Source organism: Homo sapiens, chromosome 8 (assembly GCF_000001405.40).
Source record: "Homo sapiens chromosome 8, GRCh38.p14 Primary Assembly".
Taxonomy (NCBI): Eukaryota; Metazoa; Chordata; class Mammalia; order Primates; family Hominidae; genus Homo; species Homo sapiens.
Window position 1 is genome coordinate 119,677,061 of NC_000008.11, and position 446,804 is coordinate 120,123,864.

The 446,804-nt window shown below is 41.1% G+C and overlaps 3 protein-coding genes, 2 long non-coding RNA genes and 3 pseudogenes across 17 annotated transcripts, besides 22 other annotated features; 4 read left to right on the forward strand and 4 right to left on the reverse strand.

The window, feature by feature from the left end:
* Positions 34,770–35,085, reverse strand: RN7SKP153 (RN7SK pseudogene 153; annotated as a pseudogene).
* TAF2 (TATA-box binding protein associated factor 2) lies at positions 53,714–155,781 on the reverse strand. 8 transcript variants are annotated; one of them, NM_001437338.1, is made up of 27 exons: positions 155,422–155,781; positions 154,617–154,671; positions 142,286–142,446; positions 129,223–129,341; positions 126,818–126,959; positions 124,734–124,965; positions 120,602–120,786; positions 119,930–120,043; positions 118,472–118,571; positions 116,306–116,391; positions 114,264–114,399; positions 112,532–112,686; positions 111,730–111,844; positions 111,278–111,387; positions 108,141–108,206; positions 106,321–106,573; positions 103,993–104,133; positions 100,959–101,069; positions 85,355–85,548; positions 83,539–83,678; positions 81,013–81,082; positions 78,946–79,055; positions 69,645–69,874; positions 67,821–67,976; positions 67,228–67,333; positions 65,474–65,596; positions 53,714–55,126 (listed from the first exon to the last, which is right to left on the reverse strand). In NM_001437338.1, exons 1-27 carry the CDS (start codon positions 155,502–155,504, stop codon positions 54,864–54,866), a joined length of 3,756 nt encoding a protein of 1,251 aa, NP_001424267.1. In that variant the 5' UTR covers positions 155,505–155,781; the 3' UTR covers positions 53,714–54,863. The 8 variants fall into 8 exon arrangements, with proteins under 8 accessions (NP_001424267.1, NP_001425013.1, NP_003175.2 ...); NM_001438084.1 differs by lacking the exon at positions 100,959–101,069; NM_003184.4 differs by lacking the exon at positions 67,821–67,976.
* Positions 92,169–92,228: an enhancer, noted in NCBI's record as "active region_27841". NCBI's record gives its function as "activates an Ori minimal core promoter by ATAC-STARR-seq in GM12878 lymphoblastoid cells {active_cell/tissue: GM12878}" and the evidence as "EXISTENCE:reporter gene assay evidence [ECO:0000049][PMID:35858748]".
* Positions 155,433–155,482: an enhancer, noted in NCBI's record as "active region_27842". NCBI's record gives its function as "activates an Ori minimal core promoter by ATAC-STARR-seq in GM12878 lymphoblastoid cells {active_cell/tissue: GM12878}" and the evidence as "EXISTENCE:reporter gene assay evidence [ECO:0000049][PMID:35858748]".
* Positions 155,543–155,902: an enhancer, noted in NCBI's record as "active region_27843". NCBI's record gives its function as "activates an Ori minimal core promoter by ATAC-STARR-seq in GM12878 lymphoblastoid cells {active_cell/tissue: GM12878}" and the evidence as "EXISTENCE:reporter gene assay evidence [ECO:0000049][PMID:35858748]".
* LOC105375728 (uncharacterized) lies at positions 155,819–191,853 on the forward strand. 4 transcript variants are annotated; one of them, XR_928590.3, is made up of 4 exons: positions 155,819–156,016; positions 177,615–177,742; positions 178,346–178,819; positions 191,603–191,853. It is a non-coding gene; the product is annotated as an uncharacterized LOC105375728 (long non-coding RNA). The 4 variants fall into 4 exon arrangements; XR_007061079.1 differs by having other exon boundaries at positions 177,619–177,742; XR_007061078.1 differs by having other exon boundaries at positions 177,615–178,819.
* Positions 156,916–178,834, reverse strand: DSCC1 (DNA replication and sister chromatid cohesion 1). 2 transcript variants are annotated; one of them, NM_024094.3, is made up of 9 exons: positions 178,554–178,834; positions 175,987–176,155; positions 173,322–173,456; positions 169,930–170,020; positions 166,549–166,687; positions 165,716–165,768; positions 164,734–164,888; positions 161,199–161,347; positions 156,916–157,941 (listed from the first exon to the last, which is right to left on the reverse strand). In NM_024094.3, the coding sequence occupies exons 1-9, from the start codon at positions 178,733–178,735 to the stop codon at positions 157,833–157,835; spliced, it is 1,182 nt and encodes a 393-aa protein (NP_076999.2). In that variant the 5' UTR covers positions 178,736–178,834; the 3' UTR covers positions 156,916–157,832. The 2 variants fall into 2 exon arrangements, with proteins under 2 accessions (NP_076999.2, XP_005251122.1); XM_005251065.5 differs by lacking the exon at positions 173,322–173,456.
* Positions 178,506–178,815: an enhancer, noted in NCBI's record as "active region_27844". NCBI's record gives its function as "activates an Ori minimal core promoter by ATAC-STARR-seq in GM12878 lymphoblastoid cells {active_cell/tissue: GM12878}" and the evidence as "EXISTENCE:reporter gene assay evidence [ECO:0000049][PMID:35858748]".
* Positions 178,926–178,985: a silencer, noted in NCBI's record as "silent region_19483". NCBI's record gives its function as "represses an Ori minimal core promoter by ATAC-STARR-seq in GM12878 lymphoblastoid cells {active_cell/tissue: GM12878}" and the evidence as "EXISTENCE:reporter gene assay evidence [ECO:0000049][PMID:35858748]".
* RN7SL396P (RNA, 7SL, cytoplasmic 396, pseudogene) lies at positions 185,605–185,800 on the forward strand (annotated as a pseudogene).
* Positions 190,569–191,070: an enhancer, noted in NCBI's record as "H3K4me1 hESC enhancer chr8:120879869-120880370 (GRCh37/hg19 assembly coordinates)". NCBI's record gives its function as "activates a minimal SCP1, AML or CMV promoter by ChIP-STARR-seq in naive H9 embryonic stem cells {active_cell/tissue: H9 hESC(naive)}" and the evidence as "EXISTENCE:reporter gene assay evidence [ECO:0000049][PMID:30033119]".
* Positions 196,489–196,783: an enhancer, noted in NCBI's record as "tiled region #238; HepG2 Activating DNase unmatched - State 1:Tss, and K562 Activating DNase unmatched - State 1:Tss". NCBI's record gives its function as "activates a minimal TATA promoter and a strong SV40 promoter by Sharpr-MPRA in HepG2 and K562 cells {active_cell/tissue: HepG2 | K562}" and the evidence as "EXISTENCE:reporter gene assay evidence [ECO:0000049][PMID:27701403]".
* Positions 196,489–197,024: a biological region, named in NCBI's record as "Sharpr-MPRA regulatory region 238".
* Positions 196,508–196,680: a silencer, noted in NCBI's record as "fragment chr8:120885808-120885980 (GRCh37/hg19 assembly coordinates)". NCBI's record gives its function as "represses an EF-1alpha promoter that drives an FKBP-Casp9 reporter gene in an ReSE screen in K562 erythroleukemia cells {active_cell/tissue: K562}" and the evidence as "EXISTENCE:reporter gene assay evidence [ECO:0000049][PMID:32094911]".
* Positions 196,524–197,024: an enhancer, noted in NCBI's record as "H3K27ac hESC enhancer chr8:120885824-120886324 (GRCh37/hg19 assembly coordinates)". NCBI's record gives its function as "activates a minimal SCP1, AML or CMV promoter by ChIP-STARR-seq in primed H9 embryonic stem cells {active_cell/tissue: H9 hESC(primed)}" and the evidence as "EXISTENCE:reporter gene assay evidence [ECO:0000049][PMID:30033119]".
* Positions 196,662–373,858, forward strand: DEPTOR (DEP domain containing MTOR interacting protein). Of its 2 annotated transcripts, NM_022783.4 has the most exons (9): positions 196,662–196,908; positions 251,340–251,518; positions 252,755–252,878; positions 288,172–288,350; positions 324,465–324,650; positions 325,917–326,051; positions 329,745–329,815; positions 331,969–332,073; positions 372,516–373,858. In NM_022783.4, exons 1-9 carry the CDS (start codon positions 196,787–196,789, stop codon positions 372,642–372,644), a joined length of 1,230 nt encoding a protein of 409 aa, NP_073620.2. In that variant the 5' UTR covers positions 196,662–196,786; the 3' UTR covers positions 372,645–373,858. The 2 variants fall into 2 exon arrangements, with proteins under 2 accessions (NP_073620.2, NP_001269941.1); NM_001283012.2 differs by lacking the exons at positions 251,340–251,518; positions 252,755–252,878.
* Positions 196,700–196,959: an enhancer, noted in NCBI's record as "active region_27845". NCBI's record gives its function as "activates an Ori minimal core promoter by ATAC-STARR-seq in GM12878 lymphoblastoid cells {active_cell/tissue: GM12878}" and the evidence as "EXISTENCE:reporter gene assay evidence [ECO:0000049][PMID:35858748]".
* Positions 197,025–197,525: an enhancer, noted in NCBI's record as "H3K27ac hESC enhancer chr8:120886325-120886825 (GRCh37/hg19 assembly coordinates)". NCBI's record gives its function as "activates a minimal SCP1, AML or CMV promoter by ChIP-STARR-seq in naive and primed H9 embryonic stem cells {active_cell/tissue: H9 hESC(naive and primed)}" and the evidence as "EXISTENCE:reporter gene assay evidence [ECO:0000049][PMID:30033119]".
* Positions 197,160–197,259: an enhancer, noted in NCBI's record as "active region_27846". NCBI's record gives its function as "activates an Ori minimal core promoter by ATAC-STARR-seq in GM12878 lymphoblastoid cells {active_cell/tissue: GM12878}" and the evidence as "EXISTENCE:reporter gene assay evidence [ECO:0000049][PMID:35858748]".
* Positions 197,350–197,399: an enhancer, noted in NCBI's record as "active region_27847". NCBI's record gives its function as "activates an Ori minimal core promoter by ATAC-STARR-seq in GM12878 lymphoblastoid cells {active_cell/tissue: GM12878}" and the evidence as "EXISTENCE:reporter gene assay evidence [ECO:0000049][PMID:35858748]".
* On the reverse strand, positions 214,072–214,169 carry RNA5SP277 (RNA, 5S ribosomal pseudogene 277; annotated as a pseudogene).
* Positions 218,818–218,962: an enhancer, noted in NCBI's record as "145 bp enhancer 57 fragment used in the MPRA reporter construct; PK_construct_671". NCBI's record gives its function as "activates an SV40 promoter by MPRA in HepG2 cells {active_cell/tissue: HepG2}" and the evidence as "EXISTENCE:reporter gene assay evidence [ECO:0000049][PMID:23512712]".
* Positions 218,883–218,896: a transcriptional cis regulatory region, noted in NCBI's record as "HNF1 motif; enhancer activity is reduced when this motif is scrambled". NCBI's record gives its function as "necessary for full MPRA enhancer 57 activity {active_cell/tissue: HepG2}" and the evidence as "EXISTENCE:site-directed mutagenesis evidence [ECO:0005528][PMID:23512712]".
* Positions 257,906–257,985: a silencer, noted in NCBI's record as "silent region_19484". NCBI's record gives its function as "represses an Ori minimal core promoter by ATAC-STARR-seq in GM12878 lymphoblastoid cells {active_cell/tissue: GM12878}" and the evidence as "EXISTENCE:reporter gene assay evidence [ECO:0000049][PMID:35858748]".
* Positions 275,503–275,582: an enhancer, noted in NCBI's record as "active region_27848". NCBI's record gives its function as "activates an Ori minimal core promoter by ATAC-STARR-seq in GM12878 lymphoblastoid cells {active_cell/tissue: GM12878}" and the evidence as "EXISTENCE:reporter gene assay evidence [ECO:0000049][PMID:35858748]".
* Positions 293,771–293,951: a silencer, noted in NCBI's record as "fragment chr8:120983071-120983251 (GRCh37/hg19 assembly coordinates)". NCBI's record gives its function as "represses an EF-1alpha promoter that drives an FKBP-Casp9 reporter gene in an ReSE screen in HepG2 liver carcinoma cells {active_cell/tissue: HepG2}" and the evidence as "EXISTENCE:reporter gene assay evidence [ECO:0000049][PMID:32094911]".
* Positions 370,546–371,405: an enhancer, noted in NCBI's record as "OCT4-NANOG-H3K27ac hESC enhancer chr8:121059845-121060704 (GRCh37/hg19 assembly coordinates)". NCBI's record gives its function as "activates a minimal SCP1, AML or CMV promoter by ChIP-STARR-seq in primed H9 embryonic stem cells {active_cell/tissue: H9 hESC(primed)}" and the evidence as "EXISTENCE:reporter gene assay evidence [ECO:0000049][PMID:30033119]".
* Positions 371,406–372,265: an enhancer, noted in NCBI's record as "OCT4-NANOG-H3K27ac-H3K4me1 hESC enhancer chr8:121060705-121061564 (GRCh37/hg19 assembly coordinates)". NCBI's record gives its function as "activates a minimal SCP1, AML or CMV promoter by ChIP-STARR-seq in primed H9 embryonic stem cells {active_cell/tissue: H9 hESC(primed)}" and the evidence as "EXISTENCE:reporter gene assay evidence [ECO:0000049][PMID:30033119]".
* An 18,826-nt stretch (positions 373,859–392,684) lies between the features above and the next one.
* On the forward strand, positions 392,685–430,575 carry LOC105375730 (uncharacterized). The gene is made up of 3 exons (XR_928593.4): positions 392,685–394,105; positions 428,523–428,567; positions 430,403–430,575. It is a non-coding gene; the product is annotated as an uncharacterized LOC105375730 (long non-coding RNA).
* Positions 405,477–405,677: a silencer, noted in NCBI's record as "peak7153 fragment used in MPRA reporter construct". NCBI's record gives its function as "represses an SCP1 promoter by STARR-seq MPRAs in K562 erythroleukemia cells {active_cell/tissue: K562}" and the evidence as "EXISTENCE:reporter gene assay evidence [ECO:0000049][PMID:32103011]".

The window sequence follows — 446,804 nt, forward strand, 5'->3', positions numbered from 1 at the left end:
GAACAATGAGAACACACGGACACAGGGAGGGGAACATCACTCACCGAGGCCTGTTGGGGGTTGGGGGACAAGGGGAGGGAGAGCAGTAGGACAAATACCTGATGCATGCGGGGCTTAAAAACTAAATGACAGGTTGATAGGTGCCGCAAACCACCATGGCACATGTATACCAATGTAACAAATCTGCACATTCAGCACAGGTATCCCAGAACGTGAAGTAAAATTAAAAAAAAAATTACAGTGGGGCATGAGGAATTTTTGGAGATGGTAATTTGTGTTGATGATTGTACATATATATGTATGCATTTATATGTACATATGTAAGTAAATGTTAAAAAAAGAAAGAGTTCTTCCTTGACCAGCCAATCTAATGAGCCATCTTTTTCTTCGTTATTGGCTATCTTTTAACCTTTCCTGTTTCCTTCATATCAGTTATCTGATGTTGTGATGAAAAGCTTCTCAGTCTGCCCACTTGCTTATTTTCTGTTGTTTCCACTAGTCTGAACCTTCATGAGAACTGAGACTCTTATGTTTTACTCAGCACAGTATCTCGTACCTAGTAGGCAACTCAGAAAGCATTGTTGATTGTACACACCAGGTGCCAGCACCATATCTGCCTTAATCTTTTTTTTAATTTTTTCTTTATCTCTATCATACAGCCTACTGAATTTCAACATCAACTAAAATTAGAATCTCCCAGGCTCTTAACAATCTTCATGCCCAAAGCACACTCAGACCAGCTATCACTGAGGTGAGATTTAGGTAATTCCAAAAGCCAAGCTTGAGAACAACTGACCTAGCCTCTGCATGACACAAGTGAGGCTCAATAAAGGAGTGAAGAGATGAATGAATGTTCAGGGAATGGGGTCATTCAGCTTCTGCTTATCTTTAGTCCTCTTCTCCTTGGTCTCTCCCCACATAATCTGTTATCTAGGCATGCAAAGCCCCAAACAAGCCCTGCCCTCTCATTTTTCCAACCTTTCAAGTGGTGCTAGCTCTACTAAAACATCCATGCCCCAGCCTGGCTCCCTAAGGAGTTTCCCTACTGGTAAAATCTGGGTTTGGGTTCAACACAAGCTCCTCTGCCAGGCTCTGGGCCTCTTCTCTGCTTGCTCATGACATGCTATTAGTGCAGTCAAGGCTGCTTCCTGCTGCTGTGTCATGATTATTCTTGACCAAGAGCTCTTTTCTCCTGTGCCCCATGTGTGGCAGGCTGCCTAGTCAGCAATGGCATTCCACAGACGTTGTAGAAGGAAATGAAGTAACACACTTAATGAACTTTAAACGAGATGCTCTGCTTTCATTTCTGGGTGATTTTTGTTGTTGTTGTTGTTTTTAACAGCATTATTGAGACCTAGTCACATAATGTACAATTCACCAATTTAAATGGTACCATTCCATGGTTTTTAGGATAGTCACAAAAGTATATAACCATCACCACAATCAATTTTAGAATATTTCATCACTCCAAATCCAAAAGGAACCCCGTACTTATTAACAGTCATTCCCCTTGTACCCCTCATTCTCCCAGGCCTCAGTAACCATTCATAGAGACAGAATTCTGTTTCTATAGGTTTGCCTATTCTGGTCATTTCATATAAATAGAATCATACAACACCTTGTCTGTTGTGATTGGTATTAACTTCCACTTTTGAAGACCTATTTGTCTATAAGCATCACTCTCCTATTGAGTGTATACGATGGAATATGGACTCTGGTAGAGATCTTGAAGGATGAACCAAGGCAATGTTTCTTAGACCAAATTTCACAGCAGCCTGGTAAATCATCCAAATTCTTGAGCCCCAAGGTGAGAGAGTATAAGGAGGAAGGAGAATGGAGACACTTAGCTACACCTGTTACCCCAGAAGAGCAGGAAAGAGAGATGGATTTCAACAGGGCTCAGCTGTGCCTCCTACCGCCCCAGCCTGTCCCAGCTGGGCCATATGAACAGGACCTCCTGCACCATCAGGACCCCCACATTGAGGGCAAACTTCCAGAGTCAAAATCTAGATTTGCCACACATTACCTGTAACTTTTGATGTCCTGCTTCCTCATCTCTTAAAAAAGGATAGAAGTAATTCCTATTTTATAGATACCACATCATAGAATTGTGAAGATTTAATGAAAAAACACACATACAAGTGCATAGCACAGCACCTGGGACATTGTAAATACCAATGCATGTTTACACTTGTTGCTTGATCACAGCTGTTTGTATATTGTTCTTCTAAGCAATATTTAATATCGAAAGGGGGTTCTGATGCTTTAAAAAGTACTGCAAACCATTATTCTAGGAAAACTTCACATACCATGCAGGATTCTTCTGCCAGATGATCATCTGTGTTCTGCTTGCTATGAGCTAGGACAGTGGAAAGATTTAGATGAAGTTGAAGAGTAATTCACAGAAAGTGAAGGGAGAGATAGGTTACGTTCATTCCTAGCACAAAAAGTTGATGAAGGCTGGGTAGGGTGGCTCACGCCTGTAATCCCAACATTTTGGGAGGCCTAGGTGGGTGGCTTGCCTGAGGCCAGGAGTTAGAGACCAGCCTGGCCAACTTGAAGAAACCCCATCTCTATTAAAAATACAAAATTAAAAAAAAAAAAAAAAGCCAGGCATGGTGGTGAGCACCTGTAGTCCCAGCTACTTGGGAGGCTGAGGCACAAGAATTGCTTGAACCCAGGAGGTGGAAGTTATAGTGAGCCAAGATTGTGCCAGTGCACTCCAGCTTGGGTGACAGAGTGAGACTCCGTCTAAATAAATTTTTTTTTAAAGTTGATGGAAAGCATCTAATTCTTCCTACCATATATTCACCAGTACCACTAGTAGGCAGAGTCTGTTGGCTTTATGGAACTTGGTTCAGTTCACCAAGGGCAGATCATCTATTCACCTGCACCCCTCTCCCACAATTTCTTTATTTTCTTTGTACTATTTTTATGTGCCAGACCTGTATGTGCTGTCTCCTAAATAGATCTGAATACAAGCCCTCAGGAGGTGTCTCCAAAATACACCTGAAATCGGCCCTTGGGGTGCTGACCCTCCGTAGGCAATCTACTGGTCAGATACAACCATCTGTCTGCATCAGACAGTGCAGCAAGGAGCCACAGGGTATCTTGATTTTGCTGTCAGCTGGTCAGACAATTATCCTGCAAGCTCCCGGGGAGCTGTTCTTGCATGTAAGCCTCACATGTCTATTTCAAGTTGTGTAGCATAATTAGTGGACCTTTGTCTCACTTCCACTGCTTTGAATGGGCTTGCCTGCACATCTGGCAAACCTTTGCTCAGATTCCGCTCCACCATCCCTCATGACGTTCCCTTCTCTATGATTCCCCAGCTAGGACAGCTCCTAGGACAGTGCCCGGTTGTCACCTGTGTATAAGACCAACTCTGCTGCTGCACTGTGAGCATTAGTAAGGACCTTTTTCCTTTATCTTTGTGTCTCCCAGTCTAGCCTTGGGTCTAGCACAAAAAATGCTCATTCCTCCCTTTGACAGATATGCATTGAGATCCTATTGTGGGCTGAAACTTCAAAATGCAAACATTTCATGAAAGCATGGAATTTTAACTCTGAAAGGAATTTCGAGAGACCAAAGGAGGCCCCAGAGAAAGTAGGTCTTATTGAGCGTCCCAATGCCTAGGTGGGGAAAACTCTAGGAATACACCTTGCTCTTTTATGGCAGGGATTTTTCCTTTGGCTAAAATAACAGAATTTTAATAACTTGGTTAGAAAATTAGAGAAACATCTAAAGGCCGGATGCACTGGCTGACACCTGTAATCCCAGCACTTTGGGAGGCTGAGGTGGGTGGATCACTTGAGGTCAGGAATTCGAGACCAGCCTGGCCAACATGGCAAAACCCCATCTCTACCAAAATAGAAAAATTGGCCAGGTGTGGTGGTGCGTGCCTGTAATCCCCGCTACTAGGGAGGCTGAGGCAGGAGAATCTCTTGAACCCAGGAGGCGGAGGTTGCAGTGAGCTGAGATTGCACCACTGCAATTCAGCCTGGGCAACAGAGCAAGACTCTGTCTCAAAAAAAAAGAAAACTAGAGAAAAACCTGAGTGATTGTGTTCATTAGTGGTTTTTCCAGCTCAAGGACTAGCCCTGCAAGCACCCCTGGGCTGGTGGCTATGGATATTTACACATAGCAACCCAAATTCTCCCTGTGGCTAATCGCACTGTTGCCTGACTCTCTGCACTTTTCACACCTTCATCCTGCAGGCTCATGTCTCACCCACGCCAGGGCCTGTAAAAACTTAACTCGGTGCAATTGCACAATCTTGAAAGCATGAATTGCTTTTTGAGGCAATGAATGAAAGTCTTCAATATGCCCTTGGAGAGAAAGAATGGAATAAGTTGTCACAAACATAAATGTTTTTGTCAGGCTCAAGCGAGGTTATTACACAAATGAAGGAAGGAAAGGGGATGCTCCTTTGGGCCAGCTTAGGAGACAGATGAAATCTCTTTCTGTTTCTCTTCCTACTGCTCTTTGTAATTTCTATTGTTAAGAACCGATTTCCAGGCTGGGCACAGTGCCTCATGTCTGTAATCCCAGCACTTTGGGAAGATCACTTGAGCCCAGGAGTTCCAGACCAGGCTGGGCAACAAAGTCAGACTGTTTCTATAAAAAAAAAAAAAAATTAAAAATTAGCCAGGTGTGGTGGCACATACCCGTAGTCCCATCTACTCAGGAGGCTGAGGTGGGAGGATCCCTTGAGCCCAGGAGGTCAAGGCTGCAGTGAGCTGTGATGGCGCCAGTGCACTCCAGCCTGGGTGACAGAGCCAGGCTCTGTCTCAAAAAAAAAGTAGAACCTATTTCCCTTTGGATAGAGGTGATGGATACATTCATTACTTTGGTTGTAGTAATGGTTTTATGGATATTTGCATATGTCCAAACACATCAAATTGTATACATTAAATAAGTGTAGTTTTTATATATTATTTATACCTCAATAAAGTTGTTTTTAAAAAATAGAAGAATCTATTTTCTCACTGAGTCTAAATAATGGTTCAGCAAATCCATTATTTTGTGTCTCTCACCAAGACAGGCTTTGGTGAGAAAGAGCAAGACTTTTGCCTCTTGAAGGCTGCTGATACACTTCTCTTAATTAGTCATGATGGCACCAACGCCAATGAATGCCACAACTTTAGGTCAGGCCACAATTATCTCTCATTTGGACCACCGAGTAGGTCTCCTAACCATTCTCCTTGACTCCAGTTTGAAATCTTCTAAGAAACTTTCCATGCTGTAGCCGGAGAGATCATCCTAAAATTCTAATCTGACCACCTAGTTCCTCTGAGTCATGCCCTGCAGGGTTTCCCACTGTCCTGAAGAGAAAGCATCAACTCCTTAATATAGGTTAGCAGTCATCTGGCCAAGATTGCTGCCTACAGACACAGGCACCTGGCTAAGAATTTGAGTGGGGCTGGAATCCACATGCTAAGCCATGAACCCGGGCAATGGCCTACTTTTGCCTAAGATCTAGTGAGAACTAGAGGTTCCCCAGAGGGTTTATTACGTACTGTTGTTAACTCAGATCTAGTCGTCCCTATGCTTGCTTCCATCCTAACCTCAGCACTATAATCCACCATATTAGCATCTCAAAATTTCTCTCTATCTTCTTTCTGATGCTTTACCCATGTTCTCCTCTGCTTTAACTTCTTTTTCTTTCTCTCTTCACCTGGGTAAGTCACATTCTTCTTCCTGCTCTCCACTTAAATATCATCTTCCCACATCCTCTTGGAATAGGTTAGGTGCCTCAAATACATGTTCCCAAAGCACCAAGTGTTTTTGTTTTTCATACAGAGAGATCATGCTATAGTCCTTTTTTTTTTTTTTTTTTTTTTTGAGACAGAGTTTAGCTCTCTGTCACCAGGCTGGAGTGCAGTGGCATGATCTCAACTCACTGCAACCTCTGCCTCCTGGGTCCAACTCACTGCAACCTCTGCCTCCTGGGTCCAAGCAATCTGCCTCAGCCTCCCGAGTAGCTGGGATTATAGGCCCGCACCGCCACGCCCAGCTAATTTTTGTATTTTTAATAGAGACAGGGTTTCACCATGTTGGCCAGGATGGTCTCCATCTCCTGACCTCATGATCCACCCGCCTTGACATCCCACAGTGCTGGGATTGCAGGTGTGAGCCACCGCGCCCAGCCTTTATAGTCTTTTAATTGCCTATTTATCTGTCTTCCTTTGAGAGTGGGTCTGTACCATGTTTCTTTTGTAATCTCTTTGTCTAAATATTCAACAGATATCTGTTGATCAAAGGAATGAATGAATAAATGGATGGATGCATAAATATGTTAAAAATTTTGAACTTCTGTTTCTTCATACCTACTGTCCGATATTCATCTTAAGAGTTTTTTTCTCTACCCTTACAGAATGCCCTTGCAGAGGTGCAGTTCTAGGGACTGAGAATCTGTCTTAGTTCATCCAAAACCACAACTTTCAGATTTTACAGATGAAAAAATGTCAAATTTCTTTCCTTTGAGTCTTGATATTTTTATATGAAAAGATAACAGTCTTTCTAAGACGTCTTCACTCACAGGTCTACCCACCCTTCCCCAACATGGCAGCCAAGGCAATATAGTAAAAGGCCTTGAATGTCTTACTGAGGAGTTTGGTTTTCACCCTATCGGGGATAGGGAGTTCATGAAGCATTTTGAGCAGGAGAGTGACATGCTCATACTTGTGTTTTGAGTAATCACTCTGGCAGAGTAAGAAATATGAGAGCCTGAGGCCAGGGAAGGCACAGAGAAAGCCACTGGAACAGTCCAGGCAAGACATGATAAAGGTCTGGACCGGGGAAGGGATCATGGCAGTGAACATGAAAATGCAGAATCAAGAAACACTTAGGAGATCAAAATCTCTTGGACTTGATGGATGTAAGGGGAGGAGAAAAATTGGAAATGATTCCAGAGTTTCTAGTTTCAGCACTGGGTCCCTGGTGGTGCTATCATCCAAACTCAGAACTGTGCAAAAAATATTGAGTTCTCTTTAAGATGTGTTCAGTTTAAGTTGTGAACTTTCATAAGAAACAAAGGTAGTAACTGTGTCTATATACCCCTCTTTGGTATGCCTTAAATTCATGGAGATGAATTTATACATAGGAGGTATTCAAAATGTTTCTTGAATTGAATTGAAGGTGCAGTTCATCCTACTTATAAAATTTTCAATATATTTAATTCCTACTGTCAGTGGTGTGTCTTTCGCAAAACATGCAAAGACCTATCCAACCATACTGCTCTAATATAATATTTATCCATAGGACAAGTAAAGAAATTGCAACCCCCTGGAAAGTATGACTAAAAAATTTTCCTGCAATAATAATTTTCACTAAGTGGTTGAAGGAGTCACGAAAAGGGATGGTTATTACAGCAACCACAAATTGGCCCAGAGCTACACTTGGCTTCCAGTTTCACTGCAAATTTCAGGGAAGCCATAAAAGATTCAAGTGAAATCTGGTTGGTTGATTAGAAACATGTGAAGAAACCTCACAAACAGGCACGTGTTTCACATTTCCTAGGCCAAAGTTTGCCAAGTATTAATAATCATATGCCCTACGATATTCCAGAAAACGGTATTACCCCAGCTGGCCCTTGGAAGGACAGAACCTGGGTCAGGAGAGCATCCAACAAATCCAGAATTTTCATAGAGAGAAAATTAACAAATAAATGGCATGCAGAATGGAGATCACCACACCTACTTCCTCCAGCTTCCCTACCCTGCTGCCAATGCTGCCTTCATGCCCCTGCCCTCAGCCTGGTCTCTGCTCACCTTCATATCAGAGGAAATTGGAGGATGGAGCCTCTCACATGAGAGCACCGTTGCCTCCTATCCAAACACAAATTCCAGAGTGGAACAAACACAGGTTTTGGAAACAGGAAGTCCTAAATTTGAAACCAAATTTCCCCATTGACTTTGAGTAATTCACTTAACCTCTTTGAGCCTCAGGTTTTTTTGTTTGCAAAACAAGGATAAGACCTACTTTGAAGGAGGGCTATAAAGACTGAATGCAATAGTTTATGTAAAACACATACACATACGTGATGTTAACAAATGTGTTTGACCCTTCTTCCTTCTGTCTGATGACCTGCCAAAGCAAGTTTAAAGCCAAACTCTCACTGAACGCAACTCTCATACCCAGAAGTCCCAAGGAACTGGAGCCAATTTACACAGCAACTGATGACCTGATCAGAGTGCTCTGTAGAGGGCTTAGTTTCATCCAATTGTCCTTTGACTCAGAGTGCATGAGACAAAAACAAATCTGGTCTCCCCTACAAGAGCAAGGACAATGGAATAGTCTAGAATAATCAGCTCAGACCTCATAGATGAGGTATCATTTGAACTAGGATTTAATGGATGAGTAACATTTTCTGGGGGGGGAATAAGAGAAATTTTATACAAAAGAGGTAGATGAATAAATACACGGAGGCCATGATGTGCTCAAGAAACAATAACTGGTTAAGTATGGTAAGAAATGCTGAGAGATGGGGCTGGCAAGGTGAACTGGGCTAGTTCACCAAGCTCTTATCAGGCAGAGCATCTAGACTGAGGTCTATAAATAATGCAGGCTTAACGCAAATCTCATTAAAAAGCTTTGAAATTTTCTCTTTTGTATTTTATTATATTTTCTTTTTAGTATTTTCTATCCTCATTATAAAAACCATGCATGTAGTAAAAAAAAATTTCAAGCAGTACAAAAAGATATACTTTTAAAAATCAATCCCTCTCTTTATCCCAGACTATGGGGTCTATTGTTCAGAGGTAACTAGTGTCAAATCTTTATTCCTTCTCCTTCAAGAAATTGTCCATGTATAATAAATACTGTTATAAGCCTTTTTAGTGAATAAATATTTATACACTATCACACTTGCTTCTTTTCCACTTTGCAATATAGCACAGAGATCTTTCCATTTCAGTATGTATAATTTCACCTCATTATTTTAAATAGCTATATGGTATTCCACACATCAGATTGTTACATCATCTTCTCAGTAGTCCCCAGTTGGCAGATAATCAACAGTCCCCAATTGTTGATTATTACAAACAAGGCTTCAATCCATTCTTGCACTATCTACCCTTTGCAACCATGTGGGAGTATCACTGTAGGAAAAAAACTCCTAAAAGGAGAATTGCTGGATCAAAGGGTATGTGCTTTTTAAATCTGAGAGCTATTTTCAACTTGCCCATTTAAAAAAATACCAATTTATATTCCCACAACTAGAATATGACTGTATCTACTTCTGTATACTCTTTACATCACTCTGTTATCAAACTTTAAGTCTTGGCCAATCTGATAACTGAACATTGTTTATTTCCTTGTTTTGACTTACATTTCTTTAACTGAGTGAAGATAACCAATGGCTCATATGTTTATAAACCATTTGCACTTCTTTGTCTAAGAACAACTTTTTTTATTTTTCCTTGCCAATTTTTCTATTAGTTTGTTATATTTTCCTCCCTGATTTATAACAGCTATTTATATTTTACAGAAATAAGAAAATTGACCACCATTTCATTTACGGCTTCTGGGCTCTATCCAATGCTTAGAAAGATCTCTTCCACGCCAATGTTATTTTTAAATCCACTCATGTTTTCTTTCACACTTTTATGACTTCCTAGTTCATGTTTATGTTTTTGATAAACTAAGATCTTGTTTTGCTGTAGGGTATGAGATCTGGATTTTATTTTATTATTCCTTCTTTATGTCTTTCTTTTAATAGATTATTTTACCCTCACTAAAATTGTCATAATACGTATGTTTGTTCTTAGTTCTGTTCTCTTATTTGTTTTCTTCTTTTTTTATTCTTTCTCAGATTTTCATTTTTTGGTTACATGGTCTGTTTTCGTCTTCTTTGATCTATCTGCAATTTGTTTTTCTTTATGGAGAATTATTTGATGGAAGAACAGGAGCTCTACCTGGCACACAGTAAAGCCTCCTCTATCACAAGTGTGTGTTTATGCATCTGCCTGTGTTGTTCAGTTGACTCTGATATGATGACATCCACCCTCTGAGAGGGTTATGATGTTCTCTCTCACTGAGAATTCCCATAAGGATGGCATGGTAGCAGGATTCTCTTTTGACTCTGCTTCCCATGTTGCTCTGCAGTATGGAACAGGGACAAGGATGCTCTCCCAGTCTACGCACAACCACATGTGTTGCTGTTTCAGGCACAACTGGCTTTTCAGAGATGTGCTGCCTCCTTTTGGAGACCTCTGTGGAACTGTGGATTTACGATGTGAAAGTTGATTATGCAAATTGGGTCTTCCTGGTCACACCCAACTAAATCAGAGTCGAAGGATCAGGAGGAAAAAACACTCAGGGCACATAACGTTGCTCCAAGAATGTAATTCTCTGTGAGCTTGGCTGCTGAAACTCTCTGCTGTAAGCTGAAAGCGGTTTTATCTAACAGCTGATGAAACAACCTGCTTGTGACTCTAAGAATAGTCTTACCCATTGCCATCACCTACCAATCAAAACTTGCAAAGCTTACCAAAACCTTACTAGTGCCAATGAACTTTGTCAAAGAGAAATACATAACACTTATCTTTTTAAAAAAATAAAACTTCCGACCTTCTCTTTATTCTTTTGACATACCGAAAACCACCTGGTCTGCATGTTTGCCTGGAATTAAATTTTTTTTTTTTTTTTGAGACAGTCTTGCTCTGCCACCTAGGCTGTGGCATGACTTAGTGGCATGATCTTAGTTCACTGCAACCTCCACCCCTAGGCTCAAACAATTCTCCTGCTTCCGCCTCCCAAGTAGCTGGGATTACAGGCATGCACCACCACTCCTGGCTATTTTTTTTTTTTTTTTTTTTTTTTTGAGATGGAGTCTCGCTCTGTCGCCCAGGCTGGAGTGCAGTGGCGTGACCTCCGCTCACTGCAAGCTCCGCCTCCCAATTCATGCCATTCTCCTGCCTCAGCCTCCCCAGTAGCTGGGACTATAGGCGCCAGCCACCACGCCCAGCTAATTTTTTTGTATTTTTAGTAGAGACGGGGTTTCACCGTGTTAGCCAGGATGGTCTTGATTTCCTGAACTTGTGATCTGCCCACCTCGGCCTCCCAAAGTGCTGGGATTACAGGTGTAAGCCACCACGCCCAGCCACTCCTGGCTAATTTTTATATTTTTGGTAGAGTTTCACCATGTTAGCCAAGCTGGTCTTGAACTCCTGACCTCAGGTGATCCACCTCCCTCAGCCTCTCAAAGTGCTGGAATTATAGGTGTGAGCCACCACACTTGGCCTTAGAATTGAAATTCTTTCTTCCCAAATAAAATGTTTAAATTTCAAAGATTCGTCTTTCTCTTTTATTCGACTTCAACAACTATAAGTGTCTTCCTCCCATTAGATCCAAATTTGACTATGTTTAGCAATTATTGTTCAGAGTTTGGGGATTGTAGGTATTTTCTAAGTTCTTTGAAGATGAAATGTTCTTTTCTTTTGTTCAGTTCGTTTTAGAAGGTAGAGTTAGGGTGGAAATGGCTTTAATTCTTTGTTTCTAACCAGCATTTATCCCTTTAAAACAGTTAAGCAGGAGAGAATATACTGATGTAAAACTAATCAACAGAGAGACTAGAAGGGGAAAGAGAATGGAGGCAGGGAAATCAATTAGGAAGCTAATGTAGCCATCAAAAATAAGAACAGAGATGAAGCAAAACTGAACTGGGCGGGGGGTGGGGGTACCAGTAATGACAGGAAGAAAAGTCTGGAAAAAATTTTGCAGACCAAATTGACAAGACTTTTTGACTGATTGAAAGGGAAGTTTAGGGTTAGTGGAAAAGAAGAAGTAACTTAGTAAATGCCATGCCTTAACTGAGACAGGAAATACAGCAGAGGGAACAAATTCATTTTTTAATATGTTGAAGGGCCTGGGACCTTCCGAGGAAGTTATCAATCAGGCTGTTCGGAACATGGAACTGGGATTCAAGAAGGAGTCAGGGCAGCAGGTATGAATTTGGAAGTCACCAATAGATTGAAAGTTGTGGTGACTGGAACCACGATTAATTTGACAAGAAAGACAGTATGAAGTGAGAGGAGGGTTAAGATGTAAGCTAAAGAACAACAGTCTTTAAAGCACTTGTGGGGAAAGCTGAGTTCACGAAGGGTAGCATTTCAAAGGTGGGAAGAAAACGCAGAGACAGTCACGTTGTGAAAAATAATAGAAGAAAGAGTACCAAGAAAGGATTTGTAGGCCAGGCACAGTGGCTCACGCCTGTAATCCCAGCACTTTGGGAGGCAGAAGTGGGCAGATCACCTGAGGTCAGGAGTTCAAGACCAGCCTGGCTAACGTGGTGAAACCCCGTCTCTACTAAAAATACAAAAATAAGCCGGGCATGGTAGTGGGCACCTGTAATCCCAGCTACTCGGGAGGCTGAGGCAGGAGAATTGCTTGAACCTGGGAGGCAGAGGGTGCAGTGAGCCAAGATAGTACCACTACACTCCAGCCTGGGTCACAGAGTAGGACTCCATCTCCAAAAAAAAACAAAAAGAAAAAAGAAAGGATTTAGTCTACAGGGTCAAATGTTGAAAAGTGTCATAAAACAGGCACTAAAAGTCGCCCACTGAATTTGGCAATTGACAACAGCAATATGGGGAGGAAGAAAGGAGAGTGGAAGGGAAGATGACAAACGAATATTAAGTAAGAATCTAATACATACCAGGAAATACACTAGTGTTTTGCATATTCCATTTTACTTAATCTTCAGAAAAATCCTCCAGAAGAGGAAACAGAGGCTAAGAGACATTCAGTAACCCTTGCACAATCATGCTGAAACTAGTAGAGAAAGCTAGATTTACATACAATCCTATCCTGGATTCAAAGCGCTATCCTATTTCCATTATGCTAACTTTCAAGTCAGATTATATTAAATTAACAAATGCCTTAAGCTAAAAAAAAAAAGTCATGCTTTTAGATAATAGTTTCCTAGGGACTCCTATTAGAAAACTGTGGCTGGATTCCTTTTACAAATTCTGGCTTCCATGCAAAACGTAATTATTCTACCTAGGACTGTTTTGGTATAATGTTAGCTTATCAGCCTCTGTCCTGCAAATTAGCCAGACTGCACTGGTACCATTCTTGGCAATGGTAAGTACCAATGAATGGAAACTAAACTAATAGAGGTCACAAAATTGGTACCAAAAGAAGGGCAACAACGAAAATCTCTTTATGCTTCCCCTGTACTTTCTTTAACAGAAATTTCTCCATACCGAGTTGTGTTTATTCATTTCCAACTTCTGTATGTTGATGAATACACAAAATTCCTTGATGTGGGAGATGATATCATAAGTACTCTTTCTGAGGGTATCATCTAATCTCTTGGATTATTTTTTCAGCTCCTGTCTCTCCCACAAGACATCAGTGCTTTTTGCTGCTCAGTAAAATGCCTATCACATAACAGATGGTCAATGAATGTTCATTCTACCAAGCTGTTTTTTCCAGGCTGAGGTCACTGCAGGTAGATTCATAACTCATGTGCCTCTTTAAAAAAGAGCCCAAGAACACACCAAGGCTGGAATACAGAACTGATGCTCAATTTTGTGGCTCAACCGATTCAAAACCAATCAACCAGTGATATTGGTGGGAAGGGGTACCAGCAACTTTCCAGTTTTCCTAAATAGGGGAAAAAGATGTTTTATGAATGTACGATGGGAAGATATTTAAAGATTCTGGAATTTCTCTATGCTATTTCTATCCAGGGCACCTAGCCCCTCTTCACAGAGAATTCTAAGAGGAAAAGGCTATTCCATGGGGCCACAGGACCAGGATTTATATATACAGAATATTCACAGCCATAGGTCCCCAAACCAACTTAATTAGAAACAAAGAGAAACTCCTTGTTTTGGCACTGTAGTGACTGCAGCTTGCAAGGCATGTGGTCTCCTCTAGCTGATTGGATGGCGATATGGTTTGGCTGTGTCCCCACCCAAATCTCATCTTGAATTGTAGTTCCCATAATACCCACGTGTCATAGGAGGGACTTGGTGGGAGGTAATTGAATCATGGGGGCAGTTACCCCCATGCTGCTGTTCTCTTGATAGTGAGTGAGTTCTCACGTGATCTGATGGTTTTATAAGGGACTTTTCCCTCTTTGCTTGACACTTCTCTCTCCTGCTGCCATGTGAAGAAGGATGTGTTTCTTTCCCCTTCCACCATGATTGTAAATTTCCTGAGGCCTGTCCAGCCATGTGCAACTGTGAGTCAATAAAACCTTTTTCCTTTATAAATTACCCAGTCTCAGGCAGTTATTTATAGCAGCATGAAAATGAACAAATATAGTAAATTGGCACCATTAGTGGGGTGCTGCTATAAGGATATCTGAAAATGTGGAAGCAACTTTGGAACTAGGTAACAGGCAGAAGTTGGAACAGCTTGGAAGGCTCAGAAGAATACAGGAAAATGTGGGAAAGTTTGGAACTTCCTGGAGACTTGTTGAATGGTTTTGACCAAAATGCCATTGGTGATATGGACACTGAAGTACAGGCTGAGGAGGTCCCAGATGGAGATGAGGAACTCGTCGGGAACTTGAAAAAAGGTGACTCTTGACTCTTACTATGCTTTAGCAAAGAGACTGGCAGCTTTTTGCCTCTGCCCTAGAGATTTATGGAACTTTGAACTTGAGAGAGATGATTTAGGGTATCTAGCAGAAGAAATTTCTAAGCAGCAAAGCATTCAAGAGGTAACAGAGAATAAAAATTTGGAAAATTTGCAGCCTGACAATGCAGTAGAAAAGAAAAACCCAGGGAGAAATTCAAGCCATCTACAGAAATTTGCATAAATAATGAGGAGCCAAATGCTAATCACCAAAACAATGGGGAAAATGTCTCCAGGGTATGTCAGAGACATGATGGGTAGTGGCAGAGCCTAGGAGGGAAAAATGGTCCAGGGACCCCCTGCTGTGTGCAGCCTTGGGACTTGGTGCCCTGCATCCCAGCTGTTTCAGCTCCAGCTGTGGCTAAAAGGAACCAACATACAGCTCAGGACATTGCTTCAGAGGGTGCAAGCCCCAGAGCCTTGGCAGTTTCCACTTGTTGGTCCTGTGGGTACTAGAAGACAAGAATTGAGGTTTGGGAACGTCCACCCACATTTCAGAGGATGTATGGAAACGCCTGCATGTCCAGGCAGAAGTTTGCTGCAGGGACAAGCCCTCATGGAGAACCTCTCCTAGGGCAGTGTGGGAGGGAAATGTGGGATACGAGCCCCCACACAAAGTCCCCACTGGGACACTGCCTAGTGGAGCTGTGAGAAGAGGGCCACCATCCTCCAGACTCCAAAATGGTAGATCCACGAACAGCTTGCACTGTGCCCTTGGAAAAGCGGCCCTCAATGCCAGCCCATGAAAGCAGCCAGGAGAGGGGCTGCAAACCTAGGGGTGGAGCTTCCCAAGGCTGTAGGAGACCACTTCTTGCATCAGTGTGACGTGGTTGTGAGACATGGAGTCAAAGGAGATCATTTTGGAACTTTAAGGTTTAATGACTGCTCAATAGGATTTCAGACTTGCACAGGGCATATAGCCCCTTTGTTTTGGCCAATTTATCCCATTTAGAATGGGTGTATTTACCCAATGCCTGTACCCACATTGTGTGTAGGAAGTAACTAACTTGCTTTTGATTTTACTGACTCAAAGGAAGAAGGGACTTGTCTTGTCTCAGATGAGACTTTGGACTTGGAGTTTGGGGTTAATGCTGGAATGAGTTAAGACTTTGGGGGACTGTTGGGGAGGCATGATTGTGTTTTGAAACGTGAGTACATGAGATTTGAGTTCCTATAATCCCCATGTGTCACAGGAGGGACTTGGTGGGAGGTAATTGAATCATGGGGGAAGTTACCCCCATGCTGCTGTTCTCTTGATAGTGAGTGAATTCTCATAAGATCTGATGGCTTTATAAGGGGCTTTTCCCTCTTTTGCTCAGCACTTCTCTCTCCTGCTACCATGTGAAGAAGAATGTGTTTGCTTCCCCTTCTGCCATGATTGTAAGTTTCCTGAGGCCTCCCCAGCCTTGCGGAACTGTGAGTCAATTAAACCTCCTTCCTTTATAAATTACCCAGTCTCAGGCAGTTACTTATAGCAGCATGAGAATGAACTAATACAGATGGCATATCTTTTTTTTTTTTTTTGAGACGGAGTCTCACTCTGTCACCAGGCTGGAGTGCAGTGGTGCAATCTTGGCTCACCGCAACCTCCACCTCCCAGATTCAAGAGATTCTCCTGTCTCAGCCTCTCAAGTAGCTGAGACTACAGGCACACACCACCACACCCAGCTAATTTTTTTGTATTTTTAGTAGAGACAGGGTTTCACCATGTTGGCCAGGATGGTCTTGATCTATTGACCTTGTGATCCGCCTGCCTCGGCCTCTCAAAGTGCTGGGATTACAGGTGTGAGCCACCACGCCCAGCCCAGATGGCATATCTTTTATTGGACATGTTTCGGGGTATACATTTTTTCAACAGGGAAATTAAAAAGAACAACAATAGCAATAAACACCATCATTTATTCCATACTGCACATGTGCCAGGGAATGTGGCTTAACTCTTCCAATACCCCTATGTGTTATGTGCCTTAATCACTCCATGTGTGTGCCAAACTCACACACGGAGTAATTTGCAGTGCCAGTGCACAATCAGGTATCTTTATTATAAAGTCTGCAATTGTAATCATAAGATCAGAGACCAGGGGACTGCCCCCCCAACCCACAACTTGTATTTAAAAAAAAAAATACATACTGAAATATCAGCAGTGAAATTTGTTTTTAGGAGCTTGGAGTTGTGTCAGTTCCTGCCCATTTTCTCCCTGATTTTTCCTCTTCATCAGTAATTGAAACCTTCATATTTAGGGAGGCCAGTGGCTCCCCAGAAAAAAGTCTGCATTCCCCAGCCTCCCTTGCAGCTATCTATGGCTACAACTACATTTTGGCAATGTGATATAAGCAAAAGTGGCATATAACATTTCTGGGAAGTATTCCTAACAGGAGGTGACACATCATTCTTCATTACATTTTCCTTCCTATTGGCTAGAGTTTACATGTAATCACTACGGTTCCAGAGGCCATTTTGGAATAGAAGCTGTACTCAGCATTACAATCAGAAAAAAAAGCTTGTCTAGGCCACTTGCACCATGGATCACTGGCTCCTGCCTACAGACCTCTTGAATGTGTGGTAGACACGCATTTCTACTTGTTTAAGCTATTGCCTTTATTTCCTGTTTCCCACAGTTCAGTTTAATTCCAACCAATACAAGAACCTCATGACATCTCTTATATTGTTGTTAAGTTCAAAAATGGAATTGTCCTCTATGGGAACAGAAGTGACTTTAACAAGCATGTAGGTTCCTGTTGATAAGCACAACCAACAATATTAATGTCACATTGTTCCCCTTAATTCCAAATAACAATGTTTTCTCTTATCCAAGTCCAAACAATTAATCTGTGCCCATTGGAAAGGAATTGTTCAGCATCATGTATCCCCTTTCTTAATACCCTTGAAGTCCTCCTTTATAGTAAATCTTAACCTAAGGCCAGCAAAGTATCATGTTTTTTTTCTCTTTTAGGGCTTGTACAATGTGTACACACTTCCAGAGCAAGACATTCTACGTCAACCCCAAGCTGTAACTAAGGACTTAGTAAACAAAACAGTCAGGGTTGGTTAACACTGCCTAGTGCCAAAAAATTGAAAAATCACCATCTTTATCAAACAGCAAAATCCTGAGTGAATGGAAAATGTTAATGCTTTGAATGTTTTGAATTGGTTTTTAATTTTTGAGAAGAACATATATTTATTTACCTTTTAAAGCTGGAAAAGAACAACTTGAATAAAATTTAAAGCCCTAAGCTCTTCCCCTTCTGGAATTAAGACTGGACGTTTGAAGCTTTAGTATTATGGGCTGAATTGTGTCTCCCTAAAATTCGTATGTTGAAGCCCTAACCCCTAGTATTGCAGAATATGATGGGATTTGGAGTTAGGGACTTTAAAGAGGTAATTAAGGTAAAATGAGGTCATACAGGTGGGCCCTAAGCCAAAATGCCTGGCATCCTTCTTAGAAGAGGAAATTAGGACGCTGACAACATACAGAGGAAATGTAGGTGAAAATAGAAGGGGAAAATGGCCATCAAAAAGCCAAAGAGGCCTCAGAAGAACTTGGCCCTGCCGCCATCTTGATCTCAGGCATCTAGCTTCCAGTGCTGTGAGAAAACAAACTGCTCTTATATAAGCCATCCAGTCTGTAATACTTTGTTATGGCCATTTGAGCAAATGTATACACTTTGTATATTCTGTCTCAGATTTACACAAATGTTGAGTCTCCAGGTTGGCTCTCTGAAAGCTTAGTATAGTGCCTTGGACACTATGTAAGCACACCATTTGTGTTTGTAATAAAATGAGTGGATTAATTTTAAAATGAAACCATCACTTATCTAGACTTCCTATGCTTTAACTCTCTATGAAGTGACGAATGGAAATTAAAACACCAACCTATTTTTCCTTCAGCCTCCTCTCTCCTTTTCCTCCCAATCTCAAGGCCAGCATTTACATTCAAGTTTTTTTCCAGTCAATGATGGAAAGCAATGCTCTTATTGCATTGCTTTTATATATGTTCTGCATTCTTCTAGAATTAGATACACCTCTACCAAAAAGTCAGAACATGATCTTAGTCTCTTGTTTATAGCCTTACAAGAGGCTAGAATAGTAGAGGAAATATGCAAGGCCTGAGGAAACTAATCTATCCTGAAAATAGAGAAACAAGACCAAAAAATTAGCTGTTCAGGATCGTATTTGCCTGTTCTCTCTTCTCTTTAGGCACTATGAGTTGAAAAGTTACTTGAACTCTTCCTTCTGGTCCATCCAAATTGGCAGAGTTTCAATCACAAAATTTCCCTCGAGGCATTCTTCCCTTCTTACTTCACATTTCAGATATTTATGAATGGGACTATGGAGAAACGTGAGGGCAGGACCAATTTTGCTTAAACCTTTGCATGGTATACCTAACCCACAAAATGCTCAATAAAGTTGTCTTCTTTTAATGAATGAATAAATATCTCCAAATGGTGCCAACATTCATTCAGTCAGTTATTTATTAAGTGAATCATCAATGCAGGCGCTGTGCCAAGTATGGAGATAGAGAATTATTGACAAAGAGCTGCAGACTAAATAAAGGGACCATAAGTAGATGGTGATGATACAGTGTGATGTTAGATAAACGTGTATGAAATATAAATGGGAATATGCAAAATGAAAAACTATCCTATATTAGGGCAAGGGCTTCCCTGCATACCTTTGTTCTCATCTTTTTCCCCACCTATTTTAGATCTTCTTCAATTTCACCTACTCCTGCAGTATGTGATTTATTACAGACAGTATGTATCCATCTTCTAAATTTTTTGAAGTTCCAAATTGGGCTGAACTTTTTTAAAACCCAGTTTCAGTTTTATCCCCTTGGAGAAATTTTTCTGATGACAGTACTGTTGTCATTTCTCAGTGTTATGCCTTCCTTAGTTTTTACCATTCATTTAGCAATGACTCCAAGACCACCTTAAGAGATATTTCAATTATTACCCTGAACTTCTATTTGCATCATGCTTTGCTAGTATCTTTTTATCTTTTTACCTGCCTAGAGACTAGAGAATCTTTCTTTCTTTTTTTCTTTCTTTCTTTTTTTTTTTTTGATGACAGAGTCTCACTCTGTCACCCAGGCTGGAGTACAGTGGCAGGATCTTGGCTCACTGCAACCTCCACCTGCTAAGTTCAAGTGATTCTCCTGCCTCAGCCTCTCGAGCAGCTGGGATTACAGGCATGTGCCACCACACCTGGCTAATTTTTGTATTTTTAGTAGAGATGGGGTTTTGCCATGATGGCCAGGCTTGTCTCGAGCTCCTGGCCTCAAGCGATCTGTCTGCCTCGGCCTCCCAAAGTTCTGGGATTACAGGCCTGAGCCACTGCTCCTGACCTGAGTTGGCAGGTTTCTTGAAGGCAGGACCACGTATTCTTATAGCATGTAGGAAACTGAAAGAATTTAATGTTAATTTCATCCAACTCCATCTTTTATAGGTAAGAAAACCCAGATTCAAGTATACTGTACTTTGCCTATAAGAACATACATAGTTAGGGAAAGAATACCACTAAAATGCAAAGCTAAAATGATTTGAAAAGAGGTATCAGACACTAACAGTCCCAGCCCATTTTTTCGAATGACATCTTTTTTAATTTTTGTTTCCTCCCTTTAATATTCTCTATCTCAGCCAGGCATGGTGGCTCACACCTGTAATCCCAGCACTTTGGGAGGCCAAGGCAGGTGGATCACCTGAGGTCAGGAGTTCGAGACCAGCCTGGCTAACATGGCAAAACCCCATCTCTACTAAAAATACAAAAATTAGCCAAGTGTGGTGGCATGTGCCTGTAATCCTAGCTACTTGGGAGGCTGAGGCAGGAGAATCACTTGAACACGGGAGGCATTGGTTGCAATGAGCTGAGATCGTGCCACTGCACTCCAGCCTGGACAACAGAGCAGAACTCTGTCTCAAAAAAAAAAAAAAAAAAGAAAGAAAATCTCTATCTCTCTTGATCTTAGTCCCTATAAAATAAAGAAGTATTTTATCCCTAAGGAAAGTATAGGGTTAAAGTTGTCTCAACTCTACAAACTTCAGAATTAGGTGGTTTGGCTTCAAATCACAAATCTTCTACTTACTTTTTTTTTCCTTTAGGCATCTCCAAATCTCAGTTTCCTCTTGCCTGTAAAATAAAAATTAGAATACCGATTTCTTTTGATCTCTTGTGAAGTGTTAGTACAATGCCTGACACAAAGTCAATGCTCCATATATGAAATTATGACTATTATGAAATAAAATGCACAGACTTTAATGCAATCTTGATTTGACTAACATGAAAGGTAGAGTCAAAAACTGTAAGAAAGCTCACAACGTATACAAGCCATCATTAAATTCTTCATGTGCAGTTGCAGTTATACAATTCAAACCTCAGCATATATATTACCACTTTTCTTATTTTTTTGTTTAGATTGTGCCATTCCTATTGAATATTACTGCTTTTCTAAAAAAAAAAAAAAAAAAGTACAAAATCCTTGCCTTCTGATTAGAAATTAAGACCACCAGAGATATCTCTTCACTTATTTGAACTAGTTCTCTCAGAAGATACTTCAGGGCATTTATTGCTGTTTGCAAATCTGAGGACGAGTGGCAAGGTAAAAGTAGCTATTCATTATTTCTAATCCCCTTTCCACTCTAACACAAAAACAGGAATCAATTAATTTCCTTCAGATACCTTCTCAGTTGAGTCCATTGGCAGCGCTGACAGTTTCTAAGGACTTTCTTAGTAAATGATGTCATTAGGGCCTTGTGAGTTTCCTTCCTCTCTGCATGAGTCTCTCTTAAGAGCAGAACATTCAATTTACTGCTCTTTTTCTTTCCTGGTGGATAGTTTAAAATTTATGGTAAAAATACGGAAAATTACCCCCACTGTAGTTTTCCTTCAGCTCTGCCAAGACAAAACAAAGAAGAGGTTGCCACAGAACTTACGGAATACCCAAACCATTCCTGCAAAATTGGAAAGGAATTTAGTGAGTCTCTGAGTTACAGCCGATTGTGCTAATGCTCTGGCTGGAGATCTTTCTGCCTTGTACTGATGACCTTGCGGGAAGCTGCTAACTGCCTTTTCTCTTCTCCTTGAATCTCCAAACAACAGGATTCAGAAGTGTTCATAGAATGCAATCGGGATCAAAGAGTCTATAGGTTTCTACCTGGGAGTAACTAGTGCTTTTGTTAGGGTAGAATAAGAAGTGGGTGCAGAGGAAGTGAGAAAGGACATCCTCCCTTCTGTTTCTGTCTCTCCATCTCAGTCAGTTAGAGCAGGCCCTCCTTACCTGGTGGAGACAAGTGGTAGCAGGATGTCTCTAGCAAAGTGGTGAACTACAACAGAGGGATTTTGTCTTCAGGGGCAACCATGTAAGCAAAAGTATCATATATTTGCCTGCTTAAAATTGCACATGTGGGCCTGGCGCGGTGGCTCACGCCTGTAATCCCAGCACTTTGGGAGGCCAAGGCGGGCGGATCACAAGGTTAGGAGATCAAGACCATCCTGGCTAACACGGTGAAACCCCGTCTGTACGAAAAACACAACAAATTAGCCAAGTGTGGTGGCAGGCGCCTGTAGTCCCAGCTACTCGGGAGGCTGAGGCAGGAGAGTGGCATGAACCCAGGAGGTGGAGATTGCAGTGAGCCGAGATCGTGCCACTGCACACCAGCCTGGGTGACAGAGCTAGACTCTGTCTCAAAAAAAAAAAAAAACTGCACGTGGTTCACCCCCAGGACCCCTCCACAGGGACAGCGGCCCTCAAACACTACTGCGATCAGATCACACCAAGAGCTTGTTAAACAGGCGCATTCCCATATTTTGCCCCTGAGAGGTTGTTTAGGGAGTGCAGGATGATGTCCAGAAATTTGAATTTGTAGTAAGCAGTCCAGGTGGGATTGTGATGTAGATGTTCAGACCACACCTACTGAAGCACTTCCCAGGAGAGTGTGTTGGGCACCAGGCACCTCCTGCTTCAGAACTCACCAGCCCCATGTTTTCATCTTCACCCTGGAGCTGTCTCACTGGAAACCTGAAATCTGACATAGGAGGTAATAACTGGAAAACTTTTCTCTCCCAGAAAAGTTTTTTTTAATTTTAATTTTAATTTTTTTATTTTGGTGAGGGAGAAGAAGAAAGTGGTAGTTTAGAAAAATACTTTCAGGTTGGGTGCAGTGCCTCATGCCTGTAATCCCAGCACTTTGGGAGGCTGAGATAAGCAGATCACCTGAGGCCAGGAATTCAAAACCAACCTGGGCAACATGGTGAAAACCCATCTCTACAAAAAATACAAAAATTAGGTGCAGTGGCACGTGCTTGCAATCCCAGCTAATCAGGAGGCTGAGGCGGGAGAATCACTGGAACCCAGGAGGTGGAGGTTGCAGTGAACCAAGATTACACCACTGCACTCCAGCCTGGGCAACAGAGTGAGACTCTGTTTCAAAAAAATAATTTAAAAAGTGCTTTCACATAAAGGAAAGATAGACACTGAGGCAATCATGAGCATTTCAGGAGGTGAGGAAAGGGGACAATTTGGGCCTGAGCGCAGTCGTTAGCGGGTATCTGCTTTCAAATCACTGTGGGCTCAGCTCCATTTAGAAGAATAGGTGAACACAGAAAGCCCACGCCAGGGTCTGTCAGTGGAGTCCAGGACTTGTGACCCTCCCAGGCAGCCTGGGTCCCAGGAACTCCAAGGGAGCCATCGTGCCTGGCTCTTTGGAATTTCTCCAGATCTGACCAGGAATCTCAAACTTCCCTTTCTTGATTCTCAATAAAAGTTCCTCAACAGACTTAAGCCCACTCTAAAGTTTGTCCCATCTGACTTTCTACCTGCTAGAATTGTGACTCTATCCTCATGTGTTTGGCATCATCAGTTATTGACTGTCTTTGCAGTTTTTTAAATTTTTTGCACTTTTCCAAAGCAGACTATCATTGATCACTGGAAAGCCTGGAAAGTTAAAAAGGTTCCTCAGATCTCTGTTGGACTCCCTTCTTAGTACTTGCGATGTTATAGAAAAACTAATGACAATTGCTCTTTCTCAACTGAAGAAACCTAATGCACGCATTGCTGATTCAAGCTGTATAAATGCGACTCATTATTTTTGTTCATCAGGGCATTAGAGAGTAAAGGATGGTAATATGGTGTTCAGAACACCTACCAAGTCCCAGACATGGAGCTGGGTCCTCAGCACACTTTATACAGTTTAAACCTCCTAACAGCCCGCCTAGGAGGTGTTGATTATGACCATTTAATAGACACAGAAAGAGAAACTTAAATGACATGGTGAAGTCATACACCTAGAAAGCAGAGAGCTGGAATTTGCCCTTCTAATTCCGATGTCCTCACTGTATTACACCACACTGTCTCCCTCCATTGAGCACATTAAAAATGATTTAATTATAAGTGATTAATCGTTAAGTACCCACACCCTGAATTGATTGAGTGGGCACTTGGTAAAAGCGTGTCCTTTTAGAAACCAAAAGCCCACACTATATGAATACTTATGGGACAATATTTCCCAGAATTGTGAATATGATTTAATCAAGGCCATATTGTACCCAAACAACCAACAGCTATTCATAAAGTGTTTAACGCTCTAGAGAAGGGTATGCTGCAATATAAAACCTATCTGGGCAGCATGCTGAACACTGCATTTCAGAACTGCATTCTCTATTCAGCCAGAGACAGGATGGCTTTTTAATTCCAGTGCATTAGTTCAAATCTGTTCTAGCTTTGAATTGATGGAAAATTATTCCCTCCTGACAGCCATTCAGCCGTCCATGCTTATTCTCAGTAAATTGGTGTTCCCAAGAGGCAGAGGTGCCTGTGCACAAACTGAATGCCGCTGGCCTCTGCCTAATCACATGGCAGAGTTGGGAGAAACCTGAGGAAAAGATCAACTTCCTTTAAAAACATTCCCCAAAGGGACCCCACGCTTAAGGCAAAACAGATGTTCCTGAGAAACATCAGGCTAAAGGGAGCCTTGTGTCCTGCCACAGCCATCCCAAAATTCAGATCATCCCCTTGGTCATGTCCTCTGTTTTTCCAATCTTCTTCATTTTTATATCTTAAAAGCAGTATCCAGGCACGTGCACATGATGCATACATATGTGTGCAGGCGCACACACACGCACACATACACACACACACACACAGTGGTCAGAAATCCAGTGGTAGACTTACTCAGTGCATACTAAAATCTCAGAATAATGGAAAATCTTCCAGCTTTGCAACAAGCAATTTGTGTGATCCTATCCAATAACAGCACACACACCTGCCATTATTGAAAACTTAACTCTAGCAGGCCCTGGGCAAGGTGCTTCCTGTAGATGTGTATCTGAGGAAATGGAGGCTTACAGAGGTTGTTATTTCCAAGATTATGCACCTAGCCAGCTATGGTCCTAGGATACAAACCAGATCAGTTTGACTCTAAGATCTAAGCTCTAAAGCCCCAAACTGCACTACCTTCCAAGTCACGGCACCTCTATGAGATCAATCAGTAAAATAGGTGTGTTGGACCAGTTTGAGACTTTAGAGGGTCAAAAAAGAGCCCATAGGTATTATGGAATTTTTTGTTCATTCCTTTGAGTTATTGTAATTGTTTGCCAAGAAATTTTTTGTTTCAAGTTTCAACTTGAATATCATTAGCCGAGACATCTGCCCCTCAATTAATCCAGGGCTCGCCTGTCTTCCCACGTTAGACTCTGCTCTTTGCCTGCTGCCTGTTTGTTTTCTGAAAGCATTTGAGTTTTCAACCCCTGAACACTCTATAAATATTTCTTTATCTTGACCATTTATAATCTCTACATCACTGAAAGATCAATAGTCATAAAAGCAGGTTGGGTATAAAGCAGAAACTAGCGAAGTCAAAGTGAGAGACATTGAAATTAACTACATGATAAGATACCGAGATTGGGCTTACATGAGAAATGGCAAAGATTATTCATCTGAAATGCCCATTCTGATCCATGTTTAGTAGATAAATGGAATAAGGTGTTGAGAAGGATTCTGAGGCTGTACCTCGACACAGCGGAATGCCGACTGAGTCATGAAGTCGTTGTAGCAACGGAACATTTTTCTTCCTTTCCTTTCCCTTTCTTCTTCTTCTCCTTTTTTATGTTTTGGTTGTGTTATGTTTAGAGACAGCATCTCATTATGTTGCCCAGGCTGGATTCGAACTCCTGGGCTCAAGCCATCTGCCTGCCTCAGACTTGCAAGTAACTGAGACTACAGGTGCATGCCACTGCATTGGCTCCAGATCACTTTTCTTAAACAAAAGCTTTTAAAGATCCCATTAATAAAACAGATGAAAGTGGAGTTACGGAGTCCCCTGATGTACTACCCTGCTTTAATCCACTATAATTATTGATATGCTACCTTCATTGAGATCCTATGGCTCCCTAGAGAAAAATGTTTAAATTATTGACAAAGACATTCTCAGAGGTTCTGTTATACTCTGACATACTCTGATTTCTTGAGATGTCAAGAACCTTTGTAGATAATCAGGTCTGGGTGCAGTGGCTCATGCCTGTAATCCCAGCAGTTTGGGAGGCCAAGGTGGGTGGATCATCTGAGGTCAGGTGTTCAAGACCAGCATGGCCAAAAAATGGTGAAACCCCATCTCTACTAAAAATACAAAAATTAGCTGGGTGTGGTGGTGCATGTCTGTAATCCCAGCTACTCAGGAGGCTGAGGCAGGAGAATCCCTTGAACTGGGGAGGCGGAGGGAGGTTGCAGTGAACTGAGATCACACCACTGCACTCCAGCAGGGGCAACAGAGCCAGACTCTGTCTCAAAAAAAATAAAATAAAATAAAGTAGATAATCAGGAGCATCACAAAGGAAAATGGGCTGAGCGCTATGGCTCAGGCCTGTAATCCCAGCACTTGGGGAGGCCGAGGCAGGCTGATCACTTGAGGTCAGGAGTTTGAGACCAGCCTGGCCAACATGGTGAAACATCTACTAAAAATAAAAAATTAGCTGGGCGCGGTGGTGGTCGCCTGTAATCCCAGTTACTCTGGAGGCTGAGGTATGAGAATCACTTGAACCCAAGAAGTGGAGGTTGCAGTGAGCCATGATTGAGCCACTGCACTCCAACCTGGGCGACAGTGAGACCCTGTCTCAAAAAAAAAAAAAAAAAGGAAAATGGAGGCTTTTGCTTAAATTATTAAATCAACTTTAACACAGGGTCAAACTCACCTCAGGCAAAGATACATTTCCATTTCTGTCATTGCACGGATGTTTATCTGGCAAGTCAGACACACCTCTGCCGTGTTCTCTGTAGTCCGAGCTGCCATCATCTCTCAACTGGATTATTGCAAGTGCCTCCTGGCTGGCCTCTCTGCTTTGCCCTTACCCCCCATTATCTATCCACCAGATGAATGAGGACACAGAGAGTGGACCCTCTCCATGTTAAATCAACTCACTTCTCTGCTCAAACCCTACAGTGACTTCCCATTTTATTCAGAATAAATCTCCAAGTCCTCATCACAACCTGCAAGTCCCTGCAGGTACCTGCTGGAACTGTCCTGTCTGATGACATTTTTATTCACTCTTTCCTCACTACGCTCTAGGGCAGTGCTTTGCAAAGTGCAATTTCTCATGACCTTTCAGGGATCTGGGAGGTCAAAATTACTTTTATTCTAATATTAGATGTTGCTTTCATGCTCATTTTCTCAGAGCACAAATAGTTTATCGATATAGTTTTCAATTCCACACTGCATCTACTCTTCAAAAGACTACCACTTATTGAGTTTTGAGGTAGTATTAAAGGGAAGAATAACTACAAAGATCTGAAAAGGCTGTTAAAATATTCTTCCATTTTTCCAGCCATGAATCTGTGTGAAGTCAGATTTTAAAAAATATACTAAAACCAAAAAAAATCCTAAAACAGATTGGATACAGAAGCAGCTATGAGAATCTAACTATCCTCCAATAAGTCAGACATTGAAGAGGTTTGCAAAAATGCAAGACAATGTTAGTCTTCTCATTTTTATTTTGGAAAATATAATTTATTTTAAATAAAAAGATTACTTATATTAACACATAGTATGTCTATTATAGTAATTTTAAGTGAATCAGTAACTGTTTTCTAATTTTCTGAGTTTTAATTTCTAATATGCCTTCAGAATTAACTAGAGCAAGAAAATATTGATAAATATCAATAGAATCCGTATGACCAATGCTCTTCAAGGTCTTCAACAATTTTTAGGTGTGTAAAGGGGGCCTGATAGCAAAAAATTTGAGAACTACTGCTCTAAACTCATTGGCCTTCTAATTGTTCTTCTCCATGCCAAAAGGAGATCAAGTAATTGTCTCACGTAATTATGGAGGGCTGAGAAGTCCAAGATCTCCAGTTGGCAACCTGGAGACTTGGGAGAGCTGACAGTATAAGTTTCAGTTCACATCTGAAGGCAGGATAAGACTGATGTCCCAGCTCAAACACAGGCAGACAGAAAGCATTCTTTCTTGCTCAGCCGTTTATTCTATTCAGGCCTTCAGTGGATTAGATGAGGCCCACCTACATTGGAAAGGGGAATCTGCTTTACTCCCTCTATCAACTCAAATGTTAATCTCAACCAGAAACACCCTCATGGGTACACCCAGAAAAAAATGTTTAACCAAATATCTGGCACCTCATGGTCCGGTCAAGTTGACACACAAAACTAAGCATCACATCCTCCATTCATTTAGGTCACTGCTCAAATATTTTATCAGAGAGAGGTTTCCCTATAGCATCCTGTATAAAATAACACCAAACACTTCATATCCCCTCTGTCTCCCTAACCATGATTCAGTTTTCTTTGCATGTATCACCATTTATAAATTATATATGTATCATTTTGTTTCTTCTTCCCCTACTATAATATTAGCTTCTTAGGCTGCTTGAACAGTTTAGTTCCTTGTTGTATTCCCAGTGCCTAGAACTGGCACATAGTAGGTCTTAATAAATATTTATTGATGAAATGAATAAATGCATCATACTACTTATGTAGACTTAAGACTACAATTAAGGTTTGAGGAAAGAACGTTAATAGGGAGAAAGGATCGAACTGCCCTGAGGTGAATTGTAATGTGTATGTATCAAACACAGTGCTTTAAACAAGGCAGACATTTCTTTCTTTCAACTAAAAGTCTAGAGCTAGACAGTACAGGGAAGGTATGGTGACGGGTTTACAAAGTTCTCAGGAACTCTATGGTGTGACCCTTTCTTCATGGTTCAGTATGTCAGGTAGAGCCAGACATCATATCCTTATTCTCAAAGAAAAGGACTGGGAAAAAAAGCGAAGTAAAGGGTGCATAATCGTTACCTTTAAAGAAAGATTTTCAGAAGCTGCCACTCAACAATCCTGCCACTCAACAATCCTGCCTACATTCATTTGCCAGATTTAGTCAAATTACCATACCTGGTTGCAAGTGAGTCTGAGAAATACGCTTTTAATCTGAGTGGACACACACATAACGAAAATGTTGGGGATGGTTCCATAGAGGAAAGGAGGCCATCAGCAGTCTCTGCTATAGGTAGGTATTGTATTGTCTGCACAATTCCGGTAATGGAATTCCTTTTCCATTAAGGAACTCTTCCCCACTCTGTATCATTTCTTGTGGTCCTGGCAATATCTGCACAGTACTTCCTTTGCTAGACATGAAAAAGTGACCCAGACTATGTGAGTTATCATATCCTATCCTCTCGACCCATTGATCAATCCAGAGATGACCACATGACCCAAGCAAGGCCGGGAATGGGCAGACATGGACACACAGATCTACCTGTAAGATTTCCATATGAAGGATGAAAGATCAAACCTTTTTGTCTTGGGGATGCTAAGCTGGGAATTCATGAATCCAGGACCACTGACATTCATCTCACCTCAGCTACATGAAATATGTTCTATCTGCAATAGGAGAGAATGAGGCTAACACACAAAGACAAGCAGATCCATAGAGTGGAGAAATAACAATGTTATCAATTCTTGGATCCAAGTGTGCCTGAAGCCTGATGTCTCAGGTATGAGATCCAGTAAATTCTTTATGTTTTATGTTTTGCTTAAGTTGGCCTTTCTTTCTTTCTTTTCTTTCTTTCTTTCTATCTTTCTTTCTTTCTTTTCTTTCTTTCTTTCTTTCTTTTTCTTTCTTTCTTTCTTTCTTCTCTTTCTGTTTCTTTCCTTTTCCTCTCTTTCTTTCTTCTTTCCTCTCTTTATTTCTTTCCCTTCCTTCCCTCCTTCCTTCCTCTCTCTCTTTCTTCTTTCTTTTTCTTTTCTTCTCTCTCTCTCTCTTTCTTTTGAGACAGGGCCTCACTCTGTCTCCTAGGCTGGAATGCAGTGGTGACCTCTCAGGCTGAAGTGATCTTTCCACCTCAGCCTCCTGAGCAGCTAGCTGGGCCCACAGGCATGCACCACCACACCTGACTAATTTTTAAATGTTTGGTAGAGATGGGGTCTTCTTATGTTGCCCAGGCTGGTCTCGCAACCTGGGCTTAAACAATCCTCCCACCTCAGCCTCCCGAAGTGCTGGGATTATGTAAACCACCATTCCCGGCCTTCAGTTGGTTTTTGTTGCATTTGAAATTCCCAACTAAAATTTGTATCATTGTCTCTTTAAAACATTGTCATTGTTTTCTTTAAAATTGTTCTAAAATGTTATTTACCACTTAATAAAGATTAACGTCTGGTGTGAAAAGGAGAGACTGTGTGTCTATCTCTGCCTCAAACACATAATTTCAAAGTCTGGGTTATCTCCTCTGAAAAGTTCTCCCTGACAAATATTTTTTTCCCACTATCTCTGTCTACCATTGCCTGCTTGATGCCCTTCTCTTTATTAGAGTGTCCAGCACCTTTCTAACATAATACTTACCATACTGTATTGAAATGACCTGTTTCTAGGAGTACCTGTCCCTTTAGATGACAATTTCCTTAAGGACTACGGACGATCCTTGTCCTACCTTTAACCCTCATGTCTCCAGTACTTAACTCCCTGCTGGGTGAATAAAAATGATTGTATTAAATCTAGTGCTACAAATATGCACCTACAACTTTTTATCACCACCTCGTGGTAGAGGGTTAAATTACTCTTCTGTTTCCTTTGGAATATAGCAAACAAATCAAGTGACCTTGGAAGTGGAAACTACAAAACTAAAGTGATGATAAATTAAAGCATCACCATCCAGTTGACTAGAGTAAATTTTTCAAAAATGGAATTGCTGAAAGGTTGCCAAGTCAAAACTACCCTAAAATAGCAGACCAATGTCATTAATTTTAAGTAACTCTCAAGAAAGTTCAAATTATAAGAACATATTCTGGCAAATAAATCTTAATTTATGGTTGTGAAATTTTGTAATATCGCATCAAAAGATTTTTTAAAATATGGTTCATTTTTGCATGAAATGGTTTGAGGTCAATACATTTCCAGTAGTTTTTCTCCTTGAGGAGCAAACCAAGCTCTGGTGCAATCACAGATCCTGAGTGACCATTGATTCCAATTGGCTGCATTTCAATGTCAAAAAAATGTTTGTGTTCGGGGACATGAGCAGATATTAAATCAAATATGACATTTTCCAATTTGCAAACAGGAAAACAAGCAATTAAAATCACTGCAAGCAGGTGAACATTGGCAAACACTGTATGGGAATATTTTGCATTTCCTCAGATCCTTAACATTCCTTGTCCTCCCCCCATCACTCAACTCTCTTTGGATACTTGTGAAATTCCCAGTCCTATTGCTTCTTTAGCAAAATCCTGTCACTCTGCAGATTACCAGGCTTCTTCCTTTTCTAGTTTATCATCCCACTTCTTGACGAAGCCTTCCCTAGCTCTTTCCCATAATTGTCTCTGCCATCTGACAGGCATGTATCTCTTAGCAATGCCCCCTTTTAATAATCTCTTTATTGAGATATATTCATTATTATTTTATTTTTTGATACTGAGTCTCATTTTGTTGTCCAGGCTGGAGTACAGTGGTGCAGTCATAGCTCACTCCTGCCTCAGATTCCTGGGCTCAAGCAATCCTCCCATCTCAGCCTCCCGAGTAACTGGGACTACAGGCACATGCCACCATACTCAACTAATTTTAGAATTTTTTGTAGACGTGATGTCTCACTGTGTTGCCCAGGCTGGTCTCGAACTCCTAGACTCAAGTAATCCTCCCACCTCAGCCTCCCAAAGTGCTGAGATTACAGATGTGAGGCACCATGCCTGGCTGAGATATATTCACATAACATACAATGCACCCAATTAAAGTGTAAAATTCAACAGTTCTTAGTAATATATACTAAAAGTATATATACAAAAAGTTGTGCAACTGTCACAATCAATTTTGAAGTTTTTATTACACCAAAAAAAAATAACCAAACAAACCAAAAACCCTGCACCCATTAGCAGTGAACCCTCATCTCCTTCCCTGACACCCAACCCATCCCTAGGCAACTACTAATCAACTTTCTCTCTTTATAGATTTGCCTCTCCTGGGCATTTAATTTAAATGGAATTACACAATGTGTGGTCTTTTGTAATTGGCCTCTTCCATTTAGCATGATGTTTTCAAGGTTTATCCATGTTGTAGCATGCACCAGGATTTTCTTTTTCTTGCTAGGTAATATTCCACTGTATTTATGTGCCATATTTTATTTGTCCATTCATAAGTTGATAGACATTTGGGTTGTATCCACTTTTGTTTGGGTCGTTATAAATAAAGGTGTTATGAACATTTTCATACAAGTCATAGAGTGATAGATTTTCATTTCTCTTGGATATATTACAGAGGATTGTAACTGCTGGGTCATGTAGTAACTCTATGTTTAATCTTTTTTTCTTCTTCTTTTTTTTTTTTGAGACAGAGTCTTGCTCTGTTGCTCAGGCTTGGAGTGCAGTGGCGCAATCGCGGCTCATTGCAGCCTCAATTTCCTGGGCTCAGATGATTCTCCGACCTCAGTGTCCCAAATAGCTGAGACCACAGGCACGTGGCCCCATGCCCGGCTAATTTTTGTATTTTTTTTAGAGACGGGGTTTTGCCATGTTGCCCAGGCTGGTCTTGAAATCCTGGGCTCAAGCAATCTGCCCATCTCGGCCTCCCAAAGTGCTGGGATTGCAGGCATGAGCCACCGTGCCCAGCCTATGTTTAATCTTTTGATGAACTGACAAGCTTTTCCAAAGTGGCTGCCCTATTTTACATTTCCGCCAGTAGTGTATGAGGGTTCCAATTTCTCCACATCCTTGTCCACACTCATTATTGTCTGTCTTTTTAATTTTAGTCATCCTAGTGGGTGTGAAGGGCTATCTCATTATGACTGTGGTTTGTGTTTCCTGATGGTTAATGATGTTGAGCATCTTTTCATGTGCTTATTGGCCATTTGCATATTTCCTTTGTCAAAATGCCTGTTCATATCCTTTGCCCACTTTATAACTAGGTTATGTCTTCTTATTATGTAGTTGTAAGAGTTCTTTACATATTTTCGATATATCCCGTTTGCAAAAATTTTCTCCCATTCTGTAGGTTGCTTTTTCATTTCCTTGAAATGTCTTTTGAAGCATAAAAGTTTTAAATTTTGATCAAATCCAGTTCACCTTTTTTTTTTTTTTGGCTTCTTGTGATTTTGTTGTGATATTATTGTCAAATCCAAGGTCATGAAGATTTAATCTTACATTACTCTTCTATGGGTTTTATAGTTACAGCTCATACATTAAAGTCTTTGATCCAATTTAAGTTTTGTATATGGTGAGCGGTAGAGGTCAAACTTCATTACTTTGCATGTGGCTATCCAATTATCCCAGCTCATTTGTTGAAAAGACTATACTCACCACCCTTGTTGAAATTCAATTGCCTGTAAATATGAGGGTTTATTTCTGGACTCTTGATTTGCTACCATTGAACTATATATCTATACTTATAATACTACCACATTGCCTTATTATATTTTTGTAGTATGCTTTGAAATCAGAGTCCTTCAACTTTGTTCTTCTTTATATTGGAAAAAGTATATATTCTGGGCCCCTGGCATTTCCATGTGAATTTTTGGATCAGCTTGTCAATTTCTGCAAAGAATTCAGCTAGAATTCTGATAGAGAGTCTATTGAATCTATAGATCGATTCAGAAGATATTATTAACAATATTAACCTTTCAACACTCTTCAACAATATTTTGTAGTTTTCAGAATGTGTTTCACACTTATTTTGTTAAATTAATACATTTTTAGTGATATTATAAATAGATTTTGGCCAGGTGCAGTGGCTGACGCCAGTAATCTCAGCACTTTGGGAGGCTGAGGTGGGTGGAACACGTGAGGTCAGGAGTTAGCGACCAGCCTGGCTGACAAGGTGAAACCCCGTCTCTACTAAAAATACAAAAATTAGCCAGGCACTGTGGTGGGCGCCTGTAATCCCTGCTACTCGTGAGGCTGAGGCATGAGAATCGCTTGAACCTGGAAGGCAGAGGTTGCAGTGAGCTGAGACCGCGCCACTGCACTCCAGCCTTAGTAATAGAGTGAGACTCTGTCTCATAAATAAATACATGGAATTTGAAATATATATTCAGATTGTTCATTGCAAGCATATACAATTGAGTTTTGTATATGATCTTATAGCCTACAATGTCGTTTAGTAATTTCAATAATATTTAGTGAATTCCTTTTAATTTCCTATATATATACAAGATCATGTCATCTGCAAATGGAGACAGTTTTACTTCTTTCTTTCCAATTTGAACGTCTTTTATTTTATTTTCTTGCCTAATGGTCTTGGCTACAGCCTCCACCAAAATGCTGAGCAGAAATAGAGTGGACACTTTTTCTTTTTCTGAATCTTAGGAGGAAGTGCTTTTACTTTTTAACCATTAAGTACGATGCAAGCTATTGATTTTTCATAAATATTCTTTATCGGATCAACTAGTTCCCATGGATTTCTGGTTTCCTAGGTGTTTTTATTAGGAAAAAGTGCTGAATGTTCTTAAATATTTTACATCTATTGAAATGACCGTGTGTTTTTTGTTCTTCCGTTGATGTGGTATATTACATTGATTAGTCTTGAGATGTTAAACAAACCTTGCATCCTACTTGGTCTTGATGTAGAATACATTTTATACATTGCCAGATTCAGTTTACAAGTATTTTGTTGAGGATTTTTGCATTTCTATTTATAGGAGATATTGGCGGATGGTTCTGTGAAGTCTTTGTGTGTTTCTTTGTGTTAGGGAAATACTGGCCTCAAAGAATAAGTTGTGAAGTGTTCCCTCTTCTTGTATTTTTTTGGAAGAGTTTTTGAAGATTGGTCTTCATTCCTCTTTAAGAGCTTGTTTGGGGGTTCCAGCAGGGAAGCGCAGCTACTCCTATACCCTTGACGGAAGATCAGTCCTCCTCTATTGGGGATGGTCGTCCTCTTCCATCGAGCGTGCAGTATTTGGGAGGGATGCACATGGAGCAGTGAGGGAGGAAGGGGATACCCGCTTAGCCAGCTAGATCAGCCGAATCAACCCTGGCGATTAATGGGGTAACAGATGTTGCAGCTAGATCACTCTCACATCCAGGAATGGTTTTCATTACTCTTTAAAAAATGATTGCTAGATATCACCTGTAAAGTCATCTGGGACTGGGCATGTGTGTTTGTGTGTGTGTGTGTGTGTGTGTGTGTGTGTGTAGTGTTTTGGTTGCTAATTCAATCTCATGTTATAGTCTATTCAGATTTCCATTTCTTTTGGGTCAGTTTAATAGTTTTGAGACAGTGGTGGTTCACATCTGTAATCCCAGCTACTCAGAAGAGTGAGGTGGGAGGATTGCTTGAGTTGAGGAGTTAGAGACCAGCCTGAGCAACATAGCAAGACTCCACCTGAAAAAAAAAAAGAAGTTTTGATAGTTTGTGTCTTTTAGGAATCTTCCATTTCTTTTAGGCTAATTCGTTGACATACAATTGTTCATAGTCTTTCCTTACGATTAATCCTTTTTACTTCTGTAACATTTGTAGAGATGTCTCCTCTTTTTATTTCTGATTTTAGTAACTGAATTTTTTTAATTCCTTGGTCAATCTAGCTAAAGGTTTGAAAATTTTGTTGAACTTTTCAAAGAACCAACTTTTGATTTTGTTGATTTTCTCTATTGTTTTTCTATTTCCCATTTCATTAATTTCTACTCTAATCTTTATAATCTTTATTCTTGCCTTACTTACGCTTGACTTAGGTTTAGTTTTTCTTTTTTCTCCAATGTCTTAAGTTGGAAGGTTATTGAGATCTTTCTTCTTTTGAGGTGGACACTTACAGATATAAATTTTCATCTAGGCAATGTTTAGCTCTATCCCATAAGTTTTGGTATGTGAGCCTTCAGTTTCATTCACTTCACAGTATTTAATTTTTTTTTTTTTTTTTGAGACGGCGTCTCGCTCTGTTGCCCAGGCTGGAGTGTAGTGGTGCTATCTCAGCTCACTGCAACCTCCACCTCCCAGGTTCAAGTGATTCTCCTGCCTCAACCTCCCAAGTAGCTGGGATTTCAGGTGCGCACCACTGCTCCCGGCTAATTTTTGTATTTTTAGTAGAGATGGGGTTTCGCTATGTTGGCCAGGCTTGTCTTGAACTCCTGAACTCAGGTCATCCACCTGCCTCAGCCTCCCAAAGTGCTGGGATTAGAGGCATGAGCCACCATGCCCGGCATTTCACAGTATTTCTAACTTTATTTGTACTTTCTTCTTTGACCAATTGGTTATTTAGGTGGGTGTTATTTCATTTTCACCTATTTGCGAATTTTCCAAATTTCTTTCTATTATTAAATTTTCATGTCACTTCACTGTATTAGAGAATATACTTCGTATAATTTCAATCCTTATACATTTATTGAGGCTGTTTTATGGTCTAACATATAATCTATCCTGGAGAATGTTCCAAGTGCACTTGAGAAGAATACATATTCTGCTTTTGTTGGGTAGAGTGTTCTAAAGATGTCTGTGGCTGGGTGCACAGACAGGTTCTCATGCCTGTAATGCCGGTGCTTTGGGAGGCCAAGACGGGCAAATTGCTTGAGCCCAGGAGTTTGAGACTGGCCTTGGGCAACATGGTGAAACCCCATCTCTACCAAAACTACAAAAATTAGCTGGGCGTGGTGGCACGTGCCTGTAGTCCCAGCTTGGGAGGCTGAGGCAGAAAAATTGCTTGAGCCTGGGAGGCGGAGGTTGCAGTGAGCCGAGATCACACAACTGCACTCCAGCCTCCGTGACAGAGCAAGACCCTGTCTCAAAACTAAATAAATAAAAATAAATAAAGATGTCTGTTAGCTCTAGATGGTTATAGTGCTGTTCAGTCTTTTATTACCTACTGATCTTCTGCCCAGTGGTTCTATCCATTATTGGAAGTGGGTTATTTATAGCTCCAACTACTACTGTTGAATTGTCCTTTCAATTCCATCCATTTTTGCTTCATGTATTTTGAAGTTCTATTGTTAGGTACATACATGTTTATAATTATTATATTTTCCTGATACATTAAAAAATGTACTAGAGATAAAGAGGGACCTTATATATCTAGTAACTTTTTGTCTATTTTAAAGCCTCTTTTGCTACAGGAGACAGAGTTTCAATTCAAAGATACAGGCTGGGTACAGTGGCTCACTCCTGTAGTCTTAGCACTTTGGGAGGCCAAGGTGGGCAGATCACTTGAGGTCAGGAGTTCAAGACCAGCCTGGCCAACATGGTAAAACCCCATCTCTACTAAAAATACAAAAATTAGCCGGGCATAGTGGTGGATGCCTGTAATCCCAGCTACTCGGGAGGCTGAGGCAGGAGTATCGCTTGAACCTAGGAGGCAGAGGTTGCAGTGAGCCAAAATCGCACCATTGAACTCCAGCCTGGGTGACAAGAGCAAAACTTTGTCTCAAAAAAAAAAAAAAAAGATACTTACAAACAGATAAAAAGTAAAAGAATGAAAGAAGATACATAGTGCAAAGAGCAATGATTACAAAAAAAGGCTGGAGGGGCTCCCTTTAAGCATTGTTTCTTTAGTTTTTAAAACATATTTATAATGACTGCTTTGAGGTCTCCATCTGTTAAATTTGACATCTAGACACCCTCACAGGCAGTCTTGTTGCCTGCTTTTTTCCCATATATGAGTTATTTTTGTTTGTTTCTTTGCCTTTTTTTCTTTTAATAAACAGTACATTTTAGGTAATACACAGCAGCAATTCTGAATACTGATTTTTCCCCCTCTTTTTTTTTTTTTTTTTTTTTTTTTTGCTTGTTTGTTTGGTGACTTGGTTACACTATTTTAATAAAATCTAATTTTCCCCGTATGGGATGACACCCTAGGATAAAAGTGGGCTTAGCAGAGCTCTCTTTGACTATCTCTTTCCCTGATTCTGTTTAGTTGTCTATCCCTATTACATCACACCCAGCTGTTAGGCTCCACTAATTGACTGCTGATTGTTCTAATCTTTCCATCAATGCCCTGGGACATAAATTGTGACACAGTTTGATCTAATTAAATTCAAGCAAAATTTTTTATTTTTTCTTCCCTCATTTCAGGAGGGCTCTTAGTAGCTATCTCTTTTTCTGGTTCTCTCCCATAAATATGGCCTATAGTTTAGATTGTTCTCATAGAGCTACCAGACCCCTCTTAATCTCCTCTCACCAAATCACCATTGTTTTAGAGGGAGCCCTTAGGCTTGAACTTCCCCTTTTTCAAATAAAGCCAACTCCTTTGGGAGAGAGCATTAGTACTCTCTGTTCTTTATGACTACCTCTCCTACCTTGAACAAAATCACGGAGCCATTGATCCAGGTGCTGAACAGTAACAAGTGGCCTGCCTCCCTTGGAATGACACCTCTGCTTTACAAGCAGAGTCCTGGATGGGGTGGGGGAAATAGCCCCTGAGCTATGAGTGGGGGCTGGATTGAGGAAGCGAGCTCCCAGTCTCTTGGCTGCACTACTCAGGAGATGGTGAACCTGTGTCAACTGAAGTTAGAGGAGATTAAAAATGCTCTTGACCTGCCCCTCCTTGTGAGATACTATATCTCTTGACTGGAAACCAATCAAGTGATATAGTGTCTTTTTTGGCCACATTTGCCTGGAGTGGAGCTTCCATCAAACTCAGCTGGTGGGAGAGGGAGGGAGAGAGCAGGTCATGGTTCAAATGTCACTGACTCTTGCTGTTTTACATATTTAGTAGATTTTGTTGAATAAATATTGCTTCATTTGCTGTATGTTCTTAGAACAATTTTCAGAGGCTTTAAATTGTTGTGTTTGTATAATGTTTACCAGCATGGTTGTTTCACTGGAGAATGGGTCTGTAGATCTCTTTATACCTTTCCAGAAGTCTTAGTCCCTTCTTAAAAATTGAATTCCATAAGTTAACATTATAATTGCTAGTTTTTGTTGTCATTGTTGACTGTTTCATTTTTAAGTTGTAACAATAGCCAGTAAGGCGGAGTGACATTATTTCTTCCTGATCAAGTTGACTTGACTCCTTTCAAATAAATAAATTTATATGCAAATATAAAAACAGAATGGGGAGAGGAAACCAGATGGGAGAGACATTTTATAAGTTGTCAAGGTAAGAGTATACATTTTCTTTCTTTTTGGTTTTAAAAGGCAACCACTGGCCTGGCGCAGTGACTCATGCCTGTAATCCCAGCACTTTGGAGGCCTAGGTGGGTGGATTGCTTGAGCCCAGGGATTCGAGACAAACCTGGGCAACATAGTTAGACCCTGTCTCTACCAAAAAAACAAACAAAAAAAAAGGGCAACCACCAAGACTCAAAGTGAATTTACATTTTATAATGAGAAGCAAGCATGTAGGTACTAGCTACCAAGCTGAGATACCTGAGTTTTTATTTTGACCCAGCTATATTTGAATATGGGTAAGGTATCATAAATTCACATTTGAGTTACTGGACCTATCACATGAGGATCTTATTTTCAACTTGTCTTCATTCAACAGAACCACTTTTGGTAGTATACATACGAATCCGCAAAAACAATTAATTGGCTGGGCGCGGTGGCTCACGCCTGTAATCCCAGCACTTTGGGAGGCCAAGGTAGGCGGATCACGAGGTCAGGAGTTCAAGACCAGCCTGGCCAAGATGGTGAAACCCCATCTCTACAAAAAATTAAAAAAAAAAAAAAAAAAAAAAAAATCAGCCAAGGCTGGGCGCAGTGGCTCACGCCTGTAATCCCAGCACTTTGGGAGGCCAAGGCGGGTGGATCACGAGGTCAGGAGATGGAGACCATCCTGGCTAATACGGTGAAACCTCGCCTCTACTAAAAATACAAAAAATTAGGTGGGCGTGATGGCGGGCGCCTGTAGTCCCAGCTACTCGGGAGGCTGAGGCAGGAGAATGGCGTGAACCCGGGAGGCGGAGCTTGCAGTGAGCCGAGATCCTGCCACTACACTCCAGCCTGGGTGACTCCAGCTTGGGTGACAGAGCGAGACTCCGTCTCAAAAAAAAAAAAAAAAAAAAAAAAAATTAGCCGGGCATGGTGGCAGGCACCTGTAATCCCAGCTACTCTGGAGGCTGAGGCAGAGAACTGCTTGAACCCGGGAGGTGGAGGTTGCAGTGAGCCAAGATCACGCCACTGCACTCCAGCCTGGGCCACAGAGCAAGACTCCATCTCAAAAAAAAAAAAAAAAGAGAAAACAATTAATAATTATTGTTATAACAGCTAACATTTATCAAGTGCTTTGCCAATCCCTTTTAATATTTTTGAATGTATTATTTAAATTAATTCTAACAATACTACTATGAGGCAATTCAGATGATTTTCTCCATCTCACAGATAAAGAAATGGGCATTGAGAGGTAAGCTATTTGTCCAATGTCACACAGTTCTTTAGTCAGTGGTGGAGGCCAGATTTGAACCCGAGTTACTCTCGTTTCCAGAGCTTTCACCTATGAAAGGAAAATAAATCTTGGCGCCCCAAATCACTAAGCTAAGATCAAGCTGGGAACTGCTTAGGGCAAAACCTGCCTCCTATTCTATTCAAAGTCACCTCTCTGCTCACTGAGATAAAGGCATATCTGATTGCCTCCCTTGGAGAGGCTAATCAGAAACTCAAAAGAATGCAACCATTTGTCTCTTCTCTACCCATGACCTGGAAGCCCCTTTCCCACTTAGCTTGAGTTCTCCTGCCTTTGCTTCGAGTTGTCCTGCCTTTCCAGACTGAACCAATTTCCATCTTAATATGTTGATTGATGTCTCATGTCTCCCTAAAATGTATAAAACCAAATTGTGCTCTGACCTCCTTAGGCACATGTCGTAAGGACCTCCTGAGGCTGTATCACGGGTGCATGTCCTCAACCTTGGCAAAATAAACTTTCTAAATTAATTGAGACCTATCTCAGATATTTAGGGTTCACACACCGAACTTCTGATCTACCCTAATACGTAACAAAATTTTAGCATCCTCATAAAAAATGCATACAGTAACCTCCTAAGGGTGATGCTTAGAAAATTTTCTTTATTTAAGAGAATTACTCATTTACTCACTCAGCAAACATACTGAGCACCTACTATAGCCATTAAGCTGGATTGTTTAAGCATGGACAGCTCTGGTTTGCATCTCATTGTTTCCCATGGGAAACACATTGTTAAGCACTAACACAAAGCTGTGACTGTGGGAAAGGTCTTAACAGTTTAATAAGCATGTACCACATGCCAGACATCATGCTAATGCCAAAGTGCTTTATAGAAGTAATTTCATTTCATCCTACCAAACAACACAAGGTAAGTGGTTAATAATGCAGGATCTGAAGTCAGCCTTGTGGGGCTGACATCCAATTCCATCACTGACCTGCTGTGTCAATCAGACAAATTATTTAAAATCTCTGGGCCTCAGTTTCTTCATCTGGCGATGGGTAATTCCTGTAGCAGCTAGGAATGTGTTCAGCTACAAGTAAACGAACACCTGGCCAAAGTGTCAAAGGTGTGTGAACCATCTTGAATAGGAGCTGGGTAAAATGAGGCTGAGTCCTACTGGGCTGCATTCCCAGATGGTTAAGGCACTCTAAGCCACAGGATGAGACAGGAGGTCAGCAAAAGATACAGGTCACCAAGATCTTGCTGATAAAACAGGTCACGGTAAAGAAGCTGGCCAAAACCCACCAAAACCAAGGACCAGAGAGTGACCTCTGGTTGACCCCACTGCTACACTCCCACCAGCGCCATGACAGTTTACAAATGCCATGGCAACATCAGGAAGTTACCCTATATTGTCTAAAAAGGGGAGGCATGAATAGTCCACCCCTTGTTTAGCATATAATCAAGAAATAACCATAAAACCGAGCAACCAGCAGCCCTCAGGGCTGCTCTCTCTATGGAGTAGCCATTCTTTTATTCCTTTACTTTCTTAATAAACTTGCTTTCACTTTATGGACGCACCCTGAATTCTTTCTTGCATGAGGTCCAAGAACCCTCTCTGGGGGTCTGGATTGGGACCCCTTTCCTGTAACAATAGTGGTGTAAACAAATAAGAGTTTATTTTTCTTACATAATCAAAATTCTGGAGAATAGTGACTGTAAATGTTGGTTTAGCATTTCAACAGTGTCAGGGATGGTATCTATGATTCCTTCTGCCCTTTCTTTGGGAGCACAAGATAGCAGATGCATCTCGGGCATCATGTCAGTGTTTAGGGCAGCAAGAGGAGCAGAATTGCTTACCAGGCTCCAGGAGCCCTCTTTTGATTGGGAAAGTCAAGGCAGAACCCCAGCAGATTTCTGCTTATGTCTCCATAGCCAGTACTATCATATACAGCCACCCAAACTGGAAGTATGTAGGAGCCACATTTTACCCACACAAAATTGGGGTTCTGTAAGCAAGGGAGGGAAGAATGAATATTGTTGGTAAGCATCTAAACAGTGTCTCCTACGTTACCTCATGGCATTGTGAGAATTGACAGCATTCATGCCAGGCTTTTAACACAGATCATGTCCTCATCCACTGCCAATAAATATTAGCTCTTTTCTTCTGCAAATGAAGAGGTTAAACAACTTACCCTGAATCACGTGGTTTCTATTCAAGAAAGACAAGAGTCAAAGGCAGTCCTGTGGACTCTAAAACCAAATTAGATAATATAAAATTAATAATATAAAAATTCATTAGGACCTCTGGGTAGAGGCTGTTAAAGGGTTCCATTGTTCCTGAGTTCCTCTTTTTACACTTTACTTAAGATTCACACATTTTTTCCTTCATAAATATACTAAAGTATGGCTCAGCTGGAGCCCCTGCAGCTGAATTAGGGCAATAAGAAGTGGACAAATGGCCAACTCTGGGGCTAAGTCTTCTGAATCACCAGGCAAAAAAAAAAAATCTGTATTTAAGAGAAAACTGTATTTAACAGAAAAATAGCCATGAAGCACAATCGTTCAATTAATCATGAAAATGGAATATTGACCTTTCAGGACAATACTTGGCTCCTCTCAGACTGGAAAATAACTGAATGATAATCAAAACCTGATGTGTGAACTGTCCCTTCAAAGCAAGATATTCTAAAGATGTTAGAAGCTTTTGCCAGAAAAATAGACATCTCTACTTTTCACTTAAAAAAACTTACCATTACTAATGAAAACCACAACATTTAGAGAATGATGCCTCCCTTCATGCCCACCACTGCATGAAAGGACTTAGCTCCGCATTTGCAAGGTGTGAGAAACATGTGAGTTGGTGACTTCATATAGAATAACTCTATGGATATCATTACTGTGTACAGAGGTGTCTGGAGAGCAGATTTTTAATCAATGCCAGGAAAAGCCTGTATTACATTAATAGAAAATGTAGAACACAGGGTTCCAAGTCTGTTTGCTCAACCATACAATGAGCAGAGTATTACTGATTTTACTCATTTTCTTGGGGTCTCCACTAATTCCTGGCTTCTAAAAAAAGAAAGTATTTTTCTTGTCCAAGATTATCACTCCAGTAATATGGTTGTGGTCATAACTTTACCACCAACCCCTTCCATGAGCTGTTTTTGCTTTACCTTTGGCCTCCAGAAAATCTTATTATTTTCTGTCTTCCATGCTCAACCATACAATGGGCAGAGTATTACTTCTTCCCAGAGGGTAAAAAAAAAACAGAAGATAAGCTCCATGAAGACATCAGCTATGTCTACAAAGCCTGATAGCATTAGTTGCTAGACTTGGGCAATTTGAAGATGATCAACTTTGTAGCTGGGCGTGGTGGCAGATGCCTGTAATCCCAGCTACTTGGGAGGCTAAGGCAGGAGAATTTACTTAAACCTGGGAGGCGGAGGTTGCGGTGAACTGAGACTGAGCCATTGCACTTCAGCCTGGGTGACAGAGGGAGACTCCATCTCAAAAATATTTAAAAAAATAAAATCAATATGATCAACTTTGACCTTGCCAAGTAGGAACATTAAAGTCATAATGTATGTCAAGATACATACATCATCATAATGACCAACCATCCAACCACCTACCACTGACATAACTTCATAAAAGGACTTCTTAACACCAAGCAAGGAGGATGAAATATTTTTCAAGGTAAACAGCACTATTTAAGTGGAATGAGTTTTATCAAAATCTCACTCCCTTATCCTAATTTTTCTCATTTGGTATGGACAGATTAGCACCTGGGATTCACAGGGTCAGTCTTGGCATTGTTCTCTGAGTCCTGGATTCACTTTCTGGGCACTGGATTTCAAGGACAAGAAGGTTCTCTGGTATAGGATTGCAGGCAGGATCCAAGAGTTTCAAGAGGTGTGCAATGAAAAATCTTCACTAGAAATTCTAGAGCATATTTATAATTGGAGCAGAGAACTTGGCAAGGCTTCCCTCTTCATCCCTCATGGTTTTGTTTGAAGTCTCTCATTCCTTACGATCAGTTTAAGATTAGACTACAGATTCAAGTTCCCATGATTGCCACTTACGTATACATCTTAACTCTACTACTAGAACCTAGCCTCCTTGCAGGCAGGGGCTATATTCTCCACAGGATCTGCCACTCAGCAGGCATTTAGGGTGTGAGCCTTGATGACTCTGGAGTCTGTAAAAGTTCTAAAAGCCACTCAGCAGCAGATGAACATCATTGTGAATTGATCCTGGGGGGAAAATGGACCTGTCCAAAGAGGTAAGAAAAAACGGTTTACAGTTAATTGGAAGTGTTCATGTTCATATATCTAACTACACAGTACCTTGTGCCTATGCTCAGAGTATAGGAAGGTGGTCTGCAGCTAAAATATGTCTTTTAACAAAACTCAAATAAAAACAATCAAGGCTGTCTATATTGAAGTCCTGAAATAAGGACTTTATAACCTAGATTTTCTTATGCAACATGTAGTCTTGTCTATGTACTTACTACCTAGTGTCAAAGGAATAATCACAAGAGTTTGGCAACTAGCAAGAAACTTTAAGACAATCTTGTTTTATATTTTTCAAGGAAACTGGCTCTAGTGAGGCTGAGTAATCTATTCAGGACACAGCACTGAGTGCTCACGGACTTGGGCATAGAACACAGGTTTCCTGTTTTCCAGAGCCATGATCTCTCCACAACATTGTTTACTCCTCTGGCTGATAAAAGTCACCTTCTGCTTTCATATTCAGTTCAAAAGTGCAAACAGTGACTGGCAGTGGCACCAGATGGTGAAGACAGAATAAACATCATAAACAGGCTAATGACATGACCCCTGTCCTCGGTGACTCATAATTGAATGGAAAAGAGCACTCACACATTCAAGTAACATGTTTTGGGGTAAAAGTTTATCTTGAGAAATAATAACATTTTTTCAACCTTTTTGATCTACCCAATTTGCTGAGCCTTTTGCTCTTTTTTTCTACTGTATTCTTAATATCTAATATGCATATTACATAGAATATCTGGTATAGGCAACTAGATATCCTTGTTCAAAAATCAAAAAAGGCCTCTAGAGGCTGCTCTTCAATGTTTGAGAGAAGGAAAATAAAATATTTTATCAAATTGTCTGCTGTACAAAACCCTGCTTATCAGCTTATACACTAGCATGCAAACTTATAGTTATCACACCAAACAAGATAAGGATGTCACTCAAGTCAATACACATCAGTGTTAATCTAATGTTCCAAACAAATATCATGGTAAAAGCACTGAAAGACACACTATGGTGAATACTATGAGAGTTATACATACAGTGAAAAAGGAGTGAGAGGGTTAATTCTGAGTGGTACGATCCTTGAGGAAAGGGACTGTATGTTTTATTGAATATTTTATCATTTTCCTAGAACATGGAAAAACAGTGGGCATTCCAAAATATCATATGCATGAGTGGAGGGAATGAAGGAAGGAAAAATGGGAGCCGGGAAGGAGGAAAAAGAGAGGGATGGAGGGAGGAAGAAATGATGGCTGGTTGGTTAGAAGCTGAAAAACTCATGTGTCAGAGCAGGTATTTGAGTGGTCTCTAGGCAAAGCATGACGCTGAGAGTGGAGAAAGTATTCTAGGCAGAGACTGGGCTCTTTCTTATTTATGGCCACTCAGGGAATGCACTGTGCTACTCTAGAGGGGCCTGTTTATATATAGACTCCAGCAGCCCCGAGGAGGGGAAAGACTAGAAAAATTACTGCATAGTGGTAGATGTCTTCTTCTAAATCTATTTACAGTTCATCAATTATGATTAATTTGGCTAAGTTTTTCTTCAAGATAATTTAGGTGGAGGTAGTGGTAGAAATAGGAGGCAGTATGCTGTTTTAGAAATGACAGACCTGGGTTAAAATTTTGGCCTTTCCACTTAGCTGTGCAACTTCAAGCTCCTTGAGGACAAAATCTGCCTACCTTGTTCTGAATTTATCTCAGTATCATGCACATAGAATGTACTCAATAAATATTGGGTGATAAATTTTAATCACATATGGTGCACTTGAGAGTTTTCTTGTCTGTAAAATGAGGATGCTGGCACTCATTTGACCTGGTACAATAAGCATATGAGAATATGGTGTGAAGCGTGTAGCACAGCACAGGCACACGGTGAATGCTTATGAATCAAAGCTATTATTAGAAACAGAAGGACTTTGTTTTTTGGAATGAAAATGTTTAATCCAATTTTATAACAGTATAATCCTCTGTATTAAAAGCTGAGGGACAGTAATGAGAGTCGGAAGGGAATGTGGTTAGCCCGGTATTTCTCAACTTGAGCAGTACCCATCACTAGGAGGGGCATTTGAAGACAGGTGAGGAGTTTATGGTTGTCTAATCACTGGACATGTTAATGATGATTGGTGGGCAGGGACCAGACCAGAGATGTTAATTGTCCAGTAAAGTGTGGGACAGTTCTACACAAAATACCTAAGCCAGTTTCCTTGAAAAATATAAAATGAGATTGTCTTAAGGCAATTTAAAATGCCCAATTGTGCTCTCATTGAAAAGCACAACATTGTTGGGCATGGTGGCTCATGCCTGGAATCCTAGCACTTTAGGAGGCCGAAGAGGGCAGATTGCTTGAGCCCAGGAGTTTGAGACCAGCCTGGGCAACATGGCAAAATCCCACCTCTACAAAAAATACAAAAAATTAGCCAGGTGTGATGCCAGGCACCTGTAGTGTTAGCTACTTGGGAGGCTGAGGCAGGAGGATCCCTTGAGCTGGAGAGGTCAAGGCTGCAGTGAGCCGTGTTTGTGCCACTGCATTCCAGCCTGGGGAGCAAAGCAAAGACCTTGCCTCAAAAAAAAAAAAAAACAAAAAGGACAGCATTGTCTTAGAAGTCATGACATCATGACATCTATTAGTTTCCTGCCATCTTTCACTTTAACACAAACATACAAAACTGCAAGGCTGTTAGAAAAGTACTTGCACAAGAAACTACATTTACCTCCATTCTGTTGTCTCACATACATGAACAGATAGATATCAGGTCTTATCTTGTTCAATAAAATCAAGTAAAATGCAATTTTTATAAATGCATAAAATTTTTTAAGTTCTAATGAAAATGGTGCAGAAAATGTGGCACTATATGCAGAAAATATGTTTGCAAAAACCATTACAAAGAATTTTACCTGATCACAGAAACAACCAAGACAATATTTTAAGGAAATCAAACAAAGCAACTTGAAGAACTATTTTCATCCTTTCTGTATTGTCTCCTGGCCCTGTATTCCACATAGTAAACATCTGTGTTCCTATAAGATTTCCGTTCCCCTGCTGAGCAATAGTTCTGCTGGGCTTGCTAGAAGATTTGCTTATTCCTTTGCAAAGATGAAGACAGACAAATGATAAAATGGCAAAACACTGAAGAGGGAAATAAATACGTCAGGAATGTAAGGAAAAGGATTTAGAATAGTGACCTCCGAGAAGCATCCAGGAGACAAAGGGAGACTATAATAGAACCTCTGCTTTATTTCTGAAAATTGACACTGAGGTTCTCACCTGAATCATGCATCAGACTATGTATTTCCCAGTATCAAGGGGTTGGTGACAGTGTTCTCACCCATTTTTTATTTTGCATATTGCAGTTTATATGTGTCCAGCTAAATGAACTCAAAGATATCTGGTTTTTCTTTTTACTATTTACATTTTTTTCATTCATTTATTTACTTTAGGTATTTTCCAGTATCAAGGGGTTGGTGACAGTGGTGCTCTCACCCATTCCAGTATTTGGCATATTGCAGTTTATGTGTCTAGCTAAATAAACTTATAGATATCATCTGGATTTTAATATTATTCCAGTATTTGGCATATTGCAGTTTATGTGTCTAGCTAAATAAACTTATAGATATCATCTGGGTTTTAATATTTACATTTAATTAATGAATTAATTATAGTGCAGTGGCATGATCATAGCTCTCTACAGCCTTGATCTCCCAGGCTCAAGCAATCCTCCCACCTCAGCCTCCCAAGTAGCCGGGACCACAGCATGTGCCTCATGCTTGGCTAATTTTTTAAAAACTTTTTGTAGAGACAAGGAGTCTCTATGTTGCCCAGACTTGTCTTGAACTCCTGGACTCAAGCAATCCTCCTGCCTTGGCCTTGGAAAGTGCTGGGAGTACAGGCATGAGCCACTGCACTTGGCCTATCATCTACTTTTTTTTTTTTTTTTTAAGAGTCTCACTCTGTCACCCAGGCTGGAGTGCAGTGGTGCGATCTTGGCTCACTTGCAACCTCCACCTCCCAGGTTCAAGTGATTCTCCTGCCTCAGCCTCCTGAGTAGCTGGGACTACAGGCTCATGCCACCATGCCCAGCTAATTTTTGAATTTTTAGTAGGGATGGGTTTTGCCATGTTGGCCAGGCTGGTCTCTCCTGACTTCAAGTGATCCGCCCGCCTCGGCCTCCCACAGTGCTGGGATTACAGGCATGAGCCACCATGTCTGGTCTGTATCATCTGTTTTAATTAAACACTACAAAATAGACAACAGTATTTCAAAGATTCCTACAAACAGTGGATTGAAAACAATAACAATCATGCATGCATGGACAAACAACTGAAAAAAGTTAAACTAATGCTCATTTCATAGGATGAGCTCTTCCAAAGCTACATTAAAAGATAAAACATGGTAACCAATTAATTCAATAGAACTTACTGTGATGCTGGAAGTGTTCTAGATTGGCACTATCCAACGCCGATAGTCACTAGGCTTATCTGGTTTCTGAACACTTAAAATATAGCCAAGTGGGCTAAAGTTTTATTTTAAAAATATAATTATTTAAACAGCCACGTAGGCTAGTGGCTACCACATTGGACAGCACACATCTAGGAGACACAAATAGAGCCAGGCCCTTGGGTTTGAATCCAAATGCTATCACATACAAGCTGTATGACCTTTGGCTTAACTTTCCTGTGCCTCAAATTCTTTATCATAATACCTACCTCATATGGCTGTTGCTAAAATTAAATTTTTTTTTTTTTTTTTGAGATGGAGTTTCGCTCTTGTTGCCCAGGCTTGAGTGCAATGGCATGATCTTGGCTCACTGCAACCTCTGCTTCCCGAGTTCAAGCAGTTCTCCTGCCTCAGCCTCCTGAGAAGCTGGGATTACAGGCATGCACCACCACACCTGGCTAATTTTGTATTTTTAGTAGAGATGTGGTTTCTCCATGTTGGCCAAGCTGGTCTCAAACTCTCGAGCTCAGGTGATCTGCCTGCCTCAGCCTTCCAAAGTGCTGGCATTATAGGTGTGAGCCACCGTGCCTGGCCTAAAATTAAATAGTTAATGCATAAAAAGTACTTAAATATTTCAAGACAAATGGTAAGTTAATGCATAAAAAGTACTTAAATATTGCAAGATAAATGGTAAGTTAATGCATAAAAAGTATTTAAATATTACAAGATAAATCTCCTAGTCAGATTTGAGGAAAAAAAGCAAAAAAAAAATTAAAATAATTTGAAATATGAATTGACAAACTCTTGTTACTAATGAACCTTGAACTAAGTCTACACTGGGGCTTCATAAATTCAGTACTTAGTATGAAGCTATCACAAACTGCAGGACATTAACAAATAATTTATTAGGTTGGTACAAATGTATTTGTGGTTTTTGCCATTGAAAGTAATGCAAAAACCACAATTATGTTTGCACCAACCTAATACTTCATCTTTATCCTATCCTTTCTGACACTTTTTTTTTTTTTAATTATTATTTCACTGGGCACTGTGGCTCACACCTGTAATCCTAGCATTCTGGGAGGCCGAGGTGGGTGGATCGCTTGAGCTCAGGAGTTCGAGATCATGGACAACATGGCGAAACCCCATCTCTACAAAAAAATACAAAAATACAAATTAGCCAAGTGTGAATACAAATACAAATTAGCCAAGTAGCACCTGTAGTCCCAGCTACTTGGGTTGCTGAGGTGGGAGGACCGCTTGAGCCCAGGAGGTCAAGGCTGCAGTGAGCTGTGCTTGTGCTACTGTACTTCAGCCTGGGTGACAAACGAAGACCCTGCCTCAAAAGTAAATAAATGAAAATGAAAAATATTTAAAAAAAAAATTTTTTTTTTTGCCAGGCCCAGTGGCTCACGCCTGTAATCCCAGCACTTTGGGAGGCTGAGGCGGGTGGATCACCTGAGGTCAGGAGTTTGAAACCAGCCTGGCCAACATGGTGAAAAATCCTGTCTCTACTATAAATACAAAAATTAGTTGGGCATAGTGGTGCATGCCTGTAGTCCCAGCTACTCGGGAGGCTGATGTACAAGAATTGCTTGACTCCGGGAGGTAGAGGATGCAGTGAGCTGAGATCATGCCACTGTACGCCATCCTGGGCAACAGAGCGAGACTCTGTCTCAAGAAAAAAATAAAATTTTTTAAAGACTGGCTCTTGTGCTGTCGCCCAGAATGGAATGCACTGGCATGATCATAGCTCACTACAACCTCAAACTCCTGAGCACAAGCAAACCTCCCACCTCAGTCTCCTGAGTAGCTGAGACTATAGGCTCATGCCACCATGCCTGGTTAATTTCATTTTCATTTTTTTGTAGAAATGGGGTCTTGCTATGTTGCCCAGGCTGATATTGAACTCCTGGCATCAGCCGTCCTCCCACCTCAGCCTCCCAAGGTGCTGGAATTACAGGCATGAGCCACCATGCTCAGCCTTACATATACTTTATAACGAACATACTATATTAATACATATATACTTACATATAATAAATATACATACATTAGATATGTACATTCATTTTTTAAAGAAAATAAATGGAATAAAAAACCAAAAATGTTTAGAGATTACTGGGCTAAACCAAGTAAAGTGAGTTTGTTTCAGGAAGAAGCAATGCTGAGTGGATTGGCATTCAATTACTGTGGTTAAGTTACACAGATAATAAGTTAAAAAATTTGCATATGGAACAGCAGTTGCTCGGAAATTTTATAAGGCCACAATATTCTAGTATGATGAACAAAGGAGGTCTCATTAATTATGTGTCATTTTACTAAACAGTAAAAAATATACACATACACACACACACACACACACACACACACACACACACATCTTGAGATGGAGTCTCGCTCTTCGCTCTGTCGCCCAGGCCAGAGTGCAGTGGCACAATCTCGGCTCACTGTAACCTCTGCCTCCCGGGTTCAAGCGATTTTCCTGCCTCAGCCTCCTGAGGAGCTGGGATTACAGGCACGGGCCACCATGCTCGGCTAATTTTTGTATTTTTAGTAGAGACGGGGTTTCACCATGTTGGTCAGGCTGGTCTCAAACTCCTGACCTTGTGATCTGCCCGCCTCAGCCTCCCAAAGTGCTGGGATTACAGGCGTAAGCCACTACGCCCGGCACAGTAAGAATACTTTTAAGCCCTGATTTTTAAGTAGTAATAAAATTTCTAGAATAATATATAATTGTTAAGAAAACCATACTTTGATGATAAAAATAGTCCAAATAGTATGCATATCAGGGTGACATGAAAAATCATATCAGACAATATAGAATTTAAGCCAAAAACTATAAAAAAGAGGCAAAGGACACAATGACAAAAGGACCAATTCATTCAGAGGGTATTACAATTGTAAACATATATGCACTCAACCTCAAAGCATCTTAATACTATATATAAGAGAAATATTAAAGGATCTGAAGGAGAGATAGACTGCAATACAATATTGCAGGAGATACTGAAGGAGCCTTCAATACCCCACTTTCAACAATGGACAGATCATTCAGACATGTAACAAGGAAACACTGAACTTTAACACTTTAGACCAAATGTACCTAACAGACATATACAAAACATTCAATCCAACAGCAACAGAGTATACATTCTTCTGGAGCACATATGAACCATTCTCCAGAATCTAACATGTTAGGGCACAAAACAAGCTTCAGCAAATTTAAGAAGACTGAAATCTTCTTGATTTCTGTCAATTCAATTAAATTTCAGTTCATTTCAAAATTCTGAAAATTCTACTTGAAATCATATTTTTCTGACCACAATTATGAAACTAGAAGTCAAAACGAGAACTTCAGAAAATTCATAAGTATATGGGAATTAAACAACATGCTCTTGAACGCATGAACTACCAATGAGTCAATGAAGAAATTAAAAGGGAACTTAAAAAATATGTTCAGACAAGGCTGGGTGTGGTGGTTCATGCCTGTAATCCCAATGCTTTGGGAGGTTGAGGTGGGAGGACGGCTTGTGGCCAGAAGTTCAAGACCAGCCTGGGCAACACGGTGAGACCCTGTCTCTACCAAAAAAAAAAAAAAAAAATTAAATAGAAGGAAAAAAAAAGTTGAACCCCTATTTTTTTGTTAAAATAAACTGCAGATGGATTCAAGTTGGATGAAGAACGTAAACCTGAAACATAAAATTTTAAGAACATTCCAAAAAAGTGAATTATTATATAATTGTAGAATGAGGAAGATCTTAGTAACTATGACATAATATGCAAAAGCCATAAAAGATAAAGCATAATTTAAAAAAAAACAATTTCTGCAAGTCTGTATTATATGCTACTGCTTGTTTTAAAAAATCTGTACATACTGTAAAAATACATGGAAATATATATATAGACATGTGCTGGAAAGATATATATAATACTGTCAAAAATTACTGCCTCTGGGAAAGGAGACTGGGAGACTTAGACTGAAACTGCATTGTGTTTAATTATCTATTTCAAAAATGTGAATAAAATACCTTTTGCGTTGTCTGCTCCCAACCAGAAGCATAAATAATCAAGAGTTCACCATAAAAAGAAGTTCCCTGGAAGAAACATCTAATATAAACATCTGATAAAGAAATAATATACATAAGGTTCCTGGTACAATGTCTAGCATACAAGAGGTGCCTGAATTATAATAGCTAGCTATTATTTATCAATGTCTTCCTATAACACAAGTAATTATTTTGAAATGTGTGCTTTGAATTTTCAAAGTTGGGAATTCTATATATGGTATCACTATACACTCTAAAATATCCTATTTTCCAAAAATAATTTCAGTTGGACAACATTCAATTAATTGAAACTTTAAATAACTGTCATTTAGGCCCTTCAACATCTGATAATATTCCCTTTGCACTTATACTCCAGGCCAACTGCACAGCCTTCTAATTCCTGAATACACCCTTGCTTTCCTACATACCTTTGAAGATACTGTTTCTTCTGCTGAGAGAACTTTACCCCATCTCAGCCTACTGAAATCATTCCTCCTAGTGAGGCCAGCTAAAAATCCCACCTATTCACAAAGCTCTCTGCAAACTATGTGGACAGGTTTATTATATATACACACACAAGAAGGTAACACAAAATATAAAAAGCTACAAAGACAGAATGATCAACTTAAAAAGTTATTTATTAAACAAGTTAAACACAACTAAAAGTATATTTAGAGGTCCAAGATTCAAGTATTTTTGTCAAACTTTCTAATGATAAGGGGAATGATAAAAATTGAACAGATATAAAAAATATTCTTAAACAAATATTAAAGCACATGGAAAATTCAGAAATAAAAACACACCACCATATAAAGAAATCAAAATATTTCATATGTTTTTAAATGCTTATGGTATGAGAGCCAAATTGTCTATTTCCAGGTTAATAAACAATATATAAGCTCACCTTTTTAAAGGTATCATACTTTGTGTCATATAGAAATAATTTTGGAAACAGTATGTGTTGGGTGTGTAAATTGTCCACATTAAGCAAAACATATTTTACATATGAATATTTTCATTTATACTTACTGGAAAACAAAACAAAAAAACTTATAATTTAAACATCTTGATTTGAAAATAATTTTGGATTTGATAGTTCTGCTAAATTCCAACATCGTAACCGCCGAATGTGTTATCAAAAGATAGTTATTCAAAATTTTTTTAAAAAAGAATTGCTTCCCCAAATCTCAGTATTTTAGAGCAAAAGGAAAAATAACATATTCTTTGTTCATAAATTCTGATGCTTAGTTTCTACGTTAATACAAAAATGGTGCAATAAGGAAGAGTACTGTAGAAAAGCCACTGTCTTTTCAGTAGTTCCAAATGGTGTTATACAATATTTCACTGGAGATAGTGGTTGCACCACAGATTTGGCAGTTGCTTCTGTGTAAATCATAACTTTGCCCCATAACATCCACCAAAGGCTTTCAAACATAATTGACTTTGGCGGTACACATGGAGACCATGATGCGAACGGGGACTGCCAGTGGATATGAGGGCTTTTATGAAAGGGAGTTTGCTCTGTGTGTGTGTTTTGGGGAGGAAACAGCGGATGAAATAGTTTATCCAGAACTACAAAACACATTTTCCTAATTAGATCCCAACTGTATAAATAACATAAATCAAATGCTTAGAACTTAAATGAATTCAGAATTTCTGTAGGAGAGGCGAATCCTTTCCCCCCTCCCTTTTATAATTCTTCACAGAGGACAAAGCTTTAGTTACATACATTCTTCTGGACATGAAAGGAAAGGTCTTTTTGTCCCCTTCTCAGTCTGAAAGGGAAGGAGAACGAATAGACCTGCCACTGGCAGGGCTGGAGAAAGTGAAAGGCTCCTTGTCCTTTTCTTTACTGTCATGCTTATGCTTGTGTTTGTGCTTATGTTTATGCTTCTTCTTCTTTTTCTTGTGCTCATGGTGATGGTGGTGATGGTGGTCACTGTGTTTGGAGGCTGTAGATTCCTTAGTAAAGACTGAGAGTGGAGCGCTTGCCGCTGGATGCATACTCATCTCCAAAGGTGCTTGTTCTTTACCTTCAAGATTAAAAATACCCAAATGAATTCCTGCTGATGATACGGAAAGCCAGACTAAAGAAAGAGGAAGCTGATGACAGTATGTAAAGAGGGATTCCTAAGTTTTTATCACTTCTATCAGGAATGGGAGAAGTATCTAAATAAGACATGTAATTAGTTACACACAGAGTTTTTCAGCATTGTGGCCAGGAAGTTGAATATATAGTTCCTTATAGTCTATACAAATTTGGCCATATACCAGTGTGTTACCAAATCATCTTTTAAAAATTAATATTTTCTAAGTATTATGAAAAAACAATATTACACACGGTGTTATAGGTTAAGACCCACACTGGGTCCGGGGGCGGTGGCTCACTCCTGTAATCCCAGCACTTTGGGAGGCCAAGGCGGGTAGATCACTTGAGGTCAGGAGTTCGAAACCAGCCTGGCCAACGTGGTCAAACTCCATCTTTACCAAAAATACAAAAATTAGCCGGGCATGGTGGCGGGTGCCTGTAATCCCAGGTACTTGGGAGGCTGAGGTAGGAGAATCACTTGAACCTGGGAGGCCGAGGTTGCAGTGAGCTGAGATCGTGTCACTGCACTCCAGCCTGGGTGATAGAGTGAGACTCCATCTTAATAAACAAACAAACAAAAAACGACCAACATTGGTCAATGAAAACATAACTCACTCAATTACATAACTCACTCAATTGCTCTAAGGTATGGGGGAGGGGAAGATGACAGTACAGTTGACCCTTGAACAACATGGGTTTGAACTGCGTGAGCCCATTTATATGTGAACTTTTTTTTTTAACCAAACACAGATTGAAAATACAGATTTGAAGGATGCAAAACCTGCATATAGATAGAAGAGCTGGTTTTTCATATGGGCTGACTGCAGGACTTGAGTATGCATGGATTTTCGTATACCAGGGAGGGATCTTGGAACTAATCCCCTCTGCGTATACCAAAGGATGACTCTATTTTCTTTGTGCCATCTGGAGAACAACTGATATACCCATAAACATGCTATTCTAGCTACTGATAATGGTATCTCAGTGAAAATCAAACATTTGTATAGCTCCTTAAGACAATTTCTAGGGATAGACAAATGAACTCTAAGAAGATTCAGAATGCACAGCTTAAGAAACCCAGAAAAGGTGGGGAGTCTATAAAGGGAACATCTGTCTCTCTACACAGATGAGAGTAGTGTCAGTACAAAGAAAGAAACAGAATTAGAAGGCCCATACTCTAGACTAGGTTGTCCTGTTAGCCTTTAGCTATACTTCATCTCTCTGGGTCTAGTTCATCATCTAAAAATCTAGATCAAATGTCCTCAAAGGTTCTCTACAGTTTTAACATTCTATCCGTCTAGGAATCTATAACAGTAGTTCTCCAACTCTAGTGTACAGATTTGCTTTTTCCTCCAGACCCACAGGCCTATAATCCTTGGGCCATACTCTGAGAAACAAATCTCTCTCTATATTTATAGGTTAATGGTATTGCTTTACATGCAGCCAACTTAAGCCTAAGATTCATTTCAGATTCCCTCCCTTCCAGAGATACGTGGTTACCAAATATTGTTGATTCTCATAAATATCTCTTAAATCCGCCCCCCCCCATCCTAATCCTGTCTGCAACTGTATTAATTCAGACCACCTCACCTCATCTGGATTATGGGTACTAGTATTATAGATACTAGGTACTAGTCTCCTCCTAGTCACTAAGGTTTCTCTGCCTGAAGTATCTTATGGATTAAGTGTCTAATGTATATGTAGTTCACAGCAGTGGTTCTCAGAACACCAGGGGTGATTTTGCCCCCAAAGGGTTACTTGGCAATGTTCAGAGACATTTTGTTACTGACATCCTACGAGTAGAGGCCAGAGATGCTGGCAAACATCTTAAAATGCACAAGACACCCCTATACCCCCAACAACGAATTATGCCTAAAATGTCAACAGTGTCCAGGCTGGGAAACCCTGCTGCATCGTGGTCTTCCTAAACAAAGCTGCTTTTTATCTGCTTAAAAACCCGGTTGGTTCTACTGACAGTACAAAAGATAAACTCCTTGGACTTCAGTGAAGGAATTTCTGAAAAAATATATTATATATATTAATCCAAACTAGCTAAGAAAAAAGAAAAGGCTTTTCACTAAAATAGATTTCAATGTAGTTTCTTTTTTTAAAAAAGTAAATTTCTCATCACTAAGTTTGATCCAAACCAGCCCCCAAATCATGGTTTTCACCAAAACAGACATCACCACAGAAGCTTTCTAAAAATTACATTGCAGTACTAATTTTATTTATTGACAGTTCATAATCTGTCCTGAAGTTACCTTTCCAGCCTTCCATTCTTCCTTTCTATATACTACTCTAGGCTAAACCTTTCATAACACTGTGTATTTCTAAATGCTATTCCCTATGCTTGGGATGTCCTTCTTTCCTTATTTCTTGTCTAACTGATACACTCATTTAATAAACATCAGAAACTATATTGGGACTGGGGAAAATATTGATAAACTAGACAGATATCAGCCCTCATCCCTCCTAGGAGCTTACAGACTAGCAAAGAAGAAATAAATTGAGTAAGTGAACCTGAGTAATAAAAAGGCAAAACATAAAGTGAAACAGGAGCACAACAGGGCACTTAAATTAGTTGGGGGAAGAGGGGGATTAGAGAAGCAAAGTTCTCCAGGAAAGTAATGGTTAAGCTGCAACCTAAAGGAAGAAATAAGGAAACAAAGAACATCTTAGTTTCTTCAATAATTTAAAACCTAATTCAAATGTTTCTTTGGACGGTTTTCTTCAAATTTCCCAAAGGAACTGGTTCGTTCATGTTTCCACAGCATAATACAGATAAGGGAATTAAGTCAAAGAGAGATTTAAGTAATTTGCCCAAGGTGGTACTGGCAGGTCTGAGGCACAAATCTAAAGAGCCTGACTCCAGAGTCTTACTCTTAACCACGATGCTACAGTGTTCATCTACCCCAAGATGGACTGCTGTATTTCTTTTGTCTTTGAGTCTCTTCCATTAAACTGATAGCCTCTTGAGGACAGGAAGTTTGTCTTTTTCGTCTTTGTGTCCCAACATATAGCACAGTATCTATCATCCCCTACCCCGCCCCCTCTAACAAAGCTTGCTAAATGAATGAATGAATGACTATAACAGAATTATACAGTTGTGTTTCTTTTTAAATGTCAGGTGAACTTAGTCCAACTAAATATAACTTGAAGGTCACTGATTTTGAGGAGAGAAGAATAATGCACAAAAACTATTATAGCTCATCCATTCAAGTGGTATTTGACTCCTGTACTTCCTCTTTGTCAGGCACTGCTCCAATATTTTAGAACACGTGAACAAATCAAAGTTTCTGTGCTCACTTATTATTCACATTTTAGTATCCCAAAATTCTATTTCTTATATTCATAAACTTTGTAATAAAGCCAACACTAATACTCAAGTAAAAGCTAAACATATTATTTATATATACAGACAAGTTTGGAGAACTGTATCTTCTGTAATAACTGGTACCCAGATATTCTTTAAAAGGACAAAAATATTGAGATTATCTGATTTAGTTTCAGCCATATATGCTACCATATTTTAATTCAGATTTTAATACATAAATTGCTTGAATATGTTCCTGATTCTATGAATATGGGAATAGGCCAATACCTAACAGAATACACAGGCGGGTGATAAGAAGTAATAAGAAGCTTTAAAGTCTCATGAACAAATTCTTTTAGCTTCCATCTCATTATTTAATCATTCTATATCAACAGACTTTGCAGCTTTCTTGTTGGCTGTCTGCACTCTTGGGAGCTTGAGGTTCTCTTCTGCATTTCAGAGGAGAAAGAAGTTTTATCCTTTAATCCTAAACACCTACCAAACTACTTGGATTGCAGAAAGCCAGTCATTATGTTGGAACCTGTACTTCTCAGCACAGGCAACTGCCTAATGGGCAACTGAGCATTTGTAGGTGTAATCTTTTAAAAGAATACTTACAACCACTTCAAAAGTGAATCCAATTTTTTGTCTAGACAGTAGCCTTACACTTTGCATTAAAGAAATATTGGTAATAAATCTTGCATTTCTCTTGAGGTACATGAAGTCTACTAAGAAGACAATGGATTAGTTAGCACCAAGGACAAAGGAGTTAGAAACCAGGGCTCCTAGGACAAATGGCTAATTCCAGGTCTATGACAGAATATTTACAAGATGAGCTTGAAACACAGGGTCTAACTGCAAGGAAGTTAAAATCTTGTCAAATGAACTCAGTCCAAAGATGGAACAAATTGAATACTGATAAGGACAATAATTGTGATAGACTGAAAATGACTGCTCACCATTGGAGATTGCTAGTCAACAACTCATTACTTTGAAAATTATTAAATACATAGAAAAATTAAGCATTTATCTTTGTTTTCCTATAGACTTATACCACTGGGTAATAGTAAATGAAGAGAAATTTAGCTTTATAGAAGTAATCCAGCTTACAAATAAAAATGAAAGTATAAATTGAAATATCACTATCTTGCAACTTAATGAATTAAGGAATCTAGTTTGAACATCTATAGTGGTTAACCTCAAAAAGAGTCGACCAGACATTGTATGCTTCCAGACTAAAGAACACACACCCTCTGTAAACCTGAATCCAATTAGAATTCTAGATACAACTACAAATTTACAGAAACTAGAGAACTTAACATGTTAATTACATCATGGGTATAAAATTAATAAAATACAGACTTGAAAAGCACAGAACAAAACCTAGTTTCTTTAACAAATGTAAAAGAGGAAAAGAAAAGAGGTATGAGTTGGAAACACTAGAATGAAAAGTACAGAACAAAAACCTGGCTTCTTTAACAAATACATTGTAAGGGAGAAGAAAAGAGGTATGAACTGGAAATGTTAGATTCAAAAAGATACAAAGGCTATATCAGCCAACTGCAATGTGGACCCTACGTGGACACTGATTTAAACAAATAAATTGTTAAAAATAAAAATAAATAACGGCATTTAGAGTCAACTGAAACTTAAACAGTGACTGGATATTTAATGACATAAAAGAATTAGTAAGTTTTTTAGGTATAACATTACTGTGGTTATGACTTTTTAATGTGCTACCTTTTACAGATACATACTAAATAATTTATGAATAAAATTATATTATATTTGGGATTCACTTCAAAATAATTCAGAAGGGTAGAAATGGGTAAGATTAAATAAGACTGACCATGAACCAATTATTATTGAAGCTGAGTAACAGATACAGGGGCCTCATTATACTTGTCTGACTACTTTACAGTTCTCTATAATAAAGCTTTCATCTTTTTCTTTTTCTTTTTTTTTTTTTTTGAGACAGAGTCTCACTCTGTCGCCCAGGCTGGAGTACAGTGGCATGATTTTGGCTTACTACAACCTCTGCTTCCCAGGTTCAAGCGAATCTCCTGCCTCAGCCTCCCGAGTAGCTAGGATTACAGGTGCGTACCACCATGCCCAGCTAATTTTTGTATTTTTAGTAGAAGCAGGATTTCACCATGTTGGCCAGGCTGGTCTTGAACTCCTGACCTCAAATGATCCCCCACCTTGGCCTCCCAAAGTGCTAGGATTACAGGCGTGAGCCACCGTGCCTGGCCTAAAGCTTTTTTTTAAAGGAGAAATTAAAGCAATCTGGCAATACCATGAAAGTGTTACATGCCTATATTCCTTTAGAAAGTTTTCCAAGAATTTAATCCCATTAATATGCTCATGCATATGTGAAAAGACACATACACAAATATGTTAATTGGCAGTAACAGGAGAACAAATCATCTATGCTACCCTATCATCACCAACAACCTTTAGCTCTTAAGTTTTCACTTATACTATAAACTATAATTGCATACTATATACTATAATTGAATATAAGTATACTATATATATACAGTTGTATATATATAGTATGTTTTATTTATTCTCTCTAGAGAATATATGTTTATATATTCTTTTTCTCTCTCTATATATGTACGTATGTATGTTTTGCTTATTATCTATCTCTCCTAAATAATGTTTACCAGCTCTAATCTAACGTGGTAAGAAAGCATAATTTCCTTATAATCAGATTTGGGACACACAAGTTTACTTTCATAGGAGCATAATGAGGTCATCTATAGAACTCTATCAAGACAATACATATATTACCATCCCTTGATACAAACATTTACACAGATAATTTCACATATCCTTTCAGGGATTTACAAGACGTCTGCTAAATTGTCCATTCACAGGCACCACTCATCTTTAGGCTAATAAAAGTCCTTTTAGTAAACTGAAATACATGTCACTCTTCTAAACAGCAAATATATCAGAGAAAGGAGATACATTTAATTCACAATAAAAAAATTTTCCTATTTCATGTTATATGGAAAGAACAAAAGAGATGTTCAGAGTTGTATTGTTCTACTCAATGTAAACTCTTTCCTGGAGACCAAACAAAATGCACCATGGATAAGGGTTACCTGCAGTCAAGTTAACAAATGTAAAACAAATAGAAAGAGGTACTTAATGTAAGTCTAATGTGGAAGGATTTCAGCCCATGTGATGAAAGTGCTGATAAGAAACTGTGAATAACCTGCTAATTCTACTAAATTCATTCACCTTAGGTATATGTTTAAATTTAACACAAAACCTGCAGTTTTTATTAGGAAAGGTGTAAGTTCTGTTCTTCAGATTGTTTAGATCACTGTAAAAAAAAAGTAGAATTATATCATTATAATTTAAGGATAAAAAAATCAAAGTCTGTTTTTTGTACTGGTTTCAAAAGAAAGACCTCTAGGGCAAGCTCTCAAGCTTTAAAGAAGTTTTTTTTTTTTTTTTTTTAAATTAAAAAATTTACCAGAATTGTGTTTTTCTGACTTATGCAAGAAGGCATTACATAATACTGCAGCCCTAGCTAGGCAGCTGCAGAAACTCTCCGCTTCTTTCCCACAAAAACCACTAGGGAATTCCCTTGCTCCTTGTTCCCCTTGCCCGGCCTCTCTTCTCCAGCACTGCAATCCCTACAGTAACCTGGGAGACAGTCCAGTCACCTCAAGCTCTGCAGTAACAGACAGGGAGCTGCTGTGGTGAGAAGGGAGAGAATATTGTATGTTCATCCCTATCACCGTGGGAACCATAAAGGCCATTTCTTTATATCCCCTTCCTTACCTCAGGAAAAGGAAAATAAATAATAAAGTAATGAAGGAAAATACTCTTGCCATTTCTCCCTTCTCATCCCAATGGCTTAATCTAACACCCACATATGATCCTGCCCTAAAATATTCTACTATCAAATGCAAGGAAAGGGAAAACTGGGGAAGCAAGGTTAAAAAGTAAACCATAATGTGTCCTCTACTTAACAGTTTCCATCTCTTCTTTAAACCCATATTCTTTTTCTATCCCTCCTAGACAAGGTCTGTAACACATTCCAGTTCTCAATTATCATCGGGCTCCTTGGCTCTAAGGGGGCCATCTAGGACTTCATCTCAGCTCATGAATAAAATAAAATAAAAAGCAGAGGCCAGAAACTCAAAAGCCTTGTCCTGAGGAACAGCATAAATGAGTAAACAGACTACTGGGTGCGGCATAAGAGATCACACGCCTTACTAAAAAGCCTCTCACACTTTTTCAAGAAAAGCTAGAAATCCAGAATTGCTTTTTTTCTTTGTTTCCTGAATGTCTCTATCAGAGTAAAAGGAAATCCATATTTTTATGTGTAACCTCTTCATTTTTAGTTATCTACTTCAAAAACTTTTGTGAGACTTATAAGAAGATGCCTCAGCTTGATGAACTGGATATAGGCCAAAAAACCTCATTTGTGATCTCTAATCTAGAATCCCTAGAGACTGAAGAGAGGTCACAGCTTCCCTCACCAGTGCTGTCTCCCTCCTAAACCCGCAACTCTCAACCCCAAGAAAGGTGGCTGCCATGGTAAGAGATCTTCAGCTTCTGCTGGGAGGCAGGAAGACAAGAAATTCCTTTTTCACTGCCAATTTGACTTGACTTGGGTTAGGCTAAAGTTATGCTTCCCACATGCCAAAAGTTGGAGCTCTGAGTGAATCTTCTCACAGAAACGTTGATACACACAAGGGCTAGGTTTGATATTTGTATTCCTGATGTATGGTAGGAGTTGTAAAGCTTTTGTTGGCTAGTTTGGAAAAGTTACTTAACAAATAAAACAATGTCGCCAGGCCTGGTGGCTCACGCCTGTGATCCTAGCACTTTGGGAGGCTGAGGCTGGTGATCACTTGAGGCCAGGAGTTTGAGATGAGCCTGGCCAATATGGTGAAATCCTGTCTCTACTAAAAAAAAAAAAAAAAAAAAAAAATTAGCCGGGTGTGGTGATGCATGCCTGTAATCCCAGCTACTTAGGAAGCTGAGGTACGAGAATCACTTGAACCCAGGAGGTGGAGGTTGCAGTGAGCCAAGATCGCATCACTGCACTCCAGCCTGGATGACAGAGTGAGACTGTCTCAAAAAAAAAAAAAAAAAGAAAAGAAAAGAAAAGAAGAAGAAGAAGAAACTACCTATAGAAAAACTGCATTCAAAATTCCAAAATAAATATATTTATAAATAAACCTTCAAAACACTATTATTTGTAAAATGAAGGTTTTCTACATTCTTGTAATATCACTGTTGAATTTTAAGACTTGCTCAGTGACCTCAGAGTACTGAACAGCAAAAACACATTTAAAGGAAATTACAGTCACATTAAAGAATATATTCAAAGTTAAGATTACTAGATCAGTCCATCTAACTGGTATACATTTTTGCCTCATGCCAAGAAAGGACCCGACACTAATAGCAGCCAAAACTCAAATGTTAATGCATTCCTATTCCCCACCATTAGGGCTGTGTTTCTTTCTCCCCAGTCTTCCCATATGATGCCATGAGAACTAAAAGCCTATAAAGAAAGAACTGAAAAAAAGTGAAAATGTATTTTTAAAAGCAATAAGGATCAATGATAAAAAGGCACACTGGTGGGCACAAAAAAAAGTGTTCAGATTTGCTTCTACATAGGTTAATGTGCCACACCGCTAAGAAAAACCAAATGTATTCTGACTCTTTTTGGAACAGTAATTGATTAGACTCTCGGAAATTTAGAGAGAATTTTTTTTTAAAGGTAAGCAGAAGCATCATCCTCAAACTGTATGAAGGAGTTTGAAATTCTCTAAGCTTTATAATTTTTAAAAATGTAGAAAATTATTTACATCTAGTAAAATTTCAAAATTACACCAAAACCAAAAGAATACAAAAAATCAGGAAGGGCCAAGAAATATCAAAACTCACTCATTAAGTGCAATAAGTCCCCAACTGATTTCTTTCTGAAACATATTTTAGGTGAATCTATTCCAATAAATGCACAGAACACACAACGGTAAGCAATCAACAGTCTGGGGTCTCAACATCAAAACAGTTTAATGTGCTGCTTTTGTTTGAAGTCCCCTGTTAATAACAGTTAATTTATAAGCTTCTCAAAGCAATAAACAGCACTCTTTAAAATATCAGATAAAAACATAATTTATATAAGCAAAGTCCATCAACTGGAATATAATCAGAAGTTCACAGACTGTAAAGTCTGTCTACTTCTGGAAAAACTATTCTTTAAAAATGATTTTGTTTATGTATCTTGTTTTTTCACTCCCTGTTCCTTGAGAATTTGAGGACTGAATCTTTGTTTCACGGTAGTTCATCAGCATCAAATGTTTGCACTTCATTTGGATTATAATCCTCTCTTTGTAAGTGATGAAACAGAATAAGCAGAAAACAATGTGAAACAGAATAGGTAACAAACACATCTGAATTAAATTACTTTTCACAAACTTAAGCCCAATTACTGTGAAATGATATAAGAGAATATAGCATCAAGTCTTCAGGAGTGAATCACCAATTATATACACGAGTGGGGGATAAGTGGTTGATTTTTTATTTTATGCGTTTATATCTTTTTTATAAAGGTACAAATTAGATGGTTTCTATTGAAGTTGGCATTTGTCATAATATTCTTAGAAAAAGCATGGCAAAGAAAGAGCAAAATGTTCATTATAATTAAATGGCATTATCTTTTAAATTATCTTTCAATGGCATATGGGGGATAATTTTTTTCTCACCTAATTTTCTTTTATTTCCAAGTTTTCTATAATAGGAATACATTACTTTTGAAAAAGAAGTCTATTTTAAAATAGTCTTTAAAGTTAGACAATATAAGCTCAATGTATTACAAGAAAAGCCAAGTCCTAAGATCTGTATTTTTAAAGGGTTTTTTAAAGTTGATGAAGTAACTCTATTACATTTATAGATTTGTTCTTGAACAAAATAATATTAATTCTGATTAATTATTTTTACCTGTTCCCTTCCGTGCAAGTTCCAAACTCCACTGGGGTTTTGTGGTGGGTGTGCTGTCACAGCCTGCTGAGTGCTGGGGTATTAAAGCAGATCGGGAGCTAGCTGGCCGATATTTCGAGAGCCCTAAAATGCCAAACAAGAGAAAAAAGAGGGATTTATTTCTTTGTTTCCCAAAAGAAAAAAAAAGGCTGACAGGTTTTTATAAGCTAGCCTTAAAGACAGAAGCAATTCATCCACAGTAAAATTCTAACAATTGAAAGAATACTAGCTGGGTGGAGTGGCTCACATCTTTAATCCCAATGCTTTGGGAGGCTGAGGAGGGAGGATCGCTTGATGCCAGGAGTTCAAGACCAGCCTAGACCCCGTCTCTACTAAAAATACAAAAATTAGCCGGGCATGGTGGTGCGCGCCTGTAGTCCCAGCTACTTGGGAGGCTGAGGCAAGAGAGTCACTTGAACCCGGGAGGCAAAGGCTGCAGTTAGCAGAGATGGCACTACCGCACTCCAGCCTGGGAAACAGAGTGAGACTCCATCTTAAAAAAAAAATTTAAAAAAACCCCAAAAAACAAAAACAGTAAACCTGAGTTATTTTACAGTTACTCTAAAAGTTCTGAATTATTACACTGATGACAAGTGCTATGACAGATAATGGTCATAAATGAAAATTAATGAATTACAACTTATATACCAATAAGAATTTTAGAAACATAACGCTAAGTGAAAAAAAGCAAGTCATGTTATACCATTTCTTAAAAAATTCAAAAAAGAAGTGCAACTAAATATACAGGATCACATACCTATGTGGAACACTATAAAGAAAAGCAACAGAATGAAATTAAAAAAAAAAAAGAAAATGCAATATAGTAGTTACTTGTAGTGGAAAGGCAGTAGAACAGGACCAGGGAAAAAGCATATACGAAACATCTGTGCATGATATATAATGTACATGTTAACTTTGGTGGCAGGTACACAGATACTTGCTTTATTACTATATGTCACAACTTTTATCAAAGGCTTTTATTCCTTAAAAATTAGAAAAAGCTTATGATATAAACTGGTATAATCTCTCAAAAAACATGGCAATACATATCAAGAGCTATGAAAATCTAAAGACATGTATCTCACAATATAGCTAACATTAATCTTTTCACTAATAATACATTTCGGGAAATTTATCCAAGAAACATAAATTAACAAAAAAATAAAGTGCAGAATTACCTACAATACATAAAAATGAAAAACAACCTAATGCCTATCAATAAGGAAATGACAAGGTAAATCTTAATATATTGACTCTATGTTGTCTTAGGTAGTATTTTCAAAAGAAAACATGCTTTTTGAATGATGTAGGAAAATGACTGACATAATATTATATGAGATAGGCAGGCAAAAAGAGAAAGTGGTGCTACAAGCAGCTTTAACTGCAGTTAAAAAAATTAATGTAACTATGGTTACATGAAGTCAAGTCTACCACATACACACACAAAAGAGAAATCAGAGCTACTAGAAAGAATCTGAATGATGGATTTTATACAAGCAAATACTTAAAAAGGACCAAAATAAAAAAGCCAAAAGAAGCACTTTTTCTATTTGTTATTTTGCCAATTTATGTTATAATCTGCTACAATTTAATATTTTAAGCTGGCTAATTTTAAACTGTATAGTTGTTCATTTGAAAATAAAGTAACACACATTAGAATACTGACATCAACCAATGTCTCCATCTCCTCAATGATTGCAGAATACTAATCTTACCTGGAGTTGACGGCCTTTCAAGCATGTTTAAATGATGGGAAATGAAGGCCTGGCTATCATGAACAGTATCCATATCAATCTCCTCCTCATCTTGAGAACTGGAAAACTAAAACACACACACATAAAACAGAGGATAAAAGAACCATTACATCATGTTATGTTTGGATATTAGCTCTTAGGAAAAGTAGCAGAGAGGCCATAGGATATACCCCCATATAATCTTAAAATAAAAAGTAGTTTCTTTCTTCAAAGATATTAAGAGAAAGAAAAGATTATGTGGTCCAGCCTCTAAAAGAAGCCAATTAGAAATTACTGGAAATGTAATAGCAACTAAAATCTACTCCTATTTTGTGAGAAAAAGTAGTGAGTTGTGGTGGAACGTGCACACATAGTTCCTCCCCCAAACAGAGAAGAATTATGTGATAATATAAGTTAAATACTTGGTTCGAATGTCTCAGAAGGACCTTTGAGTTTTATAATGCAGTCTGTTGCGTGTGTTCCTGCTAAGGAAAAACCACTGCAAGTATTCAAAAAGATTTACAAGAAGGTGAATATCCTACACTGTTAATACAGGTTTAACCTGTATTTCTTACTCTGATTTTGAGTTTGACTTTACTGCTATCCTCATTCTTCTCCAGTATTTGACCAGGTTCTAGTGGGGACCCCAGTGGTGTATCAGACTTCCTCTTCACTCCCTGCTGATGAGCTGATATATTACATGATGCTTCCTTGGCAAGGTGATCATCTTCCTGCGGCAATATTCAAGATCAAAATTAGATTTCTGAAGACGAGTAGCTCATATTATAGCTGAAAACTAATAGCTATAGCAACCATGCAGATTAGAGCATGCCCAGTGCTAGAAATTATCAGCAATGGGCTTAAAATAAATGTAATCTTTTCTTGTCTGCTGGTCTTTTTGGGGGGAGAAGGGAGGTATTTAAGTGAACTTTTAGAGGTTTCCCAAAAGAACATGTCCTTTGATGCCATTTTCTCCTCTTAGCCTGCAGTGTGAATGTGGATAAATTAACATATATGAGCAAGAATTATAAATATATCAATTTTCACAGGTTGATGAGTATGTAGATCTGAAAGAGCTCTTTAATGAGACTCTTTTTTTTCTATGTAAATGTCTGTCTTACTTCTTCATAACCCAAACTCTAGGACATATTTTAAATTGACAACAAATAAGTATGATGATACTTCAGAAAATTTAGGTGAATAAGCAAATTTAAAATGAACTATTACTAACTAGCATAGAGAGAATCTGCATTTTAAAGTGTCAAAACACCAGTAGGGAATTGCCAGGCAAGTAATCTGGTCTAAATATTGGTGAAAAATGAAGCTTGAAGTATTGGAGACATTTTGTCATCAATAAAAAAACATTTCAGGAAAAATTTATTTAAATTACAGTAAAATGATTAATATGTATCCTATAAGTCTTTCTACAAAATGTCTGGTAATTTTATAATACAAAGGTAGAAATAAAAGCTTCTCTAAAGGCAAACGAATGTGTGTGTGTGTGTGTGTGTGTGTGTGTGTGTGTGTGTGTGTGATATAAAATGTTTTAAAATGTAACACACAGTCTCCTCCCAAATCAGCAGATTATTAATTTACCTAGTCATTCATTCATTCATTATTTATTTCATTCAACAAGCATTTGCCAGGCATTTATCATATGTTTAGAACTGTGCTAGGTATTACACAGAGCAACAATTTTAAAAAGACAAGGCCCCTGTTTTCACGTGGCTTACCATTAACACATATGGGACAAGATGGGTTAATATGTAATAGGTTAAATATTCAGCTGGGTGTGGTGGCTCACGCCTGTAATCCTAGCACTTTGGGAGGCCACGGTGGGTGGATCACCTGAGGTCAGGTGTTTGAGACCAGCCTGGCCAACATGGTGAAATTCCGTTTCTACTAAAAATACAAAAAATTAGCCAGGCATGGTGGCAGTCACCTGTAATCCCAGCTACTCAGGAGGCTAAGGCAGGAGAATTGCTTGAACCTGGGAGGCAGAGGTTGCAGTGAGCTGAGAGTGAGTCATTGCACTCCAGCCTGGGGAACAAGAGTGGAACTCTGTCTCAAAAAAAAAAAAAAAAAAAAAAAAGGTTATTCGTTTCTATCTTTTGCTACTCAGAGAAGAAATTCTATGCTCAAGTATAAAAAAAATAACTAGGTTATCACAATACGAGTAACAGGACCGGGAGCACATCATTCGTTATGTGCAGTTTTATAGTTGCCAGTAGCATTTTATAATTGGCACAGTACTAATCAAATGTCAGCCAGCATTTTTTAAAAGGACACAAGAAACTGTGTTAGTGGCTATAAAATTCACTAGTTCACAGGAAACAATTCTCTTCTCTAGATCCTCTATATAATGAAACTACGTCTTCTGTAATACATGTGATTCTTACAGGGTTCTGAAATCCAACTAGCTGTGGGTGACTGCTTGGATTATTTGCAGCTTCTTGGTTGCCTGCTACTGACTCTGGAATTATGGTAGGATTCAAGACAGCTTTTTTCTCCTTTAGATTAAGAACCAACCCAAGCTCTGGCAAGGGTAAACAGGAAGGTCTACTGAGGCCAAAAAGTGTGAAGTACAAGTCCACAGCACCACACCGTAACCTCCAGTCATGTGAAGTACCTAAAAAGTAAGTAATAAAGAAATGAGTCAATATGCACATTGATTCATACATTTTAACTGTCCCAGAACCTGAACAACAAAAGGAACTTTATAACTGGAAAAACCTTTATCACACCTTTCATCTTACAAAATGAATACTAGACATCAACCAAAAATCTAACATTCCAAAAACTGTATTTTTATAGCCTTAATTCTTCCTTTTTATTCTTTCTCCTCAGTAATTATCCCACATTCATTCATTCTCTGTTCATCGTGTCTGATTCTCTTCATTAACAGCCTGTTAGGAAGACAGCCTCCATGAGCCTTTGCATTCCCTATCATGGAAACACATTTTCTGATCTCTAGAACTTACTACTTTCAGGTTTTACATATAGTAAGAAACCATACAACTACTATTGGACTTATTGTAAAGGAGGAAAATATTTTGCTAAACACCTTTGTATTTGTGTTACTGCAGTGAGAACTTATTTATGATTTTTAAATAACAGAAATAAGCAAACCACAAGCATGACAATGGGCAGTAGACGTGGACTTGACCAGAAAATAACTGCCTGGGTAGAAGTTCAGTTTCTCCTGGTTGACACACTAGAGGCAAGTTCTTTCCATTTCTCTGAGTCTCAGTTTTTTCTTCTCCAAAATAGGAGTTTTGGTCTCAAGTCATACCGTACCCCACAGCAATGACAGATCAGAGCACATTGATACCAGGGTTTTCCCGCCTTCCTTTTCTCCCCAGTACAACACTCCAGTAGATATTGTCATCAAATAGAACTGACTAAAAAGATGAAATTTGTCAGCTAGGGTTACACAATCTATATGGTTTCTAGTCAGAATTTTAAATGACTTGAAGAGTATAGAACAAATGAACAGAAGAAAAGTGGATATTCTTCTTGAGAAGAAAAAAAACCCCGGCTAGGCATGGTGGCTCATGCCTGTAATCCCAGCACTCTGGGAGGCCGGGGTGGGCAGATCGCTTGAGCTCAGAAGTTCAAAACAAGCCTGGGTAACATGGCGAAGCCCACTCTCTACTAAAAATACAAAAATTAGCTGGGTGTGGTGGTGCATGACTGTAATCCCAGCTACTTGGCTGGGTGAGGCAGGAGAATCGCTTAAACCCAGGAGGCAGAGGCTGCAGTGAGCCAAGATTGCACCACTGCACTCGAACCTGGGCAACAGAGTGAGGCCTTGTCTCAAAAAATAAAGAAAGGAAGGAAGGGAGGGAGGGAAGGGGGAGGGAAGGCCCTTAAATACCTAATTTTTACCAAGAACTGTTGTTTCAAAAGAGTACCACATTTAAAAAGGAGAAACAAAAAGGAAAAAATTTGGATATCATAAATATTAAACTTTGTGGTTTTCCACAACAAATATTAATATAAGTAAATAAATTATCAACTAATAGTAATTCTTATCAGATTTACTCTAACAGGTAACTATTAATTATACGCAAATCTGCAATGGGAAAAATTGTAAACTCACTTTCATACTAGATAGTGCATTGTACTAGGCCACTGTGCATGCTATAATGTTGTGAAAGAGCTCTCATCATTCCTACTTCAGACATTTTCAGTTTTGCTGCTGTGTGACATACAACACTGGTAGAAGCAAGAGACAGGCAAGAGCTACAGACAACCAAGTAATGGAAAAAACATTACATAGTAAAAGCAAGAATTTTACACTGGAAACCCATTTTCCCTTCCTGGAATATGCATATGTGGACACTTCAATAGCTTGAGGTAGTATTATTTTGTAGGCATTCATTTCTCCTCCTCAAAGCATTTTACATATAGAAAAGTTCCACAAAGAGGAGGTTATCAGATTCCTGGGGCTTCTATTAGCAAAGGCTAGAGGGTCTCAACCCTCTGAGGGAAGGGAAGAAATGCCAGGAGTGAGCAATAAAAAGTCTGGCAACCCAGAGCAGCTGGCCCTGTATCTCTCTATCCATGGGTATAGCAAGAAAAGGAGTGAATCTTAGGCATTTTATCAGTTAAAAAAAAAAAAACAAAAAACAGAACAGAACAGTTTAGAGTACATTTGCTGTTTGGAAGAAAACTAAACCCTGAAGATCAATGTCGCCATGATTATGTGTGCTACAAAAACCAGCCTGAACTTTTGTATGCTGTCGATGATCTCAAAATGAGTCATTCAATTGTGAATCCCTTAACATTTAAAAAATATATGTTAATTTTAAAAGACAAATTGAGTATGTGTATTTTGATGAGCTAGGGCTTTTATTTTGTTTTTGAACGTCAGCTTAAGGATGATTAGGCAGCACAGTAAAGGCTGCTAAGTGCACTGAAGCCCTCGAATATGATTTTGGTTACTTTTTATTTCTATGTGGGCTTTTTGGTTTTGCTAGACCTTTAATTTGGACAAAGGAATGAACACCACTGTTTTGTTCCTAAGGGAGGTTCTTGATAGTGTTTTCTGTCTTCTAAAAATGAACTTACATATTAAAATTGGAGACAAGGGAGCTAAAAAATGAATAACAGTACTTTTGTTAAAAGTACAAAAGAGAGCAAAAAATAGAGATAAAAGCCAAAATTTCATTGTATTTCAAAATCATGGAATAAAATCTTAAGATGGTTGTCACGTTAGTACATTAGTATATTTCACTTAAGTTGAGAGACAGAATGGGAAAAAAACACTTCTAATTAATTGCCTGTTAGCTCTGTGACCTTGGGCAAGTCAGCTGTCTGGGCTATAACTGAGATGATCAGAGTAGTTCACTCAGATGATCTTTAAGACTCCCCTCATCAGGTCTAAAATCTGATGATTCCAAGTCAATCAATCCCATTGGAGAGAGGCCCTGAACAGCCTCTGATTTCTGCCTTCAGTTACAGTATTCTGAAGACCCATCTTTAATCTTCCAGCTACCTCCCCTTTCCCCATCACTTATGGCAACGAATGATCACATGACAAAATGACAGTCACTAGTCTCTCCTCCCAGGAAAATTGCTATTCATCCTGTCTTCATTAGCAGTTATACTCTGAGACCAAGCCTGTTTATCTGAATTAGAACAACAACACTCAAGAAGTAGGAAACCCAGTATTAATGTTGTCTGTTCAAATCAGAAAGTGCCTTGAGACAAACACCACCAAAGTAGTAAATCTGATCCTACCGAAAAATCATCTCTTCATTTTCTGAGGTAACTGCTATTAAAACTGATCAACTAGGCCGAGGCAGGAGGATCACAAGGTCAGGAGATCGAGACCATCCTGGTTAACACAGTGAAACCCAGTCTCTACTAAAAATACAAAAATTAGCCGGGCATGGTGGCAGGCGCCTGTAGTCCCAGCTACTCGGGAGGCTGAGGCAGGAGAATGGCATGAACCTGGGAAGCGGAGCTTGCAGTGAGCCAAGATCGCACCACTGCACCCCACCCTGGGTGACAGAGTGAGACTCCGTCTCAAAAAAACAAACACAAACAAAAAAAACTGATCAACTAAAAAAGCTGCTAAGAAGAAAATTCACTTTGAAAGCCACTGTTTTCAGGACACTTCTGAATAAACCCAGCACTCCTTATTGATGGCTGAAGCTTAGAAATTTGTACACAGTTAAGCCAGAAATACAACTCTCACTGGGTATTATTGTCCTGACTGTTCTGTCCATCTTACAATAAACAAAAACAGCAAACTCATTTCTATTTATGTGTGTGTGTGTATATATATATAATTTCCTAAGCAGATGAATCAATATGTTTTCATTTTCTTCAACCATTTCCATTCCTAAGAAAGAAGGTATTAGGGAGAGAGACGGTGGGACAGAGCTTTGAAACCTTCTGATGTTAATATCAAAACTGTTTATTTTCTTACTCTGAAACCTGGCAAATCCTATCAAACTGAATTAGAAGTTGTCCCTCATTCTACTCCCTTGAGTGTAGTTGTAAATTTCCAAACATTAAAAATTATGATGTAAATAAACAGCATTCAATGACTTGAACAATTAATATTTTTATGTCATTCTTATAGTAATATGCCAGACACTAAAGGTCAATGTGGAAGCAACAGCTAAAATTTCCTTCATAATGATAAAGAGTCAAAGATACCATCTCCTCAATGAAGATCTGTTTCTTCAGAAATAAAAAAAACACTCTATTAGGCAAGACAAGCAAAAGTATTTAAGTCTTAAATAAAATATGGAGCCCCAATAAAAATCTCCAATTCTTAGGTTTTAATTTTTTTAATGTATTTTAAAATTATTGTCATTTTGGCCTGTAATTCAGTATCTTACTTGAAGCTATAAAGGCAGGATCACATATATTCTGAATTTTGATACATATTCCTTTGGAAGAGGAAAATTATTTCTTTCAGTGTGGAAAAAAGCTACCACACCGCTAACAAAAGTCAGCCTGGTTCTAGCAACACCTGTCCCTCATTGCCCAGAGCATAAAATCTAAATTCCTGAGGCCCTTCGCATTTAGATCCTAATCTATCTTTCCAGATAATACTATTTTCTAAACACTCCTTCAGAACATAAGGCTTTTATATATAATTCTACTACCTAAAAATGTATTTATCCTGCTGGAAAACTTCTTTACATTCATCAAGAGTTACCTCAAATGCTACCTCTCCATGAACATTCTAGCATTCCAGACAGGGTTCATGACTCCTTTCTTTGGGTTCCCCAAATAGTTTGTTCTCTTTACTTTAGCAACTATCTCTTCATATTATAATTTATCTGTTCCTATGTCTCTCTTTCCATTATACTTAGTTAATACACAGAAAACATAGCATAGTAACAAACAGAAAGTGCTCAAGAAAAAAACAGTGAATTAATATGTGAAACCTTTAAAAACGACTGCCCCTGGCAAATGAGATATTTTCAATTAAAAATAAACCTATTTATTTAAGAATCTTAAGCAACCATGGACAAAGACCATATAATGTAAAAGGTCCTTGTCTTTAAAAATGTTTACTATCTTTCTGTGGAGCATTAGTTTAAAAGCTGTCATGGGAATTGCAAAGAGCATTTTTGGAAACAACTGGGGAACTGTGAATATGGGCTATATACTGGGTGGGGTTTAATGATCATATTGTCGATATGTAGAATGACCTTATTCTCAGGAGTATATACTAAAGTATTTGGAAAGAGGGTAATGATCCCATTTATTTTAAAATGATTGAGAAAACAACCAGATATAAATATAATATAAAGAAAGAGAAGGAAAAGGAGATAAAGTAAATGGTAAAATTTTAACTGGTGAATCAAACTGAAAGTATATGATTATGCATTGTATTATTCTTAAAATTTTTAAGCTTTAAAAATTTTAGAAACAAAATGCTGAAGATAAAAATATATGAAAAATTAAACTACATATAGAATGGGTTAAGATATCTGATACGTGTATGAGTGAATATACACATATATAGGTCAGTGTGTGTATATATTTACAAAGCAAAAACTGTTGGAAAGATACTAGAGTACCTCCCAGAATTTAAGGCTAAGTGGAGTTACTACACACCAAGAAGCAGGCAGAGACCAGGCAGCCCTGAGATCTCAAAAAGTTTGTCTGACAACCTTCCCTCTGGGATATGGTCACTAAAGTGATTCAGCTACCAAGAGCCCTCAGTTTCTGTACCTGTCTCTCAGCTCCAAATTCCCCTAGCATATTTCTAAAATGAGTACCAGTATTAACTGAACGGCACATGAATTTTTAAAAGTCATGAGTATCATTCTGTCTCACTCTCAAATTGATTTCAGTTTTTCAAATCCTGTTTCTATAAATCCAACCACAATTTCTCTCTCGTTGAAAAGTTTGATTCTTCAGAATAAGAAAACAAACTCTAATTCTTCAAAAGTACATGATAAGATGATCCTTCTGAACTGCCATGATATTCTTACCTAGATATTTTAAATTGGTTCAGTAAATTTTGTAACTATGCAAAGTCAATATACCTCAAATCCACTTTGTGGAGAGAAATAAATTAATATAATTACATCTATGTTGTTCACAGTTTTTGTTTTCCAGATAACGCTTATCTCAAGTGACCAGATAGCCCAGAAGCCCCAAAATGAGGAGCAGGCAGGGTTCCAGCGGATTTGGGGACTTAAATGATGCTCTAGCTCCTTTTGTTATTGATGAATCCTCATTACCATTTCTTAAAACAATCCTCATTACCATTTCTTAAAACAATAACCATTAAGAAGATAATATAGCAGTGTGAAAAATTCTCATGATAAAATGCTATTTTAAAACTTTTCTTTCAACTATAACTATATAACACAACACACACACAATTATTTTTTCCTAAAGGCCAAATATACCCAAATCTTAATAAACCATGCCCAGCCAGTTTATTTTTCTTCTCAAGAATTATGTAATATTTCTTTTTGTAGTTTTTTTCAGATAAACTCTGTAACATGATTATATTACTTTTGCCATTAAATTTTTTTAAATCAAATAAAAAAAGTATTTCTTAGATCAGATTCATTCATTTATCCCAAAGGTTCAGGCTTGGAAAGGAAATGACAATACTCTGTAGTCCATCTTCGGTATCTATTGTCCAATGTTCTATAAAAACATTTTTTTAACCCTCCCAATTATTCATGCCACTCCCATTGTTCATATTGTTCTCATTTATTTATAAATCTGAAAAACTAAGTAATAAACTGTTTATGACTATAGCCTCACTGATCTCACTGGTTTAAATACTGGCAGAGAATTTTAAACCAAAGCAGAACTTTACTGTACTGCACACTATCAAAATTAAATACTAAACATCAGTCACAGCTTGAATTTGTACAATCAAACCTTCCAATGAGCTTCAAATGTTTTATAAAAATTGTCTCATTAATCTTGAACACATATTTATTTTGTCCAAAACATCTTCTTTAGAAAATAATAAAATAATTCTTCATATTTCACTATGCTTTCTTCAAATTTGTAACCTATCATGGTCAAGGAATCATGTATTCTGGTTAAAAAGGTATTCAATACAGCAGAGTGAGTGCCACATATGAACTGTTGAATGAACCTTTATAAGTTCCTGAACTTAAGTGTTAATTCCCTGGGTCTAAATAGCAGAAATAATAATATCTTTTAAGGTAGCCAAAGGAAGCAAATATAAAACATTATGTAAAAAGCAGCAATCATTCTTTCAGAGATTAAAGAAAACATTAGAAAAAAAATTAGCAATATTTTAGTATAAACTGGTTTTATGTGTTATTTTCTAAAGACCCTGAGGACAAGGTCCATCCTATTTTCAATTTTATTATATTTCACATAAATACCTACTATGGTGCCTTTACTCGGTGGTATTGCACTGTTATTATGAAACAGAAAAACAGAAGTTATACAACCACTTAACATCTCAATATTAGTGAACTAAGTAATAAAATAAAAGAATTAAAATTTGGTATTTAATTGTGAGCCAGTGAAGTAGCTACTAATGAGATAGGCAGGACAACTTATTTTCCAATATCATAGAGAGCAAATAAAGTGACATACTCAAACCTTTTAAATATTTGGATAGGCCAGGCGTGGTGGCTCATGCCTGTAATCCCAGCATTTTGGGAAGATGAGGCGGCGGATCACAAGGTCAGGAGTTCAAGACCAGCCTGGCCAACATGGTGAAACCCCATCTCTACTAAAAATACAGAAGTTAGCTGGGCATGGTGGTAGGCGCCTGTAATCCCAGCTACATGGGAGGCTGAGGCAGCACAATCGCCTGAACTTGGGAGGCGGAGGTTGCAGTAAGCTGAGATCGTGCCATTGCACTCCAGCCTGGGTGACAGAGCAAGACTGTCTCAAAAAAAAAAAAAAATGGATAAATATCCACTGCTCTCCCACTATCTATCTGCAACAACTCTTGCTCTCTTTAAGCAAAAGACATTTCAGCCTAGCTTCTGACTGAATCTTTAAACCATTATTACAATTTCAACCTATCACAGACATAAGGCAAATTTTCTTTAAAGGTACACATTTATAAATCAATAGGAAAGAATCAATAATTCAATTAAATAAAATGGCAAAGAATATGAGTAATTTGGAAAAACAGAAATACAAATAGCTCAAATATTGAGAAGCGTAACTATCATTAAGCTAGCATAACATTTTTGAGTATTTCATATGAGCCAGACACTGTGTTTTACAGACACTCATTTAATTCTATTTGTAGTAGGTATCATTATCACCTACATTTTACAAATGAAAACAGTTCAGACAAATCACACATTAAGTAAATAATTGAGCTAAGATTCAACCCTTAGCAAAATGGTTCCAGAGCTAGCACTCCTAAACACTGTTTTCTTACCTCTTGACCTCACTCAAGTAATAAATTAAAACTGTGATAAGGCTGGGTACAGTGTTTCACACCTGTAATCCCACCACTTTGGAAGGCCAAGGCGGGTGGATCAGGAGTTTGAGACCAGCCTGGCCAACATAGTGAAACTCTGTCTCTACTAAAAATACAAAAATTAGCCGGGCATGGTGGCACATGCCTGTAATCCCAGCTACTCGGGAGGGTAAGGCAGGAGAATCGCTTGAACCTAGGAGGTGGAGGTTGCAGTGAGCCGAGGCCACACCACTGCACTCCAACCTGGGCGACAGAAACTCTATCTCAAAAAAATAAAAATAAATTAAAAAATAAAAACTGTGATGAGATATCATGATCTCCACAGTATAGAACAATAATAATAAGTATTTTGAAAAAATACAGTCTGTATGTTATTCTATATGCACTACCTGCCTCTGGAAGGATACACAAGAAATTGGTTACCCCTGGAAAAGGCCACTAGATGGCCAGGGAAAGACGTGAGACTTACTTTTCACTCCTTTGTAACTTTCTGAAATAATAATAATACTTTGCAGGCTCATGTTTATAGCACCTTAACCATTTGACACTTTCATACAAATAAAGAGTTTTGTTTCCTCAACCACACTATGGAGTAAAGTGAGTATATCCTTAATAAATGTTATCACAGCCACCACTGTGAAGGTGTGATAGTCTACTTAAAAGAAAAAAAAAAATCTCAACTTTTACCTTTAGTTCTAAATGCTATTGAATTGAAAATCTGTTGTAAAATCAAAATACTCTAGTAATAATAAAAACAATTTAAATCCCTGCTCTCTCACCAGAATTCATAAGTTTCCAAAGTTGATCTACCAGGGCTTCATTGCATAAGGGAGACTCCATGTTCTTAGTAAATGGTGGGTTCTTAGTCAACATGTTGAGAATCTTATGCCTGAAAGATTAAAAAAAATTAAATTTTTGCTGACCTTTTACTGACAGATGCTATGAGTAGGAGACAACATAAACACTGAAAAATTATCTGTAGTTCCTCCTTCCTATTTTAACACTTTCTCTCTTAAATCTAGCTCTGTGTTTATTTAGTTTAATTTCCAAAGACATGATGTTATATCCTGAATATTTATTACGTGTTTTTTCACTAAAACACTCTGGGGTTTGGGTAAGAGAGTAATTAAAAAAAAATTCTGGTGGATTTGGTCTTTCTAAAATCACCTTACTGTGTGATGAGATCTTCTAAAACCTGACTCCACATAATCCTAACCAATCTCTCCCATCCCACTTTCTAAAATGAACATTCCACTCTGCTTAGATATATCTACAATGACTGGTCAGTAAGTATAAAAATCTTAACATGGAGCAAAAAAATCTACATATAGACCAAGAAGTCTGTATTTGAGATAATAAAATGAACATATATGTCATTACTGTATTTGTAAAACATGGAAATGTGCAGAAGTATTTTAAATATAAAGTTTGTAAAAAGTTTTCCTTAAAACAAGCTGAGGTTGAGAAGAGTATCCTAAAAGAGGGTAACATTTAAACTCCCCTATTGGGAGTTTTTATCTCATATCAGAGGCTACCTGAACATATTATGGAGTTCTCTAAAATACAGGGCAACGCAATGAAAACAAAATTTGGAAAAGAAAACATCCACTGCTATGAGTAGAAGACACCATTAAGAGGCTAGAAAAAAGAAAGGAGAAGTAAGAAGAAACCTACTGCAGTAGTCTAGCATTTAACCAGCTCTAGCACCAAGTTTGAGAAATTACTAAGAGTAACTGCAATGCTTGGATATAAGTGAGGAAGAAAGAAATTGGGTTGTAATTCTTATGGAGGTCAGCAAAACTTTAAAGAAGGTGAACTGGGGAAATTTTTACATTTAACTGACAGTAGTAAGACATTAAATTGGATTTGTAATTGAGAAAGAGATGGGAGAAAAGTGAAACTGCTAGGTTGTAGTGTAAGTAATTTAACCCCTTTTGGCTGCAATTTAATGTCTATAAACCTAAAAGATGTAGATTCTAACATCCTCTTGTGCTTTGAAATTTAAGACTGTGTAAAATAAGACTACGGAAGGATTATAAGAATAAAAGTGAAATGTAATTATAGAATGCAATTTACAGATATGTAATATAAATGGGGATATAAATCTTTATGGATATTTCATATCCATATTTTCATCTTTATATATAAACACAATTCCTCTCCTTCAGGCCTCATACTCTATTTCTAAGAGCCGATCAGTATTATAGGTAAATAACATATTTTAAAATGTGAGTTTGTTCTTTAGTGCATTTTAAGTTGTTATACTTTTAATTTGTTTGATGAAGAAAAGTGAAGTTTCTGTCTGGCTGCTTTCCAAGTCACCTAAATTACTCTAAATGCCAAGTAAGGTCTGCTAATAATTTTTTTTTTTTTTTTTTTAGCTGAGTGCGGTGGCTCACACCTATAATCCTAGCACTTTGGGAGGCCCAAGGGCCCAAGGGGGTGGATAACTTGAGGCCAGGAGTTCGAGACCAGCCTGGCCAACATGGCAAAACTCCGTCTCTACTAAAAATGCAAAAATTAGCCAGGTGTGGTGGCGCATGCCTGTAATCCCAGCCACCAGAGAGGCTGAAGCAAGAGAATCGCTTGAACCCAGGAGGCGGAGGTTGCAGTGAGCCGAGATCGTGCCACTGCACTCCAGCCTGGGCCACAGAGTGAGACTCCATCTCAAAAAAAAAACAAATAACTTTTATGTTGAAAATCAAATTTAAAAAGGACATGAATAAATGCAAAAGATATTCCCATATTTTCAAAAATCATAAACAAGCATTTTATGTGTAATCTGAAATTACTCAGTTCACTATAGGACTTACAAAATATCATAGCATCATAGCACATAAACTAACCTTACATAGGGTACAGGGTCATTCTGAATCATATTAAGTAGCCATTGCAGTTCTTCATAACTTCTGTCCACTGAAAATAAAAGAAAATATATTTGTTGTTAATTATAACAAATTAAATAATGAATAATGAGTGACAAGCAGGGAGTTTACATTTAATATTTAGGACTCTGCCTTAGCTGAGTTTTCAATCAGAGTTGAAGGTTATAGGTAAGCTCTTATATTTTTATGCAATGGCCACTTTGTAACTTTTATAAGTATCAAGCTATATATTAGAGCCAAGACATAAAGTTGCATCAATAATGTATTTTTTTACTAAAGTTCAAACCAATGGCAAGCATAACATAAAGCAAGTTGTAATTAAGAACCCTAAATTACAGATGATTAACTGGACAAAATCTGTTTAAATACAATTGTCTTCCTAGATGCTTAAATGATGGAGAGGTTTGACACTCAATGGTATCTCAACTATATTATATAGTATAGTCCACTGTTTTTGCCCAAGTGGCTTCTTCCATTTAAGACTAAAGAACAGTTTTACTTTTCAAGCATAATATAAAAGGCAGTTACAAAAATAGTGCTATGAATATAGTTGACATAAAATGACTAGCTATTTCCATTCACCTTTTCAAACAAGTTTTACTTTCATAATTTGAAAAGCTGTGTCTTCAGAATTTTATTTGCAATACTTTTCATTTCTTCCATTTTCTAACTTGAGTACCAGTATTTAAATTCATAGTTTAACAAAACATGAAGTCTGAAGTCATAGTTCACATTTAGACATGGACAAAAGCGAAGTGTCACAATTAAATTATATTCATAGTTCACATTTAGACACGGACAAAAGTGAAGTGTCACAATTAAATTACATCTATTAAAGTTTAGCATTCTTTTGAAAATCCTAATATTAGTATTCTATTTCATTTAAGGTAGTACTAACTTATAAAATCTTACTCATATTTATGAGACATTAAAAACTATCCATACATCTTGGGAAAGAAGACTGGCAACAATGACATATTTGGTGGATCTCAAAACTTGTCAAAACAGAAATGGAGAGAGATATAGGATTACATTTTCTTTCATGCCAAAAAATACATTTAACAACAAAATCACTGTTTTTATAAATAATTATTTCTAACAGGAAAGGATATTTTAACCTTCAATAAAAAGGAAGCACAAATGACAGTCCTTTTCGAAGTTGGGTCAACACATAAGAATATACACATTATGCTGTTATTACCCTTTATTTTCTGACTGTAAACAAGTATTTCTACAGAAATTTACCAAAAATTACAAAGATGTAAGTATACTTTCCCCTACTTAAAAATGAACCAGTATCTACTGAAGAACTTCTCTCAGCCCTTCCTCTCCTTCCACAGTCAGATAAAAGTTTAGCATACTTTTAAGTTTTTTACTCCTCTCATATTTTAGTGCTAGAATCTGGAATTTTAGACTTAGATTATATTTCCATGTTTCTTCTATTTTCATATTTTTTAAAAATTATTTTTGAAATATGCATTACATTTTACAACCAGTTTAACAAATATTTAGGCTTAAGTATTTGACAGGCATAATTATTCATCACTAGTTCTTTCATTTCACATTTTCACCAGTCTTGAGTTATTATTTTGACTCACATCCAGGTCAGCTGAAAATTATCTTTGGGAGTTATGTTTTTAAGAATGTTACATAAGAGATGCAGCTTTAATTCTCCAAGGCTACATGAGCAACAACTTTGGCAAAGCAGAAAATCTTGGGTCATAATTTTCCCTAAAAATGACATAGCCATTTGTTCACTGTCTTTTGAATCTACATATTCTAAAGAATTCAGAGGCCACACTATTCTTTTGCCTTGCACCATAATCTGGTTCTGATAGTCCTAGAAACTCACACATTTTCCCTTAGCCTTAAAAATTAAAATTTCATCAGAAACTACTGTAGGTCTGCTTCATTTACGCCCCCCCAGAGTATTCTGTTGTTTCTTGGATTACAGCTTGTCTTCTACCTGCTCTATTCTTCACGACTTTTTAACATTTCCATCTCTGTATCTTTCTCCCCTAAATTAAAAAAAAATATGTGTATTCTTCCCTTAGCGACTTTTTTGGCCTTATGTTTTTTCTATATTCATGATGCCTTGCCTAATTCCCCTCCTGAAGTTTGTGTTTATGTCTAGTCCTCTACTTTCACAGACACAAATTTTTATACAGGTGTGAGATGTTTTCTTGAATCCTTCTTAGAAATTTCTCAAAAATATTCTATTTCCTAAAATAACGTCCAATTAAAGCTACAGGATGAAAACTGACTTCTTGGAAAGGCTAAAGATACCTATAATTTTATTCCTTTCCCTCATTTATTAACTCTTATGTGAATTCTACATTTATCAAAGATGATTTCTAAATCACTAAGTCAAGAATTTAAAATTAAAATATCTGTGTTATACATATTACGAAAACCCCAACAACACTGGCTTTAAAAAGTAAATAGTTCTTTCTAAAATGATATGAGCACGTATTTCTAAAGTATTACCTTTAGTATAATCAACAACTGCTTCCAAAGCTGCTATCCTAATGTCCACAAAGTGGCCATATTCAGCATAAGATTTAAAAAGAGCTGGATCACTTGGCACATGTCCGTTCTTCTGAAGTACCCGTATGGCTCTCAAACAACTAGGGAAAAAAATACGTATGTTAACTACTTTCACTGAGGTATTATGAATCAGTTTGTTTCCTAGGCATTAGAGAATCCTTTGTGGCAATCAATTTAAAAACTGATGTGATTTTAATCCACCTTCAATTTTGTAATAGAGTCACAAGCCATATAAAAGACATCTTAGTCAATGATGAACTGCATATACAATGGTGGTCCAGTAAGCTAAAATTAATTTATCACTAAAGAAAAAATATTTTTAATATGTTTAGTGTAGTCTAAGTCCACAGTGTTTATTATGTCTACTGTAGTGTACAATAATAATGTCCTATACCTTCACATTCACTCACTACTCACTCACTGATAAACCCACAGCAGCTTCCAGGCCTGCAAGCTCCATTTATCTTATGGTAAGTGTCCTATACAGGGGTAACATTTATTATCTTTTATACCGTATTTTTACCATACCTTTCATATGTTTGGATATGTTTAAATATATAAGTACTTACCATTGTGTTATCAATTACCCACAGTATTCAGTATAGTAACATGCTTTACAGCTTTATAGCCTAAGAGCAACAGAGCAACAGGCTATACCATAAAGCCTAGGTATACAGCAGGCTACACCATCTAGTTTGTGTAAATATATGCTGTGACATTTGCATAAACAACAAAATTGCCTAAAGACTAATTTCTCAGAACATATCCCTGTTGTTAAGTGACATATAAGTATAATAAATTTTTGCAATGATAAAAATTCAAAATTAATATCTAAAGTCTGTTAAAAGAAAACAAATTCCAGCTGGGTGTGGTGGCTCACAACTATAAACCCAGCACTTTGGGAGGCCAAGGCAGGTGGATCACCTGAGTTCAGGAGTTCGAGACCTACCTGACTAACATGGTGAAACCCCGTCTCTACTGAAAATACAAAAATAGCCAGGCATGGTGGTGCATGCCTGTAATCCCAGCTATTCAGGAGGCTGAGGCAGGAGAATCACTGGAACCCAGGAGGTGGAGGTTGTGGTGAGCCAAGATTGCGCCACTGCACTCCAGCCTGGGGAACAAGAGCGAAACTTGGTCTCAAAAAAAAAAAAAAAGAAAACAAATCCCAAAACTCAAAGTTTCAAGTGTCATTATACTTGTTACAGGAATAGTTTTAAGAAAAAGAAGTATTTAGCATAAAATATAAATATTTTCTCCAAATGTTTTAGTAATATAGTTTGTTCACTATATAGAAAGTTAAAATTGTTTATGTTTGAATCAACTTTTAGCAAACTCTTAAATTGGCAGAACTGCATGATAGCCATATAAAGCTGGTAAAAGTGAAAAGTCATCTTAAAAAAAGGCTAACAATAGAGAATGTTTATATAAAATCCAACGAAATAAAAGAATATGCAGACATCAAAGCAATGCTTATGAAGAATTTGTGATGACATGAGAAAGTATGATATAAACAGAATACAAAACTACATATACAGTATAATCTCAAGTAATTAAAAATTTATGTAGTTAAAGAGAGAAAAAATTTAGAAGGACATTCTCCAAATACTAATAATTTATCTGTGGGTGGTAGAATCATACAGAATTTTAGTTTTCTCATTTTACTTTACTATATTTCCCAATTTTCTATAACAAAAATAAATTTCTTTTACAGTTATAAGAACATATAACTTTAAAGTAAGGAATTTAATCATACCTGACAGTGATGGTATGCCTGTAACTCGGAAGAAGTTTTTCCATATTCAAAAATCTGGTGATTTCTTCAAGAATGAGTCGCACATCAGGATTTAAGTTATCCAAAGTTCTAACTTCATTATTCACACTGACTGCAGGTGTAACAGAGTTGGCCAGGGCATCAATCATTTCTGCACGATAATAGTTATCTGAAAACTAGGCCAAAGAAAAATTAAGTGAAGATAACAAAATTAACTCTTCTGATCAAAATTAACAAAATAAAATTTGTATAATTACATTTTAGATAAAATAAAAATTTTCCCAAAACACAAGCAAGTCCTCTGGTAAACATTCAACTCCACCCTTTGCATGTGGTCACTCTGAAAACAGTAAGAGATTCACTATAACAATACATTAGTTTACTGATGGAAAACTAATGATAGAAAATAGGAGGAAAGCATAAAGAAACTGGAGGGTTAATGTAGGAGTTCTAGCCAGAGAAACAGAAAAGAGAAGGAAGCCACTAAAAAAAAAAACAAATCCTAATCTACATGGCAGTCAATTCTCATAGAAGCAATTTATTGAAAGGTGACCTGGATATGGCTTGATTTATACTCAGCAAATCAGATGCTGTGGCCAGGGAAATTCAACATGGAGCAAGCAAATGAATTCTATCAGCATGCTGAGAATATTTTGTGATAACACAAACTGCCAAGAGACTGGAAGAAGACTATCTGCCCGCTATTGACTTCTATTGTGGAGGCAGAAGCTCACACTGACACACATAATGCAGAGTCCCTAAACATTTTTATGTTCAAATACGGGGCAGGAAAAAAAGCAAGGCACATACAAACAAACAACACCAAAGAAAAAATACCCCAAAAGTATTCACTATAAAGTTTTGCTTTCAGACCACTATAATGATTGAAATTTTAATTTCTATAGCTTCAGTTTACTGGAGCCACAGAAAACAATCATGTGACTTTGGGTAAATCTCTTAACTTTTATAAGCCTCAATCTTCTCACATGAAAACTGGGACAATAATAGTATTTAAGGCTGGGAGTGGTGGCTCACGCCTGTAATCCCAGCACTTTGGGAGGCCAAGGCCGGCAGAACACTTAAGGTCAGGAGTTCGAGACCAGCCTGGCCAACATGGTGAAACCCCATCTCTACTAAAAATACAAAAATTAGCCAGGTGTGGTGGCAGGCGCCTGTAGTCCCAGCTACTCGGAAGGCTGAGGCATGAGACTCACTTGAACCCAGGAGACGGAGGTTGCAGTGAGCCGAAATTGCACCACTGTACTCCAGCCTGGATGACAGAGCAGGACTCCGTCTCAAGTGAGCCGAGACTGCACCACTGTACTCTATTTAGCCTGGGTGACAGAGCAAGACTCCATCTCAAGTGAGCCACGATTGCACCACCGTACTCCAGCCTGGGTGACAGAGCAAGACTGTTTCAAAAAATAATAATAATAGGCTGGGCGTGGTGGCTCACACCTGTAATCTCAGCACTTTGGGAAGCCAAGGCTGGCAGATCATGAGGTCAGGAGTTTGAGACCACCCTGACCAACATGGTGAAACCCTGTCTCTACTAAAAATACAAAAATTAGCAGGGTGTGGTGGCACACGCCTATAATCCCAGTTACTTGGGCGGCTGAAGCAGAACTGCTTGAATCTGGGAGGTGGAGGTTGCAGTGAGCCGAGATTGTGCCACTGCACTCCAGCCTGGGTGAGAGAGCCAGACTCCATCTCAAAAAAAATAAAATAAAATAAAATAAAAATACATAAATATAGTATTTATTTCAGCGGTCTGGTGGGGATATTAGATCATCTATGTTTTGGCATAAGGCATGGAACACACAAGAACTTATTATTAGTGTTACCTATTGTAGTTATTATTTGCATTTACGCTATCCTTAGTATTCTGAAGTACTAAGTCATATAAAACTACTGAATTTACAACACCTAACTATAAAAACTGATTAGCCTTCTTTTCAAAATGAAAACACAGTGAGTCTTATGTGGTTCCACAACAATAATGAAGTATAAAATTTAATAATATACCAGTGTGTGCCACACAAAATCATAAATGATGACAAGCATAATGGCATGCTGTAAAGTAACATGGTAATACTAAAAACATTACCACACAAATGGGTAGCAGGGCCTTACAGCACAATTCCCAGAATACATTTCCTGTGTAATTTTAGACTCTCAATTTCTGTGTCTTACTTTTGTCAAACAAGGGTTGACAAACACCTTCAACCACAGGAATAGGCACATTTCAAAGAATTTAAGATGAGTAAAATCACTATACAAAGTAGAAAGAAGTATAAAGGAATTAAATTATATAAATACTCCACAAAAAAAAGACATAATGTATAAAACATCTTCCTCTTCCATTTGAATATAATGTGATTTGCCACCATCCTAAATTCTAATTTCTTCAAGTAAAGAAAATTCAAGTGTAGGGGAAAAAAGGAACACTAAAAATTAAGGCCAAAATAAACCAGCAGACTAGGAAGGAAAGAATCTTACCAAAATGTCTTTAATTTTTTATTAAAAAAATACGTATTTTAAATCCAGAAGACAGTAGGTCAGGTATAACAGTTCTCAAAGGAAATAAAATATCTGGTTGAGAGGAAATTTAAATCTAATTTATCTCCACTGTTGTGTTTTTGCTATTATACAATGTAATAAGTTCTGCGGGCTTTGTGATTAAAGGAGATAAATTAAATACTTCCTAAATAGTAGCCAGATAATGATTGAGAAAGTGACTGTGACACAGAGACACAATTAAATGAATATATAAATATAGGCATCTAGTACTTGTCAAGTGTTCTGGAGACACAGAGATAAGATGACTTCTTCAAGACAAGAACTATTTTATTTGCAAGCAAAACAGAAAAAAGAGTAAGAAGACAGGAAAAGTAATCAAATTGTTCCAGGAGTCAAGAAAACAAAACAAAATGAAACAATGCATCCTATCAGGAGGATACGCTGATCTTAGAAAAATAAGGAGTTTTTCAATAGGTAGAGGAAGGAGAAAGGCACCCTTGGGTTAAGGAGACAACATTAACAAAAGTACAAGAGGCATGAAAATGAGTATGTTAAAGGAAAAGTTACTGATGCAACTTCACGGTAAAGGGGTACAAAGCTGGAGGGGTGGACTGGGACCACCAACATTCAAAATGTTTTTGAATGCCATGCATAAACTTACTTATAAGCACTGGACAGTCTTTGAAGGTTTTTAAGAAGGGAATTTTTTTAAGGAGGAAAGAAATTCAGGTGAGCTCCATCACAAAGATTACTCTGGTTTAATTATAAAAATATTTTAAGAGGAAAGGTATTGGGATATTGAGCTAGGAATGATGATAATGTTGCAACTGCTAATGATAGGTAACATAACTGTCGGGATTCCTCTAAGTGCCTTACATATATTATCTTGTGTAATCTCCACAAAAACCCTATGAGATAGAGGTACTATTACTAACACGCTTTTTCTTAATAGATGAAGAAACTAAGACACTGAGATTAAGTAATTTGCTCAAGATGACACACGTTTTTCAGGAGTCCAGGGAAGAATAAAGGCCTGAACTAGGATGCTGAAATAGAAAAGACGATGTAGGTATCACAGCTGCTGAAAGGAAGAATCAAGTCTTATGCTTGGTGATATACACTACAACTATGATATTACATTCAATTTAACTTCACAAATAGATTCATTTTTACAACTTTATCTCAGCTAACCTACTTAGCGATTTAGGAATCTATTGTAATAAACTATTTCTATATTTCTTAATATTATCCCCACACATCAGTGGTTCTCAACACAATTCTGCCCGTCAGACTTTCTGGCAATGTCTAGAGAGATTTCTGGATATCATAACTGAGGTAAGGGGTGCTACAAGCATTTAATGGGTAGAAGCCAGGGATACTGCTAAACATGCTGCTGTGTACAGGACAGCCCCACAACAAAGAATTATCCAACCCGAAATATTAGAGGTGCCATGATTGAGAAAACCTGTTATACATGAAAGAGTATGAATATTTTACATCATAAAGCTACAGCATGAATAAGGCTGGATAGTCTATGGAAGTTCTGCTTACCAGTGACGACTTATGGTGGCTCACACCTGTAATCCCAGCACTTTGGGAGGCTGAGGTGGGTGGATTACTTGAGGTCAGGAGTTTGAGACAAGCCTGGCCAAAACAGTGAAACCCTGTCTCCACTAAACATACAAAAATTAGCTGAGTGTGGTACAAAAATTAGCTGAGTGTGGTACAAAAATTAGCTGAGCATGGTGGTGGATGCCTGTAATCCCAGCTACTCGGGAAGTTGAGGCAGGAGAATTGCTTGAACCCAGGAGGCAGAGGTTGCTGTGGGCCGAGATCACACCGCTGTACTCCAGCCTGGGCAGGAGAGCAAGACTCTCTCTCAAAAAAATAACAAAAAAAAGTTGCTGATGGAAGATACATGATATATGTAGGTATATAGTAACCTCTTCTGGAAAAGTATATAAATAGGGTAAAGAAGCGCTCTCAAAATCATTTAAAAAAGTGTTACACATGCTTTCTGATTTACACACATACACATATGTGCACACACCTGCATATATCTTCTGATTCTGTAAGCCTCCACAAATTTAATTCATATGACACAGAACTGACAGCCACTTACTATAGGGGGATAAACAGGACTACCTTCCAATCTCATCAATTCTTATAATGTGATTGATATAACTTTGTGGAGGAAGAGTATCTAAAATGAAATAAAAATATAGATTAATATATTAACACTGAGGTTCCGGTTCAAGATGGTTGATTAGAAGTAGCTAGTGGGTGCCTCTCTCACAGACAGGAATCAAAGTAACAAGTAAATATGAACAATTCAACTATTATCATCTTAAGAGGGCATGCTGTAATTCATCAGAGAAGCGACGGGAATCATGGAAAGCAGAGGAGAGCAAAGCCCAGCAGCCCGCTGAACCAGGGCAAGTGTGGAGCTGGAAGAAGCTCCCGGATGTGGGGAAAGGATAAGTGAGTGAGAGATCCCTGGGGTTCCACACTCCTACTAAGAACTTTTACAATCCTAGCAGCAGGGAGCCGACACCTCTTGGCCCCTCAGGCTTCCAGTCTAATACAGTGAGCTGCCCGAAGACTGTAGAGACGCTGCTGGAGTCTACGTGGAATCCCACAGGCTTTGGCCCCTGAGCAGTCAGGTGCCAGCTGCTACTGCCCCACCAGGGAAGGAGCAGGCAGACCCGGCATTTTCACACAACCCAAAGACAGATACGGCAGCCACAGTACAGAGCAGCAGGCAGACAGCAGAATGTGAAGAAAGTCTGCTTCAGCTACTGTTTGCTGAACAGGTCCCTGCTTCTTCAGCGCTGGGTCCACAGTGCAGCCGCCCTGCCACTGCATGTGTATTTTGGCTGTGGCCCAGTGTAGTGAGAGCCCAGCCCCAAGAAGCCAGGGACCTGCCCTTTGGCTCCTGCCACAGCAGTTTTTGTCACCACAGGCCACCACAGATGCCACACTGCCACCTCGAGGCCAGGGAGAGAGGGGGAGGCTGAGCACGTTTGCATGTCCCCAACAGCGAAATACACCTCCACTCCTATAAAAGGGAAGTGCAATCGGGCCACGCATCCCACAGCTGCCAGCCTCCCTTGCTCCAGCTGAGGGAGTCCGCCTTCCTCAGCGAAAGAACAGCAGCACGGCCACCCTGCTCCCACCCAACCGTTTCAGCTGCCAGCTGGAGCCCTTCTGAGAGCCCATGCTGACAGGTCTGTGATCAACCCTGGGGTTCCCACCACCTGCGTATTCTGCCACCAACTCAGCTGTTACTGCCTGAGGCTTCCCATACACCATCGAGCAGGCCATTTACAGGCTCTGGGCTTGGAGGTTTGCCTCGTCCAGTCCACTACCTCCGGCTTTGTACCCCTTTACCATGAAGGTGCATCATTAACTTTTCTCTTCCTTTACACACTGCATTTTCATGCCTCTTGTACTTTTGTTAATGTGTTCTTAACCCCAGGGCACCATTCTCCTTCCTCTACCTATTGAAAAACTCCTTATTTTTTCCTCTTGGTATTGATTTCTAATTTTATTCCACTGTGGTCTGAGAAGATACTTGATATGATTTCAATTTTTTTGAATGTATTGAGACTTGCTTTCTGGCCAAGCATATGGTCAATTTGGGGGAATGTTCCACGTGCAGATGAGAAATACATATTCTGCAGTTGTTGGGTAGAATAATCTGTAAATGTCTATTAGGTCCATCGGGTCTGAGCTTAGGCTGACCCAGCCAGCTGACAGCACCACAGCTGACACCCACCTGCATGTGCCAAAAGATGGAGCCCCTCTCCCTCTCTGCTTCAATCAGCAGCATTACCACATTGGAGAACAGGAAAGCCACAGAGCTGTCTGTATTGGGCTGAGTGAGGAGTTCCAGCGTGAAACCACTCCAGTGGAGAGCCAGGGGAGAGGTGTCTTCTGCGGTTCTCAATCACACTATGGCCTGGAGACAGACGACAGTGTGCATCTGCATGGAGAGTTATGAGCCCCAGTACAGGAGTGTGACAGGGAAAGAGATCACATTTCTGCCTGTCTAAGACTTGGAGCTAGTGCAGCCCCCCTGCAGAGACTTCAGTGCATTTCACTAGGAGCTCCACCAGCCACCCCCGTCAGGGCTGAAACAAAAAAGAGTACCACACAGTAAACAAAGATCAAGTACATACCCATCTGCTTTTACCACAGCTGGCTCTTACCTGGAAGCACCACCTACTGGCCTGTAGGCTGAACTGCATTACCCAACACAAACCCTAATAACAGAAATACACAGGGCTATAGAAGTACAGCCAAAAAAATACCCTACCCAATATACTGTATAGTTGCACCCTCAAGGTGGGAGGAGAGGAAGAGTCCCATCCAAACGAAAGTAAATTCAAAAATCAGAAGTGACAACAGCTACAGATGAGAAGGAATGAGCACAACTCCAGCAACACGAAGAAAGAGAATACTGTGACACACAAGCTCTCTTATCAGTGGATCCTAATGATTTCATTTCATCCTAAATGAAAACTTTGAAATGATGGATGAAGAATTCAAAATATGGATTGAAAGGAAGCCCAAAGAGACACAAGAGAAAGTTGAAAAGCAATACAAAGAAACCAGAAAAACAATTCAGGAGATGAAAGACCAGATAGATGTATTTTTAGAAGAGCAACAAACAGAACTTCCAGAAATGAAAAATTCACTTAAAGCACTTCAAAACACAGGTGCAAGCTTTAACAACACACTAGACCAAGCAGAAGAAAGAATTTCAGAGCTTGAAGACTGGTCTTTCGAATTAACCCAGTCAGAACTGTTTTTTTTTTTTTTAGACAGAGTCTCGCTCTTGTCCCCAGGCTGGAGTGAAGTGGCGCGATCTCGGCTCACTGCAACCTCCGCCTCCCGGGTTCAAGCGATTATCCTGTCTCAGCCCCCCAAGTAGCTGGGACTACAGGCACGTGCCACCATGCCCGGCTAATTTTTTGTATTTTTAGTAGAGACGGGGTATCACCATGTTAGACAGGATGGTCTCCATCTCCTGACCTCATGATCCGCCCATCTCAGCCTCCCAAAGTGCTGGGATTACCGGTGTAAGCCACTGCACGCAGCCCCCAATTTTTTTTTTTTTAAATGAACAAAGTCTTCAAGAAATATGGAATACATAAAGTGACCAAACCTGTAACTTATAGGCATTCCTGGGGCAGAAAAAAAAAAGTAGGAAGTTTAGAAAGCATATTTGAGGAAATAATTCAGGAAAATTTCCCCAATCTCATTACAGTGATAGATATCCAGACAAGAAATCCAGGTAACAACTGGGAGATAATGATACAAGACAAACCTCACAAAAGCATATAGTGGCCAGACCACCCAAGGCCAACATAAAAGAACAAATCTTAAAAGCAGCTAGAAAGAAGTGTCAAATCACCTATAAAGGAAATCCCATCAGACTTCTCAGCAGAAACCTTACAAGCAGGAAGAGATTGGGGGTCTATTTTTCATCTCTTTAAAGACAAAAATTGCCAGCCAAGAATTTTATATCCTGCCAAACCAAGCTTCATAAATGAAGGAAAAATAAAGTATTTCCCAGACAAGCAAATCAAGGGGAATTCATCACCACTAGAACAGACCTATAATAAATGCTCAAAGGAGTTCTAAATATAGAAATGAAAGGATGACACTCACCAACATAAAAGCACATGCAAGCAGAAAGCTCACAGATCCTATAATTACACAATTAAGGCCCCAAGGCAACTACCCACAACACTATGACAGGAAGAAAACCTCACATTTCAATATTAACCTTGAACAGAAATGGCATAAATGCTCCACTTAAAATATATAGAGTGGCCAGGTGCAGTGGCTCACGCCTGTAATCCTACCACTTTGGGAGACTGAGGGCGGACTGCCTGAACTCAGGAGTTCGAGACTAGCCTGGGCAACATGGTGAAAACCTGTCTCTACTAAAATACAAAAAATTAGCTGGGCCTGGTGGCATGCACCTGTAGTCCCAGCTACACAGGAGGCTGAGGCAGAAGAACTGCTTGAACCTGGGAGGTGGAGGTTGCAGTGAGCTGAGATCACGCCACTGCACTCCAGCCTGGGCGACAGAGCGAGACTCCGTCTCTTAAAAAAAAAGATATAGAATGGCATGTTGGATAAAAAACAAGACACTACCATCTATTGCCTAGAAGAGACCCCCTCAATGACAAAAGACACCTACAGACTCAAAGTAAAGGGATGGAAAAAGATATACTACGCAAATGAAAAATAAAAGCAAGCAGGAGTAGCCATTCTTTTTTACTTTTTTGAGACAGGTTCTCGCTCTGTTGCCCAGGATGGAGTGCTGTGGTGCAACCTCGGCTCACTGCAACCTCCCCGTCCTAGGTTCAAGTGACTCTCCTGCCTCAGCCTCCTGAGTAGCTGGGATTACAAGCATGTGCGACCACACCTGGCTAATTTTTGTATTTTCAGTAGAGACGAGGTTTCACCATGTTGGCCAGGCTGATCTTGTACTCCTGACTTCAAGCAATCTGCCCTCCTCGACCTCCGAAAGTGCTGGGATTACAGGAATAAGCCACTGTGCCCGGCCACGAGTAGCCATTCTTACATCAGATAAAATAGACTTTAAACTGACAATAGTAAAGAAAGAAAGAAGCAAAATGAAAGGCATTATATACTGACGAAGTTTAAAACAAAACCAAGAATTAATTTTATACACACCCAACACTGGAGCACCCAGATTCATAAAACAACACCTACACCTAAGAAGAGATTGACAGCAATGCAATAATAGTGGTGGACTTCAACACCCCACTGAAAACACTAGATAGGTCATTGAGGCAGAAAGTCAACAAAGAAACTCTGGACTTAAACTAGAATCTAGACCAAATGGACCTAACAGACATTTACAGATCATTCTACCCACAACTGCAGAATATACGTTTTTCTCATCTGAACATGGAACATTCCCCCAAACTGACCACATGCTTGGCTAAAATGCAAAATCTCAATAAATTAAAAAAAATCAAAAATATCAAGTATCTTCTCAGACCACAGTGGAATAAAATTACAAATCAATATCAAGAGGAACTCTCAAAACTACATGAGCAAATGGAAACTGAACAACTTGATCCTGAATGACTTTTGGCTAAGCAATAAAATCAAGACAAATAAAAAAAAGAATGAAAATAGAGATACAACATACCAAAACCTCTTGGATACAGCAAAAGCAATGCTAAGAGTAAAGTTTATTGCATTGCATGCCTACATCAAAAAGAGAGATCTCAAATTAACAACCTACTTTGGATTGAACAAAGAAAATGTAGTCACAAAAAAGAACAAAATAGTCTTGTGCAGCAACATGACTGCAGTTGGAAGCCATTATCCTAAGTGAAATAACTTAGAAACAGACAAATACCATATCCTCTCACTTGTAAGTGGGAACTAAACAATGGGAACACATGGACATAAAGAAGGAAATAATAGAAACTGGGAATTCCAAAAGAGCGGAGGCTAGGAGGGAAGCGAGGGTTGAAAAATTACCTATTGGGTACAACGGTTACTACTCGGGTAATGGGTACACTAGAAGTCCAAACCCAACTGTTAGGTAACATATCAATGTAAAAACCCGCAGACCTACCCACCCCTTGAATCTAAAATAAATTTTTAAAAGATACACAATATAAAATAATAATATTAATTAAAATAAGGCCGGGTGTGGTGGCTCACGCTTGTAATCCCAGCACTTTGGGAGGCCAAGGTGGGCAGATCACCTGAGGTCAGGAGTTCGAGACCAGCCTGGCCAACATGGTGAAACCCCGTCTCTACTAAAAATACAAAAATTAGCTGGGCGTGGTGGCAGACACCTATAATCCCAATTACTCAGGAGGCTGAGGCAGGAGAATCACTTGAACCCAGGAGGTGGAGGTTGCAGTGAGCCGAGATCATGCCACTGCACTCCAGTCTGGTTAACAAGAGACAGACTCCATCTCAAATAATAATAATAATAATAATAACAATAATAATATTACTTAAAATAAGAAAATGCAGGAAAAGCACTTATGGTACCAAGAATGTACTAAGCACTCAATAAGTGAACATCAGAATCAACATCATCATTATTGAAAAAGCAAGCTTGGATTTTCTCAAAAAAAAAAAAAACCTATGGTTACCTTTCTTTAAAATTTTCCTTTTTTAAAAAGATAGGAGAAGAAATAATAGCAAAATTTAGCTACAAAATTAAACAGCACAATTACCTAATAAGTAGATTATTCTTTTCCAAATAGCATTGTGCTAAAGCTATTCTTATAATACACTACCATTTCTATTTATGTAAAAAAAAATACAAAGAAGTCTTAAGAGCTCAGTTTGCTGATAAGTTCCAAGTTAAAAGTTGATATACTTTCCATAACTTTCTAAATTCTAAATCAATCCCTCATTTCTTCAAGGCTACAATTATTTTCCCAACCCTTTCTCCCCATTCTTACTCCCCACCATCCTCTCTCAGATTTCTTAGACTTACAGAGGGTTAAATTTATATCTATATCCTCTTTGTACTTACATAATTTATACAATAATAGAAACTGGATTTATAGTAGGAGTTAAGATACTCACATCTTATGAGGTAAGTAAAAATATGAGGAAGATGGATCCATTTTCAAGAAATATGCCAAAAGTTATAAAAATAACTTCTAAAATAATGATCTTGAAACCTCTCAAATTCAATAAGCTCCCTCTCTATATATAGATTCTATAATTGACCACATATTCCTCCTCTCCTGTTCTTTCACCTCAACAACTTACAGCTCTCTCTAGATTCAACCTTTCCCAGGAAGCCTTTTCTGGCTTCCCCATCCTTAATTTGGGTTAATCCTTCCAAGCACTTCCTTAGCAGGTTAATTAACCTAATGTCATAATAATTGTCTTATTAAAAATATTGTTCTTGGCCAGGCGCGATGGCTCACGCCTCTAATCCCAGCACTTTGGGAGGCCAAGGCGGGTGGATCACGAGGTCAGGAGATCGAGACCATCCTGGCTAACATGGTGAAACCCTGTCTCTACTAAAAATACAAAAAATTAGCCGGGTGTGGTGGCGGGTGCCTGTAATCCCAGCTACTCGGGAGGCTGAGGCAGAAGAATGGCGTGAACCTGGCAGGCGGAGCTTGCAGTGAGCCAAGATGGCGCCACTGCACCCTAGCCTGGGGGACAGAGCGAGACTCCATCTCAAAAAAAAAAAAATTGATCTTTTGTATGTTTCTTTCACTACAGATTAAGCACCTGGAAAGATCATAAGTTACTCATCACAGTATCATCAAAACCTAGTATTAATGTCTATTAAATAAATGAACTTTAAGTGTCTGACTTAGAGAAAGATAACTAAAAGGTGTCTACTATTTTCCAGTATTTTATATATTTACTATGACATATAGGCTATTTACACACAAAGACTATCTACACCAAGCTTATTCAACACAGCCCAGAACAGCTATGAATGTTCATAAACAAATTCATAAACTTCCTTAAAATATTGTGATTTTTTTTTGCAATTTTTTTTTTTTTTTAGCTCATCAGCTATCGTTAGTGTTAGCGTATTTTACGTGTGGCCCAACATAAGCCCTCTTCCAATGTGGACCAGGGAAGCCAAAAGATTGGACATCCCTGATTTACACGGAGAAAATTTATTTACAAAACCACATACTGACCTGATTAGTAAAACTGGTCCTAAAATCCCAATCTTGGATTTCTTTAAAAGCAGCAGAGATAATAACTTCCCCTTATATGCTCTTAGTCTTGTTACAAAGCAAATAGCTGAACTAAATTACACATTTGGCTTCTTGTAGTTATAGTGTTCCATGAGATTTGAACCTGGTGTTATTAGAAAGAAACTCCAGCATCATATGAATAAATAGCTCATTAAAAAATTTCAATTTTAGTAGGATCCTCAGAGCTATTTTAATGCAACATACATGGTAAAAACAAACAAACAAAAAACCTCTAACAAAGCCTAACATGACAAAAAAAAAGGACTTTATTAAATATTAAAAAAAATTGGAGGCCAGGCGTGGTGGCTCACACCTGTAATATCAGCACTTTGGGAGGCCAAGGAGGGCGGATCACAAGGTCAAGAGAACGAGACCATCCTGCCCAACATGGTGAAACCCTGTCTCTACTAAAAAAATACAAAAATTAGCCAGGTGTGGCAGCTCGTGCCTGTAATCTCAGCTACTCAGGAGGCCGAGGCAGGAGAATCGCTTAAACCCGGGAGGCAGAGGTTGCAGTGAGCTGGAATTGTGCCACTGCACTCCAGCCTGGCAACAAAGCAAGATTCCATCTCAAAAAAAAAAAAAAAAAAATTGAAAATCAAATCCCCAAATCAAGCATCAGAGAGTAATTCAAAAAATAATAGTAATTATGTGTTTTGGGTACATTTGAGGGCTTCCAACAAGCAGGCCAACACAATTTAAAGGTTGACTACAGCTGGGCATGGTGGCTCACGCCTGTAATCCTAGCACTTTGAGAGGCCGAGGCAGGCGAATCACTTGAGGTCAGGAGTTCGAGACCAGCCTGGCCAACATGGTGAAACCTCGTCTCTACTAAAAGTACAACAATTAGCTGGGCGTGGGGGTATGTGCCTATAGTCCCAGATACTTGGGAGGCTGAGGCAGGAGAATCGCTTGAACCTGGGAGGTGGAGGTTGCAGTGCACCGAGATCACGCCAGCGTACTCCAGTCTGGGTGACAGAGCGAGATTCCGTCTCAAAAAAGAATAATAAATAAATAAATAAAAAATAAACGTTGATTGCTGAAAAAACTTTAACGTGGTCCTGAAATTAACAACTTTTAAGGGAAATAATGGGAAAAATAAATAGCCAGTTATACCATCCATCAGATAAAATTTCCCTGGGAACTACTTAGCCACCTATCTATTGAGTGAAATAAAACACTAGATGACTTATGTTAATTTAGTGTTACTAGTTTTAGTTACCAGTTATTAGTTTTATTATTCTAATTTAGTATTAAATTACATGAAAATCTGAGCCATTTGAGCAAAACAATAATGAAAGAATAAAAAGCACATGCTTCCTAAAATTGGTATGCATAGACGAGCTTACTACTCATTAAAAAATGTTGGACTATCATAACAAAGGCAACTAAAAGATAACCTTGGACTCCTATGTCCCTAATATGCCTTATTCTGGGAGAGACCAATGATCATAGAGCCTATCAGAGATGAAGTCAACAGTATTAAACAACGTCAAGAAAAAATGAATTAATGTATTCTTTTACAATGTTAATTTTTAAAGGAGTCTTTACGCTTAAATTATTTGAATGTTAAACTAAAGAGGCAATGTTGTTTTCTTGATTTTCATTAAAAAGTCATCTTTTAATAAACATGCCTGTGCTTTTTTTTTTTTTTTTTACTGTTGTAACGTTTTATTAAAAGTTTCATCAATTTGGCCGGGCACGGTGGCTCATGCCTGTACTCCCAGCACTTTGAAAGGCCGAGACGGGCGGATCACAAGGTCAGGAGATCGAAACCATCCTGGCTACCACAGTGAAACCCCGTCTCTACTAAAAATACAAAAAAAAAAAAATTAGCCGGGCGTAGTGGCGGGTACCTGTAGTCCCAGCTATTCGGGAGGCTGAGGTAGGAGAATGGCGTAAACCAGGGAGATGGAGCTTGCAGTGAGCCGAGATCGCGCCACTGCACTCCAGCCTGGGCGACTGAGTGAGACTCTGTCTCAAAAAAAAGTTTCATCAATTTGATTTATCCTAACACTTACTTGTGTCTTTGTATGTGCTGTTCCTTCTGTCTAGAACAATCTTCCTACATGGGTCCTACTCATACTTTGGGAAAATCCTACTCATCTTTATGACTCAGTTTGAGGGTCACTACTTCTATACAAAACTTCCCTGAGTCTCTCCCTACATCCTTCAAAGTAGACACTATAGCTGACCCTCTCTCTATATATGTGGGTTCCATATCCATGGATTCTGCATCTTTGAATTCCACCAACCTCAGATCAAAATTTATTTGGGGAAGAAAAAGGAAGGTTGTGTCTGTACTGAACATGTATGGACTTTTTTCCTTGTCATTCTTTCTAAACAGTATAGTATTAACAATGATATATATGGCATTTACATTGTATTAGGTAGTATAAGTAATCTAGAGATGATTTAAAAGTATATGAGAGAATGTGAATAGGTTATATGCAAATATTATATAACATTTATATAAAGAACTTCAACATTTATAGATTTTGGTATACAAAAAGGGGGTCCTGGAACCAATCCCCCATGGATATTGAGAGATGACTACACTTTGCATTCCCCTAGGGAATCATATATATTTCCATTGTATCAATTATCACATGTGACTGCTGATTGCTTACTTGTCTGATTTCCCTATCAGGTTGTGTCCTTGATGGTGTAAAATCAGACTAATATAGAGCAGTTTTTTTAATGAATAAATAAAGTTCATTAAGACATCAACCATCTTTTCATTCCAGCTAACAGGGGACACTCTCTAGCACAGCATATACTCTTAAAAACATTTGCTGATTGTTGGAATGATAACAAGTAAGATAAAATAATTTTTGAAGCAGGACATCCAATTGCTATTTGCTAAATAAATGAATAAAGACACAATGGTAAAGAAAAGAAAAAAGGTCAAATGAATCAAGGAACAAGTTAATCCCAATCGAGAACTCTTTTCTAGGTATCATTAGGTGAACAAAAAATAAATCAATGTAAATAAAATTGTGCTGTCAGGTTTTATCAAGTTTTAACTGGCTACCCCAAATCTGATGTACTACTCTCTCCACACTACAAGAGGTTTGAAGAACATTTAAAAACTAATATTGTTTTTTATCCACTGGTTATTCTAATAAATCGTGTTTACATGCCTCTATCTCTAGAAATGTCAAGGACTGTGGACAGTCATCAAGTACGATGATTTTTATAGACTAAATATTTATTTAGAAACAAAATACCATTGGGTAGTTCTGTAATATTCATTAAGAAAATTATCTAAGACAACTGTTGTAGAAGATTTAAAAATAAAAGTACCTCACCTTATTTTTCCTGTTGTCATTGTACTTGATTAAGTCTAAAATAAATGTTAAGACTTCTTTAGGACAAAGATTATGAACATCTCTTAATAAAGCCATTGCAACTGGCATAGTCTACAAAAGAAAAAAAAGAACTTTTAAAAGCACAGAACCTAACTTTTTGTTACTACAATTCATTGAACTATAAATAGAAAAGGGTTACTCTTGGGCTGACATAGATATCTGGATGGAGCCTAACACCTCCACACCCCAACCCCTCCCACTGACAACATATCTCAAAGCATTCTAACATAAGAGAAGAGCTGGGCAGGAAACTAAGGGAAGAGTTCCATGACTGCACATCACTCTGTAGGCTATGTGCCTTGGCCTTCATTTGCTGGAGGAAATATATGTGATGTAAATTATATAAATTCACTTCTATGTGATACAGTGGAAAAGGCACAGATTTTAGAATTACTTCTGTGTGATACAGTGGAAAAGGTACAGATTTTAGCATTAGATGGACCATTATTCAACTCCTAAGCTCTACTACCTTCTGTGCTAGGTGCCTTTAGCTCGTTGCCTATTGAGTAGGAGCCTCATTTCCTCACAATCATTTTCAGCAATAAACGATATAAGTAGGTGGAGCCAACCTTCAGTCTTAGAACAAATTGATTGTCCCAACACCTAATCCTCATGAACACCCAATCCTCAACCTAAGGACAAAATGGTAAATTATCTGAAATGCAGCCTAATTTTTCTCTTTCCAAATTTTCATAGGCAACATTTTTAAGAATGTAGAAACATGACTTACACACACTGGTTAACTCTATCAGTAAAACAAAGCTAATTAAATGCTAGGCAGGACTACAGATGCATAGACATCTCAGTCTTTAGCACATGGCGAGATATGGACTAGCCCCTCTTCTTACTCAAAATAACTATATCCTCTAAAATGGAGGTCAGAAAGGAAAATGGCTCATTTTCTTGCTTGAAGAAGCAGAGATAACAAGAGCAACAACAGTCAGTTTTAGTACTATAGGAACAACTGAGGGAAAGGCGCTTTTCCGTAGAAATACCTGTCTTATGCCTTTTCTGCCCTTTGAGACTCAAGTTTCATTTAGGCACCAATCTCTCTCTCTCTCCTGTCCACTAGAAGTATTATCAGAAAGGTGAATTGGTATAAAAGCACTGACTTTCCAATTTTTTTGACAGTAGCTAACAGGAAAAAATACATTTTGTAACACAACCTAAGACACACACACACACACACACACACACACACACTTCAGATGCAACGTATACAAATTTAAAAGTGAACCCCAAATGCCTTATATTGAATACTACCTATTCTGTTTTATTTAAAAAAAAAATAAAAATAGAAATAAAAACTACACTGATTTCATGATCCCTTCACTAATGGTTCATAACTCCAATTTGAAACACTGACCTAAGCTACATGAAAGCACAGTGGCATCATGAGACAGATATATCAGGTGGACACAGAAATTAACTTGCTTCTATACCATAAATTCGTGAAATGGTAATACAGAGCAGTTCTTAAAAACAAAATAACAGGATGCCACAGACTTCTTTGATCACACCATTATTACCTTTCCCAAAACTTGGATCATCCTGAATCTGTCCTGATTAGATTTACTATAAATACATTCTGGCTTCCACTCTCAAAAGGCACCCCAGTGCTGCTGTGCAACCTACTTCTTTTCCATCGTAAATAAATTTCAACTTGCCTAACATTCCCCTCAACATCTATCTTTTCACTTGTTTTTAATCTACATTCCACCTGCCTCAAAAAAAGGAATGTTGTTTTCTAAAATTTACTTCCTTAATGTGCCCCACCCTCTAACACTTCCAGAACTTGCTCAGCCGTCTCTATTTACTTTCTCCCACCTGACTATTCCATCTCTGCCTCTTCACTGGCTCTTTTCCCTGTGTCATACATGCCTCAAGTTTGTTCTTCCCCTGTACAAAACAAACCCAAGAAGTCCTTTTCTCAACCTTGCTTCATCCTCAACATAGTATCCGTTCTTATATCTTTGACTAAAATCTTGAAAGAATAGGCTTCATTAGTTCTCTCTACTTCAACTTCACTCCTCCTTTCTAGTTCAATCTAGTTAATCTGATCTCTGCCTTCATTATGAAATTACTAAAAAAAAACCTCTATGTATGATATCCAAATAGCTCAAATGCTGACCATCCTGTCATTCCCATATCCTTTCCTAAAACAATGACTCTAACCACCACTTTCTAAAAATTCCACTTATAGAAAACTTAATATAAGCATAGCATAAAACACTTTACATACTTGATCTTAATTCCAAAAAAGATAAATTTTAAACTGAGGTGCAGAAGGTTAAGAAACTTATGCATGTGCAAACTGCTAGTGAGTAGTGGACTGGGACTAAAACTAGAGCTCTATGCTGTGCTGTCTCTGACTCAGATGTGCTGTCCACATTCTAGGACTGCCAATCGAAGGGCTTACTCACTTCTCCATCCCCCAGGTAACCAACCAAAAAGGCAAATTAAACATTTCTGGACACTTTAATATTAATGTGGCCAATGAGTTACTTGCACACAGATCACAAAATCAATAATCACTTAATCAAAGTTTGGAAAAATGTTTAAAAGTAAAAAAAGAGGCCGGGCGCGGTGGCTCACACCTGTAATCTCAGCACTTTGGGAGGCCGAGGTGGGCGGATCACAGGGTCAGGAGATGAAAACCATCCTGGCTAACACGGTGAAACCCCATCTCTACTAAAAATACAAAAAATTAGCCAGGCATGGTGGTGAGCGCCTGTAGTCCCAGCTACTCGGGAGGCTGAGGCAGGAGAATGGCGTGAACCCGGGAGGCGGAGCTTGCAGTGAGCGGAGCTTGCGCCACTGCATTCCAGCCTGGGCGACAGAGTGAGACTCTGTCTCAAAAAAAAAAAAAAAAAAGAATGGAGGCAAAGAAAGTAAACACATCTATTATTTGAACAGTCTCCAACTTAAACTGAAATATATAAAAACCATGAGAAAATTAGAAAGTAAACTGTACCTTCTGTAGAAAATAGCTTTGAAAGCTCATAAAGTTGTTTGTTTTCACAATGTTTGGACAACTTTTACAACAAAACATCCTAGTGAAGAGTGACTTCATGGCTGGTGGTCCTGTCCATGTGCTCACCATTGAATTTGCAATCTGCAAATAATTAGAAAACAAAGTAATTTCCATTACCAATGCAAACATACTTTAAAATAAAACAGCTTCTTAAAAGTTATCAATACTACAACTGGATTGGGTTTTCAACAACTTCACTTCTCAGAAATTTATAACAATTTAGCATTTTATCACCATTTCCAAGAAATTATACAAACTCACCCTGCAAAAAAGTTCTTTTTCCAGCCAGGCATGGTGGCTCACACCTGTAATCCCAGCACTTTGGGAAGCCGAGGCGGGTGAATCACCTGAGGTCAGGAGTTCAAGACCAGCCTGGCCAACATGGTGAAACCCCATCTATACAAAAATACAAAATAAATTAGCCGGGCATGATGGCGGGTGCCTGTAATCCCAGCTACTTGGGAGGCTGATGTGGGAGAACTGCTTGACTCAGGACGGGGAGGGGGAGGTTGCAGTGAGCCAAGATGGCACCATCGCACTCCACCCTGGGTGACAGACTCTCTCCAAAAAAAAAAATTATTTTTCCTCTTTTTTTTTTTTGGAGATGGAGTCTCGTTCTATCGCTCAGGCTATGGTGCGATCATGGCTCACTGCAACCTCTGCCTCCCGGGCTCCAGAGATTCTCCTGCCTCAGCCTCCTGAGTAGCTGGAACTACAGGTGCAGACAACCACACCTGGCTAATTTTTGTATTTTTGGTAGAGATGGGGTTTCACCATGTAGGCCAGGTTGGTCTTGAACTATTGACCTCAAGTGATCCGCCTGCCTCGGACTCCCAAAGTGTTAGGATTACAGGCGTGAGCCACTGCACTCGGCCGAAAAAATTCTTACATGTATTTATAATTATTTTCTACAAGTTAATTTCTAAATGGCAGTATTAAGTTTTAGAAAAATATGTATGCAAAAGACTTATATTTTGAATAGTCTGTCTTTATTCGTTTAGACAGATATAATTCTAATATTTTAACCTTATGAGACAGAAACATCATCATGAATTTTAAATAAGGTTTTTCAATCTACCCTAACTGAACCAGAAGCCAAATACAGTGCTACTATTTAAGGCTGTAAGCATGCTTTACAAAAGCATATCTTGCTTTACCCTATGTCTTGCTATTGATATTTTTAGGGTATATAAAAATCATGCCCCAAAAAATGAAATTATGATTAAACAACATATTCTACAATTTTATAGACCTGCTAAGATTTTAGCATACAGGGATCACAAAGATCTTTATAGAAACATTGAAATTATATCTTCTGCAGATGGTTTTATCAAGGAAAATCACTGCTTTCTCATATATCTGAGAACATAGGAATTCAACTACTCACTTATTATCATTAAAAATAAATCAAAACCATTATTAACTTGTTGAAATATAGGACATATGGATTTAACAGTGAGGAAGGCAAGAGTCACTAAATGGAAAATGAACCTATTATCAAGTTTTTAAAAAATACCTGGAAAACATTATTTCTGGACAAAGTTTTGTCTGCATTTTTCTGATTTTCATTTGTTCTACCTTCAGATAATTTGCATCTAAAAAACATATTTGGTTTTCTTAATTAACTTTTCTAGAATATTATAGTCTACCATTCTAAGTTACTTATCACTAATACCAATTTATAAACTCAAATCAACGTGAATAATTATTACAGTGGGATAATTAAGATTAATCAATCAATCAAGCACAGTGGAGCATGGTGGCACGTGCCTGTAATCCCAGCTGTGTTGGGGGCTGAGGCAGGAGTATCACTCAGGCTCAAGGGTTCGAGACCAGCCTGGGCAACATTGTGAGATCTTGTCTTTATTTAAAAAAACAAAATACACACACCCACAGACACACACACACACACACACAGAGATTTCATGTACTACAATGTAAAACATCACTCAAACCAAGGAATTGCTCACCAAATATATTCTTCGCTTTAAAAATGTGGTTGGCAATTCAACAAAATGGTGAAAATTCTCTTTGATTTTTAAAATCTAACTTTTCATTTTGACAATTATAAAATTATTCTGCATATCTATTTTCAGATCAAAACATGTTTCTTTCAAAACAGTCCTATTAATTTAAAAGCACTTTGGCAAAAGCTTTCAAAGAATCAGCTACCAAGTAAATTTAAAGACTAGGTGAATTTTAATTCATTTTCAGAGATACAAAAAATATATACAATAGTCATTTCCTTTATGCTGTATATAATCTCACCTTTGCAAGACAGAAGCAAGCTGACATTCTTACTCTGTAGAAACACTGCTCTTGTTCTAATATATCAGTGAGTGCAAGCCGAGATGCTGGAGTAGGGAATTTTTCCAAAGCCAAAATGGATTCCTGCTGTGCAACAACATCTCTCTCATAGCGGAGCTGATACTGCCACATAAAATCAGCTTGCTCAAATTCTACCTTCCTCAATACTGACATATCTGGGTCTATCCTTATCCACAGCAAAGGGGAATCAGCACTGCAAGAAAATACAATTTTCTTTTTAATTTAATTTTTAAACTTATCATCTATATATTTAGAAAATAAATACAAAGCATTTATTTACCAGGTTTCCTTTTAGATGTAGTATTCAAGACTGCCTGGAGTTTTACTGTATTCATTTTTTTAAACTGCACTGACAAATTTCTCATTATGTTTAACATATGTCAACTTTCTCACAATGTCTGATCTATATCAATCTTGCTAAAAAGATACTCAAAAATAAGAAAATATTAATTGTCTTTTACAAAGGACACTGAATCTCTCATTTCCCATCTGAAATTATTTTGGTGATTTTGATTTGTGATTATATGAGGCAAAAAAAGAATGAGATGAATTTCTTAATTTGTTTAGCTGACTTAAGACTTTTTAAAAATACTAGACTCACGATCGCCTTTTTCAAACAGCAAGTTCTGAAATCATAATTTGGAGGTATATCACAAATTTATTTTCATGTATTTCTCAAAGTAACAAACACAGTTTAAAAAATCTAGTCTATGTCGACACCTTCATCAAAAGAACACCACCTGTAATATTAATTCAAATTCAGCAAATATTATTGTGTACTTACTACAGGCAGGGTACTTGCTATGGAAAAATCAAAATTAGCACTGATCTCAGCCAGGTGCAATGGCTCATGTCTGTAACCCCAGCACTTTCGGAGGTTGAGGCGGGTGGATCACTTGAGGTCAGGGGTTCAAGACCAGCCTGGCCAACAAGGCGAAACCCCATCTCTACTAACAATACAAAAATTAGCCAGGCATGGTGGCATGCAGCCAGGCATGCAGTGAGCCGAGATGGTGCCACTGCACTCCAGCCTGGGCAACCAAGCAAGACTCTGTCTCAAAAAAAAATTAACACTGATTTTGAAGGGCAAACAAACATAATCTGTATATAAACAGCAGTGATAATCTGGCAATCAAGTTAGTAAATAATTACAGAGGTTTTATAAAAAATATACAGGTACAGAATGGGCAAAATTAGAAAGTTTGAGCTGTATCATATTTAAAAATAAAACACTGTCAATCAATAAATATTACCACATAAAGTTTAGAACAGTGGTTTTTAAATTGTTTTGCAAGCATAGGGAGACTTAAGGCACCCAAGACCTTTGTTCTAAGGACAAAGAATCAATATCACCTGGGAGCTCATGAGAAATGCAAACTATCAGGCCTCACTAGTGTAGTACTGGATCAGAAACTGCATTTTGGGAAGGTCCCCAACTGATTCACATGCACATTATAGTCTGAGCACTGCTCTAGAGGCCACAAAGAGAGAATAAGGAAGCTGCCTAGTCAAAGTTGTGCTCACCCCTCAACCATAATGCATTTCCTCTTAATTTCACCTAGGCCCTGGCAGACTTACTTTTTATCTCTGATTAGTTATGATTTTACATAAACTGTTTTAACATAGGGTTTCTATTAAATTAAAATAATGTTAAAGCACTCATTTGGAGGACAGTTATACACTTTTACGTACGCATAACAAAGTAGACAGATGAGAATGCAGAAAGTATTATAACCTTATATTTAAGTTAACTAACTTACTCCATTGCAGAAAGATCCATATCAACTTCTTCTCCATTCATCAGTGGGATTTTTTTCTTTTTATTCCTACATTTAAGAAAAAGTAGGTTGGAAAATTGTGAGATTTCTAATTCTGAATGGACATTAACAGCAGCTAAAATTCAAATAAAGTATTTCACACAACATTGAAAGCTATCCTTAGGAAAAATGGCTATCAAATGTAATAAAATTTAAATAGAACAAAGTCTCTTTATTTTAAAGCTGGTGGGAATGAAGTAAACATCAAATTATTTTCCTGATCAAATGTTAACAAGAAGCATGAATATATAATAAAATGTCAACCTAAAACATATATTCCAAGAACTGATAGCTGCAATTTTGTATAGAAAAGGGGATATATCAATAAAGAAAACTCTTAAACAGAAAAAGGATCAGCCTTGAAATGGGATACGAATAATTCTGAGCTGTCAGCTGCATATATGCAAGGTTCTGTCCTATATGAATTAGCTAATAAAATATCTTAAGAGTATTGATCAATATGTAGAACCAATTAATACGCACAAGGTTCAAGATAAGCAAAAACAAAAGCAACAGTTTTTATGTTAACTGGGGAAGGGCAAATAAAAACAGGAACAGAGAAAACTTTTCCTGTGTTCCTCATACCAAAGAATACTCCAAATGACATTCTGTTATTACAGAGAAAAAAACCTGAGAATAGCAATCAAATGTTACCAATTTCCAAGGTGGATAGGACAAAAAGAAATAAGAATCTCACTCTGATTTAAGAAAGCATTTTCTCAGAGTAAGAATGACTATAAGAAGATTTCAGAATCAAGTTCCTTAAAAGACTTCAAAGTCAACAGACACTCTCATCTATCTGAGTGAACTAAACACAGTCATGAGTATAATACAACTTCTGTTCCTGAAAGTTCGTATTTCTCCAGCAAAGCACAGATATGTTCTCATCTCTCACTGTTCAGAATACATACTAATTGTTGTGTTAAATAAGGGGTAAATGAAGAATATATTAAAGAAAAGTGGCAATTTGCCTTTGAAATACATCAAGAATGTTCTGAAGGGGCATGCTGATATAGAGAAAAAAGAAAAAAAGACATAGTAAGCAAGATGTAGAGGCTTTTCATGACATATTCAGTTCTTTCCCTTCAATCACCATTTTTCTAATATTTCCTCTAGGTATTAATCCAACAAGACTAACAAGAATGAACCTATTTGTCTTGAATTTTTTTCTAGTACCAAAAACTAAAACTTTCATTCTAGCTCCTCGGCCTCTACCTTCAAACAAAATGAGGATTCTTAAAACTAAATGTTAAAAATTCTTATAAAAATGTCATCAAGAAGGCAAGCAAACAAAGAATGTTTGGTAATACTAACTGGAAGTAAAATGAGGAAAAAAAGATACCTGATAACATGTTCTCTACCTAAAAAATTAGGTATACATAGGCCGGGCATGGTAGCTCACGCCTGTAATCCCAGCATTTTGGGGGGCCGAGGTGGGCAGATCATCTGAGGTCAGGAGTTCAAGACCAGCCTGGCTAACATGGTGAAACCCTGTCTCTACTAAAAATACAAAAAGTAGCGGGGCGTGGTGGCAGGCACCTGTAATCCCTGCTACTCAGAAGGCTGACACAGGAGAATTGCTTGAACCGGGAGGCGGAGGTTGCAATGAGCTGAGATCGCGCCACTGCACTCCAGACTGGGTGACAGAGCAAGACTGTCTAAAAAAATTAGGTACACCTAAAACCACAAAAACCCTAGAAGAAAACCTAGGCAATACCATTCAGGACAGAGGCATGGGCAAAGACTTTAGGACTAAACACCAAAAGCATTGGCAACAAAAGTCAAAATTGACAAATGGGATCTAATGAAACTAAAGAGTTTCTGCACAGTTAAAGAAGCTACCATCAGAGTGAACAGGCAACCTACAGATTTGGAAAAATTTTTGCAATCTATCCAACTGACAAAGGGCTGATATCCAGAATCTACAAGGAACTTAAAGTTACAAGAGAAAAACCAACCCCAGGGGAGGGATAGCTTTAGGAGATATACCTAATGCTAAATGACGTGTTAATGGGTGCAGCACACCAGCATGGCACATATATACATATGTAACTAACCCGCACATTGTGCACATGTACCCTAAAACTTAAAGTATAATAATAATAAAATAAAAAACAAAAACAAAAACAAACAAACAAAAAAAAACCCAACCCCATCAAAAAGTGGGTTAAAGATATGAACAGACACTTCTCAAAAGAAGACATTTATGCGGCAACAAACACATGAAAAAAAGCTCATCATCACTGGTCATTAGAGAAATGCAAATCAAAACCACAATGAGATACCATCTCACGCCAGTTAGAACAGCAATCATTAAAAAGTTAGGAAACAACACATGCTGGAGAGGATGTGGAGAAATAGGAATGCTTTTACACTGTTGGTGGAAGTGTAAATTAGTTCAACCATTGTGGAAGACAGTGTGGCAATTCCTCAAGGATCTAGAACCAGAAATACTATTTGACCCAGAAATCCCATTACTGGGTATTACCCAAAGGATTATAAATCATTCTCCTATAAAGACATATGCACACGTATGTTTATTGCAGCACTGTTCACAATAGCCAAGACTTGGAACCAACCCAAATGCCCATCAATGATAAACTGGATAAAGAAAATGTGGCACATATACACCATAGAACACTATGCAGCCATAAAAAAGAATGAGTTCATGTCCTTTGCAGGGACATGGACGAAGCTGGAAACCATCATTCTCAGCAAACGAACACAGGAACAGAAAACCAAACACTGCATGTTCTCACTCATAAGTGGGAGTTGAACAATGAGAACACACAGACACAGGGAGGGGAACATCACACACCGGGGCCTGTCAGGAGGTGGGGGGCTAGGGGAAGGAGAGCATTAGGAGAAATACCTAATGTAGATGACAGGTTGATGGGTGCAGCAAACCACCATGGCACGTGTACACCTATGTAACAAACCTGCATGTTCTGCACATGTATCCCACAACTTAAAGTATAATTTAAAAAAAATTAGGTATACAAGAGAATTTTTATTTTGGCATTTTAGTCTGTGAGATTTGTAGTTTAACTTTCAATTTATAGTTATTATGTAATGCCTACCTTCTACTTTTGGAATGGCAGGGTATATCATGTTTAAGGCTGTTTTCTTCAATTTGCAGTGTATGATTGAAGGATCCATCTAACTCCTGCACTGTCACTTTAAGTGGTCCCTTTTAAAAAAAAAACGTACTGTTCAGAGATGTGATTTAAAAAATACCAATATGTATGCTTATGTGTACAGAGAAATATAAATCAAGATATAAAATATTACACAAAATGAGTATCTGGAGACCTAGATAGGCAATTGGTGCCAAAGAGGGCAACTGGAAGATTCTGAGTCCCCAGAAATCTCTGTACTTCCTCTTCCCTTCTTTGACAAAGTCAATGTTTTCTCAATTTATCCACTTCAAACAAAATCTCATTAATTTCTAAGTAGTAACCCATCCCTAAGTCCCTCTTCTATTGAAACTGAGGAGATAGCAGTACAAAGGCGATTTTGGAAAAAGACTTACCACGTATTTCTGAGTTCCAGGAGATGTATAGTCCTGTTTTATTTCCAGTTCCAAGACATTTCGTTTTCTATTAAATGCAAAACTTCCATAAAATTTTACCACTCCACTCTGATCTCTGAAGAATTGTAAAGGAAAGTTTACATACTGAAACGAATATGTACTAAACAAAGTAAGTTATCCATCATGGTATTAATAATTTTCAAGTGCATTCCCACCAGTTCAAAGTTTGAGAGCATACGCTACAGTAAACCAGGTGGCAAAGTATTCAAAGTACTTGTGAAAAATGCTTTCCCAGATTTAAATAAAATTTCTGAAACACTGACAAATTTGTGTTTTGAAAGAAGCAGAACCACTATACAAAGTTATTAATAGTGTTTTAAAGTGAAAAATGCAAAAACTGCAAAATTCCAAGATACCACTCAAATTGCGCCAACCCCTAATCACATCCACAAGTCACTAAACTACCACACCTCACAAGTAATCCTACAGGTCTGTCTGGTAGATTACTTACCTATCCTATCATCAAACCAATTTTTTTACTCACATATTCTTTACTCACTAGAAAGTACTTTAAAATATGCCAAACTTTACAAATATAAACATACATGTGTGTGCACCTTAATGTCTAGTAGGCATCTTAGATGAAACAATTCACAGTTCATCATTATTTCTACCATTGTTTAGAAATATAAACAGTTCATACTTCCTTGAGTCCCCCTCAAACCTCTCTTCTTCCATCTTCCCCTTGCACACATACCTTATTCCCTTCCCCACTCTGTTGAACTGCTATTGAAAAGGATACACCCACTGCTTTATTAACGGCTGAATATCTTTGCCAGAGACATTTGAAATGGATTTCAAAAACCCAGATGTGGAAACCAACATCTGACTCCACATATGTGACTGGAACTTCTGAGATGAAGCAGTACTAGCCAGACTTAGCAGTTTATTGAAAACCTGTAAGGATAAAATCATTTAGTAAATTCATATAACAGATTCTTTTCAATTATATAGAATACTCACTTTGCATTATAACTTTATTGTAGTCAATTATAGAAGACAATAATTTCACTATTTATTACACAGATTATTCTAAAGACTACTAGCAATAGAAATATGCAAAGATATAAGCAGCCAGAATACAAAACCATTCTTCATATAAACATTATTGAATGTTAATGATGTACTGAATAATATTAAGAATTATAGTAAGAATAATATATAATACCTATAATTTATTGTAGTTTATATAGAAACTAGAAATTAAGAAGCTAATGATACTCATCAGGATTTATACCACTCCAAAGCTTGAGTGGCTCTTTATGGACCATCTCTCTTTTAACATTTCTGTTCTTCATTCTAAAGGCCAGGTGTGGTGGCTCATGCCTGTAATCCTAGCACTTTGAGAGACCAAGGTAAGTGGGTAGCTTGAGCCCAGGAGTTTGAGATCAGACTGGGCAACATAGTGAAACCCCATCTCTACAAACAATACAAAAATTAGTCAGGCACGATGGTGCATGCTTGTAGTCCCGGCAACTCAGGAGGCTGAGATAGATGAGAGGATCCCTTGAGCCTGGGAGGTCAAGGCTGCAGTGGGCCGTGACTGCACCACTGCACTCCAGCCTGGGTGACAGAGACCCTATCTCAAAAAAAAACAAAACAAACCAAAAAAAGGCAAGGTGAAGGACAGAAAGATTAAAGAAACTGAACTTTACAGCAAACTTAAAATGCTTTAAAAAAAGCATTATTTTTTACCTGCCTCTAAGAATGTTAACAATGAAAAAAAATGGCTGAACATTTGGTTTCCACTCGCAACTACTAAATCACAACCATTTACTCTGAAACTTGCTTAAAATACATGGCAAAATTTAGCGATAGCAAAAATAAACATCTTTTTTATTGGTTTACGTTTTTCTATTGAAAACAGTTTAAAGTGGCATTTCATCCTTAATACAATGCAGAACACAAATTCATATGTATAAATATGTTTTACTTTCATCCCCACAATTCTAGTTTTTTTTTCTTTTGAGACAGTCTCACTCTGTCACCCAGGCTGGTATGAAGTGGCACAATCATAGCTCACTGCAGCTTCAACCTCCTGGACTCAAGCAATCTTCCTGCCTCCACCTCCCAAGAAGGTGGGACTACAGAATCATGCCACTATGCCTGACTTAGTAATAAAAATTTTTTTGAGATGGGGGGGGTCTTACTATACTGCCCAGGCTGGTCTCGAACCCCTGGCCTCAAGCAATCATCCCACCTCAGCCTCCCAAAGTGCTGGGATTATAGGCATGAGATACCATGCCCAGCCACCACATTCTAATTATATCTTCATAAAATTCATGTGCAAAGTTGTTCTGGTATTGATACCCATTCTACATCTGAGGAAATGCAAATATAAAGCACAGGTTACTTAGTGGGCAAACAAAACTATAAATCCAGATGTCCTGACTCCTATTCTACAGAAACATACTCAGATTATACACATACAGATCTTTATTTACCATTGTTAAGTTCTTAACTTTAATACTTACTTGTAGCATAAATTCCATACTGATCCTATTTTCAATCAATCTCATCACAAGGTGGGCTTTACACTGAAACATACTGTAGTATTCCCAGGACAGTGTATGTGGATGCTTTATTGAAAAGTGTAGATGGGAAGCCGGACTAAAAAAAATAAACACATTTACCTAATACAGCAAATGTGACTATTAAATAAAAAATAAATTTCATGACCACATCAAGAAAATACCCAAAAAACCTCAGGAGAATATATAAGCAATTTCCTTAGTACTAATAAACATCTAAAAATAAACTTAACTAGAAGAAAATTATGAAGTTTTACTTAAGGACATAAAGGAAAATCTGAATAAATGGAAACAAACACCAAGCTCCTAGATGGGAAGATACAATACTGTAAATACTTCCATTCTCCCCAAATCCATCAATACAATCAGTGCAATTCCAATCAATATCCCAACATTGAAGCATGCACTAAAATATATTAAAGATTGATTATATATGTAAAACAAAAACCATTATAAAAGTACTAAAAGAAATGAAGGAAAAAATTTCTCTTTATATTTTGGGATGGGAAAAATTTTCCTAAGAAAAAATACAAAATCTGGAAGACATAAAGACCACAATGACTACATAAAAATTAAAACATTTTGACACAATGAAAAGGATCATAAGTAAATTTAGAGAAAGATACAGTCTAGAAAATATTTACGACATACATGAACATTTAATTTGTTTACAAATTATCACTAGACCAAATAATGCTATGGTGAGTATCTTTTTACACATGTGCAAATATTTCTGTATGATAAATGCCTAGAAGAATTTCTTTCTTTCTTTTTTTTTTTTTTTTTCTTTTGAGATAGAGTCTCGCTCTTATCCCCAGGCTGGAGTGCAGTGGCACAATCTTGGCTCACTGCAACCTCCACCTCCCAGGTTCAAGTGATTCTCTTGCCTCAGCCTCTCAAGTAGTTGGGACCAGGCACCCACCACCACGCCTGGCTAATTTTTGTATTTTTTGGTAGAGATGTGGTTTTGCCATGTTGGTAGGCTGGTCTCAAACTCCTGAACTCTGGTGATCCACCTGCCCAGCGTCCCAAAGTGCTGGGATTACAGGCATGAGCCCCCGCGCTGGGCCAGAAGAATTTCTACATGATCACATACCTAGAAGAATTGCTGGATCTAAAAATTACCCATTCTACAATTCTGATTAGTACCACACTAAATTACCCATCAGAAACACTGTATCAAACTACACTCTCACAGTGTATGAGTGGTGCTATAGTTTGTTTGAATGATGGTGCCCCCTCCAAAATTCATGTTGAAACTTAAACCCCAACGCAACAGTCTTAAGAGGTGGCCTTTGGGAAGTGATTAAATCATCAGGGATCTACCCTCATGAATGGGATTAGCGCCCTCATAGAAAGGCTCCAGGTTGAAGGGAGCGTTCTCTTGCCCTGCCATCCCTTCCACCTTGTGAGGACACATTCTTTCCCGCTGGAGGATGCAGCAACTAGGTGCCAACTAGGTGCAGAGAGCAGCCCTCACCAGACACCAATCCTCCCAGTGCCTCAGTCTTGAACTTCCCAGCCTCCAGAACAAGAAGTAAATTTCTACTGTTTACATTATTACCCAGTCTGTGGTACTTTGGTATAGTAGAATAAACAAACTATGGCAAGTGGTATTATGCATCTCCTTCAAAATGTGGCATATTGGTTAAGGCAGGAGGATTGCTTGAGCCCAAGAGTTTGAGATCAGCCTGGGTAACAATGTGAGACCCCATTTAAAAAAAATTAAAAAAAAATTTTTAATGTGGCACATTAAAACTTCAGATACTTTATAATCAATCTGATATTTTAAAAATTATTTTTATATTTTACTTATTACTTCCAATCTTATGAGCTTTATGAGTCTGTAAGCTTTAGCAAAGAATAGCAATAAGAAAAAGGTTAAATAAATTCTGAGGTACAATGAAATACTATTTAGCTCTTAAATGGAATAATTGTTATATATAGTCAAGGTTTATAATATCATCTCTGAACAATAAACATACTTATCCTTCTCTTTTCCTCCACCAAATATGGGATGTAGTAAAACCCCACCAGTTTTTAGTTCATATGCCACTATTTTGTCTAGCTCCTAAAAAATATATAAAAATAGGAGTCAGTAAAATTTGTAAAGTAACATTTTTTTACATACCAAATTTTAGAATTAAACTGTGAATTCTCATTTCCTAAAATCAGAATGTAAATTTCTTAAAATAAGTGAAATGTATTTAAAGAGTAGTTTATGTTCTTATAAATAAAGCAGCCTACACAGCTGGCAGAATGACAAAAGCCAAAGACTTCTCTACTTTATGACTTCAGGGCTGGACAGCAGCCTGGCAACTTTTTCTTATGGCTGTTCTCAATCTCTCTGAGCTGTCTCCAAGTTTATTTTTCCTTCTCTGTATTTTGCTTCAAAAAATTTAGGCGAGTAAAAAGGAATGGGAATAAATTATGTCAGGAATCTATCATTTTAAAACTTCTCCAGTCTTCTCTAACATGACATAAATTGAACTTTTAAAAAGGGGGATTTTTTTTTTTAAACAGAAAAAAAAAGGGGGGGTTGGGGGCAGTTGTTTTGTTTTGTTTTGAGACAGGGTTTTACTCTGTCACCCAGGCTGGAGTTCAGTAGCTGATTATGGCTTACTGCAGCCTTGACTTCCTGGGCTTAGGTGATCCTCCCACCTCAGCCCAAGAAGCTGGAACTACAGGCACATGCCACCGTGCCTGGTTAATTAAAAGAAAAAAAGCATAAGTGAAGACGGGCGCAGTGGCTCACATCTGTAATCCCAGCACTTTGGGAGGCTGAGGCAAGTGGATCACGAGGTCAGAAGTTCGAGACCATCCTGGCCAACATGGTGAAATCCCGTCTCTACTAAAAATACAAAAAATTAGCCGGGCGTGATGGCGGGTGCCTGTAATCCCAGCTCTCAGGAGGCTAAGGTGGAAGAATCGCTTAAGCCCGGGAGGCAGAGGTTGCAGTGAGCCGAGATTGCGCCACTGCACTACAGCCTGAGCAACAGAGTGAGACTCCGTCTCAAAAAAAAAAAAAAGCATAAGTTAAAATAAAGACACTACCACAATTGTGCTGGAAACTCCTAACTGCTTTAAATAATACAGATGTAGTACAGAAAAGTGGCAAACAGCATAGAGAAGAAACTAAAAGCCAAGCTGGAATCCTGGGCCTACTACTTACTAGCTGTATACTTTGACCAAATAATTTAACCTTTCTTTCTGTTCCTCAGTTTCTTCATCTATAAAATGGGAATGATAGCAAGGTAGTTAGGAGAATTAAGATCATTTTAATATTTATAAAACATTTGTAACAGTGCGTGAAATATTTTAAGTGTTGTGTTACTTTGTTCTTCTTCTTTAATAGTTTCTGAAATAAAGAAGAGACTCCAGTTCTAGATGTACAAATACCTTAATAGCTCTAGGTGTTTGAAGTCTTCGAAAATTAACTTTTTGGCTTACTTGAGTTTACTCTTGGATGATAATAATATGTAAAATGAGAATACGGGGAAGATGATAAGGTTTGTTTAATGAAGATATGAAAGGCTGCAATTCTTCCACCTGAGAAGGAAGACACTAAGCATGATATGATTAAAATGTTTATGTATATGACCACAATGTGCTAAGTAAAATACAACTGATGTTTTCTTTTTGGCCAAATCTTTAAATCGTTAAAAAAAAAAAAAAGATGTGACAATGACAACATAAATGCATTCAAAGCCTAGCCAGAATATAATAAGCAGTTAATATGTGCAAAGCATCATGCACATTACTTGTATAATGTCTAATAATCTCTGCCTATGGGCAGACACTACAATTGCCCTCCTTAAACAGAGACTTGGAAAGATTAAGGTTACAAAGCTAACAAATTTAGGAAGCACAGTTACAAACGACTACTATAAGGAGCTGGGACATACCTAACGACCAATCTGATGTTTAAGAAACTTAAATATTCTCTTCCTTAGGGGAAAAAAAGGTTTTTAGGGGCCAATGTTGACAATGGAGATTAGATAAAATAGACCATTAGTCTTTCTCAGTAAATCAATTCCCATTTTGCTGGGAAAAATTAGGGATTTTCAAGCAGTATTTTAAAAGTATTTTACAGTCATTAAAAATGGAGGACATAAGACTTGTAAGTGGATAAGGGATCTAGCTGTTATTACCTCTTTAATCCAATGGCGGTACTCATTAACACCAAAAGTTTTTTTCATCCAAAGTCCATAGATATAGCCTGAAATTCCCTTCAGCACCCATTCATCAGACCTAAGCAAAAAGTCAAAGCATAAATTACTTTTAATCATAAAAACTCCTCAGATAATGTCAAAGAGGATAACGGAATAAGTGTAGTGTGTATTTCCCTGCCTTCATAAAGAAAATGAAAATTATTAACAAATTATCAGGTTTCCCAACTTCCTCTGAGTTCTACTTGCCCATTTATTATACCTTATTCACACCTGCCTTTACCTTTCATTATGAGACTGCTTTACAGTCTTGCTTCAGGTATAAATTACCAGAGTACATGCTCTACTCTGACAGTGCTGCTTCCCTCCTGCCCAACTCTGTTCTTACTGTCTCTGCCTCTAAGGAAATACTTGCTCATAGCCAGGACTATACTGTTCAATTCTAAAAGTCTACATGCTATTATTGCCAATCCCATGCATTATGCCATTACCAATGATATTCTAAAACCTAAAGTTTAATTCCTTCATTCATTTTTTTTTGCTTTCTCTAGAAAAATGGCAATTAACATCACTCACTCATTTATTCATTTGTATACTCATCCATCTATCCATCTACCCACTCCATCCATCCATCCATCCATAATATTTTGCCTACTACATTCCAAGCACTATTCTTTAATGAAACTTCTACATGTGATTTTAGGAAAACTACAAATCAAGAGATCTATCTTTAGTCTCTGCCCTCTCCTCTCCACTCCAGCAAGCGAAAAAAGAAAACCAACATTTCCATACTATATATAGTATAGAATGTTCACAATTATAATCTTAATTTTTCTGTTTTCTTCAAAATAATCTCAAGTTAATAAAAAAGAAAAGAAAAAGCATATATACCTTTCATTTCTTTCAACAAACTGGTACAAAGCTGAGCACTAGTAGGCAAATCCCTAAATAATTATTAATATTGCAGAGGAGTACTATTTTACATTAAATATTGAGTTATTTCCAATTGCTTTGAACACTGACATTAAAATTCTAACTTCAGATTTCTGTACATTTAAGTTCTTTTATTTATAGAATTCATTCAGTTCTTTAAGACACTGTTTTACCAAAATCTTACCTTATAAACTGCAGAAGTGATTATATTGATTTCACGGCCAAAAAGTTAGGATAAAACTTATAATCATTTTTCTTTAAATACATATAGAACAGTGTCTTTTAAATTAGCTAATTTAATTAACTAATAAATATAAGTGACTATATTGATTTCATGGCCAAAAAGTTAGGATGAAACTTATAATCATTTTTCTTTAAATACATATAGAACAGTGTCTCTTAAATTAGCTATCTGCAATTAGGGCAAAGGTCAGCTTAAATGCAGAGAAAGAAAAGAAAAATAAACTTGATTCTCTTCTCAGTAGTATGAACTTTCAGGTCACTCACCAAGACATTCTAGATATGAAACAACCAAAAAACTGCTGGGCCAAGGATTGGGCTAAACACCTTCTAGTCAAAGGTGTCTCATCTATAATCATGGCACTGTGTAAAAGATTTGTGCTGGAATTTAAAAGAGAAGAAAGCTCATTATAACCAAGAAATAAATACTTATTCAGTGAAAATAAAATAATTCCACTTTTAAAACAATGGAAGCTAAATAGAGAAAAAATTCTCCCACCTTTCTAATCTTTTCAAAATTTAGCTAAAATTCATCATCTTAGTAACTTGCTTAAAGCAAAGAACACATTTTCCACTGATGATATCAGTAAATTTCTGACAATATCAGTACATTTTTAAATAGTGCTAGAAAAAAATTCATACTAGTCATACAATAATTTGTACAATTTTTAAAGAATTTATGAACACAAGACTAAAACAGGGAAAATACTAATATTAGTTAATTCTGGATGAAGATGAGCCTTTTGAGTTATCTCAAAAACTTTGTCTTCATGTTTTTCTACATTTAAAAAATTTTAAAACCAAATTTTGTACAAAGCCAATCACATCCAAATTGCGGAAAAAAGTTCAAAGCTCGTCTTAAAATTGACCGCAAAATCAGTAAATTTTCTTCATATCATGATCTTAATTTAGGCATTTCAAATCTGAAGAGATACCAACCTAAAAATGCTCATGGAAGCATAAGCAGCCACTTCAACATAAGCCTCATCAATGAAGACAGTCTTAAAACAGGAGTATGGGTAACGACATGTAAGAATTTCTTCATAAAATTCAAAGACTTCATGAAGGTATGATGTGGTATGTTTCAGCAATGGAAGAAGTTGGGGCAAACAAAAATGAGTAACCTGAAAAGAAGAAGCAAGGAAGATCATCTAAATGAAAGAGTTAAATTTAATATTGGAAATTTCCTAAACACCTCAACTATAAATAAATGTTCTCATAAATCTATTCTTTAATAATTTCAAGATGCTGAAAGAAAATGTTGTGAAAATAGTGATCACTTTTACTGATCACATTTATAAAATATTAACTACTTAAAAATTAAATTCACGGTGGATTATAAGTCTGTGGAATGCTCAGACCAACTAAAATACAACTCTAGTTCCAAATTCAATTAAAATTTTTTCTCATAGGTACACATAATAAGACTTAAATTTCAAAGGTTTATTATAAACATACCTCTTATTCATAAATATTTAACCCAGTGAATAATGCACGTTATAGTACTATCTTATCAACAGTTAATGTTAATCATATTATCTGCATATAAAAATAATTACTGTAGTCCCCCTCTAATATTTCAATTACACACCAAAGACTGCAGAAAAGTTTACTGGTAGTTAGGAGATTAAAAAATGCCTGCAACAGAAATAGTAACTCTGTTTTTTTTCATTAGGTTACATCTCACTTTGGTCACACAAATATCATATGCTATCTCTTATTATGATCTGTGCCAAATGAGTGCCATCAACAATGACACAGGTCACTGACTAGAACAACCGTGTAAGGTTTCATGCAGGAGTGTGAAGCTGTGGTAATCTTTTTGAGTTCAACAGAAGTTTGATAGGAAACTTTTGGTACAGGAAAAGAGAACGTCCCAGGGTCAAAGATGGGAAGAAAAAAGGTATGATCAGAGAAATATAAGTAAACTATTTTGAATATAACATCTATTACGGTCAAATTATAGAAGATCTTGAAAGCCATGCTAAAGAGTTCTAATTACTGCAGAATTATAAAGGCAAGGGAAATTTTTATCATAAAAATTATTCTTCTAATAGCATTTAAAAAGAACAGATTAGAGGCTACCATAAGAGTGGAGAAAAGCATCTATGTATTACTAATAATCAGGGCCCAAATTTGTATCATGATTAACACTCTGTTTGTATTAATCATATTTAATCATAATTTTATTTGTGTATGCAAATAAAAAATACTATTCACCAAAAAAAGGACTAATTTTTAGACAAATCCTACAAGACAGCAAATTTACTGATAATGCAGACAAGTCATGTATTTGACACAGAGAAGACTAAGTCAGGAAAAACAATTCTTGACTATCATTTGCCTTGTTCCTATTCAATAGCTCAGAGTAGAAAAAAAATTCTTCTTAAATACAAAATCGGTACTAATCAAACATTGATTTTTTAAAATTTTTTTATATTATCATTTTTTATTATACTTTAAGTTCTACGGTACATGCGTACAATGTGCAGGTTAAATATGTATACATGTGCCATGTTGGTGTGCTGCACCCATCAACTCATCATTTATATTAGGTATATCTCCTAATGCTATCCCTCCCCCATCCCCCCACCCCACGACAGGCCCCGGTGTGTGATGTTCCCCTTCCTGTGTCCAAGTGTTCTCATTGTTCAGTTCCCACCTATGAGTGAGAACATGTGGTGTTTGGTTTTTTGTCCTTGCGAGTTTGCTGAGAATAATGGTTTCCAGCTTCATCCATGTCCCTGCAAAGGACATGAACTCATCCTTTTTTATGGCTGCATAGTATTCCATGATGCATATGTGCCACATTTTCTTAATCCAGCCTATCACTGATGGACTGGGTTGGTTCCAAGTCTTTGCTATTGTGAATAGTGCTGCAATAAACACACATGTGCATCTGTCTTTATAGCAGCATGATTTATAATCCTTTGGGTATATACCCAGTAATGGGATGGCTGGGTCAAATGGTATTTCTAGTTCTAGATCCTTGAGGAATTGCCACACTGTCTTCCACGATGGTTGAACTAGTTTACAGTCCCACCAACAGTGTAAAAGTGTTCCTATTTCTCCACATCCTCTCCAGCACCTGTTGTTTCCTGACTTTTTACTGATCGCCATTCTAACTGGTGTGAGATGGTATCTCATTGTGGTTTTGATTTGCATTTCTCTGATGGCCAGTGATGATGAGCATTTTTTCATGTGTCTGTTGGCTGCATAAATGTCTTCTTTTGAGAAGTGTCTGTTCATATCCTTCGCCCATTTTTTGATGGGGTTGTTTTTTTCTTGTAAATTTGACTTCTTTGTAGATTCTGCATATTAGCCCTTTGTCAGATGAGTAGATTGCAAAAATTTTTCCAATTCTGTAGGTTGCCTGTTCACTCTGATGGTAGTTTCTTTTGCTGTGCAGAAACTCTTTAGTTTAATTAGATCCCATTTGTCAATTTTGGCTTTTGTTGCCATTGCTTTTGGTGTTTTAGATAAGAAGTCCTTGCCCATGCCTATGTCCCGAATGGTATTGCCTAGGTTTTCTTCTAGGGTTTTTATAGTTTTAGGTCTAACATTTAAGTCTTTAATCCATCTTGAATTAACTTTTGTATAAGGTGTAAGGAAGGGATCCAGTTTCAGCTTTCTACATATGGCTAGCCAGTTTTCCCAGCACCATTTATTAAATAGGGAATCCTTTCCCCATTTCTTGTTTTTATCAGGTTTGTCAAAGATCAGATGGTTGTAGATGTGTGGTATTATTTCTGAGGCCTCTGTTCTGTTCCATTGGTCTATATCTCTGTTTTGGTACCAGTACCATGCTGTTTTGGTTACTGTAGCCTTGTAGTATAGTTTGAAGTCAGGTAGCATGTTTAAAGCTGATCATTTACCAAAGACAATAAAGTTCACTGCTAATCTTATCAGTGGATAAACCTTTAAAAAGAGTCATTGTTAAGACAACGTAAGCAAAACCAACACAAAATATCCTGAATCTTTTCCACGAGTGATTTTACAAATCCTGTGAATTTCAGCAAGGCAAATATAAAAGGCAAACTGAGGAGCTCACCGAAAGCCTGCTGCCCTCAATTTTTATTCACATGACTAAAAGAAATGCTGTGGAGATATACGTGGTCAAATTATATGCTTATGTATTTCTTTTTTAAAAAATAAACCTAAATTGAAGACGAAAAAAGAGAGTTAACAACTAATAAATCATTTTCTAATCAGCAGAAGTCTCATGCTTGGGGAGGCCTAAAACTGTGATTTGGCCTGTCAATTGATAAATGAATTGTGATAAGATATGTGCTGGGAAGAAACTAGAAGTCTTCATGAGTTTGCTAACCAGGTTTCTAACTCTGTCTGTTTTCCTCTGTATAGGTTGAAGAGAGAATAAATCTTGCTCTTTAATTTTGAATTTACAATATTTTAGATTCCAGAGATGGGACCACAACATTCAAAAACATGATAAATGAAAAGATGTCATTAGTAATGAACAAAATTAGTTACAGAAATCTACCTATATGCTAAATCAAGATATAACTGAAGCTCTTTTGAAATGCTAAGACTCTGTTGGAAAATAATCTGAAATTTAAATACAACATTTTGAAAGAAATTCATTCAAGAATTCACATCATTATATATATTAGATAAGGAAACATTTTCTCTCTAGTCATATTCTTGATAGTTGAAAAAAGAGTGAAGGAAGACAATATTTCATTAATATCTACCTTTTTTTTTTTTTTTTGAGATGTCGCTCTGTCATCAAGGCTGGAGTGCAGTGGCACAATCTCAGCTCACTGCAAGCTCTGCCTCCTGGGTTCAAGCCATTCTCCTGCCTCAGCCTCCCGAGTAGCTGGGACTACAGGCGCCCACCACCACGCCTGGCTAATTTTTTGTATTTTTAGTAATGACAGGGTTTTACTGTGTTAGCCAGGATGGTCTCGATCTCCTGACCCTGTGATCCGCCCACCTTGGCCTCCCAAAGTGCTGGGATTACAGGCATGAGCCACCGTGCCTTGCCAATATCTATCTTTTTAAAAGCAGTAAAGGGCCAGGAGGAGAGTAAGAGAGGAAAGCTCTGACTTACCTCATGCATGTATGGATCTACCAGTATTTCAAATGGTCCAATGGCCAAGGAGATATTTGACGCTGCTGTAGGAATGGTAAGCATATAATGGAAAGTTTTCTTCCTCATATCATGAGTATACACTGTCTCCACCAAATCGCCATTAGAAACAGCAACCATTGCAGCATCTACTGTAAATTCTAATTTCCATGTACACAATTCAGAGTATGAATCAACACAAGGGAACCAAAATCTAGAAAAAAGATTGACAGTATAGAAAATGTATTCAAAGAGTTCTCTACATTGTTTTCCCCACATGCAAGTTATTTTAGCATTTCTAGAAAATGAACAAACAAAACCTTTAGCTATTTGGCTACTGAAGCTTTTTACTGTACAACCTGAAAAAAATCTGATAAAATAAAATCTGTTTCCAAATACTATTTGGCAATATTAAGAAAATATATTATGTGGTACCATCAGTTCAAACCCTAAAAAGAGTTAAGCAATTCTTAGCTTTCAGTGTTTTAAAAAATAATTTTAACTTGTATCCGCATATTAGTCAGTTTTTATGCAGCATTCATTTCTAGAAACTAAAAAAGGCTCACAGCAAAAAGTTTTATAAAGCATAACTAACATTCAGAATTTATTCCATTAAATTATAAAACTGCTTTTTTGGAGTATGTAACGTATTGTATAAATTCAAACTGAGTGCTGGTTAAGTTAGATATAAAATTTATAGTCAGCTTTCATCAGTTCAGTAAGGTGTTACGTGACAGGGTAGGTACTTAGTATTGAAGCACAAAAGTGTGTAAGACATTATCCCTGGTTTAGAGAAGTTATTATAATAATCTGAGGACAGGCTGGGCGCAGTGGCTGACACCTGTAATCCCAGCACTATGGGAGGCTGAGGCAGGTGGATTACCTGAGGTCAGGAGTTGGAAACCAGCCTGGCCAACATGGTGAAACCCTGTCTCTACTAATAATACAAAAATTGGCCAGGCATGTGGCATCTGCCTGTAATCCCAGCTACTCCAGAGGCTGAGGCAGGAGGATCACTTGAACCTGGAAGGTGGAGGTTGCATGAGCCGAGATTGCATGAGCCGAGATTGCGCCACTGCACTCCAGCTGGTGCAACAGGCTATCTCTACTAAAGATATGACGAAACCTGATCTCTACTAAAAATAAAATAATTAGCCAGGTGTGGTGGCACATGCCTGTAGTCCCAGCTACTTAGGAGGATAGGTAGGAGAATCACTGGAACCCAGGAGGTGGGGATTGCAGTGAGCCAAGATTATGCCACTGCACTCCAGCCTGGACAACAGAGTGAGACTCTGTTTCAAAAAAAATAAATAAATAAGCAGAGTTGAGTAGTAGAATGTGGAGTGGGGAAGTAGAGTATGAAAGCAGGTGAGAGGAGGTCTCTATAATCTTGTAATATTCTTTGTCTCTAGATGTAAATTATGTAGGCTTGTTCACTTGTGAAAATTCATCGAGCTTTACATTCTGTGCAATTTTCTGTATGTATGTTTTACTTCAATATAAAGTTTTTAAAAAAGAAGGAATCAAGTGAGATGATTATTTTAGAACAGTAGACATGAAAATGAGAGAGAAGAAGGGAGATGTAAGATTGAGGAGGGGTCGGGCATGGTGGCTCATGCCTGTAATCCCAGTACTTTGGGAGGCTGAGGCAGGCAGATCACTTGAGGTCAGGAATTAAAGGCCATTCTGGCCAACATGGTAAAACCCCATCTGTACTAAAAATATAAAAAATTAGGCAGGTGTAGTGGTGAATGCCTGTAATACCAGCTACTTGGGAGGCTGAGGCATGAGAATCACTTGAACCCAGGAGGCACAGGTTGCAGTGAGCAGAGATAGCACCCCAGTGTATTCCAACAAGGGTGACAGAGCAAGACTGTCTGAAAAAAAAAAAAGAAAAAAAAATTTTTTTTTAAGAGGAATGACTAACAGAAAGTAATTTGAAAGAAGTCTAAATTTGGAAGGGAATAAAACTAGTATTTCTTGTTTTACACCAAATGTATGTCTTGCTTATACATAAAAAATGCAATTTAAAAATTAATTGAAATATTTAAGAATCTATAATCTACCTTGTAGAATTTTGATACCCACAAGAGAAAACATGAGCACCTCTCTCTGCCATACTTCCCTCTACACTGGGTACCACAAAATGAAGACCTCCTTTGGGCTGATCCAAAGAAAAATTGATGTGTATCTTCAGGACCTTTAACTCTGCAACAAATAAACATATACACACATTGATACATAAGTTACAGTGGTCTATATAATAAAGACAAAGATTTAATGCTGAACATGAAATGGAATTGAGGACTGAGATTTATATGAAAAACCACACTACTTACCCTAGTTTAGACTTTTACCATATGTCTGCCTATATTAACTCAACAGGCTGCCCCTATTGGTTTTCTACCTCCAATCAATTATAACTATTGCTTGTATTATTTTCCCAAAATACACCTTTGGTTACGCCATATCCTCCTCTCAACATTTCTGACAATGTACAATGCCTAAAAAGTCCAAAACTCCCACACTGCACACTTAGGCCTTCCAAATCCAACCCCAAACTTACTGATATAGTTTGGCTCTGTGTCCCCACCCAAATCTCATCTTGCAGCGCCCATAACTCCCATGTGGTATGGGAGGGACCTGGTAGGAGGTAACTGAATCACAGGGGCAAGTCTTTCCCTTGCTGTTCTTGTGATAGTGAATAAGTGTCACAAGATCTGATGGTTTTCAAAATGGGAGTTGCCCTGCACAAGCTCTCTCTCTCTCTTTTTGCTGGCAGCCATCTGCATAAGACATGACTTGCTCTTCCTTGCCTTCTGCCAAGATTGTGAGGTCTCCCCAGCCATGTCAAACTATAAGTTCATTAAACCTCTTTTTCTTCCTAGTCTCAGGTATGTCTTTATCAGCAGCATGAAAACGGACTAATACACTTACTTTTCAAGTTCTTTCTCTTATTATATTATCCCACAAACTTAACCCTGGGTGACTTTGGGGAGTACAAGGATGAGAGGTAGAGTAGGGAACACCACCGGAGAATTTGCATTATTATCACGTTTTTTGTTATGCTTGATTTCTTCACTATAAACTGTGTTGCTTTCATAAGATTTTAATTTCCCTCCAAGAATTACAATCATATGCACTATCTCCAAACCCTAAAAATGCAATGACGACTTCCACGTCTGTCCCCTAAATTAGGGTAAGTTCCTCCACAAACCCTACCCCGTCCCCAGCACCCACAACGGAAACCAATAAACAAAACAAGGACTCTTTTACTTCCTTGATTAATTTTTATAAGGCTAAATAAGCAAGGCAGAAGCTAATATACAATATTACAATGGCTAAAACTTTATACAAGACACAAAGAAGGTTTAAAAAGTCTGCAGACTGAGTATCAGGAACCATGTGTTTTAGCTTTAACTTCACCAATAATTTGCTAAGTGAAGTTCAGCAGGTCACTCACTCTCATTAGACTTCAGATTACTCTTCTGTAAAAAGAAGGAATTTAACCAGATTTTTTCAGGATCTTTCCTGCTACAAAATGCTACAATTCTAAACTAATTTGATATTGTGCAGGTTCTACCTATATGATTTTTTAAAAATATTTTTCATGGCCAGGCGCAGTGGCTCACGCCTGTAATCCCAGCACTTTGGGAGGCCAAGGAGGGTGGATCACCTGAGGTCAGGAGTTCGAGAGCAGCCTGGCCAACATGATGAAACCCTGTCTCTACTAAAAATACAAAAATCAGCCAGGCGTGGTGGCAGGAGACTGGAATCCTAGCTACTCGGTGGCTGCGGCAGAAGAATTCCTTGAACTCGGGAGGCAGAGGTTGCAGTGAGCCAAGATTGCGCCATTGCACTCCACCCTGGGCAACAAGAGCGAAACTCCGTCTCAAAAAAAACAAAAAAAAATTTTTTTTTTAGCTTTAAAAAACAACGGTGAAATAAATTGCTTTTTTCACAGCCCTGAAATGGTATCATCCTGTTAGCCAGTGATCCTTAATAAGAAAAAGAGCTTCCAACCCATTCTATATATTTCAACTGGTTAATTTACAATTTTGACATCGTTAATGTTCTTTCGTTTTGTTTTTGTTTTTCTTTTTTTTTTTTTAAGACGGAGTCTCACTCTGTTGCACAGGTTGGAGTGCAGGGGTGCGATCTCAGCTCACTGCAATCTCCACCTCCTGGGTTCAAGCAATTCTCCTGCCTCAGCCTCCTGAGTAGCTGGGATTACATGCGCCCACCAAGCCTGGATAATTTTTGTATTTTTAGTAGAGATGGGGTTTCGCCATGTTGGCCAGGCTGGTCTTGAACTCCTGATCTTAGGTGATCCACCCGCCTCAGCCTCCCAAAGTGCTGGGATTACAGGCATGAGGCACAGTGCCTGCATCATTAGTTCTCATGTAAAATTCTCTAGTGTCTGAATCTAACGTGATTTTAGTGTACAGTCAATATACTCTTGGTGCTTTACCATCAACGTGTTTCCATAGCTCTGATGGAACCTTAATGCAAAGTTCTCCATTTCCTGCATCAGGGTCCACAGCACTAACTGCAGCTGCATAAGCATTGGAAAAATAATTGAGGTTTCTCCTGGGGAAAAAAAAGAGCCAACTTTTAATAATAAGCCATGTATCTTACCAAGCATTTTTCTTTCTTTCTTTTTTTTTTTTTTTTTTTAGATGAAGTCTCACTCTGTTGCCCAGGCCAGAGGTCAGTGGCACCATCTCAACTCACTGCAACCTCCACCTCCAGGTTCAAGCATTCTCATCCCTCAGCCTCCCGAGTAGCTAGGATTACAGGCACCCACCACCACAACCAGCTAATTTTTATATTTTTAGTAGAGATGGTGTTTCACCATGTTGGTCAGGCTGGTCTCGAACTCCTAACCTCTAGTGATCCATTCACCTTGGCCTCCCAAAGTGCTGGGATTACAGGCATGAGCCACCATGCCTGGCCTCTGAGCATTTTCTTAAATATCATTTGATACCAATTATTTGTAAGCATTTTATCTTCTTATATAATTTCTAAGAACACTCTTTAGCCAAGTAATGGTTTGCTCTACTCACCATGTTAAAAACTATTAATCTATGAATACAACAGAATATATATTCTACTCACCAAGTTACATGACTATTATTATGACTATCACATTCTTCATTAATTTTGGAATGCCAAAGCCACTATCCTTTTTTGATACAAATGTAAAGAATACGTGAAGCACTGAATAAATAATTATTCCCTATCAATGTGGCAAAAAATTGAATGGATTCAACAAGCTTTATAATTTGACAAAAATTAAGATGTTTAAAACAAATCAGGATGGGACTCAGTTCCTCAAAATGTAATAGCACCTACCTCCACCCATTAGTGCATCATAATGTAAGCTTAATGAAGCAGAGAATTTTCAGCAGGCTCACCGTTATATTCACTATGTCAGGAGAGACTACTACATAAATATTTGTTCCATAGTTATCTGACCTTATTTCCCATTTGATGAAAACAATACGATGAAGTCTTACAGAAACGTGAAAATGTTGTTCTCAACTGGTTTTTAAATTGTACTCCATAAAAGCAACTTATATGTGTACATATACACATATTACATTTCCTCACTGAAATTAGTTTAAAAAAATACGAAAGAAATGAAAGACAGGAAAAAGATACGGAATGGGAAGGGCAAGAATACAAGATGAAATACACAAACACCATGGACCACATCCTCGTTGTACACCTTTATGTCTGCCATCCTGCCGTTAGGTGTAGCCACAAGGTGAAATTAGTGACATTCCTATAACTTAATACTTTTTTCATCTAGTTAAAAGACAAGTTTTAGCTGGACACGGTGGCTCATGCCTGTAATCCCAGCACTTTGGGAGTCCAAGGTGGTGGATCACCTGAGACCAGGAGTTCAAGTCCAGCCTGGCCAATATGGCGAAACCCTCTCTACTAAAAACACAAAAATTAGCCAGGCGTGGTGGTGCATGCCTGTAATTCCAGCTACTCGGGAGGCTGAGGCACGAGAATCACTTGAGCCTGGGAGGCGGAAGTTGCAGTGAGCTGAGATTGCACCACTGCACTCCAACCTGGGCAACAGAGTGAGACTTTTTCTCAAAAAAATTAAAAAATAAAAATAAAAAGACAAGTTCCACATATTCTACGGAATAATTAAAGGAAAAATAAAATGAGAAAAGCCATTAAAGAAACATTAAGGCTACAGACTCTTAACTTGACAGAGGCCATTCCCTCTCCATCTTCATCAATCTCTCTACCAGTTAGGAAGGATATAATATAACTATGGCTTTAACAACTATTCAAGGTAACAACTACAAAGCACAGAGTTCTGGAAGTGAAAAGACTTCTCAATATATTTTAATAATTTCTTTCTGTTAAATAAACATTGTTGACAATGAACACTGACATTCCAAAAACATTCAGAGCATCTTCACCAGTAGATCCCATCTCAAGAAACCACTTTCTTTGCTCATCCATAAGCAGCAACTCCTCCGTCCATTAAAGTTGTATCATGAGACTGCAGCAATTCAGTCTTACCTTTAGGCTCCACTTCTAATTCTAGTTTCATTGCTATTTCTACCACAACTGCAGTTACTTCCTTCTCTAAACCCCTCAAAGTCATCCATGAGGTTTGGAATCAACTTCTTCCAAACCCTTGTTCATGTTGATGTTTTGACCTCCTCCCTAAATCATGAATGTCCTTAATGGCATCCAGAATGGTGAATCCTTTTCAGGGTTTCAACTGACTTTGTCCAGATCCCTCAGAGGAATCACTATCTATGGCAACTATCGCCTTATGAAATGCATTTCTTAAATAATAAGACTTGAAAGTAGAAATTACTCTTTAATCCATAGGCTGCAGAATAGATGTTATGTTAGCACACATAAAAACAGTATTAATCTCCTAGTACATCTCCATCAGAGCTCTTGGGTAACCAGGTGTCTTGTCAATAAGCAGTACCATATTGAAAGGACTCTTCTTCTGACCAGTAATCTCAACAGTGGGCTTAAAATATTCAATTCAGTAAGCCATACTGTGAACACCTGTTGTCATCCAGGCTCTGTTGCTTCATTTACAGAGAACAGGAAGAATAGATTTAGCATAATTGTTAAGGGCCATAGGATTTTTGGAATGGTAAATGAGCACTGGCTTTAACTTAAAGTTCCCAGCTGCATTAGCCCCTAATAAAAGAGTCAGCCCGTCCTTTGAAGCCAGGCACTGACTTCTTTTTAGCTGGGAAAGTTCCAGATAGCATCTTCTTCTAGTAGAAGGCTGTTTCATCTACATTGAAAATCTGTTGCTTAGTGTAGCAACCTTCATCAAAAACCTTAGCTAAATCTTCTGGATAACTTGCTGCAGCTTCTACATCAGCACTTGTTGCTTCACCTTGCACTTTCATGTTACAGACAAAGTTTCTTTTCTTAAACCTCATGAACCAGCCTCTCTTAGCTTCAAAATGTTCTTCTGCAGCTTCCTCACCTCTCAGCATTCACAGAACTGAAGAGAGTTAAGCCTTGCTCTGGATTAGGCTTGGCCTTAAGGGATGGTGTGGCTGGTTTGATTTTCTATCCAGATCTTTAAAACCTACTCCACATCAGCAATAAGACTGTTTCATTTTCTTATCATTTGTGTATTCACTGGAGCAGTACTTTTAATTTCCTTCAAGAACTTTTCCTTTGCAGTCACAACTTAGCTAACTGGGGCCAAGAGGTCTAGCTTTTGGCCTTCCTCCCTAAGCTTAACCATTTCTATAGCTTTTGGTTTAAAGTGTGAGATATGAGACTCTTCCTTTCACTTGCATGCTCAGAGGCCATTGTAGGGTTATTAATTGACCTAATTTCAATATTGTGTGTCTCAGCAAACAGGGAGGCCCGAGGAAGGGGACAGAGACAGGGAACAGCTGGTCCACAGAGTAGTCAGAACACACACAATGTTTATCATTTAAGTTTACCATCTTATATGCATGCCATCTGTGGCGTCCCCAAAACAATTACAATTGTAATATCAAAGATCTCTGATCACAGATTACCTTAACAGATATAATAATGAAAAAGTTTGAAATATTGCAAGAATTACAAAAATGTGACATAGAGACATGAAATGTGCATGTGTTGTTGGAAAAATGGCACTGATAAACTTTCTTGATGTAAGGTTATCACAAACCTTCAATTTGTAAAAAAAAAAAAAAAAAAACAGTATCTGCGAGGCACAACAGAGCAACAGAGCAAAGCACAATAAAGGAGGTATGCCTGTGTTTTTTTAAATTATCATACAATTAAAAAAACCACTTTTTTGGGGGTGTACAGTTGTACAAATTTTAACATATGTACAGATTCAGTTAACCACCAAAAGTAGGATATAGAACAGTTCTATCATCCCCAAAAAGTCCCTTATGCTATCCTTTGTGTTAAATAAATGGAATCACATAGAATGCTACCTTTTGAGACTGGCTTGTGTCACTAGGTTTTTGAAATTCATCCAAGTTGTTACATATATTAATAATTTGATCCTTTTGCCATTGAGTGGTATTATATTGTATAGACTGTACCAGTTTGTTGATCCATTGACCAGCTGAAGGGCATTTAGGTTATTTTCAGCTTTGGAAGTGTGAAATAAAACTGTTATGAACATTTGTGTACAGATTTTTGTGTGAATATAAGCTTCATCTCTGTAGTACAAATACCTAACAGTGGGACTAGAGTCATATGGTAAACACATTTAACTTTCTAAAAATCTACAAAACTGTTTCAGAAGAGTTGTACCATTCTGCATTGCCATCAGCAAGATCTGAAAGTGCCAGTTGCTCCAAATCCTTGTCAGCACTTACTTAACACACCATCTAATTTTAAGGACTATTTTATCTATAGAGTATAATTTATTTTCAATAAAATTTCAAAAACATAAAATTTGATGATTGCAAAACTTGTATTCCACCCCAAGTTATCAGGGAAATGCAAAAATAAAATAACTATTGTACAAAAAGAAAGCCAGATTTAAACATTACATATTAATTAGTTTTTTTATGGGAAATTATTTTCATTTAATCTTCTCATTTCCTGAGAAAAGGTGAAGTGGTCCAAATAAAATGAGTGAGTCATTATAAATGCAATCAACTGGGAAGCCAGTCTCAAATAATCTGATGGTTTAGATTTCAATACACAAATCAAATGTTTTCTTTCATAATAACCTCATAGAAGTCAAAAATTACAGTGTAAAATTATAATGTGTTTTCAATTTTCAGAATAATAATGACTACAAAATATTTAATGTCCTTGCCCTATAACCTCTACCATCCCCATCTCCCAATCCTCCTTACAGAAATGCAACTTAAAGAGAAGAAATGCTATAGAGAGATATTGAAAAATTAGTAAATTAAGGGAATAGATATAATTTTCTCTAAGAATTTTAAATATCCATATTGAATTAATATGATAATCATTTGTCAAATAAAGAACATCTGCCTCTTAAAACTATAGATGCAGATTTTATAAAACTTCAGTTTCAATTATTTGTAAACTTTCCCTCTATTTAAAAAATTTTTTATAGAAGTAAACTTTTATGGAAGTAAACTTTTATGGAAGTAAATCAGAAAGCTACACACGCCCTAGTAAACAGCTCGATAAATTTTCACAAACTGAAAAATTAAAGTAATAAGCCAAAACCACAATGAACAAGGATGACTCTAAAAATAACCAAAACAGGCCGGGCACGGTGGCTCACGCCTGTAATCCCAGCACTTTGGGAGGCCGAGGCGGGCAGATCACGAGGTCAGGAGATCGAGACCATCCTGGCTAACACGGTGAAACCCCGTCTCTACTAAAAATACAAAAAATTAGCCGGGCGTGGTGGTGGGCGCCTGTAATCCCAGCTACTCGGGAGGCTGAGGCAGGAGAATGGCATGAACCCAAGAGGCGGAGCTTGCAGTGAGCCGGGATAGCGCCACTGCAGTCCAGCTTGGGCGAAAGAGTGAGACTCCGTCTCAAAAAAAAAAAAAAAAAAAAAAATAACCAAAACAAAATTTAACCTGGAACCATGACATAAGGCTGCTGAGTGAAAAATCTACCTTAACAGGTTTTCCTATGAAAAAGCCTAGGGGTTTCACTGCTTACAAGCTCAAATTTGATCCAACTACAAATGCAACTTTTTTGTTTTTTTTTAAATTTAGAGCGTTTACATGAGCCAAAGTGACAACAGCTGCTCAGAAGACTCACCCAAGTAACCTTGGATATGGCCTCCATTTAAACTTTGTTGCACGCAAGTTTTTAAAGACAAAAAAGAGGGACAGGAAGTGGTTTGACACAAAACTGTCTGTCAGGGATTCTCACTGGTTTAAAGAAATAACATTGATTAGTGATTGGCTATATATTTTTAAGCTATAGGGTGTGAGTTATAGCATCCTATGTGACCTTGTTAGGTTAACTAACTACCTGGGCCATAACAGGCAGTTTCAAGGCATTAATAGATAGCTCAAGACAGGGAGCCGAATGTGATTGCTGCCTCATTTTTTTTTTTTTAATTTCAATAGCTTTTTGTGTACAAGTGGTTTTTGGTTACATAGATGAATTTTACAATAGGAATGTCTGAGATTTTAGTGTATCTGTTGCCCAAGTAGTGTACATTGCACCCAATATGTCATTTTTTAAATCTCTCCCTCCTCCCCGCTTCTGAGTCTCCAATATCCAGACTTCTATCACTCTGTATGTCTTCACATACCCATAGCTTAGTCTCGAATAATCTGATGGTTTAGATTTCAACATACAAATAAAAAATGAGAACATATGGTATTTGGTTTTCCATTTCCGAGTTACTTCACTCAGAATACTGGCCTCCAGTTCCAGCCACGTTGCTACAAAAGACATTTCATTATTTTTTTATGGCTGAGTAGTATTCCATGGTGTGTGTGTGTGTGTGTGTGTGTGTGTGTGTGTATATATGTGTGTATATATGGTGTATGTGTGTGTGTATATACACACATGTATACATACACCACACATACACACCATTTCCTTTATCCACTCATCAGTTAAATGTGGACTTAGGCTGGTTCCATATCTTTGCAATTGTGAATTGTGCTGCAATAAACATAGACATGTAGGTGTCTTTTTTGACATAGGGACTTATTTTCCTTTTAATAGATAGCCAGTAGTGAGAACGCCAGATAAAGTGGTAGATCTACTTGAACTCTCCATACTGTTTTCCACACAGCTTGTACTAATTTACATTCTCACCAGCAGTGTATAAGCAATTCCCTTTTTACCATATCCACGCCAACATCTGTTTTTTTTGTTTTGTTTTTACTTTTTCATAATGGCCATTCTGGCTGGGATAAGGTGTATGTCATCGTGGTTTTAATTTGTATTTCCCTGATCATTAGTGATGTTGAGAATTTCTTTATATGTGTTGACTATTTGTATATCTTCTTTTAACAAATGCCTATTCATGTTGCTTTAATGTGTTTTATCTGATATAAAAGAATAGCTACTCCTGCTATCTGATATAAAACAATAGCTACCCCTTTACCATGAGTCTACAAGAATCCTTATGGGTGTTAGGTGATTCTCTTGAGGACAGTGGATATTTGGTTTGTGATTTTTAATCCTAAAACAACTTTTAAAAGGCAAATGAGTTTCAAGCTACTAGAAATACTGTATCTAGATAAAGGACAAAATGGATCTACTGGAATGTATATACTGATTAGTCCAAATAGGAAGAACCATATCTAGAGTTCCGGGATTACCACATTTAAGAAAACACAGTATCAAATCTGAGATTATCCAGAGAAGGACAAAGAGGATGGAAATAAATTGAGAAAGAGTTTCTAACATGAGGAATGGTTGAGAGTAATCTCAATAATTCTGTAGCCTGAAGATAAGAAAACTTAGGGGAAAGGTATGTATTTAATTAGGATTAAGTTTGTGACTATTAAGGCAAAATGAACTGTAGCTCAATGTAATAAAGAACTTTCCAGCATTTAGAAATAATGAAAGGGGTGTGTTAAAATATAATGAGGACCAAGCATGGTGGCTTATGCCTGTAATTGCAGCACTTTGGGAGACCAAGGCAGAAGGACCACTTGAGGCCAGGAGTTCAAAACCAGTTTAGGCAACATAGTGAGACCATGCATCCAGTAAAAAATAAAAAATTAATTAATTAACCGAACGTGGTGGCATGCACATATTGTTCCAGCTACTCGAGAAGCTAAGGTAGATGATGGCTTCAGTGCAGAAGTTCAAGGCTGCAGTAAGCTATGATTACACCACTGCATTCCAGCCTGGGTGACAGAGCAAGGCTCTGTCTTTAAAAATATAAAAATAAAAAAATTAAGAAAAACATATTATGAGCCCTGCCGAACTGGAAGTATTCAAGTAGAAGATGAAATAGTAAGGCTTCATGTTGAAGTTTAAACTAAATGAACTCTAATGTCCCTCCAACTCTAAGATAACTTAATTCTAATACTAATAAACCAACTGGCAGTGCAGCATTGTAGCTCAGTTAAACTATTGCTATTACTTAACCATAATCAATAAGGGAATTACCAATTTCTATTATGTGACATTAATGAAATAATTTTAAACTCCATGTAGAAGTCTGCATTAAAATATAGAATCTACAAAATCTTAAAAAAAAAACCACAGCAATTTAAAAAAATCATTATAACTGGATAACTACTTCATTTATATACTAAAATAGATAATTTCATTTCTGCTGCCCCTCCTTGGTGGAAATTAAACTCATTTTTGACACTGAAAAGTTGGGACATTTCAAGTAAAATAAAAAAGGGCTTCTCGGCTGGATGTGGTGGCTCATGCCTGTAATCCCAGCACTCTGGGAGGCTGAGACAGGCGGATCACGAGGTCAGGAGTTCGAGACCAGCTGGGCCAATGTGGTGAAACCCTGTCTCTACCAAAAATACAAAAAAAAAAAAAAAAAAAAAATTAGCCGGGTGTGGTGGTGCGTGCCTGTAGTCCCAGCTACTAGGGAAGCTGAGACAGGAGAATCGCTTGAACCCAGGAGGTGGAGGTTGCAGTGAGCCAAGATCGTGTCACTGCACTCCAGCCTGGGCGCCAGAGCAGGACTCTGTCTTTAAAAAAAAAAAGTGGGGCGGGGTGGGGGGCTTCTCAAAGTGGCAAAGCCTGGCCAGGTGCAGTGGCTCACGCCTGTAATCCCAGAACTTTGGGAGGCCGAGGCAGGCATGATCTCGAACTCATGATTACAAGGCATGATCTCGAACTCATGATCACAAGGTCATGAGTTCGAGACTAACCTGACCAATATGGTGAAACCCTGTCTCTACTAAAAATACAAAAATTAGCCAGGTGTGGTGGCGCATGCCTGTAATCCCAGCTACTCGGGAGGGTGAGGCAGGAGGATCACTTGAACCTGGGAGGCGGAGGTTGCAGTGATCAGAGATTGCACCATTGCACTCCAGCCTGGATGACAGAGCGGGACTTGGTCTTTTTTTTTTTTTGAGAGGGAGTCTCACTCTGTCGCCCAGGCTGGAGGGCAGTGGCTGGATCTCTGCTCACTGCAAGCTCCACCTCCTGGATTCACGCCATTCTCCTGCCTCAGCCTCCAGAGTAGCTGGGACTACAGGCGCCTGCCACCACACCTGGCTAATTTTTTGTATTTTTAGTAGAGACGGGATTTCACCGTGTTAGCCAGGATGGTCTCGATCCCCTGACCTCGTGATCCACCCACCTTGGCCTCCCAAAGTGCTGGGATTTAAAGGCGTGAGCCACTGCACCCGGCCGAGACTTGGTCTTAAAAAAAAAAGAAAAGAAAAAGAGGCAAAGCCTATCTAGGAACAAAACAAAGAGGAAAAAAAGCTAGGTTACCCATCCACAGAGACAGTTTCTCTGACAAAGTCTACATTTAACTTTTTCTAAGAAAAGAGAAGTACAGCAAAAACAAAAACACCAAAGTGTAGCTCCTGTGGAGACAATCTACAATCTATCTACAATCCATAAGATTCACACACAAAATATATGTCGAAAAACTTCAAGTGCTGAATTATTTTATTGACAAATAGTAAAGCAAAAAGACAGCTGCTTATACACGTTACATAACCAATATGTTTTTAAATTGTTAGTATATGTAATGTAACATGTCAGCTAACAGTTGGATAAAATAGATAGAAATGCCTTTCAGCCTCTTATCCAAGTGTTTCTTTTCCTTATATTCCTCTACAGTTCAAAGGAATCTCAACCACTGTAAGCACACTCTTTCTTTTTTTTTTTTTTTTTTGAGACGGAGTCTTACTTTGTCGCCCAGGCTGGAGTGCAGTGGCGCGATCTCGGCTCACTGCAAGCTCCGCCTCCCAGGTTCACGCCATTCTCCTGCCTCAGCCTCCCAAGTAGCTGGGACTACAGGCACCCACTACTACACCCGGCTAATTTTTTGTATTTTTTTTTTTTAGTAGAGATGGGGTTTCACTGTGTTAGCCAGGATAGTCTCGATCTCCTGACCTCATGATCTGCCCGCCTCGGCCTCCCAGAGTGCTGGGATTACAGGCATGAGCCACCGCACCAGGCCTGTAAGCACACTCTTTCAATCAAAAATAGGGAGGGCATGGCACCTTAACTTTAAAACAAATAATAAGAAAATGTGATTAAATATTATTTCTTTCAGTGTTAAGACATACTTGTATGTAAAATCAATGGTAAAATCAAATTTACCACGGAATTTGATGTTTCACTTTTAATTTCAAAACTGCTATATTTAATTTCTGTTTTAGCTTTATTGGTTCATTAAAGAAAGAAAGTTATTTTAGAAATAAGTAACAGAAGCATCTAGGAGCATGCTAAAGGCCTTAGCTATCTGCCTTTCCCAAAGTTCTCTTTAAAAATAACATCTTTCACTTGTCTTTTTCATATCTAACTGCCAATAAACATAATATTTCTTCTGAATAATTGGTGTGTTTTTGTCATGTCTTATGAATCTTAAAAACCCTCTTTGCTATGGCAATCAGAAATATAAGACACAAATCTACAGTTTTCCTCTAGGAATTGTGCAGTAACTTAATAGTAAGTATCCACCATCCTATACTTGTTTATCCTTCATGCGAATTTCATTAGCTACTTTCTAAAACTTTCGTCTAATAAAACTCTAAAATAAATTTCAAATTCTTTTTGAATAATTCAGAGGATAAACAGAAGCAAAAATATTGAAAATCACCTCTCTTAAAGAGTAATCAAGATTCTAAAGCTAAGCAAAAAAGCAGGGATAGTCAAGCATAGTAGACAATTATTAGTCAAGCATTTACTAAGTGGCCATGGCCAACAGAGCTATGGTTCTAGTTGAATGAAAAACTTTAAATACATTCCATCTTTCCCAATTTCCTAGCCTAACCTTTGAAAAGATTCTCTTTTATAACTTCCTTTTCATTCTTTGTATTATAAATATAATATATATACAGGTCTGTGGCCTGTTAGGAACCAGGCCACACAGCAGGAGGTGAGTAGCGGGTGAGCAAGCATTACCTTCTGAGCTTTGCCTCCTGTCAGATCACCAGCAGCACTAGATTCTCATAGGAGCCCAAACTCTATTGTGAACTGCGCATGCAAGAGATCTAGGTCGCACACTACTTATGAGAATCTAATGCCTGATGATCTGAGGTGGAAGTTTCATCCAAAACCCCCTCTGCCCCCCTGGTCCGTGGAAAAACTGTCTTCCAAGAAACTGCTGATTTAGAACACTAAAAGTAATGAGGCATCTTCCATTATTACTAGAGAAAAATTTTAGGGAATATTATCAAAATAAAAAGAGCAAAGTAAAGCTTGCTTCCTTAACAGACCAGGATCCCTGTCATTACACTTAACAGATTATCCTGAGACCTGGGCAGCAACAACAAATTATTAGTAAAAAAGATGTACAGACACTGTCTTTTGTGACTGACAAACAGGCATCTTACCCTATTATCAAATGCAGAGTTCTAGGCTGGATAGGGTGGATATTTTGGCCTTCTGGCAAGGTAATGGGTCCTCTATCTGCTCTTTATCAGGTGACCTTTCCATTTATTAGTGTATACTAACTTCCCCAAAGGTAGAAGTTTTTGTTTTTGTTTTCTGGGGGGAAAGGGATGCAGATAATTTTGTAATAAGTCTTTTTATGTCAGTTCTACAAATGTGGCTTTAAAAGCAATGTAATTTCAACAACTCACCTTTGTGAAATGGAAAGTTACAGGAGTAAATCAGGGTTCCCTGAATTTTTCCAATCCCATTTGTGTATCTCCTCTCTAAATGTGAAAGATTTTAAACCAATGATTATTGGGACCATAAATATGTCTAAAAATAAGCCTCCCTTCTAAAACTTTGCAATTGCTTATGGCAGTGGTTCTCAAGCTTCGGTCTGTATCAGAATCACCTGGCAAGCTTCTTAAAACACAAACTGTAGGAGCCTACCCACAATTTCTGATTCAGTGGGTCTGGGGTATTGATTGAGAACTGGCCTGTAGAACAAGTTCCCAGTTGATGCTGATGCTTGTCTGGGAATCACACTTTAAGAACTGCTGCCTTAAGGCATTATACCTCTAGACTAGTTAAAACATCATCTTGACTAAAAAGTTTATGATAAAGTTTTGGCATCCTACCCCAAAACACAAAGAATCACAGAAATGATATAACCCAATGTTATCAAAGCTTTGAAAAAGCAAGTGCCCTCAACTGTACTTGATAGTATTTAAAGTAGTAGACATTTAAACACTAGGGCACAATCAGGTAAAATACTGAAAACAGCCATTAGAAATGAAAAGTAAAATAATCAAAGGGAAAAAAATTTGTATGTGACAAAACATTCACTCACTACTTATGACTGCAAAATGCCAAAAAACTGGAGAATAATTATACAAACTATACTACACTGAGCAAATGGAGTATTATTTAACCACAAAGATGACAAAAAAATGAAGTCCACACACACACACACACACACACACACACACACACAGAAAATGGAAACAAAGTATGAAATAGAAGTAGAACATAAAACTGATAACAGCAATATATGTTTAATGATAAAAATCAGAAGTAGCCTCAATAGATGTAGTATTTATCTAAGGTGAAGAAACGAGCTACTTTAGACCTAATATGTTTATAAGATAGTTTAATGCAGTCAATTTCATTATCTACTTTCTAAAACTTTTTTATAGAATATTTTAAAGTAGCCTCTGGTCTACAGATTACAGTGACCATCTAACCCACTGAAAATTACTTTCAAAATTTATGAAGTAAATAATTAAGAAAAACACTGAAAGTAAAAAAAATGACTAAGAAAATCTAATTAAAGTTCCCAGATAACACTTCCTTAAAGTTTTAACATGAAGAAGGGAAACTTAGTAACTACGTTGGGCACAGCTAGCAAAATCACTTGAACCAAATGTACAGAGTGGTAAAACAGATAAAGATTGGGATTCAAAGCCCATTAACGATCCAAAAAAAAAATACTTTGAGAAAAACTAATCCAATCATTAAAAACATTTTTTCAAAACTGTTAAAAATAGTGACTTTTAAAGTGCATAACTTACTGTTTTGATTCACTGTGACAAACTTCCAAGGTTGGGTCATTATAAATAAAAGCAGCCTCTAAATCATTGATCCTTACTCGGTATATTCTACACTGTTTGCTGTTCAACTTGATTCTATTCAAGTTTGCAACTGTGGGAAATATAGTCAGTTCCACAAATCCCTGTAAAGATAGAGAATAACAACTTCATTATAAAGACTGGTATGTTTCAGAATATATTTCTTTTATTTTTACCACTTGTACACATATTATACTACAGAGACAAAATCCCTAATAGCTACATACATACATATGCTCTCCAAGTATCTTAATTTCAAACATGATTGTCCTAGTGACTGAATGGGTGTGAGTTATGTATACTTTATCATCCTGGTGGTTCATATTCACTATCAGTGAAAATTAGGCAGTCAGAAAAAAGTAAAAGGGCTCACTACTCTCAAAAACCAGAATTTCTAAACAGACTAGGCCCTAAAAAGGGAAGAAGAAAAAAATTACAGAGCAGAAAGGGAATCAAAATCAGAAGGGTGATGAGTGAAAGAACATGGCAGAAAAAAAAAGGGGTAAAAAATTATACCACTGAAGCTAACAAGTATGAGTTTCTGCTCATGAGTAAATTAGGACAGGTAAAACAGCAAGAGCTACAAAAGATACCAAGGCAAGTAGGAAAAATCTGCTGCCATATCCAGGAGCAGCAAATACATCACAGTGTTCAATCACTTCCTGTCAAGTAGTCCAGAGGCCATATGTAGTTCTACCATGTTAGCTGTATGGTAGCAATGTCTCTGTATCCAACACATGAAAAACAGTTAAATACAGACTGCCCACCACCCTCTTGTATTGAATCAATGGGAAAGACGAACAGATGAAACACAGAATATATGTTAATTGATTTTAATATCCTGGGTTGAAAATTGATGTACTCAAACATAAAACAAGGGACAGCATGAAATAGCAATATTTCAGGACTCCAACGTGAAGAGAAAAATTTCAGAGGCTATAACAGAAATATCTAAGACAAAATTCAGACAGCAACCACAGAGGACTAGATTATAATGGCTGCTACCAGGTACCAGACATTACACTAGATACTTTCCTATGTTCCCTCTAATCCTAATACCAACTCTAAGAGACAAGTACTACTTTATACTTTCTACAGAGAAGCTACAAATACTACTGTACAGTATTAAAAAGTTAACTTTTTACAGATAAGATAAGAAAGGCAAAAAAAGTAGGTCAGTAATAAGTAGAGACTAGAGATTCAAACACAACTAAATAATTCCAAACAATTCCCACTATGCCATAATGCCTGTGGGTACAAGGGTTTTAAATGATATGCAAGAATTGTTTTTAGGTAACATTTAGTCCAACCGCTCAAGAAAGCCTAGAGATTCTGTAGCCCCTTTGTTCTCAATTCCCAAGTAAGAGGAGAGCCATACACTTAAATTAGAACAATCAGCACATATCTGTGAGCTAGAAACACAGAGAACAAAAGAACAAAGGCCAAAATAAAGTTGATAAAGATTCTGTGTTTAAAGGTGTAAACTATGAGCTGCTGTAGGAAGGAAGACCAGAATTCCTTTTAATTAGCATATCTGTCATCCAATGACCATTCTAAATTTAAATGAGCTTGGATCAGCTGAAAGATAAGATTTAGAACCAAGACAACTACAAAACAAAAGATTAAAGAAGTACTGTCAACTGCTACTTGGGTGGGACATAAGAACAGCATCTGGTTTTCTAAACTCTGGTAACAATAATAGAATGATGAAATGTATTTCAGGAAGATAGGAAAAGCCCAGTCTCCTTGTACCATCAGGCCTCTGCCACCACCTAGGGCTCTAACCTACAGCTGCCTGAAACATTCGGACCCATTAACCTCTACAAGTCTTCAATCTCTGCTGCCCTTAGCCACTGGCATAACTGCAAGCCTCTCGGGTCATCTAGCTTCTCACTCCTTGCTTCTTGCTCTCTCCCCACCACTTCACAGATAACCATTCTCCTGGAGCCCACACTCCATTTTAAACATTTCCCCTGTGCTTTTCAACCTTTTCTAAAACTCCCTCTCTACCCTCTTGCCTTAAATGAAATGGTTCCTGAATCCTCCTAGACAAGAAGCTACTTACTCTCCCATTCACTATAAACGAGGGTAGTGGAAAATAGGCATTCTCCTAGTTTCCACGACTACTTCTGGGTCACTTATAGGATTTTATTTACTGTACACTACAAGGTTAAGGACAGTGTAGTGTCACCGTGAAAAGCAGGTGTTCTGGAGGTAGACTCCCTGTATTCAAATCCTAGCTCTACCACTTAGTAACTGTATGATATTGAGCTAGTAACTCCAGCCCACTGTGCCTCAGTTTCCTCATAAAAAATGACATTATTGGCCTATTAGTGTTATTATGACAACCGAACAGCCAGGCATGGGCTCACGCCTGTAATCCTAGCACTTTGGGAGGCTGAGGCAGGAGGACTGCTTGAGTCCCGGAGTTCAGAACCAGCCTGGTCAACATAGCAAGACCCTATCTGTACATAAACTATTAAAAAATTAGCCAGGCATGGTGGCTGTAGTTCCAGTTACTGGGGAGGCTGAGGTGGAATGATTGCTTGAGCCTGGGAGGTTGAGGCTGCAGCGAGTCATGATTGTGACACGGGTGACAGAGCAAGATCACATCTCAAAAAACAAAGACAACTGAAAAACTTACATGGAAAACACTTAAAATTATAGCTGGCATCTAGTATTTGCTTAATAAATGCTTTTGTTATTCTTTTCTGCTTATCCTTTGTGTTCATGCTATACAGGTACATCATCCTTTATGCTTCTTCATTAATATCTATGAAATTCCCCAACATTTGATGAAGGCTCATACTCTTGCCTTTTTTTTTTCTTTTTTTTCAGAGACAGGGTATTGCTCTGTCACCCAGGCTGGAGTGCACTGTAGCAATCATGGCATACTGCAGCCTCAATCTTCCAGGCTCAAGTGATCCTCCCACCTCAGCCTCCAGAGTAGCTGGGGACTACAGAAATGCATTACCACACCTGGTTAATTAAAAATTTTTTTCTCTAGAGACGGGTCTTATCATGTTGCCCAAGCTGGTCTAGAACTTCTGGCCTCAAGTGACCCTCCTATCTCAGCCTCCAAGAGCACTGGGATTACAGGTATAAATACTGCAACTGGTCACATACTCTTCTTTTGTAACACAAGTCTGCCATCACTCTAAGTGACTTGAATATAGATATGTCTGATCCATCCAATAAAACTGCCTCAAAGTTCCTTGACCTCAGTTCCTACAATCTTCACTTCCATCCAGGAAGAATCAAGATCACACTCTGAAAAGCACTTCATCACTGCTTAGAACTGCTCTGATGCTGACATTATGAACTCAAAGGTCCACAATGCCTCTCCTCACCCCTCTCATTACTTCTCTCCCAGTCCTCCTGTTCAACTGCCTGAAATCCTCCTGTCCTTGACTTCTTCCAGTTTCTCACCAGAAAAGAATTCAGAAAAGAATAACAAAAGCATTTATTAATCTTCTTGGCACTCCTGGGGCTTTTTCTCCCTTCACCCTAAATCCTTAAATTCAACCACTCCTCTGCCAACTACCAATTACCTTGCCCCTCTGTTTCACGTACCCATCTTTCCCTTCTGTTTAAGAATGATATATCCAATGGTCCTTTAGCACCCACTCCCCACAATATCCTCAGAAATATCACTGTTTTTCTCTCTCCTATAATTACAATCTTTCCTTTCTGTAGAATTTTTTCCGTGCCTATAAATATGTTCAAGACTCAAGGTTTTAAATGCCTTTAGATCTATGCTATCCTCAAATGAATTTTGTGCCATCTTTTTCCCATACCTTCAAAAGAGAAATTCTTGAAAAAGTAGAATATGTTCACTGTTCCAACTCTCTCTTCCATTCAGTACAGTATGACTTATGCAGTCATCATTCCACTGAAGTTACCTGACATGTTTGGGCTGTGTCCCCACCCTAATCTCATCTTGAATTCTCATGTGTTGTGGGAGACCTGGTGGAAGGTAACTTAATCATGAGGGCAAGTCTTTCCATGCTATTCTCATAAAGCGAATAAATCTCATGAAATCTGATGGTTTGAAAAACGGGAATTTTTCTGCACAAGCTCTTTTTGCCTGCCACCATCCACGTAAGATATGACTTGCTCCTCCTTGCCTTCTGCCATGATTGTGAGGCTTCTCCAGCCACGTGGAACTGTAAGATCCCCATTAAACCTCTTTCCTTTGTAAACTGCCCAGTCTCAGGTATGTCTTTATCAGCAGCATGAAAATGAACTAATACAGTAAACTGCTACCAACAGAGTGGGGTGCTGATAAAAAGTTACCTGAAAATGTGGAAGCGACTTTGGAACTAGGTAATAGGCAGAGGTTGGAACAGTTTAGATGGCTCAGAAGACAGGAAAATGCGGGAAAGTTTGGAACTTCCTATAGACTTGTTGAATGGCTTTGACCAAAATGTTGATAGTGATATGGACAATAAGGCCCAGGCTGAGGTGGTCTCAGATGGAGATGAGAAACTTGTTGGGAACTAAAGCAAAGGTGACTCTTGCTATGTTTTCGCATAGAGACTGGCAGCATTTTGCCCCTGCCCTAGAGATTTGTGGAACTTTGAACTTGAGAAAGATGATTTAGGGTATCTGGTAGAAGAAATGTCTAAGCAGCAAAGCAGTCAAGCGGTGACTTGGGTGCTGTTAAAGGCATTCCATTTTATAATGAAAGTAGAGCATAAAAGTGTGGAAAATTTGCAGCCCGACAATGATAGAAAAGAAAATCCGGGCCGGGCATGGCGGCTCACACCTGTAATCCCAGCACATTGGGAGGCTGAGGCAGGTGGATCACGAGGTCAGGAGTTCAAGACCAGCCTGGCCAAGACAGTGAAACCCCATCTCTACTAAAAATACAGAAAATTAGCCAGGCATGGTGGTGGGCGCCTGTAATCCCAGCTACTCAGGAGGCTGAGATAGAGAATTGCTTGAACCCAGGAGGTGGAGGTTGCAGCGAGCTGAGATTGAGCCACTGCACTCCAGCCTGGGGGACAGAGTGAGACTCCGTCTCAAAAAAAAAAAAAAAGAAAAAAGAAACTCCCATTTTCTGAGGAGAAGTCCAAGCTGGCTACAGAAATTTGCATAAGTAACAGGGAGCTGAATGTTAATCCCCAAGAAAATGGGGAAAATGATGTCTCCAGGGCATGTCAGAGGTCTTCACACAGCCCCTCCCATCACAGGCCCGGAGGCCTAGGAGGAAAAAGTGGTTTTGTGGGCCAGGCCCAGGGTCCCTACGCTGTGTGCAGCCTAGGGACTTGATGCCCTGCATCCTATCCACTCCAGCCAGGGCTGAAAGGGGCCAACTTTGAGCTTGGGCCATAGTTTCAGATGGTACAAGCCTCAAGCCTTGGCAGCTCCCATGTGGTGGTGAGCCTGAGAGTGCAGAGAAGTCAAGAATTGAGGTTTGGGAACCTCCACCTAGATTTCAGAAGATGTATGGAAATGCCTGGATGCCCAGGCAGAAATTTGCTGTAGAGGTAGGATCCTCACAGAGAACCTCTCCTAGGCCAGTGCAGAAGAGAAATGTGGTGTCAGAGCCCCCACACAGGGTCCCTACTGAGGCACCACCTAGTGGAGCTGTGAGAAGAGGGCCACCATCCTCCAGACCCCAGAATGGTTCACTGACAACATGCACCGTGCACCTGGAAAAGCTGCAGACACTCAACGCCATCCAGTCAAGGCAGCCGGGAGGCTGCAACCTGCAAAGTCTCAGAGGCAGAGCTGCCCAAAACTATGGGAACCTACCTCTTGCATCAGCATGACCTGGATGTGACATGGAGTCAAGGGAGATCATTTTGGAGCTTTAAGATTTGACTGCCCTGCTGTATTTCAGACTTGCATGGGGCCTGTAGCCCCTTTGTTTTGGCTAATTTCTGCCATTTGGAATGGCTGTATTTACCCATTGCCTGTACTCTCATTGTATCTAGGCAGTAACTAACTTGCTTTTGATTTCACAGGCTCATAGGCGGAAGGGACTTGCCTTGTCTCTGATGAGACTTAGGACTGTGGACTTTTGAGTTAATGCTGAAATGAGTTAAGATTTTGGGGGACTGTTGGGAAGTCATGATTGGTTTTGAAATGTGAGGGCTTAAGATTTGGGAGGGGCCAGGGGCAGAATGATACAATTTGGCTGTGTCCCCACCCAAATCTCATCTTGAATTCCCATGCGTTGTGGGAGGGACCCAGTGGGAGGTAACTGAATCATGGGGGCAAGTCTTTCCTGTGCTGTTGTCATGATAGTCTCACGAGACCTGACGGTTTTTTTGTTTGTTTGTTTGTTTTTATGAGATGGAATCTCGCTCTGTCGCCCAGGCTGGAGGGCAGTGGTGCGATCTTGGCTCACTGCAAGCTCTGCCTCCTGTGTTCACACCATTCTCCTGCCTCAGCCTCCTGAGTAGCTGGGACTACAGGTGCCCACCGCCACGCCTGGCTAATTTTTTTTTTTTTTGTATTTTTAGTAGAGACAGGGTTTCACTGTGTTAGCCAGGATGGTCTCGATCTCCTGACCTCATGATCTGCCCGCCTCGGCCTCCCAAAGTGCTGGGATTACAGGCGTGAGCCACCGTGCCTGGCCCTGATGGTTTTAAAAACAGGAGTTTTTGCAAATACCACATGTTCTCACTCATAAGTGGGAGTTGAATAATGAGAACACATGGACACAGGGAGGGGAACATCAAACACCAGGGCCCGTTGCGGGGTGGGGGACTAGGGGAGGGATAACATTAGAAGAAATACCTAATGTAGGTGACAAGTTTATGGGTGCAGCTAACCACCAGGGCACATGTATACCTATGTAACAAAACTGCACGTTCTGCACATGTAACCCAGAACTTAAAGTATAATTAAAAAAAAAAAAACAAGAAACAAACAAACAAAAAAAACAGGAGTTTCTCTGCACAAGCTCTCTTTTTGCCTGCTGCCATCCATGTAAGAGATGACTTGCTACTCCTTGCCTTCTGCCATGATTGTGAGGTTTCCCCAGCCACATGGAACTGTGAGTTCTCCATTAAACCACTGTCCTTTGTAAATTGCCCAGTTTCAGGTATGTCTTTATTAGCAGCGTGAAAATGGACAAATACTTTACCCTTGCTATGGTCACTTATGACCAAGATTACTTTCAGTTTTCAAGTTTATATTTCCTGTTTACATTTAAAATTAATAACCATTCCATTTCCTCCTTTTTTTTTTTTGAGATGGGGTTTCACTCTTGTTGTCCAGGCTGGAGTGCAGCAGTGCGATTTCGGCTCGCTGGAACCTCCACCTCCTGGGTTCAAGCGACTCTCCTGCCTCAGCCTCTTGAGTAGCTGGGATTACAGGCATCTGCCACCACACTCAGCTAATTTTTTTGTATTTTTAGTAGAGACGGGGTTTCACCATGTTGGCCGGTCTGGTCTCAAACTCCTGACCTTACACCAGCCTCGGCCTCCCAAAGTGCTGGGGTTATAGGCGTGAGCCACCACACCCAGCCTCCTCCTTCTTAAGATATGTTTTTCAGCCAGGTGTGGTGGCTCACACCTGTAATCCTAGCACTTTGGAAAGCCAAAGTAGGGTGGATCGCTTGAGCCCAGGAGTTTGAGACCAGCCTAAGCAACATGGCAAAACTCCGTCTCTACAAAAAATACAAAAATTAGCCAGGCTGGTGGTACGTGCCTGTGGTCCCAGCTACTCAGGAGGCTGAGGTGGGATAACCACCTGAGCCCAGGGAGGTTGAGGCTGCAGTGAGCTGTGATTGCGCCACTGCACTCCAGCCTAGGCGACAGTGAGATCCTGTCTCAAAAAAAAAGGTTTTCCCTGGTTTCTACAGCCCAAGTGTCAGTTTTCTCAAATATCATGTTCTTCAGATATTTCTCCCTGATGCTCACTTCCTGCTAGATACTCTAAGTGAGCTTTTCCACACCCTTAATGAACAACTGTATATCAAAGGCTCCCAAATTTCTCTCACCATCCTTTATCTGCACAGACATGTAGCCAACTACCCACTATTCATCTCAATTTAATAACCCCAAAGTGCATGGAATGTAATTTTCTAATCTGACCTATAAATCTTTCCTCTCAAACCTGCTGCCCTTCCCTTCCATACACAGAGTAACCATTTGTTTAAACTTATGCATTTTATCTTGTACCCTATCTTACAGAAGTAGATGGCATGATCAATTGCTGAAGGCTCAGTTACAACTACAATTGAGAAACCTCCCACAGGATGCTGCCTTTAATTAGTAGACAATGTATCTCTCCTAGCCAAAACAGAACTGGGAACCAAGGGGTGAAAGTTGGAGTGACTACTCTCACTATTACACCAAAAAGGCCATGGAAGGAATTTTTTTTTTTTTTTTTTTGGAGCAGGGGACAGAGTTTTGCTCTTGTTGCCCAGGCTGGAGTGCAGTGGCATGATCTCGGCTCACTGCAACCTCTGCCTCCCGTGTTCAAGTGATTCTCCTGCCTCAGCCTCCCAAGTAGCTGGGATTACGGGTGCCCGCCACCATGCTCAGCTAATTTTTTGTATTTTTAGTAGAGATAGGGTTTCACTGTGTTGGCCAGGTTGGTCTCAAACTCCTGACCTCGTGATCTGCCCACCTCGGCCTCCCAAAGTGCTGGGATTACAAGCGTGAGCCACTGCGCCTGGCCAATTCTTGTATTTTTAGTAGAGACAGGGTTTCACCATGTTGGCCAGACAGGTCTTGAACTCCTGACCTCAGGTGATCCATCCGCCTTGGCCTCCCAAAGTGCTGGGATCACAGGTGTTAGCCACCGTGCCCAGCCATGGAAGGAATTTTTGCCTCCTGTCTCTGTGACCCTGGGTTCAGCATGTTGAGAGGTCCTAGTGCCTAAGTGAAGAATGCATCCACCAGGGCACATAACCATGATTCCATTCCATTGGAAGTTGAGGCTGCCCCTTGACCACCTTGAGCTCCTCATCCCAAAGAACCAAAAAGCAGAGAAAGGGGTCCTGTTCTGGCTGGAATGAATCATTTCAATTACTGAACAGAAAATTAAAGCTTTGCTATACAATAAGGACAAGAATCACATCTGAAATCTAGAGGATTCCCTCAGATGCCTCTCAGATCCCCCCTAACAGTCCTAGGCAACAGAAACTGCAACAACCCAATAAAGATATAAACAGCAGTGAAGGTCCTAAAGAAACAAGGGTCTAGGTCATCCCAATAGAAATGTCAGCAGAAGGAAAAGGAAACACCGAAGGGGTGAAGAAATAAAGCAGTATGTATCAACTTCGGCCATACTACCAGCTAAGGGAAGCAGGGACTGTTACAATTTAGTTTTATACTATTTCTTTCAACCACTTTTCTTTCCACTATCTTGCATAAAAGACACTAGAGGTAGCTAATATTTTAGGTGGGAACAGGGCTGAACTGTCATCTCTCACACTAACAGAATAGCTCAGGGATTAGCAAACTGTCTCTTAAAGGGCCAGATAGAAATATTTCAGGCTTTGTGGGTCACACAGTCTCTGTCTCAGCTACTCGCCTCTGCCAGCGTAGCTCCAAAACCTCCACAGTCAATATGTAAATAAATGGGGATGGCTGTGTTCAAGTAACATTTCACTTAAAAAACAAGTAGTCAGCCATTACCAACTCTTTCAGTGGCTCATAGGACTTTGTAAGTTCCCCATGTTAGGAGCACTAGCTTTTCATCTCAACCAAAGACAACAGTGGATGCGTTGGGGTTAAAAAGGTAGACTGTTCTGATTATTCTCATTTTGCCCCTCCTGATCTGCTCTCTACCCTACTCAATACCCTACGAGTTGCATTAACTGGGCTCTACCCTTCTGGCTGGGTTGGTCCAACAGTTTCCACAAAAAGGAAACTGGAAAACAGAAGGAAAGCAAGTTTATATTAATTACCCCAGATTCCTTTCCGCCAGGCTGCAGGTAAGCAGTAGCTTCATTCTTCTATTAAAAGACACAGGTCCTACAAGGTGACCCATTCCATGGCTACAGTAGGTTCTAGTAACTTCCCCTTCCCGTTGTTGTTTCAGGCCTAGACAACTGTTCCTCACTGTTGATAGCTCAGAGGGTTCCTCCACCTCATGTTGGTTTCTGTTAACTCTGTTCTAAATACTCCCTTCATTTCCCTCAATTAACTTGTGTGTGTGTGTGAGTGTGTGTGTATATATATGTATGTGTATATATATATACACATACATATATGTATATCTGCCATTTACTTCCTACCAAGATCCTAACCCATACAACATCCAATCAAAGTTTCCAATGGGAAACTTAAGTCATCCACAACCCCTTTATAGCAGTCTTGAAAAAGCCACATGCAACTTCTATTGATTCCTCAGGGACAACACAGGTGGAAGGGGGAATGAAAGACGTAAAAAGTGCATCAAACTCTTAGGTCATCAGTGATTAAAAAGGGTTTCATCATTTGCCAACTTTATGCCCTTAAGAAAGTTACTTAACCTCCATTCTTTTTTTAGTTTTTTTTTTTTTTTTTGAGACGGAGTCTTGCTCCGTCGCCCAGGCTGGAGTGCAGTGGCGCGATCTCGGCTCCCTGCAAGTTCGCCTCCCAGGTTCGGCGCGATCTCGGCTCCCTGCAAGTTCGCCTCCCAGGTTCATGCCATTCTCCTGCCTCAGCCTCCCGAGTAGCTGGGACCACAGGCACCCACCACCACAGCCGGCTAATTTTTTGTATTTTTAGTAGAGACAGGGTTTCACCGTGTTAGCCAGGATGGTTTCGATCTCCTGACCTCATGATCCACCCGCCTCAGCCTCCCAAAGTGCTGGGACTACAGGTGTGAGCCACCGTGCCTGGCCCTGAACCTCCATTCTTTTAGCTGCCTCAATCATGCCTTAATTCTAATATTAGGATTAAAATATTATCTATCTCACAGGGTAATTATGAAGATTAAGTGAGTTAATACACATAAACCTTAGAAGATATCTTACATATATTAATGGCTAAATATATGTTCACTAATTCAATCATGTCAACTCTATTTCAATTCCATTTTCACTAATGCTATCTTCATTTAGGACTTCACCATTTCTCCCCTAGATTACCGCAGTAACCTCTGAACTAGACTCCCTAATTCCCTTATCTTTCCTACCCAATTCATACAACATAATACAACTCAAGTATCCTACTATATAAGATATAAGGTACATAACCTAGGGAAGACTGCATGAGAAATTCCATAAACGAGGAGACTAAATTTAATAAATCTTTTAGGAACATTACAAATCTAAGATTCTATGACTCATGAAAAGCGACATTTTTCTATCTATTCAGCTTATCCTAAGTAAATATATACATACATGGGTAACAAATCTGACAGAGAAGTTGATACCATCACTCAAGGAAAACCAGCTCTCATTAACATTTTAGCCTATGTAATAAAGGTAGCCCTAAGAAAGTAAATTAAATAAATACTTGAGTTTTCAGCCAGGTGCAGTGGTTCATGCCTGTAATCCCAGCATTTTGGGAGGCAGAGGCAGGTGAATCACTTGAGGTCAGGAGTTCGAGACCAGCCTGGCCAACATGGAGAAAACTCTGACTCCATTAAAAATACACAAATAAGCTGGGCGTGGTCATGCACACCTGTAATTCAAGCTACTTGGGAGGCTGAGGTAGGACAACTGCTTGAACCCAGGAGGTGGAGGTTGCAGTGAGCCAAGATCACAGCACTGCACTCCAGCCTCAGTGACAGAGCGAGACTCTGTCTCCAAAAACAAACAAACAAACAAAAAACTTGAATGTTCAAGCTTTTTCCTAAAATTGATTATATCAGCAATCCATACATCTAAATTGTGTCGGGAGGCAGGGGGAGGTAGAGGGTTTCTAGATCTCAAATACTCTATCTAAAACTTCATTACAAAGCAACATCACCTAAACCAAGTCAGTCAAGAAGCAAAAATGGCCTCTTAGAAGCCAAGTCAGTGAGTGTATTAATCTTAATTTTTTTCATAGAAGAAATGTCGCTATGGGCTTATACTTGTTTCATGCACAATTATAAAATGCTTGGCTATACAGGCTTTCATATTATACACCAGATAAAGAGGAATAAAATTTTAATTAGGAAATTGAAAAAAAAGGAAAGGGAGAATTTGGGAGGCAATAGGTATTAATAGAAGGACCATGGAACTTGTAATCATACAGACCCTAATTTTAATTCTTACCTATTCTTGAAACACAATTATCTGGAAGACTACAAACTTTCTAAGTACTGTGAGGGGTGGATTGTTACTCTTTATAGTGGACTTGTTACTATTTATAATTGTTGAGAATAAACTTACCACAACAGATTTTCTCTGGAAATTTATGTTGTTGATGCAGACGACCTGATGGGTTGTATATTAATAAATATAAAAAGAAAATAAGGAAAAAATAATTTTTATTATTAAATCAAAGTATAATTCTATCCAAGTATAAATTAGGACTATGTTCTAAGTAATTCAAAATTACATGTCAATATTTCATTTTAAAACTACGAATTGGGGCCTGGTGCGGTGGCTCACGCCTGTAATCCCAGCACTTTGGGAGGCCACGGCAAGCGGATCACGAGGTCAAGAGTTCGAGACCAGCCTGGCCAACAGAGTGAAACCGAGTCTCTACTAAAAATACAAAAGTTAGCCGGGCATCGTGGCACACGCCTGTAATCCCGGCTACTCAGGAGGCTGAGCCAGGAGAAAAGCTTGAACCCGGCAGGTGGAGGCTGCAGTGAGCCGAGATCGCGCCGTTGCACTCCAGCCTGGGCGACTGAGAGACTCCGTCTTAAAAATTAAAAAATTAAAAAAAAAAAAACACTCTACCAATTGGGATAATTTTTTAAAATCTAGCAACAGTCACGAAAACAGATTTGACAGAAATACAATCTAGTACTTAGACAAAAACTTTAGTAACTTGCAACGGGAATTAAATTTGCTGAATAACCTGTCATTCAAAACATTTTTACCTTACAAACACCATTTCCATCACAGTGAGTAAATTCTAGTTTCCCACTAGGTTTCCCAGGCCCACCAAGTCAATTTCAAGCAATCGCAAAATATAATTAATGGCAACAAAACCAAAAGGAAGGAAGGGAAATGAAAAAATACTTATAATTTATATGGCCTTGGGCTTTCAAAGCCCTTGTCTCCTTTCTTCCTGTTCATTCTGGCGGGCTCTACACCAGTCAGCGGCATGAAGCGGTCCCGCGGAGCTTGGCTTCCCGGCTTCCTAGGGGGATACGGGGCATTACTAGTCTTTGGCACCTCACACTCTCCACTCCCCTGCGGTCCCCAAGTCACGTCTCGCAGCTGGCCGGTGCCCAGGTGAGCGACCTGACGGGTCGCTGCCCGCCTCAACCTCGCTCCTTCGACTAGCTCCTAGAAGCCGCCGTCGACAAGCTTCTGTCACAGAGATGCTCCTCTCCGCAAGGGCTCGAAGCTACCATCCGCCGACATCTTGTCTGTAACCTCTGACCTCCGACGTCAGCGGAAGTGGAACGGCGGCGGGGGTAGAACCAGGAAGTCTTGTCAATGGGCAGGGCTTGCGATCTTCGCATGTGTCTTATCGTAAAGAATTGTTAAAATTTAGGATAGGGAAAAAACTATTTAATGGATGAAGCGAGAACAGCAGGAAGAAAAGGAGGGAAGGTAGTTTTCTAGTACAAGCATATTGAGAAGAATGGAGGACAAAGTTTGCGAAGAGCCAGGTATAAATAGGCTGGGGCAGGGTGCTAGTAACTGGGCGGGGTGGGGTGGTGGGAAGTCTCCCGAAATCAGGAGGTGCGTGCCTCTGGCTTGCTGTGTGAACAGACACACTGGGTCCGGTGATTTAAGCTGTAAAATATGTGATTAGACTGCAGGTAGTCTAAATGTCAAAACTGCAGCACTCCACAGCTCTCACTAGGCACTGCTGCCTTAGTATTTATTTTAAAATATAGATTACAAGGCCGGGCGCAGTGGCTCACTCCTGTAATCCCAACACTTTGGGAGGCCGAGGCGGGCCGATCATTTGAGGTCAGGAGTTCGAGACCAGCCTGACCAACATGGTGAAACCCCGTCTCTACTAAAAATTACACAAAATTAGCTGGGCGTGGTGGTGCACGCCTGTAATCCCAGCTACTTGGGAGGCTGGGGCAGGAGAATTGCTTGAACCTGGGAGACGGAAGTTGCAGCGAGCTGAGATCGTTCCACTGCACTCCAGCCTGGGCGACAGAGCTGAGACTGTCTCAGAAAAAAAAAAAAAGAATAAAATATAGACTACAGGCCAGGCGTGGTGGCTCACGCCTGTAATCCTAGCACTTAGGGAAACTGAGGCAGTCATATCACTTGAGGTCAGCAGTTCAAGACCAGCCTGGCCAACATGGTGAAAGCCCGTCTCTAGTAAAAATACAAAAATTAGCCCTGCGTCGTGGCGTGCGCCTGTATTCCCAGCCACTCGGGAGGGTGAGGCACCAGAATCACCTGAACTCGGGAAGCCGAGTTTGCAGTGAGCTGAGATCATGCCATTGCACTCCAGTCTGGGAGACAAAGCGAGACTCCCTCTCAAAATAAATAAATAGACTACATAGAGATATATAGACTGTGTATATATATCATATAATCCATATAAATGCAGAAACATTTATTGAAAGACATTTCGAAGCCATCGTGTTTGTATTTCATGTTCATGACAATAAAACTTGTAAACTTCAGTAACAGTTAAACCTTCTTTAATTATGGATTAGCCATTAACATTTTTGAAACGTGGACCATTTAACCTCGGCCTACCCCCTCCAACTGTCCTGGTGATGAGTTCATTAGCTAAGTTAAAATTAATTTGAACTTTGATCTAAACCAAAACAAATCAGGAAAATAAAGCTGTAAAGGAACTTTATCAAGCATTCCAAAACCAACTAGAAATTACTTGAAGTTTTCGAGTGAGCATTGCCTGTGCCAGTATTCTTCATTATAGGATTATAAACTCGTTTTTTTCCCAAAGCGCATGTCTACGCCAGGCAGAGGAGTAATTATTCAGCCAATTTCATGGATGTAAACGATGGATATAAATAATTGATAGCACCTAGAGGCTTCCAGTTTGGGTGGAAGGCTAAAAGTAGAGGGGAACTCACTCACTTGAGAAATGATATTTAAGTGAATAAATAGTTCTCTTCTATGAAACTATTACTATTTAGTTCTCTGGAAAACTTAAGTGTATTAATGATTAGAACATCAAATCCTAAGTAAAGAAATGACATTTTAAATATAAAAAGCCAAACTTTAAATAAATCATAGAGACCTCAGACATAATATAGGAAAGAATTCTTTTGTCCTTGTTTACACTGTGTACATAGTACAAATATAATTTTAAAGCTACATCCTATAACATTTAAGAAATAACAGTAGTTTCAAAATGCTTAAGATGAGGAGAAAAATGCCTTAGAAGACTAGGTTTCTAAAAGTCAGAAATAAAAGTACAAGTTATTTTTCTTCTATCCAGCAACTTTATAAAGCAACTTGAGTCCTGAAGAAAAGACCGTTGTTCTTTTAAGAAATGGGTCTTCTCGAATTATAAACTTTAACACCATTTTGCATCGAAGAATGAGAATATTTAGTGAGTAATGCACCTATGGTTTGCTTCTCTCCACACAAATCTCTGTAGGAACAATAAAAAATATATAACATGAATATTTTAGGGAACATATTATGATACAGTACTATGTACTTATTTTCTCTCTCTCCCCCTGAATCTGTCTTCTCAACAAGCGTAAGTGTAGGTGTTTGTGGGAGAGATAGGGTGGGGAGTGGTTCTAAGTTTTAATTAAATTAAGTACATTATATGTATTGTCTCATTTAACCCACACAATAAAAGTAGGAGTAGGCCAGGCGGGTGGCTCACGCCTGTAATCCCAGCACTTTGGGAGGCCGAGGTGGGCAGATCACAAGGTCAGGAGTTGAAGATCAGCCTGGCCAACGTAGTGAAACCCTGTCTCTATTAAAAATAGAAAAAAATTAGCCGGGTGTGGTGGTGGGCACCTGTTATCCCAGCTACTTGGGAGGCTGGGGCAGGAGAATTGCTTGAACCCGGGAGGCAGAGGTTGCAGTGAGCGGAGATCGCGCCACTGCACTCCAGCCTGAGTGACAGTGTGAGACTCTGTCTCAAAAAAACAAACAAAAAAAAAAGCAAAAAACAAAAACTAGAAATAATGTATTATTTAACCCTATATTAGATATGAGAACTATGGCTCAGACAAGTAATAAATGAGAGTCAAATCCTGCCACCAGGTTTGTACAACTTCAAAGTCTATGCTATTTCTATTATATGACACAGCCTCTAAATTAGAAATACAAGCAGTGTAATACAGTGAGGCCTACACAGCAGGGCCTAGAGTCAGAGAACCTGGATACAAGGTACCTGTGTGAACTTGTCTAGGTTACCAATGCTTCCTGAACTTTGGTTTCCTCTTCTGTACCTCAAAGAGAAGAAGATTACGACCGGAACATAATAAGGAGAGGGAGGAATAGGAGGACGTGAGCTAGAGAAGGGGCAACAGCTAGATCACGTAGAACCTTGAAGGACAGGGAAAAAGAATTGTGACTTAATTCTACATATAATGGGAAGCAACTAGGAGTGTTTTAATTAATGGAAAAGTACAATGTGATCTAAGTTTTAAATAATGGAGGTGGCCGGGCGCGGCGGCTCATGCCTGTAATCCCAGCACTTTAGGAGGCCAAGGTGGGCAGATCACTTGAGGTCAGGAGTTTGAGACCAGCCTGGCCAACATGGTGAAACCCTGTCTCTACTAAAAACACAAGAATTAGCTGGGCATGGTGGTGCACACCAGTAGTCCCAGCTACTTGGGAGGCTAAGGCAGGAGAATCCCTTAAACTCGGGAGGCAAATGTTGCAGTGAGCCGATATCACACCACTGCACTCCAACCTGGGCAACAGAGTGAGACTCTGTCTCAAATAAATAAAGGAGCCAATGAGTTGACGATTATGGAAGATGAGCAGTGGATATATGGAGGTCTCATTATATTGTCATTTTTGAATATTTAAACAGTATAAGAAGGAGAAAGGAGAAGGGGGCAAAAATAGAACAGGGAGACCAATTCAGAGGCAGGTACAAGATGATCCATCAGGGTTTGCTCATAGTTTGAACCAGAAGGTAGGGGAAAGAAAGGACAGGGATGATTCCTAGACTTTAGTTTAAGTAACTGGATTAGTAGTGGTGCTGTTAACTGTGTTAAGGATGAGGGAGAAGCAACAGTTCTGTTATGAACATGTTAAGCTTGAAATTCCTATTGGATATCCAACTGGAAAGGTAAATTAAGCAACTAGATATAGGAATCTGGACCTCAGGGAAAAGGGCAAGTATGAAGATGGAATTAGGAAGTCATTAAATTTGTTTCCAGGCCTAGATGAGGGCACCAAAGGAAAAGTATAAACAGAAGAGAAGATGGCCCAAAAATAGACCTGGAGCACTCCAACATTTAGAGATTGAGAAGAAGAACAGGGAGACATCAACAAAAGAGATGGTTTTCTCCCCTCTCATCCAAGGAAGAGGGGAGAAACTTGTGTTTCAAGTAGGAGGAAGCAGACACTGTCAAATAGTGCTAAGTCAAGTAATCAAGGACAAATAATTAACCATTGAGTATAGAAAGATGGATGTCATTGGATTAAGAAGATGTCATTGGGTAAAGGAAAGAATGGGAGGTGAAAAGCATAGAGTGAGTATAGGAAACTTGTAAAAGGCATTTTCTTATGAAGGAGAGCAAAGGACATAGGGTCCAGTAGGTTGCTATTGTTGTCTTGCAAGATGGGCAATATTACAGAATTTTGTATGCTGATGGGGATGATCCAGAAGAGGGAGACATTAATAACTCAAGGGATGAAAGGGATAACTCAAGGATCCAAGTCTTTAAGAAGGCAGAGGAGATAGACCTAGTGCAGAAGGATTGGCCTTAGGAGCAGGGACAATTCATACACTACACAGGACTGCAAAGGAAGTAGGTGTACACATGAGGAGGTTGGCCAATTTGGCAGTGGGAAAGAAGGTTGTTCTGGCCTCACTGCTTCTATGTTCTGAAAAAAATAAGATCATAAAAGGAAAGAGAGGGTACTGCTGGTATGAAAAAGGAAAAGAAGATGTAGAAGAAGCTCCAAGGGTAGAGAAGTTTCATGAGCAAATCATGCCTGGTGAGGGGCCGTTGTAAGTACCACTAGGTTCTTAAGCAAGACTGGCAGCTTCATTGTGTATTCTCCAAAAAGTTTCAGCTGGCCACGTGTAGGCACAGGGTAAGCAGAAAGTTGAGTCTAATCTTTTTAGCTTTTTGCCAGGGAGATATGGCAAGAGGGAGAGAGGGCCACAGGAGTAAAGTGTAGACAGTAAGAGCTAAGAAGGCCAGCCACAGGATTCGAGCTGGGTAAAGAGAAGAAAGAGCACCTGAGAGGTGTGATGCAGTGACAAAGTTGTAGTGTTAGTGGATTTCAAGCGTTAGGGGACTCAAGATTTTGTAAGAAGTGACTTTGGGGCTAACGTGTTCTACTGCAATCTGGCCTCTCCCAAAATGTTAAATAAAGTAAGGCATGAGGTGGCAATCAGAGATGGGTGTTTGCCTTAGAGTCATAGTAGGGCCTGTATTTTGTCCCTCAAAGGGGACAGTTTTCCAGGAATGAGAGCAGAGAAGTGGTTTTAGAAGCAATAGTGAGGAACAGAGATAACACATATTCCACCTCCAGAAGCAGTAATTATGGAGGACAGAGAAGACAGCCACCACCTAAGAGTTTCTAGGGAAGCAGTATCCTCAGGGAATACTCAAGAAAATTGTGTTCCAATCATAAATCTAAAATGCTGTGCCATTGACTATAAAAAGAACGACCCTCAAAATCCGTCTTTAATAAATTACTTACTGAATATATGGAGCAATATCTTCTTCTGTCCACTTCTCCCTTAGAGAGAAAAGGCTATTAAAACGTTCCTGATTATCCTCAGGTAAATCATCTACTTTCAGCAAAAATATGATTTCTGGTCTCGAGTGTCTATCCACCAGCGCTAAACCCTACAAGAAATGAGAAGAAACAGAGCAGTTAAAGTAATGTTGTAATGTTTAAACATGACTCATTCTTTTACCTTTAGGTTTAGCTTAGCTCAAGATATTCAAAATGTCAGCTACATGAAACTTAAACTATCCAGAGATTTACAATCGCCTTTTTCATACAAAGAGCTCCTTTAAGCAGTGACTTCTTTCCTCCTCTGCAATCTGGCTTCTACCATCAGCAGTCTATCAAGACAGCTTTGGTTCTAAAGGTCACCAGTAACCTGTCATTGCCAAATCCAGTGGGCCCTTTTCTTGGATTCATCGTGTTAGCCCTCTATTTTCTATTTTGTTTTTTTTTCCTTTTTGAGACAGAGTCTTGCTCTGTCACCCAGGCTGGAGTGCAGTGGCACAGTCTTGGCTCACTGCAACCTCTGCCTCCTGGGTTCAAGAGAGTCTCCTGACTCCGCCTCCTGAGTAGCTGTGACTACAGGTGCACACCACCACATCCAGCTAATTTTTATATTTTTAGTAGAGAAGGGGTTTCACCATGTAGGTTAGGCTGGTCTTGAACTCCTGGCCTCAAGTGATCCACCCACCTCAACTTCCCAAAGTGCTGAGATTACAGGTGTGAGCCACTGTGCCCAGTCCCTAGCCGTCTATTTTCGTTACTGTTGATTACTCCTCCTCCTTTAAATATCTCTCCATCCCTGACATCAGTCTTTTTATTTTCCTCGTAACTTGATGTTGTAGCTCCCTGAGGCTTCCATCCCAACCACTCCACTTGCTTCACTGTCACTCTACTGAGTAACCTCATCTAAACCTGTAGCCTGAGCCACCACTTACTTGCTAATGACTATAATACTTATATCTTCAGCTGAGATGTCTCTCTTGAGTCCCAGACCTCTATATCCAAATCTATACATGAACTCATTTATCATCCAAACCTGCTCTAGTTCCACTATCCTAGGAAAACAGGAAACTGAGGCATCAGCTTTGATTCCATTAGTCAAACCCCACACCTATGTGGTCACTAAAGTCTATATAATAGGTGTTAAGGCTTCAGGATTCCTCTGTCCATTCCCCCATTACCTATCTCTTTAGCCAGTACTCTCTTAGTTGGGAGCATATGTGTTGACAGCCTGCACAGTAATCCTTTTTCATAATCTAACCAACCTTCCGTCTGTCCATCTTGTTTATTGTCATAGTATTCTTTTCAAAAGGCCAAACTGATGAGTTCCTGATGAGGTAACCTCTCTAACTGATGTCACTCAGTGGCCTCAAAGAGCTTTCTAGAAAGAGTTGAAAGTCCTTAGCGCAGTCCACAGTGTCCTTACCTCACAAGCATCCTTTACTCCAGCCCATGCATCCCTACAACAGTGCCTTAATTTTTATTTGCCCCCCACCTTTGACCGTGCTCTCCTAGATTTCCACCTCTGGCTTTCCCTCCATCTAGAGAGCAACAGTTCATCTTTCCATACTCAGCAGCTAAAACGTCTATTCCGTCAGAAAGTCATCCGTGATTGACCAGTCTGATGGCTAAGCCCCTTTTCTTTGTTCTCATAACATCGTGTGCATGCCTTTCCCATGGCGTAGATCACTCTGCATTGTAAGAACAGATTTATGCATGTAATATGTCTCCCCCATTGCCAGTTCCCAGGCTAAGCACCATAATGACACCTGGTATGACATTTCTCCTGAGCACCTAGCATGGTGCCTCAACATAAAAAGAACTCCATAAATACCAAGCAAATCTTTTCATTTAACTAACAAAATATTTACCAAGTATACGCCACATGCCAGGTAGTATGCTACATACTAGCAAGCAACAGCAAACAAAATGCCATCAAAGTAGAGAGTGGTGAACCACATAAACATTTTTCCAAGCTAAGGGGAGAGTGCCATGAAGGAAAGAATAGCGTGCTATCAAAGAGTAAAACCAGAGGTCTTTGCTTCAAGCAGAGAATGAAGGAAGGCCTCCTTGAAGTGACTCAAAGATGAGCAGGAGGTGACCAGATGAAATTAGAGAGAATATCATTCTAGAACAAAAAGCTTTGTGTGAAGGTCCTAAGGTAGGTGAGAGCTTGATGATGTTGAAAACCTGAAAGAGGGTTGGTATGCAGTGAGCAGAAGGGAAGTAGCCAGAGATGAAGCTATGAAGGTGATCCTGAAGGGCCTTATAGGCCAAGACATGAATTCTGAGTTTTTTATCCTGAGTGCAGTAGGTGACCATTAAACTGATTTAAGGCCGGGTGCAGTGGCTCACATCTATAATCTCAGCACTTTGGGAGGCCAAGGTGGGCAGATCACCTGAGGTCAGGAGTTCGAGACCAGCCTGGCCAACATGGCGAAACCCCGTCTCTACTAAGCATACAAAAATTAGCTGGGTGTGGTGGTGGGTGCCAGTAATCCTAGCTACTCGGGAGCCTGAGGCAGGAGAATCCCTTGAACCCAGGAGGCGGGGGTTGCAGTGAGCCGAGATTGAGCCACTGCACTCCAGCCTGGGTGACAGAATGAGACTCAGTCTCAAAAATAAATAAATAAATAAATAAAATGATTTAAGCAGGACATTCATCTGATCTGACTAGCATTTATTTATTTATTTATTATTATTATTATTATTTTTGAGACAGAGTCTTGCTCTGTCGCCCAGGCTGGACTGCACTGGCATGAACTCGGCTCCCTGCAACCTCCGCCTCCCAGGTTCAAGCAATTCTCCTGCCTCAGTCTCCCGAGTAACTAGGATTACAGGTGCCTGCCACCACACATGGCTAATTTTTGTATGTTTAGTAGAGATGGGCTTTGGCCATGTTGGCCAGGCTGGTCTTGAACTCCTGACCTCAGGTGATCTGCCTGCCTTGGTCTCTCAAAGTGCTGGGATTACAGGCGTGAGCTACCGCACTTGGTCTGACTGGCATTTTCAAAAGATCATTCTAGTAGCGTCACAGAGAATGGATTGGAAGGGAGCAAAATTAAAAGTGCAAGGGGCATGCCCAGGGATGCTATTGCTGTTTAGAGGCAGAAAATCAAGGTAGTTTGGACTAGGAGAGGGGTGATGGAAATGGTGAGAAACGGAACAAAATGAGATACACTGAGTAGGAAGAGGGATTAACAGAAAATGGACCCAAGCGATCTTGTAGAGGTGATAGATATGTTCTAAAACTGTATTGTAGTGAGAGCAACTTATTTTAAAATTATTAAAAATATTTTAAAGGTATATTTTATAATATGTAAATTATACCCCAATACTTTATTGGGTTTTAAGGACTATGTGATGGATTGGATGTACATGCACTCCTAATGGGTGTCTAAGAAAAGAAATTGGTTCCAAATTCAGCTCCAACTCAAGTATCATTCACCTAGTAATTAATCAACTGTTGAAGTAAGGTGGCAATGTCTATTGCTATTACCTTAAGCTGATCAAGACTAGTTACCATTCCTTCAGGAACACTCTGCTGCCACACTTCTTGAAACTCAGCGAGATTGAATTTCACCGCATTCTGAAGTAGCATTCGTGCTGCTGCTCTACATATTTTATCAGCATCCAACTCAAAATAAACTTCGCCTAAGGAAAAGTTATCAGATATTTTCATATTATCATCTTACAATTAAATATTATACTAACATTTCCTTTTCTTTGCTGCAGTTTCTTGAAAGGAATTATACACCTAAACTCACTTCCGACAACCCCATAGTTCGTTTTTTTTTGAGACAGAGTCTCGCTCTGTCACCCAGGCTGGCGTGCATTGGCGTGATCTTGGCTCATTGCAGCCTCCACCTCTTGGGTTCAAGTGATTCTCCTGTCCCAGCCTCCCAGGAAGCTGGGATTACAGGTGTGTGCCATCACGCCTGGCTAATTTTTTTATTTTTAGTAGAGATGGGGTTTCACCATGTTGGCCAGGCTTGTCTCAAACTCCTGACACCTCAGGTGATCCGCACACCTTGGCCTCCCAAAGTGCTGGGGTTACAGGCGTGAACCACTGCACTGGCCTTTTTTTTTTTTTTTTTCTTTCTGAGAGAGAGGGTCTCACTCTGTTGCCTAGGCCAGAGAGCAGTGGCACAATGAAGGTTCATTGCCGCCTCGACCTCCCCGGGCTCAGGTGATCCTCCCACCTCGGATTCCTGAGTAGCTGGGACTACAGGCATGCACTGCCACACCCAGCTAATTTTTGGATTTTTTTTTGTGGAGACAGCATTTTATCATGTTGCCCAAGCTGGTCTTGAAATCCTGGGTTCAAGCGACCCACCCACTGCAGCCTTCCAAAGTGCTGGGATTATAGGTGTGAGCCACTGCACCCAGCCAGAGTTCTTATTTTTAACACCGACAGGCTTTAGAAAGGTATGCCAGTTTTAACATATAAGAGTTAAATGAGAATACTTTCCAAATCTTACCTTCATCTACATATTTCTTCCCATAACATTTAAGACAGTGTTCTATCATTTCCCTGAAAAATTTAAAACACCCACTTGAAAAGTTATAAGCATTTTTATGCACTATATTTTAACCCCATTGCCAACTCAAAATTAAGAAAGAAATTTGAGATTTCAAATACTAAGTGATTTTGGTTGCCAAATATTATTTTATTTAAATTAGGAACTAAGTAAAATATACTGGGAAGCTACTATGTGCCAGGCCCCATGCTAAACATTTTAACATCAATTATGTAAGCATAAATTTATTATTATAAAATAGCTCAAACATATTATTTCCTTTATTTATTGTTTGTTTTATTTTATTTTTTTTTTTTTTTTGAGAGTGCAGTAGCGCAATCTCAGCTCACTGCAACCTCCACTTCCGGAGTTCAAGCAATTCTCCTGCCTCGGGCTCCCTAGCAGCTGGGACTACAGGCACACGGCACCACGCCCAGCTAATTTTTGTACTTTTTAGTAGAGACGGGGTTTCACCGTGTTGGCCAGGACAGTCTTGATCTCCTGACCTCATGATCCACCTGCCTCGGCCTCCCAAAGTGCTGGGATTACAGGCATGAGCCACTGCGCCCAGCCTATTTCTTTATATTTTTATGGCCAAAAACAAACAAGATAATGCACATGTATTCACCCCAGTGACCAAAATTCCCAAATCTTCTTCGGTTGTAATTGTAAACATTTCTCAAAGATATCAAAATACAATGATTGTAGTTTATGCCCTGGGTTTAATTCCAATCTGTAAAACAACTCCCTTCCCCTTAAGGAAATCTGGATAGACAAGAAATTAAAATACTTACTCTGGCTCCAATGGTCCGAGTTCCTGAAGGCATGTGTTCAAAGGAACTTTACCAAAAGACCATGATTCAGAATCCACAAGCTGAGTTACATGATTCAGAAGTTTCATCTCATAATCAAATTCAAGAATCCTCCAATAACCTACAAATTTCAAAAGTTATATTTACCAAAGAACTTTTTTTTTTTTAAGGCAGGGTCTCAACTCTGTCACCCAAGCTGGAGTTCAGTGGCGTGATCTCAGCTCATCGCAACCTCCACCTCCTGGTTTCAAGCAATTCTGCCATCTCAGTCTCCTGAGCAGCTGGGACTACGGGCACGCACTACCATGCCTGGCTAATTTTTGTATTTTTAGTAGAAACAGGGTTCCACCATGTTGGCCAGGCTGGTCCTGACCTTCTGACCTCACATCGTCAGCCCGCCTCAGCCTCCCAAAGTGCTGGGATTACAGGCATGAGCCACCGTGCCGGCCCAAAGAACATTTTATGTAAACTAGCTAATAGATTGACAAAGTCACAGCATACTTTTGCTCACTGCAAAAAAGAGACACTAGGCTGGGCGTGCTGGCTCACTCCTGTAATCCCAACACTTTGGGAGGCCGAGGCTGGTGGATCACTTTAGGCCAGGAGTTCGAGACCAGCCTGGCCAACATAGTGAAACCCCATCTCGACTAAAAATACAAAAAATTAGCTGGGCGTGGTGGTGCACATCTGTAATCCCAGCTGCTCAGGAGGCTGAGGCATGAGAATTGCTTGAACCTGGGAGGCCGAGGTTGTAGTGAGCCAAGATTACACCACTGCATTCCAACTTGGGCAATGGTGAGACTGTCTCCAAAAAAAAAAAAAAAAAAGTCTTCACTTTCTATAAACAGTGCTTCTTTTTAAGCTTTTCTCCCAATCATTTTAAACTGTGTCTTCAGGGAGATCAAGTTGTTTTTCAAGAGTACTTTACATATGACTAGCTTTTCTCAAGTGCTTTCTTTTTTTTTTTTTCTTAGAGATGGGGTCTTACTCTTGCCCAAGCTGGTCTTAAACTCCTGTGCTCAAATGATCCTCCTGCCTCAGCCTCCAGAGTAGCTGGGATATTAAAGGCACATACCATGGCACCCCCTCTCTCCAGTGCTTTGACATTCAGTTATCTCACAATAATCTTGTCATTCCAAACAGAAATTAGGAAATCTGCAGTTGGTACAGTCATTTCATTAGAATGTCATACAAATGAGGTGAAGGTCACAGGTTCAATATTCATGATAATCTCTGCTGTGCTGCACTACCATAGTTATAACTCTCATCAGAGCTATCTTGCAGAGGCATTTCTATACTCATGAAGAAGTCCAGCTCACCAAAGAGATGATAGACTCTGAGGTACAATGTGGATGAGGGCCAAGTTAAGGGCTGGGCTTCATAAAGATCCCTTTCCTATTCCTGTGAGAGATTATGACATGCCATTTTATTTATTTATTTATTTATTTATTTATTTATTTATTTATTTATTTATTTGTGATGGAGTCTCACTCTGTTGCCCAGGCTGGAGGCGTAGTGGCACGATCTCAGCTCACTGCAACCTCCACCTCCCGGGTTCAAATGATTCTCCTGCCTTAGCCTCCTGAGTAGCTGGGACTATAGGCATGCGCCAACATGCCCGGCCAAGTTTTTTGTATTTTTACTAGACAGGGTTTCACCATGTTGGCCAGGCTGGTCTCGAACTCCCGACCTCAGGTGGTCCACTTGCCTTGGCCTGCAAAGGGCTGGGACTACAGGCATGAGCCACTATGCCTGGCCATGAAATGCCATTTTATAATTGATGGCACGACCACCACCCCAGAGAAAGAAAAGTATACATCCACCATTTCTAAAGGAGAATGTTTCTATTCTTACTCTGAAAACATAAAGACAACATTTAAAAAATGGATTGTGTGATGTAAAACTGAGGAAGAAAGCAAGAAGTAATCTACGCATCCCCCTAGAGAAATTGTATCCATCCCCATGCTGCAAGTTAATAATGCAGAGGGCTGCATTAAAATGCATGGTTTCATTTGCCTTTAAAAAAAAAAAAAGCTTTAGGGCTGGGCACCGTGGCTCACACCTGTAATCTCAGCACTTTGGGAGGCCAAGGCAGGAGGATCACCTGAGCTGAGAGGTTCAAGACCAGCCTGGCCAACATGGCAAAACCCCATCTCTACCAAAAACACAAAAATTAGCTGGACGTGGTGGCGCATGACTGTAACCCCAGCTACTCAGGAGGTTGAGGCAGGAGAATCACTTGAACCCACGAGACGGAGGCTGCAGTGAGCCGAGATCACGCCACTGTACTCCAGCCTGGGTGACAGAGTGAGACTCCATCCAAAAGAAAAAAAATTAATTTTGCTAGGAGTTCAAGGACCTGGGTTCTATGCCATATGCTGTCACTAACTCCACATGTACCCTGGACAAGTTAGTTGCCCTTCCTAGGCCCTAGTTTCCTCACCAGTTATAAAAAATAAAAGATTAGACTATTTGATGTCTAAGGACTTTTTTTTTTTTTTTTTTTTGACGGAGTTTTGCTCTTTCGCCCAGGCTGGAGGGCAGTGACGCGATCTCCGCTCACTGCAACCTCCGCCTTCCAGTTTCAAGGGATTCTCCTGCCTCAGCCTCCTGAGTAGCTGGGATTACAGGCACCCACCACCACGCCTGGTTGATTTTTGTATTTTTAGTAGAGACAGGATTTCACCATGTTGGCCAGGCTGGTCTCAAACTCCTGACGTCGTGATCGGCCAGCCTCGGCCTCCCAAAGTGCTGGCATTACAGGCATGAGCCACCATGCCCAGCTTGGACCTTTCTTAATCTAACATGGTTCTTCCTTTACCACCTAATTCAAAAAAATTGGAAGGAGTCAAAGTGTGATTAAAGTCACTGGTAGCAGATTGACCTCATGTAAAGATGAAATCTCTATCCTACAACAAGAAAGACAAATATCACCATCTTTTCTTTCTTTAGACAAGAGTTTCGCTCTGATGCCCAAGCTAAAGAATAGTGGTGCCATCTCAGCTCTCTGCAACCTCTGCCTCCCAGGTTCAAGCAACTCTCGTACCTCAGCCTCCCTCCCTAGTAGGTGGAATTACAGGCATGCACCACCACACCCAGCTAATTTTGTATTTTTAGTAGACAGGGTTTCGCCACATTGGCAAGGCTGCTCTCAAACTCCTGGCCTCAAGTATCTGCCCGCCTCAGCTTCCCAAAGTGCTGGGATTACAGGCGTAAGCCACTGCGCCCGGCCCAAATGACACCATCCTTAAACCCAAAAGAATATTAAATAAACTATACGCAGTAGGGTGAAGATGTCCAAAAACTTCTCTCCCTTATGATGCCCAATTTCATCATTGTTAAAATAGTAGTAAGTAACGCTACCTCCAATCTTACAGGCATTTAGAACTTGTAATTGGGTCATTATTTCTTCCTCACTTGCCTGAATTTGATCAAGCAAATCTTCAGTTGTATACTGCAAAAAGAAAAAAATATTTTAAGGCCTTTGAAGAATATTTTGTTTTTAGATTTCTTGCTGAATATTGAGGAATAAATACATAGAACAGATTAAGGCAATATTTATGCACTAGCTCAGTTTCTTTTGTTAACATGTAATGATTTCTACACAAAATCAATGGATGTCTTAGAAAACAAATAGAGGTAAATCTTCATGACACTGGGTTTGGGTGATGGCTTATTAAATATGACACCAAAAACCCAAACAACAAAAGAAAAAGTAGATCAATTGGACATCATCAAAATAATAAACTTTTGCACTTCAAAACACTATCACCACAAAAGGACAAATACTGTATGATTCCACTTATCTGAGGTATTAAGAGCAGTCAAATTCAGAGAGACAGAAAGTAGAATGGTGGCTGCCAGGGGCTGAGGGGACAGGGGAAATGGGAGTGATTGTTGAACAAGTACAGAGTTTCAGTTTGAGAAGATGGAGAAGTTCTAGAGATGGATAGTGCTAATGACTGCACACCACTATGAATGTACTTGATGCTACTGAACTGTATACTTTAAAATGGTAAATTTTATTTTTTCTTCTTTTTCTTTTTTTTTTTTTTTGAGACGGAGTTTCGCTCTTGTTGCCCAGGCTAGAGTGCAATGGTGCGATCTTGGCTCACCACAACCTCTGCCTCCCAGGTTCAAACGATTCTCCTGCCTCAACCTCCTGAATAGCTGGGATTACAGGCATGCGCCACCACACCTGGCAAATTTTGAATTTTCAGTTGAGGCACGGTTTCTCCGTGTAGGTCAGGCTGGTCTCGAACTCCCGACCTCAGGTGATCTGCCCGCCTTGGTCCCCCAAAGTGCTTGGATTACAGGCGTGAGCCACCCCGCCTGGCCTCTTTTTGTTTTTGTTTTTGTTTTTTTTAAATACAGAGTCTCACTCTGCCATCAGGCTGGACTGCAGTGGTGTGATCACGGCTCACTTACAGCCCTGACCTCCTGGACTCAAGCGATTTTCTCACCTCATCCTGGGACTACAGGTGTGCAGCCAGCCCCAGCTAATTTTTAAATATTTTGTAGAGACAGATTCTTGCTATGTTGCCCAGACTGGTCTCAAACTCCTGGACTGAAGCAATCCTCCTACCCTGCCCTCCTAAATTGCTGGGATTACAGGTGTGAACCATTGCCCCCAACCCCAAAAATGTTAAATTTTATGTTATGTATATTTTACTCCAATTGAAAAAAGCAAGAAAGTCGAAAGACAACCCACAAAATGGGAGAAAATATTTGCAAATAATATATCTGATAAAGGACTTGTATCTGGACTATCTAAAGAATTCGCTTACAACTCAGTAATAAAAAGATAAATAATTAAAAATCAGGCAAAGAAACCGAATGGGCATTTCTCCAAAGATATACAAATCGTCAATAAGCCCATGAAAAGATGTTCAACATCAATGGAAAATAGTGCAGCCACTCTGGAAACAGTACGGCAGCTTGAAAGCTTCTACAGAGTCACCACATGACCCATCAATTCTGCTCCTAGGTACATACCCAAGAAAAATGAAAACATAGATCCACATTAAAATCTTGTATACGAATGTTCGCAGAAGCATTATTCTTAATATCCAAAAAGTAGAAGTTACCCAAATGTCTATTAGCTGACAAATGAATGCATAAAATATGAGTATGTCCATAAAATGAGATACTATTCAGCAACAAAAAGGAATAAAACACTGCAGCCGGGCATGGTGGCTCATGCCTGTAATCCCACCACTTTGGGAGGCTGAGGTGGGCAGATCACCAGAGGTCAGGAGTTCAAGACTAGCCTGGCCGGCCGGGCGCGGTGGCTCAAGCCTGTAATCCTAGCACTTTGGGAGGCCGAGGCGGGTGGATCACGAGGTCAGGAGATCGAGACCATCCTGGCTAACACGGTGAAACCCCGTCTCTACTAAAAATACTAAAAAATTAGCTGGGCGCGGTGGCGGGCGCCTGTAGTCCCAGCTATTCGGGAGGCTGAGGCAGGAGAATGGCGTGAACCCGGGAGGCGGAGCTTGCAGTGAGCCGAGATCGCGCCACTGCACTCCAGCCTGGGCGACAGAGCGAGACTCCCTCTCAAAAAAAAAAAAAAAAAAAAAAGACTAGCCTGGCCAACATGGTGAAACCCCATGTCTACTGAAAGTACAAAATTAGCTGGGCATGGTGGCATGCACCTGTAATCCCAGCTATTCGGGAGGCTGAGGCAGGAGAATCACTTGAACCCAGGAGGCAGAGGTTGCAGTGAGCCAAGACTGCGCCACTGCACTCCAGCCTGGGCAAGAAGAGCAAAACTCCGTCTGCAAACAAAACAAAACAAAACACTGATACATGCTACAACATAAATGAACCTTGAAATGATCACGCTAAGTGAAAGAAGCTAGTCAGAAAAGGCCACATATTATATGATTCCATTTATATGAAATGTCCAGAATAGGCAAATCTATATAGACAGAAAGTTTATTAGTGGTAGCCTAGGGGAAAGGGGAGAGAAGAAAGTGGTACTGGAAGGTGACAGCTAAAGGCTACAGGGTTTCTTTCTGGGGTTATAAAAATGTTCTAAACTTGATGGTGGTAATGGTTGCACAACTCTGAGAATGTACAAAAAATTATTCAATTGCATACTTTAAAACTGGTGAATTGTGTGGTATGTGAATTATATCTCAATAAAGCTGTTACCAAAAAAATTTTTAGAAAGAGTCCATTGGGAAAAAAGGGAACTTCTAGTACAAACATGGTCTTCATATACCAGTAGAGTTCTGTAATTTTTAAATTAAAAATTTTAAAACTGTTTTTTACTTTGTTTATGTTTTTCCATACTTTCAGGAATTAGTTAATTTTGACACTGGAGTAAGAATAGCTTCCATTATGTCCCCTCTCAAGAGCATCTAGTCATAATTTTAATTAAATAAATTTTTTACCTCTAAAAAAACTATTATTTCAAAGTTAAGAATATGAGAAGCTCTTAGCTATATAAATGGCATTATGATATATAGGATCTGCTTTAAAATACTCTAGAAAAATTAAAAAGATGGAAGGATAGAAAGGGGATAGAAGAAAGAAGACTGACAAGACATTAATTGTTCAAGTGAATGACAAATATATGGGGGTCATTATACTATGTGTGCTTTGGGGTGTGCTTGAAATTTTATAACTTTTTTAACACAAGCATTTATAACAGCTATATAACATAAATTTTAAAAAGTAAGAATGTGACTATTAAGTGCCTCTGATTATAGTTGTTAAATTCCAAATAAAAAAGTGAAAATAAGTCTTACTTTTGAGCTATTTGAATCCTTCTCTTTTTGACTGTCAGGTCCTTCATATGGATTTTCCATCAAAAGTTTCTTTAGCTTCTTTAACTTGGGTCTACGTCTTCTTAATTCCCAATAATTATTAGAAAAACCAAAGATCTAGAAATTATATATATCGTAACCTTTTAGGGGCCATTCTAAAGGAAAATTTCATACAAAATTACAACTAATCAATCTGCCCCCTCAACAAGTACAAAGGAAGCTCCAAGGTATTCTGCTTTGTATCAGGAAGGTATTTATCCAGCCATCTCAACTAGATGGATGGGCATCCTCAAGAACATCTTTTCAAATCCCCTTAATAAGATACTGTCAACATTGTAAGAATCAATAATTGAATGTCACATCTCAAATGTACTCTGAAAACTAGAGTATGCCCAGAAAAAATGACAGGATGGTGACAATTCTCCAAACCAAGTGGAAACAACTAAAAATGAATATACTTAGGCAAAAAACAAACAAACAAACAAAAAAACAAAACAGAGAAAAGGTATTATAGTCTTCAAATAGGGACATTAAAGGGAAGAGGGGGTGTGTTGCTCACGTTGAAATGAGGCAGAAGTTAAGGGACAGAGATTTCTGTTTAATACAAGATCTTTCTAATGTTTAGAACTGCAGCTAATTCCACTGTTCGATTTGTGAAATAGTGAGAGGCCTACCACTCAAAATCCAGTTGATAAGAGGCTAGAGAATGGATGAATATCTGTTATCCTTGCCTGCACTTACAGGACTTGCCTAGTTCCTAGCTCTGAGTAGGTGCCCAACAAGTGTTTCATAAAAGAAAAAAGGCTCAACTGGATTATCTTTGGGATGCCCTCCAACTCTGAAATGGAAGGACAGGGGATGCTTCTACTTTCAAGCTAGGATAAGGCTTGATTGACAAGATGAGGCCTAGAGCCTGAAGGAGATGTTGCTGAATCTAAGGCTTCCCAAAGAAGAGCTTAAGGACCAAATCTGACAGACTGATTTTATCCATAGTTAAAAGTGGTTTGCTGTTTTATTGTCATCTCAGGAAAAACAAAGCAAAACAAAAAAATGGCAGCCTTCTGGCTACGTCCAATACACAGATATTGTGGTATGCTTTTGTGTGCTGGGGGAGGTTTGGCATAGTGTTTCAATTAGATGCCAACATTTAAAAAATTAGGAGATTTCACCCCAAAAATCTAAATTTCAAGAATTACTTGGAAAAAATAAATCAAAAATCTAGCAGCGCTGGGCCTACTTTCCCACAAGGCAGCTGAGTAGTGGCCGTCCACCTACTTGGGGACTGTGCTTTCCAATTTGCTGTAGACCCAACCACTCCGTTACTCCTGGGTATCTACCACCATTTATCAACCCCAGCCTATTTCTCATCTAACCCCTTTAAGCATCTGAGGTTCAATCACGGATTATGGCTTTGGTTAGTGGATCTTGAAGTTTTAGCCAATCTCAGTACATAGAATTTCCATAACAAGCAAGAGCTCAAAGATTCTCATAGACATTATTATGCCCTCACAAAAACACCTACAGAACAGATAAGTGATGAAAAAATAACACTTTTTTACAATAGGATGAACTGCCAATATTTTTAGTTAATTACAATGAAAGACTTAAAACCTACAAAAACCAACCTAGTATATTTACTGGATGTTCCTCTATTCTAGTAACATCATATGAATCACTGGAGCTTCCCAGCATTTTCCCTTCTTTCCTCTCCAATTCTGTATTTAAGGATATAGTTGGCCTAAAGTCATTCCCAAAGAAATAAGGGCTATGCTTGGATTGTTATATATGTAAGAACTTAGTTACTGTTTTATATATGTAACAACTTAGACAGTTGTTTGGTTACTGCCATCAATATTCTCCAAAATAATTAAAAGTTTGTTATACTTGGCTACAGATATTAATGAACTAAACCAACTTCAAAGCTAAGAAACACACTTCCTTCAAAAACTCAAATTTCTTCATTTCTTTTTTGGAGACAGAGTCTTGCTCTGTCACCCAGGCTGGAGTGCAGTGGCGTGATCTCGGCTCTCTGAAACCTCTGCCTCCTGGATTCAAGCAATTCTCCTGCCTCAGCCTCCCAAGTAGCTGGGATTACAGGTGCACGCCACCACGCTTGGCTAATTTTTTTGCATTTTAGTAGAGACAGGGTTTTACCGTGTTGCCCAGGCTAGTCTCAAACTCCTGAGGTCCGACAATCGGCACACCTTGGCCTCCCAAAGTGCTAGGATTACAGGCGTGAGCCACCACACCTGGCCCAAATTTCTTCATTTCTCCACCTCATAAATATTACCAAATGAACCAGTTACGGTCTGAGGGAGTCTCCTTTCAAAACACATCCACAGCAAAATCTACTAAAAATGGGTAGAATTTTTAGAATGACTCATTGAATAACAAACTTTGCACATTATAGAAAAAAGATCAAATTGGGACTTGAAAATCAAAACAGGAAAAAACAGACAAGTTCACAAGACTCCAACAAACAAGCAATAATAATAATAATAATGCTGAGAAATTCAAATTTCTTTAAAGAACTTCTTAGATTCTCCCTGATTATAGATTTTACACGTAAACTTTTTAACTAAAGATCAAATTACCATATCTGTTTTCATTCTCAGACTTTTATAAATCAGAGTACAGAAAAGAGCACCTCAGTGTGAATAATGTTACAGTGTGAATCTTCCTTCTTCAACTGGTCCGGAGTTTTACAACCAGGAATGAAAAGCAACATATTGGAAGTGTCTGCTATCTTCAAGTCGTATGTTTTGTCTTTACTGCACAGCACAGCTTGCTCGTCTTTATCACCACGAATCACAAGACTGTAGCAAAATGGGGGAAAAATATATAGTTTATTGACAATCCAGTAGCCATTTTCATCATAAACAGTTCTCAAACCCTCTAGGCTTGCAGAACTTAGAATTAAGTTTTGATGCTGCCTCTGCCCCCTGCTAGCACAATGCTGGATTCCACACAGCAAGCATTGGGCCAACTGAGAGCCACACAGACGCCCCACCCAGAGCCTCATTAAGGAAAAATAATTAAAGATGGGCAAGACAGATCCATAGAGGCCAAGAGGCCAAATGGCACTACATGGCATCTTGTGCAAACTGCTGGAAAGAACACAAGACAAAGCATCCTGAAGCTTCAGTCAAGCTGTCTCAATTTTCTACAACATGCTAAAGTGGTACTTCTCAAATTTATGCATAGGCATCTTAGAGAGTGTTGTTCAAAAGCAGAGTGGGATACACTGGGTCTAGGATGGGACCCAGGGTCCCGTATTTCTAACAAGTTCCCGAAGAAAGGCCAAGGCCAAGCTGCTGCTCATGGTACCCCACCCAAGTGTCGTCCTTGTTTTGTTCTGAGTACCCCCTCACAATCAAAGGAGCACATCCTGGCCTAACCATAAGTTGTGTTGCAAAAAAATTGGGACCTTATGAAAAAAAGGATGCAGTGGTGAATGAAAAATATGAAAAGGATATGTTTAAAAACTGTACTAAACCAAAGACTTTGACAAAGGGATTTTGAAGAAAAGCAAGAACGCAGTGGCTCATGCCTGTAATCCTAGCACTTTAGGAGGCTGAGGCCAGAAGATCGCTCGAGAGCAGGAGTTTGAGACCAGCCTGAGAAACATAGCAAGACCCCATCACTACAAAAGAAAAATTTAAAAGTTAGCTGGGTGTGATGATGCACACCTTAAGTCTCAGCTACTCAGGAGGCTGGTGGGAGGATCGCCTGACCCCAAGTAGTCATGGCACCATCATGCAGAGAGCCGTGATTGTGCCACTGCACTCCAGCCTGGCTGACAGAGTGAGACCCTGTTCCCACCACTCTCTCCCCAAAAAAAAGATAAAGAAAAAAGAAGGAAGAGGAAAGGATGAAGGTGAAGCGGAGGAAAAGGAAGGATTAAAGACAAAGATGATGGCAATGACAGGGGAGTTGGTTCTAGCAGTTTTCCTTGTCTGTAAAGCATTTAATTCTCCTGTGCACAACTCGTTTCTTTTGAATAAATAATAAGAAACCTGAAATAGCAGACTGTGTATTTATTTTTGACTAAGTCTTCATTTAAGTAAAAAGAATAAAAGGTTTTTTAGATTCCTAATGCTAATAATGCTTAATAGGCCCAAGTACCTAGTCTTTAACATTTATTTCTCTAACTGCACTACCCCCACTTTGAAATATTTTGTTTATACCATCACTCCCTACACCCCAAAATTAAAAACACACGTTTCCAGGGCCTGTTTTTATTTTTTTGTTTTTGTTTTGTTTTGTTTTTGCCAGCTAGATTAACTAGAACTGGACCGAGAGAAAGTCCTCACACCTGAGTTCCTTTCTCAACTCTCCACCAACTGAACCGGGATGGAAACAGACTAGTGAAGTTCTTTCAGTTCCCTTAAAGGTACTTTGAGGTATATAGCAGGTATCTGAAGAATGGCCAGTTTACTCTAACACTCTTTGGTGGGCAAAGTACGAAAACTGAAAGACAGCCTAAAGGATTCCATTAAGAAAAAAGAGAAAAAATAGCCTAATAAAATATAGGTGTCGGAGGACCAATTGTGCAAAAGAGAATCAAGCTGGAGCTCCCTATTTTGCAGGAGCTGGGGCTGCACAGGGTGGAGGGATATAACGATTCTCTAGACTTCTCAAGACTGCCTTTAAAAAACTACCTCAACTTCGACTTCTAATCAATGATCTTGCAGCAAGTTTGTATCTGACCTGGAATTAGAAACAGCTTCAGATCCCTACTAAGCAAGTTTGCTTCGGGGTGGGTAGGGGTCTCACCCAATTACCAAGTCTGTAAGCTGATTCCCAGCACTTCCTATCTATCATCTGAGTAAAATAAATATAAGTGGAAGGCAAGAGTTCTATAAACATTGGGTATCACCACTGTATTTTAAGGTAGAGTGACAGGTGTCCTGTAGAGTCCCTGTAATCACCGGTAACTCTTCAAAAACTTCACGGAGGTTGTATTAGTATTTCCTGACTTGCTCCCGCTGACACATGCCTCCAAGGTCAGCTGGACCAGTGCTACTCATCACCGCAGTGCAGCTAACTGGACGGCCCACCGGAGGCGTGGACTCCTCGGGAACAGGCAGCTTGCTATGAGCCCCCGGCCAGGTCAGTGCATCTCTCTGGCCCTGTTTTCTTATCCCGACTTTCCCCGCTGAGAAAATAACGTGGCCGGCCAGAGGCTGGGGGCGCCGCGTGACCAGGGCTCACCTGTGTCCATCCTCCAGCTGCTGGCACAGCGTGGGCTCCAGCTCCAGCAGGCAGAAGTCGCCGGCTGCAGCGCCGCTGGCCCCAGGGCCGAAGCCCAGGCAGTGCACCGCCGGCAGCAGCTCGGCCGCATTCAGCTTGGCGATCTGCAGCGTCGCATCCACCTCGTCGCGGGTCCTCTTCATCGCAGCGCCGGGTCTAGGAGTCCCGCCGCGCCCGGGTGGCTGCGGGCTTGGCGGGCAAGAAAGAAGTTCCCAAGCAGCCGGAAGGTAGGAAACCTGAGCGTTTGAAAGCGCGCCAAGGCGGCCATGGGCGTGTTTCCGGGGCGGAGCGCGCTGCGGGCCCGCCCGCGGGAAGGCCTGCCGGCTTCTGGGAGCGCGAGCCCCTCCGTGCCCCACGCCGGACCGCGACTGCAGGAAGGAAACGCGGCTTCCCGGGGGGCGGTCTCGGCGGAAGCTCGCAGGGGCAGAGCTGCGACTCGGCGGGTTGGGACACGGATCCCTCGCCCACCCTTTCCGCTGTCCCCTTGCCCGCCCCCCATCCCCGATCTCCGTCCCTGGTTTCCAGCCGATGCTCCCATTTCCTCGCCGTCCACATTGTCTCACCTTCCGCCAGTGGCGGGCCCTGTGATAACCACTTGGCATGTATAATTCCATGAGCCCGTTGCCACAACCCTGTAAGGTGGTGCCTTGGTCATTCCCTTTTGCCAATGAGGAAGCAGGCTCCTTGCTCGTGATGGCAGAGTCAGGAGGTAACAGAGTCTGACTCCAGCCTAGCCGACTGTGGCTCTAAAAGCTTCCTGCGGGGTTTTGTGCAAATAACCCATGCTCGGGAGCGAGGCCCTGGGAAGGAGTATCTCGCTTCTTTGGGTCAGGGCACCATCATATCTGGAGACAACGGCGGGACTAGTCTATTCGTTGAATACCTAGTGTTAACCGAAAAGTGACTGATGCAGGTCTCGTTCAATAGAGGTTTATTTAAGCAAGGTTGAGGACGCACCCGAAGGGAAAAACAAGTCACAGGAGCATCTGTGACTTGTACATTTTCCAAAGGTTTGGGGAACTTCAGTATTAAGAGTTTTAAGAGAAAAGGTTTTCACTATGCACACATACATGAATTGCTTGTAACAGCGTAATGTGTAAACTTTCCCAGAGATGCTTAGGGAATCGTTGAGGGCCCTGGCTGTCCCTGAGAGCTAAAATAGTCTGGGAGGAATCACTTAAGAGATGGTGACCTCCTACTAGTTAGTGCAAATCAGACCTTGCTTGAAGTGAAAGAAAGTGGTGGGTAAGGTGTTGAATTCAAAGGATCTGAGCAGACATTTTTTTCAATTCTTGGGTAAAATGATACGAAAATACCAGAGTAGGGCATCCCAGGAGTCTGGGCAGTGCTTTCGTTGGTGGTGGAAAGATTGGTTCATGTGACCTACTTCTTCACTAGCCTCTTTTACATTTGAATGCATAGGAATTCGGTGGAATGAAATCCTGAATGTGACAGTGGTTGCCTGATAAGAAGTTATTATTGAAGGGAATCAACCATTGTAGTTGCTCTATTAAATGGGAAACATTCCCTACAACTAGAAGCAGTGTCAACTAGAACCCTGACATTTACATCAGACAGGCATGGCTGCGAATCCCAACTCTCTTCAGAACTTTGTGACCTAAGGCAATTTACCTAATTTCTCTGAGTACAACTTCCTTATCGATAAAAAAGCACATAAGACCTACATTCTTAAGATGTACATTCTAAAATGCATGGCTGCTTAATAAATGGCAGCAGTTCTTTTTGTTTTTATGTATTAATCATTATGAATTTAATTTCCAATTAATGGTATGAAATTATTGCCATTAATTTGATATTCTGTCAGGGAGCTGGACCTGTGTTCCTCTCATAAGACAAAATGATGATAGTTTTTATTAATTCATTCTTTAAAATTATGTTAATATGTTTTTCTAAAGTAAGAAATTTTCTGTACCTTTTCAAAAAACGATTGAAGCTGGCTTAATCATTCATCTGGTAGCAGGAAAAAAATATTCTTTATCAGGTAAAAAAATGAACAGTTATAATAAATTTCAAAAGTTCTGTTCATGAGAACAGAATCAGCTAAAATTGATTCTGTTCTCTTGGACACTGTACTCTTGATTATATTGCTCATATATTGTGTTTCATGGCATGAAATGAGAATTTTATTTACTAAATCTTAGTTCATATTATAGAATCATGTATGAACTTTTTTCCTTTTCTTTTCCTCTCTTCTCTTCTTTTTTATTCAATAAAGAGCACAGTGACGGCCAGGTGCAGTGGCTCACGCCTGTAATGCCGACACTTTGGGAGGCCAAGGTGGGCAGATCACCTGAGGTCAGGAGTTCGAGACCAGCCTGGCCAACATGGCGAAACCCCGTCTCTACTAAAAGTACAAAAAAATTAGCCGGGCATGGTGGCAGGCGCCTGTAATCCCAGCTACTCTGGAGGCTGAGACAGGACAATCGCTTGAACCCAGGAGGCGGAGGTTGAAGTGAGCGGAGATCATGCCACTGCACTCCAGAGTGAGACTCTTGTCTCAAAAAAAAAAAAAAAAAAAAGGAACACAGTCACTTCCAGACATTCCAAAAACTGAAAATGTGGCCTTGCTTTCGGTCCTTATTCTTATTACTGTGACTTTCTAACAGATTTTCCTGCTTTTCATCCCCCTTCCCACTGCCCCTCCATCTGTATACCACAGTCAGATTAATTTTCTGAACATGAAGTTCTCTAGTGACATTACACTATGCTCACAGGTCATCATCAACCACTCCCTCTCCTGTCAAAGCTCATACTCAAACCTCTGCTGGTTTCTGGTTTTCTGTGCTTTGTGTCCGTTCTGCCTTTCCAGACTCCACGGCCCTGAGTACTCTTCACACACATGATAGCCAAACCTACAGATGGCCCCGTCCTTCCCTACTTTCGTGCTTGTGTGGCCAGGCATGTTTAATTTCAGCCATCATTTACACATTATTATTATTATTATTATTATTATTATTATTATTATTATTTGAAATGGAGTCTTGCTCTGTCACCCAGGCTGGAGTGCAGTGGCACGATCTCGGCTCACTTCTGCCTTCTGGGTTCAAGCGATTCTCATGCCTCAGCCTCCCGAGTAGCTGGAATTACAGGTGTGTGCCCCCATGCCCAGCTAATGTTTGTACGTTTAGTAAAGACGGGTTTTCGCCATGTTGGCCAGGCTGGTCCCGAACTCCTGACCTCAGGTGATGGTGATCTGCCCACCTTGGCCTCCTAAAGTGCTGGGATTACAGGTGTGAGTCACCGTGCCCAGCCCACATATAAATTAGAAAAGTTTTCATTAACATTTTCGTTTTTCGTCTTTTAAAAAAAATCAGGATATCTATCAACATGGGACTCATATTTCTGGATAGCAGCAGTAGGCTGGAGTTGCTAATTGTTTCTTCATAGTTCTCTTCAGGTCTGTGCCAGGCTCTCTCAATATGGAAACTTATATTATTCTTCAGTTCTGGGAAGTTTTATTATATGATTTCTTTGATAAGATCACCTCACCGCTACCCCATCCCAGATTTTTTTTTCTTTCTTTCCTTATTTTATTTCTTTTCTTTTTCTTTCTTTCTTTTCAGACAGGGTCTCACTCTGTTGCCCAGGCTTGAGTGCAGTGGCTCCATCTCAGCTCACTGTAACTTCTGCCTCCCAGGCTCAAGCTATCTTTTCACCTCAGCCTCCTAAGTAGCTGGGACTACAGGCACGGGAACCACCATGCCTGGCTAATTTTTGTATTTTTTTGTAGAGATGGGGTTTTGCCATGTTGGCCAGGCTGGTCTCGAACTCTGCGACTCAAGTGATCCACCTGCCTCAGCCTCCCCTAAGTGCAGGGATTACAGGCATGAGCTAGAGTGCCTGGCCTGTTCTATATTTTGGAAATCTACTTTTTATATTTTCTTATATAGACATGTAAGTTTCAATATCAGATATTTGGTTTTAGCAAGATAAAGAAAATGATAGAAAAAGTGAGGCAAAATGTTAACAATTAGTACATCTGGGTAAAGTGAATAAAGATCAGGGAAACTCAAAGCCTAGGTACAAGAAGTGAGTGATGGCTCTAGGGCAAGTATCAGGTTGATTGAGTAGCTAAGCTGGTAGTTCCCTTGTGTCCAGCTATAATAAGCCAGCAGTAACTTTGTAAGCTAAAGCAGTGTGGGAAATGGTCTTGGATAGGCTGAGAAACGCGCCCCCTCCCCACCTTGCAGCTAATGAATCATGCAGCGCTGGGGAGCATCAGCTCCCAGAAGACAAACTACCACCAAACCTCCCTATTCAAGGTATGGCCTTACTCCTTCCAGACAATCTCTGGAGTTAGGGAGAGAACACAGAACAGCTGGTGCACAGGGCTTCTCAGATATAAAGCTGAAGAGAGAATCATCGTTTGTGTACATCCAATAGCACAAAATCGAGACATCTAAAATCGTCAAATAGAAGAGTTAGCACCCCAGGAGGCAGAATAGAGCAAAAACCACATGACTTTATGGTAAATACACTATCTTCACAGTGATGGGAGATAATTCTTAGAAAAGAGTCAATCAGAGATCAGAGATCATTTCCCAGCTTCCCAAATGTCGGTCCCATTTGGAATGACATATTTAGTATTTGGCAGCCTCTCCTTAGGTCTTTCACTCCTAGAGTAAGAATTACTAGGCCACGCCTAGTAATGGTAGCTCACGCCTGTATTCCCAACACATTAGGAGGCCAAGGCAGAAGAATTGCCTGAGCCCAGGAGTTCAGGACCAGCCTGAGCAACAGGGAGACTCCCTGTACAAAAATAAAAAAGAATTATTATAGTAGAAAAGGCCAAGTAGAAGCACTGAAATTGACTCCATGCAGAAATTAAAAACAGCATCACATAACAGAGGTAATGGCAAAAATTAATGCTACCCTTAAAGATTTAAAGAATGCAGAGTTAGTGGTTCCTCTTATACCTGCATTTAATTCACCTGTCTGGCCCCTGCAACTGCTGTGATGAATGTAGTATCTTTCCTAAGACAGTTTAGCATGGTTTACGTTTTTTGTATCTGTTATGTTTGACCTCATCTCTCCCACCTTTTTTACTTTATTTATAGCCATATTTGTTTTGTTGCTTATTTTCTTCATTATCTTTCATTGGATTGCTTTTGTTTGATTTTTTTCCTCCAGCAGTTTGGAACATATGTACCCTAACCGAACTCATCTACTACTTTCCCTTTTCCTCTTCAATGTTTCTTTGTAGCATTGGGCACACTGGCTTTCTTTTCTTTTTCTTTTTTTTTTTGGTTTTTATTTATATCATATTGCCTCCTGCCATACAGTGCTCTGTCTGGCGTATTCTTCCCTATGTTCTTTATCTGGGTAACACCTATTCATTCTCTAGCCAATAACACTGTCTGATAGAATTTACTGAGATGTTGGAAATGTTCTATAGCTCCACAGGTGAAGTGGTAACTACTAGCCCCATATGGCTTTTGAGTGCTTGAAATATGGACAGTGAGAATGAGAAACTGAATTTTAAATTGTATTCAATTTTATTTAATTTAAATTTAAACATCCACCTGTGGCTAGTGGCTACTGTATTGGAACACTCAACTCTAAATCAGTAGTTGCTTCTCAGAAATCTTTCTCTGATCTCCCTGATCAGGTCAAATCTCTCTAATATAGGCTCACATGGTAGAAAATCTTCTCGTTTTTAGTTTTAAGTAAATTGCAATTTTATATTTATTTGTGTGATTACTTAATGTCTTTTTTGTCAGACTATAGACTTCAATAAGATAAAATTTTGGTTATCATTAAGCAAATGCCCAGCATGTAGTAGATCATCATATATATTTGTTGAACAATTTGCTGAATGAATGAATGAATGAATGAATTATAACCATGCTTTACCTCTAAGGAGAGGAGTAGAAGGGTAGATAAAAAGGGATTTCTTATTTATCTTTATATATCTTAACACAGAGAACACATTCATGCATTAAATATGTGCAATTAAAAACATTAAAAATATTTTCCTCAGCTTTACAAAACCCAATGTACAGACAATAACTTCAAATGAGCAGGTAATAAATCACACATGAATAAAGAGAAAGAAAAAAGGAAAGAGAAGAAGGGAGGGAAAAGGAGAAGGAAAGAGTTGATCATTCTATTTTGTGACACAGATTAAAGGGGGACAAGAATAGAAGCAAGGAGACCTGCCAAGAGGCCAAATGAGAGATGAAGGTGGCTGGATTTAAGAAGTAATTAGGGCTGGCCACGGTGGTTCTTGCCTGTAATGCCAGCACTTTGGGAGGCCCAGGCAGGAAGACTGCTTGAGGCCAGGAGTTTGAGACCAGCCTGAAAAACGTAGTGAGATCCCCATCTCTACAAAAAAAAAATTTTAAATACAATAAAAATTCGTTGTTGTGGTGGCACATGCCTGCAGTCCCAGCTACTCAGGAGGCTAAGGCAGGAGGATCACTTGATCCCAGGTGCTTGAGACTGCAATGAGCTATGATTGCACCACTACACTCCATCTTGAGCAACAGAGTGAGACCCTATTTCTTTTTTTATTTTATTTATTTATTTTTTGAGATGGAGTCTTGCTCCGTCGCCCAGGCTGGAGTGCAGTGGCATGATCTCGACTCACTGCAACCTCCGCCTCCTAGGTTCAAGTGATTCCCTTGCCTCAGCCTCCCAAGTAGCTGGGATTACAGGTGTCTGCCACCATGCCCGGCTAATTTTTTTTGTATTTTTAGTAGAGATAGGGTTTCACCATGTTGGCCAGGCTGGTCTTGAACTCCTGACCTCAGGTGATCCACCCGCCTCGGCATCCCAAAGTGGTGGGATTACAGGCACGAGCCACCACACCCAGCCCCTATTTCAAAATAATAATAATAATAATAATAATAATAATAATAATAATAATAATAATTTGGAGATAGCATGGACAACAGTGAACTTGGAGTTTGAATTAAGGTCTTGCCAGAAGCTAAAATATAAAGCTTTAAAGTGTACATATATTGTAGTTATGAGAGTGCCTATGATTCCTGGGCGCTGTGGTGCGTGCCTGTAGTCCCAGCTACTCAGGAGGCTGAGGCTGGAGGATCGCTTGAGTCCAGGAGTTCTGGGCTGTAGTGCGCTATAGCGATCGGGTGTCCGCATTAAGTTCGGCATCAATATGGTGACCTCCCGGGAGCGGGGGACCACCAGGTTGCCTAAGGAGGGGTGAACTGGCCCAGGTCGGAGAGTGCCTATGATTGAGATCATCCAGGGACAGTGTGATGTGCAACTGATAAAAGGGCTGAAGTTAAAGCCTCACTAACATTTGAGGTGGAAGCCTTGAAAGAAGTATCTGCCAGAGGAAAAAATTGCAAGCAATTGGAGAAATAGAATAAAGCAGTGTCTTGGAAACTGTATTACTTTGTTTCAAATGAGCAAGTTCTGGTTTACAGCAAGATTCATTTCATTCTATGAAAAATAGAGTAGCTTAAATTTTAATTTCACATCTTTTGTTAAACTTCCAACATTTTGCTTATAAAACAATCAGGCTTTTACCCCACTAGATGGCAGTATTATTTAATGTTTTATAGAGCAGCCTGCTTTGCCTTTTTTTTCTTCCACTGCCTTAGAAAAGGAAAGTGAAGGAATATTTATTCAATTATTTACTGAGTTAAGCACTTAACTGAGTACCCTGTATAGGCCGGGCGCGGTGACTCACGCCTGTAATCCCAGCACTTTGGGAGGCTGAGGCAGACAGATCACGAGGTCAGGAGATCGAGACCATCCTGGCTAACATGGTGAAACCGTCTCAACTTAAAATACAAAAAAAAAAAAAAAAAAAAATTAGCCGGGCGCGGTGGCGGGAGCCTGTAGTCCCAGCTAGTCGGGAGGCTGAGGCAGGAGAATGGCGTGAACCCAGGAGGCAGAGTTTGCAGTGAGCGGAGATCGGGCCACTGCACTCCAGCCTGGGCGACAGAGCAAGACTCCGTCTCAAAACAAACAAACAAACAAACATACACAACTGAGTACCCTCTATATGCTACCTCATGCAGTCCCTGCAATAATGTAAGCCAGAATCTTGGCATTTCTCTGTTCAAAATGCTTCAATGGATTCTGATCTCCTTTAGAATAAAAACCAAAGTCCTTACCAAGGCCAATAAGACCTTACGCAATCTCCATTGCCCCACACCCCATAACCCATACCTTGCCACTCTCTAAATTTACAGAACACACTTTTACCTCAGGCCTCCTTTGTTTTTTTAATCAACCTTTTTGAGGTATAAATTAAGTAAAATAAACTGCATCTGTTTAAAGTATACAATTAAATCTTTTGGCACACGTACACACTGATACCTTCTCTTTCTTAGAGGCAGGAGAAAACTTTTGGGGGGTGATGAGAATATTCTGCATATTTGGTTTTTAATATTGCGCACATTCTCATCACCCCCAAAAGTTTTCTCCTGCCCTAAGTAAGAGAAAGAGAAGGAATATTTATGAAATACTAATTTCTGTTTACTTTGTGTTTGCTTTACTCTTCTTTTTCTAGATTCGTATCATTGTGTTAGACCTTTCTTTTCTAATATAAATACTTTAAACTATTAATTTTCCTCTAAGATCTGCTCTAGTTACGTCCCACAAATGTGGAGATGTAACTGAAGTATTGGAGAGTTATCTTTCTTTTATTTATTTATTTTTTTTTGGAGACAGGGTCTCGCTCTGTCACACAGGCTGGAGTGCAGTGGCGCAACCTCGGCTCGCTGCAACCTCCGCCTCCTGGGCTCAAGCAATTCTCCTTCCTCAGCGTCCCAAGTAGCTGGGATTACAGGTGCCTGCCACCATGCCCGGCTAATTTTTGTATTTTTAGTAGAGACAGGTTTCACCATATTGGCCAGGCTGGTCTTGAACTCCTGACTTCAGGTGATCTGCCCGTCTTGGTCTCCCAAAGTGCTGGGATTAAATAAAATAAAGACAGCATTACTTCCAACTGTTATACTTGTAATACTGTTTTTGTATTTGTTTTGGGGTATTAAGACTTTTTATTATGACAACCTGCAAAGTTTTGACCTTTTGTTTTCAGTGCCTCTGTTGAGAGAACTCTTGTGGCCCTTTATCAAGCAAAACTTTCCAGTAAGCACACATATTTATATCAAGCTCAATGATTTTCCAGGTCATATATTGTGATGGACAAAAGTAAAGATGTTTGATAACTTCTTCATCAATGGTATTTTTCATTTGAGAACAAAATAATATTTTAATGTTGCAAGGCACTGAATAAATACATTTTCTGTGCCTAGAACTGGGCTGGACCCCACAAAGAGAGAAAGGAGGATGACAAAGGTGCCATGCTTATTTATAATTTAGGAGGAGAGAGAAGACATATACTCAAGAAACAAAATCTATTCCATGCTGTATTGGAGTATGCTAACTGATGGTTAGCGTATAATATGATGCTAACTGATGGTTAGCGTATAATATGATGCTAACTGAGGAGTATGACAGTGCAGGAGTCATAGCAGGTTGATCTCAGAGAACCGCCATCATTTCCCTTCCTCCTTTTTTTTTTTTTTTTTTTTTTTGAGATGGAGTCTCACTGTGTTGCCCAGGATGGCCTGGAATTCCTGGCTTAAGTGATCCTCCCACCTCAACCTCCCAAGTAGCTTACCACTGTGCCTGGCTCCCCTTTATTTGATGTAGTTATAAAACACTAGCTGATTATCCAGGCCCATAGGGGGATGGAACTAATACCATGTACAGCACTTGCAAAGCTCCTTCGAATTTCTCATTCAATCCTGTGAAGTTGATGTTACCATCACATTCATGGTCTGAAACAGCCAATAGTGAAGACAGTCAGGGCTCTCAGTGGCTGGGCAGCCTGGAGGTAGTAACACCTACATCACAGGGTTGTGATGAGGCCAGTAAAGCACATAGAACAGAGCGACTGGCCTGTGGGAAGAGCTTGGGGTTCAGTGATCTGTCTCTATGGAGAGGCAGTAGAATGGAGGAACTTCCAGCGGGGCCTCTAAAGCCAGAGTGGCTAGGTTCAAACCCAACCTCTATAATTTACTCTACTACAGAAGACTTGCCTAGTCCTCTCTGGGCCTCAGTTTCTTCATCTGAAAATAGGAAGGAAAATAGCCAACTCACAGGGTTATTTTGAGATATAAATGTAATACTTTTTGAACATGACACATAGCAAGAGCTCAATAAATATAACCTTATTGTTATTCCACCTAAAAAATTATCAATCCCATCTAATTCAATGTCTCCTTTAAAAATGACAGATATGTGGCCGGGTGCAGTAGCTCATGCCTGTAATCCCAGCACTTTGGGAGGCTGAGGTGGGCAGATCACCTGAGGTCAGGAGTGCAAGACCAGACTGGCAAACATGGTGAAACCCTGTCTCTACTAAAAATACAAAAATCAGCCGGGTGTAGTGGTGGGAGCCTGTAATCCCAGCTACTTGGGAGCCTGAGGCACAAGAATCGCTTGAACCCAGTAGGCGGAGTTTGCAGCGAGCCAAGATTGTGGGACTGCACTACAGCCTGGGTGACAGAGAGAGATTATGTCTCAATAAATAAATAAATAAATAAATAAATAAATAAATAACAGATATGTAACTCTCATTTTCTTTTGTTGTCATTAAATTAATAGATAACCTTGCTGTGTACGTAATTTGAAAAATCAATATAATGCCCTTAATAGAGTATTAAAAAAGAGAAATTATGTGTAATAATGTATATTTCAGTATTTAAATTATTACAGTAGAAGGCCTAATGAGATAGTTGTAGTCAGATGTTTACAACTACTCATAATGAATAATTTTAGAATAAGAAAATTAAGACAATATTTAGCTGAATATTACCATCAATTCTTTTTTATACTTGGCATTTTAAACTTTGGCTAAGTAATATATTCCTATTCAACACACACCTAGAATTACCCCACATGTGAGAGCTCCAAATGCAGACTGAAGTTGTGTTATACTGGAGGTGTGTATGCCACACAAATGGCACAAAAGAGGAGTAATTTTATGCAGTGATAAACCTTTCTTAGTAATATTTTAAATAGAACAATCTTTTCTCAATGTACACAATAGTTACATTCCTGACCATTGAGGATTATACGCTAATTTTTTTTTTTTTTTTTTTTTGAGACGGGGTCTCACTCTGTCACCCAGGTTAGAGTGCAGTGGTGCGATCTCAGCTCACTGCAACCTCCGCCTCCCAGGCTCAAGTAATCCTCCCACTCAGCCTTCCAAGTAGCTGGGACCACAGGCATGCACCACCACACCCGGCTAATTTTTTGTATTTTTTCTTGAGGTTTCACCATGTTGGCCAGGCTGGACTCAAACTCCTAAGCTCAGGCGATCCACCCTCCTCAGGCTCCCAAAGTGCTGGGATTACAGGTCTGAGTTACCGAGCCCAGCCTACCTACTAAAATTGTGACAAAAATACCTCATAAGAAAAACATTCAGGATTTGGAACAACCCAATTTTTTTGTGAGTTGTTGTCCCAAACAAGTGAGAATATCTAGCATTCCTAGTCTTTGATCACTAAACCCAGTAGCATTCCCAATAATATGACACACCACAGCCTCCACCCCAAAGTTCCCAACAAACCCTCGTGGGGGGTGACCCTTTTTCTGTAGGAGACCTACAAGCATTTCGTGTCATTGCGAAAGCAATCACTAGGTGGCAGCATATATCAAGGTACTCAAGACCATGCGGGAACCAAGGTTAAGATTAGTAAGACTTCCTGGGAGGTGAGCAGGGTTGGAAATGAAGGACAAGAGGATTTCAGTTTTATTTGTAATGTTTTATTTCTATCACTACAAAAAGATGACTCAAATATGACAAAAATATTAAAAATGGGTGTGAATGACAAAAGCCATGGAAATTGTACTTTTCTCTGTTTTTACATTTATTTATTTATTTATTTATTTAGAAACAGAGTCTCCCTCTGTCGCTCAGACTGGAGTGCAGTGGTGCGATCTGGGCTCACTGCAATCTCTGCCTCCTGGGTTCCAGCGATTCTCCTGCCTCAGCCTCTGGAGTAGCTGGGATTACAGGTGTGTGCCACCATACCCGGCTAATTTTTGTATTTTTATTAGAGACAGGTTTCACCATGTTGGCCAGGCTGGTCTTGAACTCCCGACCTCAGGTGATCCACCTACCTTGGCCTCCCAAAGTGCTGGGATTACAGGTGTGAGCCGCTGTGCCCGGCTTTTTACATTTATTTTTAAAAGATCTACAAACAGAAAGATCTGCACAGAATATTGCTAAATTATCAATCTTCCATTCACAAAGAGAATAAAAATTGTGGTAGCTAAAGAATCAGGACTTCCATTAATGGTTAAGAACAATTTAAATCTTCTGTAAGAAGATGTACATTTGGGCCGAGCGCTGTGGCTCACGCCTGTAATCCCAGCACTTTGGGAGGCCGAGGTGGGTGGATCACCTGAAGTCAGTAGTTCAAGACCCGTCTGGCCACATGGTGAAACCTTGTCTCTACTAAAAATACAAAAATTAGCCGGACATGGTGGCACACGCCTGTAATCCCAGCTACTCGGGAGGCTGAGGCAGGAGAATCGCTTGAACTCAGCAGGCGGAGGTTGCAGTGTGCCAAGATTGCACCATTGCACTCCAACCTGGGCGACAAGAGTGAAACTCAGTCTCAAAGAAGAAGAAGAAAAAGATGTACATTTGTAGGAAAGACTGAAACTGCTTTTGTAACATTATGACTGAGACAGCGAAAGACTTCTAACTTAACCAGCTCTGTCTTGCTTCTAACATCCAAGCTGTCCTTGTTCATTCCTGGGCATTGGCTGAAATAATTTGGGGAGAAACTTAGTTTATAGTTTAAACCAAAGACGATAACAGCCCCTTCGCAAAGCAGACCTCCTTCTTGCCTGGGGACTAGATTGCCTCTGTAGGACTAACATTAGCCACAAGATTAGAAATTATAGTCTAGGGATTATGCAGCTGGAGGCTACAAGATTCCGACCCTCCCTAAACTGCTCCTAAGATCAGTGCTTGTGATATTTTGCAGAGCCTGAACTTGATGGATCAGCTGGCACCACCCAGATCGATTAATTGGCTCATCTGATCTGGGGGCCCCCCCGACCCAGGAACTGACTCAGCGCAAGGAGACAGCTCCGACTCTCCATGATTTCATCCCTGACCAATCAGCACTCCTGGCTCACTGGCTCCCCCACCCACCAAGTTGTCCTGAAACACTGCTCACCCAGTGCTTGGGGAGACTGATTTGAGTAATAATAAAACTCTGGTCTTCTGGTTCTAGATCCTTGAGGAATCGCCACACTGTCTGCCACAATGGTTGAACTAATTTACACTCCCACCAACAGTATAAATAAAAACAAAACAAAACAAAACAAAAAGTGTTCCTATTTCTCCACATCCTCTCCAGCATGTGTTGTTTCCAGACTTTTTAATGACCGCTATTCTAACTGGTGTAAGATGGTATCTCATTGTGGTTTTGATTTGCATTTGTCTAATGACCAGCGATGATGAGCTTTTCCTCATATGTCTGTTGGCTGCATACTACCATTTGACCCAGCAATCCCATTACTGGGTATATACCCAAAGGATTATAAATCATTCCACTATAAAGACACATGCGCACGTATGTTTATTGCAGCACTATTCACGATAGCAAAGCCTTGGAACCAACCCAAATGCCCATCAATGATAGACTGGATAAAGAAAATGTGGCACATATACACTACAGAACACTATGCAGCCATAAAAAAGGATGAGTTCTTGTCCTTTGCAGGGACATGGATGAAGCTGGAAACCATCATTTTCAGCAAACTAACACAGGAACAGAAAACCAAACACCACATGTTCTCACTCATAAGAGGGAGTTGAACAATGAAAACGCATGGACCCGGGAAGGGGAACATCAAACACCAGGGCCTGTCAGTGGGTGGGGGGCTGGGGAGGAATAGCATTAGGAGAAATACCTAATGTAGATGACCAGTTAATGGGTGCAGTGAACCACCATGGCACATGTATACCTATGTGACAAACCTGCACGTTCTGCACGTGTATTCCAGAACTTAAAGTATAATTAAAAACAAACAAACAAACAGCAACAACAAAAAACCTCTGGTCTCCAGCACAGCCGACTCTGCGTGAATTACTCTTTCTCTATTGCAATTCCCCTGTCTTGATGAATCGGCTCTTTCTAGGCAGTGGGCAAGGTGAACCCCTTGGGCGATAAATAGCAATAAACTGCTTGGAGAAGTGCAGGAAAATAGCCCAGAGAAGGTGGCATTTCAGTTAGCCTTTAAAATCAGGCAGGATGGCCCGGCACAGTGGCTCATGCCTATAATCCTAGCACTTTGGGAGGCTGGTGGGAAGGTCACCTGAGGTCAGGAGTTCAAGACCAGCCTGACCAACATGGTGAGATCCCTGTCTCTACTAAAAATACAAAAAAATTAGCCAGGCCTGGTGGCACATGCCTGTAATCCCAGCCACCCAGAAGGCTGAGGCAGGAGAATTGCTGGAACCCGGGAGGCAGAAGCTGCAGTGAGCCAAGATCATGCCACTGCACTCCAGCCTGGCTGATAGAGGAGACTCTGTCTCAAAAAATAATTAATTAATTAATTAATTAAAATCAGGCAAGAATAATACCAATGCATATTAAAAGGCAACAATAATCATGACAGCTAACATATTAATCTTCATAGCTGACAGTATTCTTTCATGCATTTTATCAATTCAAGTTCATCTCCTTTTTATATTGCTGCTGACCTTTAGGAAGTGTTTATCACACCAGTGCTACTCCAAGTGTGGTTTGCTAACTGGGCACGATCTTGGCTCACTGCAGCCTCCGCCTCCCAGGTTCAAGCAATTCTCCCACCTCAGCCTCCCAAGTAGCTGGGATTACAGGCACCTGCCAACACACCCGGCTAATTTTTGTATTTTTAGTAGAGACAGGGTTTCGCCATGTTGGCCAGGCTGGTCTTCAACTCCTGGCCTCAAGTGATCCACCCACCTCACCCTCCAAAAGTTCTGGGATGATAGACGTGAGCCACTGCACCTGGCTTCATTTGTATTATTGTATTTCATCAAAGTATCAGGCTTCAATGGGTTGAAAGCATACACACACACACACAGGTGGATCTTCCCCGCCAAACCTTTGAGAAGCACTGGCCCCAAAGCACCAAAACAGACAGAAGGCATGAAAGAGGTAAGTGTGGAGAGCTAGAAGAGAAAAGTGTGGAGAGCTAGAAGAGAAAGCTCACACTTAATAGTTCCCACCTGTAATAAGTGCTTTCAGTAAATTTTATTTAATCCTCCCAATAACCCAATGAGATTGGTGTTATTATCTAAATTTTACAAAAGAGGGACAGCAAATTCAGAGACGATAAGGAGCTTGCCCAAACATGGCCAAGAATCAAACCAAGGTTTGTCAGAATTCTGTTTTTCTGAAATATTTATGCTGAATTAGTTGCCATATGAGTGCCCTTTTCTCCTTGATCAATATCTAAAAAATTACAGTTTATCTGGAACCAGTTGCTCCTGGGCTCACAGTCATGGACATGTCCTCAGGATGTGGCTCACCAATTTTTCCCTAAGTTAGGAAAAAGGATCTGTCTTCTTACCCAGTGGAGCATGGTGTGTGTCATATGTCAAAAGGTTAAAACAATAACAGCAAACCAGTTCCCATTTCCTGTTCAAATATACCTACCTATACACACACCGCCCCCTACACACACCTCTTATCAGGCAAGAAAAATAAATCATGCTCTCTCACTGTCACTGGAACAATAGCATCAGGTATTTTCCTAACTCGAATTTTCTTTTCTTTTCTTTATGTTAAGGTGCTTTTTTATCTTAAAGTTACAAATTTGTGTTACTGACATGGATCTTGGAAACTTTACATAATAGAAATTTTAATGTTATTTATTTTTTCTTTTTTTTAAGTGTCAGGGTCTTGCTCTGATACACACACTGGAGTGCGGTGGTGCAATCATAGCTCACTGTAACCTTGAATTCCTGGGCTCAAGTGATCCTTCCACCTCAGCCTCTCAAGTAGCTGAGACTACAGGTATGCACAACCATACCTGGGTAATTAATTTTGTTTTTTTTTTGTAGAGACAGGGTCTTGCTATGTTGCCCAGGCTGGCATTGAACTCTTGGCCTCAAGCAGTCCTCCCACCCTAACTTCCCAAAGAACTGGGATTACATTATTTCATTTAAGCCACGCAACATCCCTATGAAGTAGAAATTATTATTCCTGTTTTATCGATAGGAAAGGGAGGCCAAGAGAAATAACTAGCATAAGGTTGCAAAATTAGCAAACGACAGAATTGAGATAGAAATTGCATGTTTGACTGAGAAGCCCGTGCAAACTCTTGATATTCTATTTAGTAGTTATAAGATTAAAACATGAGCAACAGACACCTTTTAATCTCATTAACTCTGGGACTTCTGTTGAATGATTTATGTATTTTATGCAGAATAAGGCTCTTAGAATCACAGTCACCTAGAACTATGTCTGCCTTGGTCTACATGTCTATTGTGGCCTATTTAAAAAATTAAGAAACTTAAATAATTTCTTTTGGCAAAAGAGTCACCTAACATCTGTCTCATGCAGATTCAGAGCTGGTCTGCTCCCGGATGTTCAAGGGAGTTGGGCAACTATTCTCTTTCTGGAGTGGGGCTGAGTATGGCCAGGGTTTAAGGGCTACCTAACTTTCTAGGCAGATTACTTCATCTTTCTATACTTAAGCTTTCTCATTTGTAAGTTGAAAATAATACCAAACTCCAGGGTTTTGTGAGGATAAAGTGTTTGGCACAATGTAAAGCACAGAATAAATGCTCAACACACATGAATACTGCCATAAACATTACTTCGCCTTCCTGCAGACCAACTCCGACTCTGCATGAAACAGAAAATCAGAACATTTATTTGGTACTAATCAAATTTCTTTTCATAATCTTTTACGGATAGACAATACCATTGTATCCCCATTTTAAGAGGCAGTCTTTCAGTCTTTTCAAAGCATAACTTTGAAGCCAGAATTGCCTCGGTTAGATTTCTTCTTATTATTATTATGATGATTTGAGACGGAGTCTCGCTCTTGTTGCCCAGGCTGGAATGCAATGGCACTAACTCCGCTCACCCGAACTCGGCTTACAGCAACCTCCGCCTCCCGGGTTCGAGCGATTCTCCTGCCTCAGCCTCCGAAGTAGCTAGGATTACAGGCATGCACCACCACGCCCGGCTAATTTTGTATTTTTAGTAGAGACGGGGTTTCTTCATGTTGGTCAGGCTGGTCTGGAACTCCTGACCTCAGGTGATCTGCCCGCCTCGGCCTCCCAAAGTGCTGGGATTACAGGCATGAGCCACGGTGCCCGGCTCTTCTTATACTTATTATTTGCTTGCCTTAGACAAGTAACTTCACCTCTCCAAGCCTGCATTCTAATGCAAAACGAACACCAATACCTATTTTATGAATTATTGTAATAATTAAACGAGGTAATACCATACCTGAAGTATCTTTAATGCAGCAGATGTCAAAAGTGGTAGCCGCAATTATTTTTATTTTGTAAGGGAGGATTAAACACATTTAAATAGGACATCACAGGAGCGGAGCTGGATCCCAGGTCAGCCTGATTCCTAGGCCGGCGTTCCTTATTGATTACAACATAAGGCAAACAAGTCGTCTTTGGAGAGAGAGGTTGGGGAGAGAAGAATGTTTAATTTCTCCATGCCCTTCAATGACATGTATAACCTTCACTGTTGACCATTTGGCCAGATTGTTGAATTATGTTTTGCTCTCTGGCAACTTGGGGTGTGGAACGTACAATAAAAACGCCTTCACACTAATAACCTCCAGGCCTGTCCCCAGGATTCTACAGCATGAGCTTTGTGGGTAAAGAGAGCTCACCAAATTCAGCCTCCAGCAGCACACACAGCTCAGTAGCAGCGCCCCGCCCAGATGTTTATATTTTCCTCCATCGGCCCCGCCCCCCGACCATGAGGGGCTCTAGCCACGCCCCCAAGCTCAAGTTTCTGGGGCCGGACTAGCCCAGCGCGTCTGCCTACCCATAGGGATTCCCTCTCCAGCCAATCCAGTCAGAGCAGCGGAGCTGCCCCGAACAAAGATGGCGCGGGAAGCGTCTGTGAGGGCAGACTGATCCGAGCACCCAAACCCTCGGCGGACAGCGGAGCCAGTGGTAGCCGCACGGCCCTAAAACCATGGAGGAGGGCGGCAGCACTGGCAGTGCTGGCAGTGACAGCAGCACCAGCGGGAGTGGCGGGGCGCAGCAAAGGGAGCTGGAGCGCATGGCTGAGGTCTTGGTCACCGGGGAACAGCTACGGTAAGGCAAGAGACACAGCGGGTGAGCTCACGATGGCACTGCCAACGCGTGCCCGCTGCAGTCCTGCGCGCACGCGCTCCCTGGCTCGTGGCTTGCGACTCGCGTGGGGCGCCGGAACGGCTGCGGGCGCGTGGATGGTCCTCGGTGCGCCCGCGCTTAGCTGCTGCAGCCTCGGTCCCTGAGGACTCGCTCGCCAAGCGGGGCTGCCTGGCAGAAGCCGACGAGCGGGTGGTGCGCGCTGCGCCCTAGCCTGGCTGCTGCAGTCCTGTGCCGGGCAAAGTCCCTGCCACCCACCGCGCTGTCCGTCTTCCCGTGTACCTGGACGCCGCCAGGCCTCCCGGCTGACAGCCTGCGCCTCATCCGCGAAGAGAGCAAGAGGGGTCGCTGTGGGGTCCCGAGGCGACCCCAGCCCCTCTACTCCTTGATAAAAGGAGCAAGACCAACGATAGTCTTCACTAGGTTTTCCTTTTTGCTGACAAGTCTTCCTTCACTCCCCTGAGCCTCGGTGTTTTACATCTGTAAAACAGGGCTGATTCAAGGGCTTTTTGTGAGGTTAAACTGAGAGAGCATTTCTGAAACCCTGCACCTATCAGTTAATTGGCACATCGTCCTCAATCATTTGGGTCCGCAAGGGGGCGTGGAGGCACCTTGTCGGGCTGCCTTGAGGCTGTGCCAACTCCCCGGGCTCGCACGTTTTGGGCAGCAGGATCCATGGGGACCCTGGCTCCTGCAAGAATTAAGACTTGCGGCGTCTCACGGAACTTGGGAACAAGGACGACCCCCAGAATCCCCCTTGCCATTCCCATCCCTGTATGGTCCTTCCTCTAGGGCTGTTTGGGAATAGTACTTATGGTCTAACTGGTTCTGCAGCTGCCCTTCGTGTGGTTATAAATCAGTTTGCCAGGAAAAAGAAAACCCAGCTCTGCAGCGTTTGAGCCACAACTTGTACGCGGGCCCCTGTTACTTCTAGTTCTTAGCCTGAATTCCCCAGCTTGTTTTGGTTTCTAAATGTCTGTGTTTCAGGACCTGAAAGAGTGTCTTGCAAAGGTCTCTGAAGGAGACCAATATTGGAAGTCAGAATTAACTGATTTTTAATGTTACAAAAGGCAAATTGCACCTATCGATTCTTTGTTGATTTTTAAAAATACGTGGTCAGAATTAAAGGGAATAAAAACTTTTTTTCCTTCATCAAAAGTACTTTCTAATGAAACCTGTCACGCGGTGCCCGTGTGAAGAGACCACCGAACAAGTTTTGTGTGAGCAATAAAGCTTTTTAATCACCTGGGTGCAGGTGGACTGAGTCTAAAAACGGAGTCAGCAAAGGGAGATGGGGAAGGGGTTGTTTTATAGGAGTTGGGTAGATGATGGATAGTGGTGTAAGTTTGTGAGGTGCAGTCCAAGAAGGCGGGGGTGACTTCATAAAGCCCTGTTGTAAAGAGTAGAGTAAGGAAGAAGAGACCTGATATCCCTTGGAGAATAAATGTTGAAGGAGCAGGAGGGTGTCTTGCTGAGAAGATTCAAAGGAGAGGCTACAAAGTAGAAGGTCATCAATATATTGAATAAGGTGAGAAGCAGAGGGGTAGAAAGAAAGTAAATCATGAGAAAGGGCTTGGCTGAAGTAATGAGGGCTGTTCCTGAAGACTTGCGGCAGTACAGCCCAGGTAAGCTGCTGGGACTGATGGGTGTCAGGGTCAGTCCAGGTAAAAGCAAAGAGAGGCTGGGACGAGGGGTGCAGGGGAATAGTGAAAAAGGCATCTTTAAGATCAAGAATGGAATAGTGAGTTGTGGAGGAAGGTATTGAGGACAAAAGAGTGTACAGGTTTGGCACCACAGGGTGGATAGGCAAAACAATTTGGTTGATAAGGTGCAGAACCTGAACTAACCTGTAAGACTTGTCCAGTTTTGGGACAGGTAAAATGGGGGAATTGTAAGGAGAGTTTGTAGGCTTTAGAAGCCCAAGCTGTAGCAGGCGAGTGATAACAGGCTTCAGTCCCTTTAAAGCCTACTGTGGGAAAGAAAGTTTAATTTCTCTGCTCTTCATTACTGGGCCATCTTTTTAAAAGTCTTCTGTTGGATAGGGTTACTTATTTTTCATTTATTTTACAAATATTAAATTGCATGATGGCTCTTTTTGTCCAGCAAGTACTTTTTCCTTCAAGATGCAGTTTAAATGCCTCTTCCTTGCAGTCCCCAGAGCACTTGTTATTCCCCACTTTTCTAGCGCCTCTCTGCACTGCAGCAGTTTTGAGAGCCATCCTTGTCATGCAGGAATTAGACCTGGGTTTGAATGACTGCTCCACCATTATGTAGGCAAGTGTCAGCATTAAGTTGTTTCAAGGAAGACTTTAAGCTAGACTGAATCTTGGCTTTGCTACTTACTAGTGTGGGACCTTGGACAAGTGATTATGCCCGTAATCCTGGCCCTTTGGGAGACCAAGGCAGGCGGATCCCTTGAGGTCTGGAGTTCAAGACCAGCCTGACCAACATGGTGAAACCTCATCTCTACTAAAAATACAAGAATTAGCCGGGTGTGGTGGTGCATGCTTGTAATCCTAGCTACTTGGGAGGCTGAGGTGAGAGGATTGCTTGAACCTGGGAGGCAGAGGTTGCAGTGAGCCAAGACAGTGCCACTGCACTCCAGCCTGGGCAACAGAGTGAGCCTCCATCTCAAAAAAAAAAAAAGAAGAAGAAGGATGGGTAATAATGGAATTTACCTCATAGTGTTACTATGAGGATTAGATGAGTTGCGCTTAGGGTAGTTTCTGATAGATATGTAGTAAGCACCAGGTCAACATTAGCTAAGGTAGAGTTCTGTGACCTTGGACAAGTAAATTCACTTCTCTGAGTCTCTGTTTCCACATTTGAAAAAGACAATGAAGATGAATGTATTTCATGGAGTTGCGAGAATTTGCCCCTGGGCTTCATGTATTAATGAGCATTCAACAAATAGTTCCTGGAATTAATTAGTATTATTGGTCTCTCTGCATCACTGCATGTGACTTCCAGCCAAGCAAGATTGGGCAGGAAGGATTGGGTGGTGGTGAAGAGCGCAGGATATAGAACTAGGCTGCCTGGGTTCTTATTCTGCCTCCACCATTTATTCTGTAACTTTAGGACAATATGTTTAGCCTCTCTGTGTCTCAGTTTCCTCTTCTACGAAATGTTATTCTGATGACACTTCTTCAGGAGCTCTGTGAGGATTAAATGAGATGCTACATGTAAAAGGCTTAGGAAATGTTAGCCACTTAATTCTACTTTGGAAAATTTTAATCATTGCTGTTTTTTATCTCAACTGTTTTGGCACTGTAACTAGCACATAGTAACTACTCAGTAAGTAGTTAAATGAATATCGTAAGTATTCAATATACTTCTGTTAGTACAGAGCAGTATAATAGTCAGAATTTAGGAATTAAAGCGGTCGTATGCCTGGTTTCCTAGTTATTGGAGGGTTGGAAGTTCAGTCATTCTTGTCACTTTCACAAAGAGTTCTTCTGTCTGTAGCTCCCCTCTCACTGCAGGATTGTAAGTGCTTTGCAATGTCCAGGCCTCCTGCCTCTAAGTGCTTCACACACTCTCAGTTCCCCTCTGCTTTCTCTCACTTTGCATTACTTTCTGGGTCATCAGAGATGAGGTAGAGGTGATAAGAGGAAACCAAGGACTGGGATTTGAAATAAAAAATTTAGCCTCTAGGCCCAGTTCTATCAATTTCTTTTTCTTTCTTTAATTGTAGCTATGCCCTCTTGAGCAAGTCACTTAACCTCTCTAGTCCTAAGCATCCTTCCCTACAGAATGGGAATAATATCTTCCCACATAAGATTTGTGGTAGTGGATCAAATAGGGTACAGCATGGGAAGAAACTTTGTAAAATAAATCGATAAAGCAAGAAGAGTGTTGTTATGACTATTGTAACCTCCAGATGTGAAATTGGGGGCTGGCTCCACAATCCTGACGCTTCTTTTTTTGTTTGTGTTTTGTTTTTTGAGATGGAGTTTCACTCTTGTTGCCCAGGCTGGAGTGCAATGGCGCGATCTCGGCTCACCGCAACCTCTGCCTCCGGGTTCAAGAGATTCTCCTGCCTCAACGTCCCAAGTAGCTGGGATTACAGGCACGCCCTATTTTCTATTTTTTAAATTTATTTTTCTTGAAGCACAAGAATCACTTCAACCCAGGAGGCGGAGATTGTGGCTAATTTTGTATTTTATTTATTCATTTAGTTATTTATTTTTAGAAGAGACGAGGTTTCTCCATGTTGGTCAGGCTGGTCTCCAACTCCCGACCTCAGGTGATCCGCTCACCTCAGCCTCCCAAAGTGCTGAGATTACAGGCATGAGCTGCACCTGGCCAATCCTGACACTTTTTTTTTTTTTTTAAGACAGCATCTTCACTTTGTCATCAGGCTGGAGTGCGGTGGCACTATCTCGGCTTACTGCAACCTTCGCCTCCCAGGTTCAAGCGATTCTCCTGCCTCAGCCTCCCGAGTAGGTGGGATTACAGGTGCGTGCCACCACACCCAGTTAATTTTTTTTGTGTGTGTGCTTTTAGTAGAGACAGCGTTTCACCATGTTGGCCAGAATGGTCTCGATCTCTTGACCTCGTGATCCGCCCGCCTCGGCCTCCCAAAGTGCTGTGATTATAGGCGTGAGCCACCATGCCCGGCCAATCCTCACACTTTTTAAAGGGCGGTTGGTTGTATAAGGACAAGAAATTAACTAACAGACCTAAAAATATCTCTTGCTTCCTTTTTCAGCTTAACTGCAGGACCCTTTGTTTAATTTTCTTCATGTTTTTCCCTTGTCATAAAAGATTTTACTTCCTTCTCCCAATGTATTTCAATTTTTGCATCTTAAAGATGCATTTGGGGCCAGGCGCGGTGGCTTAACACCTGTAATCCCAGCACTTTGGGAGGCTGAGGCGGGCGGATCACCTGAGATCGGGAGTTCAAGACCAGCCTTACCAACATGGAGAAACCCCATCTCTACTAAAAATACAAAATTAGCCAGGCGTGGTGGCACATGCCTGTAATGTCAGCTACTCGAGAGTCTAAGGCAGGAGAATTGCTTGAACCTGGGAGGCAGAGGTTGTAGTGAGCCGAGATCGCGCCAATGCACTCCAGCCTGGGCAACAAGAGCAAAACTCGGTCTCAAAAAAAAAAATGCATTTGGATACTACTTCACAGCCTCCAGGATGGGTATAACAAAAAAGACAGTCACAAGTGTTTGTGAGGATGTGGAGAAATTGTGGAGAAATTAGAACCCCTACACACTACTTGGTGGGAATGTAAAATGGTACAGCCCCTTTGGAAAAATATTTGGCAGCTCCTCAAATATTAAACATAGAGTTATCATATGACCTAGAAATTCTGCTTTTAGGTATATACCCAGGAGAAATGAGAAAACATGTCTACATAAAAACTTGTACACAGATGTTCATAGCAGTACTATTCATAATAATCAAAAACAGGGCTGAGTGCAGTGGCTCACGCCTATTAATCCCAGCACTTTGGGAGGCTAAGGTGGGTGGATCACCTGAGATCAGGAGTTCCAGACCAGCCTGTACAACATGGAGAAACCCTGTCTCTAATAAAAATACAAAAATTATCTGTGCGTGGTGGTACATGCCTATAGTCCCATCTACTCAGGAGGCGAGGCACAAGAATAGCTTGAACCCAGGAGGCAGAGGTTGCAGTGAGCTGAGATTGCACCATGACACTCCAGCCTGGGTGACAGAGCAAGATTCTGTCTTAAATAAATAAATAATCAAGGGCCGGGCACGGGGACTCATGCCTGTAACCAGCACTTTGGGAGGCCGAGGTGGGTGGATCACCTGAGGTTGGGAGTTCAAGACCAGCCTGACCAACATGGAGAAACCCTGTCTCTACTAAAAATACAAAATTAGCCGGGCATGGTGGCTCATGCCTGTAATCCCAGGACTTTGGTAGGCTGAGGCGAGTGGATCACGAGGTCAGGCATTCAAGACCAGCCTGGCCAAGATGGTGAAACCTCGTCTCTACTAAAAATACAAAAATTAGCTGGGCACGGTGGCAGGCACCTATAGTCCCAGCTACTTGGGAGGCTGAGGCAGAAAAATTGCTTGAACCCAGATGGCAGAGGTTGCAGTGAGCCGAGATTGCGCCACTGCACTCCAGCCTGGGTGACAGAGCGGGACTCCGTCTCAAAATAAAATAAAATAAAATAAAATAAAATAAAATAAAATAAAATAAAGAAGCCCAACAATATCACTATTCTCTTTCTAGCAATGGTAGCAATTATAATAATAACAATAACACTTACATGGCACCTATTACCTGGTAAGGACTCTTCTAAGCACTTTATGTATGGTAATGCCTTTAATCTTTATAGCAACTCTATGTAGCAGATACCTTTATTACTTTTATTTTGTAGATTAAAAAATTGAGGAAAAGATCATTTAAACCAACAGGCCATAGATTATTCAGCCAGAAAGTTACGGTAGAGTTGAGTGTTTCTGCTCTTAAGCACTATGATAAGCTACAATACTGTTCCCAACTAGTGACTTAGAGGGTTAAAAAAAATGAAACACTAAAACAACTTTAAAACAGAATCATGTATATGAGAATATCACATTGCAGTGTGACAACTTTGGTAAATAAAAAAGTAGACAAGTAGCTTTTCCATTCTGTTGGGGAAAATCTGATTTATTCCTGTGAGTATTTATATTTTGACAAGGTAGGATTGTCACTTTCTCTACTAAATATTAAACTCAATCTTTCTGACATGTGGTTTTAAAAAGTGAATTTGGACTCCACTGATTCAGAATTTGTAACCATTTTAATGGGAAGATAAATTGCAGTTCTATTTTGCCATCTGTGAGAATGGGAGTAGGGTAAGGAAGAGAATTCAGAATGTATAATAAAGGGAATGCTTAAATAGAGAGAAAATGCATCAATCATTAATTTCACTTTAATTCATTTAATTTCATTAATTCATAATTAATTTCACTTTTGCTCCTCTACCAAGATGAAGTGTGCTGATTACAACAATCTTATCCAATCACTAAGGCTGACTTCCCAAAAGCAACTTACTAGGCTATGAATTTAGTTAGCTAAGTTGGAGGAAATGCAGTTCTTTCAAATTGTTTGTCACCTTTGCCTTTTTTCTATAACAGGCTGCCTTTCAGGCTCTTACAGGCTTACTATTGTCTTTTTAATAAAAACGTCTTTAATAAATATTGAATTGCTTTCCTAAATTTGCTTTGCAAATGTTAATGCAGTTTTCAGAAAAAAGGTAAAAACAGGCCAGGTGTGGTGGGTCAGGCCTGTAATCCTGGCACTCTGGGAGGCCGAGGTGGGCAGATCACTTGAGGTCAGAAGTTCCAGACCAGCCTGGCCAACATAGTGAAATCCCGTCTCTGCTAAAATTACAAAAAAATTAGCTGGGGGTGGTGGTGCGTGCTTGCAGTCCCAGCTACTCTGGAGGCTGAGGCAGGAGAATCGCTTGAACCAGGAAGGCAGAGGTTGCAGTGAGCTGAGATGGCACCACTGAACTCCAGCCTGGGAGACACAGTGAGACTCTGTCTCAAAAAAAATAATAAAAAAAAAAAAGGTAAAATGGGCCTTTGAACCAAAGATCAAGCTCTAATAAATCGAATATGAGATAAGGAATTTAGAGCATACACAACAGGACAAGGAGAAATAATTCATTTTATTCAAGTAGGCACCTAAGGAACTTTACGGTTGGTATAAGAATATCTTAGGGGGTGTCCCTTAGAAGCTAGGATTGAAATTTTCTTCTCCTAAACAGCAGAGAGATATCCTGGAGTCAGTAAATTACTGCCTATACAGATTTTTGAAAAAGAAGGGCTTTAGGAAATGAAGAGTCCCTGTATTTGGAGTCAATGGTCAAGAGCCTAATTCATGTAGAATGTTTATTCTATTTTTATTTATTTATTTATTTATTTATTTTTGAGATAGGGTCTCACTCTGTCACCCAGGTGGTGTGCAGTGGTGCAATCGCGGCTCACTGCAACCTCTGCCTCCCAGGTTCGAGTGATTGTCCCGCCTCAGCGTCCTGAGTAGCTGGGATTACAGGCAAGCGCCACCACGCCCGGCTAATTTTTTAATTTTTAGTAGAGATGAGGTTTCTCCACGTTGGCCAGGCTTGTCTCGAACTCCTGACCTCAGGTTTTCTACCCGCCTTGGCCTCCCAAAATGCTGGGATTACAGGGATGAGCCACTGCGCTCGGCCTTGTAATTACTTTTCTAAAAGGCCATTGCTGATATAAGTTATGGCTTCCATCAGCTTTGGAATCAATAAAACTGAAAATAAGTTAAACCTCAAGAGAAGAGAATGCAAGGTGAAGGAAGGTCATTCTTCTGTCCTGTTGTGTTATTTCTTTTTTAATTTTTTAAATTTTAGAAAAAAATACATTGTTTTATATCTTTTTTTATTATTTATTTTTATTTTTATTTTTTTAGACAGTGTCTCACTCTTGTTGCCCAGGTGCAGTGGCATGATCCTGGCTCACTTCAACCTCTGGGTCCTGGGCTCTTGTGATCCTTCCACCTCAACCTCCCAAGTATCTGAGACTCAAGTATCTGAGACTCAGGCATGTACCACCACACCTGGCTAATTTTTGTATTTTTTGTAGAGATGGGGTCTTGCCATGTTGCGCAGGCTGATCTCAAACTCCTGGACTCCAGCAATCCTCCCACCTCAGCCTCCCAAAGTGCTGATATTAGAGGCCATCAGCACCAGCTTCTTGTCCTGTTCTTTCTAGCTTTCATTTGAGTCAGGAGTTCATTTCCCCTTCATTGGTGGCTCTTAAATGGTTGGTTTCCATGAGTTTAGTGATTAGGAAATGACAAAGGAAAGAACAATCGGTCCTACTTTCTACACGGTAATTATACTTTTCCGTGTTCCATTATCTACCAAGGAGAGGTGGGTACCAAATCTGAGATCCTTGTTCTAGTATTATCAGCCTTAACTAAACTTAGAAGTTTATGGCAGTGATTGTTTCTATGTATCATTAGATACACGGGGGACATCGTGAAGATGGAGTTGGGGAGAGGATTTAGTGGGACAGATAGGATGCTTGCAAGGTGGTACCTTCAGGATCAACTTGAGCTATTTTCATCAGGGCTGGCTGCAGAGAATCACTTTTTGGTAGCTTTACAAATATTTGTGAGGTTGGGTGGGGAGATGAGGAGAGAAAACACACCCTGCAGTGTGAGACAAGATATGCTTTAGGGCCGGGCGCGGTGGCTCACCCCTGTAATCCCAGCACTTTGGGAGGCCGAGGCGGGCGGATCACGAGGTCAGGAGATCAAGACCATCCTGGCTAACACGGTGAAACCCCGTCTCTACTAAAAATACAAAAACATTAGCCGGGTGTGGTGGCAGACGCCTGTAGTCCCAGCTACTCAGGAGACTGAGGCAGGAGAATGGCGTGAACCCGGGAGGTGGAGGTTGCAGTTAGCCGAGATCGCGCCACTGCACTCCAGCCTGGGCGACAGAGCGAGACTCGTCTTAAAAAAAAAAAAAAAAAAAAAAAGAAGGATATGCTTTAGTATTCCCACTTTTCAGATAACAGCTGTTGCTAGGGTGTAGCAAAAGGGAACAAATGTCATGGCCTCTAGCTTGGGGAAGCCCGTGGCAGCTGCAGAGGAGGAGGTAGGTAGCAGCTGAGGGAGGCTCAAGGCTCAAGTCTTTCCACCTATAACTCTCAGGCTGCTACTTATAGATCTGTTTGACTGTGTTTGTTTGCTTTGATCCTTGTGTCCTCCTATCTCCCTGCAATACTTTTACCTACAGATTTTGGGTTCTGATATTTACCCGGAAGCTCTCTTCATTGAGTAAGCCTTGGGCCAGTAGGTATCTATGTCTTGGCCTTGTTTAGAGCATCCAGCTCCATGAGGCACTCCTTTGAGTGATGAAACTATTACAGCTATAGAGAACAGAACCTTGTCCTTTGTGTGCAGAGCAGGCAGGATTCAGAAGGACTAGTCCTAGCACAGTACGCTCAGTAGCTACTCTGACCTTGACTTAAGGTATAAGAAACAAATGAACATTCTCATAGCCATTCTCTCATTGCATGCCACCCTCGTTTCATTAGAGTTAGGTTAGAGTTAGAGTGAGATGAAGTTTCTCTGTCGCCCAGCCTGGAGTGCAGTGGCATGATCTTGGCTCACCGCAACCTCCGGTTCCCAGGTTCAAGCGATTCTCCTGCCTCAGCCTCCCCAGTAGCTGGGACTACAGGCAGGCACCACCACACCTCACTAATTTCTGTATTTTCAGTAAAGATGGGGTTTCACCATATTGGCCAGGCTGGTCTCAAACTCCTGACCTCAAGTGATCTGCCCACCTCGGCCTCCCAAAGTGCTGGGATTACAGGCATGAGCCACTGCACCTGGCCGGTTGCATTTTATTATGTATGAAGTTTGGCTAACATCTAACAAACATTGAAATTCTGGAGGAATACTATGCGAGTCGTGAGTGGTGTCCGAAAGCAAAGAAGACAGTGTAGTGGGGGGACAGTGTAGAAATAAAGAATTATTTGCTGATTTAAGGACAACCAATATGAGAAAAGGCAATTTGCAAAGAAAAAAAATACTTTTAAAGGATTGGCTTTTTTTTTTTTTCATGTTGAAGGATTGAGCACATATTTCTATTGAGGATCTTGAGTTAGTTTGCTACTTAAAATGCAAGTTCCTTATACAGATAAGGTTTGTGTCCTATTTCCAAACACATATAATGAGTGTAGTAAAGAGGGAATTTCTTTTTTTGTTTTTCTTTTTTGGAGATAGAGTCTCTCTCTGTTGCTCAGGCTGGAGTGTGGTGGCATGATTGCAACCTCTGCTCCCAGGGTTCAAGCTCACTGCAACCTCCGCTTCCAGGGTTCAAGCTCACTGCAACCTCCGCTTCTAAGGTTCAAGCAATTCTTGTGCCTCAGCTTCCTGAGTAGCTGGGACTACAGGCATGAACCACCATGCCCAGCTAATTGTTTGTATTTTAGTAGAGATGAGGTTTTACCATGTTGTCCAGGCTGGTCTCAAACTTTTGAGCTCAGGCAATCGGCCCGTTTTGGATTATAGGCGTGAGCTACCTTGCCTGGCCTGAATTTCTTGATTTGAATAACTATTGTTTTGCTTCTTAGTTTCTTTCTCCTTTCCCAAGAGGAAAGGAGAATGGGGTAACCTTGGACCCTCTTTTCACTGAATTTTTTTTAAAGCGCTACTTATTTTTTCTCTTTAACTTTTCTATATATGAAAGTGATGTACACAGAATATATTCACTGCAAAAAGTGGGGTTTATTCCCTGTAGTGGTATATGACTGTGTTTTACATTGAAGTGTGAAATGCCCCTTAATCATCTTAAGTTATATTGTGGTTGATAAAATAAGACTTTACCAAATCTCTTCCTATTTTGTTCTGAGGAACTGACAATAATAAAACTGTTTAGGGATGTGGTTTTGAGGGAATTACCTAATGTATGACTCTGATTCATTTTCCCTCACATTGCCAATTACATTCTACAAACCAGTCATCAATAAAATAAATTCTAACGGTAGAAACAAATTCTACTGTTATACAGTGAGCATAGCCTAGGTCGTCATGAGAGAGGATTAGCAGGCCTTGACGCCATGATAAGGAACATTTTTTTCTCTTGTTATACTTGAAGAGCCAGAAGCCATCACATAATATTTAAGGACATCCAAGTATAAGCAATAGGAGTAAGTTAGAGCTTTTTCCTCTAACATTGTATTATGAAAAATTTCAAATGTACAGAAAAGTTTAAATAATTTTACAGTGAATACTCATGTCCACCACTTAAGATTCCACAATTAACATTTCACTGTATTGCTTTATCACATGACTATCCATCTAGCTCTCCCTCTATCCATCTGTCAATTAATTCATCTTTTTTTGGAAAGTATTTCAGAGTACGTTGTAGACAATAATACACTTTTCCTAAAACCTTCAGCTCTCGGTGTACTAACTAGTATTCACTCTTTGCTTTTGGTTCTTTTTTTCAGAGATAAAATTTATATACAATAAAATATGCCATTTGATGAATATTGACTAAAGCAATTGCACATCTATACAACGCAAATCCCTATCCAGATATTTTTTAATGCTTTTGACTGCAAGAAACAATCAGCTTAAACTGTTGCCTCCTATAAGTGGAAGTTCAGGAGATACAATGCCTTAAAATTTAATTCATTCTCTGCAATTCTTTTGGTTCTCTCTTGTAGCTCCTTCATGTGCCAGCTCTTTTATTGGTTGGCTTCATCTTCCAGCCAGTGGTAGAACAGGAATGTCAGGCCTCATATGGCTTGTAATAACATCTGGGAGAAAGGGAAGTATTTCCATTCAGGACTCCAATCACAAGTCCTGAGGTTCACCCTGACTTCGTTGGTTAGGTCACATGCCTATTCCTGAGTCGGTGGGATTGTAGCCAGGGGAGGGGAATGACACAAGCCAAGGGGGCATCTCCCCCAGTACACACACACAGACACACACACACATACACATACACATACACACACAGACACACACATATACACACAGATACACACACACAGATACATACATACACACATAGACACATACAGGAGTCACTCCACGATTCACGCACAACCCTATTCTACCACTTCCAGAAAAACTGCGCTGGTTAATATAATTTTCTGCTATTTTGAGAAAGGGAAAAACCCACTAGTACATGTTGTTTTGAGAAAAAGAAAAATAGTGTAACAAATTAGAAAATACTCCAGTGAAAAGACAATCTTATTTCTTTGCAAATGTAAAACTACGATGCGGGAGGTCAACACTGTGATAGTAATCCTTAAATTTATAATAGACAACTATATTTCAGCTAATTTTATGAGAATTTCTTTTAAACAAACCCTATTTTTGGCAAATGATACCATTTCTTCACTTGCTCAGCTCATATTTACTCAGTGCCTGCTATTTGTCGGGCATCTCAGTACTAGCTGTGAGAGATACCAAGTGAAATAAGAGAAGGCTTTTATTCTTGAGCAGCTCAAAATGTATCCTGCCCAGTTTTACCAAGTGTGTGTACTAAGTGGAATTCATGACCTAAAACCACATTATATTAAAGACTATGGAGAAATGGTTATGTGTTTTTACCAGTCCCTTCCCCTTCCCCTCCCCTCCCCCTCCCCTCCCCCCCCCCTCCCCTCCTCCCCTCCCCTCCCCTCCCCTCCCTTCCCTTCCCTTCCCTTCTTTCTGGAGTTTTACTCACTCTGTCGCCTGGGCTGGGGTTCAGTGGCATAATCTCAGCTCCCTGCAACCTCTGCCTCCAGGGTTCAAGTGATTCTCCTGCTTCAGCCTACTAAGTAGCTGGGGATTACAGGCATGCAACACCATAGGCTCTTTATCACTTATCCTAGGTTTATGGTCTTAAGCCCCCTTACCCTGCACTCCTTTCCCCTCCCCCTATCCCCATCCCCTCCCCCCCTCCCCCCTCCCCCTCCCCCCTCCCCTCCCGTTCCCCCTCCCCTCCCCTCCCCTCCCCTCCCTTCCCCTTCCCTTCCCCTTCCCTTCTCTTCTTTCTGGAGTTGTACTCACTCTGTCACCCAGGCTGGAGTTCAGTGGTGTAATCTCAGCTCGCTGCAACCTCTGCCTCCAGGGTTCAAGTGATTCTCCTGCTTCAGCCTACCAAGTAGCTGGGATTACAGGCATGCAACACCACGCCCAGCTAATTTTTTCATTTTTAGTAGAGATGGGGTTTCACCATGTTGGCCAGGCTGGTCTCTAACCCCTGACCTGACCTCAAGTGATCCGCCCACCTCAGCCTCCCCAAGTGCTAGGATTACAGGTGTGAGCCACTGCAGCTGTTTTTGTTTTCTCTTTCTTTCTTTGTTTTGTTTTTTGGACACATGGTCTTGCTCTGTCACCCGGGCTGGAGTGCAGGGGCATGATCACAGCACACTGCACCCTTAACCCTACCCGCTCAAGTGAGCCCCCTGCCTCAGCCTCTGAGTAGCTGGGACTACAGGTGTGTGCCAACACACCTGGCTAATTTTTTTAATTTTTAGTAGAGTCGACATCTCACTGTATTGCTCAAGCTGTTCTCAAACTCCTGGGCTCAAGTAATCTTCCCACCTTGGCTTCCCAAAATGTTGGGATTACAGAGGTGAACCACTGTACTGGGCCTCAGTTATTTATTTTTTTTTACTACAACAATTAATTTAAAATGTTATTTGTTTTATTAGAAAGAGAACAAAGAGAACACAACATCATATTTTTCTCCTTCTAGGAGAAACAACTCCTCCAAATAGAATAACCAAGTGATGCCACACTCGTAGGTAACTATGTTTCTTCTGAAATTATACTGCTTCCTTAGAATTATGATACTATACTATTAGAATTGTCATATATCAAGCCCTCTCCTCCCCTGCCTTTAGCTCTCGACTTGGCAGAAGTGTCGAAAAGCTATAGAAAAGATTGGATTATACATTTTGAAGCCAAAAGTTGACTCAACAGTGGCATAAAGGGCTCTGTCTTCCTGTTGAATTCTGGGCAGGATTTTTCTCAGTGCCTCATCACTAGTTTGATAAACAGTCAACAATCAACAATCTTGATGGATAAACAAGAATTCTTTATCCAAGGCTGGCACGGTGGCTCACGCCTGTAATCCCAGCACTTTGGGAGGCCGAGGCAGGCAGATGGCTTGAGGCCAGGAGTTTGAGACCAGCCTGGCCAATATGGTGAAACCCCGTCTCTACTAAAAATATAAAAATTAGCCAGGTGTGGTGGTGCACACCTGTAGTCCCAGCTACTCAGGAGGCTGAGGCAGAAGAATTGCTTGAACCTGGGAGGTAGAGGTTGCAGTGAGCAGAGATTATGCCATTGCACTCCAGCCTGGGTGACAGAGCAAGACTCTGTCTCAGCAAAAAAAAAAAAAAAAAAAAAAAGACTTCTTTGTCTGTTCATTTGTATTTGTCCTGAGGTAAAATCAATTTTATGAAGGGGTGTATATCATATAGGAGTGGGAGTTGGGAGAATGCCTGGGCGGAAAAGGGCAAAAGCACATATTATGGAAATCTCATGTCTCATACATTATTCATATAATGAATTTATTTAAAAATTTGTACACAATAACTTTAATAAATATACTGATAATTCAATAGATATAAAAACTGGGAAACATTAAAATGAAGTTATTCAAAATCTAAGGGTGGAGGAGTTAGGGAGTATTGAAGATGTTATCAGGCATCCTTGGCAAAGAAGGACACTTAAAAAAGTAAGTCATGCTTCTAACACAAGGGAAGATAACTGTCTTAGAAACTTCCACAGAAGCTGGGTGCAGTGGCTCACGTCTGTGATCCCAGCACTTTGGGAGGCTGAGGTCGGAAGATGGCTTGAGCCTATGAGTTTCAGACCAGCCTGGGCAACACTGGGAGACCCCATCTCTACAGAAATTTTAAAAATTAGCCAGGTGTGTTAGTGCATACCTGTGATCTGAGCTACTTGGGAGGCTAAGGTGGGAGGATCACTTAAGCCCAGGAGGTCGAGACTGCAGTGAGCCATGTTCGGGCTACTGCACTCCAGCCTGGGTGACAGAGCGAGAGCTTGTCTCAGAAAGGAAAAAGAGGAGAGGAGAGGAGACGGGAGGGGAGAGAAGGGGTGGGGAGGTGGGGAGGGGACGGGAGGGGAGGGAAGGGAAGGGGAGGGGAGGGGAGGATGGGGAGGGGAGGGGAGGGGAGAGGAGGGGAGGACAGGGGAGAGGAGTGGAGAAGGGAAAGCAGTGCAGGGCAAGGGGGCTTAAGACCATAAACCTAGAATAAGTGATAAAGAGCCTATGTTGTGGGAAACCAGGCCAGAATTGACCCTTTAGCTTCTGGGTTGCCCTTCTGACCTAACAAGCTTGTGGCAGTAGCTCAGTACAGTATGAAGTCTTCTCATGACTTTTAGATGAATTTGGGACAAAAAGTTAGAGGTGATGATAATCATTGTAGAGAAGTGATCAAGGTGTCTTTTTTGTTGTTGTTTTGTTTTGTTTTGTTTTGTGTTTTTAGACGGAGTCTCACTCTGTTGCCCAGGCTGGAGGGCAGTGGTGCAATCTTGGCTCACTGGAACATCTGCCTCCTGGGTTCAAGTGATTCTCGTGCCTCAGCCTCCTGAGAAGCTGGGATTACGGGCATGGGCCGCTACACCCAGCTAATTTTTGTATTTCGGGTCAAGACAAGGTTTCCCAGGCTGATCTTGAACTCCTGACCTGAAGTGATCCACTCACCTTGACCTCCCAAAGTGCTGGGATTACAGGTGTGAGCCATCACGCCTGGCAAGGTGTCCATTGTTATATGAGTTTTTTTGTTTGTTTGTTTGTTTGTTGTTGTTGTTGTTGTTGTTTGAGACAGGGTCTCACTCTGTCACCCAGGCTGGAGTGCAGTGGCACAATCTTGGCTCACTGCAACCTCCCTCTCCCAGGTTCAAGTGATTCTCCTGACTCAGCCTCCCAAGTAGCTGGGATTACATGCGCCCGCCACCATGCCCAGCTAATTTTTGTATTTTTAGTAGAGATGGGGTTTCACCATGTTGGCCAGGCTGGTCTTGATCTCCTGACTTCAGGTGATCCACCCACCTCGGCCTCCCAAATTGTTAGGATTACAGGCATGAGCCACCGTGCCTGGCCTATATGTGAGTTTTGAAGAAATGCGACAATTCAGTCATTTGTTAAATAATAGTGATAGCAATGTTGTCATGTCCTATTTTATGCTTTTATATGTACATTATTTCCTTGAATTCTTACAATAATTTTATTATCTCCATTTTAAAATGGAAGAAACCAAGGCATGAGCAACTTGCCATGGTCACACATGTGGTAAGTATGGGAGCTTGGTTTATTGGTTTTGAATCCAGGCCTCTCAGAATACATACATACAGCTGTGGAAGTAGCCCTGTAAAATATCAAGAAGTAAGGCTTATTCTGTTTGCCTTCGGGTCACAGTCTAAGCAGGATGGGAAGGAGGAAAAGACATATGCATTTAGGTACTAATTCAAAAGGGCAATATATAGAATGGTTTAAACAATAATGGGGATTTCTTAAGCTTATGTAACATTAAATTTCAGGAGAGGGTTTGATCAGAATTTCAGGTCTATTCCTCCCATCCAAGTACCCAGGCTGGAGGGCAGTGGTGCAATCTTGGCTCACTGGAACATCCTGTGGACAGGCCTGTAATCACAGGATTACAGGCCTGTCCCTGCTTAGCTTCCGAGATCAGATGGGATCTGGCACGTTCAGGGTGGTATGGCTGTAGACTCGGTCTATTTCTCTTAAATTTCCTTGATTCTACTCTGAGCTTTCACGATGTCTTCATGAAGACTTCTTTTATAGTCTTACAATGGCCACCCGCAGCAATCAAGACTGAAGACGGGGCTGTCTGCCATTCACCATCCACAAAAGTTGTGAGCTCTGATCTTTTTGAATCATCTTAACTCACAGACCCACTAGATATTAAGGCACAGCAATGTCCTTCATTGGTTGAAGAAAATATTCCATAGAAAAAGATACAGGCTGAGAAAACTTAGGAGATGTTAGTGTACATTTTGTTCTTTACTACTTACAATGTAATTGTCCTGGTGTAAACCTCCTCACCGTGAGGACGGCCTGTTCATCATGCTCACTCCTTCACCCCAAACCATTCCCTTACTTGGAAGATATGCCTGTCCCCCCCAGCAAAGATTTGCTCAGTAATAAAGTAAAATAGAGCTCTCAACATATGACTGAAGTGGCAATTGGCTTACATTCAAATTTCATGGAATGATTTTTGTATTACTTGAGTTTTGATGTCTTTCCAAGAAACACCTCCACTCAGAGAGAGTCCCAGCCAAAGCTGTATAAAAGTCATCTCTTTGTATAAGCAAAGCTACTTGAGGAATAATTAAGATGCAGACTTCTGGGAAAACTGCAAAATGTTCTTTACTTGCATAACTCAACTGAGTAAAGGTCTTTCAGGTCATGTGTTTCAATATATTTGTCATCCCCTCAGCCTCTGTTGGAGCTACCTTTGTTTTTTTGTTTTTTGTTTTGTTTTGTTTTGTTTTTTGAGACAGAGTCTGGCTGTGTCACCCAGGCTGGAGTGCAGTGGTGCAATCTTGGCTCACTGCAACCTCCACCTCCCGGGTGGAAGCAGTTCTCCCACTTCAGCCTCCCGAGTAGCTGGGACTACAGGCACGTGCCACCACGCCCAGCTAATTTTTGTATTTTCAGTAGAGACGGGGTTTTGCCATGTTGGCCAGGCTGGTCTCAAATTCCTGACATCAGGTGATCTGCCCGCCTTGGTCTCCCAAAGTGCTGGGATTACAGGCATGAGCTACTATACCTGGCCTGGAGCTACCTTTGATTATCAAGGTGTCAATATTTTTCTCCACTATTAATAAGATTAAGCTTATACCTCAGTATATCATTGCATTGACATTACAACAGTAACTTTGGCATTGATTTTGTACTGCATCTTACCATAAATATAAGTAATAGTAATGAATCCAAATAAAAGTGGTTTTATGCTCAGATAATACTGTATGAGTTTAGCCTTTTATTCTATGAAATGGGTAGCACGTGTCCACATGCAGCAAACCTTTTGTACTCATGTACTGACAAGGAACTGTGATATGAAAAGCATGATTTTTCTTATGCCTGTGTTGACTACAAAAGAGAGAAGCTCCAGTTAAACCCATTGAGAAGCATCTATGAAATACAAGAAGCTGGGCTTGGAGCCAACACATTTGTCTACATGTTCACTATTTGCTGAGTCTGCGCTAATGAGAGCTTTAAGCCAAGAAGAGCAGAGTCTGATTACTAAGGACTTTATTATAATTTTTTTTTTTTTTGAGACGGAGTCTCGCCCTGTTGCCCAGGCTGGAGTGCAGTGGCACGATCTTGGCTCACTGCAACCTCTGTTTCCCAGGTTCAAGCGATCCTCCTGCCTCAGTCCCCTTAGTAGCTGGGATTACAGACACACGCCACCATGCCCGGCTAAATTTTGTATTTTTAGTAGAGACGGGGTTTCACCATGTTGGCCAGGCTGGTCTCGAACTCCTGTTCTCAGGTTATCCACCTGCCTCGGCCTCCCAAAGTCCTGGGATTACAGGCATGAGCCACCGCGCCTGGCAGACTTTATTATAATTTACAATTACATCTTTCAAGTGAAGGTATAGTGGTTAGGGGCAGGAATTCTTTAGAAACCACTATCCCAATGCACCAGGATTTATTAAGCCATTTCATTTATCATGGGACAAAAAGTTATTTGATTATTTATATGCTTAATTAACCAGGGGAAATCTCTTCAATTGTCTTCCTCTGCTTTGGGTGGTTATTCAGCTGCTAGATAATTTCTTTCCCTAAAGGGGAACACAGAGAAGGAGAGGAAGTTGGTTTGGCTACTTGTCAGCAGTTCTGGAAGAACGTTTATTCAGGGAGGAGTTTGAAATCTGTGAGAATTTGGGCATTATCTGGACATTTTTGGTTCCTTCATGTTGTTCCTGTCTATCTGTAGTCTATGATTTCCTGGATGAAGCCAGACTTACTGAGAGTGCATGAAGTTGGTGGATGAATCTCATAAAGATCTTCTCTCCTAGGCCAGGCCTGGTGGCTCGTGCCTGTAATCCCAGCTCTTTGGGAGACCGCAGTAGGTGGATCACTTGACGTCAGGAGTTTGAGACCAGCTTGACCAACATGGTGAAACCCTGTCTTTACTAAAAATACAAAAATTAGTGGGTGTGGTGGCATGCGCCTGTAACCCCAACTACTCGGGAGGCTGAGGCAGGAGAATTGCTTGAACCCAGTGACAGAGAAGACTCCGTCTCAAAAAAAAAAAATCTCTCCATAGGTTCTTGAGATTCAGAACACTACTCTGTCACCTGTAACTCTGCTACCCTACCAGTGTTCCTCCATTGATTCTCCAGCCTCTGCCAGAGAAAACTTCTAGTGGCCAGAACTCTATCTCATCTTCGTGAACTTCTAAATAGACAGGTGTTGAGGGAAAGGCCACCATCACTATGGTAGTCATACTAACGGGATCTATATACTTTTGGGGAAATCATTGCAATCTTTATTAACAGCTTGTGTGAAAGGAAATTTTATTATGATATTTATCCTCACAGTTGTTTTGTTTTTTGATACAAGGTCTTCCTTTGTTGCCCAGGCTGAAATGCTGTGGTGTGATGATGGCTCACTGCAGCATTGACTTCCTGGGCTCAAGCGATCCTTCCACCTTAGCTTACCCTTGAGTAGCTGGGACACCACACCCAGCTAATTAAAAATTTGTTGTTGTTGTTCTTGAGACAGGGTCTCACTATGTTGTCCAGGCTGGTCTCAAACTCCTGGGCTCAAGCGAGCCTCCCACGTCGGCCTCCCAAGGTGCTGGGATTATGTCTTTGGTGTGAACCACTGCACCTGGCCTCTAATAGTTCTTTTTTATTTATTTATTTATTTATTTATTTTTTGAGACAGAGTCTCGCTCTGTTGCCCAGCCTGGAGTGCAGTGGCGCAATCTTGGCTCACTGCAAGCTCCGCCTCCTGGGTTCACGGCATTCTCCTGCCTCAGCCTCCCAAGTAGCTGGGACTACAGGCACCCGCCACTATGCCCGGCTAATTTTTTGTATTTTTAGTAGAGGCAGGGTTTCACTGTGTTAGCCAGGATGGTCTCGATCTCCTGACCTCATGATCTGCCCACCTCTGCCTCCCAAAGTGCTAAGATTACAGGCGTGAGCCAACGCGCCTGGCCTCTAATAGTTCTTAAAAGTTAGTAATTGAATTTACTATTATTAATAGAACATAGCCACAGTTAGTTAATATGCCTGGAGAATCCTGGGAATTGGACTTTCATAGAAAGTTCGGTATAGTATGTAACAAAGACAATACTTATTTATAACTACCCTGGGGTCTATTCAGAATCTTTCTCAAAGGTTACATCTGAAAAATGCAGTTTGTCACTTAAAATTTGCATACATTAGAAGGTAGACATTTGTACCACACGAGGCCATGTGGCTTTGGGAATCGAATCTGTGTGACATGAAATGCATTCCATGGTAGAACGTTGTCAAAGTGAGGTATATTTTTCTCACAGGGCAGATGTTTTCTACTTGAAGAGCCCCTATGTCCCATTTGATAATCTTCCTGGATAAAGGTCAAGGTGATTGCAGGCCTGTCTCCCCCTCTCCTTCAGACTTTCAGGAATGGAAAGTGTAAGCAATAGTTGAAACCTGAAAGAGAAGTACAACTGTAATTGCTGGACTCATTATTCTAGTGACTTAAAAGTATGGGTGCCCTTCCTGCATTGAGCCTTTTAGTACCTTGTATAGACTTCCATCAGAGGGTCTACAGCCTTGCACATTTCTGTCCTGTTTGTGTGGTGAAGTAGATAAAGGTGAATACCACAACATTTTATGGTCCAGATTAAGGAACAGCTTAACTGGGCACGCATAAATCCAAAGGATCAGCAAGAAGGGACGTGCAGTCCTCTGTCCTCTTACTATCCTACAATGAGTTGGGCAGGTACATCAACCTGTCTGGCCAAGCTGCATGTTTCTGTTCCTCAGGGGGTACCCTATCCCTCTGCTGTAGTATAAGCATGAGAATGGCTGAATGGCTTTATTTCTGGAGGACAAGTATTTTGAACTCAGGCACAGAAGAGCCTTGGGGGCTTGATTGAAGCTGCAGTTTCTGCTGTGGAAAGGCCAGGCTACTAGTCCCAGCCCACCCACAGCCTAGCAGATCAAGCTGAGCCTCTGAGGTCACATCCACCAATTCCTTGGGTCCCTCCTCAGCTGGCATGTCTGCACACTTTCCAAGGTGAGGTATGGTGTCCTATTCATTCATATATCCAGGGGTTCCTGCTTAAAATCCAGGAAGAGGCATACCATTATTTCCATGGTACAAATGCATTTTGACTTACACCGATGCTTTGAAATGAGGACTTTAAACTTTACCTTATCTTATTAGATAAGGATGTTTAGATCAAAGGTTAAACTAGGTTATTTTTTTAACCTCTTACTCTTTTTAATTGTTTAACACTTTTTAACACTCTATTTTATGTCCGCCAAGATACATGGCTAATTTATTCCTTGGGAGTAGGTTGTAAATTTTGTTATTATGCTATTTTTTTTGCAGTATTTATGGATTTTGTGTTATGTAGATTTTCTTTCAACCTTCTCAATAAATAGTAACAACAATAATAAAAATAAAAACCAGTATTTATTGAACCATACTATGTGACCAGTAGTGGCATGCAGTTTATTTGAACAGTATCATTTAATCCTGGAGTAAGTATCATTAGTCCCATTTTAGAAATGAGAAAGCAAAGGCTTAGAAAGATTAAGAAACTTGCCCAGGGTTACAAGGTGAGCAGGTGGGAGCTGGGATTGCAGCTCCAGTTTCCCTCCAAAGGCCATGCTCTTTGATGGTTGAGGACACAGCTGGGCTCAGCCCTAAGCTGTTGGAGTGTGGCGGTCAGAGGCGGAGATGCCCCAGCTATTGTGGACATGGAGCCTGGACCTTTGAACTTTGACTTTTCTTTGTTTCTTTGTGTTTTTGTTTTGTTTTGTTTTGAGCCTGAGTCTCGCTCTGTTGCCCAAGCTGGAGTGCAGTGGCATCATCTCAGCTCACTGCAACCTCTACCTCCTGGGTTCAAGTGATTCTCCCGCCTTGGCCTCACGAGTAGCTGGGATTACAGGCAGGTGCCACTGTCTGGCTAATTTTTGTATTTTTAGTAGAGACGAGGTTTCATCATGTTGGCCAGGCTGGTCTCAAACTCCTGACCTCATGCAATCCTCCTGCCTCGGCCCCGCAAAGTGCTAGGATTACAGGCGTGAACCACCGTGCCCAGCCTTGACTAATCTTTGAATATTTGTGTCTGTGTTGGGCAAAAATTAAACTTACATAGATGATAATAATTGTGTCAACTACATATATGGAAATGATTAATAACAACATTAATACATCACAAATGAAGAAATATTTATTAATAAAAGCTACAAAAACTTGGGTTGGTTGCATGAATAATTATTTACTTATACTATTATGTACGCCTAATTACCAGACAACATAGTGATCAGTGTATGTGTATATGTACACATATAAGAAGATATCACTATGGATTATAATTAACTAAAAATATTAGAAGTTCTAGAATATGAGTGTAGTTGGTTATATTTTAGGTTCTCGAAGAGTTTCTATGACATGAAACTCTAGAAAAATGCATATCCCCAGACTGGATGTGTTTTACACATAAGGGATAGATTATCCAACAGAATTTCATGTAAGGATCATTAAAACATATTCCAGGTCGGGAGCGGTGGCCCACACCTGTAATCCCAGCACTTTGGGAGGCCGAGGTGGGCAGATCACGAAGTCAGGAGTTCGAGACCAGCCTGGCCAACATGGTGAAACCCTGTCTCTACTAAAAATACAAAAATTAGCTGGACATGGTAGCAGGCGCCTGTAATCCCAGCTACTCGGGAGGCTGAGGCAGGCGAATCATTTGAACCTGGGAGGCAGAGGTTGCAGTGAGCTGAGATTGCACCATTGCACTCCAGCCTGGTTGACAGGGTGAGACTCTGTCTCAAAAAAATAATTCAAAAAATTATTTGGTATATTGTAGTATAAGAGCTTTTCAAGATATTTCTCGATTTCTGTAAGCACTGGATAATTAATTCAAGACCCTCCCACTTTCTTTGTAGGAATAGATGAGGCAATAATTTTATGACTATAACTGAATTTTTTCACACAAGACCTTGAGATTTGGTAGAAAATAGGATCTGTTTGATCTGCTTGCCTCGGCCTCCCAAAGTGCTGGGATTACAGGCGTGAGCCACCACGCCTGGCCCTTTTACTGTTCTATAAAATAAGAAGAATAAAAGGGGTATTTGAGGTACATGCATTTGAAGTTCTTAGAATGAGACCTAGCATGTAGGAAACACTCATTGTTAGTTGCTCCTGCTATTAATAGTAGTAAATAGGTCAACATGACTCAGTTAACATTCAGGAAGTAACTTTTTTTCAATTATGAAATGAAGATGTACAAATATTCATACATCATTTTAAATGTAGAGATGTTTAAATTATAGATGCCAATGTGAGGGATAGGCAACAACTATGGCTACCTGTATAATAAAGTTTTACTGAAACACAGTCATGCCCACTGATTTACGTATTGTCTACAACTACTTTCATGCTTCAACAACAGAGTTAAGTAGTTGCAACAGAAATTGTGTGGTCTCCTAAGCCAAAAATATTTGCTATCTGGCCCTTCATAGAAAACCTTTGCCAACCCTTGGTGTATATCTAAGAAAGAAAAGATGTGTGTTGTGTACGTGTGTGAATGTGTTTCTGCGGTTTCTATACGGTTAAACTAAGGAACATTTACTAGAAATTGTTGGCATTCTCCCAAACAAGAGATTATAAATTTATAAATTGATTTTGAAAGGTTTGGTGTTGATTATGATAATTTTAATTTTAAAAGCCTTGTATTGGGCTGGGTGTGGTGGCTTACGTGTGTAATCCCAAGAACGTTGGGAGGCCAAGAAGGGCAGATTGCTTGAGCTCAGGAGTTCAAGACCAGCCTGGGCAATGTGATGAGACCCCGCTTCTCCCAAAAGTACAAAAAATAGCTTGGCATGGTGGCATGTGCCTGTGGTCCCAGCTGCTCAGGAGGCTGAGGTGGGAGGATCGCTGGAGCCCAGGAGGCAGAGGTTGCAGTGAGCTGAGATTGTACCACTGCATTCCAGCCTGGGTCCCTGTCTCAAAAAAAATAAAAACTAAAAAAAAAAAAAGCCTTATATTTTAGGAAAGCAAGCTTAGGGACATTGTGATAGTTTTGATCAAGGGTAAATACTTCACTTAAATAGTTAGCCACATAGAACCCTAAATCATTTGTTTTCTAGTTATTTTCCCCTCAGCATAGATGCCTACCACTTATTTCATTGATACAGAAGATGACATTAAAAATATATGTGCCACTAAGGACTAATGGGTTCTCTCTGTGCAGCCTGTGCCAAAACCCCATATTCCTTTTGGTGAAATTCATATGAGACCACATGTATTGTTGTTTTAGCCAAATGTGGAATACTGACTTAATTTTCTCCCATCGCTTTTGGTGAACCCTCTATCAGCCACTATAAATTTAAAAGTAGTATTGTAGATAGAAAGTCATACTGTTCTTCAGCTTTTCCCTATCCTGTAATAGAGTGATTTATTCATTTTGTCATATATTTATCAGCTGCTTGTTTTTGTTAATGTTATCAGACTTCCTCATGTTATGAGACAAGAAATTACTTTAGAAACCTGTTATTTAGCTGGATTGCACTTTACTAACACAGGAGTCTCTTTCGATATCTTTTAATTCTTGTTCTTTGTCTCAGGATTTTATCTAGGAGCTGAATGAAGGCTGAAGAAGGAATTACCTGCTCTTCATTCATTTTCATATCTTCTTTAAGCGGGAAAAGTTGTTTGTCAATTGGACCCAAAAGGCATGCATACATTCATTCAGATGCTAAACATAGACTTATAGAAGGTTAATGCCTTAAATCTGTGCAAGAATCTATGTGTATTTACAATGGTAGTCAAAAATTTCAGTTAAATAAAGTATCTGCTTTCTGAGATGAGTTTTCTGGCATTGGCAATTGGAATGGTTTTTGTTTTGTAAAACATTTTTTTAAAAATCACAATCTGTTATGAGACAACCATAATTTGTGCTCCGTGAATCACTACATAGCTCAGAGAAACTCGCAAACCTATTTCAAGATCGTGCAGTCTTCATCATGTAGAAGTTCTTAAATGTCTCTGGAAATATCTTACCTATCTAATTTTAAATGCTTCTAGCAGTTCCTATGCTTCCCTAATGAGACTCCTGAGCATAGTCACAGTTATACAGTTATGTTTTTCTGAGCTTGGTTTTTTAGCTTTCCCTTGAATTTATAAGAGCCTCTATTTCCTTTCAGTAAAGTTCCTCTTTGCTTAAATTAGCCAGAATTTGTTCTTGTTTCTTGTAATCAAAGAACCATAATTAACACAGAGATTAGTACCAGGAATGGGTAAATATAAATTCTATGTGACAAAAATTATAGATGTCGGCTGGGCGCAGTGGCTCACGCTTGTAATCCCAGCACTTTGGGAGACTGAGGCAGGCAGATCATAAGGTCAGAAGTTCAAGACCAGCCTGGCCAACATGGTAAAACCCCGTCTTTACTAAAGATACAAAATATTAGCCAGGCGTGGTGGCGCACACCTGCAATCCCAGCTACCCGGGAGGCTGAGACAGGAGAATAGCTTGAACCTGGGAGGTGGAGGTTGCAGTGAGCCAAGATTGTGCCATTGCACTCCATCCAGCCTGGGCAACAGAGCGAGGCTCCATCTCAAAAAAAAAAAAAAGAAAAAAAAAAAAAAACTAAATGTCTATTACACACCCCTCACCTTTTTTTTTTTTTTTTTTTTTTTTGGGAGACAGGGTCTCACACTTGCCTAGGCTGGAGTGCAGTGGCATGATCATAGCTCACTGCAACCTTGACCCCCTGAGCTCAAGTGATCCTACCATCTAAGGCTCCTGAGTAGCTAGGACTACAGGCATGTGCCACCACACCTGGCTCATTTTTAATTTTTTTTTGGAATGACAAGGTCTCACTATGTTGCCCAGGTTGATCTGGAACTCCTGGGCTCAAGTGATCCTCCTGGCTCAGCCTCTCAAAGTCCTAGGATTACAGATGTGAATCAGTGCACCTGGACCTTACACTTTTTTTTCTTTTCTAAAAGCACAAAGACAGAGCTATTTATATTAAAGTATTGCCTGCTACAAGGTATAAGCAAAGGCTAATTCTGCTTGATATAGAATAACCATCTTATCCCTCACATTTGTATGAGCTCTAATACCCAAAAATGTTTGACTTCTAACTACATTTGTTATATAAATGGCTGAATGTTATTCTATTTTTGCAACTCCCACAGCATCTTCACTCTTCTAGGCATAGAGTAGAATATAAATAAATGTGAAATGCATGTTGATTGATCCCTAGTGGAAAGTAAAATTGCTTTTAGTTTCAAAGCATTGAAATTTCATTCTCCTCTTTCCTTTTTCAAAAGTAGGAAGACTCAGAGATTTTAAGAATTGAATCTCTCTGTGCTTTGGAATCTACATTGGGAGTAAGAAGCAGAGTGTTTGTACTTAATTGATTTCATTTGGTTGTTTGCAGTTTCAGATCTATGCATGGACGAGGATATTTATGCAATTCTCTCATGAGCCATTAACTTTCTATTGGTCTTTTTATGTTTCAGTCTGTCACTTCAGTGTGCTATTGAAACTGCTAAATATTTAGGTACAAACACAAACTCCCATTTCAGAATCAGCTGATTATATAATTGCAGGTGAGAAGATGCACAAACATATTAATATTTTTAGCTCTCCCTGATGCTGTTAGAAAGATATGATAATTTCAGCCAGGCGTGGTGGCTCACACCTGTAATCCCTGCACTTTGGGAGGCTGAGGTGGGCGGATCACGAGATCAGGAGATCGAGACCATCCTGGCTAACACAGTGAAGCCCCATCTCTACTAAAAATACAAAAAATTAGCTGTGTGTGGTGGCATGTGCCTATAGTCCCAACTACTTGGGAAGCTGAGGCAGGAGAATCGCTTGAACCCAGGAGGTGGAGGTTGCAGTCAGCCGAGATTGTGCCACTGCACTCCAGCCTGGGCAACAGAGCAAGACTCTGTCTCAAAAAAAAAAAAAAAAAAAGAACGAAAGATGTGATAATTTCACTCTCATTGATTCACAGCAGCTATTTGTTGATGGCTCCAATGCTTTCTGAAGCAATGGACACAGGTCATACTGTTAGCCTTTGGTCTGTAGAATCACAAGGAACACTTGCTGGGTGAGATGAAAATGTAAGGAAATTCCACTATTTCTGTATTTCTGTAACAGTTTTCCTTTCCTTATTTTATTTTATTTATTTCTTTTTTATCCTTTTTAAACTTTTTTTTTCAATTTTCCTTTTCTTGATTTTATTTTTGTGCTAAGTGTCTGTGATACATATTATGAACATCCGCTAACATTTACACAGCATCTTATATTTTGGAAAGAGATTTTATATACACCATTCTGCTGATCCCCAACATCCTACTGACCCTTAATCCTATGAGCAGAGAGGAACCTGAGTGATTATGTTGATTCCCAATTTAGAGATGAAAAGCTTTACGTGAAGTCTTGTAATACTTCCTTGCTCAATGTTGTGTCCCCAGGATTTGGTACAAAGATGGGTATACAATAGACAAGGAATAAAAAATATGCTAAGTGGCAAAATAAATGGAGCTCAGAGAGAAACTAAGTGACTTGGCCATGGGCACACATGACTAAGTGATGGAGACTGCTCAGATTTAGGATTTAGGATTTTTTTTTTGAGACAGAGTCTTACTCTGTCTCACCCAAGCTGGAGTGCAGTGGCACGATCTCAGCTCACTGCAGCCTCTGCCTCCCTGGTTCAAGCGATTCTCCTGTCTCAGCCTCCTGAGTAGCTGGGACTACAGGCATGTGCCACCACACCTGGCTAATTTTGTATTTTTAGTAGAGATGGCGTTTTACTATGTTGGCCAGGCTGGTCTCAAACTCCTGACCTCAGGTGATCCACCTGCCTCGGCCTCCCAAAGTGCTGGGATTACAGGTGTGAGCCACCATGTCTGGCAGATTTAGGATTTTTTGACTCCAAGTTTCATAGTTTCCTAATGCTTATGCTCGAAAGAGGACAACTGAAGTAGTTTATAGTGATGCTAAGAGCTAAAGTAAAGAAATACATTTGAAATCTTAAGATGCAGATTTCTTAAGTTGGATGAGGAATTATTTTCAGCTAAAATTAAGTTGTATAGTTCTTATGTGTTCAAGGGGAATTTTTTAAAAATATGCAAAATTGGAGAGAACATCTTGAGGGTCGTGCCACTTTGGAATTTAGAGTGAATCATCAAATTTCAGGGTTTTTAGACACGAAAGAACCTGTACATTTGGAGACAAGACAAGTGAAATGTACTAAAATTGTGTGCTCCGTGAGGGCAGGGTCTATGTGTGTCTGTTTACTACTCTATGCCCAGTGCCTGGCACAGTGCCCAATGGACAGCAGTGAAGTAGGAGTTCAAGTAATATTCGTTGGCTGGGTGAGGTCCTGTTTTTTTGAGATAGTCTTGCTCTGTTGCCCAGGCTGGAGTGCAATGGTGCGATCTCAGCTCACTGCAACCTCGGCCTCCTGGGTTCAAGCAATTCTCCTGCCTCAGCCTCCCAAGTAGCTGGGATTATAGGTCCCTGCCACCATGCCCAGCTAATTTTGTATTTTTAGTAGGGATGGGGTTTCGCCATGTTAGCCAGGCTGGTCTCAAACTCCTGACCTCAGGTGATCCACCCACCTTGGTCTCCCAAAGTGCTGGGATTACAGGCGTGAGCCACTGCACCCAGCCAAAAATACTATTTTTTTGCCCTAAGTTTGTTGCCATAAGTCACTCCTTAATGAGGGTCTTCCTAAAGGTTACTCAAACCTTGCATGGTTGATTAACATACCATCTTTATGTCATCAACATAGTGAAGTTGTTGAAACTTAGGCTGGAGGAAACAGCAATGATCTAATCCAGCTCCTTTAAAGGACTCTTGCTTGGCCATCTGATTTGGTATTAGATCAGGGATGAGAACTGACAGTCTTGGTCTCCTATTTCGTCATGTCAACTATGAGAGTACTTATGGGGAATCCAGACTGACTCCTCTGGAGACCGAGTGGCCTCTGAGGTAACCTACAGAGACTGAGCAGGACATGAGGCTTACAGCTCCGTCCTGGGCTCCTTTCTGCTCAGTCCTGCAGGCATCTTCACAGGACTGTGCCACCCAAACACAGCATTTTTCTGCATTTCGAATTTGGTCTTCCCAGCTTTACCAGTGCTTAGTCTCAATCTTTAATTCAAGATTGAAACTGGGCAGCCCTCACTGGTAAATTTAAAATGTGTAGCATTCCCACCTCCCTTCTGTAAATGTTATTCCTGACTCTGGGGGCCAGGAGTTGCTATTCTGACATCTTGAGCCTGAACACTCTTCCCCACCCCAAAGTGCCTCTATCCCTCCACAAGAGGAGGAGGAAGTAAAAGGCACTCGATTTAATTGGCTGTGTGAAACCTCAGTTCTCTCTCTCTTTTTTTTGTTTTTTTTTTGAGATGGAGTCTAACTCCGTCTCCCAGGTTGGAGTACAGTGGCACGATCTCAGCTCACTGCAACCTCCACCTCCCAGGTTCAAGCAGTTCTCATGTCTCAGCCGCCCCGAGTAGTTGGAACTACAGGTGCCTGCCACCACGCCCAGCTGATTTTTCTATTTTTAGTAGAGACAGGGTTTCACCTTGTGGGTCAGGCTGGCCTCCAACTCCTGACCTAAGATGATCCACCCTCCTCAGCCTCCCAAAGTGCTGGGATTACAGGCATGAGCCACTGCGCCCGGCGTAAACCTCAGTTACCTTTAAGTCAATTGCAGGTAGAAAAAACTGGATACATTTTTTAAAAAATTAACTTTATTTTTATATTTATTTATTTTTTTGAGGCAGAGTCTCACTCTGTCACGCAGGCTGCAGAGCAGTGGTGTGATCTTGACTCACTGCAACCTCCACCTCCTGGGTTCAAGCAATTCTCCCTGCCTCAGCCTCCCAAGTAGCTGGGATTACAGGAGTGTGCCACCATGCCCAGCTAATTTTTGTATTTTCAGTAGAGACGGGGTTTCACCATGTTAGCCAGCCTGGTCTCGAACTCCTGACCTCAGGTGATCCACCTACCTCGGCCTCCCAAAGTGCTGGGATTACAGGCATGAGCCATTTTGCACCCCGCCTTTATTTTTAAGAGACCAGAGTCTTCCTCTGTTGCCCAGGCTGGAGTGCAGTGGTGTGATCATAGCTCACTACAGCCTCAAACTTCTAGGCTCAAGTGATCCTCTCACCTCAGCCACCCAAGTAGCTAGGACTACAGGCACACGCTACCATGCCTGGCTAATTTTTGCTTTTTTTTTTTTTTTTTTTTTTTGTAGAGACAGAGTCTCACTATGTTGCCTAGGCTGGTTTTTAACTTTTGTCCTCAAGCAGTCCTCCTGCCTTGGCCTCCCAAAGTGCTGAGGTTACAGGTGTGAGCTACCATGCCCAGCCAGTGAATGCACCTTTTACCTAAACTGTGAGTCTTCTATGTGCCAGGCCCTGTGCTAGCCCTTGATGGCAATATGAAAACCATTGGAATCTTGTCCGCAAGAAGCTCACAGCATGAGATTCCAGACAGCTACAGCCAGAGATAGAAATGTGGACAGACAATTACAACCCAGCATGAGAATTTCTGCAATAGAAGGATGTGCAAGGTGCAATGGGAGCTCCGGATGGAAGTGACAGACTACCTGGGAGAGTGAGATAGCCAAGACTTCCTGCAGCAGGTGACAGCTGAGTGAGGTTTGAAGTTTGAAGGTGTTTTTACTAGGAGTGCAGTGCAGGAAGGGAGAAGCACCATACAGAGACAAGAGCAGGTGGAAAGAAAGGTTTGAAATAACATGACATGTTTAGGAAAGTTGAAATAGTCCTGTCGTCTAGTGGTTTTTGATGTTTCTGATGTTTCTGCTTGCCCATCTCTTATCTGTAAAAATATTTTAGGCATAGATTTTTCCCCAATATGGGCTTTATATGGGCTTTTTTTTTTTTTTTTGAGACAGAGTCTTGCTTTGTTGCCCAGGATGAAGTACAGTGAAGTGCAGTGGTATGATCTCGGCTTACTACAGCCTCCGCCTCTCAGGTTCAAGCGATTCTCCTGCCTCTCAACCTCCTGAGTAGCTTGGACTACAGGAACATGTCACTATGCCCAGCTAATTTTTGTATTTTTAATGGAGATGGGGTTTCACCATGTTGGCCAGGGTGGTCTCGAACTCCTCACCTCAAATGATCCACCTGCCTGGGTCTCCCAAAGTGCTGGGATTAAAGGCGCAAGCCACTGCACTTGGCCAATTTTTAAAATGTTATTTATTTATTTATTTTTACAGAGACAGCATCTCGCTATGTTGCCTAAGCTGGTCTCGAACTCGGGCTCAAGCAGGCCTCCTGCCTCAGCCTCCCAAAATGCTGGGATTATAGGCATGAGCCACTGTGCCTGGCCTAATGTAACAGTTACACACATGTACTACTATACTAATGCACTCTGTATATCATAAATATACACACACACACAAATTTTGCCGGGTGCAATGGCTCACACCTATAATCCCAGCACTTTGGGAAGCCAAGGCAGGCAGATTGCTTGAGCTCAGGAGTTCAAGACCAACCTGAGCAACATAATGAAACCCCATCTCTACTAAAAATACAAAAAAAAAAAAGCCGGGTATGGTGGTGCATGTCTGTGGTCCCAGCTACTCAGGAGGCTGAGGCGGGAAGATCACTTGAGCCCAACTGGTGGAGGTTGCAGTGAGCCAAGATTATGCCACTGCACTCCAGCCTGAGTGACAGAATGAGACCCTGACTCAAAAGAAAAAAAAAATTAAAATCCTTTTAAGAAAAAGTATAGATATGCTGATATTTTCTAGCTGTGCACCAATGGTTGGTCTTAGGCCCCTCCTTTATAGACCACTCTTAAGACTCTAAGCCCTGTGAGAGAGGCCAGGCCTGTCAGATTCACTGCTGTATACCCCTTGTCTAGCATTACTAGGCACCCAATAAATATGGATTGTTGGAGTGAGTTTGATTTTCCCTATTGCTGGACCATAAGCCTAAAGTGATGGCTGGTGACAAATGTTTATAGACTTTACTGAAGGAAGGCCTTCATAGGATTTCCCAGAGCTCTATGCAGGACACCAGAGCTTTGATTTTGAGCTCTAGCCCTCACTGTTTATCTTAGGGTAGTCAAGACCCTCACATAATTTCTCTGTGTCTTCTGAGAGCATTCGCGTTGTTCATCAGGGCCAATAGTATTCCTGTGCATTACATGGTGCCTGTGGTGAGTGATTAATAAAAGGGATATTGTGACTCTCTTGGCAGGGATGAAAGGACTGTCAACATGGTAAATAGCCCTTGTATAAGCAGGCGAAGAGAATGAGGCTATTCTTCCTCCCACCGTGGCTCTTACTGGTGATGATTACAACACCAAAAGCATATTTTTCTGTTTGACTTTTGAATCCAGGGGTCTATGATGTTGTAGCAACAAAACTGTTTTTTTCACATGGCAACAAAACGTAAGATCTGGCCCATGACACTACCTTCCTACTAATGGATGGATTGGAACAAGGTTGAGGGGTAGTGTTTTGTGTGAAGTGCAATTAACATTGTATTACAGATTAATTTGAGGTTTTTAAGAAATATATGGGGCACAGATTTCTTCACAAAATTTCAAAGAAACCTAGATATTTTTTTAAAAAATATTTTCTTCCCAGAATGATTTTTAAAATACATATGCCTACGGATAATATTTTATGTTTAGTTAATCAGCCTATAAATATTTATTGAGGGCCTGTGGGAACAGCTTTTGCTTGTACTAAAATCAAGAAATAGAAAGAAATAGACACCATGATTCCTGCCCTTAGGGAGATGACTTTTTAGGTAGAGAAAGAAAATAAGGGCCAGTGTGGTGGACTTTGGGAGACCGAGGCAGGTGGATCAAGTTTGAGACCACACTGGCCAACATGGTGAAACCCCATCTCTACTAAAAATATAAAAATTAGCGGGGCGTGGTGGCGCATGCCTGTAATCCCAGTTATTTAGGAAGTTGAGACAGGAGAATCCCTTGAAGGTTGCAGTGAACTGAGATCATGCCACTGCACTCTGGCCTGGCAACAGAGAGAGACTCTGTCTCAAAAAACAAAAAAAAAGGGAAGAAAATAAGAATCCATGAATCAATGGAGGGCAATTGAGTTACTGTGATATAATATGAAATATATTTAGTCCCTGGTTCCTCACAGAGCTTAAACTCTCAGAATTTCCCAAGTGATAAGAGTGTCTATTGTTATAATAAGCCCTTATTAGCACAACTGAATTTATGTTAATAAAGTGACTCAGGGTGGGACACCTAGCTAGCCTCATGATGAGGCTGGCCATCAGAAAGACCAAGTGATTAGAGGATGAGAGGGTTGGAACTTTCAACCCCACCCACCAACCACTAGGAAAAGTGGAGGCCGAAGGAGTCCGGAGATCAAACTGTAAGACTCTTGAACAATGAGATTTGATGAGCTTCTGAGTTGCTGACATGTGTAGGTGCTGGGAGGGTGGCTGGCCAAGAGAGGGCATGGAAGCTCTGTGTCCCCCTTTCTATACCTTGCCCTATCCATCTCCATCTGGCATTCATCAGTATCCCCTCTAATATACTGGATAAAAAACCAGTAAATGGGTGAGGTGCAGTGGCTCACTTGTAACCCCAGTGCTTTGGGAGGCCCAGGCAGAAGCATGGCTTGAGGCCAGGAGTTCCAGGCCAGTTTGGGCAACATAGTGAGACCCTGGTAGTACAAAAAATGAAAAAAAAAATTTTTTTTAACCAATAAATGTAAGTAAGTGTTTCCATGACTTCTGTGAGCCTTCCTAACAAATTATTTGAACTTGTGGAGGAGATGATGGGAATCTTGATTTAAAGCCAGTCAGTTAAAAGTACAGGTGACTGCCTACTACTTGCAATTGGTATCTGGAGTGGGGGCAGTCTTGTGGGACAAGTGTAGCTGGGACTACAGGCATGCGTCATCCCGCCTGGCTAATTTTTGTATTTTTAGTAGAGATGGGGTTTCACCATGTTGGCCAGGCTGCTTGCAGCTCTTTTCTTAAAACAAAGAAATTGAGGACTTGAGTTGCTATTGAATCAAGCTGTTTGTCCCTGAGCTTCCCTTGTGTAATCAGTGGGAAAATTACAAGTCTGATAAATGCGGACTGATTTTCTGGACATTTTACATCATTGGAAAAATAAATCAGAGAGTTATCAGATTCCTCCAGGGCAAATGTAACTGTGATGTAAATCAGAGTCACCAAGGAACAGAGCCTTAGGCTAAAATAGATGCCAGGGCCTCATTTAAAAACCATGACAGCCAGCCCACTAATTCTCAGAACACAAGTATCATTTACTTCTTGGTGCCTGGAGTGAGAGTTTGTCGTATTGGCTTTGCTTCCTAGCATCTCACACAATAACAAATGCTAGGATGGAAAGATATTGGAGACAGGTGCAGTAGTGTGATTATATTAAATTGAGAAAAGACTTTCAAAGGCTCTCTAGAATCTTAATGATTTCCAAAGGGTCCTCTTTCAGCTTCCCTACCTTGCCTCTGGTAGCCTAATTAATAGAGTGTGACTTTTTAGTTCTTGCCAAGTGCCACCCCAGTTCAAATGACAGCTGTCAGGAGAATGCGACAGATAACTGATGAAATCTTTAGTTACCTAGCTATCTTTAGAAGACACTGTCTTTGGCTTAATGAGTGCTGTATTTTATAAGTAGCCACAGGTGTTTGGCACCCTGTCAGCATTCTTGGGACTCTAAATAGAGTTAAATTTTCTGTCTTTATATAGGCATCAGCAGGGTTTGAACACCTGCCTATCTACCATAGCAAAGTAGAAAGTTACAGAGAGAAAACAGAGCCTTTAGGGTGGCATGAAAGGTGTAAATATGCAAATTAACTCTACAGATAAAACCATTAATGTAAACAATTGCAAACCATGCAGAAATATTAATAAGACTAAATATGCTCTTTCAAATATGAGTTTTGATGAGTGAAAAATCTTAAGTTCTAGATTCTGTGTGTGGCCTTGCCACTTACAAACTATTCATAACCAATTCCAATCACCAGAAGTGAACCTTCTTCTCATCTACAGACAAGGGTTAATCATCTCTTAACTAGGTTACATGCTTGTTTGCCAAATCAAGTTTTCGCAAATGAGATGCAGTATGTAGAGGTAATTAATAAGCCATAATGTGCTGAGCACATGAAATTTGGATTTATTATTATGTAGAACCTCATTAGGTATCAGATACATAGAACACTGGATAATCTGGAGCTACCACCTAAAGTCTCACTCACACCTGACATAAATTTCCACTTGGCTGTTGATAATGGCTTTGGCGCCTCTTGTATTTTTTTCTGATCCTCAAACTGTTTAAGTGACCTGGAGATCCAGATAGAGGTGTATGTAGATATATGAAATTTTATCTACCAAAGCCTCATCATATACAGGCATATACCAAGAGTATTCAGGGGCTACATTGGGAAACAGGTAGTCTGAAAATTTGACTCTAAGTATATAGAACACCTGCAAAAGTCAGAGCACCTATGTTAAGAAAGGGAAAATGCAAACCTGGCATAAGCCAATATACAGATTACCAGAAGGTGCTTTTCACTGGCTGTGTCTAACAGACATAGAAAAGATTTTCCTGAGGGTGGTCAGATATGTGAAATAGCATTTTATTACGCAGCCCTGGGAAACATTTTTGTTTTCTACATTGTCAGTAGTGAAATATAAATTTTTAGGGTTTTTGAATTTTTTTTCAGGCCTTATTTTTTATTTTTTATTTTTTTGAGACAGAGTCCCGCTCTGTCCCCCAGGCTGGAGTGCAATGGCACGATCTCGGCTCACTACAACCTCCGCCTCCCGGTTTCAAACAATTCTCCTGCCTCAGCCTCCCTAGTAGCTGAGATTATAGGTGCCCAGCTAAGTTTTGTATTTTCAATAGAGACAGGGTTTCACCATGTTGGCCAGGCTGGTCTCGAACTCCTGACTTCAAGTAATCCACCCGCCTCAACCTCACAAAGTGCTGGGATTACAGGTGTCAGCCACTGCGCCCAGCCCCCAGGCTTCATTTTAACTCACATTCTGTTAGACATAAAAATAAATCACAGTACCAAGTGTATTTGATGTCTGCATTGAGTACCAAAGATGGCCTAAACATTTGACTACGTGAGTTAATGATGAGTAAGGGATAGTTAACCCCCAAAATGCTTAATGTGGAGTGGTTTGGGATCATTTGTGACTTTTTTGTTTCCTAGAGGGGTGTGTGTGTGTGTATGTTTGTGTATGTATGTTTCCATCACTGCGTCTGAGATTTTCAGTATTCAGCATTTTTGGTGGGTGCTGTTTTATCTTTTCAACACAGCAGAGCTGCCTCCACCCATTGCCTCACAGGACTTTAGTGAACAGGAGCACCTTCAGTGTTGGCTGTTTATCTTTGGGACTGACCAGATACCGTGGCCTTCTATCAATTTCCCTGCTAGCTAATGCTCTGACTTCTTTGCTCAGCTATCCATTGTCTCCTGGAGTGCCCTGTGAACCAGCCTGAGCTACACCTATCCAGACCTGCCTGGATCCTGACAGCAGACAGAGCTTCAGCCACAGCCAGGACCATGCTATGTACACACATTCTTTTTTTTTTTTTTTTTTTTTTTTGAGACGGAGTTTCACTCTTGTCACCCTGGCTGGAGTGCAATGGCGTGATCTTGGCTCACCACAACCTCCGTCTCCCGGGTTCAAGCGATTCTCCTGCCTCAGCCTCCCAAGCAGCTGGGATTACAGGCATGCACCACCAGGCCTGGCTAATTTTGTATTTTTAGTAGAGACAGAGCTTCACCATGTTGGTCACACTGGTCTTGAATTCCCGACCTCAGGTGATCCACCCACCTCAGCCTCCCAAAGTGCTAGGATTACAGGCCTGAGCCACCGTGCCTGGCCCCTGCTGTGTACACATTCTGTGAAGAATAACATGTTCCTTTCTGAAGGAAGGGTTATGTAACATTTCTTATCCAGTGGAACTAAACACACACGGGTAGTCCAAATACTTCTTCATATTAATAGAAAGGTGATGGCAGAAACATTCTGAAGTCCTTCTCTTCCATGGACATGACAGCTATGAACACAGCTATCAAAGGACCCCACACTAGAGGCTCAAGGTTTGCATTCTGTACTACACTATGGTTTCCTTCTGTCCAGACTGAAACAAAGATGAAAATCCAAACCTTTATACTCACGAAGTGTCATTTACCCTAAGCCCTGTCCCACACATTTTGGGAAATATGAAAGAAGAATGAGATAGTTTTTTACTCATCAAATTTGTAGTATAATTGAAGAGAATTAATGCAAATAAGATTAAAGTAATACAAAATATTATATAGGTAAACATGAGCATTTTAGAAAGTAGATCATATCTGTTGGATGAAAGAACACATCATGGAAGAAGGCTGAGGCATTTGAATTTGGTGGATAAATAGGAAAAGAGGGAGAGCATATTCTGAAAAGGGAGTAGCCTAAATATAGGGAAGAGGCAGAAAGGAAGGATTGGGCTAAAATTGGAAGAGGAAAATAATGTTGGATAGATTGAGTTTTAACATATTAAGGAAACTTTGACTGGCATACACACACACAATTCCCTAACATATAGAATACAACATTTCCATTTGGAAGAAACAACACCTGTTTCAGTTACATAATCCTTGAACTCCAGAAACTGGGCCAGCATGAACAGTTGTTTAAGCTATGCCAGGTATGCAGTTGGGAATCAATAAATGTGTTTCGGTTGAGAAATTTTTGCAAGCCCCTTAACTGCAAGCTGCCTCCGCGATAGCTGCGGATGTTCCTGAGAACACTTCTGAAGATTTGAAATATTTTTAAATCCAGAGAAACCTTGTCTATTCTCAAGTTATAGACGTGCAACACTCAAAGCCTGTGGCACTTTGGCAGCCTCAGCGTCTGTCCTGTGAACTGAAAATAGATGATCATAACCCTACACAGTGTTTGTACAGCATGCTTAGCACAAGATTCACTTTAATGTGTTCATCCTTGTTTGGAAGCCCAAAGGAAATGAGATTTGCTGTTTTGTGCTCCCTGGCCTTGTGGCTTACGGTAGATCTTTTCAGTACAAAATGTGCCCAACACAGTTGGTTCTATTTTGATCTTGTGTGTGAGGATGTATCCTAGAGGCTGTCAACCTAAAATAATAAAAAGGATCAGAATCTAGCTTTGTTTTTTTGTTTTTGTTTTTTGTTTGTTTGTTTTTGAGATGGAGTCTTGCTCTGTTGCCCCTGCTGGAGTGCAGTGGCCCGATATTGGCTCACTGCAACCTCCACCTCCTGGGTTCAAGAGATTTTCCCTCCTCAGCTTCCCGAGTAGCTGGGATTACAGGCACCTACCACCACACCCAGTTAATTTTTGTATTTTTAGTAGAGATGGGGTTTCACCCAGTTGGCCAGGCTGGTCTTGTACTCCTGACCTCAAGTGATCCGCCTGCCTCGGCCTCCCAAAGTGCTGGGGATTATAGGCATGAGCCACTGCACCCAGCCAGAATCTAGTTTAAAGAGTGTTTATTCAAGCTCAAAGTTTGAGGACTGCAGCACCAGGCACTTCCAAGTTGCACTGGGGAGTGGTCTGGAAAACAAAAGAGAGGTTCACATTTTTAAGGAAAAAAGAGGACGAACAAAGAGAGGGGGCAATGACAAAAGTTGTTCATCAGGCATTTTCACTGGTTTACAGAAATAACATTGATTGGTGATTGGCTGTACATTGTTGAACTACAGGGTGTATGGCATTTTATGGCTACTTAGTGTCAGTCTATAGCCCACAAAGTAAGTGGCTTCAAGAGGTAATTATTTAGCTCAAGTGAGAGTGGGATGTGACTGCTGTTACCTTTTAAATGTCTTTCTAAGCCTGATAATTTAAAGGGGCTCATATTCCTCAGATAAAAGGTTTTTATTTCTCGTGGTTCATCAGGGTGTCCATAAAAACCTGAGAAGTTTGAGTTGAGAGATTTTAGAGATAAAGCCAGTCAGTTTCCTCAGGAAGCTGAGGTCTTAGTTGGGTGAGAGGTCTCCCCAGGCCATGTTACCTAAACCAGCAATGCACACTCTTCAGTTAGGTGTCCTGACTCCTCCTAGAGACAACACAGGCCCTGGCTTCTGTTGTTCCATCGAGGCTTGGACAATTGTCAAGTTGGCTTACCATGCCCTAGCGTCACCTCTGTGCATCCTTTCCCATCCTTGTCCCATCAGCGGGACAAGCCCTCCTGCTTTTCCTTCTAAATCATGAGGCTTCCTAGTTTAAATTCCTTCCCCATCAAAATGGGAATGGCTTTAATACCTACCCAGTCTTTCTTTTCTTTTTTTTTTTTTCCTTTTTTGTTCTTTTTTTTGAGAAGTCTTGCTCTGTCACCCAGGCTGGAGTGCAGTGGCATGATCTTGGCTCACTACAACCTCCACCTCCTGGGTTCAAGCGATTCTCCTTCCTCAGCCTCCCAAGTAGCTGGGACGACAGGCGAGTGCCACCATGCCTAATTTTTGTATTTTTAGTAGAGACGGGGTTTTGCCATGTTGCCCAGGCTGGTCTCAAACTCCTGACCTCAGGTGATCTGTCTGCCTCGGCCTCCCAAAGTGCTGGAATTACAGACATGAGCCACCGTGCCCACCCTCTTATTTATTTCATAATGCAATGTTGGCTCTGTTTCATTCCAACCCCCTGCGTTTGCAAAGTGTGGTCCCTAATCAGTATCATCAGCATCACCCAAGCCTTTTTTTTTCTTTTTTGAGATGAAGTTTCACTCTGTTGCCCAGGCTGGAGTGCAGTGGCACGATCTTGGCTCACGGCAACCTCCGCCTCCCAGGTTCAAGTGATTCTCCTGCCTCAGCCTCCCTAGTAGCTGGGATTACAGGTGCTTGCCACCACGCCAGGCTAATTTTTGTACTTTTAGTAGAGACGGGGTTTCACCATGTTGGCCAGGCTGGTCTGGAAATCCTGACCTCAGGTGATCCGCCTGCCTGGGCTTCCCAAAGTGCTGGGATGACAGGCGTGAGCTTGCCAATCCCCCAAGCACTTTTGAAAAATGCAAATCCTTGGGCCCACCCCAAATCTATTGAATTACAAACCGTAGGAGGTGGGGCTCAGCCTTCTGTGTTTTACAAGCCCTTCAGGTGATTCTAACACAGTCTATTTGTGAGAATTACTGCTCTCACCTTCTCTGACTATAATAGTTGCAGCAGTCTGCAGATTACTTGGTGTGTATTTTTTATATTCCATGAGGGGGTGGTATATTGGGCAATATTATTATTTTTTTTGAGATGGAGTCTCGCCCTGTCACCAGGCTGGAGGGCAGTGGCACAATCTCAGCTCACTGCAGCCTCTGCCTCCTGGGTTTAAGCAATTTTCCTGCCTCAGCCTCCTGAATGCCTGGGACTACAGCCATGTGCCACCACGCCCAGCTAATTTTTTAATTTTTTAGTAGAGGTGGGTTTCACCATGTTGGCCAGGATGGTCTTGATCTCTTGACCTCGTGATATGCCTGCCTCAGCCTCCCAAAGCACTGGGCTTACAGGCATGAGCCACCACGCCCAGCCTATTTTAGTTATTATTTAAATAATGTTTTTATATTTGATCTTTCTATATATTTTGTCTTTGTCTAAAATTGTCCCTGAGACTGTTTCTTCTCAGGGAAGAAGTTTTCAGTTTCCAGGACTAAACATTTCATGGCAATGCAGTGTCTTTCTCAAGAGTGAGTATAATCTGGGTGTTTCCAGAAATGACTTGCAGGGCTGTCACAAACAGATTCTAGGCTAGCTCTCTCATCAGCAGTCCACTCTTGGTTAAAGCACTAGATTAGCAACTTCTGTTTCCACAGTGGCGCTCAACCAATATTCTGGTAGCAGTCAGGAGGTCAAGGTTTAACTCTTATCTGGGAAAAGAGGCAAGTTACCTAACTTCTGTAAGTCTCCGTTTTTCCAGCTGTAAAACAGTGATATTGGCAAGGACTTGAACTAGATTGCCTGACATTTCTTTCCAGTTAAGACAATTCAGTGATTTTGGTTATCAGTTAGGTTGATACCATAGAAGAGATGAGGTTGATTCCAGCAAACCTCGCAGTAGGGAGTGGCCAAGTACTCTCTCACCTGGACTTTTCTCTGCTTTGACTTACCACTCCACCAGAAGGGCTCTCTTTCTAATCCTTTAACAAAAGAGAACAGCCAAGTCTCTCCAGTAATTGCCAATCAATTTTTCCTTGATTCAGGACTTCATTTGTTAAAAAAAAAAAAAAAAAAAAAAGCTGAAATGCTACTTAGTGGCCTCTTGATGGCACTTCTGGCAAAATCTGACTCTCATTTAATCCTCTCAATAACCCTATGAGACATTCTCTATCATTCCCATTTTACAGATAAGAAAGTAAAGGCACTGAGAAGTTGAATGCTTTGTCCAAAGTTACACAGTGAATAACGGGTGGACGCTGGAGTGCAGTGGCGCGATCTCAGCTCACTGCAACCTCCACCTTCTGGGTTCAAGTGATTCTCCTGCCTTAGTCTCCCGAGTAGCTGGGATTACAGGCACATGCCACCAGGCTAGGCTAATTTTTTTTTTTTTTTTTTTTTTTTTTTTTTTTTTTTAGAAATGGGGGTTTCACCATATTGGCCAGGGTGGTCTGAAACCCCAGACCTCAAGTGATCCACCCACCTGGGCCTCCCAAAATGCTGGGATTACAGGCACGAGCCACGGTGCCCAGCCAACAGGGATATTATAAGGCTCAGCTCTGATAGTGTATTATGGTGCCATTCAGATGTAAGGTTATTACTGTTACTATGTCTGCTGTCCACCAAAGAAAAAGTTAAGCTTTTAAAGAATTAAAGTTAGTTTTATTTGGAAGGCTTACTGAGGACTATAGACAGGGGTCAGCAGCTCAGGAGCAGCCCTTTAGAAAGGTTCTATCCAACTGCCCCTGCACAGTATTTCAGCCCATTGCTTATATACAGGTGGTGGAGGTTCAGTACATGCAAAATCACATCAGACTTGTTCAGAAATTACATTAAGCTGAATCACAGCAAGGTTTGGATGTAAGAGTGCATCTGGTTGTAGATTACAGAGGCATAATTACTAACCCCTTCAGATGTTATCTTATGGGTAGGAAAAGGCAAGGACTAGAGTCCTTTATCATTTGTTTATTTATTTGGTCGGTTGTTTGTTTAAGACAGGGTCTGGATTTGTCACCCAGGCTGAGGCGTGTGCCGCCACACGTAGCTAATTTTTAAATTTTTGTTGCTAGAGATGGGGTTTCACCATGTTGCCAAGGCTGGTCTCGTACTCTTGGGCTTAAGCAATCTGACAGCCTTGGCCTCCAAAGTGCTGGGATTATAGACGTGAGCCATGGTGTGGGGCCTCATTTATCTTTTAAAGTGTACAGTGACTCCGGCAAGAGATCTACGGGGCTGTGTGCTCTATCCTGTTTCGTCTTCAAAGTATCTTTCTAGAGAGCTACACATTATTAGAGTCAAGGGCTTTGTGAAATTATGTTGGCAAACAGAAATGAGCAAACATGCCCTCTTATATGTGTTACATTGTCTCACTCTGCTAATACTCCATGTTGATTTCAAAGACAGTACATGATATATGAGATTCAGAATGAAACATGCTTCCTTCCTTGTGGGGAAAAGAAAGATCAGATTGTTACTGTGTCTGTGTAGAAAGAAGTAGACATAGGGGACTCCATTTTGTTCTGTAATCTATAACCTTACCCCCAACCCTGTGCTCCCTGAAACATGTGGTGTGTCAACTCAGGATTAAATGGATTAAGGGCTGTGCAAGATGTGCTTTGTTAAACAAATGCTTGAAGGCAGCAAGCTCGTTAAGAGTCATCACCACTCCCTAATCTCAAGTACCCAGGGAAAGAAAGCACTGCAGAAGGCTGCAGGGACCTCTGCCTAGGAAAGCCAGGTATTGTCCAAGGTTTCTCCCCATGTGATAGTCTGAAATATGGCCTCGTGGGAAGGGAAAGACCTGACCTTTCCCCAGCCCAACACCCGTAAAGGGTCTGTGCTGAGGAGGATTAGTAAAAGAGGAAGGAACGCCTCTTTGCAGTTGAGACAGGAGGAAGGTATCTGTCTCCTGCCCGTCCCTGGGCAATGGAATGTCTCGATATAAAACCCGATTGTATATTCCACCTACTGAGATAGGGGAAAACCGCCTTAGGGCGGAGGTGGAACATGCGGGCAGCAATACTGCTCTTTAAGGCATTGAGATGTTTATGTGTATACATATCTAAAGCACAGCACTTAATTCTTTACCTTGTTTATGATGCAGAGAACTTTGTTCATGTGTTTATCTGCTGACCCTCTCTCCACTATTATCCTATGATCCTGCCACATCCCCCTCTCCGAGGAACACCCAATAATGATCAATAAATACTAAGGGAACTCAGAGGCTGGCGTGGATCCTCTGTGTGCTGAACGCCGGTCTCCTGGGCCCTTTTTTCTTTCTCTATACTTTGTCTCTGTGTCTCTTTCTTTTCCAAGTCTCTCGTTCCACCTAACGAGAAAAACCCACAGGTGTGGAGGGGCAACCCACCTCTTTACTTCCTGGGTGTGTTTATCCTCTCAATCCATTGCAGTGACAAGACACAGAGGTTGCATAGAACTTTGCTTTGTATTAACTTGACGTGAGTCCTGGAAGGGCTCTGTATAGGAGTTAGGACTCTGACTTGTTTTTTATTCACAGAGCCATTGCTAGTGAAACATTTGGCATGGACCACCTTTATTTATTTATTTATTTATTTATTTATTTATTTATTTAGAGACAGATTTCACTCTTGTTGCCCAGGCTGGAGTGCAATGGCACAATCTCGGCTCACTGCAACCTCCGCCTCCTGGGTTCAAGTGATTCTCCTGCCTCAGCCTCCCGAGTAGCTGGGACTACAGGCACGTGCCACCATGCCCAGCTAATTTTTGTATTTTTGGTAGAGACGGGGTTTCACCATGTTGGCCAGGATGGTCTTGATCTCTTGACCTTGTGATCGGCCCTCCTTGGCCTCCCAAAGTGCTGGGATTATAGGCGTGTGCCACCGCGCCCAGCCTAATTTTGTATTTTTAGTAGTGACAAGGTTTCTCCATGTTGGTCAGGCTGGTCTCGAACTCCCAACCTCAGGTGATCTGCTTGCCTCAGACCCCCAAAATGCTGGGACTACAGGCCTGAGCCACCGCGCCTGGCCATGGAATACCTTATGAAGTGGTTACTGCAGCTATTTGCATAGTGAGTGTGTGTGTGTGTGTGTGTGTGTGTGTATGTGTATGTGTGTGTGTTGTCCAAGACCAATTGCTTCTGGCCCTACAGAATCACCTGTGCTCTGTTTATATAAACCAGTTCTATTCTCTTTCCTTCTTATTTCTATCTGTATTTGTTGTTTTGTTCTGATCAGGTTGGGAGAATTCAAGCATTTTCTTGAAGCAAAACTACATGAAATGTGTATTATGATCCTATTTCATGTAAAAAATATACAAATATAGCCATATGTGTACACATACCTAGAAGATTTCTGTAAGAATACATAGGCAGCTATTATATTAGGTTCCTTTGGAAAGTGGAGGTGGAGGAAAGCCTGAAACATATTTTTTGCACAGTAGGTAGAAACATATAGTGACCTCCTATGTCCCCATCTCCTAGCTTCAGCAATGATCAGTTCATTGCCAGTTAACCCAGCTTTAATAATTGTCTCTTCATCTGAACCGAGAAAAGAGACTTTTAATTTCATTTTTATATATATTTGAATTATTTTCTACTGTGAGGATATATTATTTTGATAATTTAAAATCTGAATTAGAAAATAAGTTCAGATATTAAAAGGAAATGCAGTGTATTATATTTCCATTTTGTTTTTTTCTTTTAGACTCAGAGTCTTTCAACGGTGTGTGATAAAGAGTGACTTTCCCTGGGTTCTCAGATCCCCAAGGACAGATATTGGCTGTTGCAGAACATCTGGAAAGGAGGAGAGCTGTAGTTTAAAGCATATCTATGTCAGTACTGTTGCCCAAATCACAGGCTCACACTGTCAGCCCCACTATTTGGCTTGCTGTGTTTGTTAAACTGTTTACTTTGGCTGAGATTTATGACGCTGTTTTAAAATGAGAATATGTGGTTTCAATCTCCCCTTTGTTCCCTGAGTCCCACAATCTGCCACAGTTCTCTGCAAGCTATTTTTGAAAAACAATTTCTACATTTCTTATCAGATGGACAGTGATTTTGCAGGTATTGTTAACACCCTGCACCCAGTAATGTTTGTTCTCTTAGGGCTGGAAGAGGAAATGGTCTGATGCAATTTCAGCAGCTGGTTAGCTGGACAGGAATAGAACATTACAGAATCACCTTGAATCTAAAGCCTGTGAACCAGCTGTCTGAGATGAATAATAGGAAGGTTTTTTTTTTCTTAATTTATATTTCATAGCCAGTGGGATTGAAAATGCAGCTAAAATACAGATGGTCACTCTTCCCAATGGTTTAATGTGATTGGGACTCTGTTGCTCAGAAAACTATTCTATCTATGCTTCCCACCATGCTGAATACATAATATGCACGAATTAACTTTCACATCAATGAGATTTCTATCTCCTACTATTTGCTATGCACTAGAATTGCAACAATAAATAAGCAGCTCCCCTTTAGTATCCCTAATGTCATCTAGTTGTAATACAGTGCGATGAATGCTTTACTGTTGGCGCTAAAATATTGTGGGACAATAGAGGAGAGAGAAGGCTGTTTTCTGGCTTTGGAAGGCTGGGAAAACGTTCACAGAGGAGGTGCCCTTGAAAAGCTGACCCTTGAAGATAAGTCAAATGGTTATGAATTATTGAAGGCAGGAAGAAGGAGCATTCTAAGCAGAGGCATGGAGGGTGATTAGCATGTTCAGAGGCTGAAGAAGAGTTCAGAATATTCAGAGTACAAAGCAGGAATGCATGTGATTGGGAGGTGAGAGAGACAAGGAAGCTCAAGAGGCGATCTAGGGTCAGGGTGGAAGGCCTCCTTAGCTCCTGGGTAGGTGAGGTTCTTTTGGATCCAGGGAGTCGAGTCCCACTCAGCCCCCTGAGGGGATTGGTAGTGTCTTGGTTATTATACGAGTGCACATGGCTTGGAAGAGAAACTGGAAAACTCTAAGGATCTGAGGAACTCCTGCAACTTGTTCCTCTTGCATCCCTCATTTGCTGCTTCAGGGGCTTCCTGTTGCTTTCTTGGCTTCTCTGTGCTGCCCCCACTCCCCTCTCCTTCCTAATGGTCCAGTTTCCTCGATGACTTTTAGCACTGAGGTTTTTTTTTTTTTTGAGACAGGGTCTTGCTCTGTCACCTAGGCTGGAGTGCAGTGGTACAATCTCAGCTCACTGCAACCTCCATCTCCCAGGCTCAAGGGATCCTCCCGCCTCAGCCGGCATAGTAGCTGGGACTAAAGGCATGTGCCACCACACCCAGCTAATTTTTGTATTTTTAGTAGAGATGGGGTTTCACCATATTGGCCAGGTTGGTCTCGAACTCCTGACCTCGGGCAATCCACCAGCCTCGGCCTCCCAAAGTGCTGGGATTACAGGTGTGAGCCACCATGCCCAGCTGAAAATAACATCATTTCTATTAGTGTCCTTATACATTCATTTGTTCACCAAATATTAAGTATTTGCTGTGCCAGGCAAAACACATACGTGTGCAGTGTGAAAATTTTTATCTCTTTATTGGGATAGTTTTTCTGGAATATACAATTTTCAAAGCTCATTTTTAGAAGTCTGTGTTTCTGACTACAAAAGAAAAAAGATAATAGCACAGTTCTTATAGATTTTAACCCCGGTGACATGTCTAAAAATATTGAGTTCTAGGCTATATCCTGGATCCAAAATTATTTCCCCCCCATCATACTCAGTTTTCTTAAACATGGAAATGTACCAGGACCCAGTGGGACAGTAGGAATAGTGTGTAGTGCTTCTCCCCTTCTACCCTTGCAGGGAATTGGTGGAAATCAGGAATGTTCAAGAATTAGCCCTAAGCTCCAGGGTCATAGAAGGATGGTAACTGAAAGGTTCTATTCTGTAGTTTTTTTTTTTGTTTGTTTGTTTGTTTTTTGAAACAGGGTCTTGCTCTGTCACCCAGGCTGGAATGCAGTGGCATGATATCGACTCACTGTAACCTCTGCCTTCTGGGTTCAAGCAATTCTCCTGTTTCAGCCTCCCAAGTAGCTGGGACTACAGGCACACACCACCACACCCGGCTAATTATTTTGTAGTATTTAAACATAAATAGGCTGGGCGCAGTAGCTCAGGCCTGTAATTCCCAGCACTTTGGGAGGCCGAGGTGGGTGGATCACCTGAGGTCAGGCGTTTGAGACCAGCCTAGCCAACATGATGAAACCCCGTCTCTCCTAAAAATACAAAAAATTAGCTGGGCATGGTGGCGGGCACCTGTAATTCCCACTACTCGGGAGGCTGAAGCAGGAGAATTGCTTGAATCCAGGAGGTGGAGGTTGCAGTGAGCCAAGATGGCGCCATTGCACTCCAGCCTGGGCAACAAGAGTGAAACTGTCTCAAAAAAAAAAAAAAAGATAAATACTATCTAATAATTCTCTTAGGTTGGAAAGTTTACAGGAGCTAAAACTCTTCTCTTGGCTCATAATATAGTCCTTCTCCTACTATATATAACAAATTACATAGTAGCTTGTTCCACATTTTAATTTCTAAGTAAATTGGTCTTCATTATTCTTGGATTCCTGACAGACATCACATCTAAGAATTAATATTTTGCATTCTGCCACTCTGAGCATGTTAAACAAATTACTCAGTGTCGTTGTCACTGAATTAATTAGAAGGATTCATGGGATGACTTTAGCACACCGTATGTAAACTTGTTTTTTTAAGCTGGTGCTTAGTTTTTATTATTAATAATTACAACTCTACATAGGTATCATTTGTGGTTTTAGAATTGACTGCCTCAGGGAGTTGTTATGAGGATTAATGCCCATAAAGCAGTTCAAACTGTCCCTAGCACATAGATGCATAAGATTATCTTCATTTTACCAGTAAAAACTCTGATGCTCAGAGGTTGTAGAGTTACTGGCAGCACCAGGGTGAGAACCAAGTCTTTGTATTCCTAATCCCGTTTTTCTCATTATCCTCAGAACTGACATTTTGGGGTGAAATCTGTGATAGTCAGAAATGAACAAATCTGTGTGGAGTGGAAATGTAGCAGGCCCTGGTGGGACAGTAGGGATAGTGTGTAGTGCTTCTCTCCAGGAAGTACTTCAGACCCAGGAAGAGTTGGTGGGTCTGCACTTCTTGAAACACCATCCCCGAACATGGGCTGGTTGTCAAAAGGAAGAACTGAACCTCATTGGCTTGCTGGGAAATACTCCTGCCACCTCTTTTGTTCTGAAGATCACCTAGGTCTTCCCTGGAGCTGTGTGCTGGAGACTATTTTAGTTGGTTTTGTTTAGACTTATTATGTATATTGAGGTAATATTATAAATTAATTTAGTGGCTTAAAAAATCTCCACATCTATTAACCTCTATCTGCTGTATTTATTTATTTGTTTATTATTTATTTATTTATTTTTGAGATGAGGTCTCTCTGTGGTGCCCGGGCTGGAATGCAGTGGCATGATCTTGGCTCACGGCAACTTCCACCTCCCAGGCTCAAGTGATGCTCCCACTTCAGCCTCCCAAGTAGCTGGGATTACAGCTGTGTGCCACAACACCCAGCTAATTTTTGTATTTTTGTAGAGATGGGGTTTTGCCATGTTGCCCAGGCTGATTTGAACTCCTGAGGTCAAGTTATCCTCCCACCTTGGCTTCCCAAAGTCCTGAGATTATACGTGTGAGCCACCATGCCCAGCCTATCTGCTTTAATTGCTTTTTCTTCTTTATTGAAGTATTTTTTCAATAAGAATTTCATTTTTCAGCTATGTGATTTATTTGTCCTGACAGTTTATAATTTGCTTGATAAACTGTCTGACATCCATTTATTTTCCAAGATCTATATCTCCCTCTTCATAATTATTTTATCTTTGAATCCTTATTTTCTTGACTTTATGTTCTTTTTAAATTGTTTTAAAATTTTTTATAGTTCAGACCACTTTAAGGAAATTGTTTCTTGAATTGTGTTTTCTTTCAGACAGGGTTCTTCTTATCTACTGAATGCTCTCTTTTTCCCTTCCCTCTGTTTTTCCTTTCTTTTCTTTTTTCTTTCTTTTTTTTTTTTGGTATTATTTTTGCTTCACAGTATCACATAGCTGTTTGCTTTTCCCCATGATGTTTATGCTTAATGCAGACAGTTTTGTCCATGCTTTCAATCTGTCCATACTCTATCTGTGCTTGGAAATAAAGGCAGGTGACATCTCCTTAGCACCTTCCTAAGTCATCTCAGAATGTCATTTTCCCCTCTGAGCTAAATTTGATAGCTAATTATTTGTTCCATTGTTTTACAGCTTAAGGGCTCCTGGTGATGGAAGGAGAGAGTCTTGCTTCTGAGGTGTTGTTCAACTTCCTGTCCTAGGGTTCATTTCACATAGTCAGAGATGGATCCCACTGCTATGGAGGGATATTTTTGCTGCTGCAATGGTCCCCAAATTTATTATTGAGTTTGGGAGGCTTCACTGTTAGAGAAAAGGTCTAGTTCTTCATCTCCTTCATTGCACCTATCTTTCCCCAACAGCCATTTCAACTGTCCCTAATCAGAAGACAGAAAACTCAGTTATTTATGGTTTTTTTTCCTTCAAACTTTGGGGTTCTTAATGAAAATTCTGAGGATTTCATTGACTTAGCAACAAGGCTTCTGGGTGGTGAGAGTCTACTTGCCTTACCTTGCCACTCTAAAATCTCCTGCTTATTTTTTTGGCTGCTACTTTATTTATGTTTTCATCTTTTCCCTTTATTCAAAAATTACAAAGACTTTTTTTGGTCATTTCAATGGGTGGAGAGTATTTTAAGGCTAATCTACCCTATCGGTAAAACAGGCCTAAATCACTTTATTATATCATGATTCCTTTTGTTTGTTTGTTTATTCATTTATTTTTATTTTATTATTTTTTTCTTTCCAACTTTTATTTTCGTTTCAGGGAATTCATGTGCAGGTTTGTTACATGAATAAACTGCATATTGCAGGGGTTTGGCGTACAGATTATTTCGCCACCCAGGTAATGAGCATAGTAGGCAATAGGTGGTTTTTGGGTCCTCACCCTCCTCCCACCCTCCACACTCAAGTAGGCCCCTGTATTAGTCCATTCTCATGCTGCTAATAAAGGCATACCTGAGGCTAGGTAATTTATAAAAGAGAGAGGTTTAATGGACTGTCAGTTCCACATGGCTGGGGAAGCCTCATAATCATGGCAGAAGGCAAAGGAAGATACATGGCCGTGGGCAAGAAAACTTGTGCAGCGAAACTCCCATTTATAAAACCATCAAGGCTGAGTGTGGTGGCTCACGCCTGTAATCACAGCACTTTGGGAGGCCGAGGTGGGTGGATCACTGGAGGTCAAGAGTTTCAGACCAGCCTGGCCAACATGGTGAAACCCCGTCTCTACTAAAAATACAAAAAATAGCTGGGAGTGGTGGTACACACCTGTAATCCCCACGACTTGGGAGACTGAGGCAGGAGAATTACTTGAACATGGGAGGTGGAGACTGCAGTGAGCCGAGATTGCACCACTGCACTCCAGCCTGGGCAACAGAGTGAGACTCTGCCTCAAAAACAAACAAACGAAAATAATAAAAACAACAACAACGAGAACAACAACAAAAAAAACCCATCAGATCTTGAGATTTATTCATTACCACGCGAACAGTATGGGGAAAACTGCCCCATGATTCAATTATCTCCACCTGGCCCTGCCCTTGACACATGGGGATTATTACAATTCAAGGTGAAATTTGGGTGGGGACACAGTCAAACCATATCAGCCCCAGTGTCTATTGTTGCCTGTTTACTTTTTGTTTTTTTGACACAGAGTTTTGCTCTGTTGCCCAGGCTGGAGTGCAGTTGTGCAATCTCAGCTCACTGCAACCTCTGCCTCCCAGGTTCAAGCAATTCTCCTGCCTCAGCCTCCTTAGTAGCTGGGATTACAGGCATGCACCACCGTGCCTGGCTAATTTTTGTATTTGCAGTAGAGACGGGGTTTCACCATGTTGGCCAGGCTGGTCTCGAGCTCCCGACCTCAAGTGATCCACCTGCCTTGGCCTCCCAAAGTGCTGGGATTACAGGCGTGAGCCACCATGCCCGGCCTGTTGTTTCCTTCTTGATGTCTATGTGTTCACAATGTTTAGCTCCCTTTTAGAAGAGAGAACATGTGGTATTGGTTTTCTGTTCCAGCATTAATTTGATTAGGATGCCAATTAAAAACATTTATGTAGTTAGGGTTTCTTTTTCTTTGTCTGGCTACTTCTGTTTGCTGTTTTTTTAAAAAATTATTTTCCTTAATAGAAGAAAGGGAGATTCTGTGCTCCGATTTCACTCCACCAGCTTTACCAATTTATAATCTTTACAGTTCCCATTTCCTACCTGGTCCCTGGCAAATGAAGCCTAGTCTGGCTCCAAGCACATGGGTTGAAGTATCTTCTGGAATACTCAGATAAACATGATGATTCAGGTGCTCTAAAAAAATCACACAACTAGCTTTCCCTAGAAGAGGAAGCCCTAAGGACTCAAAGTGTCTTCTGGCATCAGTGTAGTTTCCTTTCTTTTTTAGCATAAAACATTAATCCTAATGTACTAACCTTCAAGGTTAATAAAATATATCCCCCATAAGGTTGTCAGAAAATGCAGAGTGCCCTCTAAAATTTGAATTATAGATACAGTATAATAAATTGTTTTTTTAAAGTATAAGTAGGTCCCATGCAATATTTGGGTCAAGCTTTTACTACACAATGGTTTGCTGTTTATCTGAAATTCAAATTTAACTGGGTTTCCTGTCTGGTTTTTCCTTACTAAACCTGGCAGCCCTACTCTATCACCACCATCTTATGAGAATGTTTTCTGGGTCTACTGGATACCTCTCCTTTAGTATTTTCCTGATATCACTGATATCCTCATCTCTGTTACTAGTGGATTCATTGCTATGTCCTTTCCTTAGCCAATCCTATAGTATGACTTGACTCTTAAGTTTTAGATAATAAATATTTGCAGATGGTAGAACATTGTACAGTAAATAAGCATCATTAACATTCATTCCCAATTATTTAGCACTCAGCCAAAGAGCAGTAATAAAGCACATAAGATAGCCTTTGAGTGACCAAAATAGATGTCATAAATTCCATGCCCAAAATGCTCATTTTCTTTCTTCGTAGATGTTCATATCAGGCTTTTGCTCAAAATATTTTAAATCCTAAATACTGACTACTTAGCAGACCATGGCAGAAGAGAAACAGCAGATTAGGGGAACTGCTTGAGTTTAGGAACAAGGACAACATATGCATATCACAGCAGGACAGGGAAAGGAGATAGGAGAATGAGAAACAGACCCTATGAAGTTCTGGAACCACTGGGTGCAGAGTACAGAGCTCTGGCCGTTTACGTGGTCTCTGAAGGCACCACTGTGGCAACATTCCGTGCCATGGAGCCACAAGCTAGCATTCAGCTCGAGGGTGTATTGGGACAATATTGGTATTAGTAACAGATACCTGAATAAACTCACTAAAGCACAGGGAATGTATCGATTCATGTAATTTAAACCCAGGTTAGGTGGCTTCATGAACTGTTGAATTCAGGTGCTCAAATAGAGTTGTTTGTAATCTCTCTGTCTCTCTCTTTTGTCTCTATCCCTTTATCTCTATCTATCTGGTCCACTTTGCTCTGTGTTGTATTTCTTTCTAGGCAGATTCTTCCTTTATGATGGCAAGATTGGCTAGTAGTAGCTCAAGACACATATATACATATATATATACATATATATTATATATATATAAATATATATATTATATATATTTTAAGACGGAGTTTCACTCTCGTTGCCTAGGCTGGAGTGCAATGGCACGATCTCAGCTCACTGCAACCTCCACCTCCCAGGTTCAAGCGATTCTCCTGCCTCAGCCTCTTGAGTAGCTGGGATTACAGGCACCTGCTACCACACCTGGCTAATTTTTGTATTTTTAGTAGAGATGGGTTTTCACTGTTGGCCAGTGTGGTCTCAAACTCCTGACCTCAAGTGATCCTCCTGCCTCAGCATCCCAAAGTGCTGGGATTACAGATATGAGCCACCACACCCTGATGTATGTCTGTAGTGCCTAGAAGTACCTAACAGGCAGGTAGTAGACATTCATTAATATTTTTTATATGAATGAATGACTACAAGTAGGGTGGGCCCTGAACAATTTGTGATAAAGAGGGTGCACTTTGTTTCAGTGCATTTCTAGGGTTTTTGTTTGCTGGTTGAAACAATAACCCCACTGGAGAGAGAAAAAGCAGGGAGTGAGGCAGAGTAGGGGATGGAGAGCTTTTCTCACTCTCAGGAGTGGCAGGAGGGTTCTGGGTTGGCTGTGATTGTTTCACCCTCATATTTACCTCTGTCATCTAGATCAGAGGCTGGAGTCACTTTCTGGAGCCTTTGAACTCTGACAGTATGGAAATCACCAAGCGAGCTAAAGATATTCAATGACACCTTCATGCCTTTAGAACTTCTGTTATGTTATTACTGTCTGGGATTGGTTTAATAATTTGTGCTGTCATCAGAATTTCCAAAGTAATTGCTAATTTTTCTTTCAGGCTCAGGCTGCACGAAGAAAAGGTTATTAAAGATAGACGTCATCATCTCAAGACCTACCCAAACTGTTTTGTCGCAAAAGAACTGATTGACTGGCTGATTGAACACAAAGAGGCTTCTGACAGAGAGACGGCAATTAAACTCATGCAGAAATTAGCAGACCGGGGCATTATTCACCATGGTGAGTGCGGTGGCGAGTCAAGGTGACTTGAGAGAAATGGAAGGACTAGATCTTTTCATGAACATACCCACTTAAGAAAGAAAACATTTTGCTTTATTTTATCTCCAGTGTACCTCTCCCTGATTGCATTTTCTTCCTGCCTCTAAGAGGCATTTGGGTTCTTTCTTTTTTTTTTTTTTTTTTTGTATTTTTAGTAGAGACCGGGTTTCACCCTGTTGGTCAGGCTGGTCTCGAACTCCTGACTTTGGGTGATCTGCCCGCCTCAGCCCCCCAAAGTGCTGGGATTACAGGCGTGAGCCACTGTGTCCAGCTGGCATTTGGGTTATTTCTATGTACTGCTTTATACCTGTCTGTATATACATCTTTAAGGAATGCATCATATTGTTTTAAAAGTTTTCTATCATTATAGAAGTGCATATTTATGCTTTTGCAACTTGATCAACACACTGTGAGCTTCATCCACATTGATAGTATATGTCTTATTTGTTATTTTTGCTGTTGTATAATACATATGTATAATTATGCCACTATACATTTTTCAGTGGGCATTTACATGGTTTCCAAGTTTTTGCTGTTACTCTCAGTGGGTTCAATGAAGATTCACCAACATGTCTTCTTGAAATCTCTCATCCTGGCCTCGACCTTTGCACATGCCATCGTTCTCTTGGAATACCCTTTCGCCTCATTTTTTGCCCAATTTCGATTCATTCTTCAGGTCTCCACTTACATGAAAACTCTTCAGGGAAGCTTTCTTTTTCAAAAGCTGTGTCACTGTGTTCCTGGGGCACTGGGTACTCTTCCTTTGGGCTCCCATTGCACTCTCTCCTTACCTCTGTAGCCTTATCACACCATATTTCAATTACAGTTGACATTTCTCCTTACCTCACTAGATTTCACATTCTTTGAGGCTGATGCATGCCCCAATATGCTTTAGAAGAATTTGTGGATTGCATGATGAATTGAATTGTGTGAACTTCCTAAATATGATGATGATGATGATGATGATGATGACTATGGTGATGGTGATGGTGATAATAATAGCTAAAAATACTGAGGACTTACTCTGTACCAAGTACTATGTAACTATTTTACAAGTATTAGCTCATATGGTACATATTTGCATGCATGAAGAATGTGATAGTGAAATAATTCTTAATTAGCATCATACTTCGCTTGAGTAATTAAATAAGAGCGATTTTTTTTCTCATTTGCTTCTCTGTGCATATTGTGTTTCAGTGTGTGATGAGCATAAGGAATTCAAGGATGTCAAACTCTTCTACCGCTTTAGAAAGGATGACGGCACCTTCCCATTGGATAATGAAGTGAAGGCCTTTATGAGAGGACAGAGGCTATATGAAAAGTATGTTCCGCATGAAATCCCCCCTGTAATCTTGACTTATAGAAAGAAGCAGAACTGTGCCAGTCTCATTATGTTGATTTCAGCGTGGCTTTTCTATGTGGGCTGGTTACATAACTGTTCTTTTCCATATGAGAAAACTATCAAGCATTTGCTGTCTCTTTGCCAGAAAATAAGTCAATTTCATAAGGTTCTTAATAAAGAATTTACTTAAATCTTATTTTCTGTATTTAAGTTGATTCTACAAAGCTCCAGAATTTTTGTTTACCATCAAATGATGTGGATGCCCCTTTCCTCTCTTATTTTTATTTTTTATTTTTTGGCACTGAGTCTCACTCTTGCCCAGGCTGGAGTGCAGTGGCATGATCTCGGCTCACTGCAACCTCCGTCTTCTGGGTTCAAGTGATTCTCGTGCCTCAGCCTCCTGAGTAGCTGGGACTACAGGCATGAGCCACCACACCTGGCTAATTTATGTATTTGTAGTAGAGACAGGGTTTCACCATGTTGGCCAGGCTTTTCTCAAACTCCTGACCTCAGGTGATCTACCAACTTCGGCCTCCCAAAGTGCTGTCATTGCAGGTGTGAGCCACCGTGCTTGGCCCCCTTTTTTCTTTTAAATACTGTTGTTTTGTAAATTGGAGTTTCAGGCTTGTAAGTGACTGGAGAAGCAGCATCGAGAGCAGGGGAATTGGTCAGGCCAGGAGATGAGTAGTGAGAGAACTTCAGATAGCTGGATGTCTATGAGGAACAAGTTTCAGCCCTTTCAAGAGATAAGTATAGTGTAGCACAGGAGTTTTTGGTTGGTGGGTCTCGAATCTTCTGAGTGGCCATCTCTGGGTTGATCTGCTACTTCTGTGGCCTCTTTACCATTCTGCCTTCCTCATTTAGTTTTCCAGGGCAACCATTAGAAAAAGGGGTGCAGAAGCAATGGCACGTGCTTTGTAACCCTGGCTGCCTTACAAGACTTGAGGGAATTGAAAAATACGTATTTATCGGCCAGGCACGGTGGCTTATGCCTGTAATCCTAGCACTTTGGGAGGCCGAGGTGGGTGGATCACTTGAGGTCAGGGGTTGGAAACCAGCCTGGCCAACATGGTGAAAGCCCGTCTCCACTAAAAATACAAAAATTAGCCCACCATGGTGGTGAGTGCCTGTCATCCCAGCTACTTGGTAGGCTGGGTACGAGAATCGCTTGAAACCAGGAGGCAGAGGCTGCAGTGAGCCGGGATCACGTTACTGCACTCCAACCTGGGTGACAGAGTGAGACATCATCTCAAAACTAAAAAAAAACAAAACATATTTGTCACATAAAAGAGCCTGTTGTACAGTGGTTGGGGGTAAGGGTCTGGGTGGGTGTCTGAGTGGTCAGATTAATTGGCATGATGGTTAAAAGCCAGACAGAGTTTGAAGTGTAGCCCTGTCACCTTACCTTTGTAAAGCTCAGTGTCCTCATTAGTGACATGACAGCAGCAATAGAACCTACCTCCTAGTGCTGTTGTGGGAGTTAAACGATAGCTGTGTCAAGTGCTTAAGTATTTAGCTCAGGGTCTCTGGTGTGTAGTAAGACCTCACAGATGATAGCCATTCCAAATACGAGCACAGTACTGACGGCCACCCTCGACTGTGTCCTTCCTGTGTTATGCGCTCTGTCCCAGTTCTTGTCTCCGTTTCTTGAGGTGGAATGATCACCATTTGATGTCCTAATTTGTACTCAGTCTACTATCACTTGCTTTCTATACTGAAATGGAGAAACTCTCTCATCTTTCTGACTCACATGAATTTGAATGGAAGGGATCCATCAGAACCTCCATTTGTTTACTTGAACATGTGCATTTGTTTTGTTGCTACTTTCTTTTAATTTCTTAGTTCCTTTTGTAAAATTCTAGCAGGTGTTAGGTATTTCAATTACAATGATGTTCCTTTCAAACAATGATTCTATGTTGGCCAAAACATGCATGTCATCTCCAAGGATGAAGGCCAGTGGATTCTGTAAACGCTTTTCCTTTTTTTTTAATTAAAAAAGATTATTATTATTATTATTATTATTATTATTATTATTTTATAAAGACAGGAGCTTGCTCTGTCTCCCAGGCTGGAGTGCAGTGGCATTATCATAGCTCACTGTAACCTTCAATTTCTGGGCTCAAGTGATCCTCCTGCCTCAGCCTCCCAAGTAGCTGGGAGTACAGACTTATGCTACCATGTCCAGCTATTTTTTTTTTAACTTTTTGTAGAGACAGGATCTCATTATGTTGTTCAGGCTGATATCAAACTCTGGTCCTCAAGTGATCCTCTTGCCTTGGCCTCTCAAAGCACTGGGACTACAGCCATGAGCTACTGCACCTATAACACTCTTCTCTAGCTACAGCTTATCTCTTGGGATCTGCATAACCACACTGTGGGGCAGGGATCAGCTATAATTGAAAATGTCTGGCAGAGAACTGTTATTGCTTAATGGGATAGTTATGATGGCAAGACAGTAAGAAGAGTTAAAGTTGCTCACATCTTCTAGAAAGCAGACTTACTCCAGCCTCATGTTCTGTTGGATCTCCCTTCCATCCTATGGGCCAGTCACACAGCACTGTGTATCTCTGAGCATCTTCTTTCCCTTCAGGAGATGCATTAATGCATTAATTATTCAACAAATATAGATTGAGCCCTTTCCACATGCTAGGCACAGCTAAAGACACCAGAAATGCCTGTAGCAAAGCCCCTGCCTTCATGAGCTTGCACTTCAGTTGAAGAGGCAGACATTAAAGGCACAGACACATGAAGATGTGACAGAGTATAATACAGGTGTCGTCGGTGCAAGAAAGAAAAATAGACTTACTGAGGGTGGTGGGGTACTTTAAATAGGGGCATCGGGGAAGACGTTTTTGAAGAGACAACATTTGAATAAAGGAAGCCTTGCAGATATCTGGTGGAAGAACATCCCAGGCAAAGGGAACGGTAAGGATAAAGGCTTTGAGATGGGAATGTGCTGGACATATTTAAGGGCAGTAATGAGACCAGAGTGTCCAGAGGGCAGAAGTAAAGAGGAGAGTAGCAGGAGATGAGACAGGGCCAGTTCATAATAAGGCCCTTAAAACCACAGTAAGAACTGGTGATTTTAAATGTAATGGGAGGCCGTTGGAGAGGAGGGAGTGGGGAAGTGGCAATCTGATATACTTCTGCATGTGCTGTTCCCTCTGCCTAGAGGACTCATGCCGCTCTCACCCCTTTCCCTAAATCACTGACTCCTGTGGCTTCCAGTTAATTGTGAAGGTGGCTCAAGTAATATGTGGTGGCTCATGCCTGTAATCCCAGCACCTTGGGAGGCTGAGGTGGGCAGATCACCAGAGGGCAGGAGTTCGAGACCAGTCTGGCCAACATGGCGAAACCCTATCTCTACTAAAAATATAAAAATTAGCTGGGCGTGGTGGCTGGCACCTGTAATCCCAGCTACTTGGGAGGCTGAGAGGCAGGAGAATCGCTTGAACCTGGGAAGTTCAAGCCCCCTTTCTTTGAGACAGAGCAAGACACACACACACACACACACACACACACACACACACACACACACACAATGTTTATTATTTGTAAGTTAAGCTTCTTAATGCACTTCCTTTAGATTATTTTACCTAAGCTTCTTTTTAAAATAGATGGAGCATTACTTTACTGGCCCATTTTCAGAGGGAGCATCTGGGATCCAATGCATTTAAGTAATTTATATGTGATGTTGACACAGTTTGCGAGGGACAGGGTGAGACATGAACCTGGGGTGGCAGGTGTTGGGGCTGCTGCTGTCTCAGCAGCTCTGAGGGGGTGGGCGTATTGTCAGTATTTCTTTTTGGCTCTTTTCTTGCTTGTTTGTTCTGTGTTATAAATAGGACTTTGTGAAACTTTGTGGTTTCTGACTGAGGTTTTGCTGAACCATGTTGATTTTTGGGAACCCTGGCTTTCTTTTTTATTTTTATTTTTATTTATAAGAGTCTCACTCTATCACCCAGGCTGAAGTGCAGTGGCATGATCTCGGCTCACTACAACCTTCACCTCCTAGGTTCAAGCGATTCTCATGCCTCCGCCTCCCAAGTAGCTGGGACTACAGGCGTGTGCCACCATACCTGGCTAATTTTTTGTATTTTTAATAGAGATGGGGTTTTAACTTGTTGGCCAGGCTGATCTCAAACTCCTGGCCTCAAGTGATCTGTCCGCCTCGGACTCCCAAAGTGTTGGGATTATAGGCGTGAGCCACTGCGCCCGGCCTGGGTACCCTGGCTTTCTAACCCATAGTGGTGTTTCTCAGTCTGCTCGTTGGTAGGATAAACCCAGGTCTCAAAACTACAATTTCAGTAACTCTGCTGGCTCTTAGTATGTATGTCACTCTAGTTACCTTACTTGAGACATGCTGGAACAAACACTAATGAAGAAGCAAGAAGCTGGCCCTTTCAAGTTGCCCCAGTGTGAGTGAGGAAAGCTTTAGAGGAACTGGAGGCATGGATCGTCCTGCACAGTGAGTGGCAATGGCTGTAGGCTCTGGAGTCACACAGCCTGGGTCTTCCATCCCAGCTTCACAACTTGCTTGCTTTGTGCCCTTCAGCAGGCTGACTAAATCTCTGTGATCTGCAGTCTACCGTGGAGATAAGGCTGGGACCCACTGCTGGAAAAGGCTGTTGGGAGGACTGACCGAGATCCATCTGTACAGTGCTGAGCACACTGCTTGACATGGACTGAGAGCCTAGGAAATGTTAGCTGTTGTTATTAGAGTAGTAAATAATAATATAAATACGTGACACCTATTCTTGTTTTCTCAAATTATTTTAAGATGCAGCTTTGCATAGCAGATAACAGCCCAGGAGCCCAGCTACCTGGGTGTGAATCTTGGCTCCATGCCTTGGGGCATGTGGCTTTCTCTCTCTCTGTCTCCATTTGCCTATCTAGTAAATGGAGATACTGACCATCCTGACCTCATAGACTTGTTGTGGGAGTAAAATGGACTAATGAGTATGCACACAGGACAGGGCCCGCATCAGATATGAGTGTATGCTATTGCTCACCTCCTGCTGCCAGCTGTGGGGGAGTATGAGAAAGAGTGTGTGCTTATGGATTGATGCCCTGATGTTGTCATTTTGAGGAATTCATCTAAGTACATTCAGGGCACAATACACTTTCATCAACAAGCTCTAAGCTCTGCTGAGTCTTCATTATGGCCAGCAAATGGACTGAGGGTGCAAAGAATAAGGCATAGCATTTTGTCTCTTCGGGAGGGGCTTACAGCTCTCCACTTAATTTTGCATGGGCACAAGTACCCAAGACACTCAACACATGAACATAAGTCACATTTTCCCAAACAGTACAATTTTTACTTCTCAAAGGAAACCTTTATAAGCAGGATAGTACTCATAACTTAAAAGAACAATGTTGAATCTCTATCCGCGGCCTTAAGATGGTAGAAAGGGTTTTGAGTGCATGTTCCCCACTGCAAAACTTGATTGGCAAAATAGATTTATTTAAGAAAAAAGCTGGCCAGACACGGTGGCTCACACCTGTAAACCCAGCACTTTGGGAGGCCGAGGCGGGCAGATCCCTTCAGGTCAGGAGTTCAAGACCAGCCTGGCCAACAGGGTGAAACCCTGTCTCTACTAAAAATACAAAAATTAGCCAGGCGTGGTGGCATGCACCTGTAATCCCAGCTACTCAGGAGGCTGAGACAGAAAAATTGCTTGAACCCAGGAGGCGGAGGTTGCAGTGAGCCAAGATCGCACCACTGCACTCTAGCCTGGGCAGCAGAGCAAGACTCCATCTCAAAAAAAAAAAAAGAAAAGAAAAGAAAAGAAAAAAGTTGAATTCAGGATTATCAAGTCCTCTGTATAGTAACAAATAAAATCAGCTATAAAAGTGAGTGTGTGTTTGAGGTACAATTTGGTTTTTCCTCACTAAACCCAGTAGTTGAAATGTATATTTTAAACTAACTTCGATTTTATCTTCAAACTTAGAAGAGACTTCTTAATTTTAATTCAACCTCAGTTTTGATATGGAACTAAATCCCCTCTTAATCTGGTTCATAGACACATTAGTCTAGTTGTTTTTTTTTTTTTTTTTTTTATCCAAAGGGCCTTGATTTTCTCAGCAGCAGGAGTTTCTATCTCCAGCTACTATTAGTCTCTTTATCCTGCTTAGGAGTTTAGACCTGATGAAGAATTGGCTTAACAAGCCCGTATGCCATTAGATGTCTATTGAATTCCTACTGCTTCCTTCAATTTCTTTTCCACAGGACCAAAGAGAAATAAAAGGGAGAGAGTACATCCAAAGAGGCAAAGCCCTTCTGCGTGTTTTATCTTATCAGAAGTTTCTCTACCCTGTGTGTTAGGATCTTTCTCCTGTTCTCTCCCAGTGCCTGGGACAATAAATATTTGTTGAATGAACAAAGGGCTCTACATGTTGTGATCGCTATAAGCTGCTGAGCCTGTACCATGAGCTACACAGAGCTTGCTTTTAATAACAAGCAACAATAGCCAGAATTCACCTTGTCTGGCCTCTTTAGAGCCCACAAACCATCATATACATTAATTTGTTTGATCCTCTGTACAACTCTGTGAGTTATATCCAGCAGGCATAATTATTCCCATTATAAAAATGGGGGACATGAGCTGTGGAGAGAGGTTTAATGACTGAGATAGACCCTAGGTAAGGAACTGGAGTGAAAAACAAACAAAAAAAGTCTTCAAGCTTTTGTCTCCATCTTGTTCTATTTCCAGTATAGAGGTGTTTTTCAGGTGACCAGCCTGGGCAGCATAGTGAGACTGTTTCTATTAATTTTACAATAAGGCCAAGCGTAGTGGCCCACACCTGTTATCCCAGCACTTTGGGAGGCCAAGGTGGGTAGATCACTTTACATCAGGAGTTTGAGACCAGCCTGGCCAACCTGGTGAAACCCCATCTCTACTAAAACTACAAAAATTAGCTGGGCATGGTGGTGGGCACCTGTAGTCCCAGCTACTTGGGAGGCTGGGGTGGGAGAATTGCTTGAACCTGGGAGGCGGAGGTTGCAGTGAGCTGAGATCACACCACTGCACTCCAGCCTGGGTGACAGAGTGAGACTCTGTCTAAAAAATAATAATATAAATAAATAAAGTAATTTTTTAAAAAGAAATGTTTCTTAAACTGAGATCCTGAGTTTTACAAATTGCAAACTGTAATAAAAATATTTTCTGGCCGGGCTCACGCCTATAATCCCAGCACTTTGGGAGGCCGAGGCAGGCGGATCACGAGGTCAGGAATTCAAGACTAGCCTGACCAATATGGTGAAACCCAGTCTCTACTAAAAATACCAAAATTAGCCAGGCGTGGTGATGGGTGCCTGTAGTCCCAGCTACTTGGGAGGCTGAGGCAGGAGAATCGCTTGAACCCGGGAGGCAGAGTTGCAGTGACCCATGATTGCACCACTGCACTCCAGCCTGGGTGACAGAGCAAGACTGTCTCAAAACATATACATATTTTCTAATATATGCATAGATATGCACTTTCACAGTTTACTTGTGCTGCCCTAGTGGTTACATATAATTTTAGAATGAATGTTCCCGGCCTTCTTGGTTTATTTGAACAATGTCCTAAGATTGCAATGTGAGTGGGTTAAAGTTGTTACCTTTTGTAACTTTCTGTTTGTGTGACCAGAGATGTTTACACTATGTAACTAATGTCAAGAACTGTTAGGAGTCTGAGATTTTTACCCTACTTGCAAGCTCACAAGTTTGCTGCCACCATTTTGTGGATACTGGCAGAAAACAGAAGACCTCTGGACAAAGACAGCTCATTACTCTCAGGAAGAGCAACAGCCAGAGTATCATCAATTTTAATGAATCAATTCCCAAGCCATAGTTCTCACAGAACAGCACAGTGAGGGGCAAGTGATACCTGCACATGCAGTGGGCTGTGTGACAGCAGAGGAACCCTAAGCTTCAGGAACCTGAATATTTTATAATGGTCTTCAAGAAAACTTGCCCTCTGTCTGAGATAAGGAAGATGTTATCTTCATTATGCTGGCAGAAAACAAATCTGCCCTGTTGCTCCAGAAAGAAATACTACCTTTATCTCTTAGGTCTGTTCACTTTACAAAAATTCTTGAAAAGCTAGTCTGGAACAAAAGCTGTCAGTGCTTCTGCTTATAAGACATAAAGAAATCTGAGAGACCCATAAAGAGTTATCTTCTAACAACTACCGCAAAATGTACAAGTAAATTGGATTCCGTAGCTGATCATTGGAGTAACTGTAATTATCCTCACCAATCCTCTTATTTCTTTATTTTTTGTGTAATCAAGACTACCTTATAGGTTTCTCTGTTTAACTTTTATAAGTAAATGTCATAAACATGAAATTTGAAAATGGATTATATGAAAGATTTCAGAAAAGAAGTTAGTTTTAAAAGTTTTAAGCCTATGCTAATTTTAAAGGGCCATCATCTCTTCCCACAGGGTATTTAATAACTTTAGAACAAAATTTAAGTGGTTTTATTGTTCATGTGCAGCTTAGAGCCATGGGAAATTTTTCACCTAGAAATACATGTTTGTTAGATGCTCCTGAAATCTGTATCTTTCTTTTTTCAATTTTTTTTTAATTGAGACAGAATCTTGCTCTGTTGCCCGGGCTGGAGTACAGTGGCACAATCTTGGCTGGTTGCAATCTCTGCCTCCTGGGTTCAAGTGATTGTCTTGCCTCAGCCACCCCAGAAGCTGGGATTACAGGTGTGCATTACCACACCTGGCTAATGGTTTATTTTCAGTAGAGAGCGTTTTGCCAGGTTGGCCAGGTTGGTCTCAGAGTTCTGGCCTCAAGTGATCTGCCTGCCTCGGCCTCCCAAATTGTTGGGATTACAGGTGTGAGCCACCACACCCAGCCTGCCTGCCTGCCTTCCTTCTTTCCTTCCTTCCTCCCTCCCTCCCTCCCCGTTTCTCCCTCTCTGCCTTCCCCTCTCTCTCTCTTTCTCTTTCTCTCTTTCTTTCTCTTTCTTTCTTTTCATTGTGTTCCTTCTTGCTCTCTCTCTCTCTCTCTCTCTCTCTCTCTGTGTTTCTCTAATTTCTTTATAGGAAGCCATGCAAAGTTGTCTAGCCTGACAGGTTATTCAGATGCTTTGTAATTTGCCCATCAGGGGTCTTGGGGACTGAAGAGACTACATAAAGCAAACTCAGTGTTTTATAACTCTAAATTTCAACAAAAAGTTTATACTGTATAATTTCTCTATGTAAACAATGTCTCATAAATTATAAGTGTCATTTAAAGTATGTCAAAGAGTGTGCTTGCATGTTGCAAATAACCAGCCCTAGGTCACCTAACTTTGTTGGCTCGCTCATCTTCTGTAGCGGCAAGCTTGGTCTGCCGGGGAAGGGCCGTCTCAGGAGGCAGCCTCATGTCTAGTTTCATCCAGGTAGCTGAGCTCAGTCCTCTTTCCTCAGAGTAGAACAACTAGTCAGTGTCTACATATTTGGTTATACCAAGGGACTGGTGGTAAAATGCATGTGTGAACACAGAGCTATTGGAAAACAAGTGGTGGGAGGCAACCTCTTCACATCTATTAGTATGGCTTTTTTCGTTTTTGAGCCAGAGTCTTATTCTGTCACCCAGGCTGGAGTGCATTGGTGCGATCTCGGCTCACTGCAAACTCCACCTCCCGGGTTCAAGTGATTCTCTTGCCTCAGCCTCCCGAATAGCTGGGAGTATAAGCATGTGCCATCATGCCCGGTTTTAGTAGAGGTGGGGTTTTGCCATGTTGGCCAGGTTGATCTTGAAATCCTGACCTCAAGTGATCCGCCTGACTCAGCCTCCCAAAGTGCTGGAACTACAGGTGTGAGCCACCACACCCGGCCAGTGTGGCTATTATTTTAAACAAACAAACAAACAAAATTTGTGTTGGTGAGTAAGTGGGGAAATTAGAACCCTTGTGCATTGCTGGTGGGAATGTAAGATGGTGCAGCAGTTATGACAAATGGTATAGAAGTGTCTTAAAAAAGTAAACATGTAATTACCAGGCCAGGCGCAGTGGCTCACACCTGTAATCCCAGCACTTTGGGAGGCCGAGGCAGGCAGATCACCTGAGGTTGGGAGTTCGAGACCAGCCTGACCAACATGGAGAAACTCTGTCCCTACTAAAAATTCAAAATTATCCAAGCTTGGTGGTGCATGCCTGTAATCCCAGCTACTTGGGAGGCTGAGGCAGGAGAATCGCTTGAACGCAGGAGGTGGAGGTTGCAGTGAGCCAAGATGGCACCATTACACTCCAGCCTGGGCAACAAGAGTGAAACTCCATCTCAAACAAAACAAAACCAAGCAAAAAAAACATGTAATTACCATGATCCAGCAATCCTACTTTTGGGTATGTACCCAAAAGTAGAAAAGCAGGATCTTGAAGAGATATTGGCACACCCATATTTCTAAACAGCATTATACAGAATAGCCAAAAAGTGGAAGTAACCCAAGTGTTCACTGATGAATGAATAAACAAAATGTGATAGCCACATATAATGGAATATTATTCAGCCTTAAAAAGGAAAAATATGGCCGGGCACAGTGGCTCACGCCTGTCATCCCAGCACTTTGGGAGGCCAAGGTGGGTGGATAACCTGAGGTCAGGAGTTTGAGACCAGCCTGGCCAACTTGGCAAAACCTCGTCTCTACTGAAAATACAAAAATTAGTCGAGCGTGGTGGTGGGTGCCTGTAATCTCAGCTACTCAGGAGGCTGAGGCAGGACAATCACTTGAACCCGGGAGGTTGCAGTGAGCCGAAATCGCGCCATTGCACTCCAGCGTGGGTGACGAGTGAAACTCCGTCTCAAATTAAAAAAAGAATAATAATTTTAAAAAAAAGAAAAATTATTCTGACACATGCTTCACAACAGAGATGGACCTTGAAGACATTATGCTAGGTGGAATGAGCTCATCACAAAAGGGATAAATATTATATGATCTTACTTGTGTGAGGCACCTAGAACAGTTAATTCATAGAGATGGAAAGTAGAATGGTGGTTGCTAGGAGCAGGGGAAAGGGGGGAATAGGGAGTCATTGTTTAATGGGTTTAAAGGTACAGTTTAGGAAGATGAAAAAGTTGTGGAGAGGGATGGTGCTGATGGTTGTACACTGCTATGAGTGTACTTCGTGCTACTGAACTTAAAAATGGTTAAAATGGGGCTGGGCGTGGTGGCAGATGCCTGTAATCCCAGCACTTTGGGAGGCTGAGGTGGGTGGATCACCTGAGGTCAGGAATTCAAGACCAGCCTGACCAACATGGTGAAACCCCATCTCTACTAAATACAAAAAATTAGCCAGGCATGGTGGCATATGCTTGTAATCCCAGTTTCTTGGGAGGCTGAGGCGAGAGAATCACTTGAACCTGGGAGGCAGAGATTGCAGTGAGCAGAGATCGCACCATTGCACTCCAGCCTGGGCAACAAGAGCAAATCTCCATCTCAAAAAAAAAAAAAAAAAAAAAAAAGGTTAGAATGGTAAATTTTATGTTGTGTATATTTTACCACAATAAAAAATAAAGTAAATCAATATTTTAAAACACACAAAAAGGCAGGGAGTGGGGAACATACAGGCTTATCTTATCAGTGTACTGGCAAGCAAGAGAAAGCCAAAATGATATCTAAACAGTTGGGGCCAGATGTTTTTGATCAGAGGAGTTGAAGAGATAGCAGAGTAAGCCTGGAGATGTTGATAATGATGAAGGCAGCAAACCCAGGGCGAGTAGCCCTTACTGATGCTTATTGTATACCAAGAACTTTACAAGTATCTTCTAAAAGCTTCGTTCTAAACCAAGAAGATAAATATGGTTATTCTCCCTTTGGAAAATAGGGAAATTGAGTCTAGAGAGTTTAGCTAACTTGCCTAAATTCACACAGCTGGAAAGTGTGGGAGAGCATCTTCAAACCCTGGTTTCCAGCTCTAGGACCCATGATCTTAACTTTTTCCTTCAGTCCCAGGCAGCAACAGTAATGAACCCACTAAATAAAGATAAACGGTATGCAGCTTAATCAATTTTTAAATGAGTGGGGGAAAAAGTGTCTGTCACTTGGCTCATGCCAACTTTTTGGGTCTAGTTTTGGAAATCACATCCTTCTTACCGTTTCTTTGTAATGCCCCCCTCCCCCTGCTGTAACATATATGGCAATTTGTTAACATGCAAAACAGGCAGCCGGCCAGCTGTGCTTGCCAGAAGCCATCAGCCCTAGATTGTCATCTGCAGATTTCTAGCTCTGGCTTAGTATGTAGAAGTGACTTGATTTATTTTTTATTGATTTATTGATTGATTTTTTGAGACGGAGTCTCATTCTGCCACCCAGGCTGAAGTATGGTGGCATGATCTTGGCTCACTGCAATCTCCACCTCCTGGTGAGTTCGAGCAATTCTCCTGTCTCAACCTTGTGAGTAGTTGGGACTACAGGTGTGTGCCACCACGCCTGGCTAATTTTTGTATTTTTAGTAGAGACGGGGTTTCGCAGTGTTGTCCAGGCTGGTCACGATCTCCTGACCTCAGGCGATCTGCCCACCCTGGCTTCCCAAAGTGCTGGGATTACAGGCGTGAGCCACCGCGTCCGGCCGTGACTTGATTTAAAGGTAAATATATTGCTATTTGAATGGTAGACTGGACTCATTGATGGTGGAGATTGACTGTGCTGGCTACTTCCGCCAAGTTTTCCTAATCCTATGTAATGTCAGGGCTATGAACCAAGTTTCTGTAACACTGATTTTGCTAATCCATCTCTGTAGTAATTTTTCAACTTGATAGAATGCAGAAATCATTTAAGTTTTCTGGAGTTGAAGAAGGACATGTCAGAGTTCTTATCCTGCCCCTTATTAGCAAGACATTCAGCTTTTCTGAGTCTCTGTTTTTTCATGGGAAAATGGGAAGAAAATGCATACTTCACAGGCATATTGTGAGGACATGATAAAATCCAGTGGAGTTTCATCTAATGCAGGATATGCTAGGTTTCTAATAAACAAGGAAAAATGCAATGCATGTAGTCTAAAGTATCCTTGTGCTACCCAAGCTGCATAAAAAACACATGCCTTCCTATACTAGAATTGTATTCAGCATGGTGAGATATTCAGCTTGTATGTGGGACATTTCTGTTTGTCCTTCCAGATCCATTCTCTATCCTTTTCCAACCTGCTGTGTCCCCAAGAGGCTGACTTACATGGACGGTTTCACCGGAGTCCATTGCCCTTTGGCTTCTGGTTCAGCTCAGTCAGTGGGAGGCACTAGTAGGAAGTAGGTGGAAGGAAGGAGATTGGGGTGAGCGTATTTATTCCCCTGCTTCCTCCCTGCCATTGAAGGCCACTGTATTAGTCCATTCTCACACCGCTGTAACGAACTGCCAGAGATTGGGTAATTTATAAAGAAAAGAGGTTTAATTGACTCACAGTTCTGCATGACTGGGGAGGTCTCAGGAAACACAATCATGGCAGAAGGGGAAGCAGGCACATCTTACATGACAGCAGGTGAGGGTGAGAGAGATAGTAGGAGGAACTCTCAAACACTTATATAACCATCAGATCTCGTGAGAACTCACTCACTATCACGAGAACAGCATGGGGGAAACTGCCCCCATGATCCAGTCACCTCCCACCCAGGTCCCTCCCTCGACATGTGGGGATTATGAGGATTACAATTCGAGGTGAGTTTGGGTGGGGACGCAGAGCCAAACCACATCAGTCACGGTTACTGTCATGCAGCCCTCCCGTTAACATCTGTCCCCTTTGGGCTCTGGAAACTGGTCTCTCTCTACAATCCTGAGGCCTAAAGTTGTTAATGACCACCCCACCCCGTTCTGTCAGACCAGGAGCTTCACCGTCCTTTATAATTTCCCTTAACCCTACCCATAGCTTTGGTAGTTCCTTTATTATAAACTGTCTTTTTAATTTTTATTTTATTATTATTATTATTTTTTGAGACGGAGTCTCGTTTTGTTGCCCAGGCTGGAGTGCAGTGGCTCAATCTTGGCTCACTGCAAGCTCCGCCTCCCGGGTTCACGCCATTCTCCTGCCTCAGCCTCCCGAGTAGCTGGGACTACAGGCGCCCGCCACCATGCCCGGATAATTTTTTGTATTTTTTTTAGGAGAGACAGGGTTTCACCGTGTTAGCCAGGATGGTCTCGGTCTCCTGACCTCGTGATCTGCCCACCTCGGCCTCCCAAAGTGCTGGGATTACAGGCGTTAGCCACCGCTCTGGGCCTAAATTGTCTTTTTTATTAACCCATTTGCATAGCCTTGTTATTTCTGGCTGGGAGCCTGTGAAATCCACTTGGAAAGTGAGACGAGTTCATCTCCCATCTCCTTGAGTGGACAGGCAGGCAGAATTATCCACACTCTATAAATGGAAAAGCCACTTGCTCTTTTTGTTTTGTTTTGTTTTCTTCTGATTGTGTACTATGCATGATGTGATGGTTGAAGTTGGCACGTGATACACTTAGTGGCCACTGTTGTAAGAGCATGGAATATGGCTGGATTATAATGAATTATTTTGACATCCTTCCTCTTTGCTTCTGTATCACCTTGGGTTCCAGCACAGCAGCCATCTCAACAGGGTGATTGAGTCTTGATATTTCAGTCTGTCCAGCTTGACTATAAGCTCTCTGAGGTCATGTACCTTGAGGCCTCACACAACTTTGGTATACGTACATAGCATATGCCCCATAAATGTTCGTTGAAGACATGAATGGATAAATGATTGCATGGTAATTCTTTCTTTTCTTTTTTTTTTTTTTTTGAGACAGAGTCTTGCTGTTTCACCAGGCTGGAGTGCAATGGCACAATCTTGGCTTACTGCAACCTCCGCCTCCTGGGTTTAAGCAATTCTCCTGCCTCAGCCTCCTGAGTAGCTGGGACTACAGGTGCGCACCACCAAGCCCAGCTAATTTTTTGTATTTTTAGTAGAGACAGGGTTTAACCATGTTGGCCAGGATGGTCTCAATCTCTTGACCTCATGATCTGCCCACCTCAGCCTCCCAAAGTGCTGGGATTACAGGCGTGAGCCACTGCGCCCAGCCTATAATGAATTATTTTGACACCCTTCCTCTCTGCTTCTGTATCACCTTGGGTCCCAGCACAGCAGCCATCTCAACAGGGTGATTGAGTCTTGATGTGTCAGTCTCTCCAGCTGAACTATAAGCTCTCTGAGGTCATGCACCTTGAGGCCTCACACAACTTTGGTATACATACATAGCATATGCCCCATAAATGTTTGTTGAAGAGATGAATAGATAGATGAATGCATGGTAATTCTTAATTAGGAAAGAAATCAATAGGCAGTCCCTTCCTCCTTTTCCTAACCTGAAGAATGTTGAAATTTCAGTAAAACTAGTAGAAGATATTGATTATTCTAGGTCACTCTATTTGTGTTTATTGGTTGTGGGTTCTGATCATAAAAATTCAGAAGATAAGAATAATAATCTTAGCCATCATTTACTGAGGATTTCTATGTTCTAGGCACCTTCCTAAGTATTTTTTACATATTAGTTCATTTAATCCTTCCTACACCTCTAAGAAGAAAATATTTTCATCACCAATTTACAAATAAGGAAGGTTAATTTGAGATGGGCTAAGTAGATGCTTTCAATACTCCATTTGCTAAAGAGTGATTCTGGCCAACAGTTGCTCATGGCATAGGCTCTTCACTTTCCCACAATTCTGCATTAAAAATAAAAAAGTTAAATTCCTTGCAGTGAACCTATAGAAATTGAATGCCATGTTCAGCATGTTTTGAATCCAAGAACCCTAGCTGCCACAGAGGGTCAGTTGATTCCATCTGGAAGAGAGACTAAAACTCAGAGCCCTTCCTAGAGGAAATCCCTCTTGTTTATTTTTAAGTGTGGAGATTCTAGAGCCAATGGATGAAGGCACACGGGTCAGCGTTAGGCTGTGCTAAACGTTCTAAGACACAGACAGAGCAGCAACGGGGTTGGGGCCTTCTGAGAGAAGAGGCACGTATTGAAGTAAAAGTGGATATTTGAAGAGTGATACCAGTGGAAGGCATGGCTGGGAGGTTTTAAAGGAGGAGGATATTCTTCCATGATGAAAGGCTTTGTCCACGCAAACCAAGGCTCCCTCGGTTGGTCGGGCGCTTTGTTGTTAAGCGCAGAGATGATTCCAAGGGGTGTAGTTGCTGTATTGTTTTTCTTGCTTTGTTTGCTAAATGAAAACATCCCCGCTTAATTGCAGTCCCTTCACACAGAGCTTCGGAGGGAAAACAAAGGCATTGTTCCACCAAATGGAAAAAGGCACCAAATTGACAAAAAACATTTAATAATTTCAGACCCCCTAACAAAAGAGTGTTTCAGTCCAGAAAGAAAGAAAATCTGAATAACATTTTTAACTTTATTAAAGTTAAATTTGTAATTAAATTTTAATGATAAAGTTAAATTTATTGAAATGTAATCTCCATAAACTGAACATATCATAAGTGTGCAGCTCAATTCATTTTCACAAACTGAACATACCTGTGGAACCACCACCCAAATAGTGTTTGGTTTTTTTTTTTTTTTAATGTTCTCTGAGGCCGGGTGCAGTGGCTCATGCCTGTAATCCCAGTACTTTGGGAGGCCAAGGTGGTAGATCACTGGAGATCAGGAGTTCAACCTGACCAACATGCTGAAACCCCATGTCTACTAAAAATACAAAGTTAGCCGGGTGTGGTGGCACATGCCTGTAATCCCAGCTACTCGGGAGGTTGAGGCAGGAGGATCACTTGAACCTGGGAGGTGGAGGTTGCGGTGAGCCGAGATTGTACCATTGCACTCCAGCCTGGGCAACAAGAGCGAAACTTTGTCTCAAAAAATAAAATAAAAAAAAAAGTTCTCTGTGTTCTACCAAGGTTTAATATGCTAAACAAAATTAACTTTTGCATTGGTGTTAGTTTCTTCTAGAATATAAAACATTCTTTTAAGTAACTTAACTTCTTGGCTTTTCTCTGTTTCACCTGCCACCTGATGCTGCCCTTCTTCCCTCACCCTCTCCAGATGCCTGGAATTTGTTATTCTGGCCAGTTCAGACTGTCATCCAGCCTCTGCAAGGGTCAGCTCTGAGGGGCGTGTGTGTATGAACCTTGTATATCACTTGTTCATGCTACTTTATGCTAGGCAATATGCTAGATGCTTTAAACAGATTAGCTCTAATTTTCACAATGATTCTGTTAAGGTAAGTATTATTGTCCTCATTATGTACAAGAAGCAGCTCAGGATCATAGCACCCAACTGCAGTTTAGAAGTCCTAGGATGGCTTCCCTCCTGCCGCTACCTCTCCGGAGCCATGGATGTTCATAGGCAAGAAAGGGGGACAAGGTAATTGACCAGATCATCCCAACACCTTTTGTGTGGCTCTGGAGTACTGTTTTGTACTCATTATATTTCCTTCCTGTGCTAGGACAGATGTATTCAGAAAGAACTGTGAAGTTTTCCCTTTCAATCATATTCTGCTTTTGCAAGCCATTCCTTTCTCCTAGTCCATGCTGAGATGGTTGAGAGTCACCAAGCATCTGCCTGCACACCAGTGGCTCCTGCTTGCTGTTTCTTTTTCCCATCGACCCTAGACTGAAGTTAGTCACTGATGCTTTGGCTCTGATGAACCCCTTCTGGTTTCTAGCCAGTGGGTGAAATCATTATATATAAGAGCAGTTCCCAGCTTTCAAGAGGTTTGTTTACTTTGCTTCCTCCTGATCTTCCAAAGTGGAAATTTTGCCTTATCTTTATATTCCCAGTGACTAGCACAGGGCGGCGTATCCAGTATGTGCCTGAGACACTTGCTGAACTGAAAGCACTGTTGCCATAATGAAAGTGAAAAGGTGATGGATAATCACAGTACAAAAGGATCATTATGCTGTCATCTTTATCCTGATTGACACTCTTGAGCTCAGAATTTTTCCATGGCTATCACCTATAGGCAATGAAGCATTTCTGACCTAATCTTTACCTGCTGCCCATGCTTAGCTCCCTGTGCTTTGCTCTCCTGCCCTCCCCCATCCTCTCCCTGCCCAGTACCACATGATTTGTCCTGACCTCTCATTTGCACCATGCATTTGTACTTGCTCCTTGATCCTGTGTCCTCTCACCATCTCGAAGGACCAACTTCCATTTCTTCTTAACTTGGAACTTGAAAGTGCCCTCTGACACTTAAGTATTTCATTCTCTTGCTTCCCCTTCATCTTGTATGTACCTGTACCTCTGTTACAGCATTTATCTGTCTTGCACATAGGTTTTTTAACATTTGCTTCCCCATCTGATAGTAGGCAACTTAAGAGTAAGGGCCACGTCTTTTCATTTATGCATATCCTGGGAGACAGATGATGCTCAATAGATATTTAAATGGTCTAGGCATCATGGCAGGTGCCTGTAATCCCGCTCCTTGGGAGGCTGAGGCAGGAAAATCTCTTGAACCCAGGAGATGGAGGCTGCAGTGAGCCAAGATCGTGCCACTGCACTCCAGTCTGGGTGGCAGAGTGAGACTCTGTCTCAAAAAATAAAATAAATAAATAAAAACTAAAATAAAAATAAGAATTAAAAAATATATTTATTAAATGAATGAACAAATGAAAGTACTAAATACTGATTTTTAACAGCTTTATGAAGACATAATTCACATACCATACAATTCGCCTATTTAAAGCATATAAGTTAATTTTATACTTTTTAAAAACTTTGTTTATAGTATAATCACAGATGTATGCAACCATTACGACAGTCAATTTCAGAGCATTTTCATCACTTCAAAAAGAAACCCCTTACCCCATAGCTATCACTCCCCTATGCCTTCATCTACCCCCTCATCCCTAAGCAAACATTAATCTACTTTCTGTCTCTATACATTTCTCTATTTTTTTAATTTTAATTTTTATTTATTTTTTTTTGAGACGGAGTTTCACTCTTGTTGCCCAGGCTGGAGTGCAATGGCGTGATCTCAGTTCACTGCAACCTCCACCTCCCAGGTTCAAGCAATTCTCCTGCCCCAGCCTCCCAAATAGCTGGGATTACAGACATGCGCCACCACACACAGCTAATTTTGTAACTTTAGTAGAGACAGGGTTTCACCATGTTGCCCAGGCAGTCTCAAACTCCTGACCTCAGGTGATCCACCCGCCTTGGCCTCCCAAAGTGCTGGGATTACAGGCATGAGCCACCATGCCCGACCACATTTCTGTATTTTGATAATTTTATATCAATGGAATAATACAATGTATGGCCTTTTGTGACTGTCTTCTTTCACTTGGTATAATATTTTCAAGATTTCTCCATGTTGTAGCTTGTTTCAGTACTTCACTTCTGTTTATAGCCAACTAATTCCTTGTATGCATACACCACATTTTCAGTTTCATCAGTTGATGGACATGTGGATTGTATTTACTCTTTGGCCTTTATAAATAATATCGTTATGAACATTCATATGCAAGGTTTTCTGTGGATATATGTTTTCATTTCTCTTGGGCACATACCTAGAAGTAGAATGGCGGGATCATACAGTAACTCTGTGTTCAACGATTTGAAGAACTGTGAGACTATTTTCTGAAGTGCCTGCACCATTTCAAATTCCCACCAACAGTGTATGAGGCTTCTAGTTTATATCACTGTCAAAACTTGTTCTCTGTCTTGTTTCTATCCAACTAGCGGATATGAAATGTTATGTCATTATAGTTTTTATTTGCAGTTCCCTGATGCAAATCTTTCTATGTAATTATTGGCTAATTTTTATATTTCCTTTAGTTTATTCAGATCATTTGCCCGTTTTTATTTTTGTTTTTATTTTGAGACAGAGTCTTACTTTGTCACCCTGGCTGGAGTGCAGTGGCGTGATCTTGGCTGACTGCAACCTCCACCTCCCGGGTTCAAGCAATTCTCCTGCCTCAGCCTCCTGAGTAGCTGGGATTACAGGTGCACGCCACCATGCCCAGCTAATTTTTGTATTTTTAGTAGAGACAGGGTTTCACTATGTTGGCCCGGCTGGTCTTGAACTCCTGACCTCAGGTGATCCACCCACCTCAGCCTCCTAAAGTGCTGGGATTACAGATGCGAATCACTGCGACCAGACTGTAATCCCAGAAGAAGGGTAGTTTTAGCTTTTACATTTAGCTTTTAAATCTATTTAGGCTTATTTTTTCTGTGTAGTATGAGGTTAAGGATCCAACTTCTGTATTTTGCATGTGACTATCTAACTGTCCCTGCACCATCTGTCGAAAGGACGACCCTTTCCTCGTTATATGGCCTTGGCACCCTTGTTGAAATCAGTTGACCATAGATATACCAAAGTAGTGATTTAAAATTTGTGTTTAGATAATAATATAAAACACCTTGGTTGAATAATGAAAGCGGAGACTGCTTCTCTTGTCTTTTTATACTGCTTCCACAAATATGAGGGACAGAGAAGCCCTGCTATCACCTAACCTGTTATTATGTAGAAAGGCAGTTCCTACTGATCATTGTGTTCAATATTTTATCATTGTTTCTTTTTTTAAATTTAAATTTAATTTAATTTAATTTTTTTTGAGACGAAGTCTTGCTCTGTTGCCCAGGCTGGACTGCAGTGGTGCGATCTCAGCTCACTGCAGCCTTCACCTCCCAGGTTCAAGCAATTCTCTTGCCTCAGCCTCCTGAGTAGCTGAGATTACAGGTGTGCATCACCACACCTTGCTAATCTTTTCTTTTCTTCTTTTTCTTTTCTTTTTTGAGATGGAATCTCTCTCTGTCACCCAGGCTGGAGTGCAGTGGTGCAATCTCGGCTCATTGCAATCTCCGCCTCCCGTTCAAGCAATTCTCCTGCCTCAACCTCCCGAGTAGCTGGGATTACAGGCGTGCACCACTATGCCCAGCTAATTATTTTTGTATTTTTAGTAGAGATGGGGTTTTACCATGTTTGCCAGGCTGGTCTCCAACTCCTGGCCTCAAGAGATCTGCCCACCTCGGCCTCCCAAAGTGCTGGGATTACAGGCATGAGCGACAGCACCCTGCCATGTTTCTTATATCTTTTAAATATATTTGGCATGGTGAAGTGGCTCACACCTATAACTCCAGCACTTTGGGAGGCCAAGGTGGTAGGATTGCTTGAGCCTGGAAAGTCAAGGCTGCAGTGAGGTGTGGTCACACCACTGACGGGGTTAGACACTATCTAATATACACACACACAAACACACACACACACACACACACATCAATTTTCCCAGATTGTCATCAGTTTTCCTTCATCACTTCATCTTACCTCTCCTAAGTATCTTTATTTACTCCTCCTTTCTTTCTCTGTTTTGGTATCAATTTCTTCTATTTTCTAATAATTATGAAAGCATTCAGAATAAATAATAACCATTCCTGTCAAATGAGCCTTTATAATAGGTTTTAGAACCCAGCTTCCCTTGACATTTGTTTGAAAAGGCTCACCGAGGTTTGAATTGTTTTGAATTGAGGGTACAAGCACTTGGTTTCTCTCCTTCTTATATAATTTTGTGGTGATGAAACCATAGTTGAATGTGGCCTTTTAGGATGGCCATGGCCTGAGAATCCACACTTGGCTTCTATCTAAAGCTGATTCAGATTCTGAAAATGGCTGTTGAAGGCAACACTAAAACCCATGGGGAATGTGAAAATTACAACTTTCCAGAATATCAGTCTCTTCAGAGTGTAAAACCAACACTAAAAAGTTCTCATCTTTCTTTCAGCTAATTTGAAATAGCAAGCAAAGAGGAAGGGATTTTATTTCCAAAAACAAATAACACCCTCCATTACTGTTGCTTATGGTATTCACTTAGTTTTTAGTCAGTTGATTAGAAGATATTTGTTGAGCACCTAATGTATACCTCCTCCCTGGGCTCAGTTTTCTAAGAAATAAAAACATTTAAGACATGGTGCCTGTTCTTCAGAAAGTTCTAGTTTCACTGGAGGGATAAAAATAGTACGTAAAAATTGAGAGGAAATTCAAGCTGAGTGTGGTGGCTCACGCTGTAATTCCAGCACTTTGAGAGGATGAGATGGGTGGATTACCTGAGTCAGGAGTTCAAGACAAGCCTGGGCAACATGGCAAAACCCTGTCTACTAAAAATACAAAAATTAGCTGGGCATGGAGGCACACGCCTGTAATCCCAGCTACTGGGGAGACCGAGGCAAGAGAATTGCTTGAACCCAGGAGGTAGAGGTTGCAGTGAGCTGAGATCCACAACACTGCCCTCCAACCTGGGCGACAGAGTGAAACTCTGTCTCAAAAAAAAAGAGGAAGTCAAAGAATTTCTTTAAAAGAAAAAAAAAGAGAGGAAATTCAAAGAGAGGGCAAGACCTGTATGGATTGCTCCTTAGTTGGGATATGTTCACAGAGACCTTAGGGCTTAATCTGTCCATTTAAAATAGTCCCACTATCTCCATTGACACTTTATATGAATGACAGCCAGGCACCTTCTGCTCTTTCCGTCATGCTGGTGCAGCCCCTCACCTCCACACAGGACACAGGACTGGTCATGAAGGCCTGGAGTTGGATTTCAGCCCCTGAACCTAGGTTCCCTTGTACAGTGAACAACCTGTATTACTGTACAAGGAGCCCCTAAAGTTCCAAGATACATGTGCAGAACGTGCAGGTTTGTTACATAGGTAATAGTGTGCCATGGTGGTTTGCTGGCACCTAGGTATTAAGCCCTGCATGCACCGTGCCCTCCCACTGCTACTGGCCCCAGTATGTGTTGTTCCCCCCGGGCCGTGTCCATGTGTTCTCATTGTTCAGTTCCCACTGATGAGTGAGAACATGTGGGTTTGGTTTTCTGTTCCTGTGTTAGTTTGCTGGGGATGATGGCTTCCAGCTTCATCCATGTCCCTGCAAAGGACGTGTAGTTTCAATTTCTTCAGGGAAGTGAAAATGGGAAGAAGTGAGGGAACACCATGAGTAAGGAACCAAGGTGAGATTGAGTATGTTCTATTCAGTGTCTGATATGCAGGCTGGTGAAGGAGGGTAGAAGATCCTCGTTGTCAGACTATAAAGTACTGTTTCTTCCCTTGTTCCTCACCTTTTCCAGTATGCAGTAGTTTTACTCATAAATATTAACTGAGCAGCTGTTTATTAGTTCCAAACCAAATTATTATGAAAATTATATCAATTTAGCTATGTAACATGTGCTCTATAGACAATAGCATAGTACTTAAAAATATCAATGCTCATGTGAGCATTTCTCCCTAATTAATACTTTCTTGCTGTCAAGGCCAAGGGAAAACTTTCCCTTTCTTGCTGTTGGGGCCAAGGGAGAAAAGGCATATATATTTATGGATAGTTTTATGTGACATAGGAACCTTTAAAATGAAGACCCAAAGATACAGGGGAAATTGTCCATTTTTATGCTAGGGTTCAAGAAATTATGAACAGTTGTGTAGAAATATGACTGGAGGCTGGGCGTGGTGGCTCACGCCTGTAATCCCAGTACTTTGGGAGGCCAAGGCAGGCAGATCACTTGAGGTCAGGAGTTTGAGAACAGCCTGGCCAACATGGTGAAACCCCGTCTCTACTGAAAATACAAAAATTAGCTGGGCATGGTGGCACACGCCTATAATCCTAGCTACTTGGGAGGCTGAGGCATGAGAATCACTTAATCACTTGAATCCAGGAGGTGGAGGTTGCAGTAAGCCAAGATTGTGCCACTGCACTCCAGCCTGGGTGACAGAGCAAGACTCTGTCTCAAAAAAAAAAAAAAAGAAAGAAAGAAATATGATTGGACAAAAAGGGTATGATCTACGGTTAATAGACTCAGTGGGGAAACCCAGTAAAGCCCGTCTATCTAGATTCTTCTTGGCCTTTCTGAGCATGCATTCCTTCTGAGTGTGGGGTAAGACCCTCTCTGGAATGGGGGTCTTATGACCTACAGTCAAACAAGATAGGTCAGATAGCTTCTTTTTTTTTTTTTTTTTTCTTAAGACAGATTCTCACTCTGTCACCCAGGCTGGAGTTCAGTGGCACGATCTTGGCTCACTGCAACCTCCACCTCCCCAGTTCAAGCAATTCTCCTGCCTCAACCTCCCGAGTATCTGAGATTACAGGTGCCCACCACCACGCCCGGCTAATTTTTTGTATTTTTAGTAGAGATGGGGTTTCAACATGTTGGCCAGGCTGGTCTCAAGATCCTGACCTCAGGTGATCCACCCGCCTTGGCCTCCCAAAGTGCTGTGATTACAGGCGTGAGCCACCATGCCTGGCCAAGGTAATGGTTTTAATATTTGGGTGAATGAATAATTAACTTTTTTTTTTTTTTTGGAGACAGGGTCTCACTCTGTCATCCAGACTGGAGCACAGTGGTGCAATCACAGCTCACTGCAGCCTCAAACTCCTGGGCTCAAGTGATCCTCCCACCTCAGCCTCCTGAGCAGCTAAGACTACAGGCATGTGCCACTACACCCAACTAATCTTTTGGTATTTTTTGTTGAGATGGGGTTTTGCCATATTGCCCAGGTTGGTCTTGAATTCCTGGGCTCAAGTAATCCTCCCACCTTGGCCTCCCAAACTGCTGGGATTAAGGTGTGAGCCAGCATGCCCAGTCTGTTTTGCTTTTAAAAATAATTGATCATATTAACACATGACTTGTTTTTTAAAGCTCTCTTTCTAAATTCTGAAGCATCTTTTTGACCTAAGCCCCACAGGCCATTTTGTCTCCCTCCCTGGCTTTTGCTCCTGTACATCATTCACATCTATTCCCAGGTTACACAGGGCCTCCTCAGCTCTTTTGAATTTTTTTTCCCAGTGTACAAGGAGATCGCTATCAGCTTATTTCTATTCTTGTACTGGCCCCTAAATGTAGTAGTTCCTTCTATTGTAGTGCTGCCTTCCCTCTAGGTTAATACGGGTCTGGGAAATCTGAGTCAGATATAGATCCAGGAAAGGTGGAAATCAGCTCACATGCACAAGCAAAACCTGGTGAGTGCTTGCAGCAGGCAAATATTGGTGTGTGTGTGTGTGTGTGTGTGTGTGTGTTTTGAGACAGTCTTGCTCTGTTGCCCAGACTGGAGTGCAGTGGCACAATCTTGGCTCACTGGAACCTCCGTCTCCTGGGTTCAAGCGATTCTCCTGCCTCAGCCTCTTGAGTAGCTGGGATTACAGGTGCCCGCCACCACACTTGGCTAATTTTGTATTTTTAGTAGAGACAGGGATTTGCCATGTTGGCCAGGATGGTCTTGAACTTCCAACCTGAGGTGATCTAACCACCTCGGCCTCCCAAAGTGCTGGGATTACAGGCATGAGCCACTGCACCCGGCCTCTATGATTGAATTTTAAGAGTTATTATGTTCTGGATGCAAATCTGTTATTAGACATAGTCTTTGCAAATATTTTCTCCCATTCTGTTCTTGATGGTATTGTTTGTAGCACAAAAGTTTTTAATTTTGAAATAGTCCAATTTGTCTATTTCTCTGTTATGTTGCTTGTGCTTTTGGCCTCCTATCTAAGAAAACATGCCTAATCCAAGCCTATGGAAACTTGCTACTTACGTTTTCTTTCAAACATAGGAGTTTTATAATTTTAGCTCTTAATGTTTAGTTCCATAATCCATTTTGACATAATTTTTTTCCTTTCTTTTTTTTTTTGAGTCAAAGTTTCGCTGTTATTGCCCAGGCTGGAGTGCAATGGTGTGATCTTGGCTCACCGCAACCTCTCCCTCCTGAGTTCAAGCGATTCTCCTGCCTCAGCCTCCCAAGTAGCTGGGATTACAGGCATGTGCCACCACGCCCAGCTAATTTTGTATTTTGGGTAGAGACGGGGTTTCTCCATGTTGGTCAGGTTGGTCTCGAACTCTTGACCTCAGGTGATCCACCCACCTTGGCCTCCCAAAGTGCTGGGATTACAGGTGTGAGCCACTGCACCCTGCTGACATAATTTTTATATAAGGCATGAGGTATATATTAAAAACCACTGAATTGTACGTGTTAAATAGGTTAATTGTATGGTATGTGAATTATCTCTGAGTAAAGCTGGAAGAAGAAGGAAGGGGAGGGTGCGGGAGAAGAGAAGGAGAAGAACTCATCTTGGCAGCATCTGCTTCCTCTTTCTTGAGCCCCGCATCACCAGGTCCAGACTTCCTTACTGGAGAGAGGCTATTTTGAGGGGTACCGCAGAGCCAACGATCCACTTCTGGCCATCATCTGCATGTAATTGTGAGTGATCCCAAGCTAGAGTCATAGAGGAGCTGCCCAGGTGAACCCCAGACAATGCATACAATACTAACATATAATTAAATGATGGTTATTTTAAGCCACCAAGTTTGGGAGTAGCTTGTCATATGGCAAAAATAATTGCAACAAGTAGTAAGTCAAACTCTTGCTTTAACATTGCGACTACATATTAATCCTAAAATAAAATCCCACGAAAGGCGTGGTCTTCAAAATAAGAACCTGGATGGGGACATTAGTTGATTATAAGGGGAAGTGAAATAAGGAAGCGCTAAGGCTGGTGGAGCATGTTGTAAATGGCAAGTTGATCCAATCCAGGCAGGCATGCCAGCTGGCCTCAGTCCTAAAGCTCACACTGGCAGAAGCAGCTAACCAGTCACTTGTCCAGAGGCCACCAGATACTTAGTAGGAGCTCTAGAGGGCTGGCAGGTCATGTTTCTAGTTACAAGAAATGACACAAGTTAACCCCATCCACTGGCCCTCCCCATTCCCTGAAAGGAAATTCACTGAACTGGAAGGGACAGAGTGGTCAGAACCAGGGATAAAGGCCAGGAGTCTGTGTCTGTGTCTTAAATGGAGACTATCAATAGTGCCAAAGTCTCTTGATTATCTCCACACAGGTCTCCTTTTTTTTTTTTTTTTTTAAGAGACAGGGTTTTTTGTTTTTTTTTTTTGTTTTTTTTTTTTTAGATGAAGTCTCATTCTGTCACCCAGGCTGAAGTGCAATGTCACAATCTCAGCTCACTGTAACGTCTGCCTCCTGGGTTCAAGTGATTCTCCTGCCTCAGCCTCCCAAGCAGCTGGGATTATAGGCACCCACCACCACACCCAGCTAATTTTTTTGTGTTTTTAGTAGAGACGGGGTTTCACCCTGTTGGTCAGGCTGATCTTGAACTCCTGATCTCAGGTGATCTACCTGCCTTGGCCTCCCAAAGTGCTGGGATTACAGGCATGATTCACTGTCCCTGGCCAGAGACAGGGTCTTGCTGTGTCATCCAGGCTGGAGTGCAGTGGCACAATCATAGCTCACTGCAACTTTGAACTCCTGGGCTCAAGGGATCTTCCTGCCTTAGCCTCCCAAAGTGCTGGGATTGCAGGTGGGAGTGAGCAACTGCACCCAGCTTGGGGTTGTTTTTAGTATATACTTGGATAATGATGTATAGCAGGAGAATGCATATAATTAAATTTAATTTATTCACTTAGCTTTTTGAAAACCTACTGTGCTAGGAAAAAACTGTGAACCACATAGACAGGGACTCTGGTCTCAAAAAGCTTCTAATCAAGTGAGCAAGTAATTCCCCTAGGCTTCGAGAGGGACCTTAGAAATGGTACATGGTCCAGATTTGTAGGAATTGCAGATTTCTTAGAGAAAGTGATATCTAAAACCAGAAAACTGAGGACGCTAGTTTTTCTTCCATTTTGTCCTCCAAGACAGCTTATTTGAGGGTCAAAAGAAATGAAGGAATGGTGGTATTTCTTGCCTGGGCATGCACATGGGTCCTTCTATTTTTTTTTTCTTTCTTTCTTTCTTTTTTTTTTTTCAGACAGAGTCTTGCTCTGTCGCCCAGGCTGGAGTGCAATGGTGCAATCTTGGCTCACTGCAACCTCCGCCTCCTGGGTTCAAGCGATGCTCCTGCCTCAGCCTCCCATGTAGCTGGAATTATAGGCACGCGCCACCATGCCCGGCTAATTTTTGTATTTTTAGTAAAGACAGGGTTTCACCATGTTGGCCAGGATGGTCTTGAACTCCTGACCTCAAGTGATTCGCCCACCTTGGCCTCCCAAAGTGCTGGGATTTTACAGGCGTGAGCCCCTGCTCCCGGCCTCTATTTTCTTTTCTAGATTCTTGTCATCATTCCATGTGGCTTTATTCTATTCAGTTTATTCCCTGGAACTTCAGTGTTCATCCATCATTCTGTTGTGACTTTCCGAGCTATGTAACATGCCTCAGTGTGTGTGGTTTCATGTATCTTTGCCACTGCTTATTCATACAAATGTGTTCCAGCTATCTATTCCTACAAAACAAGTCATACTAAGATTTAGCAGTCTAAAACAACAATGATGTGTTATTTCTTCTGATTACATGGTTTGCGTGGTGGTTACTCTATTGGTTTCATGTGGGCACATTCATCTGCTTGCTGAAGGGTCAGCTGGGCTGGAAGGTCCAGGATGCCCTCATTCACATGTCTGAGAGCTGGTGCTTGCTGTTGCTTGGACAACCTGGTCCTCCTCCTGTGGCCTCTTCCCCTCTAATAAGCTAGACCTGCCCCCTTTCATGGTGATTTCAGGAGGGCATTCCAAGGGGCAAAGGTGGAAGTTGTAAGGCCTCTTAAAGCCTCACCTTAGAAGTTGCATAATGTCACTTTCATTGCATCCTGTTGGTCAAAGCCAGTCACAAAGCTAGGCCAAGTTTATCACCTTAGAAGTTGCATAACGTGGCCGGGCATGGTGGCTCACACCTGTAATCCCAGCACTTTGGGAGGCCGAGGGTGAATCACTTGAGGTCAGGAGTTTGAGACCAGCCTGAACAACACGGTAAAATCCCATCTCTACTAAAAATACAAAAATTAGCCAGGTGTGGTGGCATGCACCTGTAATCCCAGCTGCTCAGGAGGCTGAGGCAGGGGAATAGCATGAACCCGGGAGGCAGAGGTTGCAGTGAGCCGAGATCACGTCACCGTACTCCAGCCTGGGTGACAGATCGAGACTCTATCTCAAAGAAAAAAAGAAAAAGAAGAAGAATAACCTCACTTTCACTGCATCCCGTTGGTCAGAGCAAGTCACAAAGCTAGCCCAAGTTCAAGGGAAATAGAAATGGACTCAGCATCTGGATGGGAGAAGCAATGAAGTCACACTGGAAGACACATGAGGAACTACTGTGTCCATCTTTGCATACAGTTTCCTAGAGAGTGTTTTTATGTTTCTGTCACTTGTGTTGACATACGTGTGACAGTTGTCCTTACCACCTTCTAAGAAGGGGTTGTCCATTATTATATTAAATAAAATTCATATCGCTTATACCAACTCTGCTGTTACTAACTTTGGGAAAGAAGCCTGTTGCCTGTTGGCTATTTCTTTTTCTTTCTTTCTTTCTTTTTTTTTTTTTTTTTTTTTTGAGACAGAATCTCGCTCTGTCACCCAGGCTGGAGGGAAGTGGCGCCATCTCGGCTCACTGCAAGCTCCGCCTCCCGGGCTCACGCCATTCTCCTGCCTCAGCCTCCTCAGCAGATGGGACTACAGGCGCCCACCACCACGCCCAGCTAATTTTTGTAAATTTAGTAGAGACAGGGTTTCACCGTGTTAGCCAGGATGGTCTCGATTTCCTGACCTTGTGATCCACCTGCCTCGGCCTCCCAAAGTGCTGGGATTACAGGCATGAGCCACTGCGCCCGGCCACCTGTTGGCTATTTCTAAGCATGGATTAAAGTGCAGAAGAGGTTTGATTTGGGAAAATATCTAAATAATCTTTTTTTTTTTTTGAAACGGAGTCTTGCTCTGTCACCCAGGCTGGAGTACAGTGGTGCGATCTCGGTTCACTGCAACCTCTGCCTGCCAGGTTCAAGTGATTCTCCTGCCTCAGCCTCCCACCACAGTAGCTGGGATTACAGGCATGCACCACCACACCCAACCAATTTTTGTATTTTTAGTAGAGATGGGGTTTCACTGTGTTGGCCAGGCTGGTCTTAAACTCATGACCTCAAGTAATCCACCCTCCTTGGCCTCAAAATGCTGGGATTACAGGTGTGAGCCTCTGTGCTTGGCCTCTAAATAAGATTTTTAAATGACTTCTGTTACATGCTGAATGAGAAGGTCTTTAATGAGTTCTATTAGATGCTTATACCTTGTATACTCTTATACTCTTAATAAGGGTGTACATTCATGGGCCAGGCGCAGTGGCTCACACCCGTAATCCCAGCACTTTGGGAGGCTGAGGTGGGCAGATCACGAGGTCAGAAGTTCGAGACCAGCCTAGCCAACATGGTGAAACCTCATTTCTACTAAAGATACAAAAATTAGACATGGTGGCACACGCCTGTAATCCCAGCAACTCAGGAGGCTGAGGCAGGAGAATTGCTTGAAGCTGCAAGGCAGAGGTTGCAGAGAGCCAAGATCATGCCACTGCACTCCAGCCTGGGTAACAGGGCAAGACTCCCTCTCAAAAAAAAAAACAAAAAACAAAAAACAAAAAAACAGTATACATTCATATACTTAGAACTTCACTTGCCCCCAAGATTTTTGATGATAACAACAATTTAGTGAAGGAAGTGGAACAGGTATTATCTTCCTCATTTAATATGAGTTTGGGAGACAGTGAGAAGGTACATGACTAGTTTGTAGCAGAGCTGTGTTTGGGTCCCAGGCACCTAATTTCTAATCCTGAGTCCCTTCCATGGATTTCAAATAGAACTCTAATCATTCTTCTAGGAAGAGAGAAGGGACCTTAAAGGAATCTCCATTTTCATCAGTTCATAGCTATGAAGGCAGAAATTCATCTTGCCCCAATGTAGGTACAATGATTACTTACATAGCATAACACTTTATGTACACTGTACATTATTTCTTATTACAAAGTTGTTTCATTCACACTCATGATTTTCACAAGAGCTGGGTAAGGATACCATTATAGTCTTGAGAAAAACAAGGTCGAATAAAAGAAAAGTGGCTCCCAGCACGTTGGAAGGCTGAGGCTGGCGGATCACCTGAGGTCAGGAGTTTAAGACCAGCCTGGCCAACATGATGAAACCCCGTCTCTACTAAAAATACAAAAATTAGCTGGGCTTGGTGGCACGTGCCTGTAATCCCAGCTACTTGGGAGGCTAAGGCAGGATAATTGCCTGAATCCGGGAGGCGGAGGTTGCACTGAGATTGCACCATTGCACTCCAGCCTGGGTGACAAGAGTGAAACTCCATCTCAAAAAAGAAAGAAAGAAAGAAAGAAAAGTGGCTTGCCTTACATCTCAAAGTTATTAAGTGACTCACTGGGATAAACTTAAATCTTTGAATGCATAGTCAAATGTTCTTTCTACCATTATATTCTTGAGAAAAACAAGGCTGAATAAAAGAAAAGTGGCTGGGCACAGTGGATCACGTCTGTAATCCCCGCCCTTTGGGAGGCTGAGGCGGGTGGATCACCTGAGGTTGGGAGTTCGAGACCAGCCTGATGAGCATGGAGAAACCCCGTCTCTATGAAAAACACAAAATTAGCCAGGTGTGGTGGTGCATGCCTGTTATCCCAGCTACTTGGGAGGCTGAGGCAGGAGAATCGCTTGAACCTGGGAGGTAGAGGTTGCGGTGAGCTGAGATTGCATCATTGCACTCCAGCCTGGGCAACAAGAGTGAAACTCCGTATCAAAAAAAAAAAAAAAAAGTGGCTTGCCTTACATCTCAAAGCTACTAAGTGACTCACTGGGATAAACTTAAATCTTTGAATTCCTTGTCCAGTGTTCTTTCTACAGCATGGTTGGGCTCTGAGTCTAAAAGCATTGAAAATAAACATCATATGGCATTCAGGTACAGGGCTTAATTACCTCCAAATGCAATGATTGATAGGTATAGAGTGAGTGTTTGCATGACCTTGAGCAAGTTTCCTTCCCACCACACTGAAAGCTGCAGTTCCATTTTTCTCATTTGAATGGGAACTACATTTTTCTCATGTGAATAAAGAGGGTTTGGACTACAATGATCTCCAAGGTTTCTTCCTACTCTAGAATGAAATAGTTCAATTTGTATTGTATATTATTATTAGTTTCAAAGGAAATGAAAGTTTTTAAAAGAGACAGCCAGACTTTCATATGGAAGACAGGAACTCATCAGGAATAATTTTACAGAGGAAGATGACACAATGACCGTGACATTTTATATGGTTCAATTTTTAATTTAACAAAGTTTTATGGGCCAGGTGTGGTAGCTCACCCCTGTAATCCCAGCACTTTGAGAGGCCAAGGCCAGCAGATCACTTGAGGTCAGGAGTTTGAGACCAGCATGGCCAACATGGTGAAAACCCATCTCTACTAAAAATACAAAAAAAAAAAAAAAAAAAAAGTAGCTGGACATGGTGGTGCATGCCTGTAGTTCCAGCTACTTGGGAGGCTGAGGCAGGAGAATCACCTGAACTTGGGAGGTGGAGGTTGCAGTGAGCTGAGATTGCACCACTGCACTCCAGCCTGGGTGACAGAGCAAGACTCTGTCTCAAACAAAACAAAACAAAAACAAAAAACCCCAAAGTTTTATGGACAAACATGGACTCAACCTTCTTGGAGCCTATAATTGACCTGTCTTTAATCTGATAATCACAGAAACTGTACAGGGAGCAATGAGATGGTCTAATTGAGACCTGACCATAACCGAGATGCAAAACAAGAAGTCAAGTAGGCATGGGAGGGTGTGGTGGGGAGAAGAGAGGGAGAGCATTCTAGCCATGGGGATGGCAAATTCAAAGGCCTGTGGTAGATGGGGCATGGTATGTTTGAGGAACTGAAAGAGGGCAGGATCACGCATACTTTATAGGCTATGTGAAGAATTTTGGTCTTTATCCTAAAAGCAATGAGAAGCTATTGAAGTGTATTTTCAACAGGGGAAGGACATTATCAGGTTTGAATTTTTAAAAGATAATTTAATAGCTATGTGTAGACTTAGGGGTCCAAGGTTGGGTTGAGAATAAGAGTGGATGCATAGTATAGTCAATTAAGAAAACACTGTAGTTGTCTAGGTTAAAGTATTGGTGTTTTAGACTAAGGTAGTGGCAGTGCCTGAGATGGGAAGGCTTAGACATACATGAGAGAGATTTAGGAGTTCAAGTTCACAGTTCATGCTGATGACTGGGCAGGGGGTGAGGAAGAGAGAGGGGCCAAGGACAATGCCTCATTTTCTGGCTGGACAATGTAAGCATTGACTGGCACAGGACCGGGTTTGGAAGGAAGAACGTGAGCTCAGTTTTGGGCTTGTTGATTTTGAGATGGCTTTGAGAAATCTATGTGGATGCAAAGCTGTAGGGTTGGGAGTATAGGCCTGGTCTGGGAATATAAATTTGGGAATCTGGAATGTGGATAGTAATCGAAGACAGGAAATGGAGGAGCTCACTAGAGAGACTATGGAATGAGAAAAGAGGTATGTAGGGACTGAATCTCAAGGAATTCCAGCCTTTAAAGTCCAGGGAGATGCAGATAAGCCAACACAAGGATGGCTGAGTAAGAGGTAGGAGCAGAGGGCAGGTCGAAAACCAATAGAGTGTGATTGATGTCCCCCTAGCCAAGGGCAGTGGTCAGTACCTTCTACTATTGGGTTTTGTTTTGTTTTTTTTTTTGAGACGGAGTCTCCCTCTGTCACTCAGGCTGGAGTGCAGTGGTGTGAACTCGGCTCACTGCAACCTCTGCCTCTGGGTCAAGCAACTCTCCTGCCTCAGCCTCCTGAGTAGCTGGTACTACAGGCATGTGCCAATGTGTCTGGCTAATTTTTTTGTATTTTTAATAGAGATGGGGTTTTGTCATGTTGCCCAGGCTAATCTCAAACCCCTGACCTCAAGTGATCCACCAGCCTCAGCTTCCCAAGGTGCTGGGACTACAGGTGTGAGCTACCAATCCTGGACCCATATACTGGTATTAAAGTCAACCAGAATAAGGACTGACATTTGTGTTACATTGCATCATATATGGATGCATAGGGGAACACTTATAGGCCCAGTTGGAGCTATTTTGGAGATGTGAAAATGGAATCCAGAGGAGTTGAGGAATGCCTGGGAAGACAGGTGTGAGAAGCAAGCTATGTGGGTATGGGAGGATTTCAAAAGAGTCACCTATGTAGTCGTCTTAGTTCAGGCTACTGTAACAAAATATACCATAGGCTGAGTAGCTTAAACAACAAACATTTGTTTGGGAGGTCCAAGATCAAGGTGCCAGCAGATCCAGTGACACCTGCTTCTTGGTTTGCAGGTGGCTGCTTCTTGGTTTGATCCTGCTTCTTGGTTTGCAGATGGCTGTCTTCTGGCTATGTTCTCACGTGGCAAGAGCAGAGAGAGAGAAAGAGAGCAAGCTCCCTTTTGTCTGTTTTGATAAGGGCACTAATGCCACCACGATGGCTCCAGCCTTGTAACCTAACTACCTCCCAAATGTGCCACCTGCAAATGTCATCACATTAGCGACTAGAGATTCACCATATGTAATTAGCACGGACCGCTGGGCACGGTGGCTCACGCTGGTAATCTTGGCACTTTGGGAGGCCAAGATGGGCGGATCACGAGGTCAGGAGTTCGAGACCAGCCTGGACAATATGGTGAAACCCCGTCTCTACTAAAAATACAAAAATTAGCCGGGTGTAGTGGCATGTGCCTGTAATCCCAGCTACTCTGGAGGCCAAGGCAGGAGAATCGCTTGAACCCAGGAGGTGGAGGTTGCAGTGAGCCAAGGTCGCACCATTGCACTCCAGCCTGGGCAACAAGAGTGAAAGCCCGTCTCAAAAAAAAAAAAAAAAAAAAAAAAAAAAAAAAATTAGTGAGGACACACTCAGTTCACAGCACTTGTCTTCTTAGCACAGAAGTGAAATAATGCAATTAGGAAAGAAATACTAGCTTTTTCAGAATGGTAGAATAGAACATGAAATTGTAACCTCTTTTCAAGATTGCTAACTTGAATACAGTCTGCTAATCGTAGAGTTTTGGATTGCATTTCCAATTTTTTTTTTGAAATTACTAGGAGAAAATGCATCTTGTTTGCTTCTGAAGCAATTAGAAATTACATGTGTGGTAGGCTGGGCTTGTAATCCCAGCACTTTGGGAGGCCGAGACGGGTGGATCACCTGAGGTTGGGAGTTCAAGACCAGCCTGACCAACATGGAGAAAACCTGTCGCTACTAAAAATACAAAATTAGCTGGGTGTGGTGACACATGCCTGTAATCCCAGCTATTCGGGAGATCAAGGTAGAAGAATTGCTTGAACCCAGGAGGCGGAGGTTGCAGTGAGCCAAGATCACGCCATTGCACTCCAGCCTGGGCAACAAGAGCGAAAATCTGTCTCAAAGAAAGAAAAAAGAAATTACATGTGTGGTGGCACCTGACAGCTGCATCTGTCTGTCTGACAACTTTGCTGTAGTACTTCATGGAAATCTATGATTTCAAATGAGCTGTTTTCCTTTCGTATAGGTTTACTTTTCTTTTCCCTTTTTTTCTTCCCAGGCTGATGAGCCCTGAAAACACACTCCTGCAGCCCAGGGAGGAGGAAGGGGTCAAGTATGAGCGCACCTTCATGGCATCTGAATTCCTGGACTGGCTGGTTCAGGAAGGTGAGGCCACCACGAGGAAAGAGGCAGAGCAGCTTTGCCACCGGCTTATGGAGCATGGCATCATCCAGCATGGTGAGCGTATTGGGCAGCTTTTGCTGCAGGAACAAACAGCCAGCCCCAAATCTTGTGTCTTACAACAACACGTACTTATTTCTCACTCATGAATCTGTAAGTCAGCTGCACCTCTGCTTATGTTCAGCTTGTCTCCAAGTTGGGGGTCAAATTCAGGTCTGTGCTCCACGCCTTTCCATTCTGGGACACAGACTAAAGGAATATCCACTGTCTGTGATGTGTTGTTTTTAATAAATTATTGCAGATGCTAAAGAGGGCAGGCAGGTTCTTATAGCGCTTCCAAAAGTTGCTGCTTGGATGTGATGTAACATCACAACTTTGTATCTAACTGGCTAAAGCAAGTCATGAAGTCAAGTATAATATGGAGTTGGGAAGTGGATGCCTCCCAGAAGGTTGGTTGTTAGAGAATAAACATTTCCTGAACCATGATGTAAGCTGCCACAGTGAAGAGTTAAGCCAAAGAGCCTTCATAAAAGTATCACTTTCCGTTTAGGGCCAAATCATAATGATGCAATGTAAGTTACTGGTTAAGAAGTGTTTTAGTCAGCCCTTTGTATCTGTGGGTTCTGCATCTGTGTATTTAACCAACCATGAATTTAAAATCTTTGGAAAAAAGTCGTGTCTGAACTACACACACACAGACATTTTTTCATCATTATTCCCTAAACAGTACAATGTAACAACTACTTACAGAGTGTTTACATTGTATCGGGTATTTTACATTGTATCTGACCTACGTTGGTTAACTGTAGGTCATGAGACTCCCATTCCAAGTCCGGCACGGTGGCTCACACTTGTCATCCCAGCACTTTGGGAGGCTGAGGTGGGTGGATCACCTGAGGTGAGGAGTTCAAGACCAGCCTGGCCAACATGGTGAAACCCCATCTCTACTAAAAAATACAAAAATTAGCTGGGTGTTGTGGTGCACGTCTGTAATCCCGGCTACTCAGGAAGTAATCTAGAGATGATTTGAAGTATACAAAAGGATGTGCGTAGGTTATACATGTAAGGGCCAAGAGAACACTTTCCCCTTTGCCCTCTGAAGGTTTGCTGAAAATCACTGACAAGAGGCAGATTTGTTTTGTTTTGTTTAAGGCAGAGTCTCCTTCCGTCACCCAGGCTGGACTGCAAAGGCACCATCTCAGCTCACTGCAACCTCCGCCTCCCAGGTTCAAGTGATTCTCATGCCTCAGCCTCCTGAGTAGCTGGAATTACAGTGGGATTACAGGTGCACTAATTTTTGTATTTTTAGGGGAGGGATTTGCCATGTTGGCCAGGCTGGCCTCTAACTACTGGCCTCAAGTGATCCACCCACCTTGGCCTCCCGAAGAACTGGGATTACAGGCGTGAACAACCATGCCGGGCCCAAGAGGCAGATTAATAGGAGAAAAGGCATACAAATTTATTAACATGTATGGCAGCCTTCAGAATGAAAAGCCAGAGATACAGGGAAAATCATCCATTGTTATGCTTATGTTCAACAAAGTATGGACAGTTATGTAGAAATATGATTGGACAAAAAGGGTATGATCTAAAGTTAATAGACTGAGTAGAGCAGCCCAACAAGGCCTGTCTGTATAGATTCTTTTTGGCCTCTCTGCAGCATTCATTCCTCCTGGGTGTAGGGCAGGACCCTTTCTGGAATGGGAGTCTTTTTTGTTTTGTTTTGTTTTGTTTTGTTTTTTTGAGATTGAGTCTCTCTTTGTCACCCAGGCTGGAGTGCAGTAGCATGATCTTGGCTCACTGCAACTTCCGCCTCCCAGGTTCAGGTGATGCTTCTACCTTAGCCTTCCGAGTTGCTGAGATTACAGACGTGCACCACAACACCCAGATAATTTTTGTATTTTTTAGTAGAGATGGGGTTTCACCATGTTGGCCAGGCTGGTCTTACAGTCTTCACCTCAGGTGATCCATCTGCCTCAGCCTTCCAAAGTGCTGGGATTACAAGTGTGAGCCACCATGCCCGGCTTGGAATGGGAGTCTTATGACCTACAGTTAACCAACGTAGGTCAGATAATTTCTTTATGGCCTGTTTTTACACAGAAAGGCAGAGGGAAAGTTAGAGTAATATTTTAAGATTTTATGTAATCCCAGCACTTTGGGAGGCTGAGGCTGGTGGATCACCTGAGGTCAGGAGTTCGAAACCAGCCTGGCCAACATGGTGAAACCCCATCTCTACTAAAAATACAAAACATTAGCTGGGTGTGGTGGTGTGTGCCTGTAGTCTCAGCTACTCAGGAGGCTGAGGCAAGAGAATCGCTTGAACCCTGGAGGTGGAGGTTGCAGTGAGCCAAGATTGTGCCACTGCATTCCAACCTGGGTGGCAGAGCAAGACTTCGTCCCAAAAAAAAAAAAAAAAAAGAGTAAGTATTGTTTTACAGTACTTTTATTTCATTTAGATATACACTATAAAACATAGGGACATATGCAGGTGTATATTGAGTTACAACCTAAAAATTATTTGTTACTGTGTATTGGAGTCAAATATTTTGGAAGCCATGGATCTAGAGGCATTGCTTGGAGTGAGTGACACTGTATTCCAGGCTGCTTTCTCCTGTGCAGTTCTGCCACAGTTGGACTCACAGCTGTCTGTTGGTGGCCTAACATGTCTAGCTCTGGTTTAAGTTCACTGAGGAAAGGAAGATGGACAGGGAAGCACAGTGCTGGTGTGATCCCTGACCTTAAGCAGTTCATAGTATTGTCAGGACTATGAGATGGTTATAGAAGCAATTAGAGAACAGTAGAAGATGTGCTATCTATTTCATTTATTTATTTATTTTATACTATATGCCAGGCACTGTGCTAATCCTTTTACCCTTATTAACTTATTAATAAATAAACTCTATGAGGTAGATATTCTTTTTTTAAAAAATGTATTGTGATAAGAACATTAATATGAGAGCTACCTTCTTTTATTATTATTATTTTTTTTTTGGGACAGTTACTGCTCTGATCATGCAGGGGCAGATCTCGGCTCACTGCCACCTCCACTTCCCAGGTTCAAGGGATTCTCCTGCCTCAGCCTCCCGAGTAGCTGTGCACCACCACACTCAGCTGATTTTTGTATTTTTAGTAGAAACAGGATTTCACCATGTTGGCCAGGTGGGTCTTGAACTTCTGACCTCAAGTGATGCGCCTGCCCCGGTCTCCCAAAGTACTGGGATTACAGGCGTAAGCCACCATGCCTGGCCTGAGAGCTCCCTTCTTAACAAATGTTTAGATGTACAATACTATAGGGCCAGTATTTTTATTATCTCCATTTTACAAATCAGAAGGTGAAGGCACCAATAGGATAAATCACTTGTCTGAGGCCACTCAGGTAGTAATGTCCAAATGGATATTACTGCTAGTAAGTGTGACCTTGGAGTTGGGTGGGATGACTGGGGTTTTCCCCAGTGAAAAATGGTAGGTTTGGGTTACAGTTGGTTCTTTCATATCTTTGCTCTACAGAGAAAAAGTAAGATGAGGCTGGGCATGGTGGCTCAGCGAGCTGGCCAACATTGTGAAACCCCGTCTCTACTATAAAAACAAAAATTAGCCGGGAGTCATGGTGGATGCCTGTAATCCCAGCTACTTGGGAGGCTGAGGCAGTAAGAATCGCTTGAACCCTGGAGGTGGAGGTTGCAGTAAGCCAAGATCACGCCACTACACTCCAGCCTGGGCGACACAGCAAGACTCCATCTCAAAAAAAAAAAAGTCAGATGATACCAACTTCTAGGAGAAAACCAGCCTCTTATACTATGATGTACTGACCCACACTGTATATCCTTGGCTTTAGAAAGAAGATAGAGGATGCTGTGAATGGTTTCTAAATGATTTCCAAGGGATAAGTAATTATGCTTCAATTACAGTGTAACTCTGTAATGCTATAAACAGAAACACCATAAAGGTACAATGTAAAGGATAAAACAAATGCATTTTTGATAATAAATCTGTTTTGTTTTTTTTTGTTTTTTTTTTTGAGATGGAGTTTTGCTCTTGTTGCCCAGGCTGGAGTGCAATGGTGCGATCTTGGCTCACTGCAACCTCCACCTCCCAGGTTCAAGCAATTCTCTTGCCTCAGCCTCCCGAGTAGCTGGGATTACAGGCATGTGCCACCATGCTTGGCTAATTTTTTGTATTTTTAGTAGACAGAGGGTTTCACCATGTCAGTCAGGCAGGTCTCGAACTCCTGACCTCAGGTGATCCACCCACCTTGGCCTCCCAAAGTGCTGGGATTACAGGCGTGAGCCATCGTGCCTGGCCGATAATAAATCTTAACCACCGAAGTATGCTTCCCGTGATTGTAGGAGTACTGAATATTCTACATAGCAACTGGGGTTTCTGAGGGAGTTTCAGTTTCCCAGCACAGTAATTCATTGATAGGTCACAGGTTGTAACTTGGAGTTATGAAAATATGGCTACCATACCTGTGTATGTTAGAGCTCATGGTAAGTACCAGTTAGTGTCTTGAGCAAAGCTTTTAATTGTCTGGCTAATAATTAATTTCATAGGTTAAACATTAAGGAAAGTCAGCCTTTAGGCTTTGAGCAGAAGGTTTCTGGATAAAAGTGGTTCCCTATTTTGAAACCAGTAAGTGTAAAAATCAGGCTTACCTGTGAAATCCTAACTAGCTTCATCTATGAATGGTGACTGGTGCGCTTTACTCAAGGCAGAAATTGTTAGATGAATAATTAACATGCATGTGTATTTATGTGGATATATATATATGCATGTATATGTACATATTTATACAAATGTCTGTATGTTGACCACATCTATACATATTTGTCTAGCTTTTTAATTTATAGATGTGTACCATCTATAAAGGCATTAGGCTACTTTATAGATCTTAATATACTGTATATTTAATATGTGTGTGCTTCACACATATGCTTTGTATGTTGTACTTATTAAATCCTCACAGCAATTTTGTGGCATTAGTATTATTATTGCAGATTTACAGTGAAGAAATCTGGTCTTCAAATCCTTTAACAGATTTTTCTCAAGTTCCAGAGCTACCCTGTAGCTACTAGGTGTTGTGTCTTAGAAAGAAGCTTGCCTTGGTCTGGGATGTGACTGGGTATGGCTGCCTGGCATGATGGAATGAGCACAGTCTTCGGAAGGAGACAGACTGGATTTAGATGCGGCTTTTTCACCTACTAAGTGGCCACGTCTGCATCTTATAACTTTCCCATTCCTCGGATTTTGAAACTATAAAATTAGAGTTACATAATAGACCTTTGAGAGTTTGTTTTTTCAGAGACCTATGAACATCCACAAGTTCAGTGTGTACTAGAAGGGTTCAACGTGTAGTTGTGTTCGTGGCTAAGATTTATTACAGTGAAAGGATACACAGCAGGGTCAGCAAGAGAAAAGGGCACATCGGGTGGAGTGTGGAGAAATCCAGGCACAGTTTCCTATGTTCTTCCTTCTTGAAGGGACTCCCTTCTCTAGCCGTGAAATGCAGTAACACGTGTGCAATATCTCCACCGGGGAGCCCTCGGAGGGGCCAAGGGAAAACATCCCCTTTGCCATCTGAAGGTTGGCTGAAAAATCGGCCGGGCACAGTGGCTCACACCCGTAATCCCAGCATTCTGGGAGGCCAAGGCGGGCGGATCACAAGGTCGGGAGATCGAGACCATCCTGGCTAACACGGTGAAACCCCGTCTCTGCTAAAAATACAAAAAAACTTAGCCGGGCATGGTGGCAGGCGCTTTGCAGTCCCAGCTACTCGGGAGGCTGAGGCAGGATGATGGTGTGAACCTGGGAAGCGGAGCTTGTAGTGAGCGAAGATTGCGCCACCGCTCCAGCCTGGGCAACAGAGCGAGACTCCGTCTCAAAAAAAAAAAAAAAAAAAGAAGGTTGGCTGAAAAATCAACTCACAAAAGACAGATTAATTGGAGAAAAAGCAAACCAATTTATTAGTGTGTACACCAGGAGAACCAGAGTGATTACCTAATATTCCAATGGGGTACAGAGGCTACCTATCCTACTTCTTAGAGGAACGGGAGATGAGGAAGTGTGATTGATTTTTAGGAGGCTTCAGTAGGCTTGAAGAATATACAAGGGCCTGCTACTAAGTCCATTGGGTCAGCAGAGCAGACCTGGCAAAAGTCTGACCAGGTTTGTCCACAGACTTCAGTCTTTCTTCCTGTCATATGAGTTCAGTTAATGAAAACTCAGGGAAGGAACCAGAGGTAAATTGTTTTCTTCTTTGGCAGGTCCAGACTTAGGCAGGTAAGGAACTTCAGAGACCTTTATCCAGTGCTTTGGGGGACACAGAGGATTGAGGGGCAGAAGCGGGGAGAAGGTCGGAGACATCGTAGATTTTTCTTCAGTTCAGCATATCAAAGTGCTATATTTTGGGGTGTCTGTTTCTGAGTCCTAATACCCATGTTGAGGTGCAGAGCCAAAGATTCTTACTGGGGGCTTTTCTCATAGGTATACTCTGCTTGCTCAGCCAGCCACAACCAGCAACATTGCAGACTCTCAGAAGGAAAGCAAGTATTCTCCATAAATCACACTGTTTGTACAGTCTAGGCAGGCCGATACAACACAATTCAGTGCACCAGGTGGGCAAGGTCCTTATCAGTTAGTGACTTGGGAACCTTCCAAAAGCCAAGTTCCCAGGTGCTAGCCATGGGCCAGCCCCATAAGCCGGCCCTTCCGTATTGGGGCTGCTATGGTAACTCTTTCCTGCACAGAATTGTTGGGAGAATTAAGTGATTGCACTTGGCAAAAGCTTTTAACACAGCATCTACCTCTTATGGCCCTCAAATGCTAGCTCTTGTACATGATCTGATCTACTCTAAATAATAGGTGAAATGTATAGAGCTCTTACTATATCCCAGCCACTGTTCTAACAACTCTATTCACGTATGTATTTCCCTGTCAGTTAGGTATCATAATCATTCTCATTTTTGAGATGAGGTTAAGTAACATGCTGAAGGCTGGGCATTGTGGCTCAGGCCTGTAATCCCAGCACTTTGGGAGGCTGAGGCAGACGGATCACTTGAGGTCAGGAGTTCAAGACCTGCTTAAGCAACATAGTGAAACTCTGTCTCTACCAAAAATACAAAAATTAGCCAGGTGTGGTAGCATGTGCCGGTAGTCCCAGCTACTTGGGAGGCTGAGGCAGGAAAATTGCTGGAACCAAGGAGGCAGAGGTTGCAGTGAGCCGAGATCATGCCACTGCACTCCAGCCTTTGTGACAGAGTAAGACTCTGTCTCAAAAAAAAAAAAAAAAAAAAAAAGTAATGTGCTGAAGATGAGAGCTAGTGAGTGGTAGATTCAAGATTCAAATCAAGACAGTCTAGCTTCAGAGCCTGCACTCTTAACCGCTAAAGAAGATGAGATGCTAACTGCAGGCCCCACTAGAAAAAAATTCTCAAGTTCTATTGCATCAGCTGAATCAGCCGACATAGCCTGGCAGATATTTATACTATAAAGATTATTAACCTCTGAAATCTACAATATTCTCTTCCTCCAAACAATGACCAGGGACCTTGAGATTTTTGGGTAACATTTGCAAATGGGAAATGGGATAAATACCTTTTTTTTTTTTGAGACGGAGTTTCGCTCTTGTTGCCCAGGCTGGAGTGCAATGGTGTGATCTTGGCTTACCACAACCTTCGCCTCCCAGGTTCAAGCAATTCTCCTGCCTCAGCCTCCTGAGTAGCTGGGATTACAGGCATGAGCCACCACACCCGGCTAATTTTGTATTTTTAGTAGAGACAGTGTTTCTCCATGTTGGTCAGGCTGCTCTCGAACTCCCGACCTCAGGTGATCTGCCCACCTCAGCCTCCCAAAGTGTTGAGATTACAGGCATGAGCCACTGCACCTGGACTCTTTTCTTTTTTTGAAACAGGTTTTTGCTCTGTTGACCAGGCTGGAGTGCAATGACATGATCATGGCTCACTGCAGCCTTGACCTCCCAGGCTAAAGCAGTCCTCCCACCTCAGCTCCTGAGTAGCCAGGACTACAAGTGCTCACCACCACACCCGGCTAATTTTTTAATTTTTCATAGAGACGGGGGTTGTTGCCAAGTTGCCCAGGTTGGTCTTGAACTTCTGGGCTCAAGCGATCCTCCAGCCTTGGCCTCCCAAAGTGCCAGGATTACAGGTGTGAGCCACTGCAAAGGGCCCGAACACACTTCTTTACTCACATAAGTTATCTTTCCCAACTCCCTTAGTTGCCATCCAGCTATTTTAGCAGCCTTAAATGGAGGGAGATGGAAACCAGATAATCATGTGGGTAAATTGCTCACAGCTGCAGCAGCTGACCCTGGCCTACCAGGCTACCGCTGCTGTGTCTGCGTGGATAATTTCCTGTTTTAGAACTTTAGTCAGAGCACTTCAACAATTTCAACACTAAGCCCTCTTTCTTTTTCTTTTGTTTTAAACATATATTTATATCATACTGTGCCATATACAAAGCAGTTTTACATACATTATCTTTTTAATCCTCCCAGTTGCTTGAGAGTAGCTATGATTATCTCATCCTTCAGTGGAAGACAGTAGCAGAGACATTTGCTCTGCTGGCCATGAAGAGAGAATTTGGGATCTGCAGCAAAGGAAGCTAGAGGCCACATCCAGACAGAAATTAACTGCATCTCTCCAATAATTAAGATAATTGATAGAGATCAGCCTAAGCCTGGAATAGCCCAGCTGGAAAGGAAAGGGGAAAAAGGGGAAGAGGAGAGGGAAGGAAGGAAAAGAAGGTACTAACTGGGTGTGGTGGCTCATGCCTGTAATCTCAGCACTTTGGGAAGCTGAGTGGGGAGGATTGCTTGAGGACAGGAGTTCGGGACCAGCCTGGGAAACATAGTGAGATCTTGTCTCTTTAAAAAAAAAAAAAAAAAAAAAAAAAAAAGAGAAAGAAGGTACTGATGATTGAGGCTAAAGGCAAGATTACACCGAGGAGGAAAAATAATTTTTTCTTTACTTTTCATGAGTTCTTAATTGAGACCTGCTGTAACAAAGGACGGACTAACAAGAGAAAAATGAACAGAAGTTTAATATGTATGCCCTCTGTAAATATGGGTGAAAATCCAGAGAAATGAGTAAATCTCTAGGATAGATCTCAAAAGAGTAGTTCAGGCCAGGCGTGGTGGCTCACACCTGTAATCCCAGCACTTTGGGAGGCTGAGGCGAGAGAATCACTTGAGGCCAAGAGTTCTAGACTAGCCTGGCTGACATGGTGAAACCCCGTCTCTACTAAAAGTACAAAAATTAGGCAGGCTTGATGGTGTGTGCCTGTAATCCCAGTTACTTGGGAGGTTGAGGCACAAGAATTGCTTGAGCTCAGCAGGCAGAGGTTGCAGTGAGCTGAGATCGTGCCACTGCACTCCAGCCTGGGCGACAGAGCAAGACTCTGCCTCAAAAAAAAAAGGTGGGGGGGTGGGTAGTTCAGACTTCAGGCTTAAATACCATTATTCCCTGAAACAAAGAAAAAAAGATGTAACCCAGTTAAAACCAGAGGGTCAGAAAAAGACCTTATACAAATGTATGGTTTGTTATGCAGACTTAGGTCAACACCTTCTTTATTTATTACGAGTCTCTAGTGACTTAATTTTCTTTCTGTTCCTGGTGCAGAGAGGGAGAGACCTTTACAGAGGGGCATTTCCTAGCTCTGCATGGTGGCTCACACTTGTAATCCTAACACTTTTAGAGGCCAAGGCGGGAGGACTGCTGGAGCCCAGGAGTTTGAGACCAGCTTGGGCAACATAGCAAAATCCCATCTCTAAAAAAAAAAAAAAATTTTTTTAAAAAGGACAAAAGGACATTTCCTTTACAGATGTACATTTTTGAAAGGACAACTTTTTGGAGCTACTGCTGTGTCTGCAGCTTCTCAAAATAACCAGTACCAAACAATCCTTATGCCAGGTAGCCATATTTCAGGGTGGCATGTCCTGAGCCCCATCAATTGCAACTTTCTCAAGACTATATGGCATTAAGAAAAAAATTATTGACACTTGTTAGAAAAGTAAGGAAAACTTTGTTTAAGATAATTACAATAGGGGTATTGCAATAGGGGAGACAGATTGGGCTCAACTTAAAATATAGGGACAAGTAGGGATTTAGAGTCAAGGAGCACAGTGCGGAGTCGGTCAGTGGATGGAAAATTACTAAATAGGAGACTTAGGGCAGAGAGATTCTTGCTCAAGACAGGCCAAGGACTTAGAAATCAAAGGTGGAGATAACAAACTTGATTGGGTATCAAGGGTGAGGGATTTTCAGTATACTGACTTATCAGGGTTATTTGCTAAAACTGGGCTGGGTAAGCCAAGACAGCAGGATGAGGGGTGGAGTGGAGGGGAAGGGAGCAGCAAGGTGGAGGCCCAGTAGAAAAGAGGGCTCAAAGGAGCCTGACTGAAGCTTGGTCCAGGGGAGCGTCTAACAGTGCCGACCTAGCCTTGCTTGCCCACCCGCCCTTCCTCTCTATCATGGCTCTCCTGCTCTCCTACTCATGCTTGCTCCTTTTTTTTTTTTTTTTTTTTTTTTTTTTGAGATGGAGTCTCACTTTGTTGCCCAGGCTGGAGCACAGTGAACCGAGATTGTGCTGGGTTCAAGTGATTCTCCTGCCTCAGCCTCCTGAGTAGCTGGGATTACAGGTGTGTGCCACCACACTGGGCTAATTTTTGTATTTTTAATAGAGACGGGGTTTCACCATATTGGCCAGGCTGGTCTTGAACTCCTGACCTCAGGCAATCCACCTGCCTGGCCCTCCCAAAATGCTGGGATTGCAGGCATGAGCCACCACTCCCAGCCCCCTACTCATGCTCTCTGGTTTGCATTTGCTAACTTCTTGCCAAGAGGACTTGCAAGTCAAGAAGAAGAAATGGAGGAGACTTCTTTACAGATGGCACCCTGTGTCTTAGCCTTTCTTTACCCCTAACTAGAGAGTAAATGTTTTAAGGATAGAGAAGTTGTTTTGTTCATTTCTGTATTCCTATTGGTTTGGCGCATATATATGTCGTATCAGCAAAAAATACGATATATATATATCGTATCAGCAAAAATGTATTGAATGAACAAGTGACAAAAGTGACCACTTACTGAGGACTTGGCCTTTGCTGGGCACAATACTGGTGTTTATACCAGCAAGCTTTCTTTGAATAGAAGCAGCTCCAATCATCACTTCCTTTAAATATATGGCAGAGCCAGCTGATAGTTAAAGGAAATGTTGAAAACAAGGCTACCTGAAGAAGAGAAACTGAAGCAACTCTGGGGATCCAGGAACCAGGAACTAGTGACTAAAAACTAATCCCTTCCAGCCACCTATGGCCAGGTGAATCAGCTCTGTTTTCTGCATATGCAGTTGCCGTCTCCAGATGCTAATGTTCTAGAGAGGACCCTTATTGGCTGGGTCGGGTCACAGGCTCACCTCTTGACCCTGGGTGGGGACCCTTTGACTGACAGATTCACCAAGTGGGAGAATGGGGGTAGTTGTTCCACCCTCCCCCCGCACACCCTGCAAAGAAAAAAGAAAAAGCAAGCCCTGTTTCCACAGGAAAATGAGTGCTTGGCAGGCTGTTCTTTACTGCTATTAACTCATTTAATCTTCACAAGCAATCAATGCACTTGATACTGTTATCTCTCTTTTTAAATTTTATGCCATTTTTTATTAGATGGAGTCTTACTCTGTTACCCAGGCTGGAGTGCAGGGGTGCAATCTTGGCTCACTGCAACCTCCGCCTCCCGGGTTGTAGCGATTCTCCTGCCTCAGCTTCCCAAGTAGCTAGAATTACAGGCACGTGCCACCACACCCAGCTAATTTTTTTGTACTTTTGGTAGAGACGGGGTTTCGCCATGTTGGCCAGGCTGGTCTCAAACTCCTGACCTCAAGTGATCCGCCCGCCCTAGCCTCCCAAAGTATTGGAATTACAGGCATGAGCCACTGCACATGACCATGTCTCTGTTTTTTTTAGATGAAGACGTTGAGGCATTTGCAACTGGTATAATCATTCTTAGCTCCTAAATGTTCAACTTTGAACAGAAAAAAAAAAGCTGGGTAGAGTATTTTCTCAATCTACTTTCAATATTTAACATTTCAAGTGTAATCTTAGCAGCAGCTGTAATCTAATCTAATTTTTTACTTTCCGAATTTAGACTTTCTGGGCATTTTCCCACTGTGCTCTCTCATATGCTTTGGCCCTGTGTTACTTTCTATTGTAGCTGAATCCAATGCAGGAGGAAGAATAGACACAGCCAGAATGCTGTTGTAATGTAAATAGAAAGGAACAGGTTGCTTGATAGAGGGCCAAGACATTGGCACACAATAAAGTATTGGTTTATGTTAAAGGAAAATGTACCTATAACGGCATCAAGCCTTAACTTTTCAGAAAGTATGAAAGGAATACAGGATGCCTTATCTTATGTAATATTTTGAAAGAAGAGTGTTATGCACACAGACGAGAGGTTTCTTTCTCTCTCTCTTTTTTTTAATTTAAAGATGGGGTCTTGCTATATTGCCCAGGCTGATCTTGAACTCCTGGGGTCAAGTGATCCTCCCACCTCAGCCTCCCAAAGTTCTGGGATTACAGGCATGAACCACCATGCCCATTTGAGGTTTTTCTTTTGTAAACAGTGTCATACCTATGAATATTTCTTTCCTTCTTGACATTAGTAGAATCTTTGTCCATTGTATATAAACTGCTTCTCGAGGTACAACCTATGCTTGCTTCTGAAGCCTGTGTTCCTACCCACCCCTGCCTCAGTCCTGACAGCTCGTCACCCAGTGTCCCCTGCAGTATGAGGTCCTCACTTTGCCCAAGCATGATCTTTTACAACAGCACACAGAAGTCTTAAAACGCCAGCACAATATCTCTATGCAGTTGAGGTATATTGAAAGTGTGCTCCTACTGAGTGCTCAGCTTGGCCTTATCTGGTCATTTAAATCCTCAGCAGGGTTTAAGTGGTCATTTTCAGTGGGGCCTGTAGAATGAGGTCTCAGGCTCGCTAGAAGAGCATATCAGGTTTCTCAGTCTCCTGGGTGGAACAGAGAGTTCAAACTTCAGATTCTGATATGCTTCATCTCTCTCCTGGTCAAAGAGTGCTGTGGTATTAAGTTCCAGTTCCTGATGAACGTGAGCTAGATCATACTCGTCAATGGGAGGCGGGGGCTGAGGAGACAAGGGGACCAAAAGTTGAGAGGCTCTCCTTTAAGCAGTGAATTGTTTCCATTCTCTTTCCATCACAGACCTTTTTTCTAGCCCTGACCCTTGTGTCAACCTTGGGTGAGTTTCTAGTATCAGCCCCCTCCCAGCTGGGTGGCTAGGGGGTTTGGGCTGGGATTCCTGTCTGGGACCCAGGCTCTCCTTATGCAGGTATAAACAATGATTACTCTCAGCTGTTTCAGCCTTGCTGCACTGCTGTCACTCATGATTCTTCCTCTAAAAGTTTTTCCACTAGCTGCTTCTGGCTTTTGATTCTGAGCCGCTCACTATAATTCAGTTTCTCTTAGCTGATAACTCTCATCTCAGTACATCTGGGTCGTCTTTTCTGTTTGGCTCTCTGATTCTTTGGAAAAACTCCTTCTTTCTATCTTCCCTCTCCCTGCTCCCTGCTCCCTGCTCCCTGCTCACCCCCACTCCAGCCAGGAATGGATAAACAAGTCCAAGTATGTTAATGCCAGGGAGTAACTACCAGGAATAAAACTGAGCATAAGCAAACTCATCAGTGTGACCACGGAACGGTATGAAGATGAAATTTAAGAAGGAATCTCACTTACACTCACATACATCTATCCTGACTATGATTGGAAAAATATGTGTGTTGATTAATATTCATAATCAGTTTTGATTTAGAGAGTAATGTTTTTAAAAATTATTAATTAGTATGTTATTTTAAAATCAACATTTTAAAGGCTAGAACTTTTCATCCAGCTTTTTTTCTTTTTCTTGAGGTGGAGTCTTGCTCTGTTGCCCAGGCTGGAGTGCAGTGGCATGATCTTGGCTCACTGCAACCTCCACCTCCCAAGCACAAGCAATTTTCCCTCCTCAGCCTCCCAAGTAGCTGGGACTATGGGCGTGGCTAATTTTTGTATTTTTCATAGAGACAGGGTTTTGCAATGTTGCCCAGGCTGGCCTCCAACTCCTGACCTCACGTGATGCACCCGCCTTGGCCTCCTAAAGTGCTGGAATTACAGGTGTGAGCTACTGCACCTGGCCCAGCTTTTTTTCTAGAAAGCTTCCCTTTACTTTTTTCTCCTCTGAGTGATGACACTTAACCCAACAAAGAGCTCACCCCACCCCCGCTTCCATCCAAGGAAGGCCTGCGTATCAGGGTTCATATTCTTTAAATTTTATTTTAGCCACTCCCCAAGCTGTCCCAGGTTTTGGTCATATTGGCAGTTGGCAAAGCCTCCAGGCCACTGGGGAAGGGGTGGGTGTTGGTTTTGCCCCACTGGCTCACTCCTGTGACTCTGAAATCCTTCTTGGTGCTGAAATCATAACCTCAATGGGGGATTCCTCTTAAGTGGGAACAAAATGTGCTTCCTCATCAAAATAAGGGAAATGGGATGGGGGAGATAGTGTGAGAAAAACTGGAAAAACTCTTGATCATTTGCTTGTTCAGGACAAGGATCATCTTCTATGGCAAATGGCTTTCAAAGTACTGTACCCAATGAAAGGGGTGAACTTGTTTGTTGGTTGGCTGTTCTGTTCTTGTGGGAAATCAGCCACCAGACCAGGGCTACCCAATGAAAATATGCTAGGAGCCACCAAGACAATCTACATATGTGATTTTAAATTTTCTAGTAGAAATAGCAAAAAAAAAAAAAGGAGGAATGGGTTAAATTAATCTTCATAATATACTTTAACTCGCCATCTCCAAAATATTATCATTTAAAAATGCAATCTATATGAAAAATACAAATTAGCTACTTTACATTTTGTTATACTAAGTCTTCAAAATCCAGTGTGTTTTTTCATTTTAATCAGACTCACATTTCAAGGCTCACGTGGCTAGTGGCTGCCATCTTGGAGAACACAGCTCTAGGCCGTTTTGAAACCAGCAGAGGGCAGCATGGTGTCCTGACCTGTGTGCATTTCATTTTTCTTTTTTCTTTTCTTTTCTTTTCTTTTCTTTTCTTTTCTTTTCTTTTCTTTTCTTTTCTTTTCTCTCTTTGTGTTTTTTTTTTGGAGATGGAGTTTTGTTCTTGTTGCCCAGGCTGGAGTGCAATGGTACAATCTCGGCTCACTGCAACCTCCGCCTCCTGTGTTCAAGCAACTCTCCTGCCTCAGCCTCCCAAGCAGCTGGGATTACAGGCATGTGCCACCACAGCCTGCTAATTTTTGTATTTTTAACAGAGACAGGGTTTCACCATCTTGGCCAGGCTGGTCTCGAACTCCTGACCTCAGGTGATCCACCCGCCTCGGCCTTCCAAAGTGCTGGGATTACAGGTGTGAGCCACTGTGCCCAGCCGCATTTCATTTTTCAGTCCCTTATCTCTGTGATCTTTGTTCCTCTATGTCTGAGATTTCTGATATCTGTATTTTTACAGTGCCAGTTTGGACATCCATATAAAGTGGGTACCAGCCACATAGGTAACAACAAATGTTCTCCCTTCCCCAGCACCATGATTTCACAATCCTATTTTCTTTCTCTCTCAGTTTTTGATGAGGAAGCTAAAGCCCAAAGGTATTAGGAAGTCACCCAAAGAAAACACAGTAAATGGCATGAGGAAAATAGAACTATAGTGTCTGACTCCAGAATCCAAGTTCCAAACAACTGTTCTATGGCCTCCATGAGAAACAATTCCTGTGCTTGTTTAACAGGTTCTCCTAAAGAATCGAAACAATGTCCATCAAACTGTTAATGTATGGCTTCCAAACTGAATTAACACCAAATTCTACACTACCAATTATATTTTAGGGGGAGTCTATTCAGGTCAATTTGCAGCTTAAATTTTCTACTTTTTCTTTCCACTCCGTTTTTACTTTACCTTTGATTTTTTAATATTTCCAGAAGTCAAAAATGTAGGATGGGCACAGTGGCTCACGCCTGTATTCCCAGCACTTTGGGAGGCCGAGGCAGGCAATCGTTTGAGGCCAGGAATTCAAGACAAGCCTGGGCAACACAGTGAAACTCCATCTCTACAAAATATCAAAATAATTAGCCAGGTGTGGTGGTGCACACCTGTAGTTCCAACTACTAAGGAAGCTGAGATGAGAGGATCACTTGAGCCTGGAAAAGTCAAAGCTGCAGAGAGCAGTGATTGTGCCACTGCACTCCAAGCAACAGAGCAAGACCCTATCTCAAAAAAAAAAAAAAAATGTAGTTGGCTATTATTATTTAGACTGGACTTGATTTTGGCAATTCTCTTAAATTCCTAGTCTTCAGGCTGGGCGTGATGGCTCATGCCTGTAATCCCAGCACTTTGGGAAGCCAAGGCAGGCGAATCACAAGGTCAGGAGTTTGAGACCAGCCTGGCCAACATGGTGAAACCTCGTTCTACTAAAAATACAAAAAATTAGCTGGGAGTGGTGGCGGGCGCCTGTAATCCCAGCTACTCAGGAGGCTGAGGCAGGAGAATCACTTGACCTGGGAGGCAGATGTTGCAGTGAGCCAAGATCATGCCACTGCACTCTAGCCCAGTCGACAGTGTGAGATTCCATCTCTAAAAAAAAAAAAAAAAAAAAAAAAAATTCTAGTTTTCATTGTGGGGGTCCTTTGGAGTTTTACTGACAGCAGAACAATATTATTAATGCTATATTAGCATTATGGAGACCATGTCTTTCAGGGAGAGATTGGTTTCTACATATTTATTACTTTCACTTGCTTTGGATAAAAGAATACAGTATCGTAATTTCTCTTCCACAGATGGAAAAATTGAGGCCTAAGGACTGAACATAACATAACTGAACATTCCCCTGTTCTGTTGCAGGGGAATCTGAGCCACATTGCTAGAAGCCATGTCTTCTGACAGCTTGACTTCCTGTCTAAGCAGCTTCGTGGCTTCTGAGTCAAGCATAGTTTCTTACACGATATGGGCTTCAAAGAGATAGAAAGTGTTTGTTTCCTAAGCTTTTGATCTTATGTCTCTAGACTTGAATTTGGGATGCTAGCTGGGTTGTGTTTAGCAACAAATAACAGAAAGTGCAGTAAAGATAGTTTAAGCCTCTAGACTTGAATTTGGGATGCTATCTGCGTTGTGTTTAGCAACACATAACAGAAAGTGCAGTAAAGATAGTTTAAGCAGTGAGGTTTCTCTGCCTCCTGAAGTGAGATGCCCCCAGGTCTAGAATCCCAGGCTGACACTGAGACTCCCCACAAAGGCGCTGTCCATCTCTCTCTCTCCTGTTCTTAGTGTACACCAGGCCTCATGTCTGCACTCTGGGCAGGAAGAACAGGGAATGGCAAAGAGTTAAGAGCAGAGAGGTGTCACCTAGCAAGACTTTGCTTTTTATCTGGGAAGGGCAGTCTGTCCCAGGGATTTCATCCTACATCTCATGGGCCAGAACTGTGTCACATGGTCACCCCATGCTGGAAGGCAGTCGGTGACTCATATGGTTTTGGCTGGGCACACTACTGCCCTGAGCAAAATTCTTAAGGAGGAAGAAAGAGAGATTGGGTTTGAATAAGCAGCTGGCACTGTCAGCTACAAGGACAAATGTCTTTTTCATTAAATAACTAAGCAAACTTCCTTATGAAACATACGCTTTTAAGGAACAGCTTTCTTCCTGTGTCAACACAAATAGCTCTAAGCTAGATTTAAAAGCAGATGGGTATACCGATGTTAATGTCTCAGTTTCAACAAATGTACCATAGTTATGTTAACATTTGGGGGTGCTGGATGAAGGGCATAAGGGAGCTATCTGTACTATCTTTGCAGCTTTTCTTTTTTTTCTTTCTTTTTCTTTTTATTTTTTTTTTGAGATGGAGTCTTTCTGTGTCTCCCAGGCTGGAGTGCAGTGGTGCAATCTTGGCTTACTGCAACCGAGTAGCTGGGATTACAGGTGTGTAGCACCACGCCCAGCTAATTTTTGTATTTATTTACTTATTTTTTTGAGACAGAGTCTCACACTGTTACCCAGGCTGGAGTGGAGTGGCGCCATCTCGGCTCACTGCAACCTCTGCCTTCCAGGTTCAAGCGATTCTCCTGCCTTAGCCTGTTTAGTAGCTGGGATTACAGGTGCCCGCCACCACGCTCAGCTAATTTTTGTATTTTTAGCAGAGACGGGTTTCACCATGTTGGCCAGGCTGCTCTTGAACTCCTGACCTCAAGTAATCCGCTTGCCTTGGCCTCCCAAAGTTCTGGGATTACAGGCATGAGCCACCGTGCCTGGCCTTCTTTGCAGCTTTTCTATAAATCTAAAGTTATTCTAAAATGTAAAGTTTATTTTTTAAAAAGTAGGTGGGTTTTTTTTTCCTGCATCTTCTTTTTTAAAGCTATGAACAATATAGAAAATATATAAAGACAGTTAAAAAAAAGACTATGTCTTGCCACTGCTATCTTCCTTTTCTGAACTTTAGCCTCTTCCTCCTTTGAGGGTCTGTTGACATACTGACTTTATCTCTTCAGTCTCAAAAGCAGCACCTGATAAATTACTGTGCAGTAAAGCACCAGCAAGTTAATATGGTAACCTTCCTGGGAATACTAAGAAAATGCCATGCAGGAGTGAGCCTTTGGGAAGAAACTTTCACATCCTGGGGTTCCTGGGAAGGATTTTATTTCAGTACCCCACTGTCTGTTCCCCGAGACCACCTAGAGTTACTTCTAGACCCTTCTATAAAAATAAGGTCTGAAAAGGCTTCTACCTTGGAAAGATATCCTTTTGGCCCTGACACCCTGGGCCCTTGCATGGAAGCACACATGGCTAATATTTATGGAATCCTTCTATGGACCAGGGACGCTACTAGGCCTTTTATTTTATTTTTAAATTTTATTTTATTTTTAATTTTTGTTATACTTCAAGTTCTGGGACAGGTTTGTTACATGGGTATATACCTGCCATGGTGGTTTGCTGCACCCATCAACCTGTCATCTACATTAGGTATTTCTCCTAATGCTGTGCCTCCCCTAACTCCCCACCCACCAACAGGCCCCAGTGTGTGATGTTCCCCTCCCTGTGTCCATGTGTTCTCGTTGTTCAGCTCCCACTTATGGGTGAGAACATGCAGTGTTTGGTTTTCTGTTCCTGTGTTAGTTTGCTGAGAATGATGGTTTCCAGCTTCATCCATGTCCCTGCAAAGGACATGAACTCATCCTTTTTTATGGCTGCATAGTATTCCATGGTGTATATGTGCCACATTTTCTTTATTCAGTCTATCATTGAGGGACATTTGGGTTGGTTACAAGTCTTTGCTATTGTGAATAGTGCTGCTATAAACATACGTGTGCATGTGTCTTTATAATAGAAAGATTTACAATCCTTTGGATATATACCTAGTAATGGGATTGCTGGGTCAAATGATATTTCTGGTTCTAGATCCTTGAGGAATTGCCACACTGTCTTCCGCAATGATTGAACTAATTTACACTCCCACCAACAGTATAGAAGCATTCCTGGGCTGGGCACAGTGGCTCATGCCTGTAATTCCAGCACTTTGGGAGGCCAAGGCAGGCGGATCATGAGGTCAGGAGTTTGAGACCAGCCTGGCCTACATAGTGACTAAAAATACAAAAAATTAGCTGGGTGTAGTGGCAGGTGCCTGTAATCCCAGCTACTTGGGAGGCTGAGGCAGGAGAATCACTTGGACCCAGGAGGCAGAGGTTGCAGTGAGCCAAGATCACGCCATTGCACTTCAACCCGGGCAACAGCATGAGACTCTGTCTCAAAAAGAAAAGTATTCCAATTTCTCCACATCCTCTCCAGCATCTATTGTTTCCCAACTTTTTAATGATCGCCATTCTAACTGGCATGAGATGGTATCTCATTATGGTTTTGATTTGCATTTCTCTAATGACCAGTGATGATGAGCTTTTTTTTTCATGTTTGTTGGCTGCATAAATGTCTTCTTTTGAGAAGTGTCTCTTCATATCCCTCACCTACTTTTCAATGGGATTGTTTTTTCTTGTAAATTTGTTTAAGTTCTTTGTAGACTCTAGATATTAGCCCTTTGTCAGATGGATAGATTGCAAAAATTTTCACCCATTCTGTAGGTTGCCTGTTCACTCTTATGATAGTTTATTTTGCTGTGCAGAAGCTCTTTAGTTTAATTAGATCCCATTTGTCAATTTTGGCTTTTGTTGCCATTGCTTTTGGTGTTTTAGTCACGAAGTCTTTACCCATGCCTATATCCTGAATGGTCTCTAAGAACTTGCTTTATGAATCTCAGTTCTCCTGTATTGTGTGTATATATATTTAGGACAGTTAGCTCTTCTTGTTGCATTGATCCCTTTACCATTATGTAATGCCCTTCTTTGTCTTTTTTGATCTTTGTTGGTTTAAAGTCTGTTTTATCAGAGACTAGGATTGCAACCCCTGCTCTTTTTTTTTTTTTTTTTTTTTTTTTTTTTTTTTTTTTGCTTTCCATTTGCTTGGTAAATATTCCTCCATCCCTTTATTTTGAGCCTATGTGTGTCTTTGCACATGAGATGGGTCTCCTGAATACAGCACACCGATGGGTTTTGACTCTTTATCCAATTTGCCAGTCTGTATCTTTTAATTGGGGCATTTAGCCCGTTAACATTTAAGGTTAATATTGTTATGTGTGAATTTGATCCTGTCATTATGATGCTAGCTGGTTATTTTGCCTGTTAGTTGATGCAGTTTCTTCATAGTGTCAATGGTCTTTACAATTTGGTATGTGTTTGCAGTGGCTCGTACTGGTTGTTCCTTTCCATATTTAGTGCTTCCTTCAGGAGCTCTTGTAAGGCAGGCCTGGTGGTGACAAAATCTCTCAACATTTGCTTGTCTGTAAAGGATTTTATTTCTCCTTCACTTATAAGCGTAGTTTGGCCTGCATATGAAATTCTGGATTGAAAATTCTTTTCTTTAAGAATGTTGAATTTTGCCCCCACTCTCTTCTGTCTTGTAGAGTTTCTTCTGAGAGATCTGCTCTTAGTCTGATGGGCTTCCCTTTGTGGGTAACCCGACCTTTCTCTCTGGCTGCCCTTAATATTTTTTCCTTCATTTCAACCTTGGTGAATCTGATGATTATGTGTCTTGGGGTTGCTCTTCTCGAGGAGTATCTTCGTTGTGTTCTCTGTGTTTCCTGAATTTGAATGTTGGCCTGTCTTGGTAGGTTGGGGAAGTTCTCCTGGATAATATCCTGAAGAGTGATTTCTAACATGGTTCCATTCTCCCTGTCACTTTCAGGTACACCAATCAAACATAGGTTTGGTCTTTTCACATAGCCCCATATTTCTTGGAGGCTATGTTTGTTCCTTTTCATTCTTTTTTCTCTAATCTTGTCTTCATGCTTCATTTCATTAAGTTGATCTTCAATCTCTGATATCCTTTCTTCTGCTTGATCGATTCAGCTATTGATACTTGTGTATGCTTCACAAAGTTCTCATGCTGTGATTTTTCAGCTTTATCAGGTTATATATATTCTTCTCGAAACTGGTTATTCTAGTTAGCAATTCCTCTAACATTTTTTTCAAGGTTCTTAGCTTCTTTCACTGGGTCAGAACATGCTCTGTTAGCTCAGAGGAGTTTATTATTATCCATCTTCTGAAGCCTACTTCTGTCAATTTGTCAAACTCATTCTCCATCCAGTTTTGTTCCCTTGCTGGTGAGGAGTTGTGATCCTTTGGAGGAGAAGGGGCATTCTGGTTTTTGGAATTTTCAGTCTTTTTGTGCTGGTTTTTCCTCATCTTTGTGGATATATCTACCTTTGGTCTTTGATGTTGGTGACCTTCGGATAGAGTTTTGTGTGGATGTCCTTTTTGTTGACGTTGATGCTATTCCTCTCTGTTTGCTAGTTTTCCTTCTAAGTCAGACCCCTTTGCTGTAGCTCTGCTGGAGTTTGCTGGAGGTCTACTCCAGACCCTCTTTGCCTGGGTATCACCAGTGGAGGCTACAGAACAGCAAAGATTGCTGCCTGTTCTTTCCGCTAGAAGCTTTGTCCCAGAGGGGCACCTGCCAGATGCCAACCAGAGCTCTCCGGTATGAGATGTCTGTCGACCCCTGCTGGCATATGTCTCCCAGTCAGGAGGCATGGGATTCAGGGACCCACTTGAGGAGGCAGTCTATTCCTTAGCAGAGCTCGAGTGCTGTGCTGGGAGATCCAGTGCTCTCTTTAGAGCTGGCAGACAGGGAGGTTTAGGTCTGCTGAAGCGGCGCCAACAGCTGCCCCTTCCCCCAGGTGCTCTGTCCCAGGGAGAGGGGAGTTTTATCTATAAGTCCCTGACTGGGGCTGCTGCCTTTCTTCAGAGATGCCCTGCCTCTAGAGAGGCAGCCTGGCTACAATGGGTTTGCATAGCTGTGGTGGGCTCTGCCCAGTTCAAACTTGCTGGTGGCCTTGTTTACACTGTGAGGGGAAAACCACCTACTCAAGCCTCAGTAATGGCAGACACCCTTCCCCCCACCAAGCTCGAGTGTCCCAGGTCGACCTCTGACTGCTGTGCTGGCAGTGAGAATTTAAAGCCAGTAGATCTTAGCTTGCTGGGCTCCATTGGGTTGGGAACTGCTGAGCTAGACCACTTGTCTCCCTGGCTTCAGCCCCCTTTCCAGGGGAGTGAACAGTTCTGTCTCGCTGGTGTTCCAGGCACCACTGGGGTATGAAAAAAACCTCCTGCGGCTAGCTCAGTGCCTGCCCAAATGGCTGCCCAGTTTTGTGCTTGAAACCCTGGTGGTGTAGGCACCCGAGGGAATCTCCTGGTCTGCGGGTTGTGAAGACTGTGGGAAAAGCATTGTATCTGGGCTGGAATGCACTGTTCCTCATGGCAGAGTCCCTTAGGGCTTCCGTTGGCTAAGGAAGGGAGTTCCCTGACCCCTTGTGCTTCCTGGGTGAGGCAATGTCCCACTCTGCTTCTGCTCGCCCTCCATGGGCTACACCCACTATCTAACCAGTCCCAATGAGATGAACCGGGTACCTCAGTTGGAAATGCAGAAATCACCCACCTTCTGCGTTGATCTCACTGGGAGTTGCAGACCAGAGCTGTTCCTGTTCGGCCATCTTGCCCAGGTCTAAATTTTATTTTACAAATATTTTTTTGAGATGGAGTCTTGCTCTGTTGCCCAGGCTGGAGTGCAGTGGTGTGATCTTGGTTCACTGTAACCTCTGCCTCCTAGGTTCAAGTGATTCTCCTGCCTCAGCCTCCCGAGTAGCTGGGATTACAGGTGTGTACCACCATGCCTGGCTAATTTTTGTATTTTTAGTAGAGATGGGGTTTCACCATTTTGGACAGGCTGATCTTGAATTCCTGACCTCAAGCGAACTGCCCGCCTCGGGTCCCCAAAGTGCTGGGATTACAGGTGTGAACCACCGTGTCCGGCCTACTAGGCCTTTTACATATGTTGTTTCATTGTTCCTCCAATTCATTTTATAGATGAAGAAAACTAAAATTCAGAGCAGTTAAGTAATTAAGTAAATCGTTAAACTGGCATTCAACCCTGGGCTATCTGAGATCAGAGCAATGTTTTCTGTGCTATAGCCATATCCTTTTTTTTTTCTTTTTTTTTTTTTTTTTTTTTTAATAGAGATGGGGCTTTACCATGTTGCCCAGGCTAGTCTCAAACTCCTGAGCTCAAGTAATCTGCCTACCTTGGACTCCCAAAGTGCTAGGATTACATATATGAGCCATCGTGCCTGGCTGCCACATTCTTTTGGTAAGCAATTCCAAAGTAATTAGCATTTTATGGTGGTGAATATTTCTTTAAAAATTATTTTAAATAAATAGAGACAAGGTCTTACTATGTTGCTCAGGTTAGTGTCAAACTCATGGGCTCAAGTGACCCTTGTGCCTTGGCCTCCTAAAATATTAGGATTACAGGCAGGAGCCACCGTGCCGGGCCATTGGTTAAGAATTTTATGGAAAACATTTCCAGCCAAATTACCGTCTGTAACCTGGAAACAGGAATAAATGTGGGCAAAGCAGACTCCACTCTCTTGTTTTGCAAGCTTGTCTGCCTCCTCGTTTCCATGATCACACCTTGAAATGGGAGGCAGTCTAGTGTGGAGGTTCAGGGGTGAGACCTGGAGTGAGTCCGTCAGCACTTCTCTCTTGGATCTTCTTGTTAGTGACTCTGAGATACATGGGCAAGTTTGCCTTGTCTAAGCCCCAGTTTCCTTATCTGTAAACTGGGAATCATAATATGGGAATATAATATATATGGGAATATAATAACTCTCTCATAGTACTGTTTTGAGAAGTAAATGATATAAACCTGTAATGTGCTTGGCACAGGGCCGTGCACAGGCTATCTATCACTCAGTAAATGATAATTATCATTATTTTTATCATCTACATTCTCATTATCAGATGCCTGAGTGGGTGAAGCTTAATGTATTTGATGACCTCATCCATTGCTGGTCTTGAACAGTATCTTATACATACTCTCTGCTATTACGTGCTTGTTAAGTAAATCAACACTGAAATACTTTGATCGGGCCTTTGGGTTTAATTATTTTGCCAATAATTTCAAAAGATCTAGAATAGAGTTACAGATTTCTTTTGTTGAATTATGTATCTGAGATATTCCATTTGCCGGATGAAATAATTTTGTTTTTAGGCTTCTCTGCACTTACAGTACAATCTAGTTTCTGATAAACAAGATTATCTTTGAAAATCCTACCCCTTGTTCTGCATGTTATCACTAACAGTAGAGGTTCTTTCTAGTCTTTGGAATGTACCCAGCTATTATTTTTATTTGTTTATTTAGTTTTTTTTTGAGACGGAGTCTCACTCTGTCGCCCAGGCTGGAGTGCAGTGGCGCATCTCTGCTCACTGCAAGCTCCGCCTCCCAGGTTCACGCCATTCTCCTGCCTCAGCCTCCCGAGTAGCTGGGACTACAGGCGCCCACCACCATGCCCAGCTAACTTTTTGTATTTTTAGTAGAGACGGGGTTTCATCGTGTTAGTCGGGATGGTCTCAATCTCCTGACCTGGTGATCCGCCCGCCTCAGCCTCCCAAAGTGCGGGATTACAGGCGTGAGCCACCATGCCCGGCCACCCCAGCTATCGTTTAATGATACATACAGAAGAATAAAACATAGTTTGACTTTCCATCTGTTTATTGCCTTTACATTTCTGGCAGTAAGACACAGAAGCTGCAGCACTCAGACAATCACAGTGTCATGTTTGGTTTTCTATCTTTACTAAAGTTACTTTGAATCCTTTTACTTCTTTTCCATCCTCTTGCCTCCCTTCAATCAATTAAATAAGTGTAAGTGGGTTATAACTTTGTGAATGTGAAGTATTTTGTTTCAGTAATATCAGTTAATAGGACTTTATGTCCTACAATCAATTTCCTGCTTTCATATCCTCTTGTTAATGTTGTCAGTGCTAAGGAAGTAATTATTTTAGTCCTCTGACTCACTGTTGTTATTGCCTTTTGGAGAGTTTTGTATCCCAAGCAGCTAGCACCGTTTTTATGGAGTAGGCACTTAAAAACAATTGCTTACTGTTTTGAAAAGTCGATTCAAGGACTTTTGCTGCTTTAGGAAATAGGGCTCCTTCAACTATTGCTTCCATTTAGGATGGCTTGAGATGGTTGAGATGGCCTTAAGTACAGCTCGGGTTTTCTTTTCTTTCTTTCTTTCTTTCTTTCTTTCTTTCTTTCTTTCTTTCTTTCTTTCTTTCTTTTTCTTTCTTTCTTTCTTTCTTTCTTTCTTTTTTTTTTAAATCTTTTATTCTTGGTTTGGGGGTACATGCGAAGGTTTGTTATGTAAGTAAACATGTATTACGGGGGGTTATTGTACATATTATTTCATCACCCAGGATATTAAGCCCAGTGCCCAATAGTTATCTTTTCTTCTCCTCTCCTCCTCCCACCTCCACCTTACCCCTCATGTAGGCCCCAGGGCCTGGTCTTTTTTTGTTGTTTTTTGAAACAGTGTCTCGCTCTGTTTCCCAGGCTGGAGTGCAGTGGCACAATCTTGGCTCACTGCAACCTCCTCCTCCCGGGTTCAAGTGATTCTTGTGCTTCAGCCTCCCAAGCAGCTGGGATTACAGGCGTGTGCCACCACACCGGGCTAATCTTTTTTCATTTTTAATGGAGACGGGGTTTTGCTGAGTTGGCCAGGCTGGTCTCGAACTCCTGGCCTCAAGTGGTCTGCCTGCCTCAGCCTCCCAAAGTGGTGAGATTACAGGCATGAGCCACTACGCTTGGCTTGGCTATTGTTTCCTTCTTTGCATTCATAAGTTCCTAACATTTAGCTCCCATTTACAAGTGAGAACACGAGGTATTTGGTTTTCTGTTCCTGCATAAGTGTACTAAGGTTAATAGCCTCCAGTCAGATTTTCTTTAAAAAAAAATAGCTTCAACTTTTCTATTGTAACTAATTCTTAAATAAGGTTTTTCTACAAATGCATGATTAAAAAGCATGTTATGAATATTTCTTCAGTCTTGACCATTTTTAAATTATGAAATATACTAAATGATATCAGATGCTTGGACTCTGTCAGACTGTGATCTAGCAGGACCCAGAAGACAAAATACTGCAAATCTATCCCTGGATGTGTGAAAGAAGTTAAAGCTTAAGTCTTGCTGGCAGGGAAACCACAGTACTTTTGTATGCAGAATTTACTCACCTTCTAGAAACACCAAGTCTAAGGAATAGGTCTACCATCCATTTATCCTTGCAGTTTATCTGTGATTTTGAGCAATGTCTATCAGGGCTAGTCTATCAGAGATCAGTAGTAGCTAAGAAAATAAGAGGAAAAGGAGTGAATGGTTGGATAGAGTGCCATCCTTGGTGACCAAAAAAATGATCCTTCACAGAAGCCCCAGCCACCCTTGTGCACTTGGTGAAGCAGTGAGCTGGCAGCTAGTGAGGGTCTTATGTCTTTAAGGTGATCTTGATGACCTCTGTAACTTTGACACTGGTTTGCAGTTAGCCCCATCTTGCTGACCTTCTTCTTCCTCAGTAGGATAATCATCATCTTTATTCCCTCTCTGTTTAAGTCTGTTTTCAGTCTACTAAGTTGTTTACGTGACCGTAAGTCCAAGACCACCTTTTAAAAATTTTTGATGATGTGTCATCCAGGGCACAGTTGATGTCTGCGCATTCCCTATATGGTGCTATCGTAGTGCTGGATTCAGTTCACATGCTTCATGATGCCTGTTGTGTTATATCATTTATGAGCAAGCATTTCAAGGATGAATGAAAGTATGTGACCTTCCTCCTTCCAACTAGATAAGTAGAGTAAATTTTTTTTTTTTTTTTTTTGAGACAGAGTCTTACTCTATGCCCAGGCTGGAGTGCAGTGGCATGATCTTGGCTCACTACAACCTCTGCTTCCTGGGTTCAAGTGATTCTCGTGCCTCAGTCTCCCAAGTAGCTGGAATTACAGGTGCGCACCACCATGCCTGGCTAATTTTTATGTTTTTACCTGAGACAGGGTTTCACCATGTTGGCCAGGCTAGTTTCGAACTCCTGACCCCAGGTGACCCACCTGCCTCGGCCTCCCAAAGTGCTGAGATTACAGGTGTGAGCCACTGCGCCCAACGAAAATAGTTTTATATTCAGGAGAACCTGTAGAATTCAAGATGATACATTTTTATATTCATCCTTGGACTACATGCATGAGTTGAATGGGAGCCAATTTCCCCCCTTTTAAGTAATCAGCTTCTATTATTTCTTTGTCTGCTAAAATCATCCTAATAATATATAAGGGAGGAAAATGTAGTCACGTTATCCCCAGAAAGAAGAATATATCTGTACCATGTCACTTTATTATTTTGGTAAACTACATGACATTTCCCTCATGATTTCTGCAGTTAAACCTAACGGTGTATAGGGATCTGTTTTTCTTTGACCAAATAGTGAATTGAGTGCTTCTAAAGTTCCAACTTTCCTAAACAGAGATCCTGTTGTATTTATGTGGCTCTAGCTTTCTGGCTACATCTGCTTTTCTTCCTAGTTTAAATCCCATTTAATACGAAGTCAAGACAAGGCCCTAGAGAATTCTACCAAAGCAAAAGGGAAGGCTTGGAAAGTCCCAGAAATTATCAATTGGATGAGTAACAAATTGTCAGTTTTCAATTACAACTGGTAAGATCACAACTGGAACATTAGATATTGAATGTAGATGTTGAACACTGCCTCTTTGAATCTTTGTCCTGTTTACAGATAAATAGTTCCAAGGAGCAAAAAATGAAATTTATCAAATGGTATGTATTATATTTACTATAATACGAAGGTCCTGTATATCACTGGGATCTGAGAAATGTAGAATTGGAACAAATTTAAGACTTACAGGCACAAACTGTTCCCCATGCTTTTTTCTTCCTTCTCTTTACTTTTTTTTCCATATCATGGATTTTTTTTTTTCTGTGTTTAACAAAAAGTAAGTTGTTTATGTAGCAAGGATTTTTATATTCAGTATGGAGTATTGCATGTTAATGTGTAGGAAAAAATCAGGCTGAGGCCGGGTGCGGTGGCTCACACCTGTAATCCTAGCACTTTGGGAGACTGAGGCAGGTAGATTACCTGAGGTCAGGAGTTTGAGATCAGCCTGGCTAACACGGTGAAAACCCATCTCTACTAAAAATACAAAATTAGTGGGGTGTGGTGGCAGGTGCCTGTAATCCCAGCTACTCGGGAGGCTGACGCAGGAGGTGGAGGTTGCAGTAATCTGAGATCGCACCATTGCACTCCAGCCTGGGCAACGGAGCAAAAACTCCATCTCGAAAAAAAAAAGAAAAAGAAAAAAAAAATCAGGCTGAGCGTGTTGGCTCATGCCTGTAATCCCAGCTACTTGGGAGGCAGAGGCAGGGCAATCGCTTGAACCCTGGAGGCGTAAGTTGCAGTGAGCCAAAATCGCACCACTCTGGATGACAGAGCAAGACTGTCCCAAAAAGGTGTACAAAAAAAATCAACTTTTCTCCCTCTGGAATACAAACTCTATGTCATTTAGCTGTTGTTAATTCTTGAGCCTCTACTTATATAATTTATGACTATAAAAACGATCTTTGACTTTCATAATCTAGTTACTTCCCAAACCTTACTGTGTCTTAATACACTGCTTTATTTTTTGCTTTCTGTCAACTTCTCAAGTTTGAATATCTTCCAGTGGTGCACTCACTAAACTTTAGCTGTATATCTGGTTATGATTTCATACGTTTTTCATAGGTAAAAGGATAACAAACTGCTCGGAGAAGGGCAATGTGTTCTTTAAAGAAAGTTAGGCCAGGCGCAGTGGCTCACACCTGTAATGCCAGTACTTTGGGAGGCTAAGGTGGGCAGATCACGAGGTCAGGAGTTTAAGACCAGCCTGGCCAGCATGGTGAAACCCCATGTCTACTAAAAATACAAAAAATTAGCCGGGCATGGTGGTGCACGCCTGTAGTCTCAGCTACTTGAGAGGCTGAGGCAGGAGAATTGCTTGAACTCAGCGGGTGGAGGTTGCAGTGAGCCGAGCTTGCACCAATGCACTCCAGCCTGGGCAACACAGTGAGACTCTGTCTCAAAAAAAAAAAAAGGAAAAAAGAAAAAGAAAAAAAAAAGAAGAATTAGAAGAATTAGAATTTCAGAATAAGTAGTAAATTAAAAAAAAGAAAAAAGAAAGGCAGAAAAGATAGAGGAAATGAGTTCTGCATAGGAACTTAAATGAGCAAAGTGTGAAGTCAATCTTTAGAAGTCTAAAATGAAGAAGGCTTACAACACTCTATGTCAGATGCCATGCCATATCTCTTACATAAATTATCTCATTTTTCCTTTGCATGGAATATATTCAAAAAATTGAACAAGTTGCCCAAATACTCAGATAGTAAATGTGGCAGAGCTAGGATTGAAACTGAAGATACCTGGCTGTAAAACTTGTACTTTTCATTGTATGATAAATTTTCTAAAAGTAGGCCGGGCACGGTGGCTCATGCCTGTAATCCCAGCACTTTGGGAGGCAAGGCGAGTGGATCACCTGAGGTCAGGAGTTCGAGACCAGCCTGGCCAACATGGTGAAACCCTGTCTCCACTAAAAATACAAAAATTAGCCAGGCCTGGTGGTAGGTGCCTATAATCCCAGCTACTTGGGGGACTAAGGCAGGAGAGTCACTTGAACCCAGGAGGCGGAGGTTGCAGTGGGCCAAGATCACGCCACTGCACTCCAGCCTGGGTGACAGAGCAAGGCTCCTCTGTCTCAAAAAAAAAAAAAAGAAAAGAAAAGAAAAAGAAATTTCTCAAAGTTACTCAGCATAAAAATTGTCAATAAAGTTCCAACTTAATTGCCATGTTCTTGTGTGAAATGATGTCTCTTTTAGCAGGCTTTGGTATTGGTGAGCATAAAGAGATGAGCAGATGAAGGTGTCATATTTCAATCACAATGTTAAGATCAGTAGCTGGGATGGAGTATGATACTTAGTAGGTGCTCAGTTTGTCAAATGAATGAATGTCACGTGTGATTTATTGGTGCCATAATATGGCTGTCTACCTGCACTCTTTCAGCTTTTGAAGCTGTGATTATATATATTAAACCTAAAACTTTACTCACACACAAAGCAAATGTGTGAAACTCAATGTTTATGTCATTAAACTGTTTATATCATTAAACTTTTAATGAAAGACAGAAAAAAGGCAAAATATTAATAACTTATTGGCAACAATGCAAGTGATACATACAATTGTCACTTTTGTATGCTGAGAGAACTCGATTCCATCTGTGCCAGCCACACAGCTAGGTGAATAAACACGTGGCAACCTTCATTTCAGGGAGGGTGGCTGCTCCTGAGACACTCGGATCCAAATCCATCCTTGAAAATTGAGGATGAATTGAAAATTCTTGAAAATCCTTGAAAATTAAATATTATATCCCATAAAATTGAATTCTCCTAGGCCAAATGTCAGCATATCATCAATAGGTGATGATAACAGTAAAAAACAACAGTGGTTGTAAAATAATAAATGTATAATTTATTGAGTACTTACAATGTATTTGGCATTATGCTGAACACTTATAGTTGACTATCTCATCTGGCCCTCATGTTACCTGACTTCCTCATGTTTGAGGTCACCTGTTCTATTGGGGAGAGAATGTGATGAAGAAGGACTATATAAAGTTGACTTTTGTATTTGATCTTAGATAGTATGTTTGCCCTGTTGGTTATAGGTGGTATAGAGGTGGGGAGGTATAAGCTGGAGACTGGATGTAAACTAAACACTGGGTCAGTAATTAAAGCTGGAGGAGATACATAATTAGGTCAGCAGTCAAATTTCTATTTCATTTAAAAATAATCTCAAAGTACTTTGAAGTCTGCTATAGATTTTTTTTGGATTTAGAATGCTTTTCTGGATTTATTTATACAGAGCCAATATTTTATGTAATTCACTGTGCAAAGAGAAAACAGTAGGTCTTAATAAATGTATACAGGGCTATATATTTGCAGGTTATAATTTTAAGATACTGTTGCCAAAGCCAACTTGAGGATTTTTTAAAAATCTCAATAAACTCAGAAGGTTGCCAGAAATAACTTACCTACAAAATTTTATTATAGCATTACTGAGTATAGCGATGTAGTGAATTTATGTAAAAATTTGACTATCCACAAGAGAGCCACATTGGTAGCTATCATATCAAAGTGTGATTGACTTATTTTTTGGTCCAGGTTGCATTAGGTGAGCCTCTCCTGAATCCAAGAATGGTTGGTTTATTTATGATTTTATTATATTTTATATTTTATTTTTTGAGACAGAGTCTCACTATGTTTCCCAAGCTGGTCTTGAATGCCTGGCCTCAAGCGATCCTCCCATTTCAGCCTCCCAAAGTGCAGGGATTACATGCATGAGCATTCACTGATGACTGGTTGATTGAGACAGGATCTCACTCTGTTGCCCAGGCTGGAATGTAATGGTGTGATCACGGCTCAGTGCAGCCTCAACCTCCTGGGATCAAGCGATCCTCCTGCCTCAGTCTCCTGAGTAGCTGGGACTATAGGCATGCTCCACCATGCCTGGCTAATATTTTAATTTCATTTTATTTTTGGAGACAGAATATGTTGCCCAGGCTTGTCTTGAACTCCTGGCCTCATGCTATCCTCCCACCTTGGTCTCCCAATGTGCTGGCATTACAGGTGTGAGCCACCACACCTGTCCAGATTATTTATTAAGAACATGTAGAAATACCACTGAATTAACTATACTTGTCTTTGAGGCCAACTTTATTCATTTGGCCAAAGTGAATATCACCATTTAAAAACTGTGGAATACCCATATGGATTATTAGATTAAATGCTGGCACTGGTGCTCTCTTAGTAGGGACCCAGGTTGTGAGACTTGATATTTATGTGACCAGAATAATTGTTTATTAACATATGTAGATAATAAATATAGTTACAACCCTAGATTGCATGTGTTGATGTTGACCTAGAGAGGATGTGATGCTGTTTGTGAAATAGAAAAGAGACTGTTGAACCAGTTAGCATGATTGATAAATGCGTTAATATGATTCTTAATGGGTTTTTATTATCTAGATTATTTTCCTAGTGGTTTATAACATTTTGAATTTTACAATCCAAAAAAAGTTGCCAGGATTGAATTTTTTGTTTAACTTCTGTTTTTACCATCTTTTCCTAAAACACTGGGCAAGAAAAGTACCTGGTATATAGTCAACCTAACTCAATACATGGTAGTTGAATAAATGGATGGATGATCAAACAACAAAAAAATAGTGGAGTCTTGCTCTGTCACCCAGGCTGGAGTGCAATGGAGTGATCTTGGCTCACTGCAACCTCCACCTCCCAGGCTCAAGCGATCCTCCCAGCTCAGCCTCCTGAGTAGTTGGGACTAAAGACATGCACCATGCCTGGCTAATTTTTGTATTTTTAGCAGAGGCTGGGTTTCAACATCTTGGCCAGGCTGGTCTCCAACTCCTGACCTCAAGTGATTCACCTGCCTTGGCCTCCCAAAGTGCTGGAATTACAGGCATGAGCCACCGCACCTGGCCTCATTGTGGGGTTTTAATGTGTATTTCCATATTGACTAATGAGGTTGAGCCTCTTTTCATGTGCTAATTAGATATTTGTGTGTCTTCTGTTTTTGTGTCATCTATTCAAGTTTTTTGCTTCTGGGGGAAAGTTGCATGAGACTTCCGCATGATGGTGACCAGTTTGCAGAGTCCCTGATGACTCTACAGACAGAAATGATCCAGGAACATGGCTTTTGGGGCCTGATGTACAACCTGCACTATAGCTCCAAGAATCATGAACTCAAAGTATAAAATTGAGGCAATAAATAAATCTCAATGGATTTCTAAGATATAAATGGTATAGAATTGGATGTACGTCCAGACTAATAGTCATACATGAGCAGTTTTATGGGACATGGTTTTGATTTTTATGATGATCTGGAGAAGGAATTGTTTCTCACAGAAGCAGTAAGAGCAGTGGTTTGGAACTTGGACTCTGGAATCAGATACTGTATTATATTTCTACCTCTGCCATTTACTATGTCTTCTTTGGGTGACTTCCTAATACCTTTGGACTTCAGTTCCCTCATCAAAAATAGGAAAAAAAAAAAAAAAGAAGAAGAAGAAATAAAATAGGCCGGGCACGGAGGCTCGTGTCTGTAATCCCAGCACTTTGGGAGGTCGAGGTGGGCAGATCACCTGAGGTTGGGAGTTTGAAACCAGCCTGGCCAACATGGAGAAACCCCGTCTCTACTAAAAATACAAAATTAGCCAGGTATGGGTGTGGTGGCGCATGCCTGTAATCCCAGCTACTTCGGAGCCTGAGGCAGGAGAATCGCTTGAACCCGAGACTCGGTGGAGGTTGCGGTGAGCCGAGATTGTGCCATTGCACTCCAGCCTGGAAAACAAGAGTGAAATTCTGTCTCAAAAAAAAAAGAAAAAAAAAGGAAATAAAATAATGGTACCTATATCCCAAGCTGTTGTGATAATTAAAGGAATTAGAACATATAAGACACTTACTTAAGGTCATGCTGGGTTTATAGGACATGCTGTATGAGGGCTAGCTCTTGTTATTACTGACTTCAAGTTGACACACTGGCATGTTTATATCACTCTAAAGTGTGGATTTTGGCTGGGCACAGTGGTGTGTGCCTGCAGTCCTAGCTACTTGGGAGGCTGAGGCAGGAGGATCACTTGAGCCCAGGAGTTCGAGGCTACAGTGAGCTATGATCGTGCCACTGCACTCCAGCCTGGGCAACAGAGTGAGTCTCTATCTCTAAATAAATTAGTAAATAAATAAAGTATAGATTTCCTTAGGGACTAAGCAGGCTTTATTATTGGGTAACCATTTATTTATGTATTAAACAGCAAACATAAATGGCAACAGATAGTATGATTCCACTTACATAATGTTCTCAAAGTGATAACATTGTAGAGATGGAGAGCAAAGGTGGTTGCCAGGCATCAGGAATTCAGTGAAGGAGGCCATAGAGGGGAAACACAGGGAGAGAGTTCTTCTGCCATGATTGTTGTGGTGGTTACAGAAATCTCTACGTGTGATAAAACCGCACTGAACTATATGTGCTCCTGCACACACATGCACACTCACACACACAAATCAGTGCATGTAAAAGCTGGTGACATCTGAATAAGGGCCGTAGACTGTACCGATGTCAACATTCTGGTTTGATATTATACTATAGTTATTTATGTAAGGGGTTACCATTGGGAAAATCTGGGTGAAGGGTACCCAGGAACTCTCTGTACTCTTTGCCGATTTTTTTTAACAGCTTTATGAAGATATAGTTCACATACCAAGCAATTCATTAAAGTGTACAATTGAGTGGTTCTTAGCATATTTACAGAGTTTTGTAATCATCACAACAGGCAATTTTAGAACATTTTCATCACCTCAAAAAGAAATTGTGTGCTGTAGCTAATACCCCTCCCAAACCAACCCCAAGGCCCCCCTCCAGCCCCTGGCAACCACCAGTATACTTCTGTCTCTAGAAGTGTCTTTGTTTTGGACATTCCATATGAATGGAATCATACAGTGTGTGGTCTCTGCATTTTCTTTGCAACTCTCTGTAAGTCTATAATTATTTCAAAATAAGAAGTTATTTTGGTTTTTTCTGAGACAGAGTCTTGCCCTGTTGCCCAGGCTGGAGTGCAGTGGTGCAATCTCAGCTAACTGCAATGTCTGCCTCCCGGGTTCAAGTGATTCTTATGCCTCAGCCTCCCAAATAGCTGGGATTACAGGTGTATGCCACCACACCTGGCGAATTATTGTATTTTTAGTAGAGACGAGGATTCACCATGTTGGCCAGGCTGGTGTCAAACTCCTGACCTCAAGTGATCCATCCATCCTGGCTTCCCAAAGTGCTGGGATTACAAGCTTGAGCCACCGCACCTGGCCTCAAAATAAAAAGTTTTTAAAAATGAATTGAGGGGCTGGGTGTGGTGGCTCACACCTGTAATCCCAGCACTTTGGGAGGCTGAGGAGAGTGGATCAGTTGAGGTCAGGAGTTCGAGACCAGCCTGGCCAACATGGTGCAACCCCGTCTCTACGAAAATACAAAAATTAGCCAGGTGTGGTGGTGGGCACCTGTAATCCCAGCTACTCGGGAGGCTGAGACAGGAGAATCGCTTGAACCTGGGAGGCGGAGGTTGCAGTGAGCCGAGATCATGCCATTGCACTCCAGCCTGGGTGACAGAGCGAGACACCATCTCAAAAAAAAAGAAAAAGGATCGAGTGTGGCTATGAGACAAGCTCTCTGCTGGGCAATGGGGACACATGAGTAAGTGAAGCCATGATCACTGCCCCAACAAGCTTAGAGTTTAGAGGGAAAGAGAAGGGGCAGACAGTGAGGGTGCAGTGTTATCAGTGCTTTGGTGGAAGCAGCACAGGAGCCAGGAGAACACTAGGAAGAATAGAACTCAGATTGAAAGCAAGGTCAGGCAAAGTTCCCCAGAGGAATTGGTTAGCAAATTTTTAAAGTGCATGTCACGTGGAAAGAACTTGGAACCATGGGCGGATGGGCGGCAGCTCATGTGGCATCTGTGGAAGAGAAGTCTTTCTTGAGACTTTTGCCGCTGTTGCCTGCAGTCCTTTGGCTGTAGCGCTCAGTGGCCAGGATGCCAGATAGTCCTCATTGGTTGTTTTTTTTTTTCTCCCCAGTGTCCAACAAGCACCCATTTGTGGACAGCAATCTTCTCTACCAGTTCAGAATGAACTTCCGGCGGAGGCGAAGACTGATGGAGCTGCTCAATGAAAAGTCCCCCTCCTCCCAGGAAACTCATGACAGTCCCTTCTGCCTGAGGAAGCAGAGCCATGACAATCGGAAATCTACCAGCTTTATGTCAGGTATGCCATCCCGGCATTTATTGGAGCTCAAGTGTTTGTCTTTTGAGAAATAGTGGAGCCATGACTCACCTTTGTGAAATTCTGTTCTCTATCAGAGCGTAGAATTTTTACTTATTCATAACCAAGAAGCATGAAAAAAATTCTGAAACCCTAAGTTTTTCTTGCACAGCCAACTTAGATGCCAGGACTCTGTTTTATAAAATTATGTATTTGAATTATAGAAGTCCTCTAGGCTCTCACTCAAACCTCATTTACTTTTCATTTACAAGCCATTCTTGCCTGGCATGGTGGCACACATCTGTAATCTCAGCTACTTGGGAGGCTGAGGTGGGAGAATCACTTGAGATCAGGAGTTTGAGACTAGGCTGAGCAATATAGCAAGACCTCATCTGTCCAAAAAATTTAAAAATAAATAAATAAATACAAGTTTTTGTTTGTTTATTTGTTTAGACAGAGTCTCGCTCTGTTGCCCAGGCTAGAGTGCAGTGGTGCAATCTTGGCTCACCACAACTTCTGTCTCCCGGGTTCAAGAGACTCTCCTGCCTCAGCCTCCCAAGTAGCTGGGACTACAGGCACGTGTCACCATGCCTGGCTCATTTTTGTATTTTTAGTAGAGATAGGGTTTCACTATGTTGGCCAGGCTGGTCTCAAACTCCTGACCTCGTGATTCTCCTGCCTTGGCATCCCAAAGTGCTGGGATTACAGGTGTGAACCACTGCGCCCGGCCTTACAAGTAGTTTTTATATATCATTTAATTATTCAGTTTTGTAAATCACAACTTTGCAAAGCTATCCATTTCAAAGATGAATAAGAAGATTATTTCTGTGGGCATTTACACCAGTAACCACAAAAAAGTGACTGGTTATCCACCCGTTATCAGGGGTGACAGAGAACAAATCTCTACTAAAAGTACAAAATTTAGCCGGGCGTGGTGGCGGACACCTATGGTCCCAGCTACTCAGGAGGCTGAGGCAAGAGAATCGCATGAACCCAGGAGGCAGAGGTTGCAGTGAGCCCAGGTTGTGTCACGTACTCCAGCCTGTGCAACAGGGCAAGACTCCATCTCAAAAAAAAAAAAAAAATATATATATATATATATATAATATAAAGTAAGTGGCAGAGCTGCAACTCAAGTTCTTGTTTTTCTGCCACTAAGACCAGTGTGCTTTCTCCTGGCCCCTCTGGACCTTGCAGTTGAAAGCCTATGTGCTCTAGTGAGCCGAGACCACCCCCTTGGTGACTGTGTGTGTTCTCTGGCCTACACAGTGAGCCCCAGCAAGGAGATCAAGATCGTGTCTGCAGTGAGGAGAAGCAGCATGAGCAGCTGTGGCAGCAGCGGCTACTTCAGCAGCAGCCCCACCCTCAGCAGCAGCCCCCCTGTGCTCTGCAACCCCAAGTCCGGTGAGTGCCCAAAAGGTGGCCCCGCTCCTAAGACTGTGGGGACTTGGGCAGGTCCCTGGGAAGCAGAATCTGAGATAGCGGGAGACTAGTGTGTGGGTTCTAATAAGTTAGAGCATGCTCTTGGGGTCCACACGTGTTGAATGGAAGGGAAGGAAGAATTGGGCTGAAGGAGAAATTGGGTTGTAGCCCAGTCTCAATGAAGGCTATCATTGACCCAGTAAGACCTCTGGAGCTGGGATGGCCCTTCCAAGTTGCCTGGAGTTGTGTTGAGGGGGCTGGGCCTTTAGATCCACATGTTGGCCACTTATTAGGTATTGGCTGCCCCTGGGAGGAGGGCATGACCTTGGGCAAAGCAGGTGTCTTCAGAGAGATGGTCTCCAAGACAGCTGAGGGCTGTCACCATTAGCACTCTCGGAGCTGGGAGAAGTCCCTGAGCCCTGAAGGGTGTTTTGGGCAGTATGTGACAGTGCTCACAGCAGGGGAAACAGCACTTCCCCAGAATGCAGCCGATGCATAAGATCTGTTGGGGCCCAACACCCTTAAGGAAGAAGCATGGATGTGTGCAAACCCAGCTATCCCTGGAATTGACCCTGGGTGTCTTGTGGTTTCAAAATCTGCTCATCAACCTCCATGGCCTTTATATTCCAGGAAAAAAATCTAGGCACAAAATTGTTGGTGAACATGTACTTAGAAACAATCCTTCCTCCACCCAATCAGTTCATCAACCACCCAGGAACTGGTAATCCATTGAAACTACCCTTTCTCACCATCCCTTACCCACCTAATGTCCTCACTTGCCAGGATGAGGATGTGTGGTCCATCACTACAGTAACCGCCAGAGAACACTCTCAAACCCATTTGTTTAAGGCACTGTCCACCCCCAGTTCAGTTTGTCACCTTCGAGGAAGAGGCTCTGTTCCTTTTGTTCATGTTGTTTCCTCATCATCAGATCTTGGGGATACAAAGATGACAGGTCATAACCCCCAACTCAATGAAAACACCACCTCTTTGGAGAAAAAAACAAAACATTTCATGTTAGTAAGAATAAGCACTAATTGATGCAGTTCAAAAGGCTTTGAGAGAAAACTCTGTCATCTAATGGTATTATCTAGGAAGGTGGCTCTTTTTCCTGATCTAACTTTTTTTCTTTTTTTGCTGCCTTCTGGAGTGTTAGCAGCAGGAATAAATGTAACCTGTAAGTGAATGAAGAAGCTTGCTTCCATACTGTCCTGGCTGAAGAGTCGTTGAGTACTGGGTTTTTCAATTACTGGAGCTTGCTGCTAAAGTAGAATGAAAAAGGAGAACTGAATTCTTAGAAATGGGATGTTTGAAGCCTTTGTAGAAATCTGACAGGCATCCTCAAAGTTAAAAGCAAAAGATCTCAGTTTCAATAAAAGGGTCAGTGGTGCCATAACCATTTTACAAGTTTTTGATTGCTTATGATGGAGTATGAAAAAAGTGTTAATTACTGAAATTAGCAACAAAATCCATGTTCCCTGAGGTAGGTTAGCATGTTTCCTCTTTCTCCTTGCCTCTGGGTCAAAGGGAAGAGTTTACTGTTATGCAGGCAGAAGAAAAAGGTCTCGTTTCCTTTCGTGGGTCCCCAAGGACAAGAGCTGTCAGGACTGAGTTGTGGTTTGTAAATTCCACTTCTTACCCATAGTTTGACAAGCTTCTCTCTCACTCTTAAGAGGATTCCCAAGACCCAGTGAGTTCATCTGTGATTTTTTTTTCTCAAGCAGATGATCAGGCCTTCACAGTGATGCATTTAAAAATTAATTATCTGAAATACACCAGGATATGTTTTTTTAGTACTGTATATAAATGCCCTAAGCCAGACACAAAAAACAGTACTAAAGATATTGATGTTATCAGTATCATTGTGATAAGCAAATAAGCTTCCAAGGATATGAAAAGAAAAAAGTTTTCCCTAGGCCTCAAAGTTTCTATATTTTTCAACATAATAAAGAGAAGTGCATTAAAATGAATGGTCAGCTCTGCTGCCAAATAGTACAGTGTGATTCATGTATCCAAATTCATAAGCCCCCTGAGGGTTTATGGGGAGTGGAGAGAGAGTTACCTGACAGGGAATAAAAAAGATCTCAGTCCTCAAATACTGACCACTTTTCTTACCTCCCATCCATCTGCTGAGAGATTCTGTTTCCATCTTGATATTTGACCTACTCCCTCTTGTTTGGCGAACATAAATTAATTTTTGCTTTTATGAGATTTCTGAAAGCAAAGGTGATAAGATCAGCAACCTGTCACCTCAACAAGAAGCACTGGATTGCCTTTCACTGAGAGGGTGCTTCTCAGGCCAGAAGGCCGTTCATGTAACCAGTGGGCGAGGTCCAGCTGCCTGGTAGATCATCACGCCTTGCCCCACGCTGCCTTTCCTTGTCTGCTGCACACTCTTTCCAGGACTGGTACCTGGCCTCTGACTGTCACTAGCAAAGGGGATCGGAGGATGCCACCTCACCAGGTTAGGCCCCTTGGCTGGGGCCTTTTCTGTTTCTCTGTGGCACTTCAAGTTCACAATGTCTGCAGAGCTGGATTAGAATGGTCTCTGTCCCCTGACCCCCTGGCTACTTGGGGAGGATACGACAGCCCCTCTCCAGTTCTTAGTGAGCACAGGATGGATGGGGGGGTTCATTATCGGTGGGTTTTAGGCAGCCGCAAGTCAGGAATTGGCTGCTGTCTGCCATCTTGGTGGGCAACAGCAGTGAGCTGATGTGAACGGGTGTCTCAGGAGGACAGCATGCCACTATCTTCCTGAGCTTCTAGACCCTTTCTTTTGCTTGCAGGACAGCATGGCCCAGAGTAAATGTGGCACAGTAGCTGAGAGTGTGGGTGCTGGTGTCTAATGCCTGAGTTTGATTCTACTTCTGCCACCCATTCGCTCTGGGACCTTGGACACAATCAATTTAACTTTTCTAAGGTTGTTTTTGCAGTTATAAAATGGGGATAACAATGATCCTAACTCATTCATTCTTGTGATGATTAAGTGAGTTAATATATTCACCTCACATGGTGCCTCTCTAGCATATGTTGAGTACTCAGAAAAGTTCACTAGCATTATTACTCATGGCAGAAAGCAGTGGGTACATGCAGTCCTAGGTGTTAAGAAGGAAGTGAGGCTGGGCGGCTCATGCGTGTAATCCCAGCACTTTGGGAGGCTGAGGCAGGCAGATTGCCTGAGGTCACGAGTTCAAGACCAGCCTGGCCAACATGGTGAAACCCTGTCTCTATTAAAAATACAAAAATTAGCCAGATATGGTGTTGGGTGCCTGTAATCCCAGCTACTCAGGAGGCTGAGGCAGGAGAATTGCTTGAACCCAGGAGGCGGAGGTTGCAGTGAGCCGAGATCGCATCATTGCACTCCATCCTGGGTGACAAGGGCAAAACTCCGTCTTTAAAAAAAAAAAAAAATTGACCTGCCCCCTTATCCCCACCCCTGGCACTCTTGCTTTCCTTCTCTTTCTTTTTTTCCTTAGCTTTGTAAGGTAGGTTTAGGGTTATTTATGTTTGCTGCTATTTACTGTCTCCATTCAGCTAAAATATAAACTGTGAGGCAGGGATCTTTGCCACTTTTTCTCACTGATGGTCACCTACGAGATATCAATAAATAGCTGCTGAATGCATGGATAGAGGACTTGGAAGTGCTTATGTCTTGACATTGTGTTTGTCTGCCAGTGCTGAAGAGACCTGTCACCTCTGAGGAACTCCTTACTCCCGGGGCTCCGTATGCAAGGAAGACATTCACGGTAGGCTGATGGTCTGGCCTTTTTCTCCCGTGCTGCCCATTTTTCTGCACCGTGTCCATGTGTCAATGGGTAGCTTATAGACTGAAATGAAAACTACTTTTCTAATTTTCTTTTTGTTTTTAGCGTAATTATGATACTAGGCTTTCTTGACCTCAAGGCACTAAGGTGCATTAGGACTTCACATGCGTTATTATTAATATACCATTTAAAAATTTTTTGATGTGTTCTTTGTTAAAGAAAAGATTTCCATTATGCATTTATTCTAATTTAATTGCAAATTTCAAGATTGGCATCATTTGCACTTGCATTTACCTTAAAATCTAATAATTTTAGATTTTATTTCCCACCATTAGTCATTTAAATTATTATTAGATTTTATGGCAAATGGAAGTGCAAATGATGCCAATAATCCCTTCTGCATTAGGATTAATTCTAGAAATTATTTAAAACATTAGGGGAGTGTTAAGCTAGAGAAAGGAAACTGTGGGATAAACTTTTCTACCGTAGGCAGGGTGCTTCGACAATGTGTGCATGCCTTGAGGTACACGAGCCTCTGACTTGCTGTGAGCAGCTCCGGACCACCTGCCCCTTCTTGGAGGTCCTTTAGGTTCCTAATGCCTACGTTGGATTTCTTCAAATGGAATGAAAGTGCTCTTTTCAGCATCACCGCACCCACTCCCCTTCCTGTGTCTCCTTCTGTCAATCTCCTCAAATTCACGTTCATACCCTCTTCAAAACACTTCTCCTCCTTCATCTTCTAACTTTAGTGGCATTGCCTCAGGCTGGGGGAGAATTCTATCCACACTCAGTCATGCTGCAAACATTTGCTGAGGGCTATTTCACATTCTGAATGCTGAGGAGTTAATAGGAGAAAGGCGCTGACAACATGTCTGTACCAGAGGAAAAGATAAACTCCACCTTCGGAAGTGAAATTGAGTATAATATACAAATAACAGCAAACTGTAAAGTAACGGAAGTGCCTGAAAATCTTGAGCATTTCCACAAAAATTTTCATTTGCCTCCCTGTTTTTCCTCAGTCTCCAGCATTCAAGAGAGGTAGATTGTTATTTTGAAAGTATTTATTTTTGATTTTTAATTTAAATGCCAACATTGTTAGTAATTGATTGTGAATGTGTTTCAGCTGTGTTTTGGTTGGGATATGTGTGAAAGATGTGGCTAGGAGCTGTCCAGGGAATTAAACTGCCAGCTCTAATAATGATTTCTATAGAAAAGGCCTTCTCTAATTCCAAACAACTTTTGGATTAGAGTCTACTTGTACATTGTGAACTTTATGTACTTTTTCACTTCTTTTCCCCCCTTGGTGGAGAAAGGGGCATGGTGGAGCCCTTGGTGGAGGGCTCCCTTGGTGGAGGCTGGGCATGGTGGCTCACGCCTGTAATCCCAGCACTTTGGAGGCTGAGGCAGGTGGATCACCTGAGCTCAGGAGTTCGAGACCAGCCTGACCATCATGGTGAAACCCTGTCTCTACTAAAAATACACAAAATTAGCCAGGCATGGTGTTGCATGCCTGTAATCCCAGTTACTCAGGAGGCTGAGGCAGGAGAATCGCTTGAACCCGGGAGGTGGGGTTGCAGTGAGCTGAGATTGCACTACTGCACTCCAGCCTGGGTGACAGAGCAAGACTCTGTCTCAAAAAAAAAAAAAAAAAAGCCAGGTCTCTTTATTTCCCACCATTAGTAATTTCAATAATTATGCTAGACTTCAATGACGTTGCAGGATCAAGAGTGTATCATTTGGATACTGGGGAAAAGAACAAACTTAGAGCAGAAATTGTATCTGGAGAGACATTTCAACCACGTTACGACTTTTTCTAAACCTTCTATTGGAGTCTGACATTAAATTGTATAACAGCCTAAGAAAGAGAAAATCTTCCAGTTGTTTATTGAATCATGCCCTCATGGGAGCATCTTCTTTCTGCCAAACAGGTTAGATTTTTTTTACCACCTTTTCTACAGGGAGATGCCCGGGTTTGTGATAGAAGCAGTGTTCCAATCCCCTGGCAGGGAAGAGAGAAACGGAGGAAAATATGTCACAGTGTATACTTAATCCTGGGCTGGTTTTCTCTCCCTCAGAAGAATAAGCAAATTGCCGGAGACAGTCGGCTGCTTGCTAATTGTGGTTTTCCTCTCTAGATTGTTGGTGACGCGGTTGGCTGGGGTTTTGTGGTGCGAGGAAGTAAGCCATGCCACATCCAGGCTGTAGACCCCAGTGGCCCTGCAGCCGCAGCAGGAATGAAGGTACTAACGGGTCTTTCTCACCCTCTTTTATATCTGTCTTGGGTTCTTCATGCTAAATTGGCCATGATTCTTACTAGGGATCCAAACCCATCTTATTTTGTGTCCTTTTCTATTTCTGCCCTCTCTTTCTTGTTCTCCAAAGTCTTTAACCTTTCCCTGGGTCTTCCCTCTCCTCTAATAAACATTTAGAAGTGTCTAGCCAGGCGCGGTGGCTCACACCTGTAATTCCAGCACATTCAGAGGCCAAGGCAGACATATCACTTGAGGTCAGGAGTTCAAGACTAGCCTGGCCACCGTGGCGAAACCCTATCCCTACTAAAAATACAAAAATTAGCCGGGCGTGGTGGCACACACCTGTAATCCCAGCTACTCAGGAGGCTGAGGCAGGAGAATCGCTTGAACCCAGGAGGCAGAAGTTGTAGTGAGCCAAGATCGCACCACTGCACTCCAGCCTGGGTGACAAAGCGAGACTCTGTCTCTAAAACAAAACAAAACAAAACAACAACAACAACAACAAAACAACATTTAGCAGTGTCTAAATACCTCTAGCTTAATTTCATTATTTGGTGCCATGTGTACTTTTTCTCCCTAAGCGTTTTGGCTTCATTTTTGTCAAATTTCCTTTTCCCTTTCTGAATGGGGTTAAAATGAAGCCAAGCACATATGATATAGGAACCAGGAGAGCAAGTTTTACTACCTCCCTGGTGTTTGGAGGTTTGGTCTCCAAACCTCCCCTGGTGTTTTACATGTTTCCCCTCAACCAATACTGAATTTGAAAAATTATGTATTTCCCTTTGCTTAAATCTTTGTGTAAGAACTCCAATGCTTCTATTCTATGCAAGGTGTATTCCTGTGGGGTTTATGTAACCGGTAGCACATAATAGACCATACGACATAGCCAATACTGAGAAAAAGAAAACAAAAACCATGAACTTTGGCAGAGATCTGGAGATCTAGATCTCGGTCCTGTTAGCTACTAGCTCGTTGACTTTGAACAAGTTTTATAGCATCTCAGAGTCTGTTTTCTCCTCTCTGAAATGACAATCATACTATTTCCCGTTGTTTTATGGATTAAATGTGTGGAAACCTTGATAAAGTACAAAGAGCTACACAAACAACAATTCATTAATGAATGAATTATGGAAGATTTTTGAAAATAACTGTTACATATTTTTTAGTACTAAAATGATACATATACGTGCCAGGTATGGTGGCTCATGCCTGTAATTCCAGCATCTTGGGAGGCTGAGGCGGGTGGATCACTTTAGGTCAGGAGTTCAAGACCAGCCTGACCAACATGGTGAAACCCGGTCTCTACTAAAGATACAAAAAATTAGCCAGGCGTAGTGGCTCATTCCTGTAGTCCCAGCTGATCAGGAGGCTGAGGCAGGAGAATTGCTTGAGCCTGGGAGGCAGAGGTTGCAGTGGGCTGAGATCGCACCAATGTACCCCAACCTGGGTGACAGAGTGCAAGACTCTGTCTCAAAAAAAAAAAAAAGAAGAAAAAAACACACATATACAGTCAAGAAAATTTGGAAAATATATGCAAGCAGGAAAAAAATTAAAATTACTTCTAATCTTCCCTAACTCAGAGATGACTACTGTTAACATTTTTTAAGCAGCTTTATTTGAAGTGTGTAATTGGCATCCTATAAAACCTAGCCATTAACATTTTGATTTATATTCTTCTAGACTTCTTGTGTGTGTATATATACTATTTACATTGTTTTTATTTAAGAGGATGTTGAGGTTTTCTGCTTTGAAATACCTTTATATAGCACAGCTTTGTTCTATTGTCTGTGAAATGTTTCACAAAAGGGTATTTCTGTCTTGATTATCCAAAACCATAAGAGGATGCAGAAGGCTTAAAAGCTAAAGATCATTCCCCTGTTCATTTATTCAATACTTTCATCCTCTTCCATCAGTCTTTTCCTAGAGTAGCAATAAGCATGATTGGGATCGCCACCTCTCTGATTTCCAGCATGAGCTCTCTGGCATTGGTTTGCATGCTGGAAAAAATAAGTGGGCAACAGAAAATGGCTCAAGGAAGCAAAGAGCACATTTACTGCTTGCCCAGGTAATCAGCGCTGGTATGATTAGGGGCTGCTTCCACCTTTTGATTTGAACACCTCACTCATGTCAGGGAGGCACAGGCCCTGGGGTCCTGTGCTCTGGGGCAGCCATGGAAGCCCTGCTTGCGAAGGCGGTGCATGGCAGAGCCCTTCTACCTTCCCAGGACTGCAGCAGGCACAGCACCAAAGCAACTCAGAGTAGGAATGTTGGCCAGGATCATAAAAAAGCAAGCATTTGTGTCCATGCCAAGGCTGAATTTTTCATTTTCTAATGGAACTCTTGGCTGGGGAAGGATTTTATATTTTATTTCCACAATAAAGTACCTGGTATAAATTTTTTTTGGCACAATGCTTCAGTTCTGAGTGTGCACTCACTCGCATGATGCTTTGGCTTAAAGAGCATTTCTTTTGAGGAAAGCAATGAATTTATTTACATTGCAACTAAAGACCTTGTTTTGCTTAGCCAAATGTACAGTGAAATTAATTGATTTAGTTTATCTTTGTTGATGTACATACATAACCGTTCTGGGCATTGTCAACTCATTAACTAACTCTTTAACGTATATTCCCTGATCGATGTTTTACCTGATATATTTTTTCAATTTCATAAGCTAATACTTCATATGGTTTATATGTTTAGTTTCTTCAGAGGTACACAGTGGTTTTCTTATGTTATAGAGCTTTACAGAGTTCATTAGAGCAGCCTTTCCATCACTGTATTATTACACAGCTCCCTGGTCCAGCAAAACATCTGTCCTGAGGTTCTCTGATCAAAGCAGTTTTAAACTGCCACATACTTTATCCCCCTCTTAGAAATTTACAAAGCACATTAGCATATTGAAAACTCTGACAAACCTGGCAGGAGGAAAAAAAAACCTTGTTTAAATTGTTTAACATAACATTTTATCATTTAAGAGAAACATGCAAAAGGAATCTTTATCAGTGTTGTTGTTAAGATATAGCCCTAAAACCCTTCTAAGATTTTTGGCCAAACAGTATTGGAATTGATATAAAGTCATACACCACTTAATGACAGGGTTATGTTCTGTGAAATGGGTTTTAAGGCAATTTTGTCATTGTGTGACCATCATGGAGTGTACTTACACAAACCTGGGTGGTATAGCCTACCACATACCTAGATATAGCCTATTGCTCCTAGGCTATAAACACTGTACAGCATGTTACTGTACTGAATACTGTAGGCAATTGTAACACAATGGTATTTGTGTGTCTAAACATAGAAAAAATAATGAATTGAGCTATAATATTATGACAACTGTGATGTCACTGGGCAATGGGAATTTTTTTTTTAAAGCATTCTTTGTTTTTGTTTTTGTTTTTGTTTTTTTGAGACAGAGTCTGGCTTTGTTGCCCAGGCTGGAGTGCAATGGTGCGATCTCTGCTCATTGCAACCTCCACTTCCCAGGTTCAAGCAATTCTCCTGCCTCAGTCTCCCAAGTAGCTGGGACTACAGGCACGCACCACCATGCCCAGCTAATTTTTGTATTTTTAGTAGAGACAGGGTTTCACCATTTTGGCCAAGATAGTTTCGATTTCTTGACCTCGTGATCCGCCTGCCTCGGCCTCCCAAAGTGCTGGGATTACAAGCGTGAGCCACCACGCCCAGCCGAATTTTTTAGCTTTATTACAATCTTATAAGATGATGGGAGGCCAGGCTCAGTGGCTCATGCCTGTAATCCCAGCACGCTGGGAGGCTGAGGTGGGAAGATCACCCAAGGTCAGGAGATTGAGATCTACCTGGTCAACATGCTGAAACCCAGTGTCTACTAAAAATACAAAAATTAGTCAAGCATGCTGGTGGGTGCCTATAGTCCCAGCTACTCAAGAGACTGAGGCAGAAGAATCACATGAACCCGGGAGGCAGAGGTTGTAGTGAGCCAAGATTGCACCATTGCACTCCAGCCTGGGTGACAGAGCGAGACTGTCTCAAAAAGAAAAAAAAAAAAAAAGATGATGGGACCACCATCACATATGCAGTTCATAGTTGACTGAAACATCATTATGCAGTGCATGACTATACAGAGATATACATTTTTAGTATTACTGTTTGTTGGTTAAATTACAATGATAGCAAATACCATGTCCTTCCGTATAGTTTAGCTGCTTATATTCATTAGAAATTATTTTGTACATTATTTTCTTACCGAAAATACTGACTCAATTATTTCCTATTTTACCATTTGTCATAGAATAATTTCACTTACAAAGAAGCCATTTGTATAATCTATTCGTAAAGGCTTGTTCCCAGCAAGCTGTCATTGCTGCTATCTTCAACTCAGAAAACTGCAGAGTTTGGGGTGTGTAGTCGTCAAGAGGGTCCTGGGGTGCCCTGTGGGAAGGATCCGCCCACTTGGGCACTGATTAACCTGCTAGGTCTGAGTGGTGGAAATTTTCCAGCATTCTGACCACATGCCTCCTTTTGGCATCTCTGACTGTCCAGAGCTGACCTAGGATAGTGTAAAGTGCCTCAGTGTCCCTTCCTGCACTGAATGTCAGGCTCTCCCTTTAGTCAGGGTTCTCATTTTCCCCAGGTTTTGAATGGGGGCAGAGCCCTGCATCTGGGCCTTTGTGGCCACTCCATCCAGTGAGATTTTCACACTTTTGCTATGACTACTTTTTTTTTTTTTTTTTGAGATGGAGTTTCACTCTCGTCGCCCAGCTGGCGTGCAGTGGCGGGATCTCAGCTCACTGCAACCTCCACATCCTGGGTTCAAGCGATTCTCCTGCCTCAGCCTCCCGAGTAGCTGGGATTACAGGCGTGCCACTATGCCCAGCTAATTTTGTGTATTTTTAGTAGAAACGGGGTTTCACCATGTTGGCTAGGCTTGACCAAGCATCTTTGAATTTGAGCTACTCTTATTTTGAAAGTTCTTTTACTTAAAAAATAAAATCTGTAAACGTCGGGCTTGGAGGACTTTTGTTTGGCACTACAATTCTAGAATGGAGCATGAAATATGGAAATCATCAAAAGTTTCATCAACCCATGCAATGCATTTACATCAAGAAGTTGTTTCCTGCATTTTTCCTTTGATGACTTTTCACTCATCCTTGAAGAATTTTATATCCAGGGCTTTTGGTTTCCTTTCAATGCAAAGGGGAAAGGAGCAAACGAGAGAAGGAACTGTCTCTTCTATGTACCTGACCCTGAGCCGTGCAAGGCTCTTTCGCTACAGGAGCTCATTTAATGTCAGCATCCAGATACTCATATCCTAGAGGAAGAAATCATTCCAGGAGGAAAAAAATCTGTCTCTTATCTCTTTGCTGCTACTTTGAAAGGGAAGCCAGTTCCTTCCCCAAGCTATTTTTTTTTCCCTTTTTTTAGACAGAGTCTCACTCTGTTGCCCAAGCTGGAGTGCAGTGGTACAATCTTGGCTCACTGCAACCTCCGCCTCCCGGGTTCAAGCGATTCTTCTGCTTGAGCCTCCCGAGTAGCTGGGACTACAGGCATGTGCCACCATGCCTCATTTTGTATTTTTAGTAGAGACAGGGTTTCACCATGTTGGCCAGGCTTGTCTCAAACTCCTGACTTCAAGTGATCTGCTCACCTTGGCCTCCCAAAGTGCTGAGATTACAGGCGTAAACCACCATGCCCAACCCCCAAGCTATTCTGTAGGTTACAGTATAATGAATATTGTGTAAACGTTAACGTTGGTTTCATGTCACAACCTTGAATGATATAATCTTTTTTTTTTAATCACATCAAGTCTAAACCCATTTCTGGACAATACTATCTATGATAACCTTATTTTACATGATCCTCTAGAAGACATCCTCTGCTTTAGTCAGGGAGAATTTTTACATTTCCGTAATACATCATGATTATGCCTATGTCTGCCTCTCAAGAAAATCTAATTAAGTGACTCAGGCACTCAAAATACTCTAATGGCTCCCCATCACAATAGGAATAAACTCAGATGTTTTCTGTAGTCTACAAAGTTTATAATCCGGGCCCTGCTTATCATACCTTTATCTCCTTCCCTGGCCTTCTGTCTGTTCCTCCCAGACACTGGGTTTTCTCCTGCCTAGGGCTGAATAGCTGGTTCCATTGTTGTCCTTCAAGTCTCAGATTAAATGTTAATTTTTCAGAGAAACCTTCCTTGAATACCCTGTGATATTCCTCCCGTCTTTCTCCAATCACTTCTCCTCATATCACCATGTGGTCTTAGTCATTTTAGGCTGCCGATTAGAATTGATGGCTTAAATGACAAACATTTGTTTGGGAAGTCCAAGATGAAGGTGCTGGCAGGCCCGGTGTTTGGTAAGGGTCTGCCTTCTGGTTTGCAGTTGGTCATCTTGCTATATCCCAACAATGATGATATGGCTCCAATGAGTGGAGGAACACCAGGTTCTTTGTCTCTAGTCAAATTGGAAAAAACGACATGGACACACGTGGAGTGGTTTTAAGAAGTAGAGAGTCTAATAGGCAAGAAAGATGGGAGGAGGCCGAAGATAGATGCTCACCCGTACAGAGACAGAGGGAGGGGGGCTCCAAAGCCGAAAGAGGAGACCCCAGGTGCCATGGATACCAGCCAGTTTTATAAGTAGGCTGGCGGAGGTGGTGTCTGATTTGCACAGGGCTCAGGGGATTGGTTTGACGAGGCATGTCATTCACGTAGCCCGAAAAAGCTTGCCCTCCCACCCTAGCCTTTTAATATGCAAATGCAGGGCACCCTGATGTTCTACACACTCTGGGATAGGTGGGGGCGGCCATGTTGCCAGGAACATGTGGGGCAGGGGCAAGAAGGCCAGGGAATCGCCATGTTTGTATGGACCCAGTTTCTAATGGCCTCCATTTGCATATTAAAGGTTGCTGGCCTGGCTCTAAGAGCTGCTTTAAAAACAAAAACTTCCCTAGGACCCCTTTTCCTCTCTATCTGCCTAAAATAACTTCTTAATAACTCTTTCAACAATGATATAGTACAGAGAGAGCAAGAGCAAGTTCTCTAGTCTCTGCTTATAAAGGCACTAATCTCATTCATTTGGGCTCAACCTTCATGACCTAATTACCTTCCAAGGCCCCACCTTCTAATACCATCACACTGGGGGTTAGAATTTCAATGTATGAATTTTTTTTTTTTCCTTTTTTTTTGAGATGGAGGTTCGCTCTTGTTGCCCAGGCTGAAGTGTAATGGCCCGATCTCAGCTCACTGCAACCTCTGCCTCCCGAGTTCAAGTGATTCTCCTGCCTCAGCCTCCCAAGTAGCTGGGATTACAGGTGTGTACCACCACACCCAGCTAATTTTTTTGTATTTTTATTAGAGACAGGGTTTCACCATGTTGGTCAGGCTGGTCTCAAACTCCTGACCTCAAGTGATTCACGTGCCCCAGCCTCCCAAAGTGCTGGGATTGTAGGTGTGAGCCACCATGCCTGGCCATGGAATTTTTTTTTTTTTAAAGAAAGAGTTTCACCTTGTCACCCAGTCTGGAGTGCAGTGGCCTGAACATGGCTCACTGCAGCCTCCACCTCCTGAGCTCAAGCGATCCTCCTGTCAGCCTTCAATGTAGCTTGGACCACAGGCACATCATGCCACCATGCCTGGCTAATTTTTTTACTTTTTGTAGAGATGGAGTTTCACCATGTTGCCTAGGTTGTTCTCGAACTCCTGACCTCAAGTGATCTGCCCACCTCAGGATACCAAAATCTCCATAAAGTTGAGATTACAGGCTTAAGCCATCATGCCCAACCTCAATGTATGAATTCTGGGAATACTCAAACGTTCAGTCTGTAACACCTGTCTCATTGTCTCCATCATATTTTTTAGAATATGATTATATGTATTTATATGTTACTTGTCCATCTGTTCTCAACGGCTGTCTAAATGTAGAGCCCTTGTCTGTCTTAACTACTATATTCTCAATACCTAGCACAATTCTTGGCTTTTAGTACGTGCTGGAAGCAAATTTACTAAATGATTCAATGAACTGATACTTCCAAAGAAAGGCTCAGGAAATACACTTAGTGACCACTAGCATTGTGTCCCTATGATCTCTCACTGTTCCAACAACTGCTGAAGCTGGGTGGGTAGTGTTCGCCTTACTTTACAAATGAGGAAACCGAGACCCAGCTTATCCATTTCCCAAGGTCACCCAGCTTGTAAATGTCAGAGTTAGATTCAAATCTGATTTATCTCCCCCAACACCCACATGCTTCCTATTGTATTATTTCAAAAAATGCAAACCCATGAGGTGGAGCCCAAGAGATGACATATTCTATTAAACCCTGAAATCCCTGGCAAACTGCTCATAGATGCGTGACCTTTCGTGTCTTCCGCAGAGAGAATTTGTATTCTTGTTGGAGTGGTCACGTGTTCACCTGGGTTGTTTTGGAGAAGATCAAATAAATAATTTTCATTCTTGGCATCAGCTGCTCACTTAGGTCAGGACTAGATCTAGCAGGGTCATCCAAGTGAAAAATCCCAAATCCTCACTTTTGGTAGTTTAATCAAACACTCGTCAGAGCAAACCATTCAGCCTTCAAGCTCTGAAGGAATTTGAGCCCTACTTACAAATCAGGAACAAAAGATATCCTTGCTCTTTTCTGGAAAGTTTATTTTTTCTTATGGGAATAATTAAATCCTGTGAGAGTGTTCAAGTTTTCATGCTACCCTGTGCCAAGTCTCAGAGGGATTTCAAGCCTCCTGGCTTCTTTTCTTGTTTCCTGCCGTGATGAATTGATGGATGTGGACTTAACGGGGCCTTTTTTCTCTGTTTATCTGTTTCTTTGCATATTTACATAGAAACAGAACCATCTGAGTCAGAATAAAGAACTAGTGGCCATGATGTCCTTTTTTTCCTCTTTCAAAATTTCTTATTTTTCATAGCAAGGAAAAAAATGTCAAAATCCTGCTTTTTGGTCTTTCCCTCTGATGGCAACATAACTGTCTATTTCATGGAATTTTCCCCCTGAACCAAGAGAGGCCAGGTTCCTAATTAATTTGGCTAAGATAATTTGGGAACTAAAGAAGCAAATTGTGAAGTAACTATCCACACAAATGAGAAAATGCCTTCTGTGATTTTTTTTTCCCTAAGACATAGATCCTGAAGTGATGTTTTAAAAATATGTAGTTATAACCGGGCGTGGTGGCTCATGCCTGTAATCCCAGCACTTTGGGAGGCCGAGGCAGGCGGATCACCTGAGATCAGGAGTTCGAGACCAGCCTGGCCAACATGGCGAAACCCCATCTCTACTAACAAATACAAAAATTAGCACGGCCTGGTAACACATGCCCACAATCCCAGCTACTAGGGAGGCTGAGGCAGGAGAATTGCTTGAACCCGGGAGGTGGAGGTTGCCGTGAACCAAGATCACGCCACTGCGCTCCAGCTTGTGCAACAGAGCAAGACTGACTCAAAAGAAAAAAAAAATGTAGTTCCTTTCCAGTGGAGTTCAGGAAAGTCATATGGGATAAACAGCATTGTTTTGTATGCAGTGCTATGTCTCACTTTTGCAGAGTTGTAGCTTCTCAGTTAACAGAAAATGATAGGGTCAATGAGCCACTGCCCACCACTGGGCATGACTGGGAGGAGCAAGATGACCACTTTGCTGTGAAGCGGTGGCCTGAGATGGCAGCTTCTCAGGGTCTCAGCACAGAGCCCTTTTCTGCTCTGTGTCCTTCCTTTGCAGGGATTCTTCTGTGCCAGGCTCTGATGCCCTCAGTAATACAGCGATAACAGTGCACAGTTCCTTGTTCACTCACTATTCACTGACCACTACCATGTGCTAGGCATTATGTTAGACCTTCATGGGGTTTATAGCCTAGAGAGGAAGAAGGACATTTTTTAAATGCACAGCTTTTGGCCAGCTGTGGTGGCTCACACCTGTAATTTCAGCACTTTGGGAGACTGAGGCGGACGGACCACTTGAGGTCAGGAGTTTGACACCAGCCTGGCCAACATGGCGAAACCCCGTCTCTACTGAGAATACAAAAATTAGCCTGGCATGGTGGCCCATGCCTGTAATCCCAGCTACTCATGAGGCTGAGGCAAGAGAATCACTTGAACCCAGGAGGAGGAGGTTGCAGTGAGCCGAGATTGCGCCACTGCACTCCAGCCTGGGCAACAAAGTGAGACTCTCTCAAAAATAAAAAATAAAATAAAATAAAATGCATACCTTTTAAGTGTATAGATTGGTAAGTTTATCAGATGTGCACACTGGTGTCACTCTCAATCAGAACACAGAACACATCTCTCCCTCCAGAGACCCCCTTGTGCCTCTTTCAAGTCAGCCTCTTTCAGCAGAGGCAACCACTGACGCGATCCTGTCACGAGAAATTAGTTTAGGCTCTTAGAGTCAGACAGAATCTTGGCTCCATTCCTCACGCCCGTGTAACTTTTGGCAAATTGTCTCCTTTCTCTGGGCTTCCTTCTCATCTGTTAACTAGGGATATGTGTGGTGTCTTCCTCATAGGGTTGGTGAAGGATTAAAGGAAGTAATGCTTGCAGGGCCCCTCATGCCGGTCAGCCATGTCGTCCTTCCCTCCTTCGCCACAGTCTGAGTACATGGGCACATCTCAGAGGCATAACCAGCTTGTGAAATAAATCTGAATAATTCTTCAGTCTTAGAAATATGTCTTGAGTTCTCTGAGGTTCAGCTTTCCCAGATCGAGTTGCCCTCTGCCCTGTCACCCTGGAATCCTGCCCACTCCTTCCATGTCCCCCAAGTTCCTGTTCCTAACCTCATCTAAGTCACTGCCACACTGCTCGTTACTGAGGACCAAGGTCCTTTCTGACTGATTTCATTGGATTTCACCTTCACCCCGGTATCCCCCATCACCAGCACTGCATGTTCCCCACTTTCCGAAATCTCCAGAAGCATCTCTGACTTCTCCTGCCAGTTCTTCTCATTTTTTTTTGTTTGTTTTTTCTTGTTTGTTTGTTTTGAGACAGAGTCTCACTCTGTCACCCAGGCTGGAGTACAGTGGCATGATCTTGGCTCACTGCAACCTCTGCCTGCTGGGTTTAAGCGATCTTCCTTCCTCAGCCTCTCAAATATAGCTGGGACTACAAGTGCATGCCCAGCTAATTTTTGCATTTTTAGTAGAGACGGGGTTTCACCAGTTGGCCAGGCTGGTCTCAAACTCCTGACCTCAAGTGATCCACCTGCTTCAGTCTCCCAAAGTGCTGGGATTACAGGCGAGAGACACCACACCCAGCTTGTTTTGTTTTTTGAGACAGGGTCGCACTTTGTTACCCAGACTGGAGTGCAGTGGTGCAAACATGGTTCACTGCAGCCTCCACCTCCTGGGCTCAAGCAATCCTCCCACCTCAGCCTCCCAAGTAGCTGGGACCACAGGCATGAGCCATCACACCTGGCCTCCTTCTCATTCTTTTCATCTGACACATCACATTCCCTTTGTCTTCCAGCCCATGTTTGTGTTCACGTAGGGCTTGAGTTTCTAGTTTGTGACTGGCAGGAGGGCTGCTGTCGAAGAGGCTTGCCTTAAGTGTCAGACATGGGGGGTTTGAGTCTTAGCTTCACCACTTTTATAGGACAAAAAATAATTACTTAAACTAATCTAAGCCTCAAATTCTTCACCTTTAAAATGATGCTGGCCAGACACGGTGGCTCATTTCTGTAATCTCAGTACTTTGGGAGGCCGAGGCAGGTGGATTACTAGAGGTCAAGAGTTTGAGACCAGCCTGGCCAATGTGGCGAAACGCTGTCTCTACTAAAAATACAAAAAATAGTTGGGCATGATGGCATGTGCCTTTAATCCCAACTACTCGGGAGGCTGAGGCAAGAGAATCACTCGAACCTTGGAGGCAGAGGTTGCAGTGAGCTGAGATCACACCCCTGCACTCTAGCCTGGGTGACACAGCGAGACTCTGTCTCAAAATAAAATAAAATAAAATAAAATAAAATAGGGCTGATAATAGTCATGATTAAATGGAATATGTGGGCCAGGTGCGGTGGCTCACATAATCCTAGCACTTTGGGAGGCCAAGGCGGGCAGATTACCTGAGGTTATTAGTTCGAGACCAGCCTGGCCAACATGGCGAAACCCCGTCTCTACTAAAAATACAAAAAATTAGCCGGGCATGGTGGCAGGCACCTGTAATCCAGGTACTTGGGAAGCTGAGGCAGGAGAATCACCTGAACCCAGGAGGCAGAGGTTGCAGTGAGCTGAGATTGCGCCACTGTACTCCAGCCTGGGCGACAAGAGTGAAATTTCGTCTCAAAAATAAATAAATAAAAAATAAATGGAATATGTGTCCTAGCTCAGTAGCTGCTGCATAATCAACAATAAATATTTCTGGGTGTCATTTATTATATTGCTTATTTAAATAATTGTGTTACTCAGAGTCTTCTGGCTGATTGTTGCTTAAATACGCTTATATTTGCAAACAAAACACAAAGTAACAGAATAGTAGCTAAAAGGGGATAACAGAGGGAGAGAGTCTATGTAATCACATGTTTCTGCCATATTGCAGTATACTATTCCAATTCTTTCTAGTCTTAGAAAAACTAAGTCTAGGTTTCTCATTTTTAAGTAGCAATAATAATTGCTTCATGGCACAGTCATGGGGATAAATAAAAAAGTGTGTATGAGGTATCAAGCCCATGCCCATATCATGTGATGGACACTCAGTGAACACTGTCTACTATATTTCATCAAATACAAGATGCATGGATTGTGGCTGGGTGTCGTGGCTCAAACCTTTAATTGCAACTCTTACGGAAGCTGAGGTGGGAGGATCACCTGAAGCCAGGAGTCTGACGACCAACCTAGGCAACATAGCAAGACCTCACCTCTACAGAAAAAGTTAGCCAGACTTGGTGGCACGTAGTCAGCCACTACTGGCACGTAGTAGTCCCAGCTACCTGGGAGGCTGAAGTGGGAGGATCACTTGGGCACAGTAGTTCAAGGTTACAGCGAACTGTGATCCTGCCACTGCACTCCAGCCTGGGTGACAGAGCGAGACCCCATCTTAAAAAAAAAAAAAAAAAAAAAGATGCATGGATTGTAAGATACGCTTTGATTTCAGAGTTGCTAAAATGTGCATCTCAAAATCAGCAAATGCTGGTATTACAAGTTCAAGCCCCATTGACTACTACATTCGTATCAGTGGGTTCATTTTTGCTAATTGCTAAGTTTGTTTAACGTTTTGTTGACACTAAACATTTTTATTCACAACAGTAGGAAAAGTTCTCTTTTCCAAAGCAGATACATGGAAATTTTTTTAAACATCTTGGTACAATCCTGTGCTTCTCCTAAATTGATCTGCTATGGGTTTTTACTCTGCCTTTTAACTCTTTGTGTTGGATCCTTAAAGACAGTAAGAAGGGCCAGTTCTGAGAAAGGGTCAGTCTTGAGGCTCCTAAGTCCTCAGAACTTAGGCAGCTACTCTGTTTTTCCAGGTCACATCCAAATAACTAGTGTGAGGCCAAATCTGTCACCCCTTTGAAGGACTCTTCAAAGCTAGATAAGTCCTAAAATTGTCCCCACTTTTTGTTTTTTTATTTATTTAATCTATTTTAATTTTTTTTTCTAGAGATGGGACTCTCCCTATGTTGCCCAGGCTGCTCTTGAACTCCTGGGCTCTAGCAATCCTCCTGCCTTGGCCTCTCAAAGTGCTGGGATTCCAGGCGTGAGCCACTGCACTCAGCTGAAACTGCCCCCACTTGTAAAGTCAGGGACTACACTCAACTGACCTGTACCTGGAAGAGATTCAAAGCTGATCCAACCCAAGTTAGACATCTTTTTTCAAAGATGTACTCTTGAATTTATCCATGACAGTATCGGTCAGTTAGGAATGCCATAATAAACCACAGACTGGATGGCTTAAACAACAGATTAATTTGCTCACAGTTCTGGAGAATGGAAGTCTGAAGTCAGGAGCCAGCATGGTGAGGTGGGCCTGTCTCCTGACTCACAGAGGGCCGGTTTCTCACTGTGTGTCCACAAGGAAGATAGAGACAGTGAGCTGTTTGGCATCTTTTCTCATTAGGCCACTAATCCTATAGGGTCCCACCTTTATAACCTCATTAACTTTAATTACTTTCTTTTCTTTTCTTTTCTTTTTTTTGTTTTTTGAGACAGTCTCACTCTGTGGCCCAGGCTGGAGTGCAGTGGCGCAATCTTGGCTCACTGCAAACTCTGCTTCCCGGGTTCAAGTGATTCTCCTGCCTCAGCCTCCCAAGTAGCTGGGATTACAGGCACGCACTACCATGCCCAGCTAATTTTTGTATTTTTAGTAGATACGGGGCCACCACGCCCAGCCTAATTATTTTCTTATTCCACATACAGTCACATTGGGCATTAAGACTTCAACATCTGAGTTTGGGGTGGGAGGGCACAGTCCATAGCAGTGACCAACCCAAGAATCTTGGGAAGTAAAGATAAACATGAGAGTGTCTTTACTATATCTGCTGGGATGTTACCTAGATAAGATTCTATATATCAGTTACAATTAGCTTCATTTATGAGTGTCATAAATCCTCCAAAACAATGATTAAGATTAGTATTTTAGTATTTTGGATTTTTTTGTTTTTTTGTTTTGTTTTCATGTCAAAGCCAGAAGGAAGCCAGTTCAGGGCTGAGCTGTGTCTCCATGGTTTCAGTCACCTATTTTGTTTTTTTTTTTTTACTTTGCTTGGCTTCCATTCCCAAGGTTACTTCAAGGTCTGAGACAGCTGCTAGAACTGTAGTGATTAGGTTTGCATTCTAGCCACCCAGGAGGAAAGAAGGGAAGCAGAGGGCACTGTCCTTTTTTAAAAAACACATCTCATTGGGCATGGTTGTTCACGCCTGTAATCCCAGCACTTTGGGAGGCTGAGATGGGCAGATCACCTGAGGTTAGGAGTTTGAGACTAGCCTGGCCAACATGGCAAAACCCTATCTGTACTAAAAATACAAAAACTTAGCCGGGCATGGTGGCATGAACCTGTAGTCCCAGCTACTTGGAAGACTGAGGCAGGAGAATCGCTTGACCCTGGGAGGTGGAGGTTGCAGTGAGCCGAGATTGCGCCACAGCACTCCATCCTGGGTGACAGAGCAAGACTCTGTCTCAAAAATGAATAAATAAACAAAAATAAAAGACACCTCTGGAAGTGGCACACATGACTTCTTTTACATCCCATTAGCTAGGACATAACCACACATGGGTGTACTTAGGTGTGAGGGAATCTGGGAAATGTAGAATTTATTCTGGATGGCTGTTAGGGGCTGAATTTTGTCCCCCAAAAAGATATGTTGAAGTCCTAACCCCGAGTACCTCAAAATCTGACTCTCTTTGGAAATAGGGGCCTTACAGAGGTAGTCAAGTTTAGATGAGGTCATAAGGGTGGGCCTAATCCAATATGACTGATGTCCTTCTAAGAAGGGGAAATTGGCCACAGGGACAGACATACTCAGAAGAAAGATCATGTAAAGACGCGAAGGGGAATTGTCCATGTGACTGGAGTGGTGCATCTATAAGCCAAGGAGTGCCAGGGATTGTGGGCAAACTCCAAAAGCTGGAAGACACAAGGAAGGATGCTCCCCTAGAGCCATCAGAGGGAGCATGGCCTGCCCTGCTGAACCTTTGATTTCATACTTCTAGCATCCAGAATGTGAGACAAAAAAAAATTTCTGTTTTTAAAACCATCCAGTTTTTGGTACTTTGTTACTGTAGTCCTAGGAAACAGACACAGTGGCCATGTGCCCAGAAAAATAATGGGGGTTCTATTAGAAAAGGGGTCAGGGCATTGGATACAGGGGAGAAACCAATAGTTTCTGTCATTGACCGGAAAAAAATGTACAAACATCCTTCAACAAGTATTTATTGATTACCTACCACATATAGTACACTGTGGCAGGTACTGAGGATCCAGTTGTGAGCAAAGCCAGTGAGGTCCCTGCCCTCAGGGGGCTTCAGATCTAGTGACAAGACAGATATTAATGACATGCAAATATTTAATTACAAGCTACGTTAATCCACACAGATTTTAATTAAATGTAATGTTTAATTAAAGACTGTGATATGTGCATTTGGCAGGAACGTTACTGGGTAAAAGACGGATTCTCAAATACATATTTTGGCATATTTGGACATTTCACTCATTTTCAGAATTTTGTGATGAAGACTGTAAAGTCAAGTGTTGGGTCTGTCATTTTGCCTTTAGCTTCAGAGTCTCTTAATTCCACCCACCATTTTTTTTTTCTGCCAGATGAAATCAAATATTGTTGGCATTCTAGTTACAGCTTATGGTTCTCCAAGGAGAGCCTGTGAGAGAGAGAGAAATGATGGAAAGCCAAAATGGGAAAACATTTGTTTGGCAGAGGGTCAGATTACTGGAACAGGAATTATGGAGCTTCAGTTGATTGAATGCTTTGTTTTGCACATTCCTGTTCCTCCTCCAGTCTCTTCCAGCTCAGTAAATATCATTGCCATCCACCCAGTTACTGGGGCCAGAAACCTAGAAGTCATGCTTGCTTTTCTCTTTGCCCTCCGATTATAGATACTTCCAGAATGCTTCTCGAATGCATCTTTCTTCATTTCCCAAAATCCAAACCACAGTCATCTCTTACCAGTACTACTGTGGCTCTAGCTGGTCCCCTTTCGTCTGCTCTTGCACCCTTATCATCCATTCCCCACCAAGCAACCAAAGGAAATCAGGAAATGATGCCACACTCCTGCTTGAGATCCATCATTGGTTTCCCACTGCATCCTTACCTTGGCCCAAACGGTCCTACCTGATCTGCCTTCCTCCTACGTTACCTCCATTATAGCTTTTTAGCTCCTGAAACCAGTGGTAGCTTTCTCTCTTAGGACTTTTGATTTTTTTTTTTTTTTCTGAGACCGAGTTTCACTCTGGTTGCCCAGGCTGGAGTGCAGTGGTATGATCTCAGCTCACTGCAACCTCTGCCTCCCGGGTTCAAGTGACTGTCCTGCCTCAGCCTCCCATGTAGCTGGGATTACAGGCATGCACCACCATGTCCGGCTATTTTTTTGTGTTTTTAATATAGACGGGGTTTCGCCATGTTGGTCTGTAGCAGTGTAGATTTAGTAGATTTCGTGGATTGCTGTAGCAGTGTGATGAGACAGATGGAAAACTTTCATGGCATTTCTGCTCACAGCTTGTTGGTTGGAATTGTGTTGCGTGGTCACTTTAAGGGGGGCAGAGAACTCAAGTATTCTAATTTTTTTTTTTGAGATGGAGTTTTGCTCTTATCACCCAGGCTGGAGTGCAATAGTGTGATCTCGGCTTACTGCAACCTCTACCTCCTGGGTTCGAGCGATTCTCCTGCCTCAGCCTCCCAAGTAGCTGAGATTACAGGTATCCACTAACATGCCTGGCTAATTTTTGTATTTTTAGTAGAGACAGGGTTTCACCATGTTGGACAGGCTGGTGTCGAACTCCTGACCTCCGGTGATCCACCCACCTCAGCCTCCCAAAGTGCTGAGATTACAGGCATGAGTCACTGCACCCCGCCAAGCATCCTAATTTTATAGGTAAGGAAAGTAAGGCCCAGAATTGAAATGACTTATCCAGGGCCAACTGAGATAAACAAAAGTGGAATCTGGTCACTCCTGACCATGCTGTTAAGTAAGTTGTATGAAATAGACTCACTTCAGGGCTTGGCCCATCGGGCACTCATAATATAAATTTTCCATCCCTTCTCTGTCCTCTGTTCCACTTCTACTATCATAGTTGTTTCAGAGACTAATATGATCTAGACTTTTTAAAGTTTATATTATATTCAACTGTTCTTAATAATAGTAATGCCTACCGGGTGTGGTGGCTCACGCCTATAATCCCAGTACTTTGGGAGACCGAGGTGGGTGGATCACCTGAGGTCGGGAGTTCAACACCAGCCTGGCCAACATGGAGAAACCCCATCTCTATTAGAAATAAAAAATTAGTGGGGTGTGGTGATGCATGCCTGTAATCCCAGCTACTCGGGAGGCTGAGGCAGGAGAATCACTTGAACCCGGGAGACGGAGGTTGCGGTGAGCCGAGATTGTGCCATTGCACTCCAGCCTGGGCAAGAAGAGTGAAACTCCATCTCAAAAAAATAAAAATAAAATAATAATAATAATAATAATAATAATGCCTTTCTTTTGTAAAACATTTGTCAGAGGATGTCACATTTCTCATTGTATTTTCCCAACTTTCTGAAATAGAGGTGAGTAAGTACCACCAACTCAGTTTCACATGTAAGATGATGGAGACCCAAAGAGGTTGTTCAGGACCAAGTTAAGAGTAAATTCTAGGCCGGGCTCAGTGGTTCACACCTGTAATCCTGGCATTTTGGGAGGGAGAGGCGGGTGGATCACCTGAGGTCAGGAGTTTGAGACCAGCCTGGCCAACATGGTGAAACCTCATCTCTACTAAAAATACAAAAATTAGCTGGGTGTGGTGGTGCATGCCTGTAATCCCAGCTACTTGGGAGGCTGAGGAAGGAGAATCACTGGAACCCGGGAGGTGGAGGTTGCAGTGAGCCGAGATTGCACCACTGCACTCCAGCCTGCGCAATGGGAGTGAGACTCCAGCTCAAAAAAAAAAAAGAGTAAATTCTAACTGTCTCATGCCATGAATTCCATTTTCAGGTACTGGGCTGGAATAGAATCCTCTTATTTAAAACAAGCATAAACAAGAACACAGAGATCCTTGAGTGAATGCCCAGACTAGATTTTCTCAACTTTTACTACATGTCAGAATCACCTGGGAAACTCCTAGAAAATACCCAAAGATACAGACTCAGTTGGTCTGGGGTAAGGCTCAGACATCAGCACGGTTTGGAAACTCCCAGGCAATTTTAAAGTGGAGCTTAGAGACAGCCTACTGGCTCAGACCTCTTAAAGATGGATATGATGCTGCGTAATCCGGTCATGTTGTTGGATAAAGGGCTGCATTGATTTTCATGCCTCAAATTCAAACGGAAGGTGGTGTTCCACAGTTTGTTTATGAAATATATTGTGAAGGCATTTAGATGATGTACTTTTTTTTTCTTTTTTTTCCTGGAGATGGAGTCTTGCTCTGTCACCCAGGCTGGCATGCAGTGGCTTGATCTTGGCTCACTGCAACCTCCACCTCCCAGGTTCAAGCGATTCTCCTGCCTCACCCTCCCAAGTAGCTGGGATTACAGACATGAGCCACTACGCCTGGCCTAAATGATGTACTTTTGACATTGCAGTATTTCTTTGCACAGTATCATTTACACACACATTTGGGAATTTATTAGCTCCACTTGATGTAAAAATTTTCTTGGAGCAAACCAAGCAAAGAAACAGCTCCAAATCTTTTTTTTTTTTTTTTTTTTTTCCTGAGACGGAGTCTCTCTCTGTCACCCAGGCTGGAGTGCAAGGCACGATCTCGGCTCACTGCAACCTCCCCCTTCCAGTGAATCAAGCAATTCTCCTGCCTCAGCCTCCCAAGTAGCAGGGATTACAGGCGCCTGCCACCACACCCAGCTCATTTTTTGTGTGTTTTTAATAGAGATGGGTTTCACCATGTTGGCCAGGCTGGTTTCGAACTCCTGACCTCAAGTGATCCACCCACCTCGGCCTCCCAAAGTGCTAGGATTATAGGCATGAACCACCATGCCCAGCCCCTCCAAATCTAAAAACAGTTTTTTAAAATTAAGTATTGCAGCCGGGCACAGTGGCTCCTGCCTGTAATCCCAGCATTTTGGGAGGCCGAGGCAGGAGGATCACCTGAGGTCAGGAGTTCGAGACCAGCCTGACCAATATGGTGAAACCCCATCTCTACTAAAAATACAAAAACTAGCCAGACGTGATGGCATGTGCCTACTTGGGAGGCTGAAATAGGAAAATCGCTTGAACCTGGGAGGCAGAGGTTGTAGTGAGCTGAGATCGCGCCATTGCACTCCAGCCTGGGCAACAAGAGCAAAACTCCATCTAAAAAAAAAAAAAATCAATATTGCTCATGCACTCATCTTGGTTACTTTGAATTGTCATACTTGTGCCATATGACATGCAGGACACCTGGCCCGTCTAACTGCCAATGTAAAACATAGCTCTTGTTTCATGTACCATACCTAGTGAAGGTACCCATGAATGGCTTTGGTCTTGTATCCTAGAAAGCCCCTACTGTTCTCTTTGGGCAACGGACATTTTTTTAAAGAATAGGAAAATATCCTTCATACTATCCTGAGGAAGGTTCAAGGAGGGCAATATCTTATTAATTCAAATATGCTTTGAGTCTTGAGTTTTATTTTATTTATTTATTTATTTATTTATTGAGACGGAGTCTCACTCTGTCACCCAGGCTGGAGTACAGTGGCATGATCTCGGCTCACTGCAACCTCTATCTCCTTGGTTCAAGTGATTCTCCTGTCTCAGCCACCGAAATAGCTGGGACTATAGGTGCACACCACCATGCCTGGCTAATTTTTGTGTTTTTAGTAGAGACAGGGTTTCACCATATTGGTCAGGCTGGTCTTGAATTCTTGACCCCAGGTGATCCACCCACCTCGGCCTCCCAAAGTGCTGGGATTACAGGCGTGAGCCACCGCACCCAGCCAAGTTTTAAAATATGGATTTTTTTCTGCTGAAAAGAAAATGTTTACTTCTCCCCACCCCTCTCCATAATACCTAGACCCATATCCAGTCCGTTTTGGCAGGAGTTTGTGCTGACTGGTGAAAAGTTCACAGAGCAGGGTATTAAATGGGCCTTACTCTTGGGATGGAGAGAGTGCAGAATGCCAGCTATCTGCATAAGGGAGGCCCAGAGAGGCCCTCTGCATCTCTGAGGAGAAAGCTGTCTTTATCATGGCCAGATGTGGCCAGCTGTGTAATTGCTGATCGCTGGGGCCTTAACTGCCCTGTGCTCTGGGTGGAGTGACTGCCTGCATGTACCCACAGCTGGGTTAATGAGATCAAGTTTCACTTTTTAGAGCCAGAGTAATCAGGACCAGGCACAAACCATATCCTCGTAAGCCTGGGGGTGCATGGGTGTCCCCTGCCTTGGCCAAGCCAGGGGAGGCCAAATACTATGGCGGACCCTCATCTGTGTAAGCTGGAATCCTGGGCTGTGATGTATCTGCGGAGAACAGACTTTAGTGTCTCCAATCCTGCAGGAGTCAAATGTCCTTCCTCTTCCGTTATTTCTGATATTGTGGAAATAGGATATGTATTAAAAGAAATTACTAAAAAAAGTACCTGTTTGAATGTTTAGGGCAGGGGCACTACTCTGTCTGATACTATAATGGTGGGTACCGGTCATTATACATTTAACCAGAGCCATAGCATGTGCGACACTAAGAGTGACCCCAGTGTAAACCATAGACTCTGGGTGATAATGATGTATTGTGTAGGTTCATCAGTTTTTTTTTTTTTTTTTTTTTTTTTTTTAGCTGGAGTCTCACTGTGTTGCCTAGGCTGGAGTGCAGTGGTGTGATCTTGGTTCACTGCAACCTCCGCCTCCTTGTTTCAAGCAATTCTCATGCCTCAGACTCCCCAGTAGCTAGGATTAGAGGACTGCCACCACACCCAGCTAATTTTTGTATTTTTAGTAGAGATGGGATTTCACCATGTGGGCCAGGCTGATCTCTAACTCCTGACCTCAAGTAATGCACTCGCCTTGTGCTGGGATTACCGGTGTAAGCCGCCATGCCCAGCCTCATCAATTTCTTTGTTGTTGAGACAGGGTCTCGCTCTGTCACCCAGGCTAGAGTGCAGTGGCTTGACCTAAGCTCACTGCAACCTCCAGGTTCATCAGTTGTAACAAATGTACCACTCAGGTAGGGGGTGTTGATAATGGGGGATACCGTGCCTATGTGGGGCAGGAGGCGTATGGAAAGTCCTATAGCTTCCTCTCAATTTTGCTATGAACCTAAAACTATCTTAAAAAATAAAGTTTACTTTAAAAATACTAGTGAGGCACAGTGACTCATGCCTGTAATCCCAGTACTTTGGGGGCCCAAGGTGGGAGGATCACCTGAGCCTCAGGAGTTTCAGACCAACCTGGGCAACATAGTGAGACCCCATCTCTACAAAAAATTATTTTTAAAAGCCAGGCACAGTGGCTCATGCCTGTAATCCCAGCACTTTGGGAGGCCAAGGTGGGTGGATCACCTGAGGTCAGGAGTTCAAGACCAGCCTAGGCAACATGGTGAAACCGTCTCTACTAAAAATTCAAAAATTAGCCAAGTGTGGTGGTGTGCACCTGTAATCCCAGCTACTTGAGAAGCTGAGACAGGAGAATTGCTTGAATCCTGGAGGTGGAGGTTGCAGTGACCCAAGATTGCGCCACTGCACTCCAGCCTGGGTGACAGAGTAAGACTCTGTCTCAAAATAATAATAATAATAATAAAATGCATATTTGCATTTACTTATGTGCTCCATCGTGCTGTAAGGATTTCATGCCCATCCCTTCCATTTTATCCATCACCTCCCAAAGCTGACTGCACCCCATGCTTCCTCAGAGCTCCTGCCCATATTCCATCCCATCCCAGACATCAGTGCCAGCACATCTCATCAACACAGTGATGCCTCTAAGTCTCTACTCATCTTTGCCTTAAACTTCCTTCTCCTGTTAATCCCCTCCCCCATTTCCATCATTGCCAACATTTTTCTTCAAATTAGGCAGCCTTGATACTGGGAGCTCTCTTGTCTCCTCAGCCTCCCTGCTCAAACCTGGGGAGCTTCCATTTTTTATGCCTCCTTTCAATTCCCACTGCTGTGACTTGAGTTCTGGCTCTTTCATCCTCTGTCTCAAGTCTGAGGGATGAGTCCTTTTTTACCAGTCTGGGAAAAGGAAAGGACCTGGTGGTGAGCTGAGGCTTCTCCCTGTTAGCAGGGCTGGCAGTTGGGATGAAGAGCTGGACACAGAGTGCGGGAGAGTGAGAACAACTTGGAAACTAACAGCACTTCCGCCTTTACCTCTCACTTCAGAGAACAGGTTGTAACCCATCAGCATCTAGCCTCTGTATTAATAACTTCCTTTTCTAATATTTATTCCATATTCCCTGAGCCCTCAGGAAGCACTTCAGTTACTTATACTTTCCAAAACTTCATTCTAATATGACACTAACTTTCTTTTTTTTTTTTTTTTTTTTTTTTTGAGACAAAGTCTTGCTCTGTCACCCAGGTTGGAGAGCAGTGGCACGATCTTGGCTCACTGCAACCTCCGCCTCCTAGGTTCAAGCAATTCCTCTGCCTCAGCCTCCCGAGTAGCTGGGCTTAAAAGGTGCCTGACACCATTCCCAGTTAATTTTTTGTATTTTTAGTAGAGATGAGGTTTCACCACATTGGCCAGGCTGGTCTCAAACTCCTGACCTCAAATGATCTGTCTGCCTCTGCCTCCCAAAGTGCTGGGATTACAGGCGTGAGTTACCACACCCAGCCAACACTAACTTTCATTCCTGAAGGTTCCCGAGTGGGACCACAAGTGAAGCTGGTGATGAAGGCTGTGACCTTGTTGGCTGGTGGGGGCCTTGAGTCCACTGTTGGTCAGTAGGGCCATCAGCTGGGGAGCAGAACTGCATGTGGAGCAATGGAGGGCAAAGCCGAGCTGAAATCCTTCAGCACCTCTGCGTCTACCTCTCACTACATTTAACCATAACAGCCACGAGTGAACAGCCATGGTGGCTGCTTCACTTCCACCTTCCAGGTATTATGGAAAATTCTTTCTGGCCAACTTGAATCTGGAACTGTGCAGGAAAGGGAATCTGAAAAATGTAGCTCTGTTTTGGCCAAGTTGACACCAAAAAGCTCCACCTTCTTATTTGATTCATGTTCTTCCTCATAACTGGTCCAGAAAATGTGCTTGGTGCAAGTGTGAGCCAGGAATGGGGAGAATGAATGTGAGAGTCATCCAGTAAAAGAGAAGTGAGGATGGGCTGATAAGGGGGCTAGAGAGCTTTTGGTGAGTATCATACCTAATACATGCTACTGGATATGGAATTCTTTTTTTTTTTTTTTTTTTTTTTGAGACAAAATTTCACTCTTGTTGCCCAGGCTGGAGTGCAATGATGTGATTTCAACTTACTGCAACCTCTGCCTCCCGGGTTCAAGCAATTCTCCTGCCTCAGCCTTCCATGGAGTTGGGATCACAGGCATGCACTACCACGCTCAGCTAATTTTGTATTTTTAGTAGAGACAGGGTTTCGCCCTATTGGTCAGGCTGGCCTCGAACTCCTAACCTCAGGTGTTCCACCCACCTCTGCCTCCCAAAGTGCTGGGATTACAGGTGTGAGCAACTGTGTCTAGCTGTGAGCTATATTTTATAGTTGAGGCCGAAAGAGTTTGAGTCACAGCCTCTTGTTGTGTAACTACATGGCAGAGCCAGAAGCCAAGCTAGCCCAGGTCTGTCTGGCTCCAGAGCCCTTGGTCTTTTCATTATATCACAGCACCCTTCAAATGTGTGATATTACCTGACTTTTCTGATCCTCAGCTTTCCATCAGGCTGATATTGGCAAAATGTTTTTCACTCTGCCAGAGGTTAGATGTTCTCTAGGAACGAAGATTTGGAGGGATCTCAATCTCCAAATCCATAGATTTCTCTGACTGGTGTGCTAGGCTCCTAAAGATGACAAGACACAGATGACTCACTGGTCCACATCCACGTTTTAATTGCCAGGCAAGGATTTACTCCCAATCTTTAGCCAAGTCAGTATGGAGCACTCTCTTAAGCCTTTAGAGTGACTTCTTGAACTGAGTCAGTCCTGAGTAGCTTGATTGGCAACCCCAATCCCTGTCCCACAACTTGCTTGGTCCTGAATATGGCTATGTACTGGTAGACAAATGAAGGGGCGGGTGACTCACGCCTGTAATCCCAGCTCCACCGGGGGCTGAAGCAGGAGACTTGTTTGAACTCAGGAGGTGGAGGCTGCAGTGAGCCGAGGTCACACTATTGCACTCCAGTCTGGGTGACAGAGTGAGACAAAGGGGCTCTGGAGCAGAAACCAGCTACTTGGCTCTCTCCCCTGGGGGCATCCAGCAAAGGATGTTGAAGGTTGCTTAGTCCCGATCTCATCACACCCAAAAAGAGGTTGCTCCATGCTCAGTCCTATTTATAATCCTCTTACTTTTCCCACCAAAACACTACGAACAAGATAGTGGTATAACTGTGTGTCTCTGCAAAGCATGTACACACACACACACACACACACACACACACACACATTGTATTCGTAGCTGAGATCAGAGCAGTGCCACCTTGGAGGAAGAATAAGGAGAATCGGATATGTTGACTCACCCTTACAGGTTAGATAATGTCACCAACACATCCTAAATCAGTAACTTTTTTTTTCTTTTTTTTCCTTTTTCTTTTTTTTTTTTTTTTTTTTTTGAGATGGAGTCTTGCTCTGCTGCCCAGGCTGGAGTGCAGTGGCGCAATCTCAGCTCACTGCAATCTCCACCTCCCGGGTTCAAGCAATTCTCCTTCCTCAGCCTCCCAAGTAGCTGGGATTACAGGCGCCAGCCACCACGCCTGGCTAATTGTTTTGTATTTTTAGTAGAAATGGGGTTTCTCCATGTTGGCCAGGCTGGTCTTGAACTCCCGACCTCAAGTGATCCACCCACCTCAGCCTCCCAAAGTGCTGGGATTACAGGCATGAGTCACTGTGCCTGGCTATGATTAGTAACTTTAATACTGCATCTTGTTTAGTACTTAATCTTTTAAAACCTTTGTTATGTTAATTTTGCCTTTTTGGCATAATCCGGAAAAAAGAAAAATAATTTCTGGGTGTTAAATAGTTATTGATAAACATTTATTAAAGCCAAACAGATAATTGGGCAAAAGATTCTTACGGAGGAAAAAATTTGAGATCAGGGAGGAAGTTTGTCCTTGTGGAATCTATTTCCTCTTTGCTATAAGCTTGTGTGGGAGTGATACATGTGTTAAGACTCTGTGTCTCTTGGCCAGGCACAGTGGCTCATGCCTGGAATTCTAGCACTTTGGGAGGCCGAGGCAGGCAGATCACTTGAATCCAGGAATTTGAGACTAGCCTGGGCAACATGGCAAAACCCTGTCTCTACAAAAAATACAAAAAAATTAGCCAGCCATGGTGGTGCATGCGTGTAGTCCCAGCTACTCAGGAGGCTGAGGTGGGAGGATCGCTTGAACTTGGGAGGCAGAGGTTGCAGTGAGCGGAGATGGCACCACTACACTCCAGCCTGTGAGACAGAGTGAGACCCTGCCCAGAAAAAAAAGAAAGAAAGAAAGAAAGAAAAGAATGTGTCTCTTGCTGTTGGAACCCCTCCTTCCCATCCCACTCAAAATTACAGGGTATTCTAAAGAACTTCCTATATCCACAGTAAAAGCAAATTTTGTATGGGGGTGTGGGAATGTAAGAGTGAGAATTTGTTCTTAGGTGATAGATACCTTTCCTTCAGTGGTAAAGGAGGGAGTCCACAGAATCTTGTGGTTATAGTGTGTAAATTTTGCCTTCTTTTCAGCAACTGGAGTGCAGTGGTGCAATCTTGGTTCACTGCAACCTCCGCCTCCCGGGTTCAAGTGATTCTCATGCCTCAGCCTCCCAAGTAGCTGAGATAACAGGTGCCCACTATCATGTCCAGCTAATTTTTCTATTTTTAGTAGAGATGGGGTTTCGCCACGTTGGCCAGGCTGGTTTCGAACTCCTGATCTCAGGTGATCCACCTGCCTCGGCCTCCCAAAGTGCTGGGATTACAGGCATGAGCCACTGGGCCTGGCCATGCAACTGAACACTTCTTATAACGTTCAGAAACCACCAGATAGAGAGAATGCTGTCTGTCCTTAATGCAAGCAGCCCTTGGAATTGTTTCTAGAGCTGTCATGAGCTGCCGATGGGAAGGTGACATCAGTGTCGGTCACAAATTCTCCCTTCAGCCTGATCTATGCCTCTAGAGAGAATTCCCAGGAAGGCAAGTTTTTGCCCTAACTTTGGGAATCCAGTATGTATGGACTGAACCAGGGTTCCCCATAACTACCCCTCTTTTATGTACACCACAATCACCCTGTGATTGACCCATTTGCTGAGCAGAGCGTACCAAGAGGGAGCCTAGATCTTAAACAGAGCTTTGATTGATTGGGGCTGAAAGGGGGCAGATTCTGTATGAGACCAGCAGGCATTACAAACTTCTCAATTTGAAACAAAAATGCTTTAATGCTACTTATTGTTGTTGTCTTATTGTGAAAGTTAGTCATTCTTATATATGGTTGGCTTTCTTTCAAGGTCAATTGCACAGTCTGTTCTTTGGGGGCACCGCATAGCCCTATAGCATGCTTAAAATGCATAAAGCTTAGAGGAAGACTAGTTCTCTGGAGAGAATTCTGTGTTTGTCCAAGAACTGGATCCCTGCCTCCTCCCACACAGTCACTCCACAGCCAGTTGCATACTTGCAGAGAGATTTATGGGGCTGAACATACAGCTGCAAGTTTTCTTTTCTTCTACTTTTTTTTTCTTCCAGGAACAGTGTCCTGCTGTCAGGTCTGTGTGCACTAGACACAAACACATAACTTATTTACTACAGCAGTATCCAAAACTCCTAAGTAGTGTCCTTGCTGAATGTGAGTGTTTTCATGAATATGAAACATTCTGAAGATGTAAGGAATTCCTAGATACAAGCCAATCTTGACTCAGTTTACATCTCTGTCTAATATTTTGGTGAAGGACCATCCAGGAGTCTAGTTACACTGTACAGCTGTTTCAGTTCTAAAGCAACTTGGTTACCTTATGGTCAAGATCAGAAATTCCTTAACGGAATTTGACTGCTCTGTTTCCTTTAAAAGTATGCTGATTGTTTATAGTAGCTTCTGGATTCTCTGTCCTTGGGAGGTTCTCTTAGATTGAAGCAAATTCTCTCTCATACCTTGTGTTGGTTTTTGTTTTTATTTTAATTTTTCCTTTGTGATCTGAATGAATAACATCATCACTTAACACCTATTGCCATTTCAAAGACAGAATCCCAACAGGCTTTTCTGGGTATGGACCCATGCAATGGTTTGTCTGCCTTTCAACAATTTGTATCATCTTGGCCATTTTGGGGAACAGGGATTGTGCATGGGGAAGGATGGAAGAGGAAAACCAATATTTATTTAACATTCAGTGGTAGTAAACACTGGGATTAGTACTTAATTAGAGTTGATCCTCATAATAAACTTGATCCCCATTTTACAGATGAGTAAATTATAACTCAGAGAATTTCTAACTTGCCCAAAGTCATACAACTAATAAATTGTAAAGGTGGGAGTTAAAGCAATTTTTTATTGAACTATATAGAAAATGTACAAATTATTTATACACATCTCCAGTTATTACAAAGTGAACTGCTAGGAATGTGAGTGGAATTGGTAATGTCAGTTAAAGGCAGAGATTAGGTGATGCCATCAGTCACTGTGACAAATGGTGTGTGGGGGGAGCTTGCTGGCTGAAGCATTGTCACCGTGGGTAATTATACACTTAATATTCATGTGTTATCGTTCCACCTGGAATCTTTAAACTCTTCATCCAGGAGACACTAATCTTCACCTTATTATTACGTCCTAATGTCACTCTAGCAGAAGAATGGGGCTGCCAACAGGGGGAGAGAACTTCCTCCTTCTCCTCTAGGTTGTAATAAACATGGTTATTTGTTATTTGAACTCTGGCTGAAGATAAGACGCTATATGCCCCTGCCAGATATGGCCCAGGTGTAGAGATGAGTCCAGGTTATTGTTAAAAGAGTGAAAATGCCCCTGTCACATTCCCCATCGTTTTCTTCCATCTATAAAGATGATGGCAATGGTGTTGGCAATGGTGGTGATAATGATGATTATCAAGTGAGCATTATTCCATTTTTAGGCATGATGGAAGGAAAAGTCAAATGCAGTGTTCTTAAGAAATTCTGCTGGGCCCGGTGGCTCACATCTATAATCCTAGCACTTTGGGAGGCCAAGGCGGGTGGATCGCTTGAGGCCAGGAGTTCGAGACCAGCCTGGGCAACATGATGCAACCCCTGTCTCTACTAAAACACAAAAAAATTAGCCAGATGTGGTGGTGCACACCTGTAGTCCCAGCTACTAGGGAGGCTGAGGCACGAGAATTGCTTGAACCCAGGAAGTAGAGGTTGCAGTGAGCTGAGATTGTGCCACTGCACTCCAGCCTGGGTGACAGAGCGAGAGTCTGTCTCAAAAAAAAAAAAAAAGAAGAAGAAGAAAGTAAAAAAAGAAATTCACTATAGCCTGGCACAAAGGCTCAGGCCTGTAATCCCAGCACTTTGGGAGGCCAAGGCAGGTGGATCGCCTGAGCTCAAGAGTTCAAGAGCAGCCTGGGCAACATGGCAAAATCCTGTCTCTACAAAACTTAGCTTGGCATGAATGCACACACCTGTGGTCCCAGCTACTCAGGAGGCTGAGGTGGGAGGATATAGCTTGAACTTGGGAGGCAGAGGTTTCAGTGAGCCAAGATCACACCACTGCACTCCAACCTGTGTGACAAAGTGAGACCCTATCTCAAAAAAAAAAAAAAAAAGAAAAAAGAAATAAATAAACAAATAATAAATAAGAAGAAAAGAAAAGAGGTGCTTAGACACCAGGCTAGGATGCTCATCTATGTGGTATCTGTGCCTATTTGGGGGAAGCTGATTATCCACTGCTCAGGGGGCAGAGTAGCCGAGGTCTTAAGTGTACAAGTTTCGAGTCAGATCCTGGTTTCACCACTTACTAGCTCTGTGAACTTGGGCCAATTACTTTACTTTCTGAATCTACCCCCTCAATCGTGAGATGGAAATAAAAATAATAGGACCTGCGTTGGGAATTTTTAATGAAATTACACATGTAAAGAGTTTTGGAAAATTGTTAGATGTTCTTATTAGCTATTATAGCACTGCCCATGCTGACTGGCAAGTTGTGACCTAAGAAGTAGTCTGGGGATATGAACTACTATGGTCCGAATGTTTACACCCCCTCCAAATTCATATGCTAAAATCCTAACTCTCAAAGCGATCAGGTATTAGAAGGCAGGGCCTTTGGGAAATGATTAGGTCACTGGGTCAGAGCCCTCATGAATGGGATTAGTGCCCTTATGAAAGTGGCTGGAAAGAGATTCCTTGCCCCTTCTACCATGTGAGGACATAGAAGGTGCCATCTACAAAGAGGCAGCCCTCACCAGACACCTGCCAGCACCTTGATCTTGGACTTAACCAAGATCCAGAAATGGGAGAAGTAACTATTTATTGTTTATAAGCCACTCAGTTTATGGTATTTGATGTTTGTTGTAGCAGCCCAAACAGACGAAGACATGGATGGACCCAATGGCTAGGCTTCCTCAGGTATAGGACAGAGAGGAGAAATAACAAATTATAAGAAGATAGTGCTTTATCTAAATGTGTATGACATTGCTTTCACAATCTGATATCATGTTATGAAAGCCAGATGTGTGATTTGGAGCAAAGTTTAAAGAAATAGGAATAATCAAAATAATTTTTCTTTCAAAAATCTAAATTTCAACGGCTTTCAAATATTTCTTAATCTACTCATGATTTTTGTTGCTCTGCTTCAGTCTCAGCCTTTTTCTTTTTGATATTTTGGCTGCCAAAAAGCCTGAGTCCTTATTCTCAGGAGCCTGATTATTATCTCCGATAATGGTTCTAAACTTAGTCATTTTTGTCCATCATTATTATTATTAGTTTTGAAGTTTAAAGAATAGCAAAATTTGGCTCTAAAAATGAAACAGACTTTCATCAAGTAATACTTTTATTGTTTTTTATTTGTTTTTTGTTTTTTGAGACAGAGTCTCGCTCTGTTGCTCAGGCTGGAGTGCAATGGCACAAACTCGCCTCACTGCAGTCTCTGCCTCTCGGTTCAAGCAATTCTCGTGCCTCAGCCTCCCAAGTAGCTGGGACTACAGGCACATGCCACCACGCCTGGCTAATTTTTGTATTCTTAGTAGAGATGGGGTTTCACCATGTTGGCCAGGCTGGTCTCGAACTCCTGACTCCAAGTGATGCGCCTGCCTCGGCCTCCCAAAGTTCTGGTATTACAGGCATGAGCCACCATGCCCGACCTTTAGGCAAGTAATAATTTTAATAACTAAAACATCAGCCTTCTTCTTGCATGAGGCAGTTAATGCTCATGGTGAAAGAATGCTCTCTTATAATACTAACAGGTATGGGATGAGCATTTAAACTAACTTTTGGTAGAAAAAAATCCTAGCAGGGCTGAGCTTGGTGGCTCACGCCTGTAATCCCAGCACTTTGGGAGGCCGAGGCGGGCAGATCTCGAGGTCGGGAGATCAAGACCATCCTGGCTAACGTGGTGAAACCCCATCTCTACTAAAAATACAAAAAATTAGCCGGGCGTGGTGGTGGGCGCCTGTAGTCCCAGCTACTCGGGAGGCTGAGGCAGAATGGTGTGAACCTGGGAGGCAGATTTGGTAGGTCTTGGATAAGATCTGAGAAGTCATACTTAGAATGGGATCCCAAAGGTGACTCATATTTACACTATGGTTTGAGAGCCACTTTTTTTGTATTTGGTTGTGCTTTTTCACTTGAGCAATTGCGCAGTGAAAAATGGCCCAAATGTTAACCAAAAATGCATAGCTAGAACTTCTAATATGCAACTGGACTCCAAAAGTCTTCCTCATTAAGTGGTGCATTTCCTAACGTAAGTATTCTAGAGAGATGGGCTGGATACCTAGTAGGGACGTGTAGGAAAGAATTCCACTTTTTATGGGAGTTGGATCAGGATGATCTCTAGAACACAAATGAGTGCTCTACTTGATTAAGATTTTAGTAATGGCTTGCTACTTAACATCTTGTTCTGCTTTCTGTATCATTTAATCGGGCAGCCTTTCCTACTCTACTAAGCAGATCTCAGCTCTCCCTGGTCATTTTCCACATCTATTTGTGTGTATCTTATCATTCTTTTCTGTCTGAGTCTTTCTCTGTATTGTTAAATGTTTTATGTTATTTTCAGGGATAGTCAGAAGCAGCCTTCCCCTTCAATCCTTCATTCTCCTTCAAGATCAGAAAGAAAAAAACAAGAAGGTATTGACATGAATGCAACAATTTCTGGGATGCAAATTTCTTGGTGAATACAGACTTCCATGACAGTGAGAAGACAATTATGTAATCATAGGTGTAGTGTTTCTCCCCAACTTCACTCCCACTTTGGATGAAACAATTGAATCATTGTGATGGGACGCCAGCCTATAAGAACAAATGTGCAATTGAACAATCCCATGGGCACTCAGTCTATCCAGAGGATTATCGTACATCTGCCAGGACTGGCGCAGGGAGAGGAATTGTAGGCAAGATTATTTAGTAAGTTTGGCTTCCTATCAGGAGGAAGGCTGGAGTTCAGCCTAGGTATTTATCCCAGCCTGATCACACCCTGAAATGTGCTGAGTCCTGCCTCCTGCTTCCTGTTAACTCTTACGAGGCTAACTTAGGTTCTTATAACTTTTTTTTAAATTCTTCAAATAGGGTCTCACTCTGTTACCCAGGCTGGAGTGCAGTGGCGCCATCTCAGCTCACTACAACCTCTGCCTCTTGGGTTCAAGCAATTCTTGGGCCTCAGCCTCGAGAGTAGCTGGGATTACAGGCATGCACCACCACGCCCAGCTGATTTTTGTATTTTTGGTAGAGACGGGGTTTCACCATGTTGGCCAGGCTGGTCTTGAACTCATGATCTCAGGTGATCCACCCACCTCGCCTCCCAAAGTGCTGGGATTACAGGCGTGAGCCACTGCACCCAGCGGTTCTTAGAACTTTCCTCCAGTGCCCACTTGCTTGGAGACATTACTTACCTAGGCTTCATATTACTTGTGAAAGTTTTGTTCTTCCTTTTCATTCAAGAATTTGCTCCTTATCCCTTCATTTGAAGGTGAAGGTACTACCTCTTTGTGGGAGATGAGTTACAGAGCAGTTATATGAGCTCATGATTGATCCCTTTTCCAAGAACTAGGGAAATGCAATCCCATCTTTGGAAACAGATCCGATAAAGATAATTATAAGGAAAAAAAAAAAAAAGTATTGCAACCTTACTTGAACTCTTGTTACCACCAGTGGGTGGCATCTAAGTCACCCCACCTCAAGTAGAAGGTAATAAGTTCCTAAGGTGGCCGCCCGCCATTCAGAGGTAGTCACGCGTTCTGTGTGTTTGTGCCTGTGTGCTTTTGAATACAGAGGAGAAATAATTTCCCCCAGGCTGAGTGCTTCCTGTGGTTACTCATAATGTGTGTTGATTTGCAACACATAGTGTACCATAGATGTTAAATGAAAATTCATTATAACTGAATATGTTACATAGTAATACCTACATTTCTAGATCATTTTGTACATTTTTACTAACAGGACATTGGAATTGCTGGAACCACAGCAGTTGTTCAGACCACTTAGGGACAGATGACGTCTTTTCTAACAGCCTAAATCTATTTTTATTTTATTTTTTATTTTTGAGACCGAGTTTTGCTCTTGTTGCCCAGGCTGTAGTGCAATGGCACTATCTCGGCTCATTGCAACTTCCGCCTCCCAGGTTCAAGCAATTCTCCTGCCTCAGCCTCCCAAGTAGCTGGGATTACAGGCATGCACCACGATGCCTGGCTAATTTTCGCATTTTTAGTAGAGACAGGGTCTCACCATGTTGGGTCAAGCTGGTCTCGAACTCCTGACCTCAGATGATCCACCTGCCTTGGCCTCCCAAAGTGCTGGGATTACAGGTGTGAGCACTGTGCCCAGCGTATTTTTTTATTTTTATTTTTTTAATTTTAAAATTTATTTTATTTTATCGAGGCAGAGTGTCACTCTGTTGCTCAGGCTGGAGTGCAGTAGTGCAATCTTGGCTCACTGCAACCTCTGCCTCCCAGGTTCCAAGTGATTCTCCTGCCTCAGCCTCCCGAGTAGCTGGGATTACAGGTATGTACCACCATGCCTGGCTAATTTTTGTATTTTTAGTGGAGACTGGGTTTCACCATGTTGGCCAGGCTGGTCTAGAACTCTTCTTTTTTTTTAAAATTTTTTATTTATATAGGTAATTGGGGAGCAGGTGGTGTTTGGTTACATAAGTAAGTTCTTTAGTGGTGATTTGTGAGATTTTGGTACACCCATCACCCATGGTCTCAAACTCATGACCTCAAGTGATCTGCCTGCCTCAGCCTTTCAAAGTGCTGGGTTTACAGGCATGAGCCACCGTGACTGGCCCTAATAGCCTAAATCTAAAATTACTACCTTGAATATTAACATGATAAATGTTTTGAAGGCATTATTTTTTGCCTTATTCAAGGAAAAAGTTTGAAATAAGTATCTAAGTTTACATATTATTCAGAGTTTTTAGTGACACAAAAAGAAACCCAAAACCTTAATTGAATAAAAACCTTCTTAAGAAGCTGAAAGAAGCTAAACATCAACACCGTAAGATATTTGAGTGGCCCTAGGGACTGTTTAACAGTTAAAGAGAAGAAACGTTTGTCATCCACTATTCTGTGCATGCCTGAGAACTTGCATATACATATTTTACTTTATAAATTTGTTCTTATGTAGGCCTGTAGAGTATCCTGGAGGTCAGATTCCAGATGCAGCACTTAGTTGTGTGAACTTGAGCAAATAATTTATCCTCTCTGACATTTAGCTTGTTTATAAAGATTGCACTGGGGGCCAGGCATGGTAGCTCATGCCTGCAATTCCAGCACTTTGGGAGGCTGAGGTGGGTGGATCACCTGAGGTCAGGAGTTCAAGACCAGCCTCGCCAACATGGTGAAACCCCGTCTCTACTAAAAATACAAAAATTAGCTGGGCGTGGTGGTGTGTGCCTGTAATCCCAGCTACTTGGGAGGCTGAGGCATGAGAATTGTTTGAACCCGGGTGTAGGAAGTTGCAGTGAGCCAAAATCCTGCCACTGCACTCTTGCCTGAGGGACAGCGCGAGACTCTGTCTTAAAAAAAGAGATTGCATTGGGGATGGTGGGTTGCCAGTGACAGAAATCAGCTAGCCTAACAAAAAAAAAAAAGAAAAAAGAAATTGATTAGAAAGATATTAAGTATGTAAAACAAAGGCAGATCCAGAGAACCAAGCTTTTTATTTTTATTTATTTATTTATTTTTTTGAGATGGGGGTTTTGCTCTTGTTGCAACCTCCACCTCCCAGGTTCAAGTGATTCTCCTGCCTCAGCCTCGCAAGTATCTGGAATTACAGGCATGCACCACCATGCCCAGCTAATGTTTCGTATTTAATAGAGACAGGGTTTCACCATGTTGGTCAGGCTGGTCTCGAACTCCTGACCTCAGGTGATCTACCAGCCTTGGCTTCCCAAAGTGCTGGGATTACAGGCATGAGCCACCGTGCCTAGCCTGGAGAACCAAGCTTGATAAAGGACAGGAACCAAGGCAGATCTGGGGACCCAAATACCAGAGCAAATGAACTTTCCTGTGTTACTCAGCTCCACAGTCAGTGGTCCAGGAGACAGAGTCTGACTGGCCAAGCTTAGGGTCAGATGACCCTGTGAATAGGGGGAGGGCAGGGCATGTTGGTTGACATTCCTATCCATACTGCCCACAGCAGAGGAAAGGTGATACCTGAAAAGAATATCAAGTCAACTGTAGTGAAATGAAGCTGGATAACCAAAAACCAACAGATGTGTCACCATATGACTTTTAGGACAATTTTTATTAAGTGTGTAAAGTACTTGGATTGGCACTTGAGAAATACTAGGTTTTTCAATATATGACTGAATTGATTGAGAGGTTGCCTGCTATTTTGAAAAGGATCCTGCCTGTGATACTCTGCCTCCTAAACTAAATTGTAAGCTTCGTGAAGGCAAAGATGCTGGTATTTATTAGGTTGGTGCAAAAGTAACTGCAGTTTTTGCAATTAAAAGTTGCAAAACCACAATTGCTTTTGCACCTACCTAATAAATCTTATTTAAGTTCTCCACACACTAGTTGGTACAAGATGTCATGGGCTTTTTCTCCAGAACACCTGTGACAGAGGGTCTTCACCTGATCCTCTATACCCCTAGAGATGTGCTCAGGTGGCAGCACAAGTAAGAAGGTTTGTGTGAAATGAGCAGTTCACGGTGTGCTTGCTCTGACCCCACTCTTGACTGGCTGCTCTGGACAGCATGTGGGAACGCAAGGGAGTGAGACTGTCTTTATGCCTAGGGTAGCCCTGAATCAGCCTTACTTTATGAAAGAGTGAATTAGTCACAAACTTTGGCATTTGAGAAATGTGTGTGTGCATACACTTAGAAAACAAAAACAAGAAATGACCTTTTTCTGTTTTTCTAATTTTTTTATTTTTTATCTTTTATGTTTTTTAGGCAGGATCTCACTTTGTCACTCAGGCTGGAATGCAGTGGCATGATCTTGGTTCACTGCAGCTTCAACCGCCTGGGTTGAAGCGATACTCTTGCCTCAGTCCCCCAAGTAGCTGGGACTACTGGCGTGTGCCACCACACCTGGCTAATTTTTTATTTTTATTTTTGTAGAAACAGAGTTTCGCCATGTTGCCTAGGCTGGACTTGAACTCCTGAGCTCGAGTGATCCGCCTGCCTTGGCCTCCCAAAGTGCTAGGATTGCAGACGTGAGCCACTGCACGTGCCCGGCCTGTTTTTCTAAAATTAAATTCAGTTGAAGTGACCATCACCAAGGTTGATGACAAGTTCAATGTCAGATCATTTTGGTGTCCCTTGCCTATGTCCTTCCCGTTTGAGATCATGTGCACCATAACCCACCACAGCCCCCATCCCAGGGCTTTTAGGCAGTCCAGTAAAATGAACCCTGACCAGTATTAGTGACTGGTGCCACTGGCCCTTGGCCAGACAGCCCTGCTGACTGCCCTTTTCCTACCCCTGAACACCTGGGTAAAGGTCCTGTGCAGAGTTCACCAGGTGCTCATCCTCCCACACATACAGCCTTGACCATCCTAGCTTCTGAGGCCTCCAAGAGCTCTGCAATCAAGAGGTGCACAGGACCCCATCTTGAACCAAACCAGCCTCTCCCTTCTAGACAGAAGGGAGATCCTTGTAGACCAAGAATCTACCCACTGTTAGCATCAGGGCCCTCTTCCCTTCAATGTTTATTGTTTTGTTTTGTTTCATTACTTAACTAAGAGCTTTATGGAGATATAGTTCACATACCATGCAATTTATCCATGTAAACTGTAGAATTCAGTAGTTTTTAATATATTCACAGATTTATGTCACTATTACAACAATTTTAGAGCATTTTTATCACCCCTAAAAGAAACCCCGTACCCATTACCAACCACTTCCATGCCCCACCCCACCACCCCTGCTCCCAACCCTAAGTAATCAATAATCTACTTGCTGTCTCTGTGGATTTGCCTACTCTGGACATTTCATATAAATGGGCTCTTACACTCTATGGTCTATTCTGACTGGCATCTTTTACTTAGCATAATGTTTTCAGGGCTCACCCATGTTGTAGCATGTTGTATGTTCCATTTTATGGCCGAATAATATTCCACTGTATGGATATACTGAATTATATTTCTCCTTTCATCTGTCTTTTTAAATTTTTTAAATATATAGATATATATATTTTGTAGAGACGGAGTCTCACTATGTTGTCCAGGCTGGCTCAAGCAATCCTTCTGCCTCAGCCTCCCAAAGTGTTAGGATTACAGGCATGTGCCACCACGCCCAACCTCCTTTCATCTGTTGACAAACATTGGGGTCCTTCAGTTCTTGAAGCTTCAAGCCACCCTGTCTTCAACGCTTTTCCCTCTGGTGGCCATAGATCAGGGACCACAAACTCACATGCCTGTCAGCCAGGTGTTAGGAAGATAGGAAGCCGTAAGGACTGTGGCAAATGAGTGTCCATGCCATGTGTAGAACAGGCAGGCTCTACTCAGCCATGGCCACATGGCCATCTACACCTGGTATGATCACAGCTTCTGATTGTCCCAGAGAAGCCAGAGTCTGGGTTTTTATTTATTTATTTATTTTGAGACAGAGTCTTGCTTTGTTGCCCAGGCTAGAGTGCAGTGGCAGAATCTCGGCCCACTGCAACCTCTGCCTCCCAGGTTCAAGCAATTCTCCTGCCCCAGGCTCCTGAGTAGCTGGGATTACAGGTGTGCCACTACACCTGGCTAATTTTTGTATTTTTAGTAGAGATGGGGTTTCACCATGTTGGCCAGGCTGGTCTTGAACTTCTGGCCTCAGGTGATCTGCCCGCTTCGGCCTCCCAAAGTGCTGGGATTACAGATGTGAGCCACTGCACCCAGCCCAGAGTCTGGATTTTTATGCAAAGATTTTCCAAATTTTATTTTATTTTTTACTTTTATTTTTTGAAATGGAGTTTCACTGTTGTTGCCCAGGCTGGAGTGCAATGGTGTGATCTCGGCTCACTACAACCTCCACCTCCCGGGTTCAAGTGATTCTTCTGCCTCAGCTTTCCAAGTAGCTGGGATTACAGGCATCCGCCACCACGCCCAGCTAATTTTTTTGTATTTTTAGTAGAGACGGGGTTTCACCATGTTGACCAGGCTGATCCACCCGCCAGGCTGATCCACCTCAAGTGATCCACCTGCCTCGGCCTCCCAAAGTGCTGGGATTACAGGCATGAGCTACTGTGCCTGGCAGATTTTCTAAATTTTAAATGCTGGTCAATTAAAACAAACATGATGTGTGACAGAGGACACACAATTGTGGTTAAGACTAAATGCTGAGGCCAAGTGTGGTGGCTCACACCTATAATCCCAGCACTTTGGGAGGCCAAGGTGGGAGGATCACCGGAGGTCAAGAGTTCAAGACCAGACTGGCCAACATGGCGAACCCCCTCTCTACCAAAAATACAAAAAATTAGCTGGGCATGGTGGCACACACCTGTAATCCCAGCTACTCGGGAGGCTGAGGTGGGAGGATCGCTTGAGCCTGGGAGATGGAGGAGATCGTGCCACAGCACTCCAGCCTGGGCAACAGAGGGAGACTCCATGTCAAAAAAAAAAAAAAGTAAATGGTGAAATGTGATCCCTGAGCGATGCGGAGACATGGCTAATCTCAGGGAGCCTGCGAAGGGTCAGCTGGAGAGGGCACTCACCTGGCAACTCCTGCCCTCTTATTTGGCAGTGCAAAAAGGCTATTCATCTTTTTGGAAAAAGAAACCCCTGTATCTGTGGAAAAGACAAGGGATTTGAAATTTCCAAGTCTAGGGTCTAAAGCTCTGGGTTGGGAAGGAGGTGAAATTCTTCTCATTCTTTGGCTCATGAGTCTGCTGCAGCAGAAAAAAACAAAGCCCAGGCTGATGCCTGCTAAATTGCAAATTACTGCTAAATTGTCTTGCAAATTACTGTGGCCTAGTTCAGGATAGATTGTGACCTGTTTGTGTGACCTTGATTATGACTGTGACCTCCACCATGGTTGAAAACTGCTGATTTTGTATAAGATGTACCCTGAATCCATGAAGACAAATTTGTGGAACCAAGAAAAGAGAAACAGTAATAGTGTGATCTTATGTGGAGAAAACACCCTAGTAGGTTGGGGAGTGCAAAGTATCAAGGTTTATGACAACAGCGAGTGTTTATTGAGTAAATAAGCAGTCTGTGTACTACTGCCCGCTTTCCATTTTGTTTTGCCTGTGACCGTGAAAGAAGTGGGTATTTTTTGAAAGGAAAGAGATTAATAGTACTCAGCATCGGTGTAGTGCTTGGTGTTTGCAAAGAGGTTTCAAATGCACTATCTAGTGTGAGCCTGTGAGAATAGGCGTTTTTACCTGTTGTACAAGTGAGGCATTTATATCGTTGAAACATAGAAGAGGAGAAATTACTTGATTAATGTATTCCACCAAAGGGACCTATAACTTAAATCTGTATCTTTGATTCTAAGTCCCCTCATCTTTTCCACAGTGACAGAGCTTTCCAATACTCTTCCCAGTACTCTCCAATTTTGTTGTATCTAAGTAATAAGTATAGATATTTTTGGACTTAATATCATGTTTAAGTTTACATCGATATTACCCACACAGAAAACAATAAAAGGAAATGATGGTTCCCAAGGTGTTTTGGTATTTTTTACATTCTTTGGTTGAGTCCTCAACACTAATAATTAATAATTGGGAGCAAGCATGCCTGTGAATTACTGCAAGTAGAAACTATATATGTCATTAATTCTTACAACAGTCTTATAAGGTAGGTATTACTCTTATTATTATTATTAATTCTTATTTTAGGGTTGAGGGAAATAAAGCTCAGAAATTTAAATACCTAGCTAGTATTTAAATACTAGCTAAAGCTAGTATGTCTCTGAGTTAGGATTTAAGCCAAATTTTGTAAAACACTAAAACGATTTTTTTTTTTTTAAATTATACTGCCTTCCAGAAAATGTGTAGCTCCTTGGAAATTATTGAATTGGAGTCGTCAGCTGGATACATTTGGATATTTTAAGAATGAAGTTACCTGTTAGGGCTACACACTGTCTTTATTAAAGCTTTGTGCAAAACCAGGCGCTATAATAGATGCTCTTTCTTTGCATCTTTCCTTTAGGTCTGTCAGTTTGTCGTCTCTGTCAACGGGCTCAATGTCCTGCATGTAGACTACCGGACCGTGAGCAATCTGATTCTGACGGGCCCACGGACGATTGTCATGGAAGTCATGGAGGAGTTAGAGTGCTGAGCTCCTGGGCCTCCCAGCCCTCCAGTGGCCTGTGGGTGAGGGAAGCCAGAATGACACAAAGCAATGCAAAGACAAGATTGCCATGCAAATGGATGGTTTTGGACATACGAGTCTTCTCCGCACATACATGTCTAAAGTTGAGTTTTATACACTGAATGTGGAAGAACCGGGTATCATATCTTTTTTAAAAAATGTCAGTGTAGAAAACATTTGGGAAACCATTTTCCTACATGATAGAACTGCCTTACTAGATTTCTATTTGTAGCTCTCATTCATTGTTTTTTATCTTAGTTTGCAGAAAGGTGTTGAAATGCTTCTCTAGCCCAAACAGCGACATGCTAAAGTCCCCTTCTTCAGAGTCAATAGAGTAGTTGTTAAAGGTTTTAAATTGTACTTTCTCCAAAATTAGCATGCAGCTATTTAATAGGGAATCTAGATTTCACCAAGATTCAAATCAAAGCAACATTTAAAGGAATAAGACCTGTTCACTAGCATTTTCAAGGGGGTTCTAAAGCATTCAAGTGCTTAAAAGCCATAAAAAATGACTTCTTAATTCCTGCCTTTAGTGTCAACTTTTAAGTTAATACAGGTTTCAATTGTGGCATTAGGAAAAAAAAAAACCTTGTGATGCTATGGTTGGGGGTAGTTAGGGAGAGACTACATGAAATTGTGTGCCCCTATTTTCTTTCTGATCCTAAATCATTTTGTTTTATAAATCAGCTATAGCATCTTTCTAGAATTAATCCTGAATATGTTGAATGTTAAAATAGAGAAGTTTGTATATACACATAATTAAAAATCAACCCTTCTGGCAAGATTTCACTTTGAAGGTGTCTGTTTTTAAGGGAAGGCTAAAACTTTGCTGATATGTGATAAAACTTGAACTCTAAATTGCCTCCTTAGCCTGAATTTTTACTAGCTTTCTAGTGTAACATATTCTAAGGACATGACATGCTGCTTATTTGGGGGGATTATTTTTCACCAAAATGATCATCTTGTGTTGTAACTTTTCAGCTCACTTGTATATACGCACGTTTTCATTTTTGGTCTAGAAAATAGTGCATTTTGGGGCTCAGCGTGCAGAGGAAATTCCTCAAAGTGCCAAATTAGGCAGTCAGGAAATACTAAATTCTTCATTCCAAATAATGGATCTGAATGATGACGTTAATTTTTTATCATGCATTAACAAAATAAAATATGAGAATTGTACCACAGCCATTTCTTTTCATTAGGTTATCGTAATGTATAGGTACTGGTGGAATGGACCTACCGTGCTAAATATGTTATAGACATATATATATATATATATATATATATATATATTTCTGGTAATCCAACTTTTCTGATTTGTAGCTTTAGTCAGAGAATAGGATTTTGGAGTGACAGAGAATGTCTAACAGTAATACTGTTGATATACATTTGAGAAATACTATCACCTCTGTGTGGGTGTGCATTTGTACTGTATGGCAGGCTCTGTGCATTTAATATATATGATATCCTTTAACCCTCAATGCAACCTTGCAAGGTAGATATTAACGTCCACATTTTTCAGATGTGGAAACTAAGCCTGAGCAAGTTTTAAAATGGTCTCTAAATTCACACGGCTGCAGGAACTACTAGGTGAAATAGGCTGAATGTAAACACAGGTTTAACGCTAAATCCCATGTTACTCCCCTCAACTTTTCCCCATTTAAGGACCTTATATTGAGGGTTTATTCTGAGCCAGGCTGTATGCTAAGACTTTACGCCATTTGTCCTTATTTACCTGTGAAGTCAATACGGTCATTATCTCCATTTTACAAATGAGGAAACTGACTTGTAAAGTGGTTAGTCATATGCCCAAGGCCACAAAACTAATAAAGTGGGAAACCTTACCACTGGCTTAAAAAAATTTTTTATAGCATCTTTAAAAGATGAGTCTTAAATGCTTTCTGTGCTCAGGTATTCATTAAGTGACAAAAGAAGAAGGAATACCTTTCGAGAAATGGTATCTCCTTTTGAGAAATGGTATCTTCTTCTTGCCTGCTTTACCCATTATCTTGGACCCTGGCATAATAGAACTTCCCTTCAGCCAACCTAAGCACCAGAGAAGCATTTCTCTGTATCTATTGCACACGATCTCCTCTTGGCTGTGAGGAAGGAAGGAAAGAAGGGAGAGAGGATTTCCTTCTTTGGTTCCCATCACCCTAAGTTCAAAAGCCAAAGGCCATGAGAGCTTTCCCTTAGCTACTCCTCCAGCCCACCCCTGACATCTTTACACAGCAATTAAAAAGACTACCCCTACCTTCCTGGGGACCCTATCTCACTCCCTCCAGCCCTTGCACATGTACTTTCTTCTTCGTGGAAAGAAGAATGTTCTGTCTTACTGTTGCCTGGAAAATTCTTTCTTCATGTAAACTCCCTTTAGAAATTATCTCCTCTGAGAAGCCTTCACCAGCTCCCCAGTTCTAGGATTGATGCCTCTTCTCTAAATTTACATGGATCCTTAAGTCCTCCCTATGCCCCGTTAGAGCACTGATGACATTTACTTTGAAATTCCCCTGTTACATGTCTGTTTGCCTAAGTAGACTCTAAGCATCTGCAGAACAGGGGCTATGTCTTAGTATCCAGGGTATTTTCTTCACCTGGCACAATTCCTGCCACAGAGTAGTGTGTCAGCTCTCTATTGTTGTCTAAAAACCCACCTCAAGGGTGGGGTGCAGTGGCTCATGCCTGTAATCCCAGCACTTTGGGAGGCTGAGGCAGGCGGATCACTTGAGTCCAGGAGGTCAAGACCAGCCTGGTCAACATGGTGAAACCATGTCTCTATTAAAAAATAGAAAAATTAGCTGGATGTGGTGGCAAGCACCTGTAATCCCAGCTACTTGGGAGGCTGAGGTGGGAGAATCGCTTGAACTTACAAGGTGGAGGCTGCAGTGAGCCAAGATAGTGCCATTGCACTCCAGCCTGGGCAACAGAGCGAGACTCCAACTCAAAAAAATAAATAAGTAAATAAAAAATAAAAACCTGGCCAGGCACAGTGGCTCACGCCTATAATCCCAGCACTTTGGGAAGCCGAAGCGGGTGGATCACTTGAGGTCAGGAATTTGAGACCAGCCTGGCCAACAGGGTGAAACCCCGTCTCTACTAAAAACACAAAAAATTAGCTGGGCGTGGTGGTGCACGCCCGTAATTCCAGCTACTTGGGAGGCTGAGGTGGGAGAATTGCTTGAACCCAGGAGGCAGAGGCTGCAGTGAGCCGAGATTGTGCCACTTCACTCCAGCCTGGGCGACAGAGTGAGACTCTGTCTCAAAAAAAATAAAAATAAAAACCCATCTCAAATCATGGCTTAAAAAAAAATAAAAATAAAAACCCACCTCAAATCACGGCTTATAGCAACACCCTTTATTTGCTTATAATCCTATGCTCTGGCAGTCTGGGCAGAGCTCTGCTGGCGTGATCCACCACTGCTCCATGGGTGCCAGTTGGGACTCCACACACCTTTGTGGTTAGTGAGCAGATTGGTTGGAGGCTGATTGACCTTGACTGGCCTCATGTATGTGTCTCAAAGTTGGCTGGGGCTGTCGGCTGAAATTCCTTAGTTCTACTCCACATGGCCTTTCCCCATGGCCAGCCCAGGCTGAGATCTGAGATTGAAGAGGGTGAGAACAGAAAGTACAAGATCTTCTTTTGACTTGAAAGCTAGCCCAGAATCGAGGGAAATAAACCCCACCTTTTGATGGAAGGAGCTTCAAAGAATTTGTAGTCATTTCCAATCCACGAAGAGTAGGTACCCACTATTTGTTGAATAAAGCCCTATTGAAAGCTTTTTAGCTATCCAGATGCAAATTACTGGCCAACCTTTGGGTAGAATTATAAAATTCTGCCCAAAATTCTACCAAATTACTGGTACTTGTAAAATTCTACCAAATAACTGGCCAACTTTTGGGTAGAATTGTAAAAATTAAGTTGTAAATAAAGCCTATTGCCTAACAGGAACTTCAAAGTCAGAGAATCCTAAAATGATTGTGCTACACAGGGCCACATAGAGCACAGCTTTGTCTTTTTTTTTTTGAGATGGAGTCTCGCTCTGTCCCCCAGGCTGAAGTGCAGTGGCGCAATCTTTGCTCAAGGCAACTTCTACTTCCCAAGTTCAAGCAATTCTTCTGTTTGAGCCTCCTGAGTAGTGGGACTGCAGGCATGTGCCACTATGCCCCATTATGTATTTTTAGTAGAGATGAGATTTCACCAGATTGGCCAGGCTGGTCTCGAACTCCTGACCTCAAATGATCTGCCTGCCTCGGCCTCCCAAAGTGTTGGGATTATAGGCATGAGCCACCATGCCCGCCCGCTTCGTCTTTTCACTGGACTAATGAAGATACAGGTGTGGAATGGTTTCACAGCATGCCCAACCTCATGAGGCTTGTTGGGTCAGAGCTTGTGCCAGATGCCAGTCTTCTGCCTTCCAGTCTTATAGTTGTTACGCTATAGCCTTCTGCAGTGGATGGTAACGTGGCCAAAATAAGCCTTTGGTTTTGGAGTATTCGTAAAATGAAAGTGGTGCCATCTACCTTAATGCTGGGGGAATATATTTCAATTGACTCAAGTCTTCATTGCTGAATGATATCTTAAAAAAAAAAAAGTATTTTGCCTGATATTTTCACAGTTGTTCTGCTTGAAATGTAAAATTCCAATTTCTAAATGTAATACCAAGATTTATCCTAAATTAACAATAAGCAGTGTTTCTAATAGCTTTTCATATATGTCTGTGTGTATAATCTTCAAATAGGAAAGCATATTGTGCGTGAGGTTTCACTCATTGAGAACCTCTGAAATGTCTTTCTTTGCCCCCTTTAAAAAAAACCATGATTTTCCAGGTGTTTGTGTTTATGTTTTTGCTAGGGAGATGAAAGTAGTTTTTGTTTCTTCATTAGCGTAGGATGTGTACATTGAAAGCCATGTTCCCTTGTAGAAAGAAAAATGCTGTTGCCTTTTGGGTTGATTCTATTATCTGATGTTTTATTAATCTCTGTGAAATAATTGTGTAAATTAATATAGAGACTAGTTGAGAAATGGTGGATAACATGAAGAAGATACCCATTTTTGCATAGATTAGATGTGATCAACCTCACACTATCATATGAAAGTTGGCTGCATTGGAGAGACAGGAATTAATATTAAAAATGTTTTCAGTTCAGATTGATATCTTACATTTCCAAATATTATTTTCTTTTGAATATGTGGTATAAGTAATCTGCTTTAAGTCCTATTTTAGGTTGGGTGCAGTGGCTCACACCTGTAATCCCACCATTTTGGAAGGTTGAGACCAGGAGTTTGAGACCAGCCTAGGCAACAGAGTGAGACCCCATCTTTATAGAAAATAAAAAATTAGCCAGGCATGATGGCACGTGCCTGTAGTCCTAACTACTTGGAGGCTGAGAAGGGAGGATAGCTTGAGCCTGGGAGGTTGAGGCTGCAGTGAGCTGTGATCACACCACTGCACTCCAGCCTGGACAATAGAGCAAGACACTATCTCGAAAAAATAAAAAGACCTGTTTTAAACTGATGATATTAACTATTCTCTCCTGTTGACTATTAATCTTGTTTCATTTTTATTATAAATAATAAGAATGACTAAAACATTTCAATTTTGCTGGTTGGCTGAAATCTATTGATGTAGTTGACCATGGTTTTACTCACTTAAGGCAGAATTTCAGGTGTGACATGTTTTTTCTTCAGTTCAGTACCAAAAGGACAAATCTGCCATGTACCAAAATGAAATTTGTCATCAAAAACAGCATATGGTATTGTCAAATGCATTAAAAATATTAAAGATACTTAATATATATCTTTATTTTAAAATTATATTGGGATTTATTTGCTCCTCTTATGAAAATGTATACCATAATACTTAAAATTATTGCATGAAAACACATAGCTGTATAGCATGAAATAAATGTTACTTTTTTTTTTTTTTTTTTTGAGACAGAGTCTTGCTCTGTCACCAGGCTGGAGTGTAGTGGCGCAATCTCGGCTCACTGCAACCTCCGCCTCCCAGGTTCAAGTGATTCTCCTGCCTGAACCTCTTGAGTAGCTGGGACTACAGGCACGCACCACCACGCCCAGCTAATTTTTTGTATTTTTAGTAGAGACAGGGTTTCACCATGTTGGCCAGGATGGTCTCGATCTCTTGACTTCGTGATCTGCCCGCCTCGGCCTCCCAAAGTGCTGGGATTACAGGTGTGAGCCACTGTGCCTGGCCCCACATTTTTTAAAACAATGACTTTAGGGTTTCAGCTTTTCCTGTCTTTTAAAACAAATTAGCCATTTTTTATTCTAAGAAAGGGTTGTATTATAAAGCTGACCTACTACTAGCTTATCAGAAAAAACACGTGGGTCTCATATCTGATTCTCCTATGTAGCCAAAAGTGCCATTTGTAAGTCTACTAAATGACGGATATTTTCTGAAGATCTTTTGCCTGGAAAACAAATAGTGCATTAAAAAGCTTTTTTGGTACTCTGCTGGATTCAGAATTATTTTCTCCCTACCTAGGTCAGTATTGATGGGTGTAATAGAATATTTTATGTGGAAAAATACTATGTGATTGTTTACTACTCTGGGAGAATGTTAATTTTTTTCCCAATGAATTAGGAAATCAATACATAATTTCATGTGTGTATGGGTTACTGTAAAGTATTGGGTGAGAGGTTATTCAGACTACACTCAATAATAACCAAAAATATTTTTGAATTTTCTGTAATTTATTCACTTATTCATTCTTTCATTCAGGAAACATTACTGAGGACTTGGGTTTTGCTGAACATTGTATATAGGTACTATAAATACAAAAATGAGTAGACATGCCCTTGGACCCAGATAATCCTTTGAGAGTCACCTTTGAGCCTGAATCCTGGAAGTCTCCACATATAGGAGTAAATAAAAAATCATCGTGTTAAAACAGGTGGCTTAATGCTAGAAACCTCCATCCAACCCAAGCACCAGAATACAGATAATAATTCACATTTACCTATATTCTTTTTCCCAGCCACTTTTTCTTATCCAAGGAAAACACAACGATGAACATTGAGTTTATAATTTTCTTGCTTTTTTTTGTTCTTAAGGGTTGTTTATGTTTTTAAAAAAATGAACTTCATTAAAACAGCACCAAGTTTTATATAATCTTCTAGGACTTGGTTGTTTTCATCCAGTATTAATATTATTAAGTTTCTTTCAAATGTTTGTGTATAGTTGTGATTCATTCATTTATCACAGCTTCATAAATTTCCAGACCACCAATTATTTATCTATTTTCTTGTCTGTGGGCTTTTGGGTGGTTTCCATTTTTGTTTTCATAAGTGGGGTTACTGTGAACATTCTCATAGCATCTCCTGGGGGTCCAAGTGAAGGAGTTTCCCTTAGGAATCCACTTAGGAGAAAAATTGCTGAGTCATAAGAAAGGTGAATGCTCAACTTTACAAAGTCGCATCTAACTAGCCTCCAAATTGGTTGAAGTAAAATGTAAAAGTGATGCATATGCCGGGTGCGGTGGCTCATGCCTGTAATCCCAGCACTTTGGGAGGCCGTGGCAGGTGGATCACTTGAAGTCAGGAGTTCGAGACCAGTCTGGACAACATGGTGAAACTCCATCTCTATTAAAAATACAAAAATTAGCCGGGCATGGTGGTGCATGCCTGTAGTCCCAGCTATGCGGGAGGCTGATGAGAGAGAATTACTTGAACACAGGAGGCAGAGGTTGCAGTGAGCTGAGATCCTACGACTGCATTCCAGCCTGGGCGACAGAGCGACACTCTGTCTAAAAAAATAAAAAAGCGGGGGTCAGGGGAGATGTATAGTAATCAATATCTTCTCCAACACTTGACGTTTGAAACTTCTTAATTTTGATCAAATGAGTGTTTATTTTGTCATTGATACTAAGGATTCTACATTGCTGCAAAGCTAGTAAACTTTAAAGCACAGAAACCCTAAGAAGTAGTTTGCCATCCTAACTTACTACATCACTGTCTTTATAATACCCAGGATGTCTTGAAACTTTTACCTTACAATTCTGTGACTTGAGTGAGGCCAGGATTATTAGGAATTGGTATGACATATTCAGGAACATGCAACAAATGATTTATTAAGTGCCTACTATGGCCAGTCACTTAATATTTGGCCAACAGCAGTAAGTAAGACAGATCCCTTTCTCCCTTTGTTTATGAAGCTTGCATATTCTTTGGGGAGACAGACAATAAGTAAGTTATATAAATGAAATAGTTAATTTTAGATAGGGGTAAGTGCTAAGGAGTAAATAAAACTGAATGAGTGATAGAGAATGACCAGGTTTCGAGAGGTGAAAGAAAAACGGGGCTTCCGGGTCTACAATTCCAGTGAGGCACCATTAACATTACAATCTATAAGAACAGCACTTTCTGAGTTATGGAGTGCAACAGCCCTGAGCAAAAGCCTCTGCAAACCTGATGGTTTGAGTTAATGCCTAAAGTATGGGAATGAGCCAGCCCTAGAGAAATCTGGAAGAAAAGCGTTGCAGAGAAAACAGGAAGTCTAAAGGAACCAAGATTGTAAAGATCATAGTGGTTAAGAGTGTGGGCTCTGGGGACATAAAGTCCAGGTTTAGGCCGGGCGCAGTGGCTCACACCTGTAATCCCAGCACTTTGGGAGGCCGAGGCGGGCAGATCACCTGAGGTCAGGAATTCTAAACCAGCCTGGCCAACATAGTAGAGATGAAACTCCATCTCTACTAAAAATACAAAAATTAGGCCAGGCATGGTGGCTAACACCTGTAATCCAAGAACTTTGGGAGGCCAAGGTGGGGAAATCACGTGGTCAGGAGTTCGAAACCAGACTGGCCAACATGGTGAAACCCCGTCTCTACTAAAAATACAAAAAAATTAGCTGGGTGTAGTGGCAGGCACCTGTAATCCCAGCTACTCGGGAGGCTAAGGCAAGAGAATCACTTGAACCCGGGAGGTGGAGGTTGCAGTAAGCTGAGATCATGCCACTGCACTCCAGCCAGGGTGACAGAGTGATTCTGTCTCAAAAAAACAAAAACAAACAACAACAACAAAATACAAAAATTAGCCAGGAGTAGTGGCGGGCACCTGTAATCTCAGCTATTCAGGAGGCAGAAGCAGAAGAATCGCTTGAACCCAGGAAGTGGAGGTTGCTGTGAGCTGAGATTGCGCCACCGCACTCCAGCCTGGGCGACAGAGCGAGACTGCGTCTCAAAAACAAGAATAAATAAATGAAGTCCAGGTTTAGATTCCTGCTGTAACACTCAGGAGCACATCCAGTTACTCAGTCTCTCCAGGCATCAGTTTCCTTATCTGTAAAAGGGGGATAACAGTACCTACTCTATTTGACTACTGTGAGGGTTAAATTAGATGATGCAGGTAAAATGCTTATCCCTGTGCCTGACCCATAATACCTAATCAATAATTGAATGTTTCTCTTGTTTTCGTACCTACTAAACAAAAGAGAAAATGCACTCTAGAGAAGTGATTTGCCCCAAAACTCACACCAACTAATGTGTAGCTGGGACTAAAATTCATGCTCAGAAATTCTCAGCCCAATGCTTTTCTTCAGCCCATCTTCTACACCTTAGTTTTCTCATTTTTAAGTGGGATAATAATCTCATGTGAAGTATTGTAGTAATCTCTTATTAAGGCTAATGAATGAATACATGTAAAGCTTTAGTACAGTATCTGGCACCTAGTAGGTGCTCCTAAATTAACTATAGGTATTGTTATCATTATTAATACTATATTATGTTAATTACCTGTCATCTTGGCAGGCCCACACTAATGCACAAGAACATTACATTGTCTATACGTTTATATCTTCACCAGCAATATGCATTTTAGCTGTTCTAATTATCATAAGACAATAATAAAAGTGTGATATAGTTTGTCTCTGTGTCCCCACTCAAATCTCATCTGGATTTCTAATCCCCACATTTCAAAAGAGGGAGGTGATTGGATCATGGGAGTGGTTTCCCCCATGCTGTTCTCGCGATAGCGAGTGAGTTTTCATGAGATCTGACGGCTTTATAAGGCGCTCTTCCCCCTTTGCTTTCTCTTCTCCCTCCTGCCGCCTTATGAACAGGGTGACTGTTTCCCCATCGGCCATGATTTTAAGTTTCCTGAGGCCTCCCCAGTCATGCTGAACTGTGAGTCAATTAAACTTCTTTCCTTTATAAATTACCCAGTCTCGGTTAGTATCTTTATAGTGGTGTGAGAATGGACTAATACACTGGCAATATGCATGTTAGTTGTTTTAATTGTCATAAGACAATAATACAAGTATTAGAAAAATACATATGATAAACTCTATATTCAATTGAGTACGGTAAAGGAAATCACCCATTCTGTTGCTTTCCCTATATTCCTCAGGTACTGAGAAAGAAATTAACGGGTTGGTATAAAATGTAGCTTTGCTGGCCGGGCGCGGTGGCTCACACTTGTAATTCCAGCACTTTGGGAGGCCAAGGCGGGTGGATTACCTGAGGTCGGGAGTTCAAGACCAGCCTAACCAACATGGAGAAACCCCATCTCTACTAAAAATACAAAATTAGCCGGGGGTAGTGGCGCATGCCTGTAATCCAAGCTACTCGGGGGGCTGAGGCAGGAGAATCGCTTGAACACGGGAGGCGGAGGATGCGGTGAGCGGAGATCCGCCATTGCACTCCAGCCTGGATTTCTGGCTGTAAATTGGGAGAAAGCAAAAATAATTTTGCACTGGATCCTTATTCAGCTACCTAGCTTTTAAAACTAAAAGTTATAAGTAAATAACTTCCCAATCTTTAAAACTTAAAATTTCATACAGAATAATTTTAAAACACTGCTTAATATTATCTACTTACTACCTTATCAGACTCTCCGCAGTTTTACAGCCTGTTAGAAAAGCAATCAAAGTAATCAACATATATGTACTGAGTATTTTATACAGCAAACACTCTTTCTCAGGATATATTGGAGATTTAGTTTTGATGACAAAGGAGGTTCTTTTCCTGAACACACCTTAATTAAGACATTATTTGTCTTTTGAGGGCAGCCTCCTAAGTCTGTACAGGTTTTAGAGATTCATGCCAGAATTATGTAAGCAACACCACCCCCATGTGCTTCTGTTAGCACAAGCTTTCTGCGGTCAGAGATGGAAGCACAGGCTGCTGTCATGGAATGCACTGAGCAAAATAAAGGAGTGCTCTGTAAAGAACTTGGCTGAAGTGTCTATTTTCTTAGTTCCAGGACCTGACAACTCTCTTTTTCTTTTGCATGTCATTCTGCTTATGTGAATTTTTCTCTTTGCCTCTTGGGACTCCCTATCTTATTCTAAAATGTGCTTTTCTCCCTTGGGGTGAAATACTAAATTTCTTGAAGTCTGAGATGACTGGGTCCACAGAGGCCAATTCATAATTGAAACTTAATATAGGTGGCCATTGACACTTCTTGAGATTCAATCCCAGAGGATGGAAGAAAGAGAGAGGGAAGATGTATGCTCTGTTACCTCAATGTTTGTTGTTGTTGTTGTTGTTGTTTGTTTGTTTTTTGAGACTGAGTCTCCCTCTGTTGCCCAGGCTGGAGTGCAGTGGCGTGGTCTCAGCTCACTGCAACCTCTGCCTCCCAGGTTCAAGCAATTCTCTTGCCTCAGCCTCCCGAGTAGCTGGGATTACAGGCACGTGCCACTATGCCTGGTTAATTTTTGTATTTTTAGTAGGGACAGGGTTTCACCATGTTGGCCAGGCTAGTCTCAAACTCCTGGGCTCAAGTGATCCACCCACCTTGGCGTCCCAAAGTGCTGGGATTACAGGCGTGAGCCACCGCAATTGGCCTGTTAACTCAATTTTGAAAATGTGTGGGTAAGTGTGAGCCCAGGTTTTAAAAGATTTGGATATTTCTGCAGCTGTGAAAGGTAAGGAAGCAGAATACTAGCCCCTACTCCTGAACCCAAAAAACCCATGGATGGTGTGACATGGAAATATCAAGACTAGTTAATTATTGAGCAGAGAGTCTCCCAGGTCTGGTATGTAGCAGCAGAAAATGAGTGTGTGAGAAGCTCTAAAGAAGATGGGACTCACCAAATGTCAGACCAGCCTGTCTGTGTTAGAGAAAGAACCCCTGTTTTTTCAGATTTTTCTCTTGGCCATCCTGGACTACACAAGATGTTAAAAACTTTCTAGTGTTTTCATGCTTCATGTATACCATCTCATGCCATTAAAGTATGTATTATTTTTTATTGCAAGCACAGGACAATCCACTCATTCAATTCCCTACTTACCCATCCACCTTCTTTGCTTTCCATCTTCTCATCAGTACTTCATACCCTCCCAACTTATTATTTTTGTTTGTTTGTTTCCTATATATTTTCCTGCACATAGTAGGTGCTCACTTCCCAACTTATTACATAAATGGAAACAAAAATATGAAATCATAGAACTTTTTTTGATCAGTAAGTGACCATTTTTTAATCAGTAAGTGTGCTGTTTTGCTATGTCCTTAGGAACTCAGAAAGTCTTTGAAATAACTCATACTGATACTTAATATTCATTGCACACCAAATATATGACAGCTCCTCTACTAAATGTTTTCTACAGATAGTCTCATTTAATCCTCACAACAAGTCCATGGGGTAGGTTCTAATAAAATCCTCTTTTTTTTTTTTTTTTTTGAGACTGAGGCTGGAGTGCAGTGGCGCGATCTCGGCTCACTGCAAGCTCCGCCTCCTGGGTGCACGCCATTGTCCTGCCTCAGCCTCCTGGTAGCTGAGACTACAGGCACTCACCACCACGCCCAGCTAATTTTTTGTATTTTTAGTAGAGATGGGGTTTCACCATGTTGGCCAGGTTGGTCTCAAACTCCTGACCTCAAGTGATCCACCAGCCTCGGCCTCCCAAAGTGCTGGGATTACAGGCGTGAGCCACTGTGCCCTGCCAAAATCCTCTTTTTATAGGCAAGGAACTCAGCTCTCTAGGAAGGTTAAGTCAGTGGTACAAGGTCATGTACTGGACAAGCCATGGGGCCAGGCTTGGAACCCAGTCACTGACTACTGAGGGCATCTGCCTCCTAGGACCATCCAGTTTGCCCAGAAGCACAAGGTCACTCATGCACATGCTGGAAGAAGACAATCTAGAGCAAGAGCTTGTTCTTTGGGAGCACCCCACTTTCTTTTTCTTTTGTTGTTGTTTTTGAGACAGAGTCTCGCTCTGTCACCCAGGCTGGAGTGCAGTGGCACAATCTCAGCTCACCGCAACCTCCACCTCCCAGGTTCAAGTGATTCTCCTGCCTCAGCCTCCTGAATAGCTGGGATTACAGGCATGCACCACCACACCCAACTACTTTTTGTATTTTCAGTAGAGATAGGGTTTCAGCAGGTTGGTCAGACTGGTCTTGAACTCCTGACCTCAAGTGATCTCCCTGCCTCAGCCTCCCAAAGTGCTGGGATTACAGGCATGAGCCACTGCACCTGGACCTCACTTTCTCGGTGTTGCTGTTGGAGACCACACCCAGCCCCCTCCTGAGCAGCAGGGATCTAGGGCTCATTCCTGTAACTTGGTGGTTGCCATTACATCCTTGCTTTTCTTCTGCAGGCATTGGTGATTGCACCTGCTTTCCTCTTTCTTCTCAACATCACTGCCTATCATTTGGTTCATTGCTGGGTTTTCCTTGCTCCCAAACTGGGAGTGTAGTAGCTTATTTTTCAGATTCCTTTGTAGGTTTTATTCTGGAAGCCAACACCCAGACCCTTTGTTTTTATCCATGTATTTTGTTTCATTTCATTCAACACGATGATTGACTCTTTGATTTGCTGGAGACCTTTGCTATGGTAAATATTAAATTGCAACACCACAGGTGGGCAACCAAAAAGTAACCTGGCAAGTCGTGGAGCTCTAGAGTATTGGAACTACATCAATGAATTCTTACATGCCCAGGGCCTAAAACGGTCAGCACAAAGCCTCTTGATGAGCATTTGTTAATGAAAGTATATGTTTGTAAACATTTCTGCAAATTTGTAAATATCCCTTGCCCTTCCTGAAATGTAAGTGGGCCTAGAATTGAAGTCTTGCTGAAGTCTGTTTCTTGCCTCCTTTCTCAGATGGCCTGTAAGAGACATTCTACTCTCTTTTCATTCATTCCTGGAAGCGAGCTTGTATCTTCTCTTTCCCTAGGTCCTTCTTAAGACACCCATAGGGCCGGACTGACATCTGGTGGAGGACAGGAGACCTTTAACCTGGTGTCTTTCTTAGAGTTCAGAGAGAATAAAGTATGGGTTTACCCCAAGGATGGAGGAGAGGCAGAGACCTTTTTAATTTTTTTTACAAGATCTGAGGTCACCGAACCACCATAAAATGAATCAAGCCAAATCCTCAGGATTCCAGACTCTAGAAAGTTTCTCACTGACAATATCAATAGTTATTGAACATCTATGATGTGTCACGCACATGCTAAGTGTTTTCTGAGCTGTGAAAGGAAGATATCTTGGGCCCTCCAAATCACTAAGGAAAACTCAAGCTGGAAACTGCTTAGGGCAAACCTGCCTCCCATTCTATTCAAAGTCACCCCTTGCTCACTGAGATAGATGCATATCTGATTTCCTCCTTTGGAAAGGCTAATCAGAAACTCAAGATGATATAACCATTTGTGTCTCACCTATCTGTGGCCTGGATGCTCCCTCCCGCTTGGAGTCTTCCTGCCCTTGCTTCAAGTTGTTCCACCTTTCCAGACCAAACCAATGTACTTCTTACATATATTGATTGAGGTCTCATGTCTCCCTAAAATATATAAAATCAAGCTGTGCCCCAACCATCTTGGGCACATGTCGTCAGGACTTCCTGAGGCTGTGTCATGGATGTGTCCTCAACCTTGGCAAAATAAGCTTTCTAAATTAACTGAGACCTGTCTGAGATGTTCTGGGTTCACGGTACATTATGAAGTATATTATTTACTTTGTGTACATAGTCCCATGTAATCACTTTCTAATACCTCTCACAATGCTTCATCAATTCCACCTTAAACTTTTTTTTTTTTTTTTTTAGACAATGTTTTTCTGTCACCCAGGCTGGAGTGGCTGGAGTGCAGTGGTGTGATCTCAGCTCACTGCAATCTCTGCCTCCGGGATTCAAGCTATTCTCCCACCTCAGCCTCCTGAGTAGCTGGGACTGCAGCCTCCACCACCACGCCTGGCTAATTTTTGTATTTTTAGTAGAGACAGGGTTTCACCATGTTGGCCCGGTTGGTCTCAAACTCCTGACCTCAAGTGATCCACCAGCCTCGGCCTCCCAAAGTGCTGGGATTACAGGTGTGAGCCACTGCACCTGGCCCAATTCCATCTTATATTTTGATCTTTTACCTCCCCTTTGACCTCCAACATGTAAAACAACTAGTCATAAGGTCAGGGCTCTGTGTTACAGCTGGACTTTGCACTGACACATATGTGCACACACACACTCATACACACACATTTGAAGGAAAAAACACATTCATCTTAATTCAGGATGTGAGAGTTGCTGCTGTCTTTTAATTCCTGACAACTCCTTCATTCTTGGATGTGTTGTGCCTTTCTTATGTGAATTAGAAGTCCAGAAGAATGTGTTGGAGTTTTTACTCAGGTGAATGTGTCATCCAGCCAGCTTAGAAAGACTGCCTAGCCAAGTTACTGACTACCTCAAAGTTTCATCAGGAGAGAAAGTAGCTGTGAACAATTCAAGATCATTAGTGCCAGAGCAAAAACAGCTCAATGGCTGTGCATATTTATGGTTGTGTAATACAATGCCCATAATTGTTAGGGGGCTTCCTGATTCCAGCTCCCTCCCAGTTGTCTGAAGGGGGAGCAGAATGCACACATCACCCTTTAGCCAATTTCAACCAGGGACTGAAGTACTCTCTTCTTACTAGTAGGAAATGGCTTCTGTTCACATCAACTACATCATGGATGACTTTGGATGATGTAAACCTCTTAATATGAAAAAGATTAAGTCCAGAAACAAAGCATGCCTTGGTTCATCTGGCAACTCTGGTGAGGTCAATCGGAGGGTCTGTAAGGGCTGACACCCCTCCTTGCGTGAACAGAGACTGCCTCTCATTTGCCCCCGCTCCTAACCCCTGCCACCCCAAAAAGAATTCTACCACAAAAAATAAAAATACAAGTTCTCATTCAATACCCTCCTTTTTTTGGTGGAAACATTTCTTTACAGTTAATGTCTAGACTCTAGATTAAGTTCACGTAAAGCTTCCCTTTTTAAAAATTCATGCTGACTAGGAGTTAAAGTGCAAGGCTATTTCCTTTTGATCTCCTTGCCGTTTGTTCTCCATGACCACCAACTGACTTTGCCTGTCTTTTACTGTTTCCTTCCCCATTTTTACTCACAATCTGTTACGTCTCCTTATCAGCTTCTGGCAGCCTCTTCCAGCGCTCATTGAATGCTGAGCTCTCTCTATGGGATGCTGGCTACAATGGGGGTCTCTGAGATGCTGGCTACACTGGGGACAAGCATAAATATGAGTGTGGGGGCAAAACTGTACAATGGAAGCAGCACTGTGGAGCTCATTTGGAGAGGCTGTATCTGCTGGTGGATTCCTGTAGGATGACAGATGGGAAAGACAGCCAAAAGTCAGCACCCGGGCAGCAGAAAGATATATCCAGAAGCAAGTCCAGGTGCTGGTATTGGACCTGAATTGGAGATAGAGCCAAAAAGCATAATCTACACAATGCATTTGGTGGAAATACATTAGGAGACAAAATGAAAAATGGAAAGGGGCCGGGCGCTGTCGCTCACATCTGTAATCCCAACACTTTGGGAGGCTGAGGCAAGCGGATCACTTGAGGCCAGGAGTTGAGACCAGCCTGGCCCACATGGTGAAACCATGTCTCTACTAAAAATACAATAATTAGGTGGGCGTGGTGATGCATACCTGTAATCTCAGCTACTCAGAGGCTGAGGTGGGAGAATCACTTAAATCCTGGAGGCAGAGGTTGCAGTGAGCTGAGATCATGCCACTGCACTCCAGCCTGGGCAACAGAGTGAGACTTCGTCTTAAAAAAAACACAAACAAGAAAAAAACAACAACAAAAACAAATCTGCAAAACTGTGTGCAGAGTTTCTGGAAAGCTACAGGGCATTATTCTGCTGAAAGACTAACTCCCAGGTTTACACAGCGACGATGATGGCAGACCTGGAACATGAATCAGGTGTTTCTGACTTCAGGACCAGTACTTTTGTTCACTACATTTTTCATCAGCTTAGGGCGAAGCACTGAAGGTGCCTCCTGCAAGGATCAATGCTAAGGTACAAGGACTCAGGATTGAATAATGTATTAGCCTTGGGCTTTTACAGATTAAGGATGTTGGGAAATTACAGAACCACAGTATGAAGCTCTAGAGGGAGTGCTGGAGGGTCAGAGCAGTGAGATGTGCTGTAAATAGGAAAACAAATCATGAGGTCAGAAGTCAAAAGAAGAGAATAGGGCAGAAGCATAGAGCCACAGAATTTACACTAGGAAAAGGGCTCAAGCTGGAGACTGAACCATAGGAGGATGCTAGAAGCCAGCTTTCATCTGATGTGGGTTAAGGGGGCCACCAGGATAGAGAGGACCCAACAGGGTAGACTTGAGACAAGGGATGAGGATATCAGAGAAACCACCAAAACTTCCTACAAATACTAGCCCAAAATGTCTTTGCCATGACTATGAAGAGTGGAAATGTCCAATAGATCAAGACTAGGTAAATTATCACTTGGGGTGATCATATTTGGGATTCTTGGTTATTCCAGAAAGATCAACCCCAATTCTTCTGAGCACCAATCATATGTATTTTAATTGTTCACTCAGCTCTCAATGGTATAGACATACAAATAGCTGCCTATACTATTGAATTATTAAATGCACATTGTTGAATATATTTTTCGATCCCCCAGTACCTATTCCTATTCTTTTGCTAAACCTGTATTTTGGGAGTAAATTGCCTTTCCTTCATTTTGTGTGGTTCTTGTGAGATATCTATCATGGTGCCCCAGTCTCTCCTAGTGAAAATGAGTCCCATACCCAAGCTATACCAATTAACATTCCCTTCCAGGACTTTGAATTTTGAGCAGAAGAATATAAAGGTATAGAAAAGAGTTGAAGTTTATTCACCCAGGTGGTTCCCCAGGCCTGTCTTGGTTGCTTTCCTCTCTGAGCATGGTCCTAGAGCTTTTGGATGAAATCTGTGGACTATAGTGGCCTTTCGTGACGTAGGGAGTAAATAACTCATGATTAGGACAAGGTGGTTGAGTAAGCTTGGAAGAGCCCACGGTATCAATTCCACAGAGGAAGTGGAGACCAAGCACCAGACACAGAATCAGGCATCTGCCAAAGAATTCAAGCAAGAATGCAAGCAATCAGATTCAGAAGGTGTACTGTGGAAAAGATTGCCTGATTAATTCAGAAAAGAGTGGTAGATCAGTCATAATGTTTCTTGCTTGCAAGTGACAGAAAACCAGCTTGAACCAGTTTTAAGAGAAAAGAAAAAGGCTGTATTGCTTTAGTTAACCACATTGCAACAGGAACAATGATTAAATAATTTATCATCCACCTGGGGCACTTCCGAGACTGAAAGAGCTACACTTCTGAGAAGGAAAGTTAATGATTAAGCTGGAACAACAGGTGTAAACTGGGACAAATGGGCCCTATACCCATTTGGATGTCTTCTCATCCTAGTGTAAGGAAGTTATGATGAATAAACCTGAAAGGCTGCCTGCCAGGGGTCTATCTCTCTCTCTGTATCTTTCTCTTTGTCTCTCTCTCTTTGTGTGTGTGTATGCACAGCTGACAGAAGCTCTGGGCTCGAATTCTTACAGGTTACCAATCAGAAAGGAAAGGATACTTCTTTTGTTTGCTCCAGTGTAAAATATCTTGTCCAAGAATTCCAAGTAGTCTGACCTACATCACATACTATCCCTGGGCCAATTTCTGTGGATAAAGAGATGGATTCCTAACCTACCATGGGTTCATCTGGGTCACATGTGTTTACTGTGTTGAAGACATAGGAGTCCTATGAATCCATAGTCCCAATAATTTGGAGCAGCACTTCCTTGAAAGAAAGGCTTTTCTGGAAGACAAAACCATAAATATCCACTCAGGCAGCCTTTTATAGAGTGTCTCTGCCAAGTCCACTTGCAGTATGGGAACCGTTAAGTGTTACATAAAACATTCTGGAGCTACCTGGGAAAGGATTGAACCATGACCCTTGAGACCTTGGAAGCCCTTTGCAATCTGCTTTAACAAAGAGCCATGGGGCCGCTCTATCCCTTTATAGTCTTGTATATAATTGCCCATTGCGGGTATGTGAGTCCCCAGGGCTCAGTGTTCCTATAAGCCACTAGCACCTCTCAAATGAAATGATGGTGGTAATGTAGGGAGAGGAATAGATCTGATTTTGTGGTGCTCTTCTCATTTGGCTTTGCCCTGAAAAGCCACTGGCAGAGCCACAGCACCCTGGGCACCTTGGGCTTTCATTGAGGAGTTGGGGAACAGAAAGGAAAGCAAGGACTCCATAGAAAAACTTTACGAAAGAGGGCAGCTAGAGGCAGACTTCCCTTCCAACCAAGATTGGCTAGGCTCCCAGTTCTACCTGCCCCGGCTCCTGTTTCAGCTCCATTGTTGGAAAGTACAACTGTGATGGTTAATACTGAGTGTCAACTTGATTGGATTGAAGGATGTAAAGTATTAATCCTGGGTGTGTCTGCAAGGGTGTTGCCAAAGGAGATTAACATTTGAGTCAGTGGGCTGGGAGAGGCAGACCCCCCTTAATCTGGATGGGCACCATCCAGATCAGCTGCCAGCGAATATGAAGCAGGCAGAAAAATGTGAAAAGGTTAGACTGGCCTAGCCTCCCAGGCTACATCTTTCTCCCATGCTGCATGCTTCCTGCCCTGAAATATCGAACTCCAAATTTCTTCAGTTTTGGACTCGAACTAGCTCTCCTTGCTCCTCAGCCTGCAGATGGCCTATTGTGGGACCTTATGATTGTGTTTCTGAGTTAATACTTAATAATCTCTCCCTTATATATGTGTGTGTGTGTGTGTATATACACACTATATATTCTGTTCCTCTAGAGAACCCTAATTCAACAACCGTTTATGATGAAACTTGGAACAAAGAGAGGCGCTACTTTTTGCCACCGTGATAGGATCCTCTCTACCTTGCAGAAGAGTTCTTGGTGGCTAAAACTCAACAAGAATCTGCTTGTCCCCAGCCCAGACTTTCTCTGGGAGAAAAGGAATGGATAAACGTATGGAAGATTGATTGAGTGACTGTGGGCTCCCACCCAAAGAGATGATTCAGTCCAGTGGCAGGGAGAAGAGTGAGACCCAGTGGAACGTGATTTCGCAATGGGCCCGTTGCCACGACAGGGAACACACTGTTTACTAAAGAGAGCTCTTCAACCTCTCAGTCATCTTTGCCTTCCAGAAAACTGCAGCCTCAACTCTAGTAAGTAATCCACCGGCTCAGCCCAAGCCCTGTTGGAGCGGATAGGGCTATCCTTGCCACAGTACTGAACAGCAGGAATGTTGCTCGCAAAGCCTGCCCTTTGGAAGTAGCCAGCAAGGCTGAAAGTGCTCAACCACTCTTTGGAATGCCACATTGTATATGGGAAGTTCCATAATGCGCTACTAATAAGTAAAGTTTCTCTTGCTGGGTTGTAAGTATCTGGGCAAGTCACAGGAAATTCTTCTTGGAACTAAGCAATATGGGAATAAACACACGTATTAACATCTGCTCATGATAACTAGCTAATGAAATAGCCCACTTTGGCCCAGAGTTCGGGATAATGAAACAAATGACTGGTGGTTAATAAATCGCTTCAGTGCCGGTATATGTTCACTGTACATCTTGTGTGTCCCGTGTGTTCATTTGTTCTTTCAATTGATTCTTCTTTCATTGTCCAAGACACAGTCTTTGTTTTTAAACTTTTTATTCACATATGCACTGGTTGCTGTGGCCTCCTTCTGGACTGAGACACTCATTTACCTGGCTGCTAGGAGTGCTGGTGGTCAGTAGCTCTCATCTGAGCCTCTCTCCAAAAATGACCTCTGCTAAAGAGAGCTGCCTGGTTCAAGGTCATGCTCCCTTCCCTATGGTAGCCCACAATTTTAAAGAAAGGACTGACTACATTGCAAATACTTGAAGACACCTCTTAAAAAATTGATATGTAATCAATGTGGACATGTAAAGACCCAGCCCTTAAAGCCCAATTTAAGATAACCTGGAAGGGCCACTTGCTGGCTACTTCCACAGGGCAGGGTTTGTAGCGGAAAAGCCATCACAGCTCCAGAGTTTCCAGTGGGCTTGACTGAGGCCTTTGACTGTCTCTCAGTTCATCTGCTTGCTGTGCTCATTGCTGCCTTTCTTCTTTCACAGATACTGTTCCTAAGAGCATCTGCCCCAGTCAACTTCTCATCCACAGATATTAATCTCAGTCAACCTCCAGGTAACCTGACCCCTGATGCTATATAACGTAAACCCTGAAAAGTGGCCAGGAGCGATGACTCATGTCTGTAATCCCAGAGCTTTGGGAGGCTGAGGCAGGAGGATCCCTTGAGGCCAGGAGTTTGAGAACAGCCAGGGCAACATAGCAAGTCCCTGTCTCTGCAAAAATAATTACAAATTAGCCAGATGTGGAGGTAACTACTTGGAGGCTGAGTGGGGAGGATCACTTGAACTCAGGAGTTTTTGGTTACAGTGAACTATGATGGTGAGACCCTGTGTCAAAAAAGAAAAAAATGAAAGTGCCTTGATTATAATGGTACCACTTCATGAATTTTACAAAATGAACACACCTGTATGACCAGCCTCCACCTCCCTTCTAACCTAAGGGTAACCACTGTTATCACTCCTAACAGTACAGATTTGTTTTTACCTGTTCTAGGGCTTTGTCTAAACGGTATTATATAGTGTACATTGTTTTTGTGTTTGGCTTCCATTACTCAACATCTTGTCGGTGGGATTCATTCACGTTGTGTGAGGCTGTACAATCATTCCCATTTCTTTTCTTTTCTTTTTTTTTTTTTTTGAGACGGAGTCTCACTCTGCCGCCTGGGCTGGAGTACAGTGGTGCAATCTCAGCTCGCTGCAAGCTCCACCTCCCGGGTTCATGCCATTCTCCTGCTTCAGCCTCCCGAGTAGCTGGGACTACAGGCGCCCGCCACCATGCCCAGCTAATTTTTTGTATTTTTAGTAGAGACGGAGTTTCACCATGTTAGCCAGGATGGCCTCGATCTCCTGACCTCGTGATCCACCCGCCTCGGCCTCTCAAAGTGCTGGGATTACAGGCATGAGCCACTGCACCCAGCCAATTCATTCCCATTTCTATGTAATATTCCATGTGGGAATATAATACCATTTATTTTTCTATTCTTAGGTTGATGAATATTGGGTAGTTCCAGTTTGAGGCAATTATACATCTGTAGTGAGCATACTAGAATATGTTTTTGGATGGGCCTAAGCACTCATTGCTGTAGGGAACTGCATATATTTAGTTTGTGTAGATACTGCCAAGCAGTTTTCCAAAGTGGTTGTACCAATTTATACTGCCACTTGCAGTGTATGAGCATTAAGACCAATACCTGGTGTTTTCTCCACCCTTTTCATCTCAGCCACTGTGGTGAGTGTGTGGTGGTAGTATATTGTGGTTTTAATTTGGACTTCCCTGGAGGCCAGTGACACTAAGCACATTTTATATGTTTATTGGTTATTTGGACATTCTCCTTGGAGGATGTCTATTTGAGTCTTTGCCCATTTTCTGTTGGTTTGTCAAGACAGTCTTTTCTTTACCGTTGGCTGCTGGGAGATCCTACAGAGGCCATCTCTGGAGGAGAGGGAAAGAGGAGTCATATTTTGTTTAAGGACAAAAGTAAGAAACAGATAAATAAAACATACAGAGAAGCATGTAGGAAATAATAAACACGGGCTTCAAAGCTGCTGGAGAAGGGAAGAAATGAGATTCATCCACAACAGCAAAGTCATAGACTTGAATGGGGAAAAGTAAATTGAGGTGGGGTTGAGGAAGCCACAGAAAAAGATGAGGTCCAGGCCAGTCGCGGTGGCTCACGCCTGTAATCCCAGCACTTTGGGAGGCCGAGGCAAGTGGATCACCTGAGGTCAGGAGTTCAAGAACAGCCTAACTAACATGGTGAAAGCCCATCTCTACAAAAAAATACAAAAATTAGCCAGGCATGATGGCAGGTACCTGTAATCCTAGCTACTTGGGAGACTGAGGTGGGAGAATCACTTGAACCCAGGAGGCGGAGGTTGCAGTGAGCTGAAATCATGTAATTGCATTCCAGCCTGGGTGACAGAGTGAGACTCTGTCTTAAAAAAAAAAAAGAAAGAAAAAGAAAAAGATTGAGTCCAGCTATTGGACTCAGGAAAGACAAAGTGGTAGCTTTGGGTGGGTGCCAGCAAGAATCACGAAAATCCACTCAGCTGATGAGACTGTGTGATTGTAAGAATAGTTAGAGAAGGCTGTGTTTACCAGCTGGTATACAAAAAAGAAGTTAGAATAAAACACAATGACTGTTACTGGTCTTGTGTATCCAGGCAGAGTCACGAGCTGAGTAAATAGATAGCATGGCTTTAGAAGAGAAGGTGTATATTTTTTTCAGGCTCACTGAACCACTACATGTGAGAAATAACAAGGGCAGAGTGACCTGGAACACAAAAACGTCATTATTCCTGCAGCTCTGCTCCTGGGGAGTAGCCCACAATCACAAGCAGCAGGAGGGGAGTGGAGTCACATCTATAGTGGCTTTGCAATCTTTTACTGCCTACTACAAAATTGGCCCTCTTCACACTGCATCTTCAGCATGGGACCTGTCCTTATCCTGGAAATAGCTTTTCTTTGCTAAATATTGCAGCCTGGCTCGACCCCGAACATCCGCTCGGTTCAGTCACTTGGAGTTTCCTTCTTTCTGCCAGATCAATCATCTGCTCCTGTTGTATCAGTGAATGTGATTAGAATTATCTCCCTTTGTTGGGAAGACAGACTCTAATGGTGTAGAGTTCTATTTTGTTTTTGTTTTTTCTTTGAGCAGAAACATGGGCACCATGACATTCTTCTGTGAAAATCCAGCATAATAATCTTCAGTTGGCTAAAGTTAGGATGTACTATTAACTGTTTCACTTCCACTTGGTTATAAGCCAGTGATTTTGAAGTTTATGACTGTGACCCATGGGAGAGTGTTCAATATGGGACCTGTCCTTACTGCCACAGGGAATTTTGAAAATACTGTAGATCTTGCTTTTCTGTCAGTTTGACCTGAAAGGAGTTCTTCATGTTGGAATACTATTGGGAGTTCCATATAGGGTCATCATATTGCGTCCTCATAGCTGACCCTAAAAACTGGGATTCTCTTTAACCTTTCCAAATCCCCATCTGAGGACTTGTGCTCTGGACAAGACCTTATTGTTTGCAAGAATAGACTGTCTTGAGAGAACCTTTTTATTTTAGGGATGGAGCCAGAATGAAGTTACTTTCCACAAACCTATTCTAACCTATTGATCCTGCAGGAACCATTTTCCTATTGGTAGAAGGGACTGCAGAGAAAAGTTACTCTCTCATTTACTCATTTGCTTATTTGGTGAATTTTTTTTTTTTTTTTTGACAGAGTTTCGCTATTTTGCCCAGGCTGGAGTGAAGTGGCACGATCTCAGCTCACTGCAACCTCCATCCCCTGGGGTTCAAGCAATTCTCCTGCCTCAGCCTCCTGAGTAGCTGGGATTATAGACACCTGCCACCATGCCCAGCTAATTTTTTGTTTGTTCGTTTGTTTTTGTATTTTTAGTGGAGACCGGGTTTCATGATGTTGGTCAGGCTGGTCTCAAACTCCTGACCTCAGGTGATCCACCCCCCTCGGCCTCCCAAAGTGCTAGGATTACAGGTGTCAGCCACCGTGCCCGCCCCATTTGGTGATATTTTTATTGAGCATCTGCTATGTGTCTGGTGCTTTGCACCCTAGAGACACAGCAGAAAAGAGCCAGACATAGTACCTTTGTGAAGCTTTTATTCTAGTGGGTGAGATAGACATTAATCTAGTGGCTTCAATAAAATGTAACAATAAGGAAGCACAGATATCTTTCTCTCAGAGGGGTTAAACTTGTTCTGTGCTTTTGCTTTTGTTGTCTAATAGAAAGCAGTAATTCTCTTTTCTACCAATAACTTGGAGAAAAAAAAAAGTAGTAATTGAAAAACTCTAAGCGGAGGTTCTGCAGCAGTGGTTCTCAAGCAGGCCTGATTTTGTCCCCAGGGGGCATTTGGCAATGTCTCCAAAGATATTTGGTCATCACAACTGAGTACTACTAGCATCTGGTGCGTTAAGCTTTTTATAATGAACAGGATGGCCCAAAATGTCAGCAACACAAGGGTTAGAAACTGCTGTCTATATCATATGGGTAATACTTTAATTTGAGACGGAGTTTTGCTCTTCCGCCCAGGCTGGAGTGCAGTGGTGCAATCTTGGCTCACTGCAACTTCCGCCTTCCAGTTTCAAGCGATTCTCCTGCCTCAGCCTTCTGAGTAGCTGGGATTACAGGCTCCTGCCACCATGCCCAGCTATTTTTTTTTGTATTTTTAGTAGAGATGGGGTTTCACTATGTTGGCCAGGTTGGTCTCTAACTCCTGACCTCGTGATCCGCCTGCCTTCGGCCTCCCAAAGTGCTGGGATTACAGATGTGAGCCACCGTGCCCGGCCCAGAGTAGCTTTCGCCTTTTATTTTTAAAACATAAATTCTTTGGTATTATATTTACTACTAATAATATATTAACACTTTGTGGGCCAGGTATTGTGCTAAGAACTTTTCATTGATCATCTCATTTATTCATGAGAAAATATGAAATAAGGAAAAGTATCCTCATTTCACAAATAAGAAAACAGAGGTTCAGAGAGATTAAATAATGTCCTTTGGGATTTGAAACCAGGTTTGGCAAAGCCTAGGCTCTTAACCACCTTACTCTCTATCCCTTCTTGTGATACTGTCATTACTTTGCATTCTTATGAAGTTTTGTAGTTTCAAAGAATTTTCATATGATTATCTCCAAAGCACAAACTTATGATAAAGCACTGGCTTGGAAGTCAAGTGTATGTTTGAGTGTGGTCCTCCTTTACACTGTGACCTCAGGTAAATTATTATTATTATTATTTGAGATGGAGTCTTGCTCTGTTGCCCAGGCTGGAGTGCAGTGGCATGGTCTCAGCTCACTGCAACCTCCACCTCCCAGGTTCAAGCAATTCTTGTGCCTCAGCCTTCCAAGTAGCTGAGACTGCAGGTGTGTGTCACCACACCCAGCTAATTTTTTGTATTTTTAGTAGAGACAGGGTTTTGCCATGTTGGCCAGGCTGGTCTTGAACTCCTGATCTCAAATGATCCTCCTGCCTCAGCCTCCCAAAGTGCTGGGATTACAGGTATGAGCCACCAGGCCCAGCCTCAGATAAATTATTTGACATCTTTTAGCCTCAGTAGTCTTCTAAAACCAGAGCATTGAACTAGAATTATTTCTCAGGTCGCTTTCAGATTTGGGGGTTGTTTATTACTGCAGCATAACCTCGATCTAACTGTTTCAGTATACTCCATAAAACTTATATTTCAGTTTTATATATCATCATACAAAATGAATCTATTTTGTGATAAATAAAAATGATATAAGATAAATATAAGATAAATGACATAAGATAAAAATGCAGTCTATGTTAGTGGCTATCAAACTTCTTGCTTACAATGTACAGTAGGAGATTCATTTTGGGCTGGGTGTGGTGGCTTATGCCTGTAATCCCAGCACTTTGAGAGGCTGAGGCGGGTGGATCACCTGAGATCAGGAGTTCAAGACCAGCCTGGCCAACATGGTGAAACCCTATCTCTACTAAAAATACAAAAATTAGCTGGGCATGGTGGCGGGCACCTGTAATCCTGGCTACTCGGGAAGCTGAGACAGGAGGATCACTTGAACCTGGGAGGTGGAGGTTGCAGTGAGCCAAGATCACACCACTGCATACCAGCCTGGGCGGCAAGAACAAAACTCTCTCTTTCTCTCAAAAAAAAAAAAAAAAAAGGATTCATTTTGTATAATGACATATGTAACTGAAATATAAGTTTTACACAGCATACTGAAACAGATCAACTAGGTTATGCTGCAGTAATAAACAACCACAAATCTCAGGGGCTTAAAACAATAAAAATTTTGTTCTGGCTTGTGTTGTGTGCATCATGAGGTGGCTGGGAATCCTGCTCCATTTTTTTCTTCATCCCAGGACTCTGGATGGAGCAGCCTCCATCTCAAAGGTCACCAACATCAGCAGTAGAGAGAAAGGGAGCACAGCAAATCTGTAGTGGCTCTTAAAGCTTCACCTGGAGCGATACACATCACTTCTCCTCACATGTTATTGGCTAAGTCATTTGGCCACACCTAACTTCAAGGAGTGGGGAAATGCCATCCCTTCATGTGCCTGGGAAAGAAACTAAAAACAACTGATGAACAGCATGAATGACTGCCACAAGCATGTACCCTTACCGTGTAGATACATTCTGATGTTTTCTTTTCTTTTTAATTCAACTAGGTACTAGTCTACTCTACCCTACCCTATTCTATTCTGTTCCTTTTATTTTATTTTTTAAGGCAGTCTCACTCTGTTGCCTAGGCTGGAGTGTGGTGGTGCAATCTCGGCTCACTGCAACCTCCACCTCCTGGGTTCAAGAGGTTCTCCTGCCTCAGCCTCCCGAGTAGCTGGGACTACAGGTGTGTGCCACCACACCCAGATAATTTTTGTATTTTTAGTAGAGACGGGGTTTCACCATGTTGGTCAGGCTGGTCTTAATCTCTTGACCTTGTAATCTGTCTGCCTTGCGCTCCCAAAGTGCTAGGATTACAGGTGTGAGCCACCGTGCCTGGCCTAAAACCTTTTTTTAAAAAAATTATACTGCCTTCCAGAAAATGCTAGTCAGAACCCTATATATTGATTTCAAAACTCTCCTATGACTGTGATTGGGTCACAGTCATAAACTTCAAAATCACTGGCTTATATCCAAGTGGAAGTGAAACAGTTAATAGTAAACTCCAACTTTAGCCAATTGGAGATTATTATGCTGGATTTACACAGAAAAATGTCATAATGCCCATGTTTCTGCTCAAAGGGAAAACAAAACAAAATAGAACTCTACACAAGCCTGTCCTCTCAACAAAGGGAGATAATTCTAATCACATTCGCTGATACAACAGCAGCAAATGATTGCTCTGGCAGAAAGAAGGAAACCCCAAGTGACTGAGCCGAGTGGGATGTTCAGGGTACAGCCAGGCTGTAATATTTAGCAAACAAAGAAAAGCTATTTCCAGCCGGGCTCGGTGGCTCACGCCTGTAATCCCAGCACTTTGGAAGGCCGAGGCAGGCGGATCACCTGAGGTCAGGAGTTCGAGACCAGCCTGGTCAACGTGGTGAAACCCTGTCTCTGCTAAAAATGCAAAAAAAATAAGCTGGGCATAGTGGTGTGTGCCTGTAATCCTAGCTACTGAGGAGGCTGAGGCAAGAGAATCGCTTGAACCTTGGAGGAGGAGGTTGCAGTGAGCTGAGATTGCGTCACTGCACTGTAGCCTGGGCAACAGAGAAGGACTCTGTCAAAAAAAAAAAAAAAAAAAAGAGAGAGAAAATAAAAGCTATTTCCAGGAAAATGGGTATATGAGTAGAATTGCCTCTCCTAAAAAAGAGATGTTGGAGTCTTACCCTCTGTACCTCCGAACATAATGTTATTTGGAGATAGGGTCTTTACAGAGGTAATCAAGTTAAAATGAAGTCATCAGGGTGGGCTCTAGTCCAATGACTAATGTCCTCATAACAAGGACAAACTTGGATGCAGAGACAGACATGCACAGAGGAAAGACGATGTGCAGAAACACGGGGAGATCGAGGCCACCTACAAGCCAAGGAGAGAGACCTGGAAGAGATCCTTCCCTCACAGCCCTCAGAAGGAGCCAACCCTGCTAACACCTTAATATTGGACTTCTAGCCTCTAGAACTGTGAGACAGTGAATTTCTGTTGTTTAGTCCACCCAGCTTTTGGTACTTTGTCATGGCAGCCCTAGGAAGCTAATACAATGGGGGAACATGGCTCCAGCAGTAAGCAGAGCATACTGGAGGTAAGCAAGACCTCACTGGCAATATCATAAGAGGGTATATAAAATTTTTCTGCAAACAGTGATGAAGGCACTGGCATAAGAAAGTTATATGCAAGCAAAGAACACTGTGAGACACATATAACAGTTTCAACAAACCCTGGGCAATTCAAAGAAGACAATCTGGGCCTGGTGTAGTGGCTCATCCTTGTAATCCCAGCACTTTGGGAGGTTGAGGTGGGTGGATCACTTGAGGTCAGGAGTTTGAGACCAGCCTGGCCAACATGGTGAAACCCCATCTCTATTTTAAAAAATACAAAAATTAGCCAAGTATGGTGGTACACGCCTATGATCCCAGCTACTTGGGAGGCTGAGGCAGGAGAACTTCTTGAACCCAGGAGGCAGAGGTTGCAGCGAGCCGAGATCATGCCACTGCACTCCAGACTCTTGGGCGACAGAGCGAGACTGTCTCAAAAAAAGAAAAAGAAAAAACTTAAATGAAAAACAAAGAAGAGAATCTGTACCACAGCAGAAAAGGCCAGTATTCTTACTAACATAAACTAATGATTTTCAGCATTTCCTGGTTAAGGAGAGTAATTGGCATTCTTTGGTAGAATACCATTGAATAGTAACTAGAATTTGAGCTACATAATTACGGTATATTAATTGCACAGTAAAGTATAAATAATTCGTATTGTAGAGTGTATTGTTCAGTTCATCTCAACAAATTCTATTGTTGTTTCATAAAGCCCCAAGTTAAAAAAATACTCTCTAGCAATTATTGTAAGTAGATTGATGTAACAGATAGAACTTACCTATTTACAACAGACATATTTAGACGCAGAGCAGGAAATACCACATTTTACATGGCCAACGTATGCGGGTCATGCTGGTTGCATCCTGCACAGCTGTAGGCAACAACATTCACACAAACTGTGAGGAATGATGCTTCCTGGAATCATGCCCTACAGTGGTCTTACGCAGATAAGTAATCTCTCTCATAGGCCTTGTAGGGCTTTTATCAATTTATTTATTTTTAAATTTTTTTCCTGACTATACCGGGTAACAAAAGCTCTTACCACAAGATGATGGATTCAAAATTATTAGTTGGCTCTATTTCCATGTGAAGGAAATGAGACTTTGTGAAACTGTCATGGAGAATACCACCAAAGTGTCACAGCTGATAGCTTAGATATGTTAACTTAGATACATTAAGATAACTTAGATACAATAACGAAGACACATTACTGGAACTTAGAACAGTGTTCTTCTACCTGCGTCCCTACCTCACTCCTTCTGGTTGCAGAGCAAAAAAACAAAAACAAAAAAAAGCAAAACCCAACAATCTTTGAGACAATGCAATAATTAAACAGGGAATATACAGTTGAATGTAGGTTTATAAAGATAGAAGGAATGTTAAAATTCTCAGCAAATTTAACAATTCAGTTCCAGAGAACTTGCCATGACCTATGATACATGAATACAAGAATTAAAAATGGTGTCACCAAGAGCTTTGGCTCTATATGAAAAATATTGAAGCAAAAAAAAAAAAGGAGATCTAAAATCTGGAAGCTTCTCCCATCCAGCCTGCAGCTTGGGGTTGTCTTTGTGCCGACAGCTGCCCAGTAAGTCAGAAGATACCTGAAGGCTTGGATCTCCCTGTTGCCATGTTGTTTACTCAGGAAAAGCCCCAGCCAAGAGTCACATCTTTTAAGAACTGTGAAAAAAAGCAAGTAATCTGTCTTACCTATTTAATGGTGAGAAACACTGAAAAGATTGATAGGAATGCCCCTCTTCTGCTGAATCCAACTCTGCAAACTGGTTGGAGAGCTGAAAGGGAAGTGTGAAGAAGAGAAAGAGGGAAGGAAGGGCAGATTTGGGAACTGGTGGATCGCTGTTGTATGTGGATTCTGTGTATGAACAATAGTCCTTCTGCAATGAGAAGACTGGTTACAAGAATCCCAGTGGTCCTGAAATTTTTTTTGTTGCTATTTTCTGTTTTTTTTTTTTTTTTTTTTTAAGAGGTGGTAAACTCAAATGCCATGTTGGCATGTGGGTATGGAAATGTGTGCAGAGGCAGGGGATAAGGCGATGGTGAGTAGAGGGACTGTGGTTAGCTGCAGACAGCGTGCTCCTCCTAAAGCATTCAAATTCACAACAGTGTTTTTTGTTAAAACAAAATAGAACCAAACCACTGCCCTAATGAAACAAACACTTCTGCAGGCCCGATGATCCCCTTAACTCACACCTTTGTAATCCCAGATCGAAAGGATCAGAAGCTGGCAGAAGCTGTGCCTCTGCATCTTCTAAAAGTCACAATTCGTCCATAGAGTACTGCTTTTTGTTTTGTTTGTTTGTTTGTTTGAGGCAGAGTTTCGCCCTTGTCGCCCAGGCTGGAGTGCAATGGCACGATCTTGGCTCACTGCAACCTCTGCCTCCCAGGTTTAAGCAATTCTCCTGCCTCAGCCTCCCGAGTAGCTGGGATCACAGGCATGCACCACCACACCCAGCAAATTTTTGTATTTTTAGTAGAGAGGAGGTTTCACCATGTTGGCCAGCCTAGTCTTGAACTCCTGACTTCAGATGATCCACCCACCTCAGCCTCCCAAAGTGCTGGGATTACAGGCATCAGCCACCACAACTGGCCTGTTTTTTTGTTTTGTTTTGTTTTGTTTTGTTTTGTTTTGAGACAAATTCTCACTCTGCCACCCAGTCTGGAGTGCAGTGGTGTGATTGCAGTTCGCTGCAACCTCTACCTCCCGAGCTCAAGGGATTCTTCTACCTCACCCTCCCAAATAGCTGGGACTATAGGTGTGCGCCACCACACCCGCCTAATTTTTGTAGTTTTAGTAGAGATGAGTTTTGCCATGTTGGCCAGGCTGATCTGGAACTCCTGGCCTCAAGTGATCTGCTTGCCTTGGCCTCCCAAAGTGTTGGGATTATAGGTGTGAGCCACAGTGCCTGGCCTGAATGCTGTTTTACTAATAATTTGCCACCTTATTTGTAAGTACAGTCTTGATTAGATAATTTACCAAAGAACATTGATAATTCTTCCTAGAAATAAAGGTAGAGGGAATCATATTATTTACATACAGGCTTGGCTATTTAGTAGGCTAGGGTTTAGAATCTGTGCCCATACATTTTAATGAAGTATAATTTTGTGTTGATTACTTCTATCTAGATAGGAAGATATGTTGCTTTCTAGAGTTTATGTAAGCTTTGTCTCTTTAAGGAGGCTAATACCATTAAGCTAATAATAATAACGGGTAACATTTATTGACCTTCCTATGTGTCAGACACCATATACTTTACATGGAATATCTTGTTGTGTCTCATTTAATTCTTGCAACAACCCTCTAAGGCAGGTAGTGTTGCTATCCTCATTATACAGATGAGAATGCCAAGGCACAGATAGGTTAAGGAACTTTCCTAAAGTCACCCTGTAAGTGGCAGAGATGGAGTTTGAATTCAGGAGGTGTGGCCGAGTTAGCAGTCATAAATCTAACTAACTAAGTAACTAACTAACTAACAAACAAACATCAAAATCTCTTGTCCACTCACGGGACTCCTTTACCAAGTCTCTTGAATTCTTGCCTAGGCCAGTGGAGAGAGTTATCCCAGAGCCTCAGACCTGCAGGCACACCGACTCCCACTGCCTTGCAGAAAGAGGTTCAGGAGCAGTGTTTTTGGTAGTCGCTTGAACTATTTCTTCTGGGAACATCATTATCTCTGTTGTGATTCCTCAGAGCAGTAGTCAAGGTCTCAGAGTAAAGGCCTCCCTGCATACTTGTGGCCACTTATCTCACTGGGCATGCGAGACAATGTCCAAGTTACGCAAGACAGGCTGACGAGCATCCTATTAGCACGAAAACATGATGCACCCTGGGTGGATGAGTTTGGACTCATAGCTGGTCCCCAGGCCTAAACTTCCCAGAAGAGTGGGAGAATCAGTGGCTTCCTTTTGAATTCCCAGGCAGTGTGCCCGGTCACAAGGCATTCCCCAGGAAGGGTGAAGCTGTCTTGGGACGCAGAAGTTTGGAACACCATCTGGGAATTAACAAAGAGATAAGATTTTCAGTTCAATGGCATTCAAGTTGATTTATGCTTCAGTACCAGGGACTTGATATCAAGTCCCTAGAGAAATAGGGACATACCGGGACTATTAGTGAATCAAACAGAAAAGAAGAAGTAGGCTAATAAGCATCCTTAGGAAAGGGAGGGAGGAAGGCTGTCCTGCTTTCAACTTAATAAGGAGTTTGTCCTAAGTAGGAGGACATTTCTCTATGTTCAGCTTTTAGCAAGGCTGTGGCTGTTGTAATCTGCAATCTGTTTTCTCTCTGCCTGGCTAGGGCCTGGGCTCCTCTTTGGCTGTCTCAGTCTCACTTTGGCTCTTTCTGGCCCTACAGCTACCCTGGTTCCACCATGTCTTCCTCCTGGCCCTCTGGCTCTGCCACCCACATTCGGGTTCTGCCTTGGGGCAGCCCTATCCTTTGCCGCAGCGGGCATGTAGGACACCTTCAGGGTCTCCACACTGCTGCCTTCCAAGGTCTCTTGGAGCCTCAGGATCTCGTGGACCCTCTACAGAAAATTGTCTGGGGAAGCTCAGAGTCATTTACTTTCTCTACTAACCACGAAGGACAGCCAGGTTTACTTTGAGGTGGCCATTGCCTAGTTGGGCAGCTAAGGAGTGGCCATCACTTCTAGAGTCCTGAGTATGAAGGAGGGTAGAAATCTCTCTTCCCATTGGCTTTCTTCAGCCTTCAGGCTCTATTTCCAAGAAGAAAACCCAAAACAAACACACCGACCACTTCATCCTCCTCCTTTCTTTCTGTATACCTTCTTCCCACAGTCCCTTCAGTTAGAAGAGGCAAGATTTTTGCCTACTCTCTGACATTGTAGCCACCTTTAAGCATAGAGCAGCAAGTCCCAGGGCCTGACTGTCATGGGCAGAAAAGGAAGCTTCCCTACATTACGAAAAACTGCAAATTCATCCACCAGCCCTGACCTTGATTTAAAGATGGGCTCTACAAAGTGCTATAGCAAATCCTTGTTTTCTCTCCTCAGAAAGTCTGATTTCATTGTCTTTCTAAAGAGGGCAGGTAGGTAAGAGAATGCAATAAAACATGATTCAAGGGAGAAATGAAAATGCACAGTTTTAACATTTGCAAAATACATTTTTAAAACTGTCTCAACCTAACCATTTCCTTAAGGCCTCCTTGATGTTGAAGATTCGTGCATAATTACATTGAGAGCATAGGTCTGTTCTGGAAGTTGATTCATGTTTTACTCCAATTGAACTATTCATCTTTAGTGACAAAGTGTCAGTCACCTATGCCCTAATTGGTGTCCACAGAAAATAGAAACCTTATCCATGGGTCTTTTGGTGAGAAGTCAGTCATTTTCAGCATGTAGCAGGGATCTTTAATCCAGGAAGACCATATGAGACAACATGGGGTGGAAAAATACTCAGAGAGGCCAGGCGTGGTGGCCCACGCCTATAATCCCAGCACTTTGGGAGGCTGAGGAAGGCGGGTCACCTGAGGTCAGGAGTTCAAGATCAGCCTGGCCAACATGGTGAAACCCCGTTTCTACTAAAAATACAAAAATTAGCTGGACATGGTGGTGTGCGCCTGTAATCCCAGCTATTTGGGAGGCCGAGGCTGGAGAATTGCTTGAACCAGGGAGGCAGAGGTTGCAGTGAGCCGAGATCGCGCCACTGTACTCCAGCCTGGGTGACAGAGTGAGACCCTGTCCCCCCTCCAAAAAAGAAAAAAATACTCAATTGATAGTAGGAAGCATTAGTGACGGTCCTTGTTTTGCCACTCTTGAGCTCTGTGACTTAAGGTTACTTAGGATGACTCACTTGATAACTTCTTTGTTTATTTGTATATAGCTTTACCCCAAAAAGCTGAGTCAGCATTTATTTGTAATGTTATGAAATGCTGCCCCCTTGTGTTTTTGCAGGGTTCATTTAATTTCTGTTTTGATTTTAAAATAAATTTTTAATTTAAAACTTATTGACCTGTTAAAAATTTTCTTTGTTTCTATCATTTCTTTTTTGGCTCACTCATCTTCCTAACTGCCAAAATCAAACGAGTAGCTACTACTACACCTCATTAAGTTAAAAGCTCTCTTACAATATCCTTGGAGAAATGTAAATATCATTTTAACAATAGAGAAAGGCAATACTTGCTGTTTCTTATTCCTAAGAGAATCATTCCTGGACTTGGAACATGGACTTGCTGGCCCCGCTCAGCTCCTATTGGACTAAATATTCCTGACTTTTCGTTTAAGGAAGAGCAAAGTCTTCTTCTAAATGCCAACCTCATTCCCTTAGAGTGGTCATTCTTTCATCTGGAATACTGCAGCCACTCAGACAAACTACCCTGTAATAGCCCAGATGTCACTTGGGGATATCTTGTCCCTTGGAGAATTGTGGAGAACATGGCCCAGGCACAAATTTTAGTGCCTAGGATCTGAAAGACTTTAAAATGATTTCTATTGCTTGGCTTCCTGAGCCACAATAAGTGTGACGTTCCATCCCTTCTTTTCTTCTTAAAAAAAAAAAAAAAGACCAAAATATTTAAAAAATACTGCCCCCCCCCTTCTTTTTTTTGTCAGGGTCTCGCTCTGTCACCCAGGCTGGAGTGCAGTGGCAGGGTCTCAGCTCACTACAGCATCTGCCTCCTGGGTTCAAGTGATTTTCCTGCCTCAGCCTCCCAAGTAGCTGGGATTACAGGCATGGACAACCATGCGTGGCTACTTTTTGTATTTTTAGTGGAGATGGGGTTTCACCATGCTGGTCTGAAACTCCTGACCTCAAGTTATCCACCAGCCTGATAAATATGTATTTTATTTATTTATTTATTTATTTTTGAGACAGGGTTTTGCTCTTGTTGCCCAGGCTGGAGTGCAATGGTGCAATTTCGGCTTACTGCAACCTCTGCCTCCTGGGTTCAAGTGAGTCTCCCGCCTCAGCCTCCCGAAGTAGCTGGGATTACAGGCACCTACCACCATGACCAGCTAATTAGTTTTTTGTATTTTTAGTTGAGATGGGGTTTCACCATGTTGGCCAGGCTGGTCTTGAACTCCTGACCTCAGGTGATCCACCTGCCTCGATCTCCCAAAATGTTGGGATTACAGGCGTGAGCCACCGTGCCTGGCCTAAATATGTATTTTAATATTTATATATATATATATTTTTTTTTTTTTTGTGATGGAGTTTCACTCTTGTTGCCCAGGCTGGAGTGCAATGGCGCGATCTCGGCTCACCACATGCAACCTCTGCCTCTCGAGTTCAAGAGATTCTCCTGCCTCAGCCTCCCGAGTAGCTGGGATTACAGGCATGAGCCACTATGCCTGGCTAATTTTACATTTTTAGTAGAAATGGGGTTTCTCCATGTTGGTCAGGCTGGTCTCGAACTCCTGACCTCAGGTGATCTGCCCGCCTCGGCCTCCCAAAGTGCTGGGATTACAGGCATGAGCCACCGCGCCCGGCCTTACATAAAAATATTTTGATGCAATAAATTTTAATGTAAAATTTGCACATTTTGCGGCATACAAATTATACCTCAATCATTTATTCCAGTTTTTAAATTTGTTTATTCTCAATGGCAGGGTTGGCCCCAAATAACCTTCCTCTTAGGCAAACACCTTATATAACCATAGTACAATTACCAAAGCCAGGAAATTAAAATTGGCACTATACTAACTAAATGTAGACTCTATTTCAATTTCATTAGTGTTTCAACTATTGTCCTTTTTTAGTTCCAGGATCCTATCCAGAACTCCATATGACATTTAGTTGTTATTTCTCCTTAGTCTCCTTCAGTCTGTAGCAGTTCCAATTGGGAGCAGAAGTTTCCACATCTTCTACTTTAGGCACACAAATTCAACCACACCTGGAATTTCATGATGTTTAGCAGCGTCTTGGGAGATGGGACCCTAGATTTCATTATCTCTTTAGGTTCTCTCTTCAAGCTCCACTTTGTCCCCACATAATAATCCACTGTCACCAAGGAAATGTAGCCCCGTCCCCAGGTCTCATTGCTTCTCTCATGGAGTAACTGTGCCAGGTTAGGCTGACTCCACTGTAGGAGCTCAGAAAATGACACCCCAAAATACAATGCTTTGGCTTGTTGAGTACTTAGAACTAAAGGAGATTGGAAGGCCTCAGAAGTAGCCTCAGAAGCAAAGTCTCTCTCTCCAACATTCTCCTGCCCTGAGGTCTCCTCTCCTTTTTCCTTGATGGCAAGCCATAGAAATTATAATTCGAGGCCAGGCACAGTGGCTCATGCCTGTAATCCCAGCATTTTGGGAGGCCAAGGCAGGCAGATCATCTAAGGTCAGGAGTTCGAGACCAGCCTGACCAACATGGCTAAACCCTGTCTCTACTAAAAATACAAAAATTAGCCGGGCATGGTGGCACACACCTGTAATCCCAGCTACTCAGGAGGCTGAGGCAGAAGAATTGCTTGAACCCAGGAGGCAGAGGTTGCAGTGAGCCAAGATTGTGCCATTGCACTCCAGCCTGGGTGAGAAGAGCGAGACTCCATCTCAAAAAAGAAAAAAAGGGAGAGAGAAATTAGAATTCTTCTTCCCCAGGGCAGGTTATAGAAACCAGCTATATTACTCTAACCTTCCCCTGCCTTCTGTGTAGGAGCTGGCCTTAAGAAATTCTCTGACCTACCTTTCTGATAGTAGGTCATAAGACCCTCCTTCTAGAGGGCTTCTGTCCTATACCAGGAGGAAGAAGTGCTGCATAGAGAGGCCAAAAAGAATCTGAACAGACAGGCCTTGCTGGGTTAACTCTCTCTCCCCCAGTCTATTACCATTAGATCATACCCATTTTTCCAATCACATTTCCACATGGCCGTCTACACTTTACTAAATCTAAGGATAAAAATGAACCATTTTCTCTGGGTCTTTGGGTCTTCATTTCTGAGGGCTCCCATGTCATGGATGACTTTGATTAAATAAATTTGTTATGCTTTTCTCTTGTTAACCTGTCCTTTGTTATGGCGTGTCAGCTTTGATCCTTATGATGGGTGAGGAAACATATCACATATTTCCTGCTTCCTGGAATATTAGTCAATGACATTTTCTCCATCTCATAAGCTTAGAAATTCAAGAGACATCTTTACTGTCTCTTCAGGGCTGGCTACATGGTGGCCCTGGTGTACTGCCAGCTGCACCACTGCTTACCTTAGTCAATTCCTTTGACATATGGCAGGATGCGGTGAGTTTGGAATGGTTTAAGCATTATTACTGTAGCCAGAAACTGTCCAGTTGTTTATGGCCAGGTTAAATAAGATAATGGGAAGGATATACAGATGTGTGTGTGTGTGTGTGTGTGTGTGTGTGTGTGTGTGTGTGTGAGAGAGTGTGTGTGTGTGTGTTTGTATGTGTGACAGAGAAAGAGAAAGAATGGTAAGTATGATGCAGAGAGGAGGGTAAGATAGGAAAGGCAGCAGCTTGGACATAAAAGGAGTCCATGCTGAACATCTGCTATGTACCAGGCACTTCAAGACACTCTCTCATTTAACCCTCATAGCAACTCCACTTTAGTTTTGTTTTTGCTTTTGTTTTGAGTGTCTCACTCTGTAGCCGAAGCTGGAGTGCAGTAGTACGATCTTGGCTCACTGCAACTTCTGCCTCCCGGGCTTAAGAGATTCTCGTGCCTCAGCCTCCTGAGTAGCTGGGACTACAGGTGCATGCCACTACACCCGGCTAAGTTTTTGTATTTTAGCAGAGACCGGGTTTCACCATGTTCCCTAGGGTGATCTCAAACTCCTGAGCTCAGGCGATCCGCCCGCCTTGGCCTCCCAAAGTGCTGGGATTACAGGCGTGACCCACCGTGCCCGGCCTTCACTTTAGTATTTTATTATCCATTTTGGAAATGAGTAATCTGAGAGAAACTAGATAGTTTAGGGTCAGACAGCTCATGAGTGTCAGAATTTGAGATTGAAGACATGTGTGTGCAGACTCCCCATTGTGTGTGTGCTTCTGCACTTCTGCACTTCCGTGAACATAATGAGAATAACAATGTAAGAATAAGAAGAGGTAGCTGATCTTTCTATGAACAGTTACTATGTGTCATCCAATTTATAAACATTCTCTTAACTAGTCTTCCTAACAATCCTGTAAATTAAGGACTACCATTACGGCTATTTAAGAGACCCTGAAACTAGTGCTCAAAGGCTTTTGTAATTCTCCCAAGCTTACACAGTTATTAAGTGGTGGCGCAGAAATTCAAATTAGGTTATGTGATACCCAACACTACGTGCTTTATTCTCACTCTTTAGGGTAGTGCCCCGGCCTGGAGAGGCCACAGTGCAGGTGTCAGGAGGGTGCCATTAGAAGGGCCGTGTCTGTGCGTGGAACACATGGCCACCCATGCCTGCGCCACAGTGGGCAATGGAAACTCAATTCCAACCCTTCCATTAAAGCTCTTATCTAGTTACCCCTGTCTCTCGTAGGATAGGTTGTTTTACTGCAGGAAAATAATCTCAGTGGCTTAAAACATCAGAAGTTTATTTCTTTTTAACACACATTCAAATCAACCATCAGCTGGGAAGCGCTGTTCTGAGTCGCCCCTTCTCAGGCTGATGGACCAACCGCTAGATGGAGCAACACTGGTCATCGCAACAAAAAGAAAACCCTAGAAACTGGACTGTGCTTTACACAGCTTGTAGCCACCTGCAGTTACTTAGATTTGATTCAAAAGTAATTAAAATCAAAGAAAATGGAAATTTCAGTCCCTTCTTTGCACAAGCTGCATTTCAAGTGCCTGATAATTTTTTCCACTTGTGGCTACTGGCTACTATATTTTGTAGTGTGGATTATGGAACATTCCCATCATCACGTTGGTCTTGACCTATCTGGTCTCTCACACTGTCCTGACTCAGAAATAACACATGTTTACTTCCACTCAGAATTCACTGGCCAAAATTGAGGGATTGAGAGGCTGACATTTTTGAAAGACTGTCCTAAAACTGAAGATAACAGAAGTTAAAGAAAACATAAACATAAAAACATTCTTTTTAAAAATTATTTTTCTGACCTAGTGGTATAACTTGTTTCTTTCCTCTACTCTCTCTTTTGCTAGTGAAATCCTACAGGGCTGGCAGAAATTTATAGATGCGTTGCCCCTAAGAAACCTTTACATGATTCAAACTGTCATACTTGCTCTTGTCATTGTGCATGTAGAGCTAGACTGACTGAGTTTTGAATCCTAATTCCTAACATGAAGTAGCTTTAAATTAAGGTTTTGCTCAAGCAACTTAACCTTTCTGAACCCCAGTTTTTTTTTTTAGTAAAATGAATCTAATAAAAATATTTCTCACATATTTACTTTAACCTTATATATAAAATTAGAATACCTGGCTGTATCAGGCAGCCAGTAACTAACTGTTAGCTACTATTGCTGTTATCACAAAGAAATTTATTTCCTTGTCCATTCATTCCAAGTCAAAGAGTTCTATCTCTGCTGGGCCAAATAAGGCCATTTTACTATGTCTTAATGATACATCATTTTACACCTATTCATTATGTATGTATATATATTTGATTACATATATAATTGATTTTTAATAATATGTAGCATTCCACTGTGAGACCGAGATACATTTATTTAATTTCATTTCATATTTATTTCATTATAATTGGCAATTATTAAGAAGCCCGACAAAACCGACCTTTAGAAAGATGTTATCATCAAAATCTCTTACATCTCTTATAAATTGCTGGAGGAAGAATAAATTGGCACAATCACACTGGAAAGGAGTTTGGCAGTATCTCATGAGGTTGAATATTCCTAACCCCTATGAACCAGCATTCCCATTCCTGTACTGGCATCACTATTCACAAGAAAAAAAAAGGACAACAATCTGAAACCCATTGCTTAGATAATGAGAACATAGATGCAATTCAGTCCCACAAATAATGCTATGTATCATTGAAAATCAATTATAACTACATGTATTGATAGGAATAAATCCTTCAATATTGAATTAAAAAATGAGTTCAAAATAACTAAAACTAAAAATACAGCATGTATATGTATCTACTTATGTATATGTGTATGTATATTTATGTACATATCCATGAGTGTAGATATATATTTGTAATTTATTATCAGTATTCTAGTTCTCAGCTTGGTGATAAGTTCACAGGTATCATTTTATCATATTACATCATAGTAAGAAAAAGTGAGGCCGGGCGTGGTGGCTCACACCTGTAATCCCAACATTTTGGGAGGCTGAGGCAGGTGGATCACTTTAGGTCAGGAGTTCGAGACCAACCTGGCCTACATGGTGAAACCCCATCTCTACTAAAAATACAAAATTAGCCAGGTGTTGTGACACACACCTGTAATCGCAGCTACTCTGAAGAAGGTGGGAGAATCACTTGAACCCCGGACGAGGAGGTTGCAGTGAGCCAAGACCACACCACTGCACTCCAGCCTGGGTGACAGAGCGAGACTCCCCCTCAAAAAAAAAAAAAAAAAAGAAAAGAAAAAAGTGAACATGTACGGAACAATGATAGTAGTGTGTCATGAACTAAGGGTTGAGACGAGTCCAGTGAGAGCACTTGAGGTGCACTGAGCCCCAGACCTTTCACGCTTTCTTACTACTATCCTCAGTCACCTCTAATTTTCTCTCTCCTAGTGGTACCTCACCTCGGCCAGGTTGGTCTTCCATTTTGAGACTGGGATGAAACACCACAAAACAGGGCAGGTGATATGGTTTGGATGTTTTGTCCCCTCCAAATGTCATGTTGAAATGTGACATCCAATGTTGGAGGGGAGCCTGGTGAGAGGTGTTTGGGTCATGGGGGCGGGTTCCTCATGAATGTCTTGGTGTGGTCCTCGCAATAATGAGGTGAGTTCTCACTCCATGAGTTCATGTGAGATCTGATTGTTTAAGAGAGCCTGGCAGCTCCTCCCTCTCTCTTGCTCTCTCTCTTGCCATGTGACACTCTGGTTCCCCTTTCACCTTCCACCATGATTGTAAGCTTCCTGAGACCCTCACCAGAAGCAGATGCTAGCACCATGCTGCCTGTACAGCCTGCAGAACCATAAGCCAAAATAAATGTTTTTTCCTTTATAAATTGCCTGGTCTCAGCTATTCCTTTATAGTAACACAAACGGACTAATCCAGCAGGGCTCTGACTTCCTCAGCAACTGCCAAGGGGTTAGACACAACACAGAAGTACAGAGGAGTTAGCTTCTTACAGAGTGAAACATAACCAATGGGAAAAAAAAGAGAGAGATAGAGTAGTAGAGTGAGTAGATTTCCTCACCATTCTCTCTTCCGTAGGCTACTCCGAGATGCAGTTCCTCCTGGCAACCCTTCTAGAGAGGTTCTTTGTGCAAGGCAAACTTGCTTTGGCTCTTTGCAATGTGTCATGAAATACATAACAGCAGAGAGCATGGAACACATCCCCTTGTGTTGCTTTTCATCTTTCTTTGCCTTTTGGGTTCTCACTTTCCCAAAACCGTTTTAGGATCTTAATTCTTGTTTCAGGCTCTGTTTTCTAGAGGACTTAGTTTAACACAAGGGATTCATTAATAGTAATAATAATAACAGTCATGTCTCAAAATGAACTTGTGTTGTGCCTGGTGCTGAACCACGCCCTTTCTCTGGATTATTTCCTATAAAGCTCCCAATTACCCTAGGAGATTGTATGATCTTTCAGGTGAGGAAACAGTCACTCGGAGATGTCTTCCTTAAGATCACACAATCACTGCAATGCTTTATCTTTAGAAACATGCACATTATTCAAGGAAGAATGGACAATTTCTGGATACTTGTAAAAACTAGAAATATGCTATTTTTCAGACTCACTTTATATAGCATTCCTTAGAGAACTAGCTTCTCCCCTGCTTCACAAATATTATGACTCAGAAATGCAATGGCTGTAATAGCCACGATAAAGATTCTACACAAGCAGTTAAAGACAGAATATTTAATGACAGAAGGTTGAGAAGGCTTTGTCTGAATAAGAAACTTACTAATAATGTGGACAAACACAGAACAACCTCTCTTGCCTATTTGTAGTGATAATAATAGTATTGGAAAATATTGGCCAAAATATAATTTTATGTAAAAAATAAATCCATGAAAATTTAAAAGCTAATATCAGGAAAACATCACCTAAAGCAACTTATATAAATAATGTAGGCAGGTTTGGATCTATTAATGGGTTGTGAAATATATTTCACAGGTTGAAACTAGCCTACTCTGAAACCAGAGTGGGTTAAAACCAGCATGATAAAAAGTAGAAATAGGACAGAATAGTAATGATCCATCTGCATTTAGGAAAGGTGTATATTGTTTTGGGAAGATTTTCTTTGTAAATGTGTTTTAGAGTACATGTGACTGTATGCTAGGTTATGATGTAAATCTCTTTATTGTAGTAGAAAAGAGTTTTAAAAACACTGATATAGTTGGTGACAATATCACAAGGTTTATAAAACAAAAACAAAACATATTTTCAGAGTCACTGACATCTAGGTTGAAATACCTACCCAACCATAATGTTTTCTTTCTTTCTTTCTCTTTTTTTTTTTTTTTTTTTTTGAGATGGAGTTTCACACTGTCGCCCAGGCAGGAGTGCAGTTGCCCTATCTTGGCTCACTGCCACCTCCGCCTCCTGGGTTTAAGCAATTCTCCTGCCTCAGCCTCCTGAGTAGCTGGGATTACAGGTGTGCCACCACACCCGGCTAATTTTTGTATTTTTAGTAGAGATGGGGTTTCACCATGTTAGCCAGGCTGGTCTGGAACTCCTGGCCTCAAGTTATCCGCCTGCCTTGGCCTCCCAAAGTGCTGGGATTACAGGCCTCAGCCATGGCGCCCGGCCCCACATTTTCTTGTCTTAAGGAAGCCCATGTCTCTTAATGCTCAGAAAACATCATGGAAATGCATCTCTTGGAGGCTGTGCTCCAATCATGCTTTTACCCGTGATGGACTGGACCCCACTGACCTTCCCGCCTGATTCTCACATATCGTCCATTATGGCGGTTTTCTCATTCTCTCGACACCTGGGGGAAATCTTAAGGTTGTTGAGGGCTCAGAGCTAACACTTGACTCAGAGTCTGACACATTTTTGGTACAGAAAATGTTTATTTCTTTCCAAATAGTTCACACCTGAGACCTGACTAAGTACCCAAGCTTCAGGAAGATTCTTGGGATAGAGAAGACAAAGAGGAGATCTAGGCATGGTGAAATGGAAAACAATTAAACTCAGAAGGAATTTGAATTCGTTTTTGGCAAGGACCCTCCACTTTTTCCTAGGCTTGCTGCCTAAACATCAATTCAGTCTGCCTCTTGCAGGTGTCTGTGTGATGCAGAGGGAGTCATTTCATGGCAGAAGTGTGGGCTGGAGAAGACCTGGCTAAATTTCAGAATAGATGGGCTGAGGATGGGGAGGGAACTTTACTTCCCCTCAGTGTTTCCCCATCTCTCTCCTTTGCAACTAGCTGCTTCCTCTCTGGAATTTTAACTTCTATTCTTGGAGGAGAGAACATTTTTAAAAGCTAGCAAACTCAGTAAAGACTCCAACACAATTTTTTTAAAATAAAAATTACCTCCAAAAATGATCAAAGCAAGGTACAATAATTGTAGACAACATTAGCAATAAAGAGAAACAAAAAAGAATAAAATTTATATTACTATCACCTCATCACCCAGAGGAAATTATGATTTATTACTCCTTGGTCTATATTCTTCCAGACCTTCTTAACACATATAACACATACTTTGTCCATTTTGTTTTGCTGTTGTGATTATCCTTGTCTCTTAAATTTCAAAAATAACCATGGTCATTCCTTAGGATAATTCTAGAAGTAAATATCATAACTATATTTTCTGAGTCAAATAGCACACATATTTTGAAGGTCTTCTCTTCAGTTTCCATACACATTCCCAGTCTCTCCTCTCCTCTCCAACCTTCATAGGCAGCCTGGAGATGTGACAAGACTCACAGCACTGCTGTTCTGGTTTACTCTGTAATATCTCCATTTGCTGAAGAATTGTTTGATAAAAGACCATGTCTGGTTATTCTCCCAAATGCAAATATTTTTATCCATCTGCTATCTGATTAAAATGAGTTCATGGGATAATCTTGATAAATCTTAGATATAAATATTATGAACGGAAGTTTATTGGTATGAGTGTTTACAAGTATAAGCACAACCAGGAATCATAGAGGAATTAGCTTTTCCTGTGATTAAACATGACTAATGGCAAGAGAGTCAGGGGGAAGTTGTCTTCTAAGAAGTATCATTAAAAGGGCAACATTGGAGCAAGACAAAGTTACAAAGTAGGAAAAGCAATCTTTTAGGCCATATTAAGAATGTTTGACTTTATCCTAACAGTAACAAGAAACTATTGAAGGAGATTAAGTAGAGGGTAACCTGTTTGGATTGACATTTTGAGAAGTTTACTTTCACTTCAATATAGAAAATGGACTGGTAGAGGCCGGGTGTGGTGGCTCACACCTATCATCCCAGCACTTTGGGAGGCCGAGGCGGGCGGATTGCCTGAGATCGGGAGTTCAAGACCATTCTGCCCAACATGGTGAAACCCTGTCTCTGCTAAAAATACAAAAAAATTAGCCGGGTGTGATGGCGTGCGCCTGTAATCCCAGCTACTCAGGAGTCTGCGACAGGGGAATTGCTTGAACCAGGGAGGTGAAGGTTGCAGTGAGCTGAAATCGTGCTACTGCACTCCAGCCTGGGTGACAGAGTGAGACTCCGTCTCAGAAAAAAAAAAAAAAAAAAAGAAAAGAAAAAGAAAAAGAAAATAGATTGGCAGAGTAAGCAAGAGAGGATGTGGGAAGGTCTTGGTGATTAACAGGACTATGGAATTCAACAAAGACTGAGGCATTGAGGATGATTCCTAAATACACAATAGTGCTACCTTTTCTATGAGAGTAGGAAAAAATAACAATAGGTGATAGGTGCATGTGTGTGCGTGTGCATGAGTGTGTGTGTGTTTCTGCATACTTATATTTTTCTTTTTGCAAAAAAACCCGAAATAGCAACAAAAAACCCTCACAAACACTAAGAATAACCAGAAACTAGGAAATTGCTTACCCATAGAGAAGAATTGTAAGAGTAATAGGGGAGGGTGTGACTTCTCACATATACCTTTTATCATAGTTTCTCAACTTTATTTTTTTCTGGCTGGGCGTGGTGGCTCACACCTGTAATCCCAGCACTTTGGGAGGCCAAAGCGAGTAGATCACTTGAGGTCAGGAGTTCCAGACCAGCCTGGCTAACATGGTGAAACCCCATCTCTACTAAAAATACAAAAATTAGCAGGGCGTGGTGGCATACGCCTGTAATCCCAGCTACTTGGGGGGCTGAGGCAGGAGAATTGCTTGAACCTGGGAGGTGGAGGTTGCAGTGAGCCGAGATCACGCCACTGCACTCCCGCCTGGGCAACAGAGTGAGACTTCATCTCAAAATAAATAAATAAATAAATAAATAAATAAATAAATAAATAAATTTAAAGAACCCCCCCACCCCCTTTCTTTTTCTTTCCAACTTTTATTTTACGTTCAAGGCGTACATGTGCAGGTTTGTTACATGGGCAAAATTTCACAGGAGTTTGGTATGCAGATTATTTTATCATTCAGGTAATAAGTGAAGTACCCAATAGGTAGTTTTTCAATCCTCACCCTCCTCCTACTCTCCACCTTCAAGTAGGCCCCAGTGACTATTGTTCCCTTCTTCGTGTCCATGTGTATTCAATGTTTAGTTCCCACTTATAAGTGAGAACATGCATTTGCTTTTCTGTTCCTGCATTAATTTTCTTAGGATAATGGCCTCCAGCTCCAACCATGTTGCTGCAAATGACAGGATTTTGTTCTTTTTTTTGTGGCTGTGTAGCATTCCATGGTATATATGCACCGCATTTTCTTTCTCTGATCCACTGTTGATGGGCATTTAGATTGATTCCATGTCTTTGCTATTGTGAATAGTACTGTGATTAACATATGTGTGCATGTGTCTTTAAGGCAGATATTTATTTTATTTTTGTTTGGGTATATACCCAGTAATGGGATTGCTGGTCAAATTGTAGTTCTGTTTTAAGTTCTTTGAGGTATCTCCAAACTGCTTTCCCCAGTGGCTGAACTAATTTTCATTCCCATCAACAGTGTATAAGCATTCCCTTTTCTCTGCAACCCTGCCAACCTCTGTTATTTTTTGACTTTTTAATGATATCCATTGTGACTGGTATGAGATAGTATTTCATTGTGATTTTGATTTGCATTGATTAATGATGTTGAACATTTTTTCATTTGCTTGTTGGTTGCTTATATGTCTTCTTTTGAGAAGTGTCTATTCATGTCCTTTGTTCATTTTTAAATGAGGTTGTTTTTTGCTTGTTAATTTGTTTAAATTCCTTATAGATTCTGGATATTAGACCTCTTGGATGCAGAGTTTGCAAATAGTTTTCCCATCCTGCAGGTTGTCTGTTACTCTGTTGATAGTTTCTTTCACTGTGCAGAAGTTCTTTAATTAGGTCCCATTTGTCAATTTTAGTTGTGGTTACAATTGCTTTTGGAGTCTTTGTCATGAAATCTTTGTCAGGTCCTATGTGCAGAATGGTATCTCCTAGGTTTTCTTCTAGGGTTTTTATAGTTTTAGGTTTTATACTTAAGTCTTTAATCCATCTTGAGTTGTTTTTCATATATGGTGAAAGGTATGGGTCCAGTTTCAATCTTCGCATATGGCCAGCCAGCTATCCCAGCACTATTTATTGAATAGGGAGTTCTTTCCCCATTGCTTGTTTTTGTTGACTTTGTTGAAGATCAGATAGCTGTAGGTATGAGACTTTATTTCTGGGTTCTCTAACCTGTTCCATTGGTCAGCGTTTCTGTTTTTCTACCAGTACCATGCTGTTTTGGTTGCTGTAGCATTGTAGTATAGTCGGAAGTCAGGTAGTGTGATGCCTCCAGCTTTGTTTTTTTAGCTTAGGATTTATTGGCTATTCAGACTCTTTTTTGGTTCCATATGAATTTTAGAATAGCTTTTTCAAATTCTGTGAAAAATATTGGTAGTTTGATAGGAATAGCATTGAATCTATACATTACTTTGGGCAGTATGACCATTTAGACAATACTGATTCTTCCTATCCATGAGCATGGAATGTTTTTCCATTCATTTGTGTCATCTCTGATTTCTTTCAGCAATGTTTTGTAACTGTTGTTGTAGAGATCTTTCACCTCCCTGGTTAGTTGTATTCCTAGGTATTTTATTTTATTTGGCTATTGGGACTGGGATTGTGCTCTTGGCTTGGGTCTTAGCTTGGATGTTGGTGGTGTATAGAAAGGTTACTAATTTTTGTACATTGATTTTGTATCCTGAAACTTTGCTGAAGTTGTTTATCAGATCTAGGAGCTTTTGGGTAGAGACTATGGGGTTTTCTGGGTATAAAATATTATCTGTGAAGAGAGGTAGTTTGACTACCTCTTCCTGTTTGGATGCCTTTTATTTGTTTCTTTTGCTTGACTGCCCTGGCTAGGACTTCTAGTACTATGTTTAATAGGAGTGGTAAGAGTAGGCATCATTGTCTTGTTCCAGTTTTCAGGGGAAATTCTTCCAGCTTTTGCCCATTCAGTTTGATGTTGGCTGTGGATTTGTCATAAATGTCTTTTATTATTTTGAGATGTGTTTCTTCAATGCCTAGTTGTTGAAGGTTTTTAACATGAAGTGATGTTGAATTTTATTGAAAGCCTTTTCTGTGTCTACTGTGATAATCATGTGTTTTTTGTTTTAACTTCTGTTTATGTAATGAATTACATTTATTGATTTGCATATGTTGAAGTAACCTTGCACCCAAGAGATAAAGCCTACTTGATTGAGGTGGACTAGCTTTTTGATGTGCTAGTGAATTCAATTTGCTAGGATTTTGTTCCTGATTTGTGTATCTATATTCATCAGGGATAATGGCCAGAAATTTTCTTTTCTTGTGTCTCTGCCAGGTTTTGGTATCAGGATGATACTGGCCTCACATAATGAGTTAAGGAGGAGTCCTTCCTCCTTAATTTTTTTGGAATATTTTCAGTAGGATTGGTACCAGCTCTTCTTTATGTGTCTAGTAGAATTTGGCTGTATCCATCTGGACTAGGGCTTTTACTGGTTGGTAGGCTTCTTCTTACTGAATCAATTTTGGAACTCATTATTGGTCTGTTCAGGGTTTAAATTTCTTCCTGGTTCAATCTTGAGAAGTCGTGTGTTTCCAGGAATTTTTCCATTTCTTCCAGATTTTCTAGTCCATGTGCACAGAGGTGTTTATAATAGTCTTTGAGGGTTTTTTGTATTTCTGTTGTATCAGTGGTAATAACCCTTTGTCATTTATGATGGTGTTTGGATCTTCATTCTTTTTTATTTGTTAGTCTCACTAGAAGTCGATCACTTTTATCTACTCTTTCAAAGAACCAATTTTTGGTTTCATTTACCTTTTGTATGTTTTCTTTGCATCTCAATTTCATTCAGTTCAGCTCTGATTTTGGTCATTTCTTGTTTTCTGCTAGTTTTGGGGTTGGTTTGCTTTTGTTCCTCTAGCTCCTCTAGGTGTGATGTTAATTTGTTAATTTGAGATCTTTCCAACGTTTTGATGTGAGCATTTAGCACTATAAACTTTCCTCTTAACACTGCCTTAGCTGTGTTCCAGAGATTCTGGTATGATGTATCTTTGTTTTCATCAGTTTGAAAATTTTGGAACTCATTATTGGTCTGTTCAAAATTTCAATTTCTTTCTGATTGAATCTGGGCAAGTTGTATGTTTCCAGAAATTTATCCATTTGTTTTAGATTTCTTCTAGAGTGTGCATGAAAGCACATAGTTTTGACTGTCAAAGAATTTCTTGATTTCTGCTTTGATTTTATTGTTTACCCAGAAGTTATTCAGGAGCAGGTTAACTTCCATGTAATTGCATGGTTTTGAGAGGTTTTCTTAGTATTGATTTTTATTTTTATTGTGCTGTGGTCTGAAAGTGTGGTTGGTATGATTTTGGTTTTTTGGAATTTGTTCAGAATTGTTTTATGCAGAGTGTGTGGTCAATTTTAGGGTATTTGCCATATAAGAATGAGAAGAATGTATATTCTGTTGTTGTTGGGTGGAATGTTCTGTAGATGTTAAGTTTGGGTCTTGAATATCTTTTTTTGTTACTTTTCTGCCTCAGTGATGGGTCTAATACTGTCAGTGGGGTGTTGAAGTGGCCCACTGTTATTGTGTGGTTAACTAAGTCTCTTTGTAGGACTCTAAGAACTTGCCTTGTGAACTGGGTGCTCATGTGTTAAGTGCATACATATTTAGGAAAGTTAAGTCTTCTTATTGAACTGAACACTTTATCTTTATATCTTTATCTTTATATAATGTCCTTCTTTGTCTTTTTGATTATTCTTGGTTTGAAATCTGTTTTGTCTGAAATTAGAATAGTAACCCTGTTCTTTTTTGTGTTCCATTTGCTTGGTAGATTTTTCTCCAATCCTTTACTTTGAGCCTGTGGGTGTCATTGCATGTGAGATGAGTCTCTTGAAGACAGCATAGAGCTGAGTCTTTCTTCTTTATCCAACTTGCCACTCTTTGCCTTTAGTGAGATGTCTAGCCTGTTTACATTCAAGATTAATATTGATATGTGTGGATTTGAACATGTCATCATGTTGTTAGCTGGTTGTTATGCAGACTTGATTGTGTAGCTGCTTTACAGCGTCAAGGATCTATGTACTTAAGTGTGTTTTTGTGGTGACTGGAAATGGTTTTTTATTTCCATGTTTAGTACTTCCTTAAGGATCTCTTGTAAGACAGGTCTGGTGGTAACAATTTCCCTTAGCATTTACTTGTCTAAAAAGGATTTTATTTCTCCTTCACTTATCAATTTAGTTTGGCTGGATATTAAATTTTTGGTTGGAATTTATATTCTTTAAGACTGCTGAATATAGGCCCCTAATTTCTTCCGGCTTGTAGGGTTTCTGCTGAAAGGTCTGCTGTTAACCTGATGGGTTCCCCTTATAGGTGGCCTGCCCCTTCTCTTTGGCTGCCTTTAAGATTTTTTTCTGATGGCCAGAGATGATGAGCATTTTTTCATGTGTCTGTTGGCTGCATAAATGTCTTCTTTTGAGAAGTGTCTGTTCATATCCTTCGCCCACAAATGTACCCTAGAACTTAAAGTATAATAATAATAATAATAAAAAGATTTTTTTCTTTTACATTGACTTTGGAGAATCTGATGACTGTGTATCTTGGGGATGGGTGTCTTGTATAGGATCTCTGAATTTCCTAAATTTGAATGTCAACCTCTCTAGTGAGATTGGGGACATTTTTGTGGACAATATCCTTAAATATGTTTTCTAAGTTGCTTGCTCTCTCTCCCTCTGTTTCAGGGATGCCAATGAGTTACAGGTTTGGTCTCTTTACATAATACCACATTTCTCAGAGGTTTTGTTCATTCTTTTAACTTTTTTTCTCTTTATTTTTGTCTTTCTGAATAGATTCAAAGAACTGGTCTTCTAGTTCTGAGATTCTTTCCTTAGCTTGGTGCATTTTGTTGTTAATACTTCTGATTGTATTATGAAATTCTTGTAGTAAGTTTTTCAGCTCTATCAGATTGGTTTGGATAGTTTCTTTCTTTCTTTCTCTTTCTTTCTTTCTTTCTTTCTTTCTTTCTTTCTTTCTTTCTTTCTTTCTTTCTTTCTTTCCTTCCTTCCTTCCTTCCTTCCTTCCTTCTTTCTTTTTCTCTTTCTTTCTCTTTCTTTTCTTTTCTTTTCTTTTCTTTTCTTTTCTTTTCTTTTCTTTTCTTTTCTTTCTTTTTTTTGTTGAGATGGAGTCTCACTCTGTTGCCCAAGCTGGAGTGCAATGGTGTGATCTCGGCTCACTGCAACCTCTGCCTCCCAGTTCAAGCAATTCTCCTTCCTCAGCCTCCCGAGTAGCTGGGATTACAGTTGTGTGCCACCACACCCCACTAATTTTTGTATTTTTAGTAGAGATAAGGTTTCACCATGTTGGCCAGGCTGGTCTTGAACTCCTGACCTCAAGTGATCAACCTGCCTTGGCCTCCCAAAGTGCTGGGATTACATGCGTGAGCCACCGTGCCTGGCCAGTTTGGTTATTTCTTAAAATGACTATTTCATCTTTCAGCTCTTATATAATTTTATTGGATTCCTTAGATTCCTTGGATTGGGTTTTGATTTTATCCTGAATCTTGATGATCTTCATTGCTATTCAGTGTCTGAATTCTATGTCTGCCACTTTAGCCATTTCAGCCTGGTTAAGAACCTTTGCTGGGGAGCTAGTATGGTCATCTGGAGGTAAGAAGATACTCTGGCTTTCTGAGTTGCCATAGTTCTTGTACTGGTTCTTTCTTATCTCTGTGGGCTGATGTTCCTTTAATCTTTGAAGTTGCTTTCCTTTGGATGGGTTTTTTTTTTTTTTTTTTGCTTTTATATTCTTTGATGTCCTTCAGAGTTTGACTGTGGTATAAGTTGGGTTTAGTTGACTGGCCTTATTTCTGGATGATTTTAGGGGGCCAAGGCTCAGTTCGACACTCCTAGGCTTTGTGCTCTAACCTTGGGGGGCTAAGATCTGCCCCACAGGTTTGCTCTCTTGCCCCTCGAGGTTAAGTGCCTGCTGCATTGGAGGGGCTGAGGAGTGTTCCTGATTTGCTGGCGACCACACTCCAATGGGGTGAGGGAGCATGCCAGCAAAAGTGCTTCGTTGGGGTGGTGGCAGCAGGATCCGCACTTGTGTGTGCCAGCAGTGGCAGTGTGCATGGCAGCACATAGTTTTGACTATCATAAACTATCTAGTGTTTTGCATAATCAAAACACAAAATTAAAGCAACATGGATGGGCATGAAACCTAAATTTTAATACAAACAGAAACAAACATTACCATATTTCTATTGAATACGTTTCAGGGATGCCAACGAGCCACAGGTTTGTTCTCTTTACATAATCCCATACCCTAAAGGAAAATGAGAATAATCCGAATAACTTCTCTATCCCATCCTCTGATTAAATATCACTAATGTAAACAGAAAATAACTACTAAGAAACCTTGAAGTGTATTTAGTGAGTTTATTGTTGGTAATGGTATGAGTATGGCAATTCTGAAACTATCTTGTGTGTGTTGTATGATTGAGCAAAGGAGGAAATAGATTGATGTTTTGGGGAGTTATGTTTCTGACTGTGGAGAAAGGAGAGAGAATTATGTTATAAGAGAAGCCCTGTAGTAGCGAACTGCAAAGAGCCTATAGGCAACCTTGTCCCAAGAGTGTTCAGAGCTTGGTTTCTAGATACTCTCCCCCAGTGAAAGGAACCACTTTGGAGAAATAACTGATTCCAGGACTGAGAAAAGGAAAATACAAGGTAAGCCTGGGACATCTTGTTCCAGAAAGTAAAAGAACTGTTCAAAAATGGATGAGGTCATGTCAAAAAGGACACAGAGCCAGTCTGAAGTGGTTCCACTGGCCAAATATGGAATAAGTTGAGAATCAAAATAAATTATGATAGTAATGTATTATAGTTCATTGAATAAAAATTAAAAATTCATGGATCTAGAGGTAGATAGATAAATAGATATTAATAGTATAGCCTTCCTTACTGTAGAATGCCAAACAATGAATATAGAAGGATTCCAAATATAGTAAAAATTGACTTAGGCAAGAATCATTACTGGATGCTAAAGTTATTAGGTGGTGGAACTTTATGGGAAACAAGATATTACACAGTAAAAACTGTGGTATTGGCACACTTGCAAGTCAGTGAGAAATAGGAGAACAATTGGCTGGAACAATTGGCTATTCATTAGGGACCAGGAGCATGGATTCCAGAGCCAAAGTGTCTGGGATAAAATCCTTGGCTATATTGCTTACTTCCTTTGTGACCTTGGGTAAGCTACTTAACCTCTCAAAATTCTGTTCCCTCATCTGTAAAACAGGGATAAGCATGCTATGTATTTATGAAAATTTAATTTTACTATTTGTATAATGCAGAAAGGTGCCCACACACATAAAATACTGTATAAGTATTAAGTAAATACATTTGGAGAAATAATTATAAAATTTAATCACCGCATCATGCTAAAATTAGTTTCACATTAGATTAAAGACAAACAAAAAATAATTTTAGAAGGCATTATGGGAAAGTGTATTTTAATTCTTGTGCAAGATACAAATAATGTAAACCATAAAGGAAAATATCAATAAATTAAATCATACCAAAATTAAGAGTTCAAAGGCATCTGAAGCTTAATTAGTTCAAAGCAAAATTTTTTTTTTTTTTGAGACAGAGTTTTGCTCTTGTTTCTCAGGCTGGAATACAATGGTGTGATCTCAGCTCACTGCACGCTCCACCTCCCAAGTTCAAGCGATTATCCTGCCTCAGCCTCCCAAGTAGCTGAGATTACAGGAATGTGCCACCAGGTTTGGCTAAGTTTGTATTTTTAGTACAGACAGGGTTTCACCATGTTGGCCAGGCTGGTCTTGAACTCCTGACCTCAGGTGATCCACCAGCCTTGGCCTCCCAAAGTGCTGGGATTACAGGTGTGAGCCACCACTCCCAACCCAAAACAATATTTTTAATTTTCCTGTCATTCTAGACTCGTTTGGCATTTTTGATCTCAGAGAATGACACCTTTTCCCATTGAGGCTTTTGTATCTTGCTTATTTTCTTAAAAATAAATTGGGCCAGGTGTGGTAGCTCACGCCTGTAATCTTAGCACTTTGGGAGGCCAAGGTGGGTGGATCACCTGAGATCAGGAGTTCAAGACCAGCCTGGCCTAACATGATGAAACCACATATCTACTAAAAATGAAAAAATTAGCTGGGCATGGTGGCCAGCGCTTGTAATCTCAGCTACTCAAGAGGCTGAAGCAAGAGAATGGCTTGAACTTGGGAGGCAGAGGTTGCAGTGAGCTGAGATCGTGCCACTGCACTCCAGCCTGGGTGACAGAGTGAGACTCTGTCTCAAAATCAATCAGTCAATCAATCAATCGTGGAAATCATTTTATATCAGTTCATATAGGTTTTCCTTATTGTTTTTAAAAAAAGATGCACAGTATTCTATTGCAAGGATCTATCATTCATGCAATCAATTTTCTATATAGGAATTTTTGAGTTGTTTCCAGTATTTTGGCAATTACAAATAATGTCTTAATAAATAACATTTTATGTATTTATTTTCGTATTGTTGAAAGTAAACTTCAGGGCAAATTCCCAGAAGTCGGGTTGCTGGGTCAAAGCGTAAAATGTGTATCGAGTTTTGTTAGATGTTGCCAAATTTCAATCCACGGAGACTGCATCATTTTGCACACCCATCACCAATATATGAGTGCTCATTACCCTACAGAGTATATCATCGTACATACTAATTTTGATCACTTGGATAGATGTGAAATGTTTTACTCTTTTTCATTTGGATTTAATTATGAATGAGATAGAAGATCTCTTCATAGGTGTAAGGACATTTTGTATCTTTTTAGGGGTGTATTGTCTACATCATATATTTTGCCCATTTATCTATAAGGTTTTGGTCCTTCTTTAATCTTGATGTTTACAAGTTATTTACATATTAATGATATTAGTTCTTTATCTGCAATGTGTGTTGAAAATATTTTCTCCCAGTTCATCATTTGTCTATGTTTTTGTTTACAGAGTTTTGTGTCATTCAAAAGTTCTTTAAAAATTTTAAAAATTTTTATAGAGTTGAGTTCATGAATCTTTTCTTTTATTGTCTCTAGATTTTTAGACATATTTTGAAAGTCTTTCATCACCAGATTTCAAAGGTATTTATCTATGTTTTCTTCTAATACTTGCATGGCTTCAGTTTTATAATGAGTTTTCTAATCCATTGGGGTTTTCTTTCTTGTGTAGACTGTGAGGATACAATATTATCATCTATATGGCTTTTCAATTGTCATAACCTAACATCATTTACTAAAAGTCTATCTTGGTCCCAGTAATTAGAGATGTCAACTTTATCATGCATTATATTTCCATATATACTTGTGTCTTCTAGTCTATTCCACTAAGTAATCTGTCTATTCATGAACTAGTACAATAATCTTGTAATTATAATGGCTTTCTGATATATTTGAGTATGACAGAGATTTCTGCCTCCACCTGTCCCTCGATAGCTCTTTATTTTTTTCAGTGTTTTCCCGACTATTCATGCATGTTTATTTTTTTCATATAAATTTTAGTATTAAATTATCTCATTTTAAGATAATCAAATCTTTTTGGCATTTTTATTGGGGCTTTATTAAATCTGAAAATTAACTTATGGAGTACTGACATTTTTATGACATTGAGTCATTCTCTACCTATTTGTTTAAGTTCGCAAGTTAAGTTTTTGGAAGTGTTTTAACATTTCCCTTATGTAGATTTTAAAATTTTCTTAAGGCTATTTCTATTGTAATTGCTATTGTAAATGGGATTCACTCTTCCATTGTTTGTGTATATATGATGGATACTCTATTGATTGTTGTATATTCATTTTATATCTTGCTATCTTTCTGATTTGTAAATCATATGTTTTATTATTGATTCTCTAGATCCATTGAATTTTTATTTTTTTAAATACTAGGTTTTTCTTTTCTAGAAACTCTTTTTTCTTCCAAATATATACCGTTATTTTAATAATCTTTTATTCTTACTCATATTTTCAATTCTCTCTCTTCTTTAAATATTTTAAACATAACTTATTGCATGCTTATTAATCGTCTTACCTAAGGTCTTTGTATATATGAGTCTATTGTCTACTTGTTTTATTTCTGCTGGCTATTGCTTACAGTGTCTTACTTCCTTATGTGGTTTTGTGATTTTTTAAAAAATCATGTATTTGTATATCTTGGAACACTATCCGTGGAATTGTTCAAGGCCTATGTTTAAAGTGAGCTCCTCTAGAAAGGACTGAATTTGCTTTTGCTAGGTGTTTAGGACCAATATCAACCTGGAACCAATTTAAAATAATTCTTAGCCATGAGCTGTTGAAATTCACACACATCATATGAATTCAGGCTACAAACCTGGATGAAGGCTGTGTTAGGGCTGTACATCTCAGAAGGAAATCTCTCCTCACTTATTTAGCCAGGTCCAAGATTAAAAATAAATGAATACATCATTTACTGTTTGCTCTGAGAGCAGGTTTATTTCTGGATCTCACTTTCATGGAAGGTACAACTGTTTACGTTACCAGCTTTCTGTAAGGATCTCCTGGAAAAATTCCTCTTTAGGGGGACCTAGCCTTGAGCTTGAGAGGCTGTCACAGCAAAACTCAGTCTCCAGGGTTTGGCAGATGCCCCAGGACAAAAGCATGCCTGAGTGTTTGTGCACCTTTCTGGATTCCCAGGAGACTTTTATTAATTTTTGACCTTTATGGATTTTTAAAAACTTTCTCACTAGGTTAACAATACATTTAGAAAGCGCCTATTTAAATATGTTATATAGCTTTTTGGTTGTTTCAGTGGAGAAGTTGTTAAGAGTGTGCAGGCTGTCCTAGTTTCACCAGACTTGGAAATCTAAAGTGATTTCTGAAACATCAAATACATTTAATTTAAAATGAATTAAAATTATCATATAGATATCTATTTCTATCATTTTTCTTCCCTTCTTTTCACAGGTGTTGATAGATATCTATTTTTAAACATGGAAAGATGGTGGTGCAATGGCCAGTGAGTACAAAAAGTTAAAAAATTGTAAAAAGTATGAGCCCATCCTTAGAAAACATTCATAGAGATTTTTACATAGAGAGGAAATTGTTTTATACAAAAGTGATTATTAACAGTAGCTGCTTGGGAGGTTGAATTGTGAGTGATTTTTTTTCTTTTGTTTCCCCTTTTGTAATTTTCCATAATAAACATGGATTATTTGGCCGAAAATATAAAAACCTATTTAAAAATCATATAAATCTGAATGAAACATTTCAATACGAAGCAGGAATAGTGTTAGTCTTTTTCAATACTATTTCAGTATCTTTTTAAATTCATCAGCTTTGACTTAAAGTCATATTTTATAGATAAGCTTTTTTTTTTTTTTTTTTTTTAGCCTGTTGGCAAAATCAGTCTGGGGTAGGCTTCTGTCTTCTGTAGAGCTATCTGATTTCCAGAAATGAAAGGCTCTTCCCAATAATGAGGCTGTCAATGGAAAGGGAGCAGAGAATGTGGTTCTCTTTCATTGGAGCCTTCCAAAACATTGCAAGTAGTTTGAGGAGTTGAAATGGCTTAGATGATGTCTTGCCTGGAAACAGAAAATAGAGATGATCTTGCAAATGCTTTCCAGTGGATGATTCTATTATTTTGTATGAGTGTCCCCTGGCTGGAATTAGCTCTTATTTTTTCCACTACCTCATTATAGAAAACTTAACTAACTCCAGATGAAGAATTTCACAGCTTCAACTCTTTTAGAGTTGATCTTGTTAACGGGTCTTTCTAGAATTGACCAGGTAAAAAAATATACAAAATTTAGTGTGGATACCAAGAAATTATGAACTCTGAAGACATCACAACAGCCCCTTTTCTGGGCAAATTTGCAAGAAAATGCCACACCAAAAAGATCAACTGTGTGTAGAAGTGGTTGCTGTTGTACAATAAAAAAGTTTGGAAAAACAAAAAGAATACTCTTGAGACTCCAGGAAAATTCCACTTGCATACATCATAGAATTATTAAAACAGGAAAGACAGTGTAAGGTCATCCAAATCAATTTCTTTCTTTCAGTTAGTCCCCCAGACTTGGTGATGACCAACAGTCATTTTCACTGTGAAGTTTAATTGTACCAATACGTACACTATACTTAATATTTTGAAAGACAGCTTTTTTTTCTAAAACATGATTCAGGTTTAGTAGAATCCCACACCCTCATCAACAGAATTGTTTTCTTCTCCAAGATGTAGTTGTGTTTAGGTGTTCAATAAAATAACTGAAAGTCCTTTCAGTGTTACAAATGAATATTAATTGGTCCCTAGTAGTAAGTCAACTATGCTACATGTACTCATTCCAAAAATCAGACAGATACATTTATTTCGATCGTTGATTTGAAATCTCTTAGTTGAAAGTGCATTTTTGTTCTGTGTAGTAAGGAAAGATTTTTAAATCGTGTTCAATTCTATCATCACAGACACTCATAAATTATTTCATTATCACAAGTGCCGACAGATCAAACTTGGCAGGTTCACTTCACAGAGGTTTGGAATGAGCTGAAGGTTCATCATCATCTATCCTCTAGTTTAAGGCTGAGTCCCTGTGCAGAATACCTCTAAGCAAGGAATATATCTAACCCTTTATGGTCCTGGATCTTCCTCTGGATTTCTGAATGGAAATGTTTTGTGTTGTTTGAGATATTAAGCCAATTAATTATGCTGCAAGTTGGCCCTCATACTGGTGAGGTAGTGCCTCCTAGGGACTGGCTACATCATCACAAATCTCCTTTTTCTTATTTAATTTCTTCATGCCTCCATTTCTTTTTCTAAATGGATGTTACTACATGCTCTTCCTATATTTATAGGTTTGTGATAAAAATCATGCGTGATAGTTTATTTCAGGAAGCTTTGAAAGTGAAATGGCTATCTCATAAAAATTATTCTTATTATCACTCTTAGAGGCAAGATTTTCATAAGAAAACCTTCTGAGAAAGTCAGATATGGATGCTTGAGTGGGCATCTTAATTTTTATTCTTATTTTTGAGGCCTAGTCTCGCTCTGTTGTCCAGGCTGGAGTACAGTGGCATGATCTTGTCTCACGGCAACCTCCACCTCCCGGATTCAAGCAATTCTTCTGCCTCAGCCTCCGGAGTAGCTGGGACTACAGGTGCGCACTACCACACCTGGCTAATTTTTTTTTTTTTTGAGACCTAGTCTTGCTCTGTTGCTCAGGCTGGAGTGCAGTGGCACGATCTTGGCTCACTGCAACCTCCGGTTCCCGGATTCAAGCGACTCTCCTGCCTCAGCCTCCTGAGTAGCTGGGATTGCAGGCGCCATGCCCAAGTAATTTTTGTATTTTTAGTAGAAACGGGGTTTCACCATGTTGATCAGGCTGGTCTCGAACTCCTGACCTTGTGATCTGCCTGCCTTGGCCTCCCAAAGTGCTGAGATTACAGGCGTGAACCACCATGCCAGCCTTGAGTGAGCATCTTGATAGTTAAATCTGACCATATCATTGTCCTGTTCAGAAATCCCTCACTTACACAGAACAAAATCCAAAGTCTGTCTACGCTATCTGGACCCAGCTACAATACTTATGACATCTGGACCCTCTTCCCACTCTGATCTCACTCTTACTCTTTCCTCTTATGCCCACAGTCCTCCTTGCTGTTCTGACATCCCCAGAGACTGCTTTTGGGGCTCCCTGCATCCTTCCTCCAGTTAATTCCAAGGGTGGCTGCCTGCTTAAATGCCCTCGACCCCCCTCCATCTAAAAGGGCAGCTTGTGTCCATTTTCACCCCTGGGTCTTACCCTTCTTTCCAGCACTAACCAGTGACATTATATCATATATTTCTCTGTTGTGTGTTTTCTTTTTCTTTTTCATTTTTTTTTTTGACGGAGTCTCGCTCTGTCACCCAGGCTGAAGTGCAGTGGCGCAATCTCAGCTCACTGCAAGCTCCGCCTCCTGGGTTCACACCATTCTCCTGCTTCAGCCTCCCGAGTAGCTGGGACTACAGGTGTCCACCACCACGCCCGGCTAATTTTTTGTATTTTTGGGGTTTCACCGTGTTAGCCAGGGTGGTCTCGATTTCCTGACCTCGTGATCCGCCCTCCTCGGCCTCCCAAATTGCTGGGATTACAGGCATGAGCCACCGCACCCGGCCTCTGTTATGTGTTTTCTGTCAGTCTCCCCCATGAGTAAGCTCCGGATGGAAGGAACTTTTTTGCTGTGTATCCCTGATACCTAGAATTTCACCTGGCAGGTCAAAGGGGATGGATGAACATGGAAGTAAGTGAATGGCCCCTGAGTCTTCTGCCAGCTGCTCTCTTGGTTAGACAGCATGTGGTGCACATGTGGATTTAGGTAGATGCCTTAAAACTGATGACAGCCACATGGGAAGGATTGAAGAGGCATAACTGATTAATTTTGTTCAATTCAATGTAGCAAACATTTACCAAGTCCCTATTATGAATAAGATCCTGTGTTGGAGTTGATATTCGCACTTCTGCTTCTCTAAAACAGGCTTATAATAGGTGGTTTCCATACAGACGAAACTAAAGCAGAAAGACTTCCTCTGTCAGCTAAGACCATTTCTTCTGATTTCTGCTGAAATAAAATGTCAGTTGACGAGCCTTTTTGAAACCCCTACTATAAGCAAGGCACTGTGCTGCTTATGATCTCAACTGAAACACTTCACAAGGACGTCACTCTTTCAGCTTTAAATAATGGCAATCTAATACTCAGGAAAAAGAATTTGTACAGTAATACAGCATAGGATTATAGACTTTTGCAGACTACATTAACCTGAGTGCTTCTAAAGGTACAAATGTCAAAGCTATTAGAATTCTGTTAATTCTGATAATGTACCCACACCATTCATTGATGTGAACTTTTGATGGAGATGAGAATAAAAGTGCCATTACAAATTAGTCAGAAACATATATTTTTCTCATTATTATTATTATTATTGTGGACGGAGTCTTGCCGTGTTGCCCAGGCTGGACTGCAGTGGCACGATCTCAGCTCACTGCAACCTCTTGCCTCCCGGTTTCAAGCGATTCTCTCACCTCGGCCTCCTGAGTGGCTAAGATTACAGGTGTGTGCTGCCACACCCAGCTAATTTTTGTATATTTAGTAGAGACAGGGTTTCGCCATGTTGGCCTGGCTCCTCTCAAACTCCTGACCTCAGGTGATCAGCCCGCCTCAGCCTCCCAGAGTGCTGGGATTACAGGTGTGAGCCACCATGCCCGGCCTTTTTCTCATTATTAGCTGAACATTTAGGACTCATTTTTGTGCAAATACTCATATAGTTTATTTCTGGTATATTTACCTATACAATTCATAAGAGCAAATTTTAAATGCACACATATATTAGGGCCTCATTACCCAAAAGGCCTGGGATAAAAATAGTGGAAGATACAGAGTGGTATCTGGCACAGTTAATATTAGTTAACAGTGAGGACTTACTGTGTCCCTGACACTCTTCTGAAGGCTTGAAGGGATTAATTAAATTAGATGGATTGATTCATTTGATAATTACCACATGCCCATGAGTACCATAGTGGGTACTCTTACTATTCCCATTTAACCATACTAAAAAACAGGCACAAAGAGGTTAAGCGTCTTGTCCAAGGTTAGTAGTGGTACCAGAATTCTGCACAAGAATCCATGCTTTTAATCACTGCATTATGAATGAACATGCTCCAAGGAAGCATGCATTCCACCTGGGCAGATAAGAAAGAAACAATCTAAATATCAGAGTTGAGAGCAGAGCTCTCTAAAATTAATATGTATATTTTTTCCAAAATACACAATAATGACTATAAGGGATCAAGGGAGCCAAAGATAAGTTCTCCCTGGGATAGTATTGAGCAGGAACTTGAAGGAGGGGTGGGTTCTGTTTAGGTAGATGGGAATAGAAAAGTGTTCATATGGTTTAACATCAGAAAAAGGGCAGAATTAGGAAAATTCTATTTGGGTGTCAGGGAATAATACAAGAGCAAACTTTTAGGAAGTGCTTACTAAGTAATAGGTGAAGAGCCTTCCAGATATTATAAAATTAAATCTCCTAAACACGATAAGAGGTAACTATAACTACCATGCTACAATGTGGATAAAGTAACATGTCTGGCTCTGACTTCAGAACTCACATCCTTAATCTACATTATAAAGTTTGTCCAGGAGGTTGAGTGGACATAAGATAGGAAAGTTAGGCTAAGGCAGACACGGAGGAACTTGATTACTAAGCTAATATATTTACACCTTATTCTGTTTAAAGGAGCCACCACTGGGAGGATCAGAGCAGGTGAAGGATGTAAGTAAAGTGGGTTTGCTCCTGCAGGAATATACAGACTGTTGATCTCAACCTTGGCTGTGTGCTAGAATCACTGAGAAGATTCTGATAAAATACCCATGTCTGCCCCTGCTCCTGGTCAGCTAAATAAGACACTCTGGGTTGCTCATTTCCCTCATTTACTTAAAACTTTCCATTGCCAAGATATAGTCAAAATACTTACCTTGGCATACAAGGTTGTCCAAGGTCTGATCCTTGTTCACCTCTTGTGTCTCACATCACCCATCTTTATTTATTTATTTATTTATTTATTTATTTATTTATTTAGAGACAGGGTCTTGCTCTGTCACCCAGGCTGGACTGTGGTGGCGTGATCTGGGCTCACTGCAACCTGTGCCTCCCAGGCTCAAGCGATCCTCCCATCTCAGCCTCCAGAGTACCTAGGACTATAGGCACGTGTCATCATGCCTGGCTAATTTTTAATTATTATTATTATTATTATTATTATTATTATTTTGTAGAGATAAGGTCTTATTCCCAGGCTGGTTCCCAACTCCTGGGCTCAAGTGATCCTCCCAAAGTCTTGGGATTACAAAGGCTCTGAGCCACTCCACCTGGTCTTAAGTCTCTCCTCTGATTTCACCAAACTCTGCTCATTCAAAATAATTTGGGCCTATGCAAGCTCTCTCTTGCCCGATGACTTTGTTTTCTTGTTCTTTTTTTCAATTGTTTGGTTGAAAACCCAAGGACTTAATAAAAGCTTTTCTTTCTTTTCAGAATGCTTTTGTTTCATATCTTCTCAAGGCTGGCTGTCTCTCTTTTTGTCAGCCTAAAGGTCACCTCCTCACCTATGTACTTCTTGATCATTCTACCTGAATAAGTTGCATAATACCTGCACTCTTGCCCCTCAGCCCGCTACCATCAGAGCACTTCATGTTTTGTCAGTGTGTGTTTGTGTAGCTGGACTCTAGACTCCACAAGGCCAACGGACTTGTTTTGCTCACCCCATGCATACTCAGAGCCCAGCAGTAATATCTGTGGCATAAGTTAATGAGAAGGCATATCTTGAATAACTTAGTTAATGTCACCCAACTCATGAGGGCAAAGCCTGGAGACGAACACAAGCTCGAAACCATCATGGTGCTCTGCTGGAATATGGTGGTTTGCTCATTCATTCTTGCTTTTGTTCATTCATTCAGAGAACATGTTTTGGATTGATAATATATGCTAAGCCAGGTGCTAGGGACACAGATAAAATGGTCATTGATCCTGAGAACATAATCTGGACAACTTTAAGTGAATACAGTCACAGAGGGAGCAGGGCACTGCCAACTGATTTCAGTGCTCAGCTTGGTTTCCTCTAAGCTTCTGTACTGAGGCTATTACAGGGTAGAGAAATTCTCAGTCTAGTGGCCCATGGTGAATTTTCAGACAAATCTGAAGGTTTTGGATTGAAATAGTAAAAAGTTTGAGAACAAAAGTTTCATCAATTAATTAACACGTCAAAGGGCACAGATCAGAAGAGATACTAACTTGAACCACAACTTACATGAATAACAGCTGAAAACAAAACAAATAACAAATTTCGCAGAACACTTCACCACAGCATAATGAACAGAATTTTCCAAAACCTAGACCCATATGAGATTTTCTATCTCATGCGTTCTCTGTCTCTCTGCTCTCTCAATTCTCTAAAAGAAGAGATCTCTGTGGTTTTCTCTTTATTTCTAGCTCTGTGTGCTTCTCATTTCTCTGGAAAATCTAAAATGTCCTCAGAGAGGACTTTCTGGCCCTCTTCAATCTTCCCAAGGCTGATTCTTGAAATGCTGCCTTAGGATGTCTTTCCTTTGGTTTAAAGTTTTGCTCCTATTAATATTTTAAATTTCTTTGTAGTCTCAGTGGATATATCTTGGTGGTTATATGTTATCCAAAATTTTTTTCTGGGGTGTAGGTTCTTGGAGGAAGTCTCACCAGAGGCCTGAGGCTAGCCTTGGTGAATCTATGGACTATGCTGTATATGGAAGCAACAGCCTGAATAGCAGGAAATAATCTGAGACGTAGCTTTAGGCTCGATGTACAATGCAATCACCACTTCTTTCTTTTCCTTTAGCAACATATTGGCTTGACCAATAGGCAACAGGTAACAGGTAACAATGCTTCATCCTTGTCATCAGTTTTTACTGTTTTTTGGGGGTGTGTGTTATTATTGTGGCTTCTTCAGAATAGTCAAGTAATTTTCCTTAAAAGAGAAAAAATAGGCAACATGAAATTAAGTTGATTAAAAGAATGTGAATGGGAAAATAGATCAGCATAGTGTTAAGGATATTAGCTTTGGTGACATTTGAATTCTCACTTCCATTTACAGACTCCATAGTAATCTTGGTAATCTCCTCTCTCCACCCTAGTTCCCTCTTCTGCAAATAAAGAGTGTAATAGTACCACTTTATAGACCCCCTAGAGATGCTTCTTAGCTGGTCTACTCTTCTGGTAAGGGCATGAGTCTCATCAGGGGCGCTCGACCCTCATGACCTCATGACCCTCATGGCCTCATTACTTCCCACAGGCACTACTTCCAAATACCATCTTATTGGGGGTTTGGGCTTCAACCTATGAATTTTGGGAGGACAGAAATATTCAGCCCAGAGCCATGGGATAAAAAGAGTTGGTGCTAAAATAAGAAGGATTGGGTGGAAGATGTTTAAGAGGGCAAATTTCTAGTCCCTCTCCTTAATGCTACACTCCTGTATATTGGTACAAAACAGGTTTATTGTTTGGAGATGGAAAAACGTGGAGTTTTGAGCCTGAGAGTGAACCCATGCAGTGAAGAGAACAGGCGTGCTACTGACAATAGAGGATTAAGAGGCCATATGCATAAGGAGTGCTGATTTTGAAGTCCTCAAGCCAACTCGTTCAATCAGAACTCTGGCAGCCAGACTTTGTCCTTGAGGCAAGGGACAGGAAGTGCACACTTTGAGGAAGCTGCCAGCCCAAGAGGAAGGAATAAAGACACTGACCCTGGGGCTTCTTAACAAAGGGCTACAGTGAAGGTCACCCTAAAAAGCAGGGGCTTATGTTCAGCTTCCAATTCCTTTTTCAATCTCCCACTCTGCGTTTACTCTCCTTTCTTTTTATATCTCAGATTTTTACTTTGAAAAATTAAAATCTCAGGGTGGGCATGGTGGCTCACACCTGTAATCCCAATACGTTGGGAAGCCAAGGCAGGTGGATCACTTGGGACCAGGAGTTCGAGAACATCCTGGCCAGCGTGGTGAAACCCCGTCTCTACTAAAAATACAAAAAGGAGCTGAGCATGGTGGTGAGTGCCTGTAATTCCAGCTACTCAGGAGGCTGAGGCAGAATAATCGCTTGAACCCAAGAGGCAGAGGTTGCAGTGAGCCGAGATCATACCACTGCATTCCAGCCTAGGAGACAGAGTGAGACTCCATCTTGAAAAAAAACAAAAACAAAAACAAAAAACTACAGAAAAGTTGAAAGATTAGTACAAAGGATACCCATATAGTCTTTACATAAATTCATCAACTGTTAACATTTTGTATACCTTCTCTTGCTCTTCTCTACACAGACTTTTTTTTTTTGGAACCACATGATACTTTCTCATACTCAGACCACCAAAGAATAGCAGAAATCTAAGTAAAGTTCCTAATGTGGAGATGGAATTCCAAACAAACAAACAGACGAAGTCTTTTGGAAAATATAGAGTCTATGCAGAGAGAAAAAAGCTTAAAAAAACACAATTGTTAATATCTTCAGAGAGGTTGTGCCTATGAAACAAGGATAGGATAGTATTATAAAAACCTTTAAAAAACACAAAATGGATTTATTGGAAATCAAAATGTAATAGCAGAAATTAGAAACTAAAATATAAGGCCAGGCACAGTGGCTCATGCCTATAATCCCAGCACTTTGGGAGGCCAATATGGGTGAATTTCTTAAGGCCAGGAAATCAAGAAATTAAAATAAAATTTAAAAGTAAAGTGACAACATCCATAAGGTAGAACAAAAAGACAGAGAGAAACAGTAAAGAAAAAGTAATAACATTACATTATCACTCTCAGAGGTCTATTATCTGAAAAAGGAAATCCAGACAAAAAGAAAAGAAAAATAGAAGGGAGGATTTCATTAATAAGATGCTTGAGGAGATTTTTCTAGAAACAAAGCATGTGAATTGCTAGATTGAAAGAATCTATAGAGTACCTAGTCAATGGATGAAACTGGACCCACATCAAAGCATACCATCATGAAATTTCAAAACATAGGAGACAAAAAGATTTTATAACCTTGCAGGAGGAGTAGGTTGTTGCGGAGACTGTTCACTCAGAGAGGACCAAAAGTCAGAATGGCTTCTTAATTATAGCAACAATGCAGGAAGCAAGAAGGAAGGGAGCAACACCTTTACCATTGTGAAGGAATATTATTTCTAAGCTAGAATTCTGCGCCCATTAAACTTGTAATGAAACGTGAGGGTAAAACATAAGACCTGAAAAATGTGTCTCCCTTCACCACGCACCTATCTTAGGATACCACTGGGGAATATCCTTATTCAACATGAGGGAATGACATAGAACTAGGAAGACATGTACAATTGAAAACAGGATATCCAGCACATGAGAGAAATAGAGAGAACCTGTGGAATCAGAATTGCGCCCAGGTAGAGAGGTCAGTGGCAACAGGCTGAATATTTTTGGTCCCCACCCCCCAAAGAACCATATGTTGCAGACTAAATCCCCAATTTGATGGTAATGGAGGTGGGACCTTTGGGAGCTGATTAGGTTCTGAGGGTGGAGCCCTCATGAATGGGATTAGTATTCTTCTAAGAGGAGATGCAAGAGAGATTCTCTCTCTCTCTCTCTCTACCACGTGAGGACGCATGAAGACAGCCGTTTGCAAACCAATATGTAGGCCCTCACCAGACACTAGAGCTGTTAGTGTCTTCACCTTAGATTTCCCAGCCTTTAGAACTGTGAAAAGTGCATTTGTGTTGTTTAAGCCACCCAGTCTATGGTATTCTGTTACAGCAGCCTGAACTGACTAGGACAGCAGCCATTCAAATTGAAGCAGCCTGGCGCAAGAGACAGATAGCTAAGAGCTGTCATCACCATGCCTGCTACTGTTGAACCAGCTTTTTAACCAGATCAAACTCCTGGAGGATGTACTCAACCAGAGCAAGGGGATGTACTAGGAAAGAGGGAGCCATCGTATCCAGGAAATCAGAATCCAGTCTTGGAAAAAGGCAAAGGAACTTCTAGGAACAGTAGAAAAGCAAAGGCCAGGATGACAACCAAGCAGCAGCTCTAAGGGGGAAAACTGTCCAAAGAAGGAAAAATGTCTAAAAAAATTTACCTGATGTAAATTATGGAACCCTGTACTGAGATGCTGTTGGAAGTAGTAGGAAGAACTAGCAAAAAGCAAAGAGAAAAGTAAGAAACTGAAAAAGCAAGGTAGTTTATTAACTTCAGGAAAAACTAAATGTAGAAAGAAAATAATCACTGATGCTTCCATATGAATAATATTTGCATATCATATGAATGAAAATGCTGAATATGGATTTAACCAAAATTGTAATCTAATCACATTGGGATGATAGAAGAGGAGAAAGGGAGATGGCAGCATAAGAGAGCCTATCCTTTCTGCCATAATAGGAAATATATAAATGATGTTTAAAATTGATTAATAGGGCTGGGCATGATGGCTCACACCTGTAATCTCAGCACTTTGGGAGGCCAAGGCGGGTGGATCACCTGAGGTCAGGAGTTCGAGACCAGCCTGGCCAACATGATGAAACCCCGTCTCTACTAAAAATACAAAAATTAGCCAAGCATCGTGGCGGGCACCTGTAATCCGAGCTACTCAGGAGGCTGAGTCAGGAGAATGGCTGGAACCTGGGCAGTGGAGGTTGCAGTAAGCCAAGATCGCGCCACTGCACTCCAGCCTGGATGACAGAGTGAGACTCTCTCTCTCTCTCTCTCTCTATATATATATATATTATATATTATATATTATATATATTATATTATATATTATATTATATATTATATATTATATATATTATATTATATATTATATATTATATATTATATTATATATTATATATTATATATTATATTATATATTATATATTATATTATATATTATATATTATATATAATATAATATATATAATATATATAATATTTTAAATATAATATATAATACATTATATATTATATATTATATAATGTATTATATATTATATTTAATATATTATATATTATATATTATATATTATATATTACATATTATATATTATAATATATATATTATATAACTGATTAATAGACACATGGCAGTACATGCGTGTTACTTAGAAGTATGGAAATTTTGAAAGTCTCAAAAAAAACTGCTAAGAGAGAAAAAAATACTTCTGGAAAGCAAGACAGTATTATTTCTATTTTACAAGTTTTCAGTATTATATAACTTTAAAAATTATATGTATGAATTATTTTAATAAAATAATTAAAAAATTGAAATAGTCCATATCAGTTCTCCCAGCACATCTGGAATCCAAAAGCCTCTTGATAGAAGTTCTTTTTCTTATTATAATATTGTTATTATTGGAAACAGTCTTGGCTTTTTGTCAGATGATATTTAATCTAGTAATATCTGACACTGACTCTTTTTGGGGACTTAAATGGGGCATTTAATTCGTTGGATCTCAGTTTCTTCATTTGTAAAGTGAAGGGAGTTTGGCACATACAGTCATGCATTGCTCAACGACAGGGATACAGTCTGAGAAATGCATCGTTTGACAACTTTGCTATTGTGCGAACATCTTAGGATGTACTTACACAAACCTAGATGGGCTAGCCTACTGCACACCTAGGCTACGTGGTATAACCTATTGCTCTTAGGCTACAAACCCGTACAGCACGTTACTGTACTGAATACTGCAGGCAACTGTAACACAAAGGTAAGTATTTGTGTATCTAAATATAGAAAAGATACAGTAAAAACGTGACATTATAATTCTTATGGAACCACCGCCGTATATGCAGTTCTCTGTTTACCGAAATGTTGTCATGCCACTCATGACTGAATGTATAATCTCTTAGACCTGATCCAGCATTATTGTGCTATGAATAGAATCTTTTATGCAGAATGCATATGCTGATAGGACGCTGTCACACATGAAAAACTTGGCTGCTGTTAGGGTCATGACTTTGATCTGGGCCATGGAGCTGAAAAGATGAGGAATGCTTCATCATTGGTTCAAGAACATGAAAGGCAATTGTGAGAAAGGGAGGGCTCCAGCACCCTAAAGGAAAGAAGAAGACAATATGATTTTCACCTCTGAATAAGTCTTAACCTTGCAGAGCTAATGTGTTAAATAGGGTGATGGACTTGAAGGCAATTGCAAAGCAAAAACCCTGCAGGAGCGTGGGAGGTATCACTACATTGTTCGGAAAGAAGTCAGCACACTATAGTGGAAAAAGCTCTGGCCTGGGAGTCAAACCATTTGAATTCTAGTGTTCACTTTGCTGTTAATACTCTGGGTAAGTTTGGACAAGCTCTCTCATGGCTTTTGTCCCAGCTTCAGGATTGGTGGAATAAAGGTTGATTTGGTTGAGTTTCTTCCGTTAATAGGGAAATAAATCAAATCTGGAGCTAATGGGGTTGTTCATGGACTGAGACAAAAGATTCAGGAAGAACAGGAGCCAGATGTCCTGGAGCTCTGAGCAGGGCTGGTATTCAAAAGATTGAGCAACCAGGGTGGTACAGGGACAATCCAATCCGAATGAATGCTGGAAGCTACATTTGAGTGCAAACTAGAGGCCTGCAGCAAATCTCCAGGCTACCTCTTCAATTGTGGGATCAAAAGGGAGACCTGAGGTAGAGGTCCCAGGGAGGGGCAGGGAAGAGGATGTTCAGGGTGTTGGGGTGTTGGAGAAGCAGCTATTTACCAACCGATATGGAAATATTTCAATTTTTTTTTTTTGAGGTGGAGTTTTGCTCTGCTGCCCAGGCTGGAGTGCAGTGGCATGATCTCGGCTCACTGCAACCTCTGCCTCCCGGGTTCAAGCGATTCTCCTGCCTCCAGCCTCCCTAGTATTGGGGATTACAGGTGTGCACCACCATGCCTGGCTATTTTTTAAAAAAATATTTATAGTAGAGATGGGGTTTTACCATATTGGCCAGGCTGGTCTTGAACTCCTGACCTTAAATGATCCACCCACCTCAGCCTCCCAAAGTGCTGGGATTACAGGCATGAGCCACCATGCCTGGCCACATTTCAATATTTTAACAACTGGTATAACTGCAATGGTATGCTCCTGCTGGAGGTGAGAGCGCTATCTGGGTATTAGGAGATAGTGTTCCCTCAGACATCATTGTTAGGATAAACTGAGATAAAAGTTCAGGAAACATTTTTTTCTGCCCTTGTGTCCCACCACTTAGTACTCAGATTTGAGGGACAGAGTATCTCTTTGGCTTAGTTTAGAGTCTATGCCCACTAACTAGGGTAATAGTTAAAAAAAAAAAAGGGCAAGCTGAATGACAACCCCCCTGCAACTGCATACAATGGATTGGAGGTAATTTCCTAAAGGAATTCAGACTTCTGCTATGGAGGGTGAGAAACGAAGTGCTTAACAGCTGGTACAGCAAAGACATCAGTCAGTTAGATGGGGGCATGGGCGCTTGACTATGAGGCAGAGTCTGGAAGACACTCTGCTGTGCTGGCCATCAACCCTCTGTTACCAGCTTTGCTATTGTAAGATCGGGGCAAATAGGGGTGTCCCAGAAGCAGGAATGGGGTAGTCAGCATGGATGGGGGATCATGGGAGAGGAGGTCCGGGACTTGGGCCATGGTTATTGCTCATAGATATGGCATATTATTATCAGCTGGAGCCTGCTTACTGGCTGAGTATGAGGGTAGAAAGGACACCAGACTGGGGGAAAAGAATCACAGCTGGGTGTTACAGGGAGGTTGGAGTAGAACTGCAAATAATTTGTTCAGCTGAAACTGGGGTTTGCTACAGCTTGTGTGGTGGTATTTTTTGGTTATCACAATGCCTAGGAGATGGGTGGGTGCTACTGGAATTTGGTTGATGGGGCCAGGAATGAGGTAGTCATGCTGTCCTGCCCAGAATGTCAGTAGTACCTCTGTTGAGAAACATGGAAAGGAGAATCTTCCAGAAGGGGCAGCTGAAGAGAGTACAGTCCTGTGCAACGGGCAGAAGGGGGATAGTAGCAGTTTGGGTAACATAGCTGCCATTTATTAATTGTTGGTTATGCATTGGGTCCATAAACACATCTATTATTTAATCCACATGACAATCCCCTAAGATATAATTAATTACCCTCTTTTTTCTTTTTGAGACAAGGCATCACTTTGTCACTCAGACTGGAGTGCAGTGGCACCATCTCAGCTCACTGCAGCCTGGAACTCCTGGACTCAAGTGATCCTCCCGCCTCAGCCCTTCAAGTAGCTGGGACTACACGTGTGCGCCATTACACCTGGATGGGTTTTTTTTTTTTTTTGTATTTTTTTTGTAGAGACAGGGCTTCACCATGTTGCCCAGGCTGGTCTCGAACTCCTGAGCTCAAGTGGTTCACCTGCCTCGGCCTCCCAGAGTGTTAGAATTACAGACATGAGCCACTGCACTGGCTATCCCCTCTTTTTACACATGAGGAGTTAGGCTCAGGGAGGCAAAATAACCTCACCAATGTGAGACAAGAAAGGGGCAGAGGTGTGTGTGCAGTCCTTACAGAGAAATAGGATCACAGTCATGTCACAGATTTGGAATGAGACTCTGGGGAAGAGTTGTGTCCTGAAATCAATTACTGTAAGAAGCTGGAATTTTTGGTTATCTTTGAAAAGGCCCCAGATGTTCATATGCAGTTTTTTTTTCTAGATTGAAGGAGGGAAACTTCAGTGGGGTCTTCTGGTCTTGTTTCTGTGATTCAGTTCTCATTACTCCACCAGACTCTGAGGACTGGCCTTAAGATCAGTGTTGAATAACCACTCTCGAAGCTGACACTTCACACACAACTGCAACTAAATGGAAAACTGATTGAAACCAGCCATTCTGATTCAACATTAACTGAGGTTTATCTACATTTAAAGTGAAATGCAAGAAGTCAAAACTTAAGGAGAGGAAGGAAGGATGAGTTAGAATTCTTGAGAAGGAACCCATTTTATATGATTACTAAATCAATACAAATCATCACATAAGATTTTTATCAAATATTATGCTTATTTGTGGGTTTTTGCACACATATTTCACATTTTAAAATCATCAGGGAACCTCCCATTCCCAATTTTCTGTAATTTTTTTTTTTTTGAGACGAAGTCTCGCTCTTGTCCCCCAGGCTGGAGTGCGATGGCGTGATCTTGGCTCACTGCCACGTCCGCGTCCCGGGTTCAAGCGATTCTCCTACCTCAGCCCCCCAAGTAGCTGGGATTACAGGCGTCTGCCACCACACCCGGCTAGTTTTTGTATTTTTAGTAGAGACGGGGCTTCACCATGTTGGCCAGGCTGGTCTCGAACTCCTGACCTCAGGTGATCCACCTGCCTCAGCCTCCCAAAATGTTGGGATTACAGGCGTAAGCCACCGCGCCCGGCCAATTTTCTGTAATTAAATGATTGGAACCACCCCCTTGGTAAAAATGAACACAAAAGTAAATTTTTAATTAGTGAAAAGGGGAATCAGAATATGAGGATGATAGACACTTGTATGGGGGCAGAGGGAAAGAGATCTAACTAAAGTGGTGATTGTCTTCAGGAATAAACACTGCATTTCAGGAATTCTAATCCCTACGTGTGGATCTAGGGTGAATGGGTGTCTTTCCAGATCCCGCCTCTCCCAAACCCCGCGTAGACACTAGATGGCGCTCTCCCTTTGCAGTCCTTGGAGTCGGAGCGGGTCTCCTAAAAAGCTGCGCCGGCCGCCTGGCCTAAGAGAATTGCGTTCAGTGAAGCGCAGAAGCCGAAAGGCGCCTTGCTGCGGCCGCGCCCTGTGGCTGAACTTAGGCCAATTCCGAGCGAGACCGAGACGCAGGGCGGCGGTGGGGGCTGGAAGGGGCCTTTCATCCAC

Bases quoted from the DNA above. Each gene is read 5' to 3' on its own strand.
- DSCC1 (NM_024094.3), bottom strand. From the start codon at position 178,735: ATGAAGAGGACCCGCGACGAGGTGGATGCGACGCTGCAGATCGCCAAG. The intron at 176,156-178,553 runs GTGAGCCCTGGT...ATTTTGCTACAG, and splicing joins CAGCTGGAGGATGGACACAG to TCTTGTGATTCGTGGTGATA. The intron at 165,769-166,548 runs GTAAGTATTTTA...TAAATTTTTCAG, and splicing joins CTCGGACCATTGGAGCCAGA to GGAAATGATAGAACACTGTC.
- DEPTOR (NM_022783.4), top strand. From the start codon at position 196,787: ATGGAGGAGGGCGGCAGCACTGGCAGTGCTGGCAGTGACAGCAGCACC. The intron at 252,879-288,171 runs GTATGTTCCGCA...TTTTCTTCCCAG, and splicing joins GGACAGAGGCTATATGAAAA to GCTGATGAGCCCTGAAAACA. The intron at 324,651-325,916 runs GTATGCCATCCC...TGGCCTACACAG, and splicing joins ATCTACCAGCTTTATGTCAG to TGAGCCCCAGCAAGGAGATC.
- TAF2 (NM_001437338.1), bottom strand. From the start codon at position 155,504: ATGCCGCTGACTGGTGTAGAGCCCGCCAGAATGAACAGGAAGAAAGGA. The intron at 142,447-154,616 runs GTAAGTTTATTC...CTATCTTTACAG, and splicing joins TCCAGAGAAAATCTGTTGTG to GGATTTGTGGAACTGACTAT. The intron at 104,134-106,320 runs GTGAGATTATAT...AATTATTTGCAG, and splicing joins CTTGCTTCTGTCTTGCAAAG to ATTGCAAATTCAATGGTGAG.